The sequence below is a fragment of the Marmota flaviventris genome, chromosome 5, assembly GCF_047511675.1.
Source record: "Marmota flaviventris isolate mMarFla1 chromosome 5, mMarFla1.hap1, whole genome shotgun sequence".
NCBI lineage: Eukaryota > Metazoa > Chordata > Mammalia > Rodentia > Sciuridae > Marmota > Marmota flaviventris.
In genome coordinates this window covers 145,926,797-146,422,670 of record NC_092502.1, presented here as the reverse complement: position 1 = coordinate 146,422,670, position 495,874 = coordinate 145,926,797, and the positions used below count along the sequence as shown (strand labels likewise).

Sequence of the window (495,874 nt, the reverse complement as noted above, 5' to 3'; positions counted from 1 at the left end):
ACAAAAACGACTATTATAGCAACTATTTCGCATTTGGACATTTTTTTGGCAGAAGGTCTGGGCATTGTTTATTGTGAGTCAGGAACAGGCACTGAGAAAATATGCAAATTTTTTAAGCAACAGAAAATACAGCTTTGAGCTGAGAAAACAGGGGGAATGGTGGAAACTGTCTGGGACTTGATCACAAATCAACATTAGCTTCTGAAATAATTTTTGGTCATTGAATTCTGTTATGGAAATATGGAGGTTAGGTTAGAATAGAATTAGCTTAGGCATTAAAGCATACATTTAAGGTTTATGCTGAGCTCCTGAGTCAAAATTCATATTCTGCCATGTCTGTAGGCTGATTTTTAAGCTCAGACACCAAGGAAGAAAGTCCCCAGGACTTAACAATCCCCTCTTCCTTGGTCAGGCAGGGAAATTGTTATGGCCTTGTGAGGCAATTCACTTCCGGGTCATAGAAAAGGCAAAGGCAATACTCCTTTCTTACCCAGAAAGGATTGCATATACTGAAATAGAATTAATGCAGGCGACTAGTTACTAACACCAACAGGCCCTGGTTGTAAGAGTCTTTATTTCTATGACAGTTGCTTAAGTCCAATAAGTGCTTCAAATTTCTTACCACGAGCAGGTGAAAACATAGTGTGGACATTAAAGGAAAATGCACTGAGACTAGGGCTCAGGAGACCTGCATTGCATATGCTTGGGCAAAATTGTAGGAGGTCCTCTCCTCCATAGAAAAGGGTGAGGTGAGCTCTGGGTTTCAAAGTTTTCAAACCTTCATTTAAATAAAATGTTATGATGAAACAATAACAATGTTACACATCCGTTATATGCCTTATAACCTTCTATGCCTTAAGAGGGGGTGGGGAATCTGGAGCCACTAGATTTGCCCTTTCCTCTGGTTTCTTCTCCCCACCTCTTTTCCCTTTTTCCCCACTGTCAGTGTCTGCACCCTGCGTGTGGCTCAAATACAGGGCAAGAAATAAAAATGATTGGATCAGGAATTAAAAGTACTCAAATTCTAAGAATAAGGTACCTATGAGCTGGAATAACTTCTGAGGAAAAGACCTAAGACCTGAAGTAAACTCCAAGAACCTCATAGTATTAGCGATGCCTCAATTAATACGGCCAGTAGACACATGGCTTGTCTTAACAAATCAACCACAAGTAGGGGCGTTTGTGTTTTAGGTCTCAGGCTTAGGTTTGGAGGAGTGGATGGCAATAAAATGGACTGGACTGAGAGGCTAGTCACATATTTTATGGCTCGGTGACCTGGCTAAGCCCTAGGACAAAGGTGGGAAATGAAACAACAAAATTAAATGGTCTGTCCAAAGTCATCCAAATGAACAGCACAATCAATACCAGAACCTAGTATTGGTGCTCTCACCTCTGGTCATTTTCAAGGAAACACACTGTCCTATAATAGCAGCTGCATTTGGTGGAAGCCTGGTATGATTTTATTCATTCACAAGACATATGTTTTCAAATCCTGTATTACACCAATATATTAGCCACTAGCCACATGTAACACTTTTATACCACTTGTAGAAATTGAGATGTGCTATTTTATGTGTAAAGTGTACATTGTATTTTAAAAACTTAGTCCTTCCCAAGTGTAAAATTGCTCATTAATAATTATTTACATTGGTTATGTCTTGTAATGATAATATTTTGAATATATTGGGTTAAGTAAGATATATTGAAATCAATTTCACCTGTTCCTTTTGGTCCTTTTGATGTGATGAGTAGAGAATTTTAAGTTATATATGTGATTTGCATTATATTTCTATTGGATAGGTTTTATAAAGTGACTGTTCTTTATAGAGGACTCTTTGGAAGAGGGTAGAATTGGCAGGACTAGTGAAATTCCCTCTCCAGCACACTCTCTCCCAATTTACTTAAATAGATTAACATGTGGTGAGACTATTTTGGTCTCTGCACAGAGGTTTCATGCTAATAGTAATATTAATAACAATAAAAGCAGCTACCACTTATTAAGTTTTTCCTATGTGTCAGGTACGGTGCCAAGTACTTTGTATTTGCCTCATTTACTTGTCACAACAATTCCATTGTTACTATGTTTTATTATTCCCACTTTACCAGTGAAGGAATTGAGATTCTGAGAGAATTAGCAACCACCGAGGTCAGAAGCTGGTTAAGTGGTTGGACAGGGATTCTACCACAGGCCTCCTGCATTCAAAGCTTAGGCATTTAAGTGACACATGATTTTGCTTTGCCTTGACTAACTAACACTCCCCATGAAAATAATGTCCTATAGTATTCCTGCTATGTTTAAAAGCACTGGAGGTATGGCCAGATACAAAGTGGGGGAAAAGTCCTCATGGATATTAAGAGTATGGCAAGGGAAACATGCACAATGAAATACACAGCAGAAGCTGGGAGCTGTGGTACATGCCTGTAATCCCAGCGGCTCGTGAGGCTGAGGCAGGAGGATTGCAAGTTCAAAGCCAACCTCAGCAACTTAATGAGGCCCTAAGCAACTCAGTGAGACCCTGTCTGTAAATAAAATACAAAAAAGGGCTGGGGAAGTGGCTCAGGGGTGAAGTGCCCCTTGGGTTTAATTCCTTGTACAAAAAAAAAAATACACAACAGATCCCCCCATGTGCTACTGCATGTAGGGTGACTACAGATAATAATAATTTTCCATGCATTTCAAAAGGTCAGGGAAAAGAATTTTTGAAAGTTTTCTCCATAAAGAAATTATAAATGATTCAGAAGACAGATATATTTAACTTGATTTAAACACTATGCCATGTATATATATATCAAAACATTATATAGTACCCCATTAACATACATAATTTTTATGTCATTATGTATCTGTTAAAAAATGCCCGAGGCTGAAAGGAGAGAGATTAGTTCCAGTTGTGGGGAGAAGAGAGGGGTTCATGGAAGAGGCAGGATTTCACACAGAACTTGAAAGATGAGAAAGTTTCTTTTTTCCCCCCAGAGTTAGGAATAGCTAGGAAAACACATTCCAGATAGGAGAGAGAGAAAAAAAAAAGTTTGGCAGGGGCAAAGACACAGAGACTTATGAAAAGGAGGGCCAGCAAGGAACCCAGACTTCCTGTTTACACATGGCAAGAGTGACAAAGAGAGAGGGAGAGAGGTGAGAGAGACAGAGGAGAGAGGCGAGAAAGAGAGAGAGAGAGACAGAGAGAGAGACAGAGAGAGAGAAGGACAGAATAGCACATTTTCAACAACTGCAGGAGTGGGAAGTAAGAAAGTAGAAACAAGTGTGCTTTGCTTTCTTAACAAGGTAGTCGTTGCATTTCTTGGGTTGGAAAAGGTCTTTGGGTGTGCCTTATAAAATTAAGGGTAGGTTTGTGCCAATGTACTTTGTAGAATGCTGAAGTTTTCTGCTATTTGGCATAACAAGTAATAACACCAATCATAGCAAAATCATCTCAAAGTCCTTCCAAGAACTATCTAACCTTCACGAGCCAAAAGAAATATATCCAAAGTGACAGACACCACGGAGTGATTCCTTGGGGGTGGCAAACATTCTTCCACGTTCCAGGATATCTAACAGCAGAACCAGGGTTCTCCTGCATTCTCATACATTCTCTGCTCAAACCCCTTAGTTTTTCTTCCATTCCATTAGAGGAGGACCTGTCTTGGGGGCAACAGATTCACTGAGGGATAATAATTGTTAACATTTATGAAAGAGAAAAGACTAGAAAAATCACCTTTCATCAGATGTAGAACAGAGTGAAAAATTTTAATATATAATTGGTCAGAGTCCCCTTTTAGATGACTGCTATGTTTTTCAGTTGTAACTTTTATTAAGCCAGAGCTGACCCCTCGAGCCCTGGGCATGGCAGCTGGAATGTCCCCTTCTAGAGGGTTGTTTGTCCTTGCATTCTGTCTCTGTCACCAAATCCGATAGGACTCCACTGCTTTTTCTTCTAGTTCTGCCTTCAAATTCTTCCAGGATTTTTTCAGACTTTCTCTTGAATCCATGAGATGAAATCTAGTGTTATGAGGTTTTGTGAGTACAATGGAGTCCCAATCTAATCCCAGCCTGGGGCTTATCCCTTGGTTAAAATGTGTGGGGATAGGTTAGGATAAGAAGGCTGCAAGTGACTCCAAGGTCACTCCCCTTTGTGTTGGTCTTTGACTACAGGTATCTAGCAAATGCTAGTCCCTCCAAAACTGAAAGAGGGCATTTACTGTCAATCCTGGAGTTGCCTCTAGCATTTCATTTACCCACCAAGAATGTCTGGTTTTCCCAACTCCTAATCACAGACTGAAAAACCCCCAAATCCCCAAATCCCCAGGGCCAGGGCTCTGCTCAGTCAGAATTCATGGCTTCCTTGTTGCCTATTTTGAAATGTTCTCTTGTGTCTTCTTAATATGCTCCCAGTCTTTATTTTGAGATGTTGAGGCTTTATGGAAAAGGTCCTTCCTTCAGGCATGTCCTCCCTCACTCCTGAGGGGCTGCCTGGGGACCTGGAGATTGAGAAAACCTTCAGTGACTGAGTTGAAATTGGTGTTACTCAAGTAAGGACAGGGAAAAGAATAAACAGGAGAAGAGCATGGGCAACGTCACAAACATTCTTTAACAAGACAGAAACAGGCTCCAGTTAAAGTTGGGACTTTGATTTCTCATTATAAAGACAATTCAGACTAGAAGATGACTTCTCTGGGATTTTTCTCTTGAAGTTGACTTCCTCAGCTCTATTCATCTTGACCTCACAAATTTGCTTATTCTAGTAATCTTTTAGTCATCATATATAGCTAAGACTTATTATCAAGTTCAACTAAAAATCGTCTCTTTAATTTTTTTTTTTTTAGATTCGGGTCTTCAAAATGTCTCCTTTTTGCAGAGGGGCAAAAGCAAAGAAGCATAGAGAAGGATGTTGATGTTGCCCTCCTTCCTGTTCTCCTTCACATCCTGACCTTGACCTCGCATTTAGCAGTTTATTGTCTCTTTGCACGACAAATATTCATTGTGCCTACTCTGTGGGACTGTGCTGTGGATAAGGTGGTAAACAAAGGAGAGGGGGTCTTGACTCATGGAATTCTAGTTGGGAGAGAAAGACCTTAGACAAACAAAGACACCTTGTCTTGAGATAGAAGAAATACAAGAGATAAGTAGAAAGAAGACACAGGGAGGGAAAGGGGCAGCCAGTATTCCTCATAGGCCTGTTGCTCCAAGCCAGTTCTTCCTCAGGCCCGTTACTCCCAAATGTCTGCGAAAACTGCAAATCTTCTCTCACAATCTTAAAGTTCCTGGAGATTCATCCACTTATGAAAATTGCTCTGTGCACTGTTAATTAGCCCGCAAACATGCATTTTTAGCATAGATTAGGAAATGAAAGATATGAAACTTGTAACAGAGGGTACTTTACTCAGTGTTATCTATTAATCAGATAATGGAGAAGACATCAACCTACGGATCCTAAGAACAACCAGACCACCATAAACCATCTTGTGATCACCAGATTGATGTCATCCCCATATACTTTCTCATGCCCAACTCTCACTAAGTTTCCTTGAGAAGGAGAGCCCTGGACCCCGAAGGTACGTCTCACTCCTGAGATGGTCCCATTCTCCCTTGAACACGTACCTCCTTACTTTCCTAATACATTTCTGCTTGTGCCTCTGTCAGACCCATCTTGAAATTCTTTTCTGTGATGTTGTCAAGGACCCAAGGTCCTTGGTTGAGGACCCTTCTCCAGGACCTTCTTGGACCCCCTTTCGTGGCAGTCTCAGGAAAGGACCTTGGATCTCACTCAGTGAGACTGGAGGCCATTGTAGGGCCTAATGGAGAAGTGTTTTTTTTTTTTAAGGCTAACTGCAGAGATGGGAAGACTGAGACAGAGAATCTCAAGTTGGAGGCCGGCTAAGGCAACTTAGTGAGATCTTGTTCCAAAATAAAAATAAAGAGGGCTGGGGACGTAGCTCAGTGGTAGAGTGCCCCTGGGTTCAATCCCCAGCACTACAAAGAAGACAAACAAAAGAGCTAACTGGCTGCTTGGTGGAGGGTTGTTGGTAGAGAGAGAAGCTAGTTAGGAAGCTACTGGAAGAGTCCGGATGAGCTGATAGCAGGACTGACTAACCACAGAGGCGGTGAAAAGTGGTACAATGTGGTGATGCATTTGGAAATAAAAACTGTCAGGAGTTGATGAAGTTTGAACAAAGTGTGTTAAAAACAAATCATGATGGGTGAAGCCTAGGTTTTAAGCTTGAGCGACTGGGTAAATAGAGTCTAACTGAAATGGGTGGAGGGCCCCATGTGCAGGTGAGGTGCAGTGGAATGAAGACCTCTCTGTGTTTCAGATTCTCTCAGGTCTTCAAGTGGAGATGTCCAGGTGGCAGCAGCATCGTAGAGAGAGAAGATGCTTGGAGTTCTACATTTGGGATTCATCTGTAATTTAAGACTCTGCATGAATGTACTTCGAGAGCTTGGGAGTACATGAAGCTAGGGAAGATTCATAACCAAAATGGGATGGACTAACTGAAAGTTAAATAGTCAAATTTGTTTTGCTTAACATTATGCATGCGAGTACACCAAGCACTGTTACAAAAGCTAGAACAGTAATTGAGTCTCTACTATTCTGCCTCTTATAGTTAGCCAAATTTTCATAAGCATTTATTGGCTCTAGATGGATGACATCAAGGTTTTTGGCCAGAGCAAAGAAGGAATGTAGTTGTAATTTACTGATTTGTGAAAGACCAGGAACAGATTATGTGAGGTGTGGTCAGGACAAGAAATCAAAATTGGAAATGTTGAATATGCTGCTGGGTACAAAAGAAAGAATTCAGAGGAGAGGTCTGATTTGAGATTACATTTGGTTTTTCAGCATATTCATGGTGTTTCCATGGTGTGTGAAGGTAGCTGGGGGGAATAAAGAATAGATAATGAAGGATTGGGTGCTGGGGGCTCACCAATGTCTATAGGTGAAGAAGATATGGAAGATAGTGGGTGGTAACTGTAGGCAGGTGGGGTTTGGGTGGAGGAAGTTGGTCACTAGGGTATTGCCTTTGGAGACTATTTTTGTGCTTTCTGGGCACCAATGAGCCGAGCAGATTTCCCCACCATGCCCTTCCACCATGATGTTCTCTGTCACTTCAGTCCCAGAGAAATGGGGTTGGTTGACCATGAACTGAGACCTCTCAAACTATGAACCCCCAAATAAACTTGTCCTCCTCTAAGTTGCTCTTCTCAGGTATTTTGGTCACATTGCTGAAAAATGGACTAACATACCATGGCTTCTGTGTTTTGAGTATTTCTTGGAAAGAACTTCCCCACTCAAAAGTTATAAAAGTAAGCTGTCTGATCCAATATTTCTCCCCTACATTTTATAGGGTTTTTGTTTTGTTTTTCATGTAGTACTTTAATTGGAATTTGTTGTGATGTAAGGATCTAACTTTTCTGTTTGTTTTTCTAAAATGGTAACCAAATGTTCCAACACTGTTTATTGAATGCTGAATCCTTTTCTCATTTAGAATATATTTTAGCAGCTTTATTGAAGGATAATTGATATACAATAAACTAGACATACTTAAAGTGTATAATTTGTTAAATTTTGACATATGCATACATCCAGGAAACCATCCCATGATCAAGAGTATGAACCATTTTTATTTTTAAATAACTTGCAACTTATTTGTTTTTCTTTGAATGGTTTATATACTCATATGATTCAAAATTCAAAGATACAAAATGTTATGTGGTAAATAGTTTCTTTATTACTCATACCCAATCCCCAGCCTGGGGTGCTCATTTCCCTCTGTGGATACAATTAATGTCATAGTTTATTTTATATTAACACCTAGATTTTTTATGCATACGTAAGCAAATATATATATATATATACATATATATATATATATATATATATATATATATATATATATCTACATATATATATATATATATAGCTGATATATTGCAATATCTTAAGTAATATATATATATGCTGTGTATATATACACTTAATAGCATATTATATACATTGTTCACTTGTTTATTACCTTTTAATAATATATCTGGACATCCTTTCATGAAGTATTTGAAAGATTCATCTTTCCCTTTTAGATCTTAGCATTACCTTGTCTGGACATAGTTGACAAATAATTATTAGAATTGTACTATGTGTGAGGTGATTTTGTAAGCTCAGAAATATCAGTAAACTAAATAAGCAAGAGTCCTTCCTTAATGTAGCTTATATTCTAAAAGGAGGTCCATCACCATTTTTAAAGTTAGCTTCCTAATCATAAACATTTAGACAGTCTTTAATCTTTTGTATTATAAATATGCTATAGTGAATAACTCATGCATATTTCATTTTGCACATTTATGCAAATATATTAGTAGACTAGAAGAGGAATTTCACGGTCAGAGGGTATGCACATTTATAATTTTGACTGACATAGTAAAATTAATCTCAGTAGAGGAGTTATCAGCTTATACTCCTACAAGTATGCATTGATATTGGTGGTTATTTTAGCCAATTTAATAGATAGGAACAAAATCCCAAACCCAAAATAAAAACCAAAACCAAAATGTCTTTGTAGTCTTACTTACTTATTTCTTTTGGTGAATGTTACTAGACATCTTTTCATATCTTTATGAGCCATTTGTATTTTGTAACCTTTGTCTGTTTATGTATTGAGTTGCTAATTCTTTTTTGTTCTTGATTTATAGAAACTATGTATTAGGAAATTTTACATATTCTTCTGTGATTTAACTTTTTGATATTCTATCCAGTTTGTCATGTGTCTTTTGATTGTGCTTTTGGTAGGTTTTGCTGTACTTCAGTTTTTTTTTTATGTGATTGAAATGATTGGCCTTTCCTTCTGTGGTTTGTGGTGGTTCTCTTGTACTTTGAAAACTTTTCCCCATTGCATGATTATAAAAAGATTCCAATAATTTCTCCTTGGATTTTTATTATTTCATTTTTTTTGAATTTAAGCATTTACTCTAACTGGAGTTATTTTGCCACAAATTACTAAGTATGAATCCAACTTAATTTTTTTTTCAGGTGGCTGCTCCAACACACTATAATAAATAATCATCTTTTTCTCTAATGATTTTAGTGCCATCTTGACAACTATTACATTTCTACATATATGTTTATTTCTGGGCTTTCTAATTCAACTTATTGATCAATCTGCATAACCAATGTGACAACTTTACAGTTTTAATTATTGTAGCTTTGTAAAATAGACTTTTCTTTATTATTTGTGTTCACAGTTGTTCTTGCTTGCTTATTTTTCTACACGTACTACAATATATATATCAGCTGATATATTGCGATATCTTAAGAAACCCCAATATCTGGTAGGAATTTCCCAGACAGCCTAATATACAGAGAGTTCCCAACTTAACAATGGTTAGACTTATAATTTTTCAATGTTACCATGGTGTGCAGTGATAGCTCTTAGCAGAAGCCATACTTTGAATTTTGATCTTTTTCCAGGCCAGTGATAAGTATTATATATAATGCCTCTTGAGAGGCTAGGCTATAGCATGAGCTGCAGCTCTCAGTCAGCCCTGTGATCACAGGGGAAACAACCGGTACTCTGCAGTTTAAGGTGTTACTAAGCTGTGATGTTCAGTAGGTTAGTTATTCCAAATGCATTCTCAACTTACAGTATCTTCAACGTATGGTGGTTTTTTTTTTTTTTTTTTTTGAGATGTAACTCTACCATAACTCAGGGAGCATCTTATAGAATTTCTTTTCTCTGTCTGTGTTCTGAACAAATTGGGAGAAAAGATACAGAATTAGGTATTTGGAGAATCAACAGATAACCTCTCCTAGAGAGAAAGGCTGAGTTGGATAGCTAAGTCGGACCTCCAAATGGGCTTGTGAAATAACCATAAAATTAGACAGAGTTCCACCTCATCAATAGTCGCAGTCAGGGAATGATAGAGGGAGGAGGCTTTGGGTTGGGAGCTGTCCAGGTAAGACTACTGTTCCTGGGGGCTGATCATTTCCAAAAGGAAAGAAGGGCTTGAGCCAAGAAGGTCTGGTCTATTTTTCCCAAATCTGCCAGATAGGAGCTGCTCCTCATTCCAGAGGCGTGAATGAGAGGCTGGAGAGAGGCCTTGAGTTTTCCCACCACAGGAGGGAAACGAAGCCTTTCCTTTGTGTTAGTCAGTGTTTCGTTACTGTGACCAACATACCTAAGAACCCGGAGGAGGAAAAGTTTATTTTGGCTCATAGTTTCAGAGGATATAGTTCACGGTTAGCCGCAAGGCAGAAACATCATGGTAGAGGAAAGCTGCTCAGCTCATGGTAGGAGAGAGAGAGAGAGAGAGAGAGAGAGAGAGAGAGAGAGAGAGAGAAATAGAAATAGTTATTGGCTATAGTCCCCTAAGGGCACATCCCCAGTGACCTACTTCCTCCAGCCATGCCCCTTCTGTCGTCAGTCTTTACCACTTCCTAGTATTATGAATCCACTGATGCAGTTGAACCCTCATGATCTAATGATTTCACCTCTGGACAATGCTGCATTGCCTAACACATGAGATTTTGGAGTTCATTCCAAGTTCAAGCCATAATGTCCTTTAAGCAGTCTGATGCTGATAGGAGTAAATTATTACCACGCTGTTTTAGATGAGAGACATAATACACATATATTAAGAAGCGATATAGCAATAAACCTTCATCTTCCACTTCAGTTCATTTCATATGCAAAGCTTTTCTTGCTTTAAACAAATTCTCTACATATTTTGGTTTACTCTCTTACTCCAACATAAACATGAAATGTATCCATGAAACGGATACATTTTCCCCTTGTTTTCTTTTCTTTTCTTCCTTGAAACGATTTACAAATAACCCTTAATACAATCTCACAGGCAAATAATCCTCAGACCAACCTTCAACTGCTTCTAATTGGAATTTGGACATTGGGCTCAACTCTTTCCAGTGATCCTACTTTCAGAATCACCATCCATCTTTCTTAGCACCTATACATGGCTTGTTTCTGTCTGACATTTTTACCTCAAATTAATTAACCTGCTAAACCATCTTCCTAGTGTCCCCTTTTATTGCTGTGGACCTGAACCCAGAATGGAATGACCCAGCATCCTTTCTGATTTAGTGAACTTGAGACATACAGCTGCATGGAATTCCAGAACACAGGCAGAGTTTCCCAACATCTGTTTTGAAACAAAATAAGGCTTACTTTTAAATTGACATATTAATGTAAATATGGTAAGTGCACCTAGGAAGAGAAAGAATATCTTAATAATACATCAGTATGGAACAGAAGGAGAAAAGTGAATTTATTTTGAACGTATTGATGAAAAATAATTCTGCTTTATTTTATCACCTCCCAAAGAATTAATGCAAGTCATGATTACAACAAGCTTTTATGATCTTCCTCTGTGAATGTGTTCTGTTTTTGTTTTAAATTTTTAGTTTCAAAAGTCATTCTCCAAGTGCCACTGAGTTCAAGCACACTCCACTGAAGAGCTTGTTAGTGCTCATCACAGCATCTGTGTTGTGTTTGGGGAGGTCCTTGGAACTTAATTGAAAAGAAAGTTGGCTCCAATTTCTTCTTTTTGCACCCCCCCACCGCTGCTTGAAAAAATAAAGCCTGGTTGTTTGAAGACCCCTTAAAATATCATTCTTTAGCTTCCTCTTGATTTGTGTTTATTGCTAAAAGTTTTCCCAGTGGACGACCGAAGGCAGCCCTAGAACAGCTCCAACGTTCTGTCCTATCACCTTTCTATCTTAGGGCTCCAGATAAGAGCTCTAAAGAAGGGGCACATTCAGCCCTCCCAGCAGGACATAGGTACTTTATAATAACCTCTCCCACAGCCCAAGCTCTCAGCACTATTCACGTTGTACCAGTACCCTTAACACAGCACAAAGGAAGACTTTGAAAGTCCCTGGACCCCACATTCCTGCTGAGAGCCCAGGATGCGGGATCCTGCCCAGCAGTCTTCAAAAAGCCCCCTAATTTTATTTCCATCTCTGGTTTCTGGGCCACAGTCTTCTGCTTAAACAAGGGGAAGAGCAGCTGTGTAAATAAATACAGATGACTGCAACAGCTGTTGGTTTCCCAACTACCTCACATAGATACTTTTGATTGAGTGTACGATGGATAAAGACATGGACCTAAAGTGCTCGGGTGTATGGTATTTTCTGGTGAGAAATATTTCAGGTATTAAGCACCCAGGAGAATGTTCTGTATAAAATAGGGATACAGAGGTGCTGGATAGCTAGAAACAACTCTATCACATTGGTATAGTTAAGAATTTTCAAAAAGCCTGTTTTCCCAAAACCAACCAAGCATTCATTCAAGAAATGATTATTGAACATCTAGTATATGCAAAGCATTTTTTTCTTGTGGAAACATTTGGCAGGCCTCAAGGAGACCCGTGTGGCTTTACTGTTATGCAACAGAGCAAGATGAACAGTGTTGAACAGTTTCTGAACTCATTTGGCCTGGGTTTGAGTTCTAATTCCATTACCTATTAGCCATGTGGCCTTGGGAAAATTGCAAAGTCTCTTTGTCGTTTCATGTTTCTGTATTTCTAATATTACTTTCCCCATAGTATCATTGTGGATGGATTAAAGGATATGATGTACTGTATCTACAACATAAAAAGTCTTCAATATGAAGATTAATAATTTTAATAAATCAGGGTATAAACTAAGCTGCTGTAGCAAAGAGATCACAATACCAGCAGCATAGTGTAATAGAGGTTTATTCTTCTCTTTGTTCAGAAGTAGGAATTCTGGGGCTGTAAATGTATCTCCACTATTTTCAGCTTGTAGCTTCCATTTTTAAGACCATGATGGTTGGTCCAGTACATACCACATTCCAGCTTGCAGGAAATGGAAAGGGCCAGGGGAGAGCATGATTAATTGTTTTGATTGTATGACCCACAAATGACAAAGATCATTTCTGTTTACAGCCCATTTGCCAGAATTTAGTCACATGATTGTGTCAAGCTGCAAGAGAATGGTGGGAACTTAGCCTCTACCCGGTCAAGTGCTCAGTTAAAATTCATAACTTCTGTTGTATGAGATGGTGGGCCAGAGGCAGGTGAGCGATGGGCATCGTTATTAGCCTACTATAAGACTGATGACAGTTACTGCTGTGGGCACCTTGGAGGTTGCAGGTGGTGGATTCCTGGATACATGGAGAAGCAAAAAGCATTCAGATAGAGGAATAAAGAGCTCAGAGGCATTGAAAAGGTGTGTTCAGAAGGTGCATATTGAGAAGTTGGAATATCTGGATTGTAGTGCGCGATAGCAGAACTGAGTGAGAAGTAAAACCAGATCTAAGGTGAGCAGTAGAATACGAAGGCCTAAGACATTTGCATTGCATGTTTTAGGCAGTGAAAAGAGTAATGTTTTGTGAGCAGGAGAAATTTTGTGATTGGGGATGTGTGACAAGTGCATTGGCCAGGTGGTGAGTGGCAACTCAGGAGACCAATTGGGGAAGGCATTCCAACAAACCAGGAGTGAGATTCTGAGGGTTCCACCGGTGGAGGCAGTGGTGGGGTTGGAAAGAAAAAGCCAGGCGGCAGGTACCTTAGGAAAGAGAATCAACAGGCCATGATAATCGATTAAGTATGACTATAAAGAAAATAGGTAAAGAGTGACTCAAATTTTGCAGCCTTGGTTTTTGCCAGAGTAAGAACCAAGGAAAGGCATGCTGGGAAGGGGGAAGAGGACTGGGATGGTGTGATGTCTTTGGACCAAGATAGAGAGTGTCTTCTGGGACCCTTGCAGTGAAATTTCTTTTCTTACTGTCTGTATCCCTCTTTCTTTTTTGATAACTGTTTAATGTATGCTTTCCTCTGTTAGGCTATAAATTCATCTATTGCTGCATAACTAACAATCTCAAACTTCATGATATAAAGCAAATAATAATAATAATAATAATAATAATAATAATAATAATAATAATTTATTATCTCTCACAGATCTGAGAGTTGACTTGGATCAGGTACACAGGTTTCACTCAGAATTTCTCATTTAATTGTTGCCAGATAAGGACCAGAGTTGGAATCATCTCAATACTTCTTTTCTCTCATGTCTGGTAGTCAATGGCAGCTGTCCACTGAAGCTTCAGTTGGGACTGTTGGCTTGAACATCTATATGTGACTCCTGCATGTAATTGATCAGGGAGTCTTTGCTATCTGGGTTTCATCCTGGAGAGGGCCAAGGAGAGGGTCATTGCTGTGCACTCTCAATTCAGCTGCATACTATTAATTAGAAGTAATATCAGCCCATATTCAGGACTTGATGAGTAGAATATAGAAACATATGTGGACATGGTGTAACCACTATACTCTGAGTATAGAGGCCTTGCCTGTCTTTTTCCTCTTTAAAAAAAAAATATATATATATATATATATATATATATATATATATATATGTTGTAGATGGATACAATACTTTTATTTTAGTTATTTATTTGTTTTTATGTGGTGCTGAGGATTGAACCCAGGTCCTCCTGTTTAATGTATATCAGATGACTGTACTACCACTGAGCCGTAACCCTAACCCCTCTTTCTTTCTTTCTTTTTTTTTTAATCCAACATGTTTTCAATGCTTAGGAAAAAGTCACATACTGTGTGATCAAGGAAAGTTAATTGAACAGGCAAATGGAGAGAAAAACTGGTGGGGTTCAGTGCCACAGAGAGATTATGCAGGGTGAAGATTGGGGAAAATTGGTCTTGTCTAATCATTACTAGTATGGACATCATTTCTATGTGGGGAACTTTATTTTAAGTGACCTCCTATAACACTAAGGGGAGAGTGAGACTGTCACAATCCCTTTTTATTGGGACATTATCTGTTAAGTCTGAAGTGAGTAGATCTGAGAGGCAAAACCCCAAGTGCATGCTTACATCTTGCCAGTACATGGTTTCTGCTCTTACCCAAATTCATAATGTGGGTATAGTAGGTTTTTTTCCTGCTGCATAGCAATTATCACAAGCTTGGTGGTTTAAAACAACCAACTGTTTATTGGCTCATAGCTGTAGGGCAAGACTCTTGGGCTCCCTTTCAGGGTTTTATAAGAGATCAAGGTATTGGCCAGACTGCATTCTCATCTAGAGCTTGAAATCCTCTTCTAAATTCACAGGTTGTGCTAAAATCCAGCTCCTTTTGGTTGTAACATTGAGGTCTCCGTTTCCTGACTGGCAGCTAGGGGGCCATTCTTAGAGAATAGAGAATACCTCAATTCCTTGCCATGTGATCCCTCCATCTTCAAGATCAACAATGAAGAATTTTTTTTTTCCTGATTGAATCCCTCTCTGTACTCTCTGACTTTATCTCTGACCTCTAAATCAGATTTAAAGGATTCTTGTGATTAGGTCAGGCCAACCTGGATAATCTCCTTATGTTAAGGTCAATTGATGTTGGAACTTAATTACATCTGAAATTAGTGTTTAAATAACAGGAAATTCACAGCATTAGTTTCTGAGTTACTGGGAGAAAGGGTCTGTGCCCAAAGGGCTTAGGACTCCTGGGGGCTAGTTTAGAAGTCTGTCCCCGACAGAGGGAAATTTCTTCAAACGTAGGAAGAAGTAGGGGTGGTTTATAGGCTGGGAAGTAAAAAACTTAAAAAATGTCTACCATAGGAAGAAATAGGGCAGGTCAACCTAGAAGAAAACAAAAAAGCAAATATCTGAGGTGAAATTATGAATTCCACCAAGGAACTAAATAGAGTTTGACAGAAGGAAGATATTGCAGTGTTGGAAGCCAGGCAGAGATGAGATGCACACAATGGTAATAGAACCCCTTGAATTACCAGTGAATTTCTTAAGCAATTAATTACAGCAATGAATTCTAAAAAATGAAGAAACTTAATGAAGGGTGTAGACAGCTTGGCGTTAGGCAAGGCAAAGCAGAACATTGGAAGCATGGTCAGAGAATCACTGGAGGCAAAGAAACTGGAAGACTGAATTCTCTCTCTTTACCTGGATGAAGAGAAGGTTTTGAGATGGATACTGTCGGATTCTTGGCACTGTAGCATCTGTGAATCTATGTGAGGGCCACAGGCTCCTGCTGAGTTAGTTGGAAGACAAGGAATGCAATAGAGTTGAAGAATTGGTATGGAGGTGATAATGAAGGCCAAGATTGGGTTCAGTAGGGTTTGATGGAATAAGAAAGGTAGAAGGATAAGAGGTACATGTCTAACACTTCGCAGAAAAGTCAAAACACAGAGAGCCAACATACCTTTTTTCCCTCCTTCTTTTTCTTTGTTCTATTATGGTGATAGATTTTATTTCTCCACGTGATATAAATCTCACAAGATCCCTTTTTTCACCTTAAAAATCACATATCATTCAATACCTTTAAAAACAAGACAAGGTTCTTTCACAGTTACCTACATATTTACTATTTCTGAGACTATTCATCATTTTGTGTGAACTTATTCCATTTGAAATTTTTGTCTGTTCTTGAGACTAAACCACTTCAACATTTTTTGAAGTCTTTGTCTGTGACAATGAATTCTCCTAGTTTTAATTTGTCTGAAAATTCTTTTATTTCAACTTTGTCTTTGAAGGTCTTTTTTTTAAATTGATTTCCAGGTTGACTCCTTTTCCCCACTTTTAAATTAAAAAAAAAAAGTGGGTCCATTTTCTTCTGGCTTGTTCATGAGAGATCGGTGATAATTCTTATCTTCATTTCCCTTGCATTAATGTATGTTTTCTTTTCCTGATTTTTACAATAATTCTCTTCATCATTGATTTTCAACTATTTTATTATAATGTACCTTGCCATGAGTCTCTTTGTGCTTATTCTGTTGAGATTTGTTGAATTTCTTGGATTTGTGAGTTCATATTCTTCATCAAATTTGGGAAAAAAAATTGAACATCATTTATATAAATATTTTTTTCTGTGCTCCCTCTAGGACTCCAGTTGTATATATACTTGACCACCTGATGCTGCTGCATATATCACTGCTGTTTGGATAATTTATTTTTAGCTTGCTTTATTTCTGCATCTTAACTCAGATATTACTCTCTTTTAAAATTTACTGTTTTTTCCTCTAATGTTCATTAGCTAATAATTTTATCCAGTAAACTTTTTATTTTGGACATTTTATTTTTCATCTCTGGAAGTTTCATTTGGTTATTTATTTATTATTTCACATCTCCCATTTCTCTCTTCAGAAACACCTATATTCAGATAAAATAAACTTTAAATCAAAACTGTAAAAAGAGATAAAGATGGCTACTATATAGTGATAAAGGGACAATCCAAAGAAAGGAAACAATAATTATAAATAAATGTGCTCTCAACACTAGAGCACCCAATTAAATAATGCAAGTATTTCAGGCTGTAAAAGAAGAGATTAAAAAAAAAAGGAGTTATAGACTTTAATACAGCAATAGCTGGGGTCTTTGGCACTTCACTTTCATCAACAGACAAATCATCCAGACAAAAATCAACAAATAAATTTTGCTATTAAACTATGCTATAGACCAATACTGAATGGACACAACAGACACTTACAGAATAATTTAGCCAACAGATGCAAAAAAATATATACTTTCTTCTCATCAGTAAATGGACCATGTGTTAAACCACAGAACAAGTCAGTCTCAATAAGTTAAAAAATTTGAAATGGTAGCAGGTATACTTCCTGATCACAATGGAATAAAACTTAGAAATTCTATAAATACAGGCATATTAAATGGCATACTCTTGAATGACCAATGGGTCAAAGAAGAAATCAAAAGCATAATTAAAAAAATTTCTTGAAACAAATGAAAATGGAAACACAAAATGCCAAAACTTACAACAAAAACAGCACTAAGAGGGGGAATTTTATAGCAATAGCATCTACATAAAAAAAAAAGAAATATTTCAAGTAAGCAACCTAATGATTCAACTAATGACACTAAAAATGTAGAAACAAACCAAATCCAAAATTAGTAGAAGAAAAGAAATAACAAAGGTAAGAACAGAAATAATTGAAAGTAGAGACTAAAAAAAATCATTGTACTCTTATTAAATAGCATTGTAATTCTAAGCTAGAGCAATAAGGCAAGAGGGGAAAAAAAGCATTGAGATCAGAAAGGGAGGAAGACAAATTATTCATTCACAGTTGAAATGATTTTGTATGTGGAAGAACCTAAAGATTCCACACACACACACACACACACAAAAACACAAAATAAAATAAAATAATCATTAAAACCAGTAAGCAACTTCCCTAAGATCCCAGGACACAAAATTAACATACAGAAAGCAGTAGCATTTTTACACACTTAATAACAAAGTTGTTGAGACAGCAATTCCATCTACAGGAGTAAAAACAAACAAGCAAGAAAACAAAAAAACCCCAGGAATAAATTTAACCAAGGAAGCGAATAATCTCTACAACAAAAATTGCAAACCCTGATGAAGAAGTTTAAAAAAGACACGCACACACACACACACATACACACACACACACACCCTAGAGAGAAATCCCATGTTCATGGATTGAAAGAATTAATATTGTTAAAATATCAAGACCACTCAAAGTGATATACAGGTTGTATGCAGTTCCAGAACAAACAAACAAACAAACAACAAAAACTCCCTGAAGTTTGTATGGAACTATAATACAGAAGGCCCCAACGAGCCAAAGCAATCCTGAGCAAAAAGAACAAAGTTGGAAATACACAATACTGGACTTCAAAACTTACTACAAATCTACAGAAACAAAACAGCATGGTGCTGGCAAAAAGACAGACCTCTAAACCAATGGAATGAAGCACAGAATTCAGAAAAAAATTCACACAGGCTGGGGATATAGCTCAGTTGGTAGAGTGCTTGCCTCGCATGCACAAGGCCCTAGGTTCAATCCCTAGTGGAAAAAAAAAAATTCACACACCTATAGCCAACTGATTTTCAACAAAAACAGTAAGAAAGGCATTGGAGAAAGTTAAATATCTTCAATAAAATTAGCAATGGGAAAATTGACTAATCCATGTACAGAATAACGAAACCAGATCTTACCTCTTACCATATATAAAAATTAACTCAAAATTAAAATTATGCTGTCTATAAATATCATTGGCTTATAAGAGTTAGTTGGAGAGTCCTGGCTGGAAACATATTAGAGGACTGTTGGCTTATTAATGGGTCTTGTTGACATCAACAGGGATGTCAGTAGTGGGAGAGCAGATATGGGGCAGGTTGAGCCCTGGGATACTCCAGCATGTGGGCTCAGGTAGAGGAAGAGCCAGCCAGGCAGACCATGAAGAGAGCAGCTTCTCAGACACGTTGCCCACTGCCTACCTTCCTCCTCGCACTAGCTTTATGAGAGTCTGTGATGTGCCCTGCCCTATGAACGTGTGGAGGTGATTGTGTCTCTGTGTGTGTGTGTGTCAATGTGTGTGCACATGCTTCTGAAGGGTAGTGACTATATGAAGCAGTTTAGTCCCAGAGCTTCAAAAGAACAGAGAGGTTGTCCAAGCTGGGGGCAGCAACAATCAGATATCAGTTCAAAGCATTCATTCCTACCATTCCCTGAACTATAGGTCATTCTGGGGGAAACCAGGCATAGCTGACTAGGAGCAGAAAATGTGCAGCGGCTCTTGTGTCCACCCCTGGCCTTCTTGGCCTTCTCTACAGCACCCCTTGTGCAATCATTGAAATCCCCAGTACAGAGACTGCGGGTCTGAGGTGGGTGTAAGTTACTTACTCTCTGATGAAGAATACAGTTCAGGGAAGGGGGTTCAGAATTTCCCACTCAGGATCCTTCTGGGGAATTTCTTTGGAGAATGGCCAAGATTGGTGTTCATGTAGCTGAAACTGAGAGACAAGCAGTTCTTGTTCCCCATCTCTGGATCCTGGGTTGGAAAAGTTCTTACTGGTGCAGGCAGGACCTATACTAGACCTCGGGGAGGAGGTCTGGAGGAGGTGTGAGTGGGGTGTGGGGTCAGCTTCTCTCAATTCTCATGCCTTTTCATAAGGCAACCCTATGGTTTAAACATTACCTCCAAAAATCAAGTTGGAAACTTAATCCCCAAATTCATGGGTTCATGGAATTTGAAGGTTGGGCCTTTGAAAAGTAACTAGAGTTAGATGAAGTCGTCATGAAGGTGGGTGGGGTCCTCGTAGCCTTATTAAACCACTATTCTTTTTTTTTTTTTAAAAAATAGTGTGTATTAATTATACAGACCAATGAGTTCATTGTGGAGTATACGTACATGTGTCTACTTGGTCGTTTCCCGGACCCTTGTTCTTCCCCCTGGCACCTCACTCCCATCCCCTTCTTCTTTTCGTTTCCCTTCTACTTTCACGTCATGTTTTTTTCTAGATTTCACATAGGAGAGAAAACATGGAATACTCGTCTTTCTGAGTCTGGTTTGTTTTGCTTAACATGATGATCTCCAGTTACATTCTTTTTCCTGCAGGTGACACGAGTCCCTTCTTCTTTATGCCTAAATAATACTCGATTATGTATTTATTACCACACTCTCTGTATCTATTCATCTGTTGACAGGTACCTAGACTGATTCCATAACTTGGCTCTTGTGAGTAGTGCCACAATAAATGTGGGTCTGCCAGTGGCTGTGTGTTATGCTAGGGAATTCCTTGGTATATACCAAAGAGTGGCATAGCTGGATCAGAGAAGTTCTATTTTCAGTTTTTGAAGGAACCTCCATACTGATTTCCATATTGATTGTAATGATTTACATCCTACCAACAGTTTATTAAGGTTCCTTTTTCTCTAAATCCTTCCCAGTGCTTAAAAAAAAAAAGTTCTTGATGATACCTACTCTGACTGGGGAGAGATGGAATTTCAGTGTAGTTTTGGTTTGCATTTACCTGATGACTAAAGATGTTGAACAATTTTCAATAAAATTATTTAAAATCTCTATTCTTTATAAATTATTCAGTTTTTGGAATTCAGTAGCAGAAAACAGGAATATAGCAACAGAGGTTAGTTCCCTCTTTTATTGTTTTTCAAATTCTGGTAAATAAGAGCAATATTTTTTTTAAAAAAAGCTTTCTTTATGTCTTTAAATAAATAAACAAATAAAATGTAGCAAATATTTATCCATCATAGAATATTTAAAAATATTTAATATCCTTAGGAAACAAAAGCTATATATATTTCCAAAAACCATTAACAAGTCCCTTAAGTGGTATTTCCTTTGAACAAAATAGATAGTTGGAATAATATAATTATACATAAAGTTATGCACCTGGTTTTTAAGGTTACTATAATAAAAACATTTTTCTAAAATTTCTCACTCCTCCTTTTACTTGTGCTACCTCAGTGATTAGTGAGCCCCCTAAGCCTCAGTATTCTCCTGTGTAAAATGGAGAAAACAGTAAGTAAGAACTCTGTCAGGACTAAATAAGAAGATGCAGATAGAATCCTTAGCTAGAGCTTAGTATATATTAAGCACCCATTTAATGTCAGCTAACATTAATATTTTTCATATCATGCATGGATTAATGTATTATTAAAATAAGATTTTCAATGAGTCATTGAATTGCTGTACAACAGTATCTGCCACTATATAGTTGTACCATGATTTAGTTCATGTTTTCCTATTTTTCTTTTCCCCCAGTACTGGGGATAGAATCCAGAGCATGACACAGGATAGGCAAGTGCTCTACCACTGAACTACATTCCTGACTCCCTGTTTTTGGACATTTATACTGGATAAAAATTTTGCTATTAAATAACTATGTGATGAAACTCTTTCCATGTAAAACTTTGTCCACCTTTTAGATGAAGGTAGATTATGCAAAGTGAAAGCCACTGGGGAGGAAAAGGAGAAAATGTGAATGCAAACAAAGCTTTTCAGCCATTCAGCCAAATTCTTCATAACTTCCACAGCCACCTCCTATCGAAGACCCAGAGAAAAGAACAGTTTTGAAACTAGTTTCCAGAGGCTCTTAGACTGATGAGGAAATGGGAACACTGAAAGATATCTAAGTCTTTTTTCTTCTGTCAAAGGGATAGGAATCTCTGAATTGGGAACCAGAAGACCAAAGGTCCACTGCCAGCTCAGTGACTAACTGTGCCTTTGGGCAAGTTGCTCAACTTTCCTGGGTGTCCCCCTTGTTAAAATGAGGGAGTGAGGCCTCATTTCCAAAGTGTCTTTCAACACAAACATCTTCAGATCTAAGACTCTGATATCCTACCAGCCAACGTCAACTTGCCTCACTTCCTATTTCAAGTGGACAATCTAATTCATGCAATCTTCATCCATTTAAAAACTATGAATGGTAGGTGGTGCCTAGGTGAATCGCTTAGTCTCTGGTCCTTGATGAACTCCCCGTCTAGACAAGATGAGGGAAAAATTGTACGGGACCCACTGTGATAAGGGCTATAAGAGATGTTATTACTAAACCCCAATGGAAGGACAGATGAAGGCAGTATCTATTGTGTTTAGTGATGCTGGGTGTATGGGTCAGATCAGGATCAGAGTCACTTAGAAGAAAAGTCAGCTGCCCCAATTCCTGTTGTGTATAAGCTTGACCCTAAGTATTAATGAAAGTCATTTCTATCAGACCCTTGTCTATTTTAAAGTAACCCTATAACACAGATATCGCTGAGCATCTCCAGAGTGGGAGAAAGGGGGTTGACTCTAAATATGAACAAGATGTTGGCCTTGCCCTCCAAGACAGCGATGGGGGTAAGCCAGTTATGGAAATCGCCGAGGCTGAGGGAGGTGGGAGTGATTTACACCATGTGCTGTAGGAAGCTTGCAGAGGGAGATTGTGTTCCTCGGGGATCTGGAGGGAAACATCCTTACTCCTGTAGTGGAAAGAGCACTGAACTGGAGTGGGGGGAAAAGGTTCCACTCCAAGGGCTAGGGTGAGTTGCCTGTGCCTGTGAGCATCAGTAAACAGCCCCAGAAGCATCACCTGGAGGTGAGACATGTGAGCTGGAGTGTATCAGATGCTGAGGAAGATGGTCTCCACTCCCCGTCTCCAGTTACTGATCTTCAGACTCAGTTTATGCATCCTCAAGGTGTGAGTGGCCTTTCCCCCTGAGGAAAAATGGATGAAGGAATGTGTATGCAGGCATATATTGGCAAATGTCAGAGCATGACTGTGGTTCTGGAGGAGGGAGGACATGAGCTGGGGTCCTGTAGAACTGACTTCTCCAGCAAGCATGTAAGGGAAGCTTCTGGCATTCACCAAGGATTTGTGGCTGCTCAGCAGAAGGGCTCTGTCCAGCAGAAGTTGCTGGAATGGTGCCCGATGGTGGCGAAAGTGCTCAGAGGAAGGGGAAATGGAGCAAAGGGGAGGAGGAACAGGGTGGCCGGCCACACTGCAGATAGACCTGGCTCTGGTGGCAGCAGAGAAGGGGTATTCAGGCAGAGCAGAGGCTGGAGATAGGTTGGCTACTCGGGATGTGCCAGCCACCTAGCACCATGGAGAATGTGATGAGGAGTTGCCATCACTCCTTCACCTTTGTTCCTCTGTGTAATATTCTAAATGGAAAAGCTGTGATGGAGGAGCTTAAAAAAAAGTAGGGCAAAGGAAAGATGAACCAGGCTGTGATAGCTGGGGTGAGATTTTTGGCCTGTGCAGTGAGGGAGAAACACCCTGAGAGGTGCTGCACTTCGTTCTACAGTCAAATATAAGGTACGAGGGGCAGTGTCGCCCTCCCCACCATCCCTTCACCCTGACACCCACAATGTCTACCCAGATAGTGAGGGAGGGAGAAAGAAGTAGTTTTGGTGTAAGTTGCTTTGAAAACAATGTGGAAGATGGAAAAAGTTGGCTTAGAGAGAAATAGGTGGCATCATTTTAGTATTGGCGCAGCCCTTGGGTTGTGTCATCTTGGGATATATTCCCTTTGTGTGCTTTTCCAGGCAGCACGGGGCTCCCTCTGGGTTAGAGCAACCGAGTTGGGTCATTATTTGTGGCACTTAGTGTCTCCTACAAGCAGAAAGTAACAGAGTTAGAGTGGAAAGCATGGTGATATCTCACTCTCTGTGTTTGCAACCTAGCTGTGTCACTTGGACAGCTACACAATGTTTCCTCATTTTAAAAGTGGGACAATAGCAGCATCAGCTATAGATCATTACAGGAGTACATAGGTTTATACATGCAAAGTGCTGAGAACAGAATTATGAAGTGTTGGTTCTTGTTATTATTAAATATCTATACTTAGAAGACATTCAATCGTCATCAGCAAATGCTTTTTGAACATCAGTGTGTCCATGATGCTGTGCTCTCTGCTTGTTTGCCTGCTGGGTTGAAGATACATTTTCTGTCTGGGAACTTGCTTTCACTGATATGGACACATGCAAAGAATTGCAGAAGAGAATGAAAATGAGACACAAAGATATTGCATTAGAAAAAGAATGATTTGACTATAAGAAGTTATTCTTACTGGTACAGTTTTAAAATTGATAGATAAAATTAATTTGTAGCTGTCAAAAGTCATATCCTCATTACCTGGAAAAAGAGGTGGGATTTGTTTGTTTGTTTGTTTGTTTTGTGGTGCTGGGGGATCCAACCCAGGGTCTCACAGATGCAAAACATGCACTCTGCCACTGAACTACATCCCCAACCCTGGAAAGAGGTTGTTATTGAACTGTCACAGACATAATTTTTATTCTGTTGAATAATTTTCTATAATTACACTTTCTTGACATATAAGTAGAAATACTTGACACGTTGAATTTAATACTTGATGTTATGTTATATATAATAAGTATTATATTTGCAGCAATATTTTAGTTATATAAAAATACCTTGAGCAGTAGATCAGTTATAACAGTTAATCATCCCAAGAATCCTGTGAGATGAATTTTTTTTTTGTTATTTGACAGATGAGAAAACAGACTTAGGTTGAAATTGCACAAAGCCATATAGTTAATGAGAGGTGGGACTGATATTTAAACTTTAAACTATTTAAATTCAAATCTATCCTCTTAATGACAAATAATCCAAAGCTACTCATTTGGATTATCAAAAATATCTTGAAAGAAATAGAGATAACCAGATTAGACAATAAAGGATAAATAGAAAATTTGGAACATATATTCATAAAACCAACTGTTTGATTTTGAAATAAGAAACTATGATTTAGTAGCAGCTCATGTGAAATACATTTGAACTTTTTATTTTTTAGATTTTAAGTTTAACATAAGCCAACATACACGCAGTATAGCTTCCCCCAAAAGCAAATTGTTGAGGTTGCAGCAATAAAATTACTATCTGCAGAAATACAACTTTGGGCTAAGAGTTGGCAAGTGGAATATTTGGAGAACACTGATGACAGTGAAAGATTTGGAAAACATGTTGGTTCCTAACAATTTCAACAATGAAGAATTGTTGAAGGAATCATATAGTATTTTATTTTCTTCTAGAAAGCAGTAATTATTGTAATCTCTAATTCCAAAATACAATTTTCTTGGCCCAGTCATATTTATATTTATTCACTTATATCCTAATAAGAACCCAATGAGTAGCTATGCTATTATTCCTATTTTATAAATAAATAAAATATGTTGTCTAGCACATGAATCTAATACAATAACCCTCTAGCTTGTGCTTTTGGTTCTACCATGGTCACATGTGATATGCACATGTTCATGCATAAGCAATGAAGAGTTTTTAAATCTAATGTGGTTAAATATGGAAGGGGACCAATAATAGTGTGTCTCTTTTAATTTTATAATTTTAACATATACTTTTCTGTTTAATTGACTCATAATTATGCATATTTATGAAGTATGGTATAACATTTTGATGTAGGTATACTCCTTCCCAGTCTTCCCAGATGCAATGTATTTAACCACTGTTTTTCAAGAAGTACATGCAGAGGCTAGCTGTTAAAAAGACAGCCAGCCTGGGCTGGGGAATATAGCTCAGTTGGTAGAGTGCTTGCCTTGCATACATAAGGCCCTGGGTTCAATCCCCAGCACCACACAGACATACACACACACAAAGACAGTCATCCACTTGAATGAGTAGAGCAGCTTCTTCTCTATCTTCTTCTCTATCTTCTCTATCTCTTTCTTCTCCTATCCCCCAGTCTACCAGTCAGTTGTGCTCTGATATGTGCTGGGCCATAACCAGGAAGATTCACAAAGCCAAAATATTCCCCATTAGTAGGAAACACCAGAAATCACAGGTTAGGTTTGTGCAAGAGATGTGTTGGATAAAAAGACTGAGCAGTACTAATACAGATGACATATTTAGAAAATAGTGTGAACTTTCTTGTTATAATGGTTTTGTCATTTGTTACTTGGTAGCTACTTAAAATTTTCATAGTAAGTAATTTTAGCAACAATGAGCTGCTGAGAGAAGAAAGACTAAAAAGAAAACCAATAATTCCAAATCCTGAAAGAACAAGTTTAATGAAAAATTAGTTCTAAAATGTTCCTTTGTCAAGGTTTCTTTGTCAAGGTTACACTTTGGATCTGGGATATTATCAAAAGGAACATGTAGTAAAGGTTTGGTTCTCAGGTTGGTACTGTTGAGAGGTGGTGGACCCTTTAAGAGGTGGGACTGATTGGGAGGCTGTTAAGTCATTGGAGGTGTGTCCTTAAAGAGAATTGTGGGACTTCAGCTCTTTCCTCTTCCCCCCTTTCACTTCCCAACAATGAAGTGAGCAGCTTTGCTCTACCATGTGCTGTCCACCCAAAGCAATTGGACAATCAATCATGGACTAAAACTTTCAAAACTATGAGCCAAAATAAACCTTTTCTATGTATAAGCTAATTTATCTCAGGTATTTGATATAGTGAAGGAAAACTAACTAACACAATGATAAATAAAAAATTTGCACAAAATGTTTGTTGACATTTACCACCTACTGAGAGATTTTAGTGATGTCATGAAACATAAAAAGCAGAAGACACACATCCGCCAAAGGAGCAACATTACCTACTTCAGAGTTAGAAGTTATTTTAAGAGGATTATGTTCAAAGAAAACAATTTAACGTGCAGCTGTGGAAAAGTTTGTTTACACATCACTCTTTGAAGTGATTTTTCATGTAGATCAAATGTCTATTTTTCTAAATTAATTTCAATCATTTTTAATACTAAGATTATTATTTTTTGCATGTACAAAGCAATGTGAAAGTGTTGGCCCTATCAGCAATAGAAGAATTTTGTAAACAGTTAAATAATTCCAATTTTATATTAGGGTCATCAGATATTCAAATAGGAAGTCAATTAAGTTGACTATAAACGGCTCCTTTTTTCCATCTGACAATTTTATGAACTCAAAGTTAAGCTTCCAGAAGTTTATTGAAGGAGAAACATGTGACATCATTGTGAATTATGTAACAAATTTAATAAAAAGTTCAACATTTAAAGTGAAATTATTTGTGTCTATGGTGATCTTATGAATATGTTTTGCTAGAGCATAGCACCAAAGCAAAACTATGTTCTCATTGTGACATCTCTGGTTCATAAATGTACTTGGATTGATTGTGGTAGATACACAGCTCCCACTTGCCTCCAAATTTCAATATTTTATTAAAATAGTAACTGCTAGTAGTTCAACTTTACAAATATTTTTATATGTACCTGGAGTACTTTTTTTTTTGACATTGAAACTGATGTTAAAGAAACAAACCAAAAACTTTTAGTATAACAGACAGTATCTATTTCTCCATCAACTGGATCTTGTAAATGTTTGAGCTTTTGAAGAATCAATTACTTGGCAAATCAACTGCATGTTAACTATAGTGAAGAATTCATCTTCATTTTGATTGCATTTTATTTATAGTCAGTTGGAAGTATTTAATCAAATTATTCAATAAAAGGAATAGACAAAAACTTTAGTTCTCAAAGTATACTGTAAGTAGCTATTATTAAAAACAAAGCTTGAGCTGGGCATGGTGGCACATGCTTGTAATCCCAGTGGTTTGGGAGGCTGAGGTAAGAGGATCGCAAGTTCAAAGCCAGCCTCAGAAACATTGAGGCATTAACCAACTCAAGAGACCCTGTCTTTAAATGAAATACATAATAGGGCTGGGGATGTGGCTCAGTAGGTGAGTGCCCCTGAGTTCAATCCCCTCAGGTACCCAGCAAAAACAAAACAAAACAAAAAAACCCCAAAGCTTGCAAATAGGGAGAGATTGATATTTACTAAGATAAAAACAAGAGAAGAAGCAGACAAATTTGTGAATGAATGCTCAAACTGATAAATGGAAACAAACTTTTGATAAAGATTTTACTTTTGATAAGTTCATATTCTCTTCTGGAATGGGTTGAAATTGATAAAGACTATCATTTTGCAGAATCTAAATTTGATTCACTATTTAGAAGAATCATGAAAATAATACTTTTAAAAACCAGATTCATCTTATAATAAATATTTACTGAAGAAAGTACTTTTTAAATAGGAGAAAAATAGACCTGTGAAAATAGGTTTAAATATTTACAGATTCAACTTAAAGGGTAAAATATGAAAAAAATATATAAAATCCCAAACCACTAGTGATGTGGTATCAAAGAGAGACATAGTTACAGAATTGATTAAATACATGAGCATGTTTCCAGAATAATCTTTAATTTCCAGTTTTAGAAAATTAATGTTAAAAACTTGTGCTAATATTAGATATATTATTTTAATTTTTTAAAGAGTTAAGAATTTTATTTTAATTGACACAATTATGGGGTATAGTGTAACATTTCAATACTTGTTTTAAGAAATAATTTATTTTTTTGTTACCAGAAATTGAACCCAGGGCCATTCAGTGACATTTCCCACCCCATTTTTTATTTCTTATTTTGAGTCAGGGTCCTGCTAAATTGCTTAGGGACTCACCAAGTTGCTAAGGCTGGTTTTGAACTTGTGAGGCTACTTGTATTCTAGTCTTTGCTCCATATTTATAACTACTTTCTCCAATCCTGAGAAAGCTGTTTCCCATTCTCAATATAATTACTAATTTGCCTATGCTCAAATACACAGAATGTAGCCTCAGGATTGCTCAATCATACCACTGTGAAAAGTAAACTTGCTAACTGGAGTTTAATATATGTTTGTAATTTTGAGATAAAAATTATGTGGAGTGAAATTCAGGAATCTTAAGTGTATAATTTGATGGATTCAAATGGATACACCTGTATAACATGATCACTCCAGTGAGCAACTTCTTGCTCCTTTGCAGCAAGTCTCTGCCCTGACACATACGCTCCAAGGTAATTGTATTTCTGATTTTTTAAAAACCAATTTAATTTAGTTTTTCTGTTCTAGAACTTTCATATTCAAGTCTTGAAGATAGCCTACTATTCTAGAAGCTCCATAGTTTAAGCTTTGATCGTTAGGTCTAAGATCTGTGTCAAATTAATTTTTGTGGATGGTGAGATAGGAGTTGAAAGCCATTTTCTCTCTCATATTTCTATTTTGTTTCAGTATGTTTGTTGAAAAGGTTTTTTTTTCTCATTTCAAAGCTTTGGTATCATGTTGAAAACAAGTTAACTATTAAGCATATTTCTGGACTCAATTGTTTTCCATTGTTATTTGTCTGTCTTTATGCTAATATCATGCTGTCTTGATTACTGTAGCTTTATAGTAAATCTTGTAATGAGGTAGTGTGAGTCCTCCAACTTTTTCCTTTTTTTAAAATATTGTTCAGTTATACTAGTGTTTTTTTTCTCTTTGTTTCATGTTCAATACACATTTAGAATTATTTTGTCAGTGTAATAGAATACTTGCAGAAATTACAACTGTAATTGTTGTGGATCTGTAGATTAATTTGAGGAAAGTTGACATTTATAATATTAAGTGTCTCAATACACAGATATTGCATATCTCTCTGTTTAACTCTTTATTTTTATCTTAACAATATTATAGTCTTAGTGTAGAGGTTTTGAACATTTTATTAAATATATTCCTAAGTATTTTGTGTATCTTGATGTGATAATAAATTTAATTGTTTTAAATTGGTTTGCTGCTAGTATATAGAAATGCTATACACTATTTTCTTCTTCTTTTTTTGATTTTTTTTTTTTTGTAACAGGGATTAAACCCAGGAGCACTTAACCACTGAGTCATATCCCCAGCCTTTTTATATTTTATTTTGGGACAGGGTATGGCTAAGTTGCTTAGGGCTTTGCTAAATTGCTGAGGCTGGCTTTGAACTCCTGATCCTCTGCCTCAGCCTTCTGAGTTGCTGGGATTACAGGCATGTGTCATACATAGTACCTGGCTCACACTAGATTTTTTTATACTGACTTTTTATCCTGTGACTTTGATAAACTCATTTATTAATCCTACTAGTTTGTAAATCACTTAAGATTTCCAACTTAATATTTATGATGTCTGTGGTTGATGATAGTGCTAGTTTTCCTTTTGTTTTTAGTCTTTTTGTCTTTCATTTCTTTTACTTGTCTTATTGCAGTGGTTAGTGTTTTGATAGCTCGTGTAGATTGATGTTAGTACTTCTGTTGTTCCTGATGAGTAGTAGTTCATCATCACTCATATCATCATTCTCCTTTAGCAGTGTGTCTCTTTTTTGTTGTTGCTTTTGAGGTTTCCTTATTATCATTGGTTTTCAAGCCTGAGTGTGCTTCCTTTGTACCTATCCTGTTGGGGGTTCACAGAGCTTTATGGATCAGACTGAGGGTCAACCGGAAGACAGGCATATTCACTAGGAGAGAAAGGAACTAAGGCCAGATGGTCAAGGAAAGAGCTGGCTTGGAGCATAGCACATGGCTGAGGCTGCAGCCTCCTCCTCATGCACCTTCCTGGCACTGTGGATGGACTTCTGGAAAAGCAGTTGTGTATGATCTTTCAGAACAAGCCAGGCAGCTAAAACATCTCCCCTGGTTGTGTAGTGAGTATTACTGACTTCAATACATCTTTCTATTTAACATACTCAACCTTGAGAGACTTCTGCCAGACAAGTGGCAGAGGTATGGATTGGCATGGAGTTCCCTTTCTTCAGTGGAAGGGTGGCCAGTACAGGAGTCACGAGCCACCACTGCTCTTGTCACAGTGACCCAGTACTGAATCTCATCATCCAACTGCCTGTGTCCACAATTATTCGGTCAGCGGCAAGTGTAGTACATCCTGGGGTCTTTCAGTGGGTGAGCTCCTTATAGTTTCCCCTTTCTTCTATCACAAGAATAGTAACCATGACTGAGTAAGCTTCTCAGGTAGTTTGTCTTAGACGAGGAGATAAGACACAAAAAGGATTCAGCCCTTATTTTATGTTCCATGTAGGTAAAGAGGGACAAATCAATCACAAAAGAGCTAAGATATATATATATATATATATATATATATATATATATATATATATATATATCTGTAGGTAGCAGAGTTAACCATAGCACTAGAACTATAGTCTACATTCTTTAAAGATATTAACACTTCTAGAGCAGAAAGTTTGGTTGAGAATAATACCTTTACTAAGCGAATAAAATCCCTATTTCATTTATATAAGACAAATTCCTAAGAAGCTGGAATTTCAGGTTATCCCATTTTTTATTATATGAACTTGGGCTTGGTTAGATGTTGAGACCATTGGTGAAGATGTTTGTGTGGAAGAATGTATCTGGAGACCTAAAACGGCTCTATTAACTGGTTAAATTCACCAGAAGTTGTTGTTTCTGTGATTTGTTTTTACTCTGTTTGGGCCAGTGTGTTGTTTTTGAAGTGTTTATTCATCCTTGGAGATTTCAGTGATGAGAACATTTTAAGAACTCTTAAAAAAAAAAAAAAACACCTCTGCAGTTCTTTAACTGCAGTCACCTGTTGGCAGATGGTCAAGACGTAATTCACAATGAAACATTTGTTCTTTGGGATTAGTCCACATCCATCAGGGAAAAGCTTGTCCAGGCAGTTGTGTTTTCCAGAGGTTCTGATGGAGAGACTGGCTGTCTGTATTGTCTTTGGAGATGACTCATATCAAGGGTTACATTCCTGGTCCTTGCTGGGATCATGTGGTCAAGCCGATGCTGGGTAGGGTGTTTTTCTTTCTTCATGTACCACCTGTGGCTACAAGACCCTGTTCTTTTCTTCCTCCAGTGTCCTGGCTAACCTCTTCATCATCCCTCCATTCCCATCCTTCCTTTCTTCTATTTTCTACCACTTCATGCATGTGATGTCTACCTGGACGAGGAGGCAATGGAAGAATTTCAGTTAATATCTTTGTGTAAAAGTTTTGGTTGAGCAAACAAAGGGGAAGGTACCTATTTAGAAACCCCAGTGTTTGAGGCAGATGCTCTAATCAAGGTGAGCACAATGCTAAGGGGCAGATGGGAGAAAGCTCACTTGGGAAGTTTGAGAAAGTGTTTTACATTAAAAGTATGTTAAGAGGGGCTGGGGTTGTAGCTCAAGTGGTAGCGTGCTTGCCTCACATGCAAGTACGTTAAGAAACACAGAAGTCCAACTTGAAAGGTAAACAAGAGCAAAATTCCAAAATAATTTCAATGACAGGATAAGGAGCTCAGTTTGAATTATGGGGAGCCAGAGGATACTTCCAAGTGACATGCTAAGGTTTATTATACCTTTGAAAACTGTTGCTAGTGACACTGTGGGGGATGAATTGCAGATACATGATTTGATGAAACACTGGCTAAAGCAGAGCAGGAGAGAAACTGTGCCCTGAAATTGGGGCAATGTATTTGTTTAAAAGGAGAAAAAAATGTTTTAAGATTAGACTCCACAGAACTTATTGTCCAACTGGGTGAGACTGAGCAGGTGAAATAGGGATGGGTAGCAGCTAGGGATAGTTCTCCTAGCTTTGAGAAATGGATAGATGTTCGTGGCCTTGGCCAAAGGAAGAAGTACAGGCATACAAGTTTGTTTGGAGGTGAGGGCTTAGGAAGAGGGAATTGATAATCAGATATCTAAGTTCATGAGAAGAAGAAAGATTTTTTTTTTTTAATTTTGGTCCCAGTGATTAAACCCAGGGGTGCTTGACCACTGAGCCACATCCCCAGCCCTTTTTATATTTTATTTTGAGACAGGGTCTCGCTAAGTTGCCTAGGGTCTCAATAAGTTGCTGAGGCTGGTCTTGAACTTGAGATCCTCCAGCCTCAGCTTCCCAAATTGCCGGGATTAAAGGTGTGCACCATTGTGCTGGCTTTATTTTTATTCTTACAATTGGTAATGTTAAGTAAATTTTCAGTTCAGTGTATTTTTTCAAACTAGCATTGTTATAATTTTCTCTCTTCTTAATCTATTTGACAGCACAAATATATTCCCAACTCCTTTGTAATCATATTTTGTAAGTTATTTTTGTATCACCATTATCATTGGATAAGAAATGTACTTTACTTTAAAATATGCATTTAAAAATATTTTGTTTTCCTCACCGGTATTTCAGTACAAAAATGCTTTTTACATACATCATCTTATTTTCCTCTGTACAACAGTGCTACAAGTAGGTTTCATCAGGCGAGGAAACCAAAGCTCAGAGAGAGTAGGTAAGTTCTTCAGCTTATGCAGAGAAAGGCCAAAATACTAATGCTTGAGAAGTGGACCTACAGAGTAGGCAAAGCCAAGCAGGTGTCAGAGCTGGGATAAGAAGCAAGGAAAGCTATTTTGACATGGGAGACTTGAGGGGGTCACCAGCAAGCAGCAGAATATTGTCCAAGGCTGGACTTATCTGTGGGACAGAATGGCATGCGGGCCCATTTTAAGAACCTCTAGGGTATTCACATGCAATTCCACATGTTAGTAGAACACCTACTGTGTGCTTGGCACAAGGCTAGGGACAGGAAATACAAAGACAAGTAAGATGGTGCTTTCTCTCCTGGGGCTGAGAGTGACATGTATACATACTCAACTATACACAATTGTTAGCTTCTAAAATAGAGCGAAATATAATATGCTTTGGGAATAAGAGAGAGTGGTTAATACTGTGTAAGACAGCCATACAGAGAAGGTGAAGAAAGGAGTAACATTTGAGCTTTGAGAATTTATCAGGTAGGAAAGAAAGGCAAGGATATTCCAAGGACAGTAAAGAAAAGAGGTAAAAGCTCAGCAGCTTGCAAATTTGTGGTGTGAAAGAGGTTGGCGTAAAAGATATTATCAGGGATGGAGCAGTTCATGGAAGGAGACCCAGACAGAAGCATAGATGTTTTATCATCAACTCAGGATTGGGGACTCCAAAGGCAGGCCAGAGAGGATGGCAAGGGAGGGCAACCCACAGGGGACCCCTCTCTAGGGTAGAATCTTCCCTCTGTAGACACTTGTGGGATCCTGTTGTTCTCATGATTCTATGTCCCACACATTCTAGGAAGGGCTGGGATATAGGACATGTATGAAAAACTTTGATAGTAAATTCCCTCCCTTTATGACTCTCGAATCTGGATAAGGTTTTGGGTGAACAGTTTTGTGCACATCTTTACTTTAGGTCACAAACATCAGCATCTTGGTGTTACTTGGTATTCAGAGGTTCCCAGCTCCTTGTAGTGAAGACATCCATGAAGAATTGTGTAGAAGCCAAGTGTTTATCAATCGTGGGGGGAAAGACCTGCTTGAAAAAGACAGGAATCAAGCTCACCTCGTGGTATAAGTAGGGATGTGCTGGTCCTCCTAGCAGAGAAGGTGATGTGCATTCAGGAACCTGCCTTGGGTGAACAGAGTGTGTAGGTCCAGGATAAGGTCATGTGAGCAAAGAATCTATATCCACAACTTTTATATGGGATGTGGGGCAACACTGTAGGTGTCCGAGCATTATTTACTAAAAGGCAGGATTTAGGAAGAGTATTTCTGGAAAAGTGAAGAACTTGGAGTCTCTGATTATATTTGCACTTTCAATTCCTGGACTCTTATAAAGTTGAAGGAGGGTTTCATGTGTCTTTCACGATAAGCAAACTCATTGGACACCCACAAGCCCCTTAATCTTCGCGAATGAGGTCCTGGAGTTTTGAGTAAACATAGGAATGAGTTAAGGAAAAAGCCATCTTGAAGCCTGCAGCGAGTAGCTGAAATCAACAGGCTTTTTATCATCCCTGTGCCACGCGCAGTGGCTTTTCCAGAACGCTTTTTATCTGTGCTTGCTTCAACCACAGGGGACAATCTGTTCAGTCACCAGAAGGGATACCTTCAAAGAGTTTTCTTGGATAAGGTCCACTCAGATGGTCAGTGGTGACCTCATCTTACTGCTCCAGGGGCCCTGGTTTGGGGCTTGCTATCTTCAGCTCCTGCTAAATAGGAAGCAGAGAGGCCCTTCTTTTGAATGCTCCTCCTTTTGGAAATCTTTAGTTAACTTGCTAAATGGTTTTTTCTCCAGGGTTTTTTTTTTTTTTTTTTTCACTTTAAAATAATTTAGCCTGTTGTCCTGCTTATTGTCAAGAGTTTGTCAGAGACATCCAGCTGCTTGTTAATGTTTTCACAAACAAACACGACTGGGAGACTTGGGGAGGTGCAGGGGTAAGGAGAGTGGGGCTTCTCACATTGCTGGCACAAAATTTAGAACTGTAAGGAAAGAAGGATGGTCATGCTAGTTTTGATTTTTCCTAAGTTAACTTGTGAGCTTGATGTTTCTACCAGTGATCATAATATTTATCTCACGGCAATTTGTACACTTATTTTTCTTAGCTGTATCTTTAAATTTGAAACTGTTCAGGTGTTAGTTAGCTTTTTAACTGGATGAAATACCTGGTAAGAACAACTGAGAAGAGGTTTATTTTGGCTCATGGTTTCAGAGGTTCAGTCCATGATGGGGCAACTCCATTGTTCTGGGCCCAAGGTGGGGCAGAGCACCATGGTGGAGGGACACTGCTCACCTTATGGTGGCCAGGAAGAAAGAAAAGGGGAAGGGGCACAGGGAAGATGAACCCTTCCAGAGCATGTCCCCTGTGGCCCACCTCCTTCAACCACACCCCACTCACCTACAGGTATCACTCAGTCAATCCATGCAAACTAGGATGGACTGATTAGGTGACCGCTCTCACTGTCTAATCATTTCACCTCTGAATATTCCTGCATTAACACAAGAACTTTTGGGGGGCACCTCACATCTAAACTACAGGATCTGCATTCCTGCATTTATGTTTTTCTTTTAATTTTTCTTTCTTTCTTTCTTCTTTCTTCCCTTCTTCCCTCCCTCCTTCCTCCCTCCCTCCCTCCTTACCTCTCTCCCTTCTTCCCTTCCTTCCTTCCTTCCTTCCTTCCTTCCTTCCTTCCTTCTTTCTTTCTTCCCATATGTTGCCCAAGCTGGCCTTGATCTCTTGGGCTCAAGCCAACCTCCTGCCTTGGCCTCCCCAATAGCTGGAAAGACAGGCGTGTGCTGCCATGCCTGTTCTTTTATTTATTTATTTTATTCTTGAAAAGGAGTCCCTGAAGTTGACTCCTGCAATCCCTTGGAGAAGCCATGGATCATACCTTTTTCCTTCCAGGCTTAATCTGTTATGGATATAGATTCAAATCTCCCAACTACTGTATTCATGTCCTCTTCTAGTAGCAAATGGCTTGTACAGATATTCATTTTGAAAAGCAGCTGGCAGGAGGGATGGGAGAAGTATGAAGAGATTGGGGGCAGGTATCTTGCTGCAGCCCCAGAGGATGAGGCTGTGCATGAACTGACCTGCTTCCAGAATAGGCCCACTATGCCAGAAACAACTTATTCCTGGAAGAGCCTCTGACTCATGCCTCTAACAGAACCATTATGATTTCCTGGCTGCAAATTCCTCTCTTTGAAATGTAGATTATTTTTTTATTTCTGAGATTTGAAATCTGATGTCATTTATGTAGATTATTTCCCACTTCTTGCTTTCATGCTAATTTTTGAAGCTTGATTCATGATGTAGAATTGCCTAGGTTTTTTCCCCCCCTTTAAACTATTTCTTTTCTTTTTAACTTTTCATTGAAATCGAACAATACAGAAAGTATATAAATTTTTAAAGACAACTTATAAATAAACTGTTTAGTCAGATTTCACAAATTGAACACATTAGGTTTTAAACTCTATGTATGCAAAGAATGTGTGTTTGTTCTATTCACTGCTGTATGTCCTGTGTCTGGTATAATGAATAGAGCACTGTTGCATTGTTCTAAAATAATTATTCATTGAACAAACAAGTAAACATACAAATGAATGAATGAATGAATGAAAGGTGCGCCATTTCTGTAGGCCCTTAACAAGGAAAAAAGATTTTAGGAGATAGTAGACCTCCCAAAGCATGGCTGGGATTGAAAGGAGCATTCCCAGAATGTTTATAAAATTCATAGGTTTTCATTTAGGACAGAGTCAACAAGCCTGGTCATTAGGTTTCTATGCCATAGTAGAGTGGATTCGAGGCAGGGAAGTGGAAGGCTGCTAGAGAGAAGTAACTCAGAAAAAACAAACAAACAAACAAACAAACAAAAAAACCAAACACTTGGAGTCTCCTGAAAGGCAGGCCTAATTTCAGCACAGTTTGTGAAGCTATTGAATGCAGGGGCAAATCACCCTTTAAACTTTACAAGCACTGAGATCATCCCTATGTTATACTAAAATTTAACACTTGAATTGGCAGTGAGAATTTTTGGCTATTTGGAAATTTTATCGATGTAGGCTAGTTTATTTCCATATGATGCTGGGCCAGCCAGATATTTGCTGCTCTTTGGCACACCAATTTTATTTCTTCTGAGCCCCTTAGAAAAATCCATGACTATTTTTGACACAGGTAACAATAACTATCTTATTCTAGTTCTACTTTACAAAACATCAGAATACGATGTTCCTCAATGGCAAAGGCCTGGCAGTCCTTTTTTGAGAAGGAGGAGAATCCTTTCTTAATTCTGCGTAAGGACAGGGTTTTTATGCCCAAGGTATGATTAAATTGTTTTCAATTAATAAAAAAGGGTCAATGGAGAGAAGAAAGCAATAAGAAGTAAGGCTGAGGATGACAGGGATGCTAAGAAGTGTAGCTGTTGCCACAGTTAATTAAGGAATAGAAACTTGTAATAATTTCACAGGAGAGACGGACAGGGAGGTTCAATCTGTAAGAGGTTGGGAAAGTCTTATGCAGGCAATGGGTGGCAGATGTTTGCCAGCAGAAGCGTGTGATTCTTCCAAAACCCTTTTTATGTTAATGGCACATTGAGCAATATTTGCTTCAGATTTCTAGGTAAGGAGAAAAATACTGCAGGATTTAGACCATGAAGAAGTTTCTATTCCAGAATTCAATATTTGAGGCACACATGGTTTTCTCTTCTTTAGTGCTTATTTTAAGCAGGCACCAGCTTGTCTAGATGAGAGATGTCACTCAATTAACACCTGATGGGATAATATATGCTAAGCACTAACTTCCTAATGTGAAATACCAAGAAGGTGTTGCATTCAAATTGTTATTGGAAAGTATTATTAGACTTAAAGGAAAACAAAAAATAAATGAAAAGGAAAGATAAACTTTTAAAGGTCCTATGATAAAAAGATCGTGAGAACAAGATTGTAAAGAAAACCAATTTTTCAGTTGAAAAATTTTAACTAGATATTTTATAATATTTATTTTACAAAGGTTGCTGCTTCAAAGGGTATGAGAAACAAAATATATATAAAGAAAAGAGAGCTCTTTATCTTTTTATCTTATTCCATAAGCCAATTTAATTTGCAGATAGAATAAACAGGAAAACATAAAAATGAAACCATTGTGCCAGGCGCGGTGGTGGTTCACACCTGTAATCCCAGTGGCTCAGGAGGCTGAGGCAGGAGGACCACAAGTACAAAGTGAGCCTCAGCAAAAGCAAGAAGCTAAGCAACTAAATGAGACTGTGTCTCTAAATAAAATACAAAAAAAAAAAAAAAGGGCTGGGGATGTGGCTCAGTGGCCAAGGGCACATGAGTTCAATCCCCGGTACCAATAAATAAATAAATAAAGTAAAAAATAAAACCATTGTTAGAAAATAGAAAAAATCAAAAGCCACAAAAAATGAAGTACCTATCAATAAACTTAAAATGTGAAGAAAATTAAAAATTCTCCTGAGAGAACAAAAAGATGCACTGATTAAATACAGAGACAGATCATGTGCCTGGATAGAGGCCTATTATAGTAAAGATGTCAATACTTTCCAAATATCTACAGCAGTAACATTTTCAAAATTCCAGCAGAATTTATATTGAAAGTTGCCAAAATGCTTCTAAAGTTCACATGGAAAAATTACTATTGGCAGAAACTAAGAAAAATGTTGAAAGAAGGGAATGAGAATCCTCCGTTATATAGAAATCAAGTTGTGTTATAATGCTGCAGTCAATAAAATTTTATGGAACTGGTCTAGAAACAGATAAACAGACAAATGGAAACATAATGGAAATTATAGAAACTGACCCAAGAATAAAAATTTGAATTTAAGTTGTGATAAAGAAAATTGGTTAACTATTTGAAAAAATGAAGTTAGACAATTAGAGCATATCTTAAAATATATTCCTATAGTATGAAAGTATTTTAAGTGCAAAAGAAAACATTAAATACAAAAGAAATACAGGGAAAGATTTCATCTTGTGATTAAAAATCATAAAGCACAAATCATATGGGAAAAGCTTGAAGTTCAAATCATCTATTTGAGGAGAAAACACAAAATAAATGATGGAATACAGGAAAATAACAATGTATGTGCCAGAAGGATAGACACAAATATTTTTCTTAAAAAAATAAATGTGCCTTAAAAATCAATATTTAATTGAGACTACTACAAAAAATGGACAAAGAGCATGAACAGGAAATTCATAGAATCACTGTAAATGACATTTAAATTATGAATATTATAAATTGAATAGATAAAAACAACATGAAACTAGGGACAGGTTCATTTTAATCAACTTTTTTAATAGTAAGTATTTTGATGATGGAAATGTGGAGAAATATGCACTGTGGTACACAACTCATTGGAGGGCAAATGCTAGTCTTTCTGGAAGGCATTTTAATAATATGTTGCTTCAGATGCTTTAAATTAATACATATTCATTGATCCAGAAATTCACTTAGAACAATTTATATTACGAAAATTATTTAAAGGTGCAAAGATGTTTAAATAGTATATCTATCATTGCCCCCCCCTCCAATTTTTAACCCTCCTGGCTGTGCTGTAAAAGATTTTTATATTCTTAAAAAACACTTTTAGTTATGAAGAATTTCAAGCAAATAGGAAAGTAAAAGGATAGTCCAATGGGCACCTCTGTATCTACCACCTTTCCAGATTCAGTGCTTGCTAAGATTTGCCATATTTCCTTTATCTGTTTCTCTTTTTTATCAGCTACCCATCTGTTTTTGATTTTTGCTGTCATTCACAACAAAGTTTCAGAAATTGTGACACTTCAATTCAAACTACGATAGCATTCAACTGTTAAAAAAAGAACATTTCATAACAGTAATACCATAATTATACTAAAAAATGAACTGTAATTTCCTGATATCATTTATATCCATTCCCTAATCTAATTTCCCCATTGTTCCTCAAATACCTTCCTAGCTAGATTTTTTTTCTAAACAATGACTAAAGGTCATGTTGCATTGAACTATGTATATTTTCTCATAATAACAGAAATGTAGAAACAACCTGAAAATTTAATAGTATGATATCAATTAAACAAATCATTTCATCCAATCAAAGTGAAGAGTTAAGTACCATTAAGAATGATAGTATATACACATTCGATAATATGAAGCATCATTTGTGATACATTACTGATTGAAAAAGCAGTTTTCCAAATACAGTAAAAGCCTACTGCTGTATATTTGTATGTACAAATATACATGTGTGTTTATGCATAAACCATCCTCCACAAATGCTTGCAAGAATATACATTAAAAAGGTCCTCCCTAGTTAATAGTTTTACGTGTGACTTAATTTTTTTTCTAAATTTTTGCTTACCTATACTCTTATTTTTCTTTACATCTACATTTACTATAGATGTGTTATAAATTCTTGCTACAAAATATGTAAGCAGTGAATGACTATAAAAATAATAATGTTATAGTACAGCATTACTCTTCCTCACTTTCTCCATATAGTCTTCCTGTTTATTATCCCTTCCATCCCAGACCATTGGGTTTACAGAACAACAAAATTACACATCTACATTTTGATAGACATTTAAAAATTACCCTCCAAAATTTTTTCAAGTTTCTACTTTTATCAACACGGAATATTAATAGTCTTTCTGTTATTTGTAGTTATTGTAATTGAGGTTGAACATCTTTATATTTGCTTATTGACTATTCATTTTCATTTTTCTGTAAGCTGCCTATTCATTTTCTTTGCCTAAGTTTTCAATTAGACTGCTCATCTTTTTTCTGATTTGTTTATATGAATTCTGTGCAGTAAGAAAATTAGATCCCTTAGGTGGTGCACTGCAGAGGTTTCTTTCCAATTTGGTATTTTTTGTTTTTATTATTGTGACTTTCCTTTGTTTTTTTTTTGTCTTGTTTGTTTTGTTTTTGTCTTTATAGTCATGCGGTGCTTAATGATGTTTTGGTTAACAGTGATCTACATTTACAATACTTGTCCCATTAAGATTCTAATGGAGCTGAAAAATTCCCATCAACTAGTATTTTTTCGGTACCTTTTCTATATTTAGATATATGTACATACATAAAAACTTACCACTTTGTTACAATTGCCTACAATATTTGGTACGGTAATGTGCTGTACAGGTTTGTAACTTAGGAGCAATGGCTCTCCTTCATAGCCTAGCCCTTGTAGGTTGTATCAGCTAGGTTTGTGTAGGTGTGCTTTATGATGTTCGCAGTGACAGAAAGTGCCCAGTATAGCTCAATTAGTAGAGTGTTTTCCTAGCATGCACAAGGCCCTGGGTTCAATCCCCAGCACCACCCCAAACCCTCCAAAAACAAAAATTAGTGCCCAGTGATATAATCCTCAGAATATATCCCTGTTATTAATCAATGCATGACTGTATTTGTTTTCCTTCTTTCACCATTCAGAAGTCACCAACATCTTTGTAGTCAGTGAGATTATAAATTCCGTGAGAGCGGAGTTTTGTTGCTACTGAATTCCTAGGACCTGTCACTATACCTGGCACACCATTAGCAATCCAAATCTTGTGGAGTGAATGAGTAAATAGATTTACCAATCTTCTCTTTCATGATTTCCATTCTTAAAGAGATCTCCCTCCCTCTGAAATTACTAACAAATTCTCTCCAGGTTTCTCTAGATGTGTCTGGGTTGTTGTAGCATAAGGAGTGAAGTTATTCTACCAACAGCAACCAAAGAGATCATTTTAATTGTAAACTTGATTACATCCCTCCTCCTGCCTGGCTTAGGTCTATCTCCTTACCACTGTTTCCAAAGCCCAGCAGAATGGACCCTGCCTTTCCCAGTGACCTCACCTGCCGCGTTCCCCACTGCTTTGCCACAGGCTCACTTCTGTCAAACGCCCTTCGCACTTGCTGATCCCTCAGCTTGGAATGATAGTATTTTGAAAACTTTTAAAATTGTAAGTGGGTGTTGGATCTTTGCCTACTTTTTTCTGCATCTGCTAAAATTTAATAAATTTTACTTTATTCAGTGAGATATTGCATTGATAATATTTCTTAACTGAGTTTCAAATGTTCCTTTGCATTTGGGATGAAATCCATTTGATTATAGTGTGTTTCCTTTTTGTTTAATTTTTTCTTATTGTTACATTGATTTGTTAAAAATTATTCAAGATTCCTGAGTACATGTTCAGGTGGGAGACTGGCATATAGTTCTTTTTTCCCTTTCTCTCTTGTCATGTCTGTTTAATTTTGGTGTCAGAAAAATTCTTATGTCATGAAACAATATAAGAAATACTTCCTCCTCTCTAATTTATTTGGAAGAGTTTGTGTAGAAGCGATGTTTCGGAAAATGTTTGATAGAGATAGCCAATGAAGCCATCTGTGCCTGCCATTTTCTTTTTTAAGAAGGTGTTAAACTGTGAAGTTAATTTTTTAAAATAGAGAGAAGGATATTTGGGTTTTATACTTTTATTGATGAAATTTCAGTAATTTTTGCATTTACTCTGAGGAATTTTTTCATCTTATCAATTTTGTTGAGTTTTTTTGGATTCGAATTTTGTAATGTTTCCTTATTATTTTTTTAAATTGCTGTAAAGTCTCTAGCAGATGGTTATCAACTTTATTTTTTCAAAGAAATACCCTTTGTTTTTACTAATTGTTCTCTATTGTTTTTCCATTGAAACTTTGCTGATTTCTGCATTTTAATTTTAATCTTTCTTCTACTTGGGTTTAATTATTTTTATTTTTCTAAGCTTAAAGTCACAGATTCACTCAGGCACTTTGAAGTTTCTTTTTTTTTTTTTTTATAATTGTTCAAGTTAAACCATAAAAATTCTTAAATTTCCTCCTCAGCACTGTTTTATCTCCATTCCATAAATTTTATTTTGCTATTCTTTAATATTCATCCAATTCAAATATTTTTTCTAATTTCTATTTTAATCTTTTACCCTTGGGTAATTTAGAAGTATATCATTAACTCCAAACAGTTTTTCAGATATCTTTATGTTTTTGCTATCTAATTATTTTTGTTAGACTTATATATATATATGTACTTTGCATGATTTCTGTATAATTCATTTTATTGAGGTTTACATTATGGCCTTTATGTTTGATCTTTCTTCATGAACAATCCACATAGATTGAAAAGTGTCTAACCTGCAGTTGTTGGATGGAGAATACCTACTAGCTAGGTTAGCTTGGTTGATTGTGTTTTTCAGTTTCATTTTACCCTTACTGATTTTTTGTTTAATTGTTTAATTGCTCAATCAATATTTATGTTTTGTTCTGAGATGAAATGTATTTCTCTATTTTTTTAGAGTGACTTTAGACAGATTCATTTCTCACTACTAATGTCATTTCACATCAACTTTATTATTTAAGATTTCTTTTTTTTTTTGCTTACTTTTAAATTTTTTTATTTGTTCTTTTTAGTAGAATGTATTTTCATATATCGTACATACATGGAGTATAACTTCCTATTCTTGTGGCTGTATAGGTCGTGTGTTCATACATGAACATAGAAAGTTATGGTCGTGTGTTCATACATGAACATAGAAAGTTATGTCTGATTCATTCTACTGTCTTTCCCATTCCCATCTTCCTTCCCTTCCCCTTACTCTGCCCTGTACAATCTGTTAAACCTCCCCCCAACCACACACATACCTATTGTGAGTCAGCATCCTCATATCAGAGAGAATGTTCGGCCTTTGGTTTTGGGGGATTGGCTTAATTCACTTAGCATGATAGCCTCCAGTTCCATCCATTTACCGGCAAATGCCATAATTCCATTCCTCTTTAAGACTAAGTAATATTCTATCATGTATATGTACCACATTTTCTTTATCCATTCATCTGTATAAGTACACCTAGGTTGGTTCCATAGCTTGGCTATTGTTAATTAAGCTGCTATGAACACTGATGTGGCTGCATCACCATAGTTTGATGATTTGAAGTCCTTTGAATATATACTAAGGAGTGGGATAAATGGGTCAAATGATGGTTCCATTCCAAGTTTTCTAAGGAATCTCCACACTGCTTTCCCTAGTGGTTGCACCAATTTGCAGTCCCACCAGCAAGTTTGAGTGTACTTTTTCCCCCACATCCTTACCAACATTTATTATTACTTATATTCTTGATAATTGCCATTCAGTGAGATGAAATCTCAGTGTAGTTTTAATTTGCATTTCTTTAATTGCTAGTGATGCTGAACATTTTTTCATATATTTGTAGACTGATCATATTTCTTCTGTGAAGTGTTTGTTCAATTCCTTTGCCCATTTATTGATTGGGTCAATGTGTGTGTGTGTGTGTGTGTGTGTGTGTGTGTGTGTGTGTGTGTTAGGTTTTTTGAGTTCTCTATATATCCTGGAGATTAATGCTCTATCTGAGTTGCATGTGGCAAACATTTCTCCACTCTGTAGGCCCTCTCTTCATGTTCTTGATTGTTTCCTTTGCTGTGAAGAAGCTTTTTAGTTTCATACCATTCTATTTATTGGTTCTTGATTTTACTTTTTGCATTTTAGGAATCTTGTTGGGGAATTTAGTTCCTAAGCTGACATGATGTATATTTTGGCCTACATTTTCTTCAAATAGGTGAAGGTTCCCTGGTCTAATGCATAGGCCCTTGATCCATTTTGAGTTGAGTTTTGTGCAGGGTGAGTGATAGGGGTCTAATTTCATTTTGTTACATATGGATTTTCAGTTTTGCCAGCACCATTTGTTGAAGAGGCTATCTTTTCTCCAATGTATAGTCCATGGCACCTTTGTCTATTATGAGATAACTGTATTTATGTGAGTTTGTCTCTGTGTCTTCTATACTGTACTGTTAGTTTTCATGTCTGGGGGAAATACCATGCTGTTTTTGTTACTATAGCTCTGTGGTATAATTTAAGGTCTGGTATTGTGATGCCTCCTGCTTTACTTTTGTCACCGAGGATTGCTTTTTCTATTCCTGGTCTCTTATATTTCCAAATGAATTTCATGACTGCTTTTTCATATCTATGAAGAACATCATTGGAACATTAATAGGAATTGCATTAAATCTGTTTAGAGCTTTTGGTAACATGGCCATTTTGACAATATTTGTTCTGCCTATACAAGAACACCATTTCAGACTTATAGACTCTTTGTTTCAATCTCTTGCATGTGGGACTGTTTTTCATCATTCATCAGGGTTTTTAAAAAAAAGTGCCTGAAGGAAGTTGAACTTTGTCTTCTATGTCTATAATTTCAATCTTGAATGTCCCATAAAAGCCTATGTGTTGGTGGCTTGGTTTCTAGCCTGTGACACTATTGGAGACTGAGAAAACTTTTGGGGGTGGGCTCTTGTTGAAAAAAATTAGGTTGTTGGGGACATGCTCTTAAATGGGATATTGGGGTGTGGGTCTTCTCCTCTTTCTTGTTTTGCTCTCCACCACTACAAGCCAAAGCACCAAGGCCAAGCAATGAAGGACTGAAAACTCTGAAGTCATGAGCCAAAATAGACTTTTCCTACATGTACGATGATTATCTCAGGTATTTGGTCATGGCAATGAAAGCTGACAAAATCATTTTGTCTTTATTCATTTAATTTTTTTCTTTTGTCTTCATATTTTTTCTGTCTCAAGGCATTTCTCCATAAATTTAACATTTATATTATTCCTTGTTGTATCAGGTTATTTATTTGATATGCATCAGGAAAGTATTTTTTTCTTAATATGCTTTTTCACTATACATATCCTTTCCCATTGCCATGTTTTCTTTTTATCAAATTGTCTTTTCACTCTTATTAAAATAGAATTCTTGCTAAATAAATTTCTTTTGTAGTACACATTCTAAAAGAATCGGGTTCTATTTCTTGAGTTTTATTTCACTCTTATGTCTACATTTGTCTTTTATATGCTATATTTAATTTATCTTCTTTTTTGTACCTATATAAAACTTCTATTTGATTTCTTTTGATCTTGCTTATGCTTTATCTAACCCCGTGTCTTCTCTAATACAGCCTGGGCCTGCCATATTCACAATTTATGGCAGATACTTCTAATATCCTACCCCATATCACCTTCACTTGCCTGAGTTTACCTGAGCTGCAGGCAGTTGATGGCTGCTGAGAGCTTCCCTCCTTCAAGCACCTGCATTTCTCTTCTGTACTACCTGAAGGCCTTCTTTGGCAATGTGGAAGTTTGTTTGATTATGTGCAAACATGACTTAGAAGTGTGGGTGGCATTATGCTCCTGGGGGTAACCTTTAACCAAAGAGAGGTGGGAATCAGTGAATAAATGATATCGACCAACCACAGAGAATGCACTGAACAAGAGGACATGACAGTTCAGCTAGGATAGGTCAGCCAGTCTCTCCTCACACATCAAAGTGCTTGCAAGCATGGATACTCTGCAAGGGTCCAACAACAAGGGCTTTCCCTCACCAAGGCTGTTCTAGTCATTGTCATTGTTGAATATCCAACATGCTAGCACACAGAACAGTGTCGAGCGTTTGATATGATACTATCACTCAAGGAAACTAACCAGGTACCTGGTGGCAAGTTAATTACATTGATCCCTTACACACTAAAGAAAATGTAAGTCTTCCAACCTAGGATTGATAAATACTCCAGGTATGGGTTTGTCATCTATGCCACAATGTCTTAGCCAGTACCACTTCTTAAGGCAGAATTTCTAGTTTGTTGATATAGGATCTTTCTTATTATTGCCTTGGACCAAGGAACCTAGAGGTTTTTCTGTATCGTAAGGAGTGGTATTGTGGGCTTTTACCATAGAATTGATTGGTCCTACTGTATGCTATATCGTCCTGTTAGAGGAACACAAAGGATTCATCTTATCCTTGGCATTGTGACCCCAGTAGGCTGTGTGTGTGTGTGTGTGTGTGTGTGTGTGTGTATATAGCTTTGTCCTTGGTGAAAACACAAGGTAGAATCATTAAAGAGGAGTGAATAAGGAGAAATGACTCCCTTCTCTGTTACTTTTATATTACAATTAGGGTATTTCTGTTTCTTGTTCTTATAACATTAGGGGCTTCTGAATTAAATGTCCTAGGCTTCCAGGGCATACTTTTATCAGGGAATACAAGCAGGGTATCAGCGAACCTAAAATTATGATGCTGCTGGATCATTTATGGAATATCAATAGACCATCAGATTTAAAAAGAGGGTAATCAACCTGATACTCATCAAAGCCCTCCCCCCGCCAATAATGGGCAGAGTCTGAAACCCAGTGTGTCCATGGGAGAGCCTCTGACAATCCTGTACCTGCAATAAGGGCAATTTTATCAACTAAGCCCTGATAAGATCAAGGAAGCCAAGGACTTAGAGACCTGAGAGACAAAGTTCTGGTTTATTCCATTAGGGAAACAACCTACGTAGCAAAAGTTCTGGCTGAGGATGATACAAAACTAGAATGGGGAGAGGGAAAGAGATACTGAAATCAATTACTCTGGATCTAGTTGAAGCAGCAAGGACTCGTGCTTTCACCCTGAAGCAACATTAACAAATGGAATCAGAGCAGGGTATGAGCAGACATGGAGAATACCAGGAATGATCAATAGCAGATGCTGCTGATAGCGTTCCTTGGATCATACCTGAGGCCACCTGCCACTGTGCGGGGCATGGATATCCTCAGTGCCCTAATTTTCCTGTTTTTCAATGGAAAGATTCTGAGGTGCGTTTCACAAGATTTCTCAGAAGGCCCCTGGATACTGAGCATCAGTTCCCATAGTAATATGATCAATACAATCCCTCCCCCTTTGCTGACATTTCTTCTTTCTCTTTTCACAATCCCCCATTATTTTATGTGTGCTTCTTGGGATTACTTTGCTATATAAGCCTCTCTCCCAGTATTTGTCTCAGGGTCAGTTTTTGAGGAAAACCCAAATTAAGATACCTCTTGTATGAGACAAGTTTGTGGTTTCTCCTCAAGTTGTATTTCAATTCTTCAGCATTATTTTTATTTCATGTTTATGTCATCTTCGAAAGGATGGATGAGTCTTTTCTCTTTTTAGTGGTCAGTTTGACTAACACATTGTGAATTTTGTTGCTCTTTTGAAAGAAATCATTTGCTCACATATTTTTTCCTCTATTTTTCTGTACTCAATATTTCCTTTATTTCTACTCTAATCTTTATTGTTTCACTCTTTCTTCTAATTTGGATTTAGCTTGCCCCACACTTGAGCTCCTCAAGATATAAAGTTAGATTATTGACTTGAAATTTTATTTCTTTTTACATGTAGGTATTTATAGGTACAAATTTTCCTCTGAGTACTCTTTCTGCTGCTTCTCAAAAGTTGGCATGTTATGTTTTAATTTGAATTCATTTGAAGATATTTTATAATTCTCCTTATTATTTCTTTTTTACCCACTGGTTACTTAAGAGTGAGTTGTTTGATTTTCACATTATTTGTGAAATTTCCAGTTTTCCCTCTGTTACTGATTTCCTGTTTCAGTCCATTGTGATAATAATTGATATTTTGCATAATTTCAATTTTTAAAATTATATCATGTCTTGTTTTAAGGCCTCATATGGTTTACCATGGAGAATGTTTCTTCATGGTCATTTGAGAAGAATTTGTATTCTGATGTTGTTGGGTGGGTTTTTTTTGTTTTGTTTTGTTTTTTTAGAGGCATGGTGCTTACCTTGCCTTCACAAGGCCCTGAATTGGATCATCAGCATCATGAGGAAATAAAAATATTCTGTAAATGGCTATTAGGCCTCCTTGGTACTGTTCACATCCTCCATTTCCTTGTTGATCTTCTTTTAGATTTGCTATCCATTGTGAAAATGGTGTATCAGAGTCTCCATCTTATCATTGTGACAGTATCTATTTTTCTCTAAAATTCTGTCAATGTTTCTTTCATATACTTTTGGCCTCTGTTATGGAATGTGCATGTTTATATTTATTCTATATTTTTGATGTATTGGCTCTTTCATCAGTACCTAATGTCCTTTTTGGTCTCTTGTAACAGCTTTGTCTTTTGGTCCATTTTGTCTGATGTGAACATAGCCACCTCTACTCCCGCCGGTTATTGTTTTCATGGAATAACTGTTTCCATTCTTCTACCTTCAATTTATTTGTGTCTTTGGATCTGAAGTAAGTCCCTTGTGGAGAGCAAACAGTAGGATCATGTTAGCTTGTCCATTTTCAAATGTCTGCTTTTTGATTAGCAAGTTTAATCCATTGTCATTTAATATAATTATTGACATTATGAAAGAATTTGCTTCTGCCATTTTGCTGTTTTCTGTATATCTTTTACCTTTTCTGATCCTCATTTCCTCCATTCCTGCATTCTTCTGTTGTAGGAAATAGCTTTGATTCCTTTCTCATTTCTTTTGTGCATCTTTTAATAATAATTTCTATGATTATCATGGTGATTATATTTAAAATCTGAAATTCATACCAATCTGGTGTGAATTGAAACCAATGTAACTTTAATACAGCAGCACTGCTCCTGTAGCCTCCTTCTCCTCTAAGCTGTTATTGTCAGAAATCATATCTTTTTACTTGTGTAACCAACAACATACATTTCTAATATTTTATCCATTTATCTTCTAAATGTGGGAAATAAAAAGTGGATTTACCAAGCAAAAATATAATGATTGTGATTTTATACTTGAATTCTACTTCTCAGCTGTAGGTATCTTAATCTCTTGGTGCCTCAGCTTCTCATTTGTACATTAGAGCTAATAATATAGTCCACAAATAGGGTTTTTGTGAGGTTTAAATGAGACAATTCAGGATGCAACTTTAGTAGGCTTTCTATACTTCTGGTTACAAATGTTACTATCAGGAATGAATGCAGAATGTTATCAAGTGCTTTTATGGCATCTGTTAGCTTTGGTCATCATCAAGTCTTCTATGACTTGAAGATACAATAAGATGTGATGGCTATAAATCTGCTGTGTATTCATGGGATAAAGCCAATTGTTCACAGAACATTCTTTCTTTTATTATATTCCTAAATTCAACTTTTCTGATATTATATTTAGAATATTCCATCTACATTTTAAGTGTATTTGTGTGACACATTTGTTAAGGATTACTGAGAAATTGTGCTAACTTCATAAAATAAATTGGGAAACTAGCCATATATTTTTGTTTTGTTTTAATAATAGTATTGCTTCTGCAGCATCTACAGTTGGAATTTATTGACCTTTTTTTGTAGTACAATATAGGTCATCAATCTTTATAAATGTTTTATGAACTCTGAAGAGAGTAATGCCTCTTCTGAAGGTAAAAATGTTTGTCTTCATCTGTAGCTGGGTATAGCTTTTCTGTATTATTTAGATCCTCTTTATTCTAATTTATTTACTTTTCATATTTCACTTGTCAAAAATCAAAACAGGTATTTGTATGTTCCTATTAATACTGTTTTCTGTATTTTTTTCTAGCTCTCTATGTTTATTATTTTGCCTGTTCCAAATGGATGCTATTCTTTTCATAAAAGTTCATGATTATTTAACTTTGGTAATTCTTACCAAATTACCTCCTCTGTCCCATTCATTTCTGGGGTTCATGGTGGAGTAAATTTTACTATGGCATATGAATATTATTTTAGTTTGCATTTAATTTTTATATCTTTACCTATACTATTACTCCCCAACTGACATCTTCTAAACCCAATCACTTCCTGAAGGCTCCTACTCTAAATACTAATGTATTGAAGGTTGGGCTTTCAACATGTGCATTTTGGGGCATGGTCACAGATAATTAGTCCATAATATCTCTCTGTGTACTTGATATTTTCCACAAACTGTTCCAGACTCTATTTTAGACATATGTTGAACCATCTCTATGGACACGGACAAATTATCCATTTCCATGGGTTAAATTCTGGTCATATTCCAGTAGGACAGTATAAACAAATAGCAGCTAAAATCACTTTAGATTTTATCATTGAACAAATCAGGATGAGGCTTCCATCTCTACCAGTTGATAGTTAGGCCTGAATGTCCTCATTTGCAAAAAGAGATTGGTAATAAAAATAGGTAACTATATAAATGCTATATAAGACCATGTGCCAGACATCTTCTAAGACCATCTCATTTAACCTTCACAAAAATTCTGAGGTGCATCCTATTACAATACTTATTTTGTTGATGATGAAATTGAGGCTTATTCTAGTTAAGTAACTTGCTGATGATCATATAATTTGTCAGTTAAGGAACCTGGATTCCAACCTAGCTCAGATTCTAAAACCCAAACCACACAATGGTTTATATTTTATATAAGATTGTATGTAAGCACTACTCATTGGTAATTATTATTGTTTTTTTAAATCATGGTTAATAATGAACCTCTTCTTTCCAATTCTCTGATTCCTTTGCTCATTCATTTCATATTTATGGAATCTCGGCTGGCCTAAGTGCTCTGGCATAACTCTGATGAATTATACATGATCTCTGCCCTCATGAGCTCACCTCTGTAGGAATGGCAGAGTAAAAATTGGATGGAATTATTTAGAAATTGAAATAATCTAGAGCGAATCAGACAAGATGATGGAAAACAAGGTGACTACAGTGGTGTTGAGGACCTTTGGCCACAGTAATCAGGTGGTTTGGGAGCCTGAGGATGTGCAGAAGGTAGAGCAGAGGTCCCCTAAAGGTGTTCCTGTCCTAATGCTCAGAACATGTGGAATATGTGGACTATGTTGCCTTTCATATCAAGGTAAAGTAAGATAGCAGATGCCATTAAGCTAGAGAGATCATCCTAGATTATTTGGGTGGATCCAATGTGATCACAAAATATTTTAAAAGGAAAAGAGGAAGGAAGAAATCTCAGAGTGATACCATATAAAAAGGATTTGCCTTACCATTGCTGATGCTGAAGATGGAAGAAAGAAGCCAAGAATCAAAAAATGAGGGACGCTTCTAGAAGCTGGAAAAGTCAAGGAAATGAATTTCCCCTTAGAGCTTCCAGAAGGAACACAGCCCTGCCAAAGCCTTGACTTTAGTCCAGTAAGACCCATTTTTGAACCTCTGACCTCTGGAACTGTAATACTTTTATAATACGTTTGCACTGTTTAATGCAAACTTCTGTCTTCTTTGGTTACAACAGCAACAGAGAACGAATACTGTAGGAGACACTGAAGTTGGCACTTGAGTGACAAGAAGCACTCAGCTGTAGGTCAGAGCATTTTCAGCAGATGAACAGAAAAGAGATCAAAGAGTGTATCAAGTAAAGGAAGAGAGGGAATGGTACAGAATGAATTTGGAAGAAGAAGCAAGGGTCAATCATGTCTGGCCTTTTTGGCAGTAGTAATAAATTTGGATCTTATTTTGAGCATAACTGGAAAATTTGGAGAGCCTTAAATAAGTGACTAGCATACCAAGTTTATCTAAAAGGAATTACCTGTGTAGAAAATTAACTAGGGAGAAAAAAATGATGTCAAGAAAATCAGTAAGGAGGCAAAGGAATCCACACCTTAAATTCGGAGGAGTCAGTCAGAATATAGAATTGTGGGCATGGATAGCACAGATTTTAGATATAGAGCCACAGAGCTTACTGTTGGATTCATTATTGGGGGATTGAGAAAAGAGAAAAATTGAAACTTTCTAATGTTTTCTACTTAAGCAGGGATAGATTTATCATGAAGCTAGTAAAGATCAAGTTTCATACATCTTAACTTCCTCAGACCCCGTCTTAGTCCCTATACCTAATTTGTACTCAGATTAGGTATAGGGACTAAGAAGTATTTTTCCCAAGGAGAATTCCTGAAATCCTACATATTTTAAGCTGCATATAACCTGGATTTGCTTATGAGCTTGGGTTGCGCAACATGATTTGCTGAGTTTAAGCTCTTTAAAATCTTTCTGCTTGAATTAATATTATCAAAATAACCATACTACCAAAAGTGCTATACACATTTAATGCAATTCCTATTAAAATGCCAATGATGTTCTTCATAGAAATACAAAAATCAGTCATGAACTTCATTTGGAAAAATAAGTAGCCCAGAATAGACAAAGCAATCCTCAGCAAGAAAAGTAAGGAGGCATCACAATATGAGACCTTAAATTATACTACACAGCTATAGTAACAAAAACAGCATAGGTTTGACACCAAAACAGACATGAAGACCAGTGGTACAGAATGGAAGACACAGAGACAAACCCACATAAATACAGTTATCTCATATGAGACAAAGGTGCCATTAACATACATTGGAGAAAAGATACCTCTTCAACTGGTGCTGGAAAACTGGAAAACCATATGTAGCAAGACAAAATGAAACCCTTTTCTCTCACTCTACACAAAACTCAACTCAAAGTGGATCAAGGACCCAGACATTAGACCAGAGACCCTGCACCTATGAGAAGAAAATATAGGCCCAGTTCTCCACCATGTTGGCTCAGGAACTGACTTCCTCAATAAGACTCCTAAAGTACAAGAAGTAAAATAAAGAATCAATAAACGGGATGGTATCAAATTCTTCTTCACAACAAAGGAAACAATCAAGGATGTGAAGAGAGAGCCTATAGAATGGAGAAAGTCTTTGCCACCTGTGCCCCAGACAGAACATTAATCTTTAGGATGTATAAAGAACTCAAAAAACTTAACACCAAAACCCAAATAACCCAATCAATAAATAGGATAAAGAACTGAACAGACACTTCACAGAAGAACAAATATGATCAGTCAACAAATATTAAAAAAAATGTTCAACACCACTAGCAATTAGAGAAATGCAAATCAAAACTACACTGAGATTTCATCTCACTCTAGTCAGAATGGCAATTAGTAAGAATACAAGTAACAATAAATGTTGGCAAGGATGTGGAGGAAAAGGTACACTCATACATTGTGGGTAGGACTACAAATTGGTGTAACCACTCTGGAAAGCATTATGGAGATTCCTTAGAAAACTTGGAATGGAACTACCATTTGATCCAGTCTATCCCACTTCTTGATTTATACCCAAATGGCTTAAAAACAGCATACTACGGTGATGTGGACATGTCAATGTTTAGAGCAGCTGGATTCACAATAGTTAAGCTACAGAACCAGCCTAGGTGTCTTTCAATAGATGAATGGATAAAGAAAATGTGGTACATATATATGATAGACCATTAGATATAAAGAAGAATAAAATTATGGCATTTGCCAATAAATGGATAGAACTAGAGACTATCATGCTAAGTGAAATAAGCCAATCCCCCCAAACCAAAGGCTGAATGTTCTCTCTGATATATGGATGCTAACTCACAATAATGGAGAGGGAGGGAAGAATAGAACTTCCCTGGATTAGACAAAGGGGAATGAAGGGAAGGGAAGGGGTATGGGAATGGTAAAGATGGTAGAATGAATCAGACATAACTTTCCTATGTTCACATATGAATATACAACCAGTTTAACTCCACATCATGTACAACCACAAGAATGGGAAGTCATACTCCATGTATAAATATAATATGTCAAAATACATTCTACTGTCATGTAAACTAAGAAGAACAAACAAAAAACTAAAAAAAAAATTCTTTTTGCTTAAAACCAGAAGTTGTTCAGCGTATAGCTGGACTGGGCTTCAGGTGAGAACTAAGGGCCTTCAAATGAAGAAAGAAAAAGAGTGTGGAATTTGAGAATCAAGTTGGGGATAATGCCATTGGGGTCATGTGCATGCCCCTAGAAATCCAAGTCAGGATGGAATCATAACTCTGATACACAAACATCAGTTGGAAGATGAGTTTAGAAATTTGTCTTTCCAGGAATGAAAATGGCTAGTCATGGGTAAAGACTATTTAATAGAGCTGCACCAAGAGGGAGCAGTGCATAGGACTGGGGATATAATTTAATCATCCGCATAATTATCAAAAAAGCAGTGCTCATAAGGATTTTCCCGTACTTATACTATCTTGTTCTGGTGCTATCTTTGATCTTTTATTTTTGTGCCCTTCCTGTTGGCTCTGCTTTCCTTCATCTTTGGCTTTCTTTGGTCATTGATGTCCAGTACTGCTCTGTTGCAAGCCTGATTTGCTCCACCTTGCTGATTCTCTACCTCATGATCTTTCCCCCTTTCCCCACACTAGTTGCCTGGAGAGCTCTTATTAGTCTATGGGAGAGTGCTCTTGATCCTTAATAAATACTTGGCTCCATAGTCGGATTCTGGGAAGTTCCTTGGAATGACTATATTCAAGGTCATAGTCATATCCACTCCATTGAGTCCAACTTCAGCTCAGGTGTATTCTGGCTGCAAGAACTAACTCTGAACTTCCCGGGGTTTGTTTAGACATTACTGTGTCATAGCCTCCTATGCATCTCTGGTGTTGAATTTTCACGCCCAACTTCTCAGTGAAGTTCTGGAATCTGCTTTCTTCTCTCTTTCATTTCCTTCTCTGCACTGGTACTTGAAGCAGATAAGGCTCAGAAATAGAACTTCTGGTTCATGGACTCAGTTCACTTGACAGTATTATGGTTATGAGGTATCCCTCAACCTATGCTAATGCAGGAATGTTCAGAGGTAAAATTATATTATGAGAGCTGTAACCTAATTCATTTGATGGACTAACTGGATAGTTTTTATAGGCAGGTGGGATTTGCCTGGAGGAAGTTGGTCACTGGGGGTGTTTTCTGGAAGGATTTATTTTTCTCTGCCCCTGATCCTCTCCCTCTTTCTGCTTTTCAGTCACCACCAGCTGGGTACCCTTCCTCCCCCATGCTCTTCTACTGTAACACCCTGTGTCCAGAGCAGTGAAGTTGGCTAAGCATGGACTGAACCTCTGTAAATATGAAACAAGATAGACTTTTCCTCCCCTAAATTGTTCTTGTTGGGTATTTGGTCACAGTGACACAAAACTGACTAGTCCAGGCAGCCTGTCTTTGTGTGGGTTCCCTCTATGGCAGAGCTTGAGACAAGGTCTTGAGTAGCCTTTGGGTTGCCTCCCTGTTGCCCTTAGGGAGCAGGGATGTAGGAGAGAGGATGGTGAGAGAGGGGAAGAGGAAGGCAAATATAATGCTACATTCTCAAAGTTGCTACCGCAGACAGCGGTATTAGATTCTCTCAGGATCTCCTGAGAAGTGTGCATAATGCCTGTCACACTGTCTCCCTGAAGATAGGGAGGCTGGAGTGTTTACATTTATCTTCACCATTTTACCCCATATTCTGCTGGTTGAGGACTGCCCTCGGGGGGAATAGACATCAGATTGCACTTTATCTGTTCTACAAAGGCCCTGGGCGGAAAGTAAAAAGACTGTACTGTATACTTGAGGTGGGGAACCAGTCACTCAAGGTGAGTCTGAGCTCTCCTAGAACTCTCCAGTGCAGCTACTGCAGAATTCAGAGCTAGGCTGAGAGGCGCAATCTGGCAGAGATGTATGCAGTCCATGCTTTCTGTCTCCCCCTTGAAGGTCCCTCATTCCAATCCTTCTACATGCTTCACAGTCGAACACATACTGTCCAAGGCGTTAGCACTCAGCATCAAGAAAAAGTTAACTGGTGCTCCACTCACTTGATTTACCAATGGGGCAACAATAGGAGAGGTTCGATGGGTAATTTGGGTCATTCCCTTGGTCGTAAGGTCAGAGATGAAAAATCCCTTGCTCGTGATATCCTTAAAGAAGACATGTCCCAGGGCTGGTGTTGTAGCTCAGTAGTAAAGTGCTTACCTAACGTGTGAAGTACTGAGTTTGATCGTCAGCACTATATAAAAATAAATAAATAAAATAAAGGTATTGTGTCCATCTACAACTAAAAATTAAAAAGAAAGAAGAATGAAACAAAGAAAGACCCTCCCCATCAGCTCAAACCATCTAGAGTCGATTCTGCGAGAGCAGGTGAGAAAATTGACTGAGGTAAACTCCATTGCCGCAGTCCGGCTGCAGCAAAATAACCGGGGGGTGACGAATAACTTGTGTACGTTGATACAGCAGGAGTAGGAGCCGTTTATTGCAGGACAGGAGCAGTATTTATACATTCCACAGAGCTTATCTAATTAGCATAAACTAGATACATCAGTCAACCAATAAGGAATCTCCACACTTAATGGTTAGCTTTTGTTACTTCTCAAACCACTCCCTCTGGCATTTTGCCAGGCACCATCCAGACTTGTTTACGAACTCTAACATTCCCCTGGCTAAATGCCAGGTGTTATTTTTGACTTGTTTACAGACTCTAACATTTCCCCCTTTTGTTTAATTTAAATAACGACCATAGTGGTTTTTACAGAAACACCATAAATAACCTGCTACAAACAGAAAGGGAGGATACAAAATGCCACAATACCAAGCCAATTGATGGCTCCATGCAAGAAGCCCTTGGAAAAATTATACCAGCAATGACACCGTTAGCAAAGATACCGAGTTACATTTTGTTATAGATTACAGTTTGTTGTCTCAGTCCAGGTAAAGCAGTGTCTCAATAGATTAACTCACAGTCCAGGTAAATCACAGTCCAGGTAAGTTCTGCAGGCAGCTAGCTTAAATCACAGTCCAGGTAAGTTCTGCAGGCAGCTAGCTTAATCCGAAGTCTCGTCCGGTTCTCAGCCGAAGTCTTGTCCGGTTTTCAGCAACACTGGAAATTCTTCCACCTTGGTCTTTACCGGCACTGGGACGAAGGCAGGAACTCCGGATGGCTAAAGAAAATCCTGTAGCATTGCACTAAGAAAACAACCTTCTGAACAATTTAGTACATTATCTCAAGGTTTTTTTGCATTTGAAATAAGCATTAATAGTACTCATTATTTATCAGCCTCCAGGTCAGGGAGAACCATTGTAGTTTAGTTATTGGCATTGAAAATGACCAAACATCAGGGACACCAGTAGTGTCTTCTGCTGGCTGTAATGCCTGGGCAGCCCCAGATGGCCCTGGGGAGTGTCCCCGACTCAAACTGCTACTGGGCACAGGGAGCAAGAGCCTGCGAGACTGTGCCTCCAGGTCAGGTCTAGATTTGGGCTCACGGCAGTGGAAGAGCTAGCTCCCCGGCCAGGAGGCGGGGAAGGGCCAGTCGCTGCCGCCTCTTGGAAAATCCTTGCTGCGCTGTGACTGGCTTGCACACTCGGCAGCCGCCTCTCTGCTTCACGCACCCTCCGGTAATGAAAAGTATTTAGTAGTAGCCTTTTGCAATTTCTTTCTTGATAATCCTTCCTCCTCTGAACTTTTTTCTTCTTTCTGACTAGAGTTCTTGGGCTTTTATCAACACATGCCCTAACTATTCTTGGTTCCACTGGGATGCCTTCTTCTCTTAGTAATTTACTTCTCACCCCTTCCATATTTTCATCACAAAGACAATACAATACACTGAGACAAAACAAGACACAAACATACTGTATCAATCTTCTCCATTTTCTTGAAATGACCATTTTTCCTCTCGCCCTATCTGCCTAGGGACGAGCAGATTTGCTCCCGTCCTATCTATGGATGGGCAGCTTTTTTCATCACTTACCCCCGAGTGTCCCGGGGCTCCCCGTAACGGGCCACCATCTGCCGCAGTCTGGCTGGGCACAAATCACGAGCCACTGAAGCAGGAACAAACTTTATTTTTAAACTGCAGGAAAACACTTCACACAGCTCCCGGGGAATCCTCCCGAACGCGCCATGAGGCTTGTCCAGGAACCCCCAGCCGGAACTATCTCTCCCGGAAATCCCTCCTCCTGCACTTCCCCAACCAATGGGAACTCTCGGGGAATCCCCGGAAATCCCCACGAGAACTCCAAAATAGTGCGAGAACTCAAAAGTTGCGGCAGAGGCGGACAGGCAGAGGCGCCTGTCAATCAATACTGTTGGCAAAATGCCAGGGGCCATACAGACTCAGCCGTGGCTCTCAGCACTCCATGCCCCTGGATAAGTGATATTTTGCTTTATGGAATTTGGCTTATGTTATTACAAGGAATTAATACAAGATAAACCCGAGCAATAATAATAAACTTTAAAATAATCTCTATAAGGCAAAGTACAAAGTACTGCACGAAACATTCAAACTTGGGTTTTTTTTTTTTTCCTACTAAGAGTCTGAAACCTCAAAGACAGCCTAATCACTATACAGAGAAAGGAGTATTTTTGGCATACGACCAAATTTCTATCCTTACAATTGTGGTTCCCCATGGCTCAGATTGATTGCTTCCTTTGTCAGTATGTGCCAAATATATTACCCAAAAGGTAAAATGCAGCAAAAATAAATCAAAGCAGAATGGCTGTCTCTGAAGACAACTTTGACTTTCTTCTGCTGGACTCTGACTGATTTCTTGAGAGCTCAGAGTTCCTGAGAGCAATCCGAGGAGGATTTTATTGAATCTTTGACTACAGAAATTCAGAGTTTAAAACCTGAAGTCCAATCTTCTCCTTTTGCAGATGAAGAAAGGGAGTCCCAGGGAGGGAAAGAGACTTGTGTATGATTTCACTACTAATTAGAGGCAGATTGAGATGAGAAAAATCCTGGGGCAGCTTTCTTTCCCTGCAGACACATAGTCTGTTCTAAGAGAAGCAAGTGTGGTCCTGTCCCCCAAAGACCTTTGCTTTTATCAATTCTTTCTGCTCATGGCTCTCAAATCAGGGGTTTTACTGATGAAACAAATGGACAAAGAGTTTAAAATGGCCCTTGCACTCAGGAAATGTGCACACTGGGCTCCAGAGTTATTGCCTGGAAGTGCCCCACGTGGCAGGAAGCTTCTTCCCTTTGCCTGGTTCTCCTCTGAACCCCAGATTCAGTAAAATTTATTTCTCCTCAGGGTCCTTTTAGTTTCTCTTAATGAGACTGGTGATGGCTGAGTGTTTGATTGACACTTGGTTATGTACAGCTTGTATTCATCTTCCTGAGAAAGGACATTGCACAAGAAAGGATTGCCAAGGGCAACCGTGGTGGCATTTCTGAGAGAGCAGCGGCATTCCCAGCAATGGAAGGAAATACCAACGGCTGACCAGCGGATGGCGGGATGGTGGGAGGCACAGTTCCTTAAGGAATTAAAATAATCCTATGCAGGGAGACCTAGGGTTCTTTTTTAACCACCCATCAGATCTGCTCACTTTTTACCTACCCTTAGTTCAGATTTCCAGGACACCTGAGTCAAGTGTAGGCTGGAGGGAAATGCTCGAGGGAGTAACATCCAGTCGGTTGCAAATGCGTCTCAACATCTCAATTGCTGTATTGGATCCAACCACACTTCACTGTCAGATGCAGGGACTCAAACTGATGCCCTCACTGGAGTCCCTCAGCTAAGAAATGCAAATCCTTGCCTGCCTATAGCAAAGTCCCAAGCAATGCCTTTGGAGGCTTAGCCAGCACAGGGTGACTTGGAATAGAGCTTGCTGGGCGTGTGGCCTGGCTGGGATGGGGAAACTGGCAAGCTGGCTGGAATCTCTCTTGCTTCAGGCCAGTGAATATTTATGGCAGGCCAAAAGTAAAGAAAATGGTTTTAACTCACTTTGAATCCTCTGTATTGCCTGGTGAGAGGGTGGGCAAGAGAAATAGTTGTTCTGTGTTGGTGGCATTTTTGGTAGCTCTGGCTAAGCTGCTGCCCATGCCCACCCTCCCTTTCTCCACAGCCCCACCTCCCTGCCATTTTCTCTTTAGAATAGAACTCTGGGCACTGCACATAACTATGCATGTAAGATAATATATCTTCTTGTTTCAGGTGGGTCTCACTTTTAATAAGACCAGATGGTTCTTAAAATTCAAACTCTAAGTGCAGATTTATAGAACAATTCTCCAAAGTAAATTTTTTAAAAACCACACTTCAGTTGAGGTTTAACCCACATAAAAATAAACTATACAGAGTTGAAGTGTATGATTTGATATGTTTTAACCTATGTTTTTGCCCTTGATTGAAGTGAAATCAGCACTATAATCAGGATAATGAACATATTTATCACTCCCCAAATTTCCTGCTTGCCCTTTTGTAATCAATTCCCCCCCCCACCCATTTCTGATCCCTGCCTGCCCCAACCCGGATGTCCTCAGGCAACCACTGGTGTTTCCTCTCATAGTAGACTAGTTTTCATTTTCTGTAAGTTTATATAAATGGAATCATGCAGTATACATTCTTCCTTGGTCAGGCTTCTTTCATCAATACAATCCTTTGAGATTCACCTATGCTGAGTGAGCTTTATTAGTTTGTATCTTTCAAAGTACTGGTCCATTTTATCTAGCATGTTGAGCTTATTGGGACGAAGCTGCTATATTTTCTTGCCATTTGTTAATATCTGTAGAATTTGATAATAAAATCATCTCTTTCATTCCTAATATTAGTAATATTTGCTTTCTCTGTTTCCCCTAATCTTTCTGGATAGAAATTCATTAAATGTATTATTTATGCATCAATTATGTTGATCTTCTCAAGCAAGCTGTTTTTGCTTTCATTGATTTTCTCTGTTGTCTTCCTGTTTTCTATTTGTTGATTTTTGTTCTGATGTTTATTACTACTCCCTTCTGCTTCATTTACTTTTTCTTTCTCTCATTTTATTTATATATATATATATATATATATATATATATATATAGAGAGAGAGAGAGAGAGAGAGAGAGAGAGAGAGAGATTAATTAGATGGGCATGATACACAATACCTTTATCTTATTTATTTATTTTATGTGGTGCTGAAGATTGAGACCAGTGCCTCACATTTGCTAGGCAAGTGCTCTACCATTAAGCTACAACCTCAACTCTCTCTCTAATTATTTTTTTCTTTATAAATTTTAAAATTTGTTCTGATTATTTATACATGACAGTAGAATGCAATTATGCACTTTGATATATCATACATAAATGGAGTATAATTTCTCATTGTACATGTTGTAGAATCACATTGGTCATGAAGTTATATATATATATATATATATATATATATAAATAATGTCTGTTTCATTCCACTATCCTTCCTATCCTCATATCTCCTCTGCTCCCTTCACTCCCCTCTACCTAACCTAAAGTAATCCCCCACCCACTGTTAATTAACAAACTGCATATCAGAGAGAACACTTGGCCTTTGGTTTTGGGGACTGGCTTATTTCCCTTAGCATGACATTCTCCATTTCCATCCATTTACCAGAAAATGTCATAATTTCATTCTTCTTTAAAGCTGGGTAGTATTCCATCGATATATATATATATATATATATATATATATATATATATATATACACACATACATATACATATATATATCACATTTTCTTTATCCATTCATCTGTTGGAGGGCACTTAGGTTGGTTACATAGTTTAGCTATTGTGAATTGAGCTTCTATAAACATTGATGTGGCTGCTTCACTGTAGTATGCTGATTTTAAGTCCTTTGGGTATAAACCGAGGAGTGGGATAGCTGGGTCAAATGATGGCTCCATTCCAAGTTTTCTAAGGAATCTCCATAATGCTTTCCAGAGAGGTTGCACCATTTGCAGTCCCACCAGCAATGTATGAGTGTGCCTTTCCCCCACATCCTCACCAACACTTATTGTTGTTTGTATTCTTTTTTAAAAATTTTTATTATTTTCACAATATCTTTATTTATTTATTTTTTGAGAGAGAGAGAGAGAGAGAGAATTTTAATATTTATTATTTTTTAGTTCTCGGCGGACACAACATCTTTGTTTGTATGTGGTGCTGAGGATCGAACCCGGGCCGCACGCATGCCAGGCGAGCGCGCTACCGCTTGAGCCACATCCCCAGCCCTGTTGTTTGTATTCTTGATAACTGCCATTCTGACACATTTTTATGTGTTCAATGATCCAGAAGCTCTCTGAAGGCTTTTTTCTTTCTTTTTTTGGTGGAGACAGGTAGATTTTAAAGAATATTGTCAGGGATAAAAAGCCCACTATATAATGATAAACGGGCCAGTTCTTCAAGAGTACAAGACAATTCTGAAAATGTATACAGTTAGTAACAGCAATAATTAGCAGATGCTAATATACTGGGTGGGGGAATCCCAAAAGGATCGGCTGCTTTAGCATTCTTCTTAGCCTCTCTGTGTAGCATCCTTCAGCCAGAGTACCAGGCAGGCCCCTTCTAGAATAAGGAGGGTCTTATGACCTACCATCAGACAAGGCCCGGTTAGAGAATTTCTTTATGGTTTATTTTAAGACAGAAAAATGGGGAAAGACTCAAGTTTCTATGACTTGCTTTGGGAAAGAGAAATCCCAATTTCTATCACTTGCCTTGGCAAGAGCATTATGAGCCAGGAACAAGGGAAAAAGCCCCAAATATATATATCATAATAACATGCCACTACATATTAGTCCCTAAGAACTATTTTACCTGCACCCCACACATTTTGATTTGTTGTGTTCTCATTTTCTTTCATTTAAAAATATTTTCTAATTTCCCTTTGGTTTTGACCTTTGACCCATCGGTTATATATAGGTGTATTACTTAGTTTCCAAATATTGGGAGTTTCCCAGATAGTGCTCTGTTACTTATTCCTAATTTAATTCCACTATGATCAGAGAACACTTTGTATGTGTTATATAAGTCCTCTTAAATTCATGAATATTTGTTTTATTGCCCAGAATGTAAACTCTTGATATGTGTTCTGTGTATATGTAGAAAGAATGTGTATTATATTGTTCTTGTGTGGAATGTTCTCTAAATATCAGTTAGGTCAAGTTGATAGCGTTGTTTAAGATGTCTGTATATTTATTGATATATTTCTTTATTTTTTGTCAACTATACATATTAGTTATTGACAGACGGATATTGATATGGGAGGTGCCTAGGGGTACCTGCCCATATTTCCAAATCCATACCCTAATTGTGGATTTGAAAAATTTCTTTTTGAAGTTCTTTTACTTTTTGTTTCATGTATTATTAAACCTCTGTTTTAGCTGTATGTATACATTTTCAAAATTTTCATGTTCTTGTGAAGAATTAACCCCTTTATCATTATGTCCTCTTGAAAAATTAACAAGGGAGGACTCGGCATGAGTGGCCACTGTGGTATGACGTGTTTCTTCATATGGAAGTAAAGCATTGTACAAAAACCAGGTGGTGCTACTATATTATCCTTACTAAGGCATCTGGGACGTTATAGTTTAGATATGAGGTTTCCCTCAAAAGCTCATTTGTAAGAAAATGCAAGAAAGTTTAGAAGTGAAACAATTGGGTTAGGAGAGTCTTGACCTAATCAGTGCGTTAATTCTCTCATAGGGTTGATGACTTTAAGGCACCTGTTCTGAGTGGCTCCTGGGGTTTCTATGTTCTAAGTGGCTCCTGGGGTAACTATAGTAAGTAGGGTGTGTCAGGAGGAGGTGGGATGCTGGGGGTGTACTTTGGGGTATATATTATTTCCTTGTTGCCAGGTCCTGAGCTGCTTTCTTCATGATTTCTCATTTGAGCAATGGAGTTGGCCATCTGTGGACTGAGATCTCTGAACCCATGAACCCCAAAATAACCTTTTCTTCCTCTCTGTTGTTCTTGTCAGTCTTGGTCACAGTGGTGAAAAATATAACTAAAACATTGGTCTGTTCAACCTTGATAAGTGAAGACTCCATGGAAAAAGAGAGTCATCTTGGATTATCTGAAAAGGTTTGAAATAAAGTGTAGAAGTACATGTGGCTCACTAGCCCAGACCTGTCTTCATGCGTGTGAATGCTGCAAAAACCCCAGATGTGACCCACAGTTAGTGAGAAAGAAACTGTTGCTAAGGACAAATTTTATGTGCGCATGACCAGCATCATTCTGTCCAGGACAAGAAAGATAAAAATTCCCAGCTGTGAATGGCAGAATCCCCCAACCTTGGGCACAGGGTCAAGTAGGCGCCTAGGGGTACCTGTCCATGTTCCCTGTGGCCTTGCCATTGTAGTGTCAGACTTCTCACACTTTAGGACTTTCTTTCAGCTGGTGACAGGTATCTGAGGATTAGTTCCAACTTTGCTATCTGCCATCTTCCACCTGTAATCAATGAGTTGGTTTATAGATCTTTCGGCCCCTTGGGTTGATGACTTTAAGGCACCTGTTCTAAGTGGCTCCTGGGGTTTCCAAGTGGGTTTAGCACCAAAAGCGTGGACTTGATCATATGCTTCTATTTCCAGTCTCACTGCCTCTCCTTTTCTGGTGCTTCTTGGAATCACCTCACCTTCCAGACTTCATATGTGAGACTTTATATCAGGATCTGCAACTAAATTATGCAGGTAAGGGCGGAGGATATAAGAACTGTGAGAAATCACATTTGATGTATTCTCTCACTTAAATCAGAACATCAGAAACAAAGTTGAAAATTCCTTCATGGAAGCTCTGGAACTGTAATGGGGTCACTGGCAAGAAGAATGGGTCTTGAATGTCCTGCAGGATAGGGATATGAGACCCCTGAAGAAGAAAAATGTCCTGAAAGTCACAGTGAAATGCTTGCTCAGGAACAGAAAGCAGATGCGCTGACAGCCCTATCAGCCAGTCTGGAGTCCAGAGGGCTTCAGTGGTTCCAGCCTTGCGCTTTATTGGCTGGCAATGTGTTTTAGACTTGCCAGAGATCCTGGGGTTGCCATGGTACTTATAAACAAACGTTGTGGTCAATAGTCTCCTGGGTGGTACCACAATGCTAAGGGAAGTTTAGGGGAAGCGGGGTGCTCTTGCTGGGAAGGACGCTTGAAAACTGACATCTTGAAAAGGTCACAGAACACAAAGCAATGGAACTGGCTGCCTGCTGATTGGGATCAGCCACATGTACTCATTTGACTCCCTCCATCCTTCCCTCCCTCTTCTGGGACTTCTCTTCCTTGTAGATATTTTATCGTTCCCCCATGAAGAGAGGAAAGAAGTTAATCTCAGTCAAGGGAATTTCCCAGGTCCCACAGTCGGTGTGGCAGTGACAAACCGGCTCTCAGGTCTCCAAGGAAGGAAGGTCGACCAGGGTGCATTCATGTTGCTTTGGCTGCCCTGACCCAACCTGCCAAGTCCTTCAGAAGTGCCTGCCATTATCTGTCATCTGAAAAGTATTGGTTCCACATAAAATTACTGCGCACCCACAAAATGCTGAGCTCTCTGGCAGATACTGGAGGATATAAGGAGATTGGATACAGCTCCTGCCCTCAGAAGACCACTGTCCAGAGGGAGAAGGTTGTAGGGTGATGAATGCAACAACATCTGCCTAAACTAAGCACAGTGGTCCACAGAGAAAGAAGTGGGTGACTTGGGGGCAGGACGAGTCCTGCTTGAAGGGCAGGAGGAGCTAATTAATGGTCATAGCTTTTGTGGAGCATTTACTATGTGCAGGCCGAGATAGCTGGCTCAAGATCATTTAGCTGAGCAAGGATTCAACGTCCCAGAGCACAGTTCTAATGACTGCACAGCACTGCAGGGAACTTTTTCAGTATGATGCTTCAAGATTAAGAGAGGGAAACAGGTATGGAGTGCTCTAACTTTTCTGATCTGTAGGTGCTCCCATGGAGTGTAGATTAGAGTCCCAGTCATGGGACCAGAAGCCAGGAGTTCCTAGAAAGAAGCTCTCAGAGACACTAGAGTCCCTCTAAGTAAAATGACTGCAATGTTTCTGTTTCAAGTAACTGCTTCTAGTACCTCTGGAGAACTCCCTCACCTCCCAGAAATGGCGACTGTGGCTCAGGCAAGCAACAGAGGCTTAGATATTAAAATGTCAATGAAGCAGGATCCTGGGGATTTTACTTCACTGGCTTCTCAGAGCCAGAATATTTCCTTCACCTTGAAAATGGAGATGTTTGAGAGTTTGGGAACAGAAGAGCCCCAAACAGGATCTGGTATGCTAGACAGAGTCAGGAAGAAGTCATTTTGCAGAGGAGAAAATGTCCAGAAAAGATGGTTTTTTTAATGTCTAATCCAGAATGATTTTTCTGAGAATGGTGAGATTGGGTGGACTCCAGGCAAGAAGAGCTTTGATAAGAAAGAGCAGAAATCATTGAGAAAAAATGGGCTTTTAGTGAATAAGTGGTAAGGCATGTAACTTGGCAGGCCAGGGTGAGAAATGGCCTCCTCCAAGACCAAGGTGGAGTTAAAGAGATGACTTCAGCCTTGGCTGGACACAGGGAAGTTGCCTTACTCCCCAGAGTGATAGGAGCCTTGTGGGTCAGGGCCTCCAGTAGGGTCCTGTAGCCTGGCAGAGGATGGGAAGAGAGGGAGTGCCTGGATGAGCCTGTTTGATGCTTTCAACTGAAGCCAAGCCCCTGAGTAATGGGCCACAGCGCTCGACTGTCCTCACCATGGGATTCCTTACACTGCAGCAGTGTTGGCTTGGGATCTTGAACTGACAGTGTGTGTTGGACCTAAAAAGGCCGGATCTAGAGAAGAGAGGAAGACAGGAAATTGGCTATCAACACGCTCACCAATGGAAAAATCCCTCCTTCCCATGTCTTCACCATCCTTTCATTAAAAAAATAAAGCAACAAACACTCATAGTTTGAAAAGTCACAGAGATTTATGAGATTTGTTAAGAGAAAAGCAAATTGTATAACTTGACTGCCCTGGGAGGGACTTTGGGAGTCCTTTAAACCAATCCTACATGTTTCAGTTACTTCTTCCAGTCCCTACTTCCAGAGGCACCCATGATTTCTAATTTCTAAGCCTTTTGAAGATTTGCTGCAAATCAAATTTATTCTCAGCTTTCTGGCTTGGGGACATGGATTAGTCCATAACAAAATATTTGAGACTGGGTAATTTATAAAGACAAAGGATTTATTTTTACCCAACAGTTCTGGAGACCTAAACTCTTCTGGTGATGACTCTCTTACTGTGTCACATGGTAGATGGCATCATGGCAGTAGTTAATGAAAGTGGTAGAGAGAACATGACAAGACAGAAAGCTAGAGAGAAGAGAGAGTCAGTTTTGCTCTTTTATATTAACTCATTCATTTGGGAACTAACTGGGGATCCCATGAGAATTGTACTAATCTCTTCCAAGGATGGTGTCTCCAATAACTGAATCACCTCCCACTAGGCTCCACCTCTTAAAGGTTCCACACCACCTCTCAACATTGCCACACTGAGGACCAACATTCCCATGCATAAATTCTTAGGAGACAGACTCAAATAATATTCTTAATCACAAGTGGAATACATTCATGCCTTTTCTGTCTTCTAAAATCTTGCTCATAAAACCTCTTTTCATGGGCAAGAAGACTTTCAGATTTGTGTCTTAATAATCTCTTTAGTAGCATTTTCAATGGTGTTTTGGGAGGAGAAAGTTCATAGCTGTGCTCAATCTATAAATGTTACCAGAAGTCAATTTTCTCCATTAAAAATATCTTTGATTGGCAGCTTTTATGGTCTGGATATATAGTGTCTTCCAAAAGCTCTTTGTGAGGCAATTCAAGAACATTCAGAGGTGCAGTGATTAGATTTATGAGAGCTGCAACCTAATCAGTGAATCTGGATTAACTGGGTGGTAACTGCAGGTAGGTAGTTAGTGTACGTCTGGAGGAAATGGGTCACTGGGGGCTTTAATGAGGGCTTTATAGTTATACATAGTAGTTGGGTTCATCCCAACAAACTCATACATGAATGGAAGTCTGTTTCAATTTATGACCCACCTCTCTTTTCCCTCTCATCCTCCCTCTCCTCTCCCACTCTCCTTCCTCTTCTAGACTTCCTTTTGCTCCTCTATTAATTTTTATTTGATTGATTCTTTATGTTATCTTATCCTTCCTTCCCTTTTCCTTTATTTTACTTCATATGAGAGAAAACGTTTGACTTTTGTGTTTCTGAGTTGGGCTTATTACACTTAGCATGATATTCTGTATTTCCATTCATTTACTGGCAAATGTCATAATTTCATTCTTTTGTATGACTGAGTAGAACTCCATTATAGCTATATACCACAATTTCTTAATTCATTCATCTATTGATGGGCATTTAGGTTGACTCCATAATTTAACTATGGTGAATTGTATTGCTGCTATAAACACTGAGGTGGCTCTATAGCTGTAGTATGCTAATATTAGGTCTTTAGGGAAAATACAAAGGGGTAGGACAGCTGGGTCATATGGTGGTTCCATTCCTTTTTGAGGAATCTTTGTACTGCTTTCCAAAGTGGTTGTACTAGGTCCAACAACAATGTACAAGTGGGGTAGTACACCCCTACCCAAACCTCGTCCATATTCAACAACAATAAATGTGGTTGAATTAACCTTGCATCCCTGGAATGAAACCCAGTTGAACATTGTATATTTTTGATGTATTTTTAAATGTGGTTTGCTAGTATTTTATTATGAATTTTTGCATCTATATTCAGCAGGTGTTGGTCTGTAGTTTTCTTTCCTTAATGTGCCTTTGTCTGGTTTTGGTATTAGGATTACATTGGCTTCATAAAGTATATTTGGGAGTGTTCTCTCCCCTTCAATTTCATGAAATAATTTGAGGAAGACTGGTGTTAGTTCTTCTGTAAAGGTCTGGTAGACACACTGTTAATCTGTTAGGTCTTGGGCTTTTCTTTTTGGAAGACTTTTAATTACTGTTTCAATTCCATTCTGTGATATTGGTCAGTCTAGGTTTCCTACAGAGCAGAACTCTGCCTCTGCTTCCTGGCTGTCATGTTCTGAGCTTTTTTCCTCTGCCATGTCCTTCTGCCAAGATATCCTGCCTCACTTTGGGCCCAGAGCTGAGGAGTCAGCTGACCATGGACTGAACCTCTGAAACTGTGGCCCAAAATAAAGTTTTCCTCCTCTAAGTTGCGGTCAGATTTTTTTTTTTTTTTAAATTTCAGTGGTGAAACCTGACTAAAACAGCAACCATCAAAGATTAATTCTAAGAGTGAATGCAAATTGGATGTGGCTTCAGTCAGGAGTCTCCTTAGTCATTCAACAAATTGGTCATTTCAGGGACTCACTCATTGTCCATGTTATTTATAACATTTTAAGCTGATCTTGGTTTCTGAAGAGAGATTAAAGCAGATGAAAGGTGGGAGGGCAGAGATCGGATTGATTGCACTTTTATCTTGGGAGGACAAATAGTGAGTCCGCATGCCCTTTTATATGCTGGAGCAAGATTTTTTCCACTAATTTTTTGGATCCATAACCTAAGATTTACATCATCAAAGAGACAAGCTACAGGACCTCTAGAGAGGCAAAGCAATTTGGGTTATAAGCTAGCCATTGGATGAATGCCTCCTGCTGAATGCAGAGACCCAATAAGAAATCCCCTTCCCACACTGGAAAACTGACCCCCTCTTATCCCTTAGAGAGAAGCCTATGAGAGACAGCAAGGAAGTAGCAGCTTTTTCTTTAGTACATTGGAAAAGGCAGATATTCTTATTTGTGTGCTGAGGGGAACTTACGGGCAAAAAAGGAGATTTCTTACCCTTCTGTTATGACTCGGATGAATGCCTCCAAAGGTCCCTATGTAAAGTCTTGGTCCCTAAGGTATGGAGGGTGCTGGTAAATCCAGATTAGACAGGCAGTCAGTACAGATAGGTAAATCAAGTCAGATTGGATCAAGGAGCCTAATTTGAGTGAGTCCTGGGAGTCGAAGAATGCCCCCTGAGGGACTTAAATGCCTTCAAAGCCCTTCCTCCACCCTTATCAAGGTAACCTGCCTCTGCTCCAACCTGTTGCTAAGTTAACTGTCCCAGAGATTGTCCCTCCCTACAAGGAGTTGTTAATTATTCCTCCTTCCTGCCCAGATCACTCCATCTTGGCCCCTCCAGCCCTTCTGCTTCTCACCTTTTGGCCATCCCATGGAGCATCTCCTGGGCCTACTCAAGTAAGCAGGAAGGAGATAGGGGAAGAGAACAGGAGAACAAAGGAAGCCGAGGACATATAAAAAAGGCAGAACACCTTGCTTCTTGGGATACCAGGATACCGGCTATGGCCCCCTTCTCCCTCCTGAGAGAAGTCTATGTTACCCCTTTTTATATAAACCTGCTTTATCTGCTTGCCTCTGCTTCTATAACATCATACTTCAACATGAGAGGAAGCAGGTAACTGATGCTATCACTGGGACCTGTAAAGGATCAGACCTAGTGAGAGATCTTGGGTTGTTTTGCATAAGCCCTCCAGATCAGGACCCTGATCTCTCTTGTCTCTGTCTCTCTGAGCTGCTTAGCTCCAGATATGAGCACTTGCTCTGACATAGACTCTTGTAGCAATGTGCTGGCCCTCACTGGAGGCCCAAACCCAGGAAAACTCCTGATCTTGGACTTTAACCTCCAGACTGTGAGCTGAAATAAATCTCTTTACTTCATAAGTAGGTTGGGCCAAGCATTTTGTAACAGTGGTGCAAAGATGATAATAGTGATGGTTTCTTATTTGGTAAGACAAATATACTTTGGTAAGAACTATATCACATGCTCTGAGAGGGCTCCACCTTCTAAATCCTCAGTAATGGGTCTGCTGATCCTGTGGTGACGGGGTCCAAGATGGTGGCGGAGAGGGAGCTGAGAAGATGGATGTCAAAAACAAAACAACAGCTCACCCAGATTCCCAGCTCACTGTTGATTGGCCCTTTTTGGCACCCACAGGGCCAGAACAGAAGAGATCTTTCTTAAAGCAACCACATATACAAGTTGGCTCACAGGTTAAAGGGAGTGGATCCCAAATAAGCAGCCCTAGGAATGCCACTTCTTCTGGTGCTAGTGTTCTTTGGTTGTCTCAGTACCTCATGCCATATGTCCTACTTTATAGCGTTTGCTTCCAAGACTTGGAAAATCTCAGAATTGTCCTATCTTAGAATTAGCCTTCTTTAACAGTCAACCGAATGTTCAAGCAAAAATGTTCAGCTCAGTCATGGGGTAGCTGATGATTCTTTTGGTTTTTCCTCCATTCTCCAGAGTCATTCTAGACGTTTGAAGCAATGTTACAAATTTGGGGTGTGTGTGGGGGGGGTTGGGGAGGGCAGTTGAAAGTGTTTGTTAAAAATTAAAATTCCAAGTCTCACCCAAGATTTTCCAAATTGAAATTTCTCTAATTAGATTGGATGTGCCTAGCAATCCTCAGTTTTAAAAAACAAGATTCCCAGGTAATTCTTGTACACATTCAATAACTGAGAAATTTTAGGACTCATTCCTCACTTCCAGATGCTGTGATTTAACTACATTCTGTAATTCTTCCCCCAAGAATTGATTCAGGGAAGTTGGAATGGAGTCTGGGGTTTAGTACTTTTATGTGGCACCATAGGGGATTTTATCATTAGGAAAACTGGAGAAATTCTTTCCTGAGTTGGGGAACATGAGGGTGAGAGGTTGGCTCAGGGCTTCTCTTCTTGGCTGACTCTGAACAGCTTAAAAAGTATACACACCTAGCCTATCCTGATGATTTCAGTACCCTCTATTCTTATCCAAGCAATTCTAATTATTACGCATGAATCTGGGCTCCAAGTACCACCTATCCTCTGCTCCAAGTTGGCTCGATTCCCACCAATTGGACAGGATAGTTTTGAACACTGAGTAGGAAGCATGTGAAAAGGGCTTTTCTTTTCTGGAGCAGGAATCCACTTAAGAAACAACAAAGGCCATTTCATGTCAATTTACAAATGACATAGCTCTTTTGCATGCTTTATGTAACTTAGATGTGGATATTTTTATTATGTCACCTTATGAATGAGAAGCCTGGGGTGCAGAGAGGCTTAGTAACCTGCTTCTTGTCCCACCTTCTGTGTCTGGGTATGTGTGCAAGCAGCTCTTTGTCCCTGGTCCTGCTAAAGCCAGCAAATATATGCAAGGGAATTAATAAAGGAACATTGTCCAAGGCATTCAGGCAGCATTGATGTAGGTCTCATCGGAGTGAAAAGGCAGCTAGAGTCTGGAGAGAGACCTCAACAGTGTGACGCTAATGTGCTTTCTTTTATATATTTTTTCCCTGCTGCTGCTGCTAGCCTGTGGTGGGATGCTTCCTTTGAAGTCTCCCACCTCACTGCCTCCCAGGATGAACACGACCTAAGCTAGACTACACTCTGTCAGGGCCAGAGTAAGGCCATGTTCCATAGTCCATGACAGAAGCCAGAGGGAGTCAGAGCCGCACAGCACATTTTCCTTTGTGAAAAGCCTGCCCTGGCCTTTTGGGGACCGATCCTTGACGTCATTACATCAGAAAACGCAGCCAAATAGACCTTCCCACCCAGACCATAGCAACAGTGACATAATAACCACTGACATTTCGCAACTTTTCAGATGCTCCAGTAAGTTGTTAGGCTTTAAGAGAAGTGGCCTTCTTTCCCCACGGCTCAGTTGCAGTCCAACAATGGATAAACAAGTGCTGAATAGGGGCTCTAAGCAAGGCCCTGTGCTAAGGACTAAGTGTCGCCTACCAAGGGACAAGTAGACTCTTTAATCCTGATGTCATTAAGACCAAGTCACTTTGGGTTCTTATTCACACTAGGAGACTACAACCATCCCAACCAAGGGTTCCTGGCGGGGAGCAATCGGTTTAGAGGAGAGAGTCGACAAGGGTCTCAATGTCCTTCACTGACCGGTGCTTGGAATCTGTGTATCATTTGTTTGCTGTTGTCATGAGGAAGGAACAAGAGTAGGGGCTGAAGTGTGAGTCAGAGCCACAGAGTGATCCAACAGTGGCTGGTTCCCTGGAAGCTTTGATTGTATTGGCCTGCATTTCTTTGGCTGCCAACTTGTTCAGATCCAGAGATGGCATGGAATTGCTGGCATTAGAATTCTCCTTAGCACACACTGGGAAATCATCCCAAACACTTGGAGCAAGATGTGCAGCTGAGGTTTGGCAAGGTAAGGGGGTGGAAAGAGCAGAAGGGTGCAGGGCAACGAAAGAATTCAGGAGAAGAGAGAAGACATGTTTTACAATATCTCCCATCAGTGAGATCACAGGCCCCTGAGTTGGCACAGGAAAGGGAAAAAAGAAAGTGGAGAGGAGATAAAGAGAGTGGGAGGGAAGCATCCATGGTGAGGAAACAGACCCTAAGAGAAATGGGAAGAGGGATGAGAACCAGTGTTTATGTTTTTTGGGGTATGCACACGCACACACACACACACTCCTACTTGGCAACTCCCAGCCTACAAGTTAGCCAAGAATTAATTTTTACATTTTTCATCTTAGCCATCCTATTTAAGAATATAATCACCTTTCAATTATTTGCTGTTATGAGTCCTTTTCCTTAAACCTCATTAGTGTGTTTGTACCACATTAATAATTTTGTGTTTACTTATGTTTGTCCTCACAGCCGCTCTTTCGAACTCTAACTGAACATACACTTCTTGAATGGTGGGGACACTGTTGTTCCATGCGTTTCCAACTCCACCCCTGCTGCACTCGGTGAAGGGTCGTGTGTGTTCCTCTACATGTCCCTGATGCTTCATAAATGTCCAATTGGCAATGTCTTCACAGAAAGGAAGGATTCTATGGCTTTCCTGGTGGGGTCAGAGTGGTTGGACTTGGCTCTAGGCCCAGCCGCAATTCTGCCTGTGGAAGTCTTGCCTTGGATTCTGGAATGTTCAGCCTATGTATTACAGCCTGGTCTCAGCAGGGTAAGCTTGTCTCCTCCTGGACTTCCCCGGTCTGGCTCACTTAACTTGAAACCCTGCAGTGTGGCTGCCCTTGGGATCTCTTTTCAAGGCCTGTGTTCTAAGTGACACTGTGTTCTCATGCAGAATTTCTGGTACTTCTGCTAATCTAACTTACTTGGCTGGGGTCCAGCGAGGGCCTCTGCAACCCTGTGCTCTGAGCCAAGAAAAGTCATGTTCTAGCAAAGATCCTGTGAAACAAGAATCTCCAACTGCATTCCTTGAAGAGAATTTCAGAGAATTCTTTGAGTTTTCCTCGCTTGCCATCTGCTGAAACTTCTTTTCATCAGCCCCACCCAAGTTGATGAGTGATTCCCTACCCCCATGATCTTAATCTTCCCCTGATCTCTTCAGGGAGAGGGAAAGTAGGCCTGGTTGTAGTCACACCTACTTGGAGCTACACCCCAAAGAATCCCTAAGGAAACCTAACAAAAAGGTAAAGGAAAGGAGAAGATTCTTAGAGAATCACTGCTGGCATTCTTTAAAACCTTGGCCTCATCTGTTGAAAGTGAGCCTGCGTGAGGAGTGAGCCCTTGTTTGTACCCCTGTAAAGGACACATAAAGTCTAAAGGGGTTTTAGTTCTGGAAATGATAAATCCCAATGCTAATGGGAGAAAGCCAAGTCTGCCTGCCCCAAACAGGGCCTGGTGATGATTTGGTATGTCTTAGCATAGCCACAGGGAATAGTGGGTCCAGGAGGAACTTGGTCCATACCTTCAATAAGCATCCAAGGCCCTTATTTGTGTTTTGGTCTCCCTCTGATTATTGTCTTTCTTTCAGTTAATTTTATATAGTTACATTTTGAAAACGTAGACAGAAAAACATATATTCTTTATTCAGGACATTGAATTACCTTCTGAAATTTCTATGCAGTCCAGTCATGAAAGATTTGTGAAGAATAATCAGATTTACTCCAGAGGACATCTTAGAGCATAGAATGAGTTGACTTCAGTATAGGAAAAAAAAAAAAAAGTAGGATGGATTGCTTGGGTGAGTGCTTCTGCTCTACCATACCTTCCTGTCATGATGTATTGCCTCACCACAGACCCGAAAGCAACAGGACCAATCAATCGTGGACTGTAACCTCCAAAACCGCCCAAATAAACCTGTTCTTTTTATGAGTTGACTATCTCAGGTAGTTGTCACAGTAACAGAAAGTTGGCTAACACAGATACAAATTAACTAGTACCGGATGGCAGATGATGTAGGCCCGTCAACCCAGCCCCACCTCCATTCCCAAATCTTTTTTTCCCCCTGAGCCTCTTTTCAGCCAGGGATGGCCATGTGACACAGTTGGCTTAAGGGATGTAAGTAAAATTCTGCCAGTGTTCCTGTCTCCCTTCTTCCTTCTTCCTGGCTGAGAGGTGGGTATGATAAATGAAGCTTGCAACAGCCATATTGGGACCATGAAGCAAAGGCTAAAAGAACTGCTAGCAGAATACCTCCACTGCTTCTTATGAGAAGAAAGCTAAATCCCTGTGGTTTTACTCACTGTCAGTGGGTGTCCTATGACACACATAAGATGACTTTGGGTATGTGTGTGTGCATGAGAAAAGCAAATGTATGTCAGAATATGCATTGAATGTAATAAATGCATATTTATTACATAAATATAGTAATAATATGTATTACATAAAATAAACATAATGTATGTTTACATGTATATTATATATGTTTACAAACATGTTTATATAATATGCTTATATGTTTATGCTTTGTATATACAAATAAGTAAAATGATTAAGTATTAAAAGAAGAAAATCATCCATTTTACATTTTGAATTTTATTAGCATAATATTACATATATAAATAGTTTATTTATGTCTCATTTAAAAATTTTAATATTGTATTTTTTTCTGTGCAAGTTATTTATCTTATTCATCTTTGAAAAAAAAGCTTTAATTTTGGTGACTTCCTCATTGTTTATTTTTTAATTCCTTAAATTCTTACTTACTTTTGTCATATCCTTTATTCTATGTTCTTTCCATCCTTCAATCCTTTTTTAACTCCTTGAGTAGATGCTTAGTCATTATATTTCAGCATTTATTCTTTTTGAATGTAATACATCCTGGCCAAAAAAATGAATAGTGTTCTAATGCAGTTGGCAATAGGCTCCCATTGTCTGACCGCCTCTGCTCTAAATCAAGAGGTTGATTAAATTCTCACCTTCTGTGCAGATGGGAGAGGACTGAGCAGAGGCAAAATGGCAGACCACTGAAGCCCAAGTGGGTCCCTGACCAGTTGCTGGACCCAGAAACCTCCTAGTTAATATTCAAGCCAGAGTAGACAGTCACCACCAGGTGGTGCCCAACCTCAACAGGGACTAGGGCAAATTGAAATTAAAAAACAAAGAAGTGATGACACATAATATTTTACACATTTTTGTGTACAACCTGACATTTTCAATACATTAATGCCTTGTATAATGTCCAAATCTGGTAATTAGCACAATTATTGCCTTAAACATTGAACTTTTCTTTATGATAAGAATATTAAAAAACAAACAAAACAAAAAAAACTTCCCTTCCAGCTATTTTCAAATATAGATACATGATTGTTAACTCGTGTCAACTTACTATGCAAAAGAACACCAGAACTGGGCTGGGGGTGTTGCTCAGTGACATAGCACTTGTGTAAGATCCTGGGTTCAATCTAGCACTGCAAAAATCAGAACAAAACAAAACAGGCCCACCTGTAACTGCTAATCACTATTCAATTCTCTCCTTCTATGAGAACTATATTTTCAGATTTTACTTGAGTGAGATCCTATGGTATTCGTCTTTCTCTACCCAAATTATTTCACTTAACATAATGTCTCCCAGATTCAACAGTCTTTCTGTGAAAGACAGGATTCTGATCATTTTATGACTGTATAGTACCCATTGCAGGAACAGACACATTTCCTTTAACCATTCATCTGATGATGGATATTTTCCATATCTTGGCTATTTTGAACAGTGCTGCACTAAACATAGGGGTGCAGACCTCTCTCAACATACTGATTTTGTTCTGGGTTGGATATGAGGTGTCCCCAAAAGCCCTTGTGTTAATGCAGGAATATTCAGAGGTGAAATGATTGGATTGTGAGAGTTGTCACCTAATTGATCCACCCTAGTTTGAATGGACTGACTGGGTGATAACTGTAGGTGAGTGGGGCATGGTTGGAGAAGGTGGGCCACTGGGGACATGTCCTGGAAGGGTTCATCTTTCCTGTGTCCGCTTCCTCTTGTCTCTCTGCTTCCCAGCCACCATAAGGTGAGCAGTGTTCCTCCACCATGCTCTTCCACCATGATGTTCTGCATCACCTTTGGCCCAGAGCAAAAGAATCTGCCCACCATGAACAAAACCCCTTAAGCTGAGCCAAAATAAACTTTTCCTCCTCTAATTTGTTCTTATTGGGTGTTTTGGTCAGAGCAATGCAAAGCTAACTAACACAGATTTCATTTCCTTTTCAATATATACCCAGTAGTTTCTGCACAGCAAAGGAACCCATCAACAGAGGAAAGAAATAACCTACAGAATGGGAGAGTATAGTTTTTTTTTTTTTTGTGTGTGTGTGTGTGTTTTTGTTTTTCCCAGCACTGGATGTCAGTGGTAGCTTTATTTCACTATCAGTGTAGGTGGGTAAAGGAGAAACTCTGTTATTACTGATGATAATCCTGTGGACATCCTAATTGTCATTTATGTTTTGGTCATCTCTTACTGAGCCACATCCCATCCCTAGCCCTTTTTAATATTTTATTTAGAGACAGGGTCTTGCTAAGTTGCTTAGAGCCTTGCTAAAATTGTTGGGGTTGTCTTTGAACTCTTGATCCTCCTGCCTCAGTCTCCTGAGCAGCTGGATTACAGGTATGCACCATTGCACCCAGCTTCTTAGGTGCTTTAAAGAGATATTTTTATTTAAAACTTGGTTCCAGTGTGTGTAGTTGTGTGGGCTTTTGGTTTGTTTGTTCGTTTTTCTGTTTTGATTAATCCTAACTGGGACTCAGTAGCCCTCTTCAGTTCTGGAAAATTCCTAGCCATTATTTATTCAAATTGCTTCTAATCTCCTTCTGTCCATTGCTCCTGGAATTTATAGTTGATTTCAGTTGGAATTTATCAGTCAGTCTTGCACGTCTCTTAAATTCGATTTGGTATTTTCTATGTTGTTATCTTCGAGTATTTCATTTTGGTTGATTTTTTTTCAAATTAATCTACTGGTTTGCTAATACTTTTTAAGTATGTGTAATTGATATTTAACTTGAGTTTAAAATTTTAATGATTATGCTTTGGGTTTCATTTGATTTGATTCATTTCAAGTTTCATTTGATTATTCTTTAAATCTCTGCCTTATTTTTATGTATCCTATCATTTTGATATTTTTATTATGTTATTTTTTATTGTCTCAATATAAATATATTTAGTTTACAGCATCTTTCAGATTACTTCATCATTATTTCTCATCCTTGATGTGGATTTTTCCTCCTTGTGTTGTATCAGATGATGCTCCAACTTGATACGATTTAATCATGTGGTTTGCAATTATTTACTATAAGCTTTTATTTTTCCTTCTGATTAGTCCCATGTACTCTGAATTGTGGATAATTTCCTATAGCACTATGTATGTACTTCTTTCAAGGTTCCTGTAGTTTCCTCTCATCATGGACCAGTGATTATGTTACTTTATTGCCTGAAATTCTTATAATATGTAGATAGCTTAAACCTATACTCCATATCCAGGTTGGGTTTGGAGCTTTTCAAAGAATATATTGTATATGTTTCCTCAACCAGAGCATAGAAAAGATAACCTGCTTCCTACTGTTTCTCTGGGCTCTAGACAAAGTTCTTCTAATTCCCCTTCCTGGTCCTGGAAGAATTTCTGAAAGTCATGGTTTTAAACAGAGGTCCCAGTTCCTATCTGAATAGACAACAGGCCAAATTGACTGTGAAGTCCATGTCCAGACCTGGAGCTTACATGTCTGTTTTTGAATTTCTTTCTTGTTTCTGGCACCTGGAAATTGTTTTGGCTTTCTTTCAGGCTATATATTTTAAAGTTGTAAAATATTTAACCAAGGGTTACTTATGTTTGTAAGCCTTCGTGCCTCTAGGACTGAAAGCCTTTTTGCATTCTATTTTGGTCATCTTGCATTTCTCATTTAAGTGAATCTGGCCAAGTTCTGCCTACACACACTGACCTCATACTCCAAGGAAGCTGGACAAGCCAGGAGCATGAAGTTGCATACCTGAGTTTCCCTTCCCAGTTCATGTGCATCACTTCTTAAAACCAATCGTAGATGACAGGAGCTGGGAGGAATCCGCAATCTTCTAGACTGATACTATCATTGATCAAACGAGGAATCAGTGCTTGGCTTGGATTCCCCACCTGGAACACTTTCAAATTCACTATCTTGAGCCAAGTATAGGAAAAAAAGCACTGGATTTAGAGTCAGAAAACAGAAATTTGCATCCCAGATTTGCTGCTGCTGTTTGATTTTGGGTGGAAAACAGCCCTTTAGAGACCCAACATGTTGTCTGTAAGACTGGAGTAGACTGCGTGGGAGTCATTTATATATTCACTTATTTATTTCAGCCTTCAGAGTTCAACCCAGGGCTTCATGAATTCTAGGCAAGTGCTCTACCACTGAGCTATATCCCTACTCCCAGAATTTTTATTTTGAGATAGTGTCTCACTAAGTTACCCAGGCTGGCCTTGAAGTTATGATCCTCCTGCCTCAGCCTCCTGAGTGGCTTGATTTATAGGTGTGCAATAGCACTTCCAACTTGCTTGGTACTTTAGACTAAGCAAGTGTGAGAATTTCTGGTACACAATAAGTCTTAAATAGTTGTCTTCTTTCTTTCTTTTTTTTTTTTTTTGATTATTTTTTTAATTTTTTTTTAGTTGTAGATGGACATGATACCTTTATTTTGTTTATTTTTTTATGTGGTGCCAGGGGTCGAACCCAGTGCCTCCCTCACGCATGCTAGGCAAGCACTCTACCACTGAGCTATAACTATAGCCCTAGTTGTCTTATTTCTTATGATTAAGATTCCTTATGTTTCTAAAAGAAACATTTTTTAATTCATTCTTACAGAATTTGCCTAGAAAAATCTCACATAAACCAAGACACCAAAAGAATTAAAAATTTATAAGTAAATAACTGGGAAACAGGAGACAATTTTCCATTCTTTGTATTTAAACTAACTACTAAAACTGTTCCCAAAGGCTAAGGTAGGTTAAAGAGTTACCCAAGGCCATAAAATGGCAAACTAAGCCATTGCAAACTTGCAATGATTTATGTTCCAGCTTCGTATTCATTGTCCCATAGCAGTCCTGTGGGAATCACATGTGGTTCTAGAACAGGGGTACTAGAAAACTTATTCTGTAAAGGATCAAATGCAAATATTTTAGGCTTTGAGGACCACAAATGGTCTTTTTTTCCCCTCCAATATGCGTTAGTCAGTTTTCATTGTGACAAATACCTAAGAAAAATAACTTCAGGAGGAGGTTAGTGTCCTCAAGATTCAGTGACTTCCAGAAGGTCTCTCTTCTGAACCACAGTGCTGCATAGTGAACCAAGCCTTCGACACATGAGCCTTTGGGGGACATTCCAAATCCAAATGATATAATACAGAATTTTAAAATATAAGGAACATTTATGGATTGTACCAAAAAACAAAACCAAAGACTGTGGCTGGATTTGTCCTACTGGTCTGTTACCGAACTTTGTTCTAGATAGACTGCGTCTTCTGATCACACCCATGAGAATTTTTTTTTTTGACTTCAATAACTTTCACTCAATGCTTAAGGACACTTAGCCTCCTGACCCTACTAAGTGCAAGGGTGACAGCTCCCCCCACCCTCTCTCACACCCCAAGATTCTGATCTTTTAGCCTAGTCTTCTTTGTCTGAAAAACAGAGAAAGACCTTTCAAATATGACCACTCATGGTGTTTTTACCCACACAGTGACTTTTACCTTTTAATCCAGAAGTGATTTCTAAAGTAGCTAATTTAAAGCTTCTGGGCATTTTCCACTGGGATGGCCCACTTGGAAGATGATAGCAGTCTGCACAGCTCAGGGCTGTGAAGGGAGGTGAACCACAGAGGGTTGACTAGATGTAACTGCTCATGGCCAGTGGCAACTGGGTTTAGGGACTCCATATGCCCACTGATGGTATCAGTGTCTCAGCCATCCTATTAGGAATGTAACACAGTAGTTAGGTGCATAATAAACACTGGAATAAAACAATCCCATATTTAAAAATCAGTTTTACTTCTTACAAATAATATATCCTTGGATAATATTTTTTAAAACTCCTGAGTCTCAATTTCCTTCTCTATAGAATAAAGATTTTAATAAAATTACCTATCTTATGATGCCCCTTTCACCTACATAAATGTGCATATAATATACACATACAGTATACATGAAAACTTCCTTAGAAAGGTTCTTGGTCATGAATGTACCAAAAATAAAGTGCAACCTCCCTCTCTTTTTAGTCAAGTTTTTACATTAAATGAATTGTTTTTATTAAGGAATGTCCCCGAGAATGAAAGACTTCTATCCCTAACTTGAGATTGACTTTCTTTTGTTATAAAGATTTTTTCCCCAAATTTTCTTACAAGAATTTAAGAAATTGTATGACTATGTAACAACAAATTCCACTGTTGTATACAACTATAATGCTTCAATGAAAATATGGGAAAAAAGAATTTAAAAAATTAAGCCTAGAATTTTTTGGTTGCATCTATTTTTGTAGTTCAACACGCAATTCCAAAAAGTGCCTGTGATCCATACCCAGAGGACACTAAGATGAGTAGAAATCTGTGGTTCCTTGAGGTCTTTGTCCCAAATTTTTAGACAATATAGTGGAGGAACTTGTATGTCCCAGAGGTTTATAAACAGTTAAAATACAATCATATAGGGCATGGATTGAACAGAAAGTATGAGATGATCTGACAAAGTCTGGCACGTCGTCTGGGTTCAGTACATATTTGACAAACAATGTGAGTTAAGGAAAACATTGGGCTGAGCAGCAATGTTTTGCTCAGTGGCAGCAATCACGTCATTGATACCATAGGCTGCTGATGGATCTGCAGCTGAGCCTCCTGTGGATAATCAACTTTTGGCTGAGCCTGAAGAGTGCAACCTGAGGCAGCCAGCTCTTCCAGGAGTCCCGTGATACAACACAGGGAATAGCAGTAAGAACAACGATGTCGATGTCAGGAAACGGAGGATCACTTTACCAGGGGGAACCACAGGAATCTTGGGCAGGCAGAAAGTAATCATGAAAATTGCTTTCTGGCAAGGTGACATGGGTCAACTCTCTTGGCCTCATGAAGAGTGTTCTGTGATCTATTGTGGCTTTAATCACATTAAACCACTCTGTGGTTATGGGATGGCTGGCTTACAAGGAGTTCAAAGTACAATGTTGACTTACTATAATAATCAGTTTATGCTTAGCACTTTGTGGGGGTGAAGGAGAGTGGAAAATTTGGTTTCTTCACCTAAAATTGGCTATTAGGTCAGAGTTTACACACATATTACACTTAAAGAGGAAAGTGAAAAATCTTAAAGTCAGGAAGTCTAGGCTACAGGTCCCTCAAATTATTCTAGCAAAACAACAACAAAAAGAATGGTTTGGAAAACTCCAAATACTCTATTCTCACTTAGAAAGTCACAAAAACATGACCATGTAAAAGGGTCTGAAAAGTCCTATAGTCTGGTTTAGCTTGTCTAACCCCAAGTTCCACAAATGGAGCAGACCTTAGAACCTCCCCTCCAACCATCACTCCCCAGTGATCTGGAATTGTTTGATGCTTGGTGTTTGGTGTTTGATGTTTGATGCTTGGTGGAGAGTAGCAGAAGTCAAACCTAGCTAAAAGAGATAAAGCAAATTTTCTGAACGAATATCGGGAACTTGGAGAATTGTCAGGAAGGCTGGAGAACCAAGCTATCTCCTCTCTGGTTGATCAGATGGCTGACATGACTTGTCTCCTTATTTAATTATCTGTTTAACAGTGGATAATTTGAGGGCTGGAGGGAGCCTTAGAGATTGGTCAGGAAGGCCTGGTGATGCCATGAATGAGAAGCTGACACTGACGGAGGGGAGATACTTCAACGTGTCACTTGGCCAGCCATGGAGTGTACACCAGTTGGCATCTCCAGGACAGGACACTACCTTTTCTTTATATTCTGATCTCTGCTTTGAAGGGGCAGGAAATGCTTCTTAAAAGCACAGCACTCCCCTTAGAGGTGTAGAGAAGTAGGCTATATCTTGAGTGGTTGGCAACCATGAGCTTTGTACCAACACACTTCTATCTTAACCCAACTCAATGGGAGAACTTGTATTTGCAAAGTGACAAAATACATGTACTAATGTATTTCCCACTTATTTATTAAAAAAGAAAAAAGAAGTGATTTTGAGGTGACTTAACATATCCCTATAAAACCAATCCTATTGGTCTTTGGAAAGTTTATAGTTTTTCATGGTCATGATTCAAGGACAGTTAAAGATTCAATACTTCCCACTTTTGCTTCCCCTGCACCTAATGCCCCAAATGTGGAGAAAAACTACCCATCTCCCTGACTTCCCTTCTCTATGAAACATATTCTAGTACTCCTTTGTTGTCCTCCCTCACCTAGAATTGCCAGATAAAACACAGCACTCCCAGTTAAATTTGAATTTCAGGTAAACTATGAATAACATTTTAGTGTATCTCAAACATTTCATGAGACACTCTTAAATTAGAAAGCATCTTTTGCGTATCTGAAATTTAACTGGACATCCTGTATTTTTGTTTTTAAAATCTGCCAAGCCACTCCTACCCTTGGGAATCTGGATTGTTATATTAGAGTCTTGTTGCTGTGACTGAAATACCTGACATAAAACAACTTAAAGGAGGAAAGATTTATTTTGGTTTCTCAAGGTTTCAGAGATCTCAGTCCATGGTGAGTTGGCTGTAAGGCAGGAACATCATGGTGGAAGGGCATGGCCAAGGAAAGCTATTTGGCTCCAAGGACTTAATTCCCTCAAATAGGCCCCACCTCTGACACTTTCCACCAGCTCCCAATAAGTCCATCAAATAGATCAATCCACTAATAATGTGAGAGCCCTCATGATCCAATCATTTCTTTAAAGCCCCATGTCTGAACTTGGCTGCATTGGGGACCCAATGTCCAGCACACGAGTCTTTGGGGGAATATTCCAGATCCAAATCATAACAATTACCATTTCTTTTGTCTCCATTCTCTACTACCATTGGCAAATCTCTCTAACACACAGCAAGTGATTATCAATAATTGTCCATTTCTTTGGTTACTCCTGTACTCAGCAAGCACTTTTGTCACAGTACTTGTAACACTTCAACCCTTTATTACCCATAGGTAGCTCATCTTTGCCTTCTCCATCAGTCTATAAATCTAATGACAGGAGAAACCATGTCTTTATATCTTAGCCATTGGACACAATTGGTGCTGAACAAATGTTGAATAAAAAAATAAAAGAAAGAAAAATACTCAAATAATAACTTACTAATAGAAGATATAATCTGAGGAGAATATTGTCATTACATATCAAATGAATCTTAGTTTGGTAACTGACAATATTGAGTTTAAAAGCCCAGGTCCCCCACTCATTAGTGATATGCTCTTGGACAAGTCATTATTTCAAGATTTAAGTTCCTCATCTGTGAAATGGGGATGGTGCGTTTTCTAGCACTATGAGAGATTGTACCTGTGTAGGCCAGAGAGAGAAGGGTCACAGTCCTGGTGCCGTGAGGACTGTTCAGGGGGCTTCTCCACTACCTCACTTGCCTTTAGCCCATTCACTCCATGAAACAGTGAGGGTTGGGAGTGTGACAATCATTTATGGAGCAACTTCCTAGAAAAACAGAGACTACTTTTTGTTTTTATTTTTATTTTTCAGTACCAAGGATTGAACTCAAGGCCTCACATATGAGCATCCCAATTTCCCCCTTTATCTATTTTAGGAGAAAATTGTTACAGATTACTTACATTCCTTCTTCCTTTTCCTTTATCTCCTCCACACATATATATTTCTTATATTTTTCCTGTTTGTGAGAAGTGACAGGCCTCACGTTTCAGAGCCTGCTTTTTGGCACCAAGCAGTAATTATTTCTTCTTCCTCCCTCCCACAAGAGATGGGGAAGGACAGAGCACTGGAGTTAGTCATTCTCACTCTTCTGTAGGGGAGCCCCTCTCAGTATGTGTGATTACCATTGAGACATCTTTCCTGCTTTTTGAAGCATTCTATAGAGAATGTGAACTTTTCTTAGAGGCTCAGAATTATCAGTATGAATTGTGGCCTTGGAGGGACCTAGTATTGTGGGGGTTTGACTAAGAAAATCAACTTATAACAGGAAGAAAACTTCCCTGATTAACTAAGCAGTCTTTTGACTCTCTTCTTCCTCTGCCTAAGTAAGAATATTTCAATGGAAAAAAGATGATCAACAGGCAGTGCAATGCCTTAGCTCGGAGAGACAGATGATCAGAACATAGCCAGCATCACTCAGTCATCCCCCCAGCTTGTAATGGGATGACTGTATTGAGGGGTGTTAGGTACAAAGGAAAATGGCTAAGAAATGTGGACTCTCAGGTCAAACTCTCTTGGTCTAAATCCAAGCTTTACCTCTCACTGGGAAAAAAATTCTTATCTCTATCTATACGATGGAGTAATAATAATAATACCTACTGCATAGCATTGTTGTGGGTATTAGATAGAACAACTCATATAAGCAACTATGGTGCAGAAGCATTACTGATTATCAACTCTCATATATTTTATGGGTGAAGAAAAAATAGTGACTAGTAGAGCCAAGATTTGATTCCAATCCCACTTTTTTTTTTTTTAATTCCACCAAGGAGCCACTGCCAAAAGACAGAGGGAACGTGGAATTTGTTGCATAATCTTTGGGATCCCCAAATCATATCCTTACTCTAAAGCAATAAAATTTCATTAGTTGATTAAATAGGGTGTAGGTTTTGTTGCTAAAACCCCAAATATCAGTAACTCAAACAAAACAAGTTAATATTCTTCTATGGAAACAGACCAATCATAAGCAGTCTAAGGTGACATGGGGGCTCCACTGTGTCAGTACCAGAGACACTCAGTCATGGACATCTCTGTCATTCTTGATGTGACTGGTTGTCCTTGTTCGAGCCACCACTTCTGTAATCCTGCCAGCAGATGAGGCAAGTGGAGAACATGATCCTTCCCTTAAAGAAGGGCACGGCCTAGGTGCTGTCCATGCTGACTCCATTCACATCATTGGCCATGCCCAACTGCAAGGGAGGCTGGCAATCATGGCCCTTCTTCTAAGCAGGCATGTCTCAGCTATCACTAAATTTAAAAAAGAAGAGTGATTTGAGAAAGCTTAGGTGAAATAGCTCCTCCCAATCAACATTATTACCTTTGTCTTAGGCTAATTCGAGGATCTATTCTACTTCCATCTAGATATGCTGGATATTACTAGGGAACATGGTTCTCACCATTAATACCCTAGTCGTCTTTGATTCCTTGGTTATCTTTTTTCCCCCTCTGCCTTCTATTTCCTATCTTACTATCTGACTGCTGGCATTTTTCTTGCATGGGAGTCTAGACCTTAGATTCTTCCCTTCTTCTGAATTTGCCTGCCCCTTCCCCTTCTCTACCCACTTAAACATTGGACAGTTGCATTTTTTCCTAGATGGAATTATATGTAATATAAAAGCAAATTAGTTTGAATGAAGGCGAATCATATCACAAGTTTTGTGATAAAGCCATGTTGGCTAGTCAGTCCTAGGTCTTTCATGTCTGTTGGTTCTCAGCAGTAGATGTCTGTGATTGCTGGATAAGGAGGTGTCTTTGTACCAGAAGAAGTAAAAAGGAACTGGAGGAGATCAGTGATATGGTGGGGGAGAATGAAGCCATCAGACAAATGCCATCTGGAAGGAAATTTTGCAAGGAAACAAAACAAAACACCATCTAGTACATAAGAATAAAAAAAAAAAAAAAAAAAACAAAGCAGACGAGGAATAGGGTGAAATGAATATGGGAAAGGACAAACAGTCCAGAGGTGAGAAGCAACTTTCTTAAATCTTGACAAGTCATTGTAGTTCCCTAGTGTGGATGTCAAGGCTGTGGTTAAATTAAAGTTGGGAAACACAGGCCTTGGAGTTGGTATGCGGTTGTCTTCCTGCAAGTTGAAAAGAAGGACATTAACATGCTGGGCAGCAGGGACTCTCTGGCAAGGAATAAACTGGGAGCTGAATGTTGGTCTCCACGCAGACCATTCTAATAACTAATCCTCTTTGTAACGGTCGATTTACATGTTAGAAGATCTAAAAGGCAGGAAGCGTAGAAATGGGCTTTGAATTTTCTTCCTTAGATTTCGCTTCCAATTAATCTTTCTGAGACAAGAATTGCAATCCACCACAAACTGTTTTGAAGCTTTCAAGAGCAGGTTTTGCTACTTCAGACAAGATGCTAACATATTAAAAAGGAAGAAAACAACTTAGTGTTTGGTTGAATATTTTTCCTTCCCAAATATGAAAACAAGCTCTCAATCCCAATAAAGGCAGTATGGAAATTTTATTTAAAGTAGACTTCTGGCAGCTTACTTACAATCACAGGACCAGAGAAGACTGCCTAATAATTTTTTTTTTCAGATGAAGAAACTGAGGCCCAGAGAAGCCAAGCCATTCTCAAAAGTTTGCTCAGCAAGTTAGTGATAGAGCTGAGGCTAAAACCCTGATTCCTCACCCATAACCTATTGCTGCTTCATCAAAGAAGTTATTGGTAATAAAGAAAATGAGTGGTATCCTAAGTGTTATTATTATTATTATTAGTTTTTTAGAAATTTCTAATGAAAGTCTCCATTATATGTGAATGAAAGATTTTGTGTTCAAAGAAACACACTTGCTCCTGAGTGGAGAGGGTGGGATGTGACCTCAAAGGCAATGCTAGGTCCTGTTTTTTGCTCCACAGCCTTTCCTGCTTCTCTTGCCTATGGATGGAAAAACTCATTATTATTTCCTGAGGCAAAAGTGGCAGATTCTCCATCACACTACAGTTAAAATGAAAACCTTCTCTAACAAGGAACCCCCCTGCTGGTATTAATATTTACCAGCAGTGGCTTTAACCTTTTGTGGGGTCATGGACATGTTTTAGAATCTGATGGAATCAAGGATCTGTCTCCTGGGCTGGGATTGCAGCTGAGTGGTGGAGCCCTTGCCTAGTCTGTGTGAGGCACTGGGTTTGATCCTTGGCACCTCCTAAAAATAAATAAATAAAACAAAAGTATTGTGTCCATCGACAATTAAAAATAAAATATTTTTAAAAGAACCTTTCTTTTAAAAGAAGATGGGTGTGCACAGTGATAACACTTTGAGGTCTCATGCCTCTGAAGTCCATCTTGGACCGTGTTGAAGGACTCCTGCCTTTTTCAGTAAATTAGCTTTTCTCATTAACTGGCCGGTCTCCACTAGCAGAGCTTAATGGGAATGAAACTGAGTTTCCATGGGAGAAAAAGAAACCAAAAGGAACTTCTCTGAGGGGTGAGAAGCCACCAAGGGGACAAATGGGGAAGAAAGATTCTCAGGGGAGTTTGGAGGGTAGCCAAAGACAAACTTCTCAGCTTCATCGCCTTGTCTAGAGTTGGCCATAACCATTAATTCCAGGCTTTCCTAACTTACTTTGCTGGCCTCTGTCATAATGCCAAAGTCACACACCTTCTTGGAATCGTTCCCCAACACACACGGCTTCTCAAAGGCGGCCCTGTGCTGTGAGTAAGATGTCCAGAGGGGAGCAGAGTCCCTGTTTCCTGGCTTCTTGCCACCTTATGCTGCTCACGCGTCCTTCAGACCCCTAAAAGGGGTGGGAAGCTCCCTGGAAGAAGTGACGGGGAGAGGATATATCACCCCAACTCAGACGTGATCTTGGCACAAGCACCGAGTAGTGGAGTAGTGATGTATTGATAAACATCAAAAGAAGTAGTGAATTCCAAGCAAGAAAGTGAAGTGGAACAACTCGAGAAAGCCAGATCCCCCCCGCCCCCCAAAGACAGAAGGTGATTTGTAATGCTCAGCAGGACGTGGTTAAGAAATGTGTATGGGCGCCCATGAGCAGTGGGAAGAGCTGCCACAGAGCAGGCCAGCGCCACCAGGGCACAAGTGTCCCCTGGACTCCCTGGCAAATCCAAAGAAGTGACTCTGAGATGGAATGTGAGTGTTGAGCAGCCATTTCAAGAACAGTTGAAAGATATAGTGAGTCCTGGGCTGCAATTGAGGACTCTGTTTTTTTTTTTTTTTTTAAATATCTTGTGCTTACAAACTAGGAACCATTACATCAAGAAAAAAAAGTGGAAGAATACCAGCTAAAAGCATCTGGGATATAGGCTGGACACTGGGAAGCTGGGAGGTTGGCTGTATCTAGTCACACCTGCCCCAAAGAATTTATGCACAGTGTTATATAATCTGTATTGCCCAATGGGTGTTTTAATTTCATTTATTTTTTTATTGATTTTTAAAATAAATGACAGCTAGAATGCATAACAATTCATATTACACATATACAGCATGATTTTTCATATCTCTGGTTGTATATAAAGTATATTCACACCGATTTGTGTCTTTATACATGTACTTTGGATAATAATGTCCATCACATCCCACCATCATTTCTAACCCCCTGCCCTCTCCTTTTCCCTCCCACCCCTCTGCCCTATAATTTTAACTAATTTAATTGCATAGCTACCCATGTCTAGTGACTACCTTATTAGACAGTGCTGATCAGAGACTAAGCTAGAACATGTCGGCATTGACCCACAGTACTGAGCCTCTGCTGGTAAATGCCCACCTTTGTTCATTTGGTGGGCGGTTCTCTGCCTGGGCCTGCAGAGCATCTAGCAGTCTGACCATCTCTGTAGTCTCTGTGCTTGGAACATCTAGAATGGAGCTCGGTAACTCATCTCTGTCTCACTTGATGCACTCCCTACAGGCTGACTGCAAGAGAAGTACAGTTGGCCCTCTGTACCTGTGGGTTTTGCATCTGGGCCACCAACCAACCATGGATCAAAAAATATTTGGAAAAATAATGGTGCCTGTGTTGAACATGTGCTAACATTTTTTTCTTGTCATTATCCCCTCAAAGTAAGATAACTATTTACCTAGCGTTCATATTGTACTGGGTGTTATAAGTAATGAGAGATGACTCAAAATATATAGTAATTTGTGTGCAAGTTATATCAAAATACTATGCCATTTCATATATGGGCATGGATTTTGTGGGGATCTGGTACTGATCCCCTGAGGATGCCAAGGGACAACTGTGTTTCCTTTTTCTTTACTGATTAGAATGTCGATCTACTACCACTTGGATATTTCACCTTTCCTCTGGGCATGTTTCAGCTTCAATTCTCTTTCTCTTTCTTTTCATGTAGAGTTTCCAGTTTTTCTTTTGGCCACTGAGCATCAGATTATTTATCTTCAACTCTACTTCTGTCTGTACAGTGGGATTTTTTTTTTTTTTTGGCACTCGCTAAGAGGACAGAGAAGCTAAACTGTGTAAGTAGGCTACACTGTGTAAGTCATCTTGAGGCTTATGATGATGACAACATTTTAAAGTTGAAAATGATGTTGGAGTTGAGGAAGTTCAAGTCCTTCACTGTTCTGCAGAGGAAACTGGGGAACCAATGGTAAAAACGATACTATTCGTTCATCCACCTGTTCAGAAATATTTTTGTGTCAGACATTGATGCAGCTGCTGGGGTTCAACGGTAAAAATATAACAAAGCAAAACCACAAGTGTCTCTGCCCTTCTGGAGTTGACTTCCTGATGGGGATGACAGACAATCAATGAGCAAACAGATAGTAAAATGTCGGGTAGAGAGAAGACCTTCTAAAATAAAGCAGGATAAACCTGTTGATGCTGAGTGGTGCTATTTTATGCCGCAGTCTGGCTGGGCACAAATCACGAGCCACTGAAGCAGGAACAAACTTTATTTTTAAAACGCAGAAAAACACTTCACACAGCTCCCGGGGAAATCCTCCCAAACGCGCCACGAGGCTTGTCCAGGAACCCCCAGCCGGAACTATATCTCCCGGAAATCCCTCCTCCTGCACTTCCCCAACCAATGGGAACTCTCGGGGAATCCCCGGAAATCCCCACGAGAACTCCAAAATAGTGCGAGAACTCAAAAGTTGCGGCAGAGGCGGACAGGCAGAGGCGCCTGTCAATCAATACTGTTGGCAAAATGCCAGGGGCCATACAGACTCAGCCGTGGCTCTCAGCAATTTTAGATAGCATGTCCAGGGAAATCATCTCTGGAGGCCCCTAACCTATTGGACCCTGGATGGGTTCCTAACTCCCTTCATATCTCAACTCAAATATAAAGTATATTCACACCAATTTGTATCTTCATACATGTAATTTGGATAATGCTGTCTATCACATCTCACCATCATTTCTAAGGGAGGTGGAAGGGGGTTAGAAACGATGGTGGGAGGTGATGGACATCATTATCCAAAGTACGTGTATGAAGACACAAGTTGGTGTGAATATGCTTTATATTTGAGATATGAAGGGACTTAGGAACCCATCCAGAGTCCAGTAGATTGCGGGCCTGGGTGGAAAAGAGCAGTGCTCTCTTGCCTGTGAATGTTTGCTTCTCTTTTGGCAGATCTTTTATTTTTCCTTTGATGCTTCCATCACTTGAGGACATCAGACTCTAGATTTTTGCAACCTTTGAATGTCAACTCCCACTAGAAACTCTCCAGGTTTTAACCTCAGTGTGGGGCTGCACCATTGATTCCTCTCGCTCTGAGATTTCCAGCTTCTTGGATTCAACAGCTACTGGTTTCCCCACTCTCCAGCCTGCAGACAACCATTGTGGGATTATTCAGCCCCTGATTGCATAAGTTGATCCAATAAATTCCCTCTTCCAGTTCTGTACACCTTCTGTTGGTTCTATTCCTCTAGAGAACACTGACTAATACACTTTTCTTTTACCAGGAAAGACCAATAACAAACTCTATCTTGATTTCTCTTCAAATATTGTCTCACACATTCAACTCATTTTAGAATTTACCTGTAGACTTCAAATCTCAAAGGCAGTTATAGCTTTATGTGTCTGGTTTGCGATCTGTTTTATAAGCTTTTTGTCACTGTGACCCAATATCTGACAAGAACAACTGAGAGGAGGAAAGGTTCATTTTGGCCCAGGGTTTCAGAAGTTCAGTTCATGGCTGGCTGACTCCACAGCTCTGGGCCCAAGGGGATGCAGAGCATCTTGGCAGAAGGACATGATGGGGGAAAGCAGTGCAGGACATGGCAACCAGAAAACAGAGAGCTCCACTCACCAAGGAGAATACTCACCAAGAACAACACTCACCGAGGACAACATTCACCAGGACGAGATGTAAACCCCAAAGGCACACCCCCAGAGGCCTATTTCCTCCGGCCACATACTATCTGCCTATAGTTGCCCCCTAGTTAACCCATATCAGTGGATTAATCCACAGATTAAGCTATACCTCTCATAATGTAATCATTTCACTTCTGAAAATTCTTGCATTTTTTCATATATGCACTTTTAGGGAAACTTCAGATCTAAACCATAACACTTAGTCTTCTTGTGAATTCTGTTCCATGGTTCCACCCCCAGCCATAAAACATTTAAGAGGGCAATCAATTGGTACCCTCAAATTTACTTGCACAGTTAATTATTGATCATTTAATATAGGAGGGTATAAAAGGAGGTGATGGGTTATTCCACATCAAACAAAAGTAAAATAAACTCTTGTATGACTAACTCTAGTCAAAGCCCTTTGGAGGCTTTACTTTGACAAGGACATGTATTCAGGTTGGGCTCAACCCAAACAAATTGGAGACTTTCAAAGAGGGGAAAGGTGTTAGAGAAAGAAGTTAAATGACTCTGTCATTGTCCAACAAACTTGTGCTACTCAGGATTTCTGATATTTTGTTTTTTAAAAAAATTCAAGAATATAATCACATTGTCTACTGAGAAACCAACAAAATTAACTCAGAAAGTGTTCAAAGAACTGAATAACATTGCTATAATAAAATCCCTTTCATTTTCATATAATTATTCATGTGGATAGGTTTCTTTAAATTTTGTATATAAAATAGAAAATATTAGTATAATAGATTCTGAACTCTGACTCATCTTGACATTAAGAATTATTTATCCATATAAATAGCTAGACTAAGTCCTACCTATTCAGAGATGCATTTCTAATAAAATTCACTTTTAATGTTTAATAACATAATAAATTATGTTGATTTTACCAAAATTATATTAATTAAATTCTGGAGATGTATCTAAACTTTTGGACCCTTTTAGTCATAGGAAAAATTTAAAAAAAAACATTAAATTTAAAAGCCCATTAAATCTCAGATTATATACATATATTCATCTATATGTATATGTATTATATATGCATATTCTATGTGTATCTCTATAGCATATATATGAATGTCTATATTATACATAAGCATCAAATAATAACTTTTTCTATCCCATTTTTTTTTTTTACAATTAAAAGAGTCATGGAACAGTTTAAGAATACCAAAATATTTAACATGGCAGAAAATATATCCTTTGCAACTCTTTAGACCTTACAATGTAAGATGTTAGATATCAACTTGGAAATGAGTGAGTTGTCTTAAAAATTATTTTGAGGGATGCCAAGTAGAAAAAGGTTATCCTAACACATAAGATCAGAAACTGACAGATGGCTCTGGCGAGGATGTCACCCAACCCAATGAAGTTGTCTCCATTCCATTTTGATTGCTAGTTCTGGCAAGTGGGGATGAGACAGGCTATAGGTTTCACTTAGCCCTAAATGTGGCGAATGAAATAAGGCGGAGTCTGGGAAACGGGGTCACAGCTGGCTCGACATGATTGCTGCTTCTTTTCTCTTCCTTACAGAGGGATATTAGGAGGTAAATGGCAACCCAAAGGAGGACACCTCCATTTTCTGAAGTTCTCTCCTCCACCAAGGGCTTCCCCCAGGTGGATACATATCATCAAGATCCTCAGGATGTTTCCTCACTCTGGCTGTCTTCAGCTCTTAATATTCTGGCTTTCTTGTTTTTTAAAGCCACGACTCCTGTCCATCTGTCTAGAATGACCTGAAGTGCCTTTTAAGTGACAATTTTTAGTCTCATTACATACCTGTTGTATTGGCATCTGTAGGGGTAAGACTGAGGATTCTGTATGATTAACTCTTCAACATAAGGACTACTTCCTTATGCCCGAGCAGCTTTTGCCCAAGCAATAACAATGAGTTTCTTTGCTTATGAAAAATCTTGAGCTTGGGACTTAGGATTTAAAATACTGAGAAACTGAGATGTGAATCAAAATGGATTTTGGCTTCTTTTACCCTCAGATGAATTGCAGATACTTATTGGAGCTTTGTTGGCTTTCATCTGGAGGAGTATAAAGAAAGGCATAATGTTTAGAGCAAGAAAAAAATGCATTTCCAAAAAAAGGGGAAAATCACAAAGCGAGCTCTCTTCTAGGCTCATGCTTAAGACCATGACATTGGACAAACGTCCATGAAAGTTCAACACTGACAAAAGAAAGAGCAGATGCTTTCCAGTATTGTTCCTAACTCAGAGTTGGATATCATCCCAGCCCTGGGGGTTGGATCAGTTTGAACTAGATGAACACAATCATAATGGGAGGCCGCAAATGGGCGTTCTGTTCACAGTGAGCTTAGAGAGGAACTGGGGCTTCTATTTACCACAGTCAGACTCAAGCCCATTTGATTCTGTAAAGAATCCTGAAGGAAAGTCCCCAGGAAGACACAAGCTCAGCAGATGGGTCTTGATAGCATAGAGAGGTGGAAGTAGGTAAAGGTGGGAAGGAACGGACTTAGGATCTTTATTTCATTTCCCACATTTACAAACTAACAACTCCCTTCTCTCTTAAAAAATATTTTCATCAATTGTTTTTGTAACTTTATTTATCTATTCATTTATTGTGGGGCTGAGGATCAAACCCAGTGCCTCACATGTGCTAGGCAAGTGCTCTACCACTGAGCCACAACCCCAGCTCCTCTGTTCTCTCTTGATCAACTACCTGGGTCCAGTTCGAAGTTCAGGTCAACACTTGAATTTTTCTGAGTTTATTGCCTGGTGCCTTGCAGTGCTGTCCATCAGAGGATGTTTTTGATTATTCAAAATAATTTAAGCAAAGCAAAAATGTTTACTCTGTGCCAGCCCCCAAAAGTCTGGCTTTCCTCATCTAGCAAGACTTACCTCTTGGGCTTTGAAAAAGGGAAGCCTTGGAGAAAGAATCCAGGAAGGGGATAATAAACCTTGCAGAGTTTTTTCTTAACTTTCTTTGTGTATTTCTAGATTTAGGAAATATGAGATCTTCAGAAACAACTGTCTGTCTAGGCAAAAGAAGAATTTTGACCTCTTATGAGAAGTATCATTGCTTCTTTGATTTCACAGCACTCAATTACCACCTTGTTTTACCATAATGTAGTGAATTAAAGTAATTTGTTTGGAGAAGTTAGGGAAGAATTTGGGGATACTTCTGGGGATGAAATGAAAACCCTTGTGGTTGTCAAAACCAGGACTGAGGTTTGCTACTTTCAGCCTGGAAATACCAGAGAGTGGTCTAAGAGCATTTTAAAAGTCCTCAGCCTTGGATGTTTGTAATGTGACACTTTGGTTCTCAGCACAAAGGAACAATTTGTCTCTAGACATTTTTTGGTATCTCACTAATATAGGCAACATTCCTTCCACTTATTATGTTTACTTAAAAATTGTTTTAATCCACTTAAACAAATGGGTAGATACAGCTATCTGCCAAAGCATTTTATTTTTCTTGTTTGGAATCAAATAATTTGGTCATTTGGTTTAAGGGGAAAAAAATCATTGTTTTGTTACCCAATTGCTTTTCGTTTACAGTCTGAATTCTTTGGATAATCATTCATTTATCTGTTTACTCAATTGACAAAGATGCACTGGTTGCTTAGGTTGTTCTCAGAACTGGGTTAGGCATTGCGGGGCAGGGAGATGTTTCCAGCCTTCACAAAGCTTACTGGATTGCAGTTCTTCACATGTCCCTCTGGGGGTCGCTGTGCAGGTCGACGGGGAGATGACATTCCCTTGGACTGTGTGTCTTCAAGGCTGATGGGGGCACTCTGGCTCTTTCTCTAAGGACACTGCAGCCGTGTGCTTTCTCTATCATGGACAAGGCCTGCAAGATCTTCACCACCTCTTTCCCTCACTCACAGGGAGGCCACACAGAAGAATTTTTCCACAATGTTTGGAAGTTGATAAGATACCTTAAGCAAATGAGCAGAATTATAGTTACATTCCCAGCGGGACATGGAGATGTTTGAGTTGAGACCTTGACTGTACCTAAGTGGATGAATGTGTCCTTGGGGGTTTAGTTACAATCCAGGGGATTATTGAGCAAATCCCTTGTCCTGAGAGAAGCTGTAAATCAAATAACATAAGGCCTTCATTACATAAGGGAGATAACTCCCCCTACTAAATGAATTTGAAAGCATCCAGACTTGCCTTGCATAATGAGAGCTCTAGGTAATCAGCCTGCTGCTGCAGGCTCCTGGATCTGTTGGGTTCAATTGCTTACCCTCCCAAGCCCTGACCTCCCAGCAATCAAGAAGGGGGCTCCTTAGGCTGACTGGAAGAATCTCCCCCCCCCAACCCATCTCTCTTTTCAGGAGTGGAGGATTGATTCAGTTATAATCTTTGGCTCATTGCACACCATCGTGTCTGGGCACAGTACCCCCGCTGCTTGGCTCTGTGTTTTCCCCAAATAGTCTCATTCCCAACTCCCATATCTCTTCTTCCATAGGCATTTATTCTTAAAAATGTATAGTTTGGTCTACATACTTTTTTCCATCTTTTAATTATAACCATGTTCAAACATAGTGGAAAAGTTGAATGAATAATATATTATGTACTTCTATATCTACCACTTAGATTCAGATAGGACATTTTGCCACACTTGCTTATTTTATGTTGCATTTTGAAAGTAAGTCATCTACATCATCATATATCACCCACAAATACTTCAGCATTCCTCTAAAAATAAAGATACCCTCTTACATAAAGATATCATTATCATACCTTGGAATGTAAATCATTAAATGATTTCACCCAATTTAAATTTCTCTAATTACTAAAAACATTTCTGTAGCTCATTTAAAAAAAAATCAAAATTCAATAAAGTTTTACACATATTTGGTTAAATATGTTTATCCTATTTAACTCTATAATAGTCCTTTCCCCCAACCCCTTTTAAGAGACACAGATTTATTTAGGGAAGCAAATATACATTCAGGGGAAAATGTGGGCTATCTTAGGGAAGAGAAATTTTGGGGGGGTACAGTAAGAAATACATATTCAAGGGACAATGCTGGGACCATCTTGACAATGAGGAGCTTTTGGAGTAAACTAAGGAATTCACAGTCAAGGGAGAATGGGACCACCTTTGCAGTGAGAGACAACCCTTGGTGTGGGTGCTAATGTTATAAAGGGACAGCAGCTAGGGGTTGGATTACAGACAGAGCCAGAACAGAGTCAGACAATTTAACATCAGTTTTTCTAGATCTTGTACATTGCCTTCATGTTACTTTTTGCCAAAGAAGGCATAGGTCAAGGGCGGGGAACAAGGGTGCAAGCTGAGGACATGAGCTGAGTTGCTCTTTAATGCTTGTTTTGCATTTCACAGGTTCCCAGGCATTTCCTGTGTACCAGTGGCTCATGGACTCAGTCTCTTTCTGTATTCCCAAATTCCTATCTTATTCTCCTCGCCCCCCCCCCCCCAGATTTGTGCCCTTATTCTTAAGGGTCAACAAGGGGGAAGATCTGTCTTAGATGGCAGCTCTGAGCTGGCAAGGGGCAGTAACTTTCTACCTAGATGGGACTTAAAAGTCTCTGCCTGTCTGATCTAATGGGGACAGAGAAGAGACGGGTCTTTGTTGTGGCAAGAGGTTAGCATTCTTGCATTGTTGTCATTTCTTAACCATGGAACTGCTCTAATCTGGAAGGTAGAAATTTTACTAGGAGATGAAGAACAGTAGCTGAAGTTCCCAATTGTGTTAATAGCTGGATGAGGCTAGCCAAGGAAGCATTTATAATTTTAATTTACCTGTACACATCTCAAGATCTGGATTTTCCTTCAAGGTAGGTCTGTTAGATCAGACTTTAACTTAGGACAAACTTATAATTTTAGCAGGGTCTCTTTTGATAATTATTATCAGACACTCATGCATAATATCCTTTTCTCTGTAACCTCTTAGCTTTTCTTATATTTGGTAGTACCGACACAACGTGGGCACATCTTAAGTGACATTTAAAAGCACCATTGAAACAAATCAGCTTTTTGAAACACTTTATTTATTTTAAAAATTTTAAATTAAATTTATTTTTGACTGATTCATCAACCATAAAAATTGTACACACTAATGAGGTGCTATGTGATTGATCTTTCAATACATGTATACATTGTACAATGTTAAATAAGGTTAAGCATATCTCCTCAAACATTTCTCATTACTTATTAGTAAAAGTGTTAAAAATCTTCTCTTCCTGATTTGAAATATATAGTGCATTATCATAATCTATAGTCGTCCTACCATGCAATAAAACAGGAAAATATCTTTGTGCTAGATCACTATAATTGACTACCCATTGATGAACCTTCCATTCCTCCCTTTCCTCCACTCTTCCTCACATCTGGTAACCATCATTCTACTCTCAACTTCTATGAGATCAGTTTTTTTTTTTTCCCCATATGAGTGATCAGGTGGAACTTGTCTTTCTGTGTCTAATTTCACTTAACATAATGTTCTTTAGTTCCATTCATGTTGTTGCAAATAACAAAATTTCATTCTTTTTTATGGTTGAGTAGTTTTCTATTGTGTATGTATGTCACATTTTTTAAACCCTTCATCTGTCAATGGACACTTAGATTGCTTCCATCTCTTGGCTATTGTGAATAGTGCTGTGATAAACATGGAAATGAAGGTATTTCTTCTATACACTTATTTAATTTCCTTTGGATGCATACCCAGTAGTGGGACTGATGGATCACAAAGTAGATCTATTTTTAATTTTTTGGGGAACTCCTTACTGATTTCCATTATGCTGTACTAATTTACATTCCTGCATGAAAGTGTGCCCTTTTCTCTACATCTTCACCAGCACTTATCATCTTTTGTTTTTTTGATAATAGCCATTCTTACTAGGCTAAGAAAATATCTCATGTGGTTTTGATTTGTATGTCCCTGATGATTAGTGATGTTGAGCATTTTTTCATACCTATTGGTTGTTTGGAAGAGACTTGTTTCATTGTAGAATGTCTTCCATTCTGGATTAGTATGATTGCTTTCTCAAGATGTTGTTTAACTTGTTTCTTTATGTTTCATATGTCCATAAGTTTGAAGTTAAATCTAAAAACTTGGTTAAATGTAGGTTAAAGTTTTGGCAAAAATATTTCATAGGTTCATAGGTGATTTTTGTGTGCTTAAAATCGCATCCTATCAGGAGGCTAACAATCTTTAAAAAGTTGTCTATTTGTGATGTTAAATTTTATCACATGGTTAAAATGATGAGCATCAGATCTTTGCATTATAAAAACATATTTTTCCATTGTAAATTAGCAAGAACTCTGTAAGAATGTGTTTTGGTAGACTGGGAGAATCTTGTTCTTGGATAACCTTTGCTTAATAACTTTAGCATCCATCAATGATTCTTATCAGAGTCAATGATCTTATTAATATTTGTGAACTTACAAAAATCTAATACTTCCCATCTACATTTATTAGTTGAAATTGTCCTATAAAGAAGAGGTTTCATTCATTGACCATGAATAGGATCACAAACTACTTCTTTACCAAAAGGTAAGGCAAGATGCATAATTATTTTCTTTTAAGGATAAGTTCTTGGAGTGAGTCAATATCATAGTCACCTTCAAAGACTGCAGATGACTTTTCTTTATCTTTTTATTTCATCTTTTAAATGTCAGCATGAACCTATGAATATTATTTATTCAAGTAATTATAATCAGGTATAGTCAGCATTTTTTTTTTGTTGTTGTTGCTCTGTTTTCCCCAGATTTGGCTACTAGAAGTCCTGCTCCTATGTATTTTGACACATTCCCATTGATACTTGATCACATTCATGTTTTCTGGTCCAATAAGATGAATGACATTCAATTTGTCCTAGACCTGAAAATTATCCATTTCTCTAATAGAGGAGCCTTGGTTCCTTTGAGTGGAGAATGCTTTTAACTAGAGCACCAGATGTGCCCAGTGCTACTTGTCTATCATTATTTCTATCTTCTTTTGGTGGATAGAGCCAGAAAAAAAAAATTAGTTCATATTATTTCTCATTTAGATTTAATATTACTTGGTTATGTTCAGTTTCGATTTTATGTGCATCCTTTCCCTTACTATAAAACTATTGATTTTTAATAATATTTTATTTTTTATTTTCTTTATTCTACACAAGATAATTTCAAAATGACAAGAGCAATGTTACTACTGACAATGAACCTAGTGAGTGAGGAAGATTTATTTGCCTTTCTCCTTATCTTGAAATGTATCCCCTTTGATGTGTATGCTCAGAACACTGCCTTCAGAAATCACTTGGGACAATTCTCTGCTCCAGGTTATTGCACTTCAAGTTTGATATAGAGTTGTCTAAATTCATTATGTGAATTTATTTCAGTTTTTAAAAAATTTTAGGATTTATTGATTGCAGTTTTTCAAACATGTAAAGCATTTTCATATTCTTTGTTTCCACAAATGTTTGCTCTACCTCTCTGTACACAGTGGCCATGAAAAGCAAAGTCCCTATTCAAAAAACCACAGCTGTATATTGTTACAAAGTCACTTGCCAGAAAACTTAATTCTTGAGAGTGCCTTGAAATGCAACCCAAATGCTATCACCAGTTGGTTACCAAGTCCTAGCAGGGACAGCAAGGATTGGGTTAAACTTGTTGTTGAACTGCAAAAAAAATGTCTCTTCACTGTTATTTTTGTGGTGTGCAAAACCGTGTGATCTCTAGGTCTGGAAGCCCAGGCACCGAATTAATGAGGGGTTTCATGTGTACCCAGAAGAATGTCTTTCCAAGAATTGATTGCCCTCATTCTGGCATGTGCTCTCAAAGCCCTTCAAATTGGTGGTCAGTTTGGAAACTTTAAAATTTACTTTAAAAACTGTGTTTAGGGCTTGAGTACTTTTCTGGATATGTGTTATACTTCAATAAAAAGTTAGAAAGAAGGAAGGAAGGAAAGGAAGGAAAGGGAAAAGGACAGGGAAGAAACCCAAGGAGAAGTTCCACTTTTGCTGGGGTAAACTGAACACACCCACCACCCTTGTGTCCCCAAACACTTAGCATTTAAGATTTACTTCTGTCTCTGGAATTGGCAAGCTGTGGTATTGTGAAAAGAGCTCTCGATTTGGAGGCACAGTCCTTGGATCCAGAACTGTTTTTTTTATCCCCCCTTAACATGAGATTGGTGTGTGTTGGGAGTGAACCTTGACTTTTTTATGGCTCAGTGTTCCCAGCTATGAGACAAGAATGCTATGTGCTGTCACAAAACATGTTACAAGGATCAAGTACGACGATGAGCCTTAAACGTGCTTCATGTACTACGGAAAGTATGAAAGTGTCACAATTATGATTTTTACTTATTTCTATGCTTTGCTGTTCTGTTATTGTTTGGCTTTCCAGGTACTCGTAGCTGTCAGAACATCATATCAGATCATGTTGGTCTGTGGCTCCAGGGCATCAATTTCTACTTCCGTCTCTCATCCTGCGTAGCCTCTCTGTCCAATTCCTGCTGCTCTGCTGCTCCTCATTCCCCTCAGACACTGGTTTCCTGCTGTCTTCCAATCTCCTCAGCTTTTGCAGTTTATGCTGCTGGACATGCTTCCCCTCAGACATCCTGTGGCTCCCTTTTCCCTTTCTTTGGGTCCTTGCTTTTCAATGATGTCTTCTCTGACCTCTCTGTTAAAGTTGTGTCCCTGCAACTCTCCAGCCCTCCTTCTTGCTTTAAGTTTTCACATAGCACTTAGTACCTCCCAATACATACGAATGATTTGCTTATTTCAGTTATTATCTATCTTTTCTCACTAGATTATAAGCTCCATTGAGCAGAGATTCTGTTTGTTTTGTAACTGATCTTTCCCCAGTACCTGGGACAAACTTGGATAGACCTCAGGACCTCAGTAAATATTTTTGGAATGAATGAATGACAGATTCAAAGTCAAAATCAGACAAAGAAAGGGTGAAACTTAAATATCTAAACATTTTCCAATATCTAATTCATGACACCGAGTCTTGTTGGAAAGTCTAATGTAGATTCCCTACTCTCTTCTAGGACCTTTACCACCTAGAAGATATCAGTACATTTGCTTGTTTTAATAATTCAGGAATGCCACTTCTATTCCAGATTTGTAAGGAGAAGTAGTAATGTGAAGGAGAGATGCTTTTCAGAAAAACAGGGATAAGCTGGGTAAACTAGGCAAATTTGGGACAATGCTTTCACCTACTCAATGTTTTTGATTATCCATTCTGGTTTGTAGTATTTTCTTCATCATCATGTAATTTGGTCTTGCAAATTTCTTAAAAGGCATATTCCAAACTGTGTGCCAGGGAAACATGAGTGACAGGAAATACTAATCTATGCTCAAAAAAGAATAAGGTTCTGCAATTCTGATTCATAGTACATATTAGCATGTTAAAAAAAAAAAGCTATCATGAAATTCTTTTGGAAAAATAAGAGACTCAGAACAGCAAAAGCAATCCCTAGCAAGAAAAGTGAGGCAGGAGGCATCACAATACCAGACATTAAATTATACTACAGAGCCATAATAACAAAAACAGCATGGTTTTGGCACCAAAACAGATATATAGACCAACGGTATAGAATACAAGACACAGAGACAAACCCATATAAGTACAGTTAACTCATACTAGACAAAAGTGCCAAAAACACACGTTGGAGAAAAGATAGCCTCTTCAACAAATGGTGCTGGGAAAGCTGGGAGTCCATATGAAGCAAATGAAATTAAACCCTTCTATCTCACCCTGCATAAAACTCAACTGAAAGTGGATCAAAGATCTAAGCTCTAGAACAGAGACCCTGCACCTAATAGAAGAAAAAGTAAATCTTTACCATACTGGCTTGGGAACTGACTTCCTTAAGAAAGCTCCTAAAATGCAAGAAGTAAAATCAAGAATCAATAAATTGGATAGATTCAAACTAAAAAGCTTCTTCTCAGCAAAGGAAACAATCAATAATATAAAGAGAGAACCTACAGATTTGGAGAAAATATTTACCACATGCACCTCAGATAGAGCATTAATCTCCAGAATATACAAAGAACTCGAAAAACTCAACACCAAAAAATAAATAACCCATTTAATAAATGGGCAAAGGAACTGAACAGACACCTCACAGAAAAAGAAATACAATCGGTCAAAAAATATGTGAAGAAATGTTCAACATCTCTAGCAATTAGAGAAATACAAATCAAAACTACTCTAAGATTTCACCTCACTCCAGTCAGAATGGCAATTATCAAGAATACAAGCAACAATAAATGTTGGCAAGGATGTGGGTAAAGGGTACACTCTTACATTGCTGGTGGGACTGTAAATTGTGAAGCCCATTATGGAAAGCAGTATAGAGATTCCTCAGAAAACTTTGAACGGAACCACCATTTGACCCAGTTATCCCACTCCTTGGTTTATACCCAAAGGATTTAACAGCCACATCAACATTTATAGCAGCTCAATTCACAATAGCCAAACTATGGAACCAACCTAAATGCCCTTCAACAAATGAATGGATAAAGAAAATGTGGTATATATACACAGTGAAATATTACTGAGCACTAAAAAAGAATAAAATTATGGCATTTTCAGGTAAATGAATGGAGCTGGAGAATATCATGCTAAGCAAAATAAGCCAATCCCAAAAAAACCAAAGGCTGAATGTTTTTTCTCTGATATGTGGATGCTAATTCACAATAAGGTGTGGAGGATTGGGGAAGAATAAAGGTACTTTGGATTAGGTAGAGAGGGGTGAAGGAAGGGGAGGGGGTGTTGGGATAGGAAGGATAGTGGAATGAATCAGACATTATTACCCTATGTGCATATATGATTACATGACTGGTGTGATTCCATATTATGTACTACCAGAAGGATGAGAAGTTATACTCCATTTAAGTATTATGTGTCAAAATGCATTCTACTGCCATGTATAACTAATTAGAACACCACCAACAAAAACTCCATGAAGTGACATAGCTTAAAAATGAATAAAGGAGGGACTGGAGTTGTAGCTCAGTGCAGAGCACTTGTCTAGCCTGTGAGAGGCACTGGGTTTGATTCTCAGCACTGCATATAAATAAACAAATAAAATAAAAGTCCATCAACAACTGAAAAAATATTTTAAAAAAATAAAAAAAGGAGCAGGGTGTGGTGGTGCATGCCTATAATCCCTGTGGCTCAGTAGGCTGAGGCAGGAGGATGACAGTTTCAAGGTCAGCCACAGCAACTTTGTGAGGCTCTAAGAAATTTAGTGAGAACCTCTCTTAAAAAAAAAATTAAAAATGACTGGGGATGTAGCTCAGTGGTAAAGTGCCTCTGTTTTCAATCTGAAGTACCAAAAAAAAAAAAAAAAAAAAAAAAACAGATGGGTGCACTTTATTTTTTGGCCCTACTTATTGGACTAAGAGAAGACTTGCACCATGTATCTATTAACATTCTATGCTGCTTTCACAGAATAAAATATGAATGATTTCTATCATTTATAGTCTTAACTCCTGTTAAAAGGCCCAGTACTGAAATGAAATGTGCCTACTAGGTCCATGACATCAGGCCAGATTATTTTTAAAACTTCAGGCAATATTGAATTCTGCTCCAGTACACTCATTTATTTGCAATGTCACTGACATTAAAAGACATTACCTTTAGCATTCTATTTTGAAGTCACAATCCCTACCATAATGCTTTCGTTTTCCTTGGATCTCCTGGGAGCTCGTGGTGCACACATTTTATTGTGCCATGGAGCCCAGTGAAAGTTTATCTGAGGAAGAAACAGTATTCACAGAGTGTTAGGGTTTGGAAATGTGGTGTCCCCCCAAAACTCATGTGAGAAACAATGCAAGGCTGTGCAGAGTGCAATGATTAGATGATGGAAGATGTAACCGATTGCAGGGTTGATCCACTTGAGTAGATGAACTGGGGTAGTGTGTGGATGGAGGAAGTCAGTCCCTGGGGGCATGCCTTTGGTGTTTTTATTTTGTCCCTTGTGAACAGAGTTCTCTCTCTATGCTTCCGGACTTGTCAAGTCCTGAGCTTCTTCCCTCTGCCCTGCTCTTCTGCCATCAAGTTCTGCCTCACCGTGGGCCCACTGCTGTGGAGCCAGCCAACCATGGACTGAACCTCTGAAACTGGGAACCAAAATAAACTTTTCCTGCCCTGTATTGTTTCTTTTCAGGTCACGGGACCCCAAATGAACTAAAATACAGAGTTATCTATTATGTCCAGAATATGTCCTGTAAGGCGCTGTAGTTCTTGTTGACTTTTTATTAATAGTCTTTTTTTAAGCATTGCTGTCCACCTTACCACAATTGCAAGGATTCCATTAGATATGATGGGAGACCCAGACCAACCAGGATTGTGGAGCTTGCATTCTGATATAGCTAGGCAGAAATGACAGGTGAACCTTTCAAATTATCAAACCTGGAGACAAGGGACTTGGGGGAAGAGAGGAGCTGAGGACGAGAATAAGATATATGTGAAGGTGTGTTTCCTGCATGAGGTGATGCGCTACTTTCCATCTCTATGAAAACAATCCTGGGAAAGTCAACTTAAAGAAGGAAAGGTTTGTCTTGTCCCAAGGTTTCAGAGGTTTAGTTCATGGTTAGTTGGCATGAGGCCTGTGACAAGGAACATGCTGGGGAGTAAAGCTGCTCACCTAATAGCGGTTGGGAAGGAAAGAGAACGAGAGGAGCTCCCAGGATCCCAATGTTCCCTTCAAGGGCCACCCCCAATGAACTAACTTCCTTCCATTAGGCCCACTTTCTAGAGGTTTCACCACCTCCAAGTAGGACCACAGGCTGGTGTCCAAGTCTTTAAGATCCTGTGGAAGACACTTCAGATCCAAGCTGTAGCAGAGGGTTCTACAGAATAGGTCAAACTGAGGTGACCTGGTCACTTGGAATTGTGTGCTCAGTGCTGGCACTGAGCAATCCAGCACCCTAAACTCCGATGTCTAACACTGTTAGGGGTTTTCTCTTGCCCAGCTTTTCTCAAAGAAAGATATCTAGACTTAAAAGTCTGTGGATTGTTCTACCTTTGGAGTCAGAGATGGACATTTATTTGAAATGTGGGGAAGATCTGAACAGTGAAAGACCTTAAGGTGAAACAAATTCATCAATGTTCCAAATCTCTCCCCTTGGAAATAATCCAGAGATTGTTTCTTAGTAATACCGAGTGTCCATTTTCTTGCTCTTCATGTTTTAGTTAGTTGTTCTGGAGATACTCATGAATTAATTTGTAAATAACAATTGAAAATATTTGTCACATCAAACAGGTCATATAGCTCTTGAGGTTGTATGTCTGTCAGTATGGACATAACATACTTGGGCTATGATATATTTCTTTCTATTGTCTATTGGATGGAGACTGAACTCCAGAAGAGGAAAAGCTTTGTTTTACAATATTTATTTAAAGCCTCAAAAATTAGATTAAGAATTTCAATTTTATTTAAATAATTTAAATTTTAAATGTTGCTATTTAGTTATAATTTGTATTTTGGGTGGCAGCCTAGGGAGTACCGGGAATTGAATTCAGGGGCACTCAACCATTGAGCCCCATCTCCTGCCCTATTCAGTATACTCACTGAGTTGCTTAGGGCCTTGCTGTTGCTGAGGCTGACTTTGAATCTCAGCCTCCCGAGCTGCTGGGATTATAGGCAGGTGCCACTGCTCCTGGCTATAATTTGTATTTTATCTTTTACGTTTACTGTATCATTTGAATGCTTAAGAAGAAAAATCTTATGAAAAATGTTTTAGCTCTTCAAATTTCTATATTTATTTTAATTTACAAATTTTGATGGAGATCTGTTTAAATTTGTAAACTTTTTTCTTTGTTTTATTTTTTAATCCTTTGGACCACTGATAGTGAGGACAATTTGCACTTGTGATAGAAACTGAGAATACAAAAATAGAGTTAAGAAAGGAGAAAAAAAAACATAAAAGAAGAAAAGTAAATCTTCAAAGAAACAAGCTATTGAAAAGAAAAGTGAGCAGGTATCTATTGCTTATCACTCATAAAAACTCATAGAAATTACAAATAAGATATTACAAATTCTTTTTTTTTAAAGAGAAGGTTTCGTGTACAGTAAAAATTCATCCCTTTTAGGTGTTCAGTGTTACACAATTTGACAAATGATACTACTTTGTAACCATGATTGCAATCAAGATATAGGGTGTTTTCATCAACCCAGAAAGCTCCCCTGTGACCTTTTATAATCTGTCAACATCCCTACTTCCCAGAAGCCAAGTCTTGGCAAACTTTGATCTGATTTCTAGCCCTCTGGTTTTGTTGTTGTCAAAATGTCATGTAAATGGAATTCGTGCAGGATGTAGTCTTTAATGTTTGACATCTTGCACTGAGTGTAATCCTTGTTGTCATCCATGTGGTTGCAAGTCTCAGTTGTGTATTCCTTTCTATTGCTGAGTATTATTCTACTATACAAAGGTTGGCGGACATTTGGATTACTTCCAATTTGGGGTGGTTATGAAAACAAAAAGCTGCTACAAACCCTCTTGCTCAGGTCTCTGTGTGGACATGTATTTTTATTTCTTTTGGATAAAGACTTGGGAGTCATTATTGTATTATTGGTAACTATGTTTAACTTTGTAAGTAATTGCCAAAAAATTTTCCAAAGTGACTGTACTATTTTATACATTCAGCAGCAGCATGTGAGGGTTCCCATGTTTGCATTTTTTGCTAGTACTTGACATTCTAGGTTTTTAAAATTTTTTTCTATGTAGCCATTTTAATAGATAGCAAACTCTGTAATTATTGATTAGAATAATTAAATTGAACAAGAAGTTATTCTCAACAACAGAACTCAAATAGTTTGGATGAAATCCTGAAACTTCTTATTACCAATTAAAATGATAAGAAGATGTGTGATCCTTCATTTATGCTTTTGCCCAAGGCCCACAAATGATAATGATAATGAAGCCGAATCCACCATGCCCTTTCCCTTTGCGCTGAAGTTTATTCTTAGAAAAGATGTGTTAACAAAATTACAGTTATCTTATATTGGACAAAGGTGCCAAAAATATGCCCTGGAGAAAAGATAGCAGCTTCAACAAATTGTGCTGGGAAAACTGGAAATCCATATGCAACAAAATGAAATTAAACCTCTATCTCTCACCATGCACAAAACTCAACTCAAAATGGATCAAGGACCTAGGAATTAAACCAGAGACTGTGCATCTAATAGAAGAAAAAGTAGGCCCTAATCTTCATCATGTGGGATTAGGCCCCAACTTCCTTAATAAGACTCCTATAGCACAAGAATTAAAATCAAGAATCAATAAATGGGATGGAATCAAACTAAAAAGTTTTTTCTTAGCAAAAGAAACAATCTGTGAGGTGAACAGAGAGCCTACATCCTAGGAGCAAATCTTTACCCCTCACACATCAGATAGAGCACTAATCTCTAGGGTATATAAAGAACTCAAAAAGCTAAGCACTGAAAACAAAACAAAACCCAATCAACAAATGGGCCAAGGACCTGAACAGACACTTCTCAGAGGAGGATATAGAATCAATCAACAAATATATGAAAAAATGATCATCATCTCTAGCAATCAGAGAAATGCAAATCCTACTCTAGGACATCATCTCACTTTGGTCAGAATGGCAGCTATTATGAAGACAAACAACAACAAGTGTTGGCGAGGATATGGGGGGAAAGGTACACTCATATATTGCTGATGGGACTGCAAATTGGTACAGCCAATATGGAAAGCAGTATGGAGATTCCTTGGAAATTTGGGAATGGAACCACCATTTGACCCAGCTATCCCTCTCTTCGGACTATACCCAAAGAATTTAAAAACAGCATACTAGAGGGACACAGCCACATCAATGTTTATAGCAGCACAATTCACAATAGCTAAACTGTGGAGCCAACCTAGATGCCCTTCCGTGGATGAATGGATAAACAAAAATGTGGTATATATACACAATGGAATTTTACTCAGCAATAAAAGAGAATAAAATAATGGCATTTGCAGGTAAATGGATGGAGTTGGAGAAGATAATGCTAAGTTAAGTTAGCCAATCCCAAAAAACCAAATGCCGAATGTTTTCTCTGATATAAGGAGGCTCACTCATAGTGGGGTAGGGAGGGGGAGCATGGGAGGATTAGATGAATTCTAGGTAGGGAAGAAGGGTGGGAGGGAAAGGGAGGGAAAGGGTGGGGGCAGGGGATTAGCAAGGATGGTGGAATGTGATGGACATCATTATCCAAAGTACATGTATGAAGACACGAATTGGGTGTCAACCTACTTTATATACAAACATAGATATGAAAAATTATGTTATATATGTGTAACAAGAATTGTAATACAAAAAAGACAAAAAACAAAGTATATGTATAAAGACATGAATGACATGAACATACTTTATATACAAAGATATGAAAAATTATGCTCTATATGTGTAATAAGAATTGTAATGCATTCTGCTTTTGTGTATTTAAAAAAAAATAAAATAAAGAATTAAAAAGATTTCAATAAAAAAAGAAAAGAAAAGATGTGTTAATTCTTTGGGGTCTACCTGAGATCCTGCCTTGTGATGGACAGCTGCCACTCATTCTGCAGCTCCCCCCTATAAGGGAAGCTTCTGGATCCAACCTCTCTTCTTACCCTGCTTTGTACACACAAGGGGTGAAAGAAGAATAGTATGCTGCCCTCAGAAACTGCCAGCGCTTAAAGTGAAAAATAGGCTCTATGTTTCAGGTCATGGTAAAGACCAAGCGCGGCTCCCTGGGCCACTTGATGGAGATTGAGTGATGCTGAGGAAGGGCTGTGAGTAGCTGATGCTTCCTTCCACCAACTGTCGGCACCAGGAGCCTCAGGGATTCAGCAATTAGCAGCAGTGGCACTCTCCTTTTCCCATCATGGCCAGACCTAGGTAGAGTTTCCAGTCCATGATGTGTTCGATTTCAGGATCTTAAATCCTGGGTGGCGAGGATTGGAGAAGTCTGGGCTCTGAGTAGGGAAGAGGATGAGAGGCTTAAGATATCTGATACACCTGGACTAACGCAGAATTTTCGGTAGATTAGAAAGAATATCACTAGGGAAAAATTACTTTCTCAATTTCAGATTCAGCAAAACAGGCACTCAGTAGATCAAAGTCTTGCCTCTTCCTGACCACAAAAATGTTCCCCAGAGGAGTTGTGGTGTTTTGCGATCTACCAGTGGCAGGATGGTGCATAGTATTTCCTGATTTGGCATTTGGGAAACTTCAAATGCTTGAGGGTACTCATCTCTTCTTTCAGTTACCTCTTTCCTTTGAGGATCATAAAAACCTTGAGAAATGTCAAGCTTCCTGTTCAGATTTTCTTTAATGAATGTAATATCTTATTTTTTTTTTTTGGCTTTTCCAACGTATTTGGAATCATTTTAAGCCCACTATACTGGCAAGTCAACTTTTCTGAAAGACTGTGTGTAAAATATTCACATTCAATGAAGCTGCTAATTACATATTTTGTATTCGTTGAACATGATTTAGGGATTGAACATGTAAGCAGTGGAGCTGGACCATCTGACTTCAAAGAATAACCCAGTGTCTTCAGAAGCTGTCATATTCTTGCTTAAAGTTTGAAGGTACTGCCAACCTATTCTTTCCTTGCTTATTTTTGAAAGTTCTTGATTATTGGTATAATTGCTTTTATGTGTACAAACAGGAAAGAGCTTTAATGTTTTCAAATAAGTCATATAGTAATTTTGCTACATTTTACTGTAATAATGTTATGTAATCTGAAGTGAGAAATCTATCCATACTAATTCTCTTTCTTTTTTAAAAACAAACTTTTAAGTTGAGGCCTAAGAAATGTAAATGTACACCCATGCAATTATACTAATTATTGTTGCATTTTATTCTTGGAAAAATATACATTTAAACTTCAACTGGCTGGTAGAATTTCAAAATGTGAAGTGCATGAGGAGTGTTTCACTCTAAGTTACATCTAGAGTACTTAACTGGAAATGAAAGTGAATATTCAGACATGAACAGAAGTCATCTGAGCAAAATGTGTTTATGTGACTCACATTGTTCCATTTATTGTTTATGATGTTAACCCACATACAGGTTATGATGTTAGTCAAGGATTCTACAAACTCTGATCTGACATTTCTCTTTGTATTTGTGTGTTCAAAGATATGTTCTACAGAGTCTTACTACTCTGAAGCTCATCTCACATCAGGTGACTCAACAGCTCATCTTATTATGAAAACATAAAAGATTGCCTTTAGTCTTCCTCTCTAATTAGCCACTTAGTCAATGGACCCTGGATAATGGTGATGATCTGCACTTCACCAAATAATGTCCTGCAGGCCATTCTTGTCATTCCTTGGCCAAAAGGAGAGATGAGCAAATAAAAATAAGCTTAGATGTTAAAAATCCCTCCTGCCTTTCATCTGGCTAAAATAAAAGACAGAGAGAGCTAAAGCTGGCTGCAGAGCCAACAGGAAACCGTCTTTTTCCTAAGTGCATGCTTCAGTTCCAAAGTGTCACAACCACTCCCTCTGTGAGTGACGGCTGTTTTCTTACTCACTAAGAAACTTTGCTGCTGGAATGAGATTGGGTTTTGGAATAAAACCTCCCACTCTTGCCTGGAGGATCTAAGTCCCTTTGACACAAGGAGGAAGAATTATTTCCAGTCCTGGGGCAGAGCTTCAGATAAGAAGTGTCTGAACTCAGCATTTCACATCCTTCTCAATTGTGTTGTTCCTGAGGAAACAGGACACTTGGCAGTCTGGACTTGATGTCACCTTCTTGGAACCTGTCAAAATACTTTCTGTTAAATTTTACTAAACTCTACCCTTCCTCCAAATTCAATTGAAAGATCCATCTTTCCCTTTGGTGAGAAATCCCGTGGTTCTTTGTTGGGTGGTCTTTGTGGAGAATCAATAAATTGGCTCCGATGGGCTACATGGTTTATACCCAGATGTCTTAAGCCAATTAGGCCAGGACGGGAAGTTTTATTATTTCTGCTTTTAAAGAAAAAGAAAGTGAGCCCCACGAAGTTAAATAAGGTCTACCAGGGTCACTAGTAATACATAGTTACAGAATTCAAGTGGAGATCTAAGTGGAAGGCCAATCCTTCCCACATGCTGTTGTGACCTGCCTTCTGCCTCCTGGAGCTCATGATTGCATTCCCTTGGTTTAACAGTCCTACCCACCGTGAAGCCTCAAAACCACTCCTGTCACTTTGCTTGTCCTTCTCACAGCTAGGAGCCAATTCCAGCTCAAGGCGCATGTCCCCATTCCTCAAAGTGTAGTTTGGGTTTCATAATGTTCCTCTCTGCCAGGAGCCTGCACAAACCATCCAACGCTTTGATCCACGTTCCTTTCTTCCTGGGCCACACCAGTCTGTAAATATTTCTAGCAACACACCCTAGATCTTCCCTTTCCTCATGTCTGTGCTTGTGCTGTTTCCTGACCTGGGAATTCTTTGCCCACAGTTCTCTGCCTATACACATCTTCCCTTCCTCCCTCCGTTCACATCGAGATTCCTTGTTGAAAATAATAAAAAAAACTATGCTACTCTGTTTGTGAAGAAAAGTAATTTATAAAGGATATTAGGTGTTTCACAGAAACTGTTGTTGTTGTTTTGACTTGAAGGCTACTCCACTGTACTGGTCAGGGAGGACAGTACAAGTTCCCAGCGGGGACTTGTTGTGGCTGAAGAGCTAAATAGCAGTTTCCACATCTGACACCAGGGGGTGCTAGCTCTTTCTTGTTACTGTGGTGGAATCTGGGCATCTACTCCACCATCCTGATCAGGACTAGCCAAATTGGTGCCTCATTTACCTCATAACCTCCAAGTCAAGGCTTGCATGGGTATGTGTGACTGGCAAGAGCTAAGGTTCCATATTGACTTCACAGTTGCAAAAAAAAAAAAAAAAAAAAAAAGCTGGGTAAAAGAGTTTGGGGGTTTCTATTTTAAGTAGGCACAGACATATAAAGTGGAGTTCAAATAGGAAGGGCATTCAGACAGCAGAGATACCAGATAAAATGATAAATATTCATTACATTGTAATCCAGCTTAAAAGCCCTGACTGGAAAAGTCTTCTGTGAAATAACAGCAAGAATTAAGAACTTTTTGTTCTGTCCCTCTAGTATACTTTAGTTTTTAAAAAATATATTTATTTTCTTTTGAGCTATTATAACAGATACAGCCCAGACTCCTCACTCTTATTGCAGTTCATAACTTCCAGTGGCGTGACAGTAGTTTTTTTCTCCTGAGGGCTTTTTTTTCCTGGTTATTTGGCTTCATTTCATATACTGGTACAGTGCAGTAGATTGATAGTGCAGGAGAATTAACATGGGCCAGGAGCAGCCCTCAGCCAATGATTACAGAAAGTGTATAATTATGGTAGGTTTTTTGCCCTTCAGTTGGGATAACCTTGAGGCATGTGTTTGATAGTAGCCCCAACAGGTTCCCAGTGGCAATAGGCTCAGTGCCCACAAGTGGCAACTGGCTAGAGAACTCCTTCATTGGCGGTCTCCCCATCTCATTCCTCTATCAGAAGTAGACTTCACATTCCAACTGTTTGCACTTAAAACTTTGTTCCACAGGCTGCTTTGGCAGAACCCCAAATAAGGCAACACTCTTCCCTGTATTATAGACAATTACATACCCATTTCTCTTGGAAGATGCTTGAAAACAGAGAAAGCATTGCTATTCTTCTTCTATCTCCCACGAAAACCAGCACAGGGCCTTGTACATAAGAGACACTAAGGAGATACTCATTAAATTGAATTAAAATAGGGATGATGGTCAAAATTTAGGTTCACACATCCACATGGCCATTAGAGCCATACAGTTTTACTCTTTTGGGAAGGAATGACGAGATGTGATTATCAGTGGATTTGTGTGTGTGTGTGCATGTGTGTGTGGCAGGGAAGCGGGGGTTTGAGCCTAGGGCCTTGCACATCTGAAGCACATACTCTAGTGTTAAGCTACATTTTTAAATTTCTTGCTTTTTTTTAAAAAAAATTAAGCTTTATGGTTATACATAGTAGTAGGGTTCATCCCAACAAACTCACAAGTGCATAGAAATTGATTTCAGTTCATGATCCCCACTTTCCCCTCCCATCCTCCTCCCTTCCCTTCTTTTAAATTTTTTTTTCTAATTAGTTGTGCAAGGCAGTAGAATGCATTAAGAAGTTAAATAAATGGAACACAACTTCTCCTTCCTCTGGCTGCATACATGGTGGAGAGTCTCATCAGTAGTGTAATTATACATGTATATAGGATAAGGTCCATCTCATTCCAACATCCTTCCCATCCTCACACCTGCTCCCCTTGTCTTCTCTCACTTCCCTCTGCACGACCCGATTTCCAGATCCAGCAGTGATTATTTTTGATGAAAGAAACTGAAGCTATGTTGTTGAATTTCTAACTTTCCTTCATATATTATTATTACTTTTAAAAAATGTCGACTCTCCAGGATGACTGTGGCCCATTGTGAACACATGCTACCGGATTATCCAATTACTCTGAGCTCTTCAGGGTTGAATGAACTGCCAAGGTCAAAGCCCTTGTATAAAACATTTAATGAGGAATGCTGGGTACAGTCAAAGGGATCTGACTCTCCCAATAGTGGTCTTCCTAACCCTGGACCCCAGGCTAAGTCCATGCCTGAATGGAATAATTCCTTTTCCCATTCCCTTTCATTGGCTTACAGGATGTTTCTTACGCTTAGGACAACTCTCAGATAGATGGTCTTTCATTTGTTTCATTTTTGAGTTTTGGTTTTGAATATAGGCCAGGGTCTTTGATCAGTGGTTATAATTTCAGTGGACCTGATGGGTAATAACAAATGGAACACATGGTAAATATCATGTAAGAGCTGAGAGGCTCTGAATGGTTTGGCTGTGGTTCTCAAAAAGAATGAAGGAAGGATGTGGTCAACACACAGGAAGTTGGAATGGAGCCATCCTAGTATACCGTTGGATATCAATATTACATGGCAGGTCAGAGCAGGATGACAGATGGACACAAGAGCAGCCCTACCCCAAGCTTCCTGCCTCTTGTCAAAGCACTGAAGAAACTCCCAATTCCCTTGCATGTTCCTGGCAGGAGATCTATTCTTCCCTGTCCATCAATACCCATAGGCTCAGTGGTCTCATGTCCCTGGAGATCATCAGGAATAATCTCATGATGGCTGTTAGCTCTGTGTCACCACTAGAAGTCACCACTGGGAAGCTTAGGAGTCCTTACTCATTCCACACACCCTGATTCTCATTTCTGAAAACATTTGGGTATCTGCCTCTTTGACTCCATCCCCCCATCAGCTCTCAAAACTCTTCCCTTGTGCCTCTTTCCTAATATCTCTTTTGTTAGAGTCTGTAAACAAGTCAGGATGGCGCCTGGCAAATGTTAGAGTCTGTAAACAAGTCTGGATGGCGCCTGGCAAAATGCCAGAGGGAGTGGTTTGTGAAGTAACTCCAGCGAGCCATTATGTGTGGAGATTTCTTATTGGTTGACTGATGTATCTAGTTTATGCTAATTAGATAAGCTGTGTGGAATGTATAAATACTGCTCCTGTCCTACAATAAACGGCTCCTACTCCTGCTGTATCAATCTACACAAGTCGTTCGTCACCCCCCGGTTATTTGCTGCAGCCAGATGGCGGCATCTTTTACCTCTTTATTCAATCTGGCTCTTCCCTAAGGACTGATCCCTCAACAGCTCTCTGTAAGGGGGGTTGGCTTCTTGCCCACATCCCTGGCACCAGGGAATAAGCATCCTTGCTTCTTATTATTGCTCCCAAACCATTGTCTCAGCCCCCTCCATAAAAACATCCAGTGTTGGAACATGGGATAATATTATCTTCCATCTTTATTTTGGTAGTCATTATTGACTCCAGGGCCATTTCCCTTCACTTTGTGATCACTGTTACTTTCTACAGTACTATGCCTGTATTCTTGGTGACTTCAAGATTCACATAGATAAAACTTCCATTACACTGGGCTTTTAGCATCTCAGTCTCCCCTCCCAAAACATTATCTTATTTTATCTCATTGTTTTAGTCAGCTTTTTGTCACTGCAACAAAATACCTAAGAAAAACAACTTAGGAGGAGACAAGATCTATTTTGTCTCACAGTTACAGAAGTCTCAGTCCACAAGTCATTGTTTCTGAGCTTGTGGTGAGCAAGTTCATTAGGGCTAAGGAGTGTGGAACTCTCCCCCAGTGCTCTCCTCCCTCCAACTAGACCTCACTTCCTAATTTCCACCACCTCCCAAAGATTCTATCAGCTATGAACCCATTGATGCATGAATCTTTTGAGGATGTCAGAGTCCTTATGATCCAATCGTTTCCCAAAAGCTCTACCTCTGAACATTGCTGCATTGGGGACCAAACTTTCAACTCATGAGCCTTTGGGGAGACATCCCAGATCCAAACCAGAATGCTCACCCACCTACTTAACCAAACTTAACCAACTGTTTCAACTTCAAGTATTCCAATATTTGACTACTTCTTCTCATCCTGTTCATCTTATTTGATTTTATTTGCATCTACCTTTTTATTTGTGTCTTCCTTTACAATGCCATTTCTTTTATTCTCTTCCAGAATAACCACTACCCCTAATTTTGTGCTTTTGAATTATTTGATTTAAAAATGAATTTATTAAATATATATGTATCCTGAAAAATATGATGCTTAATCATTTTTTAAATCATATAAAAATGATACTAGGGCTGGGCATGGTGGTACATGCCTATTATTCCAGCAATTCGGGAGGCTGAGGCAAAAGGATTACACGTTCAAGGTCAGCCTCAGCAACTTGGGCCCTAAGTAACTTAGTGAGACTCTGTCACAAAATTAAAAAAAATAAAAAGGACTGGGGATCTGACTCAGTGATAAAGTGTTTCTCAGTGCCATAATAATAATAATAATAATAATAATAATAATAATAATAATAATAATTGTGCTGGGGATGTAGCTCTATGATATAGTACTTGCCTGGCACATAAAAGGTCCTGGATTCAGTTCCAGCACTGTGAAAAAAAGATATTACACTTACACTGTATGTAGTCTGTCATAATGTGTACTTTCTTCATTCCATTCTATAAATAAAACATCTCTACGTTGTGTATGTGTGGCTGTAGTTTGTTTTTACTGCTGTTTAACATTCTGTGGTGTGAATTTAGCAAAATTTACCCACTCATTCTCTCTAGGGTATCTTTCCAAATTTTAGTTATCATTCACTTGACTGCTACAAATAACCTGCATTTTCTCCTGGTATATATTTCTAAGAGTTTTTCTGTGAGAAGAATTGATGTGTCAAAAGGCATAAGCACACTCATTTTATTTTTATTTGTTCTATTATTATTGCTCCCAAATAACTAAAAAAATTAGTTATACATGACAGCAGAATGCATTTCAACTCATTTTACACAAATCATTTCTCTGGCTGTACATGATGCAGAGTCACACCATTTGTGCAACCATACACGTATATAAGGTAACAATGTCTGGCTCATTCTACCATCCTTCCAATCCCCTCACCTCCTTCTATCCCCTCACTCTTTTCTGCCCAATTCGAAGTTTCTCCTCCCCCACCCCCTGTGCCAATTATGAATCAGCATCCACATACCAGAGAAAATATTTGTACTTTGGTTTTTGGGAATTGGCTTATTTTACTTAGCATGATATTCTACAACTCCATCCATTTACCTGCAAATGCCATAATTTCATTCTTTGTTAAGGTTGAGTAATATTGCATTGTGTATATCTACCCCCTTTTCTGTATCCATCCATTGTTGAAGGGCATCTAGGTTGGTCCCATAGTTTGGCTATTGAAGCACGTTCATTTTTACATGACAATGTTATGTTGTCTTTCAAAGTAATTGTATATCACGTCCCATTATTCCCCAAGTCACTTCCACTAAATTCTGAGTTTAGAAGCTATTTGCCATTGCTAGGATTTATAATCATTCATTTTACCATCTTTACACTGTCTCCAACTTCCTACTTACTTAGCCTAAATTTCATGGTATGTCATGATATTTATTCCTTGCAACATACCTTCAATTTTCTTGTCTCTTCTTCCTTTATTGTGTTCATTTGGAAAAATCCTAGCTCTGGCAACAACCAAACCTCTGAAACTGTGCCTGCACACACCCAAAGGACATGGCTGATGGTAATACACAGTCATGCTGATCATTCTTAATTGCATGTGACCACTTCAATTGGCCTCCTAAGATACCTGTCAGTCAGACTTCCTTGGCCACTAATTCTCACATGCTTCTTGCTATTTCAAACCTTTACATTTCATCTCAAACCTCTATTACCTCCTGCTGCCTGTTCCTCTCCTTCTTGGCTGATGACCTTGATGCCTTCCTCATTGACCAAAGACAAACAATCAGGAAAGAACTACCATTGGCTCCTACTTCTGCTCTGACTTTCTTGTCTTCATTTATGCCTATTTTTTTTCACTGCTGTATAATAAATTATTTCAAAGGTTAGTAGCTTATAACAACACAAATTGCTATTCAGTTTCTTTGGCACAGCTTAGTTGGATCCTCCCCTCTTGGTCTTTCAGTGTCTTCGTGTTATAGCTGATTACTAGTCTGCATTGATTAATAAATAGGCAAGTTACATCCTGGCCCTCAAGAACAAATACTACTAATTAACAGGCTGGATGAAAAGGCCACCCACTCTCTTCTTCCTGGTGAACATACACTGTGGGCAACATAAATACTATATTGTTAGTAAATTACAAAACTCTCTGAAGTTAAACTCTTTTTTTCTCATATCATCTTTATCATATCAGACCAACTACCATATATGGAGGAAAGAAAGTGGAATTCCTGCCTCAACTACTGCCTAAATAATTTGCAGAATTACTGATGATTTAATTGTAAAGAAAAGTCAGAATAAAATAGTATAAAGAAAGAATTAAATAGGAATGACCTTTCCAAGTAGGAAAAAAATTTCAGAAGACATGAAAAAGATTGAGAAATTTGATTGCATAATAAAACTACAAGGTGAGAAAAATAATAAATAAAATGAAATTACAAACTAGGACAAGATTTGCAATGGATAGGTAAAGGAAATATACATAATTTAAAAAGGTCTAACATATCAGGAGGTAAAAGTCTATTGACTTGATAACAAAATGAGCAAAGGATGTAAACAGACAATTGAGATGATGCTCAAATTCACTCACAACAAAATGCAAACTACAGCTACAATAAATTCATTTCCTTTGTGTTAAACATTACTTACCCAAGGACAGTTGAAAAGTAGAACTACTGTGCCTCTCTTATGCTCCCTCATGAAAGAAATGACATTAAGTACAAGGATATTCCCTGCAGAACCAGGTACAAAGCAAGCCCTGGTAAGTGTTGGCAGAACAGGTGCCGCTTACAATAGACCTGAACTAATCTAACTGTCTTCAATAGGAGGCTAGTTAAATAAAATATGGTACAGTTAAAAAATGAGGCAATGAGGATACTGATACAGTATGATCTCTAAGATTAATATCTAAGAGAAGCAAGACGCAGAAAAGCATGTATAGCGTGCATATCATTTGCCAAATATAAGGGGCATACTTGCATATGCATGCTTTATCTCTGAAAATATTCACATACAAAAAAATTAATAAAAATGGTAGCCTCCAGGAAGAAGAATTAAGTGGCTGAGTGACAAAAGAGGAATATGGAATAGTTTTCATGAATACCTATTCCCACTTTTTTCTTGCGTGCATGTATCTGTTACCTATTCAAGTGAATAAAAATAATTGAAAGTAAAATACAGGCAGCCCTCTCTACCAGGGGTCTCTGCATCTACAGATTCAATGAACTTCAGAAGCAAAATATTCCAAGGGAAATGAATTGCGTCAATATTGGGCACATACAGATTTTATTTTCTTATCATGATTCCCTAAACAATACATGTCAACTATTTATTCAGCATTTGCTATTAGATATTACCTAAGTAATCTACCGTATATAGGAGGCTGTGCATGCATTACATGCAGAAACTATGCTATTTTTTGTAAGAGACTTGAGCATTTGACGATTTTGATAACTGTAGGGGTCCTGGAAGCAATCTCTTTTCAGATAGAGGGGTGACTTCAGTGATAATATTTAAAGAATTAAAATACATTAATCTATAAGCAGCAGATAGAAAAATGTAGTGACAGAATAAGTTCTTCCAGCATGAATGTTTTTAAAAGGACAGAGAGGTGGATTTTATATGCCAAAATTAGACAGCATAGACCAGGGATATTAAGAGAGGATGGAAACCAGATCCCCTGAGTCCATCTCTTGCTTTTGATTTTGACTGCTAGGGCCTGAGGCAAGAGAAGTAAGCCAGTCAAACCTGGATAATAGTGCTTAACGATCAAGCTTGCCACCACATTGTGAAAGTCCATTACCTGCGTGATGTTGGTAAAACGCTTTGAAGGTGTGAAGATGCAGGGTGAGATGCAGAGCATGTTTAGACCTGTGTGCTGTCATGGGGATTGAGGCTCTGGAGCCAAGGCTTGGAGGAAATTTCTAGTCACAATTTAGTTCAACAAATGTTTTTAAAGTGACAGTGCTTACAAATGTTTCTTAAGTAAGCATGCCCAGACAATCCCTATTTTAGTTGCGTTTTCTGATTCCTTTCTTTTCTTCAACAGTGCCAAAGACACAGTTAAGTAAATTTTGAATGTAATGATTTCCAGAAAATGAGTTATTTTCAGAGAAAGGAAGTGAGACTTAAGATATATTATGGTGTATAATTCAAGAAGGAAATTATAAACCCTTTGAGAATTAGTGAGTTAAGGACTAATGTTGGCTTTTGAAAAATATGTATTGAATTAGTCTGCAGAAATATGACATTCTCAGAAAGAAATGTGTAGTTTAAGAAGGTTTATGGAAATGAGAGTGCTGGTAGACAATTCTCCATCCGTCTCTGCCATTCCTGCACACATTGCAAGTAGTGCTCCGATTATCCCCTTTCCTGGATTATATTTTCAAGGATGTTTGCATAATTCACAGCCTCGGAAGGTAGAGATAGTGTCTTCCTCCACAGTGTATGGCAGGTTTGCTCAACCACATTTTATGAAAGATACAAGTTCTCTAGGTTCAAAGCTCCTCCGTTGTAGTGCAATGCATGGAATGTACGGGTGTCATTAGGCCTTCCTGTAATAGGGGTTTAGGTGAACTGGTGCATATACTGATACTTTGGCTACTGCTACTGCTGTGAGCAACAAACTCTTATTTGTTTTTGACCCAGGATTCTCATGTCTCCTACCAGTATCCATGAAACTATTTCAGGGTGACATCTTAGTTGGCAAGTGGAGTAAATTCTCAAATTCCTTCCAGTGCTGACGACAGTAATGGTCCCTTTACCATGGTTAGAATGTTCTTTACCTCAATAGAAATATAATGCAAGCTACTTGTGTTAACCACATTCAGAATTTTAAATATCATGGTAGCCCCATTAAAAAGTCAAAAGAAACATCAAATTAAGCTTACTACTATTTTTTCTTTAACCCAATATATCCAAAATAGTATCATCTTAATATGTAAGTAATATAAAAATTAATGAGTTATTTCACATTTGCTTTTAGTATGACATCTTAAAATCTGGGGCAATTTTTACACATACAGCATATTCAGACTGGCCACATTTCAAGTGCTCAATAGCCATGGGTGGCTTCCATTTTGAACAGTGCAGATCTAGCCTGTAAAATATGATAAAATGAAAGTCAAAAATTCTTAAGCCTGCAATAGTTTCCTTCAAAAGAAATTAAATCCAGAACTTTAGGGATATTGTTCACTAGGCATGATACTCCTGAGGCTCTGAGCTGTGTTCTGAGTGTGCCAAAATTTAAGTCTGACAGACTTGTCAGGAAATCCTTCATGTATTATTTAATCCTCCTCTAAGGTCCATTCAGGATTGTGGTTTCTTCCACAGCTGCCTGTAATAAGATAAGAATGTAGGATAAGAGTCATTAAAGATAAAGTTGATACCAATTCATCAAGCCATGCCTTGTCTGGGTGTTTCCAGAGTCTGAAATTTAAATGTGCCTAAGTTTCCCTTCTCATTTTCTCCTTTGAGAAGTTCATCTATCTGGCTTAGAAGAGGGGGTAATAATCTAAATCTCAGCTCATGTCATATTAGCATTTGAATAGAAGATTGAGTATTCACCCAACTTTGACCAAGAAAAAAAAAATTAAGTAATTTCAACCCTGGGAAGCTTTGCTTCGATTTGCTCATCTGCCTGCCTATTGCACAAGGGGGCTCTGTGATCCTGTGGGAGATCAGGAGCATGGGGCACTGGCAAGGGAAGAAAGCACCTGAGACAGAAGATACACTGGTGACAAATATAATAATCTGCTTTGATGACAATTTTTTTTAAAAATTAACATTCTTTAGGTCTCTGAATCCTGCCTGGTTTGATTATGATAAAACAAAGTAAATAACTGCCTCAAGTTTTTAGCATATGAGATTTAGAAGAAACTAAATAATTGATAGAAACTAAATAATGCCAACTTTAAAAAATAAGAAATATGACTTTACAGGAATCGTGAGCCCTTCTCCTCATATCCTCATGTCAAAGTGGTCAAAATGGAAGAAAGTTCTTTTAATTTTCTAATCTCACAAAACTCAATGCTTGGAGAAAAATAACTTTTGTTTAAAAATATTAGAAGGTCTAATTTAAAACATATATAATAGAAGAGACAAGATTCACATACACAGAAAAGACATTTCAGCTTATTAAACAAATAAATAGGTCAGTCAGTAAAACCATCAAGCAAAAAAACAGTTTTTGTTTAAGGGTCTCTTCATGCAGAGAGTAGAGGAGTTAAATAGTGACTTAAATTGGCCAGATGTGGTCAGACATGCTAGAGGATAAACACTGTTTTTCAAATCTTGAACCCTACATATGTCGAGGACTTGCCATGGACAGGACGAAGAGGCAATCCTGAACCCCAGATTAGCTCTGGAGAGGACTCACCTCCACATAAGTCTTCAACTAACCAAAGACCTCTTGTCATCCTGTCCCATTAATTGGAATCAGCTTTTGGTCTAAGACCTTCACAAAGGTTCTTTTCCTTTCCCATACTTTTGTTCAAGAATTACTACCAAATCCCCTCAGTCAGTTCCATACCCTTTTCTTTTATCCACCACCCTAACTTCCTAAATCTTTGCCCAAGCTTCTCTCCATTTCTTCCAATACCCTATATCCCAGTAGCACCACAGTTTGTGTTTTATACCTAAGCTTTGGCCAAATCCTTCCCTGGGTTTGGACCTACCACCCATCAGAGCACCTTGCAGGCTCAGCTTACCCTGGTGTACAATTTGACTTCAGTTGCTGCAGCTTTGGGTAAAAGGCACTTCAGCCTGCATCACCACCTAGTTTGGGTCTGTTTTATGTAGCCATTGACTTTGCTAGTAGTAATTTCTTTCTTGTATTTAACAAGAAAGAAATTACTACTACCCTCTCTTCTTTGCACCACCCTTCTCTCCCCTCCTCTTTTCTCTTTTCCTCTCCCTCCATCCAAATGACAGGGCAATATAGTATAAAGCCTACAGATTAGGAGTTAACAAAATGGTGTTGGATTGCAAGATGCCACCTTGCCTTGTAACCTTGGCTATTACTTGTCTCCAAGCTTGGTTTTTTATTCATAATTGGGAGTGATAAAAATCAGTGCTAAAGTTTTTTAGGAGACTAAGGTGATATCTGAGGGCCAGTGTACAAGAGCCAGTCATGAAGTCATCAATGAGCGGGACACATTTGAGGAACAGGAGCTGCATATCTTAAGCTCTATAGAATTTTGTCTGCCTGGGTCTTTTGGCTTGATCTGTGTTACTTCAGTTTGATTGTTTGTTCTTGTAGATATACACCTTGTAACTCCTGCTATATTACATGAAAAATCCTTAACATGATATGCTTTATCACTTACATGTCTTACCTTGACTATCAGAGTCAGGTATTTCTTGCCTTCAGCAAACAGAGTTCCTATTAAATTCATGGCACAGAAACTTCCCAAAGGAGGCTTCAAGTGTTGGGAACTGTGTTAAGTTTTAGACCAGGAAATTCCTATCATAAAAGTGGGTTGTAGATTAAAAAGAACAACAACAACAAAAAGCGAGTTGTATGAATGGTGAAAGGTGTAAAAAGAACCACCTGAAAACAGGCTGGTGATCAGAACCCTCAACAGAGGTGCTGACGGTGAGTTTTTAGACTAACCCATTTAGCTTTGCAGCGTGTGCCTACTTGTCAGTATAGCATGGATAATAATAATATCTATGCCATAGTGTTGGTAGGGGAATGCAGGAGAGAACCCAGCATGTAGGATTGGCTCAAAACCTATGAACCATGGTGGTTTTAAAATTTCCTTCAAACATCTAAAGCTGTTCTTAATCCAGAGTGCTCTTATTAAAATGCCCATCAGATCATGTCATTCTGTTGCTCAAAACCTTCCAAATAACCCCTTCCATTTTATGTAAAAGTCAAGCTCCATACTCTATTTCCTTTTTTCCTTAGCTCTTAAAACTCCTTTGAGGATATTTAATTTATTTATTTTTCCCTGCTTATTTTTTTATTATCTGTTTCTCCCTTCTAGACTGTAAGCTCCACAGGGGAGAGTCTGTTTTATTCACTGTATAGGTAAATGCCCTGGAATCGTGCCTGGGCCTTGTAGAATCATTTGCTGAATGAATGAATGAATGAATGAATGAATTTTCTACAACCAGAATGGTCTCTACCTCTTTGAGTTCCTATGTCACTTTGATGACTATCCTTGTGATACCTACATACAGTCTAAATTATACTATACTATTTTGATACTTGCCTCAGTTCCTGCACCCTGCCTTGGAACAGTCTTATTCCATTTACTCTAAAGGCCTGATGCCCACACTGCCTTAGAGCTCTTACTGAGAGAAAAACAACTGAATTCCAGGTTATACTGCCTGTCTTCACCCTCCTCCTCTCCTACAGTCCCCTCATTAATATTAAGCACTATTACCCTAAATTAATTTGTGAAGGATTTGACCTTTAATTTTCCAAGTCAAATGAATTTAATACGTACCACTTAACAAAATCTATTAGTAAGCAGTCAAATTAGTTGTTGAACATAATACTTATATTTTAAAAATGTACATTACTTAAATTTTTTAGAAGAAACCAATGTTCATACTCGGACTGTCTTCAATGTGGTCATTAGTAGCAGAGCAACACATTTTCTGGTCATGGGGCTGTGGATGTGGTGGCAGCAGAGGTTCATCAATGGCCCCTGTCTCTAGGGCCTCCTCGGTGCTGCTGATGGCAAAACAATCTGGCTTTAAAGGCAAACTCAAAAGCAACGGAAAAGAGTGGCTTAAGAAAAATACCGAATAAAAAAATCAGACAAAAATACAAACTATTTTCTCTATTAGCGGATTTTCTTAAATGTCTTCAAATGGATAAGCACTCATTTATTTGATATGAATTCTAAACTTCTTCAGCTTTAGCCCAATTCATGATCCTGGTAACTAATAACTAATTAAACTGAGGTTTGAGAATGTCATTTTGGTTTGTGTAAACCTAAAGGAGAAATTCCAAAACTGGTTGAGACAAGCTCATATAGCTCAAATAGCCCAAATGGCCCTCTCTCTGCATCTGCAGCGTTGAATAAAGGAAAGGCCTTCTTCTCTTACACCCTGACATGGACACAGGCAGGATCCCTAGGCCCAACTTTATCCATGACAACCCTAGACGTCTCCTGGGAAGTGACAGGCCAGGACACCATTTAGTCAGCTGCCTTAGTCTTCAGTTTCTCAACTCTAAAGCCTTTTATGTTTTTATATGTTGTTGCTTTTATGGATTCTTGGGTTCTCATTGGGATCCAGATGACACCGTGAGTTCTGCATGCTTCCCTTTGCCCCTCGGGGATCACTGCTCTCTCTGACATGCAGAGACCCATCCTTGGAGTAACATTCATTTCCCAGGCTGCTGGACAGGATTAATGGCCAGGAGGGCTACAGACTTCAAAGGTCCGGATGAGCCCCTTTAGAAGCAGGTCAGACCCTGGAAGTGCCTCTGATGTGAGCAGACATCTGGACAAACACAAAGGATGCAGCGTGGTTTTTTATTCAGGCTTCTCGTTTCCCTAGCACAATTTGCCAGGATCACCTTCTTTTGCCACATATCATAAAGAGGCTTTTGTGTTGTCAGGGATGGGGGAGGATGGTGGGTGTCAGATGAGAAGCTTCTCAGAGCTCGATATTTCATCTTTGGAGGCATAGCCAGCCAGTCCATCTGGACCTTGCTGTATCCAGCAGAGGTTGGCACCACAGTGACCCATAATCCCCTTCTCTTGTCATAGCTAGCTCTGCTTGTCATGGGACATTCTCAGCCAAGTACCCATTTATGAATCTTTCCCAGCACATGTATGTACATGTAGCGCTTGGCTTAACATCTGCTCCTGTAGGAGCACAACAAATATTTGTTTAATGAATAACTGAGCTACTGTTGAATCCCTAGATCAACTCTGGAATAAATAAAACTTTGTCTTTAGAAGTTGAACCATTTATCTTAGTTTGGATTCCCACAGAAACTGAAACACAGATTTGAGTGAAAATACTATATTTGGGAAGTTATCACAGGAACCACCAGTAAGAGAATGAGGAGTGAGACAGAACAGGAGGGGCAGCCAATAGCAAGGGCCTGTTCAGCCAATGTCCACCATGGGCAAGTGGGGCATAAACCTGCTGGGAAGATCTGGGAGCCACTGGAACACACCCACCTCAGAGTTACCCCCATCTGAAGGGTGAAACTGCTGGTGTATGTAGGTGCTTATTCATCAGTTTGCATTAGGCATCGGTGAAGGACTTCTCCTAGGGCCATTATCAATCCAGCCTGTTGTGTGTCCAGGTAAAGGGGTGCATTGGCATTTGGACGTCAGACTGTTATGTGCACAAGTTGTAAAGGATATTTGCAGGATCTGCAACACCATTCCACCTACTCCAGCTTCTATTCTCTTGTTTCCTCTGGACAATTAGCTGGCAGGAAGATACTGGGTGGGGTTCCTGACTCCTTCATCCCTAAGGATAAAGATAAATACCAGGGATTTTAGCTGGTAGAACAAGTAGTCTCCACAGTCTTGTTGAGGATATTGAGGATATATGTTTTAGCAAGTCATATATATTAATATATTAATATTAACATTCTTGCAGTGCATTTTGGTTGCCTATGATTCTCTTGGCCTTCATTGACAAATCTTAGCATCTGCATCATCATAAGATTTAGGAAACAATGCTTGTATTTAAAATTAAGGGGGCTGGGAAGTTTCAAGGTCAATAGTGTCATAATCCAGAGAAGTTGAGTGGTTATTATCATGTCGCCTTACAAAACCAAGTACTTTAGATCCAGGAAGGACCATTTCATTCAGTGAGCTCATTTTACGAGTTAGACTGAAGAGCAGAGATGCGAAATGCTCTGTCATACAGCTGGCTAGTCAGGGTGTGATGAGTCCTCCCAGCCTCTGCACCCAGCCCCTCCCACACTTTTGCCCACACTACTTATTCCCAGGGGATTTGGAGAATGACCTTGTGAGGGAATTAGTACAACCTGTGTTAAAGAAAATGGATCAAGCTCAGGATGGGAGTAAAGAGTCTAGTGGTAAAGATGGAAACGGGATAAGAAATCAAAGTGTGGGATTCCACCTGGCATGGTGGCATGGTGGCTCTTGCCTGAAATCCCATTGGTCAGGAGGCTGAGGCAGGAGAATTAGGAGTTCAAAGCCAGCCTCAGCAACTTAGTGAGGCCCTAAGCAACCCTCTCTCTCTCTCTCTCTCTCTCTCTCTCTCTCTATAGAGAGAGAGAGAGAGAGAGAGAGAGAGAGAGACTGGGAATGTGGCCCACTGGTTATATACCCCTGGGTTCAATCCTTGGTACCAAAAAAAAAAAAAAGAAAGAAAGAAAAAGTGTGAGAATCCACAGGTATTGAGAACCTACTATGTGCCAATCATGCTCTGAGTCTTACAGGTATCTTCTTGTTCTCTTCACAAAACCACTGGGAGGAAGGTTTTATAGTCCCATCAAATTCTATACACCATACCTTTTTAAAAAAGTAATTTCTTTGATTATTTTCATAACTGATCTAATCCTGTTCTGGAACTTTATTCCCACTAGTAGCCGGAAAGAACCAAAAGAAACACAATATCAAACTTGTCAATTTAAAATATTTGCGTTGCCTAGGGTCTGACTTATGAGACTGACAGTTTTCCTTTGTCAACGACCCAAAGCAAGTGACTTACATTTCCCATGTGCACAAAGAAACTCCCTTGCTGGCCGCAGTGCACCAAGGCAACCCTAGACATTGAGAGTTGGCAGCACTTAATTTGAACATCCTTTGCTTCCCAGGACATACCAGCTCCCTTCTCTGGTTATAACATGGGAGAACTCTCATGTCTCATAACCATAGTTATAACACTGGCGACATAAGGTATTTTTTGAGGTAAGGATAACATTAAATGATTGTTATCTCGTAGCACCTCTAAAAGGAATTAATTGTCAGGTTGGGCCAAACAGAGAGCTGGCTCTCTGTAAGAAACAGGACCCATCAAAGAGCTGGGAAGTGGGGGTTGGATGGGGCTCTTGGGACAGGGGGAAAAGAGGAGTCTGTTCAGAATGCCAAGGACTTCTAAGAAAGACAGGTATAACGTGGTGGGACCAGGACCTAGCATGAGGGCTCTGGGAGACTGGGAAGGGGAACCAGGATTGGATTAGGATCCAAAGGCCATAGCAGTGTCACTTCCTTTCCTAATGAGGTGGGGGGTGGTTGAGGAAACACTGAGGCTGGGGTTGAGCACCTTTAGGTCGCCTTTTGGTCCTCCCTGCACTTACGGAATCATGGGGGTCAGCACCCTGCCTCCTGACCCTCACGCTAAGCTTGCTGTGCCAGTTGCAGATTGCAGAGACCATTAGTGTCCCAAGGGCCAAGGGTACATTTCAGGCCCCGTGCGGCCCTCTCTGAGCTGTGATTTCCTTTGATTCTGTTGTTCTTGTTCTATCCAAGTGGGACTTCTGTTCCCATTCTGAAGGCCACTGTTAAGTCTTATTCACTCTCAATGGCTCATTTAGTTCAGCGGGGGTTTGGGTTTTTAGAAGGTTTTCTCTTTTAAATTCTTTTTTTTTCCCCTTTCCCCCCCTTTTTAAAAAAAGGGTCATAAAGAGCTTTAAGATGCCACGCATGAAAAGCTCTGGATAAATGCAGCTTGTACTGGATTGTAAAATACTGTATTGTTCTGACCTTAATTCCTTGTGTGAGACTGGAATCGGCAATTTCCTCCTCCAACACAGAGGCTGAATACCAACAGGCTGAGACTGCCAACAGGGACTGGTAGCACCCCCCCCCCCCCAGGAGCTCCAAGGCCTGGGAGCACTGGAGGAGTATTTATGGGGAAACCAGAGGTCACTCTGAGAAATTCTCCTTTGGGTCCTGATTAATTTTCCTGATTTTTTTCATTAAGGTAAAATAATATTTTTATGCAAAAACACATCTCTGAAAGGGCAATTGGGGGCTGGGGTGGCTTCAGTTTGGGGTCATGCACAGTCTCAAATCACATAAAGGATCTTCCCTCTGCCTTCCGTCTCTGAAAACTTACCCCATCTTGTTTGTGACTGTCTTTGCTGAAGCGGAGGGTCCTTCTACTCTGAGTTATGGAGATTGTTTTGGTCCTGAAGTTCCCTTCTCTCTTTTCTTGACATCCAGGTCAAGGAGTTGCTGTTCCAGCAGGACCAGGTGTCCATCATGTTGGCCACACATATCCTGGGCCGGGTGCTCTCCTGGAGTCCCCACCTTCCCATCTTCCTGTCTGACTAGATCACATCTCCCCACTTTCAAGCTAACCCCCTTCATAGAATTTTGCCTCCTTCTGGCTCTACTGGTCTCTCTAGTCTGTGATCTCTATTTTAATCATTGCCATGAATGCACATTTTTTTAATTGATTTTATTATTTTTTTTAAATATACAACAACAGTGGAATGCATTACAATCCTTATTACACATATAGAGCACAATTTTTCCTATCTCTGTATATAAAGTATGTTCACGTCAATTTATGCCATTATACATGTACTTTTTTTTGCATTACAATTCCCAATACACATATATACCACAATTTTTCATATCTCTGTTTGTATATAAGTTATATTGACACCCAATTCAAGTCTTCATACATGTACTTTGTATAATGATGACCATCACATTCTGCACATTTAAAACCCCTTTTTTGGCTTGAGTTTGGTGCTCAGGATAGAATCATAACTCCTGAAAATCCACACCATGGTTTGTGTCTGCTTTCATATAAACCCAGCATAAAGCAAGAATTTCATAAATTACTACTGTTCTTATTTATTTATTTATTGGTTGGTTGATTGATTAATTGATACCCAGGCCCCTGCTCAGTTGTCGGAGACAGTACTTTTCTGTGGGACTTTAGGTGTCATCAGAAGTGTCCCTGACTCTTGTACCCCAAAGTAGATTGTTTAATCTCCTACTTCATCTCACAAGCAAGATAGAGCCTCTGCTTCATTTCTAGGGAGAAAAAAAAATCCATTCCCATTAAACATTTAGTGAATTTTAGTAGACTTTAACCAGACACTGGGGGTGAGGGTAGGGGTGTTTTACAGGGAGTAGCATCTCACCAATTCCTTCTACAGAATGATCCCAGGGTCATTGTGCATGAGGCTACCTGCTAGTAGCCACCTTAAGTGACTTTAATGGTAAGGTGCTTCTTCTGAACAAATATCATCCTTTCTCCAAGAATAAATCTAGTAAATTCTCATTGTTCTCCTATTTCACAGCATCACAGCCCAGAAGAGTTGAGATTGTCTTTACTGGATCAAGTTATTATAAGGTTTGTCAGAGAATGCAGCCATTCAGGGAACCTGGGGTTAAAGAAATTCCAGGTACTTCACAACCCCCCAGTCAGAACACTGTCAGACTGAGCCTTCTGCCCCCGCCTTAGCACCGTGGGAGACCAAGAGTGAGGTCTGAGTCCCCAGCAAACATTGCCAGGAGGCCCCTCAAAGTCTGGGCATGAAAATGTAAACAGGTCTGCCAGACACAGAGCTTGGCGGCCCAGACCCTCAACCCCCCTCAGAAACTGTCCACGTGGGCGTCTGTGCATCTCTGGCCAGGGCTGCCCCTGGGTCCCAGCTTCCAGTGTCTGCTTGCGCCATTCCTTTCTGTGTCTCCTGGAAATCGTAGGTTTTTAGTCTTGTACTTTTGGAGCTGCAGAGGTTTTGTGTTAAGGAAAAATACAATTGGTACTTGGGCCATTGCTTTTGAAGCTCTCCTACCGTTTCCCTCTTGCTCTGAAAGAGCCCTCCTCTCAACTCCCGCTCCCAGGCTCCCCTCTCTTGTTTGGCCTTTTGTGCTGCTCCTTTGGTCTTTCTGCTTCTCAGATGTGCACACATTTTAAATCACATTCCTTCCTGAATTTGTCCCTTCATTTCCTCAGCTTCTGTGCTTGGGGACTCTCCAGCTCCCATCCTTTTTGTTGCTAATGTTCCATTCTGCACCCTTTGTCCACTCGCCAATTCATTCTGTTCTACCCTCCCCCTTCCTCTCCTTACTCTTCCATTTCTTATACTCCTTACAACTGATCAACTTGCCCTGTAGTGCTTGTGTGTGTGTGTGTGTGGTGGGTTCTGCGGGAATAAACCTGTTCTGGTCTCTATATCTCTGGTGAGCTGGGGAGAAGTGCACCTGTTCTTTGTCTGAAGGCTGTGATGTTGAGCCTGTTCAGCCATTGTGAAAACTTGATTGTATTAGTACGTTATTCATTACTATAATGAAATGCCAGAGGCATTCTAACTTCTTAAAGAAAAGAGGTTTATTTGGGCTCACAGTTCTGGTGGAGAGTGAAAGGACACATCTGGTCAAGACCTTCTTGCTGGCAGTCTAAGGTGACTCAGGGAATCATATGGCAAGAGAAAGGGAGTGTGTGTGTGTGTGTGTGTGTGTGTGTACGCACATGTGCATACATTTCCTAGCCTCTCTCCCTCTTCTTATAATGCCATTAGTATTCAATATGGGAGCTCTCCTGATGACTATATCTAATCCTAATCATTTCCCCAAAGCCCCAGCTTTAAAAATTATACTTGGAATAAGCCTCCACCTTCATAATGCCTCACAATGGGTATTAAATTTCTATCTAAGAACCCTTGAGGGACACATTAAACTATATCCAAGCCATTGTAGACCCATATTTTCATTCACTGGTAAACACTTGCAGGAGGATCAGTGGGAAAATAATTTTGTACTTCATGTAAGAAATTTAGATGTTCATATTCTTTGACCCAGTAACTTTATTTATAAGAATTTAAGTAAACAATTGAATACAGGTGATTTTTTTTGCTTCCATAGATGTTTGTTTTAGTGTCAAAAGAACAAAAAAAAATTTTAAATCCTCAAAGTCCAACTACTGGAAAATTATTACATAAATTTTGGTATAGTCACATGTTGGAATATTAGGCAACAAAAAATGAAATTTATGGAACATTTTAATGATTTGGGAGAAATACAGATAATATTCAATGAAAAAAAGCAAGAGGAAAAGGAAGACTTTAGGTTGTCTTTTCAAATCAGCAAGGAAAGGTAGAAAATTCAATCAACTTTACTAGGTTAACTTTTATTTTGCACATAAAAAGTTTAATCCTTATACTACATCACTTATAAAACTAGGTTTTTAAAATGAACGAAAGTTCAAATAGTAAAAACAACAACAACAAAAAACTGCTTAAAAGCATTAGAAGGCAGTCATTCCTCACAATCCAAGAGGGCTTGGTTACAGGATCTACCCTCCTCCTAAATGCAAATCTATAGATGCTTCAATCCCTTATACGAAATGGTGTACTATTAGCATATAAGCTAGGCACATCGTCACATAATATTTAAACCATTCATAGATTATTTATAATACTCAGTACAATGGAAATAGTTATACTGCATTGTTGCGGGATTAATGGCGAGAACAAGAAGTCCACACGTGTTCAGTACAGATGCAACCATTGTAGGCCTAATTGCATGGATCACCACTGAGGAATGTGGTAAACAGTGCTCCAGCGAGTGCAGAAAAGAGACCGAGGGAATGAGAGGAAGAGAGACCTGTGGTATGGTGGGAAGCTACAGCAGGCTATGCCTACCCATCATTTCATTCATGGGGATTAAGCTGGTGCTGGGGCACAGCAAGTTTAAGTTTTGCTTTTTTGGAATTTTCTGGAATATTTTTCCCAATATTTTTGATTTGTGATTGGTTGAGACCAAAGATGAGGAACCTGGGGATATGGAGGGTTGACTGCCTAGGGGATACTTCCATGACTTTTCTGAAGAAAACTCCTTCTTAAGTAAGACACACAAGAGCCAAAATCATAAGGGGAAAGGTTAGCAAGTTGGAGCCCATCAGAAACCTAAAATTCTCTTTAAAGGAGAAGCATTCTCATATCAGCAAATATTTACTGAACACTATTTTAATACCTAGCACTGTTTTAGATTCTGGGAATCTAACTTATAATGTGTCTGCTCCTTTAAAACTAATATATAGATAGAAGAGGTAGAAAATAAACAAATAATTACACAAATACATCATCTGTTGGAGTTTAGAAGTGGAGGGAAATTTCAGAGGATACTAAGCATTCACTGGAGTAAACCGACAAAGACTAGTTGGACCAAAGGTTTATTATGTGCACAAAGTCAATTTCAGAAACGTACCTACTCCTTTTTACTGTAGGGGAGCAAGAGAATAGGAAATGTAGACAATTTTTAAGGGAATAGTCTACGATTTTGATGGAACTTAGAGAACATGCAATTAATGTCCTGGGACAAAGTCTATGTGACTTGCAGAGCAGGCAACGGTTGTAAATATTTCCCTTTGGGTCCAAAGCAGAGGACAATGGTGTGTGACAACAGACCGTGTAGATGTGCTGACAGACTTTGATCTTTATTTCTGCAGAGCTTAGTCTTTTCTGGTTAATGAAAGAAGACTAAGGGCTATTGTGCCCCCTCTTTCAGCCAATCCCGTCAGGTAGGCATGGGGACTCTGCAGAAGGTCTGCAATTCGGAGGTGGGTGCTAAGATTTTCTAAGCACCATTCTTTGGAGTATCATTCTTGGAGCTCCAACAGGAGCAAAGGAACAAGAGCTATTAAAACAAATACTTCAGGGTAAAAAAAAGAGCAGAGAATGATGACTAGGGAGAAGATTGCTATTTTATCCAGTTGTCAGGAAAGCTCTCTCTGATAGAGTAACATTTGAGGTGAGACTTGAAGTAAGGAAATTGAACATGTGGATCTTGAGGAAGGAAATTCTAGGCAGAGGGAACAGTAAGTACCATAGCCCTGAGTCATCCAGATTGAAAAAGAAGTGCAGCTTTATATTTACAAAAACTATAGCATGTATAGAAAATCCTAAGGCAAACACACACAAATGCAAAAAAAAAAAAAATTATTGATACTAATGAACAATTTTAGCAAAATCAGAGAATGCAAGATCAATTTCAAAATTTAAAAAGACTAATTGTATTTCTATATTCTTTTTTTGTTACAAAGGGTTAAAAAGAATAAAATACTCAGGAATATGTTTAGCAACAGAAATTCAAGATTTATTTATTGAAAGAAATTCAAAAAAGTTCTAAATAAATGAAAACAATTTCCATGTTCATGGATCAGAAGACTTAATATAGTTAAAATTGCAATAGTCCCCAAATTTATCTACAGATTCAACACAATGCCTATCAAAATCCCAGTTGAACAGATATTGACAGATCCTAAAATTCATACGGAAATGCAAAGAACCCAGAACAGCTAAAACAATTTTGAGAGAGAAGAACAAAATGAACTATCACTATCTGATCATGATGACTATAGTTGTCAAGAAATGTGACATACACACACACACACACACACAAACAAACATATAACATAATGAAACACTGTGATGTATGTATCAATGTGATGTATATCATTGTGATGTATGTATATATGAATATATAATGTGGTAAGAGTTTATATATTTCAATGGAACAAACTAGAGCTTTTGAGCCATATATATCGAACTAAGTTTGAACTTATATGTTTTATATATATATATATATATATATATATATATATATATATATATATATATATATACACACACACACACACACACACACACATACATACACAGAACTAACTTTTGACAGAAGAGCAGGTCAATTTTGGAGCAAAAAAAATGTCTTTTTAGCAATGGTCCAGGGACATTTAGGTACATATAAGCAAAATCAAACTGCAATATGAAATAAACCCCAAACAAGCAATCAACCCCCCTTGGACTATACTCTGTACTTCACACCATATACAATAATTCACTCAAAATGTATTATATACCTATAAGTAAAACAAAAACTATGGAACTTGTAGAAGAAAGCATAGGAAAAAATTCTCTGTGATGTTGGATTAGGCAATGATTTCAAAGGTATGAGAGGAAACATAATTTATAAAAGAAAGCATTAAAAATTGAACTTTCTCAAAATTAAGAGCTTCTTCTTTTTTACATATACTATTTAGACAAGAAAAAAGCTGAAACCTTGGGGGAAATATTTCCAAATTACATATTTAATAAAGGACTTGTATTGAGGATACATAGAAAACTTTAAAAACTCAATCATAAGAAAATCAACAATGCAATGTAAAAATGGGCCTAAGATTTCAGCAGATATTTCAGCAAAAAGACTATATACAAGTTCCAAATAAACCCAGGAAATGATACTTTCCATTATAAATCATTAGGAGGATGCAAATCAAAATCACACTGAGATAACATTCTATATCTATTAATACAACTAAAACTCAAAACATTGACCACAGCAAGACTGGGAAAGGATTTGGAGCAATTGGAACTCTCCTGATGCGAACATAAACTGGTGTAACCATTTGAAAATAAACTTAGCAATTTCTTAAGAAATTAAACATTTATCATGTGATCCAGCCCTTCCACTCCTAGAGGTGGGAATTTCTCTAACCCAAGAGAAATGAACTTGGACTTGTACATGGCTGTTTATAGCAGTTTTACTTAGAACAGCCCTAAAAAGGAAATTGTAGTATAGTCAAACACAAAACACACACACACACACACACACACACACTTGGTCTTTCTCCCTGTTTCCTGGCCCGCAGCTCCTCAAACCCTTGGAATTCCTGAGTGACAGCAGTATTTTTGTTGTTTATGTCAAGTCCCCTTGGACCTTTCCTGAGTTTATGCTAATGATGTAACTCATGGTGGGGATACTAGATATCTTCAGGATGGAGCTGGCTACCAGAAAGAACAAGCGCATGATTAAAGACTTAGAACTGTCAGGCCTCCCAACCGCTGGAGAGGAGAGGAACTGGAAATTGAATTCAATGGCCACTGGTGGAGGATTCTATCAATCATGCCTATATATGAAAACTCCTGAGTGGTGGTGCTATAGTTGTGGGTATTGAATGCTCCCCCAAAGACCCGTATGTTAAAGGCTTGGTCCCCAGGGTGAAGCTATTGAGAGGTGGTAGAGCCCTTAGGAGGTGGGGCCTAGTGGAAGTTCCTTAGATCTTGGGGGTGTGCTCTTAAAGGGGATGGAAGGACTCTGACCCTTCCTCTTCTGTTTCCTGTTTCACGGTTCTCTCCCTTCCATTGCTATCTGGCAAGACCACCAGAGGCCCAAAGCACTGGTCCTTCCTGATCTTAGAGGAGAACCTCCAAAACTGTGGGCCAAAGAACACCTTCTATCTTTATGAGTTACTTATCTCAGGTGTTCCATCGTGGGACATTAAGTTGACGAACAGAGGCAGGATTTGGGGACTTCCAAGTTGGTGAACACATTGAGGTACTGAGAGGGTGGCTCTGTCCCACCTCACACCTCACCCTACACAGCTCTCCTGTTTAGTTGCTACTGAGTTGCATCTTTATGTCAAACCAATAGTCATAAGAAAAGTGCTTTTCCTGAGTTCTGTGAATTTTCTTTGCTGACTTCTATTTTTAATTAGTGCATTATAATCAAACATAAAATTGGGATCCATTGTGACTTATTCTATGTCCCACATAGAACAGTGTAAGTTAGCTGGTTTCCATTCCCCAGTACCTCACCTTTCTCTCATCCTTTCTCCCCTATTCTTCCTCCTCTACTTGTCTCCCTTCTATTTCAGGAAATTCTAACTCTCTTTTTTTCTCTGTAGTTCCACATAGGAGAGAAAATTAATGACCCTTGAATTTCTGCATTTAGCTTCTTTTGCTTAATATAATGCTCTCAAGTTCCAATCATTTTCTTACAAATGACATTATTTCATTGCCTTTTATGGCTGTCTAAAACTTCATTGAGCATATACACTACATTTTTTTGTCAGACACCTAGGCTGTTTTCATAATTTGGCTATTGTGAATTGTGCTGATAAAAACATAGGTATGCATGTATCATTAGAGTATGCTGAGCTGACTTTAATTCTTCAGGCTAAATACCAAAGAGTGGTATAGCTGGGTCACATGGTGGCTCATTACCACTGTTTTGAGGAACCTCCATACTGATTTCCATAGTGGTTGTACCAATTTACAATCCCAGCAACAGTACATGTATTCCTTTTTCTCTACATCCTCTCCAGCATTTATTATTATTTGTATTCTTGATGATTGTCATTCTAACTGGAATGAGATGAAATCTAGGTGTAGTTTTGATTGGCATTTCTCTGATTGCTAAAGATACTGAACATTTTCCCATCTGTTTTCTGGACGTTTGCATTTCTTCTTTTGAGTTCTATGAGTTTTTAAAATGAATTATGGAACATGAGAAGGGAGTTCTGGGAATTGCTGAAATTTTAGTCAGCCTTGGAGAACTGTGGGTTCCCTGAGGATCCCATTTGTAGCTGGTGCCTGAAATGAGATTGCATGGAATTTTTGGATATCAGTGGGAGTCACAGGTGTCTCTAATTGTTAGTGTTGGAAAAAGACACCAAAAGCAAATGTAGGGAGAGAAAAAGAGGATAATTCCTTTCCTGCCCATCACAAAGGATCATGGATGGTACCCTTCTCACAAAGGACAGGTCAACAAGAGAAAAACATAACAAATATTTTGATCATAAAACATGATGTGGGAAACTTCAGACTGAAGACACGCCAACCCAGGGTGAACTTTTTTTTTTTAAAACAGGAAAAAGAACAAATAAAATTTATTACATGCCTAAGACATGGAAACTTTGGTCTGTCAACTATTCATTTTTATGCTTAGGTTTGACTATGCTCCAGTTTGATGGAGCATGGGCAACCATCCATGAATATGATTGGACAGAGAGGTATGATGTAATCGTAATGAACTGAGGGAGAAACAAGGCAAAATCCATCTGCTCAGTTTCTGCTTGGCCCCTCAGTTGTGGCCTTTCTTCTTCTGGGGTGGGAATCAGGAATTTCCTGGAATGAGGGTCTTAATGTCCTTATGGCCAACCCTTACACAGAAGAGTAGAGAAAAGTGAGAATCATAATTTTAGGTTTTATGGTTGGTTTGGGGGAAACCCACTTTACAGAAGGGGAATTCTAGTTTCTAAGACTTGCCTCTGGGGAGAGTGGGGGATGTGAGCCAGGAGGGCAGGAGATCAGGAAACTTCTGAGACACTCTTGAGGTCTTCTGAGGCCCAACACAGATATCTATCAATAGATGGATAAATAAATAAATAGTTATATAACAATTCAACAGAATACTATTTAGCAATAAATATGAACTGTTGATTACAGGCTATAGGTTGGTGAATCTCAAAGTAATTAAACTGATTGAAAGTAGTCAAATGGAATCCGTGCTGTGTAAATCAATTCTATAGAATTATTTTTTAAATACTTTTAATTTTAATCTAAGTGGCAGAAGGCAGATCAGTGTTTGCTTAAGGATGGAGGAAGTGATTTTGAACAAAGGGGCATCAGGAGATTTTTTTTGGGGGGGGTGTGTTTCTCATAATATTTATTGTGATGATATAGCTTCACAATTATGAACTTATATCAAACTTATCAAGTTACACATTTTAAATATTGTGGTTCATTTTATATTCATCCTACTTCAGTAAATATTTTTAAATATATTCTTTTTTCTTTCTATTTTTAAAAATTTCCTCCAGTGAACCTGTATATAGAGAGTGAATATGTCTTGTGAAAAAAACAGCAAATGGTATGAAAATATTATACAAGGCTAAGGCAGCCTGATTGATTTTACAGGAACATTGTGAGTTAAGTGGTCCTTTGTGGGCTCATCTGGGAACCCAATCACCATTTACAACTAGCTGCTGTGAAAAAATGTGCTTTCCATTCCAAACACTGATCTGAAATTGAATTTTGAGAACAGTTGTATTTTCTTTCCAACCCTCTTAGCAGCAGGATTTTTGGTTCACAAGAGTTCTTCTTATTTCTTTATGAGTATTTGTACTTTTCACAGTAGAAAAAAAAAGTGCCCTAAAAACTAAAACAATATTTGGTGTGGGGAATGTAGGAGTGTCGAAGATTGAGTCCAGAGAAGTTTTCTGCTTGGTTCATAAAGAAAAGCTTTTGAAGTGAAGATGCTCAGAAACAAGACCGCAGATGTTGCACCTTGTTAAGCAGATGCTTGATGCTTGCGTCCTAGTTTAGGTGGCCCTGGTGACAGAGAAACTCGGTAAATGAGTTGCCACCTCTCCCCACACAGCCTCCCTCAACCGCTCAAACGCAAGGTCCCTGTCACAGAAGAACTGTCTCTCCCTGAGCTGCCTGTGCCAAGTCTATCTTACAGTCTATCTTATCAGACTTGAAGGTGTTTAGCAGCTGAGTCCTCACCATGGGAGCAAGGCAGGTGCGCAAAATGAACCACAAGCTGAAAACACCTGAGATGGTAGGTACCGTAGTTTGAATATGTCCCTCAAAAGTAGAGAGGGACATATCAGAACCTCAAAAGTAGAGAGGAGCATGCTAGAACCTTAGTTCCTCAATGTGGGGGTGGTGGAAGGTGGGACCTAGTGGGAGGTGTTTGTATTACTGGGCAGAGACCTTATGAATGAATTCATGCCTTTCTCTCCAGTGAGTTCTCATTCTCATGGAACTAGAAGGGTACGTTGTTGTAAAACAAATTCTTCCCATCTTGCTTTCCCTTTATCATGTGTCTACTGGTCCTTTCACATTCCGCTATGAGTTGAAGCAACACAAGGCCCTCACCAGATGCAGCTGCTCAATCTTAGACTTCCTAGTCCCCTGAACTGTCTCATAATGTCATAGGTGGTAGATCAGGGATCGACATAACCTCTTTTCTTGATAAAATTTCCAGTCTCAGGTATTCTGTTACAGTAATAGCAAATGGACTCAGACAATGGGACTTGTCAATTTTTTTTTTTTTTTTTGTAAAGGGAAACAGAAATCCCCCTAAATCAAAATACAACTGACTTGAGATTTTATGGATCCTAAACAAAATTTACAAAAATTATTTAGTCCCTTTGGAACAAGAAAACTTAGGGAACACTAAGAAAGCTTTGTATGGATGTTATAATGGCTATTGGGAATAACAAAGGTAAAACTATTCCTAGTACACTGCCTTGGATGCCTCACAAACTCTCAGATACAACCTGATCACACTTTGGTCTATTAAAAGCAGGACAACCCAATTACTGACCACTAAAAACAGGTTCAGCTTATTCTCTTTTCCTGTAGCACTCTGCTAGCACTTGTAACATCATGTTGAACTTTCATGTTAACTTCAAAGACAAAACCTATCCCTTCTATGACTCTACTCCATCATCTAACAGATCCTGACACACAGTGGGCATGCAAAAATGCATATATGGTTTATACACAGTTTTATTAGAAAATTCCAAATTCCTAATGAAACTGCTTTAAAATGCATCATTTGGAAGCTATTGATGGAATAATAGAAGAATAAACCAAGAGGTTTCTCATTACTTCATATTACCTTTGTTGCTGTTTCTTTGCAAATTTTTTAGCGTGCAAAATGGACGGAAGTACAGCACCACAGTTATATTAGGTTGTGCAGTTTCAGCATTCTGTTCCCCTCTCCCCCGATCTACTGTGACAGTTGACTTTCTGAGAAGTCTCTCTTTGGAAAAGAGTTGAGAAGAAGAAGTTCAGCGTTTCATTTGTAAGCCATAGAAATCAACTGTAGATCACTTAAGCAGAAAAGGAATTTAAAGAGGATATTTGTAACTCCCAGCATCTTGGGTCAGGCCAGACAATCAGCCAAACACCATGCCCCAAAGCCACAGTTAACCTGTCTTGTGAAGAGACCAGTGCCCTGGCATTGGACCACCCACTGCAGATTCTACAGCTACCCTCTCCACCGCTGCTACCAAAATAGCTGCTGCTCCTACCTCCGCAGACAGAGAAGAGCTGCTGTCCCTGTGGCCACCTTCACTGGAACAGGTTGTAAGTGGTCCTGTTCCTTCATGACACCAATTTACAATTCTAAATCTAGAGCAGAAATAAAACCGAGGTCTGGCTGGCATGAGCTGTAAAGGTGCTGAGAAGTGAGGTCCGGGCCTGCTGCTCTGAGAGTGAAAGGTCCCCGTCTCATAGTCAGAGGAAGTGAATGGGATGTCAGGGCAGTGGATATGCTCTGCTCTACCAGGCTGTTTTGCTATTTCTCTCAAGGGATAGGCGGCTAAGAAATATCTTTAATATACAGCTGCTGGGCACCATCAAATACTCTCTCTGTGACAATGACACAACTAGCAAAACTTAGGATATGTTTCAAGGCAAGCATTGGACGTTCATATAGAGAAATTAGAGATGGACATCACTGAGTCGGTAAATGCAAAATCAAAGGCATTGCAAAGATATCTATCATGCAGAAAGTTTAAAAAGCTAGATCTAGATTCCAGTATGAACCCATCCTCATGTAGATTAGATGAATAAACTGAGTGTCAGAGAGCAGCTTATTCAAAGGTGCACAGGGCATCCAAGTAGAAGAAGATCTGGAACCCATGCCTCAAAAATTTATCTGAAGAATATCTTCCAAGATCAAGGTTTAATGTAAGGGTCATGTGTGCATGTGTCTTAGAACAATCATATAAGTTTTCACCAAAGCCAATGCATTTCTGTGTAAGCATGGAAGCCATTTTTAAAGTTCACCTGGCTCTTCATCAAGTTGTCTTATACTAATATGAGTCTTACTTTCCTTCCTTACATCCCCTACTAGTTCCCTAGACACACCACCTATAAGAGAGAGGGAGGCGAATCAAGCCAGAGATCAGAAGCCCCAAGTCAGATAACCCAACAACTCTAGCTGTGTTCAAGTTTTGCAAAGGGTTCTTTCTAGCTGGGCTGAGCAGTTGTGCATGCACATAGCTATGTCTGTCTTATTGGGATGGATTTTCTTCGGATTCTGAAACCTCCTGGCCTCTCATATCAAATGCACTACCAGTGAGATTACCAATTGCATTGTCCAACCATGCATTCAATAGTGTAACTGTTGCTAACTCAAACCTATAAATTATATTGTTATCTTGTGTGCATGTATGGATATGTAACAACAAATCTTATCATTATGTACAACTATAATGTATCAATAAAAAATGTGGGGGGAAAATACCTCTGCAGGGGTCAGACAAGTAACACAAGTGAAGCTGTCCAAGGTAAGACCATAGGAAGTGGTGGGAACCAGAGACACACGGAAAGAATAGAGTTAGAGTCCAACTTCACTTTCTATACCAAAACAAATTAAAGGAACAGCCTCAATCTATTTGATATCAAAACAATAACTACACAATTAAATCTAAGATCTAAAATATAAAGCTATCCACAAGTAGATAAAGTACTGTCACATTTTCTTAATGAGATACATGTAAAAGGATTATGTGCCATACTCCAAGGGATGCAAGAGAAGACAGGGAAAACCATCTAGACTTCTGGACAAAAAAAATGAAACAAATTTCAAAGCAACAAGGGACTGACTCAACTGATTCGTGAATCAGGCGGGACCACCACTAAGCTACAGTGTCATAGTTTTAATGTTTTTTCTTCTTTTTTTTAGTCACAGAAAGATACACCTTGCAAATTATGGCCTTAGAAATCCTGGATGTGTATTTTCCTGTGTGTGTGTGTGTGTGTGTGTGTGTGTAATACCTCTGGAAGAACACACAAGAATTGGTAACAGTGGTCACCTCTTGGGGAGTGGTACTGGGTGGCTGGGGGACAGTATGTTTATACCCTTTTTTATCTTTTGAATTCTGTACCAGACACAAGTACTACCTATTCAAAAACTTGATAATAATTTAATAAAATTAAAGGATAGCTTTGATGCACTAATATGGAATAAAATCCAAGATATCACGTAATATAAAAATAAATAAACACATACAGTAGGCAGCACTTCTGAGCTTCAAACCAATATTTTTTTTAATGCAGGAATTCAGAGCCATTGTGTCTAGATCTTCTAAGATTTTCAAGATGACCTTGAGATTTGAATTTTTTGGAAATATTCTTAATTTCAAAGGTTGACAAGCCATTTAAATTCTTTCAAATAGGATAAGAAGGAAAGAAAACCATTGTGATTGGACTGTTATTACTCTGAGTAATAACACACAAGCACAGTGTCCAGCACAGAGTAAACTCCCAGGAAATGGTCACTTATTTTAAAAGGTGAATTATGATGTAGGATTCATATGTAAATTCCTAAAAGTCTACCTACCCCTTACCAAGTTAGAACTAAAACATCTCTTGCAATAGGATATCAAAGCCCTAGGCACCTCCAGACACTGGTCATGGCAATTTCAATTTATTTGGAGACTTTGGTGTTAGATGTCTGTTGTTAGTATTGGAAAACAAGAGGCAGAAAAGTTACTTCTGCCCATTGGCTTTTTTCTCTCTATTCAGAAGTGAGAAAAACCAAAGTCGCACCCCAAATGCTAAGAAACTGGCTATTGTGTAGGTAGGGACCTGGACAACGAGTTGGAACAAAGCAATCCAGAGATTCTTGCATGCCGCCTGCCCCATGTTCCCAGAGCACATAAACAGCCAAATCCAACCTGCAATATAGGATCGTGGTTTCAAGTCAAGGTCTGTTCTGTTTAATGTGAATAATGACTTAAGCAATAGTGATGGAGACAGTACCTACTATATAGGGTTGTTTTAAGAATTAAATGAGGTAATATCTGTAAAGTTTTAGCATAGCACCTGGCACACAGAGGTGTTCAGTTTTATTAGCAGTCCCAGGCCCTGGAGAGTGAGACGCTGAGGTGGCATCCGTTCATCATACACTTAACAGCCAGCTTTCTCTCTCTGCCATGCATCATGCTAGTAAGACAGGGGAGACTGGGCCTCGAGTAGTCTGTGGTCTAATCGAACAATAATTTAGCATAGCAGAGGCAGAGGACATGGTATCTGAAGATGAGCAGCCATCCAGAGGCAACGGGAGTGTGTCTGGCCTGGGGGAATTTTGTTTTGCGGTGTGCACATGGATCTTGTTGCTACCTGTATTGTAGCTTGAACTTTGTCTTCCGCGTGGAGCCAAGTGGAATCAGTAATTGGGTAATTTTGACAAAGCTGTGATTCATAGACAGAAAGGAATCTGCAGCTCACCTACTTCATCTCGTCCACGGGTCTTCTTCAGGAAGCTTGGTGCCCAATAATCCAAGATGTCCTTGTCTTCCCTTTTCCTCATAGAATTCAGGTGTATCCATCTCTCTGGAGAGTCACTTATCTAAGTACTTTCTAATCAAGGCTGTCACTTCTTCATATGTAACTTTATTTTCCTGAAGTAAGTCAAGAACATTTTCTCCTATTGAAGGAAAGGGAGCCAGGCAGAATTTCCAGCTCATGAGGAGCTCATGGCTTTTCCTACTTTTACTGATATCCATCTTGGAGAACAGGTCTTGGCCATGTTCTGGATTCTCATTGAAAGACGTGTTAGAATGCCATTCAGCTGCATTCCTCAGGGAGAATATTCAAAGAAAGGTCTTCCTGAGAATTTTCAGTTTCCACTTAAAGTGGAAACACCCTGTTGTTATTCAAGAAGTTTCAGTAACTTTTCATTACCAGGCTGGAATTTGGAATATATCTCATTTGCTTTTTCTAGTGGTCTCTATGACATAATCAGGCTGGGGACCCCAGAATGAAAGGGCTCCTAACTTACCTGTCTTTATCTCAGCCAAGGAGTTAATTTTATTTCAGCAACATAAATTAGACACCTACTGTGTGCTCAGCCTGAGCCAGGTTGTGAATACTTGGAGTATCACAGAGTTCTGTAGCTCCATAGACACAACTAGCACAACTAACCTTTAAACACTCACAGATGTATCATTTGGTAAACAAATTATTACCTTAGACTTAAACTAGCTTAGAGATAGAAGAGACCTTAGGAATCCTCTAGCAGTCAATGAAGGATCCCTGCTCCCAAGTCCCTAGTATATGACTATTCCACTTGAAATATGCAGATCTCTTGGGAGAGAGACATTGCTCCTTCCCATGAACTTTGTAACATCTACTACATAGTGTTTCTAAGAATTAAAAATAAAATTATGAATAAGAAAGACAAAATCTAGCACGCTTTAACTGTGTATTAATTCCTTTTCTACTAGGTGGAAAGTTCTTCCCTAAACTTCTATTTTCCTCCTACTGGTTCTGCTTATCTTTCAAGCTGTCATGAGACAAGTGAGCTTCCTCCTCCCTGTGACAGCCCTGGAAGTGTTTAAGACAGTGCCACCATCTCTAGCGTCTCTCTTGCTGCTCAATGTCACTGTCTGGAACGGCCTGCCCCAGGAGCCCAGCTGAAAGGCAGACCCTCCTTTTCATTTACCAAGTCAATCACCCTGTTTGTGTCCTTCAAGCTCTTTTCATGGTCTGAAGTTGTCTTGCTCTTGTATTTGCATATTTCTTTATTGTTTACCAGAGTACAAGCTCCCCACTCCCCACTGGGTACCAGGGATTGAGCCCAGGGGCTCTTAACCACTGAGACACATTTTTATATTTTATTTAGACGCAGGGTCTCACTGAGTTGCTTAGCGCCTCACTAAGTTTCTGAGGCTGGCTTTGAACACACGATCCTCCTGTCTCAGCATCCTGAGCCACTAGGATTACACATATGCACCACCATGCCCAGCAAGCTCTTTGAGGGTAGGTATCTTGCCTGTATTCTTCTTAACTGAGTCTTTTGTGCCTAGAACTGTGAGTAGAAAGCACTCAACAAATATTAGTCATTAATTGGATGAGTAACTGAGGAACCTGAAACCAAAGTCTTTCAATCATTCCTTATGAGATTTGATTCTAGTCTGTTTCTTGGGCTCAAGTATTCCAGTAGATGCTCCTGAAGACTAAAGGAAATAAATTAGAGCAAATTAGTAGTAGGAATATCTACTAGACACTTCCTATTCTTTTTTCTTTGAATTCAGTGTAATGCTCAGAGCAAAGCAAAAGCTGCAAGAATTTTTTTTTTTTCTGATATCTGCTGGTACTTTACTGTGTGACTTTGGAAAAGTCCTTCAATCTTTCTGAGTTTTAGTTTTCTCTGATGGAAAATCTGGAAGTCAGACAAGTTGATCTTGATGGTGCCCTGAGATTTAGAAGTTCTCTCAATGAAAGTATCAATGCCACATACACGTACACACACACAAAGCCCCAGTGTGGCTGATGTATGCTCAAGATCTGGTCATTCTCCTATAACAAAGGGTCAGTGGTTCCCAAACATATATGTACCTTTGAATCACCTAGGAGGAATCTTTTACTAAATCAACTTTGTTTAGATACTATTTGTATGCAATTAAATGTACATATCTGAAATGTACATTTAGGAGGTTTTGACAAATGTACCTACCCATGTAACCACTGCCTCCATCAAATATAGAACATCATCTTATCAGAAATTTCTTTCATGACCCTTTGTAGTAGTCCACCTAGCCCCCCTTATACAACCACTGACCTGATTTCTGTCACTGTAGATGTGTTCATTCTATAACTTTATGTGTGGACATACCATGAGTACTCTTTTATATCTGGCTTCTTGAGCTTGGACTCCTACTTTTGAGATTTGTCCATGTTGTCAGTTCTGTCAGTAGTGTGTTCTATTTATATAGCTTGTCCATTCTAGAAAACTGCTTAAATGTAGACTGCTGGCCCCAGTGATGCTCTTGACATTAGATCTCTGGAGTTCAGAACTCTGTGAATTACACACATTCATGGGAATTGCTGTGCAGGTGCTGGTATAGGTGCCTTTCAATTAAGGGCTTTTCCTTTTAAATTCAAATAGTTTTTCCATGGTGCAACTGCTTGTGGCTGAGAGTAAATTGGTTATAGGTTGTATGTAGGCAAAGGGGCCTCATCCCGGTTTGCCATCTCAGTCAGATCTTGTGGCCTCCCTTAGCCCAGGAAGTTCGTGGTGCCTCTAATAAATCCCAGAGAGTCAGCACTGCAAATATTCTTTCAGGTCTAAGGTGCCTGTAAACTGAGTTATGGGTCCCAGTGTTCACAGCTAAGTCTATAATCTTAATCTATAAAAGCAAAGCTCTGTCATGGAGAAACAGAGGTGCTTTGAGCAGCCTCCCTCTTCAGCGCAGCTGCTGGAATTACTCATGACAGTTTTATGGGTTGTTTTAGTGTCTGGTAAAGTTTTCTTTATTTAACAAATGAGGGAAGCATTCTTTGACCACAGTGCACAAACGCCACCTTCAGGAATGAAATGAAACATTCTCGTTAGGTTATGGGGAACAGTTTCTTTTCCTGTGTGAAAACTTCCAAGGAAATCTTGAGATTAGATACAGTTTTTTTAAAATTGTATTCCAGAGTTTTTTAAAAAATGGAATTTTAGTCTACTTTAGTTTTAGGATTAGAGAAAAATTGAGTGGAAGGTACAGAGATTTCCTATACCCTTCCTGCCCCTACATACATATAGTGCTAACACTGTCAACCAGAGGGCATGTTGGCTAAAACCAATAAACCTCCATCATTATTTTTCAAAATCTATAACTGACATTAAGATTCACTTTTGATATGCATTATATGGATTTGGTAAACAGATAATGACATATATCCATCATATAGAATAGTGTAACTGCTTAAGGAATCCTCCACACTCTGCTTATTCATCCCTTTTTCCTCCCTATTCCCTGAAAACCACTGATCCCTTAACTATCTTTATAGTTTTGCTTTTCCCCAAAATATAGTATAGTGGGAATCATACATTGTTTAGTCTTTGCCAATTGGCTTTCATCACTTCGTATTATGCATTTTAGATTCCTCCATGGCTTTTCATAGCTTGATAGATCATTCCTTTCCAGTGTTGAATAATATGCCATTATCTTGGTGTACCACAGTTAATTCACTGTACTGTAGAACATCTTGTTTGCTTCCAAGTTTGGACGATTATGAATAAAGCCATCATGAACATTGTGTGCAAATTATTGTGGGGACATAAATCTTGAACTCCTTTTGGTAAATGCCAGTGTGATTGTTTGATAGGCTGTTTGATTTCATAAGAAATTGCCAAGCTGTCTTTCAAAGTGACTGTACCATTTTGCATTCTTACTAGCAATGTACAAGAGTTTCTGTGCTTGACATCCTTGGCAGGATTTGCTGTTTTAATTTGGGCCATTCTAACAGGTGTGTATCTTATTGTTTTAATTTGCATTTCCCTAATGACGTAACATAAAGCATCTTTTCAGAGATGTCTGTTCAGATCTTTTGCCCGTTTTAATAGGGGTATTTTATTTTCTTATTGTTGAGTTTCAAGGGGTTTTTGTTCGTTTGCTTTCTTGCTTGCTTTATGTAGTTTGGATACGAATCCTTTATCTTACATTTTTGCAAACATTTTATTCCAGGCTATGGCTTGTTTTCTCATTCTCCTGACAGGGTCTTTTGCAGATCAGGAGCTTTTTATTTTAATGATCCCCATTTTATCAATTATTTCTTTTGTGGCTCATACCTTTTGGTATGTCTGAAAGTCATCACCACACTCAGGGAAATTTATATTTTCTTTTATATTACCTTGTAGGAATTTCATAGTGTTGTGTTTTACATTTAGCCCTATTATCCATTTTGAGTTGATTTTTGTGAAGCATTTGTCACAGTGATGACTAATCCCATTTTACCATTTTTTAAAATAATAGGTGCTGTACTTCCTTCACTCTCTTCTTCCAGCCCCTCAGTGACATTAATAATGGGATTCTTGTCTTCTTCGGAACCATGAGAACAGGTTTATCATTGTTTAAGGCAGCTTTCCATCACTATAACAAAATACTTGAGAAAAACATTTATTTTGTCTCAATTCCAGAAGTTTCAGTCCATGATCCACTGGCTCCATTACTTTAGGTCTGAAGTGGGGCAGAGCATCATGGCAGCAGAAGTGCTTGAAGAAAAAGGCTACTTACCTCAAGGAGGCCAGGAAGCTGAGGGGTGGGGGAAGATAAGGGGTGGCTTTCCAAGGCACACTCCCAGGGACCTACTTCCTCCAACTATGCCCTACTTCCTATAGTTTCCACCATCTCCAAATAGTCCATTCAACTGCAAACCCATCACTTGATGGATCCATTGATGATGTCAGAGTCCTCATTATAAAATCAGTTCCCAAAAGCCTCATCTCTGACCATTGCTGCACTTGGGGCCAACCTTCAACACAGAGCCTTTTGGGGACATTCAAGGAACAAACTGTAACAATTAGTGTTCCTTTTATAATTCAAATGATTAATTGTGCTTTTAATCAGCATAATAATAATAATCACTAATAGTTACACAATCCAATCCAGAAAATATACTTTCTACCTGGCTTGTCATTTCATTTTTAATCCAGTGTCTTTGGATTATAAAAAAATCTTTCTAAAAATCAAAACGAATAGATTGATTTCTCTTTAGTCTGTGTTATCAAATGAATTCTTTCCCATTTGGCTATAGTTAAATATTATGAATTCTACCACAATGGTCTACATTTTTTTCACTATTAATTTCATAATGATCCTAATTATTTATCACATCTTTCAACATCTTTTGTATGACTAGTACTCTAATAAAATACTAAGAAGTAAGTTGCAGTTTCTTCCTTTCAGTGACTTAGAGATTCATTAAGAAGTCAAGATAAAAATTAGGATCAACCAAGAGATAGTGCAAAGCAAAATGTAATTGCTCATCAAAATGAGTGAACCTGGTTATAAGTGCAAAGGAAATCTGACAAATGGCAGACCAGTGTGGATTGGAGGTGTTGGGGAAGGTCTTAAAGAGAAGGCTGTCATCAGGTTGGTCCTCATTGAGAAGATTGGATTTGCAGGAATGAAAGAAAAAGGAAAGGCATTTCTTCCAGGAATCCAGACAGAATGAGTAATGACTTTGAATTGGGAATAAACATGCCATCAGTAAATACAGTGTAGGTAATGCAGGAGAAGCATGGTCATAAGGGCGCATAGGGGTGTGGAAGGGTTAGTCTCTCCATGAAGTGTGGTTGTTCCTAGTTTTGTATAATGAATAAGGGAGTATTTTACATTTTTATACAATAAATAAAAGCAAGATTTTGTTTCATATTTTATATAGTTTATTATAATTAATTATAACTTTCATACATATGGCAAAATGATTAGCCCCACCCCAAGGATGTTGGGATATCCTTTCCCCCTGTCCCCTCTACAGTTTTGGAATAGAGTAAGGAAATTGGTTGGATGAAGCTGGAGCAGTGGGCTGCTGCTTCGTAGGTAGGATGTAGGTATATCCAAGATCCCATTGATAGTGGCTTTTAGTTTTTATTTTTTTTTTTTTGTCTCTCCTAGAACCCTTTCTTTGAAGGGCTACTTACAGAGAAAGTGGGCTCTTAGCTATCATTATAATGACAGAATTAGTTACTGTATCCACAGAAGAATGTTAAGTATGCTAAATATGAGCACCTTTGGATTTCCTGCTGCTTTTGGGTGAGCCTCAGTTCTCCATCTGTCTGATAACTGTAAGTATATTGCATGTATGGCTAATCATTTTCAAGTTTAGATGCTAATAAGGAAGCCTGCATTGTGGGGATTTGTGGTAACGATGGTTAATAAATTGTCTCTGCTACCCTCTAAGTAGTAAGATGGCAGATATAAAGTTAATGTTTCTTTCTTGAATTGTAGGAACAGGATCTTGATCACTTGCTACTTTCTACCTTCTCCAGGAGTAAAAGCATTAATGATAAAAGCTATATAAAGGTTTCAATCTTATCTTTCCAAAACTATGTGTTGTGGGTGTCACAAAAGGGCACAAATACATTATTCTCTCTCCACAGAGCTTACCGCTTATGAAATCTAAAAAAAAATTCTGAAAAAGAAAAGTATACGTATATGTTCTCTTGAAGACTTTCTTGATAAATGCACATTAAGGCTGACATTCATTTATTCACGTTTTATATATATATTTACACTTTACACACATGTATATACCTATATGAGATAAATGAGTATATACACATATATGTGATGTATTTAACAAATACTCATTTTGCAAAAGTGCCCATGCTTGGGGATGGAAATACAATGATGAGCAAAACAGATGGTCATTATTCTCAGGGCATTTAGAATCTACTAGGAAAGGCGGAAATTAAGCCATGGTGATGTAATGCAATGAATGCTCAAGATGATAGGAATACAGAGAGAGCATATAGCAAAGGGATCTAGCCAAGTCTGATGGATAAATTAGAAATTAACCAGGCAATGGAAGAGAAAGAGTGCTTCAGGAATAGGGACATTCTGCAGATCAGAGAGAGGAACAGGGGTCTGATCTTGATGGTCTGTATGTCTTCTTGAGAAGTGTGGATTTTATCAAAAGGTCAATAGGAAGCCATTGAAGAATTTAAAGCAGAGTAGCAAAAACTGCATATTAGGAAAAAGTGCCCTTGGAAAAACTTACTGAAACAGAAATACTAAGGCTTGTTTAGAAGTATTAAGTAACAGAAGACCTCAAAATTGATCCCTAATTATGCTACATGTTCAAATAGTCACCAGTTAGCCCTATTTTTCATTTGGGGTAAGGGTGGAATATGGGGAAAAAATGGAAAGTAGGGTTGGAACTTTGCATTCTCTGGGGTTCAGAGATTTCCACGAGCCAGGAAGATTTTAGTGTAAGACTGATATCTCAAAATAATGGAGGAAACTTTTTATAGGGTCTAGATTAGAAAGAGCACATGTTTACATTGGTTATCTCTAATATGAGCAATTGCATTTTATGATTTATATTTTCAATAGTCTTCAAATTTCTATATTACTTTCATAATCTGAGAAAAGTTACCTTTAATTTAAAGTGATAGAAATGAAGTTAAACATTCCAGATTGTTTTCTTACTTTTCTCTTCTTTTGTCAAACTTCCACCTTTGTATTCTAAAAGTTAGGGTGCATAATTGATTCATTGTTCGTTAGTTAGAATCCTGGGACCCTGGAGGAAAAGTGCAGGGAGGTCAGACTCAGTTGGAGATGGTGAATCCACTCCACCACTGAGTTTATAGGTCTTGCACTTTCTTCAGCCTCTTGTTCCCCTCTTCAGCAGTAATAAGGAAATTCAAGTCGTTTTCTGAGTTTAATGTCAGTCCCTGCTTTCCACTGAACTGAATCAGGCCCATGTGAACAACACGTGAAGACTTCCAAGTCCTGTGTTCTGAAATATTCCAGAAAACATACTTAGAGGTAAGGGGGAGTGGCTGGCTCTCATCAGAGGTATGCCTGAACGAAATGATTTGTGAAAGCACTTACCTGACACTAGGGATGGGCTCCCCCATTTTAGCAAAGAAGAAAGTGAGACTGCAGAGAGGTTAAGCAACTTGACCAAGAACATGGGGCTGGTTAGTGACAAATCTGGATTTAGATTCACAGTCCCGTCACGTATGCCTCACATTAATGGTGTATGCCTGGGGAGGAGGTTGGGAGAGGGTAAGAAGACAGGATGGTGATCTCATAACAGGGACAAAGAGGATTAGAGAAGTGGAAGGAGGGAGGATGGAAATCTACAGAAGAGGAAAGAAAGGGGTTGCCAACCTCAGCACAAGGCTCAAACAATCCAGTCTAATCCAAATCAGGCCAGCAAGCAGTCCTTGATTGGTCCATCCGGCTGTGGTTCCTGCACTGTGCCCAGCTGGCAGGATGAAAACCATTTGAAAAATACCCGGAAATTGCTACCCACTAGGGAGCATCTGTGAAAAATACTGGCTGCAAATGAGCTGGCAGAGTCTCAGTCACTGCAGGCTCACCCTGCCATGGTGAGTGTGTCTGAAGAGGTTGTGGAGCTGTTTTCCAGATGGTTCACTCAGATGCTGGAACTTCTTGGGCCTGGTGGACTCTTTTTTGCAGAATGTCCCTTTAATGTAAGAGTTAAGTTCTGGAAAAGCAGTGGGTAAATCAGAGTCTACCTAGAATCAAAGTTTTAAATGTTCTTATGAATAATTCTGTAGAAATGCTCTAGAATTCTTCCTGCAAAGTGAAGGAAGGATTTTGTCATAAATACTGTGCCATGGTATAAATGTGGATTTTTTTTTTTTTTTTTTACATCAGGGATCGAACTCAGTGGCACTTGACCACTGAGCCACGTCCCCAGCCCTGTTTTGTATTTTATTTAGAGATAGGGTCTCACTGAGTTGCTTAGTGCCTGATTTTGCTGAGGCTGGCTTTGAACTCTCAATCCTCCTGCTTCAGCCTCCCGAGCCGCTGAGATTACAGGCATGCCCCCACTGTGCCTGGCTTATAAATCTGATTCTTGATGCAGAATTCACTGAGGGTCACGAGAGCAAAGAAATTCCAGGGCACTGAGACATCATGTGTATTTTTGTACTATGCTGCTGGGAAATAGTGAGAGACAGAGTCAGACTCTCTTCCCAGTGGCAGGGGAACCCTGGGAACTGGCCTGCCCTGCTGGGAATTTGCCCAGCCTCTTACACAAGTGGCACCTTAAGAAATCAAAGCTGGAAAACCCTAGCCCAGAATTCTAGCTTATCCTTTCTGATCCCAGGTAATTTCTAATGTCATTCAATGATTTTTTTCTTGTCTTTTACACCTAATATCTTTCTCTAAAGTGCCAATAGTGTTTTCAGCAAGATATCATGGAAATATTTTGGTTTAAGCTTAGAGTCCAGGCTCTCAATCACCTTTGGACCAACTGCTATTTTCCCTGAACTCCTCACCTGCTGGGCAGGATCTAGTGGTTTACCAGATAAGGATCTCTGAGTTTTACTTGAACAGTTGAAGCTTAAAGAATGAAGTATTTGCCTACCATCTGAGTAAAATACAAAACTGTTCTAGTTAGGAACTTCTGCCCCCTTGGTGGCCTGTGTGGTGGCCTCTATTTTAAACAGGTGCAAAATGCATAGGCTATGGACAGAATAAAGCCAGAATGACAGGAATTACTTCAGTAACAGTACGGTCCCACTCTAAAAAGCTGAAAACACTCCAATGGGTCTGACAACAGCTCTCAGAGAAGAATTCCCAAGGATTTCCACAGAGGCTTTTGTCTTGTGCTTCTTTCCCATACACCTTTAGCCACAGCCAGTAGCATACTCTCTGGATTCAACTAGGCACCTGAGTGAGGGGAAAGGCTTTGGGTACCTAAGATAAGAAAGAAAGAACAATAGGAGAGGGGATTTTTTAAAACACGTTTTTTGTTTTTTCTTTTTTTTAGTCAGACACAACAAATTTTATTTATTTGTTTGTTTGTTTATTTATTTATTTATATGTGGTGCTAAGGATCGAACCCAGTGCCTCACATGTGCTAAGTAAGCAATCTACCACTGAGCTACAACCACAGATCCATATATATCTGCAGGGCAGTTTCAAAGCAATGATTCATTCCTCACTCCCAACAACACTCAAATAAGTAGGGGCGCTGGCTGGCTGGCAGGTTGCTCAGGGAGCAGGTAGGCTGGCTCTTCTACTGTCCCTCCGGCCTTGACAGCTTGTGTTCCTCAGGTGACTGCTGCTGGTGGGGCAAGAGGGGACAAGATCGAAGGGCAGGCTCCCTGGTGCTCCTGCTTGGTTGGGCCCAGAGTGAAGTTGGAAGGGCTGGAGGGGGACCAGCAAGGACCCACCTCTGGCCTCCCAAGCTTCAGCTGGACCTTGCAGCCCACCCCCTGGGTTTTCTGGTAGCGCAGCATGAGGTAGCTCTCAGTGGCTTCCTCGAATTGTCACTGACACCGAGGTTTCCTGCAGCCTGCAACCCAGGTCCAACTTGGCCAGCAAGATGGAGAGGTCCGGGCGCTTGGTGAGCGGCTCAGTGACAGGACTGGGTGAGTGTTCCTCACCTTGGCTCAGTCACAGGTGCCCCAAGATCTGCTCTAACATGGGCCTGTGTGTGGGCTCCACAGTCAGCATCTGCAAGGTGAGGTTTCGCACCTTGTCGACAGGTGGTAGGGAAGGTCATACCTGGCCTGCAGGACCTGCTTGGCCATTGCAAAGGTGGTCCCGTTAAACAGGAGGTACCTGTGACTGTGAGGAACAGGAGGACACCCAGGCTCCAGATGTCCACCGCAAGGCCTTCATATTCTTCAGACTGGTACAGCTCCAGGGCCCAGTAGGTGATAGTGCCACAGAGCATGTCCAGCTTCTGCACAGCTGTGAACTGGCAGGCTAGGCCAAAATCACAAGGCTTGACACTGCTTCCGGCATCCAGCAGGACATTGTTGGTCTTCAGGTCCCGTTTCTCAGTGCCCTGCACAGGGCAGTAGCACACAAGCGCTGGTTAGCTGCCTGAACACCCTCCAGGCCTCCTCCTCTGCAGGCCCAGGGCCTCAGGGATGTGCTGCAGCAGCTGGCCCCCCGCCATGTGCTCCATCACCACATAGGCATTGCCAGGAGGGTGGATGATTTCCAACAACTGGACTTCCATGGGTATGCTCCATGGCCTTCATGATGTCCACCTCGGACATGAATAAGGACAAGTACCCCTCCCCTTCTGCAGGGCTTTCATTGCTACCACTGTCCCTGTCAGGATGTGTCAGGCCAGTATGACCTTGGCAAAGCTCCCAGAAGAAGTAGGGCCTCTGGAACCTTGGTGCTGCAGTTCCTCTGCACACCCGTATTTCCTTGTTTAGAAATTACAACCCATGCCAGGCTCCGGCAGCTTTTGCATCATGAGTACAAATATCGTCATGACTTTTGCCTTGTAAAGACCTTATCCTGGGTCCTATTCAATTCCTTTCTCTTCCAACTCGGGTTGACCGCTGTTCAAAAGCATGGTAGCCCTTCACGAACATCACGACACTGGGACAAAATGCTCTGCCCCCTAAGACCCATGGCCATGTTCCTAACGTCTGTGGAGCTGAGAGGAAAGGTGTCTCTATCATCATTTCCCCACAAGGTCCTATTGCATTGCTCACCAGAACCCTGCCTGGAACCCACAAGGCAGTGGGTGGGTATTTTCAAAGTGATAAAGGGTGAACCTGTCAGCCAAGCACCATAGGGTACAAGCGAGTGTCCTTCTCATGGCCCAGACAAATGCCTCACTCTCTTCGTGCTGCTCTATCAAAATAGCTGGGGCTGGGTCATTTGGAACCTCAGGAACTGACTGACTGCTCCCACCTGTGGGATCTGAGGAGTCCACAGTCAAGGCACCAGGAGACTGGGTGTCTAGAGAGATCTCGCTTTCCCTTCTGACATGGTACCTGCCGTTTCCCATACTATTGAAAGGGCAGAGGATTGAACTGACTCCTTCAAGCCCTTTCCATTCTCTCTTTTCTTCTTTCTTCTGTGGTAATACTTACGGAAACCAGTTGTCACACATGTTAGGCAAGTGCTCTGGTCCTGAGATACTTTCCTAGCCCTTTCTTTTTCCTTTTGACAGAGGGTCTCACTAAGTTGCCCAGGCTGGTCTTGAACTTGCAATCCCCGTGCCTTAGCCTCCCAACCAACAAAAAGTAGAGGCAGTTACCACCATGCCGGCCTTATAAGTGTGTTGTGTGTGTATGGTGTTTATACGTGTGCTCAGGCACGCACATGCGTGGTGCTGGGGGTGGAACCTGGGCCTTATTGCCTGCTGCACAAGGTCTGGCTGCAAGACATACATCCCACCCGGGAAGGCACAGCCTCAAGGCCTCCCCTCCCGCAGGTCCACCTTTCAATACTGCTGCTTTGGCATTGTAGTTTCAACAGCAATTTTGGAGGGACACACTCTTCAAACCATGCCCGAGGGAAACAAAAGGCAAGGGACTTTGTTACTCCTGGACCTGCCCTTTGTGAGAGGAGTCCCTCATTATCAACAGAATGACATTAGACAGGGAGTCAGAGATGGGTGAAGACACAAAGTCTGGACATGCAAATTCATGACAATCATAAAAACTGGAATTCCTTTTGTTGTCTACATGTAAGGGACTAATTTAGGAAAAAAACACTCAATTAAGAGTCTGTGATACTGAATACACTGTGCATACACAGGTGGCAAATGAGGGGGATGAGGCACTAATTTCTTTGCTCATAAGCACCAGGGAGCTCAGGCAGGGTGTTCTCATTTTCTGGTGTTTCTAATGTAGAAACATTTTAATGAATAAATTTGTAAAAAAAAAAAAAAAATCTTCTTAATTCCCATTCAATTTCAATTGAGTATTCAGAAACTATTACTTGATATGAAAATTAAAAACAAATTTCAGACTTAAGACATTGGTTTTTGAGCTGGGGCATAGTGCTGCTTGCCTGTAATCGCAGCAGCTCAGGAGGCGGAGGCAAGAGGATCCCAAGTTGAAAGCCAGCCTCAGCAACTTAGGGAGGCCTTAAGAAACATAGGGAGACCCTGTGTCAAAATAAAAAATAAAAAGGGTTGGGGATGTGGCTCAGTGTTTAAGCAGCCCTGGGTTCCATCCCTGGTGTGCACACAAACACACACACACACACACACACACACACACACACTCAAAGATAGAAAGGAAAATATTTTTATATTTTTCAAGATGTGAACATACTTTGTGTGGAGGGAGTAAGGCTGAAGGCAGGGGAGTGAAGGAAGAAGGAATAGCTTCCTTGACCCCATTCAAGGGTTTAGTTTTATGAAAAGAAAAAGGAAAGACAAGCTTTGGACCTAATGATTAATGTGAATCAAAACATTTTTTATAAAAAAGGCACTCTTGCTATTATTAATTCTATACACAGAAACTAAAAGTCATAATTTTAGTGAAAGAGAGAGAGGCTCTATGTAATCGTTTTGTCCTCCCCTGTCCTTTCTGAAATGAATCTACAAGAAGCAGTCTTAATTTTTTGCCATGATCCTTTTACTATCTGATCGAAAACCATAAACACTGTCTCAAACTAACCTTTAAATGTGTAAAATAATATACATGGACTTTTAAAGAAAGCCACTTATAATGAAATATTAAAACAGCAGAAGTATGAAGTGGGCTTATTTACAAACACATCTGGTAGCAGGTCTATCAGAGTTTCAAACCAAGGACGAGTATAGGCAATACTTTGTAATACCCACATAACTACAATGGTCTTTAAAAATCTGTAATTTCCACTATTGACAGCATCTCCAACAACACCACTATGGTTAGGACTCTATATCCCATAATTGAAGGAAATGCTAAATATCCCATAGCAATTTATGGAAATAAAGGTTCAAGATTTTCCCATCTATTTCCTGCTGAATCCTACCCAGGCCAGGAACTGTCTTCTAGAATGAGATTCCTAGAAGCCACCAGTTACGATTTAGATAAGAGGTGATCCCCAAAGCTCATGTGTGAGACAAGGAAAAAACTGTTGGGAGGTGGAATGGTTGGATTGTGAGAGTTGTAATCTAATCTATGGATTAATCCATTGATATGGACTAGCTGGGTGGTAACTGTAGGCAGGTGGGGAGTGGCTAGAGGAGGTGGGTCACTAGGGGTGTGCCTTTAGGTTTATATCCCTAGTTAGAGGCGCTCCCTCTTGGTTCCTGTTTGCCATGTCCCCTGCCGCTTACCTCTGCTGTCCCCTTCTGCCATCATATTCTGCCTCACCTTGGGCCCAGAGTTATGGAGTCAGCTGTTCATGAACTGAGACCTCTGAGACTGAACCAAAGTAAACTTTTCCTTCTCTACAATGTTCTTGTCAGGTCTTTTGGCCACAGCAATGAAAAAACTGTCAAAAACACCACAGCTACCCCATCTCCTCAATGTCGAACAAAAGAACTACAGTGGGTGTAATAGTAACAAGTCTTCCAGAAGATGTCAGACTTGCATTTCTGAAGATTCAAATCCCTTTGCTGTTGGTTTGCTCCCCAAAGGAACAAGTGTCCTGCCTGGTTCTCAAGATAGGCGATCCAAGCAGGCCTAGTCATTGAAAATTAGCTGAAAATTCTTACAAAGCAAAACAAAGAGCTTTAATGGAACAAATTCTATGAGGAATGAGAAAGTACAATTTAAATGAAGAAATTTTGGGCAAGAACTACCTGAGGAAATGGTACTGTTTTCCTATCTGCTCAGTATGAAGACAGGATTTATGCTGTCAGCAAGGATTGGACATCATAAAATTCCTGAAAATGCATCACAGGTGACTTAGAGTAGATGGTGGATAATTTATATCCACACATAAATAGGATTACAGAACAGAAGAAATACTGAAAATCCAAGCGTTAAGCAGAAGCTTCTAGTACAAAGCAGAGATTAGATTGTGGTTTTTCTTTTTATGTGAACTCTGCCCTTAGAGTACTTCAAACCCTCCTGGAAAACAAAGAATTCATTGGAAATCTAGTGCATGGAGTAAAAGATGTTTCCTATAGAAACTGTTGCACTTATATAAACTGTATGGGCTTCTAACATCTAGAGTATACATGTTTAATTTTTCAGTAGATCTTCTTTTTAAAAAACCCTTTAATTAATTAATTAATTTGTATGTGGTGCTGAGGCTCGAACCCAGCGCCTTGCATGTGCTAGGTGAGCGCTCTACCTCTGAGCCACAACCCCAGCCCCAGTAGATTTTAGTTTATGAATGATCCATTTCAAGTGGATAGATTCTGACTTCGGGCACTGAATTTTGGGAGATTGCTCCTCTTTCCCCTTTATTTGCATATTGTAATTTATGACTGATCTTCATTTGGAAATAATCCTTTTAATAGTCACCACCTATTGTTCTTAATGACTTGCCCTCCTTGAAAGTGCTGATGTCAAGCTTGAACAAGTCACTTGCTTTTGCTAATGGAATATAAGCACAAAATGGCAAATGTCAAGTCCAAACAGTAGTTTTATTAACCACTGGGTGGTTCTGACACCTTTTCTTCTTTTTTTCTCTTTTCTCTACCTCAAGAATGAATGTCTCAGATCAGTCCTGCTCTTTACCAATTGCATTTTTCTATACCTTTATTTATTTATTTATTTTTATGTGATACTGAGGACCAAACCCAGTGCCTCACACGTGCCAGGCAAGTGCTCTACCACTGAGGCCCAGCCCCAGCCCTACCAATTGCATTTTGAGGCAGCCCTGATTTCAGAAATCCCATCCTAATAACTTAATGTTATTCTCAAGTACCCAATTTTTCCTTCTAAAACTAGTTGCCTTAATAAAAAGTTCGATTCTATTATACAAAGTACAAAAAGAACAAAACAAAATTATACTGTTAGGCCAGTCCAGTATTTACCTTTTGAGGAACAACTGTATAGTGATTGGTTAGGGACATGGGAGGGGCTGTGGGTAGTGGTAGTGTCTATTTCTTGCTCTGGATAAACATGTAAATGATCATTCATTTACATTTTTATTTATGATAATTTATTTATATATTCATGTACTTTTCTATATGTGCATGACACTTCACAATAAAAGTTTTAAAAATAGGATCATGGTACCCTAGTTTATTCAAAACACATATGAAGTTAAGAGCCTGAGAATTAACAAACTTATTTTATTATGCCAGAGAGGACAAAACACTACCTTATCCTTCCAAGGCAAGAAACCAAGGACAAATCAATTTAGCACATTCTTTTTTTTTTTAAATATTGAGTTTTATTTTTGTTTGAAGCAGTTCATGTTCTTTTTTAATAGTTTACCAAGGGAAATGACATTAGCTAGGTAATCATATAAATAGATCGTATGTTACAATAGGTAATTATGTATTACAATATGTAATTATATACTACTTAATTAGGTAATTATGTAAATAATTAATGAAGTACCATGAAGTACAGAGTTCTTCATCTCTGCCTCACTGTTATCAGCTTATGAAGGGGTAATAGTCTACCATGTTCAACACCCCAATCTTGAAGATAAAAGCAAAAATATTAATTAATTTGTTGCTAAAATTACTTACTAAGTTAATTAATAAACAAATGATCCCAGAGGCCTAGCCGATGACTCCACAAGTCATTAAGATCAATAATGGTGGTTATTAGAGTGTATAAAGCATTTCAACCCCCCCCCCCCACCCTAGCTGCTCCTTCCATTTCTCTCAAAAGTCATCCAGTTTTGGGCAGAATTTCTAACCCTTCAGGGTTTACTTTGATCTTCACATCTCTTAAAGTTTTCTTTTTACACAAGCCTCCATAAGCACAGCTTTAGGCTTAGCCCCCAGAGGTACCCTAGTTCTCTCTGTACTTATTTAAAAAGTGAGGAGTGACCCTCAAGTTCTTTCTCAATGTGAACTCAACCACCTCTGAACTTTTGGGCCAGACGTGTAGAACTGTAGAATTCTAAGACATAGATAGCTGGGCTTTGAGGTCTAATGGTCAGAGGAAAGGAAAGTGCATGGAGGGAACAAGATTCTGCTTCCCACCTTCCTGTGCCAACCAAGTACACATTTCCAAAGCTCTTTTCCCCACGAACCAAAATTTACAAAAAGTAGGAATGACAGCAATCAGACCTGCAATCTTAAGTGAATTTGATTGGGTCTACAGCAGCCCATTAAGAAAGACTCTATTTCCCAGTCTCCCTTGCAGCTAAATCCTGGCCAATAGGATGACAGTAGTTACAAATACCACCTACAGGTCATATCCTTTAGAAAGTGGCCTGGCCCTCCTCACCCCTTTGTCCCATCCTGCCATTGGAATGCAGACACATGACAGAACAACAAAAGAAAGGCTCTATGAACCATGGATGACAAAACAACAAAGCAGAAGAGTTCTGGGACCATGATAACTCAGCAGAGAAGAGTTGCTTTACCAGCTCTGACTTTGATATAAGAAAAAATAAATTTCCATTGTGTATTAGTCCCTGTATTTTCAGTCTGTGAAACATGAAGCCAAACCTACTTTTCAAGTGGTAGAGAGGCCATCTAGCCTAATGGTCCACAAATGGGGAAAGAAGTTTGATTTTATCCTCCTTAAAATCTTCAACAGTATCTGGAGATATTTCTGGTTGTCACACTTGGGTGAAGAGGAGATAGGAATTACAGCTGGCCTCTAGTGGGCAGAGGTCAGGATGCTGCTAAGCTCCTTACAATGCACCATGACAGCCCCCTTCTCCACAAGAAAGAAATAGTAGTCCAAAATGTCAATAGCATTGAGGTTGATAAGCCACCAAAATACCTCAATTAGTAGTGAAGAGTCCAAGGCTCAGAGAAATTGAGTTCCAGGACTTGGTGCTCATGAGTCATTGGAGATAAGGCTAGGTCTCCTGATGTCCAGGCTATTACTTTTTAAACTACTGTTACACCAGGGCCCAAACCAGATCCACTTTATTGACTATCTTCCATATTTTTTAATGAGAATATGAAAAAGGAGACATAGAGATTTAAATCTTCTTTTTTTAGTGTTTTATCACCAAACTTTTATTGAGCATCTATTTGATATAAATCACTCAGCTAGATGCCAATTTATATTAAGGCATGTGCAAAAAGGAAGGGCAAGTAATGTAGTGAAGCAAACTGCAGTTCTCATAAGCGAGTGATGACTGGTTGGGTGTTGAGAAGTAAGAGAGAGAGGTGGGATGTGATGGAAATGGTATTGGTGACAGATCCAGTTCTTCCAGCACAGAGACTTCAGCTTGATTGCCATGGGTTTGGACATCAGAGCCATCAACTAGGCTGTAAAATTATATCTGAACAACCCCTAGGCACAGGCTCCTTACCTAGGGATTTGTAATGGACCATCTGTTAGGTTCAACTGCTCAGCACCATTTCTCTCCCTTTTTCTGGTAGCAGCACCTGATTTTCCTTTCCAAGTCTTCTTTTCCTGATCCTAGATGATCTACAAGGGGATGCCAATTATAGTCTCTATTAGATATATTCTAGATCTTGCCTTTCAAGATCCTATCTCCAACTGCTTGGCCTGCATGAATTAACCAATGGGCCCCATTCCTTCTGGACTCCAGTTGGATATGACCATTTAGAGGCCAGAGATTGAAGAAAGGGAAGAGAGTGAGGGTGGATATCCCGCTCCCCGCCCCGTGACTTCTCTGCCAGCTTAAGGACAGTCGGCTATGTTCTTTTATTGAGAGGCATAGTCTCTGTCTGGAAGCCTCTCCATCCTGATATCTCTTCTCTTTCCAGAAATCTGTCCTTCCCCTTGATACTCCTGGCATCAGGATGGTAAGAACTCTCATTGCTATATTATCCTTAGGATACTGCACCAGCTAGGTCGTCTTCCTCAACACTGCCAGAACCTTGTGAGTGGCTTCATTATTGCACATCTTAAAATACCTGAGTCTTGGGTGTGTATCTACTTACTTCCAGGAACTTGATTAACATACAAAAGCCTACCCACACCACACAAGTGAGTACACATCCCAGGCTGGCCCGAGTATTTTGTAGAACTGACTATAATAGTTGATTCACGTCCAATCTACAACAGAGCAGGTCAGAGTCCTTCCCTGATGATTTGAAGAAAGGAATGGAAGATGGTAGCTCTCTCTTTCCTCCTCCAGCATCATTAGCTGGAATAATGTAAGCATGAAGGGGTCTGTGGATGCTGTCTCTCTCCTACCCATGTTTAACAAAGAATGAGATTTGTCCAGACAGAAGGAAAACAGAAGATGGACAGAGAGAACTGAGAATGTCATCTGAGTCCCTAGCCCAGTCATTCTTGAGATCCCTTGTTCTTTGCAGTTGAGTGAGCCAAAAAATTTCTTTTGTTTATTCTGATTTGATTTGGGTTTCTGTGGCTGATATGAAGTATTTTGATATATATAGTATTGATGCACTTCTAAGCTAAATGAGGACTTTGTAAAATCTTTACTAGGCCATCAGTGCTGAAGAAAGTCTTTTTAGAGATTTTGTGATGACCCAAACTGTCTGGCTTCGTTCTGAAACATCTCTAAGGGTAATATAGTCTAACCCCTCCAGTAAAACAAATACAGGAGCAGGATACATCCAGAAATTTGTGTTTTATTTTGAAATGATGGAGTGTAGTTTGGGCTGAAATAATGCTTCTAATGCTCCTCTCCTTATGACAAAAAGTATTCCTGACCTTCCTATCTGCAAGCTGCTTTCCTTTCCCCTCACCTTATCCACAAGAGCTGACCTGGTAGACTCTCACAGTAAGAAGTAGTAAGAACTGCCCTGTTGAGCAGAAGCAACAAAACAAACAAAACCAGAAACAGCAGCCAGGTTGAAAATCCACATCCAAATACTGATTTTTTTTTCACTGTATGATTAACTTCTCAAAGATTCAGTATTTTTTTCTGAGCATTTGAGATCAATTTAATGCCAGGAAATGAATCTATAATGGGAAGAATTTCAGCTACTTGGAGGTGCTGGTGGTGGTGGGTGAATATTCTTTTCCTTCAGTGGTGAAGAGAGTCAGGGAAGGTCTTGAAAAAGCTCATATATGGATCCACTTAACAAGAGCACACCATGGCCATCTCTTCTTACACAGCTGACAATCCTCCCATTATTTGGAGGGAAGCATAAAAACTGGTGGTTGCAGACAATCTGGAACACTCAGCCAGGGCCATGAATGCACTTGAATGCACTGCAAGGTTGCCCCTCACCAGAAAACCTCCCACCTCCCCTCCAACTGCAGGGAGCCATATTCCTAGAGCAACACGAAAAGGTCCAGAGATGTTTTATGTCATAACTGCACAGTCACAAAAGTAAAAAATAAAAAAATCTCCTAACAGTTCAATAAATTCCCCAAAGACCAAGATGGCAGCACCAGCAGAGTAAGCAGGGATCTTCTTGCTTCATCCTGTATCATTTTTATCCCTTTAGCCAATCTTCCTCATCACAGTGCTTTCTCAGATGGGCATGGCTTTAGCCCTAGACAGGCCAGCCTCTTGCAGTTCAGGAAAGCACCAGTTTCCCATTTTCAGTCCTGCTCACCCACCTGTGCTTTATCTCTGACCTTCCTGAAGTCTGCATCCTCCTAAGGGAAAGGAGGACTTGTGGGAAACATGCTAATTTTTGTCCCCATGTATGAGGATATTTAACTCCACAATTTTTGTTTGTTTGTTTGTTTGTTTTTGGTGCTGGGGATTGAACCCAGGGCCTTGTGCATGCAAGGCAAGCACTCTACCAACTGAGCTATATCCCCAGCCCTCACAAGTTTTGTTTTAGTGGTGCTGCTTCACAAACAGAATTTAAACATGCCATGTAGGTATTTTGATATTCTGAACATGGCTCCTTAAGGAAAGGGTCATTCTGCTTCTTCCTTTGCAGGCCACAGTGACAGTGGGCACCATTCTATTTCTATTTCTTATGTGGTTGACCACACACTCTCAATCCTAAAGCTAGTGTTTCTAATTAGCTTTGAGACTTTGGGGACATTGTTTATTTTCTGTGTGCTTCAATTCCATCATTTATAATAAAGAGGAGAGAGGTGTTCAAGCACTATCTTGGGTCCTGAACTTTTTATCTTTCCTCATAAACTTGCCAAATGACCTGGATTAATACTTCCCTTGTTTATGCAAGTCAACATTTATTTTATTCGTTTTTTTTTCTAAACAGAAATTTCTTTAACATTTATCATTAATAATATTTTTCAGTAAGGATTTTAATAAGTCGACTAGGGGGAAGAGGGCGACCTAAACAGATCATTGATTATGTAATAAATAAGCAAGGAGAGGGCCCCCTGGTGACTTCAGACAATGCAGAAAGACTGGAAGGCAAACAGAACATGACACCATTGCAAAAGGTTGGTGAGGAGGCAACACACACACAGCACTTCCCCACTGTTTCACCCCTTCCACAGCAAAACAAGCAGTGGAAATTTCCAGCACTACTGAAAAGCAATTTCCAGTTAACTCTCAGCTTCCTGCAAGGCTTTGGGGTATTTGCAGTCCACCTATAAACTTTGCTTTAGGAGTTATAAATTTTCCATGTCCTCTTTGTCATCTGAATGCTTCCTCTACTTGCTTTATGTTGGAAAATTTCCCCTCCTAATATTTAAGCTCAGTTGTCTGTTATGAAGCCCAATAATGAGATCATTGGACTGAAATTTTTAAAAATTACATTTTATGAACCCAAATCTGTGTAACATGACTCTCAGGATTGATGCCAGTTTAGAAAAGAAAATGTTTATTTTTGAACCAATAAACAGACTTGAACAAAACGTTCACAATTATTATTCAGCCTGCTTCCCTGGTGGGAAATTAAGGTTCACTAAAATTTCTTTAATGGCTTTTTAAAATGTCCCCCTGTGAAGCAAACAGTACCCTGGTGGTGCAAATGGTCTGAAGTTTGATTAAAAGAGTTCCTAATTTGAGCTGCTGTTGTCAAAACTTTCTGACCAGGAGTTGAGGTGGAGTGAGGTGGGGGGATTCTTTGTTACTTCTGTTTTTCTTGGAATTTGATAATGATAATTAACCCCCTCAAAACTATTAAAAATGATAATAATTGAATTTTACCATCTGCCAATCACTGTACTAAGTCCAAGGTAGGTAGTATTATTCACATCCTTATTTTACTTTTTTTTTTTTTTGGAGAGAGAGGGGGAGAGAGAGAGAATTTTCATATTTATTTTTTAGTTTTCGGCAGACACAACATCTTTGTTTGTATGTGGAGCTGAGGATCGAACCCGGGCAGCACGCATGCCAGGCGAGCGCGCTACCGCTTGAGCCACATCCCCAGCCCCCTTATTTTCCTTTTGAGAAAACTAGAGTTTAGAGAGGCCAAGTAACTTACTTTTAAAGTAATATAAGTGCAAAACTTGGATTTGAATCCAAGTCATGTTAAGGCCAGAGACTAAGTTCTTAACCTGCTACACTTTGTGGGGGATGGGGGATTTATCAAGTAATAGATTTCCATCACCTATTCTCCCCAATACTTACAAAGCATAAGAGAAATGCTCGGATTACATAAAAGTCAGGCTACTGGAGCCTGAGAGGAACCAGGGAACTTCTTAGATAAAGATGCACTAAAAATGGTAGGCCTCAGGACTCTTGCCATCAAAATCATATCTATAGATAACCACTCTTGCATGTGGTGAGCAAAATCTCAGAGCAGACATAGGTGGTCCCAGCATTTCACAGGCAGACCCAAGGACAATAGGTCTGAAAGTAAGCAGTAAACATCTGTATAGTTCACCAGGTACACTAATATTATGGTATATGATTGACAACTGATTGAGCTTCTATTCTGATTGCTATGGACCAAGGTGATACTAATTTTTAAATATTTTTTAAAAGAGTGTCCCTTTTAAAGAGATCACAATATCCTGAAGCCAAGGAACCCCTGCAGTTAAATTTGTATGTTGGTTATTATATATAACTAAAAGTACAAAGTTCAAGTTGACTGCTTTCTAAACTGCATATAGTTAATTTTACATTTTACTTTTTCAAATAACCCTTTTTGGTGTCTTCATAAAATCCTAAGTGAAAGAATTGCTTTGAAATAGAAATTGCATTTGGTTGTATGTGCCTTGGGAAAATTCTGGAATAATTCACAAGGATAGAACCAACATGGTCACCTGATGGGTGTAGGGATAGGATAGTGGTAGGGAGTGGGAACTGAGTAGAGGGCAGGGTACAGGATTGAGTGTGTGACATTTCATTGGTTATCTTTTTAATATGTCAATTTTTGACCCATGTGAATGTGATATCTCTTTGAAAAAATAATCCAACCAATAGCCACTTTTCAATAACTATTTTTGAAAATGCATAGACATCCCTAGAAGGAGGATATTTAAGAGAATCATAGAGTTCACCTTCTGGGCGGTGGGAATGGAAGGTGGCATTCTTGTTACTCAATCACCTATTGGGTATTTTTACTTCTGTGCCCTGTACATGTATTATATGTTCATAAAATAAATAGAATAATAGTAGTGATCCCAAACTAGAATGACCTTCTGATGACTGAAGGGAAGGGTCAGGAGCAGAAGCCAGCAAGGAGGACTCTGGCCCTCAGCAAAGCCTGTTCCCCCTCATACTGGAAGAGCCTCCCTGGCCTGAAGTGTAGCACCACCTTCCTGTGGCAACTGCCTGAATCTCCAATGTGACTTTCACTTATTTTAGAAATGGTTTCCTTCTTGTTTTTCTAGGAAGGATCACATATTAACCTTTGGTGACCATTTACTACCTGTAAACACATAAATGACACAATGGAAAAATTCCAAGAAAAACAGAAGTAACAGAGCATCCCCCACCTCACTCCACCTCAACTCCTGAGTTTGTACGTGTGTGTATTTATGGGAGATGAAGAGGTCTCAGAACTTTTGCATCTCAGTTTTCCAAACTTTTCTCCACTCCTATGTGACCATCTCCAAGCAAAAGAGTTGATCAGATTATTTTAAGGACAGGTTTAAAACAGGATGGAAGGAGCAAAGATCACAGTGTCCCTAGGTGAGGAAGGGGCCATCAGGAGAGAGAAAGCTGAAAGAGAGAGATGGCTCACCTTGGGTAGATCAACTGTACTGAATAGAGTAACTAGAAGACAGGGTGCACCCATTCTTTGGTCAATAGGGCAAGTCAATCCTGTGTGTTGTGGGAGGTCGTCGGTGGAAGCCAGCTCTGTGTTTAATGACAGGTGGAGAAGGGGTAGAGAAGGCTACCCACACCCAGGACATCTGCAAACAGGTCCCTGGCCCAGGAGGAAGGAAGCAGCTGGCAGAGAATTAGTAATGATCAAAGTTGTCCTGAAACATCCTTGTGCCAGAGTTGAGGTTGACAGTAATTTAAATACCTAAGAATCTAAAAATTTTTTCTCAAATTCTAGATGATCTCGTTATTTAATCCAGGGACTTAAGAATTTTAGCAGGAAATAGTGATTTTTTTTTAAAGGCTCGGCTTTTCTAACTGGCAGGAGAGTGTGTACCTTCAACAAAATGTACTGGATTTCTCTTTAAGTGACTTAATTTTACACTGGAGAATAAGAAGGGGAAATAGGAAAACAAGCCTCGGCCGAGTAATGTGAAATATTTCTTTCTATCCACATTTAACTATTTCCATTAAATCAAATGTTCCATCCTTCCTTATAGGCAGCACGTGCCATCATGCAACCCCCAAATTTTCTCACCCCTGTTTCCTATGTTTCCATACCAAGCAACCCCAATCTAACCTTGGTTTCTTCACTGCCTCCTAAAAGCACACTTAGTCCTATCTGCCACCCACGTCCTCTTCTTGCCTTTTGATCTGTTCAGCATCTTCCCTCAAGGACCAAGCCAAATCCTAATTTCGCTGTCTCAAGCAGTTAAGCCTTTTTGAGTCTCCTAGAAATAACACATCATTTTTGTATCACGAAGGAAGCACAGGTGTGTCTCCATCTAAGATTCCTACAGACCTGCATGGACAGGTGGGTAGGTCTCATTTGCATGAACCAAAAACATGTTGCTCAAGAGAAGAGAGCAGGAGTCTCCCAGTAAAGGCATGTTCAGGTTAGAGTCCAGGCAGACAGACAAGCTTGGCTAAGCCTTAGGCTCCAGAGGGGAGGGGCAAAGTTGAATATGTTGCCAAGTCTGCCTTTCATACTTCTCCTGGCCCAGCTCCACCTCCAGAACTCAGGGCTGAGTCTTCACACCGAGTGGCTGTAAGTGAAGAGATGGTATGTTGAGAATGTATTATGACAATGAGGTGCAAGTGACTTTCCTATAAGATTCCCTAAGTGGAGTATAAAGCAAAAGGTGCCAAGAGGCATTTGGGCCGTGCTTTCATTTAACATCCCAGCCTTGTAGCATTTTGAGGACTCCTGGCCACCCATGGGAGCAATTCCTTTAGAAGGTGGGGAATAGTGATACTGGGTAGTAGTTGTGGTAGGGTCCATAAGGAAGGGTTGTCAAAAAAACGCAGGCACCCAGTTAAATGTGAATTTCAAATAAACAACAAATAACATTTTGGTATAATTCTCATACAGCGTACTTAAACTAAAAATTATGAATAATTTATCTGAAATTCACATTTAACTGGGTGTCCAGGACTTTTATTTGTAAATCTAGTAACCCATAAGGGACAGAGGTGGCTGAAAGAAAATAGAGTGTCTGATAATTCTTGACAGAACCTGGAGCAGGGACTCTTGATGTGATACTTAGGAAGTTGGTGGTCTCCCTTTCTGAACAAAAAGACTTTGTGCTAAGTACTGCCCCATGTAGTCCTTGAGAGTTATATTTTTATACTCATTGTTGGGGAAAGTCCAACCTGAAAGCTTATAATGACATTACAGAGTGGAAAAGTTCTAATAAAAGTATATACACAAGAGCTATTGAGAATATTCAGAAAGAGGCACAGGTTGAAGAAAGTTTTGAAAGAAAGAAGAAAGGTGTTTCTCCTTGACTTCCTTCTCCCCCTTCCCCCTCCTCCTCCTCCTTCTTTTCGTGCCAGGGATTGAACTCAGGGGTGCTTAACCACTGAGCCACATCCTCAGCCCTTTTTAATATTTTTATGTAGAGACAGGATCTCACTAAGTTGCTTAGGGTCTCACTATGTTGCTGAGGCTGGCTTTGAGCTTGTGATCCTCCTGCCTCAGCCTCCCAAGCAGCTGAGATTATAGGCATGCACCACCATGCCCAGCAAGAAGAGCGTTTAATAGAAAAGTCAGGGGAGAACACTCCAGACAGGTGGGTGGTGTGTACATAAGCATTTTGTTGGCAAAATCCTCCCACTTGGTGTATTCTGGAGAATTAATCAGTACACTTATGCTGTAGGCCTTTATGGGATGGAGGTTGCTTTTTTGATGCCCTTAAATAATACCATGTAGCTAACTATAAAATTAAATTAAATCTTAGAACTATAGCTCATAGCCAACAGTGGGAGCATCTCCCAAGTTTCCTGCTGGAAGTAACACACACAATGTGGTGATATGAGAAAGTGGAAGAGTTTTGAAGTTCTTCCCATGTCCCTCATTTTTCCATTCTTCCCAGAATCCTCTAGGGCCATCAGACTCCTCCCCTGGCTCCACTCTGCCCATTCTCCTATCCATGCTGGGGGTTGGATGTGTTCTGAGCATGGGGAATTAGGCAGTATCCTCTGCATCCCGTATCTATTTCCTCTTGAGGCTGACTGCACTAAAGTCCAGAGAGAGCTGAGATCAACAGCTTTCTCCTCAGATACCCTTCTGAAGAGGACAACCCTTTTTGTAACTCCCTGTGGCTGTGGCTTTCAGACATCAGTCTGAGGCTCCTGGGACGGGACCAGGTTGTAGGCTTCCTGGCCACAACCCCGGTATTCAGGAAGATGTTTGCTTGTGTGTTTGTCTTCACAGATCCCTGGAGATACCCCAGGGGACCTCAGATAACTGATATTAGGAGAGATCATTGTGATCTCCAAAAGCAAAAGTTTGAGTTGCAGAGGGGCACCTGCCTGTCAACGCTCTCCCTAGGATTTCCCTTGCTCCATCAGTTAGAACCTTGCTCTGTGTCACTTGGGTAGGATTAAAGAGTCTACCATGTTTCCCTCTTCTACAGTTTGTTCTAGAAATTAGTACAGGTTTCTAGGTTTATACTCTGATTCTGCTGCCTCTTCAAACTTTTTCTTCCAAGTACCATGAATACGAACATTCTCCTCATATTTCTCTCTCTTCAAATAATTCCTCAAAATGTACCCAAATAGTTCAGGAGAGTCAGGAAATCCAGAAACTTGCAGGCCTGGCTTTTGGTTTGGATCGTGCCTCTATCCACCCATTGTGTGCCCTTGAATAGGACACGACTTTTCTAAGCCTGTTTCCCCACTTGTGAAAGTGATATATTCTGGTCTGGTTCCCCTTCTTGTGGGGAGTGGATGAAGTTACATATATCATAGTGACATGAGATGGATTCAATATGTCAGAAGGGCCTTGTCATCAGGCAGCTAATCAAAAGAGCTAATCACACAGACACTGAAGCCAGATGGCCATTTCTCCTCTGGCAAATGAGGATAATAAAGCTATGGCATAAAAACTCTAAAATCCTGAAATTTCAGAAAACCAATTTTTTTTTTCTTAAGTGAGGTGCCCAAACTTATTTGGTAGCAAGATTGATGTGAAAATTTCATAGTTTCTGTCTAGACCACTTGCTACAGAAATGTCAATGTGCTTTATATAGTACATATACTGTTTTTTTCTAAAATATGGAAATTCAGCATTAGAAACACTTTTGGGCTTAAAGATTTTGGATATAGGACTGTGAACCTTTGTGACCAAACTCTTAGCACGGCTGTGGGGATTAAGTAGGTTGATTTAGGCAAAGCTCTGAGACTAATGCCTGGCCCATGGTGGATGCCTAGGGGATGGTAGCCGCCATTACTAATCCCTCTGTTACATAACCTTGAGCAAGTTTCCACAATTGCTCTGGCCCTCTATTTGTGCCCTGGAACCATTAGCATATAAAGTTCTTTCCATCTAAACACTTGCTCTGTCTTTTCAATTCTCTACCAAAATGCTGTTGAGGTTTGGAACATAGAAATCTCCCTATAACCATCCTTGAAACCCCTCCCTCTGCCTTTTCAGTAGTCGGATGGCCTGCTTATAGGTGAAAGATGCTGGTCTTTCACAGACTGGTCTGAGGCACCTAGCTCACTCCAACATGTCTCCTGTGGGACACATCATGGGAATCCCTTATGTGTGGATGAAGCTCTGCCCTGTCTAGAAAAGCTATGTCCACCTTTTGGACCTCGGTTTCCCATAAGTGAAGCACGTCAGTGAGCCTAGATGACAGAAACATGCCTTCTAGCTCCCCCAAATCCTATTTCCTGTGATGCTGCCCTATGGGTGTTATCCCTGAGCTACAGAATCACATTCTGAATGTCCCTGGGTAGATATATGATGTAAGAGGGAGAATGAAAGCTGCCTCCCTCTGGCTCTGAGGATAGTGCCTTCAGCCTGGAGCGGGGCCAAATGTAAAATATTCGGAAACTTTGTGACCATGGGCAATTGTGACCATTTCTCTAACTCCTGTGTACTGAAATTGAACTGATTGAAGGAGCAGGCTCTGAGTCATCTCACATTCAAAGAGGTCCAGTTTGGGTGTAGAGGGCTGTGGGCAAGGATGCCACCTATTGATGAAAATTAGAGGCCAGATGTCACGCTGATCAGTGCCCGGATCTGGTCCTTGTACAGAGGGAGCATGACAGTGGCTAGATGAGCTGGTGGGGGAGCAGGAGAAGGACTTTGGGCGGTGACTGGAGTTCAGGGCAAGGCAGAAAGGTTAGAGAGAGGGTGATTAAGAGAAGAAAGCAACAGAAGCCTTGTGTCATGCACAGGTCACCCAGAGGTGGAAAGAAGGCACATGATCTTAAAATCATGGGCTCCCAGGGTCTCTTCCCCAGGGAACCTAGTGCTGCCTTGCTGTGGCAAGACAATTAAATGACAGTCTCATCTTCCCTTTATCCTTAGGGAGAGAACCTCAATTGTATTTCAAAAACAGTGTAACAGACTTAAAACACTCATTATCACCAGAATTCCCAGTTTAGTTAAGTTGTAACAAGATGGTGCTGGAACTGGTGTGAGAAAAATCGCTTCAGAGTCAGTGTATTTGGCATATGTTCTTGTCCTCCATCCTCCCCTGGTTTTCTGTGTGGAACTCAGCAGGGAGTAGAAAGAGAAATGGCCTCTAGTAAGCTTGAAGCCCAAAGCCACACACCAAGCTTGGTGGAGCCAAAGATAAAGGAAGACTAAGTCACCGCTGGTGTGAAGAGTCGCAGCCCTGACTGCTCCTGCCACTTGTCCTGTGAGAAAGATACACTTCTTTGGTTAATGAATTGCAGTTGGCTCTCTGTTTTATGCAAAGTCTAATCCTAAAGGACACACATACCTACATTCTAGGATTATTGTGAGTTTTAGATACATCCAGAGACCCAGAGGGTTGAGATGAACGTGGAAGGCAGAGCTGAGCTCCTGGATTTCTGCTTTGGGGATTTTGTCCCATCTTAAGCCTCTGTGGATGGTGGACACTTAAGTCACCGATACACTTCCTGTCTCCCACATGATTAACTCAAGACTTAGTGGGGATGAAGGTGATCCTTGGACCACAATGGGATATGTCAGTAAATCCAGCTACAGGAAAGCAAGGCAGACATGATAACTTACTGACAATCTATCTACACTTCTAGAAAAAGATTTTCTGCTTATGTCCTATTAGTGATAGAGGTGTCACATAATCTTTATGTTCCAACTGCATATTTCATCCATTCATTTCCTCACTAAGTACTTTCTGGGTGCTTATAGTGTGTCGGGCACATGTTAGGTGCTGAAGAAACAGAGATGGATCAAATACAGTCCTTAGGCTCAGGAATTTTATCTGGGTCCCAAATTTTGAGAAAAAGTGGGGTCAGAAGAAGGGTTTATTTAGGTTTAATATGAAGGAGATAAATGCTCTGAATACTGAATTTGCTGTCATTTCGTATTCCTCTGATGCTACCAAACATATTATGGTAGGTTTTGGGAAATGAGGGGAATATTTTTTCAATGTAGACTGAAGTGGAAAGTTACCAGTATGTTCAGAAATAAGCTTACATAATTATGGGCTGAGGTCAGACAAACTATAGAGAGTTCTTAATTTCTAGCATTTCCTTGGGCTACGAGTAAACTACTGTTCGACCCAGGTAAAATATGCTGTCTCCTTAAGTGGAAAAATACCCAGACGGTGGAAATTTTATGTTGTTTACCAACAGGAAGCTGCTGCCTCCTGCACCACTCTCTGGCCAGCTATGAAGTTCGCTCAGCCCACCATTTTCAAATAGCTGCTCCTGATTGACTGGTTTTAGGGCACATAGTATAGACTGCCTTGGAGTTTGGGTACTGGAGTCAGAACGTCTGATTTTGAATTCTAGCTCTGTTACTTACTGGCTTGTGAGAAGCCAGTAATTACTTGGCATCAAGGAGTCTCAGGTTCATCCATAAAGCGGCTATAATAATACCTACCACACAGGATTAGGAAGATTAAAATAACATTATGCAAAAGATGTTCAGTGCTTGGCACAGAGTTAGAGCTTAAAACATGTTAGCTGTGGGGAAAATGAGGGGGGAAGTAGAAGGGAGAACAGGGGACTGTCACTCGGAGGGATGACGTAGGCTGAAGCCAGTTTACCGTACTCACATCGTCTCTGTCCAGACACCGCCTCGTCCTTAACAGACCCCACAGCCGGTTCAACCTCTTCTCCCTCATCCATCCCAGTCACTCTCAAGATACCTGAGAATATGGAGCTCTCAACTAATTTAATCAGAGAACTGTATTTGGGTGGTAGCTGAGGGTGGACATGTGGGCAGTTCTGAAGGGTCTGTATATGAGCAGGCCGATACCTCATGGGATGAATCTGCTCTGTGAACCTAGAGGAAGATTTTTCACCATGGCCTCTCTAAGGGCATTGGTCTCGTCTCTTCAACAGAGGTGGTTATACTGACCTCATCTGATGATGGTGGGAATTAAACCAGATTTTTACATTAATTTTTATTTTATAATATTGCATTGAAACATTATGTATCTTAAGAAGTGGTGGTGTATATATACACAATGGAATATTACTCAGCAATAAAAAAGAATAAAATCATGGCATTTGCAGGTACATGGATGGAGCTGGAGAATATTCATGCTAACTGAAGTAAGCCAATCCCCAAAAACCAAAGGTTGAATGTTTTCCCTGATAAGTGTGTGCTAATACATAATGGGGATGGGGCATAAGATGAGTGGAGGAACTTTTGATTGGGTAAAGAGGGGGTATGAGGGTAGGAAATATGGTGGAATGAGATGGACATCATTATCTTATGTACATGTATGATTGTACAAATGGTATGACTCTATTTCATGTACAACCAGAAAAGTGAAAAATTTTGTGCTGCATTTGTGTACAATGAATCAAAGAGCATTCTGCTGGCATGTATAACTAATTAGAACCCCCCAAAAGGTGATTGAACAGGACATAATTTTCTTTCTTTGGAAGGTCATGCTGAACCTCCCTTTAGTTTTGCACTGTTTCTGGGAGTGGTGGTGTTGAGACACAAGGATGAGGATAAGCTGTTGGTGTGCGGTTCAGCTGGGCTCAGGTCCCGTGAATATCTGAGGCTTCCCTACAAGATACCCGTTGAGAGCCAATTTAAGCCTGGTTAGATTTTGGCTGTATCTCGTTAGCAATGTGGGCAGCAGATGAAATTCCTCCTGGAAGGAATATTCATCCTTTATCCTGTCACTAACTTAGAGTTAAGCTTTTGATGTTTTTTTAGCTTGAAATTTTTGCCAGACTACTTTGAATTGGGAAGTCAATGAGTGGCAGCTCTGGGAGCAGGGGCATGTGCTCAGATATTGTTAGACCATCAGGTAATTGATTTGCCTGGTAGGAACCCCATGCTTATCAAGTCAGGAAACAAGTAAGCAGTTTGCAAAGAAAGATTCAGACAAAGTGGAGCCAGGCGAAGCCTCTTTCTGGGAGGGTAGATAGACAGCAGGGTTTAACAGGGAGAGCAACACCTGGGTTCAAAGCCTGGTATCAAAAAGAACCCCCCAAAACCAACAAATAAAAAAAAACCTATTTTCACAGAAGCTTCTCCAAGGTCCTAATCCTAAGCCACACTGTTTCTCTTCTCCTTTACTATCAACTCTGTATCTTGTTTCTGTTGTTGCCACTTTCTCAACCTGGTAATTGATTATCTTTTTATTTGTTTAACACATCAGAGCAAGATGTGAGCAGCTACACTTGCTTTGTAATTATTACATTCCTGGTGGCCTAAGAATGTCACCTCTGCCTCAGTCATTTGCAAAGGGACCTAGGTTATCAGTGAGTAGTGTAAGGATATAGTCATTCATGGATTTTTTTTTTAAAAACAAATGGCTAGTGAACACCTATCATGTGCTAGATACTGAGGATAAGGTTGTGAATAAGACAGACCTGAATACTGCCCTATAGATACAAATTACAGTAGCAATCTTATCAAAGCTAAGGACAGGAGCTAGGGATGTAATTCAGTTGGAGAGCATTTGCTTAGTGTATATGAGGCCCTGTATTCAATCCTCAGCACTGCAAAAAAATAAAACAAAAACAAATAGAGGCTAAGGACAATCTCAATAATAGCAACCTTATCAAGGCTAAGAACTGTCTCAGCCACAACAGAGCTGGCACCCAAGGATCTTTTATGGTCAAAAGCTAGGAGTGTCTAACATGCAATAAAGATAAACCCCTAGCCATGTGTCTAACGTGGTAGGGACAGTAACAAATGACTGTGTTTTATATTAGTTTGAGCTTCAGAAGAAAGTCATTAAAGACTGTGGAAGAAGAGATAAAATAGTTCCACAACAGGGATCCTGTAGGGGACATTAATCACCATGTGAAAGGCACAGTTTTAGTTTACATTGCTATGAGAAAACATCTGAGGCTTGTAAATTATAAATTAAAGAGGTTTATTTGGCTCATGGTTCTGGTGGCTGGAGAGTCTGAACAGCTTGGTACCAGATCCTGGTGAGGATCCCCCAGCTGCATCTTAGTACAGTAGAGAAGAAGAAAAGAAATGGGCAGCATAAAGATGGGGCGTGTGTGCAAGCAAGGAAGCAAGGGGCAACCCGAGGAGATGCCAGGCTTTCTTATAACACTCTGCTTGAGATTAAGAAAACACTCTTGTAAGATAGCATAATCCATTTACGAGAGTGGAGCCCCCAATGATCTAATTGCCCTCTCTGAAGCCATACTTCTTTTTGTGAGTGTGTGTGTAAAGAATTTTTAAAATTTGTGCTTTTTAGTTTTACATGATAGTAGAATGTACTTTGAATTTACCTATAGGGAGTATACATGGAGTATAACTTCCTATTTTTATGGTTGTTCATGATGTGAAGTCACACTGGTCGTGTATTCATAAATAAACATTGGAAAGTAGTGTCCCATTCACTCTACTGTCTTTCCTATTCTCACCCCACCCCTCCCATCCCTTCACTCCTCTTTGTCTAATCCAGTTAACTTCTATTCTTCCCCCCCCCCCCAATCCTCTTACTGTGTTTCAGCATCTGCCTATCAGAGAGAACACTGGGCCTTTGGCTTTGGGGGATTGGCTTATTTCACTTAGCATGATAGTCTCTAGTTCCATCCATTTACCATAAGGCCCACTTCTTAAAGGTTCCACCACCTCAACACTGCCAAACTGGGGATCAAACTTCCAGCTATGGTTTGTATATGGTTTGGGAGACAAACCAAGTGTTGTGCTATAAACGGCCAAGGCCTGTACTGTACCTTACTTTCACCCTAATATAACACGGCACAGGGAAGATCTACCAAAATGTCAATTAAAGTTCATGATGAAAGGTCAAGTTCTTCCAATAAGTAAGACTGAAGTTGCTGTAGACAACATGAAGAGTATGTGGCCACCAGAAACCAAAGAACAGAGAAAAACAAAAACAGGCCCTCTTTAAATCATTTTCTCACATACAAAAGAATAACTGATCAAAATTGGGATGTCAGTTCTGAGAAAGAGATGAGGATATCCTGCAAAGCTTATCGATGGCCAGAAAAGGTAGACTAGTAAATCTTCTTGCAAATTTCTCTTTTTTATTGTACTATCTTCCATAACACACACTGAGGTGCAGTAGTGACTTCTGACCAAGGCCAGGTGCAAGGGAAGGAGCAGAGGGAATACCAAGGCCCCCATGATTCTGGAATAAAATTACTTGAGGACAGTAAGCATATCCAGTGATAAGCAGAAATCAAAGTAAGGTATGGTGATGGAGGGTTTAGTCCAACATGTGGATTTTGCAAGGAGTTCCTCCAGACCCATCCACCACAGTAGCTCAATGCTCTGTGGCTGTATTTTAGGTAGTATTTGCTGAGTACAGATTACATCTCATATAAGCCTAACTGTGGAATACCCTCTGATCTGGAAAAGAGATTTAGGAATCACAGCAGTTGTTAGTAGTTAAAGCAAAGAGAAAGAAGTCAGTGTGAAAGAATGACCTGGGAAGAATGGAGCTAAGTGCAAACTCTTAAGTACCCCCAAATTTAAGGGTGGGATGAAATGAATGCTCAGAAAACCAGCATTCACTTGGCATATTTAAGGCTGATCTGCATGAACAACTTTGAGGTTGGTGTTGTTTAATAAGAGGAAACATCTGCCTTCCAACATCTCTAGGGTTGTTTGTCAAAATAGACAAGAAAGTAAAAAATTTAGATTGGAGACACCTGATCAAGCACAGCTGAGAAGTACTGCCAGCTACGGACCTTCGACCATCCACTGATTTGGTGCTGTTTGAGTAAAATGATGTGAGCAGAACCCAGACTACTACAGACTGAGGAGTGACTGTGAGGTTTGGAAATGCAGTTGGGACTAGCAGTTGCTTGTCTGGGACTAGTAAATCCATGAAATGAACACCCATGTGGACTTGTTCAGGAAGCTTTTATTTCTGGTTTGCTAAATTATAGACATTGATCTTCAGAACTGACCTACCTGGGCTAAGAGGGTGGGAAACAATTATATCTGATCCTTTGATCTGAGGAAGTGTTAAAATATAAAATCATCCTACCCTTGATTATTCTTTGCTTATTAAAAGCATGTATAGCTCTTAGAGAAATGTTTTTGAAAACTTTCTCCATAGCAATCCTTGCCCACAAGAACTACCTCTGTGGAGATCAAGGAACTTGAGGTAGCATCTCTTTGGGGCTTTAGGGGTTAGTCAGATATTGGGTCTTGAAAAGTACTCAGCATAGAGGCAGGAAAAGGGCTTCTTGATCTGCCAAACACAGACACCCTGCCTTTTGGGTTCATAGAGAAGATACTCAATGAGCTTCAGATGCACAATGTAGTCAGAAGGCTTTGCACAAACAGAAACACCCTGGAGATGTTGGAAGGCACATCTTTCTTCTTATTAAACAATAACAATCTCAAAGTTATTCATGCAGATCAGCCATAAAAATGCCAAGAAAAATATTTCAATGACTGTTTGTTCTATTTCACAAAGCCAAGATCCTAGGCTATCACAACACCCTAGTGTTTTCAATATTTTTTCTTAGCATTAAATCTCTTTTGTGACCTAAATTTTTCACAGCCCTCTAGTATGTATGTGTATGCATGTATGGGTGAACACACACACAGACACACACACACACACACACACACATATATACTCACACATACCTGGAAGCTGTGTGAGATAGAGTCAGACTTATCTGCTTGAAATGCAAGACATATTTTCAAAGGCTAAGCCCAAGGAATGTGGTCCACAACCAAGTCTATAGATGAGAATCACCTAAGAACAAATCCTAATGCATTTAGGGATTCTGATTTAATAAGTGTAGGTGGAAGAGCTTTGACAAGACATATTTTTTAAAACACCCTAGGTGATCCCATCATGCAGTAAAGGTAAAGAACTGCAGCCCTAGGAGAAGACTGTGTATATGGAAATCTCCCTTTTCCTAAAAGAGATCCTATTTATAGTAATAAATCCCTGTCAAACCAACAATTAGGGCAAACACTGCTATTGATTAATCAACTATCTAAATTAAAATTGACAAGTTTACCAAGAATAATGATCCATTCTACATGCAATTAGAGTGAAATAATATATGCATCATGAAAGTCAGACCAACCTTTTCATTCAGCCAACAATCTTTTAGTAGTCATTTCTTGAGTGTATTATAAGGCATATATGGCACACTCTTTGTAAAGTGTTAAGAGGAATACGTAAATTTATCTCCAGTCTTTACTCTTAAATTAAGAGATATTAAGTCTGTGGATGGTAGCTATATATAATATAAAACAAAAATCTAAGAACCAAAAAACATTGGGAGAGCTTTAATTGCCTGTGGTCACTGTCATTTGGGTGGTTTAAAGATAATCACAAATTCTAGCCACTCATTTTGTAAAAAGATTGTATCTCTTTTCCTTTCCACTTAAATCTGGGTTGGATTTGTGATGCAATAAAAGTGATATTGCCCTAGTTGTAGACGTAGGCTTTAAGAACTTCAGCAGCTTCTGTCTGTTTTCTTGTAAGCATCAGCTACCATGTAAAGTGGTTCAGGTACCTTGATGGAGAGAATACAGGGAAAGTGGGATGTGTGACTACTCCAGCTGTCCTGAACAAAGTACCATACATGGGAATGATGCCATTTTGAAATGTAGCCTGAGACCACTGTGTAAAGAAGTCCAACCTGGCCATGTGGAGGAGCAATGAGAGAACCAAGGCATCCTGGTCGACAGCCCAAGATCAACTACCAGATGAAAAGAGACCCATGACTGAATAACAGCCCACTGGAAGAACCATGCAGCCAAACCCTGAATCATGAGAGACCTTACAGATTTTTTTTTAAGTCACAAAGTTAGGTTTGTTTGTTACCCAGAAAGCATAAGTGATTCAGAAATTGATAATCAGGAAAGTATTGATGCCATCACAAAAACCTAGAACATGTGGCATTGGCTTTGGGGAAGATAATAAGCAGAAGTTGAAAGTGGCAAGGAGACTAGTAATGGAGGTTGGAAAAATCATGAAATACTTCCTATTAGAAGCTAGAAAAAGCAGCACTTATATCATGTTGAATTGTTTGGCAACACTCTTGCCTGAAAGCTAGAAAACACATCAATGAACATACGTATCTGGCTAAGAAGATGTTCAGGGAAAATACTGAAAGTGAAATTTGGCTTCTTTTAGTCACCTGTGATAAAGCATGGGAAAACAGATATGGGCAAAAAAAAAAGATTCTTTTAAAAAAATAGAATTAAGTGGAAATATTTTTGTTCCTATATTTACTAAGCAGACAGCAAAAATGTTTTTTTATTCCTAGCCTTTCCAAAGACAAAAGATTCTCTATGTAAGGTACAGTCTTAAGGTAAAGATTAAATCTAGGGTGTTGACAGTAAAATAGGGTCTCAGAGAGAAGATCAAAATAAAGTTGTATGGGGGCTGGGGTTGTAGCTCAGTGGAGTGCTTGCCTAGCGTGTGTGAGGCACTGGATTTGATTCTCAGTACCACATATAAATAAATAAAATAAAGGTCCATCAACAACTAAAAAAAAATTTAAAAAAAAGTTGCGTGAACTTGATTTGTAATTTTACAACCATTCAGTAAAAGATTATAAGAATCTTTACAGCATTTTCCACAAACTTGCAAACTCGCCCACAAAAAAAAGAGAGAGAGAGAGAGAGAGAGAGAGAGAAAGAGAAAAAAAGAAGAGGTACCTATCTTGAAGAAGTTTATGGGTGTAACTTTCATGAAGTGAGTTTGCTATTTGATGCATTGAAAATCTGAAAAAATTTTTTAAAAGAATTTTATTGGTAAACACATTGCCAGTTTGGATTAAAAGAAATAGGGCAGTACAAAATAAAGTGGGGCCGCTGGACTCCGAACTTCACACAGCCCTAAGATAGGGGGAAAAAAATCTACTCAGCTGTAAATACGTACCTTGACTTATGGAGAAGAAAGGAGTTCATAGAGAATAAAACCAAGATCCAAAACACCAACTCTGGGAAAAATGAGCTAGAGTCAAGTGAGAAACGAGAGAGCAGGAGTGGACCCTAATAAAGGAACATCCCTTGTGTTGTAGTAGGAGATCCTGAGAAACTGTGCCCACGTGGATTTCAAAATTACTATGGACTAAGGACTGCTCTCGGCTATCCTTTCTTCCTCTCTTTTTGAATAGACTGTCCATTGCTGTTGTTCCTTCCCTGTGTCACCTTTGTAAGTTGGATTTGGGTAGAAGTAGATAACTTGTCTCTCTTACTCGGAGGTCTTTGAATGGAGAGGAGCATGCTGACTTGGCCTGATGTCACAATAAGAGGAGATCTTGGGAAGGGATAGTGAATTTTTTTTATGTAGGAAAATATAAATTATTTAGAGGCATAGTGTCTTAAAAGTGGCCACAGATGTTATACTCTCCTTCCATCAAGAAATGGAGTTTATTTTCTCTCCTCCTTCAATCCTGACTGGCAATGTGAATTTCTTTATTCAACACAATGTGGCAGATGTGATGCTGGCTTAGTCTAGTCTCATGTAGGGTAGGGTAGACTTTAAGTATTGGAGGTCTCTGTTTTCCTGGACCCTTGAGTCACCATGTAAATGTAACTATCTTGCTGAAGAGACCATTTGGCCAGCCCCCATGTCCAAGCCTCCCAGCCAAAGTGCCAGACACAGGATGATGCCATCTTGGAATGCTGCCTTGAGACCCTCGTGTTGGGAGAAAGCCCAAGCTAGTCATATTGGGAAGCCACATGGAGGAAGACACAGGTTTTTTTAGCTGACAACTACAAACTGGCCATCAACTGAATGCAGTTTCAGGACAAAAAAAGGTAAAATTATAAGAAGAATTATTCATTCAACCCAGAAAATTATGATAAATTATAAATCTATTATTTTAAACTACTGAATTTCAAGGAGGCTTGTTTCATAGAAACAGATAACTGAGGAGCTGGAGATGTGGCTCAGTGGTAGAGCGCTTGCCTATCCAGTGTGAGGCAGTGGGTACAATCCTCAGCACTACATAATAAATAAATAAATAAATAAATAAAGGTATTGTGTCCATCTACAACTAAAAAAAAAAAATAAAGAAATGGAAAACTCAGTTACGAGCTGCAATTAGAGGATTCTAGATAGAAGAGTCTTCAAACAAAGTCTTAGTTTAGAGGCCAATAAACTAGATTTTTTTCAATTGCCAGGTTTTTTTTCTCTTACCCTCAGGATGGCATCCACAAAAAAAAACTCTACAATTCTTGAGAATAAATAAGCCAGAGAGCAATGCAGTTTAGAGAAACCTTGGTTCTACTTGTTCTGTAATTATGTCTAGATGGGCAACATTCTGGGAAAAAAATTCACTCAATCAATATTTACAAGGTGCCTAGTATGAGTATCAGTATAACCTGAGCATAAAAAATACTTATCACCAGTTTCTACAGAGAGGGGATTTGAACACCTAAATAATCCAAATATGGCCAATTTCAAAGCATATCTGATTGTAACATTAGGGAAATCTTCCTCCTATTTTCTGGAAGGGATTATATAGGATTGATGTTGATTCTTTTGTAAACATTTGGTAGAACTCTCCAGTGAAACAATCTGGACATGGAGATTCCTTTTGGGGGAGTTTTGAAATAATGAATTATATTTCCTTAATAGTTATAAGACTATTCAAATTTTATCTTGTTGGGTGAGTTGTGGTGACTTGGGCTTTTCAAGGAATTTGTCCATTTCATCTAAGTTTTCAAATTTGGGAGTAGTGTTGTTCATAGTTTTCCCATATTATTCTTGTAATGTCTGCAGGGTCTGTAGTGATATCCCTTCCTTTGTTTCTGATATTGATAATTCATATCTTCTCTTTTCTTTTGTCAGTTGTTCTAGAGTTTGTCTATTTATCTTGTCAAAGCACCAACTTTTTGGTTCACTGATTTTCTCTATTTTTCTGTTTCAAGTTCAATTGATTTCTGCTCTAAATTTTCTAGTTCCTTGATGCTTTTTATTCTATAGGAAAATACCATATCAGTAAATTATGCATGTCTGTATTTCACTAAATACAAAATTAGTAACTATGATTATCTAATTACTATGTATTTTCACATAGTACATATAATGTGCTTCCCCTATATTCATAAGATGCCATGTGAGTACACAATAATAAAACTTATAAAATTAAGTGGATTAAAAAATCAAATAATTGTACCAGCTGATATATCCCCCAGTGTGCTGGACTATGCCAATCAACACGACTTATACCAGTAACAGGAGCAAACCATCAATATTTTTTCCTGCTGCTCTAAAAATTTCCCTAAGCAGTAACCAAGCAGTGGAAAATCCCCAGAATGAAGGTTCATAGACGAAGAGTGGTAAACATGAGCTGGTCCCTAGACTTATTCGTCAGTGATGTGTTTTCAATAATAAATGGCTCTTCAAGCAACAAAGAATCTGACTGTGAAAAGACTCAGGTTAGCAGCCCAGCTGCATAAAGAACAAAGTGTGTTTCGAAAGGAATGATTGGCATATTTCCTTCTCATATTGTATTGGTGTTTAATTGTAATTACTTGGCATATTTTTAAGAGACAAACACCAAATTACTTAGCTGAGCTTTAAAATCATACTAGTGTTGTTGTTGTTTTTGTTGTTGTTATTACTATTATTTGATTTATACAGACTCCAAGGGGAAACTCAGCATGTTTGAGGAGTTAAGGATCCAGATTATGGATGTGATTTACCCAAAGTTGTTCACCTGGGTCATGGCAGAACCGGAGCTTACACTGCTCCCCCATCCTGCTCCTCCAATTTGTCAATAGATTCTCACTGACCCCTGCAAAATGTCAGAAACTACTCTAGGTACGAGGATGCAAAGGAAAAAAAGAAAATCCTTGACCTCATGGAACTAGACAAGGAAAAGACTTAATATGCAAAGAATGAATTAGCAAAGTAATTTGCATAGTAAGGTAAGTGGTGCTAAGTGTTGTAGGAAAAAAGAATATATAAGCCGAGAAAGAGGATTGGGAGTGCTGGGAGGTACAGCAGCAAAGGTGAATTCTTAATAGGGTGCTCAGGGCATACTCTTTGAAAAGGAGGTAAAGAAGTTTAGCCCTGGTGCACAGGTGAGTGCTTGCAAGAGAGAGTAGTTGAGCAGAGGGTAGGGTCAGTGCAAAGATCTTAAGGCAGAGTGGGCCAAGAACAGTTTCTGAGGTGTGCCTAGCATGTTTGAGGAACAGAAGTCACCTGTTATACTTCCCATACCTTATCCTCCAAAATCACAGAGCCACTGGAGCTGAAAGAGCCTGAAAACTTGTGCAATCCCACGTCTCAACTAATTATCAATGTTCAGCTCCCTGGCCTGGAGCCACACGTGCCCAGGCTTCCCATGAATTCGAATGAGTTCCTGTAGTCCAAAAGCTCACTGGCTCACAAAACAGCTTGTTCTCTATTTTCTTTTACTTTTGCCACCTCCAGTGGTGAGGAAGTCATTTGTCCTATGTTGAAGCCCCGTGCGGTCTGCCTTCTTCAGCTTCACCCTGTGATCCCACTTGGATCCCCCCACCTCATTTTTTTTAATTCCACTTGGACCCTCTGAAGCAACACTAATCCCCCCAGCCCCATTTAACTAATGCAGCTCCTTTGGCTCAGGATGCCTCTGAGGCAGTGGCACAGAGCAAGCCAAGGCCTCTGAAGCCAGACAGGACTGGGTTCAAATCCACTTGCCAGCTGTATGGGATTGAGCAAGTTATTTTGCCCCTTGCTTCCATTTGGGGGGGGGGGTAAGTGACCTCATCCATGGGACTGTTGGAGGCATTAGAGACTGTCCCTGTGTTCAGTAAATGGCAGTTGTTGGTACATTGTTTACCTTAGAGTAACTGAAATTTCACTTATACTCTCTCTCTTTCCTGCTAAAATAGTCAGCACCTACTTTCCTGTGAGTAAAGTTAATTTCGACATCTGAAGCTCCCAAAGTCATCCCACCTGTGCTCTTGATCCAGCAACTGACCTGAAGGAAGAAGTCAAATGACGTGCCTAACGTAGGTCATCTGTGAGGGAAACCACCTAAAACTAGAAAGTAATTAGCTGCTTCCTCATTGCTTGGTGAAGAATTTTGGAAATCAGGAACCAGAAGATAATGAAGAGGGAAAATAATGTCTCATGGAACAAAAATGTTCCAGAATAAGCTGCTCTTTTTACTAGCACATGCTAGGAATTCCCCAGGGTAAGAAATGTAAGGAGCACGAGTGGACACCCCCAAACACAATGAGTCAGATGCATGGGGCAGCTACCCAGATACCTAGAGCAAGGTCCTGCGCACTGGAGGGCCTGGGGGCCACCCTGCTTTCTAACTTCTTCCAGGGACATAGATATGAAGCCCATGGAACCACCCTAAGAACAGTCTCCGAGCAGGGAATATGCAGTAAAATATTATACATTGGTAAAATGACAGAAGCAATTACTATTTATTGGGTACCATCTGTGTGCTGAGCACTACATATATCATCATCTCTCCTGAAAATAAAAATACAATGTCAATTTGTCAAAGTATTCCTCTAAGAAGCAGCTAGCAGAGTAAAGGTAGAATTACTAATTACCACTCCTTTTCTCCAAACTCTCTATTTGAAGAGTTCTTATTTCTTTGGGGAAGGTTATTGAAATCAATAGAGTAAGGCTGAATTCAGGCAGGATTAAATCAACCCATATAAAACCATCTGTTAGAAACAGGCATGGAAAACACTTGTCATGCTTGAATATTTTTATCAAAAGATAATGTGACAGATATGAATGGGACAGTTACCAATCAGTAATATGCAAATATGGGTCTCATTCTATTTTTATTCCTGGGTAAACAGTTCTTTTACTTGCCCCCATATCTGCACAATAACAGGGAAATTGAATTCAGGACAATTTAGAAAGTTCAGACCAACCCTGAAATTTTTTTAGCCCCTTTATATGAAACATAATCTCCCTCCAGTGTGTCTTCGGTCAAGTGCAGGCATTACTGTTATTACTATCATTATCAGTTTTCATCCAGTTTGATCCTCCCCAAGCTTCTGCTCATCTTTCCCTATGTCTGACCCTTCGGCTCCCAGGGGACTTCACTTGGATCATTCCTGGCAACTTCAACCTCAGAAAGCACAGGGAGAGGCCTCAGGGCACCTGGATGAATGTTGGTTTTGGAATGAGTCTGCATCTGACTGTGGTTGCTTCCTATCTGGATCCAGTCCCTGTGTCCTTGTCTTTCGTGACCTGTTAAGTGTGGCGCCTTTGATGTCTGTACTGATTTTGAGCATGGACACACCCATGGAAATGTCCTCCTACCCTTCATCCAGGAACCTAGTCTCTAACCATCCATGACACAGATCCTGCATCAGGCCAGGATCAAGGCATAAAGTGGGCTCTGTACCCTCAATTTCCACTGACGCCCTGAAAAGCTCACATATCTTCGCCACCACCCACAGTAGGGACCTGGGCTGTCCCCAGATACTTTCTCCCCATCTCTCAGCTGTGCTGACTGACAGGGAGTTGTGAATCTGGCCTTCCATGAGACTCTGGAAGATGACAAACTCACCAGCCCTACCTTTCAGAATGATTCCTTAGGAGCTCACCAGGTGTTTCTCTTGGTACTCCTAACTTGAGTTTGATAGGAACAGTGCTTACCTTGTTCCAAGACACTGGAAGTCTCCACAAACTCTCACCTTTCCCAAAAGGAAGTGAGTCTCACCTCCCTCAGAATCTTTTTACATATCCTGGTGGCAAAAGTCACCAACCAGATCTTTTGGCTTGCTCAAACATGTGCGGTCCAGCAACTGGCAAGGTCTCCCCTGCATCTGGCCATTCTCAGCCTAGATTCTTTGTTTTCAGTCATTGTGATGGAATGGGGGGGGGGGTTGTGGAGTGATGGCAATGAGGAAACAAACAGAGCCCAGCTCTGGTGTGTTGAGCTACCACTGTTGGCAAACACTTAGTGTGTCCCTCCCTTTCACATTCCTGACACTCCTCGGGACAGATGGCTCTGCTACTCTTCAGTCACGGGCTTAAAAAACAAGCATCTACAGATTTTAGAAAAAAATCTAAACAGATTTTAGAGATAATTTAGTTTAGGTCCCTCATTCATAGGTGAGGAAATTGAAATCTATATTCAGGCTTTTACAGAAATTGTATTTTTTCCCTTAGCCCATTCTTTTGTACCAGAAATTCTGGTGCATTCTGGACAGAAGTAGGGGCCAGCTATTTCAATTCGACCTACAGATGCAAGATGATCAGAATTACAGACTGAAATACTTTAAGTTGTGCTTAGCAATGGTTTATTTTCAAGTTCCTGGGGAGATGAAACCCTTAAATTTAAAGAATTTTTCTTAGTGCTATATTTCCTTTTGAAGAAAATCTTTACTTAGCTATTAGAAGAAGAAAAAAGTACAGATGTGCCTCAACTTACGGCAGGGTTCTGTCCATAGAAACCCACTGTGTGTAGAAAATATTTTAAGTTGAAAATTCCCTTAATACACCTAACCTGCTTAATACCGTAGCTTAGCAACACAGCATACTGTACAGTGTATCCATTGTATCCCCTTGTGATTGTGTCTGACTGGGAGCTGTGTCTCCCTACCTCTTCCCAGCATCTCAAGAGAGTTTCATAGAGCATTATGGACAGCCTAGGAAACATCAAACTTAAAATTCTAATTCTAGTTTGTACTAAGTGTATATTGCTTTTGCATTATCATAAAGTCAAAAAATCATTACATTAGGCCTTTATAAACTTCTTAGGAATACCACTGTTCTATTTGAAGAGTCTTAAAGGAGAGGTGTGGTTTGTTAGTAATAGGGCATCATGGCTTATTTTATGTGTCAAATTGGGTAGTATATATATATATATATATATATATATATATATATATATATATATATATTATATAATATAATATATACACACACACACATATTCATGGTATATGGGTTACACACACACACACACACACACAAACACACATCCTATGATTTTATTTATCTGGAAAATTCTAACATAGGGGGTACCATGGTAGCTTGATCCATTTGCAGTGACTCATAATGTGCTTGACAATGGCCTATCTATCATTCATACATCTAAAGAGATGATAACCTTTCCCCAAGGCCAGCAACAGGAGATCCAAGTTTCCAAGTCTGAGACTCACTGCCTGACCAGAGTACTCCGAGCAGTAAAGGATCCCCAGGGAATCTGAACACCATGACTTACCTGCCTCTCTTGGTGCCAGTGGGAGCTCTGGGCCACAGAGGTTTCCCTGCCAAACCACTAATTCTGAGAGGGAAAAGCCAAGGAAGCAGTAATGATTGACCCTGGCATAGCATCTTCTCTTTTCAATTTATTCTCTCAAAACTGAAAATGAACTTGCACACTTCTGTGAGGAACCTCAATTCTTACAGAAACATACATGAATTTAATAGTCACTAGAAATATCTTTTGTCAACCTGAAATAGTTTTGTGCTCTATGCATTTCTTTCTCTGGTTTTTGAGGTGCAATGCTGAAGCCCAAATCTTCTGTTTCACATGAGAATGGTCAGCACTTGGCAGGACCTCTGGGTCTAATGAAAAGAAGGTGAATATGTGAACTTAAGAGACACAGGCACAGAGGTGCATTTGTGTTCATTTTGTTCCAAACATAACATTAGTAATGGAGAAAGTGCCACAGGAAGGGGCTGGCATTGTTTTAGAGGTTCAACAATGTCAGGACCAGTGTCCTTGCGATTGTTTTGACCTTTCATTCGTGATCATAGTATGGTTGTTTCTACTTCAGATATGACTTTCACTTTCAAAGTAGGAAGGAGAAGCTCAGAAAAAGCAGGTAAACAAGTGTTTTCCAGAACCCCAAGAGACCATCGCTAATGTCTCATTAGGCAAAATCTGAGCTTCTGGCTACCTCTATCTGCATAGCTGCAAGAGAGGCTGGGAAAATATTTAGCTTTTCCAGTCTCTGTAGTAGAAGGAAGAAGAACTTTATAGCACAACAGTATTTGATATTGTTTAGAATTACAGATATTTAAAGCCTAAAACATGTCATAAAATATATTCATATATTATGAAATTTTTGATGGAATGCAACCCACCTCAAAACAAATATTGCCTTTAGGACCACCTTGTAGATTGGAGTTTTCCACATTGTGGATAATGAAATTTTATTTAGTGGGATTCAACCATTCTCCTTCTTTAACTAGAGAAGAAGGAGAGGAGGAGGAGGAGGAGGCAGACTAGGAGGAAGAGGGGGAAGGAAAAGGAGGAGGAGAAAAGAAGAAGAGGGTTAGGGAATTAGAAGATGAGAAGACTAAATAAAAATGGAAATATAGGACTGTGGCTTGCTGAGAGCCACGGCTGAGTCTGTATGGCCCCTGGCATTTTGCCAACAGTATTGATTGACAGGCGCCTCTGCCTGTCCGCCTCTGCCGCAACTTTTGAGTTCTCGCACTATTTTGGAGTTCTCGTGGGGATTTCCGGGGATTCCCCGAGAGTTCCCATTGGTTGGGGAAGTGCAGGAGGAGGGATTTCCGGGAGAGATAGTTCCGGCTGGGGGTTCCTGGACAAGCCTTGTGGCGCGTTCGGGAGGATTCCCCGGGAGCTGTGTGAAGTGTTTTCCTGCAGTTTAAAAATAAAGTTTGTTCCTGCTTCAGTGGCTCGTGATTTGTGCCCAGCCAGACTGCGGCAGTGGCTGTGCTCAGCATTAGTGTACTTGCCTGGCATGTGTGAGGCACTGGGTTCAATTCTCAGCACCCCATATAAATAAATAAATAAAAATAAAGGTCTATCAACAATTTTAAAAAAAAATTTAAATGGAAATACATAGAAAATATTAGGATAAAACTTTTGTTTCATTTACATATTTTTTCTTATAGTTGGTCATTGAATACTTCGAAAGCTACACATAGAGCATGTGATTAACATTCATTGAAGGAGATTTTGCACACATGGTTTTGCACAACTCTGACTACAGTAAGCTTATGCATAGTGAGTTGGCATCCACACTCATTTACATCTTTTAGTTTTTGTGTCTTCCCTGGCCCCTTCTTCCCACCCCATCTCTCTTGCTTTAACCTATGCTTGCCCCTGCTACTCCCTCTCCACTCCTCTCTTTCCCTCCGCAGTAAGCCTAGGTGTCCACGTTCACAACACCCAGTTATTTTCCACCACTTACCTAGGAAACTGGCTTCTTCCCCTCCCACCCCATATTCCCATACACACTCTCAAAAGGTCAAAAATGATATCCTTAAAGCCAAATTCAGTCTTTCCTGGCAGCCACAATTCTTCCCCTTCATTGAGGTGTGTTTTTGTTGATCGTGTGCTGCCTGAAACCCTTTGCTCCCCACCTCCTCTGACCACCTTTCTCTCTTGCCTTCACCAACTCTGCGTCCTCCTGGCCCTTGAACCTGGGAAAATAGCCACAGAGCACAGCCTTCTGCCCTCTGCCCTCTTCTCTTGTGATCTCTGCCTTTCTTGCCTCTTTCTCTCTCTCTGAATTTAAATATCCCTCACAAATACAATTCGCATTACCTTTATACCAGTTCTACTACTGCATTTCCAGTTCTGATCTCTCCTGTCCTGTGGTCTACTCAATGAGATGCTTCAATTATCCATTTCAATCTGGCGTTTCCCCGCTAATTTCTCTATTTCTGAAAATTGGAAAATTCTTCCAGGGACCCAGGTGGGATTATTAAAGCCATCTTCACCTCTTTGTCCTCTTTTTTTTTCCTTTTTTTTTTTATTGGTTGTTCAAAACATTACAAAGCTCTTGACATATCATATTTCATACATTAGATTCAAGTGGGTTATGAACTCCCATTTTTACCCCAAATACAGATTGCAGAATCACATCGGTTACACATCTACATTTTTACATAATGCCCTATTAGTAACTGTTGTATTCTGCTACCTTTCCTATCCTCTACTATCCCCCCTCCCCTCCCCTCCCATCTTCTCTCTCTACCCCATCTACTGTAATTCATTTCTCTCCTTGTTTATTTTCCCATTCCCCTCACAACCTCTTATATGTAATTTTGTATAACAATGAGGGTCTCCTTCCATTTCCATGCAATTTCCCTTTTCTCTCCCTTTCCCTCCCACCTCATGTCTCTGTTTAATGTTAATCTTTTCCTCCTGCTCTTCCTCCCTACTCTGTTCTTAGTTGCTCTCATTATATCAAAGAAGACATTTGGCATTTGTTTTTTAGGGATTGGCTAGCTTCACTTAGCATAATCTGCTCTAATGCCATCCATTTCCCTGCAAATTCCATGATTTTGTCATTTTTTAGTGCAGAGTAATACTCCATTGTGTATAAATGCCACATTTTTTTTATCCATTCATCTATTGAAGGGCATCTGGGTTGGTTCCACAGTCTAGCTATTGTGAATTGTGCTGCTATGAACATTGATGTGGCAGTATCCCTGTAGTACGCTCTTTTAAGGTCTTCAGGGAATAGTCCGAGAAGGGCAATAGCTGGGTCAAATGGTGGTTCCATTCCCAGCTTTCCCAGGAATCTCCATAGTGCTTTCCAAATTGGCCGCACCAATTTGCAGTCCCACCAGCAATGTACAAGAGTACCCTTTTCCCCACATCCTCGCCAGCACTTGTTGTTGTTTGACTTCATAATGGCTGCCAATCTTACTGGAGTGAGATGGTATCTTAGGGTGGTTTTGATTTGCATTTCTCTGACTGCTAGAGATGGTGAGCATTTTTTCATGTACTTGTTGATTGATTGTATGTCCTCCTCTGAGAAGTGTCTGTTCAGGTCCTTGGCCCATTTGTTGATTGGGTTATTTGTTTTCTTATTGTCTAATTTTTTGAGTTCTTTATATACTCTGGATATTAGGGCTCTATCTGAAGTGTGAGGAGTAAAAATTTGTTCCCATGATGTAGGCTCCCCATTTACCTCTCTTATTGTTTGTCTTGCTGAGAAAAAACTTTTTAGTTTAAGTAAGTCCCATTTGTTGATTCTTGTTATTAACTCTTGTGCTATGGGTGTCCTATTAAGGAATTTGGAGCCCGACCCCACAATATGTAGATCGGAGCCAACTTTTTCTTCTATCAGACGCAGAGTCTCTGATTTGATATCAAGCTCCTTGATCCATTTTGAGTTAACTTTTGTGCATGGCAAAAGAAGGGGATTCAGTTTCATTTTGTTGCATATGGATTTCCAGTTTTCCCAGCACCATTTGTTGAAGATGCTATCCTTCCTCCATTGCATGCTTTTAGCCCCTTTATCAAATATAAGATAGTTGTAACTTTGTGGATTAGTCTCTGAGTCCTCTATTCTGTACCATTGGTCCACCCGCCTGTTTTGGTACCAATACCATGCTGTTTTTGTTACTATTGCTCTGTAGTATAGTTTGAAATCTGGTATCGCTATGTCGCCTGATTCACACTTCCTGCTTAGAGTTGCTTTTGCTATTCTGGGTCTTTTATTTTTCCATATGAATTTCATGATTGCTTTATCTATTTCTACAAGAAATGCCATTGGGATTTTGATTGGCATTGCATTAAACCTATAGAGAACTTTTGGTAATATCGCCATTTTGATGATGTTAGTTCTGCCTATCCATGAACAGGGTCTATTTTTCCATCTTCTAAGATCTTCTTCTATTTCTCTCTAGGGTTCTGTAGTTTTCATTGTATAAATCTTTCACCTCTTTTGTTAGGTTGATTTCCAAGTATTTTATTTTTTTTGAGGATATTGTGAATGGGGTGTTTTTCCTCATTTCCGTTTCAGAAGTTTTGTCACTGATATACAGAAATGTCTTTGATTTATGCGTGTTGATTTTATATCCTGCCACTTTGCTGAATTCATTTATTAGTTCTAGTAGTTTCTTTGTAGACCCTTTTGGGTCTTCTAGGTATAGAATCATGTCTTCTGCAAATAGTGATAATTTAAGTTCTTCTTTTCCTATTTTTATGCCTTTAATTTCTTTCGTCTGTCTAATTGCTCTGGCCAACCAGTGTTTCGAGAACTATATTGAATAGAAGTGGTGATAGAGGGCATCCCTGTCTTGTTCCAGATTTTAGAGGGAATGCCTTCAATTTTTCTCCATTCAGAATGATGCTAGCCTGAGGCTTAGCATAGATAGCTTTTACAATGTTGAGGTAAGTTCCTGTTATCCCTAGTTTTTCTAATGTTTTGAACATAAAGGGATGCTGTACTTTGTCAAATGCTTTTTCAGTGTCTATTGAGATGATCATATGGTTCTTATCTTTAAGTCTACTGATGTGGTGAATAACATTTATTGATTTCCGTATATTGAACCATCCTTGCATCCCAGGGATGAATCCTACTTGATCATGGTGCACAATTTTTTTGATGTGTTTTTGTATCCGATTCGCCAGAATTTTATTGAGGATTTTTGCATCTAGGTTCATTAGGGATATTGGTCTGTAGTTTTCTTTCTTTGAGGTGTCTTTGTCTGGTTTCAGAATCAGGGTGATGTTGGCCTCATAGAATGAATTTGGAAGAGCTCCCTCTTTTTCTATTTCCTGAAATAACTTGAAAAGTATTGGTATTAATTCTTCTTTAAAGGTTTTGTAAAACTCCACTGTATACCCATTCGGTCCTGGGCTTTTCTTGGTTGGTAGTCTTTTGATTGCTTCTTCTATTTCATCCATTGATATTGGTCTGTTCAAATTGTGTGTATCCTCCTGACTCAGTCTGGGCAAATCATATGACTTAAGAAATTTATCGATGTCTTCACTATCTTCTATTTTATTGGAATATAGGTTTTCAAAATAATTTCTAATTGTCTTCTGTATTTCTGTAGCATCTGTTGTGATATTGCCTTTTTCATCCCATATGTTAGTAATTTGAGTTCTCTCTTCTTCTCTTCATTAGCATGGCTAAGGGTCTGTAGATCTTATTTATTTTTTCGAAGAACCAACTTTTAGTTTTGTCAGTGGGAGAAGTCTTGGGCCCCAGGGAGTCGAATTGCTCCCCCTTGCCACTTGCTTGCCCTGTGGTAGGGAAAATCAGTTGAGAGAGTAGGTATCTATCATCCCAGGAAAACCTTAATTCCTGGGATTATTTCTTTGAAGATAATAATTACTTTAAAAATTCCATATGAAAAAGTCTTGAAAAAGTTGTTAATGAGAATAGCATCAATTTTTTGTTCTGTTATGCACTTATTTTTAAAAGTTAAAACAATGTATAAATTATCATTTATCATATAAATTATGTTTGGTAATATATCTAAAGAGTCATGAAAATATTTATAACATTTAACATAATAATCAGAATTCCAAGTGAAGAAAATGCTAGAATAAGAAGGTGTTCATTAGAGATCAATGGAAGAATATAAAACAACCTAACATTTAAACAACAAAAAAAAAATGGCTCAGTAAAATTACACATAAGAAATCATAAATTTCATTACATATTATGGGGCATTAAAAATAACCAATACACAAATTATATGGCAACCTGGAAATATACAGGAAAAAAAGCAGAACATAAATTGCATTTATATTATGGTCACAGTTATGTTAAAATTAAGCATGTCAAGAACTGGAAAGAAATATGGAAAATTATTTTAGAGGATGGTAGAATCTGAATCATTTTGTAAATTTTTATTTCATTTCTTTTATTATTCAAAAGGAAACAACTTTTTATTATATCTTGGTACAAAATACATTTTATGTCAACAAGTAGTATATACACACACAGAGATTTTTGTTTTGTAAATTGTATTTCATTATAAGATATATAATTTTTCACATTTTTAATATCTTTAAAAGGGGGTGCATTTTACAATTAATGTTATCTTGTACTTAATAGCTGTCAGCATTTCTTTCTTATTAGTACCTAGATTAATTGGTGCATTATATACTCATTGGTTTCAGATTTAATCAAATATGGTAACAAAAAAATTTCATGATATATTGGTGAACATGATATATTGTGATATTTTCTCTCCTCATCTTATGTCTTGTATTTTGTATCTTTAAAAAAATTTTAATGCTGGAAGCAACTCACAAAATCGAGTTTTACAGCTCATTAATTCAGAGGATAGCAAACCCTGGCCATGTTTTCGTATAGCTAATGAGCCCATATAAAAAATTAGTTTTACATTTATGAATGCTTGAAAATAAGAAAAAGAAGACTATTTTGTTGTGTGCAATAATTAAAGGCATTCAAATTTCAGTGTCACGATTCATTATTGGAACCCAGCCACTCAGTTGTTTAAATATTGTCTATGGTTTTTTCATGCTACAAGGGCTGATTTGACAGAAACCAGATGGCCACAAAGCATAAAATCCTTACTCATTGGCTCTTTACAAAAAAGGTTTGAAGAGTCCTTTAATAGTAGGTTGCTAGTCCTGTATAAACACATCTAATGTAGTGGCAGGAGCACACAGATGGGAGAGTTGGATGCAAATCTGGTCCTGTCATGGCTACTACCTTTGCATTTTTAAAACAGATGCAAGGCCCACTCAGACAGTGAGTGAGTTTTGTATGATGATTCACTTAAAATGCTTGGCCTGTGGTAGAGGCTTGATGAATGTTAGATTTTATCCTTCTTCCCTTTTAAATGTTATTTAAATGAAGTTTCCCTCTCTTACCTAGATGCTTGATGATGATTACTACTATACGACTAGGGAGTCTTGAGGGCAGTGTTAAAAGTGGCCTTCTTTCTAGGTGTGGTGGCACACACCTGTAATCCCAGCAACTCGGGAGGCTGAGGCAGGAGAATCACCAAGTTTGAGGCTAGCCTCAGCAACTTAGTAAGCTCCTAAGCAACTTAGAGAGACCCTGTCTCAAAATAAAAAATAAACAAGGCTAGAGATGTGGCTCAATGGTTAAGCACGCTGGTATTCAATTCCTGGTACAAAAAAAAAAAAAAAGGCCTACCATAAGCATAAATTTTTCTTTCCCTGCAGTGCTTTGGAACCCACGGCCTCATGCATGTTTGGCAAGCACTCTACCACTGAGCTACATCCCCAGCCCTGATAAGTGTGAATTTTTTGACAATTTTAGATTTTTTTCCTAAAAATTCAGGGATTTTCATTCTATTACAAAGTATATTTATCCATGTTTGCTTCTTTTGATATAAAGTCATTTTTAGATTGATATTTCTGGAAGATTTGCATTTTGTCTCGAGTCTTTGCATGCCTCTTTACTCACTGCCACACGTCTGCGGATCCCAGTTTTTGAAGCACAGGGTTATGCAATGAGATTTGTTTTTGTTATTGTCGTTGTTCTAAGAGATTTCTGTTCCAGAACCCATCTCTGTCATCTGGTTGTAATTAAATAGGAGTGAAGAGAAGTTGTTTTTAAAAGAGGCCACTTGAGTTGGGTCTCAGAAGGAAAGGTAGTGGTACCTAGGCAGATTCATTAAAATTTAAGCTTGGTTTTTAGCTGGCAGCTGCAAAGCTGATTTTTCCAGAGTTTCCTGAAGTGGCTAGGATTAGCTGGATTTACTTGGCTGATCAAGCTCACAAGGGACTTGTGCCAGAAGGTTATTTAAAAATTTGCAAAGATAAAATATCAAGTGCACTGAAATAATCATCACTGCTTTTTCTGCCTACGGATAAAGTTATATGAAAAGCCAAATCATAGCCAGAAAACTGCTGGCTGAGCATGGAATCAGAGGAGTAAATGAATGATCTCTGTGACTGTAGCCATCCTGGGCGCATGCCATTTAATCAAACCAACTACACATGGTCCTCCGTCAGCATCTTCTCTCTCCAGTGCTGAAGGCAGCTGACACACACTTGATCTTGGAGCACCCCTCCCCCATCTTTAAACTCCATACCAATGTTTCCCTTCTCTCCATCACACTTATTATTCTCTCTTCAAATGTTAAAACCATCAGTTGGCCTACAGTTGTGTTTATCCCAGAGAATGACAAGAAGCTTGGAAAAGTTGGGTCTAAACAAAGGTAAACTGTGTATTCCCGCAGGACTTCTCAGAGTCTTGATGCACTGATGTGAATCATGAACTCGCAAGAATGGAATCAACTACACAGCATGTCTCAAACTTACTTGAGCACTTTCCCCTCTCAGAGCGTCCGTTGAGACTGACAGAAATAGAAATGCTGGGCTCCAGTTTTCTTTCACATTTACTGAAGTCTTGATTATAAGTCCTATTCCTACATTCAGCCTAAGGAAATTCTACCTTGTAAAAGGGGCTGCTATATGAAGATAACCTTGTTTTATATTGAATCCACTTGCTTGAATCCTTTCTTTTTTTTTCTTTTGTATTCTTCTTGTTTGTGTGTGTGTGTGTGTGTGTGTGTGTGTGTGTTCAGGATTGAACCCAAGACTTGGACATGCTAACCATGTTCTGTACCACTGAGCTACACCCCAGCCCCTTAAACTTTTTAATTGTGTTGGGATCACCTAACACACACCCACACACACATACACACGTACACACCAGTTATAAATAAATAAATAAATATATATATATATATATATATATATATATATATATATATACATTCATTTTATATATAATATTTATTACTAAAAAGATAATAACCACATTTAAAAAAACAATCAGTAGAAGAATTAGCCATATCACCATTATCCCAATCAATCATGTGCAAAAAATGTAAAAACTTATTTTATAGACTTACAAAATTCCTTTAATAAAAACATTAAAATCACTTACCTTATTCATTTTAAAATTTAATTAGGACCTAAAATATTTAGTTTTCATTGTTATAGCATTCATATCTTGCTTTAAGTATGACTTTAGAAATAAATTTCAATAGGTTGTCTAATCCTTTCCCTTACCTACAGAAAATATGGCACCTAACAGAACTGAAAAATAACTCTGCTATTGGTTGCTGCTATTGTATTCCTGCTACTTTTCCAGGAATATGAAAGACACAATTTTATACCATCCGGTGTAATTTCTTTTGTCTTCTCTCCCAAAATGATTGCTTCACTGTAGCACTTGGAAAAAGGGGAGTATGTTTCAAGTTCTCATCTAAGTAAGTCAGGCTTCTCCATTGTTCTCCAGCATTTCTCTACACTTCCTGGGGTCTTCTTGGGCCTCTGCTCATTTATTATTGATCACTGACTAAAATTATGGTCAGAATCAGCTGGCTTCATCTAAAAGATCATGTTGGAGAAAATATAATTTTCTTTTTATTAATCAATAGAATTTTACCAAATATGTTATGTGCATGTATAAATATGTAATGACAAATCCCACAGTTAGGTATGATTATAATGCATCAATAAAAATACATAGGCACTTCAGAAAATTTAAAATGTGGAGGAATTTCAATTCAGAACAAGTCAGAAAACAGTTTGAAATTTGTAATTCTATTAGATAGTATTCTTGTAAAACCGACAACTTTCTTATCACTGATAATTTCTCAAGGTGAGTTTGCTGCTATTTCTGGAAGGTATCTCTCCTCTGCTTGTTTTTCTCCAGGGAAGGGTTGGTATCAAGAATGAATACACTTAAAAAGAGTCACTACAGTCAATTTATGAGAGTAGGGGCTCAGGTTGTCCTCATCCCTACCCCATGAAGAGAAAACAACATTGTGGAAAGTGGGACACCAACTGAAGCCCAGCTCCCCAGGAGTTTATTTGATAGACTCTGAGAAATATGGATGCTTTCACTTTACAAGGCTCCCTGCTATGGGCTGAATGTGTGTGTCCCTCCAAATTTTTATGTTGAAGGTTAATCTCCAATGTGATGATATTCAGAAGTAGAGGCTTTGGAAAGTAATTAGGTCATGAAGGTGGAGTACTCATGAATGGGATAGGGTTAGTCTAATCCTTTCCCTTACCTACAGAAAATATGGCACCTAACAGAACTGAAATATAATCACTACTCTGCTCATTTTGCTATTGGTTCCTTATATGAAGAGACAGTGGAAAGATTGCTTCTTCCCTCTGCTCTGCAAAGACTCAGTGAGAAGACAGCTATCTGCAAACCAGGAAGAGGACCCTCACCAACACCCTATGTGCTGGCACCTTGATCTTAAACTTTCCAGCTTCCAGAACTCTAAGAAATAAATGTTGTTTGGTCATAAAGCCTATGGTATATTTGTTATAGCAGCACAGACTAACCGATACATTCTCCAAGCTAGAATTGAATACACAAGAACCACATCCTAACCTATGGTTCATTATTTATACTTTCCCCTCACAATCATCTGTTGTAACTTCCAAAGAGTAGGGACTTTGTTCTATTCACTGCTGTATGCTTAATTTTCCTAATTGCCCAAAATGTATTTCTTGATGTTTGGAATAAAAGATTATATAAACAACACCAATCCAACATCTCATGATCTCCCAGCCAGGAAAGAAGATGTTGTTCCAAGCAACAGGCAGCAAGTTTTAAGAGAGACAGCTGGAAAAATATTAAAAAACACCATGGTGTTCTGTTAAGTTTTATTTTCTTATTTTTGGTATACAAACATTTAATTTGATAAAATTTAATTTGGAGAACTACATGTAAATTTAATGTAGGTATATGTAAGTTGAAAGAGATAAAAATTATTGTAATGTAGGTTGAGAGCAAAGGAAAATAGAAAATAACTATAAGAATGTCCTCATGACTTTGAATTTAGGCCAGGTAAACATGGAAATAATAATATTTTTTTGAAAAGTGAATTTATAAAGCATATGTCAGAAAGCAATGATTCATCCAAAAGCTTCATCTTCAGAGATTATTTATAATTGAGTATGTTGCTATTTCCTCTCCTACAATAGACTCTTGAGACTTCTTTGAGGTTTGTGAGAAACCTTTTCAGATGAAAAGAATTTATTTGGTAAAAAAAAAATATTGTAAGCCATGAACATGCCTTAATCTGTATAATCTCTTCATCACAAAATTTTCATATATCTGTGTCCTTCCTGATTCTGGTCACAGCTAGAGAAAGATGGAGAAAAGGCCTGTCCCCAGCCTAAGCAGAGGGCATTGGGCATTTGAAACTGTGTGAAATTTACCCTCTGCCTTACAGTTTTAGTTTACTATTTTGCAGTCCAGTTCATTGCATTTTTTTCTGATAAAAACAACAAAGCTTACATTTTATATAGGCTTGTAGCCAAAACTTATGAAAATAAGACAAAGGCCAACAATGTACTTACTTTTTTCAGGAAAAGAAAATATATGGAGGAAGTATGTTTAAATATATTAATGATGCAATAAAAAAGCATTAAATAAAAGCATCTGGTCATCAAAATCTAGCAGGTTATGTTAAGATATGAACAAATAAAATTGGTGTTATCTGTATTTTTTATTTTTGTTACCAGGGTTGAACTCAGGGGCACTTAAACACTGAGCCACATCCCTAACCCTTTTTTGTATTTTATTTAGAGACAGGGTCTCACTGAGTTGCTTGGGGCCTTACTAGGTTGCTGAGGCTGGCTTTGAACTCACTCTCCTCTTGCCTCAGCCTACTGAGCTGCTGGGATTACAGGCATGCACCACCTTACCTGGATGGTGTTATTTTTAAAGGACAAAAGGATTTAAATATTTTTCAAAGTGTTCTTCCCAGGAGAATTAACAATATAGATTCCCTTCTTCATGGGTTCGTTGTTTTGTTATATAACCTAGTCATCTAAAAGTTGTCCTAGATGTTGCTTCTGGGACATTTAAAATTTCCTTCTATTGAGAGAATTTAGCCTGGATTCATCCAATATTTTTTTAAATCTGGGTCTAATAGCTGCTAAACCCATGAAGCTCCTGATGAGATCCACAAGCATTATGTGTAGGCATCCCAAGAAGTGTTGCCAATTAAACATTGGGTGGAGGGCTAAAAAGTTCTTGTCATTTCAGTGCATAGGAGGAACAGGAGAACATAGATCACTTAGTCCATTAATTGAAGACTACAACTCATTTTGGATGGCCTATGTAGCTGGAGAATGATCTCTATGCTTCCTAATGCATAGTGTTCTTTGCATTACTTTAGGGACTTTTCTTAATGTCTAAGATCATCATAAGACAGAACTACAAGGTATGGGTGATTAGGAGAAACTTATTCTCAGTATAGATCTACCCTTGGAGGAATTGATTATGGCTTTTCAATTGCATTTTATTATCTCAAGGATTTATTAGCAATGGTGAACACAGCCTCCTATTCTTTCCCATCAAGAGAGAGAACAAAAGAGCTAGTGCTAGAGTAAGACAGAGAATACTCTATCAATAAGATAATAATCAATAAGGGCTTTTACCTCATTCTGAGCACAGGAGGCTATTTGGAAGACATAACTCAGATGTCAAGAAAGTACAATTTGAAGAACATTCTCAAATTTATGACTAATATGCCCCTTATCCCCAACTCTCATTTGGACCTGACATCTTTATGAGCAGTAAAGAGAAGTTCTGTGCATATATCGTCCATCTGATTTCCTCTACTCTTCATTATATTTTTTTTGCATCATTAATAAGATATTGTAGAATATGTTTTAAGATCCAATTCATTCTATAAATAATCTGAAATCTTTCTGCATGTTCTTTTGCAATTAATTTGAATAAAAATGTTTGTCTTTTTATTCTTGAAACAGTGTTTTTAAGGAACAGTAATTTTTAGTTTTGAAATACAGTATGTAAAATTTTTCTTTTATGACTCATGCTGTGTATGATATATATGAAAACTGCTTAACCTAAAATCACAAAAAATATTTTCTTCTTTTCTTTTAGAAGCTTGACAGTTTGAAATTTTACATATAGATGTATGATTCATTAAATTAATTTTTTTCTGTGGTGGGAGGTCTAGATACAAGTTCAAAGTTTTTGGCCTAATTAATATCCAAATGTTCCAGTACCATTGCTGAAAAGATGGTCTGCAATGGACTATTTGTATCTGCCCCAAATTCATATGTTGATATCCTCTCCCACAACATGATTATATTAACAGATAGGGGACTTTGGAAAGTAATTAAGTCATGAAGTGGAACCCTTTGACTGGGATTAATGCCATTATGAAAAGGACCCCAGAAAGCTCTCTTGCCCTCTTTCCACCATGGTAAAGCAGGAATCTGCAACCTGGAAGCATGCACTTACCAGATTCCCACCCTCTGGCATTCTCTTTTGGAACTTCCAGCTTTCAGAACTGTAAAATAAATTTTTGTGAATATCATAAGCCACCCAATCGGCAGTAATTTGTTACAACAAATCAAACTGACCAAGACTATTCTTTCCCCCGCTGAATTGCCTTTGCATCTTTGTCAAAAGTCAATCATGGGGCTGGGGATGTGGCTCAAGCGGTAGCGCACTCGCCTGGCATGCATGCGGCCCGGGTTCGATCCTCAGCACCACATACAAACAATGATGTTGTGTCCACCAAAAACTGAAAAATAAATAAATAAATATTAAAATTCTCTCTTCTCTCTCTCTCTCTCAAAAAAAAAAAAAAAAAGTCAATCATGTATATATGTATTAGCCTGTTTCAGGACATCTTATTCCATTGCTCTATTTGTCTATATTAATACCAATATCTCACTGCCTTGATTTCTGTAACATTATAAAATCTTGATACCAAGTAGTGTTGGTCCCTCTAGCTTTGTTCCTTTTCAAAATTATATTGGTTATTGTCTGACCTTCTCACTTCCATATTATTTTAATAGCAATTCATTCATTTTTATTAATATACTTGATGAAATTTTGATTTGGATTGTCTTGAATACATTGTTCAATTTGGATAGAATTGGGATCATAACAATAACCAGTTTTCCTTACTCACAAACACAAAATGTATCTCCACAATTTATGTCCTTGGTTTTTCTAAGCAATGTTTTGTAGGTCTCAGTAGCTTTATCCCTGAGCATTGTGTATTTATTGATGCTGTTGTAAATGGTATTATTGTCTTATTTCCATTTATAATTTTGTTGCTACTATATAGAAATACAATGTAATTTGCATATCAATTTTAAATTCTACCACTTTGCTGAATTCAGTTATTCAAGTAGTTCTTGTTTTGTAGATTTCACCATATTTTGTACATAGATAGTCATATCATCTGAAAAAAAAAAGTGTTTATTTCTTTATTCTAATTCTGGATAATTTTATTCTTTTTTCTTGCCTTATTGCATTGACTAGAATATCCAATACAATGTTGGATATTCTGAGATAATATACTTGTTACATTTTTACTAAAAACACTGCAGATCTGGTAAGAACAAACATTCTTTTTTGTGTTCCTGATTTTAGAGGAAAATCACTTCATCTTTCATTATTAAGCATGGGGTTAGATGTAGAGTTGAGGAAGTTCTTTTCATTTCTAATTTGTTGAAGATTTTTAAATCATCATAAATGAAAATTGTCTTCTCACTTGTATTTTTTTCTGATGTGGAATGTGTTTTTATTCTTTTCTTTGTTTCTCTGTATTTAAGATAAATTCCCTCCTTACTGCTTTTAAATTTGCTGTTTATCACTGGTTTTGAGAAATTTGTTTATGATGTGTCTAGGAATAGTTCTGTGTTTCATGTGCCTGAATTTGTGGCTTTATAATCTTTATCAAAGTTGGAAAATTCTGGCCATCATTTCTTCAGGTATTTTTTCTGCCCTCCCACTCTCTTAGTGACTCCAATTGAACTTACATAAATACAGTTGAATTCATCGAACAGTTCACTGATGCTCTGTTCATTTTTTAAAAATATATTAATTAGGAGGTTTTCCAGTGTGTTTTCTGGATGTGAGCACTATTCTGACCCTGTGTGAATGCCAGGCATTCCTACCTGTAACTCTTCTAGGTGATTTTTGTTCCTGCCTGTAGGTAGTTTCCTAACATGAATGTATTTATCAGTACTCAGCTGAAAACTCAGGAGAAACTGCAGATCTGCGATCTCTGACTATGTACCTCTTTATTGCCAAGTATTCTTCCATATGAACTCTGGCCCTCTTGTTTACTCTAAGCTTTTAGCTCCATCTCAACTCAGGGATTCTTCCAAGATCTACAGGTTCTCTAACCTGAATCATAGACTTGAATCTCTGTGAAGACATAAAGCTGGAGTAATCATAGGGCTCACCTCATTCGTCTCATTGTTCAGGAATCACAGTCCTCCATTGTGTTGAAAACCATTGTTTAACACATTTTCTTCGTTTATTGATTGTTCAAAGAGAGTTGGGGAGGGGGTAAAAAATCTGATACTGATACTCCATCCTGGCTGGAGATATAATTTGGTCATACCATATTTATTTGGAGAATAAGTACTGCTTATTAGAAAGAGAGAGGTGGGGAGGAAGAAAGGAAGGAAGACAGGAAGGCAGGCAGGCAATCATTTGGTTTCAAATAAAAACTTACTAGGAAGCAACAAAATGAGAAAAAAAAATGTGTACAAGTTTTCATGAAACTAAATTCACTTCATTTAGATGGTAATTTTTTATTCTGAGATAATATACTTGTTACATTTCATTGGATTTTGCTTTCTTATCTGGAAAAATTAAAAATTGGCCATTCTTCCAACAACAACAAAAATTACTGATCTTTCATATTCCAAAGTCTGGAAAGCAGTGGTTGAAAATTTGAGACTAAGAACTGGTGAGTCCCAGATAGCTAAGAAGTTAAAAATATGAGGTGAGAAAAAAAAAAAACAGACCTCTTTAAAGTCTGGCATTATATCCCTTATCATCATTTTATTTCCAGTGTCTACCACATAGTTGGTGCTCAATGTATGTTTGTTGAATGAATGAGTGAATTTTGTGCCTAACCTCATAATAGCCTAAGACTGCTGGTCTCAGTCCCAGGAATTTTCCAGTGCAACCCTTCTCTTAATTGCTCTGCATCATTAAAGTAGAAATGGTGCAACTAATTGGCTTCAGTACAGGTTATTTTCCCAGGTCACTGAGCCGCTGTCACACTCCCCTCAGTAAAGAAGCTATCCTACAAGTCACCTGAGGCAAAGAGCCTAATCAGTTAGTATGGTCTTGAACCATGACTATTCAATGAGGGAGAGAAGAAAGAATGCAGCATGAACTGCAGATTCATGAATCTGCCCAAATCTAAGAAAATAGATAAAACCAGCAAAGAGTTGACTAAGCAGATACCTTCTCTGTGGCTTACAACCCTGGCTGCTCATTAGAATCATCTGAATTGCCTTAAAAATATAGAGATGTTGAGTCTCACGCGGAGTGCAGGCCTCTATTAGTCTGGATGGAGCAATGCGATTGTAACATTTTGAAAGCACTTAGGCTCCTCTATTGTGCAGAAATTATAAATCACTGCAGTAAGCCAACAAGTTAATAAAAACTGTATTGCTTTCTTTTGTTGATTTCTCCAATTCAAAGTTGTCCTGTTTTCCAGTAAGGTGCCACCAATAAGAAATCATACATTATAAAACCTCAAATCAGATATTGTTAAATAAGCATATCTTTATTTTGGTATCGGTGATCATTTCCTATTTATAAGCCATGTTTCTGTTTTTGCACTGAAAAATCAAAGTGCAATTTGGCAAGTGTTAGTCTAATTTAGTATATCTGTAGTCAAATTCAGGTATTCTCATTTCAATCACTATCCAGTTCAAAACTCTCTCTTCAATGGTCTCCTCTTGAAATTTCCAGGAAAGGAATTTCATGCTTGAATTTGCAAAGGCAGCAGGGAAAGGGCTGGGGAATCAGGGTGAACAAGCTGACTGGTACATGGAACAGAGTGAAGTGCATCAGCTGCTTTCAGTCATTTCTTTGTTGACTGCAACTGCCAGTGTCACCACCCAGCTTGGGCTGTGAGTGTCTCCTTGCCACCTCAACAATCTCCAGCATCCTGAGATTCACTTCTGTTTCATGCATTCCTCCAGGTGGGAGTCTACCCTGAGCCTCTGCTGATGGGATTCCTCGTCCTCACGCAAACTTTATAAGGCCTGGGACAAATGGAGGCCACTTATTTTAAACGAAGCTAGCAATTGCTAGATGAAGTATGTCCTGTATTTATAACTTGAAAAATAGAACCTCATAAGAATGTTAGAAAAAATATATACAAAGCCATTTGTTAACAAAACATCAAAGATTACTGAATTTAGTTTGTGCCTGGGCATTCTCTTGGTAGGCTGCCAATGAAATTCAGAAATTCATACATATTTGCTTCTTGAAATTTAAATTTTGGATCATCATTTCAAGCAAAGTCACTAACTTTATTGAAATAATGCAGATTTTCATATATAAGTTGTATACTTATGTCAGAATGATCAAATTGATTAAAAAATAAAATATAATTAAATTAATATAAAATTTGAGTGCATTTTTAAGAAAATAAAGTCTGGAAATTGTACAAAAATATTTTTTTCCTACATGTTAAAATAAGATTTCATCTAAAATAGTCAAAATTGCTTATTAAAATTAAAAATGACTGTTTTATAAAAATGAGACTATTCAAAATTCTAGAACTTAATATTCATCAAACTCCAATGAAAAGGACAGGGATCCTGCTGCATGCATGTTGCAATGAGATCTACGTACACATGCACTTAGGAATCAGGTGAACAATATTGCTGTTATTCCTCACCTGTGATGCTCACTGTAATGCACAAACTAGAACATGAAGATAAATTAGAAAGTGAACAGTTTGTTTGCACTGTGGGGAAAATGATGTTTCAGTATGAAAGAATTTCTATATTCAAGATATTTGAGAGGCAGGACTTACAAGTTAATTAATCTTTTCTTTCCCTTAAGTGGTTCCAGGGATTGTCCTGCTAAAGTCCTCTCTCTATTCCACCCAGCCTGGCAGTGACACAGCTTGCAGACCTTCGAACATAAAATTTGTCTTTTGTTTAGAGGGAAAACCAATGAAAAGCTATCTCAGGGTCCTGCATATTGTCAGCAGAGAGCAAATGTTTACAGTTGTTAATTGGTTTATGGCAGATCTCAGCCCTGATCTCAGATCCAGAATGGCAGCAACATCATGTGTGCTTTAGTAGAAATATTTGTTGATAAATGCAGATTCCTGTGGGCCCACTTACCTACAATTAAGGTTGGTACTGGGTTCCTCTTCTTGTGCGTCCATGGAATGAGGGTTTGCAAACCAGTTTTCAATATATCCATTCATCATTTTTGGGCCCTCTGGGGTGCTGGGAAATTTGGATTCCCTGTTACAACCACCTTGGTTCCATGGAAAGCTGGGAGGTAATTTGTGTCCCCTCTGATTTGCTCTGTCCTTTTCCAATGCCTTCCGTCTATGTCAAAAGTACTGTGGTGGCTTTTGCCTGGATCCTGATACCTGGGACATGTGAACAGTTTCTGCCACTTGGAACAGTCCAGACTAGAAGCTGGTGCCCATCCCCATGTTCAGATATGTCCTTGAGCTCCACAGGATATTCTCTTGGAATCCTTTTTATGGGGAACCATGGCATATGCTCTCCTTTCTCAAGTGAATGAATGGGTGAAAACAATGGCTGACACTTCGAGATCTCTTTAGGACATGTTCCCAGTCTTCCTTCCAAATCTCTCCACAAACCATCATCTGACTAGTGGGAAGGGCAAATCTCTTCTCCTGGCTCACTCCAGTGTTCCTGTATCATACCTGGCACCTGTACATACCTGGCACCTCCTAAAGCCTACACTTCTCTATCTCTGTCTGCTCTGATGAACCAGGAATGAGTTTGTAGTAAGGGGAATAATGTAGGACTTATCATCTCAAGTTATTGTCACAGTTAACAGCATATCAACTTTTCCAGTACCTACCTTTAGTGAAGATGAAGGGAGGCCAAAAAATGTAGTTTGTTAAAATAGCTTTGAGAAGTTGCTACAATTGACTGGATGACTAGCCTAGACAAGTAACATTTATAATGTCATAAAATAAATTCTATCCTTTTATAAAACCACTGCAAGGATACTTAAAAATGTGTTTTTCATTTATTCTACTTGTTTATAGAGTAAAAAAAACCCAAAAAACCAAAACAAAACAAACAGCACCCTGGGAAAGTTTGTTCTCTATTTTGCAATCTTGCCACATAAGGGAATCTTTCCTAGATTTACTACAATGAAGAAATCCAAAAACTAAAAGCATTGGATTAGAAGCTCTCACATTAAAACATTCCTCATGTCTTATTTGTATTTGTTTTCCTAAATACAAATTCTGTTCAGGAAAGCCAGAAGTTGGGAATTTTAGCTTTTCCTAAGCACCTGTTTGACAGTGTTAGTGACATAAACAACTAAATATAGTTTTTTTGTTTTCATTTTTTTGCTTTTTTTTAATCACTGTGACATTAACTTAATGTCTGTTCTTAAAACAAGAAGCTTGGGCTCGGGGTAGAGCTTAATGGTAGAGCTTGCCAGCATGCATAAGACCCTGGGTTCCATCCCCAGCATGGCACAGAAGAAGAAGGAGAAAAAACACAGATAAAAGAAAAAAAATCTGGGAAATGGTGGGGCAGATCTAGGTAACTCCTGATCCCTTCACAGTCCAGAGAGGAAGAAGTGAAAAAACAACCAATCAGAGAGGAGGGAACAGAGTTAGTACTCTGAAACTCAATATTGGAGAGTGTGAGATTTAGAGGGCCTTGCAGTTTGGTAACCGGAGCAGATAATAAGGATTTACTTCCTAAACCCTGAACCTGGACCAGGGTGGGGCCAGCGGAGCAGGGGTAACAAAGAGAGAATAGAGAGGAGGAAAAGCATATGACTTACTTTCTTTACAAGAGCTGGAAAAAAAGCAGACCAAGTTAAAACAGGACAACAATGACAATGGGGAGATCCAGCGGTTTAACCCAAACTGTGGACTGAGAGCTGTGCCAGGCAAGGCAGTCGTTCTGTAGAGTCCACTGCTAGCCAGACCCTCTAGAATAAATTAAACCAACAGCTTCCCCATACCCTCAGATAGTAACAGATAAAAACCTGAGAGAGTGCCTCTGGATATCTCAAAATCCCTCTAGCAGGAGCTTGTAGAGGAATTGCAGGGAGCTAAAAGTTACTGAAAGCGCCTCTCCACCATGGACAAGAGATGTATGGTAGAGCAGGCCTGAGAGCTAATCACTCCCAAGGAGAGCTGGCTCTGACCCAGTGTTCAACACAGCCACTGGGGCAGCTCAGGCAAAGACAGGTCAGCTGACACCCCATCACTGTATCAGGTAAGATCCCAGTGACTTACACCGGCCAGGACAGAGTCCACACCTGCAAGCTCTGTGGCTTCAGATGGGCAGAAGGTGCTTGGATAGTACTACCCCAGGGAGATCCCAGGAGAAGGGAATTTATGGCTGCAGGCAGTGAGAGCTCAAACATATAGGTGGGCCAACTATATCCCAGTCATAGGGGCCGTATCTCAGCAATCTGCATCACAGACCACTCACGGAAAGCCTTTAATCACAGGTGTCATGCTTGCACACAGCCATCAGATTCTATACCACTTTAAAGAAGAACCTGAGGAGAGGAATGAGTACACAGCATCCCGCAGCAATCAGAGAGACCGCCTGAACCCAGCATCTTGTGCTCCTTCACTCAGAAGAAACAGCCAGCAGAGCATGCAACCTCAGGCCCCTGGGCTGATAAACAAGAACTGGTTGGTGAGAAATTTATAGAACCAGGGAAGGAGCTCCTGTGTCCCAGGAGGACCTAAAACTGCAGGGTGACTGTTACTGCCTCAAATCCCCCCACCAGTCATATTTTTCTTCTTTTTACCTTGGTTTGTATTACTTTTTTCTTTCATCCAAATATTTTTTCTTCTCCCTTTTCATGCCACCACACAATCCTAATAGCAATTTTACTATTATTAGTCACTAATTTCTCAGCCTATACCACAACATTACTATAATTTTATATCTGGATTAGAAGAACAGTGGAGAACATTATCAATAAGATTTTGTTTTTTCTAAGTTTTTTTGATACATGGATTTGCTCTGAAGTAGTTTTAGTAATAGGGTTAAATGTTTTCTCTCAAAGTGGTTCTGATACTGGGAATAGTGGAGGCCACATTTTGAGTGAAAGTATCAATACCTGAATATTTGCCCAGCCTAGGCACTTAAGAGAAAGAAGTTCACTAAATAGTCCCTTGCATAAAAGTAGAAGCAATAATCATCCCAGGAGACTGGTAGATACACAAAGAGTACGAAAAAAACAAGGGAACAAATTCACCCCATACCAACCACAACACTTTAGCAACTGACCTTATTGACACGACTGTAGAAGAAATGTTGGAGAAAGAATTTAGAAAGTTCTTAGTAAAAATTTTCAGTGAGCTAAAATAAAGGAGGAATGAAAATACAGGCAGTAAAAGATCATTTTGATAAAAAAGAGATTCTGAAAGAGAAACAAATAGAAATCCTGGAAATGAAAGATTTAATAAATCACATTAAAAATTCAATGGACAATATCACCATTAGATTAGACCACTTTGAAGGCAGATTCTCAGGGCTTGAAGACAGAGTGTATAATCTTGAAAATAAAATCAAGATAAAGATGTTAAAAGACAATGACCAGACTATTCAGGAAATCTGGGATAACATTGAGAAATTAAATCTAAGAATCATGGGCATAGATAAAGGCTCTGAAATATAATCTAAAGGAATGCACAAACTCTTCAATGAAATAATATCAGGAAATTTTCCAAACCTTGGGAACTAGATAGAAATTCAAAAACAAGATGCATATAGAACCCAAATAAACAAAAACAAAAAAGATCCTCCCCAAGACACATTATAATTAAAATACCAAATAGAATAAAGATAGGATTTTTAAAACCTCAAGAGAAAACAGCAGGTTACATTTAAAAGTAAGCCAACTGAATTTCAACTGGTTTCTCAACCCAAACCCTAAAAGAAAGGAGGGATTGGAATAATACATGCCAAGCCCTAAAAGGAATATGGGTGTCAACCAAGATTACTTATTTAGCAAAGTTCTCCTTTAGAATTGAATGTTAAATTTAAAAAAACTTCCATGATAAGCAGAAACTAAAAGAATTCATGACCACTAAACCTGCACTATAAAACAGACTCAATGAAATATTTCATGCAGAAGAAATGAAAATTACCATAAGGTTGAATTGCACTACTAGAATAGCCAATAAGGAGAATTGACTCTGAATTAAGCATTAGAAATAAATCAAATTGGCAGGAAATAGAAGTTATCTCTCTATAATAACATTGAATGTAAATGGTCTAAAGTCTCCAACTGAGAGACGGAGATTGCCAGATTAGATTAGAAAAAAAGACCCTAACCATATGTTGCTTACAAGAGACTCACCCTACAGGCAAGTAAGAATGGAAAAAGATATACCATGCAAATGGAAACCCAAGGCAAACAGCAATGGCTACTCTTACATCAGACAAAGTATACTTCAAGCCAGAATTAATCAGAAGAGGCAAAGAAGGTCACTTTCTACTGGTTAAGGGAATCATACAACAAGAAGATGTAATTGTAAATATTTTATGCCCCACACAATGGTGCACCTACAAACATAAAACAAACATTTCTCAATATAAAGAATTAAACAGACCACAATACAATAATATTAGATAATTTCAGCACACCTCTCTCACCATTAAATAGGTCATACAGACATAAACTAAGTAAAGACTTTCACAACTAATAATACCACTAATAAAATGTACCTAAAAGAATTTACAAAATATTTCACCTATTGACAACTGAATTCACTTCCTTCCCAGCAGCACATGGAACTTTGTCTAAAATAAATTGTACTGTAGAGTACAAAACAAATCAGTATATATATATATATATATATATATATATATATATATATATATAGAGAGAGAGAGAGAGAGAGAGAGAGAGAGAGAGAGAGACTTTTATCTCATCAGATCATAATAGAATGAAATTAGAAACCTATGACAAGATGAAAAACCAAAACCATTTTAACACTTGGAGATTAAATAATACACTTTTAATGAGAAATGGATCACAGAATAAATCATAAGAGAAATAAAAAGTCTTAGAAACTAATAAGAGAGAGAAAGTATACCAAAGTCTCTGGGACAGTAAGAAGCAGTCCTAAGAGGAAAGTTTCTATATTTAAAAAAAATACAAAGACACCAAATAAATAATCTAACATTACACAAAAAGCAGCCTGGTATTTGCATCAACAGACATAGAGATCAATGGAATAGAATAGAACACATAGAAACAAATCCACATAGAAATCAGATTCTTGACAAAGGTGCCAAAAACATTGGAGAAAAGTTGGCCTTTTTAACAAATGGTGCTGGGAAAACTGGATATCCATATATAGAAAAATGAAACTAGATCTCTATCTCTCACCCTGCACAAAAGTCAACTCAAAGTGTATTGTAGACCCAAGAATTAGACAAGAAATTTTCAAACTGCTAGAAGAAAACATAATATCAACACTTGAACACATTGGTGTAGGCATCAACTTCCTAAATAAGACTCCAAAGTGCAAGAAATAAAACCAAGAATCAATATGTGGGGTAACATCAAATTTAGAAGTTTCCTTTTTTTTTAATTTAGAAGTTTCTATACAGCAAAGAAAACAAGTAAGAGCATGAAGAGAGAGCCTACAGAGTAGTAGAAAATCTTTGTCACCTGCTCTTCAGACAAGAAATTAATATCCAAAATATGTAAAGAACTCAAAAAACTGAACACCAAATAAATAAATAACCCAACTGATAAATGGGCAAAAAACCTAAACAGACACTGTTCAGAAGAAGAGATACAAATGGCCAACAGATACATGAAAAATTGTACAACATTCCTAGCAATCAGAGAAACGCAAATAAAAACTACACTGAGATCTCATCTCACTATAGCAAGAATGGCATTTATCAAGAATAAAAATAATAATAAATACTGGCAAGGATGCAACAAAATCTCCTACATTCTTGGTGAGAAAGCAGTGTGGAAATTCCTCAAAAAACTAAGACTGGAACCATATGACCCAGCTATCCCACTCCTTAATATTTATCAAAAAGAACTAAAATCGGCATACTATAGTGATACAGCCACATCAATGTTTAGCAGTGCCAAGTTATGGAACCAGCCCAGAGGCCCATTAACAGATGAATGGATAAAGAAAACGTGGTAGAGATAAAAATGGAATTTTACTCAGTCATAAAGAATGAGATTATGGCATTTTCTGGTAAATGGATGAAACTGGAGAACATAATCCTAAGTGAAACAAGCAAGACTCAAGAAGTCAAGGGTTGAATTTTTTTCTCTCATATGCAGAAACTAAACCAAAATAAGGGGGAATAAAGGTGGAGTGGATGGGAATCCCATGAACATAGAAGAGAGATCAATGGAGTAGAGGAAAGGGATTGAGGGGGAGGGAGGAGGGATAGGAAACGGGAGGAATGATACAATGAAATTGACTCAACCATCCCAGGTATATATATGAGTATGCCACAGTGAACTTCACCTTTAGGTGTATCTGTAGAGCATTAATTTTTAAAAAATCTATAAATAAATAGAAGGAAGACAAACAGAGTAGAGGAAAAGGATCCGGAGAAGGAAGAAGGGAAGGAATGAGGAAGTACTGGGGACTGAATTGGATCAAATTATATTCCATGCTTGTGTGATTATGTCAAAATGAACCCCAATATTATGTATAACTGTAATGGACGATCACAGAGCTTTCTGACAAGGTTTCTTTTGACTGAAAGAAAACAGGAATGTGAAAAGTCCAGAAGAATGAAGCCATTTCTTTCTTGTTTCAGTTAATGCAGATTTTTGAAATGTGCCATCAAAGAAAAATTGTACAAGGTGTTCTAAATCTTGCTGTTGTAAACTCCAGAAGTTTGGCTCAGACATTGTCTTGAATATAATTTCATGGATCCTTCTTCCAGTGAAACTCATTCATCCCCTGTGATGTTTCAGTCTCTGTGCTTCACACTGGAGTCCTAAAGTTTAACTGGACAAATTCCCTATTCTCAGAGAATCTTCATGTCCTCTTTCTGAGGCCCCTATAATCCTAGGACTTCAAATTAGGTGGATCAGAAACTCAGTTTTATCAATTTTTCCCAGGAATATTTACCATATGAAGAATAGATTTATCGTAAACAAAATCTCACAACAGATGGCTGATATTTCAGAATATGTCTGAGCTGGCACAATACCAAAAGCAACTCCTCAATAATTACCACCCAGGCTGTCTTCTTACCCTGGGCTTATATCTCCACTTGCATCATGGGTCTTCCCTGGATCCACAGGGAGCAAATAAATACATGCATATATCTATGAATATATGTGTATTTGTTCTAAATATAAGTATTTATATATACATTTGAAGTCAGTCCTTGTTACAGATGGAAATAAGCTCACATCAAACCATCTAAATGACCTGTGCTTAGCATTTAACTAGGTTTGGTTACCTCACCTGAGGCAGATTATATAATAACTATATAATACTATTTCGTTTTATGTGATTCGGGAACAGAACCTCACATTGGCTAAGTTGCCCAAGGTCATTCAGCTAGGAAGGGATAAAGACCAGATTCCAGTAGACCTTGTCTGATTTCAGAACTTTTCCAATTCAAGATCTTGACCTCATTTTAATAACATTAAGTCCATCTTTATCTTTTAGTTCAGTTCTATTTCATGCTTTCTCTTGATTCAAGGTGCCAACCATTTAAGATGACCTAATCTACCTGCCCTAAATGACTTTTCAAAAAAAAAAATATATATATATATATATATAGATAGATAGATAGATAGATAGATTTCTTCTATTTTGCTACCTTTATGATGGAAGGAACAAAAATTTCCCAATTTGGAGCATATCTTCAATACTTAGATCAAGCATCTTCTCTATGAAATATTTGCTGGCTCCACTTTCTCGAGGATAGTTAACCATACGTTCTTCTAGACTAGAACTATATTTTGAGTGTACAGTTGGTCCTCCAACCCTCATGTTTGTGGGTCTACATCTGCAGATTGAACCAACTACAGAATGGAAATATTTTTTTAAAAATTGCATCTCTACTGAATATGTAGATTGTTTTCTTGTCATTATTCCCTAAGCAATTTGCCTAGCATTTACATTGTATTTGGTATTGTAAGCAATATGGAGATTAGAAAGTACACAGGTCATGTGAAAAATTTTGCCATTTTACATAAGACACTTGAGCTCTGTGGATTTGGGTATCCTGGAACCAACCCTTCAAGGATACCAAGGGGTCCTGGAACTAACCCCCTAAGGACTATTTTGCTAGCACTAGAAATAGTAATTAAGGTAATTATGATTAATATGTTCAATAATTAGAAAATGTGATACAGAATTTCAGAAGGCAAATTTTGAAAAAAAAAATCATGGGAGATTGTAGTTGTGAAAATATGAGAATCTTTAAACCAAAAAAATAGTAATGGAAAGTAAGAACTTAATGAGAGGCATAACAGCAGATTGTACAGGGCTGAATAAAGCATTAGTAAATTGGAATAGGGCCAGATGATTATATCCAGATTGAAGCACAGAGAGAAGAGAACAGAAATAAGTGTACAAGACATACAAGACATTGTTTTATATAAAATTTTCGGTACAGTTTGTGTCAGAAAGAAAATAGATAAAACATAAGAAAATATTTGAAGTAGTGTTTTCCAAATTGATGAAAGATATCAAATCATTGGTTCATAAGTGCTGTGAACCTTAAGCAGAATGAGATGAAGAAAATCATACTTATTTACATTTTCATTAAACTGATGAAAATCAAAGAGAAAGAGAAAATCTTAAAAGATTCCAGAAAAAAAATGAGAGATTGCCTTCAAAGGTGCAACAATAAAGCAGACATTTTTTTTCCCCCTCAGAAATAATGGGAACCAGAAGCAATGTAGCGGCTTCTTCAAAGCCATAATTTTTTTTTTAAAGTGTCAACCAAAAATTTTCCATGTGGCTAAAAAATATTCCAAAGTAAATATAAATAGATATATTTTCAAAAAACTATGTATCAGGAAATAGGTGTTGGGCAGACACTCCACAATGTCTGCTTCAGAATGAATAAGTCTTGGAAAGTAACATCTGATAGATATTTGTAATGAATATGAACATACACATGTGTCTGAAGATGAATATAAGGGGTCCCATTTTCTCTCTCTTCTTTAACATGATACAGGTCATTACAGGTGATCTGTGCGGCCTTGCAGATAACTTACATGGAGGAGCTTGGAGCAGTGCATATCAAGTAGCAAACTTGCATATTACTGTCATGCAAATTGCCCAAGGTCCCAGCTGGTCAGTGAAGAAGCAGGTAGACCTTCTTAGACTGACCTTTCATGCTTCACCTTGTTCACACACCTTTGCTTTTTTTCTCTGATTTCTTTGAGATTTTCTTGAGACCGATGGCCCAACACCTTTATTGGGGTTCAGGGCATTACCCAGATTTCCCACGGGGAGTTCTAGTTGACGAGTTTAAAGTAAGCAGATATGAGTCCCAGGAGGTCATTCTGGGACTGAAAGATGATTACTGGTTATGTGACATACCTGCACAGTCCGCATGGGAGGTGTGGCGGGGGTATCCATAGGGCCAGTCAAGTAGGTTGTGTCTAGGTGTTCTATAGTGAAGTGGTTACCAGAGAGCAGTTGTATAAGGCAGATGGGTTGATTGAGCACATTGAGGAACCAGAGGGTGAAGGATTGGTATGGAGTTGTAAATTGTGTCAACTGGGCCCTGCTTCTGATACAAAAAGGTTAAACTTATATTCAAAATAGATGCTCAGGTAACATAAACCTACAAGAAGTCACTATAGTCTTTTTAAAGTTTCTATTTAAGATTCAAATCTACACACATTTACTTTTTTTTTAATGCTGGCAATGAAAAAGTACTTGTTTGATGATGTTGCTGGTATTTGTAATATACAGAATAGGGCAGCAGAAAAACGTACTGGTAGTGTTATCTAATTTTGCTAATAATACAGTTTTAGGTTTCAGAGTTCCTGGGAGAGCTTTACGCTTCCATTATTTAAAAGGGAACTTAAAGGTGCAGAAGTGAACAGTTGACTTTTTTCCTTGAATTTATCCTCCACCACTATGGTTACTACAGCTGGATCCCTGAAACCATGAGAGGATGGCTATATTCTGACCCTTCCACCTTCTTTAAGCTCAGTCACTCTGGGTCCACACTGAGCAAGGGTAGCTTCAATGGCTGGTATTGCTGCCACTGCTCAGAGAGCCTCCACACAGTCCCAGGATTTCCCACCTTCATCTCACTAGGTGCTCTTGTTATTTAAAGCTGAAGATCATTGTCTAAGCAGCAACAACGCATTCTCCCATGCCAATAGTGAATGCCAGGGAGATGAGTGGTGTGTGTGTGTGTGTGTGTGTGTGTGTGTGTGTACACATTTATATATCTCTAGGCTAGGAGGCAAAAAGTACTGAAGTAGCCAATATTTATTGAGAGTTGTGGTCAGCCTCCAAAGTAACAAGTGGCATTACAGAGTTTATAGGTATCTGTCTTTAATGCTCCACCACGAAACTAAATTTGGATTAAAAATTCTTCCATCATTGAAAAAGCAACCTCTTCTGATCTGAATTTTTGTTGAAATCCTCACAGTATGATGGTATTAGGAGGTAGGGCCTTTGGGAGGTCACAAGGGTGGATCCCCATGGATGGGATTAGTGTCCTCATACAAGGAACTCAGGGATACCTCTTTTCACTATGTGAGGATATGATGAGAACGCAGTAGTCTGCCACCTAGAAGAGAGCCCTTAAATAGAACTTGACCATGCTGGTACCCTGATCTCAGACTTCCAGTGTCTAGCACTGTGAAAAAAAAAAAAATTGTTGTTGTTGTTGTTTAAAAAACACAGTATATGGCTGTTTGTTATAGAAGCCCAAACTGACTAAGACACAATCTAATTACATTTTAGAAATAGAATTGACAAAATAGTAATAAAATCAGAAACATAATGTGTAAAAAAAATATTCATGCAATTGAGAGGTGAAACTACTGCTTTGTTCTCTTCAAATGAGTGTGACATCTTCATGTAAGATTCAGCGATGGATGTCTCTGAACTTGATGGCCATATACTTTTGCCAGCAATAAATGTTTGGGAAGTATCCTGGATGGGTTTTTATTGTTGTTGTTGCTTATAAATCATACTCACATATTGCCATAGTAATGTATTTTGAATTATGACACTTTCTATCTTTGCATGAAAAACACAGGGAGTAAAAAGCTATATTTAAAAAGGAAATTTTAAGAGTTTCTCTCCACACTCTAAAAAATAATCTAGTATTTGTCATACCCTTTCAATCAGATTCATCAAGAGTAATTAAATTTTAAATTCTTTATTATAAATTTATTATAGAAATTTCAAAAATATAAAAAGTAGATATGAAAGTATAATAAAACCCACTATACTCATTACTTACGTGTATTTACCGCTGTATGGTCCGTCTTATTTCTCCTATACCTCCATATCTCCCTTTCCAATATTATTTTGAAGCAAACACTAGATATGGAATTATTTTATTTTCAATACATTAAAGTTATATTATACTCCATCTAGTTACAAAAAACGAATATGAGTGAAAGAAGACATAGAGAAGGAAGGGAGAAGAGAAATGGTAGGAACAAAGACCCAACTAAGGATGCAGGGTATGAGAAAGGGAAGAAGTAACACAGGTTGGTTATTGTTTTATTCTTTTAAATATAAATTCAAATAAAGTAGCAAGTTTGACTTTGTGCAAGTTTATTTGCTCTAATTTTAAAAAGACCCCAGTTAGTGCATATTTACCTTCAGAGAGTTCTGTTCTGCCTCAAACCCTTGGGTCCTGATGACTGTGCATTTCAAACACTTCTAGATGCTATTCAGAGCCAGGATTATTTGATCCTTCCCAGATGGTGGATATTTTGGAATCAGAACCATTATACTCTGGGTTTCCTTGCCACTAAAACAAAGTAAAAGGGCATTTTTCTGAACTTAGGTGTTATTTTGTTTAAACTCTGGCTAAAAGACTTCAATAAATGTAGAAAGAATGTAAAGCTGTGGAAGAGTAAATACCACCATACAGCAACAAGTTTCAACTACAGGAGGATAATTGGGTAACTTTCCTACCTCCTCAAAAAAAAGCTCCCTTACTAACTGACCCTGGACTCTGCTGACCTCCAGGGGGAGCCCTGTGGCAACAGAATCTAAGACTCGTCAGCAGAAGGGTCAAAATTAGTTTGAATTGCAACTGCATTATTTACTGAATGGGGCAATGTTTCTGATAACTGAAACACAAATGTTGATATTCAATGGATTAAAGACCAATGTTAGCAATTACAGATGATGATAATGGGAATTGAGTCAATTGTATTACCTGGGAAACTCTATAAGCTAATAACTTACAGTAACGTGACTACTGCAGCACAGAAGTCTACCTTTATGGGCGCATTATGATATACATGTTACATAAAGCCAATTGAGATCCTAAAGCCCAACATCCTCATCCACGATGTCTTTGGTTGATGTATTAAGGAAGAGTGATTTTGGGGGGAGAAAAAAACAAACAAACACTACCTACTATTGTTTGACACAAAGGATCAAGGGATCTGTTACTTAAAATCAACAGAAAATGCCATCTTGACACTAAATCATCAGACTTCGACTACAATAATCATTTAGTAATGCTAATTGCACTTTGGGAATCATATTAAGGCTCAGCCCAAGGGCTCCGGTATTCTAATCTATATTCTGTTGTGTGTCTTTTATTTTATTCTTTGAGCATAAAAGTGAAAGATGCAATTCTACTGCTTTTTACTAATATAGCACCTGTTATTCAAAACAGTCCAAAGGTTTTCAAAGAATAGATGTGCTTATAGACTATATATCATGAATATGTTCAAAACAGGCAGGTTACTAAGCAAGCAAAATTACTTGTTTACTAGAGTCAAATGTATATGTTCTCCTTTTGTAAATATGATTCAACTGAGAGTCAAAACCATCCTATGAACTCATTACCATTTAGATTATTAAGCCAAATACTATGATGTCTGATATAAATTCTAATCATAAAATAGCATTTTCAAGTTCTACCCTCAAAGTGCTAGCTGCTAAGATTGATTATCTGTGACATGTCATGTCCCTGTACACTTTTGGGAATACAAAGACACAGGTTGAACAGATAGGATATGGCAAAGAAGGAAGAACTCAGATTAAGGAAAGCAGTGGTGTCATTTGGAAAGGGGCTGGTCTCAGAGTGTTGATGTGGGAACAAGGTTTGCTTTATAGGATTCTAATTTAGTTTTAGTCAAATTATGAGTTAAAAAATATTGATGGTTATTGACATGTTTCTTGATCCAACCAGACTTCTGCATTCTGACTTCTTTTTTTTAATTTTTTTTTTTTTTAGTATTTATTTTTTAGTTGTACTTGAACACAATACCTTCTATTTTATTTATTTATTTTTATGTGGTGCTTAGGATCAAACCCAGAGCCTTGCACATGCTAGGTGATCATCCTACTGGTGAGCCACAACTCCAGCCCCACATTCTGACTTCTTTACAGGTGAAAAAGTAACGCACAGTAGGCCCATTGTGACCTAACTTGGTGGTGTTTCTGAAGGTAAGTAGAGGAAGAGGGAGGAAGTGGGAGTAACCACCCACCCCGCTGTGACTGATACACTGAATGTCACTTTACACACTCCTGCGACACATAGGCACATAGTGCACTACTGAGAGCAGGATTGCAGGGGAGATGGGTGTTTTAGCCTGAGTCAGTTGACTGTTCCTTCCCCTCTCCCTTCTTCCCCCAGCTTTACATACATGAATGAATAAGAAAAATGGAGGCAGCAAGCTGGGGTTGTGATTCAGTGGTAGAGCACTAGCCTAGCTCATGTGAGGCACTGGGTTCCATTCTCAGCACCACGAAAAATAAGTAAATAAAGCAAAGGTATTGTATCCATCTATAACTAAAAAAAAACAAAAAACATTTTTTTGTTAAATGGAGGCACCGAAGGGTTCTTCCTTGAAAAATCAGACACGAATTAGGATATATAGAAAGTAGTTCCCAAGCAAGATTCTTTCAAAGAGGAAACTAGATTGGAAAGGGTTAAAAAAATCAAATCAAGTATATTGTGTGGATGGATTTTTGAGTCCCAATTTGAAGAGGAAGGGAAAAAAACAAAAAACCTATGAAAGTAAATCTCTTAGACACTAAAGAAATAAGAACACTGCCTGGATATTTAATCACATTGAAGAACCATGTTAAACTATGACAGTCTTATTGTGATTATGTTTTTTTTAATATTTTTTTTATTTATAGGTGGACACAATATCTTTTTTTTTATTTTTATATGGTGCTGAGGATTGAACCCAGTGCCTCATGCATGCTAGGCGAGCGCTCTATCTCTAAGCTACAATCCCAGTCATGATTATGTTTTTTAAAGTCTTCTTGTCTTAAAAATACATACTGAAATGTTTATGAATTTGGTGATGTCTGGTTGCTTCTAGTCCTGCGGTGCAGTGAAGAGGGAGAGGAAAACGCCCAGATTTGAGACAGGATTATGAGTTGGCAATTATTGAATCCCAGTAATGGGTGCACAGGGCTTATTATGCTATTCTGTTTATATGTTTTAACAATCTTTCACTAGCAAACATTTTTTTTCAATCCTCTTCTCTCAAGGACTGGCTTATAGTTCTGTGGGCTCTTTACCTATATAATAATATGCTTATTAGTGACGTCCAAAACAATCAACAAAAAATTGATTGCTTTATGTTATTCAGGAAGAAAATACCCTCAGCTTCCACCATGACTTTTTGTACAGGACGAGATGAATACCAGTCATTTAAAGTGGAAACTCTGGGTCTCTAATAAATAACGGGATTCTTTCCAAGTAGCAACACACTTCTATAACTTGTTACACTGTGATGGAGTTAAAACTGCAGTGGATAGGTTCTTAAAACAATAAAAGCATTTTGATAAATCATAGGCACCATAAAAAAAAACAGTCACACATTTCATAAAGTATCCTTGGGGAATTGTTAATCATCTCAAAGTAAAATGAGGGCACCTACCCAGATCTGGCTTGGACATAACCTTCTCAGAGAGTGTCAAGTTTTGCACCCATTTCCAAATATGCACGGGAAGCTGCAGGGTACAGACTTTGAGGCTAAACAGCTCTGTCATTATTACTGCCTACTACCTCCTTGCTGGCTTCACAAAGAGCTGTGAATCCTAAAGGCCAGGATCTACCAGCATTCATTACAACTTCAGTTCAATTAAAGGTGTTTGGGTTTATGTTTTGCAACAGTAATGAAACAGCAAGCACAAGAAAACACTTGTCTTATGACCTAGAAATAGCAATAGAGAGTCTAAGGGGCAAACAAAGATAAGTTTCTGGAAAAATCGTGTTTTGTGTGTTTATTTTTCTTCCAGAACTCCAAATAGTTGCGTTGGCAGGGAGTCTGCCCTCTCCTGAAGACTAGGAGGTGTTTACAGAAATCGAAAGTTCCAGCAGTATATTTCCATGAGCTCATTACCAGTTCCAGTTGTACCTTTTAGGTTTCACATGTAGAAAAGAATATCCATGCAAGATAAACCCTGTTTTCAGCTTGTGTTTTAATTACAAACAAAGGACTGGAAGTCAGAGATTTAATTACTGTAACAGCAGGACATCGTTAGAATCCCTGCTCTGGTCACTATTATTCAAAGCAGGCCACTTCTGGCCTGCCTCTCTATGCTAATCAGCCTAGTCCCTTGGCTCCTCCTCCTTCCAGTCTCCTTTAAGAACTGTACAAGTCCAGCTGTCACTGAGGGCAACTCAGACTAGGCACAGGCTTAGGAATCCCACTTGATTTAACCCCGCACCACTTTTTACCTTACTCTAGCAGTCATCGCTAAGTACCGAAGAAATTGGATTTCACATCAGCAGACAAGAATTACCAAACTTACCAAAACTGTAATCTGTTAGAAATAGTGACTTTGCAGGATTTTAGACTACAAGAGAAGAAAGTTTCATTTTGCTTTGAAGTGAAGGGACTAAGTCTCATTTTTAGCCAAATGAACTGGCACCATTTTATGTAGAGAAGTAACATTGGTAAATATTTATTTCAGGAGTCATGACTTGGAAAAACTTGGAAGTTTATTAGCAGAGTAAATGTTTTACACACAAGCCAGGATCTGCGTGTACCTTTGGTTCCGGGTGCCTTCTGGGGACCAGTGTAGGTGACGGGCTGGGGGAAGGAAATGCCCTAGGCAATTCTCCAGCCACAGCCAGACTGCTGGTACCATGTCTACCACACAAAGGAAGGGCAGCAGCCACCTGTTCACCAGTCCGAGCACCTGTCACCTGCAGGAGGATCAGCGACAGCAAGGTGAGTCTGTCTGGCTAATGAGTTCTATGCTCTGTGACTTTCTGTCCATTTTCATTTCCAGAGAATGGTGGGCTGATGCAGTATCTGTACAGTCTTGTAAAATGATGTACAATCTTGCATCTTTCAACTCACAGAGAAGGTATAACGATGAGGCATAATCATGGGTTAACTTGGATTCTCTATTGAGTTTCAAAGTATCATCATGAACTGGGAGACCATGAGATCGCATGTTCCTTGGAAACTTATGTGCTTCTATTCACTGTCAGTTTTTAAAAGTCTGCTAGTTTTCTTTTTGTTTGTTTGTTTGTTTTTTAATTCAAAACACCCATGCAGGCAAGGCTCAATTGGCTCCAGGATGGTTTTATCTGAGAGTAGGTTTAAAGTTAGCTTGGAACTGTCTCCCTGTGTCATCACAGTGCACACAGTGGACAAAGTGGCACACTTGTGAGCTTTGTTTAAGACTAACTTTTTCTGGATCTCTGACTGATTCATATGTAAAAACTATATATGAATACATAAATATTGTCGATTCTTTCCTTTTTATGGTGCAGAAACAGCTAGAAATGAACTGGGAAAAGTGTTATGTTTCACTTGATGGGCACTTATTCAGAACTAAACTACCCCACCTCTCAGCCATTTTCACCAACAGTCTTTTTAAAATTTCAAATCCATTGCCCACCCAGCTGCACTAGTTAGTGGCAGAGGATTGACATGAATAGACAAGATGATTCTTCCAATCCACTCTATCAGAAACATCAAGGACACTTGTGGGAAGGCTGGGTGCTCCCAGGGGTGACATCATCGTCTCCCAGAGGTGAAGGATGTACCAGACATTTCTAACTTCTCCTCAGAAGCTGTGATGGATCTGTTTACATATGGATCCAGGCTAGGAGCTCTTCATTTATTTTCCTCTAGATACAGTTTTAGATTTCGGTGAGATAAAGAATGGTGATTGATGGCCAAAACCTCCCCCTTCCAAGGTGGTGTCTGTGTGCTAACATTTATGTGACAGTGTCCAGCCACCTCTGTGTATGAATGCTGGAGCTGTACAGAGTGACTTCATCACACTATGCGAGGCTTAGCGCAGTGTGGGTAGGAAATACTTCATGTTAAATGAAGATAATGTGAAGTTTTTAGGTCACGCTAGACCATTAAGCCTAAATTAAATTATTTTGAACAAAGTGCCTTAGAGTGTGAAGTCCTGAAGTGCACTGGGGTTTAGGCATGGCTCTGTAAAAAGTTTTTCTTCTTCTATTAGTAGATAACCCTAGTTTATCACAGGCTTTTTGTTTGTTTATTTGCTATTCATTTTGTTCAAAATGTTTAAAACTACCCCACCCCTGGCAATTGCTGGTTGAATTTTTATTTTATAAGATTTGGTGAGGGGAGAATAAAGCATCTGATAAAAAAAAAATCCCCTGTCACCCCACCACCTGAAGATATGTTATTCTCAACATTTTAATGTCTACTCTTCTAGCTTTTTCTTTTATGCACATGTATAAATCTATATTGCTTGTTTTTTAAAAATAAAAATAGACATTTTGTACACAGTGCTTTGTAGACTGCTTTTTCTTTTAACAACATGATGACCAAATTCCCAATTGCCTGCACCAGGCTCAATTGGCTCCAGGATAGTTTTATCTGAGAGTAGGTTTAAAGTTTTTCTTCTTCAACCTTATTTTTAATGGTTGCCTACTATTCCTTCACATGGATGAAGTAAAAAATCCCTTAGGCAATTCCCTACTGTTAGACATTGCATTTATTTCTAATTCTTCACTATTATAATTAACACAGCATTGAACCTGAATGAGTGACTAGATCTTTGTTTTGATATAGGATTATTTTCTTGGGTGAAAGTCTTAGAGGTAGAATTGTATCTTCAAAGTATTGAGCTTTCTTTAAACTTTTCTTTTTTCTTTTTTCTTTTTTTTTGTGGTGCTGGGGATTGAACTCAGGGCCTTGTGCATGAAAGGTAAGCACTCTACCAACTGAGCTATGTCCCCAGCCCATATATATAGCTTTATTTTTTTTTTATATGTGGTGCTGAGGATTGAACCCAGGCCCCTTGCAAGTGTGAGGCGAGCACTCTACAGCTGAGCCATAACCTCAGCCCTCTTTTTTCTTAATTATTTTAATTAATGAACTTATTTTTGGTCAAATAGTTTTCCAATAAGCAGTGAAGGGATATGCTTTCAGTAATACTGGGCAATGTTTTACAAATTCTTTCCCAGTTTTGTAAGTGGAAACTAATATCTGTCCTGTTGTTTTAATTTAAGGCAGTCTGTCTTGGTAGGTTCTCTTTTACTCCCATATCCAGAGAAACCTGGAAATATCATTATGAAGACACAGTTCCAAAAATACCAACAAGACTAGAAGTCTGGTTTTCTTTTTCAGACTGAAACTTTTTGCTTAGAATGTTTTGAAAGCAACCATGTTCTTCTACGGCTGAGCCTCAAAAATATCTGCCCACATAAACCACAATTCATGGAATTGTGAAGCATTGACTGCTACACAAAAAGTCATCTGGAGATCTGAGTTGTCAAGTGACGCTGGGTAGTGTTTGCTCTGCTGTTAAATAGCTTTCCAGTGACTGGAATTTAAAGTTTACATTTATTTCAGTCCTGGAGTTTAAAAGTAATCATTCAGTGCAGTGACCCTGATATTTTCTCCAAGTTATATTTACACCTTGCTATTATGCAGAGGTCAGCAAAGGTCCATGGAAGCAAAGCCATTTTGTTTGAGAAGGAGGTCTAGCTGTAGGTTTGATCAAGGAAGCACCCTGGGGTCCTGGCTTTGGCTTCTCCTAGTTAAATCTTCCAGCCCCCTTATTTAGCACACAGACTATGATCAACTGACAGTTAACTCTTCTGAAGAGCTTCTATACATACGTGTTTTCTAACCCTCCATGCTGTATGTCAAAATGCCTATGTTAATTCCAAGGTATTTGACAATTTCCACCTAGTTATTCACAAAAGTGTACTTTTTTGATTGGCCACATAAATAAAAGTCATTTATTCTCCAGCAATTATGTGACAACAACTATGTGCAAAGAATTGTGCCTATTGCTGGTTGTGTAAATGGAACTACGTCCGCTAAGCCATGATTTCCTGTCTTCAATACATTGACATTTCATGGCCACAGATGCTGTATTTGTCCAGAATAGAAATCTAGGAAGTGCCTTTCCTACTGGTTGCTGTCTTGTAGCTTCTTCTGTAATATTCCAAACCCATTTACCTAGGATGTTGATCCTGTGACCTCCTTTGACTATTAATATGTATGTCTACAAACCTCAGCAAAGCTCTTTACACAGTTCATGTACTAGGCAGGCAACTACCCTCATGCTTTACAGTGCTTTATTTTTTTTAAGTGGTTTCAAATACATTATCTCATTTAATTCTTGCAACAACCAGATGAAATGTGTGTCACAGTTCTCTAGAGAAACAGAACTAATCGTGAGTGTGTGTGGCAGGGGAGGAATTTATTTTATGGGATTGATTGACACAATTACGGAGGTGGCAAGTCCATACGCTGCAGTATGGGCTAACAGGCTGGGGAGATCCAGGCAGAGCCAATATTACGGTTAGACAATGTTACAATTGAAGCATAGTCTTCATTACTCTGGAAGGTCAGTCTTCTAGTTCTATTCAGGCCTTCAACTGATACATGAGGTCCATTCACATTGTGGAGGACAATCTGCTTGACTCAAAGTTTACCAATTTAAATATGAATCTTATCCCAAACACCTTCACTGAAACATCCAAAATGTAGATTAACTCTCTAGGTAATGTGGCCCAGACGAGTGGACACATAAAATCAACCATTCCAGATAGGTATCATTAGCCTCACTTTTAAGGATGTAGATACTGGGGATCTTCAAGATCAAGTGAATTTTCCAAGATTTGGCAGTTATTAAGATTTGGTTACAATGTTCATTCTGCTATACACAGCTATTTCATAAAATCTATGATCCTAAGTTTACAATGTGTTTTTGTTTGTTTGTTTGTTTGTTTGTTTTATATCAGAGAAACTCAAGCAGGTACTCAAGCTGCCTTGGAATTCTTCCTGATTTTCTTTGCTCTGATACCAATTCTCTGACACTAATTCTCTGAGTGTCCTATAATTCAGCTTAATTTGACACTATCCAAAATCAGGCAAGACCCCCTGCAACTTAAGGACTCAGTCTCAAAACACTGCCCCATTTTAGACATGACACCAGCCACAAACTTCAGGTGTCCCAAGCCACCTGCACTTCTTCCAGGGCAAACACAAAAAGGCTTCCCACAAGCCCCTCAGATTTGATAATTCTCTAGAATGATTCACAGAATTCAGGAATGTTCTGTACTTAATGATTAGCATTTATTATAAAGGATACAGATGAACAGCCAGATGAAGAGATGTGTAGCACAAGATCTAGAAGGTTCAGAGCACAGAAGGTTCTGTCTCCCTGGAGTCAGGGCTAGCCACGCTCCCAGCGCATTGATGTATTCACCTACCAGAGAGCTCCACTGAGCACAGGGTCTAAAGTTTTTATCTGGGTCTCATTTTGCAGGCATGATTGATTAAATCATTCGCCATGTGATTGAACTCAATCCCAATCCTTTTCCCCATCCCGGAGGTTGCGGGGCTGAGGCTGAAAGTTCCAACCTCTAATGGTATATGTTTGGTCTTCTTGATGTGGCAGGGCCTTCTCTTATAAAAATCTAAAGGTCCCTGTGGGTTCGCTCATTAGCATAACAAAGACACACCTATCACTGCAAAAATTCAGAGTTTCTGAAGAACTGTGCTGGGAGTGGGGATCAGGACCAAATATATTATTCATTATATCACACTTTGGCTGTGATTTTATGCATGTGCTTTGATCTGAACAAGCTTTGTTTAAGGCAGTTTCCTAAAAATCACAAATTTGGAAGACAAGAGATAAAGATTAATGTCATCAGCCATTGATTTATTCAACATGTTTCTAATGAATACCTACTATGTACCAGATGCTCTATGAGACCCTGGGAATGCAAACATGATCCCTGTCCAGGTTGTTTTCTCTTTTATTACTATATAAATGTTTTTTATTAGTATATGATAATTATACATAATAATGGAATTCATGGCTACATATTTGTACATGCACATGACACAACAATATAATTTGGTCACTTTCATTCCCCAGTGCTGCCCCTTTCTCTCTCTTCCTCCTGCCCCTTGGTCCCTTTACTCTACTGGTCTCCCTTCTGTTTTCATGACATCTCCCCCCAACATCCCCCAACACACACACTTCTCTCCCCTGCACCCCAGCTTCCATATATCAGAGATAACATAACCCTTGGCTTTCTGAGTTTGTCTTATTTCACTTAACATGATGCTCTCAAGTTCCATCAATTTTCCTGCAATGAGAAAATTTCATTCTTTACGGTTGAATACAACTCTGTTGTGTATACATGGCACATTTTCTTTATCCATTCATCCATTAATAGTCACCTAGGCTGGTTCCATTGTTTGGCTATTGTTAATTGTGCTTCTATAAACATGGGTATGCATGTATTACTACAGTATGTTGACTTTAATTCTTTAGGATAAATACAAAACGTAGTATAGCTGGGTCACATGGTGGTTCTATTTCTAGTCTTGAGGAATCTCCATACTGATTTCCGTAGAGGTTGCATTAATTTACAATGCCACCAACAAAATAAAAGTGATCTTTTTTTCTCCATATCTTCTCCAGCATTTATGATTGTTTTTATTCTTTTTAAATTTTTTTTTTAGTTGTTGATAGACCTTTAGTTTTTATATGCAGTGCTGAGAATTGAACCCAGTGCCTCACACATGCCAGGTGAATGTGCTACCATTGATCCACAGCTCCAGCCCTTGTTTGTATTCTTGAGTGTTGCCATTCTGATTAAAGTGAGATGAAATGTCAAGGTAGCTTTGATCTTCATTTCCATAATTGCTGAAGATACTGAACATTTCTTCATATATTTATTGGTCCTTTGTTTTTCTTCTTTTGAGAAATATCTGTTTAGCTCATTGTCCATTTATTGATTGGGTTATTTCTTTTTATGTAAATTTTTTTAATTCTTTACATACCCTGGATATTAATCTTCTGACAGAAAAGTAGCAAGCAAAAGTCTTCCCCCATTCTAAGGCTATCTCTTGACATTTTTGTTTCTTTTTCTGTGCAGAAGCATTTATTAATTCTTGGTATTATTTCCTGAACTTTAGAAGTCCTATTGAGAAAAGCATTGCCTAGGCCTGCCTGTATGTTGAAGTATTGATCCTACATGTTCTTACAGCACTTGCTAATTCTGGATCTTTTTTTTTTTTTTTTTTCCTGGTACTAGGGATTGAACTCAGGGGCAGTTGACCACTAAGCCATATCCCCAGCCCTATTTTGTATTTTATCTAGAGACAGGATCTCACTAAGTTGGTTAATGCCTCAATGTTGCTGAGGCTGGCTTTGAACTCCGGATCCTCCTGCCTCAGCCTTTGGAGTTGCTGGGATTACAGACATGCGCCACCATGCCTGGCAATATCTGGATCATTGATCCATTTTGAATTGACTTTTGTGCAGGATGATCTAGTTTCATTTTCTATGAATGGATTTGTTTAAATTTTTTATACCATTTGTTTAAAAGACTCTTTTTTTTCCAGAGTGTTTTTTGCACCTTTGTCAAAGATCAGATGACCTATCTTTATGGGTTTGTCTCTGTGTCTTCTGTTCTGCTCCATTGGTTTATGTGTCTGGTTTGGCCAGTATCACATAAACCATAAAGCTGTTCCTATAGCTCTGTAGTATAATTTAAAGTTGGATATTGTGATGCCTCCAGCATTTCTTTTTCTTTTTTGGCTTAGAATTACTTTGACTATTCTAGATCTTTTATTCTTCCAAATAAATTTTAGTACTTTTTTTTAGTTCTGTAAAGAATATTGATTCTGCCTATAGATAAATATGGGAAGTCTTTCCATCTTCTAGTGTTTTCTTCAATTTATTTCTTTAGTGTTCCATCATTTTCATTGTAGAAGTCGTTCACCTCCTCAGATTTATTTTAGTTTTTTTTTTTTTTTTTGAAGCTATGGTAATAGAATTGTTTTCCTTATTTATGTTTCACTGAATTCATTAGTGCTGTATAGGAAAGCTATTGATTTTTGCATGTTGATTTTGTATACTTCAAGGTATTTTCTAGTATGTGTTTGCTGAGGTATTCAGTAATAAGAAATGAGGTACTAATTCTCTTTGAACTCTTTGGGTGGAATAAAATTTCATTTGATTCCATAAACCTCTAGCTTTGCTGTATTTATTATCATTCTTCATGTTTTAGTCACTGCTTTTGAGGAGTTTGCAAGGCACTACACCTAGCTTAGAACTATGTAAACATGAATTTAAAGTATAAGTAGTGCCCATGTTCTATGTCATCAAATTTGCTTGAATCTAAACCACAAAACACAAACTATACTTAGATTGTTGTGAGTGCATAATTTCCTTAAGTGTTTTCTGTGGATATTCATGAATACATTTAATTTCAAATATGTAGAAAATGTAAGCACTGAGGAATAAATATATAGGCATGAAAATAGGAATCTAATAGTTATTATAAAAATAATGCATTTTATATGAAAAATAACAAGAAAAACTGTTTTACTTTTCAAAATAGATTTGTATTAGATTTCACTTCTGTGATCCTAAACTAGTGTTGCTGAGTATACAACCTGACATCTTTGGGGTGACACATAATTAAAATGGACTGGGATTATATTTCCGTTTTTCTTTCACTAAAAGGGAGCCTCAATGAGGTGCCAATGAGTTTTGGTCTATCTACAAAGTCATTATTGGCATTTATGGAGTAATTGGTAGAGACAAATATAGAACAATTAGAAAAAGGAGAAATCATATCTCTAAACTATTAGACTTGATCATATTCAAGCTCATACACAGTAGAGAAATGCTTTCCATAATAAGCTTCCTTAACAGATGGTACATATGTGAGGATTTAATGTTACAGACTTCAGTTTTTCAAGGTGAAAAGAGTTCTGCAGAAAGGTTGTACAACCATGGGAATATAGTTAATGCTACTAAATTGTACACTTAAAAATGATCAGGATGGTAAATTTTATATACATGTATTTTTATCAGACTTTAAAAAATATTAATGTTTCCTAAGGCCATCCTAATTACAGTTTTGAAGCTAAATTTAACAAACGCAAACCAAAGTATTTCATTCTCCTATTCCTGAAAACAAGCATAGTCTGTTCATCAGTCTGGTTCCCAAAGCTATTTCTTTGAAAATATTAACAAAATTAATAAATTATCTTAATTAATAAAAATATACAAAGTATGTTACCAATATCAAGAGTGTTATAAAGGGTCTCATTACAGATCCTATAGATATCAAAGGAGTAAAATTATTGCTATTACTCCTTAAATAATAATAGTAACCCTTTAATATCTGTAGAATCTGTAATGCGGAAACATGCAGAGAAACCACAAACAAAATTCATCACTAGTTGATACACAAACCCAAAGAATTTGTAATAGAAATGAGTTTCCTCAACCTGATAAAAAATGTTTACAAAAAGGCAAGAGCTAACATCCCTTGATAATAAAAACTGAACACTTCTAAAGACAATAAGAATGTCCACTATTACCACTTATATTCAACATCATACTGGAGATCCTAGCCAGTGTACTAAGTTAAGAAAAAAAAAACTGACATATTGGAAAGAGAAGAACAACTGTCTTTATTGACATATAATTGATAGTCTATATTGAAAAATCATAAGGAATCTATTTTTAAAAGATACTAGAACTAATAAATGCATTACCTTGTCAATATACAAAAACAATTATATTTCTATATACTAGTAAAGAAATGGAAAAATTTGAAGTGTTCTTTATAGTAAGAAAAATAAAAGAAAATGCTTATTGGTTAAGACAACAAAATATGTGCAAAGGAGAAAAAAAAAACCTGTACACTTGAAACAAACATTGCAGACAGATGCTAAAGATGATTAGATTACAGAAAAGATATACTTCAAATTCATGAATGGGAAGACCAAATTGGTCTATAGTGTCAAGGCCACCGTAACAAAAATTTCAACAGACTTCCTTAAAAAAATGACAAGTGGGCTTAAATTTTATAAGGAAATGCAAATAAATTAGAATAATTAATCAACCTTGAAATAAAGATCAAAGTTGATAACTTAAACATCTGTATTTCAAGCTGTAATAATCAAGAGTGTATAATATTAGTGTAAGGATGGAAAAATTGTTTATGGAACAGAGCAGGGAGTCTACAAATTGACCTATTTACAGATGATCGTACATGGTTAATTCATTCATGATTTTTGATACCTTAGTCAAAATAGGAGAATTCATTCATGGTTTTTGACTAAGGTATCAATATATCTCAGAGAGAGAAAAGGCAATCTTTTCTATTATAATACTCAGTCAAATAAACAAACATCACAAAAAATGTACCTCAATACTAAACTCTCACAAAACTAATTTGAGATGAAATATAACACAAAAATAAATATATAAAGTTTCTAGAAGAAAACATAAGAAAATATCTTTGCCATCAGAATAGGCAGCTTTTGGTACAGACACAAAAAGCTAACCATAAAAATGAATCAATTATACTATCAATATTAAAAATATTTGCTCTTCAAAAGATATCACTAAGAAAAGACTGGGAGGAAATATTTGTGGCAAATATTAGGAAAAAGACTTGTAACCAGAATATGTTAAGAACTCTTACAACTCAATAAAAACAATTTGATTTAAAATGGGCAAATGAGGCCGGGATTGTGGTCTCAGTGGTAAAGCATTTGCCTAGCATGCATGAGGCACTGGGTTTGATTCCTGGCACCACATAAAAATAAATAAACAAATAAAGATATTGTATCCACCCACAACTAAAAAAAATATTTTTTAAAAAAGTGGCAAATGTAGATACTTCAATAAGAAGGTATACAAATGGTCAATAAGTCCATTAAAAGATACTCGACAAAATTAGTCTTCAAAGAAATGCAAAATACAACTACCATTAAGTATCAATTCACATCCACCAGAAATGGTAAAACTTAACATACTGATAATATGATGATTGGAGAAAGATGTGGTGTAGCCAGACTCAATGTTACACTAAGTGAAAAGAAGTCAAAACCAAAAGAGTACATTATGTATTATTCTATTTATATGAAAGTATAGAACAGGTAAAACTAGATCAGTGATAGAAATCAGAATGCTGATTGCCCAGAGTTGGAGGAATAACTGGAACAGGATACTAAGGAACTCAGTGGGATAATGGAAATGTTCTATATCTTGACAGAGAGGTTTTGATTACATGAATACATACTTTGTGAAAATCCACCTGTGCATTTCATTGCATGTAATTTATACCTCATTTTTTAAAACGTGAGATTGCCTGGGAGACCTCATATTCTAAAGCTTTCTGGAGATCTTTATTGGCAACTGCACTGAATTAGTGAAGAATGTCTCAATGAATTTTTGTAACTTCCCAAGAACGTCACAGTGTCCTACTGCAGAATATCCACAGCATAATTCAGGAAATATCAAGCCTTCAAGATGAAATGTTAGTCATTACCACAGACACGCTTAATAATTAGTGGTAATATACTGCTTCATTTGTCCCTGAACCTTAGAACTTCTCTATTAATAACATAGCAACCTAAAATTACCAAACTGATAAGATTAACACAGAATATATATTTAAGCATGATTTTAAAAACAATGGTCTATATAATGGCTGATATATTGCTCAGTGGTACAGCATGTGCTTAACATGTGTGAGGACCTGGGTTTGATCCCTAGCACCTCCATTTTATACACACACACACACACACACACACACACATATATACACATATATATGTATATATATAATGATATAATGGAGGGTGCTAGGGATCAAACCCAGATACACACACACACACATATGTGTGTGTATATATATATATATATATATATATATATATATATATATATTTAATATATATTATATATAATGTAATATGTAATATATATATACATGATATAGTGTGTGTGTGTGTGTGTGTGTGTATATATATATATATATCTCCAGGGTTAGACCTCAGTATGTTTTTATTTTAGGCATCTGTCTTTTTATTACTCAACATCCTTTAGAACCAATGATTTTTCTTACATTTCAGAATTCAGTGTTTTATTATTTTAGTCATGACTGACTCATAACTTATTTTTTAATAAACAGCAAAATGGACTATTTCATAAAAATTTTTCTCACCCAACCTTTTTCTCTTCCTTTTGCTTGAACTTATGTTCATTCTTACTTCATTTTATTCAACAAATATTTACTGAGTGTTTGCCATTTATCAGGCACTATTCTAGGTTCTAGTGAGCAAAGTCGTCAAAACTCCCTGTCCATGTGGAGCTTCTTTCTGACAGTCAGATGGCAGACAATAAATAAGAAATATATGCAGTGTAAATGGTAATAAAGGAGATGGTGAATATGGAGAAAAATAAAGTAGGAAGAATGGAGAGTGTCATAGTTGGGGTCCCATCTAAACTGCATGTTCAGGGAACACCTCATTAAGAAGAAGAAACTTGAGTAAAGACAAAGAAGAGCAATAGAAATTGAGGGTGAGAGTTGACCAAATCTGGGGAAAGAGCAGTCCAATCCAGTAAAGATAAGTGCACAGAATGAGATTTAGAAGTCAGTCTCAGCATATATTTGTTTCAACTTTGTTCTTGATTCGCTTGTGTTAGTGCATTTTTACCACAGCTGTCCACCCTCTTCTGCAGGAAATGCATTCCAAGACCCCAGTGGATGCCTAAAACTGCTGATAGTAAAGAACCCTAAATATCTGTGCTTGTTCCTATACAGTCAATCCATCTTACCCATAATTTCTGTATCTGAGGATTCAATCAACCTTGGATTGAAAACATTGGGGGTGGGGATTGAGGGGTTTACATCTGTACTGAACATGTACAACCTTTTCCTTGTCATTATTCCCTAAAGGATATCATATAATATCTATTTACATAACATTTATATTTTATTAGGTATTATATGTAATCTATAAATTATTTAAATCATACAGGAGGATGTGCCTACATTATGTGTAAATACAACCCCACTTAATAATATAAGGGCATTGAGCATCTGTGGATTTTGGTATCCACCAGGGGTCCTGGAACTGATTTCCAACAGATACCAAAGAATGGCAATATAAACATACCTATGATAAATTTAATTTATAAATTAGACATAGTAAGAGATTAACAACAGTAATCAATAGTAAAATAGAATAATAAAAATATACTGTAATCAATGTTATTTAGAAATTCTGAATTGTTTATTTCTAAAATTTTCCATTTAATATTTTTGGATGGAGGTCAGCTATGGTGACAAATTGGAAAGTTAAATCATAGATGCTTTAGTCAGCCTTGCATTGCTTTGATCAAACTACCTGATAAGAGCAACTTAGAGGAGGACAAGTTTTGGGGGTGCTCACTGTTTTAGGCATCTCAGTCCATAGTGGCCAACTCCATTGCTGTAGGCTCAAGTGAATTAACACATAATGGCAGAAGGTTGTGGTAGAAGAGTGCTTCTACATTCATGACAGTCAGGAAGCAGAAAGAGAGAGAGGAAGGGGTCACTAGGAAGAAGGACCCTTCCAAGTAACTCCCCCAGTGACTCATCTCCTCTAGCCACACCCCACCTATATACTAGTTACCACCTTAGTCAGTCTATTCACACTAGGATGGATTCATTAGGTTAGAACTCTCGTAGTACTATCATTGGAGGACACTTCATATCCAAACCATAACATTCTACCTCTGGCTCCTAAAAGTTCATGTCCATCTCAAAATACAAAAATGCATTTTGTTCATCTCCGAGAGTCTCACAGCCTTAACAGTTATATCATTTCCCAAAAGTCTAAGTCTAAAGTCTATTCTGAGACTCAAAGCAAACTCTTGGCTGTGAGCCCCTGTAAAAATCTAAAGCAAATTACACACATTGGCATAGAGTAAACATTCCCATTCCAAAAGGAAGGCATAGGGAGGGGCATTGAAATAAGGGTTGGAGCCAAAGTGGGACTGAGATCCAGTTGGTCCTAGAACACCATATACAGCATCTAGGACACTTGGCTGTGAGATATTATTTCCAAAGGGCTTGGATGGCCCTGCCCCTTTTGCCTTGCTGGTTGCAGTACACATGGGTTCTTTTTTAGCCTGACTCTTTCCTCAACCTACTGTTGACAAAAACTGCTGCTTGTCTTGGAAGAGTGTCTATGTTACTAGCATCTCTTGATTCCTGGATTCTCTATTCCCCTTCAGCTCCACATTTACAGCTTCATGCATCACCCTCTCAGGGGTAATCTGCAGGGACTCCAACCCTGCTACTCTTTATCTGGTCTCATGGGCTTCCTTTGAAATCTCATGGAAACCTTAATGTCCTCTTAACTCCAACATCCTGAATTTCTACAGAACCAGCACCATGTGAATGATACCAAGTTTGCTGCCAGCTCATGCAATAGCTGAGCCCTCTGGAATCATGGCCTCAGTGGCCTGGAAGTGCCTGAGTGGCTGATCATGGTGAAAGGACTTCCTAGGCCCTCTATATGCAAGAAGGGCAGCCCTGTGATCTCTTCTCAAGGAATTTTTGGTTCTAGACTCTTGAGCCTACAGTGGGTGTGGTCTTGTAAATTCCTGGGATTCCTTCAAGCCATTTTTCCTATTTTCTCTGTATAAAATACTTAGCATCCCGTTAGTTGCTATAATTTCTTCAATGACCAGTCTTCCTTGGGCCTCAGTTCTACACTCACTTTTCTGGCCAAACTCCAAATTTTTTAAATCCTTAAGTTCTGATTTCTGCTCCTGATTCTCACAGTAAACCTGGCTAAAAGCTTCCAGCAATATCCATGCCACTGCTTGAATGCTGTTCTGCTTTGAGATTTCCTCTGCCAGTTGAATTAGTCCATCACCTTTAAATTCAGCTTCTCACAAAGTCTCAGGACATGATAAAATGTAGACAAGTATTTTGCCCCTGTAAAAATCTAAAGCAAATTACACATATCCAATATATACATTGGCACAGAGTAAACATTCCCATTCCAAAAGGAAGGAACAGGGAGGGGCATTGGAATAAGGATTGGAGCCAAAGTAGGACAGAGACCCAGTTGGTCCTAGAACTCCATATATGGCATCCACAGCATCTAACATGGGTGGCCTCTAGTTCACTTCCCAATAAAGTTTTCATTTCCCTCTGAAATCTCATAAGCACAGTCCACATTCCTACAGGTATTCTGGTCCTCTGAGTTCCCATCAGGATTGCTTATGAAGCTCTCATTATACTCTAAAGCTTTACATCTCCATACTATCCCAAATGTATCCTGTAAACAATTTTCACAGGTTTCTGAACCACATAGTCAAGTTAGTCAGGTTAGACCCCATTCCTGTTACCAATTTCTGTATGGGTCAGTTTTGCATCACTGAGACAAATACACCCGACAAGAACAACTTGGTGGAGGAAAAAAATTTTTTGGCCCATGTTTTCAGAGGTTCAATCTATGGTCAGCCAACTCCATTGCTCTGGTCTTGATGTGAAGCAAGCATCATGGTAGAAGGGTGAAGAGTGCTCTTCTCAACTAGGAATCAGAGAGAGATAGGAGAAGGGGCCTCAGAGAATAAAAACCCTTCCAAAGCATGTCCCCAGTGACCCACCTCCTTTAGCCATGCCCCATCTGCCTAGAGATATTACCTAGTTATTCAAATAAGGATGGATTATTTAGGTTGTGGCTCTCATTATCCAATCATTTCACCTCCAAACATTCTTACATTAACATAGGAGCTTTCTGGCGAATACCTCATATCCAAACCATATCAGTAGGTAAGAGGGGACTCCTATATAATAACTTAAGCATTACCTGGAGAATCCCTGCAGAATTTACTGAAACATAGTTCCCAGGTTTCATACCGACTTTCTATTCAGAAATCCAGGGTTGGAGAAGGAGAGGAAGCTAATTTTTCATTTCCAGTAAGTTCATAGTTGTGCTGATGCAGAGATCACACTTTAAAAAACTCCTGTATTGGAGGGACAAATGAGACCAGAGTGACTGAGTTAGATTAAGTGAGCATCAGGAACTTCGTTGAACAATCAGGGGAAGAGGAAGGAAAAGGCATTGAAATAATGTTATGCCCACTATGGTAAAATCTTTGGCTTTGACTGTGAGTGGAATGGGAGATGTTTCATATCAACTTAAGCTTATTTGTTCATTCACAACCTTTTGGGAGGTAGCAGCCACCAAAAAGTTAAAGATAGGGTAAGTTATTCCTCCACAACTCATTATCATGTTAAAATTAATCAAGTCTTAGATGAAATCCTTTTAGATAGATATTGACCAAATGATCTATTAATAAACAAGCATAAAATTGTTCATATGATGTGCTGAACTCTGTTTTTTAAGTAATCTAATTACATCTTGCCTAAAAGTTTTGCTGAGACAAAACAGCACTCCACAGGCAGTATTCTGTGTAGTCAGTCAGTAACCAGGAATTCCTCTGTCCACAAATGGACACTGAACCTGCAGTATAAGCCTTTGGGCGCTGGGTTTAAGAGTATGGGCTACAGGCCTTGCCAGATTCTTCTGTCTAGTTTATGTAAGACCAGGCAGTATTCCTAAGATATTTTAGGCCATCTGAAGGTCTTGAATGCCATTGATTGCACTGGTGAAAATTTCTCATGTTCATTATGCTAATTCTTACAGTCTTTGATATTGATTGAGATAGAAAAATGAGGAGCTAGTAATGAAAAGCCTCTGAGATGTGGGTTTCCTGGTGCTGGCATCTACTATTGGGGTATAAATACCCCAGTGAGTCAACAGATACCACCAAAAGTAGTGAAATTTAACTTAGCATATAGATCATACTGTCTTTGTTGGAGCCTTCTAAAGTCAATTCAACTGTCATAACAAGAAGCAGGGTTTTCTCACATTTTTTATAGTAAGGCATATTAATAAAAAAATTAGACAGTATATAGCACATTAAGGTAAAGTAGGAGGTTGACCCAGGGGATGAAGGGCCAACATCTGGGCACATATGCAGCATACACCAGTGTGCTGCCACAGGTGGGCTCAAGAGCTGGCATTAGCACAATTTTAAACATCTTTTGCTATTCTTGTTGTGAAGGGCTATGTACTGAGCATGTCCCAGACACTGTAGACAGCAACTTCCAGTAGAGGACCTATAAAATTCCTTTCAAAATTAAGATTCTGACTGGGGTTGTGGCTCAGTGATAGAGCACTTACCTAACATGTGTGAGGCACTGGGTTCAATCCTCAGCACCACAAAAAATAAATAAATAAACAAACAAACAAACAAATAAAGATATTGCATCCATCTACAAATAAAAATATTTTTTTAAAAAAATTAAGATTCTGTGATATGGAGAGACAATGTCAGAAGGAATGAAAGAACTCATGTTGTCCAAGCTTTGAGAACAGAAAAATGGGTTTCTGTCCTAGCCATACCACAGTGTTCATACTTTACTCATAAACAAATCAAGTTTATGGATTGTTTGTTATAAGCCAGACACTATTTTAAGCACTTTTCATATATTTGCTCATTTCTTCAAAAAGTCCCAGGACCTCAGAGCTGGGGTCTTGGACCAACCTCCTAATCCAAAAGCCCTTACTCCAGAGCCTGTACTTCAATCCCTGCTCACTGCCTCTTATGTTGGCACAAACCCTCAGCTAAGCAAGTATAAAGGAACTGACTGGTAGCTGGCCCTTGAACTCATTTTGTGGTTTGGTTGTTCAAAACAGGATGCTATTAAATCATCAAATAAATTCTATGTAATATATATGTGTGTGTGTGTGTCTGTATGTACATATAACTTGGCTTTGACTGTGAGTAGAATGGGATATATATATATATATATATATATATATATATATATATATATATATCATAATGTAGAAAAAAAAATATATATATATATACTATATTATGAAACACATCCAACCATCCTCAGAAGGGTATATTTGACTCTAAAAGAAACAGGTGAGAATGCGCAGATGTATCAATTCTAACCTATCAGTCCAAAGCAAGTATCTTGTTGACTAGGTTAGTGTTTTTGCTAAGTAACTGCTCAGGCTGTATTTCTCACACTGCATGAAGCATATAAGGCAGCAATGTACCATCTTTGGAATTGAGTTGATATGGCCTTAGAGAGATGGTTGGGTTTTTGACAAAATAAACAAACAGGATCCAAAACTTCTAATTAAAAAGGTTCATAAGTAGTCATATTATAATTCACTTTTTTAATTTAAGCTGGGAACTCTATTTCAAGTACTGGCATGACTGTTATGTTAAATAATTAACTTGACTTGAAATTTTAATCAACATTTAAGCAAGGTAAGTTTCACACCTGAGTTGCGTTTTAATGAAGTCTGTGGGCAAATCTGGCAAAATATTGAAAAGTCAGGATTTAAAGCAGTAAATGTCTGTATTCAGTTAGAATCTGCATTCCTTGTATTCAATGATCAGACTCCTTGCTCACTGTGGCTGGCAGTAAACAAACAAAAGGTCACAGGATGACACCTAGACTTTTAACCTCTGTGATAGTCTGAAGGTGTTGGTGTAATGACCTGTTTAAGCAATTGGCATTAAATCTTTTCTCACTGTTATAAAATTCATAAGGAGGGATATTGCCATTTAGAGAGAGAGAGTAACGTAAAGTGAAGAGAAAGTCTGAAAATGTTGGAAATGGAGCATTTTAAAAGGTCTTGGGATGACTGTGTTAGACTTTAGTTGACTGCAGAGGAATGAAGTTGCAGATAAAAATTTGTGCGTGCATGTATATTTATTTTTATAAGTAGAGTATGGGTAAGACACATACCAGTGCTACCGATTATGAAGTTCTGTTTATTTAACAAGACTGACTTTTATTATAAGGAGGTTCATTCTCAAATAAGGATTAAAGTTTTAGTGTTTTCACCATTTTTTCCCTGAAAACTTTATAAACTAAAATTAAGTAGTAGATTAATTTTAATTGATTGCTTTGATAGTAGGATGAAGCACAGAAGGTTTGAAAGAATATTTTTAGAAAACAATCCTAGCTACAAACTCAAATATGAAGAAAAAACATAACAATAAAGAAAACAAATCTAAAATATATCATAACGTACCAAACTTCTTTTACAGTTTCAGTGTTAAGCTCCAAATACTGTTTTTGTCCTTGCTCATGGTAGGCAATTAAATTTTATTAAATGAATCAATACTGTTTTTCCTAAATAGTTCATCCAAGTGATTGACATTTGTAAATTACTGAATGTTAAGAGCTTCAAAGATCACTTAGTTCAACTGATTTTACGTATCACAAATATGAAACCAAAAGAGAAATTAGTACTCAAAGTCAGCGGTTAATGCAGAGCCTGAACTATACTTTTATTTTCTTCTAAGAATTTTATGATATGATGGCCATGATAAGCATGTAAAATGGATAGAAAAATTAGGGAGAGATAACTTTATCTTATTTAAAAATACACTTAAGAGAGTAGTTTCTTGATTTTTAATAATTATAACATTAAGTTATATAGAGAAAAATCATGAGTATATAAGGGAGAAGGAAAAGAAGAAGAAATGAGGGAGGAGAAGGTGAGAACTACATGTGAGGAAAAGGGTGTCATAAATATGGGGTCAAATAAAAGCAAATAAAGGAGGAGGAGGAAAATGGGGAAATGCTGAAACTAAACAGATGTATTAAAACGTGTTGTATACAAACAATGGGATATTATTCATTATTCAGCTTTTTAAATGGAATTCTGATACACTTGTGTGAGGTACCCAGAAGAGTCAGATTCAGTTAGAAAACAGAATCACAGTTCCTAAGGGCTGAGGGGAGAGTGGAAGGGGAACTTATTGTTTGATGGTGCAGAGTTCAGTTTGGGGTGATGAAAAATTTTTGAAGACAGTGGGGATAGTTGCACAATCATGTGAATTTACATAATGCTACTTTGCATACTTACAAGTAGTTACAGTGGCAAATGTTTTATATTATTTTATCACCATTTAAACAATTTTTAAAAGTCATCACTTAATTCAAATATTTCTCTCATCTTGTAATCTTGGCTTGTCTTAATTCTTCATAATCATGAAAGCTCAAAGGAAGAAATTTATAGAATTAAAAGATTGTTTTCAGCTTTCCTGAGAATTTTTTAAAAAATCACATAAATTTTAAGAGTGAAAAATATTTCTTTTGTAATTTTCTTTAGCATGACAAGCAAAATGTTTATTTCACGTATATAAATTACTATCTGGCCTTTACTTCTCCAAACTTGTTCTAGTACAATGTGATAAGGTACCTGTGCAGAACCACCTGTGGCAGCCATCACATTCTGCCCATTCTGTTCCTGTCCCTGAGGCCTGGTAGGGTAGCTCCTTCTTCAGACAGAGGAGTAGCTGAGTGAAGCCCTCAGGGCCTCTGCAGGTTTCTAGAGGAGAAGGGACACAGGCCTTCTGGATGCATGCGAGGGCTTGGCTGGCAGCTTGGCTTCTTTTTTTCTGACTAGGACTTCAAAGACTAGTTCTCAGTGGAACAACATCCATTTATTCCTATGAAAATGGGCAAGCAAAAAACCTTTTTCCTTCCTTGCTCAAAGTTCAAGACAAGGAGAAATAAGTTTCAGGAAAAGGGCTCTGGAATTGGAAGACGTTGCAATCCTTTTTCCATCTGGTCTGTGTTTTGGGAATCCATGGAGAGATTTAAAAATAGAGTGTTTCTCCACTGAAGAAGAGTTTAAATTTATCTGCGTTCAATACACAAAGATATTAAATAGTGATTTAATTCTTATTAATATGATATTTTGTGTCAAAATCACCTCTTCAGCTTTCGCAGTAAACACTACTAGGGAACTATATAAAATCAACTTTAAGAATATACCATTCTGAACATGCATCTGTGTCTGCTTAATATATATTTTCAACATCCCTTGGAACCTAGGGTTTATTTCTATTCTCCCATCCCTCAGCAAAATGGAGAGACCCACTTCTAACATATGGGAGCATTTTCACACTGCAATATATTCTGAGGAGAATGTGATTACAAGGGCTGTCAAATGAAATATGCATTTTCAAATGGTACTGGTTGACCATGCCCATTTTAGGACACATTCTTCACCTTTGTTAGCCCTTGGACCTGAATGAGGGAATGATGTAGAGATCTTCCTGGCATTAACAATTCAGAAGTCCCAAATTTTGCTTGATAAAACAAATTCAAATAAAGATGATAAGTACTCTTATCACAAAAACAAACAACAGGGTTATTTACAGACAAAATAACACCTGAAATTATAGATAAATGGATGTGCTCTGTCAAGGGTAATATATTTTTTTGTCATTTTTGCCAGTGGCTAAAAATAAATATTGATATGGAGATTTCAAATTGCTAGAATCACCATGCCATTTGCCTACAGACATTCCTGAACGAACCTCATTGGAGTCAGATTATGAACAAATAATGGCAAGAATAAGAGAAGCATCTTGCATGTTTACAGATGGCGATATGAAAGGGTAGGAAGACCCATATAGATTGGGACCGCAGCTCCACCAGGTCTGCACAGAACCATGGGAGCAGGAGAGAGCCATCATACCCTCACCATGTCACCCTTTAGAACAGAAGAAGCTGAGCTCACAATGAACTCACAGTGGAAGCCCTGAGGGAGGCTAACTTAAAGGAAAAGCCATAAGAGTTGGAGTCATCTCTCACGAGGTGTTTTAGTGTCAGATCCCTAACATTCATGTGACCTGGGGCACATCTTGTCATTTCAGAGCTTTAGTTCCCTCTTGAGTAAAAGGGTTTAATAACTTACCTCTGGAGGATCATATCATGTAATAAGAGCTGCAGCTTACTAAGCATTTCTTACAGTCAGGCTCTGTGCTAAGCATTTGACATGAGTGACCTGGCTTAATCATTACAGTAACTCTGGGAGGTAGACCATATGCTCCCCATTTCACAGACGAGGAAACCTGGCCTCACTCATGCAGCAAATTAAGGGGAGGGGGACTTGAATCCAGGTCCATTTTTTTTTCCAAAACCTAAGTTTTTAAAACTATATTTTCTGGTTCCTAGTAACCATTCATTTATTCACCAAATATTAATATATTTAAATGTTTCATAATAGGTAAAATATGATGCTAATTATAAGTTGTCCTATTATGCCAGCCCATAAAAGAAACATCCTGGGAGATCAGCAAGATTTAATATTTTTAAGCACTTGTTAAGTTTATACTAATATTTCAAGAGGCAAAAGTCCTAAGAGTAGTCATAACCTTCACAAGCATCTCATATGCTAGCTACTGTCTTTTAAAAGGGAGAAAAAGAAATAATTCGAAAGTAATGTTTTGACACTGAAACAACTGCGAAATGTAATGGAGCATGTTGGGATATCATTGAAAATGCTCTGCTGAAATACAAAGAAGTTCTCATGAAATCATTCTAGTCCTGATCACTCTCAATACTGAGCACATGCACACAATGACTATGTCTTTGGGGATCAATTACAGAATATTCTCAAAAATTATAAAGCCAATTTCTTCTGACATTATGGTATTTGACGGGGTACTTCTGCCAGATATTCTGTATGGAATGATATAATTAAAATTCTTTGGATTTAAGAACCCGTAAACCTCTATAAAGACATTAGTGTAGGAAATGACTTTAAGAAATGAGAATAATTTTTCTTCAATTGAATTGTTACTGCTGCAACCTCAAGGTTCTACAATGAAAATGAAATTAAGAACCAGGCTATAGCCTTCTACCATGTCTGACTGGATTATAAATGAGGCAGTGCAGTTTGGAGTCAAGATGGGGGTGAGAAGTCATTCAATAGAACTTTCAGGAGTTGGTTCTATTTCCAGAATGGCAAAACAGCATGTGTTTAACATGGCCTCTGAGGTTTCTTGTTCTTGAGCACATTAGATATTTTCTTAACTCTGTGCCTTGGTTTTTCAAAATTGGTCTGTATCTAGATCTAGACCAATGCACAAATCAGTAAGGAAAAAGTTGAGTCTTTGGAACTTACATGAATGGATCCCTTGATGATTATCAGCAGAAGGTAAGTTGGGGAAATGGGATGGATCAGACAAAGGTCTGGCCAGTGATGGTTGTATCAGTGGGACTGAGAGTTCCTTCTGTCCTTTCTAACTTCCTCTTGTGAGATGATTCCCATTCTGAAATGAATGCTTTCTTCATCAACTTGGGATTGACAAGAAGAGTAGCTATTTTCCTCACTTTATTCTCATGTTGATTCTTTTTTCCTCTAGTGTGTGCTTCTCATAAATGAATCCAAACTAAGAAATGGTCGATTTCTTAAAGTTGGCACTTTATAACTTCACTTCCAATAAATACTTAAAGCATTTTTTAAAACTTCAGAATTTGATGAAAAGAAATAAGGGCTTCCCCCTTTTATTTCCTATATGTCTATGGCTTTTTTTTTTTTTTTTAACAAATAGCTGTTATTGACAGTGCATGAAATTGGTCTGAGCTTCAGCAGGGGGGAGCCGGCTGCGGTCATTGCAGGAGGTCCATTCATATGGGGTCTTAAACAGAGCTAGTGCTTTGAGTGTACCTGGAAACTTGCTGTGTAAACTGCCCCCTGGGATCCTGATTATTTTACCTTCAAGTCAGTACAAAGTATCTCATAAAATAGAACCCAGAGAGTCCCATCACAATTAAGAATGTCACCCTATGGTCCCAACACCACCTCTGTAAAGACATATTTTTTTAAAAAATAGTTTTATGGGTAATTTGTTGTTTATTACAATCCTTTTGCATTTTTATAGGACTCCCCATATATGGCTAGAAATAAGTAGAGAATACCTTGTGCTTGTGATTCTTTTGTGAATTGGCACAGGTCCCTTTTTCTCCTGGGGCTACACTTTGTCCTTTGTCCAAACACCTTTAGCAGATTTTAATATAGCTTTGGGCTTTTGTTTGTTCTTTAAAAAAAAATCAAGATTGTGATGCAAACCCTCTGTTTTTCTTCTTCCCTGGGTTCCATACAAAGATTGAGAGCACCTCCTATGATTTGTCTATTTTTTTTCCCTACAGATAATGTCATTTTTCACATTTAAGAATTCAGATGTTTCAAATTCTTGTTGAAGAATCTTAGAACTATGACAAATGCTTTTGATGTAATTTATGCTTCCAGGTTAAATTTTTGCTTTGCAAAAACATTGTAATTAACATTTAATAATCTCACACAGTGGCATTTTCTTTTTTTTTTTTTTTTCATTTAAAAAGCCAGATTTCAGGCATATTATTACAACAGAAAACAAACTTTTGCATCTGAGAGGAAATCATTCATGACTTCAAGTGGAAAATCTGAATGGTTAATTTCAATATCAATACAGATATTTTAATATCCTTACTGTAGGGATTTCTTTTTAAGTCATCAGAGTAGCCTTTGGCTTTATCTTACATTAAATTATAATAGTCATAGTATATGATTTGAATAGAAATTATTTTCTATTTGGGAACACTAGAGTCAGTTTCTATTTCTGCCAGGTTACTCAGAATATCCTCCAGGTTTAGGGTTAGTAAATTACCCCACTAGTCTCCACTACTGTCTTTCTGGATTTGATCTCACTTGACAGAAACCTGGGTATGTATTTGAGGACTCCTTCAAAAATATTTATACGTCCCTAACTCACCCAGGGAATTTGTAGAGTGCATATTCTGACTCAGAAGGCCGGGGCAGAGCCTGAGATTCTGCATCTCTAACAAATTCCCCATCGGTGCTGCTGTCTGTCCGGACCACACTTTGAGAAGCAAGGCTTTCTAAGACTACTTATGGGCCACTGCCTGAGTTAAGAAATTTCCTAATATTAAAAAATAAAAAAAAGTGGGTTATGAACTCCCATTTTTACCCCGTATACAGATTCAAATGTATGAAATATAATATGTCAAGAACTATGTAATGTTTTGAACAACCAATAATAAAAATTAAAAAAAAATAAAAAATAAAAAGAAAGTAAGAAAGGTAGGGGAACAAAAGGGAGAAATGAAGAGGAAACTAGGGGTAAGAATGAGGTAGTGAGTGAAAAGTAAAAGAAAGACTTGGGGAACAATGAGGTATTTCCACCAGAGCTGGGTGAGGGCACACAACACAGGACTAGAGGGCACAAGGGAAAGGCATCCAAGTTTACTGAGTGTCTTCTGTGCACCCTGTAGCCTGACATATTGCTTTGTGCTTCTGGATGTGTATTATGTATAGAGATGCCACATCTGGATATGTAGGGAGATAAGTGCATATGTGGGAGATAGCGAGATATATATAATATATGTATATAAGTAGTCTGCTTTGCTCCAAAAAGGATTGAAGAGAAAGCTGCGCTCACATGCTTCCATTGCTTTAATCTTCATAACAACCCTTTAAAAATACATTCAGAAAGAGAAATTAAAAAGCTAAGACTGGAGTAGTTTGATTAAAACACAGCTCTAGGACTATCTTACTTAAAAGCTCCTCAAAGCTTTGCTTTGACCATCCAGAAAGCCAGATGCAAGCGACAGAGGTTGAAGAAGACACAGACCTAGGAAAAAGTATTGGGGAACAGAGCGTGACAGCACCCAAGAAGAAATTAGAGAAGAGGATGTGGCAGAGACATGTGGAAAGGTCCAAGAAGAAAGGGAAAGGAATGTGCAGAGCTACCAGGGATATAGTCCAAATGGATCATTTCCAGTCTTGGTAGAAGTTACAAGTGGCCCATTAGGTAGGAATTACTGCCATCCTTTTTCTACAAAGACTTTTTCCATAACCTTTTTTGAACGCTGGCTTGAATACCACGGTTCTATCTAGGGTGGATACCTTCGTTTCCATCTTCCCTAAACTACCAAGCAGCAATACAATGTCTGCCATTCTCAGAGTGGGAGAAGCTGTGTAGCAGATAGTTTGGGGAGTTTTCAAAGTTGCCTGTCTCCCTGTCCACTGGGACTCTGGGCCACAGGTACTCCACTCTTAATGTCTTCTTCAGGTTTTGGGATCTTCTTTTAGTTCACTAGATCTTTGCAAACCCCCTCTTCTGCAATAATTCGTAAACAAAATCCTCCAATTACTTTCTTAATTGAAATAGTTTCGTCAGAGACTTAGTGTCAATCAAAATATAGAAATAAAGGGTAGGAACAACATCTTAGTATCCACCTGAAATTTGGAAGGGGGGATTGTGGTACATATTAAAAGTGGGAAAAATAAGTTCATATTTATTAAGAGCACTGACTGGGATGACACCTGGGAATCCAGAAAAACAAAACTATTACATATATGCATAATATTCAGCTAGATTCTTATGTAGTGATTTGATTGAATGTTTTGAGTGAAGATGAAAGCCAGAACACAACATGCTTTCCCAGGGTTTAGATGGCATTATAAAGAGCAGATCTACAATTATTCTGAGCCAGTAGCAATTGCTTTCTAAATTCAGCGATTCCATCTTGCTCACACCTTTATTTCCATGTATTTTAATGCAAAGAAAAGTAAAACCTAAGAAATAAGGTAATAGATGCTTGCTAGATAGTATAACTCAGTAAGAGGTCTATCCTCAGCAGAGAGCATGAGATTTGTCCTCTAATTATGGACATCTGACATTATGATAGAAAAGGAATATTTTCAAATTTTGATTTTAGTTTTCAAAATTTTGCATATACGTGTGGTTTAAGAAATAAAAATGGTTCTATACGACTTTTTTTTTGGAAAAATAGCAATCTTCTTGTCCTTTTCTTTACTTTCACTTTTCTTTTTTTATATATTTATTTATTTTTTAGGTGTAGATGGACACAACACAATGCCTTTATTTTTATGTGGTGCTGAGGATGGAAGCCAGGTCCCGCCCCTACTAGGCGAGTGCTCTACTGCTGAGCCACAATCCTAGCCCCTTACTTTCACTTTTCTTGATCCCTAGACTCAAGAGCATTCAACCCTCATAGCTATTTCTTTAGATATTTATCTCTGCATCTCCAAATATCATGCATATAGGCTGTTTATCTTATGTCTAGGCATTCTTGATTCATTACTATGAAGAAATTTGACCCCCTTTTATAGATTTGACTGGACCCTGCGATCACCACCACTGCTACCACACACATGCAAACCTTTGACTTCCCCATCTTCTCAAAATTGCTCTAAGTTTGATCCCCAGGTCAGTATTTCATATTGACACTGTTGTGACTATGTGGACGCTATGTAACTGAGTCTCATAATGTATTACAATTACTTTTCCTTTCTTGCCCAACTTTTTGTTTTCTCTGGAGTTTATAGTTGTATCATATTTTTTGTTGTTTTCTTAGTCCTTCATTTACATGTCACCAGTCAATTCCCAAATTTTCCTCCAGTTTCCTAAATATCCTTCCAAAATATTCAATCACTTGAGATATGCAACTAGTTTTATCCCTTCTTCTTGAAGGTTTCTATCTTGAAGTCTCCCCCTTTCTGGCCTGGTTGCCTATGTTTGGTATACTGCTGTCATTCTGGGACATTCCCTCACTGTCACCAGGGAGACTGCCTTCATCTCCCTTGAGTGGTGTCTCCTGTTTCTGGGATCCTTAGTCTGCCAGCTCTTTCAGTAGAGCACCTTCTCCAGAAGGATCCTGACAATGGGTAGGTGTGAGGGACATATGTTGAGACCTTGAAGTCTGGAAATGTTTTTATCACATCATCACACTTAACAGTTAATATTAGTATATAATTTTAGGGTGGAAATCATTTCCCCTCAGAGTGCTGAAAACATTGTCCCTTTGATTTCTATTCCCAGTGTTGTTGAGAAACCTAAAGTCATTCTGATTCCTGGCCCATGTATATGTGACCTATTTTATTCCCTTCTGGATGCCATTAGGACCTTTTCATCGTCCACAGTGTTCTAGGATTTCATAATATGCATTGATGTGGTTCATTTTCACGTCCTCATCACTGAATGGGCTCTTACAATCTAGAAACTTATGCCCTTCAACTGGGGGAATTTTAATGATCTACTTGTTGATAATTTCATTCCCTCTGTTTTCTATATTCTTTTTCCTATAGCTCCTATTAGGCAGGTGTTTAAGTGACTCTTGAGCTGACTATCTGGGTTTTCTCATATCTTTATTCTATTTTCTATTTCCATTCATTTGCTCTGCTTTTTATGATATTTATTTAACTTTATTTTTTAAATCTTCTATTAATTGTTTTGATCAATATTGATTCTTTTGTGGAATTTACTATTCTATTGTTAAATATAATTTCTAAGGGCTTATTCTTACTCTCTTTTTAAAAAATAGAGCTCTGTGTTTACGTCATGGCTATTAAATATTTGTGAGAGTACTCATGATATATCTGTATTTACATGTGTAAAATCCTACGTAGTCTTTTTCATTCAATTTACTCTTATCCTGTTTGGTTCTTTAATCCCGTGTCCTATGTCTAGTGGTTCTTGACAACCTGCTTGTATTTAAGAGAGGGGCACTGAAAAGCTGTCTGGCAGCTGTGTGTATCTGAAACGGGGACTCAATATCTGGCTGGACCATTCCTTGGGGAACCTTTTTGTCAATAGCTTTAGGAAATCTTCCAGTTCCCTGCTTGGAGGAAATAGACCTGGCTGCCAGCATTCTGTGAGCTGAGAAGAATCAGGGCTGCACATTCTGCATACATCACGGACAGAATGATGTCTCCTTTATGCGTCCTCATGCTAAACTCCCAAACCTGTGAAAATGTGCCCTTCCATGGCAAACAAAAGCTTATGGATGTGATTAAGTTAAATATCTTGAGATGGGAAGATTCTTTTAGATTATTTGGGTGGGCCCAGGGCAAGGATAAGGGTTGTTGAAAAACAAAGAAGGAAGCCAAAGAGTCAGAATGAAGGAGGTCAAGGCAGAAGCAGAGGTTGGAGTGATGTGGGCCACACTTCTAGGGACAAGAGCAGCGTTAGAAGCTGGCAAAGGTGAGAGGTGAGCCCCCAGCCCTGCCAGCTCATTTTAGATGTCTGACCTCCAGAACTGTAACATATTTAATTGTATGGTTTTCAACCACTAAACTTGGGAAAATGTGTTTATAGCAACATTAGGGAACTAATACGGCAGGTAAACTTTCACCTAATCGCACCCTTTTCATTATAGAACCACCACTTTAGTTTGTATCTGAGGCTGATGTTTTATATTTTCTAGGGAATAACCTTCCTATCTTTTTCTAGGTTAGGAGAGGGACAGCTGCTTTGCTGCTGAATAGACAAAACATCTTCCTATGTTCAGCCACATTTCATCCTTCTTCCCAGAGCCCTGAGTGGTACCAATTCCTGAGCTTTGGTGTTTTTGTCGGGGTAAACCAGGTTGCTCTCTGGCATGCCCAGTGCTGTCCTGAGTTTGCAGTTCAGCTTTTCTAGTTTACTAAATCAGTAACTCCTAGCCTTCCACCTCAGCTTCCAAAGTCTGGTTGCTATTAATTGTGTTTCCTTGTCTTTGTAGTGTCCCCATTCCCAAAAGTACTGTATTATTGTATGAGTTCTGATTTCTGGAAGAAATGCAAGTACCTGTGTGTCAATCAACTCTGACAAAGTTGAAAAAGTATATATGCTACTATTTTATACTTATTTTTCCTTGGCATGATGCATATTATACATTTAGAATATGACTTGTTCTGGCAGAGCTGTGTTGGATATGATGTATGTCAATGCTGTAGTTTTGATCTTGAATATGCCCCAAAGGCCATGTGTTAGAAGATTTTTCCCTCAGGAGATGCTATTGAGAGATGGTGGAATCTTTAAGAAGTAGAGCCCAGAGGGAGGTCTTTAAGTGATTGGAAGCAGGCCCTTGAAGAGAAGCTGTGGTACTCAAGCTCCCTCCTTTTTCTCTTTTGCTCCCTGGCAATGAGGTGACTGGCTTTGCTCCACCATGCTTTTCCACTATAGTCTACTGCCTCACCACAGGCCCAAAACAACAGGCCAATCAATCATGGTCTAGAACCTCCCAAACCATAAGGCAAAATAAACCTTTTCTCTTTAGTTAATTATCTCAGGTATTTTGTTATAGCAACAGAAATCTGACTAACACAGTCAGTACGACATTTTGAATTAAAGACCAATAGTTTTGGAGGAGGCAGGACTGGGTTTAATTAAAGGATTTGCCATTGCCAGTGGTATGACTTTGAGCAAGTCACTTAAGGAAGACTTGGTCTTCTTATCTATAAGTTGCAGAAAACAGATTGAATCCACAAAATGATTTAAATTATTATGTTAAATACGATGACTGAAAGCACTTGACCCACAAGGTACCTCCATTATGGAGCATGTAAACCAAGATTGAGTCATACAGACAGCACTTTATGTGATTTCTTTTACCAGGTACTCAAGGTGATTTTTTGTGGGTCACGTGAATATCTTCTCTTAATAAAGTATTCAGAAAACAACAACGAATATAGGGATTCACTGAATGCTACATGAACCTTAAAACAGTCAAAACAAAAAAATTAGTCCTCAGGTGTTGAAGTATTTCTTTCCATCCTTTTATTATTAATTCTTATAATAAGACTGTATTTTAAACTTTTAGTTATTCCTGTTGGGATAAAGACAAGTCAGCACCTAGGGAGTCTTGTTCTTCCTGATGGGATAAGAAGGACTCCAAAGACTGTGATATCAGGGAAATGGCGGAGGGGAACCACCTATCCTGGCCTTCCCCCTGCTTGAAGGCATGCTGTGGCCCTCCGTGTTGTCCCCCTGCTGCCATCAGGGAGTGTGTGACTAATAAAATACCCAAGCCTTTTCTGTTGGGTCCTCAAAGTTCTTTCTTTGGGATTGATAAACAGTATACTGAGGCTTTTGTAGCCTGAAGTTGGCCATTTCTTTTCCCTTAAAAAATTACAGATGCAAGATTTTAATCAAAGAAACAAAGCACCACTGCATCCGCTCCCCTCTAGAACGTGGAGCAGCCTTATAATTAGATTGCTTATTTCCTTTCCCTCAGCCCCATCCCCTCTTATCCATTTTCCACACAGTAAGCAGAATGATCGAAGAAGAAGGAGAACAACAACAACAGAGCAACTTCTGTCTTACTAGATTCCCATTCTTCTTAAAAACCGAAACAAACAAGAAAACCTCCACAGCAGAACTTCAAGTCCTGACAAAGCTCCCACCTCATCTCCAGCCCCATGTTGTAGCATTTGCCCTCTCTCCTTTGTGGGTATCAGCCACACGGGTTCCTGTCATTACTGGGATTTGCCAAGTTCTATTCATCCTTAGAGACGTTCTTCTTCCTTCTCCCTCTGCTTGGACGGCCCCTTTGCTGGCCTCTTCCCGGCTAGCTGTACTTACCCTACGACGACACTTGCCTTTATATCACCTCTCCTGGGAACCCGATCATGATTCCCCAAACAGACAGCTCTGCTGTTGGTCACTCACTGGGAACCTGGTACCTCTCTTTTATAGGCTTTATCCCAGTGGAATTTAAATTGTCGTGCCATGGCTTAGTTCTGTTTCCACTGCTTCAGATCTGTGAGGCAGGGACAACATCTCTATTCTACTGCTTCATTCAAAATACCTTGAAAATGTTTGTACATATTCACTCCTCAAGGCCTATTTGTTGAATAAATGGCTTTAATGACCTTATTAGAAAGAAAAAAAAGGCCAAATAAAACATGATTTTAAGAGCCATGTTTGTATTTTCAAATTCTGCTACTGGTACAGGTAAGAAGTCTGCTATGTTCCCAATGACTTAATCAATGCTTACTTTGGACACTGTCCTTGGAGCAGTATGAATTACTCTGGAGAAGGGGAGAGAATCAAAGCGAAAGAGGAAGAGTGGAGATCGTCTGTTTTGTAACCAGTGTGCTGGGCAGTGTCAAGGAGAGAAGGTGGCTTCAGTGAAATTAATACACTGTCAATCAGATCATGTATCAGTGCAGGCACATTTAGCAGTTTAGCAAGACCCTGTTTCAAATTAAAAAAAAAATAAAAAGAAACAGGGATGTAGCTTAGTAGTAAAGCACCCCTGGGTTCAATAACCAGGACTAGGGAAAACAAAAACAATGAAAATATGCTCAATAAATATTTTTTGGTGGCCTTCTTATATTACCATATATCATCCAAACTATGAGCTGCTATTGAAGATTACTTTTGCATATTTTTAGCCATGTGTTTAATGAAGGGAAAGTCAGCATGTTATTTTTCTAGGCTGAGGCCAAGTCATGCTATTTAAAGGATGACTGTCCCAAACCCAATTCATAAGAGCCCAACTTTTTAATTCTAATTTATATTGCACATTCACACACACACACACACACACAAATAAAACACACAATAACTTTTCAAAGTCACTAAGAATCTCTTGTTTAAATCAAATGTATTTGCTGGATAAGGAGCTTGCTATGAGAAAGAACAATGGATTAAATTGTAGTTTCCTATGAGAATGCCCAGATGTTATTGAGCATTTTTTGCTGGGGTTCTGAGGTCTGATAGTATGGGAAGCGTTTACATTAGGAACCTGCTGGGCATGATGGCACACACCTGTAATCCCATTGACTTGGATGGCTGAGGAGGAAGATTGTAATTTCGTAGCCAGTCTTAACATTTTAGCTGAGACTCTCAGCAATTTGGCAAGACCCTGTTCCAAATTTAAAAAACAAAAAATAAATGGGGATGTGGTAAAGCACCTGGTACCACAAGGGGAGGGAAAAAAATGAGCACTTTATTTATGTCATTGGAAAGAATGTACCCAAGTTCACGTGGCCCCAGGAGATTCACAAAGGGTGGTCTGTCAGAGTTTTTGATGCTCTCTTATAGGATACGATTTAGGGAGTAGGAGCTCTTTTTGCATTTAAAGATATAATTGGTCTAGTAGCTTCTTGAAATTTCTCAGAGCTTGCTTTATATATGTCAAGGCAATGTATAGGTGATGGCTATCCTACTGAGAAAAGTTCTGAGGTCATCTTGGGTCTCATTAAGAATGTGATGTCATCAGTTAGCAACGTCAGGTGTGTGTTTTAGAATGGAGGTTGGTGGTAAGCCAAATATTTAATATTCTTTCTTTAAGACTTTTTAAAAAATTCAATGTAATTATATCTAAAAACTTAATCTTCACATAAACTCTTGAGGCAAATACTCCTAGAACCCTCATTTTTGTTCAAGGTACCCAAGTTGCCAGGAACAGACTCAATTTCCCCAAAGTATATAGCCAATTAACAATCTAACTTACATTCAGAAATGTGACTAACTCCAGAGCCTGAGCTTTAACCCCAGATAATGTTTCCTAAGAATTCTGGAGTGCTGATATTTAAAGCTGTTATCATGCACTTATACCCTAGAATGAAAGAATTTCTATTGTCTTACCTAAAGGATGGGAAAATACAAAAGATTAATAAGACTGGCAGGGTTGAAGACAAACTTTATGTACTTTATAGCACAGTGGAAGACCAATCCTTAATTTAAATACTGAAAGTATAGTTTACTATATGACGACTCTAGTAAAAGAAATAAGAATTATTTTTGGGTCGTTTTAAGGATGGAATGCAGTATAGCTATATCATTTACACCTGAAGATCCAACTCTAGTAGACTTAGCCAGACCCTGTCTCAAATTTAAAAGAAAAAGCAGAAGAACTCTCCTCAGAAAAGATTTTTCACCTGTTGAAACGTTTTATTCTTAAAGATGTTAGACACTTTGTCCTAATGAAGTTCTAAACACAGGCAATTCTATGCTGTTTTCCATAAACATTTAAATCATGTTCTTTAATGGTTTTATCTCTTTACTTATGGAAACATACAACCTTCATTTTTCCCTAAGTATTATTTCTGTAATTAACTATTAAATTATTTATAAATATGAAATGTACAGTAAAATAGTTTGAATTTGCCCAAAGGCAAGGAAAATACAAAATTTAAAAAATTCTCCAAATCTTTTTTTAATCTTTTATTGATTTTATTTTATTTTTTATAAATACACAATAGCGGTGGAATGCATTACAATTCTTATTACACATATAGAGAACAATTTTTCATATCTCTGTATATAAAGTATGTTCATGCCAATCCATGCCTTTATACATGTACTTTGTTCTTTTTCCTCCAAATCTTTTTTAAGTGGCGAATAAAATGTCATTGCATGCTTTGATTTCTTGTCCATTCCTTTTCTTTGACAGAAAAATCTGTCATTGCTGAACCAATATTTGTTTTTGAAAAGGGAGAAAGAACTTTCAAGGTAAGATCAGACACTTTTGTTTTTACTTTGTTTTCTTCTATTTTACTTTGACAAAGAAAATTGTATTTCAAGAATCTAGCAATTAACTTAAGACATCATTGCTGCACAGGTTTATCCTATGTTCCCCAGTAGCAGAATAGTGATTCCAGAATATTCATATAACTGGGATTTATAGGATTTATAGGTATTAGTTTAGCTGAAACAGGGTACCTTGTCTGGAAGCTGTGGATAAGATGCTGCTTTTGCTAAAATAATGTTTATTTGGAGTGATTTGAAAAGTGGAGGAACTGAAAGAGATTTGGAGGACTAAGGCTCGACATGGGTCCTCACTGACCTGGTCTAAAACTGGGTATAAAATAAATTCTGAACTGCGATATTTGTTTAAAAGGGTCCTTATGGACTCTATCTGCCTTTTTGAGCATTACACTGAAATCATTCCAATTCAAAGACAAACAAAGATTAGCAGCAATCTCACTTTAGCTTGTTTTTATTTTGTCTTGGTATTCATTCTTACTATGCAAGGCATTTGCTGCACCACCCACAAGACAAAATAAAGAAAAGTTCAACCTCTAATCCTTTATGAAAAAAGCGGATTCCTATCCAGTATCAACCATTTCAGAGTCTTGAGAGTGGGTGCCTCAAAAATATGCATTTTAAACACATTCCCACAAGGGATTCTGTAGACATTGAGATCTGAAACCACTGTACTAGACTTGTGGGGTTTTTCCTGATTACAAGCCTGGTGAATAAAGGTGAGTTGTTTTGTCTGGTGTGTGTGTGGTAGGTGGTGGGGTGGTGGATTGAATAACCCTGGATCCTGAGCATTCTTATAAAATGGCAAGAAATCTGATGCTAAAACAGCAAATACTGGGCTCTCACTGGCAGCTTTATGTCCTTTCAGAGACCTGCGGAAGACACCCCCTTTGAAGCAGCAGAACTTGGTAATGATTCATATTCTGTATTTCAAAATTAATAAGGAAAATAGGCAAGCACAAGCCTTTTGGCATGTGGCAGACTGCATAAAACAATATACTTTCTTGTTTTTAAACATACTTGTAGATTGGTCTTTGTTTTGCAAGATTCATGCAGGTTCTGAGAACATTGATGTGAGCAACTAAAAGCCCATGATCTTCACTGCCTGCAACTTGGCCTACCAAAAACCTTTTCAGTGGAGACTCAGAATGTGTACACAACTTCCTCTTGAAACCACTCATTTCTAGTTGTTTTCTACTAATATAATATGCTTATGGGTTTATAACCACCAATCTATCAATCCAATATTTAAAACTGGGCATTAGGAGTAAAGATATTAATCAAACTCTGTTTAACTTCCCATATCAGAGTTTGAGGATAATTTATTCTTGCAAGCAGTTACCCTTCCCATTGAATTTCTTGCAGAATGTAATCGTTTCTCAAGAAAGCGTGTACGGTCTTCATCTTTTACTCTGTGTACTGCAGATTCTCCGTCCCAGGGAGGTAGGTATAAAATTGACTGTCAACTATTCATGGCTGTGTTTATTCTGAATGTGAAATTAACAAGAAATTTTCCAAAAGGGTAATGTTAAAAGTCTATCCAATGGGCAATGTTTATAATGTATTGTTAATGTGAAAACAACAAGTTATAACATGGATTGTGTAGTGGCTCACAATCCATGTGTTAAGAATTCTTTCAGTTTTGGGGGTAAAAATGCCAAAAGGTCATAACTACACAGTGTTAGCAGTGGTTATCTTAGGTAATGGAATTGCAAGTCATTTGATCCCCCATCTTCACCCTGGCTTTGTGTTTTGCTGTGTTTCCAAATTTCTGTAGTGACCATGTGTTAGTTTTGCAATTAGGGAAAATGGCCCTTATGAAAGTAACCACCTATTTAAAAAAAAAAAAAAAAAGGATGTCTACCCTTTAAAAAGAACTTTATCACACTTATTCTAAGTAAATCATTGACTTAGTCTGTCTGTCTTCTATATCAAAGCACTTCTCTGATCCCCTCCTAATTGGCCTTATTGCTTTGGGCCTTGCTATACAGTTGGTCTGTCTCCTCACTTTGAGTTCCCTGAGGTCATCTTCATGCTTGATAGTGTCTTACATATGGTCAGCACTCAATAAATATTTATTGAAGGGAAAGGAAATTAGTTTATAATCCCCACCAGAGGCTTTCTTTTTTTATTGATAAAATATGAAGATTTCCTGAATTGGTCATCTAAAATGTTTCCCAAACAGCAAAAATCCAAATCAAAAACAAAACAAGGAAAAACACCCCTCTTTTCCTTATTGACTCAAGTTTGCAATCTGCTTTTAGTGTCAACCTTGTCTCAGAAGCGCCTGAGATCTTCGTCCTTCACTGACCTCCCAACCTTCCCCCCTTCTGGTCCAGGTAATAAAGAGCTTCTAGAACCTCAAGCCTGACACTCTGGTTTTTCAAGATCATTCTTATTAATGATGAGGTTTCTTTCTCAACTATCATAAAATGCTAACAAAATCAAATAGAGGCCTTCACAAGGTATGCAGAGAAGTATACTCTATGAATCCTAACTCCACAAACCCAGCCAGTGTATGTGTTTATTTGTGGTAGAAAGTTTGAACTTGATGTTCTTTAGAACTTTATGTTTCTGGTAGTATCATTTTATATAAGGCAGATCTATAAAATAAAAGCAACTTCCTTTATTTATTATCCTCCATCTACATAGTTTATATGGAATTCAAAATATTCAATTATGCTTTAGGTTCATATTCTAATATTTAATTTGTGATTCCATTACAGATTTTTCAGTAATTAAAACATTACTTCTCTTTCCTTGAAATTTGTAATAGTTTACTAAGTAAAAATATTTTTAAATGATTGGTGCTTTCTTCACATTAAAATGATGCTATCCATTCTTGTGTGCTTTTATTTCTACTGAACAAGTTTTTCAAGTTTGCCACTAAGAAAAAAAACAAAACAAAAAAACAGTTCACCTGTTTTTAAACTAATCCCTTGGTTCCCTGGAACTACAGAATGTTCAAAGGAGTGAATCTGTATTCTTCTTTAATAATTCCAAACAGGACTGAGCAATAGTCTTTCTCACACAGAAGAGACACAAGCTTAACAGACCTCTTCTAAGCCCAACTGACAAGCTACAGACTTTAAAGAGAAATAGGGGGCCTGATTTCAGAGGCAAAGTGTTCTATCTTAGTGTATTTGTGAATAAAGTAGAGGGCTAGCTTTAAGTTATCCCTTAAGTATATAGCTACTACATTTAAAAAATCACACACACATGCAAACAAAGAACATCTAAGGCAGCACAGATATCAGCAATCAACATTCCATTTTATGTTGTGCAGAATATTGATGATGTTGGAAATGAGAAAAATAGTGCAATTTTATATGACCTCTTCACCGTTGATCACAAAAAAATCATTAAACTTTGAATTAGAGAAGCAATTATATCTAAACATTTATGTTACAATACCTTGAAGAAGCAATTTTTTGTCATCTCTATTAATTAAATGCCCTACAGTTGCTGTTTCTGCAATTTGCAATTAGGAGATTTCCTCCCTTGGACATGTACAGAAATTCTAAGCTTGCAGCCACTGCCAGCCTTACTCTACCAACACACTTAGAGAAAAATAAGGATAATGGTCATCTTGGTCTCTCACTTTATCTTCATCAGTGTCAGGGGAGAGTTTGCTAACAGTTTATAACTTCTGTACAAGCTGTATATTCATGCACACAGTGTTTATTACTGATTCAGATTTTATAATCTGCAGAAATTTCCACAGTACTCAAATTTATGATTCTAAATAAGACTGCCTTTTCTGTCAGTTATCTAATTTTCATTTGTATCTCTTAGGGTAATCAAAATTACATAGCAAAACTTATCCTGTAGTAAGAGGCACTGCCATTTAGTGCCAATAGCGACACCTACTGGTCAATTCAGACCAGGCTTTTAAACCCCCAATTTTATATGACTTCTTCTGACACTGATTTTAAAATTTTCTTAATTTTAATCTTAATTAATTTATTTTAATCTTTTCTTACAGTGAAGAAAAACAATGTTTTTATGACATCAAGTCTTGTACAAATGAACACTGACATGAAAAGTGCGGAACAAGGTATGTAGCTTCAATTTCAAAAACCTCAACAATTTTACATTTTACCATCTTTATTTTCATTTGCATACATATGTATGTTTTTTGAGATGTATGGAGGTAAGGCAGAGAGACAACATATAAAGTATAAAAATATTTGGTAATCCAGGTCCCATGGTCAAAATGAATGCTTTTGGGGCAAAAGCTAGGCATGGAGTGAGTAGTAGGCAGTTCACTGGCTATTTTGACTTTCATTAGTTATTATTAGTCCCTTATTTAATCATGATGTTAGAAAACAGCATTATGTTAGTTTAAAATATGGAAAAAAGGAGAATTTCACTAAAAATATATTGACCCTTTACCTCTATTCTTTTAAGGTCCTGTAAAGCATTCTGAACATGTTCTAAGACCTGCTACTTTACAGCCACCTCATCAAGCTCAAAGCTGTGAAAAAATAGGACAAACATTTGGGCAAAATGCCTTGGAATCCGGCAAAATTAAAGAAAAGATGAAACATAAGGTAAGAACTCCCCTCTCTGGCAGGACTGGCTTTAATGCCCCATCCTTCTCCATGGTTGTTTTGAGACCCCCACATCCAGAACCGGGGCTGCCTGAGTTTTCTTTTGTTGTTGAAGTAGCTGCCAAAAAATACCAGGATAGACTGCAAAAAAGTGCTTGGTAACCTTGTTAAATTTATTCTCTTAGGTTGGAGAGTTATTCCCTGAAACAAGTCTTGTGGTTGCTCTAAGTGGTAAAACAGTACTGGGCAGTGGGAAACCATAGGTCTTCTTCCAGAGCATTGAGCCCATATGAGAATCCTAGAAGTAGTGAGGTAGGAAGGGGCCAGAGTTGGTCATCAGAGAAGGAAGGGGAATTTACTGCATCCCCAACTGTTCAACAGGTAGTATGGCTTTGTCAGTTTAGGTCACATCAGGGGTTCACTCCAGACCCATCTTCATGGATAGCAAGAGCAGGGAACTTCCTATACAGTGTAATTGGTGCGGGTGGGGTTTGGGTGGGGTGGGGGTGGCGCTGGGAGACATAAAAATTCTCTCCTCTCTTCAAACTAAAAGTTTCTGAGCCACTCACTCTAAGCTTCTCTAGGAAGATTCCCCTTTTGCTCAGGTCATACAGATATGGGTTCGGAGATATTCCACTCCCATAGCTTTAGCTGTTTCTTCCAGCAGAAACAGACACTTAGGAGGAAGGACACACAAAGTAAGAAGTTGGACTATTAGAATTATTCCATCAGCCATCTGAGGAACTATTGAGGGTTGACAAGTTATTTAAGTTCTTTACCTCAGTTTACTCATCTGAACACAGATTCACTTGCTGTGAGGAGTAAATGAGATTTTATACACACACACACACACACACACACGGCATATATATACATATATACATATTCGTGTTTATATATATGTGTGTGTGTGTGTATATATATATCTCAGGGAATAGGTGGACATAGTAAGCTAGTAAGCTTCCAACATATTTGACATAGCTATCACTTTGTTAAATAGTAAGGCAATTCTAATAAACTTGATGATGGAGATTTTTTCTTTCAGATTTCTGAGGAGAATCCTCATTTATTAAGTGAAAATTTACCAAGTGCCAGAATTTCAGTTCCGCTTTCTACTAACCAGCAATTTTCAGGTTCAACATCAGTAGGGTAAGTTAATGTTGTTTGAGTATCCTTTATCTGAAATGTTTGGAACTAGATAAAGATTGCTTCAGATTTCCGATATTTTAAAATTCTGGAATATTTGAAGTATCTTGGAGAGGAGATCCACATCTAAACATAAAATTTATTTATATTTCATATGCACCTTGAACACACAGCCGGGAGGCAATTTTATATAATATTCTAAGTAATTTTATTCATTTTAATATAATATTCTAAGTAATTTTGTTCACTGTGGTCCACCAGAATTTTCTACTTGTGATGTTACATTGATGCTCAAAAAGTTTCAGATCTTGGAGGATTTTGGATTTCAGGCTTTTGGATTGGATATGCCTAAATTGTAATGACAAAACAGAAGTGTTTTATTCTTCCTTTCTTTTATCCTTATAACCATTTATGAGAAAAAAATTTTCTCACAGTGTATGGAAAATTACCAAGATTTCCATTTAAAAGGACATTTTATAAGAACACAAGATTAAAATGTTTTAAAAATGTCTCTGATATTTAAATATCATCTTAGTACTGGATTGTCTTAATTATCTCTTTGAGTTGGGTGAGAATGTTTCAAAAGGTATAACTAAAATTTTAGTTAAGTAAGCATTAATTAATTATCTGGTTATTAGATTAGTCTTCCTCTTTCTCTGGCATTCCTTTTCCCTCTTTTTAACTATTTTTGGCATTATCTATTATTTATTGGCATAAGCTGTGTAGACAAAAAGGGAAGTGATATAAACCTACAAAATGGAAAGCTGTTGTTTTTTAACAGTACTGGTGACAAAGGATCAGAGAGAACATTAAAATCAGCTGTGACACATTGACTCACTTGCTCCATCCAGGTGTCCTAGCAATTGTCTGCTGTGCAGGTCGGGGATGCAATAGAGAACCCTGAACACATCTCCCTACAAAGAGAGGGCTGCATGTCTTCAAGTTTCTCATCTGCAAAATACTTTCTTATTTTGGGCACTAAGGATTAAACTCGGGGCACTTAGCCACTGAGCCACATGCCCAGACCTTTATTATTTTTTTATTTTGAGACAAGTTGCTGAGGCTGGCTTTGAACTTGTGATCCTCCTGCCTCAGCCTCCTAAATCCCTAGGATTACAGGGGTATATCACCTTGCCCAGCTTCTGCAAAATACTTTTAACTTTAAGAAAAAAAAATCTGGGAGGTTAAAAAATTAAAACAATGCATGCTCAAGTGTAATGAACAGGATAGATTAGCTTTGCTTTTGCCCTGATGATCTCTGCTAAAATCATCATTGGCCATTGGGGAAGAGAATGCAGATTAGAGATTGCAGAGACAGGGTAGGGAAAGCAAAAAGGTCCCTCCTGGCTGATCTCTCAGCTAGCGCAGGGAGAACACGAGATTGTATGGGTGGGCACCAATGCTGTAACAGCTGGTGGATATTTTGAAAACCACATATAAAAGTATATACCTCAATGTTTCCGTAATTTCTCATTAACTTCAGATAAAAAAAGTTAGTGGGAAATATTTATGCTTTGTATAAATTTTTTAAGTCATTGGAGTATTTTACTGGCTAAGGTATAAAATGCTCTTATTCATATATTTAAAAGAGAAAACATTTATTTATTTTTCTTAGATGTCAACCAAATGGAAAATGTTCTTTTAAAAGCTGCAGTTTAGAGTTTGTCTTTGGAGAAAACATGGTGGAGAGAGTTTTGGTAAGAATTTGGTATATATTTCTATTACCATAGAGAGAGATGTCACTTCAAATTTCTGAAGACAAATTAATTAAAAGTAATGTTAAATTGGAGCATACTTTTTATCTCCTGGGTTCAAAGGCACATTTTCTTATTTTGACTGAAAAGATTCTCTTGGGAAGCATGTCCTAGTTAGAATGCTAGACAGGAACCCACAGAGTAAGGGAACTGCATAATTATAACATTATTACTGATGTGAGATATTAAACAGTTCTCTGACTTGTATTAAACCAAATGTGCCCAAGGAAATCTCAGAATTATCTGTAATAGCTAGATAAGCTTAACTGGTAATGGTATAGTTTTTAATAGCATTTTTATAACAAGATGCATTTAAAAATCACTTTACAGTATATTCTTATTAGTTAATCACAACTCTACTCTTCAAGCTCTTACATCAAAAAGCATTATTACAACATTTTTGATAGGTTTATGAGGAATATCAGTCTTTTCTTGCCTAGGGGAATATGTTACAAAGTGAAAATCCCTGACTATTAATACTTTCATCCTTATTTAATACTGAACGTCCCCCCGCATGCAGCAGCTGCTGCTTGGCTCTCCACAGAGCTGATTTCTAAGACAGCATAATCTGCAGTACGGAATTGTACAACGAAGTGGAGACTGTGGAGCAACTGTGCCTGTGGTTTCATCTGGCCCTTCACACCTTCATGCCTTTTCCCGCTTTCATCCAGACCAGGAGCAAGTTTGCAATAGACCTAGGGAAGTGAGCTTGTCTTAGGGTCACCGGTTGCATCAAAAATCCTAAGGAAGTTGCAGAGACTTTAAAATTTGTGTAAAGGCTCAGATTACTAAAAGGGCAAAGTCACAATGCCAGTCTATTCCAAGATTTTTAGGACTTTCATAGATCTTTCATTTTTAAGACCTTGATTATTCTAGTCCTGTCTCAGTTTACTCCTCAAGTCTAATAGTTGTATCGTAGCTTTTTAGTTGAAAAACACCCTTCTGTTACTCCCAAGAAGGTCAACTCTACCAGCCCTAGAGCTGCTGACCCACATCTTTGGATCTGAATCAGAATGTACCAAGCTCCAGGGTGAAGTTCCATGAGATATATTTAGGCACATTTGTTCCATATTATTTATTTCTAAGTTTGACACTAGATTAGTTACAGCTTCTGTGAGCTGTCAGACACAATTAAGATGCCTTCTAATCTTCACAGGATCAGCTTAAACATTCAATTCAATTTACCAGTCATGGATTGAGTTCCTAGGTATATGAAGCATTAAATCTCAAGTTTGGCTGCATATTAGAACCATCTGGTGAGCTTTTAAAGGATTTCTTATACCTGGGCCTCACCCCAGACCAGTTAGGTCAGCATCTCTGTGGGTGAGGCAAGGTGTCAAGTGATTCTAATGTACAACTAGCTTTGAAAAGTGTCCAAGTGGTTATGTAAAGCCAAAAGAGTCATGTACCCCCAGAGGGACTTAGGATCTGGTAAGAGGAGACAGACAGCTATCTATACAAACAACGGTAGGAACCACAGAGGTTTGTTTTGAGAAAACACTTGTGCACATTCTTATGGGAATTTGAAATTTGACTTATAAAAGGACCTGAGCTTCATATCTCTTTCATTTAGTAGTGTCCTAAGGATAATGGGACCTACAGAGATAATGTGTCCTGTTGGTTTCCTCTAATTAGTCTCGAAAGCCTGTGGTTTTGTGATTTGGGGGCCAGGATGCACTCCTGGCTTGTTGGCTGACCACATGATTTTTAAAGAGAATCATTAAACTTTCATACTCAGAGTTTCCATTTTCTTAAAAATGAAAAGAGTTATGCCAGTCTCTACCAATTTTAAGGAACTATCTCAATGTCCAATTAAATCATATGAAAGAATCTTGAGTTCATAAAAGAAAAGATACGAATGTGAGCTCTTAAGTACCATCGTTACAACTTTTCCTGTTCTACAGGGGGCTTTACATGGTTATAGTAGCATGGTGTTCTTTTTACATGCAGGCTTTGATTAAATCATATGTACAGAGCCCCAGATATGCAGTCTCAAATGTGACTGTGCCAAATATTGTTAGAGGAAAAGTTCTGATTGTTTCTATAAAGTTGTTTTTTAAGACATCTAGTGGAGTCTCTGAACAACTTTTTTATTTTTATTTTTTTAATTAAGTACCTAATAAGAGTAAATTTCTGGGGCTGGGGCTGTAGCTCAGTGGTAGAGCGCTTGCCTCACATGTGTGAAGCACTGGGTTCAATCCTCATATAAAAATAAATGAAGACACATGTCCAACTGCAACTAAAGAAATATTAAAAAAAAAAAGAGTGAATTTCTGGGAATGCTGAACTACCTTGAAATATAGAGGATAGTTGCACTTCCTGGGAGTTGCTATCTTTTTTTGGCTCCACTAGAACTTTCCCCATTGTTCCTGAGGCTAGATCCAGTCTGAAGGAGGCTGGTGGTGACTAGATTATGTTTTTTTGAGGATCAGAACTAAGGCCTGAAACAATAGCGTAGAGCTCCCGGTTCCTCCAACAGGAATACTAGAACCAAAACACAGCAGCTGGGATTGTGTGGGAAATAGAACAACAAAAACATCTTTTGTAAGAAGATACCTGCTAATATACTTGTAAATTGCAAATATGTAGGGATAACATTAAATAATGCATCTTTTTACCTACCTAGGGAACTCAAAAACGAACCCAGCCTCAACTTGAAAATGATTCAAATGCCAACCAAAACACATTCAAATCCATTCTGAAACTCCCTATCAACTCTCCAAATTCAAGTAAGAATTCAACATATAATTACTTTGTCTCCTGTTTTCTATGTCACTTATTTAATAGCTATATATTTTTAAAAAACCAATAATCCAATATTTAATTTTTTTGGTAAAGATTAAAACACGTAAGCTTTAGAAAATGTTTGACTTAATGCTAGGGGGGAGTCAATAAGGAGAAACTCAAGCAGTTTGATTTTTTATTTTTAATATAAGGAGATATGTGCATTAATAGGAGCAACAAATAACCTTCACTACAGAGGAAATGGGACCTTTATGTGGTTTTCCCCTCATGTTTTCTCTTAGGAACAGACTCTATTAACAATGCATCCCTAATTGAATCTGCTGCTGCTTTCTCTTCCCAACCATCTCGAAAATACTTGCTGGAGAAAATCGACATAATAACAGGGGAGGAAGCAGAATATAATGTGTTAAAGGTCTGTATATCATGTATTGCTCTTTCTGGTGGCACTTACATATATGGAATAAAGTTACTCTCAGCAGGGCAATTTTAAAAAATGCTGAAAGAAATATAGTTTTAATTAAGACTACATTGTTTAAATATAAATGTCAGAAGCTTCCAAAGCTCAAGCCAATATATTGTTATCTTCCCACATCTGTATGTATAATTTTCAGAAAAAATGGGTTGTTACCCAAATGGGTAGATCCTTAGAAAGAATACAGCCAGGGATCCGGTCTCAAAATAACATCAGACTTTCCCTCTATACTTTTCATGCCTGTTTTTATGATCAGCGCTATTATCATACGATTGATTAATTCTACTTACTTACACTGAAAGGTTTTTTTAAAAAAAACATTTATTTTTTAGTTGTAGGTGGACACAATACCTTTGTTTTATTTTTATGTGGTGCTGAGGATTGAACCCAGTGCCTCACGTATACTAGGCGAGTGCTCTACCCCTGAGCCACAACCCCAGCCCCTACACTGAAGGTTTTTAAATGGTCATAAGAAGACAATTTCAGTTTAAGGTAAAACTTTTTTTTTTCCTTTTAGGAAGGTTAGACTTGTGTACAAATCAAGAGTTTTATAGATGTATGAAAGTGTCATATTTGAGTGTTGAGTGGTATTCAGGGTACCACAACTTCATCATTTTTCAAGGAGGCAGTGATTTCCCTTTGCCTTTCCCCTTCTGCTTTTCTCTCAAGGTCTCTCCTTTCCTCCATGACCTACAGATATTTTCATTCTAATAAGTGTATCTCAAAGCATAATCCTCAGATTAGACTAACTCCATTCTTATTGAAGTAATTGCTAGGGGTGAGGCCCTGACGTGCTATATTTTGAATAGGGTTGTCTAGCTGATTTTTATACATAGGAGTATTTAAGATCCACTGATAATCACTAAATTATAGTAAGCATTTTATGGTATCACATCATATTTCTCCAAGTTCTCATGCTGACTTTGAAAATTTTTAAGCATGCTAGTAGCTCCATGAATCCTTTCAAATGTCATTCTGTAACTCAAATAATATTAAGATTAATGTAAAAATTAGTATATATAGAAACATGTGAAGTGAAAAGCAGCAAGTATGGGTAGTAATCTACAATTTATAGAAAAAAAAAGAGAAGAACAAATATATGAATTGGCACATATATATGTACAGATATTTCTGGAAGGATAAACAAAATGTCATAGTGGTTACCAGTTACAGGGGTGGAAATTATCAGATGGGGAACAAGGGTTGGGGTTCTTTTTTACTTTGTAAGGGGTTTTGTTATGGAGTTATATTTAAAAATTACATGTTTTTAAAAGTCAGATAAATTTCAAAAGGTGGTATATAAGTAATCAACAAAGGTTATTATGGTAAAAGATCAAATAGATATGAAAGTGTTATAAGCATAGGAAATAACTTACTTTGAAAAAATTTATATATTTGATTTTTTAAAAATTGTCATTTAGATCAACTGCAAGCTTTTTATATTCAACAAAACAACTCAATCCTGGATTGAAAGGGGCAGAGGAACTTTGAGACTGAATGACACAGCAAGCAGTGACTGTGGAACATTACAGTCAAGACTAAGTAAGGAATCACTTTGTAAAGCAAGCCATGATTTCTCAGGGTAAAATTTCTGACATAAGTACACATGACTTCCTAGAGATGTGTTATAAAACACACCAATAAATCAGACTTCCTGTCAGACTGCATGGGTTCCAGCTCTGGCTCCACCACCGACTAGCTGGTGACCTTGGGCAAGTTAACTTAACCTCTTTGCCCTAGCTGAATCAATTTAAAATGGGGATAACTATATTTCATGACTTTTTGGGATATTGTGAGAATACAGCAAGACAACTCCATATAAAGCACCTATGTCAGAGCCCCGGACACACCTAAATAGTCATATTATTATTAGAAGGAATATGATGCAAATAAGTTTGTGAAGTGAAAAGTTATTCAAAAAGAAAATACCTGTTCCATAATCTGTTCTTGGAATCCCAAACATGGCATGGGCTGGAGGGTCAGTTTCTAAGGAAACAGGTGTGTGGTTATTGACTCCTGCAAACAGAGCAATGATCAGAAGCTAACATCAAACTGAAAGATCCAAGAGATTTGGTGTGTTAGTCAGCTTTTCATTGTTCTGACAAAACACCTGAAATAAACAACTTAAAGGAAGAAAGATTTATTTTGGCTCATGGTTTTAGTCCATGGTCAACCAACTTCATTGCTTTGGGCCTGAGGTGAGACATAGCATCATCATGGCAGAGAGGCATGGTGGAGGAAGAGAGAGTGGAAGGGGTCAGATATAAGAAATACCCATGCCCTCAGTGATTTACTTCCTCCAACTAGGTCTCACCTTCTAGGGTTTCTATCATCTACCAGTAATGACATTAAATTATTACTCCATCAATAGATTAATCCACCGACGAGGCCAGAGCACTTGTGATCCAGTCACTTCCCAAGAGCCCCACCTCTGAACACTGTTGCACTGGGGACCAAGCCCTCAACCGATGAGCCTTTGGGGGACATTCCAGATCCAACTCATAATATTTGGCATCCAAAAGACACACTGAGCTTTGTTTAAAGGCCAAAACTAAAAGTGAGCACAGGAAGAGAGCCAGGCATAGTGAGTAGGCTTGCCAGTCAGTTTTGAGAGGCCAAAGCTTTTCAGGAGAATACTGACAGGAGATAGGTTCAGGGACATGTATATTTGTTGAGTTTCAAATATTGGGTTCAAGAAATGGATAAGGAATAGAATTCAGATTAAAAGAATAGGAACAGTGTTTTCAGTGACTGGCAAGTAGGTTTCTTTTTTTCTTTTTTTTGGGGGGGGGGTACAGGGATTGAACTCAAGGACACTTGACCACTGAGGCACACCCCCAATCCTATTTTGTATTTGATTTAGAGAAAGGGTCTCACTGAGTTGCTTAGTACCTCACTTTTGCTGAGGCTGGCTTTGAATTTGTGATCCTCCTGCCTCAGCCTCCTGAGCCACTGGAGTTACAGGTGTGTGCCATTGTGCCTGTCCTGACAAGCAGGTTTCTAAGTAACTCAATCAAATAATATTCCCAAGGCAGTATTAGTTGTTCTCTACTCTGGTTTAATTCAATTGCCCACCAAAAAACAAAACAAAAACAAACAAACAAACAACAACAAAAAAAAAAAAACAAAGAAAGAAACAAAACCCCCCAAACAATTTTTCTTTTTATTGTGCAGGTAATATATGTTCACTGTACAAAACAAAAAATGTGGATCCACGAAAAGAAAAAGAAATCACTTAAAGGCCTATCTTCCTGAGAGAACCTCTGAACAGTCCATTCTTGTGGACCTTGTTCTTTGGATACATATACGTATACACAGTTTGTGAAATTTGTGATTCATGCTGCCTTGGAACCTGACATTTTTTCAATGGTCTCCATGATTATCTTTCCATATCACTATATATTTCTGCAGTATTCTTAATGGATTCAAAATATGCTCTTGAAATGCTGCACTGTAATTTTCCCAATTCCACTTTTTGTATGCTTAAAGTTTTTGTTTCAGTTTTCTCCATTATAAACAATTCTTGGACAAATATTCTTTAAAATTTTAACCATTTTAAAATATAGTTATAGCATTTAAGCTAAAAAAAAGCTCTTCACCATAATAAAGCTCAAATATGGTTTGAAAACCAAGTTATAATCTAGTCAAATTATAACTTATTAGTGAAAATACTGTCTGACAAAAAACTACAATATTTAAAAAATGGTGAGTTTCCTGGAAGGCCAAGGAATCAAGAACTGTAATCTGATATATTCAACTTCCTATTATAGTTATGCGCAATCAAGGCAGTCTGAGGCTAATCCTCAACAGCAAACTCTGGGCTCAGATGAAAGTTCAAAGAGCAAATCGGAAAAATTTGCGAATAACGGCTACTAATTTAGAAGACAATAGCATCAAAGTATTTTTAATTCAGGTAAGTGACAAATTTCAGTGATGGAAGATTATCCTACTAATACATTAGTAGATCTCTGCAGTTCCTCTTTTGCTTTTCACTGGTATAACAATCTGTACTATTGGCAAAGAAATCAGCCATTTGTTAGTTATTTGTAGTTTAATATAATTTTATGTGGAGCTCAGAAATTAACATCAAAGTCTATAGTAATCATTTAGTACCTGTCAAAGACATTTGTATTGGGGTTGGGGTTGTGGCTCAGTGATAGAGCGCTTGCCTAGCATGCAAGAGGCACCGGGTTTGAACCTCAGCACCACATAAATGTAAAATAAAGATATTGTGTCCACCTAAAACTAAAAAATAAATATTTTTTTAAAAAGACATTTGTATCATATATGCCATCTAATCTACCTTTCCTTCCACTATTGAAATTGTGCCAAGTATCTTAATAAGTTACCAAAGTGATTATATTGTCAGCAATGGCTCCCAGGAAGAGGTTGGCAGAATCTGAAGCCTAATGTTAATACTGGAAGCTGAGATAACGAAGGCTTTGGGATCACTGGAAAGGAGCCAGTGAGAAATGGAAAAATACAGGGTTAGCAAGTTATAATAACCAATCCAACAGCAAATTCCAATTCTGAACATGAGTCAATCTCCAAGGTAACAGGATCGGAGCACAGTTTAGCTGTTCCTGGCAGGAAGAATGCTTGACCTCAAATACAAGATCCAGACACAAGAAAGCTGCCAAGAAGAAAGCCCCTCTCCTCTTGGGAAAAAAAGCTGGGTTTCCCTGGTGGGCTGAGACCCAGAATACTGGGGAATACTGAATACTCAAAGGATTTAGGCAGATGGAAATAACACAAGTAAATGGGCTTCCATAAAATAATGGAGCAAAAAGTTTGTGCCCAGTGATTAAAAACAAAGCCAAAAAACCCCAAAGGTTTTGAATTTAACTATAAATAAGAGTATTGTCAGGTGCAAGTAATGTTGTGTATTAAAATGTTAGAATGAGATGATGTTCGAACCCTGTTTGCCATTCAGGAAGATACTATTTTATACTCTGCCAGGCCAGACTCCCTTGTTTTGAATGAGAAAAGTAGTGTGCCCCAAACTGAGACTGATAAGACTCTGCTGCTCAATACCTAACCCATGCTGACTTTTTAAATTGTAGGATGTTTATTAGAGATAAGCAAACCACATATAATAAAAATCACTCAAAATTCCAACCTCAGAGATGAGGATTATTATTTTTAATTTATTTTTTGTTTTCAGAGATGATGATTATTAGTAACACTTTGGTTTATATTTACATTGATTGAGCATACCTGATTTGAAAATTTGAAATCCAAATGTTCCTAATACCCCAAACATTGAGCCACATAGATTGCCATATATAGAAAATTCCATACCTGATCTCATGTGATGGGTCCCAATCAAAACATAGGCACATTAAAAATATTGTAATAAAACTGCCTCCTACTATGTGTGAAGGTGTAGGTGAAACATAAATTTCATGTTTAGACTTGGATTCCATTCCAAAGATGTCTTTTATTATGTAAATGCAAGTATTCCAAAATTTGAAAAAAATCCAACTATGTGTATATACATATGTGCCATACTGTATATTGTAAGACTTCCAGGCAAGTTACTTAGACTTCTTTACCCTTACTTACTCATGTGCAAAATAAAGGAAATGATAAAGGACTTTATAAAACTGCTTGAGAAAAATTAATAGCAAAAATGATTATGAAAAACACATTTGTGATTTTTCACTCATCAATGTAAATGAGCGTTTTTATACTATTAAATAGTTGTATGCTGTCCAAAAATTATTTAGTAGATGTAACAGTTTGATTCTATTATGTGTCATAAATGATTACATTAATCCCAGTGACCTGAATGATAAAAACCTGGGATTCAAGTTTCAGCATTCTGCTGAGTAGCTGTAACTCAGACAAGTCCTTTTACCTTTCTGAGCCACAGTTTCCTCATTTGTAAGGAGAAAAGGAAATAAGTAGATACTGAATATCTTTAATACCTGCTTTTGCTAATATAATGGAATAAACAATGAACCCTCTGATATTATTGTAAAAATTAAATAAAGAAGAATAGTGTTAATATTGTACAATGTTATTGTTACCATTATTTTAATATTGATTAAAAAATTAAAAGAAGCATAGAAAAGTACTGGAAAGCAAGAACTGCTGATGTGTTTACTGTAAATATCATAGATTGTTTTCATGAACTTTGCTTTTTCGTCAAGCTATGTGGTGTGGAGAAATGTCTAAGCAAAGTGATGGAAAGAAAATGAAAGTCTTTTTTTTTCCCCCTTAAAACAGTGGAAGAAGAATGGCCTTAGCAGACTTCAATTCAAACAGAAATCTTAAATGACAGTATTTTACTTTCTCAATTTACTTTTCTATTTTTTTTGTGCAGTGCTGGGAATTGAACCTGGGGCCTTATGCATGCTAGGCAAGAGCTCTACAACTGAGCCATATGCCAGGCCCCTACTTTCTCATTTTAAAATGTATAAATTGGTAGATGAATGGATAAAAAAATGTGGCATATATACACAATGACATATTACTCAGCAATAAAAGAATAAGATCATGGCGTTTGCAGGTAAATGGATGGAGTTTGAGAATATAACGTTAAGTGAAGTTAGCCAATCCCAAAAAACCAAATGCCAAATGTTTTCTTGGATATAAGGAGGCTGATTCATAGTGGGATAGAGAGAGGGAGCATGGGAGGAATAGACAAACTCTAGATAGGGCAGAAGGGTTGGAGAAGAAGGGGGTGGGCATGGGATAATTAATGATGGTGGAATGTGATGATCATTATTATCCAAAGTACAGGTATGAAGACATGAATTGGTGTGAATATACTATGTATACAACCAGAGATATGAAAAATTGTGCTCTATATGTGTAACAAGAATTATAATGCATTCTGCTGTCATATATAAATAAAAAAGTTACATAAAAAAAGAAAAAAATGTACAAATTGGAACCTATTATTAAATTATTCACTTTAGGATGCAATTTGGTTCAAAATTAATTGGCTTTTTATTCCTTAATTTGTAGGATTGTTTGCATTTATTTACATTCTCTATTTATGCCATACAATTTCCTCCTTATTAGTAGGGAAAATTAAAAATCTATCAAATGTAGCTAACATTAGTATGTGATTTGTATTATTAACTTAATGTTCCTAATGCAGGCTAGTGTCAAAGATACAGGATTTCTGTATGCAGCCATACATCATCGTCTTGTTGCACTTCGAAGCTTTGATAAGCTTCAGAAAGATGTCAATCAATTTGAAAGTCAGTCAGAAACAGTCCTTCAACAATTAAGCTGTGAAAGCTGTGATGAGGATGAGGATGATTTCACCCAAGTTACTAAAAGTGGATCAGGTAAATAACTTACATTTTGATTAAAAAAGAGATTTAAAAGAAAGAGTTTGAAAAGGAAATATGAAGCACAATCCCTAGATAGTAAATAGACTTAAAAAAGAAAAACAAACTGATCTGTTAAAGTGGGTTTTCGTTAGAGCCCTGGCTATTTGGATTCTAGGAACGGGTTGGAAAATTCCTGTCCTCTGTATGTCGTCTTCATTAGGATTTTACCAAGCCAGCCTCACTGTGACTCATGCATGTCACTTGCTTACACATTGTACCCAAACTATATTTTCATTGGGTATGGTGGCCCATGCCTGTAATCCCAGAGGCTCAGGAGGTTGAAGCAGTAGTATTGCAAGTTCACGGCCAGCCTCAGCAACTTAGCAAGGTTGTAACCAATTTATAGAGACCTTGTTTCAAAATAAAAAATAAAAAAGGGCTGGGAATGTAGCTCAGTTGTAAAGCACCTCTGGGTTCAATCCCCAGTACCAGAAAACAAAAACAAAAGAAAAAGGAGAAGGAGAAGAAGCAGAAGCAGCAGCAACCACAATATTTTCAATTTTTAAGTATTTATGTTGCTACCTGGAAACTAACCACTTATTCATATTTCTCTTCATTTGTTCTCATTCTCTTATCAACTATCATAGGGGAAATTATAAATACACATAACAGGGCCATGAGGTAAATCTGGCTTCAAACCCTGAAAATCCTGTTTATTTTCCTTTTGAAATTTGGCTACTTGTAAAGATAACTAGGTTGCACATAATCAATCTTCAAGTCTTCCTTTGCCTAGGGTAAAAAAACCCCTTCTATTTCTTCTATTGTGCCAGGATCCACCAATAAACTAAGGTCAAAGTGCAGGCAGCAGTAAATAGATTTTTAGGTTTTGTTTCAGTGCTTGTCTTTATGTGTGTATTTAAAAGTAAAATTCATCAATTTTAGAAGACACATTGCCAAAGAACAGTAAGCTTGACTTTGTTATATGCATATATAACGTATAATATTTCATTCTAATAAGTTATCCAAGAATTTTCAGTCATAGTTTCACTTAGCCCTGAATTCTCTTTTATGGGGGAATGAGTAATATAATTACAAAGATATTGTAGTAATAAGCATTTTAAGACTTTTAATAATTTTTAAATCTTAAAGTTGTCTAATAATATATAACAATACTTTCTCAAAGAATGCATGTAGAACTGGATAAAAAAAACTTTTTTTTCCTAACTTTAAACATAAATACAAAGAAAAATACATAAAACATGCAATCAGGATGATAGTCTTTTTGACTCAATGAGCCAGAGAACTAAGTGATACAAATTTTTGCTACTTTTAACAAATCTATAAAACAAATGGTTTAATATTGTCTGAAATATATGCATGAATAAATGGGATGGTCTTTTATTAAAAAAATGTCAATTTGAAATAGGTATTCGTGGCAAAATTCTCTGTCAAACAATGAGACCTATTTTTGATATTTATATTCTATCTCAGGAAAGGGTGGCATGTAACTAACTTAATGCAAAACAATGGAAATAATGTGAAGCAAATGTCAATCAGATGAACTTCCCTTCTTTTGCCATTATTTCCCCTTTTTCACTGTCTTCTCCAGAAGGCACTGCAAACAAATGCTAAAATGTTATGGAAGTTATAGAAAGCCTAATTTTTTGGACTTTGTTGCCATGAATTAAGGAATATTTTTAATGATCTGAAAATATCATATTTGAAATTATTAGCAACATTTCTAAATGTTACTCACAAAACAGATCTGTATTTTTAAAATTTCCTTATCAGTGAGCATATTCATGTTTAGTTGCATTCAATAATAAATCTGGTCTAAATATAACATTGTATAATAAAATATTTCAAATTTATATCACAGATCCTTCTAGGTGGACCAACAGACAGTCGGTTGCCTGTTCATGAGTACTACCTACCATAAATATGACAACATCTATAAAACAATTGGTCATCCTCCTGAAAATACCAAACCATCTTAAATAAGAAGATCCTATTCATTCCTTGAAGAGTTTTTACAGAAAAGTTTAAGAAATATAATTTACTGCAATTACAAATGTCTCTTATGTTTTACATTTTATATTTTGATTATTGTGGAGAAAATGACAGAACTTAAGAAATAAATGGACTTCAGAAGTTCAAAATTTATTGTCTTTGAGAAAGTTAATTTAGACTAGGATTGGATAGCTACTTTGGACTACTCATCACATTGATGGATATCATACTTAAAGTTGTAAATTGTTAGATTCGATAAATAACTAACTAAAATATTTATTTTTTCAGACATACATTGTCTGGCCATAAAACAAATATTTTACTAAATTTCCAGTCTCATTTCTTTAAAAAATATTATAATTGCAAAACATTTCATTAAATCATGTTTATCTTCTGGGAAATGTATATTTTCACTTGGCATTTGGATTCCCTAACAATATAAGCTTCTACATTCAAGCATGAATTCCTTTGCAGAAAGTTTCTGTTCTCGAACTTGTATCCATTGCATCTTGTATATGCTTGACTCTTGGTCAGCACATGATAGTTGTTGAATGAATGAACAAACTATAATAAGTTATCTATATATCAAAAAAGCAAGTATACAAAAAGCCAAAAAATTTTAACTTGTTCTTTGCTTTATTTATGTAATTAAATTGTCATTAATATTCCAGTCGGTGTGGCGTATTAAGACATTTTTAAAATGAATGTACCACATGTAGTCAAATGAGTCTTTCTCCTAAATTCCATTATTATGGTAGACTACAGAAATTCAAACAATTGTGCAACAGAATTTTGGTGCTTTTCTTTGGGATTTGTTTCAGAGATAGTTTATGCACCATACAAGAAAATTAGTACTTAAGCCATATTTCATTTTCAGTACAGTTTGATTACCCTAGGGCTTTAAAATTACTTTTGATGAGGATCCCTAAACAATTCCCCTATTAGAGGACAAAGATTCACAATTACAAAATGATTTCTGAAAATGTTTTGAATGATGACAATATAACTGGAATAAGGTTATAACTTCACAAAGTTCTACATTGAAGACCAATGTTCATTTAGAAATATTCATGTGAGAAGGAAAGTTGCATTACTTTATTACCTTTTATAGTAATAAAAGCAATCTCTCTCTATATATATAATCTATCTAATCAATATTAAATTTAACCTTAGCTAATGCCTGAAAGGTTAGCATATGAAAGTGGAATTAACTACTTTAAAGACTATGATTTGGTGAATATGTTAATTATTTAAAGTTTTGCTCTTTACCCAGGACTAAGTAACTATAACTTAGTATAGCTACTCAGAGAGGTCAGTTCATTCTTCCATTCTTAGTGCATAAAATCCTTTACTTAAAAACAGTGGCTCAGAAAATGAAAGTTAATGTGGAAAGGAAGAAAGGAAAGGTAGAGAGAAGAAAATAAATCTTTGAAGAGAAGGATATAAATAATTAAAAACAGGTATTTAGACTTTCTCTAGACCTCTACCCTGCCTCCCCTCCCCACTCCAGAAGAGTGATTCTGATGTAGCATACACTCAGTGGAGTCTCACTAGAAACACAACATAAACAGGGAGACATTTGAAGAAGATATTGAAGTATTGGTTCTCTTTTCTCATAAGATCTTAGCTATGTGGGGATATTGTGATTACAGTATAACTGTTAAAGTGAAGTACAGAACAGAAATCTTCTTCATCTTCCTGATGTGATCATTTTTGTCCCTATGCTAATGTGGATATGAAGCAATATTTTATAAATACCCCAAACATTTCAATATAAGTTTAATGAATTCTATCATTTTCTTTGGATTTCTCTGCATATATCAAAGGGAAAAAAAAGACCATCTAATTTGTGCTCTATGTAGAAATACCAGTGCAAGAGAACCAAACTAGGATTAGAATATCAGGAAGGCATAGAGAGAAGATGTGAAGGTGTCTGGACAATGAATATAGAGGGACAGCAGGAATGATGTTTAGCTCATGATCTTCTCAACCCATTTCAATGACAGAAATAAAAAATTTATAGCTTTCCCTTGTCTTATGTTGCATCTAGCCATCTTCTTTTGGCTTTCTATGTTCTTTGACCCTCTTTAATGCGAAGAGATCAATTTTACAATGGTATTCACTTTCATAAGTTACTTAGCTATGTGACTTCAAAGCCTACATTTTCGATTTTCACAGAGGTTGTTTATATTAAAATTTACTTAACTAGAATAAAATATATTAGTTATCTATGTATAAATCTTATATTAAGATAATTTAAATCTTATCTTTCAATAGGATTTTACCCCAATCTTGAAGCTTAATTATGGGCTGTTAAAATGTTTTTTCTTGAAACAATTATTATTTTACATTTGTTACTATGGAAGCAAGAATACTTAGTCCCCAGGGGAAAACATCCTATAAAAGTCTCAAAGAATGCAAATGTCATAAAAGAGAGGTATATATCTTCATCCTTTCTCCATATTTTTATTGGTGCATTATAATTATACATAGTAGTGGGATCTGTTGTTACATATTTGTACATGCACATGATATCACAATATAATTTGGTTCAATACATTCCCCAGTATTTCCCCCTCTCTCTCCTCCTCCCTTTCCCTGGTCCCTTTCCTCTACTAGTCTTCCTTGATTATGAAAATTGAAGGCTGTCTTTTGTAGAGTCAGCTATATATGAAATGAGATGGACAGTTTCTAGGAATTGGGAAAGATACATCTTATGATCTCTGTAAATCTTTAAATTATGAATATCACAATGATATATAATATTTTCCCCCCAAAAAACTTTGAGAACAATTAAACTTGCTTAAAATGTGGTTATCACTTGGCTGGCTAGGCTCATTTACCAGAAAAATATACCAACCTTACCATTGATGAAGTTCAAGTTTGAAACTCTCATTCACTAGAAAAACTCACCAGCTTCATCATAGATGGGTTCAAATTTGAAACTCAATAATATTACAGTGGTTTTCTGTATCAGGGATTGAACTCAGGGGCACTCAACCACTGAGCTATACTGGCAGCCCTTTTTATTTTTTATTTTGAGATATTAAGTTGTTTAGGCGCTTGCTAAGTTACTAAGGCTGGCTTTGAACTTGCCCTCCTCCTGCCTCAGAGTCCTGAGTGACTGGGATTATAGGCATTTGCCACTGTACCCAGTAATTTTTTTTAGTTATTTGAGCGTATGTGAAACTGATATTAGATCCATGAATGAATGTCAGAAATCTCCCCCCAACCCCAATAGTCAGATTATAATTATAGTATTAGTTAATTTTTGACTTCAGAGTTGGAGTTAACATGAATATATTTAAAATTTCTATGATATTCACTAACTTTGGCATTGGAGGAATTATTGAAATGACTGGTGAATGTTTAGCTTCTATGGATTTGATGATATAGTTTTCTAACAACCAGAGTATTACTAAGATTTCTTAATTTCTACCAATCAAGTGGATATAAAACACTATTTCCTTGTGACCTTAATTTGTATTTTCCATTAAATATCTTTCCAGGTATTTATTCACTGCTGTGTTCCTCCTAAGAAATTACTCTTCATAATTTTTGCAAAGCTAAAAATTGTCATTTTCTCTTTTTGTTGTTTCCTAACATATACACGATAAAAGCCAAATTCCTATGTATGAATATAACACTTTCCAGGTCTTTACTCCATCTTTAGCTTGAATCCCAGTGTTGCTTATCCCTCTCTAAATTCTCTAGGAATTAAGAAATGCTATTTCATTACTTGTATGCTTCTGCTTATATTATTTCTTTTTGCAAAATTCCTTTCTCACTCTTGATACCAATGCTTCACTCATTCTTTAGAACTTAGCTCCTGGTATTTCCAGAATGCTTTCTCTAATTCTTCTTAGGCTGAATTAAGACGTATTCCTCCAAATTCCTAAAGCACTATGTGGGTAACTCTCTTATTACATAGATTTTAGGATACTCAAGGGGAAGGATTCTTTAGCACTTACCAAGAGATTTCTACTGGTAGGTGTTGTATATATAAAACTCAAAAGAGATATTATCTGATAGGAAGCTAAGAAAGAGGATTTGAAGCCCAAGAGAAAATACTGGCTAAAGTTGTTGGAGTAGATGAAGTCAGGAAAGGGAAAAGGGGTAAATATTTGCCAATGTTTACTTTTTAATGGACACAGGGCTAGGTATTTGTGCATGTATCTACAACTTTCTGAGGTAGCTATTATGTTTCATAAATGAAGAAGTAAGCCCAGAAAAGTTAAACAACCAGTTCAAAGTTCACAAAGCTAATAAATGTTAAAGCTGGGATTTGAACCAAAGTCTTTCAAGGCCTGAGCTCTTTTCATTGCACAACACTGGAGTTCACTCAGGAGTGGAGGGGGCTAGCAAGGGAATGTGAGAAAGAGGGAGAAAAGAAACAAGGACAGAAGATAGACTGTGGAGATGGGTTTAGGAAAAATTCAAAAAGGGAAAAGAGATGGAAGAAATACCATTAGGGACTGATATACAGGGAGACATAATAAAAGACCAGAGAAAAACTGATAACCATTTCAAATTCTGCAAAAAGATCAAGTAATTTAAGGACTGGAAAATGTCTTGAGTTCAGTCACATCATTTGGTAACCTTTGAAATGGCAGTAATTAGTGAAGTAGTGGGACTCTTGATCATAACCAGTTGAGGGCTGAAAAATAGGCAGGGATGTGGCAATGACTGATGAGGAGATACTCTTCCAAAAATCTTTGCTGCAGCAACAGGAACATAGGAAATAAGTAAAAACTAGGGCTTATAAGCTTCTTTCTTTAAAATTTTAATGTTGTAATAGACATGAGCATGTTTAAGTACTGAAGGGGAAAATCCAGTAAGGAGGGAGAACTCAAGATACATGGGAGAGGATAACTTAAGGAAAGAGTTTTCAAGGAGAAGGGACCCAACATAATAACGGACAAAGGGACATCCTGAGAAGATGTCAATGTATATTACACTTGTAGCGTCAAATGGAAGAGGATCAAAAATGTCTTTATTTGTGAAGTGGAAAAGAAAGAGTTCTGAAATTCACGTATGCCCAACAAAACTCATAACTTTGATCTTAAACAGGTTCTCCTACTTCATTTTTTTGTCAAATGGATTAACTAACATTCACCCGGGCTTCAAAATTCAGTGTCATCTGTGATTTCTCTCTTCCTAATAGCTAATGAATTATGATGTGTTAGAATAGGAAGGATCCTGAGGATATCCAAGTTACAGGTAAGTTACCTGCCACAGAAGTTAATAAGTTATTTTAAGGTTGTTAAAGTCCTAATGGGAAGGAGTCAGTGACAAAAATTTTAGAAGTAAACACCTATCAGACTAAATTATTTACGTTCCCAGCCTAATATGCTACCTGACACACAGGAGGCACAGGAAAAATACAATGAACCAGTTAATGCGTGCCAGTGCTGGTGGCTAGCTCAGAAATACAAGATTCACTGAGTCAATGTGAGCTTGGTAGAACCTTATAATCACCACTTTAATCTCAGTTTACAGTGGAGGAATTTGAGGCCCAGGAAGTATAACCTGCCCAAAGTCAAAAGGTATTTACTGGGTAGTCTGAGGGCTACAAAGTGTAGAAAGAAAGTGTCAAAGCAAGAAGATCTACTGAGCAGAAGGTATGGAACACTAGGATGCCCCTAACACTTGATTCTTTCCTTAGAATATGGATTCTTTCCTTAGAATATGTCCTTTCCCTTCTACTCCTTTTTTTTTTTTTTTTTTTTTTTTTTTTTTAGTGCTAGGGATTGAACCCAGGGCCTTAATGCATGTGAGGCAAGCACTCTACCAGCTGAGCTGTATCCACAGCCCTCCCATTACTCCCATTAACCTGGGTCTTTATCTTTCCCCCTGTAACTATTCCAACAGCCTCCTGCCCTCCCCTGGCATCCCTGTCTATTCAACATTCCAAAGCCAGATCAATAGTCAACAAACATTGCTTTCAACTCTTTTTCAGTTAGAAGCTTTCAAAGCCTACAGGATAAAGTCCAACTTACTGTTAACCCTTCATTCTTGTCCCATCTAGTTTTTCAACCCTCTCTCCTCATCTAGACATGCTCCAGACGGCCTGATGCCTCTACCTCTACCTCCAAGTTCCTCTGAGGGTGCGACCTTTCTCTCCCCTGGCTGATGGCTCTGGTGGCCAGCAGGGCAGGCAGAGGGCCCCACGCTTAGGACTCCAAGCCCGGCTTAATGCTCTTAAGTCCTCTTGACAGCCGTTATGCCTTCTGAACTAAAGGCTCGGCATCTTCCTTTTACACTACAGCCCGCCGCAAATTGTCAGCTGGCCCTGGGTTGGATACTTCAGCTATCCAACAAGCAATGGTTACAATGCACCGAGGGCGTAGGGTCTACTGGGATCAGCATAAGGAAAGAACCACAACAAAACCGAGCCTGCTTTCCCGCCAGGCGCTTAAAACCCCGCCAGCAGCCCCCTTGCCGCCTCAGACCGGTTCCAGCTGGATTTCTGGAGACAGCTCGAACGCCAAATAGAATTCCCCCCCTTTTCCCGGCCCCGACCAATCTTCGCAGCCCCTCGGGCGCTGACACCGCAGCGGGCTCTGATTGGCTGACAGAGTAAGCCTGGGGTGGGCGAAGAGCGACGGTAGGAAAGGGGGCGTGGCGGGAGGGAAGGCCGCGGGAGAAGAGGTGACTGCGCAGGCGTCAATGGAAACGGATAAACAAACAAAACCCACCATCCTTGGGCCTCCCGCTCTTCCCCGCCCACCTGTCCCCGGCGCGGACTCACCCTCCTCCCAGTCGCGCCGCTTTCCCCGCCCGCGGCAACGTCTGGGCACGTCCCCCTCGCGGCGCGGGCCACGCACGTCCCCGCGCTTAACCTCTGCCAGTCCGGCGCTAAGTTAAAGGCCGGGACGGTGCGGTCTGCGCGCACTCCTGGAGGCGGGGTGCGCAGGCAGGAGCCCGAGCCTGCAGCCGCGGCCGGGCAGACGATGACTTGCTACCGGGGCTTCCTGCTGGGCAGCTGTTGTCGCGTGGCGGGCGGCCGGGCGGCGCTGCGTGGGTCAGGCGCGGGAGGCCCTGCCGCGCGGCCCCGGCTTGGCGGTGACGGCGACCGGAGGCACCTAGGGCACGGGCAGCCGCGCGAGCTGGCGGGCTGTGGCAGCCGTCCGGAAGGCGGCTTCCGCCCCTCGCGGGTGGTGGTGGTGGCCAAAACCACCCGGTACGAGTTCGAGCAGCAGCGGTACCGCTACGCGGAGCTCTCGGAAGAGGACCTGAAGCAGCTGGTGGGTCGCCGCGGCCCCCGCCGTTTTGACTCTTACCAGCCCCAAGTCGCTCCCTGGCTGGGCCGGGGCTTTGGTGGGTGGCTGCGTCCCTTCGGGGGGGGGGGTGGGGAACAACTTGGGACGACTTTTCTTCCCAGGGCACCCCTGGCGCCCCGCGTGCCTCTCGCTGTCCTTTACTCCCTCTGGCTTCGCCTGTGAACTCCCTTCGCGCGCGCGTGTGGGGCTTGGATGGGATGGGCGAGGGGACGGGTCCGGGTGAGCGCAGAGACCTCCAGGCAGGGGGGCCGAGGCTGCCTTATTTTGGGAAAAGGGGCTACTGTGTGGCTCCGTAGAGAGAGGCTTGGGGGTTCACTTGTGCTCTCTCCACCGCTGCTGTCATCCCCTTGAGGTGAAAAGCAACTCCAGCCCCCAGAAAGGTAGGTGGGTGGGTTGCTTGAGATCCGGGCGCCCTGGAAACAGCTCCCGAAGCCGCTGCGAGAAAGTGGGCCTCTGAGAGCCTTAGTGGGCTGCGGAAAAGAGGGCGAAGGTACTGCGGACACACCCCCTTTTACTTTGCCAGACCGTCCGGGCCTGGGACACTCCGGGAAAGCCCGCTTTTAACATGCTGGAATGGTGGCTGTTAGACAGGGGTCTTAGTTTGTTTTCAAAGCACGGGTGTCTGGTGTTGGGAAGGGCAAAGGAGGAGATTAAACTTGAATATATGTTTTTAAGTGGAAAAGTTAGAAAGTAAAAGGAGCAAGTAGCTCGGGTAACATGTGAAATAAAAAAGCCCATGTCTCTAATGTCATGCCTCCACAGTAGACTATATTTAGTATATTAATATCTTTACGAAGTATATAAATACAAGGGGTAGAACACTGCGTTGGACACTGCCACCTCCCCCCCCCCCCCGCGCCACCGGCCTTTTGAAAATTTTTGATTCCATGTCCGTATTCACCAGCTTTTGGAAATGGAGAGTGACTCATACTGCTAAGACCAATATGTCCTGAAAAATCTTTTAGAGATCTGTGCATCAAAGGCTTTGAAACTAACTGCATTTAATTGTTATGAGTTTAATACTCTAGTAGGCCGCCTGTTCTAAACACCTGGTTTTCTTTGTAATCTTCAGCATAGTCATTTTGTAGACATCAAAATGCAACTGTGAATCTTTGCTTAAGTACTAAATCTTCTTGGATGGGTTAATCCAAGAGGGCTCCTTCATTCACCTGATGGAAATTTAGGGGCAGATTTATTTTCTAAGCGTTTGAAGGTAGCAGTTTATATAAAACACCTGGAGCATTTAAAGAATAAAATCAACAGTGAAGAGGAGACTAGGGTAGTTGAGCTTGTGTTAAGAGATTGAAATTGGGGTGAGGTAGGGAATGGTAAAGTCAGATGAAAGTACATTGTTTCTATTTTGGGAAAGGGGTGTGTCTTTTGGATTGTATGCCTAATTTAGCAAGGTTCACTTTTTAGAAACTTAAATGTCATGAATGCATAGTGTTTTAATACAATTTTTGTCCAAGTTAAAGTAGTACACTAAAACAACAACAACAACAATAACAAAACACCCCCAAAAGAAAGAATTGAAGTAGTACACTCAATGGGTATAATCAAACAGTGGGGGGTTGGGGGTCAGGAGCTCTGGGCTCTGCTTCTGTGTGGTTAACTTCCTATTTTTAACTTCTGGGTGAAAATGATACACTTTGCTTAGTATTTTCAGCTTTCAGTATTCTGTAGAAGAAATGCTAGTATTGGAGTAGATAGCCTTCAAGGTCCTTTCTAGTGCTAACATTTTTCAAGGCTTCAGGAAAATAGGCGGCATCTGAATTGGGATGAACTCTTGGACTTCTGAACAAGATTGCTACTAATAAAAACTATGTAGAGAAATCAGTTAAGTCTTTAAAAAGCAAACTACCAGTGTACCCTCTCTGAATGTGGAAATCGCTGATAGGTAAATATTTGTCTATTGCTAGGTAATTCTGTTTTGAAAAAGAAAGCTTTGAAGTATAACTAATGGACCATAAAATACAGTTTTGTAATCATCAGGCCGTGGAATAGTTTTTGTTGATGATGATGTTATAATTTTATTGGATTAGTTCCTAACTAATAATAAATTATTTTACATTTATATTAAGGCTAATATTCAACAATGCAGTAACATTAGATATAGCTCAGATCAGAGGTCAGGAACAGAACAGGCCAAAGAATACTGGGCTGTGTGAGATTAACATGGAATTCTTAATAGACACGATAAGAACATAAATGTTGTTTGCTGTATTGTTGGGGTGAATTGTTAAGATATATTAATTATGTGAATTGAATATTAAAGAAATGGCCAAATACTCTTCTGGCACGTGTCACAGTAACTTGATTCTGTATCAAAACATTCTCTTTTGTTGTTGTTGTTGTTTTTAATGTAAAATAGATCTCTATTAGGGTACTTGTTAAAATGCAAATGGCAGATGAAAGTCAGAGTGCCTGTGTACTTTTATACCCCAAGCCTCCTGGGTTTCTAACTTTGTAGAAATAAGCAATTAGAGGAAATATCTTTTTAGTTGATAAAAACCTGTAGAGAGAACAGGATTATGTCCTTCAAGCTGGGTTAAACTTTTGACTTTCAGTTACTCTTTTATACTGCTTTATATTTCTGAGTCTTGCTTTTCTGCCTATTGATTGAACAAATTTTTAGTCAAGGATTTTACCTCTCGTCTCATGACTTTGCAATAATCAATGAATCTATTACTACAATTTATTTGTGTTATGAGAGATGTAGATATTGGTAGATGTGAAACTTTTAATCAGGTTCCACAATAATCACAAATTATATCTTTAGATGAAACAGAACTAATTTGGAAAGGGTTTTGATACCAGAAACATATCTAATTGGCCAAAGAAAAAATTTGATTTAAATTTCTTTATTTTTTTTTTTGTAGTTGTGTATGGACAGCATGCCTTATTTTTTTATTTGTAAGCAGTGCTGAGGATTGAACCCAGTGCTCTGCCACTGAGCTACAGCCCCAGCCCATGTCTTTTTATATATATCGAATAAGGAATCAGTTTCATCAACTTCATTCTAAGTCTCATAATTTTAGAGGCAACTTTAATAGTTCCCCTTTTTAGTTTTAGGTTTTTAAATAAAATTAATAATGGAATAGAATAATTTCATTTAATAGCACCTCTATTATTGTATATAAATTATTCCTATTTATTGCCTTCTTAACTGATTTGGGAGGTGCAGTGCCTTGGATTTGTTTTCTTTGTTTCCTGAAAAAGATCATGCAGCTTAGGTTGTAGCTCTAAGGCAGATAATACTTTTGCCACATGGTATGCAGTAAGTGTATTGTATACAGTGTGAATATTTATCAAATTAAAGAACATCATTTGGAGTACTGCCAGACCCTTCTTTCTAACTGAAGCTTACTCCTCTCAAATCTTCTAGACCCAGGCACCAAAGTGGTCTATCTAAAACTGAACATCTGGTCACTTAGGTCTTCTGCTTACAACTCCTCAACAGCTCCATAACCTTTTGTCACCTAGGGAACTTGTTAAAGTGCAGATGTTTGAATGTTAGCCCACAAGATTTTGATTTGACTGGTGGAGAATTCCCAGACTTTGTTTCTCTGAACCACACCCTTAACATTTCTAATTCTTTGGCCTAATTCCCTGGTTCTGTGTTTTTTTAACCAGCTCCCCAGGTTTGTAAGTGGCTCCCTGCTCACACTTTGAGAAACACTGTTGTAGTTTCAACAATGATTCCTTCCTGGACTGGGGTGTCTGTCAGCCTCGTGAGCTTCATTTCTGATCACTTGTCTTGAATTTTATATTTTGGCAATTTTAAACAGTTTTAATTTCCATTAGATGTCATGCTGATATAATTTATTTATGGATCAGTAGCACATTAAAATGGCTCAAAATGTAAAAGATACAGAATATTATACAATAAAGACTTTCTTTTGTCATCTGTCATTCGGTTTTGGTCCCTGCAACTAACATCAGTTTCTTCTGTTTCCTTATAGAAATAGTCTGTATATACACATCAGCAGTGGAAACATTCTTTACCCCATCCCTTTTTACTCAGTGATAACATACTACTTAAATTACTCTTCACTTTTTTTAGCTTAATGGTATTTGTGGAGATTGGCATAAAGAACACTCTCATTCTTTAATAGTGTCTATTTCATGTTATTCCATTATGTGCACATTATTTAACACTGCAATTGATTTGACCTTCTATTAAATACATTCTTCAGTGAATAAAATTTGTGTTTATATGTGTGTAAATCAAGCTCTAAGATAAATACCTAAAAGTGGAATTGCTGAGTCAAAAGGCACAAGCATATGAAATTTTAGTAAGTATTGCCAAATTGCCTTAAAAGATTATACCAGTTTACTTTAATCAGCAATGTGTGAGGGTACCTGTGTTTTCATAAACTGTTTATCAAATTTTGGAATCTTTACTAACCCAGTAGGTGAAAAATGATATTTTAGGGAGATTTGATTTGCATCTCTCAGTGTCTTTTCCTTTGAAGCTCCCTTTGTGTTGAATGCTATTCTCCAACCTCTATCTAATTCCTGTTGTGAGCTAAGTCTCAGACATTTCTTTCTCAGGAAACCTTGTTAGCCAGTTTGTGTCCCTGTTTCTCTCTGCTACCAAGGTTGGGTTAGGTATTCTTCATTATATTTTCTTAGTATTTATTTGTGATTATTTTCTTCTCAACTGTAAATGGATTTCTGGACTAGAACTCTATCTTATCATCCTCTTTGATTCCTGCCCCCCTCTCTTCCTAGAAAGGGTGGTGAATGTTTGTGATGTTCTTTAATTTTAATTTTTTTCTCCTTGAGGCTGTGGACCAACTTTGTTCCTTTCCAGGGCCTTATTACCAGCTGTGGGTCTTTCAGATGTTAGTTACTAAAAGCTTAAGGCAGAGGTTACCAACACTGGTTCTTTGAAAGGGGTCAGGTTAAATATATTTGAGAAACATCAGTCTAAAGAAAGGTTGATTTTTGTTTGACCACAGGATTTTTTGGGGGGGTTGGGGGGTTGGGCAGAAAACAAAATTCTGTGGAACACAACTTAGAAAATAGAGGCTTACGGTAAACACATTTTCATAAATATTTGCGAATAGGAGACTCATAAAGAAGTAGAAGGATTAAATATAACACTAGCTGAAATGCCACCACTCCAGAGCCATTAACTATTAGAGCTCTGATTTTCAGCCTTCACTGTGTATGGGCAGTACCTCAGGAAGGATTGTGAAGACTACAAATATGTAGCCAGTCATGAGATTATAAATAACATAATTTTTCATGTTGTCACTTTTCTTGTATTTTTAATTATATGACTTAAGCTCTAAGTAAGTGAAAGTGTTTATTGGGGAACATTAATATCTCAACTGGTAAAATGTAAGTTGATTTTATTTCATTATCAAGAACTTTGTAATATCTTACAGAAATTTGTCCTTTCACAATATAAACAAGTGTGCCAGTTATTTTGTGTCTTAGGAAAATTCATTATCTTTTTTTTTCCTTCATAATAGGCCATTGGGTGTGTGTTGTGCAGAAAATCAGACCAGCCTTTGTAAAACATTTACATTCAGGGAGGGTTTACCCAGTTGTCTCCCTCTTCCTAAATGAAAGTTCGTACAATTATGTACTTAAAAAAGCACTGATTCAGTCACTTAAATTATACAGGTATATTACTAAGGTAGATCATGGAAGCGAACTGAAGATTTGTTTAATTTACCTTGGCTTGTATAGTGTTTTTTAAATGATTTTTTTTGAGGAACCTATACCTTTGAAGTCTTGCTTTTCTTTAAAGAAGTATTTTTGTAGTAGGAAAATAATTTTTAAAGTTATGATCTACTTTAAATAATGACAGTGTAGCAGGTATTTTTTAGTGTCACCAGCATCTAGGAAATTTGTTAATTTGTTTTAAGTATCATCTTTATTTATTCATCAAGCCATTTACTGGGCACCTGCCAAACTACCAGGCATCCTTCTAGGATTGGGAGAATTAAGGATGAAGAGAGTTTCCAAATCTATGGAGAAAATATATTACTTGGTATTATAAGTGGTCCATGGGAATACAGAAAATGGAGAGATAGGTTAGGAAGCAGAAGGATAAAGAGAAGAAAAAAAGGAAGACATTTGATTTTTTTTCAAAATTTTAATAGATTTTTTCAGTTATGGTTTATTTTATTTTATTTATTTTTTTATTTTTTATTGTTGGTTGTTCAAAACATTACAAATTTCTTGAAGTTATGGTTTATTTTAAATCTATAGAAAAATTTTAGAAACTTAACAAGATACCTGTGTATTCAGTTATCTAGACTTAGCTGATATTAACGTTTTTTCCATATTAACTTCAAGTTTTTCTAAAAGAAAATGTTATAGTTGCAATGAAAGACCTATCTAACCAACTTTTTCTGCTCCCTACCTCTCCAGAATTATACAGGTGTATATCATTCTTATGCACATATTTCTACATTTGTTAATATGTATCCATAGACAGGTATAACATTAGTTTGTGTGTCTTGAAAAGTTATATCCAATGATACATTTTTTTTAGAATATGTGTCTATTCTTTAGAAATATGTTTTTCTTATTTACTGTTGATTTTGAACTTTAGCTTTGTTGATACATGTTCATTTTAAATGCTGTATACTACTACATTGTTTGGATAATTGGGTTAAGCTTCATTTAGAAGTACAAATAATTTTTCCCAGAAGCATTGATTGAGTCCCTGAATCCACACATTTTCACACTTGCTAAATTTTAACATTTTTGCCAGTATGATGAGGGTGAAATGTATCTTAAGATATTTAGATTAAGTATCGAAGAAGGTGGAAGAATTTATATGGGTGAAGGGAACATAACAATACTAGGAAGATAAGGTGAAATTTATTTTGCAGTTAACAAAACCTCAAGCTTTTAAAACTGTAGTCCACCGTCAGAAATATTTTATGTTGTGACTATTTACTTTTGAAATAGAGGAAAACAGGAAACAGGTTAGCTGAGTTACATAGTGTATTTTATTTTCTGTATAATCAGAATGCTAACTGTAATTGTAACCAGCTTAAAATTCATTGTAAGGGTAGCTTGAAAAATCATTGCTCAGGAGTGAGCATATTGAGGCCAGCAGGTAGGCTGGACATGATAAGATGTGAGCTGTCATACTAAGGAGCTAGCTTTCTCTTCTAGTTGGTTTCAAACCTTTTTAACAGTGGAATACCATCCTTGCTCAGACTCTTTGTATTTTCCCACTGGAATGAGGGCATGGGGGCCAATTTTTCTATGACTTCAGCATTTTGGGAATAGTATGAAAACAGACTTCTGATGGTTGGGGGATTGTATTAGTCTAAGACATTGAAGGAGAGACTATTTTAGAAAAACTGAAGACAAGCTTTTGTATTAGCCCTGATAAGAGTTGAACTGCAGTAGTGCCAGTATGCATGTACTGGACACACTTTGGAAAAACAGTTTATGGGAATAATTATTGGACTTCCATCACTGCCTGGCTGTGCAGATTAAGTGGGAGAGAAGAATTAAGGTTTATTCTGTTGACTAAATTAACTGACATATAATGCCCAGAAGAGCAGAATTATAGGGGGAGGTATGTAATCAAGTTTAGATCTTTTGGGGGAGATGTATTTGAACTACCTGTGGGTGAATGTAAAGATAGGCATTTGAAAATTCGAGCCTGTAGCTCAAGAGAGAGACTTGGCGGGGGCTGGGGTTACAGCTGAGTCATAGAGCGCTTGCCTAGCACAAGTGAAGCCCTGGGTTCAATTTCTCAGCATCATATTAAAATAAATAAAGTTATTGTGTCCATCTACAACTAAAAAGAAAAATAAATAAAAATTAAAAGAGAAAGGCTTAGGCTGACAAGATAAATTTTAAAGTCGCTAACTTTTATAGTACTTGGTAGGCCAAATCCCTGGAGTGGGGAGATAAGGATACCAAAGATGGAGCAATACCAAGTATAAGAGAGGAAGTAAACAGAATTAACAAAAGGAACACTGAAGTAGAGAACAATAGGGGAAGTAAAGGTGAGAGTCTGGGAAAAAGAGTAAGTGAATAGAAATCATCCAAGGTAAATATCAGATATATCTAAAAAAAAATCTGTAGGGGTCAGTGCACTAGGCCTGAACATAATAGGTGAATATTGGATTTACTAATTCTTAATTAGGCAATTTTTAGTAATACTGAGTCTACCACTTGGTTAAGTGTGTATGACTTTAAGGATACTTAAATTATTCAGAGTGCATTTATTTAAGCTCTTATCTCAAAAGTTTGCATCTCAGATGTATTAAATTTAAGAAGACAGAACTTCTTCCCTTATTGAGCTTTCATAGAAATTGCTTGAAGTACAAAATAGTAACACTCAAATGAGTGGTAAACCAAGTTTTAAAATTTGTAATTGTAATGTGTTTGTTTGGATTAAGTAAAAAATGTTGGTGATAATTTAATGAAAGTGTCACAGACCACTTAGAAAATTATAAAACTGTAACATCTGACCTTAAAATGTGCAAAGTCTGGCTTTTTGGCAGTTTTTATAGGAGAAAATGTTGCTTACTACTGAAATGTATTCGTCTATAGATATTTTAGATGCACCTTTTTATTGTTTTGAGATATACGTGACAGTAGGGTGTATTTTGACATATTACAAGGAGTGCAACCTATTCCAATTAGGATCCCATTCTTGTGGTTGTGCATGATGTGGAGGACTGGCCGTATATTCATATTTGAGCATAGGAGAGTTATGTCTGATTCATTCTACTGTCTTCCTATTCCCCCCATTTCCACTCCGTTCCCTTCATTACCCTTTGTCTAGTCCAATGAACTTTATAATTCTCCTCCTTACCCTCCCTTGTTATGGATTAGAATCCATATATCAGAGAGAACATTTGGCCTTCGGTTATTTGGGATTGGCTTATTTCATTAGTATGATATTCTCCAGTTCCATTCATTCACTGGCAAATGCCACAATTTCATTCTTCTTTATGGCTGAGTAATATTCCATTGTGTGTATATACCATATGTTATTTATCCATTTAGATGCACCTTTAAGTGTCTTTATATTCATTATTTTTAATGGAGAGAAGGATTAACAAGTTTTGAAAAAATTATTTGGCTACTAATGTGGAACATTGCAGAGATCAGAATGCATTCTACATTTCTTCTCTAACCTTTTGTAAAACATTTTATAAGAATTCATGTTGTTCTCATTTTTTTATGACTAAGATGTTTAAAATTGTTATTTTTAGAAATAGTAAAATTTTTACCAGTTTTTTGCATATTATACAAATGTAAGAGCCAGTTGAATAGTACGTTAAAACTTTGTAGTTGATGCTGTTTAAGTGATTTTCTTAAATGCTTTCTCACTTATCTGCCTAGATTACTTTTGTGTGTGTGTGTGTGTGTGTGTGTGTGTGTGTGTGGTGCTAGGGCCTTGTGTGTGGGAGGCAAACACTCTACCAACTAAGCTATATACCCAACCCCCTAGATTACTTCTTGTTAATAAAGTTCAGTCAACCATCCAGCTGGAGCTTTAAGGAAAATAAGTAATACAAAGACCTGTATTTGCTAAATGAATGTTGAACATGATTTATTAGAGAATTAGTTTACAAGAAGAAGTTTGAGTGGGAATAAGAATTTATGAAATGACATTTCTGCTCCAATGCTGAGTATTCTGATACTAAGTGAACTTCATATTTAGACTTGGAATTTAAGAAATTTTAGTGTTGCTAGCAATCATAGAAAAGTTGAAGTTTTTGTTCTCAAAGATTTTTTTCCCCCACAAACTAGACTTTTTCACTATCTTAAGCCACTTAATCAGCTGCTGAGTTTCTGAATTTCCTGGAGCCTCCTGAGGATAAGGAAGTGAATTCATACATTTCTAAACAACAAAATAGAATTTACAGGGCTAAGGTTTATATAGTCCAAACCCAAAATTGTAACATATCAAAAATTTGGATGGGGAATTGCAGTTTAAGCTACCCTTAAAAGTTTTATTTGTAGCAGGTCAGAAGCAGTCAATTTGACAAAATGTTGTAATAGACTTATTGTGTGTTTGTATTCATTCTTGGAGTCCTTGGCAACTTTCAGTGCTCCATTTAAAATACATTTGATCGAACTCAACTAATTCTTAAATGAACACAGGGGAAAAAAAGAACACTGTAGTCAGCATATTGAATACATATAATTTTAGAGCTTAATTCTACATAAAGTGTTCACTGTAAAGTGATCGTGAAAAGCAATTCCTGTAACAAAATAATGTACTACAATAACTAATCTTCCTGTGTTCCCTCTTGACCAGGTAAAGATGACCTGTTTTGCACACTTTTGTCACTTAGCTGAGTTACTTTCTACGGCATCTGCATGTGTCCTATTCTGCTTTTCTGAAACGTGTCCTAAGCAATCCCACTCCCAAAGCTGAAACATGCACGAATGAATGAATCTATTCAATAAATACTTACTTGTCCAGCACCTAGGGGCTGAGGGTACAGTGGTGAACAATATAAGATCACTGCTCTCCTGGTATTTACATACTAGGAAGGGGAGACAAAGAGATTTAAAAAAAAATACCCAAGATAATCTTAGGTGTGATAAATGCTTTTAAGGAAGCTAACAGGTTTGGAATGGATTAATTGGCAGTGGTGGCTGTTGTAGCTGAGACTGCAGCACCAATAGCTACTGTCCTCACAACCCAAAGTAGAGAAGAGCCAGGATTGTGCTGGGGGATAGAGAACATTCCAGCAAGCAAAGAAGAAACAGCTTTGTGAGAATAAGCCAATGAGACTAGAATGTAGGGAATGAAAAGAGAAAATGAGGTAGGAGAAGGGAGCAGAAGTCAGATCAGCTAGTCCTTGGATAGTCAAGACACCTCCATATCTCTTGGCATTAAGCTGAGAGTGAGACATGCATGGTATGCTACAGGGGCCAAGAGTAGAAGTCGGGAGCCCTGATTAGAGGCTTGTGTAGTGATTCAAATGTGAGATCATGAGAAGTGGTGGTGAGGAGGAAAGATGTACATGTATCAGACCTAGGATTTAGTACTGGATGTGAGAATAAGGGGGGAAAGGATGATTTTTGGCTTAAGTCTTACGTGGAGAATCCTTGAGGTAGAAAATGAAAGGTTTGATGTTGAACATGTTAATCTGAGATGCCTATTAGACATCTTAAGAAAGATGTCAAACAGATAGTTGGATAAATCATGTTGAACCCTAAAGGTTAGGGATAGCAGTTTGGAATCATCTGTACAACATACAGGTTTCTTTTAAAACCTTGAAACTAGCGATCACAGGAAAAGAGAAAAGAAAGACACTTCAGTCTGTACTTTTGGGAGGTAGGTAGTCCAATTTTGGTCAATCAATCCATGGCTGAGTAATGACAGCAGTAGTCTGAATGTTAATGCTTTGTTCATCCATAATTAGAAATTCTTCTCTAAGAATAGTTTTTCAAACCTGATTTATTGATTAAAGTAGATGAAGGATTATCCAGTTATTACCTTGTCATACTTCCCTTCTAAAATAACATTTTGACATTGATTGGCTCTAAATATAATGAGGTTTATGGATAGGCAATAAATTCTTGAACAAACTCTCTAATCTACTGAGAATTGTCATCTATGTATTTTCACAGTAGCCAAATGTTTCTTTAGCTCCTTTTTTTGAGGAATATATGTTATCCTTAGATTATAAAGTGAGGACCAAACTATTTTAATACTCTTAGTATTTGTAGGCAAAAGACTGGAAACACAGGTAACAAAGTATTAACACAAATTATCCCAGAGTAATAAGGTTATTTTAAAATTTTCTTTATGCATCCTCCATATTGTTAGTGTTATGTTTATAACTTTAAAAAAGTAAAATGAAAGGGGGACGAGATGGCACACAGGAGGCTGAGGCAGTAAGATCACAAGTTTGAGGCCAGCCTAGGCAAGTTGCTGAGACCCTGTCCAGAACAGGAAGGACTGGGATTTGGCGTAGTGCTTATCTGGCATGTGTAAGGCCCAGGGTTCAATCCCTGACAATCCCTCTCCCTCCTCAAAAAGGAAAAGAAAACAAATACTCATTAAGATTATTGTTTAAAATTTGCTTTTACCTTATATGTTATTTAGTAAATAGTATAGTGATTTAAAATAAAATAAAACACTTAAGATTTTATATTGGATAAGTACTTGAAAAGTTGATTCTGTACCATAAAGAAAGTTATAAAGGAATTTGGAAGAGGGAAGAAAAATAACATGCTTTTGAATTCTACTAGTATTTACTCCAATGTACAGATTTTCTACTTGATTAAAATGGATGTTCATTGAGGATATTTCTGAGCTTCTCTCAACATTTTACTCTGTGGATTCTTTAGAAGACATATACTTTAAAAGGAAACTATTAATGGTAAGATAGTTATACGGTACTACTCCAACCAATTAGGAAAAATAAATGTTGAAGGATATGTGACTGTAAGTTAAAAAATCCTTTCTCAGGGGGCTAATCAACTCTGTGTAAATTGTGTAGGGTAAATTTCAAATACAGTTCATAAGTCTGAACACAAGAATAGTAAATCCAAGTGGAATAAAGGTCATCTTAAGTGCCTCTAACAATATTAGTTTGTCTTTGGTCTTCAGGTAATATAGTAAAAAGAAACTATAAGTAATATAGTAAAAAGAAACACTCAAACAAAAAAACCTGTTAAACTTTAAAACTTGCAGTTTTGATATCCTGTTTAAACTTAATGCTATATTTGATATTCAAACTAAATTAAGCTTGTCTGAAATCAGACTTTCTAGTTCAATTTGACCTTGTAGGTTTCACAGATAGTCATTAAAATATACCTATAAGAAAATTCTATATAGGTCTTTTAAAAGATGCAATATTATAACATCATATATAATAAATAGTAAAACAACATTTCTTATATTTTGATATAGCTTGCATTGAAAGGCTCTAGCTACAGTGGACTACTTGAACGACATCATATTCACACCAAAAATGTAGAACATATTATAGATAGTTTACGGTAAGTCTGTGGGATGGGGTCATGGGTGGGCTTTTATGTTTAAGACTTGGAATTTTTTATTTTGTACTAGTAGCTAATCCTTAAATTTTTAGTAAAGACTGTTATGATAAAATAATTTTTTAGAATATTATGTTGAGATTAATGGACCTGATTTTATAGCTTTCTGAAAGTAAATTTTTATTGTACTCTGAAAATTTCATAGGTATTTTCAGTTATTTGGTCTGCCACAGAAGTGCCTTTAATGCAAAGAGTTAATTCAGTACACAGCAGGCTACAATTGTATATATATAATGTTTTATTTCGTAAAGAAGAATTGTAGATTATATGGTGTTTATTATAATATTCTTTTGAGTGTTTGAAAATTATTAAGAAATAAGTTAACCTGGGACTAAATGTAGTCATTAAATGTTTATGTGTGTACTAGAGAATCAGTATGAGAACATGAAAATTGCAAAGTATTTTATTCTCTGTTTTAGTGTCTGCCACTCAGTGAAATGTGTTGAATTTCAAATAACAGCTATTAGGTTTTATAAAAAATTGTCTAGTTTTAGTCTTTTGAACCATTTTTGTATCAATACATTTTAGTCTCAGAAGGAGTAGAGAAAATGAGATGAAATTCTGATTGATCAGTACTGTTGTTAGTTATAAAGAATGTTTTTAAAGCACTTTGGAGACTCTGGTGATACCTTTTAGTTTATTCATTTGCCTCCTGACTTATCATAGTGAATTGGCTATTGTTATTAAATGAAAAGAAATTGTATAAAGCTACACATGGATTTGCTTATGCAACATAAAATTATTTTATGTCTCTTTTGCCTCTGAGAAAACCTACTCATATTATATGTTATCAATGAAAATTTTATAAAACCTTTACTTTTTTATCTTAGGAAAGAAGGAATTGAGGTTCGTCTGGTAAAGAGGAGAGAATATGATGAAGAGACTGTTCGGTGGGCAGATGCAGTCATAGCTGCAGGAGGTAACTGTCTTATAGAAATAAAGATGTTGGATTGTGGAAACGTTCTTTAATACATGTTATTTCCAAATATGTTTTCATATAGCTATTTTCAAGACTTTGGAGTCCTACCGGAAGACAAATTGTTTTTTTGTTTTTTTTTGAGAGAGAGAGAGAGAATTTTTTAATATTTATTTTTTAGTTTCGGTGGACACAACATCTTTATTTTATTTTTATGTGGTGCTGAGGATCGAACCCAACGCCCCCCGTATGTTAGGCGAGCGTGCTACCGCTTGAGCCATATCCGCAGCCTCCCCCCCTTTTTTTTAAGGATAAGTTTTAAAATAGGCAAGTTTTATTTATTTATTTATTTATTTTTGTGGTACTGGGGAATGAACCCAGGAATGCTCTACCATTGAGATATCCCTAGCCCTCTTTATTTCTTACTTTTGAGACAGAGTTTTGCTAAGTTGATGAGGCTGTTCTTGAAGTTGCAATCTTCCTGCCTCCTCAAGTGTCCTGAGTTGCTGGGATTATAGGTGTGTGCCACCATGCCTGAAGAAACATCTCTGTTTTATACAATATTCCATATTTATAATTAATGATCTTACTGTGAGGTTTCACCTATGTATTTCTGTGTGTATGTTTAAAGTGTGCTTTTAACTTCAAATATAATTCAGAGGATTAGTTCTAATTGTATTTTGGTTTATGCTAGTCTTTAAAAAAAGAAAAAATGAAGTTGATAGTGTAGTGAAACTAGATAAATTCTGTCCCTTTTTGGCTCCAATATACTTACACTAATTTTTTTTCCCTGAACTGTATTATTGATACTGACCATCCATTCTAAACCTTTACATTGACAATAGTTGTTAGAAGACTCTAAAGTTGGACACTTCATGTGTTCTCACTAAAATAATTTGTGAATTTGGACTGGTGTTATAGGAGGAGGAAAGATAAATTTTGGGATTGGAGCAGTGGTTCCCAACTGGGTAGACATGTTGCTAAACATTCTGTATGCACAGGACAGCCCAGCAGCAAAGAATTTTTCTGCTTACCATGTCAGTTTTGCTACCTTTGAAATTCAGAATTAGAGTGGTGGGGATAATAACATAGGTAGAGGAGGTAGAAAGGAAGAGGGGGAGGCTCTGGCAGTCAACATGGTAGGATGTGATTGTTAAAACAAAGGTGGTCGTTTTGAAAATGATGTAAAAAAACAGGTTGTAAAACATAGGTCTGGTTATGTCTTTTGTCACAGGTGATGGCACAATGCTTCTGGCAGCAAGTAGAGTCTTGGATAGACTGAAACCAGTTATAGGGGTAAACACTGATCCAGAACGGTAAGGAAGAACAGGTTCTTTTTGCATTTTGTTTGTGGTTTTTTTTTTTTTTTCTTTTCAAGTTATATGTACAGATAATTCTATGTTTTTTTATATAGTATGTATGAGAAATCTTAAAATTAGCAAACTACTTTTTATTTACTGTAGTCATACTGTTAGGCTCTGTTAGAGGAATTTTACTGTGGTACATGATATTTAAATAGAAGCATCAGCATTTCTGGCTACCATGAACATTAGAACCATGTTCCAAAACAGTGATAAAAATTTGGCATATAGAATGATTCACCGTCTTTACTAGGGTTGTCTGTTATGTGGTTTTTCAAGGACAGATCTAATTATTGCTCAGACAGAGAAATACATATGCATCTCTCTGGTGTTGGTGTTAATTGTGTTATGGGATGGACTAGTCCTCATATTTAGCTTTTTAGGTTGTTTGAGAGTAGGATCTGTGGTAGAATAGACCTGAGCTCTTGAACAAGTGTATGTTGGGACTTTTGATATGTGCTGAAGAGGGATAAGTTAATAATATTCCATCTTCTGTCCTTCCTAATTATTACATTCCTAATTATGCTGATGGTTCTGATTTACTTCAAGAATAGACCTATCCAAACACTATTGTGTTTATTTAATTTTTTTTCTTTCCCAGCTTCACTGGTATTTAACCTTATTTTATTCCAGTCATTCACAGCCATTACCATACCTGGACTTTATGATCATTTGGAATTTTCCCTTCTTTACAATCCACTCTGAACATAGTCTCCTACCTTAACAGCAGTTTTATTCCCTTATCCCAGTAAATCCGCCCTTTGAATGAGTGCTTAGCCTCCCTTGTTTTCTTCATTTAATTCTTCACTTTATTTACTTTCTTGACAGTTTCTTAAATATTTTTATTCATTCCTAGATCAGTCTGTTATATTCTTTCTACTACTATAATAGGGTTGGAAAGATATCTGGGGAAAGAGATCATAGAAACGTGGGCACTTCCAAGTTGAAGTCTTCAGGGCTTAGAACAGGATCCTTAGAGTTGCCTGTACAGGCAGCCCTGGTCATCTCTCTTTCCCATTTCCTGTGGTGGCTACTTTAAGATTGGCTCCTCAGCTTTTCAATACTGCTCTTATCCCTTTCCTTCCTTCCTTCCTTCCTTCCTTCCTTCCTTCCTTCCTTCCTTCCTTCCTTCAATAAGACTCTCTTTTCTCACACAAGAAATGAAACTTCCTAATTTTTCTCAGGGGAAAAAAAATCTTATTCTATGATTTGTTCCTTTTTTCCCTTCTTCTTTTGCATCTACTTTCTCTTAGCCTTAAATCTCTTAGCCAGACTTCTATTTATTCAAGAAAATTTCTCTGTTGTTTATTATCCCATCTCCTTCCCTTTAGCCCCTAGCTTTTTATCTCTGCTTCCTCACTGCCCAATTATTTCTAAATCTTTGCAGTTTTTTTTTTTTTCTGAATTTTCCCCTGACTAGTTCATTGATGATGCGTTTGCCTTACATCTCAGTGGCTTCCTAGTTACTGAGTTTACTGGACATTTTAGTCCTTTTCTTACTAGATTCCTGGAAAGTTTGTAGTGTTGACTGTTCATTTGCTGCATGTGTACTTCATTGGTGTTTATGATGTGCTTTCTTCTCTATGACTACTTCTTTGTGTCTTTTGAAGGATTTTACTTTTTGGTCACTGCTTAATTACTGTTGTGCTCTGGACCATTTTTTTTACTCCTTCATTCTTTCTACCATCTTCTTTCTTCCATTCTCATCCTTAGTCTCTTCTTGCTGCAGCTAGCAATGATATTATGTGACTTCTGTACTCAGAGTATTATGGTGATCTTCCTTCTAATTCAGAATAGAATTTAATTCTTTGGTGAGGCTGGCTTGGCCAACTCATTCTGCTTTTCCTAGGAAGTTTCTAATTTTAGCTCTGAAAGTGTTGTATCCCAGGAAATTGTCAGTCCCAGGCAAACTGGGGGACAGTTGATCACAGTGACTCTACATTATCTGGCTCTATATTATCTGGCTCCTTTCTGTACTCTTTCTCTTCTATTATTTTTCCCTTTTTTCATGATATTCTAGCACTATGGGCTTTGATTGGATGTATTGAAAATGCAGCATATCAGGGATGGGGTTGTAGCTCAGTGGTAGAGTGCTTGCTTAGCACACATGAGGCACTGGGTTTCGATCCTCAGCACCACATAAAAATAAATAAATAAAATAAAGGTATTGGATCCATCTACAACTAAAAAAAAAAAAAGAAATTAAAACAAAAACAAAAGAAAATGCAGCCTATCTACAAATGATTTCTCCTTTTCTCTTTGTCATGCTTGATGAATGGAATCATCACATATGCCCGAGTCACATATGTGACTACTTCTCCTTCACTGTATCATCAAATTGATTCTAAGTTTAAGGAATCTTATTCTTGAGTCCATGCCTGGTTGTCCTAGGGCTGCCACTAAGCATAGCTTAAATCATTCCAATAACTCTCAATCTCTCACCTTCCAACCCATCTTTTACACTTTGCCATCTTCTGAAATGTAAATCTGATTATATCCATTTCTTCTGTGTTAGCTCTTTGTTGCTGTGACAAAATTACCTGACAGAACAAGAGTAAGAAAGTTTATTTGGGTTCACAGTTTCAGAGGTTCAGTCCACGGTTGGCCAATTTCATTGCTTTGGTCCTGAGGTGAGGCAGAACATCACACGGAAGCAGAGAGAGGTATCAGGGACAAAATATGAATTCCAAAAACCTGCCCCCAGTGATCTGCTGCTTCTGGCCATGACCCACCTGCCTACAGTTACTACCCGGTTAGTTCATTCAAATTATTAATCCATCAAATGGATTCATCTATTGATTAGGTTATAGCTTTCATTTCATCTTCATTAACACAGGAGCATTAATACAGGGACACCTCATATTCAAACCTTAATGAAAAGATTTAATTAAAAATTTTTAGGATTTTCCTATTGCCTTTAAGAGACATTGCAAATTCCTTAGTTAATATGTATGATCTTTCAACATCTGTTACTTATCTGCTTTTCTAGTTTCATCTATCCTCATATACTCACAGGCATTCTATTCTTCAGCTACAAAATTATATACACATATTGAAACCCTTCTGGGAACAGCCTAGGATTCTTCCTAAAGGCTTAGGACAAAATCTAACTGTATGAGTATCTGCTAATACCATGTATGGAGGCTCTGAGCTGCTCTTACTCTGGTGAGAAGCTTTGTTGATACATAAAATAGTGCATGATTTGAAAAGGTGAGACTTCTCCAGAATGCCTTTTTTTTTTTTTTGGTACCAGGGATTGAACCCAGCAGTGCTTAACCACTGAACCACATATCCAGGAACTTGCTAAGTTGCTTAGGGCTTCGCTGAATTGCTGAGGCAGCTTTGAACTTGTGATCCTCCTGCCTTAGCCTTCTGAGCTGCTGGGATTACAGACGTGTGCCACCACTGGTTGGAATGCTCATTTTGTATGTGTGTGCTTTTATATGTACCTCTGCCAGCCTATCCTTAGCCATTCCTTTAAGACTGAGTGTACAAATTCATTTCTATAGTTTTTGTTTATTCAAGACCAGTTCCTCTCTTGGGTTCTAACTGGAGTCTGTATCCAGAGAGCATTCCCTTTATATTATTTTCTGTTTATCTCTTCTGTTAGACTATACATTTAGGACCTTGTATTTTAATTTCTATCATTAGCATAATTTTTTGTGTGGGGCAATAAACATTTGAAAAATGACTGATTAATTAAATGGTCTTAAGGAGCAGGGCTAGGACTTCAATCTAGCTGTGTAAATATTCCCTGAGTGTAAATAATTGAGATCATTAGTCCAATAATTAACTTTTGATTGCCTTCAGGGTTGATATCTGGGATTTAGAATTTCTTACTAGCCTATTTGTATCATTAAGGTATGAGATACTTTAGTAATCATATTTTACAGTTTGTTGAACTATATTTTTCTTTAAAGAGCTGACTTAATATTCATAAACTTGTGGGGATTTTGAAACTGGTAAGCAGATTGTGCTAATATAGCTATTTTCTCCCTAGAATAGCAGATTTCAAAAATTGTTTTCTCTTCTTGACACTAGGTGAATATGTTAGGCCTCCTGACATAACATATTGTTATTTAATTCAGATTGTCTCAAATTCAGATTTTTTCTATATTATTTATGAAATGTTACATAACAAATAACTTGCAAACCTAGTGGCCTTAAACAATTATTTATTATTTCTTGTGTTCCCTTTGTATCAGGAATTCAGGAGGAGGTTGGCTGGGTAGTTTGGGGTTGGGGGTCTCTCCTGAGGTCATAGTCAGACATCAGCTTGGCTGCAGGCATCTGAAGGCTTCACTTGGTATGGAGCATCCACTTCCAAGATGGTTCACACACTTAGACTCATTCATCTAAATTAGATGTGATTTCAGTCTGTCTTCTGTATTCTTTAACTACTCTACTGAGCTTGGTAAATAATGAACATTTGAGTGATTAATATTGAAAATGAGTAGAGGACAAGCGGTAGCCAGCCTCTGGGTATTTATATTCTCTGTGTCCTCTCTCCCTCTGTTTTCAATCAGGGCTGGTCTATCGGACCAACAAAATATGGTTTGACAATGTGAGGATTACAAGGCCAGTCATAAATGGTATATTGCAACTTCTGTATTATTTTTTTGGATTGCTCATGCTGGGGTAAGTCAGTTATATGATGTGAGGTCACTCAAGCAGCCCTTTGGAGAGCCTCTCAAGGAGAGAAATCAAGGCCTCCTGCCAACAGCCAGCAGCAGTTTGCCAACATTGAGCAACCTGAAAGTGGATCTGATAGCTCATGTCAAGCCCTCAGAAACTTGCAGTCCTGATTGAGATGTGACTATAATCTCATGAGAGATCTTCTCTCTACAGTGTTTCAGACTTGCAGTTGACCTCAGGTATTGTTCTATCAAATGATTGTTGAGACCTTTTATATACTTAATACTGTGTGAAGTATTACAGTGAATTAAAAAATTTAAAAACTTAGACCCTGTCTTTTCTTAACTTCAGTGTTGACCCTCTTAGATGAAGGAACTGACTAGTCACAACTTGGCAAAACCTTTTGTCTCCTCACTTTATGTTTATAAATTAATTTAAATTTGTTGTCACGAGTTTATTTTGCCAAGCCTACCTTCAGTCATTCCTTCAAGATCAAAGCAGCATACAAATGATGATGTGTTGTCTTGCTGGACTTTATTGGGAGCCATATGGTCTCATTTTCCTGTAGCAACTTACAGGGAATCTTACCACTTTGAAATTTGCAATTTGTTTTCTTCTTCAATCTATGAATTTGTTGAAGTTCATTCTTATATATTTTTTTAAATAAATGAAAATTGAATTAAACTTTCTTAGTTCTGTTTTTATTTAAGAATATCTTAAATGACATTTAAAAAGGGATTATGGTTCAAAATGCTTTTGTATAAATAGTTCCTCAGAATAACCTTTCATGATTGATGGTTTTATCATGATTTTAGAAATAAGGATATTGATACTAAAGTGGTTGTCCAAAGGTAATAGTTAAAAAATTTAAAGGTAAAATGAAAATATCACTAAACTATTAGATAACAGAGTAGTTAATAGTAGATTTGCTCTTATTTTTAGTTTCACCATAATGTGGGAACTTTATATTTTGACATTAAAACTGATGTCAACTACTATTTCCATTCTTGTTGAAAGTACAGACAGTTCTGTGGCAAAAAATGAAGTATAGAATAGAATTTTAAAAATTTTCAAATTGATTTTTGTAGTTTAGTGATACTTTTTGAATTTTTTTCCTTCACCTTTTTTCTTCTCCCCTTTACACCACCCTAAAATCTCTTTTAATATAAAGGTCAGAGGGTCACTTATGTCTGCCTGTTCGATATACACATTCCTTCCCAGAAGCCTTACAGAAGTTCTATCGTGGTGAGTTCAGGTAGGAATTTTTTTACTGTTGTTTTTATATTTAATAAGTATGTACTATTAGTAATGATGTTTTTTAAATGGAACAAGTCAGATATTTGGATTATTTCATAGTTATAGCAGTAGCCATAAAATGTAATATATCACCTGAGTCATGAACAGATCAGACTTACCTTCCCCTAGTCCACTTGGAATCCTGTAAAAGAACCTTGACAAATGTTACTTGGCCTTAAATACAAGTAGAATTTTTTCTTTTTCAGTGTGATAGAGACCTGTCTCTACTTTCTTAACCTTATAATATGTTTTTAGCAGTTTAATAGAAAAATGGTTAAAACTGTTTGTTAAAATTGAAGGTTCAAATTTTGAGATTTTGTATTTTTTATATTTACTTTTTATCCAGTAACGAACGTAGGGTTGGATATTTAATCCAGCAGTGCTGAGATTCCTGGTATCTCTGTCTTACATATTATGTGTTTCTTGGGAAGCAGAGAGGGGATTTTAAAAAGTTTCTTTTTACTTCATATGTTCATAAAAAGAGGCTAGTGGATACAGAACCTGAGATAGGGTTAGCTGGTTATATATGAGATAGGGAAAGCCAAGTTGGACTACTTTTTTGTAGTTTGAAGAAACTTTTTCCCTATATATTTACAAAATTGTTTTAACTTTTTTAAAAAAAAGTTTTTATTTTGACACATAGTAATTGTACATATTTATAGGATATAATGTTACATTTTGATGTATGTATATAATGTATAATGATCAGATCAGGGTAATTGGCATATTTATCACCTCAGACATTTATTATTTCTTTGCATTGAGAACATTCAAAATCCTTTCTACTAGATATTTTTAAATATTCAATTAATGTCAACTATAGTCATCCTTTTGTGTTATAGAACAAAAGTTATTCTTCCTACTCAACTGCACTCCAAAATCTTGACTTTTCTAGAATCACCACTTTATTATCATTGATTTCAGTTTCTAGGTTATTTCAGAAATTTGATACCTATAGAAATTACTATAACTCCCCAAGTGGGAATATACTTTTGTATGCTTACCCAGCAGAATCTGTCCTATTGGTTTTGAAATCAATTAAACACAATTCCTTTTTTCTTTACTTTTACCAAAAGCATCATATAAGACTTTAGTGTAACATTACATTTGTTACTTTTTAATCTTTTCCCTTTTATTACCTTAAAAATACCATCATTATGAAATTTTTGGGGAATATAATACAACCACCTTAACATGATACTTTTTTGATTTTAGAATACTTTTTTCTTGTATAATACTTTTTGCTGAGGAAAATATAAGACTATGTCTAGCTCAGTTGTCCAGGACTTAATGGATTCCTGATAAAAGGGTTTCATTTTAGTTCAAATTACTTGGAAGACTTTGTATGAATATATTAGGTATTTCCATTATAACTGAAAAGAAAAATAAACATCCGAATCTGTCTTTGAACAGGAACCTGGATTTTAGGTGTTTCTGGTATAATTTATCATAGAATAGCCTGTTTTGAATATGCATTTTTACTTTTTAAATTTATTATTTTGTCTAATCCTTAGTATAGTGTATTCTATTTTAGCCTAACTTTCTTTTCTTTACTCTTCTAAGGTGGTTATGGAGGCAGCGTATCAGGTTATACCTTGAAGGGACTGGCATAAACCCCATTCCTGTGGATCTTCATGAACAGCAACTAAGTCTGAATCAGCATAGCAGAGCCTTCAACATTGAAAGAGTTGATGATGAAAGTAGGTAGATTGGAAATAAGAATCAGCGTTTAGGGCAATATTTAACTTCTGGTTCTTTTGACTTCTAATTCTATGGGGTATAATTTATAGTTAACTTAGTGCCCCTGACAATATTTAAGGAAGTACAGTGAAGTCCTTCTGCTGTAAAATTTATTGTAATTAAAATCCAGAGTAAGAAATATAGCATATTTCTAGAGAAAATGTTTTCTGGAACAGGTTTAAAAACTAGATCAGGGAAAGATTATGAAATACCTAAATGAATAGTTGATATTTAAGGGAAGATCTTTGGACTTACTCTTTGAAATGTCAAGAGAAAAGAAAAAGCAGTGATATAAAATGAGCTAATCTGGAGAAAATTTCATATTATACCTTAAGGTACATTTACCATAGTTACTGTTATTATTAAATAAAACCTTTTAGCTCAGCACAGGGGCTCAAGCCTGTAATCCCTGTATTTGGGAGGCTGAGACATGAGGATTACAAGTTCAAAGCCAGCCCAGCAATTGGAGGCCCTAAGCAACTTAGCAAGACCCTGTCTCAAAATAAAAAATAAAAAAAGGGGCTGGGGACATGGCTCAGTCATTAAGTGCCCCTGGGTTCAATTGCTGTACCTAAACAAAATAAAACCACACTTTTTGTTGGGAAAATTTGCATTCCAGCTTTAAGATTTGCATTTGAAGTATTTTAAGGAGAATATAAAGGGAAGGTAATTTGTACCTTTTTTATATAAGGGTTAAGGTGAATTCTCAATTGTGAGCTAATTTATGGATTATTATTTAGCTAAATTTTTCTAGTTTTCCAGAAATTGTAAGATTCTCCTGGTGCAGGAAGATCCCAAGAGAAATATTTGTAGACTGTATAAAAAGATACTTTTTTCCTCCAATGTTTCATTTTTCTGGGTAAACTTATCAGGAATCTATATTTTACTTTCTTGCTTTCTGTCTCTGCTCTGTCATGCTACCTGATGTTTATATCCTTTTTATTTTCTTTCAGAGCTTTTTCATGGTAGTTTATAGATTTATAGTCTAACAAGCTTGTAAAGTGTATAATTTTTGCTAGGTGTACTGGTTCACTCCTGTAATCCCAGTGACTCATTCTGAGGCAGGAGGATCCCAAGTTCCAGGCCAGCCTCAGCAATTTAGTGAGACTGTCTCAAAATGAAAAAATAAAAAGGACTGGGGATATAGCTTAGTGCCAAAACACCCCTGGGTTCAGTTGCCGGTAAGAGAAGGGAAAAAGTGATTTTTTTTTCCCTCAAATAAAACCCCACTTGATTTTTAAGAAAATTTTAAAGAAATTATATCCTTGTGAATTCTTGCTATGGTTGTTAAAAACCATTAGTAACTATTAATATTTTAAAATCATAGATATTTTACTTTTCACTCACTGAAAGAAGTTACTGCTGTATTCAAAAGATGGTGAATTGGCCCTTTTCATCAGTAGTCATTTAATTTTAAAAAATATGTACACTGATATACAGAGATTCACTACTTAGATACCCACCTCAGATTCAGTGGATTTAGTTTATAAACTAAGTAGTTCATATATAGAAACAAGTACATATAAATTTACGTCCAGGATGTTCACATCTGATTAATGGGAGTTGTACAAAAAGAAGAGAAAAAATGTTCAAAATAAAAAAAATAATACAAGAACTGGGTAATCCGAGCCAGTGGTTTGGGAAGCTGAGACAAGAGGATCGCAAGTTCAAGACCATCGTTAGCAACTTAGTGAGACCCTGTCTTCAAAATAAAAAATAAAAAGGACTGGGCATTGTAGCTCAGTGGTAAAGGGCCTCGGGGTTCAGTCCCTAATACCACCCACTCAAAAAAAGAATTAAAAAAAATTTTTTTTTAAAAAGTACATGACAATGTACCCTATAAATTAATAATTTAGTAATTTTCTTATTTTCTAGGCTGGTTGTACTAATTAGAGAGGTGAATTGTTTTGACAAACAATACCTGATATATTTGTGGATTAATGCAATATTTATTTATTTCTAGATCATTTTATTTCTAGATCAAACACTGAGAGGTGTTTAGGCAATCCAGGCTCCTTCCAAATTGTGCTTCCTGCTATATTCTAAGGCCTCTGAGTTTCTATTGTACCCTCTGTTTTTTTTTGTTGGGTGAAGAATCTAGGCAGGATGAAGGAGCTTAAGAAAGTTTTAAGAGCCAGGCCTTTTCATCACTTTGCCCATATTCCATTGGCCATTACCTGCTCAGGGCTCCAACCCAGTGTGAGCTGATGTGGAAATAAAATCTAGCAGTATGAGAATGTGAGAGAATTACTGTGTGGTAGTCTCTTGTCACAAGTTTAACATTTCTATAGTAAAAAATGGAGTTTAAAACTTCATAATTCATTCTCTTGGACTCATGTCCTATTGAAACAAGTTATAGACGGACAGTTTTGTGATTAGGTAAAGTTTGGTAGTCACTTAGCATGAAAGAAAATATAGGAAGAATTAGATGATTAATGAAACATAAAGTAATTTTATTCTCTCCATCATTTGATTTGACAAAAGTTTTAAGATGTCCACTCAGCAAGCACATACAGTAAAAATGTTAATATGGAGATGAAAATTAGGGAAAATAGGAATAGGGAAAGTCAAGATCACATTTAAAAACATATATGGTTCCCACAGTTCAAATTTATTAGTTACTACTCACTTTTGAATACGTGTAGGAAATTTGTAGGCAGTTGGAAGTTTAAAACAAATTCTTTCAATTACCTTATTTAAAGAAAAAGAATTTAAGTGGGGCAAGTGGCACAGACTTGTAATCTCAGTGACTGGGGGGATGGGAGGGTAAGGCAGGAGGATCACAAGTTTGAGGCCTGCCACAGCAGTTTAGTGAGGCCGTAAGCAATTTAGTGAGACCCTGTCTGTCTCAAAAATTAAAAAAAAAAAAAAAAAGGGACTGAGCATGTAGCTCAGAGGTATAGTGCCCCTGGGTTCAATCCCCAATACCAAATAAACCAAAAAAATTTAAACAATAAATTTTAGTGTTTTACATTTGTGAAACTTTCAGGAAGTCATGAATATATCTAGTAGCAAATTAAGATGGTTTCAAAAATTAGCCTGTTTTACAGTCTTAAGTGCAGTCAGATTTGATAAAGCATAAAGTCTTTTCATATAGCCATTTGTGTCAAACTTTGTCTACTGTAGTATGAGTTCAAACTGATAATTTAGGCAAATAGCAGGTGCTCAAAAGATTGTTTGTATTGTAATAACAATATTTTGTATTTGAAGGAATAGTTAAATAAGAAAAATATAATTGGTGTTCTCTTTAGTAAATATAAAAATATAAAATTATGCTAGCCAGTCAGAGGAGAATAGATCAGTGACTGTTTTTGGTGACATTGGTGCTTTATTAGTGTATTCAGTATCTGTTGTGTATTAGTATCTGTTGTCTATTGCTGTGTAACAAATCATCGGAACATTTAGTATTTTAAATATTTATAATCTTATGTAGATTGTGAGGGTCAGGAATCCAGGAGCATCTTGACTGGGTAGTTTTGGTTTAGGGTCTGAAGATGGGATTAGGACTGGAGAATCGGCTTCCCAGTTTATCACCTGTTAGCATGTGGCTTCTGTTCCTTAGCACATTTGCATCTCCGGAGGGCTGCTTGTTGCACACCTTTCCCTAAACAAGTGAGCTGAGAGAGAGGGGCCAATGTAGAAGCCAGTGTCCTCTTTCCTAATCTGCCAACCTGCCATATTCTATTTGTCAGTTTGGACAACCCTGTTTTTTGATGTAGGAGAGTAGGTGTATTCACAAGGGTCTGAATACCAGGAGGCCTGATACATTGGGGACCATCTTAGAGGCTGCCTACCACAAAGGGATTGACTTTTAAGTATGGACTTAGGAAAAATGGTAGAAGAGACAGAAAAGTGAACTTGCCACATGGTACTTGTCTATTGTGTGATACTTGAGTGCAATAAATCTGCTATTTGTGACATTGAGAAGATAAGATTGGCATTTCTATTTGGAAACTGATGAAGTTAAGGGGAGACTCTTGAAGGTAATAATCTCAAGTTTGATCCAAAAAAAAAAAAACGCTAAAAATCTTTTGGAGTTTTCTGGGATGGAGTGATGCTTAAATAATCATCAAGGAAAATTACTTAAACCAAGCACACAGCCTTATAGATTTTAAAAAATAAAAGATGACATGTTTTAGGAGTCCTGAAGGGAGATTTTGTAGTGTTTCTATGATGCTTTTGTAGCTAAAAACCTTTTTTGAGGTTTTATTTGAAAAACAAAATAACTGATTTTATTCTTCCATTTCTAGTTTGGTTTCTAACATGAACCGTGCATGTAATTTGATACCTAAATCCAAGATGGCATTTCTTTAGGTGTACTTTGTCAGTTTTTTAAAAAATATATATTTGCCTTTTTTTACATACCTTTATTTTATTTATTTATTTTTATGTGGTACTGAGGATCAAACCCAGTGCCTCACACATACTAAGCAAGTGCTGTGCCACTGAGCTATAACCACAGCTCTACTTGGTCAGTTTTACCTCTGAAACTTGCAGGGTATAAAGCTGTGACAAGGACTGTGAATTGAATTAATGTATTTTATTACTCTGGAAAAGTTGTTTCAAGAATAAATAAGGTTTAGTCTGGAGAAACAGAAGCTTCATTTGTTTGGTATAAGGTTAGATGACTTTAAGGTTTATATTTTGTATACTTTAAGATATTTACTTTATATGTTAACTGTAATAGGTAATATGATTTTATTAAAACTGTAAATTTTTAATGTTTTACAAATTTTTATTATAATACTTCTAAAATTCAAGGAGCTCTCTTGGTAATTTTTTTCCTTCCTATTACTGCAGGGTCGGAGACTTCAGGACCCCAACTTTTGCCAGTGAGAGCTCTAAATGAAGTCTTTATTGGGGAGAGTCTATCATCCAGGTATTTTTAAACCCATGATCTTGATTATATAATTTAATATGTTAGTACTTTTTGGATATTAATGTCCAAAAGTTGACTAAGATTTGTGAATAATTAATACTGTATAAGTAGTAGAAATTATTTAATGAAAATTTTCCCCAAACCATCATACCTATTGATACATATTAAGGGAAAAGAAAGGTTCATGACCAGAAAAATTTGTGAAACCCTACATTAAACAGTATCAGGTTTCTTTAATACTTCCCAGTATCTTTATTATATTAGGTGCTTTGTAAATATTTAATGAGGGATGTAGTAAGTGTATATTTGCAATTGGTATAATATTCTATATTATAGATATTCCATATTAAATTTTTCCACTAGAGCTGAGTGCAATGGCATATGCCAATAGTCCCAGCTACTTGGAAGACTGAGTTAGGAGGATTGCTTGAATTTAGGAGTTTGAAGCCAACCTGGGTCATATAGAAAGACCTTTCTCAAATAATAGAGAATTTCTCCATTAATTGGTCTTAGTGTCTTAAAGTTGATTTGTTTGTTTGCTTGGCTTTATCCAAGATCCAATTAAGAATCACATATTGCATCTGCTCATTTGTAGTCCTTTAAAATTAAAAATAGCTCCTTAGCCCCACCTGTTTTGTCATTTATGATATTAATAATTTAGAGTAGTCTAAGCCAGCTGGTTTGCAGAATTACCATTTTTTTCTTTTTTATTTGTATAATTTTGTTTTCACTTCATGATAAGATTCAGATAAGGCATTATTGACAAGAATGCTACCTAGGTGGTAATGTGTTCTTTTTAGTGTAACACATTTGAAGAAAATTATATTGATAGTTTGCTTTAGTCAGCTTTTTCACTGCTGTAACTAAAAGACCCAACCAGAACAATTGTAGAGGAGGAAAAGTTATTTGAGGGCTCACAGGTTAAGAGGTCTCAGTCGATATACAGCTGGCTCCATTCCTTGGGGCTCAAGGTGAGGCTAAACATCCTGGCAGCAGAGTGTGTGGTAGAGCAAAGCAGCTCACATGATGATTAGAAAGTAGAGAGAGACTCCACTCGCCAGATACAAAAACATACCCCAAAGGCACACCCCCAGTGACCCACCTTTCAAGTCTAAGTTTTTCAAATCTTTTTTCTCTGCTTTCTTCTCCTGATTATCACAATAAATTTGGCTACAATCTGCCAGCAATATCCATGCCACCACCTGACTGCTATGCTGTCTAGGAATTTCTTCCACCATAGTAAGGAGTCCTTTGCTTTAAAAATCAGCCTCACATATAGTCTCAGCACACGGGCAAAATGCAGGCAACTTTTCAGCCAGAGCATAACATGAATGGCTTCTACTCCAAATTCCAATAGAGTCCTCCTCTGATTCCTCTTGAGCCCTGTCTTTACTGTCCTTGGTCCTGTAGGTATTCTGGTCTTCTGAGAACCCACCAGAAGTAGAAATTAAGCTCTGCTTACAAGAGTCTAAACCATTTCCAGCTTGTACTACTAAGCATCTCAAAATTCCTCCCACCAATTCTAAGAGCTCCAAAAGCTTCTGAACCACATGGTCAGGTTAATTACAGCAACAACCCCACTCCTGGTACTAGTTTCTGTTTTAGTCAGCTTTTCCACTTCTGTGACTAAAAGAACAACTGTAGAAGAGGAAGAGTTTATTTGAGGGCTTATGGGTTTCAGAAGTCCCAATCTATAGACTGCTGGCTCCTTTCCTTGGGGACTTGAGATGAGGCAGAGCAACATGGTAGAAGAGTGTGGTGGAGGAAGGCAGCTCACATGATGATCAGGAAGCAGAGGGACTTCACTCCTCAGATATAAAATGCATACCCCAAATACAAGCCCCCAAAGACCGACCTCTAGCTATACCCGAACGGTCTTCAGTTACCACCCAGTTAATCCTATCAGGGGGATTAATTTGCTGATTGGGTTAAAGTTCTAATAGCCCAATCATTTCTTCTCTAAGCCTTCTTGGCTTTTGGGGAACACCATCCAAATCATAATACAGTTCAAAATCATAATCATTAGTAAGAAAAATTAAAGTTAATATGGTTCCTCATTAGTAGTATAAAAATATAGTATGTACTTTCCTAACAATAAAATTTCTTGTATGGGACCTAAGTGTGATTTAGGCTTATTTGTCAATTTATTATTTTTACTATTTTTTGCATGACATGTATTTATTAACCAGCTAAAAATTGACTTATATAATGTAAAGTTAATATAAATTTTGGTAGTACTTTAGAACCTGACAGTACTTTAGACCCTATCATTTTTATAGATATCAGTAAGTTAGGGAAAGAAGATTAGTATGTGTTTTATGTCCCACTTACTGCTACCAGAACCCTGTGACTATTTAGGGGCTGTGTAATTGATTCCCTAACTTTCTAAATTCATGGAATTTTTAGTAATTCTTTTGTTTCAAGCCATCTACTTTTGTAAAAAGAGTTTAGTTATGACGAGAAAAATTTGTCTAACTAAAATATATCCACATTGTAGACAATAGTAAATAGCTTTATTATCAACTCAAGTTATAGTAAAAAGAATTAAGCTTATTTATTTATTTAATAAGGGCAAAGGATATAACCCAGTGGTAAAGTGCCCCAAGGTTCAATCTCTATACCAAAAACAAAACAACCTAAGTCAGCAGGATGATTTGAATAATCTTTTTGAATTGTTATTTTTTTGTTGTATGTAATATCAAATTTATCCATCAAAAATATATCATGTACCTGTTATGTACAATGTGCTAGTCATTGGGGATACAATGTGCAAGTCATTGGTAGTATTTTAATTTTTTGGAGGGTGAAAAATATATAATTTTTAAAAGTCTTAAAAGTAAACCTTATTCTTCAAGGAAATAAACTTAAATACATTTTTACATGTTAGTATATTTTTAACATAGTAAGGTCTATGCTATATAGAAATTGTTTTCTTTGGTTATATATCAAGTTTGAATCAATATGAAGATGAATAGTAAGTATTATGTGATAAAAGAGAGGAGGAGAAAATGTAACCATAACTAGTGATATAATCTGGTTATTATTGCCAACACATAAGACAGCAACAACTTCAAGTGATATTGGAGAAAGTCCATTAAATTAAATAGATGACAAAGGTAAAATGTCTTGTGAATTTATGCTTTGTCTATGCAAGCCACTTGATGGCTTATTTTATTCTGTTTGTGTATTTAATGATTTATGGTTAACTGCTTCAAGCTTCAACTAGCATTGCTTTATTCATTGTACTTAACTAAAAAATAACTTATAAAAGGAAAAACCTGGGACTAGATGATATATGTGGGGAGGCAGTGAAGTCCCAAGGATAATGTCTCTTTACTATCTTTACTAAGATAAGGGCAGCAGTGAGTTGGTTTCTGATACTATTGAACTTGGTTAAATATTGGGGTATTAAAACTTACTTTTAAAGATTCTGTGATGTAAGAGCTATAGGGAAAAAATGACCATTTATTGGATGTCTGCTATGTATCAAGCTGTGTATTGTTTGTTATCTCATTAATGCTTACAAAAACCCTATGAGAAAGGTAGTCGAATTTATCACTGAAAAGAAATTAAAATTTGGAAGGTTAAAATAAATTGCCCAAGGTTATATCATTAGTTAGTGTTGGAATTTTTATGTAAGCCCATTATTTCAGATTCCAGACCCTATGTTGAGGCTTTACTATGTTCCAAAAACCTAAGTACTTCACTTGGAAAATATGAAGTGCAGCAATATTATTCCTGCCTCATTTATAATGTTCTTAGATTTAAGAACATTTTAAAAGCCCAATCTCTTTTTTCTTTTCTCTTATTTGTTCTAACCTAGAATGTCTTATTCTTGGGCTGTAGCAGTGGACAATTTAAGAAGAAGTATACCCACTCTAAAGGGACTGTGAGTTTTATTGCTGCCTTAAAAAAATAATTTCCCCAAAACAAAAATTCTTTAAATTGACTAATCTCAATAAACCTGCATGTGAGAATGACACTAAATTTGCTCATTTTTTTGACTCAGCATCTCTTACCCAACTTGCTTTTCTTTCTCTCCCCTTGTACTTCTCTTCTACCCCAACTTACTTCTAATTTCTTGTTTCTACTTGATTCTAGCATAGTAGCAACCATTTCTCTGGATTTGGCTTGTCTGTACATAATAGGCTTCTAACATGAATTTTCTAGGAAGATGTAACAAAACTATGAAATAGGTTAAATGTGCATAGTAGGTGTGCTATTTTTTTTATAAGAAATGATAACTTCAGAGAAAAAAATGAAAAGGTTGTATTATGTAAAACCACCACAAATGAAGAGATTGCAGGAGAAATTTGAAAGGGTTAGAGTAAGTGATAAATCATCCAGAGTGTTAGTGTTTGCAATCATGTCTAATCATTGTCATTATTTTGAAAAGTTGTTATTAAGATTTAACATTTGTATTTGCTGAAAATAATTTAGTGTTGACACCATTATTTTAAGATAATTTACAAAATAGGCTTTTACACATTTCAGAAGTTCTTTGCATAATTTTAAATCATTTACGTATGCATGGAGTTAAAGAATAGTATCACTTTTGGTAGTGTCAGGAAACCCATTTGATTTCATAGTTATACAGTGTTCTAAGAAATATAATCTTTTTGAAATTACAGTTGTAATTTTTTTCTTAGTTTTGTCTGCTAATAGAGAATTGGTTGAAATTTTTCTTTACAACTTTAACTGTTACCAATTTAAAAGGTGGTGTATTAGCATATAACTTAAGAAACAAGTTTAACAGAAGCCATTAGTAACTCAAAAAATTACAGATTTAGATATATCAAGGACTAACCATCAAGAATGAAATTTACCTAAGAATGTTATTTTCTTTTTTGAATCCTGATATGAAGCTGTGTTAGATTTCATAAGAGCAGTAGCAGCAATGCTAGCTAAAAATGTATAGCCCCTGTTTGAAATATTAAAGATAGAAAGGAGAATATGGATCAGAAAGACATGCAGACATGCAATTTTTTTTCCTTATAACTTTTTTTCACATAAATTGGAACTAGTACCTGAGAGATGTGCCTACTAAATAAGATATGTCTTGGCTAAGTTGACTTACTTACTTAGAATTTATCAGTTCTGAAGAAGACTATTTATTTCTTTATTGTGAATCATAAACTTAGCAAACAGTTTTATATTATCAATTCATAGGGCATCCTACTACGAAATTTCAGTTGATGATGGCCCGTGGGAAAAACAGAAGAGCTCAGGGCTCAATTTGTGTACTGGAACGGGATCCAAGGCCTGGTGAGTAGTTTGGGATGTTGCTTATCAAGATTTGTGAAACATTTTAAGTGATGTAACTTATTTGGCACCTCATAGTGGGGCATCTAAGGTCTCTGGTGCTTAAGAGGTAGCTGGTGTTATTGTGTAGGTTTGGCCCAGTTTCTGATTCACTCACCACCTGGGTCTAGTAGTCCTGCCTAGACTTCTTAGGTTATGCCTGCAACTTGTATTGGTCATTATTGGGCCTACCGCACTAGGTTTACAAAGATATAAAAGGAAATGGGAAGTGGTTTGGGATATTATATACTTTTTAAATGTTAAGAATATTTTAAATAGTAAATGAACACAAAGTATAATACAAAAAGAGGCTGGGAGCTGGATACCTGTAGACCCAGCGACTTAAGGAAGCTGAGGTAGGAAGATCTCAATCTCTTGAGCCCAGGAGATTGAGGCCAACCTGGGTAACAGAGACCCTGTTTCAAACCAAAGGAAACATGCAGATGCCACCCAAACATATTTGTGACTGTCTTCTTTCCCAAGAACATACTCATATTCTAAAATTATTTGCTAGATAGAATGTAAGTAGACATCAAATCCAACACATTTAAAACTGAACTTAGTTTTTCTTTCCATGTTCCCTGTGTTGCTTAATACCATCAGTATTTAACCATCTCTATGCTCCAGAGAAAAAACATCACTTCTCAAAACCTTGCTCTGACCTTTCTGTCTTCCCATTCTTCATTCCCCTCTCTGTACAGCCTCGTCTCTAATCCAGCTCATTGCATATTCCAAATATTTGCTCATCTTTTTCAGTTCCTACTGCAGCTTCTTTTGTCCAGGCCCCCATCTTTTTAGTGGATGTCTTTGGTGTCTCATCTTTTATTCTTCTGATTGTCCTCTACACACTATTAACAGAGTAGTAACTTCTAAAGTGTAGATAGATTTGCCTCTGTGTGTTCTGCCTTAAAACTTTTCATTGACCCCTGACTGTGTTCATATTACTTTAGTTGTCATGTAAAGGCTTATAAAATGTGGCCATGGGTACCTTACTGGCCTTATTCCTGCCCTTACCCCTACTCATCACTAGCTGCAGATACCACAGGCTATTTGCAATTCTCAGCACATATTTTGTTCTCTCTTGCCTTTTTGTTTTTGCTCAATGCAAGTTTTTCCTACTTTGAATGTCTGAGCACTCTCAACTTTGCATCCACTAGCTAAAAAATCCAGTCTTCATTCTCCTTATGGAATCTTCATCAACACACAGTTCCTTTCATAAGCACAATGAATTAATCCCCTTTTTGTCCTTCCCTAGCACTTCTCTCATAGTGCTGTTATGGCATCTGTCACATTCTTAGTAATCTAATATGCTAATACCCAGATAGTTTGAACAACTTCAGGGATTTGAGATGGTGACGACTGTTGTTTTCCTGTGTGTGTGTGTATGTGTGTGTGTGTGTATGTGTGTGTGTGTGTGTGTGTACATAGTGCCTAATATATATTTACTCAAATATTTTTTTTCGAATAAATGACTATAAGCTCACAATAATAGTTAAACCAGTGTTATCAAATTGATTTTAAGTTTGGATGGTTTAATTTAGAGTTTTATTGCCTACTTTTTCAATATGACTTTTAAAACTTTTTGTTGTAGAAAATTTTCAGTTGATGTAAGAGTAGACAAAGTAGTGTAATGAATCCCCATGTATCCATTAGGCAGTTCAGTAATTATCAACTAATGCCCAATGTTGTTTCCTCTGTGTACTAGCCTGACCTATGTCTTCTATCCCATGGTATTTTGAAGTAATTTTCAGATATTGTATAATTTCATTTATTATATCATTTGTCACATTAAGTAACTTTGTATCTTTTAAGGAAAAACTTAGTTGTTGCCAAATAAAATAATATTTTGGGAAAAATAAGTATTATTTTAAAAGATAGTTTAACATTTCATTTTCCTGAGGGCTAGTTGAGAGGAACATTTCTAAAATTACTTTTTCCATAGTTATTTAAAGAAAAATTTAATCATCTAATATCCCATATAAAATTATTTTATGACTTTCTCATAGATTAAATTGGAAACATTGCAACTAACTGCTTTCATTTGTCATAGCAGCAGTTTCTATTGAACATGGTGGGCACTTGTTGAATATTGGAGTAAGAATTAGAAGTAGTTCCCCAGGTTCTTTCTCTTTTCCCCCAGTATTCTTATCCATAAGAATGTGAATTGTGTCATAATTAAAAAAGTACTTGCCTGTGAGTTAGGAGTGCTGGTTAAACTGCTATCTAGCTTTGCAACCATACACATTTCCTTACCTGCAAGATGAGAGAAATGGAACAGGTGCAATAATATTACTTCTGAACTGCTTTGATTCTGTAAGTTTATAGTCTATGCATTATAATACAAGCTGTCAGTTATTTAGCCCTTGCTACTTTGTACTGTACTAGATGCTTTTCATGCATTAATTCTTATAGAAGTCTTAAAAAGATACAGTAATATCTCCCTTTTATAAAGGAAGATGGTAAGCTTAGCAAGGATAAATGTTAAGGCCCAAAGTCATGTAACTCCTTTCAGAACTTTGATGCAAGCACAGGTGTGCTTGACTAAAAAACCAGTGCTTTTTTCACTGTATCACTGTTAATTGTGCTACCTTATAAAGGAGAGTCAGCTTTTAAGTAGAGAAGAAGAGGGGTTCTAAGCCATCTCCAGAGGCCACACAATTGAAGGATGAGTCTTTAGGTTGTTGTCTTGGTCCATTTTGTTTTATTGTAACAGAACAACATAGACTGGGTAATTTATAATGAATAGCTCTATTTCTCACAGTTATAGAAGCTGTAAAGTTCAATATCAAGATGTTGAAATCTGGTAAGAGCTTTTTTGCTGTGTTATTCCATAATGGAAGGTAGAAGGGTGATAGAGAGGGGACTGAATTCATCTTTTTATCAGGAACCCACCCTTGAGGTAACAGTATTAACCTACTTGTGAGGGCAGAGCCTTAGATATGATCACCTCTTAAAGCTCAACATTGTTGCACTGGGATTAAGTTTCTGATATATGAATTTGGGGGATGTATTCAAACCATAGCAGTTTTATTGAAGAATTGTTGAGATAAGCTTGCAAATCTTGGTGAAATAGTGCTTTTGCTAAAGGCAGTGGGACTTTGACTTTCTGCCCTGGAGTGTAATTTTGATAGTTTTAGTTTTCCAATTTCCAGTAATGAGAAGAATATAAAGAATGACAACCGCTGCAATGCTCACCCTTTACATGCACCTGTTAGTCTGAGTCCTGTGTCTGTGTTGCATTTGAATAAGTTAGATTTAGTTTAGAATTTCAGCCTTCTCTGCACTGCTTATTAAAACCTATTATCACCTATGCTTTAATAGAGCTCTCTTAACTCTATCCTATTCCTGTCACCTTAGAGGCTCTTTGTCCTATATAACTTGTTTCTTCCTACATGTTCTGCCTCCTCCTTCCCATTTCTGATGATTTTTTTTTTTTTTTTTTTGCTATGCTTGATCTTCTCTTAATAAAATGGCAAGGGAGAAGAGAAGCCCCAAGGGTCATAGGGGTTGGGGGGAAAGCTAGACATTTCTATATATCCTGATGTTTTAGCACACTTCTATTTCTGAGCACTTTTTTGGTTCCAAGGTAGTTAGTTACGTTATTTAATTTCTCATAAATACTCTCAACGTATATGATTTTAATTTAACAATATAAAATGCCTTGGAAGTTAATTGACTTGCCCCCGACTGTGAAGCTAATAAATGTTGAAGCCAGTATTTAAATTCTAGTCTTAACTTTAAATTGCAAAGTTCTAAGGAGACATTGAAAAGCAAAGATCAGTGTAATCTATTTCTTGTTCTCTTCTTTTAATTTTTTGTTGAGGTGGGGGTACCTGGGATTGAACTCAGGGGCATTCAATCACTGAGCCACATCCCCAGCCCTATTGTATATTTTATTTAAAGACAGGGTCTCACTGAGTTACTTAGCATCTCGATTTTGCTGAGGCTGACTTTGAACTCTTGATCCTCCTGCCTCAGCCTCCCCAGCCACTGGGATTACAGGCATGCGCCACCATGTCTGGCTCTTCTTTTAATTCTTGATAGAGAAAAGTTTGTTTTCTTAAGTGACCTCAGTCTTTGTCTTCAAAAAGAAATGTGGAAATGTAGGACTCAGGTTAGCTAATTTTTTGTATGTAACTAATAAACTCCAAATCTCAGTGGTTTAATATAATAGAAGTTTATTTCTTGTTCTCATAAAGTACAGAGTGGATATTCCTAATTGACAGGTAGCTCCCCTTCAAGTGGTTATATAGGGGGCCAGGTTCCTTCCATTCTGTAACTCTGCCATCTTTTAGACACAGCTCTTGAAGTCGCTGTACTCATCTATATCAAGCCACAAGACGAGGAAAACCATGGAGGGTTTCCTGGAAGACTGGGGAGCCAGGCTTGGAAGTGTCATCTATCATGATTCTTTTAGCTAGAACTCAGTCACGTGATTATTTGGCCAGAGGGACTAGAAAATAAAGCCTAACTATGTGTCCAGGGAAGAAAAAAATTACAGGGAATTTCATCTTTGCATTTCTAGAAATTGTTCCACAGGGGTGGGGTATAGTGATTGTCCTGCATACCAAGTGCCTCTGAGCTCTCCCCTTATTGCAGTTCTCTGCCAAGATAATTACATTATTTAATTTTCCACAAATACTTTGGAAGTATGTGATAATTACATTATCTAGTTTCTCACAAATACTCTAGAGTGTTTCAGAGTTTCTTCTTAAGACTCTTCCCAGTTCTCCTCCATACATTCTACACTATTAGACATAAGAGTGAAGAGGTGTTTCTGTGCATGGAATATTAGTAGCAGATGAAGAAAAGCTACTCAGTTTACCTTCCATTTTCTTGTGTAAATTTTTAAATTTTTTTGTACCTGGGGATTAAAGCCAGGGGTGCCTTATTAATAACATCATCAGTCCTTTTTATTTTGATTTTGATATAGGTCTTGTTGAGGCTGATCTTCTTGCCCCAGCCGCCTGAGTCACTGGGATTACAGATGTGTGTCATTATGCCTGGTTCAATTTATTATAGGTTATATCTGATTTCAAATGGGAACTCTTAGAATGGTGAAGATTTTAGAACTAACAAAAAGTATGTTGTGTCCTAGCTAACACCTGTGTAGGCATACTCTTGGTCTTTCTTTCCTAAAGATAGTTATGAATTCACTAAGGTCTAGATTACAACCATAGGAAAATAATCTTATCTAGTTGTAATTCAGAGGAGTTAGAAATTTATAAAGACTTAAAAAAAACTTTAAAAAGACTTAAAAAAAACTCCTTATAAATTGTCTTTATTATAAGGACATACTAGTCACTGTCTTTTGCCTATTATATATTGTAATTCAAAAGTCTGAGCGAAGGTAGAGAGGCAAGAATGAAGTTGGTGTGATTGGAATGTGAAATTGGAGTGTAAATTTTACACGTAAATTTTTGTGTATCTATAGTTTTTCTTGAATATCCAAAGTGTTTTTACATTTGTATACAAATGTGAATGTATAGAGTTAGAGAGTTTAGGGAGTAATTCCTGCACTGAAGTTAAGAGCCACTGATTTAAGTTTAAGTTATGTTGGTTCATAAGTTCATGTAAGAGGAAGTATGAGGCAGTAGAAGTTTAAATTATCTGAATTTTTAAAAAAACCTTTCCTTATGATCTTTATAAATGTCAGGACAGGAATATTTGTAAAAGTTATCTATTTTAGGAGCTGGGGTTGTGACTCAGTGGCACAGTGCTTGCCTAGCATGGGTGAGGCACTGGGTTCAATTCCCAGTACTGCATATAAATGAATAAAACAAAAGTCCATTTAAAAAAATTAAAAAAGGTTATCTATTTTGTACTAATATTTATTTTTAAGTGACAGAATTTGGCATTGTACAGGTACATTTCTCATCTTCGAGGAAACTATTCAAGTAACATGTTATATAGTACAAAAGGATATATATAGTGAAAAGTTAGTATTTATCATTTCATAGCTCTAGTATGTACACACACCTTATTATAATGCCTCTTGTTTTCTAACTTAATATCTTAGTTATCCTTCCACATCAGCACATATTGATGGTTTGTTTCTCTTTCTCACTGCATCTGTGTCTGTCTGTCTCTCTCTTGTTCTCTTGTGCTTTACCACTGAGGTACATCCCCAATCTTTTTTATTTTGAGATAGGGTCTCCTTAAATTGTCTAGGACTTTTCTAAATTGTTACTGGCCTCTTACTTGCGATACTCTTGCCTCAGTCTCCCAAGTAGCTCGGATTAAAGGAGTGCACAGCTACACTCAGCAGTTCTTTTTAATATCATATAACTAGTAGCTCTAATATAATTTATTTCATCACCTTCCTCTGGGTGTGTATTTGAGTTGTTTTACAGTTATAAACAGTGCTTCAGTAAGTTTTCCTGTATATATCCAAGTACATTATATTTTGAAGTATATTTTAGGATAAATTGCTAGATTGAGAAGTATGTTCATTTTAAAGTTTGATAGTACATAATTACTTTCCAACTGTAGCTGTTGTATTCCTAACAGTATATGAGAATACTTCTTTTCTAATACCTATATCAAAACATTGTCAGTTGTTAACTGTGTTCATTTGTAACAATAATTTCTAAGGATTCTTTGTGTATTGAGTAGATTGTTCACTTTTCATGTTAAGCATGTTTTTAGAATTAATACAAAAAAGAATTATGTGATTTTTGTTTCTAGGTCATTCAATATTAACAGGGTTGCAACTCAGGCTGTGGAAGATGTTTTAAATATTGGTGAGTACCAAAACAGCTATTACATGTTATAACATGATTATTATATGCTATATAATGCATATATGATATGTATTAGTTATTATATGATATAAACTATTTAATGAAGATATTTCCCTTTTTCTCTTTTATTAGCAAAACGACAAGGAAATTTGAATCTTCCATTAAACAGAGAATTGGTAGAGAAAGGTCAGTAACAGATGATATTCATCATTAATATAAATAACAATTTAGTTTTGAATTAATTTTGAGAATGACAATGTGGAATATTGTTCAATTAGGAAAGCACAGTACTTTTTTGGATTCAAACGTGCTCTTTAATTCATCTTTTTAAATGTAGTTAAATAATATAACTACATTTAAAGTTTAAATTAAAGTTGGACTTTTATTTTGTGAATATTGTCAACTATGAAATATAACCCTTTTTTAAAAATATTTTTTTACATGTTGATGGACCTTTATTTATTTGTATGTGGTGCTGAGAATCAAATCCAGTGCCTCACACATACTAGGCAAGTGCTCTACCAGTTAGTCACAACCACAGCCCTAAATATAATTCTTATATCAAAACATTGAACTGTAGACATGTAATGGGGTATAGGAAAATTCATGTCCTCCAAATAGGAAAGGCATGCCCTAATTCAGTGTGCCATTATGGAAGGTTCTTCCTTGTCTGTGTTTATCTTTTCATGGCTTCATCTCTTTACAAAAGATTCTGTTATTTGAATTTGAGACCAAAAAGATTATTTTAATTGTGGTTTATCAACTAGCATTAGCATTAAATGTGTATCAAAGGAAGGAAAATTAGACACCCATAATAATCAATTCTTAATTATATAATTTAACTTAAAATATAACCATAAAGTAATGATAAAAGTTTAAGGTGACAGATATGTTAATTACCCTGAGTTGATCACTACCCAGTGTATACATGAATCAGAGCATCACATTGTGCCTCATAAATTTGTACAAATATATGTCAAAGACCTAAAAAATATATGTGAAACTGAAGTTATGTCAGACATATAAATTATATATATAAAATGTATATTTTTATCTTAATATATAATAGCTTTATGGATGTTTTTACTTTGAAGATTTGACTGTCTTATTCAAAAGTAGTGGTGAATGCCAGTGATACAATCCCTGTGACAGATGTTCCTGGAACTATTGTGAATTTTCTGTCAGAGCTAACATGTTTTATGTGATGTGTTCCCAAGGAGGCCAATTTTAATTTTTGTGGGTAGATGAAGTTTTTAAAGAGCCAAATATGGTTTTTCAACTTGATAATGCAAAAGTGTTGTGCATTCAGGAGAAACTGTATTTTGAATTTTGAATATTGATCTTTTCCCATGACAGTGAGCTCCAGCTCCCTATTTGCTATAAGATTGGGAGAGGAAATAGTTAATACCCTAGATTCTGTGTCACTATGATGTTTAGTGGGTTAGGTGATTTTAATTTACAATATTTTTAGCTCATGGTGGGTTTATAAGATGTAATTCTGTTTTAAGTTGAGGAGTATTTGTAATTCAGATTATATTTTCATAAAAAAGTAGATTATTTGACAGGCTTGTGATTTTTTTTTTTTTTTTAACATGGTGCTCAACTAAACTTACTTTCAAGCCTGATTTCTTTATACAGGTGTACCCCCCACTCAAACCTCCTCCTTCTCATCACCTTATTTATTTTTTTTTTTATAAAGAGCTTCTTGCTGTGCTGCCCATAGTAGCCTTTAAACTCCTGGGCTCAAGTGATTCTCTTGTTTTAGATTCTTGAGTAGCTGGGACCACAGGCATGTGCCACTGCACCATCTTATACAGTTGTCTTTAACCACTTGTACTTTTCATGCCAACCTTCCTGTGCCTCTTGGATGGAGAGAAAGCAGGGCCTACTGATTTCTAGAAATATCTTGAGTAATGACAGTTTCATTGAAGAAAGCATGTTGCCTATCATTGTTTGAGACTGAATTTTATATCAAGAGTATTAACCTCAACTCTTTGACATGGAGCTCTGGAAAGAACTTGTCAGGAGAATATGACAACTTGAGTTACATTTTTGAGTGTGTCTAACTAGTTCTGTTTCTTCATTACTAGCTTTATAGTAACTTACCCCAGCACCCCCCCTCCCCAAACTGTATCTATTTCCATTGTACTGTGGGCTAATAATTGTGGAACCTGATATTTATTTCTAAGGCTTTTCTAAGGCTTTTGTTTTTGGTGTTCTTTTCGTGGGATATATGTTGTAAGTGCCAGGAAACTTGCTACCTAACAGACCTTTGGAACAGTGCCTTTTTAAATTGGGGATGGCCTTTATATTTCATTTTACCCTTCTCAGAAGTGACTATCCTTTTTGAATGTGCTACTGTTTTTTTTTTTTTCCCCTTTGTAGTAACAAATGAATATAATGAATCACTGCTGTACAGTCCAGAAGAACCAAAAATACTTTTCAGTATTCGAGAACCAATAGCAAACAGAGTTTTCTCAAGCAGTCGTCAGCGTTGTTTCTCCTCAAAGTAAGCATACTTGGTCTGATTTGTGACTCTCTTCATCTCTGTCATCCATTAAAATCACATTTGTTTGTAAGAGTATTCAGCTTCATTAGATTCATTTATTTAACTTACTCAATCAGGAAAAGTAGAATCTGTGCAACTAATGAGGTATCATGCCTACCTGGCTAAAACACTTTCTTTCAAATTTATTGTTAGTTTAGGGAAACCAAAATTTAAGTGAAAAGAAGGTGTATATTTATTTAATTGGGTGATGTTGATTTACTGTATTTTTAATGTGTCGAGACAATAAGAACAAATTAATATTTGTTTATTACAGTAATATAGGGATTGAACCTAGAGGCCCTATACCATTGAGTTACATTCTCGGAGGGCCTCACCCCCTTTTTAAAAAAATTTTCAGAGTCTTGTTAAATTGCTGAAGTTGACCTCATATTGTGATCCTTTTGCTGCAGGCTTCCAAGTACCTGGGAATAATAGGTATGTGCCACTGTGCCTGGCTCACAAAGTTAGAGTAGGATTCATTTCTTTTTTTCTATTTTTGATATGAGGGATTGAATCCAGGGGCATTTTAACACTGAGCTACATTTCCAGCTCTTTTTTCAAAAAAAATTTTCCATATAGGGTTTCACTAAGCTGCCTAGGGCCTCACTAAATTGCTGAGGCTGGCCCCTATCTTATGATCCACCTGCCTCAGCCTCCCAACTTTGCTGGAATTACTGGTGTACACCACCTGGTTGGAGTGGGGTTCATTTCTGTCACCTTTTCCCTAAAAGTGACTCCCTAATAAATTTAATTATACTAGATTTAAGAATTTCTAATAATCAAAAGATACTATTAAGAAAAAGGCAAGCTGGAGTGAGAAAGCTTTGCAAAACTTATCTGCAGCAATGGGCTCATAGCCAGAATAGATGTACAGGTTGAACATCCCATCTGAAAATCTAGTTTGTAATGCTTCAGTTTCCTACACTTTGTGAGCACAGACATGAAGATACAGGTGGAAAATTACATACCCGATGTCATGTGATGAGTTACAGTCAAAAATGCATACATTCTAGAAATATTGTATACATTTACAATCATAAATATTGTATACATTTACCTGCAGTCTATGTATATATAAAGTATACATAAAACAATTGAATTTTGTATTTAGAATTGGGTCCCAAGCCCATGATATGTCATTATTTGTATATAAATATTCCAAAATCTGAAAAAAATCTAAAATCCAAAACTTGTCTGGTTCCAAGCATTTTGGATAAGGGATACTCAACCTGTATATAAAAATTTCTGCAAATCAATGAAAAGGTAGCCAAACCAGTAGAAAAAGCACCAAAAGTCTTAGGCATTTCACAAAAAGTGGGTATCCAGTAAGCATGAGAAAGGTGCTTGACATTATTGTTCATCCAGGAAATGAAAATTAAACTGATGTACTATGATACCTGTTATATAAATGTTATTTTTACACATTTTACTAAAGTTTAAGAACAGATAAAACTATTACTATTGTGTTAGAAATTAGAATGGTGGATATGCTTGGGAAAGAAGAAGGCAACTGGGAGAGGGCACTGATTTCCTGATTTGGGTGACATTTATGTAAGTTTGTCAGTTAAGCTGTATCTTAGTGATTTGGGCCTCTTCTGTGTTAACCATAAGTAAAAAATTTACATGAAAATAACATTCTTGTTTAATATTTAACATATTTGTAATGGTAATAACTTAGCAGTCATATGAAAACAGCCTGTTAGTTCCATCAGCTCTGCACTTCTTCACTGATAAATATTGGGTACTATCTGGAACATATAAATTTTGAGACTTTGATAATATGCCTATATTATTTATGTGGTTGCTAATTCTCTCATGCCAAAGAGCAACTTAACTGTTAAAATCAAGCCGAAATTATTTGCTAATTTAGATAAAAATTTAAATCAATTATTGTTTAGGGTTAAGGAAACTCAATATTTAATGTTTCCTTCTACTTAGGGTTTGTGTTCGTTCTCGTTGTTGGGATGCCTGTATGGTTGTGGATGGAGGAACTTCTTTTGAATTTAATGATGGAGCAATTGCTTCAATGATGATCAATAAAGAAGATGAGCTTCGAACTGTGCTACTAGAACAGTGAAGGATTTCCTCAGATTGCAAATTTTGATTACTGGAAAAATATTTTTACTGTGGAAACAGATCATCAGCCATAAAGCTACACTGTTTTTTTGTTTTGGTGGTTATTAGGACTGGTTGCTCCTGGGCTCAAAGGTGACAAAGAAAGTGAGATAATAATCTTCTATTGGATTCTGATAGAAAAAAAAGATATTCATTCTGTGAGAAAAATGAACTAAATGTATTAGAATTGATAATAGTAAATTTCTCTACTATTTACAATTGTTAACCAAGAGCGTTGGTATCTTTTCAAATTTAGAGAGGCAGGCTTAAATAAAGGATTCAACGTTTAGGATTTAAAAATTTAACTGTACAAGTTAAATTTGACTGTATGTGTGGTAGTTTTTTGGTTTTTTTTTTTTTTTTTTTTTTGCTTCCCTCTCCTTTTGTGGAATATTTTTTTATAGTACCTGTCAAATTTTTTAAAATTTTTGATGATGGGGAATTTTGTTAAGTCTTGACATTCACCTAATTGAAGTAGGTTAATGTGTTTTTTAATATGTGCTAAGAATTTTCTAATTCTAGGACACAATGAAGTGGTGACTTTTGATTTAAAAATTTAAATCACTTTTGAAATTGCAGATACTTCCATTTGATGTTCCTTCTAGTTAATTTCAACAATACTGGGTGGAATACACCAATGGGACAAAGTCATGATGCTGTTAAAAATGTTGTAATTATCCAGTACCTATTTTGGGTCAATTTTTAAAAAATGATTTGAGTCCAATAGGTGTTTTCCATCTTTAAAACTCTCTAACATGGATTCAGGAACTAAAAGTAAGAACTGATGGGACATCTTCTATTAGGAGACATTTTCTTTTGGTATTATCTTTAACAAATATTTTCATCTAGTGTTAATATTGTCAGAGGATGGATTAATAAACAAATATGTCTTTGCTTTTCAAAAGCAAGGGCTGTAGCTCAGTATTGAGGTTTTCACTTATTTTCAAATTTTGCATAATAGCTTTGTAGGATAAAATGCCGTGGCTTTCCCCCCCATTATGAGAACTCCTTTATTTTTGGAGGAAATTATTTTATTCTTTAACCCTAGAATTTTCACAGAATGCTCTTACTGCTGCAAGATGAAGTGGTATTATCATGCCATTTATTCAGTTGTATATTTTTTTCACTTGATGGTGAAAACAGTTGTCATTGATAAATATTTATGAACCTCACTGTGTCATCTATTCTGTGTCAGGTGCTTGATCTACATTAATGAATGAGAGAGAGTCCATAGTATTTGAGACTAGTGACCTCAGAAGTAAAAATTCCGTGAAAGCTAAGATATGTAGTCAAATGAGTGCTCTTAGTTTTGCCAATGATTAACATGTTACTTTTATCCATACTTTTAAAAATGTTAATGTACAACAGTGGTCTAGGTGTTGATGTATAATGGAGAAGAATCTGTTTTTCTCTTAATTAAGAGTACCTGCGTAGACTGTTAGAGCAAATTTATTGATACATCAGATGGAAATAAAATAAAGATCAGTTTTCCCAGAGCTGGATCTGATTTTTTTTTTTCAAAAAATGATATATATAAGAAAGAAGTTAAATTCCATACTATGGATTAACCACTCTAACAGGTTTTAAATACTTTCTTGAAAAAAATGTCAACTCTGCCTTTAATATTGGAAGGAAATCTGATTATTCACATGTTACCATAGATGTTAATATGTAACATTAATAGGCAACGTATTGTGTGAAATTGTTCATATGCCATATTTTTAAAGGTTTTAAGAATACTTACTCTGCTCCATTTGCAATATAACTTCTGCTCCATGGTGGGAATTCATTTCTAAGAGATGAGTGGCAAAAGATGTTAGAATAACAGATGTTTTTATGAATGAGTTAACTGTTTAATGGCAACTACATGTGAATAAAATTAAACCTTTGTTAGTTCCTTTTTATTTGATTATTTCCTTAACTCATAGATTATTATTTGAAAACCAAGTTTCTTAAAACACTCTGAGGTCTGGGGCTGTAGCTCAGAGGCAGAGCATTTGCCTAGCACGTGTTGAGGCACTGGGTTCGATCCTTAGTACCTCATAAACATGAAGAAATAAAGGCATTCTGTCCATATACAGCTACAAACAAAAAACACTGTTTGAAAAGTCTGTCCCCCAGCTGCTATGTATTATTCTGTGTCCTGTAGACTTTGTTCACTGCTAATCTTTGACACAGAGTGATAATGTTAATCAGAGGGGTGAAGTGCTTACCTGGAAAATGTAGTTTGAAGATAATTTTAACCCAATATTTTTGATGTTCTACATGCATCTATATTCATGGTCCTAGAACCTCAAATCAGGTTTTACCAAATATATAGTCTTCTCTTTTCAATCAGAAAAATCTTAGTGTAAAATATTCACTTGAATTTAAAAATTTTGTCAAATATAAATTTAAGAATAAATTATTGCTCCTTGTTGACCTGTTGCTCACCTGTGAAAATAGCAATGTATATTTAGAACTATTTAATAAAAATTCATTCCATTGCACCAATATCCTTATACTTAAGGATAATTAGCTATTGTGTAATAAAAGATCCCAGGGATTACGTAACAACTAAGTAATATGGAAAAAAAAAACTACATAGTGGTGGGGGGATCAAGTAAGTAACTATACTGCTGAACTAAAGAAGAGTTGAGTTATTTTTTTCAAATGCAGTTTTTTTTATTTTAAACATACTCATGAGGGGCTGGGAGTATAAGTCAGACTTATTTTGTACAATAAGGAAGGTATGAAGTGTTAACTCATAGGTTTTAAGACATTTTTAAGAAAATCACTAAACAAGGAGGAGTCAGATAAAAATGGGCCAAGGACCTGAAGAGACACTTCTCAGAAGATCAACAAATACATGAAAAAATGTTCATCATCACTAGCAATTAGAGAAATGCAAATCAAAACCACTCTAAGATTTCATCTCACTCCGATCAGAATGGCAGCTATTATGAAGACAAACAATAAATGTCGGCGAAGATGTGGGGAAAAAGATACACTCATACACTGCTGGTGAGACTGCAAATTGGTGCAGCCAATATGGAAAGCAGTATGGGGATTTCTTGGAAAACTAGGAATGGAACCACCATTTGACAGAGCTATCCCTCTCCTTGGTCTATACCCAAACAATTTAAAAACAACATACTATAGGGACACAGCCACACCAATAGCCTACTGTGAAACCAACCTAGGTGCCCTTCAGTAGATGAATGGGTAAAAAAATGTGGCATATATACACAATGGAATGTTACTCATCATTAAAAAAGAATAAAATCATGGCATTTGCAGGTAAATGGATGGAGTTAGAGAAGATAATGCTAAGTGAAGTTAGCCAATCCCAAGAGACCAAATGCCGAATGTTTTCTTTGATACAAGGAGGCTGATTCATAGTGGGATAGGGAGTGGGAGGATGGGAAGAATAGATGAACTCTACATAGGGCAGAGGGTTGAAGCTGAAGGGAGAGGGCAAGGGGTAATTAATGATGGTGGAATGTGATGATCATTACTATCCAAAGTACATGTATGAAGACACAAATTGGTGTGAATATACTGTGTATACAACCAGAAATATGAAAAATTGTGCTCTATATGTGTAATAAGAATTGTAATGCATTCTGCTGTCATATATAAATAAAAGATAAATAAAAAAGGAGCCAGAGATAAAAATCATTTAAACAAGGAGCCAGAGATAAAAATCATTTAAAATTTGAATGTCTTAAATATTGATTTTTAATGTTCAAAATTGGAACTTAGATTTTTGTTATTCATTTAAAGAAATATAAAAATATCAGCATTTTTAGTATTTAGGTTCACTAAACAAAAATAACTTATTAAACAAAACAAGCCCATTTATTGTCTAATAAATAAATGACCAATAAGCAAATTGCAAGGGAACTGCAAGAGGGCACTTGAAGATTAAAACTTTAAGACTGTCAATGAAATGCAATGTGTGGACCATGTAGGAGTCTGATCAGAACAAACTCAAGAATGAAAACACTTGAGACAACTCAGAGATCTTCAACATCATCCTGATATTCAATGCATCAGAATTAATTCAGGAGAATCCCTATCTTTTAGAGGTATATACCGAAATAGTTATGAAATTACAGGACTGGGTTTTGTTTAAAAATTATCTGTCTAGGGAGTAAAAGGGATGGCAATCATGGATAGTGACTGGTGATGGGTTTGTCATATTCTCTACTTACCCACGTGTATTTGACATTTTTCATTAAAAAGCATGGTAGTGAAAATGTATAAGAATAAACAAAACTAGGTATTATTAAACAATCACTATTCTACCATTTGAAAATAGCTTCAAAAGGAACTGAACTCTGGGAAACCTTCTGGGCATAAAATATGAAAGTTTCCTAATGACATTAAGATACACAGTTTAAGCTGATCACGTCTGTATTTAAAAGTGTTAGCTGATTTTTATTAACTTGACTATCACTTTAGTCACATGAATGCAAATGTTTTGTAAATGTCCTTGCTTTTGCAGGCACTTTAAAAATAATAAGCTGATATTTAGCATCTTTTCAAAATGCATTATAAACTATCATTTTAATATGACAATCATTATGAAGTAAAAAGGATGGTATTTTGTGCTGTTTTATAGAATCTCAGAGGCCTCTGGTCAAATGGCAGCCCACTCTGAATGTTTTTTCATTTTAATGACACACTTAGAAAAGAAAGTATAAAAAGGGATACAACCTGGCTCAAGCACTCATTTTTATAAAAATGTGTTTTATTTTAAAACAAGTTTATAAAAGTAGAAATCACATACAAAAATACAGATTACTCCGACATGTTGGCAAAATAGCTTATGGCTGGACTTGAGTTTGGAAGTACAGGCACTGTATGTTTGAGGGCATCCGGAAGTAAGTCCAACCGGATCCTACCACCAGCCCTTGTCACTAATCTGTAAACAATAATTTCAAGTAGTATTTAGCACTTTTTTAGCTAATAAGAAATAGACACATAATCATCTCCTTGTGTAACACTACTTTAAAATTTTCTTCCTTAGGTCTGAGCAGATAAGGGCACTTCATGCTACTGTTTTTAACATTTAAAATCTTTGATTAAAATAAAACCAGTTAATAGAAAAATGATGGATTTTGGCTTTTTTGTTACATTTTGCACATATGGGGAGGTCACTGACTTAAAACTAGTGTTTTTGTGATTTTTAAAAAGCAGAGCTTGATCTTTTTGTCTTGATGAGAGAGGTTTTTTAAAAAACAAACCCACTCATATTACTAAAAGGTTCAACACCTGAGTACTAACTCTTACATAGGTGCCAGTGCAGACTGTCCTGAAACTGCATGGAAAATACACTTGCTTCTAGTGTGTACTTCTGATTTACCGGAACAAGCAATTCTTAAGATCAATAACCCTATAAAGTGGGTAGTTTCAAACAATTATTGCAAAAGACCATATTTAAAAAAGGCAATTTAAAATACTTGATTCCAGAGTAATATACAAATAAACTTAGCACTAAAGGAAAACAGCAGGCGGTATCAGTTCAGAACTCTTCCAATTTTTCAAGAATAGAGACTGAATAGGTTAATACCACCTTCCAAAAACAAAGCAACTCATTTAAAAGCTAAACAACTCATGTTAACATAATTTGATTATAAAATTAGAAACCACAATTATATTTCAGGAACACAGTACCTTAGTGATATTAAAGGATACTTCTGATTAACCTGGCATAGAAAATTACTTCTTGAGCCTTCACATCCTATACCAACTCTATACCTCTGGCCATATGTTTAATTTGTTTGAGGGTTTAAGATGTGGGGATATGTTTCTGTTAAGCTAATTCCAAATCTTAAGATAGAAATGAAATGTTTTTTTAAATTCCCAGATACCTTAAATGCTACTATCTTATGACTCTTTCTGTTAAGCTCACCCTACACATAGCTTATTGTTCTTCCAAACTATGTCTTATTAAACAATACTGAAAAATTAAATAGATAAAAAAGTTATCACAAAGGCTATAAAAATCATTAGCCGTAAGTCATTTTTTAAGCTTGATTCTAAATAAGACTTAATCCAAAGGGCACTTGGAGAAAATGGCACAAATTTTGCTATGTAAAAAAGTAAATTGAAATCATAGGCTCAAACTCCTAAAATTTCTGATGGCCTACAACTTAGGTTCTTAAGGGCATAGCATTGATAGAAACTTTTATAGTTATTTAAAAAAAGGCAACACTTCATTGTTTTCCCCTGAAAATGGTTTCCTAATTTACTTGCAGGATAAAGGTTAAGGGAAAACGAATAATAAAAACTAGCCCAGTGCTCAGTAATTGGGCTTCCTGCCTACTTTCCCCATTCCAAAGGAAGAGGAGACACCATCCTACAAGAAATAATTTCATAGACAGCTGGGCTTTTGCAGTGTCAGTCGGCACCTGATGCCCCATATCTCCTGGTTCTTTTTGTTTCCGACAGTTGGCCTGGCAATGGTGGTGAAATAGGAGCAATTAATTTGCAGATGAGGAAGGGCTTCCCGTAACAGTTGAAGGGTACCATCTGGCACGATTCCAAAAACTTGTAGTGTTTTTAGTGTGGGAATTTCTCCAAGTTCACTGGAAAGGAAGAAAGATACTTTTAGAGAAGCAATATCTAGGGAAACTATTGACTCACTACATGGCCCAGTTTTTACTTTTGTACCACATTTCACAAAATGCAAATTGGAAGCAATTCACAGTAAATGATTTGAGGAAATGTAAAGGTGGAACAACCTGGAAATCATACCTGTGCCTTTTGCTAAATGAGACTCCTAACAACCTTAGAATCCTCTCCAAGGTTTATTTGAAATCCAACTGTGTTTGCTTCCTTTCTCCATTCTTGATCTCAAAGGGGTTACTGTGCTGTGAGGCAGCAAGCTAGTGATGATTAACATAAATGTTTTGCTGTGGCATCAGTTGGAACCACCACAGACGGTGGTGGATTTTAAGGATGTGGACATGACCTCCATTTGAAAGACGCTCCATCTCAAAAGATTTCAGCAGGGTTTTTGATAATAGTTCACAGTGAACAGGTCCACTATATGTGATGAAACTTACCAGTGACTTCCCTAAGATCATGGAGCTGGGTGCAGATTAAGAGGAAAAAAAAAAAAAAAATCTCACTTTTCTAGGAGGTGGGAGCCTCTTAAAGCTGTTCTGTGTATTACCATTTTACCTATCACAGATAGGTGAGTCAGTCCCCTTCTTTGGTGTTTTATATTAGGTGAAAAGCAACTGTGTCAACAGTGAGATTTTGGTTCACAAAAAAGAAAATGAAGCCTATTTCCACAATGGAAATACTTTTTGGTTTTGGTAATGATTCTTAACACAGATCTATGTGCCTAGAAATTCATCTCTGATCTGTATTTGCTCCAGGTTGGGACACAGTACAAAGTCTCAGGAAACAGAACATTTATTTTGGAATTTCAACAGAAGCCCACTGCAGATCAATGAACAGCACATCAATGACCTTGAGTTAGAAGCATCCTTTGGGTTTTTATTGTCAATAATTACTCAAATGTGCGTTTTTAAGAACTGTCACATGGCTTCCAACCTCTTCCTTCAAGCACATTCTACACCATTGTCCAAGGAGTCCTTATAAAGCCTTGCTCAGATTATGGCACTCATCCACCCCCAAACCTTGGGTGTTTCCTGCAGACTATTCAACAGGCTATAAGACCTTCTGTTCTAAACTGGCTCTTCCAGCCTTCCCACTTTCCCTCTAAACTGTATTTATTCTACATTTCAGAAAGGATCTTAAGCACCACAGATATTTAATAGATGTTAGCTTAATACAAGATGATGGGTACTGTGGAAAACAAAAGCACTATTCAAATAAAATATGCTTGTTCATAGGGGGACAGTGAGATCTGAAGGTCATAACAAATAAAAAAAAAAATCAAGAAGAACAAATAGCTGTTGTTTTTAAAGCAAGCTACTTTCTGGACTGTGGAATCAAGTCCCGATCCATAGATCTTTATACTTATTACTGAAGATGATCATAATCCTATCTAACTTCACATCCTTCTTATGTGAAATCTAAGTGTATAAGAACCGTATAACTGTGAGAATTCTGGTTCTGGGATAACCAAAGCAGCTGAGTTGTGAATCATTCTGCAGCGGGTAATATTTAAAAGGAACTGTAGGTGGGAGTGAGAAAAGGAGGAGGGATGACAGATGGCAGAGGAGGAAATGTTCTCACAACATCATTGGAGAGAGATTTGTTGAGGACGGAAATCACACAGCCCTCTCAGAGTCACAGAAGGGAGCCACATGGGATGGGCTGATGAGGGGTCAAGGATCAGAGTCTTCAAAATTTTAAAGAGGACAAAAACACCGCCTCTTGTTACATGCATTACCTATAACAGAGAAACTGCAAGTATCTCTGACATTACATGGAGAATGTAAATGAACGCAGGGATACTGAACTGAAATTAGTTTAAAAGCCATTATTTCTAATTTAAGAAGTGTAAAATGACGATGGCAATGTCTTCAGGATCTCTTTTCAATTTTAGTAAACAAAAAATCTTTATAAACTCAGTTTACTCCTCATCTACATAATCCTGTTTTCCTTTTTAAAACCGAAAATGCCTCCACTACTGATTCTCCTAACAAGAATGTTTAAGTCTCTCCTAATGTGAGATCAATTTACTCTCCTCATCTTAGATTTCTTACTTGAGTGATAAAGGGAATATTTAGAAGAGAGTTTAGATGTGGGAGATAAGACCAATTAAGGAATAAGGAAATAAATATGAGAGGATGTGAGGAGGAAAAACCTGAAGTTTGTCAGTATTTCTCAATTATTATTACAGAACAAACATTCAAATTTTATTTTCCCACTTCTTAGATAAGGGGTCAATATCTTTGAATTCTTTAGCACAGATGACTGGCTCTCTGGAAATTATTGTTGAGGCACCTGGAAGTTTTAATTATAAATTTAAAATATATCAGCTGCAGAATGAAATTACTGGGCAAGGCATTTTGTTTTGAGAGACTTAAGGATAGGGTACGAACAAACAAAATCTTAAGGGATTTATCATGTAAAACCATCATACTGTTTACATTATACCTAAAGAAACACTCTTGGCCTTAACATTCAAGGACAGTATCTTTCTTCTTGTTCTCACTCTTTGCTGGCACTCTGACTTGTAACTAAACTCCTGATGCCCATTACTCTTATTTCAAGGTAAGATTTAGAAAACTAAGTAATAATGCAGAGAAGGTTCACACCTTTTCTGTAATGATTCCAGGCCCAGGCCTGAACCGTCAGTTCACACTGGCTGTGAGGATTACTAATACAGGTAGTACAATTATCCCATTGGACACAAACATTAAAATATCAGGGCTCACAGCCCTCCCCTCACCTCTGGTTGAGGAGAAGTGTCTGGGTTATTACCTTCTTAGCTTCTTTGTTTCTGCAGAGAAGGGACCAAAACAAGACATATGGATAGATTCTCTTGAGAAAAGAAACCAGAAAAGAATTCTCTCCTGGCAAAGAAGTGGGAGCCCAGATGGCAAAGGCAGGAGAGAAAAGATGACAGAGAAACCTTTTTGGGTAGACTCTAGAGGCTCCTAGGAGTTCTGGATGCTAGAAAATAGAGAGGCAGGAATTTAATTAATTAGAGTCCCATGTTTACGAGTTTAGATCCCAACATTTGAGAGCCATGCAGGTAAATAGTGGCATCTTTTTTAGGTAATGCTTTTCCAAATGAGGTACCAGCTAAATCCCTGAGCCCTGACATTCATTCATTAAAATAATTAATCATACAAGTACCAGATTTCCCAATATTAGTTAACCTGATATAGCTGAAGTATCTGATTTAAACATTAACTACGAAAATCTAATTTACAAGATCCAAAGCATTAATTTGAGAACTAAATAATTTTTCGGTTTAAATTCACCACTTTCCTTAGGTAGGTAGCTAAATCTAAGTTACCGTCATTTGGATACTGAGCTAAATGAGCATAGCAGCCTAATATGGAGACTAATATTGACTGACTGTAATAAAGAGCACCTGACCAAGGGCAAAATACTGACCTCTTGTGGTTTGCAGTGAAATTGCTATACATTTACATTAGTCATTAGGAAGACTATTACAGCCCTCTGGGATAAAATAAAGGAAAACTTTTAAAAATGAAGAGACGATGATATTATTCCCAAGACACTTTAGGTATAAACACTTCCTAAAAGAAAGATGGATTCAATTGCTTTTATTTTTTATACTCTTCTTGACTGTAGAAATTGTTAAGCAGGTAAAATTAAACCACCAAACTCTTGCATCTTTCCAGGAACTCTCAAATTTAGACCCAGCTCAGGCAGTAACTCACCATCACATCTGGATAAGTTACTTCACTGACAGTCCTTCTGCTCAGACAGCATTGAGACTCTCATGAATATACACCACCTACATGCTATGATTCTTCATGTTCCTTGACCATCCAGGTCGTATATCACTCTTACAGAACTTTTTATTTAAGTCCAGATGAAGGCTTTTGAATTAATTAGAGCTGATTTGAAACTCTTTTTTGGGCAGGGGGTGGGGTAGGCAGGGAAACCCATTCACTCACATGGGGTCTGCCTTCCCAATTATACTCCGAGTGCTCTGGAGGTAAAGGCTTGCTTAAGCTTCTTTTGCGAGTCTTTCAAAGATACCACACAGTATTCTCGTATTTTAAAATGCTGACAGTGTAATAACAAATGTTTAGTGAACAATCTCAGTCAACTCAACTTTATTAGATATTTCAAGCAAGAACTCTGCTTTGGCTTTTCTATTTTGCTGGTCTTTCCCAGCTAGCTTGTATATGCTAATCTTAATATTTAAGTTTAAATGTTTGCTATTAATAGTGACGGATTTTAATACCAAATGGAATCTCTGTTGGTCCCTGTCTTCTACAAGAATTAAAAAATAAATAAAATTTTAAAAATATAAATAAAAAATACAAAACCAAAACATACTCACAGTAGAGTTTCAGGAATTATATCATAGCACCGACTGAGTGACAGGTGTTGGAGGTAGCTGAGCTGGAGAAATTCTGGAAAGCAGTCATGCTTTAGCATGACACTGTCACTGTAACAAAGCAGAAGAGAGGACATTCAAAACCACCCTGGATGGAGAACGCTACTGCTCAGTTCCTTCCATTCAACATTAGGATTCTGTCCCCCAATCAATGAGAAGTCCAGAGTTTTCAACTTTTGATTTAAAATAAAAAACAAAAACATACCTTAAGTCCAGATGGACAAGGTTGGGGCATCTTCTAACTAAAGTAGAGACATCTAGGAAAAATGAAGAAATATGATGGTCACTGCTAAATGAGGAACAAGACAAGGATATTAGTATCAATACTACCACATTTAATGATTGTGCTGCAGGTTCGAGACAATGCAATTTAATGATGCATTATTAGAAAGAAAAAACCAAAACGATCACCTTGGTATATAAAAGTTTCTACTCAGAAAACCTAAGAGTCCATCTGAAAGACTACAATGTTGAGAAGGCTGTGTGAAACGACTGGTTAACAACAACCCATAGCTTAATTATGTATCAGCAACTGGTGGGATAAAAACAAAGAAGAAAACAAAACAATAGTACATACAGACAAATACATAGGCGGCACTTCAAATCAGTGAGGAAATCATGTCTTAAAAAACAATGTTGGGCTGGGCTTATGGCTCAGTGGTAGAAGCACTTGCCTTACCTGTGTGAGGCACTGGGTTCAATCCTCAACACCACAAAATAAATAAATAAATAAATGATATATCCCAACAAATTCCACATATAATATAGGCAGTTATTTATTGAATCTTGGGATATAAAAAGACATATAGGAAACACTTATAATATACTACATATATTTTAAAAAATTCTACCATGCAAGGGCTGAGGATGTGGTGCTCAGTGGTAGAGTGCTTTCATGGCTAAGATCCTCGATTTGATCTCCATACTGAAGGGGAAAATCTACCATGTTGGAATAAAAAAAATTACGGAAATATCAGAAAACTGGGAATAAATGTTTTCAACACAAGTTAAACAGAGTTAGTAGTCTTACTGTACACATAAGAGAAATATATATATGTGCATATACACACACACATATACATATATGAAAAAAATGCCAAAACATGAACTGATAGCTGTCAAAAAGAAAATAAAGTAACAAATACTAAATAAAATAAAAACCATTTTTCAGCCATCAAGTGAAAAAAATTCTATTCTAAGCACCCAGACCTGATGAAATAATTGATGAAACAGTCCACCATAAATGGATATTTAATTTTATAAGCAGCCTTTCCAGAGGCTGAAAGTGATTTCTTTTCTTTTTCTCTTCCTTTTCTTCTTTTTTTTTGGATGCTGAACTGATATTTTAAAGTGTATTCAAAGCAATATACATCATTTTACCTTTTGGTCTAGTTGTTTCACTTAGAAAAATGCAGATATGCAAGAACATACGTAGTAATAGTTACAAATACCCCTCCTTCAGGTAGTTTAGTTTGTTAACCTTTGTCTATTTAATGAAATATAATACTAATCATTATTATTAAAAATATTTTTTTTCTGTGACATGAAAAAACATTAGGAGATACACTGAAAACAAAACTTCTACAATACAGTGTAAACTCTATTTAGTTGTGTGTGCACACACAAACCCACTTACATATACAGACTCACAGAAAGAAAGACAGGAAAGAAAAAACCCTAGAAAGAAATATTCCAAAATGTTAACTAGTAAGGGGGTTGGGATTGTACAGATAACGTTTCAGAATTTAGAAAAAGTCACACGAGCTCAACAATATGAACTAATAAATGTGATTTATGCAAAACAACAACAAAACTTCTCTATCGTTGAGTATTTTTTTTCTTCTCACTGCTATAATTTTGGCCACATCATCTTCTCTAACGTCTAGACTTTCATTTCCAACCGCCTTCTCAACTTATCCATTTCAGGTATATGATGGCATCCAACTTACATCTAAAAGCAAATACTCAGTATGTCCCCTAAATCTGTTCCTTCCCTAAAGTTCTTCTCATCTCAGAAAGTGATAACTTCATGGATCCAGTTGCTTAGGCCCAAACTCTAGGAACCACATTTGACTGTTTTTCTCACTGCCCACATCCAATCTGTCTCCAAATCTTGCTATGCAGGATTTCAAAATGCACCCCAAATCGGATCATTTATTAGTACCATGAATGTTATCACCCTAGTCTCCTAACTGTCCTCCCTGCTTCACATCCCCCCCCCCCCCCCCCCCCGACCTTGGCACTAGAGTAAGCCCTTTTTAAAAAAGGCAAGTCAGAGTCAGGCTTGTTGGTGGTGCATGCCTGTAATCCCGGTGACTCAGGAGGCTGAAGCAAGAGGACCTCAAGCTTGAGGCCAGCCTCAGCAGTTTAGTGAGACCTCATCTCAAAACAGGGCTGGGATAAAGCTCCCCTGAGTTCATACCCTACTAACACACACACACACACAAGGCAGGCAATTCAGTTCATAACACTGTTTGACTCAGAATATTCCAATGGCTCAGAAAAAAACCCAAAACTTTTTCTTTGGCTTAGAGAGCCCTTGGCTGCCTGTTTTCCCTTGCTCCTTCTCACATACTGGTTGCCATATCAAGCTTTTGCATCTGCTGATCCTTTGTTCCAGAATGTTATCTCACAAATCCACATGGATTTCTCCTTCACTCAACCAGGGCTCTGCACAAGCATCACCTCCTCAAGAGAGGGCCTCTGTTTTACCAGTCCACCTAAGAGTAGTCTTCTCCATCCACATTCCACCTGCTCATCTGCTTTATCTTTCACAACATTTGGGAGTTTTGTTCACTGTCTGGCTCCCACACAGAATGAAAGCTGAATCAGTGTGACTGTCTTCATTTTGTTCAGGGCCACATAGTTATGTAACTCTGGAACAGAGCTACATGTATCATGGTGCTCCATCAACATTTATTCAATGAATGACCGCAAAATGAAGAAAGTGCATAATACAATTTTGGGTGACCAACTGTCTAACTGGCCAACTAGCCATCAGTAAAATTATAAAATCTTTGATACTACCAGAGGAAAAACCAAACAGAGAAGGGATAAAATTAGTCTCCCTTTCCATCCCTAATTTAAGCCTTGTCTTCCCTGGGTGGGAAGTGTTAGTAAACAGTGGTCACTGACAAGATTCCCTTTTCACTGTTCCCTTCACTTGGCCACAAACAGATCTACTAAAGCTAGAAGGGATCTTAAAAACCAGGCAATCCAACCTGTCACTTCAGAGGTGATTTCTGCTAGGAGTCAAGGTCAAATGCAAGATGAAAAGCTAGGTCCTCCAAGATCACATTGCGCTTATCTCATTAACTGCCTGCCCCACAGGGAGGTAAGTGATACTGGCTGGTGATGCTGAAATAACAGCCAACAGTAACTCTCACCACATGCCAAGAACTATTCAATGTGCTGCACGTACATCAACTCATTTATTCTTTATTATAACTCTAAGAGGTAGGTCCTACCTATTATAATATCCATTTTGTTGATGAAGAAACAGGAACAGAAAAATAAGGAAATTGCTCATGGCTCTCCAGTAAATGGCAGAATGGGTATTTGGAACCAGGCAGCCAGGCACCAGTTTGTGAGCTAAAACCAAATCCATATTATCTTATATATAACACAATATTGTGTCCTACACTAATGGCATTAATTAAAATTTTTATTTCCATTGTATATTTAAGAAAACTATCACTTTTAATTTATACTCTCTTTGTCCTTGAGCTGAATGTATCTAGTAAGCTGGATTTTATTATCTACAATTCTTAATTAAAACTTGGTAAACTTATCTTCACCTTTTCTGGAAGAACAAAAAGAAGAGTTTAATCTATACTCAGGCAAAATTAAGAGCAGTTGCTTTATGGCAGTTTTTCAAGCCTACAACAAGTTCAATGTCAGAAAATGTCAGAATCTCCCACTACCTCATTAATGGATGGTGAGACTCTGGTGCAGGAAAGGACCGTACCTAGAGCACTGCCAACCCTTCTCCTGAGCATGAGCAGGGAAGAACCAAGTGTGGTGGTATTCATGGGGGAGGATGCACACTGGTGGTATTTTAAACTCCTTGGAAGGTGGTCTGGAAAGAACTAGCCAAAGCTTAAGAACGCATTCTTGGAAATGTGCCTGAAGATTTGTCTCTGTCCATCCCAAAGTTATTTCTAGAAGTGAGAAACTCAAAAGATTCTAAATGTCCATTAGAATATCAGCTGCCTAAATTATTATTGTTTAATATAAATTATTCCATATTCAGTTGATGGTGTATCACACAGCTGTTGCTGATGTACAGTCACTGAAAATGGAGCTATTTGGAGAGAAAAAAGGCACACTACAAACTAGTATTCCATATACTAAATTCCTACACTCAAATGAGCTAGTTACCAACATCAAAACATGGTGGATGTGTGTCATTGGATTAACTAGGTTTTATGCAGCCCAGACTGAGACTGCAATGTGAAGCTATTGAAAAAAAAAAAAAACCCTTTCCATTTGTAACCTTGTCCTCTAATTCGCTAGCTATTTACCTTTACCTAACCCTTCCTGATCAGCAGTTCCTCCCCTGGAAAAGGAAATAACACAAGCACTGGGCTAACTTTGAGATAACTTAGGAGCCGTTTAATATATCATATTTATTTGTACTATTAAAGCCTCAGTTGCCAAGGCCCGGAAGTTCAAACCTGATTTCTGAAGATTCTTTCGGTAGCCACTAAGATTCAGCTGGGTGATGGTCTCTGACACATGTGCAACAGCCACCTGCACGTGCTTTTCAGTGAACTCATAGCACCAGGAGAGGTTCAGCTCATCCAGTCTGCACAAAAGGAAGGTAATAAGGATAACGTGAACATATCACACAGGAATGAATTTGCCTCAAGCTGTAAATAAAGAAAATATAAAACCATTCCTTACAGTTTTATGCACAGAACACCCACTGTTCTAAGCATCTACCTTTGCTCATCTGAAACTGCCTTCTCCCTTTTGACATTTCCCTACCCCATTTGCTCCTGAAAGTTGCTCAGGGGATCCGAGCAAAGATCTTAGTGTTTCCCTCTTCTGGAAATAAAGGGGAGCCCCCTCCTCTCCTGCAGACTCAATTCTCATTCCAGGACTGTAAGAGGAAATGCCAGCCTATATGTTTTCATTCTCAAACCATCTAGGTGGTGGGTGAACAACCAGACAGACTGAGCAATCACTCAAAATATTTTACAAAACTAGTAGATGGTAGTAAGGATTGTAAAATGCCACTTTGTCTAATGTGCCTCTGTTAACTGAATCAATGAGGTTTTCAAAGACAATTATCTACTAAGTCACACCTTCCACTTCCCAAAATCACTAGAGTAGCACTATACATCTATATCTTATCTCTTTGATGACATTCTTATCCAAAGGCAATCGACTTTTAGCAGATCACTAATAAGACACAGGTACAAATGCTATATACCAGAGACAAAGGAATAGTTAAAAAAAAAAAAATAACATGACACACACACACACACACACAGAGTACTGTGTATTCTATAAACCATGTATCCCCTCACTTAGAAATATCTATAACTCTGTACGTTTTATCACTGACATTATAAAAGATGTTAATGGAATCACCCACATCTATTATGGTTTATACTTAAAATGTACCATTTTTGATCAAACTTGCAAGTTAGGTCTATAGATATTATAGGGGAAAAACTTGACTGCATAGTCAAGTGTAAACAGATTTCTTTCACCTACACTGTGATAAATACACCACATTTCCCCTGCTTTCATAGTAACAAATAAACAGAAAAAAAGAAATCACTATACAAGTATCTCTCCCATACAAATGGAATTGATTTGATTCTAAAATTTAGCAGGAAAGTTTTGCAAAGCAAAGGATACTGTGCTTTGCAAGAACGAGGAGAGTTAAGAATAGCTCAGAAAGTTCATCCAGCTCTGTTCAGATGTGAGGGTAACTGCACCTGATTCAAGAGCTCTATAATCAAGGCTCAAATCTCTCCTACCTGGAACAGCTGCTTAGCAGAGTCTTCAGGGCAGACTCAGAAAATCCAGAACACCCACAAAGGTTGAGTCGTACTAAATTTGAGTTCTGCGCAAGATTACTAGAAAAAGAGAAAAATGCCAAAGGAATACCGATGAGGCACTCTTGTTCAATCAATAGGAACTTGGAGGAAAGCATGTTAGTGTCCTAAGTGCACAGGCCTTTGAATGAGATTGAGTTTAAAATTCACATTTCACTATCTCTGGGACACTCAGCAGGGTTCATTGCCTCATTTTATTCACCTGGGAAATGGCCATAGCAGTATCTTCTTTGTGGGGATATTATGAAGATTAAATGATACAATGAAATAAAGGACTTGGCATAGTATCTGATATAGAGTAAATGCACCAGAAACACTGATCAATGTACTTTTCAAATTAAAAAAAAAAAAAAAAAGAAAGCAAGCAATGGGATGAACATTAATTCCATTTGTAAGCAAATTTCCACATGTAAAAAGTCACAAGGTTCTTGCAATATTACATCACTTAAATTTGCCCTCTCCTCTACTACATTCCTAAATACCTTGTTGAGGGCAACTTAGTGAGTAAGAGCCATTATTTTGAAATCATGTCTTAATGACAGGTTCAAATCTTGATTCATCACCCACTAACAGTGTGACCTTGGACAATTATTCAGCCTCTGTGTGCCTCAGTTTCCACAGCCATAAGAAGGAAACAATAAGAACATATTTCGTGGGGTCCTCTCAGAATGGAATGAGCACACACTTAAAGAGCTCACTTAGTACATGGCACCAGCAGCTTTACCTCAGCTGCATCCTTTGTCCAACACTTGGAGTTCTATGTGAATGTCTTCAATACCCAACTCACAAGTCAATTCCTCTGAGAAGGCTGTCTTCCCCAAATTTAACTGGCCTCTCTCAATGCCTCATAGTCACCAATCTATTTAACAAACATGTTGCACTGTAATTATCCATCTCACCCATGAATGAGGCATGGATCGTGCATGAAGTTCTGGAAAGTTCTTCAGAAGTTGGGGCACTGCATGAGATATTTTGTGCGTCCATCTGGACACGGATGGAAGGGGCCCCTAGTTACAGACAGGGTACACATTTAACAAATACAAGAAAATGCCTTTGTCACATGTTTTGGTTGCTACTCACTTGACAATGGGATCAGAAAGCTGTAGGCCTTCCAAGCTTAGATTCTGCAACTTGGAGCACTGAGAGAGAATGCCATGGAGGGTAGATACGTTTATAACTGAGTTAGACAGATCCAAGTGCTGGACACGAAAAGGGCTGAATAAAAGAGGACAAAAAGGAGTTCTCTGTGAGGTGGCTGTCACAAGTACACTCAGGTCCTATCAGGCCCTTTCTTTTCCCCAAATGAGCAATCCATCACAAATAAGACCCTAAATACACATTTCATGTATTGAATATAGTTCTGGTCATAAAACAAATTGCTACTTGTTGTTGCCCACTCTTTTTTTTTTTGTAAATTCAAAAGGATCTTTGCCAAGTGCAGACACTGCTGCCAATACAGTCCCAGTTTCTACGATGATCCTGGTTCTGGCGAGGGTGAGTGGGTACGTGGCAGTGGTTATGCACTAGAACAGAGAAGACAGAAGAGGAGGCCAAGTTTAATTTTAGATATGCTAACATTGAGGTACTTGGAAGAAATTCAGGTTTGGAAGTCTTTAGTTAATTAGAAATAGGGAGCTTAAAAGAGAAGGCTGAGCTACAGATAAGGATGTGAGAGTCCTGAACATAAACATGTCTGAGAACAGCATGTAGACGAAGAAGAAAAGCAGCCAGGAATGAATTCTGGAGAGCACAAAAGGAATCACACGTGTAAAGAAGACTAAGAAAAGGCATGAGTCGGGGAGAAAGAAGCCGGGACATGATTCAATGGTGGAAAGAAGGGAAAAGTTCTAGAGTGGGGAGACACGTTTCACCCTTAGCTCTGCTGTGGTCGGCTTCTTTTTCTCTTCAGTGTCTAGTTATTCTACTCAAGTGTGAGACAACACCAACCCTTGATGCTGCATAATTAGTAGTGCCAGAGAAATATTTTTTCAAAATAGTCTACCAAACAAACAACAACAAAAGAAACCAAAAAACAAAGAGGGATTTTCCCCCCTCAGATTGTAAATCTGCCCAAGTTTGTCCACAACAGGACTGAAAGCACAAGCTACAAATCTGAAAACACCACTTGAACGTTTTTGTTTGTCAGAAATGGGCAGTGGGGAAAGACCGAGGCTGTTTGTTGCCTACCTCGAGTCTTCACCATTTCTACCTGCTGAGGACTCAACAAGAAAAGCTAAATGAACACCTTTTGTGTGTGGGTGTGTGTGTGGGGGGTGATACTGGGGAGCAAACTCTGGGCTTCATAAATCTAGGCTAGTACTCTACCACTGAGCTACATCCCCAGCCCCTAAATGAACACCTTTAACCCCAGGAAGAGTACAGTAGAAACCCTGAGTTAAAATCGGAGTGACATCACTGAAACCTGTGCCATATTTCAACCCGAAGACCACAGGGCACAACGTGTACCTAATGTCCCACACTGCAAAGAGGATCTGTCATAGGCTCTGTTTTCACCTCAAGATTTAGAAAAGAGCCTTTTTTAGGGAGTTTACTTTTTTACCTGCAATGTTCAACCAAGGGTTGGTCCACAAATGATCGGGGGCAGCGGAAGGCCACCACGCCTCGAGACAGCAGACGAACAATCACATCTGGGTGCAGATTTTTACCTGTGAGGTCCAGGGTTTGCCAGAGAGATTCATCAAACCTAGAAAAGAGGAGGTGCTTGACTTGGTAAGTAGTCACAGGTAATGCTGGAGGCCCTCAAAGATATTACTAACCAGTAAGACACAGCTGCTAAATCCCCTTGAAGGAAATTTTGTTTTAAAGATGACTATGCAAATATTTAAGATATTTTAAAGACACTACTAAATATTTCTTGATCATAATATGAATAAACTTACACATTTTACTTTTTATATATTTCTAATTTAAGTGATTCAATGCTAAAATTAACACTTTCAATGATCTAGAAGCAGAGAATAAAATTCTAGTTTTCAGGGGCTGGGGTTGTGGCTCAGCAGTACAGCGCTTGCCTTGCATGTGTGAGGCACAAGGTTCAATCTCAGCACCACATATAAATAAATAAAGGTATTGTGTCCATCTACAACAATAACAAAAAAAAAAATTTTAAAAAGCTGAATATTATTAAAAAAATCTAGTTTTCAATTCAATATGACAACTTTAAAACTGATTATTCAAGATGGACGTGGTGGCGTATGACTGTAATCCCATGGGCTTGGAAGGCTTGAGGCAGGAGGATCTCAAGTTCAAAACCAGCCTCAGCAAAAGCGAAATGCTAAGCAACTCAGACCCTGTCTCTAAATAAATACAAAATAGGGCTGGGGATGTGGCTCAGGGGTCAAGTGCCCCTGAGTTCAATCCCCAGTCCTGCCCCCACCCCCAAAACTGATTATTCAAATCACTTGATTATTTACCAGATGAGGAGTTTCAAAATTTCTTAAATGATACCTCTTGCCATTGTCGTTAAGCATGAACAGACCGGGCTTGGTGGGGCATACCTACTATCCCAGTACTCAGGAGGCTGAGAAAGGAGGATTGCAAATTCAAGGTCACCTTTTGTAAGTGAGGGAGACCCTCTCTTAAAATAAAAAATAAAAAGGCCTAGGGACATAGCTTATAGCTCAGTGGTAGAGTGCCTTGGATTCAATCTCTAGTACTGAAAAACAACAACAACAACAACAAAAATCTATGAAGAGATCACCACAATTTCCAAAAGTAACATGCAAATAGAACTTAAGAAACAAAGTTATTCTATTATTCTATTTTATCATGAGATACAGCTATCATAGATATTGTCTAGGAAAAAGCAGTCATAGTTCAGCTCTGCTTTATAGTATCTTACACTGAAATCAATCACATGACCCATATGTGTATGTATGTACATGTGTGTATGTGTACTACTGTGAAAGAAAAAGGAAAAATATTAGGTTACAGTGTTTCTAAAATAAAAGGGAGGTTTCAAAAATGTATCCACAGATGAATTCAAGCAAATGAAATAAAATGTGAAATACAAGCACATGAGGGGATATTCTAAATTCTTAGGTGTAGTAGAATTTTCTTTTTTTTTTAATAGTACTTGAAATAAGTGGCCCACCGGCCAGGGTTTTAAAACTTTTGGTATATAGGAATTATCAGTGTGTGATTTGACCCCTATTATTAGAAAAGGGCAGACTGTAGATAAGATATCCATAAGAGACTGGAATGCTTTGAATCTTTCTCTTGCCCAGACAAAAATCTACTTCCAAGAAAATGACACTGGATTACCCTCTGGTTATCTCAGATCTCATGCCTGACATTTCTATTTGCACAGAGGCAAAAACAGCTTAATAAGCATTCTGTAACAACCTGGGGAAATTTCTGGAACATTCACATTGTTCCTGAATAACATCCACCTTAAGCATAGACAGGAAGATGAATTCAAGAGCTGTCTGAACCCCAAGCCAAATATAACTAGTTACGGTTAAAGCTGTATAGTCAGCTGGACCTTATATTCTTGTTTTCCCACTTACCTCTTAACCTACTGTTCCTAAAACTGAAATAGTATGGATATTGTCACTTAAGACTATGGAAGATTAAACTGATAACACAGCCCCTGGCACATAGTAAGTGCTTAATAAATGTCATTGACTTACATTTCTGACAATTGAAATGAAGAGCAGTGGACTTCAAGAGTGGGAGACAGAGGTCGAAGATACAAAGCAACAGATATGTAAGCTAAGTAAGTCTCGAGATCTAAGATACTACATGAGGACTGCTAGTAATATTGTAGTGTATTTGGAATTTTTGCTAAGAAAGTATATTTTAAGTGTTTTTGCTACAAAAGAGAGAAAAGGGAACTGTGAAATGATGGATTTATTTATTTGCTCAAGCATAGAACTATTTCACTATTTGTATATCAAACCATGATCATGTTGCATACCTTAAATCTGCACAACACAATTTTTTTTTTTTTTTTTTTAAAAAAGGCTGAGATTCTGCATGGAGTGGACAAACGCACTGCTGGTGGGAAAGGAAAACCAAAGTGGGATTTCCTAGTAGGGATAAGTAAAGCCCAGCCATTGTGCCAGCACTACAGGCCTGCAAATTCTTTCACCTTCTAAGCATATAGCCTGCTCCTGCCAATGCCTATGCTGTCTTGTTTCCAGACACCCTGAAAGGCCTCCTACTGTCTCACGAAGGGAGTTCTGAATATGTGGAGAGAGAAACCAGATAGATGGTCTCCAAACACAAAAGCGGAGATGGGGAAGGGTGGAACTCGTTTAAAAAAAAAAAAAAAAAAAAAAGTTTTGATTAAAAAGCAGCCTCAGGACTGGGAATGCATGTCAGTGGCAGGGTGCGCCTAGCGCACAGGATGCCCTGGGTTCCATCCCCAGCACTGGAAAAATAAACAACAAAACCTCAGTCTTTTTCTTGCTTTAGGCCTGTTACTGTCTTCCCAGCCCACCATCTACACCTAAAAATTGTTACCAAAAAACACCTGGGGTGGTACTCAACATGCCCGGGAGGCAGGCACTGAACCAGCAGTACAGTTTATCCTCACAGCCACACTACACTGAGGGAAGCATCACTGCAAGCTTACACAAGGGACGGGGAGGCTGAGGCTTGTTAGCATCAAGTACCTCACTCAAGTTGTGCAGAGTGTAAGTGGCAGAGGCGAGGCTCACACGGGGATCTGTGCTCATACCTGGCCTCTGGAGTGAGGCACACTGTCTTTATGGCTTTCCAGAACTCTCTCTGCTCTTAGCCCACTGCTTGGCCCAGATACCACACCTGGTAAACAGGTGCCAAACTGAATACCAGGCCAAGAAGTTGTCAGAACAGGGGAAAGTTTACACCTCCAGGAAACGCCTCTCTTCCACTATGAAACGAAGAAACTATTATTAAAACTAAGACAGTCTGCTCGGGCTTCTGTACCTTTCTTGGCTTTTAGTTTCACCAGACTGAAGTGAATTCATCTCTTTCCCTTCCCCTCATATGTGCCAAAGGGGTGCAAAATACTTACGCGAGGCAGTACCACCTCTTACAAACACCGGAGACTTTCAGCAGATCGGGGAGGCAAAGACAAGAGAAGATCCCCAGGAGCAGCTCATCTGGGAGGGAGTCCCACGAAACACCTATAAGACAAAAAAAACAAAAATAAAAATAAAAAGTTTTCTTATCACCATTCTTCTTCCCTGCCAAGTGAACTGAGTCTTGCTAAGCATGCTAAGGGTTCACAATGGTTAGCTTAAAAGGGGGATTTAACACTAACTGAATTCTTCAGCCTCACCTTTGCTTTTCTGTCCAATCCAAGCACCTCACTTTCTCAGCAGTATGAGAAAGAACCAAGACTACTTGTCTTGTCCTTTTCCCCTTCGTTGCCAGTCGGCTAGCCATGGCAGGGACATAAATGGTGGCACAGAATGAGGCCCTAGCCCATCAAGGTATCATGATGTTCTGGGTCACTAAGACAAGCATCCTTACTCCCCAGGCTGCTATTCATTCAAAATCAAATTGCTAGGTAAGGCCCAACTGCTATGCTTTGAAGGCCTCTCAAGACATCCTCAAGGACAGGTGTTATCTACCAGGATTGATTTATTTATTTACTTCCTCATTTCTCTAGGCCCCGCCCCCTAGTCCACAAGTTTTGCAAACAACCCCCCACTCTGCTTTTTAACATTCTTCATATTTCCAGAAACAAGCACGAAGTCTAATCTGTCCATCCATTCATTTACTGAACATGTACTACATGCAAAGGTCTGTTCTAGGGATACAAAGATAAACACAGCATAGTCCTAATCTGCATTTGCCCAGAGTTTTGAGAGGGATAATAAGAAATTTCAGTGAAGTACGGTGATAACCTACAACAGGGCCCAGGGAGTGCAGCGGCGGCAGGGAAGCCTTTCTGGAGATGGTGGCAGGATACAGGTGCAGGCTCAATCAATGCCTGTCCTTCTCAGTAGGTAACAAAGTTAAAGGACTGACTGAGGCCATGAAAACTAAGGGTAGTGGGATAAAGGCAAATCACCCATGCTGACCGTGGCCCTCAGCCTGGGGAGACAGCTGGAGGTTATAGAGGGTCCTCAGTGTGACAACCTTTCTACCACAGCATTCCTCCAGAGTCAACGCAAGTAGAGGACAGAGGTTCTTAAATCAAGTTCCTGCCTGCTCCTCAAATCCAAAAAATGTTGAAAGACACTTCTTTCAAGTTTTCCTTCCTTAGTTCTTCATTCTTTGCTTCCTCCTGCATATATAGGGCATATTTTCGTATTTGATCTGATAAAAAAATTATACAGCTGCTAACATGTTCAGGCTTTACTATGATCTACAAAGATGATCCAAGTGAGTAGCCTCCGGGAGTTTGAGAATTATTGTACTGAGGAAGAAGCCCAACTTTGATTAGAGTCCCAGCTAGATTGCCCTGACTACTGTGAATTTAGGTAAGTTACTTAATCTCTCTGGGCCTCGATGTTCCATCTACAGGAATGAGAATAAATAGATTTATCTTGCAAAACCATGAAGATAAAATGATGTATGAGCAAGGATAAAATGATGCAGCAGAGAGCTAGTCAATCATTCTCACCTCTATTCCTCTCTTTCCCTCATTAAATCTGTATGTTTTCCTTTTATGACAATGTCTTCTTTTCAATACGTGCTTTAGTTTTTTACCAACAGGCGAAAATACAAGATCTGAAGAGAGTTGACAAGAGCTGCACAGTGTGATTCACCAAAATCTCATATCTGCCTCCTAAGTTTGAGATTCCCGGAGACAGACTCTGAGAACATGACTTCCAGTCGTTTGTTTGGGAAGCAATGGAAGGAAGAAAAGAAAAAAAATGAAGAGAGACATGGAAGAGAAGGAAGCTTACTCAAGGCATGTCAATAAGTAGGTTACTGTTATGGGCAGCTGGGATTCAAATCTTCCGGGGACTCTATGAGACCATCTGGAATTGCCCCATAGCTGTCCTGCCCAAGGGCATGGGTGCTGGTATATGAGTTCATAAGGGCTATCAGTCTCTCTGCTGTTAACTCCCTAGCATTCCTGTCCAGAGAAAGCCCTCAAGCACAGAGTCACAATGCCAGAAAGCCTCTGGCATTACAGGAATGGTGAGCTTCATGGGGGCTGTGGACAGGGCGCCAAGAGTGTCCACTGAAGATGGGTGGGAAAGGAAATTAAGAAAGCTTGCTGAGAAATGCAAGGAAGGTAAGATAAAAAATACAAAATAAAAAATAAAATACAAGTTTGGTGCTTATAATTTTATTGGAAAGATGTAAGAAATCAGGAAAAAACAGAAGAGCAATAGGAAGCAGTTAATTAAAACTGCTAGGAGGAAAATGGAGCCATAAGGATGAAGGTAGAGCTAACACACCCAGGCAATGAAGCCCAGCACACAAGAGAACAATCTGGAGTTAGGAGGCTTTGTGCTGCAACTTCTGTCTCCAACTGCCTAGCTCTTCCTCCTCCTCCAGACTTCAGCTCAAACAGCACTTGCTCAGAGAAGCATTCCCAGGTCACCAACAAAGCCCTACGCCCAGGCTTCCACATTCAGCACCTAACACAATGCCCGACACGTAAATGGCACTTGATAAGTATTTATGAAATACAATATACTTTTTATTCCCCTTTCATCTGCTGCAGTCTGGCTGGGCACAAAATAACCGAGCGGCCATGGCCACGAAGCACTTGTAGGTTCAAACAGGAACTCCTTTATTGCCCGAACTCCTGCGAACGCCACCCAGCCAGCCCTTCCAGGAACATCATACACCAACTGGAACTCCCTCCACCAGAACCTCACCAACCAACGTGAACTCTCCAGGAATCCCCGGGAGAGCAGGGGTCCATATACAACTGAATACACAGTTTGAGAGACATGGAAGTTTCAATGGTTGTTTCAATCCAGCAGCATCCAGTCACAGCAATTATACACAGCTTAACTTAATTATCATCATCTTAATGGCTTGCTGGTGTTACCTCTCAACCATTCCTTCTGGTAATATGCCAGGCGCCATTAACCAATAAATACATGCCCAGTGCCTAAAGCCCAACACTGAATATTAGAAACTGCCTAACTGGTATTTCACAAAGGAATGATCCATACCCCAAAGAATGCTGGCTTTAATTTAAATATAAGCCTGTTAATACCAGTTTCCTCATTTGTAAAATGATAAGGTTGGCCTGTGACTCCACTTTCAAAGACGTGACAGTGCTGGGAGCTAGTTAGAAATCACAGCTCCTGCCCAGTGGCCTCATTAGGAGATGAACTAATAAACAAATACATAACCTAACAATTAAAACTGCCACCTACTGGAAGCCCTAAAAAGTCTCAGGCATTTATGGAAGAACAGTGATGCAATCTTTGGGGCAACCTGTGTATTATCATCTGTGGGGAAATTTATCTTAGGGGGGTTAAATAACTTCACCAAGGTAACATCAACTCTTAGGGGGCAGAGGCAAGAAACTTGGGTTTCCAAACTACCCTACCTCACTGTGAGGTGCAGTCACAAGAAGTGGGAAGCCTGATGACCTGCCAGGTGGCAGAGGCACTGTAGGTGGAGGTATAGTACCTGCAAAGGGATAGCATGGCACCCTTTGCATATGGAGGGGATGAGGTTGAAGACAAACTGCAGAGAACGACTGTCCTCTACCTCTCTTTGGAAGAGAGGGGGAGGGGCTTCAAGAGAAGATGAAGCTATGACAAAAGGGACATGATCACCCAACTAGTGCATGGCAGAGTGGGAATTCAAACCCAGGTCTGACTTTGAAACATGAACCCTTTCTACCTCCTTCATACTTTTAAGAGTTTATGTTTTCCTGTTGTGAACAGTACTTGATTTATTCTAAAAGTTTAGCAAAGGTGAGAATTAAATTATGACTTGCTATGGAAAAAGAAATCAATCAGGGCTAGCAAGAGATCAGTGGAGGGAGAGGGAGCAAAAGGCGAAGATGCTGAGAGTTCCAAAGGGTTTGCCACTGAATGGAAGAAGCAACAGCTCAGGACATACAGTCTCAGCTAAAAGCCAAGCATCCAGGGCTCCACTCAGCTGACCACAGAGCATAATTCACAGGGCCCCTGTGTTGGGGTGCAACAGCCTGGAACTGGCTGCTGTCTGAGCAGACAGGCAGAAGTTTGTCTTCAGTAGCTGCTCTAATGGCTGGCATCCAGGATGTGATATGCTTAATCTAATTTTACTTCCCATATTTAATTCTCAAAACATCAGCCATCTGTTTCCTGGATTCTTGACTACATCGCTGCCTGGTCTGTTTGCTGAGAGAGGAAGGGAAAATCTAGGTCTTTTCTCCACTCGCTTCTGCTTAACCCACTGAAGCTACATACTGATTAAAGCTGTACACAATGATAAAGATTCCAATCTTAAAAGACATGGACAACAGCAAAACATGCTTCACAGCCAGACCAGGGCAAAAACTGGCCAGAGCAGAGAGCTTGCTGATCACCCTCACCCAACACTTTCTAATTTCTCCTCAGACACAGACCCAGCTTCCCATACCTCTGTAACCCATCATCTTCCATGTCTCCTCTGGAAAGAGGGAGGGGCTTATAGGAGTTTTCTTTCCTTTTTTTGGTGGTGCTGGGGATTGAACCCAGGGCCTTATGCATGTAAAGAAAGCACTCTATCAACTGAGCTATATCCCCAGCCCTATAGGAGAGTTTTCTATGCATTTGACCTTTGCAATATGGTTAACACCTCTTACTTGAACTATTTATTTCTCAGAATATCTCCTACACTCAGATTCAAACAGAAAATTCAAAGTAATCTTAACCACCTCCCAAATTTCAACTTTTAAAAAAAGTTGCTTCTCTCTTGAAGGCATCAATAATCAAATTATACTTGCAAGAGAAGCAGGCATCCTGATGCTCATGGCTGCTGTGGTTTTTAAAGGGAGGGGGGGTTCACTTAATGATTGCTTTTCTGCCTTAAGTAGCAACACCCCATGCTTCCATTCTAGGGAAGTACACACAGATTTTGCCATCCTGGATAAGCTCTCCTTCCTCTTCCCACAAACAATGAAGAGAAAAATGAGATTGTGCTAGCTTTTGACATTTTTGGTGTTCTTATTTTTTGGCTAGATGGGCCAAAAAGCAAAACTGAAAAACTAAACAGGGGTCCCCAGTGCACACCTTGGCCCACAACCCTTTATTTCTATGAAAAGCTTGCTCAACCCTGGGGGGTGCAAGGACTTACAAAGAAACAGTAGAAACTAGGATTGGGGGACTCAGGTACAAAACAGAAGCTCTGAGAGCAGGATCTTTTATTTATGTTCATGTCTTTATTCCCAATTTCTATAGTGATGCTCGATAAATATTTGCTGAATGAATGGAAAACAGAAAACAAAGCAAGATGACTTGAAGGGTTCAATAAGAAGTCTCCTATGTAACTACAATTTGGGAACTGTTGACTGAGACTCATTGATAGGTAGTGAAATCAACTTAGTAAGTTTAACTAGTATTTTCTTTCATTAAAGAATGGAATAGAACAGAACAGAAAATATCTTGGTAAGGAGGTATATAGTTGTGTGAAACTCTCATTTCATGTAAACACCCAGGATTACAATATACTTCTTCTTGGTTAAAAACAAAAAGTTGGGGATGACCATTTGCCCTGGGGTATTGAAACACAGATTCCCAGGCTCAAGGACTTCTTGATTCATAATCTTAGGAATTTTGCACTTTGAACTAGTTCCCTTGAGGATTCTGATATACTCTGAACTTTAGAGTCTCCAAACTAAGAACCTTTGGAGGGTCTGGAATTTCGAGGAGTCTAACAGCCATGGAAGAGCTGAGCCACAAATTAGTTCAACCACATTTTCATGGTCATCACCTGTTTAAAGGCCAGGAAAAGGCATTTAATAAGCATAAATAAAATGTGACTGTCATCTTTTCACTTACAATTGGCCTCATTGCTGGGCTGTTTCTCCATAACTCTTTTCATACATGGGCCCCAAGGGCTAACCAGACCTGTTCTGGCACAAACTGGCCACATAACTTTAATCTTTGAAAATAAACAGATGAAGAGGATTTAATTGCCAGATGTGAGGCTGGAATGGGGCCTGCAAAAAGACAATGCTTAGCAAAGAACTAACAAAAACTTAAACTCTGGACCAGTCATCAGATCTCTATGTACAGCAGGTGTGGCCTTTCCTACCCTAATCCTGGCAGAGCTATTAGCCACCTGTCCTGACAACTGCAGACAAAACTCCCTGGAATGAGGATCCAGCTACACTGGAGGCCTAAGCTTCCAGAGGCCATGAGGAATCCTCTACACCAGCTGTCCCTCACTCTGTATCACTGGGCCCACTCCCCCAACCCATCCATAGCAACAGACCAATCCACATGGAAGTCCATGTACATACAAATGTGTCCTGTTGCCTCCCCTGTTTCTCTCAGGTGATACCAAACATAAGTCAGCTTGTTCTCTTTCACTTCAGACATATATTTATTTAGTCGATTTTAAAATCTAGACTCCCTGATCAGACAATTTTCAGCTCCTCTCTTTCCTTGGAACCTCCATTTTTGCTGAGGGGAAAGAGGACTGCCCACAACAACCCAATGGAGATTAAGTTACTTTTGCATAAGGGGCTCCCTCTCTGGCTCTCCAGAACACTCACTGTTTGAGCTACTCATCTGCGGCTGGTGTTAGCTACAGCCACATATTGCCGTGTATAAGTTGCTTTTATTTATCTTTTCTCCTTGTTTGAAATTCCTAGGAGATAGCATCATTCTTTATACTTCTGTCTGGTTTCAGTGCCTTGCTTAAATATATTTTTAGGAGTTGGGAGTCGTAGCTCAGTGGTAGAGCGCTTACCTAGCACATGTAAGACACTGGGGTTCGATCCTCAGGACCGCATAAAAATAAATAAATAAAATAAAGTTATTGTGTCCATCTACAACTATATTTTAAAAATGTCTTTTTATTTATATTTGTATATATGAATGTAGAATGACATATAGCAATCAAATTGCATTGGATAAGTTGATCAAAATACCCATGTTTGGTCAGTTAAGCACCAAATTGCTAGTGCTACATTGCAGACACTAAAAATAGCATGTGACATTAAATTTTAAAGATAAAAAGTCTATATTTCTAGGATCAGACTAACAGTATAATGGTTAAAAACCAAAAACAGTCTCTCAAATAGGTGTCAGAAATTTTGGTAACTAATAGTAACTGGGTTTACTTATGGAGCATTATGCGTCAGCAGCATACTAAGAGCTTTATTTATGTGCAGCCTCAGTCTTCACAGCAACCTAGGAAGTGGGAATTATTATTCCATTTCACAGGCCTTGAAACTATAACTCAGAGAGTTCCAACAGCTTTCCAAGGCGGGTAAACAGCAAAATAAGGATTCAAATTCAGATTTACCTGACCTCATCACAACCTTCTACCGTCTCTCCCAATTACTTGAATTCTTGGTATGGATTTTCATGCCATAAGTTGGACAAGGCTCTCTTTTCTAAAGAAAGGGTTGAGGAAACAGATTTTTTTTTTAAAGCAAACAAGCAATCAACTCATCAACTCTTCTGCAAACAAAGCCACACAGGAGAACTTAGAGATGTACTTATTTACCTTGGCTCTTATTTCTTTAATCTGTCTTCTCCATCATCACTAACCCAATTTCAGTTTAGACTCTAATCACCTCTTCCACAGATAATTCAACAGCCTCCTGATTCTACTGTCTCTAATGTCAGAATATATCCAGAATCTGATTACTGCTGATCCTCCCCCACACATCTTGACTTTTATCCTCCATCCCAGGCAGTTTAGTCTGAGCAAACCAGAGTTTTTTCAAAAGGTTCCACAGGGTTGCATCACAGCTCTGCTCAACACCACCTCTAGCCTCTCCTCCCCCTACGCTTTCCTTTCCCACTGTTGGTATAAGGCTTCCTTGTTGTTCCTTGGGCAAACATGTCATCCATTTCTCCAGGATCTTGCAAGAGTTGTTCCTTTTACCTGGGGCTCTTTCCTCCAAGATATTTGCATGGCATAGTCCCTTACCTCCTTTATGCCTTTGCTTAAAGGCCACTGTCTAACTGAGGCTTTCCCTCAGTCTCCTATTTAAAACTGCAATCTACCTTCCACCCCAGGACTTCCACTCCCTCCTGGCTTGCTCTAATTTCTGTTTTTAGGCATCATACTTATCACTTTCTAACAATACTGCATGAAATACCATATTTATTATGTTTATTGTGTTTCCTCACTACAATGAATGTTCCTGAGGGTAGGAATGTTTGCTCAGTGTTATATCCTCAGCACCTAGAACAATGCTAAGCACATAGTAGGTGCTTAGCAAATATTGCTGAATTAATGTTTTAAATGACTTATTAGCAAGCAAAATTCATTACCCCCAGGTCAATGTTCTATGTTTACCCCATGGCTTTGAGCACTCCAGGGTTCAGGGTTCTGTCCACCCAGAGGCATTCATTCACTTGCTTAAGAAACCAGGAAATGGGGAGCTACTAAAAAGAGAATAAGCTGAGCACAGGGGTGAAAATCTGTAAGCTATTAAGCAGCTGGGGAGGCTGAGGCTGGAGGATCACAAGTTCAAAGCCCAGGCTCAGTAATTTAGTGAGGCCCTAAGCAACTTATCGAGGCCCTAAGCAACTTATCGAGACCCTGTCTCATTAAAATAAAAAACAGGCTGGGTATGGTGGTATATGCCTATAATCCTAGCTGCTCCAGAGGCTGAGACAGGAGGATCACAAGTTCAAAGGCAGCTTCAGCAACTTAGTGAGGCGCTAAGAAACTTAGTGAGAACCTGTTTCAAAATAAATACAGCTGGGGATGTGGCTCTGTGATTAAGTGCCCCTGGGTTCAATCCCTGATACCAAAAGTCAATCAATTTGGTCAATTCATTCCAACTCTGGGGAATGGACCCGGGGAAAAGAAGGTGGAAATCATGAGTCCATGACAATAATTCAGTCAAGATGAGGAGAACTTGAGAAATATTTACTAGACAAGAGGGAAAGATACGAAGATTGATTAGACATTGGGAAAGGTGAAAAATCAGGTTTCATCTTCTGTATTGGGTGACTGAAAGGATAATGCCACAGTAATGGAGATGAACATCCCAGGAGAAGCCCATTTGGGCGTGGACCTGGGAGACAAGTTTCCACCACTTTGAATAACATTCATTTTAGCAATCTATTGACAAATAGCTAATGTGATTAAGGCAGAAAGCTTAATGAAGTAAAAAGCAGCAATTATAAACAAAAGGGATCCTAAAAGAAGATCATTGTTTATGTTCCCATTTATCAGTGGTAGTGAGCTGGACTTTGGGCAGGCAGATGCCCTTCTAAGGAAAAAGGCAGCAAAGTCTTTTCATGGGTTAAAAGTTTCAAGTAGATTGTGCATTAGAAGACTTAGAGACTTAGAAAGATTTCAGTAGATTTTAATTAGCACTGGTCCCACTTTATTGGAAAATAACTTTTAACTAAGTAATTCTGAAAGAAAAATTTAAAAAATCCCCCAGCGAAGGGTTACCAACAAAACAATCCAATCTACCCCTTATATAACTGACAGTTTTCCCCTCATCTCTTACCGGGGAAGTTCTCTCGATTGAGTTTAGGCCTGCGAATGATCACAAAGTCTTTGTCACTCCCTTTGCTTTTCAGCCGTTTCCGTGTGGGGCTCTGAGGGTGGCCCAGGTTAGAGAGCAGTTCCTGGGGGATGTTCTCACTGTCCACCTCCTCCTTCTCTAGGGCGGAGACCCCCATGCCTGACAGCAGTTCAGAAGTCTTGCTAGAATCCCATCCCCACGTGAAGCTGGTGGTAACGTTGCTACTCTGGTCCGGAATCTCCTGGAGGTGCTTCCTGCAGAAGGGCACAATACCCCATTCCTTTTGAAAGCACACCCCTAAAAAATTCCAAAGTAGGCATGCAAGAAGTAGCAAATTATGGGTTGTAGACAACTTTCAAAGCAGCTAAAAGAATTGCATTTGTTACGTGCCTTCAGCGAGTTCCCAAGAATGAAAGGAAAAACGGGGTGGGGGTGGGGGAGAGATCCAAAAGGAGTTTTGATTTAGGATCCCGTACAAGGCCTCAAGAATTTCTTCCCGTGGAAGGAACAAGGAAAGAGGAAGAGCAATGTGAGTGAATGAAAATGGTAGGAGAAAAACCCATTTAGAGACGCCAAATAAAACTGCACGCTGATCCTCGCTCTAAAACATCCATCCATCCATTTTCCCCCCAAAAGGTGCTCTAGGCAACAATACAGCATTAGTAACAATCTTAGCAAAAGTAGCAACATGCGCGGCCTAAAAGAATTGAGACGGTCCATTCATGCTCTGCCCTCTTCTGCAGTCGGCTTACCTGTGCATGGCGTCCACAGGTTCGGGAGTTTTAAATACCTGCATTAATTGCACAACTGCCCGCCTCCCAGATTCCCGCTTTGGCGCGCGACAGCTCCCAGCGTGCGGTTCCAGCCCCCAGCAGCCAGACCCGCGCACTCTAGCAACGTTCCATTCTTGCAGCGCGCGCAGGGCTCTCCTGCCCGCTTTCCACCGCGGCCTCCGCGGCCCCGCAGCCTGCTGGGAATTGTAGTTCTTGGCCTATCTCGCAGTCTGACGAACTCTCTCCGACTTCCTTCCCTTGAGATTTTCCCCGCCTTGCAGATACCCACAATCCCCCGCGGAGCAGGGCAGGAAAACACCCAGAGTAGGCGGGGAAACGGAAGTGGGCGGAGCTCCGACTGACTGGGAAATGTCAGCTGCTTGACTGTGGACGAGTTTTCCTTTCCCGGGAATCCGAAGGCCTTCTGGTGACCGCCACTGTCGTCGCCTGTGCTCGTGGGTCTCAGACCCTGGACGGCTGTGGCGGACGTGGAGCTTCCCTGTCCTTTCCAGACGCTGTCTGGCGAGATCGGACGGTGAGCCTTAGTGGGAGCTGTGAGGCGCGATGGGGTCTGGGGTCCGGGCGAGCGCAGGTAGAGATAAAGGGGGTCCCTGGAAGTCCCTGAACGGCCGCTGTCGCGAGGCCCACCTCCCTGGCCTGAATGGAGGCAGCAGCCAGGCCCGCCGGTCAGGTGAGAAACTGCGAGCCGCCGTGTCACACCTGCAAGTCCCTTTGCCAGGAAGCTTGTTTCTCCACCAGGAAGATCCTTACCTCATCTATAAAATAGGCACCGCGACAGCGACGCAGCTCTCACGGGCTGGGAGTGAGGATCACTTCAGATAACGTGTAAACTAAAGCGCAGATGAACTAGAAGCGGTGGTTTAATTTTAGGGGAGCCAAACACCACAATGGTTCCTGTGTGGAGTGGGAAAGCTGGGTATCACCTTAAAGGCTTGACCAGCCTCATAAATTCTAGCAAGCGAACAAATAAGATTACGGTGTGAATGCAAAGGGCTGTGCGAAGCAGAGGGCCACCGGAAAGCTATTCGGGTGCTCTGGCTCCACCGGCTGCGAGGATTTGCGTCGCAGCCTAAAAGCGAGCTTCATTTAGCATATCTCTGAGTAGAGGAGGTTGGGGGTGGTTAGAGTAGGGAGCTTGCGGTATTTCAGGTAGGATGACCATGCGAAATTCATTGTGCAAACTGTATTATTTATAACTGTGACCCCGGGAAAACAGTGAGAGAGGAAAAGGGGATAAATCCCAAGCCTAATAAAAAATAAAGAGCATTTATAAGGTTCAGAAGTAAGCAAGCCAGCTTCATTACAAACATATTAGAATATTAGTTCATATGCTGTATGACATAACGTTGTGTTTCTTTGAAGAAGAAGGAGGAGGGGGGAAGAACCTTCCTTTCTCAGGTATATGCTTGTTTCAAGCTTGATCCTTGGCTTGAAAATTAACTGTTACTTCTCCATAGAGGAAGAAATTCTAACACTCTTTGTTCTTGAAAGTAGGTGAGATTGGTGTAAAGAGAAGATCTGTTCACAAATTGATGTTAATTGAAACGATATGAAGAATACTGAGCTCATTGTTCAGAATTCATTAAATAACGTTACTATATGGAAAATATTTTAAAATGCAACCTTCTGTTTTTTGACATAAAGTAACCTATATGTTACTTTGGAGAAAGCAGTCACCTTAGTTTAACTCTATCTACATCCTTTCCCTTAAGATTGCAACTCACTAGGTAAATGTTTTAGCAAAAACATAAAATCAAACAAAAGCCAAAAATAACCCCGCACAAAACCATATAATAAATACATGTACACATCCATACACTCACACCCATATGTTCAAAAAGAGCTAGAATATGTGTGATACCTGAATTAGTGGACACTAAGTCCTTTCTAGGGCTCAAGGTAGAGCCTGTTAACTTTGAAAATTAGAATGCATTTTGCCTTGGTAACAAATATTTAAACTTGTTAGTGTGAGAGAGAGTATATATATATGTGTGTGTGTGTGTGTGTGTGTGTGTGTTATTGATTCCCTCTAATTGTGGTCTTAATAAGTAAAAGTTTAAATAGGTACACATGACTTTTTAAACATACATAAATTGTGTTGATTTGAAGATCTGAAATTACTAGCTACATAGAGACAGCTGTCTGATTCCTTTTTTAAAAGTATTGCATTGTGATTGTTACTAATGTATCATATTTTAGTTTCCTGATTAATCTTGTCAGTTTAATCTTATTTGGCATACTGCATATACCATATTTCTAGTATTAGAATTGATAGATCAGTATCCAAAAGAGTTACATTTTTATAACTGCAAATGACATTAGGGTAAGTAAAAGTTTCTAATACTCTGGAAACTTCAGATAGAATTAAAAGTTACTTTGTAAATCAGAAAAGTGTTTATCATGAAACATCAGATGCTTGGAAATAGCAAGAGTGATATCATTTATGCATAGTCAAAATCACAGTATAGTTACAAATTGATCAATATTAGTAGGCCTTAGGAGGGGCCTAAAAGGACTGGCAACCATAAATAATTACTAGCATAATTTACTAGTAGTTGGTAGTTTCAGTTTTGATTATCAATTATTATAAAAGAGATTTCATTTAAGTAGAAGAATGATGTGCTTTTACCTTAATGCCATCATAGCATGAAGTGAATTTTAAAATTCGTTTAGTTTTATTCTCACATTATTTAGTTTCAGGCACCAAAGACTGAGGGAAATTACAAAGCAAAAGTTTTCACCTGTCAAATTTCAGAAAGATTCTTTTCCCTTGATTAGTTTTAAACTAGACCTTTAGTTATTTTCAATTTAATGCTGTGTGATGGACAGATACTGGGGAAAGAAGAAAAGGGTTCTCCTTTGCTCTGTTTTCTACTTTTCCTGTGTAGATGAGACATATATTTCTGTAAATCAATTAAAGTTACAATACCTGAAAAGTAAAAAGTTAAATTGTACATTAAACAAGATTTTCTTAGCATTTTGTCTTGTATATATAAAAGAATAATTAATAGGAGAATGATTTTTTTAATTTGTCCACTAGAAAACTGAACTAAAGAAGTTATCTAAACAATTTAAATTACAGCAAGAAAGGATATCTGGATTGGAGATGAGACATGTAATTGCCATCCAAGCTGGATTGCAATCCAAGTCAGGATGCCTCTGGCTTTGCTACTTACTGGTATGGGAATTTGGGCAAAGTACTTATTCATTCTATGCCATTTTTCCCTTTATTAAGCAAGGATACCATCCTTTCTAACTAGATTGTGAAATTTTGTTGGATTAAGCATAGTAAGTGCTAGCACCATGCTTTGAATATGGCAGACACATACTAAATGTCAGTGCTTCCTTTTTTAAAAATTACTTTGTTATTAAGAAGGATTCTAAGGTTTATTATGTATTGAAGTAAGTCTACAATTTATATACCTGGAATCTTAAGAATTTGTTAAGTTTTTGCTTTTCTTACCTACCTCCCTGGTTGCTGTCTTCCCTTTCATGCCTTGCTGAAGGTGAAACAAATTATAATGTATCTCTCTTTGTAAGTTGCTTGGAGGGGCTCCTTACACTTTGGAATTCAGGTTACTTGGTTGGTTTGCCCACTAAGCTCTTATATGGTTTCAAAACATACTATGACTTTTTCTCATTTTTAGAATGATGGTGATAGTCTATTATGGTATTCTACATCCTAAAATGAACTTTCTCAAAACTCAAGATATTTATTTATTTAATTTTTTTTCAAGATATTTAAATATGAGAATAATGATTATGTTAAGCAAGATTTAAAGTTTCATTGGCAGTAGAGAATTGTTGACATTATTCTTCACTTCTAGTTCTGATTCTTTTTATTTTTCATTATTAGGATCTTGAAGTATCTCAAGATCATTATTATTCATTGTCTGAGTAGAGGTACTATTTAACACTGAGTCTGATGAATCATTAGATTCATTCATTCAAATTTGAGGTTTTTTTCATTCAGTTTCAGAATCTTTGGTTTATTTTTTTTTCTAATTTGTTATAGCAGAATGCAGTTCAATTCATATTACACAAATAGAGCACATTTTTTCATGTCTGGTTGTACACAAAGTGGAGTCACATTATTTGTGTTTTCATACATGTACTTAGAGTAATGATGTCTGTTTCATTCCACCTTCATTCCTACCCCCATGCTCCCTCCCTTCCCCTCCCTTCCCTTTGTTCTGTCTGAAGTTCATCTATTCCTCCCATGCTTCCCACCCCACCATCCCCATTCTGAATCAGCATCCTTATATCAGAGAAAACATTCCACATTTTTTTTGGAGGGGGGATTGGTTTACTTCAACTAGCATAATATTCTCCAATTCCATCCATTTACCTGCAAATGCCATGATTTTATTCTCTTTTAATGATGAGTAATATTCCATTGTGTATATATACCACATATTCTTTATCCATTCATCTACTGAAGGGTATCTAGGTTAGTTCCACAATTTAGCTATTGTGAATTGTGCTGTTATAAACATTGATGTGGCTGTATCCCTGTGGTATGCTGTTTTTAAGTCCTTTGGGTATAAAACCCAGGAGAGGGATAGTTGGGTCAAATGGTGGTTCCATTCCCAGTTTTCCAAGGAATCTCCATACTGCTTTCCATATTGGCTGTACCAATTTGCAGTCCTAACAGCAATATGACTGTACCTTTTCCCCCACATCCTGGCCAACACTTCTTGTTGTTTGTATGCATAATAGCTGCCATTCTGACTTGAGTGAGATGAAATCTTAAAGTAGTTTTGATTTGCATTTCTCTAATTGCTAGAGATGTTGAACATCTTTTTTCATATATTTGTTAATTGATTGTATAACATCTTCTGAGAAGTGTCTGTTCTGTTCCTTGGTCCATTTATTGCTTGGGTTATTTGGGGTGTTAAGATTTTTGACTTCTTTATATATCCTAGAGATTAGTGCTCTATCTGATGTGCATGTGGTAAAAATTTGCTCCCATTCTGTAGGCTCTCTATTCACTTCATTAATTTTTTATTTTGTTGAGAAGAAGCTTTTTAGTCTGAATCCATCCCATTTATTGATTCTTGATTTTAATTCTTGTGCTATAGAAGCCTTTGTGTTTTCTTCTTTTTTTGGCTTTAAATTTTTTAAAATTTGTTCTACTTAGTTATACAAGTAGACAGATGCATTTAGACATCAGAATGCATTTCAATTCACTGTACAAAGATGGAGTGCAACATTTCAATTCTTTGGTTGTACCTGGTGTAGTAATGCACCATTTGTGCAATTATATCTGTACCTGGGGTAATGATGTCTCATTTCATTCCACCATCTTTCCTATCCTCATAATCCCTTCGCACTGTCTCCTTTGCCCAATCTAAAGTTCTTTCATTCTTTTTATGGTCCCTCCTCCATCATAGATCAACATCTATTAATCAGAGAAAACACTTGGCCTTTAGCTTTTTGGGATTGGCTTACTTTGCTTAGCATAATATTCTCAAGCTTCACCCATTAACTGCAAATGCCATAATTTTATTCTCTTTTAATGCTGAGTAGTAGTCCTTTGTGTATATATACCACAGTTTATTCCTTTGTGTATATATATACCACAGTTTCTTTATCCATTCGTCTATTGATGGACATCTAGGTCGGTTCCATACTTTAACTATTGTGAATTCAGCTGCTATAAACATTGGTGTGGTTGATTTAAAGTCCTTTGGGTATAGACCGAAGAGCGGGGTAGCTGGGTCAAATGGTGGTTCCATTCCAGGTTTCCTGAGGAATCTCCATACTGCTTTCCAAAGTGGTCGCACCGATTTGCAGTCCCACCAGCAATATATGATTGTACCTTTTTTCCCACATCCTATCCAGATAGGAGTCTTATTAAGGAAGTTGGAGCCTAATCCCACATGATGGAGATTTGGGCCTACTTTTTCTTCTATTAGGTGCAAGGACTCTGGTTTAATTCCTCTGTCCTTGATCCACTTTGAATTGAGTTTTGTGTATGGTGAGGGATAGGGGCTTAATTTTATTTTGTTGCATATGGATTTCCAGTTTTCCTAGCACCATTTGTTGGAGAGGCTATCTTTTCTCTAATATGTATTTTCGGTGCCTTTGTCTAATATAAGATAACTGTATTTATATGGGTTTGTTTCTGTGTCCTCTATTCTGTACCATTGGCCTACAAGTCTGTTTTGTTGCCAATACCATGCTGTTTTTGTTACTATAGCTCTGAAAAGTCTGGTGATGCCACCTGCTTCACTCTTCTTGCTGAGGATTGCTTTAGTATTTTGGGTCTCTTATCTTTCCAGATGAATTTCATGACTGCCTTTTCTTTTTCTGTGAGGAATGTCATTTGGAATTTGATTGGAATTGCATTAAATCTATATTGTGCTTTTGGTAGTATGATCATTTTGACAATATTAATTCTGCCTATTTAAGAACAAGGTAGATCTTTCCATCTTCTAAGGTCTTCTTTAATTTCTTTCTCCAGCATCCTTTAGTTTTCATTGTAGAAGTCTTTCACGTCTTTCATTAAGTTGATTCCCAATTTTTTTTTTGAGGTTCTTAAAATCGGGTAGTTTTTCTAGTTTCTCTTTCTGAGGCTTTGTCACCGATGTACAGAAATGCCTTTGATGTATGAGTGTTGATTTTATATCCTGCTACTTTGCTGAATTCATGTATTAGATCTAGAAGTATTCTGGTGAAATTTTTGGGGTCTTCTAGGTATAGAATCATATCATCAGCAAATAGTGATAAATTTGAGATCTTCTTTTCCTATCCATATCCTTTAATTTTCTTTCATCCTTTTAATAACTCTGACTAGTGTTTCAAGAACTATGTTAAATAGAAGTGGTGAAAGAGAGCATCCCTGTAAAATCTTTGATTTTGACAAAAATTTTGTCATTTTTTTGTTTACATTCTCATCAATTGCTATTAATTCTTTCTCATTTTAAACACTGGGGTTCTTGAAATTCTAAAATTATCTTAACCTTTAAATCTTCCATTTGGAGTATAATTAGCCTAAAGAATCATTATCAACCATAAAAGGGTAAGGAACTAGTACTCTAAGTAACATTAGCAAGCTGATTGTTAAACTATAATAAAAGCATTTGAAAGTAATATTAAATAATATCTTGATGATTGGAAAAAGCTTGAATTAGATTTTATTGATTTAGGCTTTTGGAACTGATGTTTCGAAGGTATGATCTGCCTGCTTGTCAGAGACTAAAATTTGACAGAATGAGTGAATTGGCATTTTTAAGTAAAACTACTTGTTGCGTTGATGTTAGAATGTTAATCAACTACTGTGGTCATCAAAGACCTATTTCTCCTTTTTGCCCTTAAAATTTTTGCAAAGCTGCATGTGGTTACCATTTAGCAAATGATTTATAATTGTCCACTTCTTTTTTGATTGTGTGCCTAGGAGAATGAGATTTTCTTTCTATGTAGCATTGATGAGTCAGGCACACCTTCTCCACACAACTCTTGAGATGTGTTCTGTCTCTTAACAAACAGATGAAAAGGCTGTTTAGTCTATCCTGCTGACCAAAAGAGATAATCCTAATTTGTTGAGAAAAACGACAGGAGCCAGGCTCATATCTTGTTCTATAGGAATATGGGAGAACCCAGACTGAAAAATAAAAAGTTACTTACCATTTCATAGGTTTATTTAAGTTTATTTTTGTTTTTGTTTTTGGAACTGGGAATCGAACCCAGTTACGCTTCACCACTAAGTCACATCTTCAGCCCTCTTTTTTTCCCATCACCCACAGATAATCTTTATTATAATTTTGGTTGTATTTTAACAAAAGGAGGAGAATAACATTGATACTATCTGCAATATGATTTTTAAAAAATTATTTGTTCTCTTTAGTTATATGACCATAGAATGTATTTTGACATATTATACATGCATAGAGTATACCTTCCCATTCTTGTGATTATACATAATGTGGAGTTACACTGGACTTGTATTCATATATGAACATAGGAAAGTTATGTCTGATTCATTCTACTGTCTTTCTCCTTCCCATCCTTCTTGCCTTTCCTTCCCTCCCCTTTGTCTAATCTAATGAACTTCTGTACTTCCCTTCTCCTCCCTTTTTGTGTTTCAGCATCTGCATGTCAGAGAGAACATTTGGCTTTTTCTTTATTTATCTGTTGAAGGGCACCTAAGTTGGTTCCATAGCTTAGCTATTGTGAATTGAGCTCCCTATTCCTTTTAAAAAATATTTTTTTTTAAGTTGCTTAGGGCCTCACTAAGTTGCTGAGGCTAGCTTTGAACTTGAAATCCTCCTGCTTCAACCTCCCAAACTACTGGGATTATAGGCCTGCAATAGTGCACCTGGCCTCTATTTTGTACTTTTTTTTTTTTTTTTTTTTGAGGGAACTGAGAGTAAACCTTTTAGGGTAAAACTACTCTTTTAGATCATTGAGGCAACTAATCTCGTAAATGCCCTTCATACAAAAGCAACAAAGTTTAGTAGCTAGCATTTATTTAGTACCTATTCTAATGCCTGGAACTCCTTCATGGTGTTTTACTTTTATATATCATTTGATCCTCATAGCAACCTGTGTGAGGTGATTATCCTCATTTTGCAGCATAAGTTGCATAAAGTTATACAAGTACTAAATAGAGTTGGAATTTCAAACCCAGGTTTGCTAAGGTATAAGAAAACATTTATATTTTAAAAGAGTTGTAATGTTAGATACTTAACACCCTGCAAAAAATTTCATTCTCTGTGTATTTTACCTTCATATTACTACATTGATTTTTAAATAAATTTAAAATTATAAAATAATATAGTTCCATTTTTTAAAACTAAAGTAACATACATGGATCCAAGAAAGCACAAAGAAGAAATTAGAAATCATCTCTTTACTACACGGTTACAACTGCTGTCAGCATTTTGGTGTGTGTTTGTCCATGCATATGTGTGTGTTTCTTGTGTATACTCCCTACTTCTATCACTTTTTATATCTCTTAATGTGTCTCTCTGGATCTCTTCTTTTTTCTAAGTGGGGGACTCTCGTGCTCTCTTTAGTCATTCTCTGCATAGTTAGGTAACCCTTGACTAAGCATGGGTCCCTGCTCCTGTCAGTCATGGTCAGAGCATCAGGATAATAAGTTCTAAAACCCATGACTGTTTTTCTCAAAAAATCTGTGGCCAATGGTGATGGACTATTTAGTACAAATAGTTAAGTTGGCCTGTTTTTATATTTAATGCTGTAATGAAAAATGACATGGAAGATAAATCTTTTTTTATCTTTTTTTTGAGAATAATTTATCTGAAAAGGAATTGCTAGGACAAAGGATATGTACTTTTCAAAAGGTTTTCGATACATATTGTCAAGTTGTTATCCCCTCTAGCAATGAGGTTTTGGTTTTTTAAATCTAGGCTTGAGTTTTCTAATCTTTATTATTAAATTATACTTTAATTGAAAATTTTCAAGAAATTATATTTAATGTCAAATAACTAAATCACATGGAGAATAAGATGCCCCTATCTTTCAATAGAAAATTGTTTTAGTTAACATATAGGAATTCATAAGGAACCCCAGAAAGTATTATCATTTTGTGCTATAAAAATTCCTCACTTGAATTTAGATATAAGTTCAAAGATATGGACTTTAAAACTATTATATTCTCATCTCAAGTTAGGGAAACTCCAGTTTTTATCTCCAATTTCATGGGACCAGTAGGCCTCACCTATGTCATAAAAAGGCAAAAGAAGAGCTGGGGTTGTGGCTCAGCGGTAGAGCTCTCGCCTAGCAGGTGTGAGGCCCTGGGTTTGATCCTCAGCACCACATAAAAACAAATAAACAAAATAAAGGTATTGTGTACAACTAAAAAATAAATATTAAAAGAAGAAAAATAGATAATGTGGTAAACACAATAATAGACGCACAGTGATGTCTATTTCCTAATCTCTGGAACCATTAAATATAGTTAGATTATTCAGATGGATCCAGTGTTATCAAATGAGCCCTGAAAGGCGAACCTCTCCCAGCTTAGGGCAAAAGAGGACATCACTTTTTGAGAATGACTTGACAAGCCATTGCTCTAAGATATACATGACCACCAAAAGGAAAAAAAAGAAGACAAGGAAAAAGGTAACTATGTAAAGAAATGGATATATTAATTAGTTTAATTATGGTATATTGACAAAACATCATGTGGTACACCTTAAATGTATATAATTTTAAAAAATCATATACAGGGCTACATGCAAAGGCTGGGAAGAGTCCTCTTGGCTAAGGACAAATGCTAACTGGCAGCTTATAAGGAAAGAGGGATCTCTGTTCTATAACCATAAATAACTGAATTTACCAACAGCCTGAATAAGCTTAGAAATGGATTCTTCTCCAGAGAGGAATGCAAACCTACTGACACCTAAGCATAGAACTCAGCTGAGCCGTGTCGTGCTTGAACTTATGACCCACAGAAACTATGAATAAGAAATTGGTGTTTTTATAAGTTACTAAGTTTGTAATACTTTATTACAGCAGTGATAGGAGATTAATACACTGAATATAAGAAGTAATATAACAAAATAATTTCTTTAGTACTAGAATAAAGGATCCATAATTCTATTTGTCTACATCATTTTAAAGTACTGTGAATCAGACTGAGAAATTGAGTGATAGTAAAAAAAAGTAATAGTGGCAAGTTATAACTATGATTTTGTTTTTTGTTTATGCCCATGTTTTTCCTATGTCATTGTTGTCTTATTGTTTTTATGCATATTATGTAAAATTGCATGTATTTAGTTTTTCAGTTAATATTAGGGTGATTTTCAGTAAGATGCTATCATTTAGCATTTTTTTCATAATCTATAATATTCAGTCTTTTTCCCTATGATTTGATTATCATATTCTTTGCATTGGACAATTTCAGGTAAATAAATACCTCAGACAAACTAAGGGATTTTCACACAATAAATATGTTGCACTTAAACAATAATTTCACACCAAATGATTTTTTTTTAAAGCTGGATCTTGAAGATGGTTAACAGTTTTCATGAGTGTATTCTACCTTGAGCTTTCAGTAAAATATTTAATCTATTCTTGCTTTAAAAAGATTGCCTTTGAAATGAGCAGAAATAGAAAAAAATTGTGTAAATACTAAAGTATACAGTAATTTTTTTAATTCATTCTTTTATTCCTTCAACAGATATTTCTTGAATACCTACTATATGCCAAACACAACTCCAGATACTTAGGATATGGTATGGATAAAATAGTTAAGTGCTACTGTCTTGGAATCTAGGGAAGGAAAAATAAAGGGAGACAATGTATACAAAGAACATGTATCAGGTAGATATAAGTGCATACTGGGAAAATGTCACAAGATAAGGGGATAGAGAACAATGAAAGGGGTTCAACTTTATACATTTAGGAAAACTGAAAATATTAGTGTTTTAAATTTGTAGATGAATGGAAAGAAGTCACTTCAACAACATAAATAAATAGTGAAGAAAATAGTTTAAAATGTGATTTTTGTGATATTTCATGTAGAGTTAATTTAGTCCATTAAAGTAATCAAACTTTTACTCTTCTTATAACTAGTTTTGGCTGGAGAGGTTTGTACACTTGAATTATATTATCAATTCTGCTTTATTTTTATTTTGTTGGGTGGCATTATGATATTTATTCTCAATGTTAAAATATCAGTAATCATCCATAGACAAGCAAATATGCCTAACATTGATTTAACTGCCTTCAGTTAGTAAAGGTAAATTATTTAGGAGTGGAGAGATATTGAATAAGTCTTGCTGACATCTGTATAATCAATATTTATCATACATTTTAAAATATTTTCAAATGTATGATTTTATTCAGTGGCATTGATGATTTTTTGCACATAAAATAGGTAAAATGGCTTTCTCTAAAGAAAATAAGGTTTACATAGATAAATGGCAAATAATATTGTAAAACAGTAAATAAATAAATTTCAAGTTCTTGAAGTTGAATTGTTAGAAAATATTAGCAAAAAAAAAAAAAGGAAACTAATGTTTTAAACAAAGGAAAGGTTTCTTCCCATTAGTTCCTCTCTCTTCCTTCCTGTCTTAGAAAATATTAAATTATGGGCTATGAATCATCTTAGAAAACTTTATTTGAAAACGAATTCCACCTCTTGTACTAACTCCTACCCAACTCGTTCCTGCCAGTGAATGTGCTAATCATGTTTTAGAGTTGTTTTATGATTTTCCCGGGGTCTGTGATGATTTGCTAAGAGATGCTATGATGTATGTAAAGTCCCTGCCTTCCCCAAAGAGTGTATAAAACTGCTGCAAAAAAAAAAAAGAAAAAAGAAAGAAATAAAACGTTATTTTACTAAATTTCCATTTCCTAGGATCCTAATTTCCTAGGATAGCATGTTTGTTTAAAATATTCTGTCAATACTTAAGACACAAACTCCCAAATGACACTATATCAAAACTCTGCACCACACATAAATAAATGAATAAATAAATAAATAGTCCATTGACAACTAAAAAATATATAAAAAGAGAATTTCTTAATTTGTAATATTTTAAGAACTTGTGTGACGTTTGTCAGATAAATTTTTTTATGAAGATACAATGTATGTGAATTTTTTTTTTTTTTTTTAAGTACTGGGGATTGAACCCAGAGGTGCTTTACCATTGAGTTCCACAACCAGCCCTTTTTATTTTTTATTTTGAGATAGTCTCACTAAATTGCTAAGGCTGGCCTCACACTTGAGATCCTCTTGCCTTAGCCTCCAGAGTCCCTAGGATTACAGGTGTGCACCACTGTGCCCAACTGTATATGAAATTTTTAAGATGTGCTTTGAAAAGTAAGATATAGGACTTAATGTTAGGAATTATCCTCTTCATCTTATTCATAGTCCAATGTAAAGCATGACAGTTTTCCAAAGAGGCTATGAATATGTTAGTAAATATTTAGAACATTTCCAAATGGTCACTTCCAGTTTTAATGCTACATTTTATTTTTTATTTTTTTCAGTGAATAGATATGGTTCAGAAGCATACATGAATAACTTTGGTTCATCAGAGTGAACATTCAATAATGAGTGGTGCAGCTTTGGGACTCGAGATTGTTTTTGTCTTTTTTCTGGCATTATTCCTACTTCATCGATACGGAGACTTTAAGAAACAGCATAGACTTGTAATTGTTGGAACACTGCTTGCTTGGTATCTCTGCTTTCTTATCGTCTTCATACTGCCTCTGGATGTTAGTACGGTAAGATGCGAAACAAATTTTCGCAATTTAGAAAGCAACTGTAATTGTGCAGTTTGTTTGAGATATATTATTTTTAAGACAGCTGAACTGTATAAGGTTATACTTATATTTAGAATTTAAATGTTATTTTAGGAATTTGATTGTTAAACAGCATAGCCAGGAAGGTAAGTTTTGGTAGGCAGATTTACCAACTCTAATATCCCTTGAGTACTTGGTAACTTTTTGATTCTCATTGTTTAAACCATGTATTCATTGCTTTAGACAATATACAACCGGTGCAGGCATGCTGCTGCAAATTCCAGCCCTCCTGAAAATAACAGTACAGCAATTGTTACCCCAGTTCCAAGGTATGTATTTCATTTTCTTTTTTTTTTTTTTTTAATGTAACTATTGTAGAGAAAATTGCTTAAAAATTAGCAGTTTTTATCATCCAGATTGAGTATTTAGAAAAGTTATTTTCTACTGATCTTCCCATTTTCATTCTTTGCTAGTAGTTATTTTATTATGTGGTATTCTAAACTTTAAATATTTAAATCTGAGCTTTAAATACTTAAATCTAGCTTCACTTAGCATAATCTGCTCTAATGCCATCCATTTCCCTGCAAATTCTATGATTTTTGTCATTTTTTAATGCAGAGTAATACTCCATTGTGTATAAATGCCACATTTTTTTTATCCATTCGTCTATTGAAGGGCATCTAGGTTGGTTCCACAGTCTTGCTATTGTGAATTGTGCTGCTGTGAACATCGATGTAGCAGTGTCCCTGTAGCATGCTCTTTTTAGGTCTTTAGGGAATAGACCGAGAAGGGGAATAGCTGGGTCAAATGGTGGCTCCATTCCCAGCTTTCCAAGAAATCTCCATACTGCTTTCCAAATTGGCTGCACCAATCTGCAGTCCCACCAGCAATGTACAAGTGTACCCTTTTCCCCACATCCTCACCAGCACTTGTTGTTGTTTGACTTCATAATGGCTGCCAATCTTACTGGAGTGAGATGGTATCTTAGGGTGGTTTTGATTTGCATTTCTCTGACAGCTAGAGATGGTGAGCATTTTTTCATGTACTTGTTGATTGACTGTATGTCCTCCTCTGAGAAGTGTCTGTTCAGGTCCTTGGCCCATTTGTTGATTGGGTTGTTTGTTGTTTTATTGTCTAATTTTTTGAGTTCTTTGTATACTCTGGATATTAGGGCTCTATCTGAAGTGTGAGGAGTAAAGATTTGTTCCCAGAGTGTAGGCTCCCTATTTACCTCTCTTATTGTTTCTCTTGCTGAGAAAAAACTTTTTAGTTTAAGTAAGTCCCATTTGTTGATTCTTGTTATTAACTCTTGTGCTATGGGTGTCCTATTAAGGAATTTGGAGCCCGACCCCACAATATGTAGATGGGAGCCAGCTTTTTCTTCTATCAGATTTATGCTAAGTGAAGCTAGCCAATCCCTAAAAAAAACAAATGCCAAATGTCTTCTTTGATATAAGGAGAGTAACTAAGAACTGAGTAGGGACGAAGAGCAGGAGAAGAAGATTAACATTAAACAGGGATGAGAGGTGGGAGGGAAAGGGAGAGAGAAGGGGAAATTGCATGGAAATGGAAGGAGACCCTCAGGGTTATACAAAAGTACATACAAGAGGAAGTGAGGGGAAAGGGAAAAATAATACAAGGGGGAGAAATGAATGACAGTAGAGGGGGTAGAGAGAGAAGAGGGGAGGGGAGGGGAGGGGAGGGGAGGGGAGGGGAGGGGAGGGGGGATAGTAGAGGATAGGAAAGGCAGCAGAACACAACAGACACTAGTATGGCAATATGTAAATCAATGGATGTGTAACTGATGTAATTCTGCAATCTGTATATGGGGTAAAAATGGGAGTTCATAACCCACTTGAATCAAAGTGTGAAATATGATATATCAAGAAATTTGTAATGTTTTGAACAACCAACAATAAAAAATAAAAAAAATTATGTTTATGAACCCAGTAGTAACTAAGAATAAACTTGCTTTCAAGTAAAAAATAAATAAATAAATAAATAAATACTTAAATCTAAACTTTATTGTTACACAGGGCCTTTCAGTAGATGATAGTGAGAGCTTAAGAAAAAAAAACTAATTGTTTGCTCTGGTTCTTCCTCTTATTAAATGTGTACCTTCCAAAACCTTTTTCCTCTTAGTCTGTCTCATATCCAAAAAATGGAGCGGCTGGGGTTATGGCTCAGTTGTAGAGTGCTCACCTGGCATGTGGGAAGCACTGGGTTTGATCCTCAGTACCACATTAAAACAAAACTATCGGGTCCATTACAATTAAAAAAATATTTAAAAAAATAGAGCCTAGACTTTCTTAGATTTTGGCACCATTACTAAATAAATAAAAGAGTATGCATTTTCTCTTTTGCCTAATTTACAAAGTTGTTATAAAGAACAAGGGGGTTATTCTCTATGTAAGATACTCCTTTCATATTTCATATCCTGTTAAAACATCATACTTTCGCAGTAAGAATGAATAAAATTTAAATTGTCAAAAGGTTATATTGAATTCATATTATATTTCCAAGTAAAAAAAATGAGTCTATGTTGATATAAGACTTTTACCAGTGTTTTAGTATTTGTGTGGTTTTTTTGCAGCTTTTATAAAATATTCTAACTTGAATAAAAGTGAATTTAAAGTGTATATGCTTTTTCTCTTTGATGAACCATGAAAAACTAGATATAGACCAGAAGCAATTATAGCATTAAAAGTCTTTAGACTAAAGGATATTCTCACACTCTAGGAAGATTATTAAGTGGAAGAATCTATGGTCAGAGACTCATCATCAGAAAATTCAAGCAGATGCTTGTGTGCATGTCCACAGGAGCTATGCCGGTGTGACTAATATAATTTACATTCCAATTTCCAGGAATTAATCACCTAATGACTTCTCTTGCCCGACCCCTTCTGCTAGATAGTAATAGCAAAACAAAACATAACCAACCCTACAACTGGGATGAGTTTTTTACCCAATGATTAAAAATACACTGCAGTGGGGCTGGGGTTGTAGTTCAGTGGTAGAGCGCTTGCATCGCACGTGTGAGGCCCTGCGTTTGATTCCCAGCACCACATAAAAATAAAATAAATAAAAAATAAAGATATTAAAAAAATACAATGCAAGTTGAAAACTATAATCATTCCTTTTTAGAACAAACTGTTTTGTATCATGTACATTTTTTCTGTTTGACAGCTTTGAATTTTAAGTTTTTTTCCTGAAATTTTATGAAAATCAGTAATTATTAACCTGATGTAAATGAACTTTGCCACACACAAATTATTTATATAATTCATTTAACTTAAAATTGTTTGTGATTAATTGGCTTTAAATTGTTATTAAACAGCCAACATCCATGTTTTAAGCCATGGAGTTACATTCCTGATGGAATCATGCCAATTTTCTGGAGGGTAGTATATTGGACATCACAATTTTTAACATGGTAAGTGACAGTGATGGACAAAATTTTTAAAAATTTGGCCAAAGTAAACCAAAAAATGTGATTATTTCTCAGTGAACCCTCATATTTTGCAATTTATTCATATGTTACATATTGTTTCTCTTAACTCTGTATCTTCTTTCTGCCAGCTCATGTCTCTTTTATCTTAAAAAAAAAAAATGAAACAAAAAAGAAGAAAAGGGAAACAGACCAAAAATATAGAGAATAGAAAAAAGTTTTCCTTTTTTCTATTTCACTGTTTCCCTGCAGTTATTGCCTTCTCTTGTGACCCTCAATCTAGTCTTCTTCTAACCCATTATTACATGAAACTACTCTTGCTAAGGTCATCATTATTCTCTGACTTTCTGTCTCTTTATCCCAACCCTCTGAATTTTCTTCAGGGGAATTTCCTTCATATTAGTCTTCCCTAAAATTTTATGTTTGGTCATCTTATCTGACTCTTCCTTCATGGCTTTGAATTGTAGCCATGGTTTCATGTATCCAGAATCTTGCTTTCTCCCCATTATAACTTTGTCCTTCTGCTATGCACTAATCTCAAACTCACTCCCTACTGAATATCTCAAGATATTCTGGAGGCAACCAAACTCAAATGGGAGGTGGTGAACATTACAAAAGACAAATTGCATAGCAGAATAGAGTAGTGCCCCAATAAATTCATGCTTGTTAACCAGCTGGGCCCTCAGTGTTACCAGAATTTCCTTCTTTGCTTCATTAATCTGTTTGCCTATTCTGTACATCAAATATTTCCAGTCACTCCAAACTTCTGTCCTCTTAGTTGCTGTCTTCTACTCATTCCCTAAAAGTCACACTTACTCTTAGCATAGGACTTTACTTTCTGTCAACCTCACAGTGAAAATAGAAGTCATCAGATGGCAGTTCTTTTAGCTTCTCACTAACAAACTTTCTTTCAAGGACAGAAGAGTCATTCTTGTTAAGCTAACCCCTCTCGTTAAATTGTGGACTCACCCCATTCACCTCTTGTTACCTATTTATAATTTCCAGTTTTGGCACAACAAGCAAAAAGTCTTTCACCTCGAATCCCTTTCCAGTCTCCACCTTGTTGATCTTATCATGACTAAAATTTTTGGAGACTTTTTAAAAAATTTAAGTGTAAACTTATACTGAAAAAAATGCATATTCTGTTTAGTTTGACTTTTTTTCAAAATGAATGCATCTATACACCAACACTCAGATAATGGTGATTCAGGACATGAACAATGCCCCAAGATGCCTCTCTCATGTTACCCCAGTCATCCACTAACCATAGAGGTCACCACGATTCTTAAAAAAAAAAAAAAAAAAAATATATATATATATATATATATATATATATATATATAGTGCTGAGAATCAAATCCAGTGCCTCACACATGCTAGGCAAGTGCCCTGCCACTGAGCCACAACCCCAGCCCCATAACCATTATTCTGTCTTGCATCACCATAGATTAGCTTTGCCTGTTTGTGAACCTTATAAACATTAGTTGTATGGTATGGATATTTTTGCATTTCTTTTTTGCTTACATATTTGGAAGATTCATCTACATTACATTGTATGTATTAGTGTTCTGTTCTTTTTAATTTCTATAAAATATTTCATTTTATGTACATACCATGGTTTATCTTACTTAGCCAAACTTCTTAAATGAACTATCATTTGACATCTCCATTTATTCATTATTTAGTTATTCCTCAACCCGTGTACCCATTTTTTTACACCCAAGCCTCCACTCACACATAGAGGTCATCAGTTTACTGGACCTCTTGGCAGCATTTTATTCTATTGTTTTATGTTTCCACTTTCAAATACTTCCTTCTCTGGTTTTTGTTTAACTTGCTCCTTGAATTTTTTCCTTGACCCTCTATTGTTCTATCTCAGTCTCCTCTGATTTCTTCCCCTTTTTCTTTACTTCTTCCTTAAAAGTTGACATTTCTAAGTACTCTCTTCTGAACTCTAAAGTTGGATAGCCAACTACTTCCTCCTCTTGAAGTCTCCCTTGGATATCTTTAGGTACTTTAGAATCAGTAGGTTGACAACCAGTCTTTTCCTCTTCTGCTTCTTATTACTTCTACCCTTGCCACTCCCAGTTAGTTCTGGTTTTGTTTCCTCTCCATCCATTGTCCTTGGTGAAGTCATAGAAAATTTAAATTTGATCATACCTTTCTTACTATTAAAGAAAATGTTTCTCATTCTTTGGGTAGAGTCCAAACTCTGCATAAAGGCTTTAAAGGTCTGTTTTTAGACTCATCTGAAGTCATTTAACACTTTTGTATTTTTTGCTGGTCATTGTGGCCTCCTTTTCTCCTAGGAAGTGCTCTTTCTTGCCTTAGGGCATTTGCTTTCTGTCAAGTTTAATATTACAAAAATAAACAGTCACCTAATAATGTTTATTCAGTATTAACATGTAATACTCATAACTGTATTTATTACTGAGAATTGCATATTAAATTTGAGATTTATGTATTGTGTTTTGAAATTATATCGATATATAATTGTTTTGTTTTTTATTATATTTTTCCCCCCATCTAGGATTCTCTTACCTTTCATGCAGTCATATGCAAGATCTGGAGGGTTTTCTATCACTGGAAAAATAAAAACTGCACTGATTGAGAATGCAATCTATTATGGCACCTATTTGCTGATTTTTGGAGCATTTTTAATTTATGTAGCTGTAAACCCACGTTTACATTTAGAATGGTAAGAAAAGTAGTGTTCTTAACGTTCTGTGAATGTTTGCACTTTTAAAAATCAATTTTTATCTCATATATACAGGTCATTTCTCAAGAAATATTCCAAAAATTTTTTTTATTAATTTCCCCCCAAAGAATATTTGAATAATCTCTATTACTAAGAAAGAAAATGTGGAATAGCATCTTTAAATGTAACCAGTAAGTGGTAGATTAATGCTTTGACTAATAGCTATATATTAAAAGTAATAACATTGTTTTTATTTTTTGGTACTGTGGATTGAATCCAGAGGTGCTTTAATACTGAATTATATCCCCAGAACATTTTAGTTTTCATTTTGAGACAGGGTCTTACTAAGTTGCTTAGGGCTTCACTAATTTTCTGAGCTGGCCTTGAACTTGTGATCCATTTGTTTCAGCCTCCCAAGTCTCTGGGACTACAGCATGAATCACTGTGCCCACCTAATAACATTATTTTTCGATAGGACTTCAAATTTTATAAATGAACAAATAGCTGGTTTTTTTTTCCTCACCAGAACTTGTAAATATTTGTATCTTTTGTTTTAATTGTAGTTTAAGAGCATATTTGTCCTTAAAGGTATTTTAGATTTAGATATTTCAATGAAATTGAAATCTATTTTGTTTTTATGATGGGTAATGTATGCAAAAAGCCAGGTCTGAAAATTTAGGAATAGAGTAGTAGTGATAAGTGTCACTGTTATGTTCCTGGGATTTGTGTAGATTGGCTTTGACACAAGTTAATTTGAAATTTTTTCAGCCTTCTCTTGGGTAGTATTAAATAAGAAAGTACCTGGTGAAAAGTATGTTTGTTTGCGAAAATATGTACACATTTTTTTTTGCCATGAATTATCGTGGGTTCTAATTTTGATTATAATTGAAACAGTATTTCTTATGTTAAAGTCCATTTTTATAGTTGTTTTATCTTTCCATTAAAATATACTTATTTGCTGTGAGTGAAAAAAATAACAGGATTTGAAGGTATATATATAAAAATAATTTTTCCATCTTTTAGGACAGTTTTCTCAAAAAGCATTTAATACTAGTTAGTTTTACTTTGCATTTTTGTAGGAAGATGTATTTATTATAGCTTTATTATTCTCTTTCTCAGGAACCAACTTCAGACAATTGGAATAGCTGCTGCCAATACATGGGGTCTGTTTCTTCTTGTGTTGTTGTTGGGGTATGGCTTGGTGGAAATTCCTCGGTCATATTGGAATGGAGCTAAAAGGGGTTATCTACTTATGAAAACTTATTTCAAGGCAGCCAAACTGATGACAGAGAAAGCAGATGCAGAAGAGAATTTGGAAGATGTTATGGAGGTAAGCATTTTTAAATCTCACAAAAGCAACTTTTCACAAGTATTATGTAACTCCTTTTGGTCACCAAAATTTTTGATTGTTGGTAGCACATGAATGGGCTTCAAAATGCAAATTTGATGATGTCTCTATCAGAATAACTTCTTATTTCATTTAGTGCTAGAGATCAAACCTAGGACCTTACACATGCTAAAGCAAGCAATCTTTTGAGGTGTCATCTTCTTCTGACAAATGTCTGGGAAATTATGTTCAGTAGTATAAGGCTATGCCTGTTGTATTGGGGTACTTTCAATAGTGCCTTCTTTTATGCTCAGAAATTTCCCAGATTAGACAATAAGTTATATGGTTACTCTAAAATAGTGGAAATGAAAATAGTGATCAGAGGACATTAGTTCCTGAAAGTTTAACCAAAGGCAATCCCACCATGTGGGAAACTGAGAATAATTTGCATGAAAGTTTGTTTCAGCAAGTTTTGTTCCTTATCTGTAATCTTAATTAGGCAATTCATTGTATTCACTTGTAAAATGCAAATTACTTGAACCAACTTCACCTTATTCAAAGTATAATTTGAAAGTCATTACTTTTAGGAATGTACACAAAAATATATAACAAATTATAAAAATTTGCTGTGTTAAATAATAACTTGGTCATGAATTTAAAAGAGGTATTGTAGACATTTTTTTCTCCCAGAAGAAAACATGCCACTTTGGTGATGTTAGTTGCCAATTTAAAACCTCATGTAGAAAGCCTTTCATTCATAAAAGGAGTTAGCATTAACTCCTAAAGTTCTAATATGGCCTACAAAAAATTAATTTGGCCCATGTTTAGCTCTCCAGCCTTATCCCAATCCCCCATCTTCCTTACTCTGGTCACTTTGGTTACTCAGACTTGCTAATAATGAAACAGTAAACAATTCTTTAGACTTAATATTTATGTAACACTCAACTTTGGTTCCTTAAACTTAATAATGATAATAATAACAAACAGGAAAGACAGTAGAATGAATCAGACATACTTTCCTCTGTTCATATATGAATATACCACTAGTAAAACTGCACATCAATACAACCTCAAGAAAACAGTTTTAGACTTACTGTTTGCCTAAGTCTTTCTAAATACTTGACATATATTAATATACAATTAGCCCTGAACAATGGAAGAGGTTAAGGGCATTGATCCCATGTAATAAAAAATCCACATAACTTTTGACTCCTCAAAAACTTAACTACTGCTATGCATGTGGTACACACCTGTAATCCCAGTGGCTGGGGAGGCTAAGGCAGGAGGATCCCAAGTTCAAAGCCAGCCTTGGTAACTTAGGGAGGCCCTAAGCAATTTAGTGAGACACTGTCTCTAAATAAAATATAAAAAAGGCTATGGATGTGGCTCGGTGATTTAAGTACCTCTTGGTTCAATCCCTGCTACTAAAAAAAAAAAAAAACAAAACAAAAAACCTTAATTACTAGTAGCCTGTTGTTGACCTAAACTCTTACTAATCACATAAATAATTGATTAACACAAATTTATATGTGTGTCATATATGGTGAAATATACACTAGAACCAATGAGAGACCTTTTTTTACTGAGATATGCAATTTACTGAGAAGAGGAACTGAACAGGGCTACAGGGTTTTAAGTGGATATTCACAACACTTAAGCTCACCTCAACAGCAACAAGAGGTGGTTACGAAATGTATTACAGTCATATATACTACAGTTAATTTTAAGCAATTATGACTTAATACTGTATCTTTACATTTTTAACGTTTTTCATGACTACAAATGGTGCTATGTATGGTCTGTAAGTGTGTGTACATTTGGATGAATTTTGACTTTTTAGAATAAATTTGTATATATTTTATGGTAGTAAATGATAATAGACTATCCTATGTACATTTAATGCATTCATAACAGAACTAACTTTAAAAAATATTTTTTACAATATTTCTAGGCTATGTGGTTCATCTGTGGGTTTTTATTTATTTACTTTTTTTAAGGAGGCGGGGGAATTTATTTATTTATTTATTTATTTATTTTTATGTGGTGCTGAGAATCAAACCCGGGTCCCGCCCATGCTAAGCGAGCACTCTATCACTGAGCCACAATCCCAGCCCTCTGGGTTTTTTTAATTGTTACAAACCTCCAAAAATAAAAAATCTGCATACAAGTGGATCTGAGCAGTTTCAAGGGTCAACTGTATTTAATTAAAACAATAGCTGTAACAGAGTTTATTTTTAATTCCCATTTTATGAAAATTATGCACAGAGAGGTTAAATAACTTTCCTATATATCACACAGCTAGTAAGTGGTAGAACCAGAAATTCTAACTTTAGCTTGTGCTATAATAAAGACTAGCACACTTTTTTCTGTAAAGGCCGGATGGTAAATATTTTAGGCAGTGTGTGCCAAATGGTCTCCTGTTTTAACTACTGTCTTTGTAGCATGAAAGCAGCCATAGACAATACATAAATGAATGAGCATTCATGTCTTCCAGTATAAGAACAAATAGTGGACTGGATTTGATCTGATCGGATGACCCCTATCTCTTAATCATTACATTTATTACCTCTCTTTTCTGTCTTTAAGCATGCTTTTCCCACACTCTTGAAATATTCTTGACCTTCTTCAACTAATTTCTTGCTTCATTTTCAGGTCTTAACATAAATGAGAATTCTTCGGGGAAGCCTTCTGTATTAGCATCCTAGGACTGCAATAACAAAAGTACTACAAACTAGGTAGCTTAAATGACAGAAATTTATTGTCTCACAGTTCTAGAGGGTGAAAGTCAAGATCGACACATTGGCAAGTTTGGTTTTTTCTGAAGGCTGTCAGGAAAATCTGCGTCACACCTGCCTTCTAGTTTCTGGCTTGCTTGTAGTCTTTGGTATCCCTTGGATTTTAGATCTCTGCCTTCATCTTTACATGGTGTTCTCCTTGTGTGTCTCTGTGTTCAAGTTCCCCTTTTTATAGATACCAGTTATGAGGGATTAGGGCCCACTATACTCCAGTATGGCCTTGTCTTAATTTAGCTAATTTTATCTGCAACAACCCTATTTCTAATAAGACCACATACTGAGGTACTGGGGATTAGGGCTTTAACATATGAATTGTTAGAAGATACAATTCAATCCCTAGTGCTTTTTCTATTCCCCAGACTCTTAGACCCTCAGCAACCATTTTTTAAGTGAATGAATAAATGAACAAATGAAAGTATACTGTGGAAAATTTTATGTTGACTTTTCACATTTATTCTCTATAAAATGTAAGAACTGTAAGCAAACGTTGATTCAAAAAGTGGGAATAAATATCTAAATATTTGAATATATTTCCTCAAGTCTATGATGAATGTTATCACATTTTTCAAAGAAGATAATTTACATTTAATAATTTTATGTTTACATTTTGATATACCTGAAAATTTGAAACTGAAGGAAAATTCGAGATATTTGAAAATTTATATTTGATAATATACTGAATGAAATAGATGTTGTTATTAGGTAGGAGTACTTAGAAATAAGGTGTGGAAAATGAAGAAAAAAACATTGGTGCCTTCAATGCTACTTTAGTATTCAGAGGTTTAAAGTGGGGGGATTTAAAAAATTTTAGATAAGAGAAAAATTTCCATATGAATAAGAAACACCTCTTTTCTTAATGGATTATAATAGCAGCTGTTTCACATAGATAGCAGAAGCCTTCTCCCTTACCTGTAAAAAAAAAAATGGTTTGAATGTGATTTCATTTGCCCATATACAAGTACTTATTGTCTTTCTGCCATAAGAAGTGCTATGTAGAACTGACAGAATATTAACTGTCTAGAGTGGAAAACTGTATCCTCCCATATAATGTATGGTAAATCTGATGTGAATGATACAAAGAAAATGCTCTAATATGGAGAGCTTTCTTATCTGAATAGTAATCAGAGGAGATATAGTATGACCTGGTGTGACCTGGGTCTTTAAGGATGAATAGAATTTTGATAGCTAAAAGCATTCCAGTTAAATATCAGAATATTTTAAACCAAATCAAAGTGAACATAGAGTTTATCTTCAAAAGATAAAGTCATAGTTGGGCCTTGAATGCCAAATGGAAAAGTCCAGAATGTATTTTGAAAATAATAAGGAAGCTGGACATGGTGACACGTGCCTATAATCCTAACAGTTCAGGAGGCTAAGGCAGGAGGACCTCCAGTTCAGAGCCAGCCTCAGCAAAAGCAAGGCTCTAAGCAACTGAGTGAGACCCTATCTCTAAATAAAATACAAAATAAGGCTAGGGATGTGGTTCAGTGGTCAAGCACCCCTGAGTTCAATCCCCAGTACCACCCCCCTCCAAAAAAAGAAAGTAATAAGTAACCAATCAATGATACTTTCCAAGCAGGGAAAAGATTCTTAGATATCCACATAATCCCCAAATGCAGTTTTATCAAAACTACTTTGGTATATTTAAAATATGCATCTCTTTGGAATTTAAAGGTAAAATATTTTATATAGAATATACAGTCAGATTGTGTAGTTCATTTTTCAAAGTAGGATAAAATTGTGCTCAATTACAAACTTTAAGGCAGTTTAATAATAGACAATTAAAATGTAATAATGTTTCAAGGGGACATTTTAAAAACTCAAGTTTGTTCTTGTCACTCTTGCATTTGGGCCTCACACATTTACCTCAAAATAAATTGTTATTAATGCCTTTTAGGAGCACTTTGATTTTCTTCTTCGGCCTAGTGAAGTGCTAGTCAGGACTTTACTCTTCTTTTCTCTGTAGTCATGCTGGTTTTATGTTTGTTTGTTTATTTGTTTTTTTCCTGTCTAAAATGATTTGTTCACTTCTACCTGGAGACCTTCGTATTTGCTGTCCTTGTTCTTCTATTTGGAATATTCTTGCCCCTCCTTTTAATTGACTAACTTCTACATATTTTGTTTTATCTAATTTTAAATGAAGTACGGCTGTCTAGTTAGGCCTCAGTAGCCACACTGAAATCATATGCAACTTTATTTTAGTTTACTTTATTTATTTTATTTGTGGTACTGTGGGTCAAACCCATGGCCTGTGCTAGCCAAGAAGAGTTCTACCTCTGAGCTACAACCTGAGCCTGTATTTCACTTTAACTTATCAGTGTATCAGAAAGCCTCCTACAAGAGATTATACCCCCTCAGAGGATTTTACTTTTTTTTTTGTTTTACAGCAGTTTCCACATCATTTCTACTTGACTAATGTCTGCTTTCTTCATTAAGCTAAGTTCCTTGACAGGAGCAGTGTCTGTTGGTATAGATTATTCCTAGAGTATGCATATACTAAATTTTGACGGACAGTGCCAGGTAACCCTCCAAATAGATTATATCACTTTTTACTGCATATGGAGGGCCTGTTTCTTTACACTCTTATGTCACTACATAATGTCAAGTTTTTTAATTCTGCAGGAAAGCTCTTTTTTAAAAATTATTATTTGTTTATAGTAAGCTTGAACATTATAATTGCAATTATAAACCAATTGTATTTCTTCTGTATTCTTATTTTTTCTATTTAGTAATAAGAGCTATTCATATATTAAGGATGGTGATTCTTTGTCATATAAATTAAATATTTTTTCATAACTTTTTCTGCCTCTAGTTCTCTATCCCTTGAAGCCCTTCTCTGCCTTATAGTCCCAATGTTCTTTTTTTTTAATTTTTTTTAGTTGTTGATGGACCTTTATTTTATTCATTTATTTATATGTGGTACTGAGAATTGAACCCAGTGCCTCACACATGTGAGACAAGCATTTTACCACTGAGCCACAATCCTAGCCACCAGTATTCTTTTTAACATCCTGCTCAGTTCCCTCTTAACTTCCAGATTGTGATATGGAGTTTCTTCTGCCTGAAATAGTGGTTCCAACTCTTGTTTTTATTTCATGAATATTATTGAATATTTCTTAGGAACTACTAGTTCATAATTGTTTTTAGTAAGCTTGAATATCTTTTAGACATTTATGGATCAATTGTATTTCTTCTGTATTCTCATTTTTTGTGTATCTGCCTGGACACAGTGACATATGCCTAAAATCCTAGTGACTCAGGAAACTGAGTCAGAAGGCTAGCAAGTTCAAGCCAGCAAGACCCTGTCTTAAAATTAAAAAATAAAAGGGCTAGGGATGTAGCTCAGTAGCAGACCAACCCTGGGATTTCAATTCCCAGTACGGTTATGAAAAAAAAGAAAATCCTCTTCCTAACTCTTTTTATGCTTTTCATTAAATTACCTATTTAATTATCTTACCACTACATTATAATTTGAGTCAAAGATTGACAATGCAATGTCTTCCAACCTTGCTATTCTGTATGTATTATGGTCACCTTATAGCCACCACAGTGCTGACATGGGGTGATCTTAATAAACAAGTATGAGATGAATCAATCAATTGTGGCTGCTCTGGAGCATTCTCCTATTGGAAACATCAGGTGCTTTGTGACATGTATAGTCTTTTTCTTTGGTTTCTTCACTGTATTTTAGATAAATGAAATGATTCATCTTGATGAGTACGATGGAGTAATACAGTCCTGTTCTTAGGATCAGTTTATCAGATCCTTTGTGAACATTTTAAATAATGTTTAATCATCTTTGTATATTAAGTAAGCAAATGATAAGGGAATAAATCTAGAAAGTAATAAAAAATGAGTGAATGGATACAATTCAGTTGCCTTATACTTTTGCATGTCTTTTTAAGAACTCTTATTCAGTAAAAAAACAAAACAAACAAAAAACTGTGTAATGCTAAGTAATTTGAGTTGAAATTAAACTTGTAAAGTTTTAGTAAGCTTGAAATGTCTCACCTCTAGAAATGGAAATATTCTTATTCCTCTTGTTCTTGTTATAGGAGGTTCGTAAAGTGAATGAAAGCATCAAGTATAACCACCCATTGAGAAAATGTGTTGATACAATACTTAAAAAGGTAATTTTAAAATATATAATTACATAATATATAAATTAATATGTAATAACAACAAAAGCATCATAAAAGTATAAAAATGTCTATGGTTCAGGTCTTCCCAGTGCATTTTCATGGAAATATTAACCATAAACCAGTAGTAATTTGTACATAGACTTTTTACTCTTGTTATTATAAGTTTAATGTTAATTATTGACAATATTTTCTACTAAAACATGAAGATAGAGTTAATATTGAGTTATGTAAAATAATTGCTATGACACAGTGTTGGAGATAAACCTTTAAGGTGCCATTGTATATAAGCACTGAAGGCATTTCTTTTATAAGAAAATAAACTGGGGCTGGGGTTGTGGCTCAGGAGTAGAGCACTCACCTAGCTTGTGCAAGGCCCTGGATTTGATCCTCAGCACCACATAAAAATAAATAAATAAAATAAGTGTATTGTGTCAACTACAACTAAAAAATAAACATTAAAAAAAAAGAAAAGAAACTAACGTCTATAATTTCTTGCAACTAGCTTTCTAAATGTCATTTTACAATATAATCAATCACGAAATAACTGACATTATGAAGTATATAGTATGTATTTAATAAGAAACCATATAATTAAGGTTTTGATGCGGTGGTATTGAGTTACAGGTATTCATATACTTCCAAACACAGTTCTTTGTGGTTCCCCAGTTGTCTTTTATGCAGCCTGAGAACCACTGAAATATGTCTTTTCCTATTGTACTGATTGTTAGCTAGTGTTACTTTGGCTATTTTAGTCATAGGGATAAATTTTCTGACCATTTTTCTTGTAATTGTAAGTTTTTGAGACCTATTTAGAGAGGTTAACTAACTTGCCCAAATTCATATAGGTAATAAGTGACCAGTAGTATGGCAGATACCCCAGATCCTACATGTGTTTCTCTATATTGTGCCTTTCAAAACTTCAGCACCTTGGATTTCTTGTAATGTTTTTCATGATTTAGCTAGAAAAATAATTGACATTTTTTTCAGATGCTTATTTAGCATACACCTTTCAAATACTATTTGCTTCATGTAGGTAAACTTACCTACAATTAAGGTAAGTTTGCCTCTACCATTGTCTCGACCATTCCCCAGCTAGTATATCTGAGATAAAGATTAATGTTAATAGAGGTGAGAAGAAGCTGAACACATTTTTTAAAACATTTTTTAAAAAAGGTGAGCAAGTGAAAATCTATTCAGAGATTCCAATAAAGGAAGAAAATGTTTTCAAGAAAATTAAAGATGCCCAAGAATGAAAGATTTTTTAATAAAAATAAATTTTCATCTTTTATAATTAATATTTTAAAAATCTGTTTTCTTTTTAGTGTCCTACAGAGTATCAGGAAAAAATGGGTAGGAACATGGATGATTATGAAGATTTTGATGAAAAGCGTAATACCTATCCAAGTGAAAAGAGTCTGGTAAAATTACATAAACAGGTAACTTAAATAATTAATTCTCTTTCAGTTAGATTTGCAATTATAAATCAACTAGATTTATAATTATTGCACACAAAAAATAAATTTTGATTGAATTCATATCTAAAATTTCTTTCCATACTATACATATCATTGTTCTTTGAAATGTGTTAACTTTGTGCTTCCAGACAGTGGTACCCTGGGCAATTGAGGAATAAGGATTAGAACTGTTACAGTCTATGGAACTATCATATCATTAAAAAAAAAAAAATTCTTGACCCTACATAGTAAATACCACTAGTATGTTCATGTTGTGACCAAAATAAAATAAAATAAATAAAAATTAAAAATGCTCACTAGCATTTTTAGCATCATAGCAAGAAGTACCATGTCACTTTGTCCTCTTATTGGTGATCATTAGGTTGACACACTGTTCTCTCAGACACATTCACCCCCTTATCTTTTTTAGGTGATTTATTCAGTTCAGAGGCACCGTCGAACTCAAGTACAATGGCAGATTCTCTTGGAACAGGCATTTTATCTAGAAGATGTAGCAAAAAATGAAACTAGTGCAACTCATCAGTTTGTTCACACCTTTCAATCACCAGAGCCTGAAAATCGATTTATCCAGTATTTTTATAATCCTACAGTTGGTATGGAATTTCATATAAATTTCAAAGTTTAGTAGTATTTTTTCTACAGGAAAAAGTGCATATTTTCTCAGTGCAAAGCTGAATTTTACTTGTATTATTTAGTTTATACCATGTGGTAATATGGGGTAACTATTTTACTTGTAAAAATATATTATCTGAGCTGGGGTTGTAGCTCAGTGATAGAGCACTTGCCTAGCATGTGTGAGGCACTGGGTTTGATTCTCAGCACTGAATATAATAAATAAAGTCCATTGACAACTAAAAAAATACTAAAAAAAAAATTTATCATATCCATTAGTTTCCAGTGTTACTTCAAAAATGATTAAATTCTAAAATGTATTACAAAAATATATGTAATATCTCAAGCATATTATATATAATATATATTTAAACTAATTATAATTTTAAGCAACTATAAATCACCAGCTTGAGTCATATTGACATACTACTAAAATATCCCCTAAGAAATCCTCTTTGCTTATTTACATTCTAGTATTTTTTTTTAAAGAGAGAGAGAGAGAGAGTGAGAGAGAATTTTTTAATATTTATTTTTTAATTTTCGGCGGGCACAACATCTTTGTTTGTATGTGGTACTGAGGATCGAACGCGGGCCGCACACATGCCAGGCGAGCATGCTACCGCTTGAGCCACATCCCCAGCCCCCTACATTCTAGTCTTATTTATGAAGACTAGAGAAAAATTAGAAATGCCCAAGAATGAAAGATTTTTTAATAAAAATAACTTTTATAATTAAAGTTTTCAAAATCTGTTTTCTTTTTTAAATATTTTTTTTTTTAGTTTAGGCCTTTATTTTATTCATTTATTTATATGTGGTGCTGAGAATCGAACCCAGTGCCTCACATATGTCAGGCAAGTGCTCTACCACTGAGCCACAACTCTAGCCCCTGTTTTTTTTTCAGTGCCCTCCAGAGTATTGGGAAAAAATTAGTAGGAGCATTTATCCTACCATAAAGTCTCCTTTAATCTTTAATGTTTTTAGTCTTTGTGTTTTATAACTGAGGTGTTTGTGGAAAGTACAGGCCAGCTGTTTATTCAATGTCCCTGAATTTGAGTTTGATATGTCTCATGATTAGATGTAGGTTATGCATTTTGAGCAGAAATACCATAGCAAAGATAACATGCTCTTCTTAGTGCATCATAGCAAGAAGCACCATGTCACTTTGTCCCCTTACTGGTGATCATTTGGTCAGGGTATGTCTGCAAGATCCATCCACTGTAAAATTGCTATTTTTCTTTTTATAATTATCTTGTTGGGAGAGATTGTGAAATATTGTCAATACCCTTTTACTCCTCTAGTTTTCCTAATTGTATTTTTTCTTTAATTTTCCAGAATGGTACTGGGAATGTCTTTTGCGACCATGGTTTTACAGGATACTTGCTGTGGTTTTGTCTATCTTTTCTGTGATTGTTGTGTGGTCAGAGTGCACATTCTTTAGCACAACTCCTGTCTTATCCCTCTTTGCAGTCTTCATACAGCTGGCAGAAAGAACTTACAATTATATTTATATTGAGGTCAGTTTATTTAATATCTGTCATAAAATACATGTCTGTTCTTAGCATAATCCTTAACTGTTGTATCTTTTCTCATACGTTTCTTCCAGTAATAATAAAACCAGTGAAGTTTCCCACAATGTTATTAGTCATACTTCCAAAAATGAACTTCTTCAATTTACCCAGAGTATAAGACACTAAGAGCTGTATTTGAGGAGAGCTAGTGAAAAATTGTTTTATGAGAATACTTTGATCCACTTTATGCCAATGAAGCTACATAACTTATAATCTTCATGTGAAGAGTTGCCAAGGGAATGGGAAAACAGGCTCACTTCAGGAGGTAGATTTGAAATTTATGGGTCTAGGATGTTGAACTGGTTGAAATGTAGATTATTTTTAAATAATTTCATTTTCTTAGGTGATTTTTAAAAACTACTTTATTGTATTTTAATTTTAGGACATCAATAAGTATTAGGAAATGAACGGTAATGCTTATTATAGTATATAAAATAATAAAGTCCGTTAGTCTTAAACTGTTCTGTTTTTGTTTTTTTCAGATTGCTTGCTTTCTGTCTATCTTCTTCCTAAGTATCTGTGTTTATTCTACTGTATTTAGGATTCGTGTATTTAACTATTATTACTTGGCTTCACATCACCAGACTGATGCTTACAGTCTTCTTTTCAGTGGCATGTAAGTTGGATTGAGTTTAGAAATAAGAGAAATATATCCATTGCATGCATTATAATGGACCTCTCTTTTATTGTTTTTTTATGAATGTTGCATGTATTTCTATGATATGATTGATAAGGCTTTAAGTATTGAATAATGTTTGTTGATTCACAGATAAATCCTCCTTGAGGTTTAAGGTTAAACTAGGTGTGTTAGTCAGCTTGTCATTGCTGTGATCAAGATTTGTGACAAGAACAACTTAGAGAAGGAAAAGTTTATTTTGGGCTCATAGTTTCAGAAGTCTCAGTCATCTCTGTTCATGGTCAGCAGACTCCAATTCTGTGGGCCTGAAGTGAGGCAGAACATCATGCTGTGAGGTCATGGAGGAGGAAAACTATTCTGTTCATGGAAGCTGGGAAACAGAGAGAGAGAGAGAGAGAGAGAGAGAGAGAGAGAGAGAGAGAGAGAAAGCCAAGGACAAAGTATAATCCTCAAGGGCAAGTCCCCAGTGACTTTCTTCCTCCAGATACACCCCACTGTTCACAGTTACCACCAGTAATTCATTTATATTATTAATCCATCAAATGGATTAATCCATTTATTAGGTTTCAGCTCTCATCATCTAATCATTTCATTTCTAGAGCTTTGCAACATGAGCTTTTCAAGGAGCATCTCATATTTAAACCACAATGTTACATATCCTAGATTACAAAGGAGAAGTAAGACATAGTGAGCTTGAATTTACCAATTAGAGATTCAGTATGTAGATAAATAAGTGATAGAAACAATTGAAAGTTTATAAATATTAATTCATACTTAGAGAATATTCACAGAATCAGTGGCCTAAACTGAATTGAAGAATATAAAGAAAACCAACAGGAATAATTTTTCCTGAGGAATTCAGAGTTTAGAGAAATGGCTCTAGGTTGGGCTGGGTTGCACAATCTATTATGTATTTTCAAATCAGTCATTTGAGGCATTTCTAAGGGTGGGGCTCAAAGATGTTCACTCACCACAAAAGAGCTTCCTCATAATACCTCTCTATATTCTCGTTTCTTCTTTCTTCCCACACTCAATTCTCTACATATGAAGTTTTGTAGGGTACTTTTTAAAACTGAACAACCCTTTATACTCACTATACCTGTGAGAATGAACATTTTGATGCAACTTTAGATCTTTTATGTACAGAGTACCATACCCCTTGAGAATGTTACTGTCATTGCCATGCTGTGAGATACATTGCACAGATAGTAGAGTTAAAAGAGGTGCATACAAAGGAACTTCACAAATTATGGGATACCACTGTGACAAGGAGCCTCAGGCTGTAGTTTTGACATGTAGATTTTGATGGTTTTAAGGGGGATATGATTAATAGGATTTTCAGAATGTCTCCCAAGTGACTAAGGGATATTCATGTTAAAAATTCAAAATGTATATGGTGCAAATAAATGAATACTATAGCTATAATGATTTGAAATGTTTTTAGTACATTCAATGTAATATAAAATATCTTTTGCTGCACTGTTTTTTATATTTTCTGGTTTTAAAAAATATTTACTGCAGGTTATTTTGCCGCTTGACTCCTCCTTTATGTCTTAATTTCTTGGGTCTGACCCATATGGATTCATCCATCTCTCACAAGAATACTCAACCAACTGCTTATACATCTGTAAGTATGGCCAGAAAACAGAATTCATTATCTCTATGAGAGATCATTATTGTAAACTTTCTTTTAATGCTGGCAAAAATGTACTATAGCACTTTTAAACTCATTTTTGTGACTGAAAATTTCTCCTGCTGAGTGTGGTAATAGACATTTGTAATCCCAATTACTTGGGAGAAGAGGCAGGAGGATCTCAAGTTCAAGGCTAGCCTGGGCAACTTAGTGAGACCCTGTCTCAAAATAAAAAAGGGCAGGGAATAGAGCCCAGTAGTATACTCCCCACTCCTGGATTTAATCCCTAGTACCATTGGAAAAAAAAAATTGAACTTTTTCTTAACAATGTATATGTGATTACTAATGCTGACTGGATAAAAGTGATTTTGCTTTTCATCATAAAAAAATGGTTTTTTGTACATAAGTTGTCTATCAGAAGGGTATCCAAAGACCTGACCTATAGAATATTAACCTTAATAAGACTATTAAAAACTTAAGAGAAAATTTGGATTAAAAAAACAAAATTTTTAAAAATTTGACCGCTTAGTGTATTGCTTCTATTTTTTGATAAATTCAGTTTATTAATCTGACTATGGTTGTAGGTAAATTTTCTAATGACAAGAAGGAATGAAAAATATAGAACTATGCTGATTTAACTTACTTTTTTCTTGCTCTTCAGATTATGGGTTCCATGAAAGTTTTATCCTTTATTGCAGATGGATTCTATATATATTATCCTATGTTAGTGGTAATTCTCTGCATTGCTACTTATTTTAGGTAAGAAGCTTAACATTACTTTTCTCATATTCATAGTTGTATTGGGTATCTTTTCTTTTTAAAACTTTAAAAAACATTTATTGGTTGGGTTTTAGTTGTTTGCTTTATTTTGGTTTTGGGGGAGCTGGGATAGTTTGAAGGGACTGCTTGAGTGATCAGGTCTGGTTCTTCCTATGAGGACATTTTAAAGAAAAAGGAGGTAGAGTTATTTTACTAGTTATTCAGGCTACACAATGGTAGGGTTAATTACAGAATATTAACTTCTAAATCCTGATCTTTGACACCGACAGCCAGTATAGCTTACAAAACCCTTCAGCTTGTCCAGCTTCTTTCCAATAACATAATTTAGGGCTTTCCAGATAATTATTGCTGGATTTCTAGATTCCTCAGGTCATGGTCAGTGCAAAAGGTCGGGTGAGGAACAATTATAGTCAGGAAAAAAACATAGGGTTATGGAAGAAATTCTCCCTTAGTTTTCTTTTGTGAGATTAGAGAGAAAGGTGGAATCTTGGCTGGAATTCAAAAGGAGTTAATAGACAGTTGTGTGTGACTTCTCATACCCTATCTTATCTGCTTTCATATGTCAGGTATCTGCACCCTATATTGTATGTATTCTGTCTGCCCTCTCTGTGTAAGTGTTCCACAACACACCCAAAATATCACTTTAGCAAAAATGTCTTATTAATGTTAATCAGTTCGATTCTCTAATGAAAACAACATTTGTCTACCTGTTTTTCATTTAAATTTTCCAATATCACTACATAGTTATTGTAAATAATATTTACTAATAGGTAAAGAATAAATGGATATTTTTTAAAATAAATTCTTTGTTGAATTTTAAAAGGTATTTATATTTTATCTTCTCATAAGATTGAACCCAGGAGCTCTTTATCACTAAGCCACATCCATTTTTTTTGTATTTTTTTATTTTTTATGAGGCATGGTCTCACTAAGTTGCTTAGGGCTTCACTATGTTGTTGAGATTTGCCTCGGACTTGGAATCCTTCTGCTTTAGCCTCTCGAGTTGCCAAGATTACAGGCGTGTGCCACCATGCCCCACAAAGACTATAGTTTAAATTATGTTGTTAATAACAACTGATAGCAAATCTGATATTTTGAGTTTTTCCTTTAAGGTAGAAAGGACAAAAACAAATTTATAATTCAAAAATGAATTATTAAAAGAAGAGACTAATCATACTTTGTATGTCTAAAACTAAGTTTTGATGATATGCTTATTCATTTTAAAAACTTATAAAACTATCAGTGGAACATTAAGTACTTGTGATACATAAATGATGTATTTTCATGTCAGTAGTTATGTTAGAAGTATTAGTATTTTGAGATGAGATGATTATATGGATCAAGGGATAAGGAGTAGAATAGTACTCTGTCTACTATAAAATCTTAAAAGGAATCATTATGTCTAAAAATTAAAAAGAATTATTAAAAGTGTTTTTCTGGAGTTGGGATGAACATTGAATGTCTTTTTATATTTAAGTAAGAGATCAGGAGCTGGAGTTGTAGATCAGTGCTAGAGAGCTCTTGCCTACCATGTGCAGCATTGGGTTTGATCCCAGCACCACGTAAAAATAAATAAATAAAATAAAGGTATTGTACCCATTTAGAACTAAAAAAAAAAAAGTCATATTCCTCAATTTTTAAATTATCTCATAAAATAAATATTGTGTTATAGAAATGTATGAAGTGATATCTTACTGACACTTATATGTAACTTGACTTTATAGGTCCATTTTCATTTGTAGTGCTGTCACAGTTTAATTCTTATACTAGGAGCAGAAAAGCCAGACCCACAGATAATGTTCAGATTTATTTGCCCAGACAGAGTTAGGTTGTTTCCTGGCACTTTAGACAAAGACCTTTCCAGAAACTAGTTTCATGCTTCTCATTCCCTCCAAAGATATGAAGAGGTTAAGGAAGTATTTAAAGTCACAGAATTAACATAATTATCTACCTGAAAGCCTAATTTCACTCAATGGTAATCTGTATAAAATATTCTTTATATTGAAACATGCATATGTATTCTGAATTAGCCAGATATTTACACATTTAATGTAAATGGTAGATCTTCACTTCAACTACCTGTTTTTCCTTCTTAATACACTTAATTTTCATCCTTGCCTCTTTCTTCCCCTTTTGCCTCTGGAATTCAGGTTTCTGCAATTAAAAGCACATCAGGGACTGGGGCTGTAGCTCAGTGATAACGTGCTTGCCTCACATGTATGAGGCACTGGGTTTGATCCTCAAAAATAAATAAAGATACTGTGTGTCTATATATATATATATATATATATATATATATATATTTTTTTTTTTTTTTTTTTTTTTAAAGCACATCAGTAAACAAGTCGGAGAACTAAATGTAATAAAACAAGCACTTTTAAAATTTTTGTCTTGGATTGAAGTCCCAGCTCTGCATTTATTAAGAGATTTTTAGCAAACAATTTAACTCCATGGGCCTGTTTCCTTATCAGAAAAGTGATATTTATTTCTTAGGTGTTGGGAAAACATATAATGGCGGCATCACCCCAGAAAAAAACCCCAACATGGTGTCTAACGACCCTCTTTCCCCTCTTTGTCTCTTTCACTGGCGCGAAACGTTCCCGCCGGCACCAATGTTCAAACCCTGCTGGTGGGAAGCCTTAGCCCCAATTAGAATTAACTTCTTGGGCTCCGGAACTGACATATGGAAGAGCTTGCCAATAAACGGGCGACCTGTTATCTACCTCAGCCCCTGCTACCTCTCCTTAGACCTATATAAACACACAGCCTTTTGTAATAAAGCGGAAACCTCTTTGGTAATCTGTGTCCTGTGGTGCGGTGTCTTCCAGTCTTACATTAGGGTTATAGTAAGAATTAAATAAAAACATCTGTAAATTGTCTCATGCATAATACTAACAATATTAATTCTGCCTTTCCATCTATTCCTGCCTTCCTTGTGTACCATGCTTTCAGAGTACTAGTACTTCTGTGCTGCACCACAATCAGATTTAAAGTAAATAGCAAATAAAATCTGAGGTAAAAGCCCACAGATAAGGCGTAGATTACTTTACAATATATAACTTTAAAAATTTAAATATAACTGACTCGTTCTCAGGAAGAAAAATAGAACATTAAAATCAATTTGCATATTTAAGACTTTCTAAACCAGAATATTCTGCATTTGAAAATGCAGGTTTTATGTGTGCATTTCAGTTGTAAAACTGTTATTTGAAAGTAATAAGTTGTTCTTGTATGATAGTCATTATTTAGCATCCTGGTATAATTGTTTTCTGAAGATATGCTGAGGGCCTAACCTAGTTTGCTTCCATAAGAAATCTGGGTATAATAACCCCTAGTGAGTGAAGTACTGGACTTAAGTTTCAGAAAGTGAAACAAGTGCTTCTTGATGAATGACGGATGTAATACTACATACTTGCCATGATAACTAAAAATGAAGCATAAGCTTCTTTGGGGGTGACAGTGCTAATGAAAAGTTTACCTAAATATTTACAATGTAAAATAATGCTTGTCTTTTTGAAAATCTACTTTTATTAGTTTGGGAACCCGTTGTTTGAATCTGCTTGGTTTCCAGCAGTTCATGGGTGATAATGATATGACATCAGATTTAGTTGATGAAGGAAAAGAATTAATCAGACGAGGTAAGATTTAAAAAAAAGAAATGTGTCACATTAGATTGGGTAGAGAGAAGTGATGGGAGGGGAGGGATGGGGAAGGGGGGACAGGAAGGGCAGCAGAATAAAATAGACACTAGTATTGCTGTATGTATATACGTGTCTGTATAACCAATGTGATTCTGCACACTTGGAAAAATGAGAAATTACACCCCATTTGATTCAAATGTGAAAATAAATAAAGTAAATGAAGGGAAAATGCTAAGTACTAAGATTCAAAGTACAAAATTAATGTTTGTATAATTTGTAAATAATTTTAAATCTCTTTTCAGCAATTAGAAGTTTACAAATTTTTAGCTAAAAATCTACACACACAGCTTTCTTAGGAAATATAATTGTTTAATAAGTTCTGCATTCTAAAGTATGTCTACAATTACATAACACATTTGTATTATCTTTTAGTTGTTTTCACGTTTGCCTTGAAACATATTTGCCAAGGTCTATGCAAGTATAAAATTCATTTATTTAAAAAACTATCAGTTTGATAACTACTTGGGAAATCATTCAACCAAGAGTATTTTTTTAAAGAATATAATGATTATTAATGTGAGAATGTTAGTACTGTTAGAATATATATAGCAGTCTATTAGAACCTATTCTCAAAATTGAAAGTATTAAATTTACTGATGTTCAGATGATGATGGGAAAGTGGGAAAAGCATAGACTTTAGAACGTTGGTTCTTAGATATACTCCAAAATTATCTTGCATAGCCTTCACATGCTTTAAAAGAAGGGAATGTCTAGTTGATATAATGCTTTCTGCATTAATTAGAACTCATCTGGCATATCATGTCCAGTCCTGAGTAAGATTTTTACAAATAAGATTGATGAATTGGAAAATGTTAAGAGGATAGCCAGAATTTTACACTTTTAGAGCATATTCTAGGGGAGATTGGGACCCAAAAGGGTGAGTGTATAACCTGAAAAGAGTAACAAGAGAAAAACACTTATACAGAAAGAACAGAAATATGAACTTAGTTTAGAAGATAGGACTAAAAAAGAAAAAAAGTTACAGAGAAACAAATTTCAGGTCATCATGAGGAAAAAGTGTTTTCCTTCACTAAAGCTATTTGACAGAGACTACATGGCCATCTTCACCAAATATAAAGAAAATGAGCCCTGTGTGGTTAGGTTACTTCTCAAGTCCTTTCTAAAAATGACTTATTACGTTTGATTTTGTAGTTATTTAAAAGAAATATTGGTCATAGACTGATATCTTTATTTCATTTTACTCTATGTCTGATTAAACCATATTATACCAAATTTGAGGCTCTTTTTCTATCTCCAGAAAAGAGAAAAAGGCAAAGGCAAGAAGAAGGTGAAAATCGAAGAAGAGTAAGTACAATATTTATTACATTGTTATAACCTATTGATTAATGTGAAATATTGTAAGAATTGTAATAATTAGCTGAAGACAGAAGAGCAGTGGGAATATGGCATAGGATGTATTGTTAAAGGAGGAGAATTTTATTACTTTTACATACACATGCTAGGTTTCCTGTCAGACTTGTTCTAAAATATCATTAGTAATAAATTATTTCTTATTCAACATCAAGCAGTTTCTCATCTAAGGCATGTAGTCAGTAAATATTTGTTGAGTGAATGAGTGAATTCATGTAGTCTTCCTAATAAAGTGGTTTGGATTACTTTAAAATTGTTACATTTTTGTAATAATGCATTAATTCTTTTCCTCCTTAATTTTTTCTTTAGTATTTGCTGAGGAAACAGACCTCCTCCTAGAATGAAAACACAAAAACTGAGAAAATCTATTCATGGTTTCCACAAATTTTTAATAATTGATTGTGTTTATGCTGATATATTTTAGTGTATGTCATGTGAAGGGGAGACTTGTTCTTTATTTCAGAAAAGTAGAAGAATACTAGAATCAAAGAGTAGAAGGTACAGGAGGTAGATTTCACTTCTCTATGAGAATTTCTGACTTCTACAATTTACCAAAATTGTAATAGGCTGCCCAAACATAGAAAATGATATTATCTAGTTGAAGAGCTAAAAAGCATCTGGCATGGATATTTTACAATGAGTCCCTGTATTACATGGAAGGTTGAATCAGGTGATCTTGAATAGCCATTTCAATTCTAAGAATTTAATTAATGGAATCTCAGTTAATGTGACTTTACTACATATAACTCACAATTCTATGTGAATCAACTTTAATTATACTATCAAAAATTACTTCAGGTCTCTAGCATTTGTAGTGAATTTGAAAGAAATTTTTATTAGAATCTTAATCACATAATTTCATAGTTTTTCCATAGTCCACAAGTTTATTGGAACACTGTTTCAAATTTTAGTTAGAATAAAAGTTTAACATAATCATAGCTGGCAAGTGTCTTTAAATGTTTTCGTTAAGAATTAAAGTTTATAGGCTGTATCTCCCTCTGGAGATGGCCTACATTCTCCCTTTAATGTGTCTCTGTTTTCCTAAATAAACCTTTGTCTGTGTCTCTGAAAATAAAAGATTAAAGTTTATAGAGGCTAGTTTTAATAAATCATGTGAAGATAAAAACATTGGCTTTTTTTTTTAAGGTACTGAGGATTGAACTCAGGGCACTGTGCATGCTAGGCAAACACTAGTGCTTAGTATCTGATTTTTAAAGGCACTATGGCAATTATACTATTACTAATAAATTTCTGAGAGAAAATGATTGTTATATTACCCTGCATATAGACTTTTGACACTGATGAAATATTCTCTGTTCTTTTGTTATATATTAATTTATGTTTCTTTTCTAGGAATGGAAAGAACGTTATGGACATAATAGAGAAGATTCCACTAGAAACAGAAATGTTCATCCTGACCCAAAAGAGTCAAATTTCTCAGATATCAATACCAATTGGTGTAAGTAGTTTATTTTCTAGTTTGCTTTAAAATATTTTTCTTGTGCTTACTTGCATAGAGACTGATAGTTAGGATTCCCCTCCAGAAATGTCTCTGTAGAATTGTAAACGTGCATCTGCAGTGACTTTCCTTTTTCACATTCTTTAGTATATACAAGGAAGGGTAAACTCAAATGTGCATTTTGGTAGGAAAAGGAGAAATTAAGACATCAAATGAATACTATAAGTATACTAACCTAAATATAAAAGCACTTGTTCAATGTGTTAGGCAGGTACTTGTTTCTATTATTTACCTTGATTTTTTTTTTTGTAGATGTGGGTATTCAGCTGGTTTTACAATTGTTTATTGGCTGACTCTTGTATTCAGGTACTTTCCATATATACACTGATAAAGAGAAGGTACATTTCTTGTCCTCATGATGCTTATAATTTAGCAAAGAACTGATACCAGGCAGAAGCCATCAGTCACTGGTATGTGTTAAGAAACTTTCCCATAGTGCTGACTCTGTACTGACATAAGGCAGAAACCATTTGCCCCTGGGAAGGTGCCAAGAAACCTATTTCCGTCTAGGACTTTGTACTGTGTAGAAGGCAAAGTCTGTCACTGGGAGAGATATGATGTTGCTGAAGGAGCCCCACCACTGAGGCCTCAGTGCACAGAAATCTGCCTAAGACTGAGGATTGGGCAGGAAAGCTGAGCCCAACAAGAAGTTTTACACAACGTTAGGCTACTATTGGAGAAGTAGAAAATGGAGAACCCCCTCTGTGGCTGAAATATGAAGGTGGAAAAGAATACTGAGAGAAACCATCTAACAACTTGGGGCCCTCCCAGGTATGAGGCAATGATAGTTCATTGCAGGAGAAATGTGAAATCTGTGGAGATTTAAGGGAACTAAAGCAACAACAAAGTCCAAATCCAGATTAAATACAGATTAAATTGATTCAATCCTACAATACTAAGATGACCCATTCTGAGCACATAACAGTTATTTATCTTAATTTCTTCTTTTATACAAAATGTCTGGCATTTAACCAAAATTATGAAATACACAAGGAACTAAGAAAATATTAGCCATCTTTAAAATATAAAATATTCAACAAATTAGACATAGAAGCAGCTCAAGTGTTGGAATTATTAGACTGTAGAATGAATTAGTACATTAAAATATCTAATAGAAAGATTGGATAATGTGCATGAACAGAGGGGGGGGGGGTGGGAATTTCTCCAGATGGAAACTATACATAAGAGGCAAATGGGAATGTCAGCAACATTTTAATTATAGATTATTTGTAATATTTAGATTTGTCAGGAGAGTTATTACTGAAGGGTGTACACATGGTGCTGAAGGAACCCACCTAGGGAAATGGAAAAAGAGTTCTGTCTTGGGAAAGGAGTTGTGTAATACAAAAATATTTCTGTAAACATTTGTCTGAACATTGAGGAATGAATGGTATTTAGCTAGGTAAAGGGTGTTCTAATCAGAATGAGTGCAAGACATAGGGACATGAAAGAGACTTTAGAAGTATGCATGTCTTTCTCTGTGATGGCAGCCTGAGCATAAGCTGGCTGATACGAAAGAAAGCCACAGAGATAGTTGGAGGAACAGATACTGTCATGCTCAAAAGTTTAGATTTTATCCTAAAGGTAAGATTTTAATCTGGGAAGAAGCATGATAAAGATGAATCATGATAAAGATCAATCATTTGATGCCATAATTTTCAGAAAAGAAAAACCATAAAAAACTTTTTAGAGTCTGTTACAGTAATGCAGTTAAGAAACAAGGAGGGCCTAAAATAAGGCAGTGATCCTGAAGATAAAAAGAAAAGGGTTTATTTAAATGATATATAGGGTAGAATTAAGAAGGAGAGGGCTAGAGTTTTAGTTAAAGCTAGGAAATAGAGGAATCTGTAAAGAAATTTTGAACTCTTACCACTGAGTAGAAGTTTATAGAATGGAAAGATCTGGGAGTACAGGGGAATGGTTAAGAGGAGAGAGGCATAAAGCCTTAGATGAACTAGAGAAAAACCTGGAATGTGGTATTTAACCATAATTTGCTGAATGAATGAGTGAGAAACATGACAAAGACTTCCTTTAAAGCTGAGTCTGAGATGACAAAAATGTAAAATATGGATAGTGTGCTTTAAGTTTTTTAAATAAACTATATTAGAAGTTGTTTTGAATCTATTTGGATTAGATTAGATTTACAACAACATTGTGAGAATTTAAGTTGTTATGTAGAAATCCACATCTATGGGGTAGGAGTGAGGCTCAATGGTAAGAGTGTCTGCCTGGCATGCAAGAAGTCCTGGGTTCCATTCTGAGCACCTCAAATAAATACATAAAGATATACTACAATGCTTCCTGCTTTAAAAAAAAAAAAGAAAGAAAGAAATTTCCGTTTATGTAGAAAAGGAAGAATTAGTTCTCTAGATTTGTACTGATTAGTATGATAACTATTAGCCACATGTAACCATTGAATACTTGCAATGTGGCTGGCGCCCCATGTTGATAACATTTTGAATATATTGGATTAAATTAAACATATTAAAGTTCATTTTATCTTTGTATTTTTACTTTTTAATGCAGTTACTAGAAAATTTCGAATTAAATATGGAACTCAAATTTTATTTTTGCTGGCCAGTATCACCCATACTCTTACCTCATGGGAAGAAAACTAAGGCCTTTCTTTAAAAGGATGAGTTTATTATCTTGTAAAGTCTAGCCAAAAAAATGAGATTCACTATGAAAGCAACTGGAACTTGATTTGATAATGAACAATTCCCTATTACAATATCATAGTTAAATAGTAACTCTGATTCATACTATTTAAGTCTTTGTACCAGATCTGCCTCTCAGCTAGATCTAACTACAAGACTGGAGAAATTTTTGTTATTACATTCTATTATACTGTTTGCAATTTTAATCTGATTTTTAAAGAACCATTAGTTATCTTTTCTTATGTTATTTGTTTTCACAATCAAGATCTGGCTCCTTTATAATCTTGATTTTTTTTTTTCTGTGAATCTATAGACTGTGACCCACAAATTAAAAGGTGATAGGGAAGTAGACATTTTTTTCTTCTTTTGAACAGCATCCAAATATACCAGAGCTAATAATAAAACTGAAAGGGACCGAATAGAACTTCTCCAAGATGCAGAACCTTTGGATTTTAATGCAGAAACATTCACTGATGATCCTCTTGAATCTGAATCAGGAAGGTAAGTTTTGGCTGAGTCCTTTTGGCTCTAGCATTCCTCTGAAATTTTAGGAACATACTGATTGAGAAAGTTGAAAACAAGTAATAAATAAACATAAAAGATATATAAATTGGGCTGGGGACATAGCTCATTGGGTAGGGCACTTGCCTAATATGTATGAGGTCCTGTTTTTTAACACCAAGCAACACACACACACACACACACACACACACACACACACACACACACATAGTACATCTTTACTACTAATAAAAAGCATATTGGTAACCTTTGAAACCTTTTTATACCCTCTGATGCTGTTATGTATTAAACAACATTAAGGTATTCATTAATGATAATGTAAATTGGTGTTTTCATATAATACAAGTATACAAGTGGTATTATAAACAAGAAAGAAAAATTGAAATATATAAATAATCATAGCAATATTATGTCTGTTCCTGACATTTCTATGTATTAAGCGTATTATATTTAGCCACAACTGCAAGATTATGTGTTGATGTCAGACATGATTCTAAGAACTTTAACATTTTATATTTAGTTTAAAATCCAATTATATTTAAATCCAGAGAGGCATTGTAGTAATTTGCCTAAATGTCAAGTCAAGCATTCATTCTAATAGAGCAAACTCTACTTTTACTTTGGAAGCTGTTCCATTAGCAAGTATTCTATGAGAAAATAATAAAAGCAAAATACCACATGCATAAAGATATTTACCATATTGCCTATAAATAGCAAAAAACCTAGAATATTCTATTTATATTCAACAATTAAGAGTGGTTATGAAATTGATTAATTTCCTGGATGTGTCTTGCATCCCTTCCCCATTTTTTAATATCCTTCACTCTTTCATACATGTATCTACATGTATGTATTATACAGCTCTAAGACAGTTGCTGGTTGATTTATAATTAAGTCCTTTTGGATAATACACTTGGAAGGTAAGTTCCTGCTTTCAGCTACTGAATAGATTTTATGGTACTTACCAATTATATAGTCAGTTCCTTTTAATGTGTTCTCATTTTTCTGTCTTTATTATTTTTGATGCTTCAGATCATTTCTTTATGTTCATCTTTTAGGTATCAACCTGGTGGACGATATCTCTCAATGTCTTCCAGCATAATATTTGATGATGTCTAAAGTCTGGAAAAATTCATGCAATGACTAATGAAGGTCAAAACATAAGTTCAGTCTTTATGAACATCTCTGTGCCACAGAATTTCCTCTGTACTCTCAGTGAAATATCAGAACAACAAAAAGGCACTGAGAATTAATTACATCTTAGTAATAATAGTTTATTGTTCCCTGAGTTAGAGTATCATCTTTTCTATTAGGATTTATTGCACCATTCCCTAAGTGTCTGCCTTAGGAATACGGTCACAATAGAAGGATTTAATTCATGATAAAGATCAGTATATGTTGAGAACATGTAATCCAGTTTGTTTCAGTTATTTTTTTTCAGGAGAGTTATATTAAAGGTCCAAGAAAGCCATAAGTCATACTAAATAATATTATACAGTTTTATTATTGTGATTATATTTTTGCTGTTTCTAAAAAGTATGTTCAACCTATATTTCCCAAAGAAATATAAATGAGTGGAGACCTCAGATAATAACCATATTCTCAAAACCTATGTCTTAAAATAAGACTTGCTTATCAGACATAACTGAATGTAAAAAAGCTCTTTTTCAAGGCTGTGTGTAAATTAGTGGAGATTTTTGCATGTATTACTAAAATTATAATTCAACTGATAGCATTAGTGTCTTTAGGATGTATACTCTAATCAAGTAATACAGTATTCTTTCAGTCCTTGTAGTAAATGGAATTTTTTATGATTTTGGTATTCCTCTGTAAAACAATTTCATTTAAGAGAGAAATTTTTACTTTTAGCATTTAGTATATTGATTTCAGTGTTGATTTTTCCATTGAAGGAGAAATTCTAAGCATTAATGGTGAATAGTTTTATTTGTTTTAATAACCAAAGAGTTCCAAAAATTCTCTCATATTTAAAGGTGCCTGTTTACACTTTTTAAAAAGAAAAATCTGGTTATTCAAAGGTTAAGAAATGAATCCATTTACTTTTATTGCTAGCACTTAAATTGTGGTTTATAGAAAACAGAAAACTGAATTAGAATGAAAATGTAAAATAATAACTTGTTGGTTAAACATGCTTATTATTTTCAATTGCTTGTTTTAATCTTTTTGTTTAAGTCAAAGTTAGATATTTATTTTAAAACATCATAGCTTTATTGCAAAGTGAACATGATTAAATGTAACATGCTTGGCAGAGAAGTTTTTGTGGCACTGAAATATTTGTACAATATTTCAAATCCCATGCTATATTTGATGACCATACTTGAGCTTGCCCAGATCAAGTTTCAGTTTAATACCTATTATCCTTGTAATTATTACTTTCACTCTCAGCTGTGTCCATTTGAAGATGAATTATATGGTCATCCTAATAATGTGCTCTATGTTTCTTGAAGCTAATCTTTTCTTGAGTCATAAATTTAAAATTTTCATTTCTCTCTTTAATGAGTGTTATCATGTAATGTTTTAAAGACAGTTCTATGCAGGTACTGAAAAAAACAGTGCGTCATCCTAATTATCTGATTTTTTTAATCTTTGTGTTTTTATAATCTTTGATATTTGGTCCCTTTAAAATAATTATCAGTGGATATATTTACTATTAATTGAAGGTCATAGAGACTGCTTATTTGAGGATACCTATACCTATACCTTTTTTTTGGGTGGAGGGGTTACCAGGAATTGAACTCAGGGGTACTCAACCACTGAGCCACATCCCCAGCCCTATTTTGTATTTTATGTAGAGACAGGGTCTCACTGAGTTGTTTAGTGCCTCGCCATTGCTGAGGCTGGCTTTGAACTTGTGATCCTCTTGCCTCAGTCTTCTGAGCCTCTGGGATTACAGGCACATGCCATCACGCCTGAGGAGGACACCTATACCTTTTTTTAATTGTGCTGTGTGGTCTGAGAGCAGTAGGCCAGAAGCAGTAATTTAATACCATTTGTAATTTCAGAATTTTCCTTAGGCAGATCATGTGACCTTTCAGTGCCTCAATTTCTTCATTTGCAATTGAAGATGACACTGCTGTTTATCTACAGATCTACCTCACAAAACTATTGTGAGGAAATTGAGTTGATGATTATGCACTGGAATTTAGAAAGACAAAAACAAATTGTTAGCTATGTTATTTTTCCTAGTGGTGCTTGAAGGTGTTGCATGGTAGAAATGATCTTCCCAGAAAGAGGTCTGATTTCTCATTATTACACAGAAGACCACAAGTCCACAGAGCAAAAAAAAAAAAAAAAAAACTCTTTTTGGACTAATTCATCAGAAGTCCCATGAAAATTGTGTTTTATTCTTTAGTGTTTGGTTCACTTTGTAATATTTTTCCTTAGCAGAATGTTGTTTCTCATCAAGTTTTTTCATGATATTCTGATGCTGTTGTACAAGTAGAAACAAAAAAGAAAATTTCCATTTACTATTATACTATCTTTTATAGCACCCTAAGGTAAATTGATAAGAATATATAAAGGAATCTTACTTCTTTCCTTTACTATTAAATTTTTATCATTATAATAATTGAAGCATATATGTATACACATATACTTTGCAGATAGTATATATTCAATTATGACTTTTGAATTATTTCCAAAATAATTCATGGTTGTTTCAGTGATCCAGAGTATTCAAATTTTAAAGCAGAATTTATCTTATAGGATTTTGTATACAATCATATACAAAAGTTACTTTTGCTGGGTAAATTTGAGTTCAGAAGACAATGATTTAACCCCTAAAGACTCAGTTCATTTCTGGAGGTCTAAGTTAATATTTTTTTAAACCACTTTGTGTAGAAAACCCATGGTATTTGCAAAAATTTTTTCCTTTTTGTTTTTGTTTTTGGTACCAAGGTTTGAACTCAGGGGTACTTGACCACTGAGTCACATCCCCAGCCCTATTTTGTATTTTATTTAGAGACAGGGTCTTAGTGAGTTGCTTAGTGCCTCACCATTGATGAGACTGGCTTTGAACTTGCGATTCTCCTGTCTCAGCCTCCCAACCCTCCCACACCTCTTACAGGTGTGCACCACCATGCCTGGCACATTTTTCTATTTTGAGAAGCTTATTAACATATAATGACATCTGTTGCAAAATACTGCAACCAAATTCATCTACTTTACATACAAAATGCACTTCTTGAAAAAAGTATTTCTGGCAATTACTTTTTTTTTTTTTTTAAGTATCCTGGGATCGAACCCAGTGCCTCATGCATACCAGTCAAGTGCTTTACCACTGAGCCACATCCCCAGCCCTCTGGCAATTACTTTTTGATGTCTTTCTTACATGTTAATAAATATCTGGTTAGAATTTTCTAAATTATTATTATTTTTTTTAGATAGTTATTAGGTATGGTTATTCTACAAGCCAGTAATTCAAAGTAACCATTGCAGAAAGTAATTATAATCTGTAATTTTCATGAATCACCTATAATTAACTTTTAACTTAATCACCTGTAATTAACTAATTAACTTTTTTTTACTACTTAAATAACATGTTATCAATAGAGCATTTTGTAAAAAAAGAATTCTTAAGAGATAGTCTAATTATTAAAATTGGCTCTCTTACCAAATGAAAATAAGGGCATTACAATAATTGCATCACACAGAAGGCCCTCACTTCACAAAAGTAGTAATAGCTAAATCAAAACATTAAAGGTTTTCGCTTTATAAAAGAATAAATCAAACAATTCAATAATCCAAACATTCAGAAATAAATGCTGCTATTTGTTTTTGGCCTCTACTTTTTGTTTAGATCATCAGTTCGAAAATTTACGCAGAATGTATACCCAAATCAATGTAAAGGAAAAGTCAGTGTATGTTTCTTTAAAATTATGTTTCAGCATGTTAATGAAAAAATTGCATTTTTCTTTAATAACACATCTCATTTTTTATACCTTTAATGAGTTTACAGAATGTTCTTGTGATATGTTGATTACTATATTAAAGAGAAAAATAAACTCTCTATTAGGATTCACACTGTTTAGTAAGGTTAAGTTTTGTACTTGTGATTTGAGTGGGAAAGTGTATTTTTGCACTAAGAGACAAAATTTGTCCTGAGACATGTTAGCATACTTGAACTCCAAAGTATAATGGATCGTATTATATTAAATCCTAAATGTTAAGAAGTAAATGTATTTAGGGTTTTGTCTTTCTTTTCTGCCTCCTTTTCTCATTTTATTTATGTCTTCCTTTCTGAGACCTCTTTCTAGTATGACTTCAGTGTGTTGACAGATTTTTCTTCTATTTGTTTTTGTGTAAATTTGTTTTGATGAGCAGTACACTCAAAAGGAACTACTTCTGACTACAAATCACACTACTTGAAATAACAGTATTGTACTTAAAGTAGTGAAACAGGTTTTGCTAGATAGCTAAGCAACATCTGGATGTAAATGTGAAGTATGCTGGCTCAGTGTGTTGTCTGTTAGGTCACCAAGGAGAGTACTTCAGTAAAATGAATTGTTTTCAGTAAGTTTTAGCATAGGAAATGGATTTCCAAATTTAAAAACCCCAAAACGTTAAGAACCTTGTGACCTTTTTCATGAAAAGTGATTCATAAATAATATAAATTATTAAAACTTTCCTTAGGATAATTGAAACAATATAAGAGGCATCTTCCATATGAATTCCCCTTTGTGTAGGGTACTTCAACTCAGAGGCTTTTTCAAGAAGATTGGGAAACTAGGCGGTGCAACCCACTTCTCCAGCTCCTAGAATCAGGCCTTTTGAGTCATCTCTCTTAGCAGGACAGACATGAGTCTGATCCTATTTTTTCTATTGCAAAGGGAACATTCTTTCTGTGCTTAGCCTGGTTTAACTAAAAATTTTCCCCCGCCATTTTCAAAAGATTTGTCTATTGAGGTAAACTGAGGTGTTGCTATAATTTTAAATTTCTTAATAAAGACTATTCACATTTTTCTCTTTTCATAGGTGTTCTAAAAGACATTTGTTTGTGATACGTTCTTTGGGAAAAATTAGCACTCCCCCCCCCCCAGAAAAAAACCTTTTCTTTTGTGGTTATCTTCATCTAAAATCATTTTGTAAAAGGAAAATTTTACTGTACTTGGTGCAAAAGAACAGAAAGAGTGGCTTACTGTGGCAGACATGTAAAGTCATAATTTATTAAACTGTACAGCACTATTTAGAGTTGATATTATTGACATAAATCTTATCAACCTATATACTTACATCTGTATTTATCACAAGAATGGTGACTAGCATCTTCCCTACTTAGCATATTAAGTTGTAGGGGAGAGACTGTGTATTTATTTTTTAAAGCAATCCAATGGATTTGTTTTTGTCCATATTTTGAAACCAACTTGAAGGATTTTCTCATTTTAGAATGTAGAGAATATGTGGACTTGCTTTTAAAATTACTGTACCCTAACATATATTTATATATTATAGCATTGAAAAATACAAAAGAACTCTAATATTGATGTTATTACTTCATGGTATTTAATTTTTATAAATGTTTTTGTAAGTAATTGTAGTTTTGCTTTTAAAATGTCTAAAACTATTTCTCAAATAAGTTCTGACCAGACCCTTTTCCTTAGGACAATAAATTCTAAGCTTCAGTAGTCTAATGTGGATTTGAAATATTCCCACAATCTCTTCAGTATGTTTTTGTATATACCAATATCCAAGCAAAGTATACCAAAAGGCTAATTTCCATGTTGCATTAATAAAGTGCTTGTTATTTTGCCTTCTTCTAATTCAGTTGATTAGATGAAATAAAAGATAAATTTCTCAAATGTGCATTTGATTATGATTTTTCAAAATGTTCATTCACTGTGTTCATTTTTGGTGCATGATGCCAAATTTCATTTTAATCAGTCATTATTACCTGATATGTAATGACGGATGTTTTCCTATCTGATCAGTGGGTTGTAGATTGAACTATTTTTCTCTTTAGATGTAGATTCTCAGTACAATTTCAAACATGTATTTGGGGAAACTGCAAAGTGCTATCTATAAGTAAGTTAGCATCATTGGCCTTATCTGTGCATAATGTTCTCTCAGTTTGAATTTGACAGATTTATTGACTTGCAGCTCCTTTGTAGTATTGTAACTTATTGTGATGTAATGAATTTTTGAAATGTTTATATGATTAGTTGTTAAAATATAGGAAATTATGTAGCTTTGCATGAAATAAACATTTCTCTAAGTTATGAAGAATTTTGCTGATTATTTGTGATTTTACTTCACTTGAGATTAAGTTCTTTGAAGTAGATTCAGGCATCTTTTGTTCCTTACAATTTATTAGCAAATTTTAGAAATATTTCAAGATAAAAAAAAAACATATAATTTAGGTTCCACATTACTTTATCATGTGTTTATAATTAAAACAGAAGTGAGCCAGCCTAATCAAGAAAACACAGCAGGTTACTTTGTAAATACCAAAATTTAAAATAATTGGAAATTGAAATTTAAAATAATAATATTTAAATTAGTACCCCCTCCCAATTCAGTACTCAGGAATAAATCTAACAAAATCTGTACAAAATCTTTGTGAGAAAAACTACAAAAGAAATCAAAGAACTAAATGAGAAATAGTCCACATTCATGCATTGGGTCACACATATTATCAAGATGTGAGTTCTTTCTAACTTGATCTATACATTCAATGCAATCCAATTTAAAATCTTATTTTGGGGATATTGGCAAATTGATTCTGAAATTTATTTGGAGAGCAAAAAACCTAGAAGAGTCAACTCATTGTTAAAAATACAGCAACTATATCAGAGGACTAACACTACTGGCTTCAAATCTAACTGTAATACTATAGTAATTAAGACATTGTGGAATTGGTGAAAGAACAGACAGAACAATGGAACAGAATAGAAAGCCCTGAAAATTGATCCACAGAAATGTAGACAAAGAAACAGAGGGAATTCAACGGAAAATAGACAGTCTTTTCAACAAACGGTGCTGAAACAACTGAACATCTACATGCCAAAAAAATTAATCTAGACACCAATCTTATACCTTTCACAGAAATTAACTCAAGCCAGGTCCCATGGTGCATGCCTCTAATCCCTTTGTCTCAGGAGGCTGAGGCACAAGGATTGCAAGTTTGAGATCAGCCTCAGAAATTTAGCGAGACCTGTCTCAAAATAAAAAAATTAAAATGTGGAGATGTAGCTCAGAGGTAAAGTGCCCCTGGATACAATCCCCAGTACCACTAAAAGCAACAACAAAATAAGACAAAAAAACCATCAAAAAATCATGTGGAAAGATTATATATATATGTGTGTGTGTGTGTGTGTGTGTGTGTGTATCATGATTGCTTTTTCTATTACCATTGCATTAAATCTGTATAGTGCTTTTGGTTGTGTGGCCATTTTGACAATATTAATTCTGCCTATCCAAGAACAAGATAGATTTTTCCATCTTCTAAGGATTTCTTTAATTTCTTTCTTTAGTGTTCTGTAGTTTTCATTGCAGAGGTCTTTCACCTCTTTTGTTGGATTGATTCCCAAGTATTTTTTTGGTTTTTTGAGGCTATTGTAAGTGAAGTAGTTTTCCTAATTTCTCTTTCAGAGGATTTGTCATTGATGTACAGAAATACATTTGATTCATGAGTGTTGATTTTATATCCTACTACGTTGCTGAATTCATTTATTAGTTCTAGAAGTTTTCTTGTGGAATTTTTTGGATCCTCTAAGCATAAAATTATCTTGTGGGCAAATAGTGATAGTTTGAGTTCTTCTTTTCCTATTTGTATCCCTTTAATTTCTTAAGTCTATGTAATTGCTCTGGTTAGAGTTTCAAGGGCTATGTTGAATAGAAGTGGTGAAAGAGGGCATCCCTGTCTTATTCCAGTTTTTAGAGGGAATGCTTTCAATTTTTCTCCATTTAGAATGATGTTGGCCTGGGGCTTAGCATGGGTAGACTTTATGATGTTGAAATATGCTTCTGTAATCCCTAGTTTTTCTAGTATTTTGAACATGAAGGGTGCTGTATTTTGTCAGTTTTTCTGCATCTATTGCGATGATCATATAGTTCTTATCTTTAAGTGTATTAATGTAATGAATTACATTGATTTCCATATTTTTTGGAGGGAATACCTGGGATTGAACTCAGGGGCACTTGACCATGAGCTACATCCCCAGCTCTATTTTGTATTTTATTTAGAGACAGTGTCTCACTGAGTTGCTTAGCACCTCGGTTTTGCTGAGGCTGGCTTTGAACTCATCCTGCCTCAGCCTCTAGAGCCTCTGGGATTACAGGCATGCAGCATCATGCCTGGCCAGATTTCCATATGTTGATCCTACCTTGCATTCCTGGGATGAACCCCATTTGATGGTGGTGCAGTATCTTTTTAATATGCTTTTGTATGCTATTTGCCAGAATTTTATTGAGAATTTTTGCATCTGTGTTCGTCAGAGATATTGGTCTGAAGTTTTCTTTCCTTGATGTGTCTTCATCTGGTTTTGGTATCAGGGTGATACTAGCCTCATAGAATGGGTTTGGAAGGGTTCCTTCCTTTTTTATTTCATGGAATAATTGGAGGAGTTATTAGTTATTAGTTATTGTTATTAGTTCTTCTTTGAAGGTCTTGTAGAACTCAGCTGGTCCTGGACCTTTCTTGGTTGGTAGACTTCTGATGGCATCTGGAATTTCATCGCTTGAAATTGATCTGTTTAACTTGTGTATATCATCCTGATTCAGTTTGAGTAGAACATATGACTTTAGAAGTTTGTCGATGTCTTCAAGATTTTCTATTTTATTGGAGTATAAATTTTCAAAGTATCTTCTGTATTTCAATAATGTCCATTGTGATATTCCCCTTTTTCATCATGCATTTAGTAATTTTTGAGTTTTCTCCTTCTCTTCATTAGTGTGGCTAAGAGTTTTACCAATTTTATTTATTTTTTCAAAGAACCAACTTCTTGTCAATTTTTTCTGTTGTTTAAATTTCATTGATTTCAGCTCTGATTATAATTATTTCCTGTCTTCTGCTTCTTTGGGTGTTGATTTGTTCTTCTTTTCCTAGGGATTTGAGAGGTAATGTGAGGTCATTTATTTGTTGACATTTTATTCTTTTAATGAATGAACTCAATGCAATGAATTTTCCTCTTGGCACTGTCTTCATAGTGTCCCAGAGATTTTGATATGATGTATCAGTGTTCTCATTTACTTCTAAGAATTTTTTTTATCTCTACCCTGATGTCTTCTACTATCTATTGTTCATTTAGTCTCTGGGTGTTGGAGAAGCTCCTATTTATTTTTCTCATGATTTCTAATTTCATTTCATTATGATCTGATAGAATGAAGGGTACTATCTCTATTTTTTTTTTTTTGTATTTGCTAAGAGTTGCTTTGTGACATAGTATATCATCTATTTTAGAAAGGATCCATCTGCTGCTGAGAAGTAAGTGTATTCACTTGTTTATTTCATCTAAATTAAATCTAAATTATTGATTTTATTATTGAATTTTATAGTTTCTTTGGTTGTTGTTTGAAAGATCTATCCAGTGGTGAGAGAGGTGTGTTAAAGTCACCCAGTATTATTGTGTTGTGGTCTATTTGATTATTGAAATTGAGAAGAGTTTGTTTGATGAACATAGATGCTCCATTGTTTGGGGCATAGATACTTATGATTGTTATGTCTTGTTGATGTTTGATTCCCTTAAGCAGTGTGAAATGTCTTTCTTTATCTCTTCTGACTAACTTTGGTTTGAAGTCTACTTTATCTGATATAAGGATGGAAACCCCTGCTTGCTTATGAAGTACATGTGAGTGGTATGTTTTTTTCCAACCTTTCACCTTCAGTGTGTGAATGTCTTTTCCTGTGAGATGAGTCTCTTGAAGGCAGTATATTGCTGGGTCTTTTTTAAAAATCCAATCTTCCACTCTATGTCTTTTGATCGATGAGTTTAAGCCATTAACATTCAGGGTTATTATTGAGACATAACTTGTATTCCTGGTCATTTTGGTTTATTTTTGGTTTTTAACTTGACTTAGTTTCTCCTTTGATTGGCTTTTCCTTTAGTGTAGTTCATCCCTCTGCTGATTTTCATTGTTTTTCATTTCCTCCTCATGGAATATTTTGCAGAGGATGTTCTATAGTGCAGGCTTTTTAGATGTAAATTCTTTTAACTTTTGTTTATCATGGAAGGTTTTCATTTCATCATCAAATCTGAAGCTTAATTTTGTTGGCTATAAGATTCTTGGTTGGTGTCTATTTTCTTTCAGAGCTTGGTATATGTTGTTCTAGTACCTCCTAGCTTTGAGGGTTTATGTTAAAAAATCTGCTGACATCCGAATTGGTCTCCCCCTACATGTAATCCAATACTTTTCTCTTGTGTCCTTTAAAATTCTATCCTTATTCTCTATGCTAGGCATTTTCGTTATAATGTGCCTTGGTGTGGATCTGTTGTAATTTTGTACATTTGGTGTCCTGTAAGCTTCTTGTGTTTTTGATTTTCCATTTCATTCTTCATGTTTGGGAAATTTTCTGATATTATTTCATTGAATAGATTGCTTTGTATCTCTGTGTCTTCCTCTACCTGATAATTCTGTCTTTTCATGTTATACCATAATGCTTGCAAGTTCTGTTCATGGTGTCTTACCATCTTCACTTTGTGATCAACTTTATTTTCAAGATTATATTTTTTGTCTTCATTGTCTGAGGTTCTTTATTCTAAGTGATCTCTCTAGTCTGTGGGTGATAGCTTCTATTGAGTTTTTTATTTGGTTTATTGTTTCCTTCATTTTAAGGATTTCTGGTTTTTCCCCCAGAATCTCTCTTTATTGAAGTAATCTTTTGCTTCCTGTATTTACTCTCATAGCTCTTGAGGTGATATTTTGTTGCCATGTTTGCTCTCTTGTATCATCCTTACTTCACAAATCATTTTAATTATGTACACCCTGAACTCCTTCTCTACTGTGCTGGCATGGATTCTATTAATGTAGTATCTTGGTTTATTTAGAGCACTTTCTTCCCTTGTTTTTTCATGGAGGGGAGAGTGTTAGGAGACTATAGATACCTTGGTATTGAGCTTCTAGGCCCTGCCAGGATCCCAGGATAGAGGTTGCCACAGCTAACGATGGTGGTGGTGATAGCAAAGGTAACCCAAGAGGATGGCAAAGGTGTCCCAAGATGGAGGCCACAGCTTTCAGAAATGGGGCAGCAAGGGCGGGCCCTATGGTGGCAATGGGCCGCCTGTTCAGAGATGCAGCACTCTAGTGTGCAGTGGTGTGGTGGGTGGCCCTGTCCAATGTCCACAGATGGAGGCTACCACACGGAGGGGACTATGGCAGCAGTTTCAGTTTCCCAAGATAGAGTTGGCTGGGAGAGCCCGCATTAGTAGATGGGGAGCTGGGGCGGTGGGTTCACGTGGGCAGGGGTCCTACACAATGTGGGCCGGAATAGAAACCATACCTTTATAAAAGTATTTTAACTAAAATTGAAAAGAAAATGATAGATTTTGTAACCTCAATAATCGAATGGACACAGGCATTGAACATTAATGACTGCTAATATCATAAAAAGTAGAAAACCAGTCATATGTACCTCTCTAATGAAAGAACACACTACCACCAAGGGAGTCAACCCAGGTCTTCTCAAGCCTCTGCTTCCAATTTCAGGAAAAAAGAGAATATCTTGAACCAGCACCTGAGTATGCAGTCACCATAATCCTGACTGTAAGAAACTCTATAGGTCAAATGCTCTGCATAATTCTACAGATCAATTATAAAGAGAGGGACAGAGGTAGAACTTGATAGATTAAAATTTAGCGCATATTTTCAAACGGACAAGACTAGCTTATGATGAGTTGGGAGATACACTTGAGAAGTGCTGTGATAAAGAACATTGATCAATTTAAATTATTTTAACAAACCTTTATTCCTTGGATAAATTTAACTTCCTCAATGAGGCCTATCCTAACTACCTTATTTAAAATAGGAACTTCAACCTCCGTTACATCTGCTACAGCCCATTCTTAAATGCCTCAGCATTTCCAAGCCTCTTAACTGGGCTCTAATTTTTTATTTCTATGCACTTTCATCTTCTAGCATACTATATATTTCACTCATTATGCCTACTGCTTATCTGTGCTCCCCTCCAAAGAATGTAAACTTCATGAGTGCGTCCAGTTCACTAATGCATTTCAAGTATTTAGAATGATGCCTGGCATCCAGCGAACATCTGATGAAGGAATGACTCAGGGAATAAATCAATGTGAAACACTCTTTTAACTGGGACAGAAAAGACTGACCTGCCAGAAATTGGAGAAGATGAAAGTCTATATACGTATTAATTGCCCAAATGTAGACAGTGCTGCATATATCTATGTATTTAATCTATATATTTGTTCTTCTTTCTACTCTTCATGAGCCAGGAAATGCCCACTTCTTATTCTCCAAAGCAGACTGTAGATTCAGTGTGGATTGGGGACCACCCTGTGGAAGTAAAGAGACCCCAGCCAAATCAATTTTATAAGCAGTGATTAGAATAATAGTAAGGCCTCATTGTACATAACTGCAAAGAAAAGAACTTTATGATAATTTCAATAAATTAAGAAAACAACTGGAAAAACTTCACATTATTTATGAAAGAAAAACTCACAAGTTTGGGAAATAGGGAAATGTTTTTTATTCATTAGATGATAATATAGAAACTAAGTGTTCAGAAAAATAATTTTCTTCCTGTGCATCAAAGTTAGACTACATTTCCAGGAACATTTGCATTTGTTAGAATCATAACATCTTACCAATGTCACATAGAAGGAAATCAAGATACGTCTCATATCCTAGAACAAGATACGTCTCATATCCTAGAGACTCAAGATGATAAAAACAAGCCAATAGAAAAATATCAAGAAAACAGGCCCTACACAAAAGAAAATGCCCAAATATATATGTGCTGACTTTCCTTGGAATTATTAATAAGCAAATTGAAAAAACAAAAGGCCTCAGCATACCTACCAGATTGGCTAACATGATAAAGAATATTAACATTATGTATTGGCAAGAATATGAAGCAGTGGAACACTGACAGCATAAATTAGTACAACCACCTTAAAAATATTTTGGTAATATCTATTCAAGTTAAAATAAGTATACCTAGTCATTTCACTGTGAGATGGATGATGTGCATATATATGCATCAAGAGACATGTAAGGGAATGTTCACAAAGCATTGTTTATAATAACATCAACCATGAAAAACTTAATCAGAATAATGAATTTATTCAACAGATTGACACGTGGATAAATGAACAAATGACAGTGAATTAGTTCCGGTTAAGCAAAACATCCACCCCATTCACAATATCCTCAAAAAAAAAAAAAAATTGGGAATCAACCTAACAAAAGAGGTGAAAGACCTTTACAATGAAAAATACAGAACACTAAAGAGGGAAATAGAAGAAGACCTTAGAAGATGGAAAGATATACCTTGTTCATGGATAGGCAGAATTAATATAATTAAAATGACCATATTACCAAAAGTACTCTATAGGTTTAATGCAATGCCAAACAAAATCCCAGCGGCATTCCTCGCAGAAATAGCAAAAGCAATCATGAAATTCATCTGGAGAAATAAAAGACCCAGAATAGCAAAAGCAATTCTAAGCAGGAAGAGTGAAACAGGTGGTATTGCGATACCAGATTTCAAACTATACTATAGAGCAATAGTAACAAAAACAGCAGGGTACTGGTACCAAAATAGGCGGGTGGACCAATGGTACAGAATAGAGGATACAGAGACCAATCCACAAAATTACAACTATCTTATATTTGACAAAGGTGCTAAAAGCATGCAATGGAGAAAGGATAGCATCTTCAACAAATGGTGATGGGAGAACTGGAAATCCATATGCAACAAAATGAAATTGAATCCCTTTCTCTCACCATGCACAAAAGTTAACTCAAATTGGATCAAGGAACTAGGAATCAAACCAGAGGCTCTGCATCTAATAGGAGAAAAAGTTGACCCTAATCTCCATCTCGTGGGGTCGGGCTCCAAATTCCTTAATAGGACATCTATAACACAAGAGTTAAAATCAAGAATCAACAAATGGGACATATTCAAACTAAAAAGTTTTTTCTCAGCAAGAGAAATAATAAGGGAGGTAAATAGGGAGCCTACATCCTGGGAACAAATTTTTACCCCTCACACTTCAGATAGAGCACTAATCTCCAGAGTATACAAAGAACTCAAAAAGTTAAACAACAAAAAAACAAATAACCCAATCAACAAATGGGCCAAGGATCTGAACAGACACTTCTCAGAGGAGGACATACAATCAACCAACAAGTACATGAAAAAATGCTCACCATCTCTAGCAATCAGAGAAATGCAAATTAAAACCACCCTAAGATACCATCTCACTCCAGTAAGAAAGGCAGCCATTATGAAGTCAAACAATAACAAGTGCTGATGAGGATGTGGGGAAAAAGGTACACTTGTACCTTGCTGGTGGGACTGCAAACTGGTGCAGCCAATTTGGAGGGCAGTATGGAGATTCCTTGGAAAGTGGAAATGGAATCACCATTTGACCCAGCTATTCTCCTTCTCGGACTATTCCCAAAAGACCTAAAAAGAGCATACTACAGGGACACAGCTACATCAATGTTCACAGCAGCACAATTCACAATAGCTAGAATGTGGAACCAACCCAGATGCCCTTCAACAGATGAATGGATTTAAAAAATGTGGTATTTATACACAATGGAATATTACTCAGTATTAAAAAATAACAAGATCATGGCATTTGCAGAGAAATGGATGGCACTAGAGCAGATTATGCTAAGCGAAGTTAGCCAATCCCTAAAAAACAAATGCCGAATGTCTTCTCTGATATAAGGGAGGTAACTCAAAACAGAATAGGAAGGAAGAGCATGAGAAGAAGATTACCATGAAACAAGGAAAAGAGGAAGGAGGGAAAGGGAGGGAGAAGGGGAATTGCACGGAAGACGGAAGGAGACCCTCATGGGTTCACAAAATACATATACGATGGTGTGAGGGGGAAGGGAAGAAAAAAAAGAGAGAGAGGTAAGTGTCACAGTAGAATGGGTAGAGAATAGGGATGGGAGGGAAGGGGAGGGGAGAAGGGGATAGGGAGGGCAGCAGAATACAACTGACACTAGGATTGCTGTATGTATACACAGGGATGTATAACCAATGTGATTCTGCAATCTGTACACGTGGAAAAATGAGAATTCATACCCTATTTGAATCAAATGTATGATATGTCAAGATCATTGTATTGTCTTGAGCAACTAATAAAAAAATTCTTAAAAAAAATTAGAAGTGGGATGCATCTTTAGATAGAGGAAAGATGTAATAATTTCAAAAAATCAAGGAAAACATAGAAAGAACAAAATAGTCCCAAATTAAATTTTATTGTTTCAAAATGCATATGCAGTTGAGCAAACTATTAAAAAGCGGGGGGCGGGGGGTTATGAGATAGTACGTGACTCTCAGAATTAGTAGGAAGGGCAATGGAACACTCAAAAGCCAAGAGGAAGGTCCAGAAAAAAGGACAAGGAAATATTAAGATTGGTATACTGGAGCAGTGCTGCTCAGTGTCACTTGTCACTTGTCCTGCCCACAATGCAGGGCTTGCAGTACAGAGTTTGGCTTGGCCAGGCACAGCAGGAATGAGCAAGGCTGGGCAGCAGGGGCTGCTTTTCTTTGCCTTTGTGCTATTAGGAATTCTGCTGCCAGGGGGCGCCAAAATCCTGACCCTGGTGTTGTTGGGTGTGAGGGGCAGGCACTGCTAGAGCAAGAGAGTTGCACCTGGGCTGCTGGACTGCTGGGCAGAGGAGCCCTCCTCTCTCCTGCTCCTACCTCTGAGCTGTCAGGTTCTGGGGCAGACCCTGTCCCTAGGGAAAACACCAGGGCATCTCTGAGCTGAGAGCAAACCAGAAGGAACGTGCACTTTGTGTGAGCCACTATCTTAGATCAAGTCTTTCTAGGTCTTTCCTTATTCTTTAACACTAACCAGGTCCATCTCATTTCTTGGTGGTGGTGGGGGGGTGATGAGGGCCATGGTTGGGGAGTTATGGCAGGCTGCAGGTAACCCAGGGGAGCCAAGCTCAAGTCCAAAAGAAGTATGTTCTGCCAAACGTTTTGACATGTGAAGGGCACTTACTAGTGTTAAAGGGTACTGCCATGGCTTTCTCCCTTAGGACTACCTCTTTTCTAGCCACTGTCTATTGGATGCTCACTTCTAAAGGATCAGGATGGTAATCGTGATTTGCTGTCTGCTAGGGAAAGCCACATGCGAACCACCATGTACAGTTATTTTTCAGAGCATGATTAAATGGCATGGACTTACTAACCTGTAGTCTATCTACTTTCTAGCAAGAGGAATGCTCTATGTGCCACCCCAACCCTAAATTTATCATATTGATCTTGAGCCCATAAGTCACAATGCAGGGAAATTTTTGAAGAGGGTCGCTAAAGTTCAGGTCACAGAGAGCTAGGAATCAGTCAGCATAAAGACTCCCCCAAGGCAGGGCTGCCCACATGAGAAATATAGAGGGCAGTGAAGCTTTCTTTCCACTCACCGTCCAGCCAGGGTTTATTCTGAGGCATCCCTGTTTCCCTACCTTCTTGGCTTTCCCCACCTCTGACCTCATAAAAATGAAGGACTGCTCCTAAGGGGAAGTCATTATCTACTGACGGACCAAGTTTCTCATATTCTTCAATATCGGGGCATGATGTGACCTCACTTCAAACCAAAGGACTTTCTTTGACATCAGGTATCATAGCTACTTATTCTTTGCACCAGTGTCCACTAGAAATATAACATGAGCCACAGATGCAAGCCACATAATGTAATTGTTAATATTCTGGAAATCTTTTTAAGATTTATGAAGAAACATGTGAAATTAAACTTAATATATTTTACTTAGCCCTATTCATCCAAAATATTATTTTTAGCATGTAATCAATATATAAGTTATTTATAAGGCATTTTACTTTTTAAGTACTATCTTTGGAATCTAGTTTGTATTTTATAATTCACATTAACCATATTTCAAGTGCTTAACAGCCATATGTGGCTAATGGCTACCATGTTGGGCAATATGCAGATGTAGCTTCCTTCCACAGATGAAAACCGGAATGCTTTAAATATGTGTCTGTGTTTAAGTACATTTTATTAGCATATTTAACGAATACAACATGATGTTATGAGATACATATAGATGGTAAAAAAAATCACTGTAGTGTAGCAAATTAACATAACTCCTATCTCACACAGGAGTATATATGTGTGTATATTTGTGTGTATATAGTAGCTACAAAATATTCTTTAGCAAAAATTCTGAATATAATACAATATTACTGACTATCAATAATACACTCCTGATAGCACACAAGAAATCTATACACTTTTTCATTCCATTGGTGTGCTACTTTCCATTCTTCCACTGACATCTTCTAATTTCCTCCTCCTCGCTTTGTCCCTAGTAACTCTTATTTTATTATCTCTGTGTATTTTGTCTGTTTATTAATTCATTTGGATCCATTGCTTATCTTAATGTTTACCTAAATCTTAATAACAATGGATGGCAAGAAATCAAAGATTTATAGAGCATATCCTAAAATAGTTGCCAGCGTAGAATTCTCAACTCCTTCCCTGTCCCTCATAATACTTTGTTTTCTCCTGAGAAGACACAGCTGAGAGACAGACACATGAGTAAGGTAAGTGGGGGACAAAATGGAAAGCTTGGTTTTAGATCTGCAGTGGCATGGTTTTGTGATCTTCTCCCACTGAATTAGACAGGTGTGTTTCCTGGGGGCAGCTGGACTACCCTGGTCCCTTGAAGACAGTTGCTTTCTCACTCCCTTTCCTCACGTGAGCCAGAGATTTTATTTATTAGAGAAACCAAACTCCCTCAAGGATTCCAAGTGGTAGGCAAGACAGGAATACTCAAATCAGGGGTTTTATACTCTAACTCTGCTAAGCTTGAAAATTATTTGTTAGCAAGGCCAATACACTCCAACCAGAAGGTGGTAGAAACCTTTCCTGGAAGAACTGAATATCCTAGGGAAAAGACCTTAGATGTCATTATTCAGGGGTCTCGTGAGAAAGACAGTTTTTTGCTTGGTCTTCTAGCTGAGAAGCTCACCTTTTCATAAACCCTATCCCATACACAGAGCTGACAATCAGCTTTATAGAGCCATAGAGCTGTGCATTTAAATGTAAATGAACACCTAGGATCAACAGGCATTTGAGGGAAGACTCCAACATAAAATCAACTAACACAGTGTATTAGTCAGTTTTATTTCACTGTAACAAAATACCTGGGATAATTAACTTATGAAGAGAAAATTAGTTGGGCTCTCAGTTTTAGGGTTTCCAGTCCTGAGACTGACTGGAGTGGCCCTATTGCTTAGGCCTCTGGTGAGACAGTACACCCTGTGAGGAGTCTGTAGCAGAGCAAAACTGTTCACTTCATCATCCCTGAAGCAAAGGTGAGAGAAAGGATGGGCCAGAGTCCCTAGTCCCCTTTGAGAGTCTGCCCCTAATGACCTAATGATCTCCCACTAGATTCCCACCCTCCAAAGGCCCATAACACTTCCCAACAGGGCTACCCAGGAGAACAGAGCCTTTAACACATGGTTCTTTGGGGGACATTCAACACCTAGATCATAACATATAGGGATAAAGAAAATGGAAGAATGATAATGCAAGACCAAAGCAAGCTTCACATGTACACGAAAAACCCGATGTTAAAGGAAAAGCTTTAGACCAAGGAAACAGCGTCTAACGGAGCAAAGGAAGAGTCACCAATCTGGTAGTCCTCAGAACCAGAGCTGATTGAGGAGGACTCCCACTTGAAACATGGTCTGGAAACCATTTATGGACAGAAAAAGGGACCTAATGACAGAGAAGAGAAGGAAAGAAGAGGGAAAGCTTCATTGGTTCCAGCTTGGCACTTGCCTCTTTTGGATCTGATTTCAATAACTGGAGGCCTGAGACTGACCGGAGCTTAGCTGCTTTGATTGGCTGGACTCAGCTACTCATTACAAAGATTCCTAAGTGAGCTTTTCAGTTTACTTACGTACAAAAGTTAGTTTTCAGGGCTCCTCTCCTACTTTGTTGTTGTTGTTGTTGTGTATGTGTGTAAGGACTCAAGTATGTAAGTGAAGAAGCCTTTTCGGGGAAATTTAGTTTTATTTAACACCTGAAATATTTTTAGGAAGAAAGGAGAAGACAGCCCATCCATGAACATAAAAACAAACAAACAACAAACAAAACTAGGAGGTTGCCATTTGCAGAAACAATCAGACATCAAAGGAGTAGTTTTGGGAAGAGAAACCAGCAGAGCAGAGCAAGGGGAAGGTATCTGGAGAATGAGATTGATTCTGTTATGTGCAAGTGCGGTATGGCATAAGGAATCCCACTGTTATGCATAATTATAATGTACCAATAAAAAAGAGTTCTTGGAAAGAAAACTAAAGAAATCGAAAGCTAAAGTTGAAGAAATATCTCTGAAAGTAGAACAAATGGAAGATACAGGAAGAAAGAAAAGATATTTAGAGGAACTCATATAAATGGAGTAGTATTGTGGGAGAAAATGATTCAAAAACTAGCATTTCTTTTTAAATTAACAGAAAATTTCCCAAGCTAAATTACTGTACATATGTCTTCACGTTAGAAGTTTCCATGCCTAGCACTGAAAACAAAGAATTTAACAACAACAACAATAAAAACCCACACAAGACACGTCATCATGAAAATTCATGATTCCAGTTATTAGTAAAAGTCAACCTAAAGGTTTTCATATATTTCAGTGGTGAATAGGACTCAGGATGACATTAAGCTTTTCAGCATTGGGATCGCGATCACAAACACAGCAAACCAACAAGATGTAAGGGAAAAACACTCTCAAAGATTTTCCTTTCATCTACCATTTATCAAGAAGTTACTGCAGGATTAGCTCCACCAGAACAATGAATTATCCAGAAAAGAGAAGGGCTAAGAGTCAGAAAATAAAATTGCCCAAAACAAAGCATTTTAAAGATTTGTCCTAAGATAACGGCTGTGTAGGTACCCTAGAGAGTGGACAGTTCAGAGTGGATCAATGGAAAAATACAGAAGGAATATCACCACTAGAAGAAAACTTATTTAATAAGTGGAATTTATTGAAAATTATATTGTATTGTGTATATTGAAAATTGAGAATATTTGAGGGATTTAGGACTGACCAAAAGACACAAGAAAATCAAACATACAAACTTAACCCAATTTTTAAAAAGGCAATTATTAACTCCAGAGAGTGACAAAACTGCATAATTGGAAATCAAATAATAAAATAAGAATGAACAATTAATACATGATTATAATAACACAAACCCAATGTTTAAATGTTTATATAATTCAATATTTCTGCAATTTCTCTGAGGTAATTTCTGCAATTTGGAAGAAGTTTTCTTGGCTTTGAAAAAGTCTGACATTTTCCTAAGAATATATATGGCCATGTTTATATGCAGGGCTGTGCACAGGCTTGGAAAAGTTCTGAGAAGGTCCTACTTGTGGCTAACCTTGAGCCTTTGCAGAATCAGGAAGTGAGGACTGAGGCAGTGTTGGAAACTGAAGAGAAGTGAAAGTCTGCTGAACACACACACACACACACACACACACACACACACAATTCCTTGGCAAAAGCTGGAACATTTACTGTTGGAAGACACTTGGGAAAATCTCCACCCAATTATTAGTTGACCACCAAACTATTAATCAAAGACTTTCAAGGCTAACAACAAGAACAAAATAGGTTTTGTAGAATTAGTTCAAGAAAGTCACAAAACAAATAGCAACAACAGTAATGAACAGTAAGAGTTAGAAGATGTGGGGATGGGGGAACTCGTATTTCCAGAGTTTCTACAATCTTATTCAAAATGTCTATGTTTCAACAAAAAATTATGAGACATGCAAATAAATGCAAATAAATAGGAAAGCATGTCAGCCAAAAGCAATTGATAAAAACTCCTTGAGGAAGACGGTATTAGATTTCTAAGACAAAAACTTCAAGTCAACTTTTGTAATATATTCCAAAAAGAACTAAAGGAAGTTGTGTTGAAAGAGCTAAATGAAATTATGAGAACAATGTCAGTGACTGCTAGTACATTTGGAATTTCTCTTGAAGAAGATGGAATGTTCTAAAATTAATTGTTGTACCAGATATCACAATTCCGCAAATCTCACCAAACTTACCAACTGGTACACTATTATTTATTTATTTATTTTTCATTACAATTCTTAATACACTATTATACAATAGTTTATCATATCTCTGATTGATATGATAAACAACATAAGGCATGTTGACACCAAATTCAAATCTTTATACATGTATTTTGTATAATGATGAGGGTCTCTTTCCACCATCCATGCTATTCCCCTTCTCCCTGCCTTTGCCTCCCACCCCTATTCCCTATCTAGAGGTAATCTTCCTCCCTTGCTCTCCCTCCCAACCCCATTTTGAGTCACCCCCCCTTATATCAGAGAAGACTTCTAGCATTTGTTTTTTGGGATTGGCTAACTTCACTTAGCATAATCTTCTCTAATGCCATCCATTTCCCTGCAAGTGCCATGATCTTATTCTTTTTTATTGCCAAGTAATATTCCATTGTGTATAAATGTCACATTTTTTTAATCCATTAATCCACTGAAGGGCATCTAGGTTGGCTCCACAGTTTAGCTATTGTGAATTGTGCTGCTATAAACATTGATGTGGCTGTGTCCCTGTAATATGCTGTCTTTAGGTCCTTTGGGTATAGTCCGAGAAGAGGAATAGCCAGGTCAAATGGTGGTTCCATTCCCAGTTTTCCAAGGAATCTCCATACTGCTTTCCAAATTGGCTGCACCAATTTGCAGTCCCACCAGCAGTGTGTGAGTGTACCTTTTTCCCCACATCCTCACCAGCACTTGTTGTTGTTTTTCTTCATAATGGCTGCCACTCTTACTGGAGTAAGAAGATATCTTAGAGTAGTTTTAATTTGCATTTCTTTGATTGCTAGAGATGATGAGCATTTTTTTGTATATTTGTTGATTGATTGTATATCCTCTTCTGAGAGGTGTCTGTTCAGGTCCTTGGCCCATTTATTGATTGGATTATTTGTTTCTTTGGTGTTTATCTTGGGCACCTTTGTCTAATATAAGGTAGTTGTAATTTTGTGTCCTCTATTCTGTACCATTGGTCTACGACAGAACATAACTGATGAGTTTCACCTTGAGCCAGTAGAGAGAGGCCAGAGATGTTCACCATAGCTGGTGACATCTCCCAGGAAGGAGGGAAAGAGACTAAAGGGGGTTTGGATGTGTTCTTTGTGGACTGTGTGAAGAAAAGGAGAAGAAGGCTATTTCAGCTCCTGTAGATGTCATATAACACCAGCAACAATAAAAACAACAAAAAATTCAGGACATATAAGCTTACTTGATGACACGGAAAAATAAACAAAAGCAAGCAAAGCTCTACTATGCCCCTGGAAGAAGAGGAAGTTATTCAGTAAGAATTCTTGTGAACTATTCCAATTCCCAATTTTGTTCAAAAATAATCAAGTTTGTTTACATCCAGAAAGTTCCATGCTAACCTGAGAGGAATACAGAAAATGACAACCAAAAATTTTAAACTAATGGAAATTTTCCTGCACAACCCAATCATGGTTTGAAAGAAAATTATGAAAACATTCTAAACTGAATTAAAATGCCTAAGAACAAAGGGGAAGATATAAAAAACAAACAGAACTAAAAATAAAAAACTAAATAAAATTTTAAAAAAATAAAATGAAAGTTGGTTTAAGTTAAGAAAGAAACAGAAGGAAAAGGAACATAAGTCTCAACAAGAAAGAGCAAATTGCAAGATATGTAAGAGAAAATAAGATCCAACAATTTTTTTAGAAAATAACACCAGAAGAGGTAAAAACCATGCCCCCCCAAATACAATAAGACAAAGTAGTTTATATAGAAGGTAGGAAAACTTACAGATGATGCTTGCACATGCATAAAGCCCTGAGTTTGATCCCCAGCATTGAAAACAAAACAGCTTACGATGACATTAGGTCAAGTAAGAAGATATGACACTGGGAACCTTATAAAAAGGTGGTAAATTTAAAATAAAATACAGTAATAAGCAATAAAACAAATAATACTGCATCACTGAAGAAAAACAATAATTCTAATATGAAAAAGCTGAAAGCAAAAGATCAGTCATAAATAAATGTGAATGGGCTTAACCTGACTATTGGAATTAAAGAATTTTCAAAAAGCAAAATGCCTCTTTAACTTTTATGCAAGAGATAGGCGTCAAACAAGGAAATTCAGATAGATCAAAATAAATGGAAGGAGAAAGACAGGATATGCAAATGGAACAAAAAGAAAGAGGGTTTGGATTTAAACCCTAAACCCTTATATATGACTAGGAAATATACATTTATTGCTGAAAGCCACAGTTCACAATGGATATGTGATACCAAGTAGTAGTGTATCAAACAACAAAACAACCATCCTCGTGAGTAGAAACCAATGATATAAGATACGGAGAGAAAAAGAGAATTAAAAGAAACATACTAGTAATCGAGGACATTAATAAATCATCTTTAGTATAAGAGAGGCCAAGAGAACAATAAAATAAGTAAAATGTAGGTCCTCTTGTTGTGGTTTGGTTATGAAATGTTTCCCCAAAGCTCCTGTTCATGTGGGAATATTCAGGGGTAAAATGGTTGGATGGAGAGCGCTGACTATGCAGTCCAAGCTCATCTGCATAGACTGATTGGGGGGTAACTGTAAGCCGGTGGCATGACTGGAGCAGGTGGGTGACTGGAAGTGTGCTCTGGAAGGGAGCATCTTTCTGGTGGTCCTTCCCCATCTCCTATGCTTCCTTGCTGCCACCAAAGGAACAGTTTCCCTCTGCCGCACCCTTCTGCCATGATGTGCTGCCTCACCTTGGGCCCTGAGCAATGGAGTCAGCCATTTATATACCAAGACCTCTGAAACCATGAGCCAAAATGATTTTTTTTCCTCCTCTAAGTTGTTCTTGTCAGCCATTTTGCTCACAGTGATGTCACTAAAGCACCTATATGTGATAGTCCACAGGACAGAGTTTATGAACACATATTAAATTATACAACCTGATACTGGAGAGTACATCTGTGATGATACCTTTAATGCACTGAAAGACTAAAACTGGCAACTAAGATGATGAAGACCAAGACGACTGATGGCAAAGCTGTTTCCTCCGACGTCACAGACAGACTTTCCCAGACAAACAAAAGCTGAGGGAGACTGTCACACTAGATCTGACTTACAAGAGATACTAAAAGAGTTCATCAAGCTGAAGTCAAAGAATGGAAACATACGAAAGCATAAATCTTATTGGTAGAAGTAAATACACAGATAAATTCATATTACTTTAATGCTGTGGTGCAGAAATGATTTATATCTTTAGTATGAAAGTTAAAATATGAAAATAATATTTGTTAAGGGACACTTAATACCATAAGACATAAATCAAGAAACCAAAAACACCCAAAATGAAGGGAGTGGCTAAAAGTGTAGTTTCTTTCTTTTGTTTGTTCGTTCGTTCTGTCTTTCAGTGAATCAAGTTGTCACCAGCTTAAGAGAGCTTGTTATATGATGTTTCCTGCAAGCCTATAGAGTATACAAAAAAATAAAAAGTAACTAATCAACATTTAACTGGAGAAAAGCACCTAGTCACAGAGGAAGTTATCAAGAGAGGAAGAAAGGAACAAAGAACCTACAAAACAATCAGAAAACAATTAACAAAATGGCAGTAGTAAGTCCTTAATCATGAAGGGATAGTCACTTTTGATCTATGGGGATATTCCATGCAAATGCAAACAAAGAGAGCAACAAAGAGAGCAACTTATATCAAATAAAAGAAATTTTAAGTCAAAAGTTATTCAACGAAATAAACAAGGTCATTATATAATGATAAAATAATTTCATCACTGAAAAGGTTTACAAAGCATTTAAAGAACTAATCCTAGTCCTTCTCCAACTTTTCAAAAAAAAAATTGAAGAGAAAATACTAAACCCATTTTTATAAGACCAGTATTGCACTGATACTAAAGCCAGAGAAGAATCCTACAAGACAAGGAAGATGGAGGCTAATATCCCTGACAAACAGAGGTGCCAAAACCCTTAATATAATACTAGCAAACCAAGTTCAATAATATAGTAGAAGGATCATTCAACATGATCAACTAGAATTTATTCCTGGAATACATGGTGGTTTGATGCAAGCACATCCGTAAATGTGATATATTTCATTGACAGAATGAAGGACAAAACTACATGATCATTTCAGCATATGCAAGAGAATAACTTGAAAAGACTCAACATCCTTTTATAAATTAAAAAGCTCTCAATAAATTAGACACAAAAGAAACTACCTCAACATAAGGCCATATATGGCAATCCTACAGGTACCATTTTACTCAGTGGTGAAAAGTTCAACACTAAGAGTAGGAACCTCTAAGAGCAGGAACAAAACAAAGACACCCTCTTTCTATGTTTCAACAAACTGTGCACACCAAAATGTACAAATAATTCTGTGCATTCATGGAACTGTTCTGTCTTTGGATCCAAGTATTGATATTCCAGAGTTTCTTTCAATCTTCTCTGACTGGTGGACATTTCTGAGGTTGCAACAGAATATTCTTTCTTTTCTTCTGCAGTGGAACTTGGATAGAAGTCTGAAGTAGGGAAAACACATGATTGGGTTATTTTTTGCTGACCTGATACCCAATACAGTGCATTGAAATATTCAAAAGTTTGAACTACTTGTTTGGTTCACTTCCCTATATCAATAAATTATTTACAATTTAATAAATAAACGACTTCAGGGATACTGAAGGAACAAACATTTTTAGTGCTCACCGGCTATATTTTCCAATCTATAAATGAAAATTGCAAGTATAAGATAGTGTCCAGGGCAGTAAAATGTATGGCATCTTCCTCTGCTGCACAAGGTAAGCCAATTCCATTTGGTGGGGGGTGGTTATAGAACTTAATAAAATACAATTAATTTTCTTCCAAATATCAGAACCCACAGAGAGTCACAGGAGTCAAAAAGATAATGATCAAACTGTCAGTCACTTTTTTCAAGCCAATTGGAAAACTTATCTTGAGATATATTTAAATATTAAGAGTTGAATCAAAAAGGTAAAGGTGACCAGGTATGATGGTGCACAACTGTAATCCCAGTGTGTCGGAAGGCTGAGACAGAAGGATTGCAAGTTCAAAGCCAGCCTCAGCAACTTAGGGAGGCCCTAAGCAACTTAGCGAGACCCTGTCTCAAAATGAATGAATGAAGGGCTGGGAATGTGGCTCAGTGGTTGAACACCCCTGGGTTCAATCCCTAATTAAAAAAAAAAAAAGTCTTACACAGAGGCGATGCATGACCTCAGGGTATTGTTTAACCTGGTCATTTCTGGTGGTCACTGGGGAGTGTGCTAACATGTGGACTGATCCCAGGAAGACTCTGACTGCAGGCTTTCTCCCATGTAGCACTCTCCTTTTTGACATTCTATTTTGTGAGCTGTAGCTGCCTTCATCTACCTGAAATCTGGATTCAGTCTCCTCTTCTCAGGAAGAATGCCTGACCAGATGTGAATACCTCCTCAGTGAGCTTTATTCTGAAAACTTTCTCCAGCCAGTAATAAATGGTGCTCAGTGATGTGCAAGGTCTAAAAGTATTTTTTCATAGATCAGAAATGGATTTAGACAAAGCAAACAGATATATGACAGGTCTTCAAATGATAGTGTGGCCCTTCCATGTCAGATATCATGTATAAAAGAGAACACTTATTGGTTATCTTGCTGGTAAACTTACGTAAACTTTCATTTTATAAACTTTTACATAACACTTAGATAAGGCTTATAGAGGGATGCAGTTCTCAGATATATATATATATATATATATATATATATATATATATATATATATATATATGTGTGTGTGTGTGTGTGTGTGGGTGGGTGTGTGTGTGTGTCAAGTCACATATCTTTAGGGTGTCAACTATATTGTTATAACTTAAAATAGGTTGTTTATTTAACCAGTTACAAAATAATCACTTAAGACTTTAAAGCAGGTACAAACCCTAATTCATTTAAGACTTATTTTCCCTAAATAATAAAACCTAAAAAATAAAATAAAATTATCTTGATAGATAAGAGCATATCAGTGTTTCAGACTTTGCTTTATATCAGTACATTAAAGTTCAAATAGTTTTGACTGGCTGTGCCAATTATAGCCAAATTAATCACAAACACAAAATTTATATGAGATTTAGGTTCTGAAAACCTTCTGTGACTTACTTAAGACATTCGCAACTTGTTATGTCCTTAATTTTGTCCTCATTTTCATCTTGGACTTTAGCACAAGAATATTACTTTACCAAACTACTTTCTCATCCAGAAACATTTCTTTTACCTTCTAATTTTCCATACTAAAATATATTTCCATACCTATAACTTCCCTTTATTTATTTATTTTTTAGTTTTAGATCCTTTCTTAAATTTAAATTCTAAAATAGTACTTATGAATGCTATGGGTTCTAAATTGTACTTAAAAGTTAAACTTAGTTAAATGTAAAGCTTAGGAGAGTACCCTACCAAGCTGGTGTTCTCTGTACTAAAATTATCTTTAGCAATAGTCTTGGATTTGTATAGAAATAACAAATTTGGTTGGTATTAATTCATGTAATTTGATGTTTTATATCTAGATAAAGTAATTTGTTATCAATAAGCTATATATAAAATTTTATGTTATTTTTCCAATCTATAAATGAAATCTGGAATAAGAATTTAAATGTATTTTTGGAAGGTAATAACGAGAGTATGATCTGTTTAAAGGTGGTTGTAAAATATGAAAACATTTTGCCACTTTATCCACAAAAAGAAAGTTAAAATCCCTCTTGGCCTTTGTTTGATTCATGTTTTAGATGCTATGTTTTATTGTGTTATTTGTCAAGAGCCTCAACTTACCTAAGATAAGGCTCTGCCTCCCACCTTACTCCATGTTAGAATGGCTACAAAATAGTTATACTTGAGCTCATTTAGAGTTGTGTTCAAATGATTGAATTTTGTTGTAAACATTACTGTGATCTCAAACAGGGTATAAAACATAACTAAGCAAAGGTTTAAGTTTATAAAAATAATTTTACTTGGCTATAGCTGTTACAGAAACTGAATGTTTTGCTCTATTAATTTCATTTTGTATTTTCCTTTTAAACTTTGTAACTATTGGCTATTAATGTTTTGCAGAGGTATTGCTTCTCATTAAAAAAAACAAAACCCTGAGTTAATTTGAGATAATAAATCATCACCTAATGGACAAATAGGATATAATGTTGACTTACAGTACTAATAGTGACCCCAGTTAAATGAAAGAGGTATCTGAAAATTATAGATATTGAGTTACAACCTGTTACTCCCACTTTAATATTGGTGAAACTGGCCTGCTTGTTGTTTAAAACCAAAAACTTTAACGCCAAAGTCAAGGAAGTAAAATGGCCAAGTAAAATGCAGCCAATATTTTGGCCCTTGCCCTCTAAGGTCAGCCAGGACCCAGAGAGTGATAGAACCACCCTTTGGGCCTTGCAACTCTGGTGAGTCACCCAATCTGCCAGTCAGAGAGATAGAGAGGACCCTAGAGAACAGAAAGCCAACCAGTGCACTTTCTGCAAAGAGGAGGGTCATTGGAGATGTAAATATTTCTGATGCTTCCAAGAGAAGTCATGTATAGTCTGTGAGACTGACCCATTCTGGCAGATGGCACAACTGTTAGAGGAAAGCTAAAAAAGCCAAGAGGTTTTACATATGTCCCCAAGAGTGAGCTCTGAGGAATCTCAGCTGACTCTTTTTTTAATTCTAATTTCTTATACACAACAGCAGAACACATTATAATTCATACTACATAAATAGAGCACAATTTTTCATATCTCTGGTTTTACACAAAGTAGAGCCACATCATCTGTGTCTTCATACGTGTACTCCATTTTCCCTCATTTCCCCTCCCACCCCTTTGCCCTATCTAGTGTTTGTCTAATCCTCCAATGCTCCCCCTCAAACCCCATCATGAATCAACATCCTTATATCAGAGAAACATTTGGCATTTGTGTTTTTGGGGATTGGCTGATTTCACATAGCATTATATTCTCCAACTCCATCCATTTACCTGCAAATGCCATGATTTTATTCTTTTTTAATGCTGAGCAATATTCCACTGTGTATATATACCACATTTTCTTTATCCATTCATCTACTGAAGGGCATCTAGGTTAGTTCCACAGTTTAGCTACTGTGAATTATGCTGCTGCAAACATTGATGTGGCTGTGTCCCTGTAATATGCTATTTGAAAGTCCTTTGACTATAGACCAAGAAGTGGGATAGCTAGGTCAAATGATGGTTCCATTCTAAGTTTTCCAAGGATTCTCCATACTGCTTTCTGTATTGGCTGCACCAGTTTACAGTCCCCCGCAGTGTATGAGTGTACCTTTTTCCCCGCATCCGCTCCAACACTTGTTGTTGTTTTTATTCTTAATAGTTGCTATTCTGATAGGAGTGAAATGAAATCTTAGAATAGTTTTGATTTGAATTTCTCTACTTATAGAGATGTGTAACATGACAGCAGAACATATTACAATTGAACACTTTTTCATATATTTGTTGATTGACTATATACCATCTTCTGAGAAGTGTCTGTTCAGTTCCTTGGCCCATTTATTGATTAGTTATTTGTTTTTTTGGTATTAAGATTTCTGAGTTCTTTATTTATCCTAGACATTAGTACTCTATCTGATGTGCATGCAGTAAAAATTTTCTCCCAAAATGTAGGCTCTATATTCACCAAACCAATTGTTTCTTTTGCTGAGAAGAAGCTTTTTAGTTTGAATCCATCTCATTTATTGGTTTGTGATTTTAATTCTTGTGCTATATAGGAGTCTTATTAAGAAAGTTGGGCCTAATCTGACATGATGGAGATTTGGGCCTACTTTTTTTTCTATTAGATGCAGGGTCTCTGGTTTAATTCCTAGGTTTTTGATCCACTTTGAGTTGAGTTTGTGCATGGTGAGAGATAGGGGTTAAATACAGGAAATAAGAGATTACTTCAATAGGGACTTAGAGGTTCTAAAAAAACCCAAACAAACAGAAATTCTTGAAATGAAAGAAACAATAAACCAAATTAAAAGTTCAACGGAAAGCAACACTGACAGATTAGACCACTTGGAAGACAGGACCTCAGACAATGAAGACAAAATATATAATCTTGAAAAGAATGTAGACCACATAGTGAAGATGGTAAGAAACCACGTGCAGAACTTTCAAGAAATATGGGAAAGCATAAAAAGATCAAATTTAAGAGTTATTGGGATAGAGGAAGGCATAGAGTTCCAAACCAAAGGAATGAACAATCTATTCAACAAAATAATATCAGAAAATTTCCCAAATATGAAGAATGAATTAGAAAACCAAATACAAGAGGCTTACAAGACACCAAATGTACAAAATCACAACAGATTTCCACCAAGGCACATTATAATGAAAAAGCCTAGCATATAGAATAATGAAAGAATTTTAAAAGCCACAAGAGAGAGGAATCAGATTATATATGGGGGAAACTAATTAGGTTATGTGAGGAGATTTTTCAACCCAGACCCTGAAAACTAGAAGATCCTGGAACACCACAAACCAAGCTCTGAAAGAAAATGGATGCCAACCAAGAATCTTATATCCAGAAAAATTAAGCTTTAGATTTGATGATGAAATAAAAACCTTCCATGATAAACAAAATTAAAAGAATTTACAACTAGAAAGCCCTCACTACAGAACATTCTCAGCAAAATATTCCATGAAGAGGAAATGAAAAACAACAATGAAAATCAGCAGAGGGTGGTATTACACTAAGGAAGAAACTAAGTCAAGTTAGATACCCAAAATAAACAAAAATGACTGGGAATACAAATTATGTCTCAATAATAACCCTGAATGTTAATGGCCTAAACTCACCAACCAAAAGACATAAACTAGCAGATTGGATAAAAAAACAACAGCCACAACAACAACAACAACAAAACCAACAATATGCTGCCTCCAAGAGACTCATCTTATAGGAAAAAACATTCACAGACTGAAGGTGACAGGTTGGAAAAAATCATGTCATTCACATGGACTGCGGAAGCAAGTAGGGGTTTCCATCCTCATATCAAATAAAGTAGACTTCAAGCTACAGTTAATCAAAAGGGATAAAGAAGGTCATTTCATACTGTTCAACTAACTGTTACGAGTAGATAGGAACAAGGTAGCTTTTAGCCTAAGCACAGTCCTACCTGGACATTTAAAAGGAAAAACAATTTTTTTTAACTGGTAACTTAAAATGTACACTTGCGTAAGTCCTACCAAAAGTAAGCGAAGCTGGAGACTATCAAGAAGGGTTGTTCTGTGGGAGTGCCCAGTAATAATGATCACAAAGGACTCTACAGTTGTAAGTTTGTCTTAGTCAATTTAGCCTGATCTCCTAGACCAACAAATCTTCCTAACGTCCAACATTGATAAACTCAATCTGTTTTTCACTGATATTATTATGAGTTACCATCTTCATAGTTGTCAGAGAGTGGCTGAAATACTAATTGCTTTTGTGATAATTGTTCACAAAAAGTAATGCTTTATATTGTTTATTGTTGTCTTAGCATAACCCCTGCCCTATGTATGCCTTGTCCAGGCACGTGCCATCTGCCACTGTGGACCTCTGGACTTTTCTGATACTGGATAATAGTAACTGTGCAAAAAGACAAAAAAAGAGTAGGGATAATAACCAAAGAATAATATGATAGATGATCTATAAGACTAGAGTGTGAGGGATAGAGATGTGAGTGACTGGTCTATGGTTTGTTTTTGCATGGTTTGAGTTTTGAAGATATATTAAAGTTGTATGTGACATCTATATGATTAAGTAAACAATCTTGGAAGAGAAACCATAAACTGGAATAGAGTTGAAGACTTATGAACTCCATTTTGTTCAAATGAAAATGTAACCACATGAACACAGTGCTGTGGCTATGTAGAGTTAATCTAAATACAAAAAGAACTCAAAATCAATATTGTAGTCTGTTGAATAGGATTGTTCATAGTTGGCAGATTTGAATATTTTAACCTAATTTCTGTGCATAGTGTGATTGAACAAGTGAATAAATACATTGATAGTATTGAGAGTCAGGTTTCTTTTCTTTTTCTCCTTCTCTTCTCCTTTCCCCACCCCTTTCCCTTCTTCTTCTTCTTCTTTTTTTTTTTTTTGGTACCGGGGATTGAACTCAGGGGCACATGACGACTGAGCCACATCTCCAGCCCTATTTTGTATTTTATTTAGAGATATGGTCTTGCTGAGTTGCTTAGCATCTCGCTTTTGCTGAGGTTGGCTTTGAACTTGCAATCCTCCTGCCTCAGCTGCCTCAGCTGCTGGGATTATAGGCGTGAGCCATGGCGCCTTTCTTCTTTTTGTTCTGGGGATTGAACCTAGGGACACTTTACCACTGAGCTACATCCCCAGTTCTTTCCTTTTACTTTGTTTTTTATTTTGACACAGGGTCTTGATGATTTGCTGAGGATCTCCCTAAGGTCCTAAGGCTGACTTTAACTTGCAGTCTTACTGCCTAAGCCTCCCATGTTGCTGGGATTATAGGCATGCACCACCACCCTTGACTGAAGTTGAGTCAGTATTTTTATTTTTGGAAAAGGGAATTAGAAATATGGAAAATGAGAAGATTAGAATAACCCTTATGGCTTCATATTAAAATTAAATTTATCAGCAGTTATTCATAATTTTCTATAAAATAAATATAAATGCAGCTGTACAATGAGAAACAGATATGTATTCTTTATATCCACATCCACCTATATATTTCCAAGCTCTGTTCTCTGAAGATATTACAAATGATGACCCTTCATTAGAAATGAACATTATGACAACTGTATCCTGATTTCTAAATACCATTCCTCACTAACAGTGTTCCTTGAGTAATTGTATATTTTAAAATAGGAACAGGAAGAGTACAAAATGAGCCTAGAATGTAATGTGAAAGGAAGAAAGAAAAAATTCCAGAATAAAGGGGCTTCCACAAGAGCAAAACCACAAATAATGGTCAACACAGATTCTGTGGGTTGTAGCTCAGTGGTAGAGCACTTGCCTAGCATGTGTGAGGCACTGGGTTTGATTCTCAATACCACATACAAATAAATAAAATAGAGGTCCAACAACAACCAAAAAAAATTTTAAAAAAATTCTGTCTCACTGAGTAAGAATCCAGGCGTTAATGTTGACAATAAATAAATAGACATGACAAATAGGTAAGTTCATAGGGAGATGTGAAAATAGAATGTCATATGAAATGTAGGAAGAATATTAGAGTTAAAAATTAGAAATTTGTCTCCATCACAGTAATAATTAATTCAGACAAGAATCATAGATGTTGATAAGATGTGAGTAGAAGCTTGATAAGGAATAGGATACTTATACAGTTTCAAAACATCTCCACACCAATTATTTACTAATTATAGAGGAAATCTATCAACTTTAGAGTTGAGAATCATGGTGGATACAACTCTTGACCAACAGATCAAATTTAATATCACTAATAATGAGACAATCTTACATCATGTGTCTTCTATGTCATGATTCACTGACATAGAAATGACACCACTTTCATGATATTCCTGACACAACTCCACAAGTATAATGAAGAAAACAAATTCAAATTGACAAATTCAAATCAAGAGCAATTCCATAAATTAAATGGACTGTGTACTTCAAAATAGGAGTGACATGAAAGTCAAGGAAAGGCTGTCCTGACTGAAGAAGATAAAGTAGTCAGGTTATTTAAATACCATGTATGATGCAGGATTGGCTCCTGCACCAAAAAAATAATATTACTACATAGGATATTATTGGAATGCTGGGTGAGGTTTGAATACAGTTAAAGGTAATGCTATTGTGTCAATATTAAATAGAACCTTTATAATAAAGATGAATTGTTTCACTAGGAAGATGCAATATCTGGAAAGATAATAATTATCAAGATGTATACATGTGATAATATGTCCTTGTGCATAGCACAAGAAGGCAGAGAACTAGAAGAAAAAAATGGAATAATATTGGGAGGATTTTAATAATATTCTACTGAAAATTTCAAATATTTATAAGGTAGAACTTCTTGGTGTCCCACCCAGCTACAATGATTACTAACTCCTAACTTTCTTTTTTATTTATACTCCCAGGATCCCTCCCACTTTGCATCCCTTGATATCCAAATGATTTCAAATCAAGCCCCAGATGTCATAGCACTCCTTTTGTACATGTTTCAGAATGCACATCTAAGAGGGATTCTTTTGACATAGCAAAGTAACATTAGAACACATCCCCAACAGCAACTGCTTAGTATCATCAAATATTTACTCTTCTCATTTCTCTGATTGACACATCAGTGCTCAGAGCTCTTTGATAGGAATGTAAAATTTGTAAGAGTTCGGTTGAATCATTCTCTCCTGATCTCTGACCCTTCCCACCTCCTTCCCTGTCTTTTTCTCTTTTGTAGTATTGATCACGAATACATTACATATTTGATGCATTCTACTGACTCCCTCCTGAGGATAGAAGTTCTGGGAGGGCAGGTATTCTTTTTCTCTGCTCATCATCAGCAAAGACTGAGAGTGGTGCATGATTAGCATGACTATCAGGATAATGGTTGGATGTATGAATAAGTTTGGAATTAGATAACAGGTACAAAGATAAGAGATGAGCTGGAGCCTAGGGATACTTGGTAAATGTGCTCTCTGTCTCTCTTTCTCACTTCAGTGAGTATGGCTTCGTAAAGGATACACAAGCATATGAGAATGCAATGATTTAAATTCCGACTTATAAAAAAGATCTATAGATAAAACGCACATAATACTGCAAAGCAGAATTCTATTGCTCACTGCAACCTACAGTCATGATGTTCAGTAAAGGACTTTCTCTGCCTGTTTTAGCATTGCACTGGCCACTCTTACTAAAACCAATCTTGTTTTGGGGACAGAGGATGTGAAGATGATTTTTAAGACAGTGTCCTCCCTTCCTCAGGCCAAAGGTACAAGGGGGTCAGCCATCCTCAGCTTGTGAGAGAGAATACAGAAAGAGTCCCAATCCTATTTCTGATGCTCATTTAGAATCTTCATTAGCTTTAGAGACTCAGTTCTCCCCACAAAGATCAGGACCTCAAGAAGCACTTGGGTAGGACCTCACCGGCACCTTTCCAATAATATGCTGCCTTCAACAGAAGTCTCTGAGCAGTAGTTATATGTTGTTTTTCTTTGGGGACTGGCTTCTGGAGGTCTTGAGCTTGGGACACCAGCTAGGGATTTAGTTGGAAAGGAGTAGGGCACTAGAAACTCAGGGAATAGATAAGGAAAGGCAGATGGCCCAGGACACTGCAGCTGGAGCTGTCCCTGGTTTGACTTCCTAAGGTCCTTACCATTCCTGGTTTCTGTAGTTTGGATCTTGAATGTTCCCTAAAGGTTCATGTGACAAAGGCTTGGTCCTCAGCTTGGTGCTTTCTGGAAGGGGTAGAAAACGATTAAGAGGCAGGGCCTCATGGAAGAAAGCTAGGTAATTGGGGGCACATCCTTGAAGGGGATATTAGGATGCTGGCCGGCCTCTCCTTGGCTTCTGTGAACTGAACAACTTTTATCCACCTTTTCCATGAGGTACTGACTTGCCACAGGCCCCAAAGCAAGGAGGCCAATTGGTTGTGAACTGGAACCTCTAAAACCATGTGCCAATATGAATCTTTCTCCTTATAAGTTGATTATCAGGCATTTTGTCGCAGTGATAGAAAGCTGGCTGACACACTCGGTCACAGTATGCTCCAGGCAGGCAGGGCAGTGGTTACCTAGTCAGAGGAGGGTGACTAATCCATCTTGCCCGCCACTTCTCTCCATAGGGAAAAGTGAGGATAGAATATTCAATGATATGAACTATGATAAGCTGAGCAGAGCGCTGCGATACTATTATGACAAGAATATCATCAAGAAGGTGATTGGGCAGAAGTTTGTGTACAAGTTCGTCTCTTTCCCAGAGATCCTCAAAATGGATCCTCACGCGGTGGAGATCAGCAGGGAGAGCCTTTTGTTGCAGGACAGTGACTGCAAAGTGCCTCCCGAGGGCCGCGAGGCCCACAAACACGGCTTGTCCGCCCTCAAAAGCACGAGCCGCAATGAATACATCCACTCAGGCCTGTACTCGTCCTTTACCATTAATTTCCTGCAGAATCCTCCCGAGGCCTTCAAGGCCATCAAGACAGAGAAGCTGGAGGAGCCACCTGAGGACAGTCCCCCTGTGGAAGAAGTCAGGACTGTGATCAGGTTTGTGACCAATAAAACCGAGAAGCACATCACCAGGCCGGTGGTGTCCCTGCCTTCCACACCTGAGGCTGCTGCGGCGTCCGCCTTCCTGGCCTCCTCCGTCTCAGCCAAGATCTCCTCTTTAATGTTGCCAAATGCCGCCAGCATCTCCTCGGCCTCACCCTCCTCTTCTCGGTCCCCATCCCTGTCCCCCAACTCACCGCTCCCTTCTGAACACAGAAGCCTCTTCCTGGAGGCTGCCTGCCATGACTCGGATTCCCTGGAGCCCTTGAACCTGTCGTCAGGCTCCAAGACCAAGTCTCCATCTCTTCCCCCAAAGGGCAAAAAGCCCAAAGGCTTGGAAATCTCTGCGCCCCCGCTGGTGCTCTCCAGCACCGACCTTGGCTCCATTGCTCTCAACAGCCCAGCCCTGCCCTCGGGATCCCTCACCCCAGCCTTCTTCACTGCACAGACACCAAATGGATTGCTTCTGACCCCGAGTCCACTGCTCTCCAGCATACATTTCTGGAGCAGCCTTAGTCCAGTCGCTCCACTGAGTCCTGCCAGGCTGCAAGGGCCAAACACGCTGTTCCAGTTCCCCACACTGCTTAACAGCCACATGCCAGTGCCAATCCCCAGTCTGGACAGAGCTGCTTCTCCAGTACTGCCTTCTTCAAGCTCTCAGAAATCCTGATGATGTCTGGCTACAATTAAGAACTCATTAACTGATCAAATTTGTCCCCATGGGCTAGTTTACCTGTGTCATGAGAAGGACTTCGTGAAACCCTCTGTTAATTTGGTTTGCACTTTTCATATCATGGATAGTCTACATTTATGTTAGCATTTTAAAAAACTTTTTTATATATTCAAGTATATATGGAAATCTGTTTTGCATTAAGTGAATTTTAATGTTTTTGTTTTTATATCCTCTTAGCTCTTAAGTGTTGAGCACTGTTGACAGTGAAGAACTTAATGTTTTCAATATAATTAATAAGGATGTGAACCTTTTTTCTCCTTAATTCTGCATATGCTGAACTGTGCTTATATACACACTATAACCAGCTGTGCCTTCCTTTGCATTTAGTTTTATGTAAATGATTTATATATTTTTAAGTATTAAGAGAAAATGTTTGAAAGACAAAAATTAGTATCAAACAGCTCTTTAGTAGAATTTCATTATTTTTCATAAGTAGGCAAAAATATGAAAGCATATTCATATCACTTTTTCCTTTTTGCTTTCAGTTGTATGAGAATTGCCTTAGAATCTTTGAATTGAAATTCAGTAAATGTAATGTCCAAGTAACATTTTTATAAAAATAAACTAAGCCATATTTAGACAATAAACATTCATAAAAGAAAAAAAGAAAGAATATTCAATGAACACATGCCAAGAGAGGAGGGGCACAAGTGCAAAGAGGACAGAGAAGACAGGCAGCATTTCTCCTCTTAACTCTTTCCAGGCTCAGAGATGGTGCCTTTGGTGTGGAGGCACACAGGGGCTCTTAGCCAGGCATAGGGTGCACAGCTCAGGGCTTGGCCCTACAGTTCTACAGAAGTGAGTGTGGTTGGGCAGCAGCAGGTTTTTCTCGCTGAAGTCTTTTTCTTGCTGGGGTCTTTTTCTCTTGACTGCGGAATTCAGAGACAGGCAGGTCTAGGATACCAGAGTCTCCAAGGACTCAGGCAAACAGGGATTGGTTAGAGGATCATTCATATCCATGAGGTTTTCTAGCAGGACAGGGGTCCATGACTGTAGGAGGGAGGGTTAGGTGGGTACTGTGGGGCCCAGATGGAGGAAATAGTTCTGGAAAAACACTAGTCTCATTATCTGTCTTTTTACCTGCTCAAGAAGGACTCTCCTTCTTGCAGAGCTGGCACCAATTGTTTAGATCCAGTCCTGCTGTGTCCCCCAGCTCCTCCTTCAGGGCAGGGAATAGGATGTTCAGAGGATTACCCTAAGCTTCTCTGGGGTACACAGTAGCTACCAATAGAAATTGTGAGGAACATTTTCAGGTTCTTAGCAGCCAGGGGAAGGTAGTAATGAAGGGTATGAAACAAATTGGGGGGTATTTCAGCCCTAGAAAACCTGGAGAAGTAACTGGGGCAGAGGAAAGAACCCCAAGACAATAGGGTCCTGGGGAGCCCCTACATTTTTTCAATTTAACTGCTCAAAAATTTTGAAGGACAGATGAGGCAGTAAGTTCTGCACATTGTGGAACCAGTTTTATTTTCTTTACCCTTGTCCCAAGGGAAATTACAAATGAAAGAAATTTACCAAGATAAAGGGTTCATTCCAGGATGGGGTGTTATCTATTCAAAACTTTCAGAACACTGAGAATCAGGGATCACAGTGCTAGAAGGAACCAGGAATCATGGGAATCACGGGAAACCGTCCCCACCGAGTGGGAAACTGAGAGTATGCTTTGGTTTCTCTAATGGCTCAGGGCTCACTCAGGGTTTCTGATCCCAACACCATCTCTATTATGGCTTCCAAAAAATCACTCTTAAGAACTTTCTAATTCCATCTCCAGCTGTTATGGTTTAGATGTGGTGTCCCCCAAAAGTTCACGTGTGAGACAATGCAAGAAGGTTTGGAGGAGAAACGATTGGATCATATCCTTAACCTGATCACTGAATTAATCCCTGAGGGGATGAACTGGGTGGTGAGTGGAGGCAGGTGGGTGTGGCTGGAGGAAGTGGTTCATTGTGGGAGGGGCTACGGGGCATATATTTTGTATCTGGAGAATGGAGTCTCTCTCTGCTTGTTTGTTGATCATCAAATGAACTACTTCCCAGTGCCACACTCTTCCACCATGATGTCCTGCCTCACCTCAAGCCCCAAGGAATGGAGCCTGCTGTCTAGGGATAGAGACCTCTGAAACTATCAGCCCTCAAGTAAACGTTTCCTCCTCTGTAATTGTTCTGGTCGGGTCTTTAAGTCACAGCAGTGAAAAAGCTGACTAAAACACCAGCCATTTCCCCCTCTTCTGAATGCTAGTGGTAATGAAGCAAAAGAGCTTCCTCATCTCATAAAAATAGACTGTTCCTCTGTCTCAGACTCTTAGAAGGAGCTGGTGTGGTTGCTGACGCGGTGGAATGCATCTGGCTCACCAAGACCCATTGTGCGAGCATGAGTGTGTGTGGCTGCCCCTTTCCCACCTACACAGGTAAAATGTGAGCCAGAGCAGGCAATCTAAAGTATAGAAAAAGGCTCACTTTTATATCCCTTGTTATCTCAGACCACACCAGAATGCGTGGTAAAAAAGTCACTCCCATAGATAGCCCCACCCTAAATCTAATTATTATCATAATTTCATTTTATAAATAACACCTCCTTCTAATTTTTGGTGATTGCCATCCCTTCTCTCCTGATCTGCCTTTCTGGTACTGAGACTCTTAGATTTAAGAAAATGCCCCATGTTGGAATGCGGTTAAGGACAAGATGTTGGACTTGTACCTATCCTGAGATCCAAGCTTCTCTTGCCCTTAGGGTACCAAGAATTTTCTAGGATGTGTGCTGTTCCAGTCTCTCAAGCAATTGGGATCCTACAGCCCACCTCCTCCATGTTGTTCAGAAAGTCTCAATTTAATCTTGTACAAGATTCAAGACTCTATTGAGGGCTTCTCAAAATCCTCTCTTCTAGATTTTGAAATATTGTTATCTGTAACCACCCCATTGTGCTATAGCACACCAAACATTCTTTCTTCTATGTAACCATAATTTGGTACCCACTATTCCACATTTCCCCATCTCTCCTGCCTTCTTTTCTCCTCTGCTTTTAGTAACTACTAGTTAGTAATTCTAGTTCTAGTTCGAGTAGTTCTAGTCTCTATTTGTATGAGATTAACTTTTTTTTTTTTTTTCAGTTCCAGATATGAGTGAGATCATGCAGTACTTGTATTTCTGTGCCTGGCTTATTTCACTTGACAAAATTATATCCGGTTTCATCCTGTTGTTGGAAATGGCAGAATTTTATTCTTTTTATGGTTGAATAGTATACAATGGAATATGTGCGCATTTCCCTTATCCAGTCATCAGTTGGTGGATGCTTAGATTGTTTCCACTGTTTGGCTGCTGGGAATAGTGCTGCCATGAACATGGGGGCATGTCTCTTCAACATCTGAGTTCATTTCCTTTGGATATATAGCCATAATGGGATGGATAGATCATGTGGTAATTTTACTTTAATTTTTTTTTTTGAGGAAACTCTACACTGTTTTCTATAATAGCGGTCCTAATTTACACATTCCCACCCACAACATGCAAGGGCTCCCTTTCCTCCACATCCTTGCCAGAACTTGGTAACCTCAGTCTTTTTGATAATAGCCATTCTTACTGGGGTGAGGCGATATCTCATGCCTTTGATTTGTGTTTCCCTGATGATTAGTGATTGGCATTTTTTTTTTTTTGTATTCCTTTGTACCTTTTGTCTTTTTTCTTTTGAGAAATTTTCACTGTTGTGTTTTGGTTTTGGAATGTTTCCTGAAGGCTCATGTGTTAAAGCTTTGGTCTCCAATGTTCCCAGGTGGGGGTTTTGGGAGAAGTGATCATGAGGGCTCTGATCTCCTGGGTCAGTCCATTGCTGGATTCAAAATCGGATATGATTGGGAATGATGGAAACTGCAGGAGGTGGGCACTTGCTGAAGGGAGTGGGTCCTTGGGAGTGTGCCCTTGGGGATTTTATCTAATTCCTGGTTTCTCTGTCTCTCCCTTTCTTCCCAGGCTTCCTCGAGGTGAAACAACATTGCTCTCCCATGCTTTTCCTCCACAGTATTTCTTAACAGAGAGAGCTGACCATGGACTGAAACCTCTTAAACCATGAGCCAGAATAAACCTTCCTCCTGTAAGTCATTTTTCTCAGGAATTTTGTCACAGAAATGAAAAACTGGCTAACATCTATTTAGGCCTATAGAACATTTTAATTGTTTTTTTTTTCTATTGATTCTTTGGAGTTGATTATATATTTTTGAACTCAATCCTTGGTCAGATGTATAGTTTGCAAATATTCTTCCGTTCTGTATGTCATTTCTTCACTCTGTTGCTTCCTTTGCTGTGAAAAAGCTTTTTAGTTTGATGGAACCCCATTTACCTAGTTTTCTTATGCTTCCTGTGTGTTTTCCTGTGTATTACAACTTCCTGAAGTGTGTTTTCTATGTTTCCTTTCAGTAGTTTCATAGTATAAAGTCTTACTTTTTATTGTTTAATCCATTGTGAGTTAATTTTTTTGTAACTGGTGAGAGATAACGGTTTAGTTTCATTCTTCTGCATGTGGATATCCGATTTCCCCAGCACTACTTATCAAAGAATTTTTTCTCTCCATGTGTGTTCTTAGAACCTTTGTAGACAACCAGTTGGCTATAGATGCATGGGCTAGGAGGAATGTTTTGAATCTTGGGTATTATTTTTTTTGTTTACTAATTATTGAATTTTTCTATTCATACAAAGAATACTGTTTTGTATGAAATTCATTATTGAACTTTTTAAAAGATCTAATTTATTGAAAGAATGATAAAAGTGTGTGTTAGTGTATGTGTTTGCGTGCATGTGTGTTTATTGTATCTTTTATGGCATGGCTATAGGGGAGTGTTATGGTTTGGATGTGAGGTATCTCCCAAAAGCTCACATGTGAGACAATACCAGAGGGTTCAGAGAAGAAATGATTGGGCTGTGAGATTTTTAACCCAATCAGTGAATTAATCCCCTGATAGGGATTAACTAAGTGGTAACTGAAGTGATAGGGTGTGGCTGGAGGAGGTGGGAATTGGGGTGTGGCTTTGGGTATATATTTGTATCTGGCGAGTGGAGTCTCTCTGCTTCTTGATCACCTTGATGTGAGCTGTTTTTCTCCACCACACACTTGGCCACGATGTTCAGCCTCATCTTGAGCCCTGAGAAATGGAGTCAGTCTTCTATGGACTGAGACCTCTGAAACTGTGAGTCCTCAAATAAACCTTTCTTCTTTACAATTGTGCTGGTTGGGTCCTTTATGTCACAGCAGCGAGAAAGCTCACTAAAAGAAGGAGATAAAAAAAATCTCAGGAAAACATTTTATTAGAGTTGCAGTTCTGAGAGACAGAAAGTTTACCATTCATGGCCACCATGGAATGTCACCAGAGTGATCCCAAGGCAGAACACAGGACTCAGGGGAAAGCATTAAATTAGAACCTTTATTGGTGTTCCTAAGGGAAAGGCAAGGTTGGGTGAGTAGTCCAGGATTGGCTGGTTTGAATACTTTAAGTGGACTTTGGGTTCTAGGGGAGGTCTCTGTCTGGTACCTGGCCCTGGGATGAGTAAAGCTAAGATATATAGCTTTGGGGGGCACATGAGCTAGAAAGAGGAGGTACACTTCTGGATTGTTCAGTGTGCATAGCCAAAAGTATGCTACCAACTGGGCCATTTGTCATTTATAAGAAGGAGGTATTCTGAATGGAGACAGTCTTTCTTCAGCCAGAAAGGCTGATGTCAAGATATTATAATGGAGAAAAAGATTTTTTAAAAATATACAAGATTGATTCTAGCGGCTTAGGAGGCTGAGGCAAGAGGATTGCGAGTTCAAAGCCAGCCTCAGCAAAAGCGAGGTGCTAAGCAACTCAGTGAGACCCTGTCTCTAAGTAAAATACAAAATAGGGCTGGGGATGTGACTCAGTGGTTGAGTGCCCCTAAGTTTAATCCCCAGTACCCCAACCCCTCAAAAAAACTACACAATTGTGTGGGCTTATGTTAACTGCTAAGTTCAGTAGACTCAGCTTCCTCATGTCACACTGTCACCATATTTGACTCCCTTATCTAGTGTTACTCCATTCCAGGCAACATTCACCGTGTTATTATTGATTATTTGGAGAAACACTACTCTCTGTGTGGCTTAATTTTGTGTTGGACTGAAGCATCCATCCATATTTAAGACTTCTATTGTGACCTATGTATAGCTACTTCTCATATCTTGTAGGATCCTCCCTCATTTGGTTATGAGAGTTGGAAATTAAAGAAGATTTCCCAAGGAGCCCTGAATTTATGTACTAAGAATAGGATCCATAATTAAGATTGCCTCACATTCTTGAAAAATCAGTGGCTGCCCATCAGTTGTGTTTAGTGACTTCAGAAGTTCTCAACTGAGTCACTAGATTTTAAGAAATTTAGCTAAAATGGAGCTAATGAATTTTACAAATTTTCTTCAGACACAAGGGTTAAGAGGACAAGAGAACTTAAATTATATATTTTTTAATGAATAGATCTGAGACTTTAAGGTCTACATTGCTAAATCTAACATTTATTTACCAGTCTTGGCATGAACATATTTTGCATTTTAATCCAGCCACTCTCAGGATGGGACTCTGGGCTCGATTTTCTGAGACCGCACTCTTGTAATTACAGGAAATAAGTCCATTCTTTAGAGAAGACATAGAAGCTTTTAAATCATTTATATGGAGCTTATGCTTGAAATTTGTCCAGCACAATAAGAAGCAACCAGCCATTCTGAAACCTTTGGTTTGACTAAAATACTTAAAGACACCATGTTCACCCACTACCTGATCTTTTGTAGACATTTGATCAGGACTCCAGTGGTGATGCTTTTCATACTTATGTTACCTCATCACACTATGAACTGTAAGTCCTTTTTACCAGTGGAAGTAATCAATAATGACTGAAAATATAATCAATCATATCAGAAAACAAATACCAGAAACCCAGGTCCGGTCTTCTATATCGGATTTGGTAGAGAATATCTGTGTGTGTGTGTTTAAACCTGCTCAGAATTAAATCAGCTGCTCCTAACAAGTAAAAGCATGGCTTAACACTCCAGAGCTCTGGTTTTCTTGGACAATGCTGGAGGTGACCATAGAAGGTGTTTTGGGTACTTCATCATGTTGTCCACAGCTTCCCTCCCTTGATTTTCTGTTTTGTGTCTATTGTTTTTACTTTTGATCTCCTTTCCTAAATTACTACACCAAACTGCCTATTTGGTAGGTGGTTTCCATGAAATATCGCACATTCAAATCATTGTACCCTTATGTTTGCTTTGGCATTCTTACAAGTAATTAAATTCCTTCTTAACAATTTCAAATGCAAGGTGTCTGATGGATTAAGCCATTGAAAAGAAAACATTAGAGACATGGGATCACCCTGAAAAAACTACAGTTTCCAATTGCTTAATTTTGGAGCTGTAAAACATAACTTGAAGCACATCTTTAAACAATACAAATGAAAATGTGAAAAAAAAATATATATATATATATCTGGACATCTGAAGACCTGGGTGCAAAATATCTACCCATTTCTGTGGGTTCTCATGCTACAAGGATGAAGCACACGGCTAGGATTGTGTCACATACAAAAGTGTGTGTGTGTGTGTGTGTGTGTGTGTGTGTGTGATAAAAGGTTTTATTTAAGCTGTTTTTATGCACCTTCTTGAAATAGTTTTGGCAATCATCCGAGGGATAGATGAGAAGCCCTCTTTGCAGAAGAAGAAGCTCATGTTTCATTCCCCTCATGATCTGGGATCCAGAGATGAGGGAACTTGAGGAGCTTGGCCAGTAACTCCCTTTCTCCCACTCACAGCATATTGTCCTCTACTGACACCTGGTGCATCTCTGTGCCAGCTGCATCCCAATCCCTGAAATCTGATCAGTATCAGCCGATGAGCCGTGCAGATACCTCCAAGCCTTCTCCACGGGGCTGTGAGCATGATCTTGACCACCTGATTCTATCATTCTCCTGCTGAAATCCATTAGTGACTCCCACTGATTGCATGGAATACAAACCAGACACAAAAGAGTATGTCATAGATGATTCCATTTATGTGGAATTTGAAAAAATTAAAATAATCTATGGTGATGAAAAGCAGACTAGTCCGGTATGGTGGTGCATGGCTTTGATCCCGGTGACTCAGGAGGCTGAGACACAAGGATCACAAGTTCAAGGCCACATGGACAACTTAGACCTTGTCTCAAAATAAAAACAATTTTAAAAAAGAACTGGGAGTGTAGTTCAGTGGTAAAGCACCTCTGGGTTAAATCCCCAGCAACATACACATGTACACACACACACACACACACACACACACACACAGAGAGAGAGAGAGAGAGAGAGAGAGAGAGAGAGAGAGAGAGAGAGAAGTAGACTAACTGTTGCATGGGCTGTGGGTTGCTGGAAGGTGGTCTATAAATGGCATAATGTAAGTGTAATGTGTCTTGATTTTGATAGTGTTTTCATAAATGTACACATCTATCAAAACTCATATTGTATACTTTAAATGGATGTGGTTTGTTGTATACAAAATATACTTTAAAATTTATTTAAATATCTATAATGGGTGAGATGTGTTTGTTAATGTCTTTCTAGGTTGATATCTAAAGTTTATTATTTGTGAGTTATTGTTGCATTTGAATATAACTGAAAATGTGAATGCATTTTAATAGTGTCCAAAATAGAGTTGGTGCAATTTGGAAGTGAGAAAAGGTACTTGTGTGTAAGAAAAAGAGCTATTTCCTGGGCACCAGAGGACACATGGGTAATAGGCTAAAATTAGGGACTAAGTTCATATACTGTATTAGTCAGCTTTTTGTCACTGTGACCAAAATGACTGACAAGAACAACTTAGAGGAGGAAAAGTTTACTTTGTTAATTACTTCAGAGACTTAGTGCACGGTAGGCCAACTCCTTTGCTTTGGGTTCAAGATGAGGCATCATGGTGGAAGAGGGTGGTGAGGGAGCGCTGCTCCATTCCTGGTGGCCCAGAAGCTGAGAGAAGGCAAAGGGGTCACATGGAAGGTGAGCCCCTGGAGGATACTCTCCAGTGACCACCTCCTCCTGTCATGCCCCATCTGTCTATAGTTACCACCCAGTCTGCCCATCCAAACTAGGTTACAGCTCTCATGTCAACCCAGTCATTTCACCTCTAAACATTCCTGCACTGGGGATCTCTGAGGGGTACCTCATCCAAACTATAACATATATTCAGACCTGAGCTAAGTTTTTGTGAGTGAGACCTGGGGTCTTTCCATAACCACAAAAAATACATTTTGCTTTTGACTGATAAATTCTAAGTGAAGGTAAAATATTTAATTTGTTGGATTTTAAATGGGTGCTTATGAAACATGACACAAATTTACATGTAAAAAATTATAGACATGCTCTTCAGCATACAGTGGAGTTATGTCTTAACTAATCATAAATAGAAAACATTGTAAGTAAAGCATGCATTTAATAACCTGACCTTCCAAACGTGATGACTTAGCAGCACAGCCACTGTAGAGTATTTGTTGTTTTCCCTTGGGTTGGCTGATGGGGAGAGGCATGATGTTAGTTGTTTCTGAGTATTGTACTACATATCTCTAGCCTGGGAAGTGATCAAAATTCAAAACTTGAAGTGTGGTGTTTGTGGAATGCATATCACTTTTGCACCATTATAAAGTCAAAGAAATAATGTCCAACCATTGTAAGTTGGGGACCATATATATTAAGTGGTATATTTTAAGATCCCCAAATGAAGTTCAAATATGTTATTTGTGTTTCCTTATGTATTTTTGCATCACAACCACATAAGGGTTCTTTGTGTGCCCATCTGCACTAAATGTTCTGTGGATGGATTTCCCTCCATGTCAGTCTTCTTTTCTTTTGTCTCATTTATCACATCCTAGGTATAGCCTATTGTGAGATGGTTACGTTTTTATTTGTCATCAACTGATCATGCAAAAGGATAACCTGAAGTCTTATAAAAACTACTGGTTTTTATACCAATTAGTACCAAAAGTGGACCTTTTATTGTCAAAGTCCTTAATAGGAATGCATTTTACTCAGTTCAACAATTTGATTCAACCAATGTTTATTGATTTCAAGGTTGTGCAAGGTCCTGTGATGGGCATTTAGAAAGATGTCTTTCTTCCTCCTAGAGTATAAGCCCTCACTTGACTTTCACTGTCTTACTGGTTAATTAGGAAGCAGATTTATCTGTCGTCGATGGGCTTCCTAAATGGTTGCTCCTTAATAGCTAATTAGTTCAGCTTCATAATTTCACGTAGTGAAAGTGAAATGACACAGCTCAATACCACTAGGTGAGCTTTAGCGAGGAGGGGGACTTTTGGATAAAATGGCTCATGGTGTGTGAAGAAGACACTCAGAATACCCTGGGGTGGAGGTGGGAGACACATAGAATCTCTGCAGTGTCCACATCTTCTCATTGCTTTATATAATGTGCCAAAGGTAGGGGTTTCTAAAAGTAGCATCCGACTTTTAAAGAGAGACAAAGAAGATAGTTTTACAAGTAGATTTTTCTTGCCCTCATATCATAACTCTGTCAGAAATACCCTCAACCAGTGCCAGTGTGTTATCTCACCCCTTTGACCTCTAGGGCAATTCTGAGAAGTTGACAAGAAGATGTACTATTAATTTTAGAGATCTTAGAAATCAATTACCATGGTTCTGAGAATATGCATCAGGTAAGATGTAGAACAGGAAGTGGGATGCAGGTCTCCATATTCTGGTCCTGAATTCTTTGCATCACCCCACCATGGAAAGGAGCATAGGGGTGTGAAGGATGGGGGGCATGCATTGCAGAGATAGCTAGCAAAAGAGACTATTATTTAGATAATTTCCCCTACCCAGGACAATTAGGTGACATTTTGTCTGGCAAATGTATTGCCAAGGAACAGAGGTAAAGAGAGAAGAGAAGAGAAAACCAAATAACAGAGAGAAAAGAGAAGAAACCAAGAATGGAAACAGCAGAAAAGTCTTCTTATCAGTGCATAAATGTGGAGGAAAAAGGGAGGGCTCTTCATCACCTGTGATTACACCTGCCTGCTCCTGAGAGTTGTGGTTTAATGTTTTGTCTGGTAGTAGCCTAGCAGCGAGCCTCTGGAGACCACAGAAGGCTAGGAAGGGACTGCCTGGAAGAAGTAAGACAGCTTGCTGAACATTATCTTGTAAAACGTGGGAGGCAAGTTTTGATGCTGTTCTGGAAACCAAACAATTGCTAGCAAAACTTCCTGCTGGCTTCTCTCCCAGAGCAAAGCTTGGTTTTTCATAGTCATAGGGATTTCCCAGGCAACAGGAGTGTAAACTTGAGAAAAGGTAGGACCAGAATAGAGATTGACAATGAGCTAAGCCAATCAGGCTATGAGTCTGTAGCAGGGCTCCTAGGCCATCCAATTAGCACTAAGAGGCAGGACTGACACCTCAGAGGAAGACAGGTAAGAGGGAGGAGGCAAAGGGGATTGGGAGGGGACCAGATTTCCCAAATGGGGGAGACTGCATCCATAGTTTCAGTTGGAAGGAAGCAACTGGTGGCAACACTCTAACATTTAAGGTAACAATGTTTCACTTGTTCCATTGGTTTGGTAACTTTTGTTTCATTTAAACTAGGAACAGAAAATAGTAGAAAAGGTTTTCCTTTTAGAGAGTAAAAAGTTGATGTGAGTTCTTAGTCATTGTTAGGCTGTCAGTCCATGGAGGTTACAACTTGGCACTGGGAGAGCCTTGATACAATCATTGCAAAGAGATGCTCAAGTAAAAATGTACAAAAATACATTTCATGCAGAAAAGGGAAGGAAATAAATATGGAGTCATTCTGTACTGGGTGCCCAAGTGTGTGGTGTTTGGGTGGTTTATTATAACTATGGCCATTTATTACACTGAATTGTGGGAGAGGGAAGTTTCTACATTCCTAAATCTCAAAGCATTGCCAAGATTGTGCTTTCACAAACCTTATTTCATCTGATAAGTTTGTACTACTTCATCCATACCTTTCTGAATTGATGACAGAATCAGAATAAGAATCAGAATTCTTATTAAAGGCTACTGATATGACCTGTTTGGAATTTATATTAGAGAGTTGACTTGATTAATCATTATTTGGGAAGGATCTTGACAAATGGGGCGTCATTTGCTCAGGTGCACATTCCTTTTGCCTGCAGTCTGGAGCATAAGTAAACCATACTAGGTAAGTGAAATGCTTTCCTGTTTTAAAAGTTCTTATTTTTTCCCCCCTCAAAATCCTACAACTGCAAAAGTTTCCTTATTTGGTTATTATAAATTTTATGAGATTTAAATTGCAGGCATTTATTTGTATTTGTATTCTGATGAAAATTATCTGATAACAATAGCAATGATCAATTCTAATACTCTTCTAAGAGCACCATGTGAAGTGCTGATGACAGGATGATGACAGGAAATGCAAATGACACAGCCCTTGCTCTTGGGGTCCTGAGAGTCTAGCAGGGCAGGAGGTTCTAAAAAATGAAGAATTACATTATGGTTCAGTTTGTGGATGCTATTTGGGTTTTGCACAAGGATACACAAAGATATTTCTGTCTGGGGAGTGATTGTGCCTTCACCACAGTGATTCTCCAAAGATGGGCAGGACTTCTCCAAGGTGACAGCATGCCTATGTGCATAAAGACACAGAGATCTCAAATACTTTGATATTTTGGGGAATGTGAGGAAGTAGAGATTCAGGACCAATTTTGAAAGGGGTGAAAATTACTAGAAAGAAGGAATAAAACACCCAGAAGTTTGGGAGGCAGAGACAAGAGGATTGCGAGTTCAAAGCCAGCCTCAGCAATGGTGAAGCACTAAGCAACTCAGTGAGACCCTGTCTCTAAATAAAATACAAAATAGGACTGGGGATGTGGCTCAGTAGTCGAGTGTTCCTGAGTTCAATCCCTGTACCAATTTAATCAATCAATCAATCAATAAAATAAAAAAAGAAAAAAGGTGGGATAAGACACAGGATTGTCCAATGCATGAATCCAGTGCTAAAATTTTTCACTTTACTTGTACATTATTTAGTCACCAAAGGGTTTTATATTTTTCTTTTTTAAAAACATTTCTCTTTTATTATTTTTATTTGTTCTAATTAGTTATACATGACAGTAAGAATGCATTTTGACACACTGTATACAAATGGATCACAACTTCTAATTCCTCTGGCTATACAAGGCGCAGTTACTCCAGTAGTGTAATCATAACATGTAATGGGGTAATAATGTCTGTCACATTCTACCATCTTTCTCATCCCCACAACTCCACCCCTTCCCTCACACCCCTCTACACAAACCAAAGTTCCTTTATTCTTCTCTGTCCCCCTGCCCTACTATGATCAGCATCCACTAATCAGAGAAAACACTCAGCTCTTGGTTTTTTGGGATTGGCTTATTTCATTTAGCATGATAATTTTGTTCTATCCATTTACCTGAAAAAGCTATAATTTCTTCTTTAAGGCTGAGTAATATTCCATCATGTACATATACCTCATTTCCTTTATCCATCATTTGTTGGAATGCGTCTAGGTTGGTTCCTGTGCTGCTATAAACATCAATGTGGCTGTGTCACTGTAGTATGCTGATTTTAAGTCTTTTGGGTGTAAACTGAGGAGTGGGATAGCTGGGTCAAATGGTGGTTCCATTCCAAGTTTTCTGAGGTATCTCTATACTGCTTTCCATAGTGGTGGCATCAATTCGCAGTCCCACCAGCACAATATGAGTGTACCTTTTCCCCCACATCCTTGCCAACAATTATTATTGCTTGTATTCTTGATAATTGCCATTCTGACTAGAACCAAAGTGTTTTAAATAAGAGTGTGAAGCTCAGGCTTTCGAAGATTCCTCTGATAGTTGTCTGAAGGATGAATTGGAGGGGGCAAGGCTAGAGGCAGGAAGTCAGCTAGGAGACAGTTGCTTGCGAGGTACCCAGGTCCAGGAGAGAGCAATGAGGGTGAGGGAACAGAGAGGTGGGCCGTGTCAAGGTAGTGAAGCAGGACTCAGCTGCTGAGTGGATGTAGAGGGTGAGGTGGAGTCTGAGACGACATTCAGTTAATGGTCTAGGTAAATGGTGTTGCTGTTCCTGAGGCAATGAGTAAAGAGAAGGTAGTTATTCTTTTGCTTACGTATTTTTGCATCACAACCACATAGGGTGAATTTCATTCTGGAACATGAAACCTGAAGTCTCTGTGAGTCATGCAAGTGCACACATTTTGTGGGGGAAATTAGAAATCTGTATCTCTGCAGCTCAGGAGGGTTAGGGTTAGAGTAAAGACTGAGGAGTCATTGTTGCCTCAGTGGCTCTGGCTGAGATTGCTACAGATAAGGGAGAAGGAGAAGAGCATACATAATTGAAGGCTGAGAAGCAAGAGTATTTAAGAAGCAGGCAGAAGAGAGGGAAGAAATGTAAAAGGATCCACTCAAGAGGACGGAGGAGAGACAGAGGAAGTTAGATTCATGGATATTGAGAAAAAAAGTTTCAAAATGCAAGAATGATTGATAGAGTCAACTGTTGGAAGAAGAGAAGTGGAGACTGAAAATGACGACTGAAGTTGGTGAGCAGACTTACTGAGGACCTGACTTACTGAGGACCTGACTTACTGAGGACATGTTCACTGGAGTGACAGTGGGGACCACGCTGCAGTAGACTGTGGTATGGATGGGGCGTGAGGAAGTGGGGAAACGGGAGACTTTTTCAAGTCATTGGGTTTGAAGGGTGATGGCCCAAGGAGGTCCAGGACTGAGGGACCACATGGATTCATGGACTAAGACTCACGGTAGAAGGAGGGAAAGGGCATGACTCATGGAGGAGGGTCCAGGAGGGGCTGGGATCTCTATTGAGGTGGGGAGGTAATCCTCAGGTGGAAGGTCAGCACTCCACCACGGGGAGGGGGAGTGCGGTCAGGGTGGTCTCAGGAATCTGAGCTTTTATAGACTGGAAGAGAGCGCGAGTTTCCCTTCTGATGACATCATTTTTTTTTTTTTCCCTGTCACTTTCAAGGCAAGTGTGCAGGAAAGCGGCAGAGATTTGAATTAGCCTCTGAGGAGAGTGGAGGAACAATGACCAGCATCATATAAACTCGGGGTCATTCATGAGCTTGTCCCTGTTTTTACATAAGAAAACACTATAGTGACTAGGGGCTCCTCATTTACAGAATGGATATTTTCTGAAATGTTGTGGGTGATTTACAAATGACCCTGCTCAGAATCTTGGTTTGCTACTTAGTTATGAACTGGCACAACACCTAGATCTCTCTGTAGCCCATTTTCCTATTTTGAAACAAAGGTTTAACCATGTTCCCATGCAAAAAAATAAAAGTTCATTGTAAACTATAACTGTTATTATTAAGACTTACTTTATTTTTTTAAAATATATATATTTTTAGTTGTAGATGGATACAATTTATTTTGTTTATTTTTATGTGGTGCTAGAATTGAACCCAGGGCCTCACACATGCTGGACAAGTGCTCTACCACTGAGCTATAACCCCAGCCTCACTTACCTTATGATAGTAGAATGAATCAGACATTACTTTCTTATGTTCACATATAAATACATGACCAAAGTAATTCCACATCATGTATAATTAGAAGAATCAGAAGTTGAACTCCTTATGTGTATAATATGTCAAAATACATTTTTAAAAACTTACTTTACACCAGAGAGATATTCCATTCTAAACAAACCAATTGTGAAGAGTCTTCAAAACACAGGCCAGGATCCCAACTCAGAGTATATATTCAATAATGTTGCTATTGTTCTTATCTTTTTCATAGTTTCAGGGTTGGAAATTGCCCTGATATGCTGCCAGAAGATATGTGAGCTAGAAGGTCTTTGATGCAACCATTCAACTTTGCAGCTGTTGTATGAAAAAGTCCATTAGACAAAACATGAACAAATGTGGTTGTTTTTCAATAAAACATTATTTATGAAACTTTATTTATGGAGGGTCAAATGTGGCCCATTCGTTTGTTCGATGCTTCAAGTCTACATCATTTTAGGTAACGTTTTCCTGAACTCAGGGCCTCCTTCATACCCACTGGTGGAAAGTTGAACCTTATTTGCTTTGGAGGAACAGAGGTTGAGAAGTGAGAAATCATTGATGTGCTAACTTCTGCTCCTTGGTCTTCCCCACCAGGGTGATCTGGCTGCTCTGCGTTAGCTCCAGGTAGAGTCCTGGGTTAAGCTGTTGGGGGTGTGCTCAGATTCCTGCTTTTGGAAATGGCTCTTCTTTCTGCCAATCAGGGTGGAAACTGCAAGTTGCTAATTCAATAGCCAGTTTCCTCTTCTTTATAATAAGAACTTGGTGGGTGCAGGGTGCAAAGTACCTAGCCCCAAATTAGGATTCCCAGCCTCCTTTGCAGGAGTGGCAAAAATGATATTTAAATCATTGAATGAAGTTTTTGGGAACCACTTAGTAGGGGGCGGATTGAAGTGGGAAGTGTATCCTTCCTGCTTTTTGTACCTTTTTCTCTTTTGCTATTTGGAGTGCAGATGTAATGGTTGGAGCTGCTTTGAGTATTATGTACCTTCAGGCAACTTTAAAGATAAAAATCATGGTAGGCACAGATACTAGCATCTTGGGACACTGATGACTACTTGGATAAGCAATTTAGTGACTCCCTTTCTCAAAATAAAAAAAATAAAAAGGGCTGAGGATGTGGCTCAGTGATTAAGTGCCCTGGGTTCAATCCATGTCTCCACCCCTGATTAATAAGTTTAATAAAAAATAAACAAATAAATTTAACAAAGCCCAGCTCAATAGTGCACATCTATAATTCTAGAGATTCAGGAGTGGACTGCCTCCAGATTTTTACAGGAGAGAAGATAAATATCACTTTCAGAGATGATGGTCTGTTTCTGTTGTGAGTGGCTGGTGTGCCAATGCTTCATAACTGGTATGGCAGACTACATTAGTGTTGGTACTATAACATTGCATTTCTATACACTTGCACTTCTTAGAGTCTTCTGGAAATACTGGTTAAGAGTACTTAGAATGCAAATAATCATCTGGGTTTCTAAGTGGCTATAAAATAGTCTATTTTATAAAATAGACATTAAATAGACAGATGACCCAAAGGAAACATTCTAAGCGATGGCACAATAGTTACTAAGTAAGGGATTTTGGTGCTAATGGCTGCATTAGGGAAACTGTTGGCCAGAGATATGGCCTTGACCTTGTAAGGACAGGGCTTAGAATCACTGTCTGACTAAATCAAGTAAGGCACCCGAAAAACAGACAATTTGGAAGTTACTTGGTTATTTCTATAAGCATAGTCATTGAAGCCAGGGACTTTGGAATTAAGTTTTATTTATCTTTTGTCTTGGTTTAATTAGTTAATTTATCTGGTGTTTTATACACAAATCCAGCCAAACCTTTGCTTACCTTTTGTGTAGTTGAGATATCTTTTTACTCTGTCTCTTTAAGATCTCTCATCTGGCAGGCTGACCTGACTCAGAATAGATTGCAAGTCATTTTCTGGTAAAAACCCCAGAGATTCAAGAGATAGCCCAGGGGACAGTAAGTCAGAGAAGGAGCAAACAAGGAGAGGCTATCAAGACAACCTCTGCATGGCACAGTTCCAGTGGATGCTCATCATACAAGGACCCTGTAACCTTGGAGCCTCTGTGTTTTATTAAACCTAGATTTTCACCATATTGTGCTAGTTATATGAGCCCATGAGTATCATGCATACTAAGCACTTTCCTCATTTGATTTCATAGTCAAAAGCGGTAGGGAAGCTGATAATTCACAATAAAATCCTCTTGAAAGGAAAGGTATTAATGAAGATAATGCCTTTCTGTCTTCTGATTCATGGGAGAAGCCGAGTTTCTCCTCATATCATATTGCTAGCTATTTTTTCCAGCTAAGAGTCAATATTATGTTCAATCCAATTAGGATTACTGCAGGAATAAGCTTTTTTTTTTAGCTCTATCAGTTAGGAATAGTTTTGGTTGCAAGTATCAGAAACCAGACTGACAACAGATTAAACCAATAATACAAAGGGATTACGTTTCTCACATGACAGGAGTGTGATCAGGCAGTTACTGGCATTGGTTTGGCATCTCCTTGATGATGCTAGAGCTTTCATTGGATATGGTTGTGATTCTCTTGTCCCTTGCCTCATGGTGCAGAAAGTCTGTCACAGCTCCATACATCACATCCTATCTCAAATCAGGAGGAACAAATTAGGCAACAGAGCTAGAAGAGCTGTTCCAGAGTTCTCAGCACTTGCATTTGATTCTCTTTGGCCAGAACTTCTTCTCATAGCTAACCAGCTAAAGTGGAATACAGCAGAGAAAAAGGGAAGTGGAATGACCTTTGAATCAGTTTTCATTTTCTAAAAAATCAGCTACAGGGGCTAGGGTTGTGGCTAAGTGGTAGCACACTTGCCTGGCATGCATGAGGCACTGTTTTTGAATCTTGGCACCACATACAAATAAATAATACAAAGGTAAAAAAATCAGCTACAATTCAAATTCAACACAGTTAAAACCATCGCTAAGAATGGAAATTTCTGAGAGTTGGAACATAGGTTGTCTTATCCATTTATATTATGTAACACATAGAAAGTGTTCAACAAACATGTTGAAGGTAGACCAAGACTAGGGTGAGGCTAGGTATGTGCTTAAGTACAAAGTTGAAGGAGATATTCATTCTCAGACATGGGCAAGGGTAGGGTTGACGTTTGCATGCCCTGAGATTGAGTACTTCCTTAAACATTGTATCCTAGGACCTAGTGCCCCTTAAACACTGCTTCCTTAGTAGTGGTCCCAACCCCTGTTTAAACGAATTAAAGGAAATGTCAAAAAAGATTAAGCTATGAAGCAAGCACTGATAGCAATAACACTTATGAAATATTATTTTTAAAATGTGCCGCTTTATATATGTTAAGCTGAGGATTCAATTCACATCCTAATAATCATCAAAAAGAATAAAAGATTGTGATTTAGCAGAAGTGGATTCAAAGGAAACCTGCTTATTGACAGTACCTGCAACATGAATTCCAAAAATTTGAGAAAATGCATTGTGGAACAGAGAGAATTTGGTGCCAGGCTTAAATGATGTTTAATTTCCACAGTGTGAGGATGTCAGCCACTGAAGTGCAGATTGAATACTGCTGTTCTTTGAGCAGTACCCGAGAGTTGGTAATCCAAACAGAAAATGGATATTTCATGTATTCATGCATTGCAGAAATAATTTTAAAAGGAAGTTGTGGAAAAATAGTAAATGGTAAAGAGCATAGAAGATAATGCAGTGTAAAAAAATTCATGCATAACTTAAAAAAATGGTGCAAGAGGAAGAGACTCAGTAATATGGCTCACCTCAATCCTAAGTTTATATATAGCCTTAAAGTTTTGAAAGGCCAAGCCTGGACCTGATGTGTGTGGGGAGGAACCCATGCCTAGCTGCCCCCCACTCTCTGCTGGGGTGAAATGCTGTCACTGCTCCAAGGCAATCTGTTCCCTGAAGCTTGTCCTTCATCTTATTTCAAGGATCTACACTGAATTCCCAAAGCAATTCATCAGCATCTTGGCATAGCTGTTTTAGTCCTGGCTGCCACTCCCTAATGACACATTCTCAGGCAAGTGAACTGCATTTCTGGTCTCTGTTGACTTCCTGTAACGGGGGCAGTAATGTTTCATAGGACCCGTGACATTGGTAATGTGCTGATTGTAATGCACTTAGTCAAGGGCTAGGCCCATGTGCACTTGTAATTGTTATTGCTACCATTTCTCTTCATGTATTTTATCTTGCCCTGGGTTGTGTTTTAGCCTTTCCTCATAAGATCTTCTCCCTTTTACTAGAAGGCGACTTTGGATCTCCTATAGCTTGGGTTTTGAACTTAGGTATGCATTAAACCCATCTGAAAACATTAAGTATCTACATCTAGAGAGTCTAATTGACTGTGTTTGGTGAGGGGTGTGGGTGTGTTCGTTTTTTTATCCTCACCCTGGGTATTTCCTGGCTTTCCCTATAGCAGAGCTTTTTAACCTCAGTGCTCTTGGTTTTTGGGACTAGACAATTAGAGTAGCATTCATCACTCAACCCACCAGCTGCCCATAACACTCTCTTCCACCTCCACTTAACACCCCCAAATATCTCCAGACATCTTTGAATATCTCCTAGGGGTAAAATCACAGTAGGGGGTGTGGGGAGCCACTGCACTATAACATCACCTGAAGAATTAGCAGTGTCTTGCATAACTAGTGGTGGCATTCAGGGCATGTTTAATTGCATCGAGCTCCAATGGGTTTGGAGAAGTGATTCTCACCCTATCAACCGCACTGACACACAGCTTTGCTGGGGTTTCTGAGTTGGGTCTTTAATTTTTTTCATAGTAATTATTCACTTCCTAGCTACTGGCTAGGCTGTTCTCAACATCTGGTGCTATGAATGTCTGTGTCCCTCCAAAATTCATGTGGAGACTTAATCCCTAATGAAACAGATTTAAGAAATGGAGCCTTTACAAGGTGATCAGATAGGTGATGAGGGCTCTTCCCTCAAGAATGAGATTAGGGCACCTATGACAGGGGCGTCAACAGGGTTCAGCCCTTGTTGACCTTATGTCTCTCCCATTGCATGAGGACTCATGGTCACATGAGGACACAGTATTTGTCCCTTTTGGAGGACACGACCTTCAAACACCATCCTGGCAGCAGAGAGAGAAGCTTTCAGACAGAAAATCTCCTAGTGCCTTGGTCTTGGATTTCCAGCCTCTGGCATGTGAGAAACAAGTTTCTCCTCTTTCCAAGTTACCCAGCGTGTGTTATTTTGTTCTAGCAGCATGAGTAGAATCCAATATGTGTTCTAGAGGGATACTTCCTAAAGGGACACTACTGGAGGAGCCACAGGTTTTTGCCACTTACTAAGTGTCAACAGCTAGCTTATTAATTAGACACGAGTTAGTGCAGAGTTTAATTTTTTTTTTCTAGTCACTGCCTTCAAAAATGGTCTGTTGTATCTTTCTCCCATCTGTGGATGACATTTCCCTACAGTTTTACGTTCAGTTCCAGGAAACAGAAATAGTTAAAACCACATTATGTTCCTGCTTTAAGAGCCAAGTTTGGGTCTTAGTACCAGACCATGCAGGCCACTCTGCTCCAGTAGGAGATGAAGGGCATCTGGACGTGGGTGTGCACAGCGTGCCTTTCATGGAATGCGTCCTTTACCTGGTGGATGGCCTGATGCCTGGTCGTCTGACGCACGACCAGGGGCTCTCTCACGTGGGAAACGTGTTTATAGTGGCAGATGTCCTTGGGTTCCTGTCTGACCTGTGTCCTGTTTATGTCTGCCTGGCCACCACTCTGCATTCTGGGAAAAGTCAAGCCTGGGTCAGAGCAGCCCCTGGTTCTTCACAGGGATGGAAGGTACCGACTCAACACATCACCACCACAGTAGGGAACGGGTTCAGCAGTCTATTTACAGATCCTGGGCAAGGGAGCATAATGAGCCAGGAGAGCAATCTCCAGAGGGTCGTAAGAAGCAGAAATGAAGAATCAGGGAGCCGAGAGAGAGGCTGGGGTAGGGGAATAGAGCAAGTTGGCAATATATACAAGGCACTAAGGGAATAAGTGTGGGTCACCTTAAGTCCACAGGCAGATGGCCCCCTTAAAGGAAGCAGCAGTGGAAGTGCAGTCTTCTAGAGGGACGATGCCTGCAAGTTCTTAACTCTGGGCACTGCTTGAGTCATTTGAGTGTGATATACAGCTGGACACCGTGTCAGGGGTGACCTAGCCTTAATTCTAGTATGAGAAAGTTAAACTTGCATTCTGAATAGGGGCTGAGGTAACGTCAAATGCTAAGAGTTCGTTGTCATCCTCCATCCCCTTGGGGGTAGCCACAGTGCTCACCATCCAGCCTGAGCTAGCACAGATATGACTTGGAGGGGAAAGTGTTTTTTATCTCCTCAGAACCAGCTTGAAGCCCTCCTAGTTTCATCTACAGCTTCCTTCTATCCACACTGTCTTTCTCTTTTGTTCTTTTTTTTTTTTTTAACAGCAGAGTGTTTTAAAATCATGAGGGGCCATTATAACAACCCCTAGTTATTGAAAGTGGCTACTGTCATGTCACAGGTATTATTAGCATTACAGATATGCCTGAAAATGTTCTGAAGGCAAAAATCATTGCACTTTCTGGCTCCAGGGAAAATGAAATGGGCTTGATGGCCTCAGGAGGTGGGATGGGCTTTTGGAAAAATCGCAGGGCTCTGCAGGTACTTGCAGTGCTCCTGGGGCGGGGCTTGGGTGGCTTTCTGAATAAGATTGTTTCCTCACAGTACATGCTGTTCCTGGGTCTCAGCAGCCCAAGCAGAGGGGGTGCAAAGACAAATGCAAAAACATGGACAGACAACCCCTGAACCTGGTCCAGCAAAGCTGTGTGTCAGTGCGGTTGATAGGGTGAGAATCACTTCTCCAGCTGGCCATGTTGCCCTCCTCCCTCAGCACAGCCCCCTCTGACCCCCACATGGCCTCTGCATCGCCTCCTGTTTGGCTGGTTCTGTCCTTCCTTCTTCACCTCATCTCAGGTGAGTTCTTTTCTCTGAAGTTTGTCTGAGTGGACTAAACTTGTTTTAGTTCCCTCAACTCTTTCAAGCGACTGTCCTTTTCCTGAAAGAGGAAAATCAGTCGTATAACCTCATAGAAACCAAAGGGGCAGGGTTTTGAGACAAGGGGTAGGGGAAAAAATTCCTTAGAATTTTTCAATAAAGAGGATGTGGAAGATTTTGGTACTTCGGGGTATGTGGATCAGTGATTCCTAGGTGGCCTCTGTGGCAACAAGATTCACTTTTGTGTTCATAGGTTGTTGGCTGTAGAGTCTTACATGAGAAAGAGAGGGAGAAGAAGAGAGAGAAAGGGAGAGAAAGAGAGATAGAGATAGAGATAGATAGATAAAAAGAGAAGAGAGTAGGGGGGTGTAATTCAACAGAGATGTAATTCATTTTTCTGCCATCAGGGGGCACCAAAGACAACCCAATAAAGTGCAGGCTGGGCTGACCAGTTCCCCTTTCTTCTCCTAAGGGTTTAAAAAAAATCTGTCTCAGAACCCTCATGAGAACCATGAAGAGACAGACCTCCATAGATTTTCAGCTTACTTCACATCCCCTTCCCCAAGGACACTGGAAATCCAGACAGAGAGCTTTGACAGTGGCAGTCAGCCGAGCACCAGGACCCTGGAAGGTCTGTCTCCTTTGCCTGTGCCGCTGGTGGCTCCACTCAGCCTCTGCCCCAAACCTCCAGGCCTCTGCATTTTGTTGCTGCATGAATGTCACCCCCCACGTGCTATTGTGGGTGGGGACGGGGAGTCACAAGCAAGAGCCCAAGGTGCCAGCCCTCTCAGTGCACACCGTCCAGGCAGCATATCCTAGCCAGCTGAGGGGGCTCTTACAATGCAAGCCATTCCTGTTTTTTAGAACCCTTTGTGCACCCAGCACCCCAACTCCACCTCCGCCCCACTCTGGTGATCTGGTTCCTGCTTCCTTGTTCACTTTCATCCTCCCCCACATTTCCCTGCCAACAGCCCCTCCCAGCCTCCACAACTCTCGTCTCCCTCCCCCACGACCCTCTTTCCAAACCATACTAAACCACATTTCTCAAGTTACACTATTTTCTCCTTCACTCTGACCTAAGCACGTGGTGTTCCTGCTGTGGTACCTGAGATACCCATATTAACCCTCACAGCTCCCATAACCATCCCCTCCCATAATGCTTAGGCATTATCCACTTTGAAATGTCTTCATAAAGCCCTGCTCCAAAGCTGGGTTAGCCGCCTTCTTGTGATTTGTTATAGCTTAGACATGGAGTTGCACTGTGTATTCCCTTTTCCCCCACACAGTGCACACAGTAGACATTTGTTGAAATAGACTGAAATCTGCTTCTGGTAGGGGAACTGCGCAGACCATGAGCCAACACGTGGTGGCGCTGTGGTTACGTGTACCTCCTTCTCCACTTTGCTGGGGCCTGGCTGGGGAACTCACCATGTGAGTCAGAAAGAGCCTCCTGGAGTCAGGAACACTTTGAGCAGCACTGTGAAATCAGGGACATCTTGATATTATGTTCGAGGACAGATTTTTGCCCTGTCACCTGGTGCGTTCATGCAAACTTTGAAAGTTGTTGAGTGTTGCCCAGGACCTTACCCAATCCTGCCTTCCTCTAAAGATCCGCTTCTTACAAACTTTTTTTTTTTTTTCTGTGTAAATATAAGGACTTCAGAATTCCAACTTATTAAGATTCCAAGCTATTTTGGAGCTTTGAGTAATTCCTTACCTCTTACCTTCTGGCCCCGTACTGTGCCTTGAAGAGAGTACACAATAAATATTAGCTGTTTGTTGATGGACTGGGTGGCTAAGTGATTAACCGGGATAGCTGATGTGGGTAGTTCAAGTACCATCAAGTACCAAAGCAGTTTTTTCCCTGAGCTTGGCCAAATTGGATTCCAGAGGTAAAAGCTGTGTCATCACCGGGTAGGATCAGCCTCAGATGACAGGACAGTTTGGACTCTGAGAGGCTTGTGATCTTGGATGTTCTTGCTTTCCTCTGAGAGAGGGCCATCTGCTTGTACTCTGACCCTCATATATATTATTTCACAAACTTGGGGCAGTAGAAAGAGCACTGCTTGAGAATCAAGCTCTGTATTTTGATGTTGGCCAGGACTTTGGGGCAAGTCAATTTACCAATCCAATTCTTGGTTCCAACCTTGGTTTCAATGTGTCCCCACAAATTCATATGTTGTTAATGGAATTTGCAGATGGGCTGTTGATATATAAGATTAGATGAGGTCGTGGGGCGGGACCTCCATGATGGCAAGTGTGGCTTTATAAGAAGAGGAACTTGCTCTGTGGCTGCTCCTGATGCCCTCAGCTGATACAGCAGGAGGGCCCTCACTAGATGTCAGCAGTGCGGTCCCCTGAAATTCCCAGCCTCAGAACTGTGAGCCAAATAAACCTCAATTTTTTTTTTTTAAATAAATGATCTGGTTTCAGGTCTTTTGGAAAAGCAACAGAAAATGGTCTAACATACCTTCCAACTTTGTAAAATAAGGAGGTGGCCGTAGATAATCTGTAAAGTCTTACAATCCTGCCACTATATGATTCACTGTGATCCATAGTGCTGTCTGCCCTGGGCAAGTGCCTGATTTCTCTGGACCCCTATTTATTTGTGAAATACAAAAAATAGTACTAACTACTTCATCCCCCCCCCCCCCTTAGCTAACTCTTTTGCCAAGATGTGTATGTACCAGGCACACTTTTTTATTTACTTACTTCTAAATTGACGGATGCAGCTGTATGTGTTTACCAGGTACAGCATCATGTATTGAAGTATGTATAGATTGTGAAATGACTAAATCTAGCTAATTAACAAATGATCATGGGTTTTTAAAGTTGATATGAAATTCACTTAACATAAAGTTAGCCATCTTAAAATATTCAGCACCATCCTAGTGTTGTGTAATCACCTACCTATATGAAGTTCCCAAACATTTGCTTCACCCCAAAGGAAATCCCATGCTTATTAAGGAGGCACTTCCCATTGCCTTCCCGGTATCAGCTCCTGGTAATCACTAATTTGCTTTCTGTCTTCTGAATTTGCCTTTTCTGGATATTTCACAAAAGTGGAATCATATAATATGTGACTCTTTTTTTTGTACAGCTTTTTTCAGTTGGTGTAATGTAGTCAAGATTCATACACATTGTGGTATATATCAGGACCTCATTCCTTTTTAATGGCTGAATGATATTCCATTGTGTGGATATTCCACAGTTTGTCCATCCATAGGTGGACATTTGGGTTGTTTTTTCCTTCTGGCTCTTGTGAATAATGTTGCCATAGACTTGGGTATCCCTGTTTTCAGATCAGTTCATGGGTTTTGTGTGAGGAATGAATACAGGCTTACCATCTAGAGGAGGCACAAGAATTGTTAGAATTTGATGCTTTTAATATTTTCCCAAAGATTTGAAAGGAGCACTCCACTCTTAAAATCCTTTAAACATCAGATCTTCCTGTCTCCCCACTGTGGGCTTTTAGTTTAGGTCTCTCTTTGTTCCTGGCTTGCTGTCATGGACGGTGTGGAAGTAGGAAAGCAAGGAGAGTGGAGAAGGCGGAGGAGAGGTTGGAGGACAGGAGGATGGGAGTAGGGGGTGGGGCAGCCCGTGGGACAAGGTGAAGGGGCAGCAGGTGCTCCTGGAAGGAGCAAGCCTCTGAGGGGGTTCAGAGGATGAAGAGGGCATGCTGCCCACCCACCGCAGGTCCTGCCTCTGCAGCCTGGAAGTTGGGAAGGCTGGAACAAGCTCCACGGACAGAATATGGCCAGGGCGAGGACTTGGCGTCTGGAGGGTGGGTGGGGAGCAGGAAGCAGCGAGATGAGTGGGAGTGGTCTTGTAGGGGACACCAGAATCTGGTGGTGGATGAGGAATTCTGTGGGCGTGGAGTTAGGATGGGAAGCCAGGGACAAGCTCTAGGGATGTCAGTCCGAGGTCAGGTGAAAAAATGGTACGAGACAAAGCCAGCGTTGAGAAGGTTCATGCCGCCAGTGGGGCGACTGCGAGGGCAGCACATGTCCAGGTGGGACAGGAACGTTCACCTGCCGTGGATGGAGATGGGGTCTGTAGGGGCAGTGGGCGCCACCGTCTGGAATTCCAGGGAATCTCTGCTTCGGTGCGGGACAAAGCAAAGGGAGACCCTGCGTAGCTTTAGCCGAACAATTTCTTACCAATATGGAGTAAAGCAGCTGGAACTCCTGTGGGCTGGCCCAGAGTCCAAGAAAACTGAGTGAAGCACTCCCATCTTTAGCGACATGATGGAAATCAGGAGGGAGGGCAAGAAGAAGGGATCCTGTTCATTAGCTGGAAGGAGGCTACTGGAAATGGGGTGAGTTCAGTGTGTGCTCCTCTGTATTGTCTAGTCGAGCCTCAGTTTTCGGTTTGAGATTCCCTTTCCTGAAAGTTAGATACTGAATACTTTATAGGGAGACCTTTCAGGGTGTTATAGGAAAACAGTTAGTACAGGGGAGGGCACAATTCCAAGGGCGGTCATCTTTGATAAAAACAATTCTGTCCTTATGCGGTCCTCAAGGGAAGTGCCAGAATTTGGACAGCGAGGGAGCCATTAAGTCAAGGGTAGAACCATTCGAGCACCATTTATTTTCTTGTGTGCACTGAATGCCATTCTTCCTACCCTCCTGATCCTTTTATTTGGAGCTCAAAGTAAAGTAGCTTCTAGAATCTTCCATCCACTGGATGAGTGGACTCATGGAGATTACTGGTTTTTGGAGTTGGAATGAGATTTAAAGATCATCTAAGCCAACTGAGAAGGAGACAGTGGAAGCTTTGAGATCGGCTCTGATGTCATGGGGTGGGTTGGGATGGCAGTGAAGAGGTGGGACTGGAACCTGAGTCCCCAGGCTCCCAGTGCCCAGTGCTCTTTCCACCACTGTGGAAGTTCTGAGAACTGAAAGGAGGAATCAGTTCACCACACCATCCTTCTCTCCTGTTCTGAAAACTTAAATCACAAAAGCCAAGCTGGAGAGAACGATATCTTATTGTATGTGTGTCAGCTGAGAGATAGTAAATATAGATTTTTTTTGTTGATAAACCTTTATTTATTTATTTATATGTGGTGCTGAGAATTGAACCCAGTGCCTCACACACGCCAGGCAAGTGCGCTACCACTGAGCCCCAGCCCCAGCCCCTGTTTAAAATTTTTCTGTCTTAAGAACCCTGTTGCTGGGTGTGGTGGTGCATGCCCATAATCCCAGCAGCTTGGGAGGCTGAGACAGGACGATCATGAGTTCAAAGTCACACTCAACAAAAGCAAGGTGCTAAGCAACTTAGTGAGACCCTGTCTCTAAATAAAATACAAAATAGGGCTGGGGATGTGGCCCCGAGTTTACTCCCTGGGACCCCCTCCCCCCAAAAAAAGAACCTTGTTAATGGACACATACCTGCTAATCAAGGAGAACACACTGATTGCTGGTAAGAATCATCAGGGCCCTAGTGTTGAGAATCTCAATGAAGACAGAAGCAATGAAAACCAGTGTTTAGACCAAAGAGGAGACTCTTAATTAAACGTGGAGTGAGGGAATATGGAGAAGTCTAAATAAAATGACATAGGATACGTCATTATTGTTTCTAAAAGAGGGTGTGGAGAACTTGGACTTTTTATGGAGGGAGGAGGGCTTCAGAATAAGAAAATGGCTTTGTATTCATTGTTGAGCTGGGGAAAGCAGATGGCCTCAGGACAAGGTCAGTAAGTAATAAATATTCCAGGCACACAGTCAGCTTGGTTAAAAATTGGAAATTCTGGGAGGAGGTTTGAGACTATTCCTGGGAGATCTGATGGCAAAGTGAGCTGTAAATTTCCTTCTCAGCAAGGCTGCTATCTCCTGTTCAGCCAGAGGCAGGTGGAGCTCTGCTAATGTGCTGTGAACTCTCCTCTCAGATGGCAGGGACAGCACGCCATGACCGAGAGATGGCCATCCAGTCCAAGAAGAAACTCACCACGGCCACGGATCCCATTGAGAGACTCCGACTGCAGTGCCTGGCCAGGGGCTCTGCAGGTATCAAAGGACTTGGCAGGTAGGATGCAGGAGTAGAGAGGCTGGTGGTGGGGGGGTCCAGGTGAGGCTAGAAGTGGCTTCGTGATCTTGGGCCGAGTCATTCCCTTACTTGTGAAATGCAGAGTTTGGAAGAGTTGATCTCTCAGGTCTCTTGTGACCATTTTTAGTTCTTAATCCCAGATTCAGCAAGGCCCAGGTGTGGCTGAAAGAGGGCAGGGCTCCCGAGGTAAGGGGAGAGGCACAGCCAGGTAGCACAGACTCCTAGCAGGACAATGAGACAGGAGCTCCCAGAAGCTGAAGTACAGGCTGGGTTGGAAGAGGAAGAAAAGAACAGTGGTTTGGCAGTGATTATAGAATTTGGGGTTCTGTTCTCAGGCAGTCTTGTCTTTCTCATCTCTAGTGGCACTGGGATTGCCTGTGGGATAACTGACAGGTCACTGCTATGGGTGTCTCTGTCTTGATAGAGCCAATCCTCACACCCTCTGGTAGTGTGCCACCCTCAGGGCTGAGAAACCCAAGGGCAAAAGGAGACTGTGAGCCCCTAAGGGCAGACCCTGTGCATTATAACAAACTACACTGAGAGTCTGCTGTGGGCCAGACATTGAGCACACCTTGGAGGATTCCCAGAGAACTAGGCTTCTCCAGCTCCCATGGAGGGATGAGACTTTGAAGAGCGAGAGTCATGTAAATGGGGCCCTTGGTGGTAGGAGCAGTTGTATGTTGGAGAAGTACAGAAAGTCAGTGGGAGAGACACCCAACTCTGCATCCAGAGGTTGTGGAAGGCTTTAGGTCCATCTGATATCACCTTAAACCATCCCAGGTATCAGACTTGGAGCTCTGTCAGAGGCCCAGGCTGCAGGTGTGTGAAGCCTGGTGACCACATGGTCACAGTCCAAAGGCAAGTCCTCTTCCTTCAGTACCATCTCTTCAACCTCTTCCTCTTTCAGCTGGCGTCTCCCTCTTTCTCAGAGCAGTCTCCTTAGGAACCCTGCTTTTCCCTCCACTTCCTGGTCCATTCAGTCCACTCCTTCCTGCTGATGGCGCCCTCTCCACTTCTTGGTGCCATTACACCCTGCACTTTCTTCAGCCCTTCACTGTGAATAGATGTTACCTCATCCCTGGCCTCTCTTACTGGCCTCTGCCTTCTCTAAGTCTCTCCTCAACTCAGTGGAGGCAGCTCCTTCCCTCCACCCTGCACTAGGGTCTGTTGACAGGTAGACACTCTCCTTCACTCTGATCCCAGATCCCAGGAAATATTCCCTCCCTTGGCTCATTCCCCCCTTACCCCCCCCCCCACTCCCCCCCCCCCCCCCCCCGCCAGCCTGCCTTCAAGGGCACTCCCCTTGTCTTCTGACTAAGACCAGAATGAGTCTGTCATGACTTCAGCACCTTTGCTTTTTTGACATCAAAGTCTGATGGTTTCCAACAGTTTTCCTTCTCAGTCATTCCCAATTATGGCACAAATGCAGACATTTCCCAAGATTCTTCTGCCAACATCTTTAATTCACTATACATCTCACCCACTCTGGAGTTGAGCTCATCTTTACTCTGGCTCCTTCCACACTCTCAGCATCAAGTCTTCTCCTGGGCTCCAAACTCATCACGTAATTTATATCCCCCCCCCCTTCTTCTTCTTCTTCTTCAGGAACGATGCCTGGTAACTTGTTAACTAGCCAGTTACCTAGTGAATATCTTTGAAAGTTGTCTTACTGTCCAAAATAAAATAGAATTAATCATCCCTTCTTGCAAACAGAGCTTCCCCTGCAGCCCGGACCCTTTCAAGCCACTCTAACAGTTTCTTGGGTTGGAAACTCAGGAAGTACCTTCATTGACCACCACATTAATGACTCTTGTTCTACAACATCTTGTGAACTCTTTTCTTATCTTTATCTCAATTGCTTATGTGCAGGCACTAAGCATCTTTCCTAAGATTTTCTTAATGGCTTTCTTTGCTCTCAGGTTTTTGTCTTCCAATCATTCAGTCGCTATTGTTAGAGCTCTCTTAACTTTTATTTTTATGATGTCACTTCTCATGAAAACTACTGAATAATGACTGTTCTTCTGGTTTTTCTCTCTCTCAATAAGCTCCTTAAAAAGACAGAGATGGAGTCTCATTACCTTTGTATTCCTCCTCACAGGGCTTAGTGCAAAGTTTGGCACCTTATAAGTACCTAATCAATATTAAATTTTATTGAATAACATAAGATGCTTAAATGACAAATTATTTATTTTGAATTTACATATATTTTATAAATTTACATATATTTTACAAAGAAAATCCATTTCCTGTATCAGTGTGATTTGTTTGTAAATTTATCATTTGTTCATCCAGAAAGTGAATTTTGACAGAATGACCATAACATTGTAAACATGTAACAGCAAAACAAACAAACAAACAAACAAATAAATAAAAATAGTCAGGTCTCCTCCCTCTGGAATCTATGTGATGCTCTCATGCAAAGTGTTCTTTTTGATTTTTACATAAAGTGTGAAATTCAGAGGAGTAAGAATCTATATTATTGTTACAAAAAACTAACAGGCAAAAGCGTAAGTTGTGACTTGAAAATTGTACATTATTTTAGCATTCATGTGGAACCAAAGATTAACTGACAGTCTTTTACAGTAAAGTGAGACCCAGAAAAGTTACAACTTATGCCTAAAGTCACAAAGCCAGTTACCAGTAGAACTGAAAATTAAGCTCAGGTTTTTGAGATCCTAACGGAGAACTCTACCTGTCAGAATACTAGCAAGACAGAAAATGCCCAGAGCTGTTCTGAAGGTAGTGGCAGATGATAGAGGAGAAAGGGAATGTGTGAAGGAGGAAGATCATGTAATAGGGTGTGATGAGATGGATGGAAGAACCTGAAGCATTACAATTAAACAAAATTAGAAGCTATGTTATTTCTTTCATGAGAAGGACATAAGTACCTTGTGGGTGGAGGTGATCCAACATAGCTGGATATAATGAGGCATGTTTCTAAGTGCAGTCTTTCTGTAACTAACACAGTATTTATATGTTTTATATGGTCAGTGGATTATGTTGAAAAAATGAAAACCAACATTTATACTCTATGATAGGTTCTGGGGATCTTATCAAGAAACATAACTTAAAATAGGATTTTTGATGTACTTACTTATATTTTTTTGCTTTCCTTTAATTGAAAGATGGAAAGGGTTTGGGTCTTTCTGAGTCAATAAGCAAAGTTTGGATGCCTAAAAAAATTTATATATGGTGTGAGTTCTCCATTACTGTAACAAAATACCTGGGAGAAACAAGTTACCAGGAAGGAAAGGTTTATCTTGGCTCATGATTTCCATGACCACTCTGTTGCTTTTGGGCCTATGGTGAGGTGGCACATCCTGGTGAGGAGTGCATGGTGGAGCAAAGCTAGTCACCTCATGGCAGCTGGGAAGCAAAGAGGGAAAAAAAAAAAAAAACTGGAAGAGGCTGTGGTCCCAATGTCCCCTTCAAGGGCACTCCCCTGATGAGCTAACTTCCTTACAATGGGACATACCTCCTAGAAGTTCCTCCATCTCCCAATAGTTCCATAGGCTCTTGACCAAGCCTTTAACATGGGCCTTTCTGGCACATATCATATAATTAGAATCCCACAATGCAATTGTGTGTGAGTGTGTGTGTGTGTGTGTGTGTGTGTGCACGCACGCGCGCACGCATGTGTGTGTGTGTGTGTGTGTGTGAGAATGTGCATGTGTGTGGTTTAGGGTTTATTTTTCTTTTTGAGAGGCTGAGAAGAGGCTTTCCAATTTTGGCAGGGCACAGAGAAGAATCTCAGACTTCTGTATTTCACTTTGAGAAACCTTGAGTCATTTTCTTTCTTAAATCTTTACACTTATACCTTGTTCTTTGTGGGGATTTTTTGCTTTTGTTTTTTACTTTGTGTGTGCGTGTGTTTTCTTCAGAGTGTTTCGAATTATGGATGACAATAACAACCGAACCCTTGATTTCAAAGAATTTGTAAAGGGGTTAAATGATTATGCTGTGGTCATGGAAAAGGAAGAGGCTGAAGAGCTTTTCCGGAGATTTGATAAAGATGGAAATGGAACAATAGACTTCAATGAATTTCTTCTCACTTTAAGAGTAAGTAGGCTGTGAATCAGCGTGATCTGCCAGGTTTGGCTTTTACGTGGTTTGGTTCGGCTACTTTGAGGTTTGGTTTTCGCAAGTTGTTTGTACACTGTGGGCAGGAGACTGCAAATGGGCTGAGAGCCTGTTGTGAGCAATCATAGTCCCATCCCATGTAGTGGTACACAAGCTGGTCCACATTACAGAGGGTGTAAGATATTTCATCATGTGTAATACAGGAAAGGCTCATTGGCATATGTGTGTATGTGTATGTGTCTGTTCATCTAGCCTCCCATGTCCAGAGCCAGAAAAGAGGTAATTATGCAAGCTTTCAGAAAGTTAGACAAGACTGGAGATGGTGTCATCACAATCGAAGATCTTCGCGAGTTGTACAATGCAAAACACCATCCAAAGTACCAAAATGGAGAGTGGACAGAGGAACAGGTCTTCCGGAAATTTCTGGATAACTTTGACTCACCCTATGACAAAGACGGACTGGTAAGTAAAAAAGGTTTGATCTAAATGAAATTTCTCCTATTTGGTTTGAAAGTTTTTAATAGGAAATAGGCCCAAAGCCTTAGAAATTTTAACACATTGGTACTGTATGTATAGAGGTCATCTAGAAAGTTGAAAAACAAAGTAATAAAATAGATCTCTCTCTCTCTCTCTCTCTCTCTCTCTCTCTCTCTCTCTCACACACACACACACACACACACACACACACACACACACCAGTAGGGGATCCTGCTGTACTCTTCATATGCAGCTAGACACATTCCTATGACATAGACTTCAATAAAACATATATAACTTCAAAATGAGACCACGATTCAGTTTTCTGCAACAAATTCACAAGGCTTTTCATTATGTTTTGGTGGCTTTTACATTTATCCGTATGGGCATCATTAGTCATCATCCTTTGCTACGTGGAAATGGCTTATCAAAAAGCAACTTTTGATAAAGGGAATTTCAGATAAGAGAATTTCCCCTGGTTCTTCTCTTTAGCATGCTTTGAGATTTACTTGCATTTCTAAGTTAAAATGAACTTGAAAACAAAGCAACCACCTCGTCTCCATTAGCTGTTATCTTCAAGTTATAAAAGCACAGAATACTAGGGTAAGGAATTATATTCCCATCATTGTATCTAAGATGAGAGGAAGATGTCATCTGTGTTTTATCAATAGCCATAAATAGATTGATTATTTATTTATCTATTTGCACTGGGGATTGAATCCAGAATGCTTAACCACTGAGCCACATCCCCAGCCCTTTTGTACTTTTTATTTAGTGACAGGGTCTCACTAAGTTGCTTAGGGCCTCGCTGAGTTGATGAGGTTGGCTTTGAACTTGTGGTCCTTCTGCCTCAGCCTCCTTAGCTGCAGGACTACAGGTGTGTGCCTAGCAAATGAATTTGAAAGCAACAACAATGGTAAAACCCAAAGCCAGTTTTCTTGGGTGACCTAAGGGTCATGGTTGTGGAAAGGGGATTCTCTCATCGGCCTCAGTCAACAGCGGTAGAACCTAAGGCATGTTGCCTCTTAACCCCTTGCAACACCAGAAAAGGTAAGTGGGGCACTGGACAGGAAGAAGAGGTGGTGTTTACTGGAGGAAAGAAATAAGCCTTGCCCTCTGAAGGGAATTTCCCCAAGCTTTTCCCATGAAACTTTATTGTGAGTTGTAGTGTCAAGGGGTGGGGGACAGGAAATACTGATGTTTTCTTGTCAAGGATAGAGAAGTTCCCTCTATTCTAGGTCAAGGGATTGTAGAGGTACATAAAAAAAAGGGGTCTAGATTTTGTAGAGCAGCCCGATGCTTAGGACAGAAACAACGGAACTGTGCATTTTCTTCCAGTACGACTGGCTTTTGATCTCGGAGATGTCAGTGGAAAAATAGCCAACTGCCATTTCCCCTCATTGGCCCAACTCCGGGCAGACCCCGGGTGTCTCTTGCCTCCTTCTGCAGGTGGTTCCTCCTCACTGCCAAGGGAAACCTCAGCTGCCCTTTTCTCTAACTCACACAGAAGAGCCAGTTGTTGTGATTCAGATGATTTAAAGTCCTTCCTCCTGCCCCTTTTGACATTTATCTTAATCAGCCACATTAATCTCTCAAATACTCTCAAAGGTTATTGGTTTTTTTTTTTTTTGCAGTTACAGCATTTGATGCCACCTGAATATCACAGACTTTGTAGTCATACCCAACCCAGAGTTCACGATCATCACTGGGGGATGTTTTATTAAGAATGAATGTTGGTGGCTGCCCTGCAGAACAACAGAGCCCAACTTTTTTCTTTTTTTGGTGAAGCCCTAGGATTTACATATTTAATAAATGTGCCAGTTGTCTCCTATGTACATTCAAATTTGAGATCCTTAGCTCTCACAAATCAGACATTCCTGTTTTTAATTAGTAAATGCCCATCAATATGCACATGAACCTCAGTTAGCATAATGATAAATCTGGGCAACATTTATTGAGCACTTATTAACTGGGCATTATGCTTACAGGGGCTTAACCCCTGAAGGGCTTACAGGGGTTTCTCATTTAATAGGCATGATAAAAATGTTCAGGAGAAATGATTCAAACTTTTGTACTTTGAATCATATTTTAAATGCATAAGAATTGTTGATACAGAGAAACTTTATAGTAAATTTTTTTAAGAAAGAAAATAAGTTGCTTTTGTGCATATACTATTTATTTGTATTTGTAGACCACAGTTCCACTATTGGCTCAGCTAAATGCCTTTCATCCTAAGCCCTTTTTTTTGTTTTTGTGGGATTAGGGGTGAGGGTAGAGGGTAAGACAAGGAAGAAAAACTGTGGGTTCTGTGACTTTTTTTTTTTTTTCTTTTCTGTTTACTTAGAATTTTGGCAAAAAAAGAAAAAAAAAAGGCAAGTGGGTCAATGAACTCCTATGATCCTTGGAAGAGATAGACATGCTACCAAAAATGTGGCGCGGGAAGAGCGTGCTGTTATGGACAGAGTTTTTTTGGTTCTTTATGGATTTCCCTCTTTGTGATGTTTTCAGTTCCTAATGAGTGCTGAAAATTGTGGGTTAATTAGAGAACAATGAATTTCCCAATCAGCCATCAATATTGTGCCTGCATCTGGCATATATGAAGATCTGTGTTTTGGGATAAATGAGCACCTTCGAGGTCCAGCAGGACACGTCTTTCCTGACTCAGCACATCATGTCAGCCAACACAGTTGGAGTGCACACATTACCCACTCCCATGAGCACAAAAGACTGACGGGTGTTTTTCCTTCTTTCCAAAAGGAAAGTACTATAAAATCCTAGTATGGATAAATACACTATGACATTGTCTTAATCAGCCACATTAATCTCTCAAATACTCTCAAAGGTTATTGGGTTTTTTTTTTTGCAGTTTCAGCATTTGATGCCACCTGAATATCACAGACCTTGTAGTCATACCCAACCCAGAGTTCACAATCATCACTGGGGGATTCCAGAGAGACAGTCCTAGGCTTAGAATGGAGAGAGAACCTGGTAGGGTGGGAGGTGGGGACAGGAAGCAATGGTCTTGCTCACTCTGTGCCTTGGATGAGTAGTTTTTATCTTGGAAATGCATGAAAGCCAGGCCAGTTGACCAGATATCTGTTTCTTTACCCACAGGACGACTCCAGGTTCTGAAAGATGAAACTTGCCTTATCTTGACACAGGACCTGGCATGTTTTGGATGGGCCACAGGAAGACAGTATTAAAGACCACTTGTTTCTTATTCGGAATTTCAGTCTTATGTATTCGGACCCCTGGGCTGCTGCTCATAAAGAAAAGATGACGCCATGTCTTACTTTCCACTTAGGCTGATCTGGACGTTTTCTAGACTTCCTTCCTCACCTGCCCTGAGCCTCTCTTGCGGCCACCCCCAGCTTGGCTTTGCCTTCGCTTTTGCTTTAGATCTGTTACTTGGTGTTGATCACACACACACACACACACACACACACACACACACAACCTCCTTGACTGAAGTTTTCCTTCTTTTTGCAGGGACGGAAGATGGATCTCCATTAAAAGGGACTGAAACAAAGTTTGTTTTGGTGTTTAACTTTTTCACTACAGGTGACCCCAGAGGAGTTCATGAATTATTATGCAGGTGTGAGCGCATCCATTGACACTGATGTGTACTTCATCGTCATGATGAGAACCGCCTGGAAGCTCTAAATGCATGATTTGGGGACCAGGCCTTGGGGACAGCCACGTGACTCTAAATGATTAAACCTCAGCTCAAAAATCTGGATCATATTTGACTTCATGTTCATTCCAGTGTTTCTTCCTGGTCAACATACTGCATTTTTTTTCTAGGGGTAAGAAAAGGGCAGAAATAAAGACTCTCAGTAGTTAACTGTGAGCTTGCCTCCTCTGAATCTGTTTCCTTAGCTCTAAAATAGGGATCGAATAGAATCACAACTGTGTAGTTCCTAGTGCTACAGCCAACGTGTGCAACTAATTAACATTGCTTTTCTTCCTTGGCTATTAATGAAAGTTTGAATACTTTAACTATAACCACACCTCCTACCCACTCTCTTTCTTCACCTCCTTTTAGATGGTCCACTTCTAGGTGGGGAAATACTTCTATTTTTATGACCTGTAAATCTTTAGTGCTTCAGTCTCAATTGGGGACCAGAAAGAGACCACATGTTAGCCTCAAGTTCTGCAACTGAATCTTGAGTTTCCTACTCAGGGCTTAGAGGAGACTTGGTTTGTCAAATAGATTGAAACAGCTTTTTCCCCCATCATTTTAAAGACTTTTGTGAGAGCAGAGGCCATTTCTTTGAGCAGTAGGCCCACAACGACTGTTCAACATACTCTTGTGGTTGTTTTTCTTTTCTTTCTTTCCTTTTCTTTCTTTCTTTTTTTTTTTTTGTAATCAGGGTTTAAACCCAGGGGTGCTTAACCACTGGACCACATCTCCAGTCCTTTTTTATTTTTTATATTGAACTTGCTAAATTGCTGAGGCTGGCTTTGAACTTGTGATCCTCCTGCCTCAGCCTCCCAAATTACTGGGACTACAGGTGTGCGTGAGTGCATCCGGCTCTGTGATTGTTTTAAGGCTGGACTGTGCTCTCAGATTTTATGTGGAACATCTTGCCTTGAGATACCAGTTGACCTTCACCTGGTGGAATCTTTATCTTTCCCCTCCCTGCTCTTGGCCCTTAATGTTGAAGCTCCCATAAACACTAAGAGGTTGGGTGTGGCATGGTCTGGGATCATTGGCATAATCCAGAGCAGATTTTTCATCACGGCACTTCTTTGCTCAGAGCCTCCTCCTCCCAGCTCTGAGCTTTAGTTTCATAGTGTGGATGTGTGAGATCTCCCCATGAAGGGCAGTGCCAGCTGCTGGAAAATACAATGGAAATCACAGCTCTTTCTCTGCATGTTCTGTTTCTGGGGATAAAACAGCAAGTGACCTCAGGTCATGGTCCTGGAGGTAATGACCCTTTACCTTTTTTTTGCTCAGGAGAGCCTCTCAACTTGCCACCTCTGTGCCTGGCTGTACTCATCTCCTGGTCTGGGGACATAGATTGGGTTAATGGTCTCTTTTAAGATCTTATATATTTTCGAGCTAGGGATATAGCTCAGTGGCAGAGTGCTTGCCTCGCATATGTGAGGCACTGGGTTGGATCCTCAGCACCATGTAATAAATAAATAAAATAAAATAAAATAAAATAAAGATTTTATGTATTTTAGTGGCTCTGGGTTGAGGGTCTGGACACTTTCCATGTTCTAATTCATATATTTACTTTTTATTTCACAGACTTGGAAGCTGAGCTCAGGATACACATTGATTTGAGAATTGTGAAAACAAGTGCTGCTAGATGAGAACTATAGCAGTCATTTAATAGGGCACCTTTGTTTCTTGTTGGAAAGCTCAACTTTGTTCTATTGGCAGACCAGAAGAAGAACCTTTGTGTTGAGGTTGGGTAAAATGTCTCCTTATTGTAGGAAGCTATCTTTATTAATTAAATACACAAGTCTGACTTTTCGATGGATTTATTTATCTAGATTTATTTAGAGGTAGGTGGCCAAAAGATACCAAGTGTTATGAAGAGATATGTAGAAATCATGTAGAAATCCAAAAGAAATTGTGAAGACATGTACAGAAAAATATATCCATGTTTTTTGTAGCCTATACCTGCAGATGTGGCTAAGGAGAGGTCCCCTGTTTCCTGGGCATGATGGGTTTCAAGTCTACTGCTCTAGATAGATTTGTGTTTTGATTCTGGGTATGAGTCACGTCAGGTTTAACTGGGGCTCTGGAGTGAGCAGGGCTTGGGTCGTAGTATCAGCTTCGTCTCCAACAGTGGTATTTTGCTTCCTGTCTAATGGGGGCACAGGACATAGCTATCTGATTTCAGATAACCTGTGCCTCACAGTGTATTTGGTCATATTCAGTTGCCTTTCTTCTAGTCATTTGGATTCTGGGGCCACCAAGTCTCTCTTTCCCTCTGGAAGCAACATCTCCTAAGAACCTGACAGCCAGTGATCACTCCGTTCTGTGATTTCCGGCATAGGCAGGGATAGTGCATTATTTACCTGTACTCATTCCAGTAGCCCCTACTCTATTCCATTCATGGACTAGAGAAGAGTTATTTAGAAAATATTTATTAACATTTTTTCTGAATATATTTTCTGTTTAACTTCCACATTTGAAAACTTCTTTCATTTGCAATTGAAAAGTAACTGCTTGAGTGAGAAGATTAAACACCATAAAATGTCTCTAAAACATCCCTCAGAAGCACCTCACTTTTTGGGCCAGGACCCCCTCATAGGAAATTAAACAAATAAGCAAAGACTAGAAGATGGGGTAAGCAGATTTTTATGACACAGGATTGAGATATGTAATCATTCTTCAAATCTGGATTTCTCAGAATAAGCCACCCAGCATAAAACTGCATCTGGGAATTCAGCTTCTCCAGAGGCTGATCTATGTAAGCAGAGCAAGAGGCCCAGCCCTTCACAAGAGTTGGGGTACATTATATCAAGTGTAGATGAGAAACCCAAGATGTGTTGAATTTCAGACTGAGGCAGGACTCTGGGGGGCTGGTTTTCACCACCATCTTAACTTTGACAGGGTCTTCCAGGCCTGATGGCACTCTACAGGATGATGCGCTTGCTGTGTGTGGTTTTGAAGAGGCATGGAGTCATATTTCATACCCTAAGAGTTGGGTGCCTTCCACGTAGGTTGTAGATTGACTTGGCATGTATCCTGATTTAAGGGCGGAAATATATTCCATCAATAAATATTTTATGGTACCACATGATCATTCCTAGGTTGTGAGAACAGAGCAGTGGACTACAGTAAACACAAGCAAAACCAATGGTTCCAAACAAAACCAACAACCTACTGTTGCTAAGAGATTAAAGAAAGGAGAGAGAAGATGAAACATGGGCCCTGAAGTGCCCCTTGCACAGTCCCATCCAGCCTCTAAAACCAGGAAAGTTGGGGCTCTTCACATGGTACTGGGTTGGGGAACTAAGTAGTAAGTTTGATGAGCATAGTTTATCAAGATGATGCAGGCATAATCTCCTCCTATTCTTGGAGGCAGATAATTGTCTAATCCCCTTAATTCTCTTGGCCAATATAGATTGCCTCACAGAACCAAGACAGTACAGGTAAGCAGGAGTTCCACGCTCACGAAGCTGCCCTACAGAGGCAGTTTGATATGCTGATTTTTAATCAAGTGGGGAGTTTAATCAAATGTATTCTTGGATGGTGTTTATGAGTGCCCTTCTACTCCTGCTTTATGAAATTCTGCTAATCCTCTGAGTAGTATACATTCTGGATTCATGTATATCGCTTTGGGTGTAGAATGCAAAATCTTACATCTTCCAATTTTCCAAATTGGTCAACAAACTTGTTGACTGTTATTTTGAATTAAGAACTGGTTGAATGAAGCAACAAAATTTTAAATCTTAGAAATGCTTGACTCAAAGTAGAAACAAAGTTGTCAAGGGTCAGAGAGATTGTCACATCATGTGATTGATTTTCATATAATTGATTCTTTAGACAGTCAATGTTTCTCAGCCTGGTTTTACTCCTCCAACTTACTTATATGAAAACTACATACTCTTGATAGAAATAGTTATTTTATTCTAATAGAAAAAAGCCCACTATTAAGGTCTAAAAGTATTTCTTCTAAAACTGATGATGGGTAAAATCTGTTAGAAGAAATATAAACAAATGATTGATAGTGCTTCTGAGAATACTGCTGTGTGAAAAGAATTCTTTTTGCTGTCTCGGTTGGTGTGGTGAGGCTGTGGTAAAACAGCCCTTCCTCTCTGAGAATAGCATGACCTTCTTGTTCAATTCTCACACCTACTTCACCAAAGTCAGGTTTGTTTATATTTTTTCCCCCATTTATAAAAGGTAGTGGAAGATGTTCCTTAGGAGTGAGACCCACAAAAAATACAAGTCACTGACCTCTAGCTGGGGTTTTCCTAGGAACCTTGCAACTCTCAGAAAGGTATAGCGTATCAGGGGAAAATTTCTGAAAAATGTAATGGCCCTTTTTCTTTTGTATTAGATTCTTTTCCTGATTCTTCATAATGGAATTCACTGCCTTAACGTTTGGCACTCTGAGACTGGTATTGATTTGGGAACATCTTGATCTTGGCTGGAAAGTTTTCAGACTCCTGGTCTCCTGGAAATGTTCAGGCCATGTGTGGAAAGGAAGACAATCAGCACCCCGAGAGAGTCTTATAATAGAATGGGGACATGAAATAAAGAAAATGACAGAGGGTAGAGTGACATTCTCCTGCCGGGGCTCTGAGTCTCAGTGCTTCCCCTTGATGGGCAATGATGCTCCACGAACACAGGGCATTATCAAATGCCAAGCATTACCCTACTAAACTCAGATCATACCTCTCACTTCCCAGGGAACTGGGAAATAAGGTCCAGTCCACAAGTTTCATCCTTAGTCATGTCTAAAATCTCATTTAGCATTAGTGTTCAAAGTTTGTTTACTTAATATTATTATTGAAGCAGCAGAGTGTGTAATAACTCACCAAAAATTCAAGCTCCACTCATTGAAGTAATTTAGAAATGGGTTGAGTGAAAATGTGCTTTTATTTCATCTAAATTAAAAACAAAAAGGAAGATTGTTAAGTAAGTCAATAATGTAAAGATGATTAAAAAGACTGTTCCTGTCTATATTTGTATAATATGTGTTTTACAGATCCTGGGAGACCTGTATGCTATTTGCATATAAATATAATTAGTATGCCAGCTCCCCCAAAATTCCTGCATATCTTTTGAAACAGTCTCAGGTCAATAGTCAACCATACTTTATTGTATAACATTGCTTAAGCTGAACTATTTTCTACAAAGAGAGGTGTTCCTATATGTAAATCCTATATTGATAGTGTGTGTGTGTGTGTGTGTATTTTTTGGCACCAGGGATTGAACTCAGGGGCACTTGCTCACTGAGCCACATCCCCAGCCCTATTTTGTATTTTATTTAGAGACGGAGTCTCACTGAGTTGCTTAGTGCCTTGCTTTTGTGAGGCTGCTTTGAACTCACAATCCTCCTGCCTCAGCTTCCCGAGTCACTGGGATTACAGGTGTGCTCCACTGTACCTGGCTCTTGATAGTATTTTAAAATAGAAATTGAAGAGAAATCAATTTCTAAATAACATTCTGCTTGATAAAAAACAATCTCCACAATAGATATGATCTCAAAGTTAGTATTTTATTTCAAAAGTTATCTGTATGTCTAGTGGTAGCTATGGAGGCATGGAAAGCAAGAACTTGTCTTAATGGAAGAGTTGGGGCATCATTTTTAGGAATCAGAAACTGAGAAGTTTTGGAGCCATCAAATTAGATATGGTTTAACTTATAACACCAACCTTGTCATTTTGTCACATTCTCAGACTGTGCTTTGCCATCAGCATGGTTCTGGTTTAATAGAATTTCTTCAATTTAAGGTTCCAAAGAGCAACTCTTATAATAAAAGAGTATATATAGCTTTTGCATTTCTTTTTATTAACTATCATGTTACAGATCTTGCTTCTTTGAAAGTTTCCTTCCCTAGTGGTGCTTTTGGATCATCTAAAAATGTTATTGGTGTGATGTTTCAGTTATAGGTGGAGAATTTCTACTTTGAAAATGATAAAGCCCTGTTCACATTGCTCACATACTTTCAAACGGACACAGTATAATTACTATTATTTTGATAGCTAAGAACAAGAGCTTGAAAATGTGATACTAATATTCCTTTTCCTGCAGGGATGAACTACCTCCACCTACCAGGTCAGCCAAGATTCCAGTGTGCCGATCTCCAAATGGTGTTTCTAGGACCATGGGGAGGGGGGTAGTATAACTAATGTTGCTGACATTAAGAATTAGGGGAGTTTAATAGGGAAGAGAGAGAAACCTAGGGGCTGATTCCTGCTCTTTGCATCTTTGCTCTTGACTTCATTGCTTAGCACAGCAAGCTTAGGTCTAACCATGATATAGTACCCCCACCACCCCACGTAGAATCTCTACACTCTGCCATTGAATATCAGGCATCATGTATTCCTAGAAAGCTAAGGATCCTGGGAAGTGTTCCCTTCTCTAGTTCTATCTCTACCTTTGGGTTTGATCTGGGCTCTTTTTACCTAAAGTTCTGTTCATTTATGCTATGATTTCTTTACTCTGAAGTATAGTTCTCCCTTTTTATCCACAGAGGATTGGTTCGAGGATGCCAAAGAAAATTCATGAAATTCTCTAATTCTCAAGTCCTTTGTATAAAGTGGCATAGTTTTTGTGTATAATCTATGCATATCCTCCCATATATTTTAATCATCTCTAGAATACATATAGTACTTGAAAAATGTAAATGCTGTGTAAATACTTTTTATTCTGTATTATTTAGGGAATAATGACAAGAGAATCATCTGTGCATGTTCAGTACACACAGTTTTGTTTTTCTGAATATCTTTGATTGGAGGTTAGATGCACAGATGCGGAAACCATGGATACAGAAGGATGGCTGAATTAGTAGCCTCAGGGTGTTATACAGTGTAAGCTCTAGGGAATTGCTGTCCAGAAGAACTTGCTGTGATGATGGAAATGTTCTCTATCTGTGCTTTCCAGAATGGCAGCAACTAGCCCCAGGTGGCTAATGAGCAGTTACAGTTAGTACAAACAAGGAAAAATTTTTTTATTATACTTAATTTTAATTAGTATTAATTTAAATCTAAGGGCTACTTGATTGGATAGTATTGTAGGGATCTAGAGGTCCTAGTTTACCACAAAAAATGATGGCTATGGGGAACCATAGCTGGGCTGGGTGTAAGTGAGCCTCTGGCTGCCCTTGTAAATGCTTCAGTTCAGATAAACCACCTCAGAGGGGAAGGCAAGCCAAGCCCTGCCGGCCCCCATTCTGCCTGGTGACCAGTGGCAAGTCACACACAGTAGGAAGAATGTGACATGCTCTACTGTAGCTTGTGTGTTTTGATACAATTTCCTTCCTTTTCCACCTTGCATTCTTCTCCCTTCAGGTTTCAAAAGAAGAATTTCTGAACTATTATGCAGGGGTTAGTGCTTCTATTGACACTGATGCCTATTTCATTTTGATGATGACAAAATCCTGGAGATTATGACTTTGCTCTACTAACTCTTTTGGAAACCTGGGACTTTCATAGAGAGGATTGAGTTTGAAAGAAGTCCAAATCTATGGATTTTGATGGGATGCAAACTAAGTCTGAAAGATCTGAGATTTTAGAGGCAATAAATCTTCAGTAATCTTAATTACCTGGAATGTGTTCATTTCCATAAATACATGAGGATATATATGATTAAATCAGAAACAAAGGAAGGAAGGAAGGAGGGAGGGAAAGAAGGAGACCACAAACCGAGATGGGGAAGTGGTTCCTAGATAAAAACGATGTATTTTTTATAGTTGTTCCTCCTGTAAGGAAAATTGTGGACATTTCTCCAGACCTTCACTTCATTTCCTTTCTTGGGACTCTGTAGCAGAGGGGCATAATAAAAGAATAGGAGGAACATATAAGTGTGTAACATTTCCTGAACTTATTTTGATGTTTCTCTTCATAAAGACAAATAAAAGAAAATTCACTTTTTTTTCTGAAATGTGTGATTTTATTTTCTATTTTCAGATTTCAACACAGGGATGTAAACTCAGCAAACTCCCACACTTGGATGAGCAGGGGACATAAGTTCTTCTGGTGAGGACAAGAAGGCGGCCTCACTGGGTTGAAGGCTGGGCTTTCGGGGAGAGAGCTACTTATTGGGTCAGCCTATTAGGGTGAAGGAGAGGGCAAGGGAGAGAGGAAATGAGGATTGTTAGCCATGGAGGCTTTCTGGAGCTTTGGGGTGAACTGGAGACATAGGTTTTGGACCTAGTAGTAAGGGATTTTTTGAAGGTACTTTCAAGCTCCTTTATATTACATGTGCTGTCAGATTCCTGAGTGATTTCTCTTTCTCTAATAACTGCTGATATCAGACCTCTAGAACAGCTGTAAGTCGATTGCACATATCCCTAGGCCCTTCACCTTGGAGAAGAGGTATAAGTGAAGGTGGGAGAGGAGATAGAAGACTGCAGCTGGCTTCTCAAACTTTACTGAGCACACAGGTCACCTGGGGACGCAGTTAACATACTCGTTCTGATCTAGATGTCAACGATGGAGATAGTTTTAGTCAGATTTTTCACTGTTGTGACTAAAGATCTGACCAGAACAATCATAGAGGAAGAAAAGTTTATTTGAGGGATTATAGTTGCAGAGTCTTGGTCCACAGAAGGCTGGCTCCATTCCTCAGGGCTCAAGGGGAGGCAGAACATCATGGTGGAAGAGTGTGTCAGAGGAAAGCAACTCACATGATGATAGGAATGTACAGAGAGAAGTCTCCACCTGCCAGATACAAATATATACCCCAAAGTCGTGTCCCCAAATTTCCATCTCCTCCAGTCACACCCTGCCATTCAATTACCACCCATTTAATCCCTATCAGGGAATTAATTCACCAATTGGGTTAAGACCCAATCATTTTTTCTCCAAGCCTTCTTGCATTGTCTCATGTGAGCTTTTGGGAGACACCTCAGACCCAACCATAACATTCTGCCCCTGGCCCTCAAAGCTCACACAATGCAAAATACACTTAGTCCATTCCCTAAAGTCCCCATAGTCTCAACAGTTTTGAGATTGCTCAGAGTTCAACTCCAAAGTCTTCTCTGAAGCTCAAGGCAATCTCGCACTGTGAGATCTTGTAAAATTAAAAGCAATTTACAAGTATCCAATATATAATGGTACAGAGTAAGTATTTCCATTCACAAAGCTAGAGGCATAGAAAGACCAAAGCAAGACTGAAGTCCAGCTGGGCAAACAAGTCCTGGAGCTCTATGTCTGGTGTCTGGGGCCCACGGCATCATGATGTTCTCACCAAAGGGCTTGTGTCACTGTTCCCCTGTGGCGTTGTTGGGTGCAGCCCAAGTGGCCTTCCTGTTGGCTTGATTCTGCTCCATTGCTGCAGCTTCCCTAGGATGCTGTCCCAGGTTACTGGAATTTCTTAATCTTAGAGGTCTCCACTGCAACTTCAACTTCCTCCTCAAATTTCCACACTTTGCCTTCTCAGGGGGTGACAGCAGGGACTCTGACCCCGCTGCACATTGCCTGGCCTCAAAGGCCTTCATCTCGGTGGAAGTCTCCATAAGCCCCCTCACTTCAGCATCCTGCATTCCTGTAAAGCCAGCAGCATGTGGTTGATGCTGAGGTCTGCTGCCATCTTGAACAGTAGCCAAGCCTCCAGGGACCTTGGGTTGCAGCACCCTCTGAGTGCTTGGGTAGTTGACCATGTAGAAAAACTTCCCAGGCCCCCTTGTGCAAGAAGGGTGCCCCACTGGTCTCCTCTCAAGAGAATTTTCATTTTTACTCCCTTGAGCTTGAGATGGGTGTGGTCTTGCCAGCTCCTAAGATGCTCTCAAGTCATCTTTCTTATTATCTCTTGGCAAAGTCTTTAATATGTCTTTAGTGGAGATAATGTCTTTAACAACTGCAACTTTCTTAGTCCAGTTTTACTCCCAACTTTCAAGTCCAAGCTTTTCAAATCTTTCTGCTCTGCTTTCTACTCCTTATTATCACAATAAATCTGTCTAAAAGTCACAAAAATATCCATGCCACTACCTGAATGCTATGCCGCCTAGACATTTCTTTCATCAGATTAAGAAGTCCATTGCTTTTAAAGTTAGCCTCACAGAAAGTCTCAGGACACGGGCAGAATGCAGACAACGTCTCAGCCAGAACATAATCTGAATGGGCTCTACTCCAAATTCCAATACAGTCCTCCTTTTCTGAACCCTCTTGAGCCCCTTTTTGATCGTCCACAGTCCTATTGGCATTCTGGTCTTCTGAGCTCCCACCAGAATCTGCCATTAATCTCTGCTTACAACAATCTAAAGCACTTCCAGCCTGCCCTGTTATATATCTCAAAATTCCTCCAACCAATCCCAAAAGCTCCAAAAATATTCTGAACCCCATGGTCAAATTAGTTATAGCAATGACCCCACTGCTCAATACCAACTTCTGTTTTAGTTAGCTTTTGCGCTGCTGTGACTAAAAGATCTGACCAGAACAATTGTAGAAGAAGAAAAGTTTATTTGAAGGCTCACAGTTTCAGAGGTCTTGGTCCATAGAAAGCTGGCTCCATCCCTTGGGGCTCAAGGTAAGGCAGAACATCGTGGTGGAAGAGTGTGTCAGAGGAAAGCAACTCACCTAGTGATCAGAAGGGAGAGAGAGAGAGAGAGGGAGAGAGAGAGAGAGAGAGAGAGAGAGAGAGAGAGAGAGAGAGAGAGAGAGAGGTGTCTCTACTTGCCTGATACAAATATATACCCTAAAGCCACACTCCCAGTTCCTATCTCCCATACCCTACCACTTCAGTTACTACTCTTAATCCCTATCAGGAAATTAATTCTCTAATTGGGTTAAGACTATAACCTAATTAGTGAATTTGATTTTTCCACAAACTTCTCTATGATGTTGATGTCTCTGGTTTTCAGTTAAAACTTTGTGTATTGAAGGATAAAAGATTCCAGCTGTGGATTTCCAGTATGTTTGGCTTATTATTGGGTTGGTCATAACAGTTTGTGAATTTTGACTGCTTGTCTTCAAAGTCATAAAAGTATGAAGTTAATATTGTACATATATTATATATAAATATTATATATGTATATATCTATATCTGTATCTATATATATCTTCCAGGCATGCGTAGGAGAGAAATAACTTTCTAGCTGGAGAATTTCTCATAGTCTAGAACTTAGTCCTGCAGACTCCTAGTCTCAAAGATGTCAATCTGTTAGCCTACTGGGTCGATTTCTCAAAAGAGACTTATGAGCAATCTCAAAGAAAGTGATGCTAAAACTAGAATGTCAATACACTGATCTACTGTGATATATACAATTCTTGTGTTTCCTCACCTGAGGAAAGAACCACACCTAAGAGTGAGGAATTGAGAGAAAAGCATGAATGCCTTTAATAATTTACTCTCAATACTAAACTGTACGAAGGATATACACATGGTATATTAGGGTAATGTCAGTTGTTAGAATAAGTTAACACAGAAATTTATAAAAGTACAAACAAAATATAATATATATATATATATATATATATATATATATATATATATATACTGTCCATTCATGAAACAGACTATGTGTGTGTGTGTGTGTGTGTGTGTGTGTGTATGTGTGTGAATGTTTGTGTGTGTATATATATATATATATCATATATTCATGGTCAGTGAACACCTTTCCTTTATGTAGTGATCTTTGGTCCTACACTGTTTTTATTTTGTGGCTCTGTGTTTCTCTAGGATGTCATAGTCAGTGATATCTGTGAGAAAGAGAGTATTGACAAGGATGAAAAGCTCTCTGAAAAGGTCTGGAAGTGACATATGCCTCTTATGTTTGAGTTCCATTTGGTGATAACTAGTCATATGAGTATATCTAAATGCAAGGGAGGCTCAGGAAGGTAGTTTTTTCAGGAAAGTTTCTTGTCAGTGAAAATCTATTCCATGGGGGAAAAGTACAATTTTGGTGGACAACTAGTTGTCCCTGCTTCTTGAACTCCGGGTCTCCATTGGCTTCCACTTTATTATGCAAACATGCTTGGTGGTCTCAGTAGCCCACCCAGAGTGAGATATCCGCCAGATTGAAGAAGTGTAGATCTGAGGTCTCTTTCCTTAGCAACCAAGAAAAGAACTTAAACCATCAGAGAGCATAATGATTTTTCCACTCAACAAGCCTTCACCTAGGACTCATGACATTATTCTAGGCCTTGGAATGTGTGCTACAATGATGTGGGGGCAACTCATCCTTTATCTGTGCTTTTGACAGGAGCTAGGAAATTCTCATCCATAAATGCTTAGGGCTTTTATGTGGAAGCAATGTCTTATCACTGCTTCTTCATACTGGAACCATGTTATTTATTCATGTTGGAATATAAGAAAAATTTTTCTCTTGAAGGCAGATCTCTCAATGAAGACTAATTATAATTATGAAGTTATTTGGTCCCTTGAATTGAAATTAAAGGTCATGAAGATTAAAACACTGAGTGAAATTAGGCTGACAGTTTAATGTGTTTTTTTTTTTTTGCCAGTGAGATCAAAATACTCATTTGCAGTCTCTAGAGGGTACTAACACAGATGTCCTTTCTGATCTTTGTTTTCCAGTATTTAATAGTTGAATGACTACCTGTTTGGCATGGGGAACACAGTCTTCACTTTAGGTTTGTTCATTATACATGCTAATTAAATCACTTAGGATCTGGTCTTGTCTCCCTGGGCTGGGGGTCTATTTGCCTCTTTAAGGTGCCATAGAAATGGGCCCATCAG

The 495,874-nt window shown here is 37.7% G+C and overlaps 5 protein-coding genes, 1 non-coding gene and 1 pseudogene across 12 annotated transcripts; 6 read left to right on the top strand and 1 right to left on the bottom strand.

Annotated features, from left to right (window-relative positions):
- The first annotated feature begins 18,757 nt into the window (after positions 1–18,757).
- Positions 18,758–18,825, top strand: Trnaa-cgc (transfer RNA alanine (anticodon CGC)). Its single transcript has one exon. It is a non-coding gene; the product is annotated as a tRNA-Ala (tRNA).
- A 79,851-nt stretch (positions 18,826–98,676) lies between these two features.
- Ranbp3l (RAN binding protein 3 like) lies at positions 98,677–278,930 on the top strand. Of its 2 annotated transcripts, XM_027936216.2 has the most exons (17): positions 98,677–98,828; positions 111,487–111,581; positions 225,345–225,604; positions 258,745–258,803; positions 259,705–259,744; positions 260,202–260,279; positions 261,101–261,175; positions 262,822–262,893; positions 263,247–263,389; positions 264,435–264,538; positions 266,151–266,232; positions 268,916–269,018; positions 269,316–269,446; positions 270,928–271,048; positions 273,277–273,419; positions 276,618–276,810; positions 278,675–278,930. In XM_027936216.2, the coding sequence occupies exons 3-17, from the start codon at positions 225,520–225,522 to the stop codon at positions 278,716–278,718; spliced, it is 1,473 nt and encodes a 490-aa protein (XP_027792017.2). In that variant the 5' UTR covers positions 98,677–98,828; positions 111,487–111,581; positions 225,345–225,519; the 3' UTR covers positions 278,719–278,930. The 2 variants fall into 2 exon arrangements, with proteins under 2 accessions (XP_027792017.2, XP_071467990.1); XM_071611889.1 differs by lacking the exons at positions 98,677–98,828; positions 111,487–111,581; positions 276,618–276,810; positions 278,675–278,930 and adding an exon at positions 274,059–274,144 and having other exon boundaries at positions 225,025–225,604.
- A 6,656-nt stretch (positions 278,931–285,586) lies between these two features.
- Nadk2 (NAD kinase 2, mitochondrial) lies at positions 285,587–332,538 on the top strand. 3 transcript variants are annotated; one of them, XM_071612665.1, is made up of 13 exons: positions 285,587–286,052; positions 298,966–299,054; positions 299,942–300,030; positions 301,262–301,343; positions 307,195–307,278; positions 308,883–309,019; positions 313,860–313,938; positions 317,762–317,827; positions 319,108–319,203; positions 325,927–325,982; positions 326,115–326,168; positions 328,368–328,491; positions 330,469–332,538. In XM_071612665.1, exons 1-13 carry the CDS (start codon positions 285,759–285,761, stop codon positions 330,605–330,607), a joined length of 1,389 nt encoding a protein of 462 aa, XP_071468766.1. In that variant the 5' UTR covers positions 285,587–285,758; the 3' UTR covers positions 330,608–332,538. The 3 variants fall into 3 exon arrangements, with proteins under 3 accessions (XP_071468766.1, XP_027792111.1, XP_071468767.1); XM_071612666.1 differs by lacking the exon at positions 285,587–286,052 and adding an exon at positions 298,169–298,432; XM_027936310.2 differs by lacking the exon at positions 317,762–317,827 and having other exon boundaries at positions 285,590–286,052.
- Positions 332,539–335,359: 2,821 nt separating this feature from the next.
- Skp2 (S-phase kinase associated protein 2) lies at positions 335,360–364,229 on the bottom strand. 2 transcript variants are annotated; one of them, XM_027936206.3, is made up of 10 exons: positions 364,057–364,229; positions 363,287–363,558; positions 353,753–353,864; positions 350,291–350,434; positions 348,811–348,945; positions 347,653–347,751; positions 346,336–346,466; positions 341,865–341,916; positions 341,603–341,710; positions 335,360–337,220 (listed from the first exon to the last, which is right to left on the bottom strand). In XM_027936206.3, exons 1-10 carry the CDS (start codon positions 364,098–364,100, stop codon positions 337,007–337,009), a joined length of 1,311 nt encoding a protein of 436 aa, XP_027792007.1. In that variant the 5' UTR covers positions 364,101–364,229; the 3' UTR covers positions 335,360–337,006. The 2 variants fall into 2 exon arrangements, with proteins under 2 accessions (XP_027792007.1, XP_071468765.1); XM_071612664.1 differs by lacking the exon at positions 347,653–347,751.
- A 198-nt stretch (positions 364,230–364,427) lies between these two features.
- Lmbrd2 (LMBR1 domain containing 2) lies at positions 364,428–415,443 on the top strand. Of its 2 annotated transcripts, XM_071612662.1 has the most exons (18): positions 364,428–364,612; positions 377,065–377,301; positions 377,563–377,648; positions 380,657–380,752; positions 383,298–383,465; positions 384,585–384,795; positions 391,643–391,717; positions 393,052–393,165; positions 393,614–393,797; positions 395,149–395,330; positions 395,867–396,000; positions 397,543–397,648; positions 398,316–398,413; positions 401,969–402,072; positions 403,394–403,440; positions 404,860–404,965; positions 408,057–408,183; positions 409,263–415,443. In XM_071612662.1, exons 2-18 carry the CDS (start codon positions 377,128–377,130, stop codon positions 409,321–409,323), a joined length of 2,073 nt encoding a protein of 690 aa, XP_071468763.1. In that variant the 5' UTR covers positions 364,428–364,612; positions 377,065–377,127; the 3' UTR covers positions 409,324–415,443. The 2 variants fall into 2 exon arrangements, with proteins under 2 accessions (XP_071468763.1, XP_071468764.1); XM_071612663.1 differs by lacking the exon at positions 380,657–380,752.
- A 29,840-nt stretch (positions 415,444–445,283) lies between these two features.
- Positions 445,284–446,975, top strand: LOC139705716 (ETS domain-containing protein Elk-3 pseudogene; annotated as a pseudogene).
- Positions 446,976–474,823: 27,848 nt separating this feature from the next.
- Capsl (calcyphosine like) lies at positions 474,824–483,361 on the top strand. 2 transcript variants are annotated; one of them, XM_027936230.2, is made up of 4 exons: positions 474,824–474,960; positions 478,863–479,040; positions 479,314–479,523; positions 483,100–483,361. In XM_027936230.2, the coding sequence occupies exons 1-4, from the start codon at positions 474,824–474,826 to the stop codon at positions 483,199–483,201; spliced, it is 627 nt and encodes a 208-aa protein (XP_027792031.1). In that variant the 3' UTR covers positions 483,202–483,361. The 2 variants fall into 2 exon arrangements, with proteins under 2 accessions (XP_027792031.1, XP_071467989.1); XM_071611888.1 differs by lacking the exon at positions 483,100–483,361 and adding an exon at positions 480,393–480,447.
- Positions 483,362–495,874: the final 12,513 nt, after the last annotated feature.

What these genes read in the sequence shown, in the direction of transcription:
- Lmbrd2 (XM_071612662.1), top strand. Translation starts at nt 377,128, where the DNA reads ATGAGTGGTGCAGCTTTGGGACTCGAGATTGTTTTTGTCTTTTTTCTG. An exon ending in CCACGTTTACATTTAGAATG is followed by an intron (nt 383,466 to 384,584) that starts GTAAGAAAAGTA and finishes TCTCTTTCTCAG; the next exon opens with GAACCAACTTCAGACAATTG. An exon ending in ACAATTATATTTATATTGAG is followed by an intron (nt 395,331 to 395,866) that starts GTCAGTTTATTT and finishes TGTTTTTTTCAG; the next exon opens with ATTGCTTGCTTTCTGTCTAT.
- Ranbp3l (XM_027936216.2), top strand. Translation starts at nt 225,520, where the DNA reads ATGTCTACCACACAAAGGAAGGGCAGCAGCCACCTGTTCACCAGTCCG. An exon ending in AGGGAGAAAGAACTTTCAAG is followed by an intron (nt 258,804 to 259,704) that starts GTAAGATCAGAC and finishes ATGTCCTTTCAG; the next exon opens with AGACCTGCGGAAGACACCCC. An exon ending in ACATGGTGGAGAGAGTTTTG is followed by an intron (nt 266,233 to 268,915) that starts GTAAGAATTTGG and finishes TTACCTACCTAG; the next exon opens with GGAACTCAAAAACGAACCCA.
- Skp2 (XM_027936206.3), bottom strand. Translation starts at nt 364,100, where the DNA reads ATGCAGGTATTTAAAACTCCCGAACCTGTGGACGCCATGCACAG. An exon ending in AAGAGGTGGTACTGCCTCGC is followed by an intron (nt 350,435 to 353,752) that starts GTAAGTATTTTG and finishes CCTCTTTTCTAG; the next exon opens with GTTTGATGAATCTCTCTGGC. An exon ending in CCCTTGGTTGAACATTGCAG is followed by an intron (nt 348,946 to 350,290) that starts GTAAAAAAGTAA and finishes TCTTTTATTCAG; the next exon opens with CCCTTTTCGTGTCCAGCACT.
- Capsl (XM_027936230.2), top strand. Translation starts at nt 474,824, where the DNA reads ATGGCAGGGACAGCACGCCATGACCGAGAGATGGCCATCCAGTCCAAG. An exon ending in AATTTCTTCTCACTTTAAGA is followed by an intron (nt 479,041 to 479,313) that starts GTAAGTAGGCTG and finishes CTGTTCATCTAG; the next exon opens with CCTCCCATGTCCAGAGCCAG. An exon ending in CCTATGACAAAGACGGACTG is followed by an intron (nt 479,524 to 483,099) that starts GTAAGTAAAAAA and finishes TTTTCACTACAG; the next exon opens with GTGACCCCAGAGGAGTTCAT.
- Nadk2 (XM_071612665.1), top strand. Translation starts at nt 285,759, where the DNA reads ATGACTTGCTACCGGGGCTTCCTGCTGGGCAGCTGTTGTCGCGTGGCG. An exon ending in TGAAAGAGTTGATGATGAAA is followed by an intron (nt 309,020 to 313,859) that starts GTAGGTAGATTG and finishes CTATTACTGCAG; the next exon opens with GGTCGGAGACTTCAGGACCC. An exon ending in GGAAGATGTTTTAAATATTG is followed by an intron (nt 325,983 to 326,114) that starts GTGAGTACCAAA and finishes CTCTTTTATTAG; the next exon opens with CAAAACGACAAGGAAATTTG.